General features: G+C 39.3%; 28 protein-coding genes, 2 long non-coding RNA genes and 1 other non-coding gene across 72 annotated transcripts; 16 read left to right on the top strand and 15 right to left on the bottom strand.

Moving 5' to 3' along the window:
* Positions 1 to 2,299: 2,299 nt before the first annotated feature.
* Positions 2,300 to 16,399, top strand: LOC144003611 (chloride anion exchanger-like). Of its 2 annotated transcripts, none has more exons than XM_077500037.1 (21): positions 2,300 to 2,353; positions 7,349 to 7,516; positions 7,835 to 7,974; positions 8,066 to 8,176; positions 8,245 to 8,405; positions 9,444 to 9,608; positions 9,706 to 9,858; positions 9,966 to 10,048; positions 11,164 to 11,311; positions 11,403 to 11,516; positions 11,600 to 11,677; positions 11,747 to 11,842; positions 11,934 to 12,040; positions 12,692 to 12,761; positions 12,823 to 12,915; positions 12,991 to 13,086; positions 14,360 to 14,590; positions 14,670 to 14,724; positions 15,188 to 15,333; positions 15,577 to 15,636; positions 16,072 to 16,399. In XM_077500037.1, the coding sequence occupies exons 1-21, from the start codon at positions 2,328 to 2,330 to the stop codon at positions 16,096 to 16,098; spliced, it is 2,328 nt and encodes a 775-aa protein (XP_077356163.1). In that variant the 5' UTR covers positions 2,300 to 2,327; the 3' UTR covers positions 16,099 to 16,399. The 2 variants fall into 2 exon arrangements, with proteins under 2 accessions (XP_077356163.1, XP_077356164.1); XM_077500038.1 differs by lacking the exon at positions 2,300 to 2,353 and adding an exon at positions 5,854 to 6,026.
* A 63,049-nt stretch (positions 16,400 to 79,448) lies between these two features.
* LOC144003930 (serine/threonine-protein phosphatase 6 regulatory subunit 2-like) lies at positions 79,449 to 92,873 on the bottom strand. Of its 2 annotated transcripts, none has more exons than XM_077500663.1 (24): positions 92,401 to 92,873; positions 88,818 to 88,987; positions 88,385 to 88,639; positions 87,624 to 87,810; positions 87,402 to 87,539; positions 87,181 to 87,246; positions 86,993 to 87,105; positions 86,810 to 86,923; positions 86,162 to 86,288; positions 85,113 to 85,265; positions 84,821 to 85,045; positions 84,425 to 84,489; positions 84,218 to 84,333; positions 84,045 to 84,130; positions 83,739 to 83,819; positions 83,545 to 83,642; positions 83,410 to 83,467; positions 83,048 to 83,175; positions 82,837 to 82,958; positions 81,632 to 81,779; positions 81,425 to 81,513; positions 81,174 to 81,351; positions 80,817 to 80,924; positions 79,449 to 80,191 (listed from the first exon to the last, which is right to left on the bottom strand). In XM_077500663.1, exons 3-24 carry the CDS (start codon positions 88,609 to 88,611, stop codon positions 80,143 to 80,145), a joined length of 2,676 nt encoding a protein of 891 aa, XP_077356789.1. In that variant the 5' UTR covers positions 88,612 to 88,639; positions 88,818 to 88,987; positions 92,401 to 92,873; the 3' UTR covers positions 79,449 to 80,142. The 2 variants fall into 2 exon arrangements, with proteins under 2 accessions (XP_077356789.1, XP_077356790.1); XM_077500664.1 differs by having other exon boundaries at positions 83,545 to 83,624.
* A 2,210-nt stretch (positions 92,874 to 95,083) lies between these two features.
* On the top strand, positions 95,084 to 97,985 carry LOC144003931 (E3 ubiquitin-protein ligase Hakai-like). Its single transcript, XM_077500665.1, has 6 exons — positions 95,084 to 95,193; positions 95,905 to 96,075; positions 96,147 to 96,250; positions 96,321 to 96,404; positions 96,482 to 96,555; positions 96,694 to 97,985. Exons 1-6 carry the CDS (start codon positions 95,181 to 95,183, stop codon positions 97,658 to 97,660), a joined length of 1,413 nt encoding a protein of 470 aa, XP_077356791.1. The 5' UTR covers positions 95,084 to 95,180; the 3' UTR covers positions 97,661 to 97,985.
* A 1,014-nt stretch (positions 97,986 to 98,999) lies between these two features.
* On the bottom strand, positions 99,000 to 135,777 carry sbf1 (SET binding factor 1). Of its 5 annotated transcripts, XM_077500657.1 has the most exons (43): positions 135,547 to 135,777; positions 124,997 to 125,088; positions 124,328 to 124,465; positions 124,097 to 124,225; positions 123,804 to 123,914; positions 122,503 to 122,580; positions 121,112 to 121,141; positions 119,680 to 119,785; positions 119,035 to 119,167; positions 118,837 to 118,945; positions 118,220 to 118,333; positions 116,081 to 116,158; positions 115,613 to 115,726; positions 115,391 to 115,519; positions 115,211 to 115,309; positions 114,929 to 115,136; positions 113,968 to 114,080; positions 113,696 to 113,845; positions 113,448 to 113,516; positions 113,190 to 113,351; positions 112,851 to 113,116; positions 112,535 to 112,707; positions 112,384 to 112,457; positions 109,801 to 109,993; positions 109,576 to 109,703; positions 109,277 to 109,452; positions 108,201 to 108,337; positions 107,850 to 108,057; positions 107,580 to 107,776; positions 107,327 to 107,464; positions 107,160 to 107,255; positions 106,575 to 106,649; positions 105,953 to 106,125; positions 104,519 to 104,695; positions 103,663 to 103,764; positions 103,393 to 103,578; positions 103,188 to 103,314; positions 102,979 to 103,109; positions 102,076 to 102,423; positions 100,946 to 101,151; positions 100,731 to 100,818; positions 100,479 to 100,610; positions 99,000 to 100,257 (listed from the first exon to the last, which is right to left on the bottom strand). In XM_077500657.1, the coding sequence occupies exons 1-43, from the start codon at positions 135,599 to 135,601 to the stop codon at positions 100,159 to 100,161; spliced, it is 5,847 nt and encodes a 1,948-aa protein (XP_077356783.1). In that variant the 5' UTR covers positions 135,602 to 135,777; the 3' UTR covers positions 99,000 to 100,158. The 5 variants fall into 5 exon arrangements, with proteins under 5 accessions (XP_077356783.1, XP_077356784.1, XP_077356786.1 ...); XM_077500658.1 differs by lacking the exon at positions 121,112 to 121,141; XM_077500660.1 differs by lacking the exon at positions 106,575 to 106,649 and having other exon boundaries at positions 135,547 to 135,776.
* A 9,752-nt stretch (positions 135,778 to 145,529) lies between these two features.
* On the top strand, positions 145,530 to 154,604 carry adm2a (adrenomedullin 2a). Its single transcript, XM_077500666.1, has 3 exons — positions 145,530 to 145,628; positions 145,737 to 146,040; positions 151,031 to 154,604. The coding sequence occupies exons 2-3, from the start codon at positions 145,961 to 145,963 to the stop codon at positions 151,419 to 151,421; spliced, it is 471 nt and encodes a 156-aa protein (XP_077356792.1). The 5' UTR covers positions 145,530 to 145,628; positions 145,737 to 145,960; the 3' UTR covers positions 151,422 to 154,604.
* Positions 154,605 to 155,883: 1,279 nt separating this feature from the next.
* LOC144004066 (ATP-binding cassette sub-family G member 4-like) lies at positions 155,884 to 164,414 on the top strand. Of its 3 annotated transcripts, none has more exons than XM_077500979.1 (16): positions 155,884 to 156,080; positions 156,718 to 156,822; positions 156,962 to 157,182; positions 158,273 to 158,390; positions 158,574 to 158,706; positions 158,768 to 158,818; positions 158,896 to 159,041; positions 160,167 to 160,290; positions 160,541 to 160,655; positions 160,736 to 160,869; positions 161,003 to 161,101; positions 161,186 to 161,354; positions 161,428 to 161,528; positions 162,374 to 162,532; positions 162,603 to 162,725; positions 162,972 to 164,414. In XM_077500979.1, the coding sequence occupies exons 2-16, from the start codon at positions 156,788 to 156,790 to the stop codon at positions 163,191 to 163,193; spliced, it is 1,950 nt and encodes a 649-aa protein (XP_077357105.1). In that variant the 5' UTR covers positions 155,884 to 156,080; positions 156,718 to 156,787; the 3' UTR covers positions 163,194 to 164,414. The 3 variants fall into 3 exon arrangements, with proteins under 3 accessions (XP_077357105.1, XP_077357104.1, XP_077357107.1); XM_077500978.1 differs by having other exon boundaries at positions 161,000 to 161,101; XM_077500981.1 differs by lacking the exon at positions 156,718 to 156,822 and having other exon boundaries at positions 161,000 to 161,101.
* Positions 164,415 to 168,673: 4,259 nt separating this feature from the next.
* On the bottom strand, positions 168,674 to 173,091 carry glt8d2 (glycosyltransferase 8 domain containing 2). Its single transcript, XM_077500899.1, has 9 exons — positions 171,870 to 173,091; positions 170,657 to 170,749; positions 170,407 to 170,590; positions 170,173 to 170,290; positions 170,007 to 170,091; positions 169,815 to 169,927; positions 169,558 to 169,724; positions 169,112 to 169,224; positions 168,674 to 169,024 (listed from the first exon to the last, which is right to left on the bottom strand). The coding sequence occupies exons 1-9, from the start codon at positions 171,886 to 171,888 to the stop codon at positions 168,858 to 168,860; spliced, it is 1,059 nt and encodes a 352-aa protein (XP_077357025.1). The 5' UTR covers positions 171,889 to 173,091; the 3' UTR covers positions 168,674 to 168,857.
* A 529-nt stretch (positions 173,092 to 173,620) lies between these two features.
* Positions 173,621 to 177,679, top strand: ankrd16 (ankyrin repeat domain 16). Its single transcript, XM_077500898.1, has 7 exons — positions 173,621 to 174,210; positions 175,382 to 175,602; positions 175,680 to 175,722; positions 175,997 to 176,105; positions 176,237 to 176,398; positions 176,821 to 176,899; positions 177,476 to 177,679. The coding sequence occupies exons 1-7, from the start codon at positions 173,879 to 173,881 to the stop codon at positions 177,622 to 177,624; spliced, it is 1,095 nt and encodes a 364-aa protein (XP_077357024.1). The 5' UTR covers positions 173,621 to 173,878; the 3' UTR covers positions 177,625 to 177,679.
* trnay-gua (transfer RNA tyrosine (anticodon GUA)) lies at positions 174,383 to 174,469 on the top strand. Its single transcript is given in 2 exon segments — positions 174,383 to 174,419; positions 174,434 to 174,469. It is a non-coding gene; the product is annotated as a tRNA-Tyr (tRNA).
* Positions 177,680 to 179,001: 1,322 nt separating the features above from the next.
* Positions 179,002 to 185,866, top strand: gdi2 (GDP dissociation inhibitor 2). Its single transcript, XM_077500595.1, has 10 exons — positions 179,002 to 179,174; positions 182,194 to 182,301; positions 182,385 to 182,484; positions 182,738 to 182,872; positions 182,965 to 183,163; positions 183,512 to 183,643; positions 183,808 to 183,907; positions 184,248 to 184,419; positions 184,509 to 184,708; positions 185,271 to 185,866. Exons 1-10 carry the CDS (start codon positions 179,130 to 179,132, stop codon positions 185,421 to 185,423), a joined length of 1,344 nt encoding a protein of 447 aa, XP_077356721.1. The 5' UTR covers positions 179,002 to 179,129; the 3' UTR covers positions 185,424 to 185,866.
* A 688-nt stretch (positions 185,867 to 186,554) lies between these two features.
* Positions 186,555 to 188,391, top strand: asb13a.1 (ankyrin repeat and SOCS box containing 13a, tandem duplicate 1). 2 transcript variants are annotated; one of them, XM_077499186.1, is made up of 6 exons: positions 186,555 to 186,657; positions 186,916 to 187,103; positions 187,319 to 187,475; positions 187,541 to 187,675; positions 187,951 to 188,142; positions 188,228 to 188,391. In XM_077499186.1, exons 1-6 carry the CDS (start codon positions 186,615 to 186,617, stop codon positions 188,389 to 188,391), a joined length of 879 nt encoding a protein of 292 aa, XP_077355312.1. In that variant the 5' UTR covers positions 186,555 to 186,614. The 2 variants fall into 2 exon arrangements, with proteins under 2 accessions (XP_077355312.1, XP_077355311.1); XM_077499185.1 differs by having other exon boundaries at positions 186,595 to 187,103.
* A 316-nt stretch (positions 188,392 to 188,707) lies between these two features.
* On the top strand, positions 188,708 to 192,061 carry LOC144003194 (ankyrin repeat and SOCS box protein 13-like). Of its 2 annotated transcripts, none has more exons than XM_077499174.1 (6): positions 188,708 to 189,053; positions 190,636 to 190,823; positions 190,891 to 191,047; positions 191,155 to 191,289; positions 191,532 to 191,723; positions 191,895 to 192,061. In XM_077499174.1, the coding sequence occupies exons 1-6, from the start codon at positions 188,708 to 188,710 to the stop codon at positions 192,020 to 192,022; spliced, it is 1,146 nt and encodes a 381-aa protein (XP_077355300.1). In that variant the 3' UTR covers positions 192,023 to 192,061. The 2 variants fall into 2 exon arrangements, with proteins under 2 accessions (XP_077355300.1, XP_077355301.1); XM_077499175.1 differs by lacking the exon at positions 188,708 to 189,053 and adding an exon at positions 189,996 to 190,134.
* Positions 192,062 to 192,933: 872 nt separating this feature from the next.
* On the top strand, positions 192,934 to 308,224 carry mkln1 (muskelin 1, intracellular mediator containing kelch motifs). 4 transcript variants are annotated; one of them, XM_077499158.1, is made up of 23 exons: positions 192,934 to 194,641; positions 194,718 to 194,771; positions 196,018 to 196,049; positions 196,491 to 196,554; positions 200,549 to 200,614; positions 260,308 to 260,387; positions 296,797 to 296,866; positions 297,550 to 297,692; positions 297,989 to 298,077; positions 298,163 to 298,272; positions 299,307 to 299,499; positions 299,572 to 299,688; positions 299,940 to 300,005; positions 300,764 to 300,876; positions 300,978 to 301,190; positions 301,602 to 301,823; positions 301,900 to 302,029; positions 303,195 to 303,342; positions 304,111 to 304,225; positions 304,512 to 304,651; positions 305,405 to 305,507; positions 305,606 to 305,660; positions 306,403 to 308,224. In XM_077499158.1, the coding sequence occupies exons 8-23, from the start codon at positions 297,658 to 297,660 to the stop codon at positions 306,522 to 306,524; spliced, it is 1,971 nt and encodes a 656-aa protein (XP_077355284.1). In that variant the 5' UTR covers positions 192,934 to 194,641; positions 194,718 to 194,771; positions 196,018 to 196,049; positions 196,491 to 196,554; positions 200,549 to 200,614; positions 260,308 to 260,387; positions 296,797 to 296,866; positions 297,550 to 297,657; the 3' UTR covers positions 306,525 to 308,224. The 4 variants fall into 4 exon arrangements, with proteins under 4 accessions (XP_077355284.1, XP_077355283.1, XP_077355282.1 ...); XM_077499157.1 differs by lacking the exon at positions 260,308 to 260,387; XM_077499156.1 differs by lacking the exons at positions 192,934 to 194,641; positions 194,718 to 194,771; positions 196,018 to 196,049; ... (1 more) ...; positions 200,549 to 200,614; positions 260,308 to 260,387 and adding an exon at positions 295,188 to 295,640 and having other exon boundaries at positions 299,572 to 299,649.
* net1 (neuroepithelial cell transforming 1) lies at positions 236,186 to 242,693 on the bottom strand. The gene is made up of 9 exons (XM_077499172.1): positions 242,387 to 242,693; positions 240,207 to 240,314; positions 239,956 to 240,120; positions 239,476 to 239,538; positions 239,103 to 239,276; positions 238,765 to 239,022; positions 238,520 to 238,690; positions 237,694 to 237,880; positions 236,186 to 237,597 (listed from the first exon to the last, which is right to left on the bottom strand). The coding sequence occupies exons 1-9, from the start codon at positions 242,477 to 242,479 to the stop codon at positions 237,179 to 237,181; spliced, it is 1,638 nt and encodes a 545-aa protein (XP_077355298.1). The 5' UTR covers positions 242,480 to 242,693; the 3' UTR covers positions 236,186 to 237,178.
* LOC144003202 (uncharacterized) lies at positions 258,140 to 269,008 on the bottom strand. 3 transcript variants are annotated; one of them, XR_013278911.1, is made up of 7 exons: positions 268,863 to 269,008; positions 268,548 to 268,749; positions 263,242 to 263,295; positions 262,854 to 262,975; positions 262,350 to 262,383; positions 261,645 to 261,809; positions 258,140 to 258,798 (listed from the first exon to the last, which is right to left on the bottom strand). It is a non-coding gene; the product is annotated as an uncharacterized LOC144003202 (long non-coding RNA). The 3 variants fall into 3 exon arrangements; XR_013278909.1 differs by having other exon boundaries at positions 262,350 to 262,975; XR_013278910.1 differs by lacking the exon at positions 262,350 to 262,383.
* A 71-nt stretch (positions 308,225 to 308,295) lies between the features above and the next one.
* On the bottom strand, positions 308,296 to 319,351 carry podxl (podocalyxin-like). The gene is made up of 8 exons (XM_077499173.1): positions 318,952 to 319,351; positions 312,615 to 313,187; positions 311,701 to 311,906; positions 311,558 to 311,581; positions 310,998 to 311,130; positions 310,830 to 310,873; positions 310,618 to 310,737; positions 308,296 to 309,939 (listed from the first exon to the last, which is right to left on the bottom strand). Exons 1-8 carry the CDS (start codon positions 318,992 to 318,994, stop codon positions 309,745 to 309,747), a joined length of 1,338 nt encoding a protein of 445 aa, XP_077355299.1. The 5' UTR covers positions 318,995 to 319,351; the 3' UTR covers positions 308,296 to 309,744.
* LOC144003189 (histidine ammonia-lyase-like) lies at positions 309,733 to 334,210 on the top strand. 8 transcript variants are annotated; one of them, XM_077499161.1, is made up of 24 exons: positions 309,733 to 309,942; positions 316,920 to 317,289; positions 320,853 to 320,954; positions 327,027 to 327,205; positions 327,306 to 327,502; positions 327,585 to 327,636; positions 327,712 to 327,739; positions 327,804 to 327,878; positions 328,777 to 328,849; positions 329,142 to 329,208; positions 329,301 to 329,338; positions 329,420 to 329,545; positions 329,876 to 330,015; positions 330,106 to 330,153; positions 330,328 to 330,475; positions 330,847 to 330,942; positions 331,022 to 331,080; positions 331,170 to 331,250; positions 331,665 to 331,730; positions 332,255 to 332,420; positions 332,532 to 332,666; positions 332,761 to 332,869; positions 333,920 to 333,989; positions 334,074 to 334,210. In XM_077499161.1, the coding sequence occupies exons 5-24, from the start codon at positions 327,418 to 327,420 to the stop codon at positions 334,128 to 334,130; spliced, it is 1,719 nt and encodes a 572-aa protein (XP_077355287.1). In that variant the 5' UTR covers positions 309,733 to 309,942; positions 316,920 to 317,289; positions 320,853 to 320,954; positions 327,027 to 327,205; positions 327,306 to 327,417; the 3' UTR covers positions 334,131 to 334,210. The 8 variants fall into 8 exon arrangements, with proteins under 8 accessions (XP_077355287.1, XP_077355288.1, XP_077355286.1 ...); XM_077499162.1 differs by lacking the exon at positions 327,027 to 327,205; XM_077499160.1 differs by lacking the exons at positions 320,853 to 320,954; positions 327,027 to 327,205 and having other exon boundaries at positions 327,715 to 327,739.
* nfyba (nuclear transcription factor Y, beta a) lies at positions 334,141 to 338,257 on the bottom strand. 3 transcript variants are annotated; one of them, XM_077499191.1, is made up of 7 exons: positions 338,099 to 338,257; positions 336,962 to 337,052; positions 336,708 to 336,838; positions 336,435 to 336,632; positions 335,797 to 335,875; positions 335,618 to 335,697; positions 334,141 to 334,788 (listed from the first exon to the last, which is right to left on the bottom strand). In XM_077499191.1, the coding sequence occupies exons 2-7, from the start codon at positions 337,050 to 337,052 to the stop codon at positions 334,756 to 334,758; spliced, it is 612 nt and encodes a 203-aa protein (XP_077355317.1). In that variant the 5' UTR covers positions 338,099 to 338,257; the 3' UTR covers positions 334,141 to 334,755. The 3 variants fall into 3 exon arrangements, with proteins under 3 accessions (XP_077355317.1, XP_077355315.1, XP_077355316.1); XM_077499189.1 differs by having other exon boundaries at positions 338,074 to 338,222; XM_077499190.1 differs by lacking the exon at positions 338,099 to 338,257 and adding an exon at positions 337,799 to 338,064.
* chst11 (carbohydrate (chondroitin 4) sulfotransferase 11) lies at positions 338,196 to 386,691 on the top strand. 9 transcript variants are annotated; one of them, XM_077499179.1, is made up of 7 exons: positions 338,558 to 338,702; positions 338,774 to 338,908; positions 339,143 to 339,223; positions 339,707 to 339,828; positions 374,474 to 374,559; positions 380,991 to 381,220; positions 381,418 to 383,426. In XM_077499179.1, the coding sequence occupies exons 5-7, from the start codon at positions 374,476 to 374,478 to the stop codon at positions 382,040 to 382,042; spliced, it is 939 nt and encodes a 312-aa protein (XP_077355305.1). In that variant the 5' UTR covers positions 338,558 to 338,702; positions 338,774 to 338,908; positions 339,143 to 339,223; positions 339,707 to 339,828; positions 374,474 to 374,475; the 3' UTR covers positions 382,043 to 383,426. The 9 variants fall into 9 exon arrangements, 8 of the variants coding, with proteins under 8 accessions (XP_077355310.1, XP_077355305.1, XP_077355304.1 ...); XM_077499178.1 differs by having other exon boundaries at positions 338,774 to 338,951; XM_077499181.1 differs by having other exon boundaries at positions 338,586 to 338,702; positions 338,792 to 338,951.
* A 463-nt stretch (positions 386,692 to 387,154) lies between these two features.
* Positions 387,155 to 400,208, bottom strand: slc41a2b (solute carrier family 41 member 2b). Of its 4 annotated transcripts, none has more exons than XM_077499167.1 (11): positions 399,938 to 400,208; positions 397,669 to 398,304; positions 395,798 to 395,905; positions 394,808 to 394,879; positions 394,305 to 394,449; positions 393,908 to 394,054; positions 391,594 to 391,741; positions 391,010 to 391,089; positions 388,945 to 389,076; positions 388,691 to 388,839; positions 387,155 to 387,839 (listed from the first exon to the last, which is right to left on the bottom strand). In XM_077499167.1, exons 2-11 carry the CDS (start codon positions 398,197 to 398,199, stop codon positions 387,654 to 387,656), a joined length of 1,698 nt encoding a protein of 565 aa, XP_077355293.1. In that variant the 5' UTR covers positions 398,200 to 398,304; positions 399,938 to 400,208; the 3' UTR covers positions 387,155 to 387,653. The 4 variants fall into 4 exon arrangements, with proteins under 4 accessions (XP_077355293.1, XP_077355294.1, XP_077355295.1 ...); XM_077499168.1 differs by lacking the exon at positions 399,938 to 400,208 and adding an exon at positions 399,772 to 399,926; XM_077499169.1 differs by lacking the exon at positions 399,938 to 400,208 and adding an exon at positions 399,780 to 399,919.
* nopchap1 (NOP protein chaperone 1) lies at positions 400,113 to 402,179 on the top strand. The gene is made up of 4 exons (XM_077499192.1): positions 400,113 to 400,487; positions 400,869 to 400,937; positions 401,029 to 401,162; positions 401,242 to 402,179. The coding sequence occupies exons 1-4, from the start codon at positions 400,430 to 400,432 to the stop codon at positions 401,416 to 401,418; spliced, it is 438 nt and encodes a 145-aa protein (XP_077355318.1). The 5' UTR covers positions 400,113 to 400,429; the 3' UTR covers positions 401,419 to 402,179.
* On the bottom strand, positions 401,606 to 407,188 carry rint1 (RAD50 interactor 1). The gene is made up of 16 exons (XM_077499153.1): positions 407,157 to 407,188; positions 406,780 to 407,053; positions 406,570 to 406,695; positions 406,083 to 406,198; positions 405,831 to 406,004; positions 405,536 to 405,676; positions 405,283 to 405,454; positions 405,085 to 405,195; positions 404,578 to 404,803; positions 404,374 to 404,511; positions 404,192 to 404,286; positions 403,321 to 403,425; positions 402,853 to 403,073; positions 402,592 to 402,772; positions 402,368 to 402,486; positions 401,606 to 402,069 (listed from the first exon to the last, which is right to left on the bottom strand). The coding sequence occupies exons 1-16, from the start codon at positions 407,171 to 407,173 to the stop codon at positions 401,850 to 401,852; spliced, it is 2,436 nt and encodes an 811-aa protein (XP_077355279.1). The 5' UTR covers positions 407,174 to 407,188; the 3' UTR covers positions 401,606 to 401,849.
* Positions 407,189 to 408,936: 1,748 nt separating this feature from the next.
* Positions 408,937 to 410,852, top strand: prl2 (prolactin 2). Of its 2 annotated transcripts, none has more exons than XM_077499188.1 (5): positions 408,937 to 409,453; positions 409,518 to 409,696; positions 410,116 to 410,223; positions 410,350 to 410,529; positions 410,658 to 410,852. In XM_077499188.1, exons 1-5 carry the CDS (start codon positions 409,432 to 409,434, stop codon positions 410,850 to 410,852), a joined length of 684 nt encoding a protein of 227 aa, XP_077355314.1. In that variant the 5' UTR covers positions 408,937 to 409,431. The 2 variants fall into 2 exon arrangements, with proteins under 2 accessions (XP_077355314.1, XP_077355313.1); XM_077499187.1 differs by having other exon boundaries at positions 410,113 to 410,223.
* Positions 410,853 to 411,473: 621 nt separating this feature from the next.
* Positions 411,474 to 417,361, bottom strand: hspa14 (heat shock protein 14). Its single transcript, XM_077500645.1, has 14 exons — positions 417,233 to 417,361; positions 416,905 to 416,985; positions 416,127 to 416,209; positions 415,408 to 415,456; positions 415,181 to 415,286; positions 415,024 to 415,114; positions 414,853 to 414,957; positions 414,502 to 414,663; positions 414,257 to 414,412; positions 413,307 to 413,409; positions 412,976 to 413,191; positions 411,914 to 412,078; positions 411,726 to 411,793; positions 411,474 to 411,611 (listed from the first exon to the last, which is right to left on the bottom strand). Exons 1-14 carry the CDS (start codon positions 417,287 to 417,289, stop codon positions 411,533 to 411,535), a joined length of 1,521 nt encoding a protein of 506 aa, XP_077356771.1. The 5' UTR covers positions 417,290 to 417,361; the 3' UTR covers positions 411,474 to 411,532.
* A 358-nt stretch (positions 417,362 to 417,719) lies between these two features.
* On the top strand, positions 417,720 to 419,323 carry LOC144003923 (mesencephalic astrocyte-derived neurotrophic factor-like). The gene is made up of 4 exons (XM_077500647.1): positions 417,720 to 418,182; positions 418,351 to 418,478; positions 418,862 to 419,003; positions 419,079 to 419,323. The coding sequence occupies exons 1-4, from the start codon at positions 418,038 to 418,040 to the stop codon at positions 419,249 to 419,251; spliced, it is 588 nt and encodes a 195-aa protein (XP_077356773.1). The 5' UTR covers positions 417,720 to 418,037; the 3' UTR covers positions 419,252 to 419,323.
* On the bottom strand, positions 419,277 to 422,288 carry krr1 (KRR1 small subunit processome component homolog). The gene is made up of 10 exons (XM_077500646.1): positions 422,163 to 422,288; positions 421,572 to 421,747; positions 421,359 to 421,493; positions 421,152 to 421,277; positions 420,959 to 421,042; positions 420,768 to 420,824; positions 420,366 to 420,536; positions 420,213 to 420,290; positions 420,020 to 420,113; positions 419,277 to 419,663 (listed from the first exon to the last, which is right to left on the bottom strand). The coding sequence occupies exons 1-10, from the start codon at positions 422,263 to 422,265 to the stop codon at positions 419,515 to 419,517; spliced, it is 1,173 nt and encodes a 390-aa protein (XP_077356772.1). The 5' UTR covers positions 422,266 to 422,288; the 3' UTR covers positions 419,277 to 419,514.
* A 1,031-nt stretch (positions 422,289 to 423,319) lies between these two features.
* On the bottom strand, positions 423,320 to 430,654 carry LOC144004152 (uncharacterized). The gene is made up of 19 exons (XM_077501141.1): positions 430,535 to 430,654; positions 430,414 to 430,472; positions 430,265 to 430,322; positions 429,539 to 429,690; positions 429,398 to 429,462; positions 429,213 to 429,306; positions 428,782 to 429,051; positions 428,386 to 428,679; positions 428,052 to 428,303; positions 426,790 to 427,110; positions 426,605 to 426,714; positions 426,279 to 426,498; positions 426,053 to 426,208; positions 425,663 to 425,853; positions 425,289 to 425,440; positions 424,523 to 424,780; positions 424,299 to 424,452; positions 423,583 to 423,721; positions 423,320 to 423,456 (listed from the first exon to the last, which is right to left on the bottom strand). Coding segments are annotated over exons 1-19 (3,069 nt in total). The 5' UTR covers positions 430,537 to 430,654; the 3' UTR covers positions 423,320 to 423,334.
* A 367-nt stretch (positions 430,655 to 431,021) lies between these two features.
* On the bottom strand, positions 431,022 to 474,785 carry LOC144002978 (uncharacterized). 4 transcript variants are annotated; one of them, XR_013278853.1, is made up of 8 exons: positions 474,617 to 474,785; positions 469,992 to 470,055; positions 469,784 to 469,835; positions 439,043 to 439,188; positions 434,456 to 434,583; positions 432,588 to 432,752; positions 432,299 to 432,395; positions 431,022 to 432,197 (listed from the first exon to the last, which is right to left on the bottom strand). It is a non-coding gene; the product is annotated as an uncharacterized LOC144002978 (long non-coding RNA). The 4 variants fall into 4 exon arrangements; XR_013278854.1 differs by lacking the exon at positions 432,588 to 432,752; XR_013278855.1 differs by having other exon boundaries at positions 431,022 to 432,752; positions 469,981 to 470,055.
* On the top strand, positions 431,716 to 442,005 carry LOC144002972 (cAMP-regulated D2 protein). The gene is made up of 8 exons (XM_077498657.1): positions 431,716 to 432,415; positions 432,567 to 432,768; positions 433,037 to 433,170; positions 434,408 to 434,535; positions 434,988 to 435,106; positions 435,438 to 435,578; positions 435,682 to 435,854; positions 440,195 to 442,005. The coding sequence occupies exons 1-8, from the start codon at positions 431,915 to 431,917 to the stop codon at positions 440,645 to 440,647; spliced, it is 1,851 nt and encodes a 616-aa protein (XP_077354783.1). The 5' UTR covers positions 431,716 to 431,914; the 3' UTR covers positions 440,648 to 442,005.
* Positions 474,786 to 477,720: 2,935 nt separating the features above from the next.
* On the bottom strand, positions 477,721 to 481,811 carry phlda1 (pleckstrin homology-like domain, family A, member 1). Its single transcript, XM_077498663.1, has 2 exons — positions 480,415 to 481,811; positions 477,721 to 479,484 (listed from the first exon to the last, which is right to left on the bottom strand). The coding sequence occupies exon 1, from the start codon at positions 480,954 to 480,956 to the stop codon at positions 480,456 to 480,458; it is 501 nt and encodes a 166-aa protein (XP_077354789.1). The 5' UTR covers positions 480,957 to 481,811; the 3' UTR covers positions 477,721 to 479,484; positions 480,415 to 480,455.
* A 115-nt stretch (positions 481,812 to 481,926) lies between these two features.
* On the bottom strand, positions 481,927 to 494,234 carry nap1l1 (nucleosome assembly protein 1-like 1). Of its 3 annotated transcripts, XM_077498661.1 has the most exons (16): positions 494,067 to 494,234; positions 491,077 to 491,115; positions 490,550 to 490,638; positions 489,523 to 489,625; positions 488,128 to 488,269; positions 487,763 to 487,855; positions 487,431 to 487,559; positions 487,274 to 487,345; positions 487,056 to 487,195; positions 486,820 to 486,965; positions 486,703 to 486,722; positions 486,488 to 486,610; positions 486,113 to 486,145; positions 485,973 to 486,023; positions 484,481 to 484,517; positions 481,927 to 483,034 (listed from the first exon to the last, which is right to left on the bottom strand). In XM_077498661.1, exons 2-15 carry the CDS (start codon positions 491,091 to 491,093, stop codon positions 484,512 to 484,514), a joined length of 1,164 nt encoding a protein of 387 aa, XP_077354787.1. In that variant the 5' UTR covers positions 491,094 to 491,115; positions 494,067 to 494,234; the 3' UTR covers positions 481,927 to 483,034; positions 484,481 to 484,511. The 3 variants fall into 3 exon arrangements, with proteins under 3 accessions (XP_077354787.1, XP_077354785.1, XP_077354786.1); XM_077498659.1 differs by lacking the exon at positions 484,481 to 484,517; XM_077498660.1 differs by lacking the exon at positions 484,481 to 484,517 and having other exon boundaries at positions 487,775 to 487,855.
* Between the last annotated feature and the right edge of the window lie 10,140 nt (positions 494,235 to 504,374).

Here is a 504,374-nt window from a genome sequence, read left to right as displayed (position 1 = left end):
GAACACACTTGCGTAATATTCATTGATGTCATTCATTGTGGGAAGAAACTCATCTTTAATGCTTTCTCACATCAATGATTTAACAGGTGTCAATATGCAACACTTGAAGTCGCATCAAAGGGGGCAAGAGAACAATGGGCACAGCAGCACGATATCAACTCATCAGTAAATCTCTGAAAGTACTCCCGTTTTCAAGCGATGACGTCTGCAACATTCCTCGGAAATAACAATGTCCACATTGGCCGTGGGCATCATGTTGGTGGGTCAAGTCTGAATAAATTGGCTATTTGAGGACTTTCCCAAACCCAATAACACATTTTGTTTTTTTGTTTGTTTGTTTGTCCTGCTGAAAATTTAGAGTTGCTATGGGTTACTATTTATACTAAACACTAAAATGTGGAAGAAAAAAAACATTTCTAAGTACGCGAAACCACTAAAAGCAGCTTCACAAAGTTAGTCTACTCAATTAGCTTATTGTTAGCATTAGCATAGCAAGCCATTTAGCTTGAAGGTTCTCTGCCGTTTTGCTCCTTGACACTATCTTATCACTCCTTGGACTTGGATCCCTTTTTGTTTTAATTCCCTTTTCCATTTGTTATGTGCCAATTATAGCTAGTTATCTTTTACACAGAAGCCCCAAAAGTCACAAAAAAAATTGTGGGAGTTTTGTGTTCATCCAGAAGATCATCTGCTGAGGTCAGGGCACGAGTTCGATCACACCAAATGCATCCAATTATGCTTTTACACGCGTCAAACATATTCCTGCAAAGCTTGGCGTACAGAGTTATCCAAACTGTGAAGATGTTTTCTCCAGGAAAGTCCGCAACCAAGTGTGGACCGCAAGTAAGTAATAATTCATGTTTCCATTCGCTATCTTCGTATTTTCTGCAAAGAGTATCTTGTAAAAGACTACAAAAAGCACCCCATCCATCACATTTCCAAGCTAAAGACGCATGTGCTTAATGTTTAAAGTGGTGGTCTCTGGTGGCCCCAGACTTCCCCCCCCCCCCCCACCCGTCGTCATGGCCTCAGGCCTGCTACAGTTTGAAGTCGCTCATCAAACGCTAATCACTGTGGATTTCGTTAGCTCTCTCCAGGGGAACCGAATTTTGTTTATTCGCACCCCCCATTGCTACAATTTTGAGTACAACTAACTGCCGCCGGTTCTTAAAAGTGCACACTAAAACTCATTTACACCACAAATAATGAGAAGTGTTTCTAATACACAACTTATGTTTTGATTTAGGTATATTTACTTCTTAAGTAGTTGTTGAATCTTGGGACTTACTGGCACCTAGTGTTTTTATTGTGTATAGCTTCTGTAGGAGCCATTCACTTGTTTCACTTTTTTGTTTTGTGAACTGAACAGTTTAGAACATCAAGTTCAACTGCTGTAAGTATTTATCAATGTAATAAGACAAACATCATAATAAATTGATCCAGACTACAAAATAAGAAGTTTTTTTTTTTTTTTTTTTGCATATTGTTTTCCATGAAGCAAAAATTAAAAACGTAGATTTTAAGACAGTGTTGCAGGTGTGTACTTTTTTATTATTATTATCATGAACATAGTAAAGTGTCAGAAACGCTGACAGCTCCTGAAATCAAACGCACCCTTTGTGCACTTAAAGAAACGTGTATGTGGTGACAGATTTGTGCAAAGCAGGCAAATTGCTTAACCATGCTCACAATCTGATAAACTTAGCCAAACTAAAGTAATCTATAAGGCCACTCCAACATTGCAACCTAAGCGCCACAACATAGTAAATGAAAATGGTCCTAATACAATTAATACAATATTTTTTCAATAATTTCCAAGTAGAAGTTGAAAAAAGGAAAATTATATGAATTTACTTTCATTTGTCTGTGCCCTTTAGTAATTAAAAAAAAATAATCATAAAATATAATGTACAATAATGATTACGAATTAAACAGATAAATGTCAATCAAGTAAATGCCACTGTGCCTATTGATTTGTCCTTGCTGTGGCGCACATGCACACTTTGACCCCGAGGTCAGGCCTGGAAATCTGTAAAAGCGTGCGTGTCAACATTGTTCCACGCGCCGCGCCGCTCGGAACAATGTTGACTCTGTTCTGAAACGTGAGCGCTTGCTTGCTTGCTTGCTTGCTCGCTTGCGTTTGCACCCACCAAACGACAACCCGAGCGGCCCACCGGTCGCTCTGAACGCTCGTCACCCGCTTCGACATGCAGGCCCGTTTCTCGTACCGGTACCGCTGGCGCAGGAAAATGCACGTTATTTGCTTTTGTGGGGCGCGCAAACATGTTTAGCACTTGAAACGGGGGAGACGTTTATTGGGATTGAACATGAGCTGGCTGACCTTCCCAAATCAGTAAGTGACATTTTAAGTGCTACTAATATTAAAAAAAATCTTCTGAATTTATTAACCTTCTTTGGACCTTGCAATCTTAACCCGCATTATATCTACTGAATATCTCCTTTATCAGTCCAGTAAATGTTATCTTTCTAAACAGGCGCTCTTGTACAGAATGTCATGTCAGTAGTTGCCGTTATCTCAGTGGTGCTGTTTATTGCCCCTTTATTTAGAGAGAGAAAAAAAAACAATCACGTGTCAGTCAAATGAATGGATTAATGTTTGAACCTGTGCAAAGTGTCGTCATGACGCTTGAGGTTCTGTTTATTGTTGTCTCCTATCTTGTACAGTATGTTGAAATGGGCTCATCATGCTTTGCTAAATGGGGGCGAATCTGAGCATGCTCCACTGTAAATATCAAACTTGGAAACAACTTTACTGATGCCCAACCACCGGTAGATGACATCATTGCCCCATTTTATAGGAAATAAACACAGTTTCAGAGTCCATGGGAGAAATGGCTGTATTTTGGCAAACCTACATTTTTCTGCTGTCAATTATAAAAGAACGGGACGGGACAAAAAGTAGGGAGTCTATTCTGTTATTTGGTAGATTCGGTTTATATATAATTATTGAATGTAATATCACGTGAGTATTGGAAATGTAAAAATTTTCTATAATGACTGGCAGTGAATGAGTTAATATTATAACTACTCACTTTTCACTGACAGTTTGATTGTAGTTTTGCAATGATGATGATGATGAACCATAATGGAAGTGCCTGTGCAGTTACAATCAGAAAAAGTTTTTATTATGATTAGGATTATTACTGTGATGATTAGTACGTGTTTTGTTAGAGCTGCAGCACTTAAAAAAAAAAAAGCACTAATACCCTCCTGACTACCAGGAAAAAAAAATATTGTCCAATCATGTTTATTTTGATATTCCCCAATCTTTGTGAAGTAACTGGAATACTGCAAAAGAAATGTTTAGGGGAAGAAAAAAAAAAAAAGTTTTTATTTTTAAGCTATGATGTGTCCACTACAGAGGACATTTTTTAAAAACTTAAATGCTAGGCTCAAATACAGTTAAAATAATTCAAACAGTACTTTGTGTTCTTAAGAGTCTTGTCAAAAACATGCTAACAACATTTAAAGCCTAAATTTGTTCAATAAAAAGTGTTATAAGTTTACTTTTCCTCTTCCCTAAAAAGTGCTTTCACCGAGGGAAGCCCCACCCCTACACATTTGCTATCATTGAAAAGCTCTGAATGTCCTCTATAGAGCACAAAGGAGTTAATTCAATCGTATGCACTAGGTGGAAGATATTCAGGTTTAAAAAGGTCCACTACAGAGGACAAATTTGAATTGCTGGTAGTCAGGAGGATACACACGGTATTTCATCTCAATATGTCACTTTACAAAATCAAATATCTCTAACTGTAAAACGTAGCAGGATAAAATTGCTTTCATTGGATGAGTAGAATCTCCTTTATTTTTTTTTATTTTTTTTATTGCTGCGGTGGTTTAAAAAGATTATCACACACTTAATCTTTCACATCACAAAAACCTTGATCCACCCAACATTAATTGCAGCTCTTATTGTTTGTCCAATGAATAAATGACTAATGTTTAATAGCCAACTGGTCATTGACAGTTACTGCATGTCACTGAGGTCCTCCAAGATGAATAACATCACATTTTTATCATCATCCTTCATGACATAATAAGTATTGTCCTCTCTTCTTTTTTTTTGTGCTACACATTGTACACTAAGTAAACGTATAAAAACAAACAAAAACATTGTAACATGAAACAGAAAATTCTGCATTCAACGCATGAATAATGGAGGAACTTCTTGGGGGAAGAAATGCATAGCAAGGGATTCAAATTTAGACAAATCCAAACCTATTCATAATATCAAAGATTATTTTTCTAACTTGTGGCGTGCCGAAAATAAATGTGCGGATGTGGCCAATCGCAGTCGACTCCTCTGTAGTCTCACCTCTTTGTGGTCCAATTATAAGATAACATTTGGAGTTTACTCTTGGAAAGCTTGCCAGACACACACACACACACACACACACTTTTGTTCTTTTCAATTTTAATATTTCTATTAATAATAATCATGGAAGCAAATACGTGGCGAGCTGGAAAAAATGTTGGCCTTAGCGCAGTCAGGCGTGCCAGCGTTTTTTCAGATATGAGTCATTTATTGGAGAACAAAAGCCTTCTCCAGCCTCCTACTCGTCTCTTGCTTTTGATTTTGTGAAATGAAATGGGGAGTGGGAAATACCGGAAAAACGAAGCTGGATCTTTGATTTCAATTGAAATGTCACTACTAGAATGCCGTATGTATTGGCTAAAACAAATAATTTACAAACTAACCACATTAACACTTTATTTATTTTTTTAATTAAACTCATTTGTGACATAAAGTGAATGTAAGTCAGTCATTTGACTATTTTTGTTCTCTGTAGAAATTACCTTTTTACACATATATTTTAAAAGAAAATTATTATTATTATGCTGCATATGAGGAGGCAATGCCCCAATGTACAGGACTGTCTCAGAAAATTAGAATATTGTGATAAAGTCCATTATTTTCTGTAATGCAATGAAGCAAAAATGCCAAACATTCTGGATTCATTACAAATCAGCTGAAATATTGCAAGCCTTTCATTGTTTTAATATGATATTGCTGATTATGGCTTACAGCTGAAGAAAACTCAAATATCATATTTCAAAATATTTGAATATTTCCTCAGACCAAGTTGAAAAAAAATGCAATAATCAGCAATATTTTTTCAAAATATATATATATATATGTTTGCAAAAAATAGTTTTGCTTCTGCCACTTGTACTTGATGCACATGCACAAACAAGCACACGCACACACACGAATCAAATCACTGAACTTGCCTTCATTCCAAACATCTCAGTAAGGTCATTCGCACAATTCACTGTGCGTGTTTGCATTCCAGCTCAAATGCACTGAAACTCATGAACAGCAACCTCCCACACGTGCGCACCCGCACACACACTGACGACATTATCACCATCCAATGAAAAAAAACTCAATTTCATATATTTAGGCAAATTTAGACCTGATAAATAAAATAGTACATGTTTAAAAGGATTTACTGTATGTATTAAAATTGAGTTATGGAGTCCCGCAAGGCTCTGTCCTCAGCCCATTGATGACTTCACAAATGGTGACCCAAAAATTCCTCGACGGAATGTCATATGACGTGATCGGGGAGTAATGCTGTATCTGCCGTCTGATCAATGTTTTGGAGGCCCTTTCTGGAACGGTTCCATGTCGTAAATCTCCTAAAATATCCAAACACGGTGCTGTTGTTAACCTTTGGCAGCATTCCGCCGCTTAAAAAGCTCCTTGATTTCCACCTCCTAACAATGGCCTGTCCTGTCCCGTCCCTCCTCCAGGGGCGGAAAATCCGCCGCTGCTGAAAACTTTCGAAGACAGATATCAGTGAGAACAATGGTCAAGGATAAGGCAGGCATCCAAACTCGAGGGATCCCATCGTCATTACTGTTAATAATTACAGTCGGGAGTTGCGACTGCTGCGTCATTTATTGATGGCTGAACAGTCGGCCGTCGCAGATGCGCTCCAAATGCGGGAGAAGGAGGAAAGGCCAGTGGAAAGTTGGGATTTGTAGCACTCGATCAGGTAGGTGACCTCACAAGAACATTCGACGTTGGGTTAGTCCAAAATTGGATTGAGAATTTCAGCACCAACGTTTAGGAGAAGTGGACCAATTATTATTACTAGTTTTGTCTTAAGGAAAAACAGGTCATAAACAATCACATTTTTTAAAACCTAATTTGTCTAGCTCAACAGTCGATGGTACTTTTGTGTGAGATTAATCATTTTGTCATTTATTTTTGCTTGGGTTGATGATAAAGTACCTTAAAAAAAATATTTCTGAATACTTAAATACATTTTGAAATAAATAAATAAACTCAGAACTTAAAAAAAATATTTGGCCAGTTCAACAATCAGTGGTGCTTATTATTATTATTATTATTATTATTATTATTAGTAGTAGTAGTAGTAGTAGTAGTAGTAGTAGTAGTATTAGATTGATCATTTTGTCCTTTATTGTCATCATGCTTAGGTGATACTAAGGCACCTGAAAAAAACATATTGCTGAACAAATCCTTCAAAATTTTAAAGTTTAGAGTATGTGTATATAAAGTATATGCATGCCAATTTAATTTTACAGTAACCAGGTTGCATATCAACGCCTATGTTATTTATTTATTTATTTATTATTCAAGCTGTGTTAGCTGCTTTGCATACTGCTAAAAAACAAATTTATAGGTAGGGTAACATTTTGAAAAATGAAAAAAAAAGAACATTGATATTGTCTTTTTTTTTTTTAATAGAATGAGTAGTGGGATTTCATATTAATGCATATGCGAGTCTGTTTGCTTGCGTACATACTAGCTGCGTTAGCTGCAATGCTAACTGGTCAAAACAAATGTAGCTTCTGAGTATCTGATGAAAGGAAAACAATAATATTGTCTTTTTCTGGATTGCATAGCAATGCTTGTGTTGGTTGCTATGCTAACTGGTTAAAATTTCACTTGACAATATAAGAAAAAAAGAAAAACATTGCTATTAATGTTTTTTTTTCTGATATGAGTAACTGTGTTGCATTGGTTTTATAGGAACGGACAAAATCACACACAAAAACTGATTAAAAGATTGAGGAATGACTCTTACTGGCAGCTACTAGATATAATTACCTCAAGTTGTGCATTTGAAATTTCATTTTGGGAGGTAACCCACAAAAACTGTAGGTGCGCTCGATTGTCGGCTTCAAGGAAGTGATCCATTGAAAGCAACACTATCTGGCATTGCTCTCTATTTATCAAACGTGACAAGTGATGCAGACCTCATGCGCCTTTCCCATCTGGACCTTTTGTTGTTTGCGGCGTCAAAAGGTGATCTGACGCTTCCTAATGTGTTTAAATGGCTGTGAGCAGCAACAGCGGCAGATCCTCGGAGGTAGCGCAAGCGGCCGTGATGCAAGCGGGGGCCAACCGGTACGTGGTGGCGCGCTCCTTGTACTCGGAGGAGTCGTTCGCCGAGGAGCACCAGAAGGTCTACAGGCACCGCAAGACCACGCTGGACCACGTCAAGCAGTACTTCACGTGAGGCAAACACGTGCACTTCAGTACACTTTGAGCACTTTAGATAAGATGTTATCTCCTTTCTGGAAGAGAATTTCTTGGAAAGTTGTTGGCTGTTGTCTTGATCAATGTTCCCATAGACAAAAATGGAAAGAAAAATAAGATCCAGGTTCAAACTATTGTACTGTATAATGTGTTGGTGATGCTTGATGGTGGTTCTAACATTGAGCTTTTTCCACCAGTAATTAAAAATTGTGTTCATTCTTCTTAGTATCTTGTCACTTGTATTGGATTTTGTTATATTTACCTCTTTTTGTCACCGTTCATCATCATTTGTAGGTGTGACGCCAGACGTGCCAAAAATGCCGTTTTGTCTCTCCTGCCAATCATCGGCTGGGTTAAGATCTACAGGATCAAAGAGTGGTTGCTGAGTGACATCGTGTCGGGAGTCAGTACTGGACTTGTCGCCGTACTGCAAGGTTTGATCATCTTCTCCTGATGTGTCAATTTTCCAATACACTTCACCAATATGACATTATTGTATGCATTTTTTTATGATGCATCTTTTAGGCTTAGCCTACTGTCTCCTGGCTTCTCTTCCGCCCTGGTATGGCCTCTTCTCTGCTTTCTTCCCTGTTGTCATCTACTTTTTCCTCGGAACCTCCAGACACATCTCAGTGGGTAAGGGTCCCTTTCTCCTTTAACGGCCACCTTTCCCCATGAGTCTTAATGTTGCGCCTTTTCGGAAGGTCCGTTCCCGGTGCTGTGTCTGATGATCGGCTCGGTGGTCACCAGGCTGGTCCCGGACGAAGGCCCGCCTGCGAACATCACGGGTTTCGAAGGTCTCTCCAAGGACGAGCAGAGAGTGCTGGTGGCCTCCTCTTTAACGTTCCTTGTGGGACTCATGCAGGTGAAACAACCCAGGAATGAACTTTCATTAGCAAATTGTTAAGAACACATGCCTGAAAAGTCACCACCTAAAACTTCTGTCATAAAAAAAAAAAAAATGTCCTTTTTGCAAAGACCTTGCTGAATTCATCCAGTTAAAGCGCTTCTCTTCCAACACTTCCACAATCACATCAGGTGTGCCCCAGGGCTCCGTGTTGAGGCCCCTGCTCATCTGTCATTTTCGGGTCGATTTTAGCCACGTTCAGATGTGCTTCAAAAGCAAACTTGTATTGTTTTGCCATTTTGTGGCATCTATATTAAGAGGCGACAAAATTAGTCGATTAATCAACAAGTAATCGATTATTATTATTATTATTTTTTAATCATTGAGTAATTATTTGGAGCCATTTTTAAATTCTAAATTGTCCAAATTTGCTGCAGTAATTGTCCACTGATTTCTGTAGTCCTTCATGAGAGATTGATTTATTTATTTTTTAAATCACTATACAAATACTAAATATGAAATAAACACCAATCACTGGTGAATAAACAGTAATCAGAGCAAAAAATGTATTTGTAATGCACTTTAATGCACAATTTAACTGAATTTGATGGGTTGATTAATTGATAGATTAATCAATTCTAAAAAATATTCAATAGTGACAATAAAAAAAATAAAAATAATAATTTTAAAAAAAGTGAAATAAATAAAATAAACGTTCCTTGTGTCATGGACTCAACCTGCATCTCACAATACCTTCTCTGGTTGTTGCCATAGTAACCCAGAATCACCTAAAGGGTTCTAATACTAACATTTGAGAAATGTCTGATTATTATATTATTTATAATAATTTCTTTTCATAACTTTTAAATATTTTTCATGTTAGTTTCTTCTTCTGTTTAAAGATCAAGTGCCCGCTGTGTTTCCCTTAAAATAATAATTTCAAATCTGAATGGAAACTTTTTTTTTTTTTATTTATTTATTTAATTAAGAGCAAAACTTCTTTGAATTTCCATAAGATGATCCTTGTGCCAAATGTGTTTGGGGGGGTTTCCACAGCTGGCGATGGGCATCCTGCAGGTGGGCTTCGTGGTCATGTACCTGTCAGACACGTTGGTGTCCGGCTTCACCACCGCGGCCGCCATTCACATCCTGGTATCCCAGCTCAAGTTTGTGCTGGGCCTGCAAGTCCCTGGAATTAGTGGGCCGCTCTCCATTATATACGTAAGACAAAAAAAAAAAAAAAAAAAAAAAAAAAAAAAAAAGCTTCCAATTTGTGTTGCATTGTGTGTCATTCTTGTTTTGTTTTTTTTCTGGACAGACTTTAGAGGTGATCTTCAACAAGATCGAGTCCACCAACGTTTGCGACGTGGTCATCTCCTTGGTGATCATGGTGGTGGTGTTCGTCGTCAAGGAGCTCAATGACCGATTCAAAGCCAAGCTGCCGGTTCCAATCCCAATAGAGGTTATCATGGTGAGGGGCTCGTCTCAATGTACTTCATCACGCGCATTTCAGTCATGTGAGAACTTCTCATTTCTAAACAAAATGGCTATAAAGCATTTCATCAATGTGTTCCCCAGACTGTCATCGCATGTGGTGTTTCTTACGCGTTTGACTTCAGGACCAAATATGGCATCGACGTCGTCGGTCATATTCCAAAGGGGTAAGAATTTTTTATTTTTTTGCACAGCGCTGACCTCAGTCGCCGACAGCATCTGTGAGCAGTAATCTTTGAGAGGACAAATTATGCACACTAAATAGATGTTTTATGTATAAAAATTATATAAAAAATATGTTTTATATTATAAAAATATTAAATGGAGGTTTTATGTATAAAAAATTATATAAAATGTTTATATTATAAAAATACTAAATAGATGTTTTATATATTAAAATTATATAAAAATACGTTTTATATTAGAAAAATATGAAATAGATGTTTCATATATAAAAATTAAGGGTGTCCAGTGATTAAAATTCTTAATCATAATTAATTGCACAATTTCAATAGTTAACTCACGATTAATCACAAATTGTATCTGTTCTGAATGTACAATAATAAAACAAAATCCTACTCTTAACATAAAAGTGAAATAAATATTTCATTGATACAGTAATTTCATAATAATTCTTTAAACTGAGTTTAAAAAAAAAAAAAGTACTGTACTGTTAAAAAAAAGTGATACTGATTTGTGTGAGGTCATTTGTTCTGCCACTAGATGGCATAATTGCATTTGTAAGACATTGGTGCCAGCTCTGCATTTTTCTTTTCATGTTAAGAGCTATCAAATCTTTAACATGAAATAACTTGTGAAATTCTGCACATTTTTACAATAGTAAAATACAAGTTGACCCCAGTCTCCACAAATATATGCATTATTATTAATTTTAATACTGCTAATTTTGGACGTGGTTGTGTCTGTTGTGTTGTGACTGGAATTAAAGTAGAGGCTTTTCAAGTAAGGGGCGGTCATTAATCTTGCATTAAATTAGTGGCTTTCAAGGAACACTAAATTAACTCAAAATTAACGCACTGATTTTGACACCCCTAATAAAAATAAATGCATAGAAACCATAAGGAATACAGATCCAAAAGTGCTCTTGTCCTGGTATTGAACTTATTTCAACTTAGTTTTTTTTTTTAAATATTAGACGATGATATTTCTATTGGGAGACCTTGCAAGGAAGAAACAAAAGCCATGGCACAATGGAATAATCCATCCCGACTGATGCCTGTGATAACCGACGTACCGGAAAGCCTTTCATGTTCCTTCTCAGGTACGAGCCCCCGATTGCCCCCAACCTGCACATCTTCCAAGACACGGCCATGGAGGCCTTCCCAATGGCCATCGTGGGATTTGCTGTGGCCTTCTCTGTGGCCAAAGTCTATTCTGTCAAGCACGACTACACTATAGATGGAAACCAGGTGCATACAACCAACAATGCGACTTTTTTTTTTTTTTTTTTTTTTTACCCGCATAAAGTTCGGCAAGATGACATCTTTGATGTGCTTATAGGAGCTGATCGCTTTTGGAGTCAGCAATATTTTCGGTGCATCTTTCAAGTCTTTTGCAGCCAGCACAGCTCTATCCAGAAGTGCAGTGCAGGAAAGTACTGGTGGAAAAACGCAGGTAACCCACAAGTTTTGATTGATTCTCCTAAAACAGTAACACACAAATATCCATCTGAGCACATTCTCTTCTCTCCTCTTCAGATAGCCGGCTTGCTCTCAGCGATCATCGTGATGATCGTCACCTTGGCCGTCGGCTTTCTCCTGGACCCCCTCCCCAAGGTGGGCTTCCTCCCATCTGTTTTTTTTTTCTTTTACGTTTACCCCCGCGCTGACCCGTGCTCCCGACAGTCCGTGCTGGGCGCGGTGGTCATCGTCAACCTGAAAGGAATGCTCATGCAGTTTCGAGAGGTCCCGTATCTGTGGAGGCGGGACAAGCCAGACTGTGTAAGTGGATTGGCGTACGGACGGACGCATGCATGTCAGCTGGAATAAGATCAGATTGAATGTTTTGGGGTTTGTTTTTTGCTGTGTACAGGTGGTGTGGTTGGGCACGTGTCTCGCAGCCATCTTACTGGGGTTGGATCTTGGTCTGGCCGCAGGTCTCGGTGTGGAACTCCTCAGTGTCGTTCTCAGAGCTCAGTTGTAAGTACTGTACCGTATTTTCCGCACTATAAGGCGCACCTAAAAGCCTTCAATTTTTTCAAAAGTTGACCATGCGCCTTATATATGGATCAATATTGAGCCGCAACAGGTCTCGCTGTCAAGACGCTATCGGTGACCCTGCATGATCGGTGACGCGCATGTGCAAAATACTAATACTTTACCTCAGAGAAAATAATAAAACAGCTGTTTATTTATTTTGGGAGTGAATGGAGTTGTCAGAAAGCTGGTTTGTGATCTATTAATAAAGTTTGACTGACCTATCTGATTGTTTTGTTGACATTCCCTTTAGCGCAGCACCATCTAATGGACGCATAACGTAACCCCAGCCTCTACTGTAGCGCCTTATATGTTGGAAAAGTTTTAAAATATGTCATTCCTTGAAGGTGCGCCTTATAGTGCGGAAAATACGGTACTTGCTCATTTCAACATGGATTCTGTTTTGATGTGTATTTGGGGACATTATATTACTAATGGTAGTCACTTTTTCGCTCGGCAGAGTTCATATATTCGCAACTGTCACCTAAATTGGGCTCTTTTGCAGGAGAGTGATTTAAAATACTACTGCTGGCTTTTTCTGGGTACTTGTTTTTACCAGAAATTATGTAATGTATTTCCTCAACTGTATTTCAGCCCCCGCTGCAGTGTGCTGGCCAACATCCACGGCACTGATATCTACAAGGACAGAAAGGACTACGTTGATGTGAGTTGCGAATGGCACAATTGACAATTCAATTTACAATTCAAATGTGTTTCTTCTCCAGATTTATGAGCCAGAAGGGGTGAAAATCTTCCGAATCCCGTCGCCAATCTTCTTCGCCAATATCGAGTTCTTCAGAAGCAAACTGGTGGAAGCTGTGCGTCTGCTTTTTTTTTTTTCTCCACTATTTCCATCTTGAATGTCCTTTTATGATATTTTCTGTATCCCACAGGTTGGCTTTAATCCACTGCGGGTGCTCAGGAAGCGAAATAAGGCGCTGCGATTGATCCGGAAACTTCTAAAGAAAGGTGATCTCCAGTGGACATCAGTAAGTGATAACACGCCCACATATAAAAGGTTGCCATCAATGAATCCGTCATTAACGTTTCAAACAAGTTTTCTCGCACCTGCTTTGAGGTGAGCTGTGTATACATTTCTACACGTAATTCAATGCAATTTTCATCCTTCAATAATGCACCACAAATATCTACTCAGATGCAATAGCTCATGTATTGTATTTATATTACAGCGCATGTATGCAGTTGTGTTCATATGTTTACATAGACCAAGCATATGTACTTATGAGCACTATTATACATTTACGGAAAAAAAAATGCACAACTGTAGATAGCAATCATTTACTGCATTGAATTAATTTTCATAATAGTAATTCAAATTTGTATACAATATTGCTGCAATAGGAATGCATTAAATCATAGAAATATAAACAGTAAAAGTCTTACAGTTTAAGTAATTTACTGTGTACATGTCGTTAAATAAAATTATGATTTAAACTTCAATTTGCACCTTTTTGTGTGGATTAACTAGCAAGTTATTTCTGCTTCATTGTTATCATATGATTATGATTATTATTATTATTATTATTATTATTATTATTATTATTATTATTATTATTATTATTATTATTTAGTACTTCTTTTTTTCCCCACACTGCTGAAAAAGGAAATAATTTTCTATATAATTTAAAAAGTCAAAAGAATACAGTATTTTATTTACAATTTGTGTATTTTTCTTGTACTTTTTAATGTTAGTACTAAAGTCAACCTTGTTTCCTTTATTATTTGTAATCTAATGTATACTGTATATGAACCATGTTGTCCAGTGTAAAACATTTCAAACTCTCTGATTTATAACACCTTACTGGATGTAACAAAAACAATGGAAATTGTTTTGCCATTAATCACGCATATTACAGTATCATAAATACTACAGCTCAAAACATCATAAATGTTTCCTCCAATGAAGATTAGATAATAGTTTGAAATTAGCCAGACTCAGCGCTCATGTGTACAATTCCGATTGTTTTATTGTGATCATTTATTGTTAGCTCTGTATTCAGAGTTGCTTTACAGAGGTAACAAAGAAATGTGTGTTTTATAAGAATGAGCCACTGAATGTCAACGCACTAAAAGTTGTTTATGTTTATCGTAGTTGCAGTGTTGTGCTTAATCCACGCCGTCATTGAAAAGCGAACGTTTTGTTGGAGCAACATGATGTCGTTCGTGCCTCTTGTGTTGTGTCTGCCAGTGGAAAGGGAAAACATGTGGAAAAGTGTTGTGAGCGGAAATTTCCCATTCCAGAACGGCTTCCTGAACACAGCGTGCGGCCCCATCAAGGAATCGGTTGAGCTTGAAAGCGACGCGGAGGAACTGGACCTGCCCACCGACTTCAAGGACCTGCCGGCCCGCGTGGACTGGAACGCCGAGCTTCCCGCCAACATCATTGTTCCCCGGGTGGACCTGCACAGTCTGGTGCTGGACTTCGCGGCCGTCTCCTTCCTGGACGTGTCCGCTCTCAAGGGTCTCAAAGCGGTCAGTTCCGATTCTGAGAAACGCTTTCATGCTTTTTTTGCGCTCGAGTCTCGCCAAACCACCTCGTCATTCCTTGCAGGCTCTCAAAGAGTTTGTCCGCGTTGAAGTGGATGTCTACATTGTTGCCTGTGATCGTAAGTGGCAACTTCTGGATTTTTTTCTTTTTTTTCTTTACTCTTCCACAGTTTGCATTGAATGTCGTATTTGATGACTTTTGCTCTGAACACACAAAAATGACGATATTTAAAAATCTCATTCTTTTGTACTAGTGCAACAAAATTTGAGTTCTCAAGTGGATTTTAGATATACTAGTGCAAGGGTGTCCAAACTTTTTCATTTGAGGGCCACATACAGAAAATCAGAAGGACACAAGGGCCACATAATGTTATGAAGAGAAAAAAAATGAAGAAAAAAAAATAACCAACAAAAATACACAGCAAAATAACTCAGTAATAAATTGATAAATAAATACAAATAATAAATAATCAAACTAAATTAATTACAAATCCAGGAGTTTAATTAGTTTTTTTTTTTTCTTTCAGTGTTCCTCAGTAGTTTTGTGTGTGTGTTTTTTTGTGTGCATGTGTGCGCTTGCAGCTTACATCCTGGACAAATTGCACCAGTGCAGCTTCTTCGATGACGAGGTGCAGCCGTCCATGTTCTTCCTGACGCTGCACGACGCCGTGCTGCACGTCCTGGACAATCATCCCGAGTGCTCCCAAAACAAGTCCAGCTACGACAAGGTACTCTCGCGATTTTCAAGCGGAGCTGTGTTGCATACAGTACACTTAAGTTGCGTTTCATTTTGAACTTCAATACATATGCATTTATTATTTAAGAAGCATATGTTTTAAAAAAAAAAAAATAATGATACATTTCTGAATCGTTAAGTATTTTTTCGGAATACCATTTTGATTTTGAACACGTAGTCCTGCCATGCTACTCCATTTTGATGTTGTTGATGCGTACTTTTGTTTCTTTTGAAGATTCTAACAACGGTCACGGTGCACCATCCTGCAGGAGGTCTCAGGAGCAGGGACAGGAATGTATGTATTGCATTACACACGCTTATGTCATGTCATGTAAAAAGCATCCTTATCCTTCAGGAACAAACATGAGAGTGGGGCAGCCAACGAATGATTGAGTCAAACAACAATAACTACTAACTTGCTCAAAATGAGACTCGAGCCACACTTCGGTCACTCATTAATATTGTTCGGAGTTGAGTTGCCATATTGGACTGCATGGCTAAATGAATCAAGCATGTTGTAGTCCTATAAATCTTATGAAGCTGAGAAATTAGACCAGACACCCCACAATATTTCCATACCTGCGACGATGCCTGAGAACAAAACAGTATCAACATATATATATATATATATATATATATATATATATATATATATATATATATATGTATATATATATATGTTGATATATATTTTATTTGTAAAATAACACACAAACTATTTTGTCCACAGGTGCCGGATCCAGAAACCAAGTTCTAACTTCTGAGTGATGTTTTATTTTTTTTTATTTTTTTAAATCTCCGACACCAAAGGACAAGTTCTGTTTTTTTTGTTTTGTTTTTTATTTCCAGATTAGCTCTTTAGAGCACAGTGCACTTATACTGCATGTAATGCTTTTAACTTGACCCGACAATCGATATGTAAGCCTTTTAAATGTATGCCAAGAGGTAATTTGGTGTTTTCATATTGTACATATTGTGGATGTGTTGCAATGGATTTTTATATACGTTATAGTTCTATATTTTCAGGATGATGAAAATAAATTAAGTTTTTGGCACAACTTCTTCTGAAATTGTGATGTTTTAGGGTTCACACAGCATCTCGCCTCTAAAGTCTCTTGGAGCAAAGATAATCTGTGACGTGAAATAAAATAAGTACAATAAAATATGGATATCAAATATATAATAATGGAGTAAAAACAAATAAGTAGAAAAAAATGTTATAAGTCACTGTAACGACAGACAACGTATAGTATTTTTTTCTAAAAAAAAAAACATTTTATAGTGAAACTTATTTTATTTTTAAACAACAATATGTATTATTATTTCAAGATAAACTTTTTTTTATTTGTTAAATAAGATGTATAATGAGGCAATTATTAACAAATAGATATATCAAATAATCATTAATAGTAAATATTATATTGGAAAAAAAAAACATGTATAATGAGTTTTCTTTTCAGTTAAAAAAAAAATGATCATGGTAAGGCTGTTAATTTATTTATGTTTGTGTGTGTGGAAATGACCATTGTTTTCAATGTGAGTGGCTGAGCAACTACCCGCATAAATTACAATGACAAATAAGTGGCGCCCTCTGCTGGACGAGACTCAAACCGACAGAAGGCGAGTAGAACCAGAGCAGGGGAATAAAATGTGTCAAAAATAAACAACAAAACAATGACTAGCATATTGCTAAATGAATTTTGTTCATGTGCGCAGAGGTTTGGTAAGGCAGGCAATTGCTTGGGGCTCCTGAGCCAGCAGGGGCTCCCAGAGGGCCAACAGATTTGACACAAACTGCATATCCTTTTCACATAAGCAGTGCAGCAATGACAATTGACCATCTCAAATTCCCTGAGTAAGGTGTACCGGTATATTTTTCTTTCTTTCTTTAAAAAAAAAATAAAAAATGTATACGACCATGTATAGTAAGGCGTTGTTTTTGTTTTTTGTTTTTTTATTAAATGACCATGTATAGTAAGGCGTTTTTTTTTTCTCCCAGAAAAACGACCATGTATAGTAAGGCATTTTTTTCTCTCCCAAAAAACGACCATGTATAGTAAGCCATTTTTTTTCTCCCAAAAAAAACACGACCATGTATAGTAAGGCTTTTTTTTTCTCCCAGAAAATGACCATGTATAGTAAGGCTTTTTTTTTTCTCCCAAAAAAAACACGACCATGTATAGTAAGGCATTTTTTTCTCTCCCAAAAAAAACACGACCATGTATAGTAAGGCATTTTTTTCTCTCCCAAAAAAACAACCATGTATAGTAAGGCTTTTTTTTCTCCCAAAAAAACGACCATGTATAGTAAGGCTTTTTTTTTCTCCCAGAAAAACGACCATGTATAGTAAGGCATTTTTTTTCTCCCAAAAAACGACCATGTATAGTAAGGCATTTTTTTCTCTCCCAAAAAACGACCATGTATAGTAAGGCTTTTTTTTCTCCCAAAAAAACGACCATGTATAGTAAGGCATTTTTTTTTCTCCCAGAAAAACGACCATGTATAGTAAGGCTTTTTTTTCTCCCAAAAAAACACACGACCATGTATAGTAAGGCATTTTTTTTCTCCCAAAAAAACGACCATGTATAGTAAGGCTTTTTTTTCTCCCAGAAAAACGACCATGTATAGTAAGGCATTTTTTTTCTCCCAAAAAACGACCATGTATAGTAAGGCATTTTTTTCTCTCCCAAAAAACGACCATGTATAGTAAGGCTTTTTTTTCTCCCAAAAAAACGACCATGTATAGTAAGGCATTTTTTTTTCTCCCAGAAAAACGACCATGTATAGTAAGGCTTTTTTTTCTCCCAAAAAAACACACGACCATGTATAGTAAGCCATTTTTTTTCTCCCAAAAAAAAACACGACCATGTATAGTAAGGCTTTTTTTTTTCTCCCAGAAAATGACCATGTATAGTAAGGCTTTTTTTTCTCCCAAAAAAACACACGACCATGTATAGTAAGGCATTTTTTTTCTCCCAAAAAAACGACCATGTATAGTAAGGGATTTTTTTTCTAGCAAAAAAACGACCATGTAGAGTAAGGCTTTTTTTTTTTTCTCCCAAAAAAACGACCATGTATAGTAAGGCTTTTTTTTCTCCCAAAAAAATGACCATGTATAGTAAGGCATTTTTTTTTCTCCCAGAAAAACGACCATGTATAGTAAGGCTTTTTTTTCTCCCAAAAAAACACACGACCATGTATAGTAAGGCATTTTTTTTCTCCCAAAAAAACGACCATGTATAGTAAGGCTTTTTTTTTCTCCCAGAAAAACGACCATGTATAGTAAGGCATTTTTTTTCTCCCAAAAAACGACCATGTATAGTAAGGCATTTTTTTCTCTCCCAGAAAACGACCATGTATAGTAAGGCTTTTTTTTCTCCCAAAAAAACGACCATGTATAGTAAGGCATTTTTTTTTCTCCCAGAAAAACGACCATGTATAGTAAGGCTTTTTTTTCTCCCAAAAAAACACACGACCATGTATAGTAAGCCATTTTTTTTCTCCCAAAAAAAAACACGACCATGTATAGTAAGGCTTTTTTTTTCTCCCAGAAAATGACCATGTATAGTAAGGCTTTTTTTTCTCCCAAAAAAACACACGACCATGTATAGTAAGGCATTTTTTTTCTCCCAAAAAAACGACCATGTATAGTAAGGGATTTTTTTTCTAGCAAAAAAACGACCATGTAGAGTAAGGCTTTTTTTTTTTTCTCCCAAAAAACGACCATGTATAGTAAGGCTTTTTTTTTTTTTCTCCCAGAAAATGACCATGTATAGTAAGGCTTTTTTTTTCTCCCCAAAAAAACGACCATGTATAGTAAGGCATTTTTTTTCTCCCAAAAAAACGACCATGTATAGTAAGGGATTTTTTTTTCTCCCAGAAAAACGACCATGTATAGTGAGGCTTTTTTTTTTTCTCCCAAAAAAAACGACCATGTATAGTAAGGCTTTTTTTTCATCCCAGAAAAACGACCATGTATAGTAAGGCATTTTTTTTCTCCCAAAAAAAAACGACCATGTATAGTAAGGCTTTTTTTTTCTCCCAGAAAATGACCATGTATAGTAAGGCTTTTTTTTCTCCCAAAAAAACACACGACCATGTATAGTAAGCCATTTTTTTTCTCCCAAAAAAAAACACGACCATGTATAGTAAGGCTTTTTTTTTCTCCCAGAAAATGACCATGTATAGTAAGGCTTTTTTTTCTCCCAAAAAAACACACGACCATGTATAGTAAGGCATTTTTTTTCTCCCAAAAAAACGACCATGTATAGTAAGGGATTTTTTTTCTAGCAAAAAAACGACCATGTAGAGTAAGGCTTTTTTTTTTTTCTCCCAAAAAACGACCATGTATAGTAAGGCTTTTTTTTTTTTTCTCCCAGAAAATGACCATGTATAGTAAGGCTTTTTTTTTCTCCCAGAAAAACGACCATGTATAGTAAGGCATTTTTTTTCTCCCAAAAAAACGACCATGTATAGTAAGGCATTTTTTTTTCTCCCAGAAAAACGACCATGTATAGTGAGGCTTTTTTTTTTCTCCCAAAAAACGACCATGTATAGTAAGGCTTTTTTTTTTCTCCCAAAAAAACGACCATGTATAGTAAGGCTTTTTTTTTTCTCCCAGAAAATGACCATGTATAGTAAGGCTTTTTTTTTTCTCCCAAAAAAAACGACCATGTATAGTAAGGCTTTTTTTTCATCCCAGAAAAACGACCATGTATAGTAAGGCATTTTTTTTCTCCCAAAAAAAAACGACCATGTATAGTAAGGCTTTTTTTTTTTCTCCCAAAAAAACGACCATGTATAGTAAGGCTTTTTTTTTTCTCCCAAAAAAACGACCATGTATAGTAAGGCTTTTTTTTTCTCCCAAAAAAACGACCATGTATAGTAAGGCATTTTTTTTCTCCCCAAAAAAACGACCATGTATAGTAAGGCATTTTTTTCTCCCCAAAAAAATGACCATGTATAGTAAGGCATTTTTTTTCTCCCAAAAAAAAACGACCATATATAGTAAGGCGTTTTTTTTCTCCCAAAAAAACGACCATGTATAGTAAGGCATTTTTTTTCTCCAAAAAAAACGACCATGTATAGTAAGGCATTTTTTTCTCCCAAAAAAAATGACCCTGTATAGTAAGGCATTTTTTTTCTCCCAAAAAACGACCATGTATAGTAAGGCTTTTTTTTTTCTCCCAGAAAAACGACCATGTATAGTAAGGCATTTTTTTTCTAGCAAAAAAACGACCATGTAGAGTAAGGCTTTTTTTTTTTTTTTTTTTCTCCAAAAAACGACCATGTATAGTAAGGCATTTTTTTTTCTCCCAGAAAAACGACCATGTATAGTAAGGCATTTTTTTTCTCCCCCAAAAAAACGACCACGTATAGTAAGGCATTTTTTTTCTCCCAAAAAAACGACCATGTATAGTAAGGCTTTTTTTTTCTCCCAGAAAAACGACCATGTATAGTAAGGCATTTTTTTTCTCCCAGAAAAACGACCATGTATAGTAAGGCATCTTTTTCTCCCAAAAAAAATGACCATGTATAGTAAGGCATTTTTTTTCTCCCAACGACCATGTAGAGTAGGGCTTTTTTTTTCTCCCAGAAAAACGACCATGTATAGTAAGGCTTTTTTTTTTCTCCCAGAAAATGACCATGTATAGTAAGGCTTTTTTTTTCTCCCAAAAAAACGACCATGTATAGTAAGGCTTTTTTTTTTCTCCCAGAAAATGACCATGTATAGTAAGGCTTTTTTTTTTCTCCCAAAAAAAACGACCATGTATAGTAAGGCTTTTTTTTCATCCCAGAAAAACGACCATGTATAGTAAGGCATTTTTTTTCTCCCAAAAAAAAACGACCATGTATAGTAAGGCTTTTTTTTTTTCTCCCAAAAAAACGACCATGTATAGTAAGGCTTTTTTTTTTCTCCCAAAAAAACGACCATGTATAGTAAGGCTTTTTTTTTCTCCCAAAAAAACGACCATGTATAGTAAGGCATTTTTTTTCTCCCCAAAAAAACGACCATGTATAGTAAGGCATTTTTTTCTCCCCAAAAAAATGACCATGTATAGTAAGGCATTTTTTTTCTCCCAAAAAAAAACGACCATATATAGTAAGGCGTTTTTTTTCTCCCAAAAAAACGACCATGTATAGTAAGGCATTTTTTTTCTCCAAAAAAAACGACCATGTATAGTAAGGCATTTTTTTCTCCCAAAAAAAATGACCCTGTATAGTAAGGCATTTTTTTTCTCCCAAAAAACGACCATGTATAGTAAGGCTTTTTTTTTTCTCCCAGAAAAACGACCATGTATAGTAAGGCATTTTTTTTCTAGCAAAAAAACGACCATGTAGAGTAAGGCTTTTTTTTTTTTTTTTTTTCTCCAAAAAACGACCATGTATAGTAAGGCATTTTTTTTTCTCCCAGAAAAACGACCATGTATAGTAAGGCATTTTTTTTCTCCCCCAAAAAAACGACCACGTATAGTAAGGCATTTTTTTTCTCCCAAAAAAACGACCATGTATAGTAAGGCTTTTTTTTTCTCCCAGAAAAACGACCATGTATAGTAAGGCATTTTTTTTCTCCCAGAAAAACGACCATGTATAGTAAGGCATCTTTTTCTCCCAAAAAAAATGACCATGTATAGTAAGGCATTTTTTTTCTCCCAACGACCATGTAGAGTAGGGCTTTTTTTTTCTCCCAGAAAAACGACCATGTATAGTAAGGCTTTTTTTTTTCTCCCAGAAAATGACCATGTATAGTAAGGCTTTTTTTTTCTCCCAAAAAAACGACCATGTATAGTAAGGCTTTTTTTTTTCTCCCAGAAAATGACCATGTATAGTAAGGCTTTTTTTTTTCTCCCAAAAAAAACGACCATGTATAGTAAGGCTTTTTTTTCATCCCAGAAAAACGACCATGTATAGTAAGGCATTTTTTTTCTCCCAAAAAAAAACGACCATGTATAGTAAGGCTTTTTTTTTTTCTCCCAAAAAAACGACCATGTATAGTAAGGCTTTTTTTTTTCTCCCAAAAAAACGACCATGTATAGTAAGGCTTTTTTTTTCTCCCAAAAAAACGACCATGTATAGTAAGGCTTTTTTTTTTCTCCCAGAAAATGACCATGTATAGTAAGGCTTTTTTTTTTCTCCCAAAAAAAACGACCATGTATAGTAAGGCTTTTTTTTTCATCCCAGAAAAACGACCATGTATAGTAAGGCATTTTTTTTTCTCCCAAAAAAAAACGACCATGTATAGTAAGGCTTTTTTTTTTTCTCCCAAAAAAACGACCATGTATAGTAAGGCTTTTTTTTTTCTCCCAAAAAAACGACCATGTATAGTAAGGCTTTTTTTTTCTCCCAAAAAAACGACCATGTATAGTAAGGCATTTTTTTTCTCCCCAAAAAAACGACCATGTATAGTAAGGCATTTTTTTCTCCCCAAAAAAATGACCATGTATAGTAAGGCATTTTTTTTCTCCCAAAAAAAAACGACCATATATAGTAAGGCGTTTTTTTTCTCCCAAAAAAAACGACCATGTATAGTAAGGCATTTTTTTTCTCCAAAAAAAACGACCATGTATAGTAAGGCATTTTTTTCTCCCCAAAAAAATGACCCTGTATAGTAAGGCATTTTTTTTCTCCCAAAAAACGACCATGTATAGTAAGGCTTTTTTTTTTCTCCCAGAAAAACGACCATGTATAGTAAGGCATTTTTTTTCTAGCAAAAAAACGGCCATGTAGAGTAAGGCTTTTTTTTTTCTCCAAAAAAACGACCATGTATAGTAAGGCTTTTTTTTTCTCCCAGAAAAACGACCATGTATAGTAAGGCATTTTTTTTCTCCCCCAAAAAAACGACCATGTATAGTAAGGCATTTTTTTTTTCTCCCAAAAAAACGACCATGTATAGTAAGGCTTTTTTTTTCTCCCAGAAAAACGACCATGTATAGTAAGGCATTTTTTTTCTCCCAGAAAAACGACCATGTATAGTAAGGCATTTTTTTTCTCCCAAAAAAAACGACCATATATAGTAAGGCGTTTTTTTTCTCCCAAAAAAAACGACCATGTATAGTAAGGCATTTTTTTTCTCCAAAAAAAACGACCATGTATAGTAAGGCATTTTTTTCTCCCCAAAAAAATGACCCTGTATAGTAAGGCATTTTTTTTCTCCCAAAAAACGACCATGTATAGTAAGGCTTTTTTTTTTCTCCCAGAAAAACGACCATGTATAGTAAGGCATTTTTTTTCTAGCAAAAAAACGACCATGTAGAGTAAGGCTTTTTTTTTTCTCCAAAAAAACGACCATGTATAGTAAGGCTTTTTTTTTCTCCCAGAAAAACGACCATGTATAGTAAGGCATTTTTTTTCTCCCAGAAAAACGACCATGTATAGTAAGGCATCTTTTTCTCCCAAAAAAAATGACCATGTATAGTAAGGCATTTTTTTTCTCCCAAAAAATGATCATGTATAGTAAGGCTTTTTTTTCTCCCAAAAAAATGACCATGTATAGTAAGGTTTTTTTTTTTCTCCCAAAAAAAACACGACCATGTATAGTAAGGCATCTTTTTTTCTAGCAAAAAAACGACCATGTATAGTAAGGCTTTTTTTTTTCTCCCAAAAAACGACCATGTATAGTAAGGCTTTTTTTTTCTCCCCAAAAAAAAACGACCATGTATAGTAAGGCATTTTTTTTTTCTCCCAAAAAAACGACCATGTATAGTAAGGCTTTTTTTTTCTCCCAGAAAAACGACCATGTATAGTAAGGCATTTTTTTTCTCCCAGAAAAACGACCATGTATAGTAAGGCTTTTTTTTTTCTCCCAAAAAAAAACGACCATGTATAGTAAGGCTTTTTTTTTTCTCCCAGAAAAACGACCATGTATAGTAAGGCATTTTTTTTCTCCCCCAAAAAAACGACCATGTATAGTAAGGCATTTTTTTTTTCTCCCAAAAAAACGACCATGTATAGTAAGGCTTTTTTTTTCTCCCAGAAAAACGACCATGTATAGTAAGGCTTTTTTTTTTCTCCCAGAAAAACGACCATGTATAGTAAGGCGTTTTTTTTTTCTCCCCAAAAAAACGACCATGTATAGTAAGGCATTTTTTTTCTCCCAAAAAAAACCGACCATGTATAGTAAGGCTTTTTTTCTCCCAAAAAAATGACCATGTATAGTAAGGCTTTTTTTTTTCTCCCAAAAAAAACACGACCATGTATAGTAAGGCATCTTTTTTCTAGCAAAAAAACGACCATGTATAGTAAGGCTTTTTTTTTTCTCCCAAAAAACGACCATGTATAGTAAGGCTTTTTTTTTCTCCCCAAAAAAAAACGACCATGTATAGTAAGGCTTTTTTTTTTCTCCCAAAAAAACGACCATGTATAGTAAGGCTTTTTTTTTCTCCCAGAAAAACGACCATGTATAGTAAGGCATTTTTTTTCTCCCAGAAAAACGACCATGTATAGTAAGGCATCTTTTTCTCCCAAAAAAAATGACCATGTATAGTAAGGCATTTTTTTTCTCCCTAAAAATGACCATGTATAGTAAGGCTTTTTTTTTTCTCCCAGAAAAACGACCATGTATAGTAAGGCATTTTTTTTCTCCCAAAAAAACGACCATGTATAGTAAGGCATTTTTTTTTCTCCCAAAAAAACAACCATGTATAGTAAGGCTTTTTTTTTTCTCCCAGAAAAACGACCATGTATAGTAAGGCGTTTTTTTTTTCTCCCAAAAAAAACGACCATGTATAGTAAGGCATTTTTTTTCTCCCAAAAAAACCGACCATGTATAGTAAGGCTTTTTTTTCTCCCAAAAAAATGACCATGTATAGTAAGGCTTTTTTTTTTCTCCCAAAAAAAACACGACCATGTATAGTAAGGCATCTTTTTTCTAGCAAAAAAACGACCATGTATAGTAAGGCTTTTTTTTTTCTCCCAAAAAACGACCATGTATAGTAAGGCTTTTTTTTTTCTCCCAGAAAATGACCATGTATAGTAAGGCTTTTTTTTTTCTCCCAAAAAAAAACGACCATGTATAGTAAGGCTTTTTTTTTTTCTCCCAAAAAAACGACCATGTATAGTAAGGCTTTTTTTTCTCCCAAAAAAACGACCATGTATAGTAAGGCATTTTTTTTCACCCAAAAAAACGACCATGTATAGTAAGGCATTTTTTTCTCCCAAAAAAAATGACCCTGTATAGTAAGGCTTTTTTTTTCTCCCAAAAAACGACCATGTATAGTAAGGCTTTTTTTTTTCTCCCAGAAAAACGACCATGGAAAGTAAGGCATTTTTTTTCTCCCAAAAAAACGACCATGTATAGTAAGGCATTTTTTTTCTCCCAAAAAAACGACCATGTATAGTAAGGCATTTTTTTCTCCCAAAAAAATGACCCTGTATAGTAAGGCATTTTTTTTCTCCCCAAAAAAACGACCATGTATAGTAAGGCTTTTTTTTCCTCCCAGAAAAACGACCATGTATAGTAAGGCATTTTTTTTCTCCCAAAAAAAAACGACCATGTATAGTAAGGCTTTTTTTTTTTTCTCCCAAAAAAACGACCATGTATAGTAAGGCTTTTTTTTTCTCCCAAAAAAACGACCATGTATAGTAAGGCTTTTTTTTCTCCCAAAAAAACGACCATGTATAGTAAGGCATTTTTTTTCTCCCCAAAAAAACGACCATGTATAGTAAGGCATTTTTTTTTTCTCCCAAAAAAACGACCATGTATAGTAAGGCTTTTTTTTTCTCCCAGAAAAACGACCATGTATAGTAAGGCATTTTTTTTCTCCCAGAAAAACGACCATGTATAGTAAGGCTTTTTTTTTTCTCCCAAAAAAAAACGACCATGTATAGTAAGGCTTTTTTTTTTTCTCCCAGAAAAACGACCATGTATAGTAAGGCATTTTTTTTCTCCCCCAAAAAAACGACCATGTATAGTAAGGCATTTTTTTTTTCTCCCAAAAAAACGACCATGTATAGTAAGGCTTTTTTTTTCTCCCAGAAAAACGACCATGTATAGTAAGGCTTTTTTTTTTCTCCCAGAAAAACGACCATGTATAGTAAGGCGTTTTTTTTTTCTCCCCAAAAAAACGACCATGTATAGTAAGGCATTTTTTTTCTCCCAAAAAAAACCGACCATGTATAGTAAGGCTTTTTTTCTCCCAAAAAAATGACCATGTATAGTAAGGCTTTTTTTTTTCTCCCAAAAAAAACACGACCATGTATAGTAAGGCATCTTTTTTCTAGCAAAAAAACGACCATGTATAGTAAGGCTTTTTTTTTTCTCCCAAAAAACGACCATGTATAGTAAGGCTTTTTTTTTCTCCCCAAAAAAAAACGACCATGTATAGTAAGGCTTTTTTTTTTCTCCCAAAAAAACGACCATGTATAGTAAGGCTTTTTTTTTCTCCCAGAAAAACGACCATGTATAGTAAGGCATTTTTTTTCTCCCAGAAAAACGACCATGTATAGTAAGGCATCTTTTTCTCCCAAAAAAAATGACCATGTATAGTAAGGCATTTTTTTTCTCCCTAAAAATGACCATGTATAGTAAGGCTTTTTTTTTTCTCCCAGAAAAACGACCATGTATAGTAAGGCATTTTTTTTCTCCCAAAAAAACGACCATGTATAGTAAGGCATTTTTTTTTCTCCCAAAAAAAACAACCATGTATAGTAAGGCTTTTTTTTTTCTCCCAGAAAAACGACCATGTATAGTAAGGCGTTTTTTTTTTCTCCCAAAAAAAACGACCATGTATAGTAAGGCATTTTTTTTCTCCCAAAAAAACCGACCATGTATAGTAAGGCTTTTTTTTCTCCCAAAAAAATGACCATGTATAGTAAGGCTTTTTTTTTTCTCCCAAAAAAAACACGACCATGTATAGTAAGGCATCTTTTTTCTAGCAAAAAAACGACCATGTATAGTAAGGCTTTTTTTTTTCTCCCAAAAAACGACCATGTATAGTAAGGCTTTTTTTTTTCTCCCAGAAAATGACCATGTATAGTAAGGCTTTTTTTTTTCTCCCAAAAAAAAACGACCATGTATAGTAAGGCTTTTTTTTTTTCTCCCAAAAAAACGACCATGTATAGTAAGGCTTTTTTTTTTCTCCAAAAAAAACGACCATGTATAGTAAGGCATTTTTTTTCACCCAAAAAAACGACCATGTATAGTAAGGCATTTTTTTCTCCCAAAAAAAATGACCCTGTATAGTAAGGCTTTTTTTTTCTCCCAAAAAACGACCATGTATAGTAAGGCTTTTTTTTTTCTCCCAGAAAAACGACCATGGAAAGTAAGGCATTTTTTTTCTCCCAAAAAAACGACCATGTATAGTAAGGCATTTTTTTTCTCCCAAAAAAACGACCATGTATAGTAAGGCATTTTTTTCTCCCAAAAAAATGACCCTGTATAGTAAGGCATTTTTTTTCTCCCCAAAAAAACGACCATGTATAGTAAGGCTTTTTTTTCCTCCCAGAAAAACGACCATGTATAGTAAGGCATTTTTTTTCTCCCAAAAAAAAACGACCATGTATAGTAAGGCTTTTTTTTTTTTCTCCCAAAAAAACGACCATGTATAGTAAGGCTTTTTTTTTCTCCCAAAAAAACGACCATGTATAGTAAGGCTTTTTTTTCTCCCAAAAAAACGACCATGTATAGTAAGGCATTTTTTTTCTCCCCAAAAAAACGACCATGTATAGTAAGGCATTTTTTTCTCCCCAAAAAAATGACCATGTATAGTAAGGCGTTTTTTTTCTCCCAAAAAAATGACCATGTATAGTAAGGCATTTTTTTTCTCCCAAAAAAACGACCATGTATAGTAAGGCATTTTTTTCTCCCCAAAAAAATGACCCTGTATAGTAAGGCATTTTTTTTCTCCCAAAAAAACGACCATGTATAGTAAGGCATTTTTTTTCTCCCAAAAAAACGACCATGTATAGTAAGGCATTTTTTTTTCTCCAAAAAACGACCATGTATAGTAAGGCTTTTTTTTTCTCCCAAAAAAACGACCATGTATAGTAAGGCTTTTTTTTTCTCCCAGAAAAACGACCATGTATAGTAAGCCATATTTTTTCTCCCCAAAAAAAAAACGAACATGTATAGTAAGGCTTTTTTTTTCTCCCAAAAAAATGACCATGTAAAGTAAGGCTTTTTTTTTTTCTCCCAGAAAAACGACCATGGAAAGTAAGGCATTTTTTTTCTCCCAAAAAAACGACCATGTATAGTAAGGCATTTTTTTTCTCCCAAAAAAACGACCATGTATAGTAAGGCATTTTTTTCTCCCAAATAAATGACCCTGTATAGTAAGGCATTTTTTTTCTCCCAAAAAAAACGACCATGTATAGTAAGGCTTTTTTTTCCTCCCAGAAAAACGACCATGTATAGTAAGGCATTTTTTTTCTCCCAAAAAAAAACGACCATGTATAGTAAGGCTTTTTTTTTTTCTCCCAAAAAAACGACCATGTATAGTAAGGCTTTTTTTTTTCTCCCAAAAAAACGACCATGTATAGTAAGGCTTTTTTTTTCTCCCAAAAAAACGACCATGTATAGTAAGGCATTTTTTTTCTCCCAAAAAAAACGACCATGTATAGTAAGGCATTTTTTTCTCCCCAAAAAAATGACCATGTATAGTAAGGCGTTTTTTTTCTCCCCAAAAAACGACCATGTATAGTAAGGCATTTTTTTTCTCCCAAAAAAACGACCATGTATAGTAAGGCATTTTTTTCTCCCAAAAAAAATGACCCTGTATAGTAAGGCATTTTTTTTCTCCGAAAAAACGACCATGTATAGTAAGGCTTTTTTTTTTCTCCCAGAAAAACGACCATGGAAAGTAAGGCATTTTTTTTCTCCCAAAAAAACGACCATGTATAGTAAGGCATTTTTTTTCTCCCAAAAAAACGACCATGTATAGTAAGGCATTTTTTTTTCTCCCAAAAAAACGACCATGTATAGTAAGGCTTTTTTTTTCTCCCAAAAAAACGACCATGTATAGTAAGGCTTTTTTTTTCTCCCAGAAAAACGACCATGTATAGTAAGCCATATTTTTTCTCCCCCCAAAAAAAACGAACATGTATAGTAAGGCTTTTTTTTTCTCCCAAAAAAATGACTATGTATAGTAAGGCTTTTTTTTTTCTCCCAAAAAAACGACCATGTATAGTAAGGCTTTTTTTTTCTCCCAAAAAAACGACCATGTATAGTAAGGCTTTTTTTTTCTCCCAAAAAAACCATGTATAGTAAGGCATTTTTTTTCTCCCAAAAAAAACGACCATGTATAGTAAGGCATTTTTTTCTCCCCAATAAAATGACCATGTATAGTAAGGCATTTTTTTTCTCCCCCCAAAAAACGACCATATATAGTAAGGCGTTTTTTTTCTCCCAAAAAAACGACCATGTATAGTAAGGCATTTTTTTTCTCCCAAAAAAACGACCATGTATAGTAAGGCATTTTTTTCTCCCAAAAAAAATGACTCTGTATAGTAAGGCATTTTTTTTCTCCCAAAAAACGACCATGTATAGTAAGGCTTTTTTTTTTCTCCCAGAAAAACGACCATGGAAAGTAAGGCCTTTTTTTCCCCCAAAAAAATGACCCTGTATAGTAAGGCATTTTTTTCTCCCAAAAAAAACGACCATGTATAGTTAAGGCTTTTTTTTTTTCTCCCAAAAAAACGACCATGTATAGTAAGGCTTTTTTTTTTTCTCCCAAAAAAACGACCATGTATAGTAAGGCTTTTTTTTTCTCCCAAAAAAACGACCATGTATAGCAAGGCATTTTTTTTCTCCCAAAAATAACGACCATGTATAGTAAGGCATTTTTTTCCCCCCAAAAAAATGACCATGTATAGTAAGGCATTTTTTTTCTCCCAAAAAAAAACGACCATATATAGTAAGGCGTTTTTTTTTCTCCCAAAAAAACGACCATGTATAGTAAGGCATTTTTTTTCTCCCAAAAAAACGACCATGTATAGTAAGGCATTTTTTTCTCCCAAAAAAAACGACCATGTATAGTAAGGCTTTTTTTTTCCTCCCAGAAAAACGACCATGGAAAGTAAGGCATTTTTTTTCTCCCAAAAAAACGACCATGTATAGTAAGGCATTTTTTTTCTCCCAAAAAAACGACCATGTATAGTAAGGCATTTTTTTTTCTCCAAAAAACGACCATGTATAGTAAGGCTTTTTTTTTCTCCCAAAAAAACGACCATGTATAGTAAGCCATATTTTTTCTCCCCCCCAAAAAAACGAACATGTATAGTAAGGCTTTTTTTTTCTCCCAAAAAAATGACCATGTATAGTAAGGCTTTTTTTTTTTCTCCCAGAAAAACGACCATGTATAGTAAGCCATTTTTTTTCTCCCAAAAAAAAACACGACCATGTATAGTAAGGCTTTTTTTTTCTCCCAGAAAATGACCATGTATAGTAAGGCTTTTTTTTTTCTCCCAAAAAAACGACCATGTATAGTAAGGCATTTTTTTTTCTCACAAAAAAACGACCATGTATAGTAAGGCATTTTTTTTCTCCCAAAAAACGACCATGTATAGTAAGGCTTTTTTTTTTCTCCCAAAAAAACGACCATGCATAGTAAGGCTTTTTTTTTTCTCCCAGAAAAACGACCATGTATAGTAAGGCATTTTTTTTCTCCCCAAAAAAAACGACCATGTATAGTAAGGCTTTTTTTTTTCTCCCAAAAAAACGACCATGTATAGTAAGGCTTTTTCTTTTCTCCCAGAAAAACGAACATGGAGAGTAAGGCATTTTTTTTCTCCCAAAAAAAAACGACCATGTATAGTAAGGCTTTTTTTTTTCTCCCAAAAAAATGACCATGTATAGTAAGGCTTTTTTTTTTCTCCCAAAAAAACGACCATGTATAGTAAGGCTTTTTTTTCTCCCCAAAAAAATGACCCTGTATAGTAAGGCATTTTTTTTCTCCCAAAAAACGACCATGTATAGTAAGGCTTTTTTTTTCTCCCAGAAAATGACCATGTATAGTAAGGCTTTTTTTTTTCTCCCAAAAAAACGACCATGTATAGTAAGGCATTTTTTTTTCTCACAAAAAAACGACCATGTATAGTAAGGCATTTTTTTTCTCCCAAAAAACGACCATGTATAGTAAGGCTTTTTTTTTTCTCCCAAAAAAACGACCATGCATAGTAAGGCTTTTTTTTTTCTCCCAGAAAAACGACCATGTATAGTAAGGCATTTTTTTTCTCCCCAAAAAAAACGACCATGTATAGTAAGGCTTTTTTTTTTCTCCCAAAAAAACGACCATGTATAGTAAGGCTTTTTCTTTTCTCCCAGAAAAACGAACATGGAGAGTAAGGCATTTTTTTTCTCCCAAAAAAAAACGACCATGTATAGTAAGGCTTTTTTTTTTCTCCCAAAAAAATGACCATGTATAGTAAGGCTTTTTTTTTTCTCCCAAAAAAACGACCATGTATAGTAAGGCTTTTTTTTCTCCCCAAAAAAATGACCCTGTATAGTAAGGCATTTTTTTTCTCCCAAAAAACGACCATGTATAGTAAGGCTTTTTTTTTTCTCCCAGAAAAACGACCATGTATCGTAAGGCATTTTTTTTCTAGCAAAAAAACGACCATGTAGAGTAAGGCTTTTTTTTTTCTCCCAAAAAACGACCATGTATAGTAAGGCTTTTTTTTTCTCCCAAAAAAACGACCATGTATAGTAAGGCTTTTTTTTTTCTCCCAAAAAAAACGACCATGTATAGTAAGGCTTTTTTTTTTTCTCCCAGAAAAACGACCATGTATAGTAAGGCATTTTTTTTCTCCCCAAAAAAAACGACCATGTATAGTAAGGCTTTTTTTTCCTCCCAGAAAAACGACCATGTATAGTAAGGCATTTTTTTTCTCCCAAAAAAAAACGACCATGTATAGTAAGGCTTTATTTTTTTTCTCCCCAAAAAACGACCATGTATAGTAAGGCTTTTTTTTTTCTCCCAAAAAAACGACCATGTATAGTAAGGCTTTTTTTTTCTCCCAAAAAAACGACCATGTATAGTAAGGCATTTTTTTTCTCCCAAAAAAAACGACCATTTATAGTAAGGCATTTTTTTCTCCCCAAAAAAATTACCATGTATAGTAAGGCATTTTTTTTCTCCCAAAAAAACGACCATGTATAGTAAGGCATTTTTTTCTCCCAAAAAAAATGACCCTGTATAGTAAGCCATTTTTTTTCTCCCAAAAAACGACCATGTATAGTAAGGCTTTTTTTTTTTCTCCCAGAAAAACGACCATGGAAAGTAAGGCATTTTTTTTCTCCCCAAAAAAACGACCATTTATAGTAAGGCATTTTTTTCTCCCCAAAAAAATGACCATGTATAGTAAGGCATTTTTTTTTTCTCCCAAAAAAACGACCATGTATAGTAAGGCATTTTTTTTTCTCACAAAAAAACGACCATGTATAGTAAGGCATTTTTTTTCTCCCAAAAAACGACCATGTATAGTAAGGCTTTTTTTTTTCTCCCAAAAAAACGACCATGTATAGTAAAGCTTTTTTTTTTCTCCCAGAAAAACGACCATGTATAGTAAGGCATTTTTTTTCTCCCCAAAAAAAACGACCATGTATAGTAAGGCTTTTTTTTTTCTCCCAAAAAAACGACCATGTATAGTAAGGCTTTTTTTTTTCTCCCAGAAAAACGAACATGGAGAGTAAGGCATTTTTTTTCTCCCAAAAAAAAACGACCATGTATAGTAAGGCTTTTTTTTTTCTCCCAAAAAAACGACCATGTATAGTAAGGCTTTTTTTTTTCTCCCAAAAAAACGACCATGTATAGTAAGGCTTTTTTTTCTCCCAAAAAAAATGACCCTGTATAGTAAGGCATTTTTTTTCTCCCAAAAAACGACCATGTATAGTAAGGCTTTTTTTTTTCTCCCAGAAAAACGACCATGTATCGTAAGGCATTTTTTTTCTAGCAAAAAAACGACCATGTAGAGTAAGGCTTTTTTTTTTCTCCCAAAAAACGACCATGTATAGTAAGGCTTTTTTTTTCTCCCAAAAAAACGACCATGTATAGTAAGGCTTTTTTTTTTCTCCCAAAAAAAACGACCATGTATAGTAAGGCTTTTTTTTTTTCTCCCAGAAAAACGACCATGTATAGTAAGGCATTTTTTTTCTCCCCAAAAAAAACGACCATGTATAGTAAGGCTTTTTTTTCCTCCCAGAAAAACGACCATGTATAGTAAGGCATTTTTTTTCTCCCAAAAAAAAACGACCATGTATAGTAAGGCTTTATTTTTTTTCTCCCCAAAAAACGACCATGTATAGTAAGGCTTTTTTTTTTCTCCCAAAAAAACGACCATGTATAGTAAGGCTTTTTTTTTTCTCCCAAAAAAACGACCATGTATAGTAAGGCATTTTTTTTCTCCCAAAAAAAACGACCATTTATAGTAAGGCATTTTTTTCTCCCCAAAAAAATGACCATGTATAGTAAGGCATTTTTTTTCTCCCAAAAAAACGACCATGTATAGTAAGGCATTTTTTTCTCCCAAAAAAAATGACCCTGTATAGTAAGCCATTTTTTTTCTCCCAAAAAACGACCATGTATAGTAAGGCTTTTTTTTTTTCTCCCAGAAAAACGACCATGGAAAGTAAGGCATTTTTTTTCTCCCCAAAAAAACGACCATTTATAGTAAGGCATTTTTTTCTCCCCAAAAAAATGACCATGTATAGTAAGGCATTTTTTTTTTCTCCCAAAAAAACGACCATGTATAGTAAGGCATTTTTTTTTCTCACAAAAAAACGACCATGTATAGTAAGGCATTTTTTTTCTCCCAAAAAACGACCATGTATAGTAAGGCTTTTTTTTTTCTCCCAAAAAAACGACCATGTATAGTAAAGCTTTTTTTTTTCTCCCAGAAAAACGACCATGTATAGTAAGGCATTTTTTTTCTCCCCAAAAAAAACGACCATGTATAGTAAGGCTTTTTTTTTTCTCCCAAAAAAACGACCATGTATAGTAAGGCTTTTTTTTTTCTCCCAGAAAAACGAACATGGAGAGTAAGGCATTTTTTTTCTCCCCAAAAAAAACGACCATGTATAGTAAGGCTTTTTTTTTTCTCCCAAAAAAACGACCATGTATAGTAAGGCTTTTTTTTTTCTCCCAAAAAAACGACCATGTATAGTAAGGCTTTTTTTTCTCCCAAAAAAAATGACCCTGTATAGTAAGGCATTTTTTTTCTCCCAAAAAACGACCATGTATAGTAAGGCTTTTTTTTTTCTCCCAGAAAAACGACCATGTATAGTAAGGCATTTTTTTTCTAGCAAAAAAACGACCATGTAGAGTAAGGCTTTTTTTTTTCTCCCAAAAAACGACCATGTATAGTAAGGCTTTTTTTTTCTCCCAAAAAAACGACCATGTATAGGAAGGCTTTTTTTTTTCTCCCAAAAAAAACGACCATGTATAGTAAGGCTTTTTTTTTTTCTCCCAGAAAAACGACCATGTATAGTAAGGCATTTTTTTTCTCCCCAAAAAAAACGACCATGTATAGTAAGGCTTTTTTTTCCTCCCAGAAAAACGACCATGTATAGTAAGGCATTTTTTTTCTCCCAAAAAAAAACGACCATGTATAGTAAGGCTTTATTTTTTTTCTCCCCAAAAAACGACCATGTATAGTAAGGCTTTTTTTTTTCTCCCAAAAAAACGACCATGTATAGTAAGGCTTTTTTTTTCTCCCAAAAAAACGACCATGTATAGTAAGGCATTTTTTTTCTCCCAAAAAAAACGACCATTTATAGTAAGGCATTTTTTTCTCCCCAAAAAAATGACCATGTATAGTAAGGCATTTTTTTTCTCCCAAAAAAACGACCATGTATAGTAAGGCATTTTTTTCTCCCAAAAAAAATGACCCTGTATAGTAAGGCATTTTTTTTCTCCCAAAAAACGACCATGTATAGTAAGGCTTTTTTTTTTCTCCCAGAAAAACGACCATGGAAAGTAAGGCATTTTTTTTCTCCCCAAAAAAACGACCATTTATAGTAAGGCATTTTTTTCTCCCCAAAAAAATGACCATGTATAGTAAGGCATTTTTTTTTTCTCCCAAAAAAACGACCATGTATAGTAAGGCTTTTTTTTCCTCCCAGAAAAACGACCATGGAAAGTAAGGCATTTTTTTTCTCCCAAAAAAACGACCATGTATAGTAAGGCATTTTTTTTCTCCCAAAAAAACGACCATGTATAGTAAGGCATTTTTTTCTCCCAAATAAATGACCCTGTATAGTAAGGCATTTTTTTTCTCCCAAAAAAACCGACCATGTATAGTAAGGCTTTTTTTCCTCCCAGAAAAACGACCATGTATCGTAAGGCATTTTTTTTCTCCCAAAAAAAAACGACCATGTATAGTAAGGCTTTTTTTTTTTTCTCCCAAAAAAACGACCATGTATAGTAAGGCTTTTTTTTTTCTCTAAAAAAACGACCATGTATAGTAAGGCTTTTTTTTTCTCCCAAAAAAACGACCATGTATAGTAAGGCATTTTTTTTCTCCCAAAAAAAACGACCATGTATAGTAGGGCATTTTTTTCTCCCCAAAAAAATGACCATGTATAGTAAGGCGTTTTTTTTTCTCCCAAAAAAACGACCATGTATAGTAAGGCATTTTTTTTCTCCCAAAAAAACGACCATGTATAGCAAGGCATTTTTTTTCTCCCAAAAAAAATGACCCTGTATAGTAAGGCATTTTTTTTCTCCCAAAAAAAAACGACCATGTATAGTAAGGCTTTTTTTTTTCTCCCAAAAAAACGACCATGTATAGTAAGGCTTTTTTTTTTCTCCCAAAAAAACGACCATGTATAGTAAGGCTTTTTTTTCTCCCAAAAAAAATGACCCTGTATAGTAAGGCATTTTTTTTCTCCCAAAAAACGACCATGTATAGTAAGGCTTTTTTTTTCTAGCAAAAAAACGACCATGTAGAGTAAGGCTTTTTTTTTTCTCCCAAAAAAACGACCATGTATAGTAAGGCATTTTTTTCTCCCCAAAAAATGACCCTGTATAGTAAGGCATTTTTTTTCTCCCAAAAAAACGACCATGTATAGTAAGGCTTTTTTTTTCTAGCAAAAAAACGACCATGTATAGTAAGGCATTTTTTTTCTCCCAAAAAAACGACCATGTATAGTAAGGCATTTTTTTTTCTCCAAAAAACGACCATGTATAGTAAGGCTTTTTTTTTCTCCCAAAAAAACGACCATGTATAGTAAGGCTGTTTTTTTTTCTCCCAGAAAAACGACCATGTATAGTAAGCCATATTTTTTCTCCCCCCCCAAAAAACGAACATGTATAGTAAGGCTTTTTTTTTCTCCCAAAAAAATGACCATGTATAGTAAGGCTTTTTTTTTCTCTCCCAGAAAAACGACCATGTATAGTAAGCCATTTTTTTTCTCCCAAAAAAAAAACACGACCATGTATAGTAAGGCTTTTTTTTTTCTCCCAGAAAATGACCATGTATAGTAAGGCTTTTTTTTTTCTCCCAAAAAAACGACCATGTATAGTAAGGCATTTTTTTTTCTCACAAAAAAACGACCATGTATAGTAAGGCATTTTTTTTCTCCCAAACGACCATGTATAGTAAGGCTTTTTTTTCCGACAAAAAAACGACCATGTATAGTAAGGCTTTTTTTTCCGACAAAAAAACGACCATGTATAGTAAGGCTTTTTTTTCCGACAAAAAAACGACCATGTATAGTAAGGCTTTTTTTTCCGACAAAAAAACGACCATGTATAGTAAGGCTTTTTTTTCCGACAAAAAAACGACCATGTATAGTAAGGCTTTTTTTTCCGACAAAAAAACGACCATGTATAGTAAGGCTTTTTTTTCCGACAAAAAAAACGACCATGTATGGTAAGGCTTTTTTTTTCGACAAAAAAAACGACCATGTATAGTAAGGCTTTTTTTCTGACAAAAAAACGACCATGTATAGTAAGGCTTTTTTTTCCGACAAAAAAAACGACCATGTATAGTAAGGCTTTTTTTTTCGACAAAAAAAACGACCATGTATAGTAAGGCTTTTTTTCTGACAAAAAAACGACCATGTATAGTAAGGCTTTTTTTTCCGACAAAAAAACGACCATGTATAGTAAGGCTTTTTTTTCCGACAAAAAAACGACCATGTATAGTAAGGCTTTTTTTTCCGACAAAAAAAACGACCATGTATAGTAAGGCTTTTTTTTCGACAAAAAAAACGACCATGTATAGTAAGGCTTTTTTTTCGACAAAAAAACGACCATGTATAGTAAGGCTTTTTTTCTGACAAAAAAACGACCATGTATAGTAAGGCTTTTTTTTCCGACAAAAAAACGACCATGTATAGTAAGGCTTTTTTTTCCGACAAAAAAACGACCATGTATAGTAAGGCTTTTTTTTCCGACAAAAAAACGACCATGTATAGTAAGGCTTTTTTTTCCGACAAAAAAACGACCATGTATAGTAAGGCTTTTTTTTCCGACAAAAAAACGACCATGTATAGTAAGGATTTTTTTTTTTTTTTTTTTTTTTTTTTTTTTTTTTTTTTTTTTAAATTCCTAGTCATAATTACTCAACTCATTGCTCCTCTTTCCAGTAAACAGACTAACAGCCCCGTGGTCTAGTGGTAGAGTGTCTACACTCTGACACTGAGGTTGTGGGTTCGATCCCAGGCTGAGTCAGACCAAACGACCATGTATAGTAAGGCTTTTTTTTCCGCCAAAAAAACAACCATGTATTGTAAGGCTTTTTTTTCCGACCGAAAAAACGACCATGTATAGTAAGGCTTTTTTTTCCGACAAAAAAACGACCATGTATAGTAAGGCTTTTTTTTCCGACAAAAAAACGACCATGTATAGTAAGGCTTTTTTTTCCGACAAAAAAACGACCATGTATTGTAAGGCTTTTTTTTCCCGCCAAAAAAACGACCATGTATAGTAAGGCTTTTTTTTTCCGACAAAAAAACGACCATGTATAGTAAGGCTTTTTTTTCCGACAAAAAAACGACCATGTATAGTAAGGCTTTTTTTTTCCGACAAAAAAACGACCATGTATAGTAAAGCTTTTTTTTCCGACAAAAAAACGACCATGTATAGTACGGCTTTTTTTTTAGACAAAAAAACGACCATGTATAGTAAGGCTTTTTTTTCCGACAAAAAAAACAACCATGTATAGTAAGGCTTTTTTTTTTCGACAAAAAAACGACCATGTATAGTCAGGCTTTTTTTTCCGACAAAAAAACGACCATGTATAGTCAGGCTTTTTTTTCCGACAAAAAAACGACCATGTATAGTAAGGCTTTTTTTTTCGACAAAAAAACGACCATGTATAGTAAGGCTTTTTTTTCCGACAAAAAAACGACCATGTATAGTAAGGCTTTTTTTTCCGACAAAAAAACGACCATGTATAGTAAGGCTTTTTTTTTCCGACAAAAAAACGACCATGTATAGTAAGGCTTTTTTTCCGACAAAAAAACGACCATGTATTGTAAGGCTTTTTTTTCCCGCCAAAAAAACGACCATGTATAGTAAGGCTTTTTTTTTCCGACAAAAAAACGACCATGTATTGTAAGGCTTTTTTTTCCGACCGAAAAAACGACCATGTATAGTAAGGCTTTTTTTTCCGACAAAAAAACGACCATGTATAGTAAGGCTTTTTTTTCCGACAAAAAAACGACCATGTATAGTAAGGCTTTTTTTTCCGACAAAAAAACGACCATGTATTGTAAGGCTTTTTTTTCCCGCCAAAAAAACGACCATGTATAGTAAGGCTTTTTTTTTCCGACAAAAAAACGACCATGTATAGTAAGGCTTTTTTTCCGACAAAAAAACGACCATGTATAGTAAGGCTTTTTTTTTCCGACAAAAAAACGACCATGTATAGTAAAGCTTTTTTTTCCGACAAAAAAACGACCATGTATAGTACGGCTTTTTTTTTAGACAAAAAAACGACCATGTATAGTAAGGCTTTTTTTTCCGACAAAAAAAACAACCATGTATAGTAAGGCTTTTTTTTTTCGACAAAAAAACGACCATGTATAGTAAGGCTTTTTTTTCCGACAAAAAAACGACCATGTATAGTCAGGCTTTTTTTTCCGACAAAAAAACGACCATGTATAGTAAGGCTTTTTTTTTCGACAAAAAAACGACCATGTATAGTAAGGCTTTTTTTTCCGACAAAAAAACGACCATGTATAGTAAGGCTTTTTTTTCCGACAAAAAAACGACCATGTATAGTAAGGCTTTTTTTTTTCCGACAAAAAAACGACCATGTATAGTAAGGCTTTTTTTTCCGACAAAAAAACGACCATGTATTGTAAGGCTTTTTTTTCCCGCCAAAAAAACGACCATGTATAGTAAGGCTTTTTTTTTCCGACAAAAAAACGACCATGTATAGTAAGGCTTTTTTTTCCGACAAAAAAACGACCATGTATAGTAAGGCTTTTTTTTTCCGACAAAAAAACGACCATGTATAGTAAAGCTTTTTTTTCCGACAAAAAAACGACCATGTATAGTACGGCTTTTTTTTTAGACAAAAAAACGACCATGTATAGTAAGGCTTTTTTTTCCGACAAAAAAAACAACCATGTATAGTAAGGCTTTTTTTTTCGACAAAAAAACGACCATGTATAGTAAGGCTTTTTTTTCCGACAAAAAAACGACCATGTATAGTCAGGCTTTTTTTTCCGACAAAAAAACGACCATGTATAGTAAGGCTTTTTTTTTCGACAAAAAAACGACCATGTATAGTAAGGCTTTTTTTTCCGACAAAAAAACGACCATGTATAGTAAGGCTTTTTTTTCCGACAAAAAAACGACCATGTATAGTAAGGCTTTTTTTTTCCGACAAAAAAACGACCATGTATAGTAAGGCTTTTTTTCTGACAAAAAAACGACCATGTATAGTAAGGCTTTTTTTCTGACAAAAAAACGACCATGTATAGTAAGGCTTTTCTTTCCGACAAAAAAACGACCATGATAGTAAGGCTTTTTTTCTGACAAAAAAACGACCATGTATAGTAAGGCTTTTTTTTCCGACAAAAAAACGACCATGTATAGTAAGGCTTTTTTTTCCGACAAAAAAACGACCATGTATAGTAAGGCTTTTTTTTTCCGACAAAAAAACGACCATGTATAGTAAGGCTTTTTTTTCCGACAAAAAAACGACCATGTATAGTAAGGCTTTTTTTTCCGACAAAAAAACGACCATGTATAGTAAGGCTTTTTTTTCCGACAAAAAAACGACCATGTATAGTAAGGCTTTTTTTTCCGACAAAAAAACGACCATGTATAGTAAGACTTTTTTTTCCGACAAAAAAACGACCATGTATAGTAAGGCTTTTTTTTCCGACAAAAAAACGACCATGTATAGTAAGGCTTTTTTTTCCGACAAAAAAAACGACCATGTATGGTAAGGCTTTTTTTTTCGACAAAAAAAACGACCATGTATAGTAAGGCTTTTTTTCTGACAAAAAAACGACCATGTATAGTAAGGCTTTTTTTTCCGACAAAAAAACGACCATGTATAGTAAGGCTTTTTTTTCCGACAAAAAAACAACCATGTATAGTAAGGCTTTTTTTTCCGACAAAAAAACGACCATGTATAGTAAGGCTTTTTTTTCCGACAAAAAAACGACCATGTATAGTAAGGCTTTTTTTTCCGACAAAAAAAACGACCATGTATAGTAAGGCTTTTTTTTTCGACAAAAAAAACGACCATGTATAGTAAGGCTTTTTTTCTGACAAAAAAACGACCATGTATAGTAAGGCTTTTTTTTCCGACAAAAAAACGACCATGTATAGTAAGGCTTTTTTTTCCGACAAAAAAACGACCATGTATAGTAAGGCTTTTTTTTCCGACAAAAAAAACGACCATGTATAGTAAGGCTTTTTTTTCCGACAAAAAAACGACCATGTATAGTAAGGCTTTTTTTTCCGACAAAAAAACGACCATGTATAGTAAGGCTTTTTTTTCCGACAAAAAAACGACCATGTATAGTAAGGATTTTTTTTTTTTTTTTTTTTTTTTTAAATTCCTAGTCATAATTACTCAACTCATTGCTCCTCTTTCCAGTAAACAGACTAACAGCCCCGTGGTCTAGTGGTAGAGTGTCTCCACTCTGACACTGAGGTTGTGGGTTCGATCCCAGGCTGAGTCAGACCAAACGACCATGTATAGTAAGGCTTTTTTTTCCGCCAAAAAAACAACCATGTATTGTAAGGCTTTTTTTTCCGACCGAAAAAACGACCATGTATAGTAAGGCTTTTTTTTCCGACAAAAAAACGACCATGTATAGTAAGGCTTTTTTTTCCGACAAAAAAACGACCATGTATAGTAAGGCTTTTTTTTCCGACAAAAAAACGACCATGTATTGTAAGGCTTTTTTTTCCCGCCAAAAAAACGACCATGTATAGTAAGGCTTTTTTTTTCCGACAAAAAAACGACCATGTATAGTAAGGCTTTTTTTTCCGACAAAAAAACGACCATGTATAGTAAGGCTTTTTTTTTCAGACAAAAAAACGACCATGTATAGTAAAGCTTTTTTTTCCGACAAAAAAACGACCATGTATAGTACGGCTTTTTTTTTAGACAAAAAAACGACCATGTATAGTAAGGCTTTTTTTTCCGACAAAAAAAACAACCATGTATAGTAAGGCTTTTTTTTTTCGACAAAAAAACGACCATGTATAGTAAGGCTTTTTTTTCCGACAAAAAAACGACCATGTATAGTCAGGCTTTTTTTTCCGACAAAAAAACGACCATGTATAGTAAGGCTTTTTTTTCCGACAAAAAAACGACCATGTATAGTAAGGCTTTTTTTTCCGACAAAAAAACGACCATGTATAGTAAGGCTTTTTTTTCCGACATAAAAACGACCATGTATAGTCAGGATTTTTTTTTTTTTTTTTTTTTTTTAATTCCTAGTCATAATTACTCAACTCATTGCTCCTCTTTCCAGTAAACAGACAAACAGCCCCGTGGTCTAGTGGTAGAGTGTCTACACTCTGACACTGAGGTTGTGGGTTCGATCCCAGGCGGAGTCAGACCAAACGACCATGTATAGTAAGGCTGTTTTTTCCGCCAAAAAAACAACCATGTATTGTAAGGCTTTTTTTTCCGACCGAAAAAACGACCATGTATAGTAAGGCTTTTTTTTCCGACAAAAAAACGACCATGTATAGTAAGGCTTTTTTTTCCGACAAAAAAACGACCATGTATAGTAAGGCTTTTTTTTCCGACAAAAAAACGACCATGTATAGTAAGGATTTTTTTTTTTTTTTTTTTTTTTTAAATTCCTAGTCATAATTACTCAACTCATTGCTCCTCTTTCCAGTAAACAGACTAACAGCCCCGTGGTCTAGTGGTAGAGTGTCTACACTCTGACACTGAGGTTGTGGGTTCGATCCCAGGCTGAGTCAGACCAAACGACCATGTATAGTAAGGCTTTTTTTTCCGCCAAAAAAACAACCATGTATTGTAAGGCTTTTTTTTCCGACCGAAAAAACGACCATGTATAGTAAGGCTTTTTTTTCCGACAAAAAAACGACCATGTATAGTAAGGCTTTTTTTTCCGACAAAAAAACGACCATGTATAGTAAGGCTTTTTTTTCCGACAAAAAAACGACCATGTATTGTAAGGCTTTTTTTTCCCGCCAAAAAAACGACCATGTATAGTAAGGCTTTTTTTTTCCGACAAAAAAACGACCATGTATAGTAAGGCTTTTTTTTCCGACAAAAAAACGACCATGTATAGTAAGGCTTTTTTTTTCAGACAAAAAAACGACCATGTATAGTAAAGCTTTTTTTTCCGACAAAAAAACGACCATGTATAGTACGGCTTTTTTTTTAGACAAAAAAACGACCATGTATAGTAAGGCTTTTTTTTCCGACAAAAAAAACAACCATGTATAGTAAGGCTTTTTTTTTTCGACAAAAAAACGACCATGTATAGTAAGGCTTTTTTTTCCGACAAAAAAACGACCATGTATAGTCAGGCTTTTTTTTCCGACAAAAAAACGACCATGTATAGTAAGGCTTTTTTTTCCGACAAAAAAACGACCATGTATAGTAAGGCTTTTTTTTCCGACAAAAAAACGACCATGTATAGTAAGGCTTTTTTTTCCGACATAAAAACGACCATGTATAGTCAGGATTTTTTTTTTTTTTTTTTTTTTTTTTAATTCCTAGTCATAATTACTCAACTCATTGCTCCTCTTTCCAGTAAACAGACAAACAGCCCCGTGGTCTAGTGGTAGAGTGTCTACACTCTGACACTGAGGTTGTGGGTTCGATCCCAGGCGGAGTCAGACCAAACGACCATGTATAGTAAGGCTGTTTTTTCCGCCAAAAAAACAACCATGTATTGTAAGGCTTTTTTTTCCGACCGAAAAAACGACCATGTATAGTAAGGCTTTTTTTTCCGACAAAAAAACGACCATGTATAGTAAGGCTTTTTTTTCCGACAAAAAAACGACCATGTATAGTAAGGCTTTTTTTTCCGACAAAAAAACGACCATGTATTGTAAGGCTTTTTTTTCCCGCCAAAAAAACGACCATGTATAGTAAGGCTTTTTTTTTCCGACAAAAAAACGACCATGTATAGTAAGGCTTTTTTTTTCCGACAAAAAAACGACCATGTATAGTAAGGCTTTTTTTTCCGACAAAAAAACGACCATGTATATAGTAAGGCTTTTTTTTCCGACAAAAAAACGACCATGTATAGTAAGGCTTTTTTTTCCGACAAAAAAACGACCATGTATAGTAAGGCTTTTTTTTCCGACAAAAAAAATGACCATGTATAGTAAGGCTTTTTTTTTCGACAAAAAAAACGACCATGTATAGTAAGGCTTTTTTTCTGACAAAAAAACGACCATGTATAGTAAGGCTTTTTTTTCCGACAAAAAAACGACCATGTATAGTAAGGCTTTTTTTTCCGACAAAAAAACGACCATGTATAGTAAGGCTTTTTTTTCCGACAAAAAAAACGACCATGTATAGTAAGGCTTTTTTTTCGACAAAAAAAACGACCATGTATAGTAAGGCTTTTTTTTCGACAAAAAAACGACCATGTATAGTAAGGCTTTTTTTCTGACAAAAAAACGACCATGTATAGTAAGGCTTTTTTTTCCGACAAAAAAACGACCATGTATAGTAAGGCTTTTTTTTCCGACAAAAAACGACCATGTATAGTAAGGCTTTTTTTTCCGACAAAAAAACGACCATGTATAGTAAGGCTTTTTTTTCCGACAAAAAAACAACCATGTATTGTAAGGCTTTTTTTTCCGACCGAAAAAACGACCATGTATAGTAAGGCTTTTTTTTCCGACAAAAAAACGACCATGTATAGTAAGGCTTTTTTTTCCGACAAAAAAACGACCATGTATAGTAAGGCTTTTTTTTCCGACAAAAAAACGACCATGTATTGTAAGGCTTTTTTTTCCCGCCAAAAAAACGACCATGTATAGTAAGGCTTTTTTTTTCCGACAAAAAAACGACCATGTATAGTAAGGCTTTTTTTTCCGACAAAAAAACGACCATGTATAGTAAGGCTTTTTTTTTCAGACAAAAAAACGACCATGTATAGTAAAGCTTTTTTTTCCGACAAAAAAACGACCATGTATAGTACGGCTTTTTTTTTAGACAAAAAAACGACCATGTATAGTAAGGCTTTTTTTTCCGACAAAAAAAACAACCATGTATAGTAAGGCTTTTTTTTTTCGACAAAAAAACGACCATGTATAGTAAGGCTTTTTTTTCCGACAAAAAAACGACCATGTATAGTCAGGCTTTTTTTTCCGACAAAAAAACGACCATGTATAGTAAGGCTTTTTTTTCCGACAAAAAAACGACCATGTATAGTAAGGCTTTTTTTTCCGACAAAAAAACGACCATGTATAGTAAGGCTTTTTTTTCCGACATAAAAACGACCATGTATAGTCAGGATTTTTTTTTTTTTTTTTTTTTTTTTAATTCCTAGTCATAATTACTCAACTCATTGCTCCTCTTTCCAGTAAACAGACAAACAGCCCCGTGGTCTAGTGGTAGAGTGTCTACACTCTGACACTGAGGTTGTGGGTTCGATCCCAGGCGGAGTCAGACCAAACGACCATGTATAGTAAGGCTGTTTTTTCCGCCAAAAAAACAACCATGTATTGTAAGGCTTTTTTTTCCGACCGAAAAAACGACCATGTATAGTAAGGCTTTTTTTTCCGACAAAAAAACGACCATGTATAGTAAGGCTTTTTTTTCCGACAAAAAAACGACCATGTATAGTAAGGCTTTTTTTTCCGACAAAAAAACGACCATGTATTGTAAGGCTTTTTTTTCCCGCCAAAAAAACGACCATGTATAGTAAGGCTTTTTTTTTCCGACAAAAAAACGACCATGTATAGTAAGGCTTTTTTTTTCCGACAAAAAAACGACCATGTATAGTAAGGCTTTTTTTTCCGACAAAAAAACGACCATGTATATAGTAAGGCTTTTTTTTCCGACAAAAAAACGACCATGTATAGTAAGGCTTTTTTTTCCGACAAAAAAACGACCATGTATAGTAAGGCTTTTTTTTCCGACAAAAAAAACGACCATGTATAGTAAGGCTTTTTTTTTCGACAAAAAAAACGACCATGTATAGTAAGGCTTTTTTTCTGACAAAAAAACGACCATGTATAGTAAGGCTTTTTTTTCCGACAAAAAAACGACCATGTATAGTAAGGCTTTTTTTTCCGACAAAAAAACGACCATGTATAGTAAGGCTTTTTTTTCCGACAAAAAAAACGACCATGTATAGTAAGGCTTTTTTTTCGACAAAAAAAACGACCATGTATAGTAAGGCTTTTTTTTCGACAAAAAAACGACCATGTATAGTAAGGCTTTTTTTCTGACAAAAAAACGACCATGTATAGTAAGGCTTTTTTTTCCGACAAAAAAACGACCATGTATAGTAAGGCTTTTTTTTCCGACAAAAAAACGACCATGTATAGTAAGGCTTTTTTTTCCGACAAAAAAACGACCATGTATAGTAAGGCTTTTTTTTCCGACAAAAAAACGACCATGTATAGTAAGGCTTTTTTTTCCGACAAAAAAACGACCATGTATAGTAAGGCTTTTTTTTCCGACAAAAAAACGACCATGTATAGTAAGGATTTTTTTTTTTTTTTTTTTTTTTTTTTTTTTTTTTAAATTCCTAGTCATAATTACTCAACTCATTGCTCCTCTTTCCAGTAAACAGACTAACAGCCCCGTGGTCTAGTGGTAGAGTGTCTACACTCTGACACTGAGGTTGTGGGTTCGATCACAGGCTGAGTCAGACCAAACGACCATGTATAGTAAGGCTTTTTTTTCCGCCAAAAAAACAACCATGTATTGTAAGGCTTTTTTTTCCGACCGAAAAAACGACCATGTATAGTAAGGCTTTTTTTTCCGACAAAAAAACGACCATGTATAGTAAGGCTTTTTTTTCCGACAAAAAAACGACCATGTATAGTAAGGCTTTTTTTTCCGACAAAAAAACGACCATGTATTGTAAGGCTTTTTTTTCCCGCCAAAAAAACGACCATGTATAGTACGGCTTTTTTTTCGACAAAAAAAACGACCATGTATAGTAAGGCTTTTTTTTCGACAAAAAAACGACCATGTATAGTAAGGCTTTTTTTCTGACAAAAAAACGACCATGTATAGTAAGGCTTTTTTTTCCGACAAAAAAACGACCATGTATAGTAAGGCTTTTTTTTCCGACAAAAAAACGACCATGTATAGTAAGGCTTTTTTTTCCGACAAAAAAACGACCATGTATAGTAAGGCTTTTTTTTCCGACAAAAAAACGACCATGTATAGTAAGGCTTTTTTTTCCGACAAAAAAACGACCATGTATAGTAAGGCTTTTTTTTCCGACAAAAAAACGACCATGTATAGTAAGGATTTTTTTTTTTTTTTTTTTTTTTTTTTTTTTTTTTTTAAATTCCTAGTCATAATTACTCAACTCATTGCTCCTCTTTCCAGTAAACAGACTAACAGCCCCGTGGTCTAGTGGTAGAGTGTCTACACTCTGACACTGAGGTTGTGGGTTCGATCACAGGCTGAGTCAGACCAAACGACCATGTATAGTAAGGCTTTTTTTTCCGCCAAAAAAACAACCATGTATTGTAAGGCTTTTTTTTCCGACCGAAAAAACGACCATGTATAGTAAGGCTTTTTTTTCCGACAAAAAAACGACCATGTATAGTAAGGCTTTTTTTTCCGACAAAAAAACGACCATGTATAGTAAGGCTTTTTTTTCCGACAAAAAAACGACCATGTATTGTAAGGCTTTTTTTTCCCGCCAAAAAAACGACCATGTATAGTACGGCTTTTTTTTTAGACAAAAAAACGACCATGTATAGTAAGGCTTTTTTTTCCGACAAAAAAAACAACCATGTATAGTAAGGCTTTTTTTTTTCGACAAAAAAACGACCATGTATAGTAAGGCTTTTTTTTCCGACAAAAAAACGACCATGTATAGTCAGGCTTTTTTTTCCGACAAAAAAACGACCATGTATAGTAAGGCTTTTTTTTCCGACAAAAAAACGACCATGTATAGTCAGGCTTTTTTTTCCGACAAAAAAACGACCATGTATAGTAAGGCTTTTTTTTCCGACAAAAAAACGACCATGTATAGTAAGGCTTTTTTTTCCGACAAAAAAACGACCATGTATAGTAAGGCTTTTTTTTCCGACATAAAAACGACCATGTATAGTCAGGATTTTTTTTTTTTTTTTTTTTTTTTTTTAATTCCTAGTCATAATTACTCAACTCATTGCTCCTCTTTCCAGTAAACAGACGAACAGCCCCGTGGTCTAGTGGTAGAGTGTCTACACTCTGACACTGAGGTTGTGGGTTCGATCCCAGGCTGAGTCAGACCAAACGACCATGTATAGTAAGGCTGTTTTTTCCGCCAAAAAAACAACCATGTATTGTAAGGCTTTTTTTTCCGACCGAAAAAACGACCATGTATAGTAAGGCTTTTTTTTCCGACAAAAAAACGACCATGTATAGTAAGGCTTTTTTTTCCGACAAAAAAACGACCATGTATAGTAAGGCTTTTTTTTTCCGACAAAAAAACGACCATGTATAGTAAGGCTTTTTTTTCCGACAAAAAAACGACCATGTATAGTAAGGCTTTTTTTTCCGACAAAAAAACGACCATGTATAGTAAGGCTTTTTTTTACGACAAAAAAAACGACCATGTATAGTAAGGCTTTTTTTTCGACAAAAAAAACGACCATGTATAGTAAGGCTTTTTTTTCGACAAAAAAACGACCATGTATAGTAAGGCTTTTTTTCTGACAAAAAAACGACCATGTATAGTAAGGCTTTTTTTTCCGACAAAAAAACGACCATGTATAGTAAGGCTTTTTTTTCCGACAAAAAAACGACCATGTATAGTAAGGCTTTTTTTTCCGACAAAAAAACGACCATGTATAGTAAGGCTTTTTTTTCCGACAAAAAAACGACCATGTATAGTAAGGCTTTTTTTTCCGACAAAAAAACGACCATGTATAGTAAGGCTTTTTTTTCCGACAAAAAAACGACCATGTATAGTAAGGATTTTTTTTTTTTTTTTTTAATTCCTAGTCATAATTACTCAACTCATTGCTCCTCTTTCCAGTAAACAGACTAACAGCCCCGTGGTCTAGTGGTAGAGTGTCTACACTCTGACACTGAGGTTGTGGGTTCGATCACAGGCTGAGTCAGACCAAACGACCATGTATAGTAAGGCTTTTTTTTCCGCCAAAAAAACAACCATGTATTGTAAGGCTTTTTTTTCCGACCGAAAAAACGACCATGTATAGTAAGGCTTTTTTTTCCGACAAAAAAACGACCATGTATAGTAAGGCTTTTTTTTCCGACAAAAAAACGACCATGTATAGTAAGGCTTTTTTTTCCGACAAAAAAACGACCATGTATTGTAAGGCTTTTTTTTCGACAAAAAAACGACCATGTATAGTAAGGCTTTTTTTCTGACAAAAAAACGACCATGTATAGTAAGGCTTTTTTTTCCGACAAAAAAACGACCATGTATAGTAAGGCTTTTTTTTCCGACAAAAAAACGACCATGTATAGTAAGGCTTTTTTTTCCGACAAAAAAACGACCATGTATAGTAAGGCTTTTTTTTCCGACAAAAAAACGACCATGTATAGTAAGGCTTTTTTTTCCGACAAAAAAACGACCATGTATAGTAAGGCTTTTTTTTCCGACAAAAAAACGACCATGTATAGTAAGGATTTTTTTTTTTTTTTTTTTTTTTTTTTTTTTTTTTTTTTTTAAATTCCTAGTCATAATTACTCAACTCATTGCTCCTCTTTCCAGTAAACAGACTAACAGCCCCGTGGTCTAGTGGTAGAGTGTCTACACTCTGACACTGAGGTTGTGGGTTCGATCACAGGCTGAGTCAGACCAAACGACCATGTATAGTAAGGCTTTTTTTTCCGCCAAAAAAACAACCATGTATTGTAAGGCTTTTTTTTCCGACCGAAAAAACGACCATGTATAGTAAGGCTTTTTTTTCCGACAAAAAAACGACCATGTATAGTAAGGCTTTTTTTTCCGACAAAAAAACGACCATGTATAGTAAGGCTTTTTTTTCCGACAAAAAAACGACCATGTATTGTAAGGCTTTTTTTTCCCGCCAAAAAAACGACCATGTATAGTAAGGCTTTTTTTTTCCGACAAAAAAACGACCATGTATAGTAAGGCTTTTTTTTCCGACAAAAAAACGACCATGTATAGTAAGGCTTTTTTTTTCCGACAAAAAAACGACCATGTATAGTAAAGCTTTTTTTTCCGACAAAAAAACGACCATGTATAGTACGGCTTTTTTTTTAGACAAAAAAACGACCATGTATAGTAAGGCTTTTTTTTCCGACAAAAAAAACAACCATGTATAGTAAGGCTTTTTTTTTCGACAAAAAAACGACCATGTATAGTAAGGCTTTTTTTTCCGACAAAAAAACGACCATGTATAGTCAGGCTTTTTTTTCCGACAAAAAAACGACCATGTATAGTAAGGCTTTTTTTTCCGACAAAAAAACGACCATGTATAGTAAGGCTTTTTTTTCCGACAAAAAAACGACCATGTATAGTAAGGCTTTTTTTTCCGACATAAAAACGACCATGTATAGTCAGGATTATTATTATTATTATTATTATTATTAATTTTTTATTTTTTAAATTCCTAGTCATAATTACTCAACTCATTGCTCCTCTTTCCAGTAAACAGACGAACAGCCCCGTGGTCTAGTGGTAGAGTGTCTACACTCTGACACTGAGGTTGTGGGTTCGATCCCAGGCTGAGTCAGACCAAACGACCATGTATAGTAAGGCTGTTTTTTCCGCCAAAAAAACAACCATGTATTGTAAGGCTTTTTTTTCCGACCGAAAAAACGACCATGTATAGTAAGGCTTTTTTTTCCGACAAAAAAACGACCATGTATAGTAAGGCTTTTTTTTCCGACAAAAAAACGACCATGTATTGTAAGGCTTTTTTTTCCCGCCAAAAAAACGACCATGTATAGTAAGGCTTTTTTTTTCCGACAAAAAAACGACCATGTATAGTAAGGCTTTTTTTTTCCGACAAAAAAACGACCATGTATAGTAAGGCTTTTTTTTCCGACAAAAAAACGACCATGTATATAGTAAGGCTTTTTTTTCCGACAAAAAAACGACCATGTATAGTAAGGCTTTTTTTTCCGACAAAAAAACGACCATGTATAGTACGGCTTTTTTTTTCGACAAAAAAACGACCATGTATAGTAAGGCTTTTTTTTCCGACAAAAAAAACGACCATGTATAGTAAGGCTTTTTTTTTCGACAAAAAAACGACCATGTATAGTAAGGCTTTTTTTCTGACAAAAAAACGACCATGTATAGTAAGGCTTTTTTTTCCGACAAAAAAACGACCATGTATAGTAAGGCTTTTTTTTCCGACAAAAAAACGACCATGTATAGTAAGGCTTTTTTTTCCGACAAAAAAACGACCATGTATAGTAAGGCTTTTTTTTCCGACAAAAAAACGACCATGTATTGTAAGGCTTTTTTTTCCCGCCAAAAAAACGACCATGTATAGTAAGGCTTTTTTTTTCCGACAAAAAAACGACCATGTATAGTAAGGCTTTTTTTTCCGACAAAAAAACGACCATGTATGGTACGGCTTTTTTTTTCGACAAAAAAACGACCATGTATAGTAAGGCTTTTTTTTCCGACAAAAAAAACGACCATGTATAGTAAGGCTTTTTTTTTCGACAAAAAAACGACCATGTATAGTAAGGCTTTTTTTCTGACAAAAAACGACCATGTATTGTAAGGCTTTTTTTTCCCGCCAAAAAAACGACCATGTATAGTAAGGCTTTTTTTTTCCGACAAAAAAACGACCATGTATAGTAAGGCTTTTTTTTCCGACAAAAAAACGACCATGTATAGTAAGGCTTTTTTTTTCCGACAAAAAAACGACCATGTATAGTAAGGCTTTTTTTTCCGACAAAAAAACGACCATGTATAGTAAGGCTTTTTTTTTCCGACAAAAAAACGACCATGTATAGTACGGCTTTTTTTTTCGACAAAAAAACGACCATGTATAGTAAGGCTTTTTTTTCCGACAAAAAAAACGACCATGTATAGTAAGGCTTTTTTTTTCGACAAAAAAACGACCATGTATAGTAAGGCTTTTTTTCTGACAAAAAAACGACCATGTATAGTCAGGCTTTTTTTTCCGACAAAAAAACCACCATGTATAGTAAGGCTTTTTTTTTCGACAAAAAAACGACCATGTATAGTAAGGCTTTTTTTTCCGACAAAAAAACGACCATGTATAGTAAGGCTTTTTTTTCCGACATAAAAACGACCATGTATAGTCAGGATTTTTTTATTTTTTATTTTTTTTTTTTTAAATTCCTAGTCATAATTACTCAACTCATTGCTCCTCTTTCCAGTAAACAGACGAACAGCCCCGTGGTCTAGTGGTAGAGTGTCTACACTCTGACACTGAGGTTGTGGGTTCGATCCCAGGCTGAGTCAGACCGAACGACCATGTATAGTAAGGCTTTTTTTTCCGCCAAAAAAACAACCATGTATTGTAAGGCTTTTTTTTCCGACCGAAAAAACGACCATGTATAGTAAGGCTTTTTTTTCCGACAAAAAAAACGACCATGTATAGTAAGGCTTTTTTTTCCGACAAAAAAACGACCATGTATAGTAAGGCTTTTTTTTCCGACAAAAAAACGACCATGTATAGTAAGGCTTTTTTTTCCGACAAAAAAACGACCATGTATAGTAAGGCTTTTTTTTCCGACAAAAAAACGACCATGTATAGTAAGGCTTTTTTTTCCGACAAAAAAACGACCATGTATAGTAAGGCTTTTTTTTCCGACAAAAAAACGACCATGTATAGTAAGGATTTTTTTTTTTTTTTTTTTTTTTTTTTTTTTTTTTTTTTTTTAAATTCCTAGTCATAATTACTCAACTCATTGCTCCTCTTTCCAGTAAACAGACTAACAGCCCCGTGGTCTAGTGGTAGAGTGTCTACACTCTGACACTGAGGTTGTGGGTTCGATCACAGGCTGAGTCAGACCAAACGACCATGTATAGTAAGGCTTTTTTTTCCGCCAAAAAAACAACCATGTATTGTAAGGCTTTTTTTTCCGACCGAAAAAACGACCATGTATAGTAAGGCTTTTTTTTCCGACAAAAAAACGACCATGTATAGTAAGGCTTTTTTTTCCGACAAAAAAACGACCATGTATAGTAAGGCTTTTTTTTCCGACAAAAAAACGACCATGTATTGTAAGGCTTTTTTTTCCCGCCAAAAAAACGACCATGTATAGTAAGGCTTTTTTTTTCCGACAAAAAAACGACCATGTATAGTAAGGCTTTTTTTTCCGACAAAAAAACGACCATGTATAGTAAGGCTTTTTTTTTCCGACAAAAAAACGACCATGTATAGTAAAGCTTTTTTTTCCGACAAAAAAACGACCATGTATAGTACGGCTTTTTTTTTAGACAAAAAAACGACCATGTATAGTAAGGCTTTTTTTTCCGACAAAAAAAACAACCATGTATAGTAAGGCTTTTTTTTTTTCGACAAAAAAACGACCATGTATAGTAAGGCTTTTTTTTCCGACAAAAAAACGACCATGTATAGTCAGGCTTTTTTTTCCGACAAAAAAACGACCATGTATAGTAAGGCTTTTTTTTCCGACAAAAAAACGACCATGTATAGTAAGGCTTTTTTTTCCGACAAAAAAACGACCATGTATAGTAAGGCTTTTTTTTCCGACATAAAAACGACCATGTATAGTCAGGATTATTATTATTATTATTATTATTATTAATTTTTTATTTTTTAAATTCCTAGTCATAATTACTCAACTCATTGCTCCTCTTTCCAGTAAACAGACGAACAGCCCCGTGGTCTAGTGGTAGAGTGTCTACACTCTGACACTGAGGTTGTGGGTTCGATCCCAGGCTGAGTCAGACCAAACGACCATGTATAGTAAGGCTGTTTTTTCCGCCAAAAAAACAACCATGTATTGTAAGGCTTTTTTTTCCGACCGAAAAAACGACCATGTATAGTAAGGCTTTTTTTTCCGACAAAAAAACGACCATGTATAGTAAGGCTTTTTTTTCCGACAAAAAAACGACCATGTATTGTAAGGCTTTTTTTTCCCGCCAAAAAAACGACCATGTATAGTAAGGCTTTTTTTTTCCGACAAAAAAACGACCATGTATAGTAAGGCTTTTTTTTTCCGACAAAAAAACGACCATGTATAGTAAGGCTTTTTTTTCCGACAAAAAAACGACCATGTATATAGTAAGGCTTTTTTTTCCGACAAAAAAACGACCATGTATAGTAAGGCTTTTTTTTCCGACAAAAAAACGACCATGTATAGTACGGCTTTTTTTTTCGACAAAAAAACGACCATGTATAGTAAGGCTTTTTTTTCCGACAAAAAAAACGACCATGTATAGTAAGGCTTTTTTTTTCGACAAAAAAACGACCATGTATAGTAAGGCTTTTTTTCTGACAAAAAAACGACCATGTATAGTAAGGCTTTTTTTTCCGACAAAAAAACGACCATGTATAGTAAGGCTTTTTTTTCCGACAAAAAAACGACCATGTATAGTAAGGCTTTTTTTTCCGACAAAAAAACGACCATGTATAGAAAGGCTTTTTTTTCCGACAAAAAAACGACCATGTATTGTAAGGCTTTTTTTTCCCGCCAAAAAAACGACCATGTATAGTAAGGCTTTTTTTTTCCGACAAAAAAACGACCATGTATAGTAAGGCTTTTTTTTCCGACAAAAAAACGACCATGTATGGTACGGCTTTTTTTTTCGACAAAAAAACGACCATGTATAGTAAGGCTTTTTTTTCCGACAAAAAAAACGACCATGTATAGTAAGGCTTTTTTTTTCGACAAAAAAACGACCATGTATAGTAAGGCTTTTTTTCTGACAAAAAACGACCATGTATTGTAAGGCTTTTTTTTCCCGCCAAAAAAACGACCATGTATAGTAAGGCTTTTTTTTTCCGACAAAAAAACGACCATGTATAGTAAGGCTTTTTTTTCCGACAAAAAAACGACCATGTATAGTAAGGCTTTTTTTTTCCGACAAAAAAACGACCATGTATAGTAAGGCTTTTTTTTCCGACAAAAAAACGACCATGTATAGTAAGGCTTTTTTTTTCCGACAAAAAAACGACCATGTATAGTACGGCTTTTTTTTTCGACAAAAAAACGACCATGTATAGTAAGGCTTTTTTTTCCGACAAAAAAACGACCATGTATGGTACGGCTTTTTTTTTCGACAAAAAAACGACCATGTATAGTAAGGCTTTTTTTTCCGACAAAAAAAACGACCATGTATAGTAAGGCTTTTTTTTTCGACAAAAAAACGACCATGTATAGTAAGGCTTTTTTTCTGACAAAAAACGACCATGTATTGTAAGGCTTTTTTTTCCCGCCAAAAAAACGACCATGTATAGTAAGGCTTTTTTTTTCCGACAAAAAAACGACCATGTATAGTAAGGCTTTTTTTTCCGACAAAAAAACGACCATGTATAGTAAGGCTTTTTTTTTCCGACAAAAAAACGACCATGTATAGTAAGGCTTTTTTTTCCGACAAAAAAACGACCATGTATAGTAAGGCTTTTTTTTTCCGACAAAAAAACGACCATGTATAGTACGGCTTTTTTTTTCGACAAAAAAACGACCATGTATAGTAAGGCTTTTTTTTCCGACAAAAAAAACGACCATGTATAGTAAGGCTTTTTTTTTCGACAAAAAAACGACCATGTATAGTAAGGCTTTTTTTCTGACAAAAAAACGACCATGTATAGTAAGGCTTTTTTTTCCGACAAAAAAACGACCATGTATAGTAAGGCTTTTTTTCTGACAAAAAAACGACCATGTATAGTAAGGCTTTTTTTTCCGACAAAAAAACGACCATGTATAGTAAGGCTTTTTTTTCCGACAAAAAAACGACCATGTATAGTAAGGCTTTTTTTCTGACAAAAAAACGACCATGTATAGTAAGGCTTTTTTTTTCCGACAAAAAAACGACCATGTATAGTAAAGCTTTTTTTTCCGACAAAAAAACGACCATGTATAGTACGGCTTTTTTTTTAGACAAAAAAACGACCATGTATAGTAAGGCTTTTTTTTCCGACAAAAAAAACAACCATGTATAGTAAGGCTTTTTTTTTTCGACAAAAAAACGACCATGTATAGTAAGGCTTTTTTTTCCGACAAAAAAACGACCATGTATAGTCAGGCTTTTTTTTCCGACAAAAAAACGACCATGTATAGTAAGGCTTTTTTTTCCGACAAAAAAACGACCATGTATAGTAAGGCTTTTTTTTCCGACAAAAAAACGACCATGTATAGTAAGGCTTTTTTTTCCGACAAAAAAACGACCATGTATAGTACGGCTTTTTTTTTAGACAAAAAAACGACCATGTATAGTAAGGCTTTTTTTTCCGACAAAAAAAACAACCATGTATAGTAAGGCTTTTTTTTTTCGACAAAAAAACGACCATGTATAGTAAGGCTTTTTTTTCCGACAAAAAAACGACCATGTATAGTCAGGCTTTTTTTTCCGACAAAAAAACGACCATGTATAGTAAGGCTTTTTTTTCCGACAAAAAAACGACCATGTATAGTAAGGCTTTTTTTTCCGACAAAAAAACGACCATGTATAGTAAGGCTTTTTTTTCCGACATAAAAACGACCATGTATAGTCAGGATTATTATTATTATTATTATTATTATTAATTTTTTATTTTTTAAATTCCTAGTCATAATTACTCAACTCATTGCTCCTCTTTCCAGTAAACAGACGAACAGCCCCGTGGTCTAGTGGTAGAGTGTCTACACTCTGACACTGAGGTTGTGGGTTCGATCCCAGGCTGAGTCAGACCAAACGACCATGTATAGTAAGGCTGTTTTTTCCGCCAAAAAAACAACCATGTATTGTAAGGCTTTTTTTTCCGACCGAAAAAACGACCATGTATAGTAAGGCTTTTTTTTCCGACAAAAAAACGACCATGTATAGTAAGGCTTTTTTTTCCGACAAAAAAACGACCATGTATTGTAAGGCTTTTTTTTCCCGCCAAAAAAACGACCATGTATAGTAAGGCTTTTTTTTTCCGACAAAAAAACGACCATGTATAGTAAGGCTTTTTTTTTCCGACAAAAAAACGACCATGTATAGTAAGGCTTTTTTTTCCGACAAAAAAACGACCATGTATATAGTAAGGCTTTTTTTTCCGACAAAAAAACGACCATGTATAGTAAGGCTTTTTTTTCCGACAAAAAAACGACCATGTATAGTACGGCTTTTTTTTTCGACAAAAAAACGACCATGTATAGTAAGGCTTTTTTTTCCGACAAAAAAAACGACCATGTATAGTAAGGCTTTTTTTTTCGACAAAAAAACGACCATGTATAGTAAGGCTTTTTTTCTGACAAAAAAACGACCATGTATAGTAAGGCTTTTTTTTCCGACAAAAAAACGACCATGTATAGTAAGGCTTTTTTTTCCGACAAAAAAACGACCATGTATAGTAAGGCTTTTTTTTCCGACAAAAAAACGACCATGTATAGTAAGGCTTTTTTTTCCGACAAAAAAACGACCATGTATTGTAAGGCTTTTTTTTCCCGCCAAAAAAACGACCATGTATAGTAAGGCTTTTTTTTTCCGACAAAAAAACGACCATGTATAGTAAGGCTTTTTTTTCCGACAAAAAAACGACCATGTATGGTACGGCTTTTTTTTTCGACAAAAAAACGACCATGTATAGTAAGGCTTTTTTTTCCGACAAAAAAAACGACCATGTATAGTAAGGCTTTTTTTTTCGACAAAAAAACGACCATGTATAGTAAGGCTTTTTTTCTGACAAAAAACGACCATGTATTGTAAGGCTTTTTTTTCCCGCCAAAAAAACGACCATGTATAGTAAGGCTTTTTTTTTCCGACAAAAAAACGACCATGTATAGTAAGGCTTTTTTTTCCGACAAAAAAACGACCATGTATAGTAAGGCTTTTTTTTTCCGACAAAAAAACGACCATGTATAGTAAGGCTTTTTTTTCCGACAAAAAAACGACCATGTATAGTAAGGCTTTTTTTTTCCGACAAAAAAACGACCATGTATAGTACGGCTTTTTTTTTCGACAAAAAAACGACCATGTATAGTAAGGCTTTTTTTTCCGACAAAAAAAACGACCATGTATAGTAAGGCTTTTTTTTTCGACAAAAAAACGACCATGTATAGTAAGGCTTTTTTTCTGACAAAAAAACGACCATGTATAGTCAGGCTTTTTTTTCCGACAAAAAAACGACCATGTATAGTAAGGCTTTTTTTTTCGACAAAAAAACGACCATGTATAGTAAGGCTTTTTTTTCCGACAAAAAAACGACCATGTATAGTAAGGCTTTTTTTTCCGACATAAAAACGACCATGTATAGTCAGGATTTTTTTATTTTTTATTTTTTTTTTTTAAAATTCCTAGTCATAATTACTCAACTCATTGCTCCTCTTTCCAGTAAACAGACGAACAGCCCCGTGGTCTAGTGGTAGAGTGTCTACACTCTGACACTGAGGTTGTGGGTTCGATCCCAGGCTGAGTCAGACCAAACGACCATGTATAGTAAGGCTTTTTTTTCCGCCAAAAAAACAACCATGTATTGTAAGGCTTTTTTTTCCGACCGAAAAAACGACCATGTATAGTAAGGCTTTTTTTTCCGACAAAAAAACGACCATGTATAGTAAGGCTTTTTTTTCCGACAAAAAAACGACCATGTATAGTAAGGCTTTTTTTTCCGACAAAAAAACGACCATGTATTGTAAGGCTTTTTTTTTCCGACAAAAAAACGACCATGTATAGTAAGGCTTTTTTTTTCCGACAAAAAAAACGACCATGTATAGTAAGGCTTTTTTTTTCCGACAAAAAAACGACCATGTATAGTAAGGCTTTTTTTTCCGACAAAAAAACGACCATGTATAGTAAGGCTTTTTTTTCCGACAAAAAAACGACCATGTATAGTACGGCTTTTTTTTTCGACAAAAAAACGACCATGTATAGTAAGGCTTTTTTTTCCGACAAAAAAACGACCATGTATAGTAAGGCTTTTTTTTCCGACAAAAAAAACGACCATGTATAGTAAGGCTTTTTTTTTCGACAAAAAAACGACCATGTATAGTAAGGCTTTTTTTCTGACAAAAAAATGACCATGTATAGTAAGGCTTTTTTTTCCGACAAAAAAAACGACCATGTATAGTAAGGCTTTTTTTTCCGACAAAAAAACGACCATGTATAGTAAGGCTTTTTTTTCCGACAAAAAAACGACCATGTATAGTAAGGCTTTTTTTTCCGACAAAAAAACGACCATGTATAGTAAGGCTTTTTTTTCCGACAAAAAAAACGACCATGTATAGTAAGGCTTTTTTTTTCGACAAAAAAACGACCATGTATAGTAAGGCTTTTTTTTTCGACAAAAAAACGACCATGTATAGTAAGGCTTTTTTTCCGACAAAAAAACGAGCATGTATAGTCAGGCTTTTTTTTCCGACAAAAAAACGACAATGTATAGTAAGGCTTTTTTTTCCGACAAAAAAACGACCATGTATAGTCAGGATTATTATTAATTTTTTTTTATTTTTATTTTTTTTTTTTAAATTCCTAGTCATAATTGCTCAACTCATTGCTCCTCTTTCCAGTAAACAGACGAACAGCCCCGTGGTCTAGTGGTAGAGTGTCTACACTCTGACACTGAGGTTGTGGGTTCGATCCCAGGCTGAGTCAGACCAAACGACCATGTATAGTAAGGCTTTTTTTTCCGCCAAAAAAACAACCATGTATTGTAAGGCTTTTTTTTCCGACCGAAAAAACGACCATGTATAGTAAGGCTTTTTTTTCCGACAAAAAAACGACCATGTATAGTAAGGCTTTTTTTTCCGACAAAAAAACGACCATGTATAGTAAGGCTTTTTTTTTCGACAAAAAAACGACCATGTATTGTAAGGCTTTTTTTTCCCGCCAAAAAAACGACCATGTATAGTAAGGCTTTTTTTTTCCGACAAAAAAACGACCATGTATAGTAAGGCTTTTTTTTTCCGACAAAAAAACGACCATGTATAGTAAGGCTTTTTTTTCCGACAAAAAAACGACCATGTATAGTAAGGCTTTTTTTTCCGACAAAAAAACGACCATGTATAGTAAGGCTTTTTTTTCCGACAAAAAAACGACCATGTATAGTACGGCTTTTTTTTTCGACAAAAAAACGACCATGTATAGTAAGGCTTTTTTTTCAGACAAAAAAAACGACCATGTATAGTAAGGCTTTTTTTTTCGACAAAAAAACGACCATGTATAGTAAGGCTTTTTTTCTGACAAAAAAACGACCATGTATAGTAAGGCTTTTTTTTCCGACAAAAAAACGACCATGTATAGTAAGGCTTTTTTTTCCGACAAAAAAACGACCATGTATAGTAAGGCTTTTTTTTCCGACAAAAAAACGACCATGTATAGTAAGGCTTTTTTTTCCGACAAAAAAACGACCATGTATAGTAAGGCTTTTTTTTCCGACAAAAAAAACGACCATGTATAGTAAGGCTTTTTTTTCCGACAAAAAAACGACCATGTATAGTAAGGCTTTTTTTTCCGACAAAAAAACGACCATGTATAGTACGGCATTTTTTTTCGACAAAAAAACGACCATGTATAGTAAGGCTTTTTTTTCCGACAAAAAAAACGACCATGTATAGTAAGGCTTTTTTTTTCGACAAAAAAACGACCATGTATAGTAAGGCTTTTTTTCTGACAAAAAAACGAGCATGTATAGTCAGGCTTTTTTTTCCGACAAAAAAACGACAATGTATAGTAAGGCTTTTTTTTCCGACAAAAAAACGACCATGTATAGTAAGGCTTTTTTTTCCGACAAAAAAACGACCATGTATTGTAAGGCTTTTTTTTTCCGACAAAAAAACGACCATGTATAGTAAGGCTTTTTTTTTCCGACAAAAAAAACGACCATGTATAGTAAGGCTTTTTTTTTCCGACAAAAAAACGACCATGTATAGTAAGGCTTTTTTTTCCGACAAAAAAACGACCATGTATAGTAAGGCTTTTTTTTCCGACAAAAAAACGACCATGTATAGTACGGCTTTTTTTTCGACAAAAAAACGACCATGTATAGTAAGGCTTTTTTTTCCGACAAAAAAACGACCTTGTATAGTAAGGCTTTTTTTTCCGACAAAAAAAACGACCATGTATAGTAAGGCTTTTTTTTTCGACAAAAAAACGACCATGTATAGTAAGGCTTTTTTTTTCGACAAAAAAACGACCATGTATAGTAAGGCTTTTTTTCCGACAAAAAAACGAGCATGTATAGTCAGGCTTTTTTTTCTGACAAAAAAACGACAATGTATAGTAAGGCTTTTTTTTCCGACAAAAAAACGACCATGTATAGTCAGGATTATTATTAATTTTTTTTTATTTTTATTTTTTTTTTAAAAATTCCTAGTCATAATTGCTCAACTCATTGCTCCTCTTTCCAGTAAACAGACGAACAGCCCCGTGGTCTAGTGGTAGAGTGTCTACACTCTGACACTGAGGTTGTGGGTTCGATCCCAGGCTGAGTCAGACCAAACGACCACGTATAGTAAGGCTTTTTTTTCCGCCAAAAAAACAACCATGTATTGTAAGGCTTTTTTTTCCGACCGAAAAAACGACCATTTATAGTAAGGCTTTTTTTTCCGACAAAAAAACGACCATGTATAGTAAGGCTTTTTTTTCCGACAAAAAAACGACCATGTATAGTAAGGCTTTTTTTTTCGACAAAAAAACGACCATGTATTGTAAGGCTTTTTTTTCCCGCCAAAAAAACGACCATGTATAGTAAGGCTTTTTTTTTCCGACAAAAAAACGACCATGTATAGTAAGGCTTTTTTTTTCCGACAAAAAAACGACCATGTATAGTAAGGCTTTTTTTTCCGACAAAAAAACGACCATGTATAGTAAGGCTTTTTTTTCCGACAAAAAAACGACCATGTATAGTAAGGCTTTTTTTTCCGACAAAAAAACGACCATGTATAGTACGGCTTTTTTTTTCGACAAAAAAACGACCATGTATAGTAAGGCTTTTTTTTCAGACAAAAAAAACGACCATGTATAGTAAGGCTTTTTTTTTCGACAAAAAAACGACCATGTATAGTAAGGCTTTTTTTCCGACCGAAAAAACGACCATGTATAGTAAGGCTTTTTTTTCCGACAAAAAAACGACCATGTATAGTAAGGCTTTTTTTTCCGACAAAAAAACGACCATGTATAGTAAGGCTTTTTTTTCCGACAAAAAAACGACCATGTATTGTAAGGCTTTTTTTTTCCGACAAAAAAACGACCATGTATAGTAAGGCTTTTTTTTTCCGACAAAAAAAATGACCATGTATAGTAAGGCTTTTTTTTTCCGACAAAAAAACGACCATGTATAGTAAGGCTTTTTTTTCCGACAAAAAAACGACCATGTATAGTAAGGCTTTTTTTTCCGACAAAAAAACGACCATGTATAGTAAGGCTTTTTTTTCCGACAAAAAAACGACCATGTATAGTAAGGCTTTTTTTTCCGACAAAAAAACGACCATGTATAGTAAGGCTTTTTTTTCCGACAAAAAAACGACCATGTATAGTAAGGCTTTTTTTTCCGACAAAAAAACGACCATGTATAGTAAGGCTTTTTTTTCCGACAAAAAAACGACCATGTATAGTAAGGCTTTTTTTTCCGACAAAAAAACGACCATGTATAGTAAGGCTTTTTTTTCCGACAAAAAAACGACCATGTATAGTAAGGCTTTTTTTCTGACAAAAAAACGACCATGTATAGTAAGGCTTTTTTTTCCGACAAAAAAACGACCATGTATAGTAAGGCTTTTTTTTCCGACAAAAAAACGACCATGTATAGTAAGGCTTTTTTTCTGACAAAAAAACGACCATGTATAGTAAGGCTTTTTTTCCGACAAAAAAAACGACCATGTATAGTAAGGCTTTTTTTTTCGACAAAAAAACGACCATGTATAGTAAGGCTTTTTTTCTGACAAAAAAACGACCATGTATAGTAAGGCTTTTTTTTCCGACAAAAAAACGACCATGTATAGTAAGGCTTTTTTTTCCGACAAAAAAACGACCATGTATAGTAAGGCTTTTTTTCTGACAAAAAAACGACCATGTATAGTAAGGCTTTTTTTTCCGACAAAAAAACGACCATGTATAGTAAGGCTTTTTTTTCCGACAAAAAAACGACCATGTATAGTAAGGCTTTTTTTTCCGACAAAAAAACGACCATGTATAGTAAGGCTTTTTTTTCCGACAAAAAAACGACCATGTATAGTAAGGCTTTTTTTTCCGACAAAAAAACGGCCATGTATAGTAAGGCTTTTTTTTCCGACAAAAAAACGACCATGTATAGTAAGGCTTTTTTTTCCGACAAAAAAACGACCATGTATAGTAAGGCTTTTTTTTCCGACAAAAAAACGACCATGTATAGTAAGGCTTTTTTTTCTGACAAAAAAACGACCATGTATAGTAAGGCTTTTTTTTCCGACAAAAAAACGACCATGTATAGTAAGGCTTTTTTTTCCGACAAAAAAACGACCATGTATAGTAAGGCTTTTTTTTCCGACAAAAAAACGACCATGTATAGTAAGGCTTTTTTTTCCGACAAAAAAACGACAATGTATAGTAAGGCTTTTTTTTCCGACAAAAAAACGACCATGTATAGTAAGGCTTTTTTTTCCGACAAAAAAACGACCATGTATAGTAAGGCTTTTTTTTCCGACAAAAAAACGACCATGTATAGTAAGGCTTTTTTTTCAGACAAAAAAACGACCATGTATAGTAAGGCTTTTTTTTCCGACATAAAAACGACCATGTATAGTACGGCTTTTTTTTTCGACAAAAAAACGACCATGTATAGTACGGCTTTTTTTTTCGACAAAAAAACGACCATGTATAGTAAGGCTTTTTTTTCCGACAAAAAAACGACCATGTATAGTACGGCTTTTTTTTCCGACAAAAAAACGACCATGTATAGTAAGGCTTTTTTTTCCGACAAAAAACGACCATGTATAGTAAGGCTTTTTTTTCCGACAAAAAAACGACCATGTATAGTAAGGCTTTTTTTCTGACAAAAAAACGACCATGTATAGTAAGGCTTTTTTTTCCGACAAAAAAACGACCATGTATAGTAAGGCTTTTTTTTCCGACAAAAAAACGACCATGTATAGTAAGGCTTTTTTTTCCGACAAAAAAACGACCATGTATAGTAAGGCTTTTTTTTCCGACAAAAAAACGACCATGTATAGTAAGGCTTTTTTTTCCGACATAAAAACGACCATGTATAGTAAGGCTTTTTTTTCCGACAAAAAAACGACCATGTATAGTAAGGCTTTTTTTTTAAGACATAAAAACGACCATGTATAGTAAGGCTTTTTTTTTCGACAAAAAAACGACCATGTATAGTAAGGCTTTTTTTTCCGACAAAAAAACGACCATGTATAGTAAGGCTTTTTTTTCCGACAAAAAAACGACCATGTATAGTAAGGCTTTTTTTTCCGACAAAAAAACGACCATGTATAGTAAGGCTTTTTTTTCCGACAAAAAAAACGACCATGTATAGTAAGGCTTTTTTTTCCGACAAAAAAACGACCATGTATAGTACGGCTTTTTTTTTCGACAAAAAAACGACCATGTATAGTAAGGCTTTTTTTTCCGACAAAAAAAACGACCATGTATAGTAAGGCTTTTTTTTTCGACAAAAAAACGACCATGTATAGTAAGGCTTTTTTTTCCGACAAAAAAACGACCATGTATAGTAAGGCTTTTTTTTCCGACAAAAAAACGACCATGTATAGTAAGGCTTTTTTTTCCGACATAAAAACGACCATGTATAGTCAGGATTATTATTATTATTATTATTATTTATTTTTTATTTTTTAAATTCCTAGTCATAATTGCTCAACTCATTGCTCCTCTTTCCAGTAAACAGACGAACAGACCCGTGGTCTAGTGGTAGAGTGTCTTCACTCTGACACTGAGGTTGTGGGTTCGATCCCAGGCTGAGTCAGACCAAACGACCATGTATAGTAAGGTTTTTTTTTCCGCCAAAAAAACAACCATGTATTGTAAGGCTTTTTTTTCCGACCGAAAAAACGACCATGTATATATAGTAAGGCTTTTTTTTCCGACAAAAAAACGACCATGTATAGTAAGGCTTTTTTTTCCGACAAAAAAACGACCATGTATTGTAAGGCTTTTTTTTCCCGCCAAAAAAACGACCATGTATAGTAAGGCTTTTTTTTTCCGACAAAAAAACGACCATGTATAGTAAGGCTTTTTTTTTCCGACAAGAAAACGACCATGTATAGTAAGGCTTTTTTTTCCGACATAAAAACGACCATGTATAGTAAGGCTTTTTTTTTCGACAAAAAAACGACCATGTATAGTAAGGCTTTTTTTTCCGACAAAAAAACGACCATGTATAGTAAGGCTTTTTTTTCCGACAAAAAAAACGACCATGTATAGTAAGGCTTTTTTTTCCGACAAAAAAACGACCATGTATAGTAAGGCTTTTTTTCTGACAAAAAAACGACCATGTATAGTAAGGCTTTTTTTCCGACAAAAAAAACGACCATGTATAGTAAGGCTTTTTTTTTCGACAAAAAAACGACCATGTATAGTAAGGCTTTTTTTCTGACAAAAAAACGACCATGTATAGTAAGGCTTTTTTTTTCGACAAAAAAACGACCATGTATAGTAAGGCTTTTTTTTCCGACAAAAAAACGACCATGTATAGTAAGGCTTTTTTTTCCGACAAAAAAACGACCATGTATAGTAAGGCTTTTTTTTCCGACAAAAAAACGACCATGTATAGTAAGGCTTTTTTTTCCGACAAAAAAACGACCATGTATAGTAAGGCTTTTTTTTCCGACAAAAAAACGACCATGTATAGTAAGGCTTTTTTTTTCCGACAAAAAAACGACCATGTATAGTAAGGCTTTTTTTTCCGACAAAAAAACGACCATGTATAGTAAGGCTTTTTTTTCCGACAAAAAAACGACCATGTATAGTAAGGCTTTTTTTTCCGACAAAAAAACGACCATGTATAGTAAGGCTTTTTTTTCCGACAAAAAAACGACCATGTATAGTAAGGCTTTTTTTTCCGACAAAAAAACGACCATGTATAGTAAGGCTTTTTTTTCCGACAAAAAAACGACCATGTATAGTAAGGCTTTTTTTCCGACATAAAAACGACCATGTATAGTACGGCTTTTTTTTTCGACAAAAAAACGACCATGTATAGTAAGGCTTTTTTATCCGACAAAAAAACGACCATGTATAGTAAGGCTTTTTTTCTGACAAAAAAACGACCATGTATAGTAAGGCTTTTTTTTCCGACAAAAAAACGACCATGTATAGTAAGGCTTTTTTTTCCGACAAAAAAACGACCATGTATAGTAAGGCTTTTTTTCTGACAAAAAAACGACCATGTATAGTAAGGCTTTTTTTTTCGACAAAAAAAACGACCATGTATAGTAAGGCTTTTTTTCTGACAAAAAAACGACCATGTATAGTAAGGCTTTTTTTTCCGACAAAAAAACGACCATGTATAGTAAGGCTTTTTTTTCCGACAAAAAAACGACCATGTATAGTAAGGCTTTTTTTTCCGACAAAAAAACGACCATGTATAGTAAGGCTTTTTTTTCCGACAAAAAAACGACCATGTATAGTAAGGCTTTTTTTTCCGACAAAAAAACGACCATGTATAGTAAGGCTTTTTTTTCCGACAAAAAAACGACCATGTATAGTAAGGCTTTTTTTTCCGACAAAAAAACGACCATGTATAGTAAGGCTTTTTTTTCCGACAAAAAAACGACCATGTATAGTAAGGCTTTTTTTTCCGACAAAAAAACGACCATGTATAGTAAGGCTTTTTTTTTCGACAAAAAAACGACCATGTATAGTAAGGCTTTTTTTTCCGACAAAAAAACGACCATGTATAGTACGGCTTTTTTTTCCGACAAAAAAACGACCATGTATAGTAAGGCTTTTTTTTCCGACAAAAAAACGACCATGTATAGTAAGGCTTTTTTTTTCGACAAAAAAACGACCATGTATAGTAAGGCTTTTTTTTCCGACAAAAAAACGACCATGTATAGTAAGGCTTTTTTTTCCGACAAAAAAACGACCATGTATAGTAAGGCTTTTTTTTCCGACAAAAAAACGACCATGTATAGTAAGGCTTTTTTTTCCGACAAAAAAACGACCATGTATAGTAAGGCTTTTTTTCTGACAAAAAAACGACCATGTATAGTAAGGCTTTTTTTTCCGACAAAAAAACGACCATGTATAGTAAGGCTTTTTTTTCCGACAAAAAAACGACCATGTATAGTAAGGCTTTTTTTCTGACAAAAAAACGACCATGTATAGTAAGGCTTTTTTTCCGACAAAAAAAACGACCATGTATAGTAAGGCTTTTTTTTTCGACAAAAAAACGACCATGTATAGTAAGGCTTTTTTTTCCGACAAAAAAACGACCATGTATAGTAAGGCTTTTTTTTCCGACAAAAAAACGACCATGTATAGTAAGGCTTTTTTTCTGACAAAAAAACGACCATGTATAGTAAGGCTTTTTTTTCCGACAAAAAAACGACCATGTATAGTAAGGCTTTTTTTTCCGACAAAAAAACGACCATGTATAGTAAGGCTTTTTTTTCCGACAAAAAAAACGACCATGTATAGTAAGGCTTTTTTTTCCGACAAAAAAACGACCATGTATAGTAAGGCTTTTTTTTCCGACAAAAAAACGACCATGTATAGTAAGGCTTTTTTTTCCGACAAAAAAACGACCATGTATAGTAAGGCTTTTTTTTCCGACAAAAAAACGACCATGTATAGTAAGGCTTTTTTTTCCGACAAAAAAACGACCATGTATAGTAAGGCTTTTTTTTCCGACAAAAAAACGACCATGTATAGTAAGGCTTTTTTTCTGACAAAAAAACGACCATGTATAGTAAGGCTTTTTTTTCCGACAAAAAAACGACCATGTATAGTAAGGCTTTTTTTTCCGACAAAAAAACGACCATGTATAGTAAGGCTTTTTTTCTGACAAAAAAACGACCATGTATAGTAAGGCTTTTTTTCCGACAAAAAAAACGACCATGTATAGTAAGGCTTTTTTTTTCGACAAAAAAACGACCATGTATAGTAAGGCTTTTTTTCTGACAAAAAAACGACCATGTATAGTAAGGCTTTTTTTTCCGACAAAAAAACGACCATGTATAGTAAGGCTTTTTTTTCCGACAAAAAAACGACCATGTATAGTAAGGCTTTTTTTCTGACAAAAAAACGACCATGTATAGTAAGGCTTTTTTTTCCGACAAAAAAACGACCATGTATAGTAAGGCTTTTTTTTCCGACAAAAAAACGACCATGTATAGTAAGGCGTTTTTTTTAAATTAAATGACCAGGCGATTTTTTGTTTTTTTAATTGACCATGTATAGTAAGGCATTTTTTTAAAGACCATGTATAGTAAGGCGTTTTTTTAATTAACTGACCATGTGTGGTAAGGCAATTTATTTTTTTATTTTTTTAAACGACCATGTATCGTAAGGCGTTTTTTTTTTTTTTTTTTTTAAATGACCATGTATAGTAAGGCATTTTTTTAAACGACCATGTATAGTAAGGCGTTTTTTTAATTAAATGACCATGTATAGTAAGGCGATTTTTTAAAAATTGTTTTAAACGACCATGTATAGTAAGGCGTTTTTTTTTTTTAATTAAATGACCATGTATAGTAAGGCGATTTTTTAAAAATTGTTTTAAACGACCATGTATAGTAAGGTGTTTTTTTTTTTTAAACGACCATGTATAGTAAGGCATTTTTTTTTTTAATTAAATGACCATGTATAGTACAGCGTTTTTTTTTTTTTTTAAAACGACCATGTATAGTAAGGCGTTTTTTTTATTAAATGACCACGTATAGTAAGGCTTTTTTTTTTTTTAAACGACCATGTATAGTAAGGCGTTTTTTTAATTAACTGACCATGTGTGGTAAGGCAATTTATTTTTTTATTTTTTTAAACGACCATGTATCGTAAGGCGTTTTTTTTTTTTTTTTTTTTAAATGACCATGTATAGTACAGCGTTTTTTTTTTTTTTTAAAACGACCATGTATAGTAAGGCGTTTTTTTTATTAAATGACCACGTATAGTAAGGCTTTTTTTTTTTTTAAACGACCATGTATAGTTAGGCGTTTTTTTTTTTTTTTTTTAAACGACCATGTATAGTAAGGCAATTTTTTTTTTTTTAAATGACCATGTATAGTAAGGCTTTTTTTTTTTTTTTTTAAACGACCATGTATAGTAAGGCGTTTTTTTTTTAATAAAATGAGCATGTACAGTAAGGCGATTTTTTTTTTTTTTTAAACGACCATGTATCGTAAGGCGTTTTTTTTTTTTTTTCAAACGACCATGTATAGTAAGGCATTTTTTTTTAAATTAAATGACCATGTATAGTAAAGCGATTTTTTTTTTTTAAAACGACCATGTATAGTAAGGTTTTTTTTAATTTTTTTATTTAAATGACCATGTATAGTGAGGCGATTTTTTTTTTTTTAAACGACCATGTATAGTAAGGCATTTTTTTTTAAACGACCATGTATAGGAAGGCGTTTTTTTAATTAAATGACCATGTATAGTAAGGCGTTTTTTATTTTTTTAAAAACGACCATGTATAGTAAGGCATTTTTTTAAACGAACATGTATAGTAAGGCGATTTTTTTTTATTAAATGAACATGTATAGTAAGGCGATTTTTATTTTTTTTAAACGACCATGTATAGTAAGGCTTTTTTTAATTAAATGACCATGTTTAGTGAGGTGATTTTTTTTTTTTAAGCGACCATGTATAGTAAGGCATTTTTTTAAACGACCATGTATAGGAAGGCGTTTTTTTAATTAAATGACCATGTATAGTAAGGCGATTTTTTTTTTTTAAATGACCATGTATAGTAAGGCGATTTTTTTTTTTTAAATGACCATGTATAGTAAGGCGTTTTTTATTTTTTTTAAAACGACCATGTATAGTAAGGCGTTTTTATTAATTAAATGACCATGTACAGTAAGGCGATTTTTTTTTTTTTTTTTAAACGACCATGTATAGTAAGGCGTTTTTTTTTTTAAACGACCATGTATATTAAGGCGTTTTTTTAATTAAATGACCATGTATAGTAAGGCGTTTTTTTTTTAAATAAAATGACCATGTACAGTAAGGCGATTTTTTTTTTTTTTTAAACGACCATGTATAGTAAGGCATTTTTTTTTAATTAAATGACCATGTATAGTACAGCGATTTTTTTGTATTTTTTAAAAACGACCATGTATAGTAAGGCGTTTTTTTAATTGAATGACCATGTATAGTAAGGCGATTTTTTTTATTTTTATTTAAACGACCATGTATAGTAAGGTGTCTTTTTTTTAAAATTAAATGACCATGTATAGTAAGGCGATTTTTTTTATTTTTATTTAAACGACCATGTATAGTAAGGCGTTTTTTTAATTAAATGACCATGTATAGTAAGGCGTTTTTTTTTTTTTAAACGACCATGTATAGTAAGGCTTTTTTTTTTTTAAATGACCATGTATAGTAAGGCGTTTTTTTAATTAAATGACCATGTATAGTAAGGCAATTTATTTTTTTTTAAATGACCATGTATAGTAAGGCGTTTTTTTTTTTTTTTTTAAACGACCATGTATAGTAAGGCGTTTTTTTTTTTTTTAAATAAAATGACCATGTATAGTAAGGCGTTTTTTTTTTATTTAAACGACCATGTATAGTAAGGCGTTTTTTTAATTAAATGACCATGTATAGTAAGGCGTTTTTTTTTTTTTTTAAACGACCATGTATAGTAAGGCTTTTTTTTTTTAAATGACCATGTATAGTAAGGCGTTTTTTTTTTAAACGACCATGTATAGTAAGGCTTTTTTTTTTTTAAATGACCATGTATAGTAAGGCGTTTTTTTAATTAAATGACCATGTATAGTAAGGCAATTTATTTTTTTTTAAATGACCATGTATAGTAAGGCGTTTTTTTTTTTTTTTTTAAACGACCATGTATAGTAAGGCGTTTTTTTTTTTTTTAAATAAAATGACCATGTATAGTAAGGCGATTTTTTTTTATTTAAACGACCATGTATAGTAAGGCGTTTTTTTAATTAAATGACCATGTATAGTAAGGCGTTTTTTTTTTTTTTTAAACGACCATGTATAGTAAGGCTTTTTTTTTTTAAATGACCATGTATAGTAAGGCGTTTTTTTAATTAAATGACCATGTATAGTAAGGCATTTTTTTTTTTTTAAATGACCATGTATAGTAAGGCGTTTTTTTTTTTTTTTTAAACGACCATGTATAGTAAGGCGTTTTTTTTTTTTTTAAATAAAACGACCATGTATAGTAAGGCGTTTTTATTAATTAAATGACCATGTACAGTAAGGCGATTTTTTTTTTTTTTTTAAACGACCATGTATAGTAAGGCGTTTTTTTTAATTAACTGACCATGTAGAGTAAGGCGATTTTTTTTTTTTTTAAACGACCATGTATAGTAAGCCGTTTTTTTAATTAAATGACCATGTATAGTAAGGCGTTTTTTTTTTTTTAAACGACCATGTATAGTAAGGCGTTTTTTTAATTAAATGACCATGTATAGTAAGGCGTTTTTTTTTTTTAACGACCATGTATAGTAAGGCGTTTTTTTTTTTTTTTTAAACGACCATGTATAGTAAGGCGTTTTTTTTTTGTTTTTTTAAGCGACCATGTATTGTAAGGCGGGTTTTTTTAAATAAAATGACCATGTACAGTAAGGCGATTTTTTTTTTTTTTTTAAACGACCATGTATAGTAAGGCATTTTTTTTTTTTATTAAATGACCATGTATAGTACAGCGATTTTTTTTTTTTTTTTTTAAAACGACCATGTATAGTAAGGCGTTTTTTTAATTGAATGACCATGTATAGTAAGGCGATTTTTTTATTTTTTATTTAAACGACCATGTATAGTAAGGTGTCTTTTTTTTTAAATTAAATGACCATGTATAGTAAGGCGATTTTTTTTATTTTTATTTAAACGACCATGTATAGTAAGGCGTTTTTTAATTAAATGACCATGTATAGTAAGGCGTTTTTTATTTTTTTTAAAACGACCATGTATAGTAAGGCGTTTTTATTAATTAAATGACCATGTACAGTAAGGCGATTTTTTTTTTTTTTTTTTTTAAACGACCATGTATAGTAAGGCGTTTTGTTTTTTTTAAATGACCATGTATAGTAAGGCGATTTTTTTTTTTAATGACCATGTATAGTAAGGCGATTTTTTTTTTTTTAAATGACCATGTATAGTAAGGCGTTTTTTATTTTTTTTAAAACGACCATGTATAGTAAGGCGTTTTTATTAATTAAATGACCATGTACAGTAAGGCGATTTTTTATTTTTTTTTTAAACGACCATGTATAGTAAGGCGTTTTTTTTTTTAAACGACCATGTATAGTAAGGCGTTTTTTTAATTAACTGACCATGTAGAGTAAGGCGATTTTTTTTTTTTTTAAACGACCATGTATATTAAGGCGTTTTTTTAATTAAATGACCATGTATAGTAAGGCGTTTTTTTAAAAATAAAATGACCATGTACAGTAAGGCGCTTTTTTTTTTTTTTTAAACGACCATGTATAGTAAGGCGTTTTTTTTTTTTTTTAAACGACCATGTATAGTAAGGCATTTTTTTTTAATTAAATGACCATGCATAGTACAGCGATTTTTTTTTATTTTTTAAAAACGACCATGTATAGTAAGGCGTTTTTTTAATTGAATGACCATGTATAGTAAGGCGATTTTTTTTATTTTTATTTAAACGACCATGTATAGTAAGGTGTCTTTTTTTTTTTTAATTAAATGACCATGTATAGTAAGGCGATTTTTTTTATTTTTATTTAAACGACCATGTATAGTAAGGCGTTTTTTAATTAAATGACCATGTATAGTAAGGCGTTTTTTTTTTTTTAAACGACCATGTATAGTAAGGCATTTTTTTTTTAAATGACCATGTATAGTAAGGCGTTTTTTAATTAAATGACCATGTATAGTAAGGCAATTTTTTTTTTTTTAAATGACCATGTATAGTAAGGCGTTTTTTTTTTTTTTTTAAACGACCATATATAGTAAGGCGTTTTTTTGTTTTTTTTAAATAAAATGACCATGTATAGTAAGGCGATTTTTTTTTTTTTAAATGACCATGTATAGTAAGGCGTTTTTTATTTTTTTAAAAACGACCATGTATAGTAAGGCGTTTTTATTAATTAAATGACCATGTACAGTAAGGCGATTTTTTTTTTTTTTTTAAACGACCATGTATAGTAAGGCGTTTTTTTTAATTAACTGACCATGTAGAGTAAGGCGATTTTTTTTTTTTTTTAAACGACCATGTATAGTAAGGCGTTTTTTGTTTTGTTTTTTTAAGCGACCATGTATTGTAAGGCGGGTTTTTTTAAATAAAATGACCATGTACAGTAAGGCGATTTTTTTTTTTTTAAACGACCATGTATAGTAAGGCATTTTTTTTTTTAAATTAAATGACCATGTATAGTACAGCGATTTTTTTTTTTTTTTTTTTTTAAACGACCATGTATAGTAAGGCATTTTTTTTTTAAATGACCATGTATAGTAAGGCGTTTTTTAATTAAATGACCATGTATAGTAAGGCAATTTTTTTTTTTTAAATGACCATGTATAGTAAGGTGTTTTTTTTTTTTTTAACGACCATATATAGTAAGGCGTTTTTTTTTTTTTTTAAATAAAATGACCATGTATAGTAAGGCGATTTTTTTTTTTTTTAAATGACCATGTATAGTAAGGCGTTTTTTATTTTTTTAAAAACGACCATGTATAGTAAGGCGTTTTTATTAATTAAATGACCATGTACAGTAAGGCGATTTTTTTTTTTTTTTAAACGACCATGTATAGTAAGGCGTTTTTTTTAATTAACTGACCATGTAGAGTAAGGCGATTTTTTTTTTTTTTAAACGACCATGTATAGTAAGCCGTTTTTTTAAATTAAATGACCATGTATAGTAAGGCGTTTTTTTTTTTTAAACGACCATGTATAGTAAGGCGTTTTTTTTAATTAAATGACCATGTATAGTAAGGCGTTTTTTTTTTTTAAACGACCATGTATAGTAAGGCGTTTTTTTGTTTTTTTTAAACGACCATGTATAGTAAGGCGTTTTTTTTTTTTTTTTTTTAAGCGACCATGTATAGTAAGGCGATTTTTTTTTTTAATGACCATGTATAGTAAGGCGATTTTTTTTTTTTTAAATGACCATGTATAGTAAGGCGTTTTTTATTTTTTTTAAAACGACCATGTATAGTAAGGCGTTTTTATTAATTAAATGACCATGTACAGTAAGGCGATTTTTTATTTTTTTTTTAAACGACCATGTATAGTAAGGCGTTTTTTTTTTTAAACGACCATGTATAGTAAGGCGTTTTTTTAATTAACTGACCATGTAGAGTAAGGCGATTTTTTTTTTTTTTAAACGACCATGTATATTAAGGCGTTTTTTTAATTAAATGACCATGTATAGTAAGGCGTTTTTTAAAAAATAAAATGACCATGTACAGTAAGGCGCTTTTTTTTTTTTTTTAAACGACCATGTATAGTAAGGCGTTTTTTTTTTTTTTAAACGACCATGTATAGTAAGGCATTTTTTTTTAATTAAATGACCATGCATAGTACAGCGATTTTTTTTTATTTTTTAAAAACGACCATGTATAGTAAGGCGTTTTTTTAATTGAATGACCATGTATAGTAAGGCGATTTTTTTTATTTTTATTTAAACGACCATGTATAGTAAGGTGTCTTTTTTTTTTTTAATTAAATGACCATGTATAGTAAGGCGATTTTTTTTATTTTTATTTAAACGACCATGTATAGTAAGGCGTTTTTTAATTAAATGACCATGTATAGTAAGGCGTTTTTTTTTTTTTAAACGACCATGTATAGTAAGGCATTTTTTTTTTAAATGACCATGTATAGTAAGGCGTTTTTTAATTAAATGACCATGTATAGTAAGGCAATTTTTTTTTTTTTAAATGACCATGTATAGTAAGGCGTTTTTTTTTTTTTTTTAAACGACCATATATAGTAAGGCGTTTTTTTGTTTTTTTTAAATAAAATGACCATGTATAGTAAGGCGATTTTTTTTTTTTTAAATGACCATGTATAGTAAGGCGTTTTTTATTTTTTTAAAAACGACCATGTATAGTAAGGCGTTTTTATTAATTAAATGACCATGTACAGTAAGGCGATTTTTTTTTTTTTTTAAAACGACCATGTATAGTAAGGCGTTTTTTTTAATTAACTGACCATGTAGAGTAAGGCGATTTTTTTTTTTTTTTAAACGACCATGTATAGTAAGGCGTTTTTTGTTTTGTTTTTTTAAGCGACCATGTATTGTAAGGCGGGTTTTTTTAAATAAAATGACCATGTACAGTAAGGCGATTTTTTTTTTTTTAAACGACCATGTATAGTAAGGCATTTTTTTTTTTAAATTAAATGACCATGTATAGTACAGCGATTTTTTTTTTTTTTTTTTTTTTAAACGACCATGTATAGTAAGGCATTTTTTTTTTAAATGACCATGTATAGTAAGGCGTTTTTTAATTAAATGACCATGTATAGTAAGGCAATTTTTTTTTTTTAAATGACCATGTATAGTAAGGTGTTTTTTTTTTTTTTAACGACCATATATAGTAAGGCGTTTTTTTTTTTTTTTAAATAAAATGACCATGTATAGTAAGGCGATTTTTTTTTTTTTTAAATGACCATGTATAGTAAGGCGTTTTTTATTTTTTTAAAAACGACCATGTATAGTAAGGCGTTTTTATTAATTAAATGACCATGTACAGTAAGGCGATTTTTTTTTTTTTTTAAACGACCATGTATAGTAAGGCGTTTTTTTTAATTAACTGACCATGTAGAGTAAGGCGATTTTTTTTTTTTTTAAACGACCATGTATAGTAAGCCGTTTTTTTAAATTAAATGACCATGTATAGTAAGGCGTTGTTTTTTTTTAAACGACCATGTATAGTAAGGCGTTTTTTTTAATTAAATGACCATGTATAGTAAGGCGTTTTTTTTTTTTAAACGACCATGTATAGTAAGGCGTTTTTTTGTTTTTTTTAAACGACCATGTATAGTAAGGCGTTTTTTTTTTTTTTTTTTTTAAGCGACCATGTATTGTAAGGCGGTTTTTTTTAAATAAAATGACCATGTACAGTAAGGCGATTTTTTTTTTTTTTTTAAACGACCATGTATAGTAAGGCGTTTTTATTAATTAAATGACCATGTACAGTAAGGCGATTTTTTTTTTTTTTTAAACGACCATGTATAGTAAGGCGTTTTTTTTTAATTAACTGACCATGTAGAGTAAGGCGATTTTTTTTTTTTTAAACGACCATGTATAGTAAGCCGTTTTTTTAAATTAAATGACCATGTATAGTAAGGCGTTTTTTTTTTTTAAACGACCATGTATAGTAAGGCGTTTTTTGTTTTTTTTTAAACGACCATGTATAGTAAGGCGTTTTTTGTTTTGTTTTTTTAAGCGACCATGTATTGTAAGGCGTTTTTTTTTAAATAAAATGACCATGTACAGTAAGGCGATTTTTTTTATTTTTTTTAAACGACCATGTATAGTAAGGCATTTTTTTTTTAAATTAAATGACCATGTATAGTACAGCGATTTTTTTTTTTTTTTTTTTTAAAACGACCATGTATAGTAAGGCGTTTTTTTAATTGAATGACCATGTATAGTAAGGCGATTTTTTTTTTTTTTTTTAAACGACCATGTATAGTAAGGCGTTTTTTAATTAAATGACCATGTATAGTAAGGCGTTTTTGTTTTTTTTAAACGACCATGTATAGTAAGGCATTTTTTTTTTAAATGACCATGTATAGTAAGGCGATTTTTTTTATTTTTATTTAAACGACCATGTATAGTAAGGCGTTTTTTAATTAAATGACCATGTATAGTAAGGCGTTTTTGTTTTTTTTAAACGACCATGTATAGTAAGGCATTTTTTTTTTAAACGACCATGTATAGTAAGGCGGTTTTTTTTTTTAAATAAAATGACCATGTACAGTAAGGCGATATTTTTTTTTTTTTAAACGACCATGTATCGTAAGGCGTTTTTTTTTTTTAAACGACCATGTATAGTAAGGCATTTTTTTTTTTTATTAAATGACCATGTATAGTACAGCGATTTTTTTTTTTTTTTTTTTTAAACGACCATGTATAGTAAGCCGTTTTTTTAATTGAATGACCATGTATAGTAAGGCGATTTTTTTTTTTTTATTTAAACGACCATGTATAGTAAGGTGTCTTTTTTTTTTAATTAAATGACCATGTATAGTAAGGCGATTTTTTTTATTTTTATTTAAACGACCATGTATAGTAAGGCGTTTTTTAATTAAATGACCATGTATAGTAAGGCGGGTTTTTTTTTAAATAAAATGACCATGTACAGTAAGGCGATTTTTTTTTTTTTTTAAACGACCATGTATCGTAAGGCGTTTTTTTTTTTAAACGACCATGTATAGTAAGGCTTTTTTTTTTTTAATTAAATGACCATGTATAGTACAGCGATTTTTTTTTTTTTTTTTAAACGACCATGTATAGTAAGGCGTTTTTTTAATTAAACGACCATGTATAGTCAGGCGTTTTTTTTATTTTTATTTAAATGACCATGTATAGTAAGGCGTTTTTTTTTTTTTTTTTTTTTACGACCATGTATAGTAAGGCGTTTTTTTAATTAAATGACCATGTATAGTCAGGCGTTTTTTTTTTATTTTTATTTAAACGACCATGTATAGTAAGGCTTTTTTTTTTTTAATTAAATGACCATGTATAGTACAGCGATTTTTTTTTTTTAAATGACCATGTATAGTAAGGCGATTTTTTTTCTTTTTTAAACGACCATATATAGTAAGGCATTTTTTTTTAAACGACCATGTATAGTAAGGCGTTTCTTTTTAAAATTAAATGACCATGTATAGTAAGGCGATTTTTTTTTTAACGACCATGTATCGTCAGGCGTTTTTTTTTTTTTTTTTTTTTCGCTCCACAAAATACAGCACTGTATACATATTTGTTCCCTTGGACTATTATTCTAACAAGTTTTAATTCCGAAGGATGGCAACTTTTATGAATTTGACACTGGCCATTTCCTTCGGTCAATCAGTTTTAGTGAACCCCAAACTGCCCCAATAACGAGACAGACACAGCCATCGCTTTGGTATTAACGTGGCCAACCAAACACTTTTAATTTGTTTGAACAATTAATCATAGAACCTGATCACTGTCAAGTGATTTATTTTATTTTTTTTAATTTTTTTTTTTAAGTACGTACACCAAGAGGCCCGGAGCTCTGCTTGAACCCAGAACCTGCACTCGTTTTTTCCTCAATCCTGCAGCTTGAGATCAAATAAAATTAACATTAGAAGGGAGAGACGGGGGGGAAACATCACTACTTCCAGATGCCACTCATATCCTGTGTGCTTAGAGGAGCGAGAGGCCTTGTCTACACATAGCCGGGTCATTTGCAAACAAGACATATTTCTGCAGTTTGTCAAGTCATCCACACATCCAGTTTTTTTTTTCTTCTTCTTCATGAATAAAGTTTTCTGCAAACTGGGGATTGGTCGCTATCTCCGTATTTGTGTCAACTGTCATCACGCGATACACCTTTATCGTATACATACCTCAAGCAGATCTCCCCTTGACTGCTCTCCTGCTGATGGATCACCACACGGATCGTAGTTGTCGTTGGTTTCAATGCAAGTGACGTGGTAGTGGCGGGCAAGCTAGCCCATGTTTGTTCACACAAACTCAAGTATAAAAGAACAACTCATTTTGTGAAAGTGACGGCTATAGAAGGAAGTTCCTTATGATTGGACAATATTTGGCTAGCTACTGCCGCATGCTTTTTAAATAAATGTGCTTCAAAACGCACTTAAGGCGGTTTTAGGGTGGATGCATTTTTTTCCCCCTTACACTGGGAGGGGGAAATATTTGGCTTTAAAAAAAAGCCCGGCTACGTGTAGACAAAGCACAAGTTCGCTTGTAAAATAACCTGTAAATATAGATTAGCAATTGTGTATTAGGTAGATAGCGTTTGGTTGTTTGAAAACAAGAGGGAGAGGAGGTTAACAATACAATCAGAAGGTCTGAGCTCACTCGCAAGGTCGCTTACACATGCACTAAATAAAACTAAATTAAAAGGAATTCAATCGAAGCAAAACTACACCAAATGACTGCTAACTTGATTTCACCTCGTAAAATAGGTTGAATTTAAAGTTGAAAAACAAAAAACAAAAAAAAAAAACCTAATTGACGTTATTGCACATGAGCTAAAGACAGTAATACTAATACAGCTCTGTTCATTGACCCTCCTCCTCATCCTCATCCTCCATGACACATTCAGACAGTTTCTTTTAACGGCAACCAAAACAATAAAATAAAAAAAAATTAAAATTAAAATAGAAACCACAAATCTTGGAAGAGAGCAAAAACAAGATGCAATTTAGTGGAAAGAAACAACCTGCAAGAGCTGAAGGTGAAACACTGACATTGTGCTAGAACAATCAGGAAATTGCTGAACAAGTGCTTTGTCAAAAAAACAAAACAAAACAAAAAAGAAAATACAGGCTTATTGTGTTTAAAAAAACAAAAACAAAAACAAAAACGAAAAAAAAAAGGGGATAAAATAATGACAGAAAAAGTAGCCTGTGCTATCCCCAACATGATGCAACAATGTAAAAGCCGAACTGTCAGGTTGAAGCAGTAAAAGAGAGAAATCGTTTCGGACATTTAAAAAAAAAAATAATAATAATGATGTCGTTTACCCCCTAAAAGATTGCTGCTACATTAAAACCGCACGAAATCATGTGCAACATGGGGGGGAGGGGGGAGAAGAACGGTTTGAAGATCTACACGCTGTTCTGTGTTTTTGTCCTCCTTTTTCTGTTTTATATATATATATATTTATATTTATATATATATATAATTTTTTTTTTGTACATGTTCCGCCGCCTCGTTACTGGTGTCGATTGGCAGTGTCCAGGTCCAATAGCTTGGCAGAGTGATTCAGTAAAAACACTGGAGTTGCACTGAGGTTTATTTTGAAAGGAGTCACTCTGGGAGGAGGCTTACAGTTCGCTTTTGGGATCCGCATCGCTCCCGCCTGCGTTCACACTGGCCCGTTGACTGTCACTTCTTGGGACGCTGGCGTTTCCTCTCTGGGGTGCACAAAGTGAGACATCTTATGATTACACTTAAAACTTGGACATGGCTATTAAGCCAACGTGTGAAAAAAAAAAAAAAAAAAAAAAAAGGAAGTACATCCAGGACGATTTCCCGTAAAAGTTGCATTGCGTATCTGAGGACTTCTTATGAAATTATAAATTTATGTTTTGATTGTGGCCAGCTGATTAATTGGTCCGACATTAGAAATAATTTTTTACTTTTTACTTTACAAGATCAACTCACGGGATGGATTAAACACCTTTGCGGGCCTGATCCAGCCCACGGGCCTCATATTTGACACCATCGATGTACACAATCATGGTCCCATGTTTCATAAATGACTTTCGTAATTCACTTACCATTCAACACAAACAAACCACCTTCACATGAGGCTCAACAATTGAATTAGCCAAAACATTAGCCTAAATAACGTGCTAACCAGAGGTGTGTAGTAAGATGCTACGTTTACTTGAGTAACATTTTAGAAAAATCTTAACTCTCAAAAACTGCTACAACAAAGATTTCTATTAAAAAGTGATAAGGAAAATATTCACAGGCCATAATTTAGACACCCCTATTACTTGAGTGCAACTTTGTGTTGGCAGGATGAAATCTTACTTCCTGTCAGTCTGTGTGGTTACGAGCGATTCCTCAGGAGTTTGGTGCTCCAAGGCTTCAGGAGGATCTGACAGTGAGAGTTTCTCCAGGGACACATGAATCTCCTCGCTGTACACACAAGCACAACCGAGTTTCATTTTCACTTGGAGGTACTGGTAGAAATATCAGTATTGGTGGAAAAGTCCTCCGTCAACATACAAACTTGTATTTAAGCTGCAGAGATGCACCCAGTAATTTGCAGTTGCAGTTCAGCCTATATTTACCTCAATGTGGTAGTTTTTGGTTCAATTATAGTTGGTTACACACACACACACACACACACACACACAATCTCTTCATAAGAAGGAGACTTTGAACCTTGAGAGGTCGGCTGTCTTGCTGTCGGGTGCGGCGGCTGGTTTTGAGACGATGGTTGCTGGTGAGGCAGCGGCAATTTCCTCACTGCCTGAGCCTCCGGGCGAGTTGCCGTCCGAGGCACCAGGAGGAGTCTTCATCACGTCGCCCGAAGGCCCCCCGCAGGGCGAGGCGACGGCGTCTACTTGCACGAGGGCAACGGAAATTAGTTGCGTGCAATGAGATGATACTCTGCTAGTGCCAGCTGAACTCACCATCCTTCTGGTGGTTTTGTTTGGCTTGTTTATCTGCGTCGCTGCCTCCAGCATCCACGGGGGAGCTGCACCTGGGCTCCGTCTCTGTGCTGGAGGGGAGGAAACAACAGTTTAGATTATTGATTATAATCGGAAATATGATTTTTGGGCTATATGGTCAAACCCTAAACTTCCCAAGTTCAAGAGATACACATTAACCCGGCATACCTCGAGAATGGTTGAAACGCCGTGAAATTGGCCCAGCCCGTTTCCTGGATCTCGTTTCCACCACCCACGGGAAGCGCATCCCATCCTGATGGAGTCTGTGAAGCCACGATCCCATCAGAGTCCCTGAAATTTGCTGTCCAGCCTGGACCTGAAGACAGGATGTGGAAAACAAAACTTTGACCACCTTGAATAGGACTGTATGGGATGTATTTGAGAAACCGCAAATCCTCTGAATGAAAGCCGTAGTTTTTTCACTCTGTGAAGAAGCTAACGCTCGCTTCTTCTTCATTCAGGCCAGGAGCACAGTACCGCGTTTGTACCACTAGAGCTGGGAGGCCTGTTGCACTTTACTACCTTTAAAGCCAGGAAAGTGTATACGTTTTTTGTTTTTTTTAAATACAATTTTCAGTCCCTTAGCCTGGAATTGTATTTGAGCATTGATGACTGGCGCAGATTCGCAGGAGTTATGAAATAACAGTAGTGATAGACAACGCACTGAACACTTCAAACCAGTGGAACCAGTCGACAGTGATGTATTAAGACACAGGCTTGTAAATAATGTCGAAGATTTCAACAGCTTTGAAATGGAATGGAGGACGAATAATCACCACTTGATTCCCTGAGGTTGTTACAAAGGTGCCCCTGTGTTGAAGGTAAATGTACCTGGAGATGTTACACTTTTATTACATTTTTATTGAAGAATTAACTCTGGGTGCACCTTGGTACTGAAACCAGTATTTACGGTGACCCAAGCCAACACACTCCGGCTTGGGCAAAAATGTCAGTGACTGCACAAGAGATGAAAACTTTTAGTGGGCTATTTATCAGTATGGGGCTCACACAATATTTTATATTTTTTAAAATCATCAAACTTCACACAACGAAATAAAACAAAACTAACAAAATACAATAATTCAAACAAAAATTGTGTGAAAAGCGTATTATTCACACATTGTTTTATTGGATTTCTTTGTGTGAAGTTTGTTGATTTAAAAAAAAATTATATTGTAGGTTTATAAAAGCCAGAGGTGTAAGTTTTTGGAATTATGTTTCAATCTGCTTCTGTGGCTGAGATATCAATTATTTAGTAGGTTATTTAGGTTTCCAGGGGTGATTCTAAAGTGACCCAGAGGTTTTAGAGTTTTGCCAGGCGCTTCAGGCCTTAATGAGTTAACCAAATGCTTGATCTCATCTTTCCGCCTCACCTGTGTCTGATGTGTTCTGCTCAAAGTCTTCTTCCTCGTCGGATTCCGAGCCGCAGTCTTGCTCTTGTCCGCCATTTTCCAAGCTGCTCCGAGAGCTTCCTTCTGATGTTATGGTGGCAAACCTGGTAAGGGGGCACCAGGAGAGGTGAGATTAAAATGGAATTTGTAGGACCGTGTTCCCCAACCCACATTTTTTAAGAACATTATTTACCTTCTTCTGGATTTCGCTTGTGTTGCATAGTTGATCTCCTTTTCCTCCCAAATGTCCTCTTCCTCATCACCATCATCAAACTGATGTATCCTCTCCTTACAACAGGCCTCGAAAGCAGCTGCATTGGCCTGTGTTGCAAGTCAACACCACAATAAACGGACAACCATTTGCATGTGTGCATGCCATAAACTAAAAGCAAAGGTTGCTCTGAATAGGAAACTTACTATACAACTATACTGTAGCTGGGGAAATATATTTTAGCATAATCCTTAGTATTCTTATTTCCAAATACTTCACATAGAAATTTAGCAGGAATTTTCAACCACTTTAGAGCCCTACTTAGACACTTGTAGAATACTTACACTGTTATCATCAGAATCTAAATTGAAGTTTATTTCTGCAATTCTGTCAAATGTGGCGCTGAGAAAGGGGAAAAAAAAAAAAAAAAGTACGTTACAATAGAATGAGAGTTTCGTGACTTTAGTATTCAAACTCACTTAATGTTTTCATCGTGTTCACTGAACTCTTCGTCATTGAACCCAAACTGATCCACAAAGTTGGCCGTCATCTGCTGGATCTGATAGTCAGAGAAAGCCTGGGAAGTTCAGGGGACACCTTTTAGGGTGACGCCACTGCGTGTATTCTCGTCTATTTGCTAGCCCGTTTCGGTGTTAGCGTGTGTGTACCCTACCTGTTGGAGGGACAGGTCATTGGGGAAGGGGCTCTCCATGTCGTCATCCTCACTGGACGAGTGCATGTTGTGCGTACTCACCTGTAGAACACGGAGCGCATACATAAAACAAATGCACCAAACTATTGCTTCAACAGCAAATCTCTCGGTTAGGCACTATTGTATATGAAAGTTACAAGGTACTAGCCCACAATGTGTACATAGTGCTCAGTAAGCCTCATGGTTGAATTCATTTGTTTATGCTGAGGTACATACTATCGTTTCACACTTATCTAGCATTCATGTAAGTTGCAGTTATCTTCCTACCAGCTCTACTGTGTTCCTTCTGTTTGTTTCTCTCAGCGTCTCGTCCACAAAGCTCTCCCAGCGACCTCTGCAGTCCTCTGGCAGCTCTGTATCGTGACAAACTTAGTTAATAATGACTGAGCTCTTGCTATTTCGTATAAAAGGTGGCTGGATCAGCAATATTTCTTGTTTACCTTTGATGAGGTCAGCGATCTGGGCCTGTACTGGTCCCTTCTCCAGGTTCTGGACCACCATGTTGGAAATTCTGGTCAGGTGACCCATGTTGCCTCTCCTGGTGCCACCTTCAGCCCTGTGGAAGTAACAGCCACGTTATTTCAACCATGGAGATTTAATAAATTAACTGGATGAACAGATTTGTTTCACAGTAAAAACACACTCACTGTATTTTATCGTTCTCCTCCCAGGCATCAAGTATCTTTTGTACCAATCGACACTTCTGGAAAAGCTGCACATTTGACAAAAGAATGAAGGTGAAATATAGCATGTTTGTCAATGAGCGCAAGGGTATTTTCAGGTGGCAGAAAGTGATTGACTACTGCAGCTGCTGACTTGATCTGAAAACGATGACAAAACCTGCTGTGTTTGGGGTTGTGCTACCACAGATAAGTGAGGGGGTTAAATCGAGTGCAAGTCACAAACAGTAGTACAGCATCATCAGGTTTGCGCGAGACATTTTCTCACAGCTCACAATGTTTGCTTTGGTTGATTTGGCAAAACATAACGGTTAGCCTGCAAGCTAACATCAGCAGGACATCACACTACCAAGCTGTACTTACATGTGCCACAAGTGTATTGTGGAGGGAGGTCTGTGGGTCACTGGTCCCGCCCGACTCCACCACCTCCATGTGAGTTTCGGCGGCCGGTGCCACCTGTTGCCCGTTGTGGTTCTGAAGGCCCGGGTTGGGACGCTCCTCTGAGGAAGGGTGATTCAGGATGGCCGCCACACAGAGCTCCACTTGGAAGTGCAAAAAGTTATTCCACGAGTATTTGAAGAACAGATCCTGTGCAGAGGGACAAAGACAACTTAGTATTGTGCTAAGCTTGTGTCTGAATTGTGCTCCGGCCTACCAGTAAGAGGTTCATGGTGCCGAGGTTGCAGAGCCCCTGGCAGATACTGGGCGAAGTGGTCTGCAGGAGGGCAGCCACCAGTCGGGCCACGTGAAGGCGGGCGTTCCCCAGTGGCTGATCTAGAACGCCAACGGTGGTCAGTATTGCACCTTTCTGCAGAGGGAAGAGGATCATAGATAAAAGACCTTTCATGGATGCTGTGGGTTAGGGTTACCGTGCTTATTTCCCCTTTGTTTTATGTGTTAGTTTTACAGTAAACCTTTACTGGGAGTAGAGCTGGGCAATAAATCAAATTCATTCGATTAATCGTCATTTTAAAAATAAAATTGGTGAACATTTTTTGAAAAAAAAATAAAATATATATATATATATATATATATATATATATATATATATATATATATATATATATATATATATATATATATATATATATATATATATATATATATATATATATATATATATATATATTTTTTTTTTTTTTTGGCCATATTGCCCAGCCCTAACTGGGAGTAAATAATTTGAAGGAAGCATACCTTGATTTTTATTTGGAGAACAGTGCAAATGTGAGAGTGAGAACAGCAATTTAGGAAGGCAGTCAACTTGACCATTTGCAACTCAGCATACGGAAATTGCCACGGTTTTTGAATCAAGAGAATCAATTCTCTGTTTATTGCTAAAGATATCCATGTTTTATGGTTTTGGTGTTCATGCCAGAGCAATACTGTGCTTTGGTGCCATCCTGCGGCAACAAGGAGGAACTATGTTGAAGTGAGTGGAAGAGCTTCATTTTGACAAAAGTACTGTTTTAAGCTATTTTGTGCTACCTTGGTGCCAAGGAACTACGTTGAAGTGAGCTGAGCCACTTGTGAATTTTTGGCATTTTTAAAGCATGTTTTAATACATTTTAATGTGCTTAAAACATGTGGGAGGTGTCTATCACATGTATTGTGGGGGAGGTTCACATTTTATTGTTGGTGGATGTGGAGCATATCAGAATACACAGGAACTGATACACATTAAATTATCATCAACTGTATTGTTACCTTTGGGGGATCCAGAAGAAGCTGCTGGAAATCCTTTAAATGGGGCTCAATGGCATTTAAAATACTGCTGTTGACAGTGTAAGACCTTTCATAACCCTGAGAATACAGATCCATCAGCCCTTCCAACCTGGGGAAAAGATGAGACAATGTATGCCATCGTGTATTTTTGCCATCAGATTATCAGAGACCTTTTACTAAAACCTGGAACTGTTTTAAATTGTTCGTAAATATCCCCCCTATTTTGCCACCAGAGTTTACCCTTTTTTTTTATTAAGTCTTACCCAAACTCTATTTAATTGTAATTTTTACATCTGAAAAATCTCATACAGAATGAAATCCGCGCCTGTCAAGTTTAACACATGGCCTTTATTGTGTTGAATGAATGGCATCAGGTGGATACAACGTTGAAGTGTACCTTCTGCTTTCAACTGGAAGAGAATGTAAATGTACAGCCTGCCACTATACATCACCAGCATGGATCGATGAAACAAAGATACATTGTTTGTAGTAAATGAATACTTTTCAGACCAATTAAGTCAAATTGGGTAATTTTCTCACACCTGATAATCTCTGGTGTTTTGGTTGAGAAACACTGATTTATACAACATGACCATGTGTGCTTTATTTGCACATCACTCACACACTCACCCAGACCTCCTGGTCTCCAGTAAGGTAAGTAGCACTTGAGTTCCGTTAACAATGGAGGCCTCATTCCGCTCGCCCTCAAACATGTTCTTGAGGAGTCCCGCTACAGTTTCTTGTCTGGAAGAAGACATTTTGTTTACCAAACAAACAATACATGGATAATTATTTATAGTATGAGCGACTTACGACTCCAGCACAGCCAATAGCGGGTCAGCCTCCATGTTCTCCTGCATCTGATTGGCCTGGTCTCGGCTAAGGCGAATTATGTCACAAAGTGTTTGGGATGCGTTTGATTGTCTCTGACAAATGGGAAGGAAACAAAGTATTAAAAAAATAGATGCAAGGTACCATTAAAACGGGCTCGATGGACTTACCTCCTCATCTTTACCAGTATGGATAAGCTCGATCAGTCTTTGAACAAGCTTCTCTTCATTCAGCCACTGAAGAAACATAACAGTAACTGTGTTGTATTGTGTACAGGGTACAGTGCTTCCCCCACTATATATTGCAAATCATAGTTCATAATTTCAAGTAATCAATTGTTGTCTTTTTTTGACAGTATACAGGTAATTCTGAATTTAGAACAAGCGCTTACATGAAGGACCTCCTGCCTCAAGGGGGCAGGCTCCACACAACTGATGAGGCGAAGCAGCAAGTCCATCATAGCAGACGCATCGATGTGTTTCAGCACCAGACCAATGAAGCCTTCCTTCTTCTTGAGGAAGGTGATCACCTGAGGGCGGAGGATTGACCGACAAATGCCAAAATATGAGCATTTATGCCATTCCTTGGATGGATGAAGCAAATGCAGTTCTACCTCTTCGGTTTTCCGGGCAATGAGATTGCCGATGGTTTTGCTGAAGAAGCTGGCGAGCAGCGGGTTGAGGGGAGGGACCTGCTCCAGGAAGTGGTACAGCATCTCTAGGAGAGATTCTTCTCCGCCCAGCTTATCGTTTATGATGGACACGTCTGAGGTCAGGAGCTCGCATGCGATGTTGGGAAGCCTTTGGGAAGAACAGAACATTTATAGGCAACACTTAGTAATTGTCATAGGCTAGTTTATTGATTTGTTGTTGTTGTTGCAATTTTAATTAATATTTGTTGGCTTCCTTGTTTACATGCCGTGCTTGCACTTAAAACATGGCTGTAAACAGAAAGATCATTTACAAAATTTCAAATGAGCATCTTTTACATATAAATCATATGATCGATCTCCGCACATCCCATGTCTCTAACCCCTAGTAAACGGCAGATCGGAATGGATAACGTCGCATGTGAACAGGTGCCCGCAGCTCTTCATTGGGAATGATTTCAATCAGAATGGGAAAAATAAATAAATAAATAAATAAAAAAAACAACAACAAAAAAAGTCTCCATGTAAACCCGGCTAGTGATGTCAATGCATCAAGTGGCAACATAATGAATGATTACACTGCAAGAGAGTCACTAAAAATTGCTCTCGACATGTCGTTATAGACGTGACTTACGGGCTAAAACTGGTAGTATATTTACATTTCATGCTGATATAATAAAGATTACTCAACCTCTCTATTTCCATCACTTGTCTTGATTACTCACTTGAAGCGGCTCCTCTCTTCCATGTCTGCAGGTGGCTCTGTGGTGATGAGGCCAACCAGCTCCTGCATGCAGTGGTCCTGAGAGAGGAAGAGCAGCAGGCGACGGTTCTGGGCCTTGCACTCCTGCAGCACATCATCCTCCTCCATCAGCTCGCGCAACGTCACATCCTCCCGGTCCAGTAGCTGGTCGATGTGGGAGGTGGTGTGCAAGTCGAACTTCCAAAACATGACGGCTGCCGGGGTGGGCAACACAGCCCTGGAAAAAGAAAGGCCGGACAGGTACAAGTATCAAGTACACCATCAGAGGTCCAAAAACTCATTGCCAAAACAAGTGAACCTTTACATACTTTATACAGTACTTTATCACCCATCTGTGAAAACCATTCACTATCTGCCACGTGAGGCCGTTACAAAGGGGCTACGGAGGTACATACCAGTGAATGAAATTTGGATAGCTTTAATCAGACCTCCCCCGCGGGCAGGCAGGCATTGGTGTTCGTGCAGACAACAGAAAGTGTGGCGAGGCCTGGCATTTATCAGCATGGGTCTCCTTTTAAAACACAGGCCTCTTTAGGAGATGGGATGCTGGAAGACTCACCATAACCTGCAAGGAGGAAATCAAACAAATAATAAAACATCGTACATGGGAGAAACTGTACCATGGGCTCAGAATTTGCTTTGCTATTATGAATTTATGACATAAAGTAGGACATAATTGAATAGTTTCACAGTTAAGCTAAGAGTTGAGTAGTCATTGGAATTTAAATAAATGGGTACGTCCTATATGTTTTGATTTGTTTTTTTGAGTATTCTTTTTAAACCATTACAGTAGACTTAATTGATCAATGTTTCAGTACTTTTTTTCACAACTTGCTGTTCTTTTACAGGGAGGTGAGGTGAATGGAAAAATTTGCAAACAGGTTTTTGAGCCATGAAATTTACAAGGACATCCACTTTGACAGGAGACACCTTTCTGCGACTCCGCCAGTCTCTCTTTGTATTGAATTGTATCGCATCGCCAGAAAAATTTAGCGTTAAAGTATCGTATCGCTGGGGGTGCATCGAGATGTGTATCGAATCATCCTCAGTGCTGAGATTCACACCCCTAATAAGAATGCAGGAGACAGTCCATATGTGGCCACGTTTGCGGTTAACCAATACCCACAACAAACATCCACTTGTTCAAGGGTGCCATACTTTTATTCAGCAGGTTAGGAATGTCAGTCCTGAAAGGTGGATGACATCAAGTGGCAATTTCCTGCCTTCAGAGGTACTATCCGAGCCGTGACGGAGGCCGAACGGCACATGTGTGATCGGGTAAGCCAGAAAGGCAGGACAGAAGTGTGACACTCACTCTTTTAGCCTGCCTGTTAACAACAGCTTGAAAATTATTTTGTACCACATGATGTCATCACGGATGTAATTTTGTTTAATTAACTTCGCTGGGCTCAGTGTAAAATGCAAAGGTGGATTACGTTATGGCTTTGTGTGAAAAAAGTTTTTCAAACAAACGAGGCCTGCCGCTGTTGGTGTAAATCATACTCTGCTCATCACTCTTTCACTTAAACATCCCGAGTCGCAACCGACAGACGCTTTTCAACGGCTGGAATCAAACGATATAGCGCATGACAAAGGCCTCTATAATTACTGTATACAACTTTTAAGAGTTGCGCTGGTGGAAAGCGTGCACATTCACATTTGTTTTCCTCGAGTGGTTACTATGGAGGCAAACAGACCTAACCCAATTCAAAAGTGGAGCCAACACACAATAGCTCTGGGAACGGCGCACGACCCAACAGTTGATTGCAGAAGTTGATGGTGAACTTATGGAGGGGAATCAAACCCTTTCCCTTCTTTTTCTTGCCCTTATTTGCCCCTCCCCTGCACATGCAACAGCAGCAGGAGCAGGAGCAGCGTCCATCTGGCTTACATTTACAGAGTACACAAGTGCAATAATAACCTTACGAGTGCTCTCCGTGGACGGCGAGCTGGGACGACAGACGCTTGACTTTTACATCCAAAATAGAACCTGCGGGAGGCGACCGCAGCAACAACAATCGGCAATGCAAACATAACCGTTGAGGAAAAGAGGAACAATAGTAAAGACAAGCATTGTTGTGCACATACAACCAAGTGGAGTTGCCGGAGGCGAAAAGAATCCAGGGAAAAGGAATTGTACTGACTTCTTCCACTGGTAGACTACAAATGTACAGCCCCAAAAGTTGTGAGAGTAAACTTTTACGAGTATATCATCGTACTATGCAAAAGGTGAATGGCGCAAAGTTACGAGAATTGTGTGAGTGATTCCAGACTTGCCTACCTAAGCAAATTGTCAAAATTCCCACGCAAACATAAACAATTGTGTTAGAACAGCAGTCGCCATCACGCTCAAGATTTGCATCATATGCCGTCCTTATCTTAACGCAGCTACACATTTATGCTTATAATACAAAACTTTATAGTTGTAAAATTATTACCTTAGTCTTGTAAATAGCCACTTTTTTTTCCCCTCCGAGTACATATTTATTTTCTGATCCACGTGGCCCTATTACTCTTTTGTAATACTGTACATGGTTATCTAAGTATGTATTGAGTACCGACAGATTATGAAGAGCAGAAATCTCACATTTCAAGTTGTTCTAACAGTTTTGGCAAACATTACCCCCTCCATTTACAAAGCATAATTTCAGCTAACAGTTACATTTAAGTCATACATGTTTACCTATTACCTTAGTATTGTTATACTTAGATTTTCTTCAAATACAAGTGTAAATAAATAAAATGTTACATAAAACACAGCCTGTGCGGTTGATTAATTAGTGACTGACATGCATTATTTTGCGTTCATTTACAAATTACAACCGTCCTAGCAACCAAAATTTCAAGGTTAAGAACAGCGGGCAATCGACTAGCTTGCAGAGTGGCACTGAAATACGTTGGAAAAATGCATCCTCGATTGCCGCCAAATTACAACAATCCAAAGCCCAATGCTTTTCAATGAGCGGAGAGCTTCCTTTTCCCGAGTTGACAGCATGTGTATAAAGGAGAGTGCAGTTTTATTTTTCGGCCACATGTGGCAGTAACGATTTGAAAGTTAATTTATTCTATAGTGCAGCTTTAAATCGAGGCAACTGTACTACAGTATTCTTGTTTGATTATTATTTTTTTAAACCTTCAAAAATGACTTATTTAGGCTAACGATACGGTTCTATTGGTCTTGACTATATTGAAAGTAATGTATCCCCTGGGTGTAAACAGCTAAAACAACTTCATTATTAATTACGGTAAAATGAGGGATGAGAGCATTTTAACACTTCATACATGCACATTTGTCCCTAATATTGTTGGGAAAGGCTGCTTTAGAATGTCCAAAAAGGAAAGCTCGGCCTCAAAGGCTACTGGCAACCGAGGGTCGGATTTCTGTTTACTTGAACCCTAGCGCTACCACAAGGAACACTGTGAGTCTCTAGATTCGAATATTTTACTGTACACGCGGCATATAATATCCACGCATAAACGATGTGAAATGGGACCAAGTTACTCAAGTTCACGAGCATTTATCGTTAACACCACATGGTTCGGCAGTCGCTGGCCTCTACCGACTCAAAACGGCCTCTCTCTTACTACACAACGCTCGATAAAACAGCGCACATTTACACGAATTGGAGGCGAAATAGAGCCAAAATACAACAGGCTGTTTACTGGACTGGCAGCACATTTACAATGGCTGCCGAGATCGCCTTCACTGCCCTTAAGGGGTCACCCAACTGAACACAATTCGGATAAGTTAGTCGGTTGGCTGTGTGTGCGCTAACGTTAGCTTTTGAGTAGCAAGTTACTGGCGCAAGTTAGCCAGCTTTAGTTCCTCCTTCTACGTTGTGGTTAGCACGGAAGCTAATTAGCCGCTACGGATAGCGTTTAAGCGGAGTTAGCAGCCCCCCACCCACAACTTTAGGTGAAACTTTGTGACCGAACGAACGACAGTAATCACGTTATATCCGCCCCCGAGAAACTTACCTGTGAAGATCCTCCGCGTGCTGCTTTTTCTTTCTTGTCTGCGTTAGACCGTTACAGGGATTTTTTTTTTCTTCCCCCAGCCTGATCCCTTTGTCACTAGCTTCCCCCCAGCTAACAATTAGCCGCGTTAGCGTCACTGCATTAGCCTCGTAGTCGTCTGGTGATTTGTTTTGAAGAACAGCCTGGGTCAGCCTGCGACAGTTCGAACAGGAAGGCAGGAGGCTGCTTGTTAGCTTCAAGTTAGCCCGCGACGTTAAGTCCAAAACTTGGCTTTAAAATACACCCCGAAAGGCTGTTTACGGGCCTCGGACGTTTTGTCGGGTACCGATGACTCCGATATCTGTTCTTTCGGACGGAGCGCGTTTGATTCGGACGCAGTTCAAACGCGGAGCTAAGTTTAGCATGCAAAGCAGGAAAAACTCAGTCATATTTTTTCGAATCAAAATGGCGACGCGGGGTGGCGGGCACGCGCACCAGTGCCGCGAGGGAACGTGCATTTTGGAGAATGCACCGAAATCAGAACAAAAATACATTTTTAAATTCGTTTTTTTAACGACAATTATTATTATTATTATTATTATTATTATTAATATTATCATCATCATTATTGTGATTGCTATTATTATTATTATTATTATTATTATTATTATTATTATTATTATTATTATTATTGTTAGTAGTAGTAGTAGTAGTAGTAGTAGTAACAAAATTCAGGATATCCTGATCACTATTTTCCCCACATCGTTCCCATCTAAATTCAATTTTCAAAATTCAAAACTTTTTTTTATTTATTATATATATATTTTTTTTTTAAACAAATCTCTATCCACATTTTTGCCCGGTTTAAACCATTCCAACTTTAAACTGTAATACTCGTTCAATCAACACATTTGGAGCTACTGTATTTCAATTCCACAAATTGCCATGGCTGGGCAAAATTCTGATTTTAATTGAGAATGACTCGTAAATTTCAATTAAAATCTTGAATTTGAATTTGTCAAATTCGAATTGCAGTAACTAGAATAGACATTCCTTGAAATTCAAAGAAATTCATAACGCAAAATTGCATTAAAAAAGTGCATTTAACAATGAAGCAGCTTAAATATATAAATTGGCGATTTCAGGAGTTTCCCAAACGGCCAACCCATTTTCAGGCCGAGACCCCTACCTACCACTTCATTTACCAGATTTGCTTGCTTTATCTAAGTCTTTAAAATGGCTGCCCAAACATTTTTGACATTTTGTTTGAATCACACTACATTGTCTCATTTTCACTTATATGTGATGAGAATAATTTCTCTGAATTTCATTTAATTAAATTCCATCCATCCTCTTAACCGATTGTTCCTCACAAGGGCCACGGGGGTGCTGGAGTCTATCGCAACTGGCTTCGGGCAGTAGGTGGGGTACATTCTGAACTGGTTGCCAGCCAATCGCAGGGCACACTGAGACACACAACCATCCACACTCACAATCACACCTATAGGGACAATTTAGACATTTCAATTAACGTACCAGGTGTTTTTCGGAATGTATGAGGAAACCCGAGAAAACCCACACGGGCACGGGGAGAACATGCAAATTCCACCCAGGAAGGCCGGAGCCCGTCGTATTCAATCTCTCGGCCTCAGCACTGAGAGGCAGACATGCTAACCAGTCAACCACCTGAACAGACCGAAGTGAATTCAACTCCACTTCCTGCAATTCAAGCTCAATTCAACATTCTGTGGGGTGGAGCAAATACAAATTAAAATTCATCCATTGAATTGGATTTAATTCTGAAATTTAGAATTGTACCCAGTCCTGCAAATTATATTTGTTTGGGCCAATTTATCAATGATAACAAAAACAGACCATAAGAGTAGAATTTAAGATCTGATGGAGACCAAATTTTTCTTGATATTTGACCATTCAGAGCTTACGTCACAGGTCAAAATGGCCGCCAGCTCAGTGATTTTAATATTTTGATTGCAAAATGTCCTGGATTGGCTGGAAACCACTTCAGGGTGTACCCCGCCTACCGCCCGAAGCCAGCTGGGATAGGCTCCAGCACCCCTGCGACCCTTGTGAGGAAAAGCAGCTAATAAAATTGATGGATGGATTTCAAAATGTGATGGAGTGTCATTTGACTACTAAGGCCTATAACAATCTGCCTGGTTTGTATGCTATAGTCACAGAAAAGAGCAATAGGCTACAATATGTTGCTTTCATCGTGTGAAGGAAGCATTTTCATTGCGCTGCATGGTGGAAATAACAGAAATGTTTGGAATTGTCAAAAACCAAAATCACTTCACAAGTTCTTACAAAAATGATATGGCATTGTACTGCCAACAACGGTGCTTGGAGGCATTCTGTGTGCTCAATTGTGTCACTCACTTAATTTATTAAAGTAAACAAGAAATTAAGAAAACATGGTGGCCACGATTGATTTATTTTTTTTCCAACTTAAGGATAGTTCCAAAACATGTCATGTAAAAATGGAGATGTGAGAGTGCTGAAAATGTATAATACACGTACTATATATATATTTTTTTAAGTGGGGCAATGAGAAAACATTTCTTGCCTCCTCCCCGAATATATATGTACACTTTTACACGAACGTACTGCACTTGCCCAGCCCAATTTTATTATTCGCGGATTAATTTCCAAACAATTATGGTTCTTAAACGGAAAAACGTTCGTTATGAGTCATGATGACTCGCCTTGTTCTTCCGTCAGTCCTCCCCCGCCCGCTCCTCTCGCTTTAATCCCACAATGCACAGCGCCGGATCACTCCGATCATGGACCAAAACGGTAAGTGTTATTTTTTTCCCGATCCCTCTCGTCAATAAGCTGCTGTTCGTGATTTTTTTTCTGCTGTAAAATATATGTATATATCGCCTCGGAGTGGAGCATCATTCAGACCAGAAGATGGTCAAAAGTGCCGAATCGCGTTGTTAGCTTTTAGAAGCTAACGTTGCGTTTAGCATGGGCCATCTTAGCGTCAACTAGCCAACGAGCCCGCCTCTTCGTCGGTAAAAGTTAAAAAGAAAATACACAATTTGAAACATTTACTACGGGCTTTAATGGCAACCACGGGGATTTAAATGAGGAATTAATCCATATGCAAACTGTAGAACTGTTTGTCTTTTTTTTTTTTTTTTTTTTTTTTTTTTTTTTTAAGTGGTGGTGAGAATCCTATCGGAATGCTAACCTAGTTGTAGATGTTTCAAGAGCTAACAGGACACATTTGATATAATTGGGGTTGTATTTTTCAAAAATTCATTTATTATTTTTCCTGCGTTGTCTTCATTAATGTCAGAGTTGTAAAGTTGTGGTTTATGAGAGGCCCCGCAGTGAAAAAGAAAATTATGTTCTGTACTTTAAAAAAATATTTTCTTGTTACACTCACTGTTTATTCTTTTTCCTCAAACTTTTCTGCTTACTATCTGCGGCTTGGATGCACAATTGCACATACCTTGGGTCAAAAGTTTTCTCATTTTGATCCTCCCTCCCTCTTGGCAGACAATGATCTCCAAGGAAGCGATGGCTCGGGAAGCCTGGGCGGTCCGGATGTCCGCAGGCGCATCCCCATCAAGCTCATCTCCAAGCAACCGCTGAGGACCAAACCTCCACCCCGCGTCCAGAGGCCCGGCAGCAGGCCGCCACTGAAAAGTGAAACCGCGGAAAAAGACGGTACGTGTCTTTTCAACTACCACAAGCTCCTCATTTTTGTTCGCTTATGTAATTCATTTTGATTGTCGCAGACAACTTTGGCTTCAAGCAAGAGAAGTTTGACTGTGGCGGTAAAGCGGGAGATGTGTTTGCTGGCCAGAGGAGATACCCACAGCCACTGTTTTGGGACTATAAGGTATATTAAAACTTAAAGGGTTCTGTTTTGTGAGTGAATATATTCTAATCTCTTGTTCCCATGGCAACAGTTGAATCTAATCGGTGAAAGGGATGAAGTCCCAATTCATTTCTGTGACAAATGCGGGCTTCCTATCCAGCTGTACGGACGAATGGTACGCAGCTAACATTTTGAGTGTGTTCTTGAACAAAAGAATGAGTTGTAAACTTTGACCTTCATCGCTCTCACCAGATTCCCTGCAAACACGTCTTCTGCTACGAATGTGCTTTGCTACATGAGAAAAAAGGAGAGAAGCTGTGCCCTGGGTGAGATTTCATGGAGTTGTGTTGTATTTTATGTTTCATTGAAAAAAAGTGTCACAATTTTAAATACAACTGAACTGTTAAATGTGCTGTTGAACAATTTTCAGTGGCTGCTTGCATGACTGCATGTTTTGTGTTCAGTCTGACCATGTACAGCTGCACAGACCCGGTGCAGCGCATCGAGCAGTGCCAGCGCGGCTCGCTGTACATGTGCAGCGTGGTGTCGGGCTGCAAGCGCACCTACCTTTCTCAGCGGGACCTCCAGGCCCACGTCAACCACCGCCACTTGAGGTCGAGCAAGTCGTCGTCGAGCCGCCAAGAGGCCGTGCACCTGCCCCCGGCGTCCGACGTCCCCGACCGCTTCCGCGTGCCCCCGCCCCACTTGACCAAGAACCACGTGCACCAGGCCAACCTGCACCCGCACGGCGGCCACGACCCGTACGGGCAGCCGCCGCCCCCCGGGCCCCACGACGGACCCCCCGAGACGTACCGCATCGCCACGGTGACCACGCGCAAACACAGCAACCTGATCACCGTGCCCATCCAGGATGACTCGGCGTCGTCGTCGGGCCCGGGCCAGCCCCCCCACCACCGCCCCGGGGACTATCCCGGGCAGCCGGCCGTGGTGTCGCACGCCCACCACATGATGGCGCCGCCGCCGCAGCAGCACTTTGGGCCGCCGCCCCCGCCGCCGCCCATCAGCCACCCCATGCAACACCCTCCCCAGGGCTCCGCGACACCCCACATGGTGTACAACCAGGCCCCGCCGCCCCCCATGTCCACAGCCCCGCCTCCAATCACCCCGCCCCCGGGGCACATCCTAAGCCAAATGCCGCCCTACATGAACCACCCGCCCCCGGGACCTCCACCACAACACAGCGGACCCCCAGTAAATGCGCCCCCTCCTCATCATTACAACCCTAATACCATGCAGCAGTTCCCCGAAGACCAGGGTACCCTCAGCCCGCCGTTCAACCAACCGGGAGGTCTCAGTCCCGGAATGTGGCCAGCTCCCAGGGGTCCGCCGCCTCCGCGGATGCAGGGACCTCCACCTGGGCCCGGACCCCATCATCCGGACCAGGGCCGCTACCGACCTTATTATCAGTAAACTGCTATCAACATTTTAGTTTTGGAAATGTTCTAAATTGACAACTTTCCATAGAAATTAAACGTTAAACATTTTTTCCACACAAATTTTCCTGGCAAAAAAAAGTCAAAAGTATTTTTAATTATGGTCGCTATTTCTAGCAAACATATTTCTGAATGAACAGAATTCCCATGGAAATATTCCGATTTAAAAAATGTTGGGAATTTTGCAACCCTACTAGTCTGTACCACTTGTATGAAAATAAATGTGATGGTAAACCTCAGGGTTGTGGGGTGTTAAGTAGGTATATTGATAAAAACTGCCATGCGAGAGCTTGTGGTGCCTATTTTTAGTTGTCTTTCCACTGAGCAGACAATAGACTTGGGGAAGAGCAGCCCCTCCACCTTTTTTTTTATTATTATAAAAAAAAAAAAAAGTGCTTAAAGTAATGTTTCTGTATGTTGTAAGTCTGCTGACCATTATATCCTGGTACTTTGATATTTTAACATTCAAATTTCACACGCTCCTGATCTTCACAATGAAATTGTTTGACCAGCAGGTCTTAAAAATCCATTTTCATAGTCCTGTTGGGTTTGCGTGCCAAGGTTGATAGAAAAGTGACTTTGCATATGTTTTGGCGGTTTTTGCTTTTAACTGAATGTCACAAATAAAATGTGATCAGCACTAAAAAGAGTGAGTCGTTAAAGATTCAAGGGTGTTTGCAAGGGATAGGTGGAATTAATACTTTAGAAATCAGTTTAAGTATTAAAGCTTAAACCTAGTTTCAAGCAATAGTGGGAAAAAAAAAGACATATTGCTAATTTGGTTTTAACAATTTTGTCTCAATCTTCTAGATTGTATAGTAGAAAATTCTTGTAAATGATTAATACTTTAATTTGAAACACTTCAAATTGTAGTTTCTATACTATAAACTACTACAGGGCAACGCAACATAGTTGTAACAGGGGAATTTGTATTTGATTGTAGAGAACTGTAATGTCTCCTCCCAAAAGGTTTGTAATTGCACATACATGCCACAAGATGGCTCCTCAATTCAACTTAGTTTCTTGGAACCAAAATGCCACAAGATGGCTCAACTTGTCTTAATAAAGCCCATCAACTCACTTCAACACAGTTCCTTAACACCCAAGCAAACAAATTACAACTTTTGACTCAAGTTCAACGGAATACCAAGTATGAGTGCCCCTCGAGGTTAAATTGCATAATCACAAGGCAGCACTTCGGAACCAAGCCACCACATTTTCTGAAATGGGCAGATAACTGAGGATTGTTTCGTTTCCCACTTGCACTAGTGATCACAACACTTTGATGTTATCACAAATGTTAATAAAAGGCCTCCTTAGGGTGTCATGTGTCAGACATTTATTTCAACTGCATTCTAGCAAGTTTGATCCAATCAGCCATAAAAAAAAAAAAAAAAGTAGCCTACAGGCTTTCACAACACACATTTCCACTCTTGCATGAATGGTGGGAACTGAATAAGGACAACTGTGTTTATATTTAAAAAAAAAAAAAAAAAGGGGGGGGGGGTTACTTGCACAGTACAAAAAAAAGCATTAGTCACATTAATACAGAAATAAACCAATGGCACATTGAATTCCTAGCATTTAAAAGTGGTGCTTGAGGAACTCGTAAAGGGAGAAGTTAAATAAATTACTACTATAAACGTTACATACAAATCTGGAGTAGTATATACAAATAGGAGTTAAAACGCCCCCCAAAAAAGAAAAATCTACAATTTTGAATAAGAAAAAAAAAAAAAAAGTCATGTTCAACAACGACAGCAGTATATTTTACATAGTGGGGAGGAGATCTTAACAAGTGTGTGCAAAGGAAGAACACAGGTGAATAAGTGATGCATTTGAAGGACCGAGGGTCATGTGACCAACATGTACGTACATTTATGGGCCAAATGGGTTCATTTTTTTTTATGCTTTGGGGTGTCATTTTTCATGGGAACTCTGGAGTTTCAGTCACAAATATGACATGGGGATCCATAATGCAGCTGTCTGCCTTTTCCACCCCATATCACATCTTTTTTTCCCCCCTTCAATACCCCTTAATTAAACGTTTGTTTATAGTGGTTAGTGTAACGGGAACGGAACTTTTGTCCACTTTGTAAACACTCGCAGAGGTGATCCTGACGGGCTTTCACAGTATATCTTTCTTGAGATTGTGGTGGCACAAAACAAAAAACAAACAAAAAATCCTTCATGAACCATCACTGGTGGTCCCAAAAAGGGATCCAACAGCTCCTCCGTCATTCCTCCCCCTGAGTTGTTTTTTTTTTTCAAAGTTAAATTGTGAAGAAGAGGAGGGGGCATAGGGTTAGTAAGAAGGAGAGTCAGGAAGAAATCTTCATGCCGGACGCATCGCACAAAATGAGGAATGGTTCCGTGTGGTCGGACCGCGGCCCTACCTCCCCCCTCGCCCCGTTTTCTTCTTTTCTACCAAAAACACTGAGATATAGCAGTTCAAGAGTCCGGGCCGCATCCCGTCTAGGCGTCCGACAGGCAGCTCTGAACACTGTCCATCCACAGCTGAGCATTGAGGCTGTCCTGGGCGCAGAAGTTGTACACTCGTTTGGTGGTCTTGAGCTGGGGGCAGGTTGGGGGGGGTGGGGGCACAAAGGTCAGGTTTAGAATATTCCATAAATTCATGTTAGCGTGCGTTTCATACGGAATGTATGTCATTTTGGAAGAACAATGATTTCCTTTTTTTTTTTTTCCCCTTTCTTCTTTTCAATAAAAACTAAAAAACTAAAAAATGTGAAGCCACTTAAGACACTTTTCATTACGACACCAGGAGAGGGACTCACATCAAAGAAGGCTTTCTCCTCGATGTTTTTGGGCGCTCCCATGGCGGGCGTCCCCAGAAGGACTGTTTCCACGTCGGCCAGCTCGATGACGCCCTTGCACTCTTTGTCCTGCCTGCTCTCGTAATATCGCAGCTGTGTTACATGACGAAGAAGAAAAAAAAAAAAAAACATTACCAAAAAATGTCCATGAACAGACTCATTCATGATAATTACGGAACAACACCATCGTTGAACTTTTTGTTCCAGTCCTACCTGATGTTTTGTCTTGTCCAACACAAACCACCGTGGTTTCCACGGTTTCAGCAGCGCACCTTTCTTGAATAGAATGCCTTCGAAACTTCTAAGGTGGCAGAGAACAAAGCAATGCGATTTCGATGGGCTTTGAATGCTTTTGTAAAGGAGCACTATAGACAAGGGTGCACACTGCAAACTGAATGCAGTTCAAGTCTGTCAGCGCGCACGCGTACCTGTTCTCGCTCTCGGTACTCTGGAACTGGCTGTAGAGCGTGCTGGTGCTGGGGCGGCCCGCCACCGGGGTGGAGGTGGCGCTGGCCTCGCAGTCCAGGGCCAAGTTGATCGAGGAGCCCACGCTGCTCTCCTGCAAGTAGACGCCCTGGGAACGCCGCTGGTGGCTCAGGTTGGACGACATAAGCAGCGAGCTGGAGAATGACGGCTGCGAGAGGAGCACGAAAACGAGAGTTGGAAAAGATTGAAAAAAAAAAAACTTTACTACAATCTTTATTGTGTAGAATGTTAAGGACATTTTTGTATTTAACCAGATTTGGGAAAAGACATACTTCAAAATATGTGGAGTTCATTTATTTGTATTATAGGAAATGTTTATAGTAAAAAACATTTCATTTTGTCATTATGGAATGTTTTGTGTGTGGAATTTTGAGGAATTTGTTAAATTTAGCAAACCAAAATTGTGGAGGATGGGTCAGTGGGATTTTTTACTGCTGCAAGGCATTATGCTAAACTCTTTCAAAAATAAAATCATTAGTTTTAATAAATCAGCGAAAAGTTCTAAAAAAAAAAATAAAAAAAATAAAAAAAACTGTCATTATGGGGTAGTGTTTATAGGAAACTAAATGAAATGAATCCATTTTGGAATATGACTAACAGAAACATTTGCAAAAAAAAAAAAAAAGTATGACTACTGCAAGGCATTATGCTGCTTTTCAAAATGACTAATTCATTTATTTTTAATAAATTTGTAAAAGTTCCTATAAAAAACCCCAAAACAAAACAAAACAAAAAACAAACAAAAAAACTTGCATTCCCATTGTGGTAAACTGACAGTGTATGTGAAATGATACAAGGCATTTTACAGCTTTTCAATATTTAATAAATTTGAAAAATTGTCTAAAAATTTTACTTTGTCATGAGGTTATGAATTTAGAACTTTGAGGAAAATAAATTCATAAATCCAATTTGGATTAAGGCTGTAAAAAAAAAAAAAAAAAAAAATATGGGCGAAAAAAGAAGCGCACTCGCAACTCGGTACGGTACTATTGATTGATGATTGACATTCATATTTAAATATGTAGAAACATTCTAAATGGGCCATTCACAAATCTGAAATAACGGTCTCAACCTTGGTCTCCAATTTGGTCTCATTCCTCTGAGCGGCCTTGAGCTTATCCCACGTGTCCTTCCACTTCTCCGACGCCTGGCCGAGCTCGCCCTCTAGCGCCTGCATGTCCTGCAGCAGCTTGGTGATGGCGTCCGGTAGCGTCTTGCTCAAGCTGTCATAGCACGGCCACACGGCGCACCGCCGTGACTTGGGCGCGCCACTGTCAGGCTTGTCGGGCACCTCCTCCGCCACGGCCCGCTCCTGGCGGCCCCGCAGCTCCCAGTCGTACGATGGCCCCTCTGAGAGCGTCTCCTCCGTGTAGTAGTCCCACACTTTCAAATTGGAGATGAAGGTATATGGCCGGAGCACCTGCGCATACCATGATGAACACCATTGCTGAAGCATCCCTTTTATTATCAGTTAATTTAATGATAATGCATATTCCGGTACTGTATTTATGGAGACTGGGGTCAAGTTGTATTTTACAATTTAAAAAAATGTACGTGCAGAATTTCACAAGTTACTCCATGTTAAAGATTAGATCGCTCTTAAGATAAAAAGAAAACGCACTGCGCTGTCGCCAACGTTTTACAAATGCACTTGTGCCATCTAGTGACAGAAATATGACCTCAAGACAAATCACTATCATACTCGTTATTTACAGTACAGTATATTTTTAATTTTAACTCAATTACATGAATTATTGTGAAATTACTGTATCAATGACTAAAAGATGCAGCAATAATTCTATCAGTTTAACATTTTCCCCCATGTTAACAAGAGGCTCAAAACTTTGACCCAAAAAAATATTTTATTGCACATTTTAAATTTGCGATTAAATTTAACGATTGAAGTCGTGATTAATCACAATAAAAAAATGTAATCGCCTGACACCTAATATAAAGGTTAGAAAAGTGTGCTAACCTCATCATCCTCCGGGGCGAACATGTAGTTGAAGAAGACTGGGGTCTTTTTGTTGAGCCGGTCAATGTAGTCCCACACGGACTTGCACACCTGAGGACTTTTCCTCTCACCTTTTTCTTCATAGAGGACTCCTGCAAACAACGTCAAACTTAAGTCAAACGAGAAAGGAGTCAATGTAAACGTGATCTTGCCATGACTGAAGATGGTACCGAGTTCAATGCGCTCGTAGTCCGAGTCGAGCAGGAAGGTGCGGAAGCGGTTGGACACGTAGTGATAGGCCAAGAACTTCAGGTAGTACTGGCTGAACTCAAATTCCATGGGGAACTGCCGATGGATCTGAGAGATCCAACAACAAATTTAAGCGGAGCACAACACATACTGATAATACTTGAACTGGGTGGCTGAAATACGCACTTGATGCACACAGTCGAGGAACTGCAAGAATACAGGGGTGAACCCGCTGCTCTGGCTGCCTAGCGTCTGCGCGCCGCGGTGGCTGAACCTGTGGCCGAACGACAGCCACTCTTTCTCCACCAGCAGCCGAAAGCCATCAAAGGTGCGGTAGTAAGGGTCGGACAGCAGCTGCACCAAGGACACCACCTGAAGACGCAAGGCGGCGTTTACGTGCGAGCTTGTGAAAGACGTGATGGTTTTTCTTTTTAAATTATTCCCAAATCTCCAAACCTGGGTGGTGACGTCCCAGCCATCTTCCAGGCTGACCATGACGGACGAGCCCGTGTCCAGGAGCTCCACTACCAGGACGGACACCTGCAGCACCCTGTGCAACTACACACAAACACGCACATGCTATGTCTCAAGGGTTTGGATTTGTAGCAACAAACAAATCAGCAGATTACTCTTTAATCAGTGGAACCTCCAAAGTTAAACACAATTTGTTGTTGTAGGGCTGTGCAATTAACCAAAATTCAATTTCAATTATTGCACTTCACAATTACAAAATCAGCATGATCGAGAAAAAAAAAAAAAAAAAGATTATTAATATTCATTTTTGAGTTGTTTCAATTTATACATCTGCACCATTTTTAAAATTTAAAACCAATTTAATAAAATTGGTTTCATCCAAAAGGAACTTGCATAATTATAGTGTTTCAAAAAATTGTATTTGTCTAAACATTTTCTTGTTTTGTACCAAAAAATAAATGATCATCCTAATTGTGATTTCAATTATTAACAAAATAATCGTGATTAATATTTTCTTCATAATCGAGCAGCCCTACGTGACACACAATTCCATATTCCCTATTAAAATGTATATAAATTGAATTAATTTTTTCTGGACTCAAACTGAAAAAAAAAAAGCATGATTAACTCCACATTGTGAACATTCTCACAAGAAAACATACTGAAAAATTAGATCAAAATCAAGTAAAACATACAGATTTTTAAAACAGGTCACTTGTAGATTGGAAACAAAAAGCTGAATGTAATGTCTACATAAAATATGTAAATTTGATTTTTTTGCCCCCCAAATTGTGCTGTTCCACCGTTAGTGGTGCAAGTTATCCAGACAATCACTAACCAGCGCCATCCACTCGGAATCTTCCAGCAAGCGCAGGAAGTTTGCGTTGGTGTCTGAGGAGACGGAACTGGGCACACAGGTCTTCATCAGCTTCTTGAAGCTGTTCTTCACCTGCCGCAGGTCGCATACCTCGATGGGCACCACCTCCCACTGCTGGAAGGAGTCCTGCTTCCCGCCCTGAAATACATAACACATCATGGTCCCAATGAAACACAACGGTTGCCTGTGAAGGGAAGTATTGTGAGAAAGCAGCACAAGGGTTAACTCCTCAAATGAAAAAAACCCACAAAAAACACACACACACACACACACACACACACACACACACACACACACACACACACACACACACACACACACAAACAGACTCATTATAAGACAAAGAAAATTAGGCAACTTTTCTGCTCAATTTCTGGTCAATTATTAGCAGTTCGATGTTCACAAATGTGCAGATTTCTTTTGTGAACCTAGCCTCTATTACTCGATAAACTCACATTATATTCGCTGTTTTTGTGTTCAGGTAAAAACTATGGCAAATATAAAAATATTGTTGTTGTGGCACCTTGATGCCAAGGATCTATACTGAAATAAGGGGAGGACCTTCATTTAGTGAGTCCATAGCATCAACTAAGAGAAATTAAGTGCTTTGCCACCATCCTGGCAAACCTTTTTTGGTCATTACTGGTACTTATGGACTTCTGCTCAATCAATATCACAAGTAATATCAGCTATATTAATACTTATTTGAATTAACTTGTACCACATGAGTGACATGTTTCCCCATATATTGGCATTTCCTTAAAATAAATAAAAGTAAAAGTAGTATGTTCTTATTTCAGTAAATAAAAATTGGCTGTCCCAATAAAAGAACCAGAGGCATTATTTTATTTTTGAATATATTTTTTTCCTTTCAATTTTTTCCCCCTTTTTACTGAATGCTGCTCTCTGTAACAATTTGACCAAAATATCTTTACAATAGCCATTTTATTTGACCATTTATGACTGAAACATCTCCTAATTAGTAGATGAACACCTTAGCTGTTCAAAATGGGCACTCCAGTAAGCCTCAGTTTTCAGACTGTATTCGGGTTCGAATTTCCCACCCCCTATCTCTGGTCGTGATGTCATTCACATGGATGTGAAGAAGGGTGTGTACAGTTTCATTTTTCGGCAACAGGTGGCAGTAGCGATTCAAAATGGAATTTTCTGCCTTCGGTCGTTTTAATTAATAATAAAAAATACACAACTTAAATTAAAAATTAAAATATATTATGACCAGAGGCATCCAATAACTCAACTGCAAAAAACTGTGCAAAAAATATTTAATATCGACTCCATATATACATGCTGTTGTCTTGTCAAAACAATCTATTTGTTTTAGGAAATACAGTACCGACAAATCGGCTTTTTTTGTTTGTAAGCACAGCTAGTCACCTTGAGTTGGGCTTTGTCCCCAATGATGTAGAGGTAAGCCCTGTGTTGGCGGAGGAAGAGCACCTCGGTCGGCCCACCATTGGGCTGTGGCGACTCTTTCCCAGCGAGACGTGTGCCCACGTCCGGGTTGTAGGCGCTGAGACGCCCACTACCTCGGATGCTCCCCCATTTCCCTGCCAACCACACACACACACACACACACACACACACAAATGACTGAATCCTGACACGAAAATGTAATGTTTCATGTAATCGGGTACCCTGTAATTTCAGTCAGGCACGCGGTTGACACCCATCACCCCAATAGCCATGCTGCTAAACAAGACAGAAGTGAACGAGAACTACCTGAAACCAGTTTGCTACATGTAGTTTGATGCAACTCTTGCCATTGGGACAAACAAAAGAATCAAAAGTGAAACGACAATGAGAACGCCGGAGCGTAGAGCTGCAGTGGCAGCATGCGTGTGCACACACAGCAGCAGATTGACACAAACAGCAGCAAAGAGACCATTAGTTCAGAGATACAAAACACTACCAGGGTTGACGCCAGGCACACGGGCGATTCTGTTCAAGAGATTTGATTAGTTTGAGTGGAGGCAGGAGCGGGCGTGGCCTACTGTACCTCTGGTAGAGTTCCTGGCCTTGCCAGACACTTTGGGCTGAGAGAGGGAGATGACTTTGGACCTTTGACTAAGAGCTGAGGTCAAATGACAGGCAAAAAAAAAAAAAAAAAGTCAATTGAGCCTCCTTGTGGTGCAGTCTGGCCAGATCCACATCGCAGGTCCAAGCTCTTGATTCCGACTTAGTCCTTATACAGTGGTGTCTTGAAATACAAGTGACTTAACTTCATTTCACAGTAAGCGGCAGTTTTACTTATTACGGCAGACTCATTATATCATGAAGCAGAAAATGTTTATTATTATTTATTTACATTCCATTTATTGATCTGTTTTTATGCATTTTATGATATTTATTTGTTAATTTTTTTTACTAAAAATATGCACACGCCAGAAGAAGCAGTACAATGAAATGATGCCAATAAGTGCCAATCGAAAGCAAAAGAAAAAAAAATGGAACTGTGTCACTTGAGCCACGCAGGGTACATCAAGCCACAGTTCGCTAATGACACAAATCATATGCAAGTGGATTTCAAGTTTCACTTCACAGGGGCCGCGAGCTTGCGGCACAAACACACACGTGCCCTCACCTCCTCTACTGAACGTTCCAGGCACGTCCTCCTTGGCACCCATCACTTGCTTCATCAGAGCGCCGATCTTTGGCTGCCGCAGCTTATCCGACGAATCTGTGGATAGAAGCCTCGGTTAGCTCCAGGAGCGAGTTGCTCATTGAGTCTTAATAGTGAGTCGTACCCACCTGAAGCGCTCATGTGGGTGGAGGTGAAGCCGCTGAGCGTGTTCCTGCCACTGCTCTCGTTGTAAGAGGGCATGGAGCTGATAATGGCCTTCAGGTATTTCTCTTGCTCCAGACTGGTGGAGTCCGCCTGGGAGGGCACTGCGCACAAAAACATACAGTGAATGAAGCAATTTACTACGCAACATCTTTGAGACTACCACAAGGGTAATTAAATCATCATTCAGGCCATAGTCACCTTGTTTTCTCAAATTACCTGAGGTCGGGGCATTGGTAGATTTAAAAAAACCAACCACCCCTTTTGCGTGGAGGCCCGCTGATCGCAGGAGGACAGCCTTGGTACGGGAATTCCGCCAGCAAACCACAGGGAAGCGGCTCTGCCGGTAGCAGCGGGAAATTCTCTGGATGGTGGAATCCGGGATGCTCTGCGGGACGATGAGCAAGCCGGGATAGCTACGACGCAAGCACACACTGGCTCAAACACCTCCTTCTGGACGGCAAACGTCGTGTGCGTTGACTTGCGTACCTTCTGCACACCGTGTACATGCGGTTTACGGTGGAAATGCGGAAGGGCTCATTCTTGGAGCGCGTCAAGCTGTTACTTAGCGTGCCCAGGCCCATGCGCTGGTAATCGCGGCAGCATGCTCGCTCGACCACGTTGCTCATGGTCTGTCTGTCTGAAGAGCGGATGGTGGAGGACAGTGTAAGGGAGCTCTGCTCCACCTCCTCTGAGACTGTGGACACATGAACATATAAATACATTTACCCCGAACAACTACAGGAATTTTCAAAGTGGAAGCTTTCAATTGGGAATGAACACGGATTTAAAAAATATATATATTAATGAGGATTGAAGTGAGTTTTACTATCGACAAACCTGAAATTTCATCCTCATCCATCTCTGACTGGAAGCTGCTCCTGTTCTCCCAGGTAGGCGGGGAATATTTCTTCTTCGTTACATACTGGCGGTTGATGGTCCGCTTGGCGCTCTTTACCAGGTTTTTGGAAAGTGTCCTGAAACAAGTAAAGACGTCTTCAAATCATGAGAGTATCTCAATTTCCATTTGGATAATTGTATCATTACAGTTCTTTAGATTAGGGGTGCATGGCTGGCCCTACCCTGGGACCATCATTTTCTAGTCTTAATCAACGACCTACTAAACACGTCTATTTTAGTATTAATAGATATTTATAAGTTGCAGGCGTCGAGTGGAACCCTCGTACCACCAAAATCATCACTTTTCAGGAGACCCCAAAAACGGCATGGTTCAACCACTAAAATTGCATTATCAAAGACAGCCATAGATTTTAAACACTTTAGATTGGTCAACAATAAATAAACGCTACCCACACTTGTGGACCGATAGCATAGATTTGTGGGGCAAAAAAAACAAACAAAACAAATTGTGACAGAGGACGTTTCGACCTGATGCCAGTGATGTGCAAAGTGTCTTTATTTCTGAGCATATTATTACAAAACTGCATGGGAACTCATTAATTGCATGTAAAACAAATTTCAAAGTTACATGTTCTAAAATGAAAACAATTATAAACATTAACAGTAAAAACCTGCAAAAATTTAAAACGATGGACATAAATAAATATTTGTGTTTCATTTTTGACTTACTGTACAAATGTCTCACTGTGGTAGAAATTAAAAGCTTCTTGAGGGATCATTGCCAAAATGTAAACCACAAAATGCTACTTTTACTTTTTTTGTAAAGTCATCTGCCAACATCTATTGTGACTTGTCACCAGAAAATACCCCATTGCAATATGTATAGTGGGTACAGTGGTTTTATACAGTATTGGTTTTATTTTATTTTTTACCCTATTTTATTTCATTGCATATATTATTATCTGTCTATTCCTATTTACAGAAATGATGCTCCTTGAGTAAAAACACCAATGAAATGGATGCGTGTGCAAAGAAGGTTAAACAGAAGTACATACTTGAGTGACTGGTTCTTGTCCTTGGTTTTGTGCTCTACCACCAGCTTGCCGCTCTGACCGACAGTGAATGCGAACGTTCCCTGCACGTGCTGGGGGTAGCGTAGCTTGTGCATGTGCTTCCTGAAAACCTCAGCAAGGTCAGCTGCCACCTCCTCGTCGAAAACGATCTTCATTAGCTGCAAACGGACAAAAAAATGGACCAAAGTGTACAGTACAGTGACGACCACCAACCTAATAATACTTATGGGCTCTGAAGGAAACGATTCACCAGCACAGAACTGTTGATGGTTCAACAGTACCTGGAAGGTGCAGGACCGCAGCTGTAGCCCCTCCTGAACAAATTGCTCCATGGGTAAAGTGACAGAGATCCTCTTCTCCTTGGTCAATGACGCGATGGGGAAGGAACGAGTCACCACCTGCTCGCCCACTGCGGTAAGGAGACAGCAAAGAAACATTTATTCCATACTCTTCAGTATGCCTGAGGTCAAATTTGCATATTGCACGTGTATTATATAGTCCCTTACCCAGCGGGTCAGTGGGAGTGCCCTTGAAAATGAGCCGGTAGGTGGTAAGGAAGATAGCTCCCTCCGCGGGAAGCAAGGGCGGGCCTCCCATCATCCCCGTGGCCTCCTCGCGCCCGTCCGGGATGAGGTAAACACGCATGCCGTCCATCACCAGCTCCTCGCCTGCCAAAAGGGTCGGCCTCAGCAGCTTGGGCTGCGTGGAGAGAACAGAGAGGGCGAGAGACAGGGGGATTAGTGACACGGAAGCAGAAAGAACACAAATAAGGACAAGGGGGCAGTAAGTGGACAAAGCTGAGTTGAGATTATTATGATTCACATATTGTGGGCAAAATATTATGATAAAAGCTGAGCAGCACATTATAAGAGCATATGCCACTTAAATCTCCGATTTGCCACAAAATTTTAACAGAATGCAAACATTCCAATATGTTGCACTAAAATTGTTTCAGAACCACCAGACTCATTACATCCTCATGCTTTACAAACATGCATGCGAGTATGGCTGGCTTTAGACTAGGGATGTCCCGATCCGATCAGGTGATCAGAAATCGGACCCGATCACGTGGTTGCTGACTCGATCGGACTCAGGCGTTGTCTCCAGATGAGGACTCGGATAAATATATGAGGTTATTTATTATTATTATTATTTTTTTATATATAACTTTTTATTAGATCTGCAGTTGCGCGGTGGCACAAGGTGACCCTTCATTTTTCCATACAGTTTAGCGTGCGGCATGGCGTCACGCTACAGTGACACTAGGGGTGTTAAAAAAAATCGATTCGGCGATATATCGCGATACTACATCGCGCGATTCTCAAATCGATTCAATAAAAAAAAATTGATTTTTTTTTTTTTAAGAGCTCAGAATTGTTCATTCGGTAGTCTTACCGATTCAACGTCTTATCATCATTGCCTTTTTTTTTTTTCTTTTGTGTGTGTGTGAATCGATTTTTAAACTTCCATTTTTAATGGAAAAATATTCAACAAAACGTCTGACTTCGGGTTAGGATTCACACCTTGAGCATGGAAGAATGTTATATGAACGGAACATTAAGCCTTAATATTTTATTTTAATGCTGTTCAAACATGAAACAGATTACAACCGCTATAAGACTGAAATTTCAGATAAATAAATAATACATTTTCATATAAATCTTACACTCTACAAGCGTACTGATTAGTATTTTCTAAATTTGAATGAAAAAAAATCGCAACAATCGACTTATAAATTCGTATCGGGATTAATCGGTATCGAATCGAATCGGGACCTGTGAATCGTGATACGAATCGAATCGTCAGGTACTAAGCAATTCACACCCCTAAGTGACACTATTTACATTATTGCATAATGCCACCGAGCGGCGGGGCTAAACAAGGAAATAGTACCGAGGTATTTGGAAGTAGATGATAAGAAGGTATTATCATCTTTAATGTGGAAAGTGCGGCTTGCACTGTGTGCAAAGTGAGCATTTTGTGCGGTGGAAAGGACATACAGTAGATACGTTGCACACTTCCCCGCTGCTGCACTGCACTTCACTGACTGGCAGCCCTTAGTGGAGTCGCCAAATCCTGCCCGGGCCGGCAGTCTAGCCTGGTGCGAGTCCAGACCCAAAGTCAGCATATGGTAAGATGACTTTGATACATTTTTGCTTGCTTGCTCTTCGTTTGTTGTGAAGTTGGCTCTTTTCAAGCACATATATACTCTATTTTTTTCTTCCTAAAGTAAAATAACATTAGGCTAGCCCATCAATTTGTGTTAATTAGCATGCTTTAAAACGGCTAGAGTAGGTCTTCAAAAATAAAGTTCTTGTGAAAAATTAATATACTGGTTAATAATAGCCATTTGAGTAACTCATAGATGTGCAAAAAAAAGGGTGTTTAAATGTTTTACTTAGTTAAACCACTGCTCCTCTCAACATATAGAAGGTGTTGAGGTAGTTTTGTAAAAAAAAAAACAACAAAGCACACCTTTTTTCTCCTTAATAAAATGCCGAGGTATCGGATTGGGACTCGGAATCGGCCAATCTCAAAATGATTTCACTCTGACACGGGTCTAAAAAAGTGTGATCGGGACATCCCTACTTTAGACTATATGAGCCAGAGAAATAAACAATATTAACCTGATAAGATTAGAATTTCTTATATTTTGTTCAGTGCGTCCGTTACCTTGGTAGAATATTCTCATTGTCAAAATTTTGACTGTTTTGACTGTAAATATGACTCTTACATTTGGCTTAGCCTTGTCCATGACAATTTCTAATGCCGGAATTTGTATTATTATTATTTTTTTGTTTGTTTCTAAATAAATTTGGCTTACACGGAGCTCAGCCCCCATCCCTCTCCACGACACCCTTCGAAATGAAGGCACGCACATTAGCTCAAGGCACGGAAAACGGCACACCAGGGAGAGCAATCATCACCCAGCATGCTTTGCTCAGTTGTCCTTGTGAGTCACAGACATACCTGGTGTGACACCGTGGTTCTAAGCGGTAGGGATTGGTGGAGAGGGAAGTAGGCGGGGCTGGCCGGGCTCGCTCTGCATGGCCTTTCTTCAGTGGGGCGTAAAAATAGGAATTGGTTACCTTTTGGATCGGCGGCAGACGTTTACTCTCACGGTGGACTGCATCTAACGTCTCGATGTGCATCTGTACGATATCTGCGATCAAACAACATCAGCATAAGCATGGAAAACGACTCGTTTTTACACAATTAATTTAATGTGGAAAATGATACCCGGTATCATGGCGTGGAGAGCCTTCAGGTGCTCGTTGGTCACGCCGCTCTCATTGCACACTTTGTCCACGAAGCGGTTGATGAAACGCACCACTGAGTTGGCCACGTCCGAGCTCTCAGCATCCTCAAAGCCGCTCTCTGTGTCGTAACTCTCAGCCATGCTCCCTGCAATACTACGAGAACAACAACAACAACAAAAAAGGTCATGAAGCGTAATGATCTGAAATCTATTCGACAAATACAGACTTCTTGCATTTTTTAATACTGTAAATGATTTTTTTATGGTTGTTATTTTTGCTTTTGATCCCATTCCTACCTATTGGTGACGTAGCTGTTGCTGACGCTCTCCACATCCCCGAGGCCCGAGCTCCTTAGCAGGCGGTTCTTGCTGGTGTCCAGTGGCAGCAGCAGGTAGCTCATCCTGTTGGCGTAGTGGATGGCCTGGCTGAACACAGTGCTTTCCTCCTTCTGTACGCGCTCTGTCTGCATTTCCTTGCCTAGCGTCGGCCACAGTCGACTCTGCTCCGACGCCAGGTCCAGGGCACTGATTTCCCACCTGCCGCCTGATCCCTCCTGCTGCTCCTGAGGATAAATTGGATTGCGTTTGTTGAGGATGGGTGATTATGAGCGACTTCCTATTAACCATAATACTCACAGTGTGGTTCTGATGCTCTCCATCCTCCGTCTCAAGGTAAAGTGCTCTAATGTGGTTTTGGACGTCGCTGTAGAACATGGCCTCCCAGAATTGCATGTTGGTCCACACGGTGTGCTCCTGTACGCAACTGTACGCAAACTGAGTGATGCCTGCCCCTAATTTCTGTCAGATCAACAAAGACACATCAGTGACAATCGACATGAGACACGGCTTTGTTCAGTTAATAATAATAATAATAAAGTGGACTGATTAACATACCCTGCAAAAGGCTGTGACTAATGGGAGAAGGGCTGCTGCAATGCCATGTTCATCCATATGCGAGCAGTCCTAAAAAGGAAGAGAATATGATACTGGTAAAATGCATAAATAGGGAATACTGCATTTCATAATATCACAAAGAGTGGCCAGGTGCAGTTTTTTTTTTAAACAAAATTATTGCAATAAAAAGCCAACATAAGAAGCCACAAATATAACAGAATTAAGAGATAACGTGATTGGTTACAGACCTGTAAGGTGCAGTTCATCATTCGGACAACGTAGTCAAACTGCTGGTCATCCAGCACCGCTCGGTTCTGTAACACGTGCTGATTGAGCTCCTGGGTCAAACACACCCGAGCTGCCCTACCCTTCAAAGCCCGAAGTACAGCTGGCATCAACTGCAAAAAGAAGACACAAAGATATTTTGTTTTCCACAGAACAGTGCTGGCTTTACTTGACTTTTTGTGGCGGAATTTCCAGAAGTGAAAAAGCGCACTTTTTGCCAATGAGTCACTTGTACCTTCTTGGCCTCGAGCATTTTGTTCTCGAAGATGTATGTGATGCAGTTCCGGACAACCTCCAGCCGACGGGCGCTGTTTGCCATCACGTTGCTGTTCCGGTCCACCATGTCTCCTGCGGAAGCGGGGCACGTGTGAGGCTCATTTATCACCGTGGCACTTCAAAATAGAGCCCATTAAACACATGCTGAGAGGGGGGGAGTTGGAGGCAGGAAGTGCTGATGATTAACTTATGCCTCTAAAACTTTAAAGCAGGAGCTGGGGAGCCATTTTTCTACTAGGATGCATTTAAGGGCCATAAAACAGAAAAATATGATGTAATCATCAAAGAAATGTTTATTTGTGGTTATGCGCATTCACGCCCCACTGGTTCTCCATCCCCTGCTTTAGCGGGTCATATTAAAACCTAGCAAGAGGCGATTGACAATGTGAATCACTCAAAGGACTTCTACAATATCAATCTGGGACATTCAGTAAAAAACTTCGAGTTGATTGGGCGATGTTCTTCTTTCAAAAAGGAAACTGGGTAAATATGCAAGAACAGAATTAACTACAGTGTTCATGCATTCGTCCGCCGGTGTCGCCATGTTTGGCTTGTTTGTTTCCCCTGGCCTCAGCGCTTTTGTTTTCGTCACAGCCGCATATCCTGTGTCCAAATACAATGTTGCTTTGTGATTGGTCCGTATAACCAGCGGTGCATCTCAGAGTAAATCAGCGGGCTCGAGACAAGATGGATTCTCGAGGGTTTGTGAAATCACAAATACCGCGAGAACTCTGTACTCAAGTCTCAAGAGTACCTGATTTTAGCAAGAAATGAAATTAAGTGAGCAAAACATAGGGTATGCATGCTATTAAGAGGGGAATTATTTAACAAAATCCATAATGTGTTTTCTTTTCAGTAAGTCCATCTGAACACTTTTCGGGCGACTGTTCACATCACTACACGTTTTAAACCTTGCTCACCCAATGGGGGTCCGGATGGAACCATGCTCTTGACCTCCGCCCTGACCACCGGTGGCGCCGCCTTGAGCTTGGCAGTGGCGTGGTCGATGAAGAGCTGTACCGTGACCTCATCCAGTGCAGGGAAGGGGCTCTGACTCTGAGTGGTTTCCTGGCCATTTTCCGATGGTCGCTGGACTTTATGCATGGTCACTGCCGGGTAGGGGTTCTCCTGGAGAGAGGAAACGACTTAAGTGGTTACACACAAACATTAGAGAAAAAGGAACATTTAATCTTGAGACATACATTTTTAAATAGCTGCTCAGCCAACTCCTTGATGTGGTTGATGACTTTGTGCGGCGAGGCCTCCTCTTGCCGTATCCTCTCCACCTCATTTGCTACCAGCTGTGGGAACAACAGACAATTGAAAATTGCTTAGTTCAGTTTGGTTTAGTGAAGAAAATTCGGTTTGATTTCTAAACTCACGTTATCAAACAAATCTGTTGCTCTGTAGGGAGGCCCTCTCTCAGACACGAACCCTGCGAACGCCATGCCGTCCAACACCTTCATGAGGAAGTCATCCTCTGTCAGTGCTCTTTGGCCGAGGAAAGCAGCCTGAGGGGAAAAAAAACAAACACAAAATTCTAGCTCTAAAGTCCAATTTGTATGATTATGCCAGGATTTGGGATGGAGGGGCCTGTGTCATACCTTATGGAAGCGGATAACTGGTTCGGGGTGAATGCGGATGATATGTAAACACCAGCGATAACCCTGGAAAAGCTGAGCAAACAGCCACAGGAAGATTGCCCGGATCTCTTTATCCTAAGGCACACACCACAGACTATCTTAAGTCCAAACATGCACATGCCAGAATCAAGGCCACGCTGCAACTGTAGTTATAGTATAATCGATAGTCATAGCTGTGATTGATCAATTTCTGTCAAAAAGATGTAATGACCACCTTTTAATTATCGTTAATACATCAATTAGTGTAATTCCTTCTACTGTCCGCTCCTCTCTTAAAAGTGATGCAATTGAAAGGACTACAGAGTTCCACCATTAATTATGCAATTTATCATTGCGCTCAGTCATTTTAAGTACATTTTCTAGGGTGTTGCATACACAAAAATTCACGTTTTCCAATTTGTAATGTCAACATGGTTGGCAGATTTTCACCTGGATCTTGGGTGTTGAAGGTAGCGAGGACTGAGGTGGGAAGGCATGATCAGCAATTTCCAGCTCAGGATCCAAAACCTGCAAACAAGAAACACATTATCATCAAATCAACCAAAAGATGGATGGAGGTTTCATTTCAATCTATATCACCAATTGTGAAACATGGGTGAATTCAGAGATCTTGACCCTTCATTATCATGCTAAATCAAGTGCCGCTAGATTTTATTGTATTTCTTGTTGTTTTGTTAAATTTTTTAAACATAGATTATGTATTTCTGAAAGAAGCTGTCTAGGGAACCCATTTTTTGGGGGGGAATAACAAAGCAATTAAGCATGCAATTCATACATTTTACGTGAAATGAAACTGGAGTTTAAAAAAAAAATGCAATAATGTCAATCCCTTTTGTTTATCAGTACTTGGAAGTGGGTTTCAATAATCCCTCTTAAACGAAAACATGTTAATTTTATCAACATTTAGATTTGAAGTCACAAATATTTGAAATTATGTTCATACAACAATGGTGCAGGGAGATCCAGACCGTGATGGGCCCATCTCTCTTCCCGGATGCAGGTAAGCCCAGCTTTAGTGTTGCCTACCAACAATCTATAGCATCATGGCTCCTGCATGCATCCCGCTCACCAGATTCTATCTTTCCATGAAAACTTTATGGACGAGTTAATAAATTAAAGCTGCTTATCAGAGACATGATCGTCGCTTTTCACGTTTCGTAATTATGTTTTTGCGTTGGGCATGTAAGGCCTTTTACATTAGTGTTTGCTTATATTGTGTTGATTTGTAAAAGAAAAAAAATTATTAAATGGGTTGGACTTAAGGAAGATATGATCTTGTACTTCACTGTATAAACACTGCTGCTCATACAGTTGGAATAAAATGTCTGCCAAACAAATGTAATGTATAACTTCTTGGGTGAATTCTTGTGACATAGAATGCACACATTCCAACAGGTCAAATGCTGATGCATTTAAAAAGTAATAAACAAAGGGATTTTGTCTGAAATCAAATAATTTCACATTCAGGGACAACAATGTGTGCAAAAGGGTAGCAATCAAGCTTTTTTACATCAACACGGTGTCATTTCATTAAGTCCACCCAGTTTGTCACGACTACAATCACATTTCATTCTAAAAGACAAATAGCAGGTTGGGATTCATTCTTGTTTAATTACAGATGACTTCACTTTGTCCTGAAATACATGTGTTCCCACTTGTAATGTTTCCTTGCTAAAATATTTCACAGATCAAACTTCAAATATAACTATTTTTTAGGATGTGGTTTGTGAAAGGGTGTGACTTGATTGTTACACAATGTTTTCATTCAGAGAGAAATGGTGTGTTGCATAAATCCATTGGGAATTCCTATAATCAGAGTGAAATGTGAGGCGAAAACAAAACATATCCACTTGTAGCAAGTTCTCAAACGATGCCATTTGTTGTACAAGTTGATGATTCAGACTTTGTTTCACCATGAATTAGTGGCTTTTCATATTGCCTAATGCAATATAATGACAAGGTGCAGATGCCATGAGGCTATTTGTGGTAGACAGCCATTTTTTTGGTGGTTACATGAAATGACCAGCACAGCGAAACATGGTGACCATCCTTTGCTAAAGAAAGGAAAGGCAAGCCTTATAAATTAGCTAAAAATACTTTGCAAAATTGTAACACACTGGTAAATGTCTCCTCTTAAATCACAATATTGTATTTTTAAAATAATTGTGAGAATATCAATCTACATAACACATCACTTCCAATCATGTCGACGGTGGCAAAGGGGTGTAAAATTTGAAATAAGCCTCTTGCCTCTTGATAAAAAAATAAAACAAATATTGACACAGCAGCTCAGCTATTATTCATTTTGCCGCTTCTTTGTTATCTCTTGAGGCCATTTCTTTTCTGCGTCTTTCTCCATGTCTTACAAAAAAATGTAGAAACACTGGCGCCGCCCACTTCCGACAGAGGCATCAGATAGAGCTCTCTTTTAAAATACTATTACTGAAATCATGCAAACATGGTTAGCATGCAAACTTTGAGGGCAAGGTATCGCCGTACTTTTGTTTCCGTATATTAATCAGGTAATTAAAAGTCAGTCTTTCCTGATGTTGCACGTGTTCCCCTTACCATGGAGAGCGCAGTCTGAGTCTGTTGGAGGAGCGGCTCTGGCAGCAGGGAGATATGAACACACTCCGGGATGGTGACGGTGCCACCGTCCAGGTCAGCGATGATGACATCCAACTACAACACCCAAACCCCCCCAAAAATCGTTTCAGTTTCAAATCAAATCCAGATTTCATGTCGGTGTCTATCGTGAAAAGAGCTATTTTGTTGATGTGAGGCTTTAATTTGTTCACGGAAATTTAAGGTATAACTTTTATTTGAACGCAAGTGCTCCCCAAAAAATCTGGCAAATTGATTGAGTAAAGCTCAAAGAGAGCCAACATAACGAAAAGGATTTTACGTAGGTTGGTTGTTGGGTATGTAAGCAGGGAATGTTGTAAATTGCTATGTAATTAGATAAATACCGGTAACCATAGGCAGTATTGCACGTATATAAAAGTGTAAGGCAGGTGCTGTGCTGTACATACAGTATGTTAGTATGTAAATAAGTAGGTGTTTGAGTTGTGTGAATGCACTGTAAGTAGAGTAGGTAGGCATGGCAGTAGCTATCTAAGGAGACTGCTAGTAAATAGATGACATGCAATATTATTTATGATACTGTTACAATGATGAGAACCCACCAGTTCTTGCGTCTCAGAGCGAAAAAACGAGTTGACGCCGATTATAAAAGGAGTAGGAGTGCTCAGGACCTCCAGGAGTTTACCAGGCAGGATGGGGACGTATGTGAAGCTGTGGAGACACAAATATTGCAGTTTGTTGGAATACAATACACAGCATGAGGAACGGGGATGTGAGTGCCATGTCAATTGGGGACGTGCCTGTATTTGAGTGGGAACATGATAGCCAGCAACCCCCGGCAGGCATCTGTTAGTCGTTGGTAACTGCTAGACAGGAACAGGATCTTGTGCTCCATCAGGGCGGCACAGAACAGATACAGCACATTGACTATCCCTGGAGGAGCAGAGGGCACAAGTGTCATTAGGAATAAAGATGGACAACATTCCCATTTCCAATGTGAGATAAGTGTTTTGGCATTTTGTCATAATGATTTAGCAGTGTATTTCTTCCTGTAAGAACACATTTTAAATTGTCCAAATACGTTTGTATTGTGGTACTGTGAATGTAATTAATTCTGTGATTTAACTCAGCTTATTTTACTATCTATCAAATAAATATTTCCTATTGAAATAAACTAAAATCTCATTTATTTGTTCCATTCTTTCCACTTCACTTAAGTGGTATTTGAGTTTTGCCTTGCAACACAGAGCAAAACACCAAGCGACAACCCTTCACTTGAAAAGCTGAGCTGGGCCACACAAACATTAAGGTACCACTGCAAGTAATAGTTAGGTCGGGAGAAACACTGCCTGATAACAATCACAAGCAGCTACACCAAAGCCCCAAGATAAAAATCAGGAAATGTTGGTGTTGCAGTGTTGTTGCGACGTAACAATTGTCCCTACCGAGCTGCCTGAACAGGTGCGCCACGCTGCTGCCGCTGACGGGGAGGGAATCATTGATGGGAGTCTGGATAACTTGCCGGTCTCCAGCGCCTAATGTGATGGTCCGCTACAGACAAAAGGTGAGTCAAGAAGAAATAGGATCCATTAAAAGGGGATGTAGGGGGTGGGGGGATTTAGAAAAAACAAAACAAAAACAAAAAACAAGGTAGGCCTATGTGTCGTTTCTGAGAAAAAGCAGATTGGCGTGGGTTTGAAAGAGAAGCGTGAATCAGTACAATCGGAATGGAGAATTCCAGAAGCTTAGCAGGTACATGACAAACAAGCCATTCCAGCGATAGCGAAGAGGACAGGGGTGGACAGAGCTCCACATCAACCTCACAGTTAATCCCCACGAAAAGACACCGTATCAATGGATCTCGAGCGGACATCCCACTGATATGGAAAATGTAATTTCAGACTGTTTTCTATTGTCGTCTAAGAGTTGGGTAATTCGTTTGGGGCCATGAAGTGTGACAAGGTGAAATTTTTCATTGTGAAGCAGCAAAATCACCTTCACTGATGATGTGCAATGGTTATACAGTCAGGTGTATATAACATTAGTACTACTCAAACAATAACATTGAAAATGTTCATTGCAGATAAATGATTTAGACTTGACCGGAAATGCTCTTGAAAGTCAGCCAAGGCAAAACATGTTGATTAGCCTGCAGGCTGGATAACAACATTTTGTGTGTGTACTGGTAGAAAATCAAAGTAGCATAAAACAGGTCGGTTTCAAGCAAGATCAAATACAGTATAAAGAGAGAAAAAGAATACTTGGGCATTGTTTTCGTAGAGGCCATCAAGGTTGACGACCTTTAAAATAAAGTCCAATAAACAACATAAATAATGTTGGCGGAAATCAATAAGTGCAGTGATTTCTGAAAGGGCAAAAATTACACCATAATGCAGAAGAAAGCCGTAGCTTCAATGGGAACAGGCAAAGCGCTTTGCAACACAATTATGTGATCTAACAACTGATCATGAATTGTATTAAAAAATAAATAAATAAATAAATAAATAAATAAAATAAATAAAAAAAGAGAATCATCCCTAATGCAATTTTTGGCCTGCATTTGAGTAGTATGAAAGCGGCAACTTTATGCCAGAAGAAAATGGAATATTATCTTCATCTGGCATATGCATTTGTTGAAATTATTCAGGGAAAAATCCATCTGGTTTTGTACATTGACTTGATCAAGCAAAGGACAATCTTAGCAGTTTAATGCACAATTCTACAAGCAACTAGGGTTAAAGTTAAAAGTGATGAGAAATGATCAGCTGTTGATCACATATTGATTTTTGCCAAGGGGGTTAAATGTGGGCCTGATTTGCAGAGGAAACAGCTGGTGAAAAAGGAGACTTCCAGGAGAATAAATTCAAGCAAGCGTACCAAACTGTCCACTCTCTCTTCCTGGCCCGGCTACACAAGCACCCAGCAGAGAAAGACAGAGAGAAGCACACAAAAAGTAACCCACAGAATAGCACACAGATTACAACCAACCACGCGGACACAGAATTAGCTCAAACCGGGAAGAATATGACCATGATGTTCGCATGTTGGGGGGGATAAAAAAAATAAAAAATAAATAAAAAACATTAAAGAAAATGCAGAAGAAAGCGAAGCAGCAATTATGGTTTTTCAATAATATTTATACGATAGTATAGCATTATAGTATCATGGTATATTGAGATTCTAATAAAATGAAATACAATTGGTCCTGAGTTTACGACAAAGTTGTGTTCCTACGGGTAGAGATGTATACCGGAATTGTACACAATTCAGACTACTATTTTTTTTTTTTTAAGAAAACACTTTCAGGTCATAAATATCAATCAATCTACTGTAATAGTCAGTACGGTGTGTATGAAACATGCCTTCTTATGCATAATGATGACGTATTGTTACGCCACTGCAAAAACTATTTCATTGCGTGCTGTTCAGGACCTTTAGTATGCACTGTCTCTTCATCTGAAAGCATTCAATGTGACGACTTGTAATCACATAAATGGAACTGCAGTGCAGACAAAAACACAAACACACTACATGTCACACTGACAACTAACTTTGATGTAATACCTCATTTTCTCAGTAATGCCAAACATTTTTCGACAATGCCTACTGATACCACAAATTATAATGGTACTGTATATTCTATTTAGATTAGAATAGAGAGAAAACATGGTCTTAAAAGATGAACTTGCTAACTCAAAATCATTCACTGTAAGGCAGAAATAATAGGAGATTATTTCAGTGGAGCACACCTTTGAGGCATTGGGTGAGTATATAATGCAGCAACAACATTTCTCATGAAATAAATATAAGATAATGGGAAGTGACTTTGTTTGGCCTTATGCAGCCATATGTTCATGTTTATACATGTGCATTCAGTGTGTTAAGACTGATTACATGTGATTCTTCTATTCAGACTGCCCTGTCGGAAGCCATCTGCCATCCCATATGGTCACCTAGCAACTAAACTACAACCTCGGCCGGGCTGAGGTAAGAACGCGATGCGTGGGGCGTGTGTTTTGTTAGCCACATATATACATAAATGTGTGACTTAAGGCCATTCATCAAAATCATGAGAAAGGCAACATAGATGACAATCAACATCCTGCTGACTATATTTCATGACAAAAACACACAAAAAGCTTTAGCACCATTATTCACACACAATTTGAAATGAGTGACATTCCTTAAACAAAGTGTGTGATTTGAACAGAATCAACATGGTGCCGGCTCTTTGATTGGAAGGGAGCTTGGTCGATCGACAACGTTACCTGGAGACAGGCCAGCAGCCAGTCACAGGCCGGGACCTGAGGAACCTTGTCTAAACTACAAACTGGGGACTCAATTATCTGTAACACACAGGAACCAGTGTACAGTAGGGGGGTGAAAGAGATGACACATAGAGTTAGAACATCCAGAAAGCGATTCTGATATTCCAAATGTCCTCAAATATTGGCCGTCCCTCCAATGCCCTTCATACTCACAGTAAGTAGTCCCATAAGTTTAGTCTTGTCGTGGGTCGTCCATGTTTATATTCTGGAAAGCTACGCAACGTATCTGTTTATCTGCATTTCTCCATAAGAGTCCAGTAGAATTTGTGTTGGCGAAAAGTGAGGGAATACTTTATACCATTGATATTGTTTATGATAAAGCACATATATAAACAACAAATACCCGAGCCACTATTTACTGAAATAAGAATAGAGTGAACCCTTGTTCATCACAGGGTGATTGTATGTTTGAGGTGGAAATTGGCAATATAGAGAGAACATATAAAAGCCATATAACTAGTGTTAGCACTCCTACATGCTTTACAAACTACGAAAAAAACTCCAATCACTGGTAAAGTGAATCCGATGAATCGATAGATGAATCGATTCTGAAAATATTTGATAATGACAGCACTAGAATTATATTTTGACGCGGCTGTGATCCTACGCCAGCTTCACTAGAGCTCGCCTGTTTGTGATTCTGTAGACGCTGGGGTTCCCCGTTTCCCTGGATTACGGCGCCTCGTCGCGGGCGCCTCTTTTTTGACGGTGTGTAATGTGTTATATCAGCAACTGTTGTCATCTTGCCAGCGGCTGTTTTGATGAACCCTTGCTAACGATGATACTGTTCCTCGTACCCTCTCCTAGCTTGCGGCGTCATGCACGTTACGCCTTTATTGTCTTTATAGGCTTTGTTTTGCCTCGCTGGTGAAAGGGCCTCCTCTCCCGGTCGTTAGCCTGACACAGCTTCATGCGTTCTTCCTCTGCGCATCGGGTTGTGACTTTCACTCTTTTGTGCTGTCTGTTATGGGGGACGCCACTCTCTGTAAGATTTGTGGCTGTTCCATATTACCCGAGGAAGGCTGCATTGACCGCTGCTTTATTGTTGCGGTGTCGCTGACGCTCGTCCGCCTGTCACCTCTGCGTCTCAGTCTGTCGGGGTCATCGTTAGTGGGGGTGATGAGCTCTACCCCACCCACCCCCCGTTTTAGCCATTTTGTCTGTTTGTTTGTTTGTTTAGTTTTTTGTTTTTTGTTTTGTTTTTTTAAGAGTCTGGTGTAGAGAAAAGAGCCAGCTGTTACCTGGGAGCCTCCAGCGATGGGTATGACGCATGTGAGCAGATTTCCAATGACTGTCTCCAAGGGGACGGTCAGGCCATCTACGTGGACGGTGTAGACCAACGCCAGGCAGTTCTGCTCAGGGAAAGAAGGAGGCGCACAGCCATTGAGAAGTTAGTCAAAGAAATGGTTTTGTCTTGGCTTAAAAAAACTTCCCGTAAGAAGAAAAAATAAATAAATTTCAGACAGCATTCAAAATCCCTATTTGTTGTGTTGTTGTTGTTTTTTTCTTTAAGCTAGGTGTAAAAGCATCCTACCCTGAAAACATCAGTGTAGTCCAACCGAGACACCAGCACCAGACTCTTGGGGGCAAAGACCTGAGCTGGCTGGATGATAGCTGGCTCCTCATCCACCTCATCCACGTCACTGACCCTCGCCTTCTGCAACTAAATACAAAGGAAATAGGTATGAAAAAGAGTTGAATTCGCCCGCTCATGCGGATGAGCCTCATACATCAGGCCACGACACCTTCCTAATCGAACGCTTACGTGGGGGTTGTCCTGGCCTTCCCAGAAAGTAAAACAAGCACAGTAGTGACGCTCGGAGTTGATGTCAGTCAAAACTGCTACGAAGAATGAGGCGGGCTGACGCTCGGGGACCAGCTGCCAACCACTCGGCTGGCAGAACTGCGTGAAGAGAAAAACAGGTGATGCACAAAAAAGTAAGTAAGTGTTCACGTATCTAAAGAAAAAAAAAAAGTTGTGTTTGGAACGCCTAGGTAAAACACCAACCACAAAATGCCTCTAGGTGAGGGGTGGGCCTCGAGCGCCGGAGTCCTGCTGGTTTTGGAGGTTTCCCTCTTCCAACACAAGCTGATTCCAATCAACAGGATCATTATCAGGCTTATGCAGAGCTTGCTGATGAGCTGATCATATATCAGCTGTGTTGGAGAAGGAAAACACGCAAAAACTGCAGGACTCCGGCCCTCGAGGACTGAGTTTGCCACCCCTGCTCTAGATCAAATAAGTAAGTATAATTCACTTCACATTATTTTCCATGAGAATTGAAAACTTCACAGTTTGATGATGTCTTGGAAGCTTCTACAGTCGATCATAAACTGATCCAATGTGTACTGTCGCAGACATTGACAGAGTTGAGTGTCCTTCCTATTTTGGCCAATACACTGGATGAACGTGCGTCTTAAGATGTTCACTTGCCAGCTCTACGCCTTGTGGGAACGGGCTGTCCTCCCAGTCTTTCTCAGGAAACCGCTGGAGAATGCGACCTTGACCCTCACCTTCGCCTTCCACTAAAGGGGAAAGAAGAGGAAGAGATACAGAGGTCAGTCCTTGTTCAGATGATCATTTGACATGCTTGGTTTGATTTGTTTTCAAAGCCCCAAATGTTCAAATCAAACTGTCTTTATATTCAAGTCCAAATACATTTAGCATCTCTGACGTCCCCAGAGACAACAGTGAACTACAACAATGTTGAAGAATGAGAGCCTCCTCAGTATGTGGCTGTTGGCCACAGCAATAACAGGGCAACACGGAAATTACTGCAGTATCCAAAGGCTAAGGCAGAAACAGTTTACTTATACTATATGTATTGGTACCATGTGCAATTATGCATTACGCTGCAATGATGAATCTGTATGAACAGTTTTTCCATTGGGATGACAAGTATTGGTTTACACCGTCCATCACCAACCATTAGGTATTGACTCCATTTCAGAAAACGGTTTTGCCTATGGTAATGCGTAAACCGTCAATACTGACTGCAGCTGCATTAGATAAATGGATTAGAATGGATTTCTGACACAACAAGACTAGCCATTCCCTTGCGTACATAAAGACTATTTCATGTTCCTCGCGGCTCCCCAAGAAAAAGGAGAAATTAAGGTGGAACCTCCCTCAGTTCACGAACAGATCAGTTAACACATTTTACAGACAAATATTGTTTGGGTTCTCCAACTATGTAATTCTTCGTCATTATCCTGGGTCTGTCCCCGACCATCGGGCTTATTAAGTTTTCTGGGGGAAACCCAATATGCAAAATTTGCATTGGCAACTCCAAATTAATGAGGTCATGCTTGGGTCTGGTTCACGGAAGCCGCACAATGGCACAAAACGGGCCAACTTACGTAACCGCCACAAGCCGGCCTTTCAGCTTAGTTCTATCGGAAACACGGCATGCGTCGAAATACAGTAGCCGCATTCATTTGTGTGGAGGATCGACTTCATCCTAGCAATACAACACACAGAAAAGCATATAACAGACTAGCCAATGTTCAAATAAATTAAGATGTTTAAAAAGGCAACAACAATAACAGAGCCTTTGGGCCTGCTAGAAACAACTACAACAGACTCACTGACAATACACAAAGTGGGTCAACCACCAAAACACACAAAGTCCTGCTCTCCCAAGTGAACTTTTAATAAGGAATAACCAAGGGATGGTTGTGCTGGGATTATTTTAAGAAACAATGGCTGTCAATGCACAAGCAATACTTACACAAAAAGGTCACCGAATCATCAACACTGAATAATTAACAACCCCCCCCCCCCCCCCCCAAAAAAAAATAATAAATAAATAAATAAATAAAAGCTGTATGACATTTGAGAATTGATACAAATCATCGATCACAGTTAATACCTTTTTTTTCTTTTTTAAATCTTTGGAAATGACGCTGCAAAAAACTTCAATGAGTGTCTGCCGGTTTAGACCCAACAAGCGCCCAGTTTCCCTTTTCTCTCATGACAATAGCAGGGACCAGCAAAATGTGATGGGTCTCGTCTCTCAGCTGAATCATTGTCTCACAATGTAAACACTGAGAACTGTGTCGTTTCCTCACATATACCAATTTAGTGAACACCACACACTGAAAAAAGTGCAGGGCTGTATTTTGATTGCCCTTCGTTGGTTGGGTTTGGCAGGTCAGTGTATCAATTTAGCATTGCAGACACTCGTTTTTAAATGCCAGTTAACAAATCCATACAAATACGACCCACAGTTTGAGTTAAATGATTGATGAGTTGATGGCAATAGTATGCATTAAAAAAAAACTGACAACTGTCTAAATCAACAATATTGCCAGGTTTCATACGCCATGAAATGTTATCATGCTAATCTACATTATTTTAGACCACTTACGAAAGAAAACATGAGGTGTGCTGTACAATAAAAAGCACATAATTCACAAAAGCGCGGAGAAAAGGGAAAAATCCAACACTGCTGTTAAACCGGGGCGACGGTGTTTCCCATTAATAATCACATATAGTAATATTGCATTATTAAAGCTAATTTGAATAAATGCGTCATTTCTGAAGTGTGTATCAAACTGGGAGTCGTTCACATAATCAGTACCCAAGAATTAACTCTCAATTTCAAAAAAAAAGTTTGTGACCCCTGTCTAGACAGTGCAGCACACACCCGTAGAATGAATATAAAACAGTTATTGTGCTCTTTTGTCCGTAGAAGCGGCGACAGGGTTTTCCCAGTGTGGAGACACAAGGCACAATCACATTATTCAGTTCAACCACAAGTGGGCATGCATTGGAAGCGCCTTTCCTCGACGGCTCTAATCATTGGAAAGAGCAAAATCTGGCAAACTTTGTCATTGTCATTCATTTGAGTAGTAAGGCAACCAAATTGAATAAGTGTTGGGGAAGTGGACAGACAGCAGGACTGACTGACTGTGTGTGTATATCAGAGCCCACGACTACATGCAGACGAGTAATAGCATAGTAGTCAAACTGTGACAGGCCAGGGACTGGTCATGTGATGGCTGAGCAATAGAAGTCAGTTGAAAGGATTGTGCAGCTCATTCTTCGGAATGTGTGTGACTTGATTGTGTTTGAACCCAGACCGCAACTTCTGGTTTCAAAACCACAGTGACGCGACAGAAGGCAGTTTCCATGGCGACTGTCTTGAGGGTTGCACGTTGAATGTGTGCAGGGATCTGAAATTGTGTACAAAATGAGGTGGAAAGCCTAACTAAAAGCAAATGTAGACTGCTTGGATACAACCGTGCAGTCTAAAGAATAACAATATGGCATCAGCTTTAGGAAGTTGAGCGGCATCCATGCAAAAGCAACTCCAACATTATTGGGCCAAATATGACATTAAAATCAAGAGAGGAGCTCTGGGACACTTGCGACAACACTTTCAACCGGCTGATTATGCTGTGTACGAGCAGTGACTTGGTTGGCCAAAGAAATCACGATCATGTCGTGACATGATCTGATTAGGATCTTTTGCTTATGTGTGATAGTGGCAAGCAGTGCTGCAGTGGTAAACGGCCAATCGTCGATACTCGATATCTTCATTTATGTATGGGGAAAAAGGGGGAAAAAAAACGACTAAAAAAACCTAGAGACAAAGCATGGCTAACATTTATAAAACAAACGGATGGCAGCAAAATAACTAAACTAAAACACCTCCATGTGACAACTTTGTCATTCAGGAGACAATGTAGAACATGTTCTTTGTGCAAAAGCACTCCAGCACATCCTTCCTGCAAAATGAGCCCTCCTCTCTACCGGAGCCAGCAAAGTAAAAAAAAGAAAACCCCTTCCAGGAGAGGAATAGACTAACAACAGAGACCGCGGTACTAGACGTACTAAAGTTGCAAAGGTTTCTGTTAACAGGCAACAGTAATCAATTTACGGCCTTCCTGTTACTTATTCTTAAACGTCCTACCTGATTATATTATTAGGCAGTTGGAATGGCTTGAGGTACCGTGGGACCCATTTTTACACAAATGGAAATGCACCAGAATAAATTTTGGAACACTCCAGACTAACGGGGAAAACAAACTACAGTTTGAGTTAAACAGACATCAAAGTATGAGCTACCACAGCCTAATTATTAATAACGTGAGTGTGGCTCTCTGAGAGTGTCCTTCCATTCCAACGGAGGATGTTTTCTAAGTGCTCCCTGATGGATAGCAAAGAATGATGCAGATAAGCACTTATTCAAAGTGAACGACAGATATTGTTGGATTAATTCAACCCGCTTCCTGAGAAAAAGATGTACAGTAATAAGTCTAAGGGGTTTGAAAAACACAGCCACACAAACAAATCTCATTGCACTACACTCAAGCTGCGGTCAGAATGTGTTTTTCTCAGGATTTTGACGTTTTGACTTCAAAAATAGGTTTTTGCCAATGGGTACTGATAAAGGAGCATGTGTAAAACACATTCTGATGGTATGACATATTCGAGTGAGAAAATCTGCAAAGGACACCAACCAGCCTTGCATCACATTGTGATCATTTTTTCCTAACTCCAAACCATCTAAAGCTTGGGCTTGCCTTGCACCATTATCTGAATAACCTTTAAAAAGCAATTGGAGCTGCTTTGGAGGAAGGCAAGTAAACTAAAGGAATACAGTCAGTACAATGACATCTAATTAGAACTTGTGAGTAGGGCTGGGTATCGATTCAGATTTCCAGAATCGATTCCATTCGATTGACAAGGGCCCGATTCGATTCGATTCACGATTCACAACGATTTTCGACTCAGTTGAGGAATTCATGCAGCACATATTTTTAGACAGTCAAAAGTACCAATTTTGCAAAGAGTAGAAAGAAACTTTCTTCTCTAATTTAATGCGTTAGTAAAAATATGAATATTTGCATTAGGAATTGAATCCATTGCAGTTACATTGATCTGTTTTATTTAACATGGCCTTATAAAAACAATAAATTATAATTTAAATCAATTACAACCACAGTAAAGGCTGTGTAAATAAAGTGCCAAAGGGGGGGGGTCGTTATATCGATACATGGTTTTATGTATCGATAATGGGATATGAAAAAGTAGGGGTGTGAATTGCCTAGTACCTGACGATTCGATTCGCATCACGATTCACAGGTCACGATTCGATTCGATACCGATTAATCCCGATACGAATGGTCACGATTCGATACCGATTAATCCCGATACGAATTTATAAGTCGATTGTTGCGATTTTTTTTCATTCATATTTAGAAAATACTAATCAGTAAGCTTGTAGAGTGTAAGATTTATATGAAAATGTATTATTTATTTATCTGAAATTTCAGTCTTATAGAGGTTGTAATCTGTTTCATGTTTGAACAGCATTAAAATAAAAATATTAAGGCTTAATGTGCCGTTCATATAACATTCTTCCATGCTCAAGGTGTGAATCCTAAAAAAAAAAAATAAAAAAAAAAAAAATCGATTCTGCCGATTATTGAATCGATTCGAGAATCGCGCGATGTAGTATCGCGATATATCGCCGAATCGATTTTTTTTTTTAACACCCCTATGAAAAAGCGATATGATATCGATATATCGATATTTTAGTCCCAGCCCTACTTGTGAGCAAGGTCTGATCCATTTACTCAGACCAGTGGCAGGCCTTACATGAGATTAGGAGCCACCCAGTGAGGGACTGGGAGACAGATTTGATGTGGAAGCCATCTTAAATCTGCAGTCTTTAATCTTCCGCCAGTTAAGTAAATAAATCCATTGACTAACGATGTCAACTGCAGTCATGCAACGAATTACATTAAGTGCATCATTGATCACATAAGCTAAAGGCAATGAATCAAAACTGAAGTGTAGTTCGGCGATCGTTCCAAAGCTGAAACACAGTGCCTGTGGCGGGACTGAACTGATGCTGGGTCTTCGGGTGTGACTTTAATGTGCCAACTTTGCAGGATCTCAGTGTGAAAGTGTGTTGGGAAACAGCAAGTAGTCCAAAAACAGTACCGGACAAATATGTCCATAATAGAATAATAAATCTGAACTTTGACCAGAATTTGCCAGAAAAATGTGCAAAACCTGTAAACGTGTCACTATTGAAGACCTCAGAAGCCCTATAAAGAACTGAGGGTTGCCTAACAAAATTGCTCTCATTTTTTACCAGGCAATTTGGTTTTACTGCATGCCTCTATGCTGACTCCGCAGCGCATCACAGCACTGGGCGGATTCAAATGAATGGGAGGCGCTGTCTTTTTTTAACCAAGACCATAAGCTTGGCCAGACCGTAGGCTGACAACCCCCCTCCCAATCTTCAAATCTAAAACCACCCTTAACCCGCCAAATTCGGCCCTTGGGGACTCAAACTCCCTTGAGTGCCAGAAGATTTAACCAGAGCAGTACTGACTCAGCCTTTGTCTGGAGTGGAGTTTGACAAAAATTCTCTAGATTCCAGGGAAGCCATCGAGACCAAAGGGGGGCATCCCCAACAAGGGCAAGTGTTGGGCCCGAGGGTCTTCGTCTACGACATGAACAATAAGCTTTAAACCGAGCAAGACAGGTTGATGTAATGCACACAGTTAACGTCATAGACAAGCCAACCTGTCTAATGATCATCCTCAGTGTTTCATCATCAGTTCTACAGGTAGCATATCTGTATGTATCCTGCTAGGCACACACATAATGGCAATTGAATTAATGCATTAAATCATGATACACAAACTACATTCTATTTTATAATGTCCTACTGTATGTTTTTATAAAGTAAAATACTGTAACATGCTAAAATAAATTAATACAAAAAAAATAACTTCATCAGAAAAATTGAGGCTGGTCAGCATGCACCGAGCGCTCATCGCACGCCCGCAGCCCAAAGTGGGGTTAACGTTACCACAGTAACCGACCAAACACAAAGCCATTCGAGTAGCCGACGGGTGAGCAGCCAACACACACACACAAGCGTCGAGTGTACCACAGTCCCTCTTGTGCCCCCCTATGAAAGGCAGATTGTGGGGGTTATTTCAGGAGGGCTTGAAAGGCTGCAGCCCTGCTCTGGAGGCACTGAAGGAAGTGGCTTGCCCACAGGCAGGCACTGTTGGCAGCATCAGAAGCCTCTTTTTACACACACATCCTATACAAACTGCAGCATATGAGCTGGAGATGAAACAGTATGAAAATTTAATAGCACAACGATAGTGGGCTAAATGATCACAGTTATCGGTATTTATGGTATTGCCCAAAGAAGTGAAAACAAACATGCATGAACGTAAAAGAGGAAGTAGGCTAACAGGTGAATAAATCAGCATAAATAAACACAAAATTGAGCATAATGCAGATATGAAGAGTATTTGCCGTTTTTAGCAAGCGCATTGGTGCTTTTTCTTGATATTGTGATGTTAAAAATGCTTTGAGGCTAATGACAAATGTTAAAATTTCACGTTACTAAAGAACTGTTTACACTAAAAAAAAAAAAATGGGGAAAAAATGAAAACATGGATTTTTCATAGTCATGTTTGCTTCACTTAACACAAGCGTGAGGAGAGAATTCACCGCATGTTGTAGATCTTTGCATTTTATTTCACGCTTGTGAGCATGACCTAAATTAGTCATTGTGCTGCAAAGTTGGCTGTACCCTATCAATAATGCAATAAACACCCAAATCTGCATTTCCTGTAATTTCTAGTATCGCTTCAATGTGACAGGGTAAAATCAAAAAGCTAACCTTAAGAACAGCAATAAAGGACAGTGACTTAAGACACATAATCCAAAACAATTTACAAAATTGGACATCATAGCGATGTAACCCCCAACATCCTTTAACTCAAATCCTATCACAATGGAGAAACAAGGTCATTCCATTGCTTTCAAGCTTAATTTAACATTGCAGCATATTTCTATGTGGAACATGACTTGTGATATAAAGTATTACATAATTTATAAAGTCCACACTACTGTGCATGTATTTTTTCATTGTCAAGGTTCACAGACTGGGGTGATGGAGTCAACCTGACAATACTCAGCCTTTAGAGGTTGTATTCGCGCCATGGCAGGGTTGGCGCTGGGTCATGAAGCTTTTGAGCCAATGTGGCTAAACTGTGTAAAAATCTCCTAGCCACATTTGAGTGTAGCTAGCCACGACATAGGGGTGGCGATATGGTAAAAATGTCATATCACGATTTTTAAAAATAAATTCACAATCTCAATTTTACCACGATTCTATTTTTTATTTTATTTTTTTATTTTTTACATATTTTTAGACTAATCCTCACAAAAGTAGTCGAAATCCAGAAAAACAGCTGGGAGCGAAGGGGTTTGCTTCAATGAAAATGGCTGGGAGTGAATGAGTTAAAATAATGTAACAATTAGATCTGGAGGCCAGATTTAATTGCATAGTGGCCTGTATGTGGCACATGGATCATACTTTACCCATACCTGTTGCAGAAGGTCTATATTATACAATAAGTCTGTGTGCATGGTAGATGTGCGCATGTATGTATTTCTAATGAGCGCCCCCACACAAATAAACAAATACTAACGTGCTTTGCCTGGGTTCCACACACACAAGGGACAATGTAGATTCTCCCATTTTAACCAAACATCTCCAAGGTTCTCTCCCCATTTCCTGTTTGGGTCTGAGACCGCATACGCGATTGGCTGCTGGCTCCGTGGCCTCCACTATCAAAACACAATGGTGTTTCTCCAGAGACCACTTTGCGATGAGAGCCACACCCCCGCAACGATGGGGCGCGAGGCTTCACGCAGGCACCATCTTAACTCAAAATGGAATCCACAGTTAAGATTCTGGCACTATGCGAGTCAGTCACGTGAGTGGCAATGACGTAATGCCCCACCACCTGACTACCTGGCTGTCACTGTCCCGGCCTGCAAAACATTCCTCCACTCCACGCAGAGGCAGGCAGGCAGGATGCATGAAATATTTAGACTCCAGAGGAAACGCGGAATTCCTGGTATTCTTATGATCGAGGACTGGCTCATTCTAGGTTTGATGCTATTTACACACAATTGGGCTGTAAATATGAAGGTAAATACTAGGATAGTGGAGCACATCATAATGTGGTGGAAAGCAGGCCTCATCCTCGTATATATTGTTTTAATTCATGCATACAAATACAATACTTATGTTTAACTACCGGTACTTTACAAATGTATTCTACTATCATTTAACAAAATGAGCGATATGGCAGGGATTTATTAGGGGTAAGGGATCTATTGCTAATTTATCTTTTTAAGGCATCATTCCTTTTTTTGTTGATGGTCAAACTTCACCGTAAAGATAATTAAGAGTCATCACACAGCGTTTACTTCACCTCACCATCGCATTCATGGGGATTGGGACCAAGACCTGCTGATTCCAGAATAAAGGTAGTTAGCAAATAACATATTAGCACCACGTTTCCTGAGGGGTGGGAAAATCAAGTGTCCATCCGTGGCGTGGCATTTGATTATTCAAGTGGACACCGCCTGTGTGGACACCTCAACGCCTCCATCCCCACCCACCACCACTTTTTTAAAGTAATTGCCTATATTAATAATTTGAACCCTAAATAAAATAAATACCAAACTGTAAAACTCATCTTAAAATATATCGAAAAATAAATGGCTTAGCCATGATTTGAATTTCTTTTAATGGACCGCACTGATCTCAGGTTAAAGGATGCCAATGAAAAAAAATCGCTACTTTCCTATTAGACATTTCATAACCCTTTTAACTCTCAAAATGACTCCCGTTTTTAAAATATATATATCATAAATGACTCTTTACATGCAATTGTGGTGATCTGTTCACTTCCACCACTGCCAACAGCGAACCAAAGCTTTTTCTGCGTCATCATGAGGTGTTTACCACCGCACTTTCTCCGGCGTCAATCTCACAGGGAACCTCGACTGCCTGTCTAGTCGACAGAAATCAATCATCGGCATTGGAAGTATTTGGCTTTCCAAGGCACAGGCTGTTGTGATTCATTAAAACCTGAGCATGTCTGGCTTCCAGATGATTTTAAATGGCCCTCACTGTTCGCAGTGCAATTCGGTCTTGAACAGGAAGGGGGTTACTGCAGCGTTGGTATTGTCCACGTAATGACATCCTGCACTGAACTAAACTTCACGGCTAAAATGCACGATTCTAAAAAGGTGCATCTAGGCGAGCAGAAAACTGCTGTTTAGACAGGCAGCTTTTAGCACAGAGCTTGCAATTTGCCTACTGTGAATAAATCATAGGCGGATTGGAGTGTACCACGTTGCAAGCTGCATGCTTCCAGTGGATAGGCGGGTTGAATATTTCATGATTAAACGAGCCATTATACTGCACAGATCTAGGCCAGAGCTCAGGGTGGAGGGGAGGGGGGTCAGATAACGGTCCAAACAAGGTCCCCAACAACACAAGGGGGTAGGGAGGATGGTAATGGTGGTGGCTGGTGTGGGTCAAATCCATCTGGGTTAATCCACACAAAACACACAACAGTCAGCCACGGAGCCGAGGGAAAACATCGATTTGCAGTTTGCACAAATCTGAGGTGCTTCTGGAGTGGTGCTAGGTGCTTGGAGCCCTGCCACCAAAACACTGACAGTTCAATTAAAGGGCAAATGCACTACGTTGGCAAAATGCAACATGTATTAAAACAGGTGAATAAATCCGTTTTGGGTCGCAACCGAACCAACAGCCAGTCACCGGCTAACATTAGCTCTTTCTTAGATTTAAGTTTACTGTCAACATTGGCATACAGCTTCACGTTAGAGCTGTGTTAATGCCTAACAGCTAAGCGCTAAGAGAGGAATTTTAAATGCCACACTTCAAAAAAAAAAAAAAAAATGCCGAAGAGAAACTGTCAGGTTGGCTAGGAACTAAGCACACTAATCCGAGCAGCCACTGAATCCTCGGTGTAAAGTTGACGCAAGAGGCCGGCCGACAGCCACCGCAGCCGGCGGGTTGTGATTGGCGGCCCGGCCCATCCCCGCCTACTCGTTCCCCGAAGCTAATAATAGGCCGCTGATGCTAGGCGGCTAACAGCAGCACCCACCTCGCTTGTCGAGGTCGTAACCGACCACCACAAAGTAGTCGGCCAGCCTGGCCATGTCGGGTGATCACGGCGACTGGCCTCTCGCGCTTATTCCTCTTCTCTCGCCGCCGTCAATAGTCCATTTACGTCCTGCCGGCGACGGACACATCGCTGGCAACGGGAGCATCCTTCCAGCTGTACCCCGCCGCCATACTGTCAGTCTGCCTTACCAAGTTACCCTGACAGCCAAGAGCCACGAGTCTGCGCAGTACACACTTCCAGGGAGGGGCCGTTAACATTATTGAATTTATTTAGAAAACGTTTTCTGCATTTATTGTACATTTTAAAAGCAGTTCCCATGTTTTTTTTAACAACATGCTCTTGATTGAAACATTTTCTCTAAATAGCTCAAGGATCAAGAGGTGTGTCTTCTAAATCCTATTTTGTCTTGCTGAAATGAGGCTGTTTTCAGGGGGCGGCTCTGTCTCATGCAATTGAGCCGCTGGTCACCCCACTCCCATATATTGCTGGCCAATGGCAAGCATGTGCAAGTGAGCTGCCACAATTTAAGCCAGGATGGATTTTCTGTTCTCTCATGGAGGCAGCACTTCAACACCAAGCCACTGAGTTCCAATTATCGAAACCTTTGCAGAACCACGCACGACTCACAAACAATTAAGGTTGAATTTAGTGAAGCAGGTTGATAAATAGTTTTCTCTTCTTTTTTTTTTCAAGCTGCTGCGTTGAGAAACATGATTCAAGGGTGAAATCCCCCCAGCAAACGTTGTGTTGACTCTTGTCATATAGTGTCGACATGTTAGTTTTATTAACCTATTCTAATAGATATTTTTTTCCAGGGAGAATTTATACAAAATTTTTCCAATTTAAAAACAGTTCCAATGTGTCTTAACTACCATTTATGCATGTTTTTCTCAAAATATCCTAATGATCAATAACATTTTACACATGATGTTTTTTTTTTTTTTTATTGCTGAAATTATCCTGTTTAGGGGTGTGGCCGAAGCCACTTGTCTCCTCTCGGCTTCATGTTGCTGGGCCAATGGCAAGTCCAGATTTTGACTTGAGGAGGCATGAATTATATTTTCCCTCGTGGAGACACCATTTCACGAGAAAATCGAAGCAGAAGTTTGCGAAGAAGATGACTATGAGTTTAGCTAATCTTATCATTTAGCTAATCTTAGCAAAGCACCTTAACTCACATCAACATAGTTCTTTGTGCCAAAGAACCACACGATGGCGCCAAAGCCTTTTATTTAACACAGATTTGCTTACCTTTTGATATTTTTTCAGTGAACAAAGTTTACTGTGAAGACCTAAATTATGCAAAGTAAGGTAGAAGAGGAAACCTTGACCCGATGATGTCATAGTTGAAGATAACGTGTCAATTGAATGAGAGGAAGGCCTGATGGTCCACATCCGCGCGCGGCGTGTCCTCGGCTGTCAGCGCCGCCGCACGCTGGAGGGAATTCCGACACTTCCTGCATTATCACTTGTGACCCAAAGTCCTTATCACCCTCTCGTTAAAACAGGCTCAAGCATGACATGTTGCGTTTGTTTTATTTTGTTTTCTTTACACTCATCGCAGTTTCTCAGGCAAGTTGCCGGACAGTTGAATGAAAATGAGGCTATCGGGAGATAATGGCGGTGCCTACTATTTTAAGGGAGGTCAGGCTCGGGTTGTGATAGTTGCACTTTATCTCAACCTTGAGCCGCACTTGAGTAATTGCCAGAGAGAGAGAGAAAGGGTGAGAAAGATGAGAGCAGCGTAGACTCCCCCAGGATGAGTTTACTGTATGCTACATTTGTCATTTAGTTGCAGACCAACTTGAATTTTTCATGTACACACATACCGAAGAATATTTGATAATGCCAATAGAGCAACAGTAACTACAACTGTAATGTTGGACAAAGTGTTTGATGAAGTCATGGTTTGTCCGTTATTGGGGCCTGCCTGGATTTTCCCCACAAACTTGGAGGGATACAATCATCCAAAATGTCTTGGTATTGGAAATTATTCAAATTCAATTGATTGATTGAATAACTGAATATTCCAAAGTCTTTTTATTAGAATATAAAACAGGCACATGCAAAATCAAAATAAAACATCATAAATGACTTTTAAACGTAACTTTTGTTTCCACTTAAGTGAGATTCAGTCTCATTTGAATGCAAATGACCCCTTACGCAATTTTAAAGTTAAATAAAAAAGTACAATTTATGTGCAGGCCAAGCAGGGGCACATGCTCTGCAGGATGCAAAAAACACACGACTTCCTGACCTGCACACTAAGAAATAGACAGGATGTGGTTTGGAGAGCTCTCTTGCACACCGAGCATCACATTTCAAACCAGGTGAAGCATAACGCATGAACCACATACATAAATTAGTGCCATGTGACTGTCAAAGATGTTGAAATACACTTTATTCTGCTATATGTCTCATTTGTCGCTGAATGATGTAACTAGAGCAGCGTGATATATTGCCGGTGTGTGTACAGTAAACTGGCACTATTCTTGAAATGCAACATTGTCTATTTGTACCCAAAACATCCTGGGGAAGGATTCACAAGCTTTGTTGCTGAAACATGAATCTGTAAGTAAGTACATGTCCCAAACAGATGTGCAGTGGGGAATGATTCAATTTCTCTTAAATGGTCTGAAAAATGTGATTTTCCCTCATTCCTACAAATAATGTGACTTTTGTCATCTATCTATGTTGGCAACGTATAGTGAAGCAAATTATACTGTACATTATTTTCTGTCAAAGCATGGGCTCCCTCTAGTGGTAAGTGACATAAACACTGCCGTTCAAGTGCAGTTCAGTTGTATTTTACTTTAAAGAACAAGTATTCACATTTAATATTTAATATTTTTAAACATTTATTTGACTCATTAAGTAGTTACAGTACTTACAGCTTGGTGTGTTAAGTAGTACCAAAAAAGTGGAGCAATGTCGTGAAATAACGGTGTGCATTTTCGTCCTGCGCATGTGCAAAGGTGATTTCATGCATCCCCTTCTAGCGGTCGGATGAAATAGAACCACATGGATTTGATAATGCATAACATAATGCATAACATCCAGCCATCCATCCATGGTGGCTGGGGTGGGGTGCCTATCCCAGCTGATGTGGAAGACAGACTAAACCCTGCACTGCTTACCAGTCAGTCAAAAGGTACATATAGAGACAGACAAACTGGCACTCAAATTCACTAAGTGGGAACTGAACTCATGCTACATGCACCAAAGTCCACTACACTACATCAACAGTCACTAATTGCATAAAAGTAATTATTTTAAAAAATATATATATATAGTAATGGCTTGATATAACTAACTGAGTTGGATTTTTTTTTTAATCACAAGCCAATGTTTTTTTTTTTTTAAACTGTATTTTAGGAATTGTCCCCATAGTGTGCTTGTGAGCGTGGATGGTTGCTCGTCTCTGTGTGCTCTGCGATTGGCTAGCAACTGGTCCAGGGTGTCCCCCGCCTACTGCCCAAAGCCAGCTGAGATAGGCTCCAGCAACCCCCGTCACCCTTGTGAGGAATAAGCGGTCAAGAAAATGGATGGATGGATGTATTTTAGGAATCGGCCTAATGGGAAGTTGGCCCCTTAGTTTACTTAGAGACTGTTGAAGTAAGAATGGGTTCACTAGAGGGCAGCAATTTTTAGTTTAACACACACCGGCTTTATGCTCTGAAGCAGTCATGGGCAAATTTTTGGGCTCAAGGGCCTCTAAAGTTCTAAAATGGACATGTAGGCCAGGTCTTTTGTAGAAGAGGGTTTAAAAAAAAAAAAAAATCCTTATAATTGTTTAAAATTCTATTATTTTTTAACCATTTAATCACAATTAACATTTTTTAATACAATGAATTAATGTATATTGTATTTTTAATTTTATTTTTATTATTTAACATAAATCATTTAACCCAATTTTCTCTAATGGTTTGCACAAAGCAGCACCTAAAAAAAAAAAAAAAATACTCGATTCTGCCACAAATACCGTCAAGACCAAAGTAAAAAAAATAAAAATAAAAATAAAAAGTATATATATATATATATATATATATATATATATATATATATATATATATATATATATATTGTAGCATAGTAGGCCCAAGTGTTCATAAATACGAGATGGTCATTTTGTTCCTAAATAGTATTTTTTTGTAAGCTTAACTATTAGACATAGTTACACTGTGCTAAAGTATACAAAAAGAAAATTACTATCTATACAATGATTCGCTTCAAATGTAATTCATAAAAAAGGTAACTAAAAATTAGGGATGCCACTTTTTTTTTTTTTTTTTCCAATCATACTGATACCATTGTCAAATACCGATACTACTAGTACTTTTGATATGGTATCTAATTTTAATGAAAGCTCTATACATCCCAATTAGCATTTTTCCTTTAAATTGCATTAAATTAATGGCAATTTTCTATTCTTCCAATTTCTAATGTCTAGTTTCTAATATAAGGCTGATATCAGCACCGTTACTGTTACCCAGTTTCGGTACTCACCCATTCATACCAAAAATAATACCTTAACATAGCAACAAACATTAAAGATTAAATGTTGTAAAATTTATTAGCATTTAGTTCACTGATATTTTCACGTACAACTAGAGAACTCACATGTAGCCTACCACTAGTGGTGCTCGAATCACAGAATTAACCAATATGACATGACAATAATAATAACAATACAAGTACAAATAATTAATTTTATAATAAAATTGAATGGAATAAATATTACATGGCGTTTGATAATGTATACTTGTAACTTCGGTCCAATTCATGCATCTCCAAATGTTCACTGTCGAATGGAAACGGAATGTGATATTTAAGAGACTAACTAGCCAAAATGACAGCACTAGTCATCTTAGTATGCTAACAGTAGTAAATGTGTCAGTGTCTGCAGGTGCAGTGAGGAAGGAAAAACATGCTCACAGGACAGGCCTTTGTTTATAGTCCTCACATGTGTGCATTCCAAAAAAGAAATAAAAAAAAATAGGCAGAAAAAGCTGAAGTCCCACTTGAAGTCGCATGTGTTGCGTATTTGTATACACGGGCCCTCGTTGCAGCCACTTAAGATCATCGGGTTGTTTGCGTCTTGGACCCCCCTCCAACCAGACGTGGGATACTTCAGGAATGAGCGGATATTTATCTCACTTGAAAAATCTCTCCACCACATTACAACACTGATTCCAGTTTAACTCACAGATGAAAATATTATTGTGCAAATATTGTGTAATCACGCTCTCATTTAATTCCAGTAATGGTGGTTGGTCATATTAACATTTACACACATTGACAATTGAAACACTGAGAACTACTAGTAGGCTTACTCTATACTTGTCATGAGTGATTTAAAGTTTTAAGGCTGCAATAAATTCTGGGGGATTTATATAGGCCTATTGGCATAAAAAAAAAAAAGGTCAAGCGCAATAGTGGTCTACTTCCAAATATTCGTCAAATCTATCGATATTTCATGAATGATGATATATAATAAAACACTTGACGTAACATGCAGGTGCGCTGGCACCCAAGCTGAAGCATTACTTACTTTCTAAGTTTTCCATCAATTTTAGGATTTACAAAGGTCTCATGGGATCAGCCATCTTGGAAATGGCAGTTGGCCCAGTGTTGCACTGATGACTCAGGAAAGGTGCCGAGTACAATAATGGACTGCGAATTGGAACTAAACTATTTTTTCTCTCTATTAATTAACACATTGTAGTGTCAAATGTCAATTATACAGTTTGGGACAAAAGTAGGTATGCATTTGCCTTTTATGAACAAAACGAAAACAAACAAACATGTAAACTGTATTCAAATATGCACTGTAGAGTAGTTTAATCTTGTAAATTCAAATTAAGCTTTAGGATTCAAATGAGGGTTAAAGGCCATGTCGTCTATGCTGACTTGGTGGAATCCCGAAAAGTGGGAAGGAGCCATTTCCTTCCTTCTTACCTTGCATCCACCATTCTTCTTTCCTACTTCCTTACTGCTTCCTTTCATACCATTTTTCCCCTATCTTCTTTCATTCTAACCTACTATCCTTCCCTTTTTTTTTGCCCACTTCCCTGGTCACCTCCAGTTAAAAGCCTTGCAATAGTTGTAATGTCAAAATGTGAACAGCATAAAGAAGAAGACGTTTAAATACCAATTCTAATTAAACCAGGTACGTAATAGTATTGAGCCATTTGTGGCTCAAATAACTGTTGTGATTTCTGCCATTGGTGGTGTATACAAATATCTTTTCCTTCTTGTTTCAGGCATCAATCTCATTAGTGCTGTTGATTCAGTCTGAACAAGGTCTAATGAAGTTAGAGCCATGGGAAGTTGGCAACACCAACATTGTTTTATTCAATATGACAATAGCATCGAAACAAGAGTTCCGAACATTGAGCGAAAATGTCTCCCATCGATCTCTTTAAAAATGTATATCATTCAATAAAGAAGGGGATGTGTCTTTGATGAGACAACACTACTTTGTTGTCGTATTTACGCAACATTGAAAAGCATGCCTCAGCGTGACTCAGTCAAAAACATGAGAAACAACAGAACCCAATAATAAACGTTGCTCTTTGATCTCACTCCGTTTTGGTGAGATGTAAAACATGGCGCCGCCTCCAGCGGCGCCATCAGAACCTTTTGTGTGTCGGCTCCACAGAAGTCCCCCTTCTTCTAATGTGCGCTAATTGCCGCCGGACACAAAAAGAAAGTCGAACCGGCGCGCAACTGAGAGATCAAACCGGGGCGGGAAGTCCTCTGTGATCGGGACCCGATTCACCCATGCCAGGGGGACTCTTACATAAATGGGTCACGGGTCTAAAAAGGTGACCCGATTTCATGGAGAGGCAACCAATCAATGAATAGGCATAGTGCAGCATAAAGATCAGTAATACATTTTAATTCAAGTACAGTGAACCTCTGCTATGTTGCTTTAAAGCCTAAAAGTAAGCAGAACTGCATTAAGTTTTGTTGGATGGCCAAATCAATTGATTTTTGGGAGGACACTCGTGGCCTAAACATTCATATTACTGCACAAGTGAGAGGACTTCAGGTAGGTGTAACATCCATCCATCCGTCCATCCATCCATCCATCCATCCATCCATCCATCCATCCATCCATCCATCCATCCATCCATCCATTTTCCTAACCGCTTACTCTTCACAAGGGTCACAGGGGTGCTGGAGCCTATCCCAGCCGGCTTCAGGCAGTAGGCGTGGTACACCCTGAACTGGTTGCCAGCCAATCGCAGGGTACACAGGATGAACAAACATTCACACTCACAAAGTAACACACCTTGGGACAATTCAGAGCGTCCAATTAACCTGCCATGCATGTCTTTGGAATGTGGGAGGAGACCCACGCGGGCACGGGGAGAACATGCAAACTGCAGCCCGGACTCGATCTTGCGTCCTCAGCACTCGGAGGTGGAAATGCTAACCAGTCATCCACCGTGCCTCCCCGTAGGTGTAACAGCTTGATGAAAATATATAAAAAATGATAATACCTGCTAAACTAGCCTCAAAGCATGTTAATAGCAAATTATTATTTTTTGAGAAGACGACCACGCGAAGCCCATTACATCACTAGTATGAGGTGTATTTTCTTTGGGGGGATTCAGGGAAGTGAAGCAGCTTGAGCACAAAAAAAGGAAGAAAAAGATACAATATAATTTTTGTAACCTACAAAGCGAACTTCAGTTACATATTAGAAGTAAAATGGCAAGCATGACGTAAAATGGGGCCAGGAATGCAATTTTGAACAAGATTGAAACAGGGCGACATAAAAGCTTAGATACAAACCCAAATCAAAATCTTTTTCATCGAAGCCAAACCTTGGATTAACATGTCAAGATCAAGACACATGGGAAAATATTCAAGGCGATCAAAGGAATGCCTGGGCAGAGAATAAGCTGTAACGCGATAATAGCAAGCATTAAATAATCTAACCCAATCCTATCACTCTGCATTGCATGATTGAGCATGTTGTTGGCTGCACGGACCACAGACTTTTACTAAATGGGCCTTGTGTGGGTTATTTGCGCAAAAGTGAAAATCCAAGACAACTTGACATTAGTTTGTAAGTGCAAATAGATGCCACAGGATGCTGACCAAAGACTTTCAACTGGGAGGATCATAAAACACCAACACCGTGCTTTTACACATGGGCAAAAAATTATACGTACGAACTGTCATACCTCTTGGTGCTTAGTGACATATTTTTGAGCGCCCCAAAAAGTTGCATTAACTTTGCATTCTTAAATTCCTCATGGAGACTGTTTTGATTCGTCCCAAACTCTGTTATTGTTTTTCACGAGGACGCACAGCCAAAGGTCGTCCCAATACCAGGAAAAAAACACTAGTGACAACTCTGCTTGGGAATGAATACATGTTGCACAATCAAGGCATGACCCGATTGGCTATGTTATTAGTGAATGTGTCAAGCCATCGGTCGTACACTGGTTGCTTGTTTAGAAAATTTCCTCCCAAGCCAAGTTAGCCAACAGAGGAGTTCTCAGAGTTTACATCTGTTGCAGATAGCGTAGAAATAAAAATGTCCAGGTCATCAATGATGCTACGTGGTGGGAATGTAGGTGTGTCTGGACCACTTGACTTGCCGTAAACGATAAATAAGCGTGAGGATTATTCTGGAGTACATACTTTGGGAGAAATGTGGGCTAAATTGGGTGATTTTATTGAGAAGGTTGCATAGGTTCATTCTTTGCAATGATTTCGTAACACACCCATTTACCATCTTAATGCAACCTTTTAGAGAAATACCTCATATTTACAAGGTGCCATAAGTAGCATGGCACCTGTTTAGATGAATAATATGATATATTAGGATGGTATTTTAGCTTGTGAATCAGCTTCAAATCTTTCCATAGTAACGGCACGTATGATGGTTATGGGAGGACAATACAGTAATACTTGAGGAAAATATTATTCTGTGTCTGTATCTTTAGTTAGATAAAATTGTTATTTTTCTTTCATTATATCTAATTAAAGATTGTGTTCCTGACTGCTAAATAGATGAGAAATCAACCAGAAGACCAAGCAAGCAAGCAAGCAGGATTCAAGTAAGGTAGTTTAAAACTGTATGTAAAGTGACAACAAAAACAACATTTCTGACTGTATTAGCCCAAATCCTCAGATTTTCAGTTAAATGTAAATACTTACTGATTTCCTTAGTCCTAAAAAAAAAAAAAACAAAAAAAAAAAAAACACACACACACACACACACAAACAAGCTAATAAATTAGTTTTGCGTTTTAAGCAAAACAGTATTCATGGAGCATTTTTATTTTTTTTTAAATGTCAGTCATTTCGAAACTTAAGAGAGCCAGAGCCCAATTTGAAATCCTCTGAGGCCTATTAAAACCCTAGGTGCAGTTTTCATACATACGTTACTGCAATGAAAAACAGCGAGTGTCAGGTTAGGTAGGGAGGTCGTAATATCAGCATGTGCTTCGGGCTTTGATTTGACGTCAGACATCTCCATCTCCAGACATCTCCAATTAATTTGACGTAACTTGTCTACATTATTAACATGTAACAGTATGACTCAATTTACATACAGTAGCTTGATTGTTAAATGGTAGATCAGCTATGCAGCCATGACCAGTGTCATTGTGTACTGTACTGTATATCAAAACAGCTGTTGTGTCTGTGTAACGGGATATCAAAAAGGAATTTAATCATTTTATTGGCTGAAAATGTGTGTCTGTGTGTGGAGGTAAATCCTCTCATTCACACGCTGGCTATAATACTCCTAAATTCCTAAATTACTTTTTTATGCATTGTTTTTTGGCAGACTTTGGCACACACAGGCTTTCTCACAATATTATCAAATAAAAATTGACAAAGGGACACTTTTGGCAAAGCAGAAAAGGGGCAGGTGTGCAGGCACCCAGAGCCCCTCCACTCTGCACGTCCCTGTTTTTCAACTCCGCCCACTCCCTATTTAAACCTGCAAATGTCACGGAAAGGCGCTCAGAGAACTTGATCTTGACCACTTGAATTCAACAGCAGCGGCAGCACCTCAATCACACTCATTGAAGGTAAGACGGTGAATGGAATTTTTTAACACGAGCTTGTATTTTATTTAGGAAGCTGTATGCACTTTTTCCCCCTTGACTAATCAACTTTTTTTTTTCTCCCCCTCAAAGGTTTGCACTTTTCCCTACCTAGCCTGGAAATAGTTCAACCAGTCATCAACTTTTTTTTTTTTGTTTGCACTTTATCCCACATTTTTGTTGTTGCTGTTGTTTTTTTCTTCTTCCTTTTTTGGGATCCAATAGTCCCTGAACCGGTGTGGTGTCACCCAGCCCACCACCTTCATTCTGCCCCCGTCTTACCAGAGCGCGTGAGGCGGCTATACCTTGTCCCGGAGATGCGCTCCCCTCTCACCTTTACGGTCTGTTGTATCAGCCTGGTGTGCTTCCAATTGCTGTTGGCGGAGGAACTCTTCAGGTAAGAAGATGTGACGTGTTTCCTGGCTTCTAATTGGAGGAGAAACGCCACTTAAAACTGCCGTTAAACATCCTACAACCTCGTCACATTTTGTGTATTAATGCGCCGACCACTTGTTAATTTAACATAATAAAATAGTGCCAAACAGTGCTAAAATTAATGATTACATATTCAATTACTTTATTACTTTAACGTTTTAACTGGTGTGGCTCAAGCTAGGCAAAGTGGAACAGTGTTTTATCTAGTTGTTTTGTGACTTTTTATCTCGTTCTTTTGATAGGCCTACTGTTCTTACAGATATATAGCAGTGATTGCAAGGTCAAATGAAAAAACATTCTCTCTGCTAAAATGCTAAGATATATGCAGAAATGTTACTGGTTTCATTCAAAAGTGTGATTGGGAATATTTTTCTTTTTCAGCAAATAAAAGCGAGGGAAAAAAATAAATGTAACATAGTCTACTGTAAATTTAAATGTAAATGTAAATGCAGAATGCCTATAGTTGTTGCCATTGCTGCTTCCCAGTCAAGAGGCTCCGGTTTGAATTTCTGCTCCGGCCTTCCTATGTGAAGTTATTACAAAAGTAATGTGACAAAAGAAAAGCATAACCGGAAAGACCCCCGAGTATCATCTTCATGTAGATAGACTCGCCTCCCAGGCTCGAGATGGCAACAAATCCAGGGTGTGCCCGCCTCTCAACTCTGGCTCATCCCACATTCTCAAAGTGGTCATGTAAATTATCCATAGATGAATGTGGGTGAAAAAGTTTGTCTATTTTATACGTAGGCTTACCCTGCGTTTAGTTGGCAACCAAAGCAGGGTGACGTCTACTCTGTTTGGGTGGATAACAGTGCACAATTGAGACTGGTAATGGTTATTTTATACACTCTTATAGTGTTTGATGAAGATGCTTACTTGTGTTGTAATCTTGCATGATTCCATAACCGGGCAAGGAAAACCAGTTTGTCCTAATGGGAACATACCAGCAGGAGATTATTATGCGACTGACTTGCACCGGGTGACACCTGTACTTTTCCATCCTTCTGCTCGTTCGAACACGCACTGGATGAAGGCACCAACATCTGTGTGATGATACAGAAAGGAATGCTAATGATTCAGTGTGTGACTGCCCTCTACTGGAGAGTTTGGAATTCGCTCTGGATTGTTTCAGTAGACGTTCAGTAGAGAGGCTCTTGCAAAACTGCACAGAAAAAAAAAAAAATATATATATATATATATATATAAATCTAGAATTCACTCTCAGAGTGGTAAAATAGTCCAAGTCACGTACATTATTATTAATATGAGACAATTGCTCAAGAGGGAGCTTCAACAAGTCCTGAGAACTGCATTTCCACCACATAGTTCCCACAGAAACTTGTTGCATGTTATGAACTGCATTTTTGACTTGTTTTCTGTACAGTTCCATGAAGGCTCAACTATGATCTACAATGTAGATCTGCATGCAATTAGTCACTCCCCCACCTCTCATGTCACGTCTGGCTTTCATTAGGATAGCACATTGTCCCACAGAGCACGATCTGTTCTGTTCAAACGCTAAGCTGACTGATAATGACAAGGGGTGGCTTCATTCTTTTTTTTTTTTTTAACACTTCGCACAGATGCTGAGCATGCCTGAGCTCGGACGTCTGCGCTTCTTCTGATAAGGACACGATGCAAAAAAAGGCTTTGGGGAAAAAGCTATGTCACTTTACATAACATGGAAGAGAAAAGGCAGGTTGAGCTGCTCAAGTTAAATATGGCTTTAGTGGAGATCAGGCTTTACAGTTCAAATTCCTGAACTTGAAGTTCATGAAGCCATTGGCTTCAAAACAGAAGATGTGTAAAAGTTTACAATCATGCCCAAACATTCTTCTTCTTCTTCTTTTCGCAGTTAATATTTTTTCACACAGCATTTGGAACTGTGTGAGGTTCAGAGCTGACGGATACTCTTGACTAAATATTTACTCGAGGAACAGAATAAATGAATGACACGGACTGGCTTGTTGAAAAAGTGTGTCGCAACACATTTGACCCATGCAGCCGGCACGTGCCTTTCGTCTCTTTCGGTTTTATTTGTGTTCTGACCGGTTGCGATTTCATCAACTGAAACCAAGAACATTACTCTTTGGGGGATCCAATGTTATATTATTATTGTTGCATGTTTCCACGCCAGGGATGTATGAATGGCTCCGTTGGGGCCATCAAACTGCACCCGGGCTTAAAGTCAAAGTGGGGTGTAAACAATGACAAAACAGGTGGGAAAATTCCAATGTGGATTAATGGCTGAGACCTAAATCCCCTCACTTTACAAAGGTCTGAAAAGAGCAGATTTCCGTTCCACACAGAAAGCTCAGTACAGATACAGCATTAAGAAGAAAAAAAATGACAATGAAAAAAAGGAAATTGTTTTGTGACAAAATTGGCCTTGGTTGAGGTGGAGTTGCATAGTGGACACTTAAATAATTAAATGCCCCGCCTCAAATAGATACCTCCTCTTTTACTTAAACATCATAAATAATCACATTTGTTAACAAATTGGTCTTGGTAAAGAAGTTGGCTCAACAGCAGACTGCTTTTTAATAGACACCTGAATAAATAAACGCCACACTCAGAATAGCCACTTTTTGCTTACATGATTTTCATACTGTTAACAAATTAGCCTCTGTGCACGTGGAGTTAAAACATTTCCTCTTCCAGAGGATTACACTATGATAGACGCTTGGATAAATTAACGCCCTACCTCAAATAAATACCTCTTTCTTTTTTTTTTAACCTAATTATGATCATCTGATTGTCCGCTATTAGAATTGGATAAATAAACATTGGCTTTGGTAGCAAATGTCAACTCTATAATAGACAATTGAATAAATATATACATCACCTCAAAAAGATGCTTCTTTTTTTTCCTGTCAGGAACAAGAACAACAATGGTATTATTGGGTACTGTAATTACCTTTATTATGTCACCTGGCACCTCCATATGTAGCGGTAGATGTCGTTACTATTAATTTAAAAATCGCTTACTCTCAATAGATGATTGGTGCTTTCTGTAACTGCGATTGGCTGGCAACCAGTCCAGGGTGTACCCCGCCTACTGCCCAGAGCCAGCCCAGAACCCCCCGCGACCCTTGTGAGGAATAAGCGGTCAAGAAAATGGATGGATGGATGCTTTCTGTAATTGAGTTAATAAAAGTTAAATCTAAAAATGTTAGTGTACATAGAGAAAATACATAATATAGTATGGACATGCAGTCTGGTTTGTACAAAATAAATCTCACGCTAGCTTGTGGTTATGAAAACAAGGCCACTCATTAGAGTCTTTCAAAATAAATAACCTTTCCCTTATTTCTGGCGCGCCGCGCTAACAACAAGCTCACTACTGTTTCCCCACAGCCGGGGATTAAAAATTAATACGACACATTTCCCAGCCATTAAGACTAACCTTTGTTAACATTTAATTGGAATCAATGCTGCGATAAGAAATACTGATTGAAAATTATATTTAATAGATCCACTGTGTGAGGATTTTTTTTTTTTGTAGATATAACAATTTTAAAGTATTAGCATAGTTTAGTTTATAGTATAAACTTTTTATTGCATTGTTTGTGATTTTAATATTATTAGCATTTTATAATTTGGATAGGTTAAAAGTGTATATTAAAAAAGTTTATTGGACCTGCAATATATATATAAAAAAAAGCATTCAACATTCAAAATTGATCAATTTGACCCAAAATTCAGTGTAACAGGCGAGTTAAATGGTAATAGTGGTTCAATTGGACCTACAAGACGGTTTAAAAATAGAAAAGGGTCATTTTGACCCAAGTTACAATATAAGTGAAGGTTCAGTGATAAAAACGGGCCATTTTGACCTGCAATATAAAAGGAAAGATAAACATGATCAGTGGTTCAATTTGACCCACAGTATAAAATGGACGGTTAAATAGATGACTAATTGGAGCATGATGTTTATTGGAGGATGGCCATTATTAAAGGCAATAAGTGTATTTGTAGGTTTTTTAAAAAAAAAATTCCCATCATTTTGTTCATAATGTATTAATTTGCTTTTATGATTGATTAAAGGAGAAACATTAGAATAAGCATCCTGAATGATCCACATTGCAAGGATTTAAGATTCATTTTTTTCCATTTGAAATGTACAGTACGTGTAGCATGCAGTGATGTGGTTGTGGCTCATCAGCTCCGTCTTGGAAATTTTGCGCTCAAGATGCCACAAATATTTATTCAGTCTGTGCCACCGTAGCTACAAGCAGCTAAAATAAACTCCATGACAGCTTCACGTTTCAGCATGGAATCCACGAGGTTGCAGGAGACTCGTGATGTGCCTCACGTCCTCACAGGTTTCATTTTGTTCTCTGCTTGTTAATACGATCAAAACGTGAGAACACACTTTTTATTTATTTAATTACATTTTGGGATTCCTCACTATTTAGATATTTCTTCCCTCGTCATCCATTGGCTGCCAGGCAACGGCACACTGCTGGATTTACTGGTCCCACTGTTTTGCACAAACATAGAAGGGGGAACAGTAAAAAAGTGAAAAGCTTCTACTGTGTTTGTCAAACACTGAACAGATGGCTGGACCGTGTTTGCTAAATTGGATGTCAGCTTGTACGCCGCAATGTAACATACTGGAACAGGTTAATTAGCCTGGTGTTCATTTGCCCAAACCCTAAGAGCTCAGACGCGGTATATTTCCCGGAAGAATATTAGCGTAAAGCCTGTTCATTTTCAAGAAGTCGCTGGGAATTGCTTTTATTGGAAGACCTTGGAGTGACTGAAAAACACGCTCATTAAAAACATGTTGCTCAAAATAACAAAAGCAAAGCAACGTTGCTCGTAATTATTTTCTTTTTGTTGCCAGTCACACTTAACAACAGCAAAAAAAAAAAATTGATTTAGATTAATGTTCTATTTCTCTGTTATGAATATTGACATTTTACTCATTATTTGCCTTTTCTCCTCAGCTTGGACCATCTCAATAAGCTACTTGAATCCGAAGTGGATCCATTGGTGGTTCCTGGGGCCCAAACCAACACCGCCAGTCCGCCCTCAAAATGGCCGCTCAGAAACCGACAGCCCCCTAAGGTGAAAAGAAGCAACCGCAGTCTGGCCTGGGCCAGACCCGACCAGCGTTTGGGGGTCCACGGGAGGCCGGCGAGGGCCCGCCGCCACGCCCACCCTGGCTCCCGGGGGGCTCACCACTACCCCCACCACGCCCAGCTGATGCGAGTGGGATGTGTACTGGGAACCTGCCAAGTACAGAACCTCAGTCACCGACTTTATCAGCTGATCGGCCAGAGCGGCAGAGAAGACTCATCGCCGATTAATCCGAGGAGCCCCTATAGTTACGGATGAGTGACCCCACCCACACCCCAAAATTCTATCTTTGGTAATTTATCTCTTAATGTATTTGTCTGGTATTACAGTACACTTCACCTGGATCACTGCTGTGCCTCTTTACTTTTCGGGTTCATTGTTACATTTAGTTTGAGTGACCCACCACCCTGACAATGTTTTTTCATAAACGGACAACCTAATCAACCTCAGTTCGGACTTCTTAATCCTGTTAATGTAAGGACGAAAGCTTGTCTTCAGCTCCATCCCTGCGCCTCGCTGATCAAACGCCCCAAATTCTTGATTCAGCCTTCACGTTGCACTCAGTGCCAGAGTCATGTCAGATCACATTTTGGATGCTTTTTAAGATATAACAAAGAGCATTTGGTCGATCTCGACCAAGGCCAGATCGTGCTAGGTCAATCCAAGAAAAGCTGTTTCCAAGAATGTAGACTTCTCATAAAATGAAAAGTGAAAAAAGGTGGGAAAAGTCCTTTGAGCATTTATTTAAGTTCCTCGATAGCCAGCTTAGAGTCCATGTCCTAATATGCTCTTTGTCCTCACTAGTAAGTCAGTACATCCAACCAGTGGAAGAACTTGGTCTTACGAGCAATATTTTTTCCACTACTAGTGCCAATTGTGGCCTACTAGTATGCTATAAAAACTTCATAGTAAAATGCTGTGCAAAGACATCTAATAAATGCTCGAACAGTGTTCAAACATAAAGCTTGAGGTCCATGTACTGTCTTCACTAGCTGGCCCTTTTGGTGCTACTTACTTGTTAGACAGCACTACTAGTGCACTGGTTTGTCTTACCAGCGTCAACAGTGTACTAGTGCATGGACCTTAAACTGGATGCGAATTGAAGTTAAAGCGGATGTTATGCCACTCCAGTGACCTAGATGGCAGTGATGAGCATTGGATAACAGAAAGGCCAATTAAATTAGAGTGCACTAACATGAGAAAATAAATGGGTAAAATTAAATAAAAAATAAGTCAAAAAATTACAAAAATATTCAAATTTAATACAAACTAAATGAAATACAGAAATAATTTAAATATGAAAAAAAGAAAATTAAATTAACTTCAATCAAATTCGGGATCCTATGTGATGCCTTCACTTTGATGAAATGAATGACAAAGAAAAACAATAACGCAATTATGATTGCCCGTATAAATCTGGATTTGACTATTGTCAGGTAAATCGAAGCAAAGCAAAACAAAAATGCTTGTAAATGAATATGACAATGTGGTAATATGGCCCAGTGTTAAGAATTTGCATTCCGGGTGTAATATTCCACAATGTGGAAATATTAGGCCCATTCACGTGTTTCATAAGTTCTCCCCACAAGTCAGGACTTTGGGGTTGGCGGCAGTTTATTAAGGCTGACCTAATCTTTACAGTCATATGCGGCAAACAGCAAGGACGGATTTAGGGGGAGAGGAGGAGCTTGCGCAGTCTCCACTTTCAAAATAAATGTGAGCGGAGCATGTGTCTGCCACACAATTTCACATAAGGTTCAATTACCTGTCAATACGTGACAAATGGAGGGATTTACTTTGCGTGGTTTTTCATATTCTTTGTAGTCCCCCGTGGAGAAGATGAGTGAGGGGGTAATGGTGAGAAGGAAAATCGAGTCATATTAAGAGCAAAAAAAAAAAAAAAAAGTTCATAAATCTGAGTTGTTATAACACTGAGGTTGCAATGGCGAATAATTCACTGTGGCATTATAAGGACACGTCACAGTGTTGTTGGATTCAAAATGAAGCATTTACTTGTTAAATTCTTTGCAACACATTCTTTTTCTTGATTTTCTCAATTTTCCAACTTGATTCTTGTGACGTTACAATGTTGTTTTTGTAATGTTACGAGTCACCGGCTAAAAAATATGCCTAGCATGACAGAAAATTCCATCTTGTAACATGATTACATTACATGAAATTACAACTTTTTTCTCGTGACATTACCATATTATTCTCGTAATACGACAATTTATCAGCATTATAATTATTCACCCCAAAATATGTGTTTAATCACATTAGAAAGTCAGAATATTAGGTGTTTTTTTTTTTTTTTCATTTTATTTTTCTTAATCTTAAACTGCTGCATTTGTTTGCGTGGGGATTTAGATTGTCCGTTTACTTCTTAATATTACAACTTTATTCTTGTATCATTATGATCTTCTCATATCACAATTTTTCACCATTATGACTTTTGAACCCAAAATATGCCTATAATCTATCATAAGAAGATGAGAACATTTTAGGAACCAGTTTTAACATTTTAAACTCAAGAAGTCACATTTGTTGGTGTAGGAATTTAAATTCTGGCTTTACAATCATATTATTCTTAGAACGCACTAGGACTTTTTCACCAACAAATATGCGCTGTATCTTCTAACATTACAACTTTATTGAGATTCTTTTTATTCTTTTCGCTATGGCCGCAATACTTTCCCAAACTGTCTAATGTGGATGTATTTCCCAAGGTTGTCTTTGGAATCATGGGGACACAGGGCAATACTCACCGGTTCACTAGTTTTAAGACTAATCTGTTCAAAGGCTTGCTAAGGTGAAACATGCCAATCTGTCTGGTGTCATTGACCTAATCAATGTCATGATGTCGATTGTTATTAAAATGGCTTTTGGAACACCGACGACCCTTTGGAGAATCTCTGGAAGTTGTGCAGTGTGTATGTGTGTGTTATCTCTTATCATGTGTTTGATAAACGTCACAGATCATTGTGCAAGTTTTTTTTTTTTTTTTTTTTTTTTGTGGTGCTTTTGTGACATTGCCGACTGCGTCACGTCTGGTGTACGCCCACGAGTGCCCCCTTTTCACAGGACTCTTTCTCAAATACACACAAGAAAGCATCTGGATTGTGAATGCCTTATCACAAATGTAGTTCCTTTTTTTGTAAATGTCACATTTGACATTTTTGAACATGTCAGTGCACTCCAAGTGGCGTTGAGATGGACTGCGAATGCCATGTGTAAATAGACACTTGCAGATGAGCTATTTATATAAAAATGGATGTACCGGTATTTAAGTTATATTTATGTGTTAATACGTGTTATGTCGCCAAAGACTTTATGCATTCTTGTTTCTGACAAAATGGTAGAAGTGTACAAATGTTCATGTTCTTGACTATGTAAAATAAAGAGCTATGCTGTACTGCATAGAGTAAGATCTGTATGCACCAATACTTTGGTTCTGTACTTAATTTTTCAGGAATCTGTACTCTCATTCATAAAATTAGCCTACTATGTTGGTTAATAGCAGGCTGCCAAGTGACATAACTGACTGGTGTCTTAATAGGGGCGAATGTCAATGAAACGTCAGATGAGAAGACATCAGCTGACCTCAGCAACGCTAGGTAAAGTTTGTATGACTTGGAAGAGTTAATGAGTGACAGCAGCTTTAGTCAACAACAGTACCAGTACAACTATTGTCCGCAATACAATTTCAATGGGAGGTGGAGATTTATCTTCAGAAGCAGTTGAGGAGGTTCAGACGACCGGCGTCATCTGTTTTAATTGGTTATGGAGTTCATACGGCGGGGCTGTGAATGGTTTGTCAATATGTGCCCTGTGATTGGCTGATACGAGTCCAGTCCTTGTCTCTCACCCAAGGTCAGCTGGGATAACCTCTAGTTACCCGCATCTGAAGGACAACAAGCACGAAAGAAACTAGATGAAATTCATGCGGACACTCAATTGCAAGGTCATGTTCCACAAATGCCTGCTTTGATGTCAGACAACTTCCACTCATCTATCATAACAATAGTACCTCGACTTACATATGATCCGACTTATAAGATTGGACAGAAAAATTTCAGTTACGATCACTGTGCACTTGAAAAAATTACAAACAAAAAAAAAGCATCATTTTGGCAAAAAGTTAGCAGTTTTTCAAAATAGAGGATAATGGAGCCTAACTTTTTTCACCATAGTGTAAAAATAAAATAAAATAAAATAAAATAAAATAAGCAATATTTTTGGAGCATCTTGTATCCTCACTTGCAGGCTTGCTGAAGGCTATGGAGCTATTTTTGGGCAGTAGGAGGGGTACACCCTGGACTGGTCGCCAGTCACACATATCTTATGGACAATTTAGCTTTTGCTGTTTAATTAACCCGTAGTGGAGAAATCCCACGCAGGTACGGGAGAACATGCTCACAAAGGACGGCCGGAGCCCGCATTCGAACCCAAATCTGTGTGCATGGTTGTGAGGCGAGTGTGACCGTCACCGTGGAGCCTTAATTGGCTACATGCAATACTCCCACGCCCCCCAAAGTGGGTATTCAAAATCGGTCGTTTTGAGCGTCAATAATGAGGACTTCCATTTCATTCAAAAGAATAAAAACGATAGTGAATGTTAACAAAGATTCAAGCATCCAAGTTGACGTGCGCTTTCGTTATATACATCAAAAGCGCTCGCAAATGAAAGATCCAAGAGAAATGCGTCTCATAGCGTGATGAGGGCGGGGCGACTTATGTACAGGAAAACGGACACATAACATTTTTGTTTTGGGTACATTCAAAGCATTTTCTAACCGAGCCATTTGTTGGTAAAGTGTTTGATTTAGGCTCTCCCGTTAACAGCAGATTTTGGGAGTCGCCTTCCATCCAGAGGAGGAAGGAACAACATCGCACCTGCTCTTTTCAACACATTGCAAAGTAAGCACGTATCAGGCGTTTTTCTGTGCCAAATGTGATCATTTTTATATATGCACATCAAATCTTATGTAGCTTCATGAGTTCTGGGTAATTCTGCATGATGTTGTGCACCATCATAATCCACACTACAGGTTATTATAAATGTGAATAATCCTTTTAACTAATTTTGTCGGATTTTCATTGGATATTTAACCAGTTAGTTGTGCTTTAGTAAACCCAAAGCAAAAAGAGATCGCTGGTGATGTAGGTAAAGATAGACAAGATAGGACAAGAAGTTTTCCTAAAGGAATGTTATGAGATTGGATGTTGCACGATAAACAATTGTTTATCACGGTTGACCTAGCAGTCAAGCTGTCTGGTTCAAATCTCAAGATTGTGTATTCCATGGGCTCATTTAAGACTGTAAATGGGGTCCATCAGTGTAAAAATAGGGTGTACCGGCGTGTACCCCATCTCTCATCCCAAAATCAGATGAGATATACTGTACGTCAATGAGGACGAGCATTATAGAATATGGATAATGTAATATGGAAGATCAGTAGCAAGAGAAAATATCAAAGAGGTTTTAGAAGATCAGAGCAACATGAGAGCCTTCAAAGTGCTATGATCTTTCATGAGCCTTATTGCATCATTATAGTTTAGCCTTTGGAGATCATCCCAGCTGATGCACAACCTTATTAGATGTCAAACTATAAAGCTATCGGACGATGATGAACTGGATAAGAGGCACAGGAAGTGAATGGTGGGTGCCAAAATCATTTTGACATTCCAAGATTTGTATTATAAAATGTATGGTAGTGGAGGGAGATAAACAATTTGGTGGCATCATACAAACAATTTGTTGGTGTCAAAAGCTATTGTGACCCCCTTGGTGGCTGTAGCATGTTCCAGAAGGTGCAGAATCAGGGCGCCTGCAGCATCCAAATGGAGGAAAGCAAAGCGTCGCGGCCCAGGATCAACCTGTTCTCCCTCTCCAACATGAAGAAAGTGGACAACACCGACACCCAGCGTCTCACCCAACTTCCACGCCATGCTGCTGTCAACTTGGAGTTCAGCGATCTGTCCTACACCATCCAGAAGGGGCCCTGTTGCAGGAAGACAGGTACTGTAGGCTCTGAGTAGCACTGACAGAAGATTATGTTGATCTATGAAATATATGTATTTATTTACTCAAACTGTCAAAAATTACAAAGGGATGTTCATCATAATAGCCAAGAATGTCCATCATATAGCAAGAGAATAATAGCTATCACAATTAGGATACATTTATAATATATTTCCGTGGTTGTCAACCTTTTTTCAGTGATGTACCCCCTGTGACATATTTTTTTTTCAGTACCCCTAAACCAACGCAAAGCCTTTTTGATTGAAGAAAAAAATAAACAAAACCAACATGTCATCATTGTCTGATTTGTTGTTAAACACTGGAACTCTATTTGTATTTATGTGGTCTCTTGAACTATTTGGAAATAAAAAGCTCTCACAAAAAAAAAAAAAAAGAATAAATAAATTAATTATAAGTAAAGCTTTGCGCACATACAGATTATTATCAACATAAAGTGTTATCTTTTGGGATCATAGTAAAGCTCTATTCTCAAAAAGAAACAATTAACTGATTTTTAAATAAATGTTTTCAAGTGATTCGAGGTGGCATAGGACAAGTTGGGTCAAACCATTCTGGTGTGGGGGAAATGCTTGGTTTTTAGGACCCTGAAATCAATTGCCTACTGAATATAAAATTCATTTTCTGAACTTATATATATATTTTTAAAGAAATATTTACATATACTTTTTAAATATATTATAAAGTCTCACGCACTCCCCTGGAGTGCCTTCACGTACCCCCAGAGGTACTCGTACCCCATTTGAGAACCACTAATATATATTATAATAATTCTCTAAAGTCTAAACTGTCCATTACAACCAGAGAATGAATGTCCAACATAATTGCCAAGGAATTCAGTAATAACCACAGGATCATCATAATAAACAAAGATTGTCCTTGACAATCACCAGCGTATTCCGAGCAATTTTAAAAGAATTACCCACAAAACCATCCGCTGTAGTAATAAAAGAATATCCATCAGGGAGTTTAAACAGAGAATTAAAGAGTGGAAAAGTCAAACATGTTCATTATAACAACCACAAAATGTTTCTTATTCCAGAAAATGCTTCTTGTTCCTCTGTATCAGGTTTCAAAACCCTCTTGAATAGTTTGTATGGACAATTCAACAGTAAAGAGCTTACTGGCATCATGGGACCCTCCGGAGCTGGGAAATCCACCATGATGAACGTCCTGGCGGGATACAGGTAAAAGCAACAGAATACACTAATCCCCAGAATGAGTTCAATAAAAAAATAAATACAAAAAAAATAAATACAAAAAAATGTAAAAAAAATAAAATAAAAAAAATAAAAACAATAATAATAAAATAATAATAATAATAATAATAATAATAATAATAATAATAATAATAATAATATGGATTACAGGGAGACGGGCATGAAGGGCAAAATCCTAGTGAACGGTCGCCTCAGGGATTTGGAGAAATTCCAGAAGATGTCATGCTACATCATGCAGAGTGATGTACTGATGCCTCACCTCTCGACAAAGGAGGCCATGATGGTAAATTCATTAAATATGGGGGGGGGGGGATCCATGATAATTTATGTTCTTTGTGTTATAGGTGGCTGCTCATCTGAAAGTAAATGAACCCATGCAGGTCAAAAAGAAAATTGTAAGACCCTATGAGTTCATACATATTATTAATGTCAGTTGTTATGGCGGGATAATGATGTCATTACTGCGTCACAGGTGAGCGAGGTATTGAGTGCTTTAGGTCTCACAGGCTGCGCTAAAACGCGAACCAACAATCTGTCGGGGGGCCAGTCTAAAAGACTGGCCATAGCTCTCGAGCTGGTCAACAATCCTCCCATCATGTTCTTCGATGAGCCTATTAGGTATGACATCACACTTTATTTTTATTTTTTTATTTATGGAGTATTTGTCTGTTTTGTGGAGTATTTGTCGACTGCAATATTAAACCAAAAATGGTCACTATGTATTGAATATTCACTGCCGGCCCAGTAAAAAAAAATGATTTTTGACGTGGATAGCCGTCAGTGGCAGTGAATGAGTTTAAAGTGCACTATAATTGTCAAAACAACATTGACCTTCCTTCTTCTGTACTTATGTACAGCAGTAAAAATGAACCCCGAAATCTCATGAAAGATATGATATTGGCGAAGATCAAAAACTAAAGACATTTTCACGATATGTATAGTCGGTTTCAATTAGTTTTATAAACGTAATTTCAATTTTAGTTGTAGTTATTTTTTCATTAGTACAAGCTTTCATGGTCACAGTTCAAGAGGGAATTTGAAACAGTCCCACCTACTGTGACCGGCTGCAGCACATTTAAAAAGTTAGGCACATAAATTGAACAATTTGAATTTAGCACTTTACTGTCCGAATTTGATCACTACCATAAAACTTAAAAAATCTGAACATCTACAAAGAGCTGTGGCTGCCTCCGCGTAATTCAACACCATAAAAGCATCCAATGAGACCAACTCATGAAGTTTTAAAACCTTTTTGCAAATTGTTCCAGGAAAAGGGAGCAGCAAAACTAAAAAAAAAAATAAAAAATAAAAAATTCCAAGTTCACTTTTGACCCTTGGGATAGGCAGTAAAACAATATCATGAGAACAAAGATGATGGATTCCAGAGTTTCTCTGACTAATGAAGGTCAAAAGGTAGAAAGGCAGAAGACCAAGAACTGAACAAGAAAATACCTGTGTTTTAGTCTGCGTAGACATTAGACAACGGGCCATCCAGAACGCTTTTGTAATGAACTTTGTTTGGATCTCATCGCCCCGTGATACTCAGTATCAATTTAATTTTATTTCAGGATCAAATCCTGCTTTTGTTTGGCATCCAAAATGACGCTGGTTTCTGCTACTGGATTACGCCGATGTTTATACATGCATGCTGTGTCTAAATAGAAAATCAACACTATACGGTCATGCTTAGCATAATGCCAATTCCACATGTTCCCCCCCCTACCCCCAACCCCAACACCTCAGTGGGTTGGACAGTGCAACATCCATCCAGGTTATCTCCCTCCTGAAGTGTCTGGCTAATGGAGGCCGGACAATCATCTGCACCATTCATCAGCCCAGTGGGAACCTCTTTCAGATGTTTGACAAGGTAAAGTCCAGTACCCGTGATAGTAAATTAGTCTCGTAATATTTAAGATAAGTCTTGGTCAGACATAAGAAATCGGTAAGTGGAATCGACAAGCAAGCAAACAAATGATTTCTTGGGATGGAATAACTGGGAACTGGTTCTCACAAAAAAAATAAAAAATAAATAGTTTGATACTGTTACTATGAAGTGGGTACTCAACTGTAGGGTGAAATTGAGGAAATTGTAGTCACACTTTTTCTTTTCCCATTAGCTGTACATTCTCAGTCAAGGCCAATGCATATATAGGGGCACTGTCTCCCACCTCATCCCTCATCTGACCAACCTCAACCTCCATTGCCCGAAGTATTACAATCCGGCAGATTTCAGTGTGTATACCAAGCAGCTCATTCCATTACAATTGCTCGTAAGAATGCGTCTTGGGTTTATCGGCTGTTTATCCCCGCAGTCATCGAGGTGGCGACGGGAACACATGGGGACATGCAGGCCGTGTTGTTTGAGGCCGCTCAAGGCAGCCAGTGCTGCGAGGACAGCAAGAAGAGCATAGCCGAAGATGCTCATTCTTCCACTAGCGAACAATCTGTAAGATCATCCTCTACAACTTTTGGATAAAAATGTATTCACAGTTGAGTCGAGTTTGTCTGGAACGTATCTCCCGCAATTATCAACAGGTCGCTGTACTGTATTCTAACATTGCACTGCATTCTTTCAGCAGGATTTGTCAGCCCTTGATGTACATTACTTTGCCACCAGTACATTCAAACAGTTCTTCATCCTCTTTAAAAGAAATCTCAAATCCATATGCAGAGATACGGTAAATAAAACACATTCACGGTAGAAAATAAACGTTTTGCTGACAGGAGTTTCAGGATGAAAGTTTTTCATGTGTGCTTTAAAGATGCTGACCCACCTGAGAGTGATCTCCCACATCGTGATCGGAGTCCTAATTGGTCTGCTTTACCTTAACATTGGAAACGATGCGGATCGCGCGTTCAACAACGCCGGGTTCCTCTTCTTCTCCATGCTGTTCCTCATGTTTGCCGCCCTGATGCCCACCGTTCTCACCTGTAAGAAATACGCGGACAGAACTGCTTAAGGTGGAAATGAGCAGTTGCTATCATTGGCCTTTTTGTCCTCCAGTTCCCCTGGAAATGGCAGTGTTTGTAAGGGAACACTTAAACTCCTGGTACAGCCTACATGCCTATTACATGGCTAAAACATGTGCAGACATACCATTCCAGGTAAGCTTATATGATTTAGTGTTTCATCATATGACTGAAAATGTGGCGATAGGACAGTGTTACAAGCGTTCTCTAGTGGTATACGAAAGAACCACTGTTGAAATACACTTGAGTTGTCTTTAACGTTTACGTTCAATACATTTAGAGTGTGTGTTCTATGCAGCCCCACTAGTCTAAATCACATACAGTATTTCGGTTAACTCATTAAAACCCAAAAACGTATAACTACGTTTTTTTTCAAATATTTTGTCCGTCCCTACCAAAAAAGGTTTTTTTTTTTTTTTTTAATGCTAGAGCATACAGAAGGCTTGATACAGATTCTGACCTGAAGAGGTCGCGTAAAGCAATGGTAGTTATTACAAAAAAAGCCAGCAGGTGGCAGCAGAGTATAAGAGATCAAACTTAGACTTAGACTTGACTTTATTGATCCCTTTGGGATGGATCTCTCTGGGAAATTTACATGTAAGTGGACAGCAAGTGGCACAATGGCTGCCCCCTGAGATGGATAAAAATGGTTGGATTTTTCTTCATAACACATATTCCACAAATATACGGTAATATTAATCAGAGTGTCATGTTTAGACTAGTGAGGTCACATCCAACATTTTTGTATAGAAATGTTTTTGGTTAACTTTCCCTTTAATACTTTTAATAATCAGCATGTCTGCTGAGTATGAATACTGATTTAGAACTTCTCCAGATGATTCACACGGCACCGTTGCATGCTGTTAGAATGCTTTTTGGTGCAGTATTGATGGTTTCTAGAATTGTGATGCTATAGTGGCGGTATGGAAAAAAGAACCTTCCCAATTCCTAAGATTGCATTTGCACAATCCATTTTCTAGATGATCTGTCCAGTCCTGTACTGTAGTATAGCTTACTGGATGACTGGCCAGCCTGCAGAAGCTACGCGCTTCCTTCTCTTCCTTGTCTTGTCCACATCCATTGCCCTGGTGGCACAATCCCTGGGGCTGCTCGTAGGGGCGGCATCCCCATCACCACAGGTAGATTTATCACTAATAGCAAATGAGATTCCCCCCTTACAAATGAATGCATTGGAATTATAACCCGCAGGTTGCCACCTTTGTAGGACCGATCACAGCCATACCGATCATCCTCTTCTCTGGGTTCTTTGTGACTTTCCGCACCATTCCTGATTACCTGCAGTGGACGTCTTACGTCTCCTACGTCAGGTACCTTCAGCTGTATTTGGTTGTATGTCGTGCATGTGAAATATTTCATGTTAACATAAAAAATAACATAGATATTTATAATGAATCCACTCTTAACTCAGCCCACCCGATCCTGTCCAATCAGGCCTTTTCTGACTTTGATGGAACGGCGTGAAAATGTACTCATAGTTCACCTATTTCGTCAGTATGTGTATAACTCACTATCTACAGACACTCGTCACTTGTCAAGTCACTTGTTACTTTTAGGTACGGCTTTGAAGGAGTTCTCCTCTCCATCTACGGTATGGACCGCCCACATCTGGAGTGTGACAAGCCGGAATGTAACTTTAAGGACCCAGAGAATGTTCTGCGCATGCTGGATGTGGAGGATGCGAAGCTCTATGTGGATTTCATCGTCCTGGGAATTTTCTTCGCGGTCATCAGAGTGGCCACTTATCTGGTCCTGCGCTACAAAGTGACCTCTGACCGTTGAGCTCAAGTAAATGTTATCTCGACAGTAGGATGTTAGAACAGTTTGCTGGGCGAACTTTTAATTTGGTTTGAATTTCCCACTGAAAGCAATTCTATTTGGAATAATGAGCTGTTGCCAATGTCAAAACTTCATTACTGTATTTATTAAATATATATTTTGGAGTTGTAATCCAATTATACAATGAAATATTAATCATTTAAAATGATAATACACAGTAGTCAAAATGCAAAATGTGTCGAGCACATCCTTCAATATTTTTACTTGTTTCTTAGGTCTTATCTTTAGGCCTTGTATATGTGACTCGCTCTGGCAAAATGGTCCACATGTCGGTAAGTAACAAGTCCCGTAATTGAGCAAAATAGAGCAGGAGGTCGATAATGTTGATTTTCTCCACAAATAGCCTCCTTGAGGTCCCTATTTTCATTTCCCAACAGCACAAAAGTTAAAATGGTAGAAGTGTATAAAAATACGCAATTAGGCCAAGTGCATCGTTTGCCAACATGTTTATTAGCTCGGGAAACCTGCCTCGAATAACCCTGAGTTTCTTATGTAACAGGAACACCTCGTACGTCACTTCACAAATGATTGACATAAATGGACATAGCAACCAATAAAAGTTGAAAATAAACCATAATGTGATCATTCAGCGCAAAAGTAAACAGAAGACGCAACGACATAACACAGCATCCTACCTTGTCATATAGCAGAAGCGCAATCATCAGTAAACACCATGGCGAAGGTTTGTAATCCAAATCGTGATCATCTTCAATTCCGGAATCTCTTTCTTTGAGGAGTCTAGTTTTACTTCAATGTAAATGAACTATGCACTGCGCATTTCACCAGGAAGACAAGAGACTGGACAGCTAATGCAAATACATGTGCAAGTACTTGCATTCATCCTTCCTCCAAGTTCAGTACATGCACATTCTCATAGCGATTTTAGAAAAACATATGTTGGGTAATAGACTGTTTTAATGACCTGCCAAGTCTTTGGCACGGAAATCCTGTTCAAGAATGTTTGACATTTACACCACAGTTGTTTAATTGTTGCTTCTTGTGGTATTTTCTTGCTTAAATGAGGTCATATTACCCAGTGCGGAATATGATTAAATAACTTTATGTCAAAACATTATTTGTCATTTGGTGTGGCTTGTGACAAGTTTATGGATGTTATTTCTCAAATGCATTTGATCACAAAATGAAAATGTTTTGATGGTTCAACAGTTTGTTTGGTTTTTTTTTTTCCTTCAATGTAATACATAGGAGCACAAGTCACTACATATGCGCTGTGTGCATTTTGGGCCGGACCGCGTGGAGACTCGCTTTGGCAGCACCATTGAACCATTTGTTCTTTTTCATGTTCAAAGTGTATATTTTGTGGTTCATTTGTAATTTCATCCCACTTAAAACAGCATAAAATGAACATTTGCGGTGATATTCTGCGACTTGAGGCAGACGGTTCATTTGTAATGCGTCAGAGTGGTCTTTCATAGACGTGACGACATTGAGCAGTGATCAAAACATTTATGTAGGAAATGTGCAATACATTAATAGATTGGCCGACATTATCACATACACGACATTTCACAACTTTTACACTTACTTTTAGCTTACTGTATAGGTTATAATCGTTTACAGTGAAGTATGAGGAGAGGGTATGAAAAGTAGCGGTGCATTGCTCTCTGAAGGTGATATTAGTGAATTAAATCCTATTCAGTATAATATAAGATGGCGTCCATTGGCTAGAGGCCAATCTAAAATGAGATATATGAAATTATGTTTGAATTTAATTTAAATGATATGAAATTATGTTTGAATTTAATTTAAATGTTATGAAATGGTTTGAATTTAAATGTTATTTAGAAGTGTATTTCTGATTGACAAAACAAATTTAGATTATAGAGAAGCATGTCAAACAAAAATGTTAAAATAAATTATGCAGTATTTTGAAAGATTAAATAGTTGGAATACTGATCCCCTTTGTTTGGCTTGTGGCCAGTTCAGTGCGTACCCTACCTTTACATAAACAGACGGTGACTTTTGTGTCAAGATGACTTGAAAATATGAGCTCATCCTTCTACAGTAGCTCCTTTGTGAATTGAACACCGATTGATTTGGAAACACTCGTTGCCTAGGGGGGGTTAAGTGAGTGCACGAGTCAAAATCTGCTCAGCTCACAGTTGTGAACACAAAAGATAAAATGTGACCACTCCACACCCACACACATTTTGCTGAGCTGCGTACGTGCAGATTCAAAATATTTTACGCTAAGCCACAACTCATTTCTCACACTGAATTGGAAAACTGGCATCCACTGTATGGTGGCACTCATCTTTTTTTTCCCCTTCAGGCCAGTGAAACCAAACTAAAAACATCACCCAAATGTTTTTGGCAAAACTGAAGCAACAATTGGCATTCACCTCAACATTCCGTCAGTTTTACACGTAGCTATGGATGTTAAAATGACAAATATATAATCATTTCCAGCTAAAATGACACTGGAAAGTACAAACAAGCCGCCGAGAACTAAAATTGGCAAACTTTTTTGTAATTTGAAATTAGGTATACAGAAATGATCAATGCTGGTTCAAAGAATAAATTCAGAAGCAGGTCTTATTGCCATGTAAATAACCAAGATACAAATACTCCAGATTTTACTGCAGCCATAAAACTTTGAATCACCCTTATGCAAAATGACAAAAATGGAGTTCACATGCTGTAGTTCTCAGTTTCTCAAGTAACCAGGTCAGGGTCAGCAAGGCCGTCTGATGTACTGACTTAAGTTTTACAACCTAAATTCTAGTTGTCCCATGAAATTGTATTAACGTTTCTCATTTCATAGCTTTTCTTTCGGTTTCACTGCTTCCATTAGTACAGTATGTGCATGTGAATGTTAGTTTTTTTTTTTTGTCCAATCAGATTTCAGCCTCTGTGCGTTGCCATATCAATATAATCTTCCCAGAAACTTCAGAATAACCAATGCTGGTCCATGTAACCAAATATTAGCACTGGGACTGTTTCCTGACGTCAGCACTTTTCTGTCCTCAGAGCAAAACCTGTTCCAGTCATCCTCGAGTACCAAAACACATCTGAGGCAAAATGTACACATCTTCATTCTGTTGAGTATTATTCATTTTTTATTTGTGCAGATAGCCAAAGCAGTTGGTTATAATTTCCCAAATTATCGATCGATTCTGTCAACATGTACAGTATAGCAGTTTTGCGTGGGCATCAGTCACCTTCATCACAACTTAAATTGACATTGTGATGACATACTTTGATTGGTTCTTTAAAGTTTGCATCAGAGTTGTGCATCTGCCCACTTCATAACAAACTGAAATTGACATCACAATGACGTCTGTCCAGCAGTCCAAAGATGTGTTCAAAGTCAGCACGGTAAGTTGAATAAACAAACGTCAGATTCCAAGAGGGGTGAGTTAGGATACTTTTTTCTAACTACTCGACACACAAACATCAACACAACATTAAGTAATTGGGGGCCTTAACCTTTGGTGGATTTGTTTCTTTATATTTCTTACAGTGAAGCTTTTCCACATGCAGTCGGCAGAGAGATTCCACTCAACATAAACTTTAATTCTCTGAGACAATCTCCACTTTTTAAAATCAAAAGTGTGTCACTCTTTTGCTCCGCTCGCATCAACCAGAAGCAGAGGGCGGCGCCGCACTCGGCTTCCCCGTTGCCATGGTGACTCGATGAATCGGGGCTCCATTGAGGCGGTCTTTTAACTCATTGACTGCCATTGACGGAAAAAGACGTCAAATAATGCATTTTTGCTGGGCTGGCAGTGAATGTGTTAAACACAATGTGCCAATATATTTTGTGATTATATTGCAGCCTCCTTTTTTCATTTTTTTTTTTTAAGGCAAATGTTGCTTAAAAATCCATCAATTTTGGTTACATCTCATCTTAAGTCATTGACTGCCATTGACGGAAAAAGACGTCAAATAATGCATTTTTGCTGGTCTGGCAGTGAATGTGTTAAGAGTGGTAGTCAGTTCGGCTATAACTACTCAGCGTTGATATAACTCACTGGAATAAGCTGGACTGGACTGAAAACGTTGTTCAGGGTTAATCTCACAGTTTGTTGAACCTGCATTGTGAAATACACCCCAGAAGACAGACTTCTTATCCCTCACTGGTCTATTACACCCTCTGGTGGTTATAGGTAGTCCCTACTACTGGCATGTGTTCATTCATGCTTTTGGTGGGAAGCTTTTAGGATGAATGATTCCCATTCCCACTTATGAATGGTTTTCGATAGATTTTTGAAATTTAAATTCACCATTTAAGACAAATATCCTTAGCATTTTGAGGTTTTGGGTTAGAATCTCATTTTGCATATTCTATGATTGTGAGTCTTTTCTCAGATTATCCTATTGAAGCTAGCATTTATGGTTTTGGGGTGGAATAGGGCGTATTCCACAGGTTGCAGTTGAAATATAGCAACCACCAGTTGTGAATGCAAAGGTCCTACAGTTTAGTTTTATTTTATGCAAACAAGTATAATTATGAGTATTAAGCCAATTATTTAAACATTGATGAATGTGCTGTAAACCAACTCTAATTTCACAGATCAATAAGCCGTAAGGCGGACTCAGCTGTCCTGATTTGCCAAGACCTCCTGCCAAGCTCTGAGCAACTTGTACCCCTGCCAGATTGGACCGATCTTGTTCCTGTTATTCTTGCTGAATACCAAGATGACCTCAACCAGCCCTGTACTCTGGCGCTAGTGTAACCTTCAGTCAACCTATTTTTGGCTATGCCTGGCCATATCTCTATTTTTTCTAGTTTACAATGGCGGCGGGAAGAAATAAATAACAAAGGGATAAATCCAGAATAAATCCTGTTAGATGGTGTAAATGTACACACTTTATATAAGAAAAACTGCCAATTGGGATAGGCTCCAGCATGCCCGCGACCCTCGTGAGGATAAGAGGACCAGAGGATGGATGGATGGATGGATGGATGGATGTTTTATCAAAATATTGTAATATCCTGCTATTGATATTTTTGTTGTCAGATTCTACACAAAACACACAACACATTCCATTTGTAGTTGACTGGCGTGTTCTCAAGATGAGCTCATGAAAACTATGATCTCACCCGTAAACAGTAAGTCCTTTGACATTTGAATGCAGGTGGATTTTGTAGTGCCTTCGAGCTAATTGGGTGCAGTTGAAATCTGTCAAATGGAGACTAGTCAACACTAAGGCGCTTTATAAATCATAAAACATAAATGTGTCATTGTCATTAAGTCTGAATCAGCTCTTACGTTTCACAGGTTAAAAAACAGGAAGCACTCCTCTTGAACGAGGAGAAGCAACTGATTCGCTGTGGCGACCCCTGAAGGGAAAAGCCGGAAGAAGAAGAAGATTATTGTATTGTAAATACTTTATCTTGTCTTGTATTTATGCTGTAAAATGACCCAGGGAGATAAAAATATAAGAAAAGATATTCTTTATTGATCTCCAGAAGGGAAATTCTTGTGTTACAGTAGCAGAAATAACATAGAATAAATTAAACAAAATATTCTATACAAATAGGATACTAGCGGCTTCTTCTGCAAATAAAGTAAATTAACACTAGCCCATCCCTCTATGACTCAGAGATGATACATTCCACCATCCTTATTAATTATTGCTCTATGGCCTCATCAAGGAGAACTTCCCGGACGGATCTGGGATGAACCATTTCTCCCAGCGTTCTGTGTGAACAGCAGGATACCCCCACGGTTTGAATGGGCCGTTCCAGTGCAGCAGCTGTGCCTTCTGCACGAAGCTCTCGGGATAGCCAGCATCTGGACTCCAACCTAAACACATAAACAACAAAAAACAAAACAAAAAAACAGTATTTTTCACATCCTTCATTAATTCAACAATCATGTGGATGATCTTACCCAGATGTCTGACGTGCCAGATTGGGTCCAGTATTGTGTATTTGTCATGAAAAACAATGAGCATAGGTGGAGTGGCTACACCACCAGCCATAGCGCTGCTGTAGATGTTTAACCTGGTTCAAAGGAAACAAAAAAAAATTCAAATAATGATCATAAAAATACATTTAGTTGAGACTTTATACAACACGGTACTAAAAATGACATTTGTCTTAGAGCAGTAGCCTACTTAATGTAATAGCTCCTTTTATGGGATATTGTAATATTATTGAAGTGATCATATGAAAATGAAAACACTGGCAGAGGAGAATATAGAAATAAAGTATTGCATTAGTTTCCTTAAAGGATCATTCAAAAGGATGGTCAGTGCCTTCACAAAAATGAATATTTTATGTTTTGACTCGTTCATTTACTTTTCTTACTATATATTAGAAGGCATTTGATCATACTTGACATTGTCCTCCATGCACTTCTGGAGCTGTTTGGTAATCTTCTGCTTTTTCCATTCACGTATATCAGCCACAAACACACCAGGGTTGAAGGAGCAGTCATTGGGATTGATGCCGAGGTCTTTCACTTCTTGTTTTCTGTAGTCCAGGAAGCCCATGTAGGTTGTCTATTGGGGGATACGCTTACAGGGCAGGCCGTTGTGCTTCATTTTTTGCAGGAAGGGATGCTAATTTACCCATGGATCGAGAAAACCCACCTGCATGCCAACGCTGCGCACCATCTCGTGAGTGGAGGGCAGGTCACAGTCGGTGGCGAAAGCGGCGGCGTGTTGCGGCTTTAGTTTGATTTTGAACAGATCCTGAATGTCACCTGAGCGGGGAAGTAAAACAAAAAAAAAAGTAATAAAATTATGGTGCCAAATGAACTGTGAGTCCATCTTGTACTGTACCTTGAACAATGACATCATCATCTAAGTATATGACCCTCTCATGGTTCATTTCAAGCAATGGTAGGTAAAAGCGCACAAAGTTGAGCTGCGAAACAAAAGAGTCACCATTTTATTTTCAACTTTAGTGCCATTGCATGTTTTTTTGTTTTTTTTTAAACAAACTTACCGGGTGCAATAGATCCGGTCTGGAGGAGTCTGGCTTCACTTTCCCCTTCAGAACCATTGGATTAAACTCCAAGATCTTATATTTAATGCCTTTTAGTTGAGTTTCCTCTATGTAACGCCTGAAAGGAGAGTGATAAATATGTTGTATTTGTACTGTAAATGAACAAACAATCAGATGATAAAAATTTCACAACAGAGTATGTGGTAATTAGGCAATTCAATAGTAAGGTCCTACCTGGTGAGTGTAACAGCGTCCCGTAGTGTAACAATATAGAAGAGCACATCAGCATCCGTGTTGCTACGGATGCTGTTGATGGTCGCCATGGTTGCGCCCATGCGTTCCTCCGACGCGCAGATGACAACGGGAATAACGTGTTCAATTTCTCTCTCCATGGTACCACCGAGTTTCTTCCAGTGACCTTGTGAGAAAGTGCAGTTGTTTCACGATATATGTTGGAATTTTTTTTTTTTTTAATTGAAATTACCTGAAATTTTGTGTGGACTGGAGGATCTAAGTAGCGCGCTGTGCAGGAGCAGGTAGAGCATCAGCACCAGCAGCAGCACCAGGACCTGATTGACTGGCATGTGTATGACAACAGTTTGCCACTTTTACTGTATGTCCATGCATCATTGCACATTGAAAAGCATGAAGTCCTGGGACAAACACAACCCTAACCATTGGGGGCATTTCCAGGCAGTAGGCTGCATGAAACAGCACTTCCTAGCTAACTCTTGCTAGGAAGGTTATATGTGAACTTCGCACTGCCTACAAAAAAAAAAAAGTTTAAAAGCTTTTGCCACCATCAGTGGGACCTATAACCTGGTCAACCCAAATGACACAAAGGTAAAAATATATGATGGAGATAATGTGGTATAGTATAAGCATAGACACCCTATTGCAACTAGATGCGGCTGTGTTTAGAATTAACTAATCAAGATTCATACTCATATTAAATGGCAGCTAGCACACACCTCCCACAAGTGCCTCTAATTAACCTCAAATAAGGTTATGATGTTATAGTAGTCTTTAAGTGATTTTTTTTCTCATTTCTAAGTGAGGCCTGAAGGTTTTGTGCTTAATGTCATTGTTATATTGTATGGTGCGTGTCGTGGAGGAGGTTGTTGAGAACCCAAATTCAGGAACAAGGGAGGCCAGGCAGGCTTGCAGGAGTTTTGGAACAAAAAGGGATTTTATTTGTAAAACCAAGAGGCAAACAACGGACGTGGAAAAACTCAATTAACAAAAGACCAAAAATCAGATACAAAGTAACAAACAAAAGACACTAGACGAAACAGGGCAAGGACAGGACGAATGAAAGAGACTCAGTAACGCAAACGAATGATCTAACAGAGTGGAGGGAAGGAGGGAACTAAATAGGAGCAAACTGATGAGACAATGACAAAACACCTGGACATGACAAGGGGCAGAGGGTGCTGACTGGAAGACACAAGGCGACCAGGATGACGAGCACAATGACAACAGGGAGACGTTACAACTAAGGCCATACCAAAACCAAACCAAACAAAACACACATCATGACAAAACACAAAACAACAAGAATATCCAGACCCACACTATATAACAGTGTGACTCGTTTAAAATGACAGTGTTTCATACAATGTCTCTTCAGTATTATGTATCAGTTTTACTGGCCAAATGTTATTTCCACAAAATATTACAACATATTTTATTCTCACTTTTTCTCAGAAGAGCCATAGTTCATAGTGGTGTCGTCCTATGTCATGTGCAAAAATCTGTAGAAGAGAAAAAAAACAGTGACATTCTCTGTCTGTGTGTCTGTCTGTCTGTGTGTCTGTGTGTCTGTCTGTCTGTCTGTCTGTCTGTCTGTCTGTCTGTCTATCTATCTATCTATCTATCTAATAAATATGTGTGGTGTGTATCAATGGGTTTATGGGGGAAAGTGTTGACATTAAGGGTGTCGAGGGAGGGGTCAGCTGCTTGGTGGGGAAAACCAAAGCCAGATGTTTTTTTTTTTCTCCCTTCTAGAGGGCTCTACCACTTCCTTGCAACAGGAAACAAATAAAACACATAAGGTTCAAAACTTTACTTTATCACGTCAGGTTCATTTGATTACCATATCATGTTACATTACGTTATCATTTTTTTTTTTTAAATAGCTTGACATCAATGCTCTGATTTTGAATTTTGCAGAGTCAAAAGAAACTTATACTCAGCAGGACACATGCTCTTGGTTCATGTGTATCTGGTTTGTTTGTCATTGTTTAAAGCTGCCAAAAACATCTGGAACTGGTTAAGTTCTGAAGCACTCCCTTCAGAAAGCTTCCAGAACCAGCCTGCAATGGAACAATTACTCTTGAAACATAACTGTGCATTGTTGCCCCCCTAATTTACACGAGTATATCACTAAAGCCACACATATTCGACATTATCGAAAGCATATTAAACATTTAAAGATCCAGTATAAACCAGCCTGCGTTCTTTACACAATTCAATTTGTAATCTTAAATTGGTTCAATAATTCTCTCTTTAGTGCATCTTTTCCAGTAAGGAAAATTACACGTTATATTTTAAATTATAACTTACCAAACACAAAAAATGCATTGAGACTGTATATATATACAATGCATTCTATTAATGAATGTGTCAAAGTGAACATTTTAAATGAAAGCATGCAAGTTGATGTTAAATCAATACAAAAAATACACAATTAATGTTTTTTGTCTCAAAAACATACATAATGCTTCAACAAATAGTATACTGTCTATGTGTACAAAATGTATTTTTGTGTGCTTAGCTTTAGACTCAAGCTCAATATTTATTGATTTTTTCCCCCCCTCTTTCATTTAACTTAAGTAGCACATTATGTTCCCTTGCTGACAATAAAACAAAAATAGAATACTACAATATAAGCTTTACACTATATAAAATATGTTTTAAGGGTACTTGCCAGAAGGAAATGAGTCCTGCAGGGTGCTCACGGTCCATATTGAGGAATGAAAGTGCCCAGTCTCACTAACCGTCCCACTTTACCATCATACCTCCTTTCTCCCCTCGATGGAACTGGTTTCGCTCTCATTTGCCAAGATTGTGATGATTCTTTCCCATTTGCCAGAAGCAGGATTAGCTGTCTCCGTTCATTTGCATTACTGTATTGTTTTCTTCAAGAACTGACACATTTGGGGTGCGTGTGTGCGTGTGTTTGAAGACCTTGAAATACAGCCACAGATTCAGGCAAATAAAAGTGTTGCAAAAGTTATTTATTTATTTATTTGTTTGTTTGTATTTGTATTTTTTTTAATATCTATCACATTAATCAGTACGTATTACTTTTCGAGTACATTTTAAAGTACTGTTCATTCACTGCCTAAATAAAAATCAACATATTGGACGAAAATAAAGTACATGCGGGGGGAAAAACGGTATTAGTCACAACAACTACATTACCCACAATTCATTGGTTCGAAAAGTCACTGTTTCAGCTTGGTTTAGGTTTATCCACAAAAAGCCCGATTCTCCTAAGTGTGTGACTATATTTGCTAGTAACATATTTATATTAATTATAGTTCTGATACTGTTTAACATCTGCGCTAGGATTGTATTTTAAAATCACTTGTATCGAGTCACGCCGTTGGTTCATGGTTGGCCAACATACTCGCGCCTATGTATGTTGTGGTGTTGTGAGGCATATTTTTGATGGATTGTTGACTTCACATATACGATCAGCATGGACGAAGACGGTCTCAAAGTGCTGGTGAAACTAACCCAGGAAGGACAGTTTAGCTCTCTGAAAAAACAGATGAAGACATGCGGACTAATGGAGGCTAGCCGACACAAACACTTCGGCCGCTCCAGAGATACTCTTGTACACTACGCCGCCCGACATGGACACTTGAACATTTTAGACTATCTTATAAAAGAAGTCGGCACCGATGTGGAAGTTTATAACAACGACTACAAGCGGCCGCTGCACGAAGCTGCTTCCATGGGCCACCTAGCATGTGTTAGCTATCTGCTGCAAAGGGGAGCGAAAGTGGACAGTTTAAAGAAGGCGGATTGGTGAGAGTCTAGTAGTAGTAGTAGTAATAAATCTTTGAAATATTAATATACCCATCCATCCATCCATTTTCTTGACCGCTTATTCCTCACAAGTGTCATACGTTTTACCGAATTAAAAGTTCAGACAGATAGTTATATAAAAAACGTTTTCGAACACCCAACCTCGTAACTCCCTTCGATAGCTCAGTTGGTAGAGCGGAGGACTGTAGAGGCAAATGCTGAGATCCTTAGGTCGCTGGTTCGAATCCGGCTCGAAGGAGGAAATTTTATTTTTATATATATATTATATTATTATTATTATTAGTTTTTTTTTTATAAAATAAACAACAAAATCCTTATTTACATTTTAATTTGTATTATAGTGTCCCAAAAATCACACTTAAGATTGAGAGAGCAGTAGTAGTAGTAAAAAAAAAAAAAGACGTTGTTTGTGTGATCCGTTTAGTGTACACACTTGACATTATAGAATCACATTTTATGGAAAACGGCAGTGATTGTGGAAAAAAAAAAAAGCATTTGTAAACTTCTCGTAGGCCTACAAGTAAGTAATTTAGTTTTATAACTTCTTAGTTGGCACATAAAATTCTAGCGTGATCTTGTAAAATAAAAATTAAAAATTAAAAAAAGAGGCTAAGTGCAGCTGCTTATTGCCATTCCCAGATGAAGTATTGTTATGTTCAGTTTGGATCTCAAAAGGCGCAGACACCATTAATAGTGTCACAACTTTGATTTTCAAAAGCTTGCTTATAGTCATAAATCACAAACAACTAATATTTCCAAAGCTCACTGACCTGTTGTGACTGTTTCCTTCAGCTTTTTATGGATGTATTTGTATTTATTCATGTATTTATTTATGTATTGTAGAATACATATGTATCCTACGGCCTCCTGGTGGCCAAATGCCTCATGCCGGGAGGAGCAGCAAAATGTCCATTGAATCATCATGAGGCACAAACTGTTGAATACTTTACATTCCAATTATGAAATTACTGTATGTTGTTAGAAAGTGCAACACTGCAGAGTAGTACTACTTTTCGTTGTTCTTTTTATCGGAATAGATTATCTATTTTACTAAGTTTAGGAGAATACTAATTTCTAATTTGCATCTTTAGGTGGAAAAAGTCGTCACTTTACTTTTTGGTGATCTTTTGTATGCAACTTTCCCTCCCAGGACCCCTCTGATGATGGCCTGTACTCGGAGGAACCTGGACGTGATCCGAGAGCTGATAGAGTTCTCTGCGAACCCGCTTCTGAAAAACAAAGATGGCTGGAATGCCTTCCACATCGCCTGTAGGGAGGGTGATCCCTTGGTGGTCCGTTACCTCCTCGACGTCACCCCGGATGTGTGGAGAAGTGAAAGTAAGACGCGCAGGACACCTCTGCACACTGCGGGTGAGCTGTGTTCATGTGCCTGATTGAGTTGCATTACGTATGTATTTCACAATTTGATTTATTTGCTTATTATCTAGCTATGCATGGTTGTGAGGAGGTTGTTGGCATCTTGCTTGAGAGGTAAGTTGAGCGCAATCCAAGATTTTTATACTGTAGCATTTGATCATCTTTAATTTGACTTTCAGTGTTACATTTACCAGTTTTACAAGATATGCGAAAGACAATACATTTAGTTGTGATCCTGTCATAGAAGTATGAATATAACCGTGTGTTTATTATTGTGGTTGCAGTTTGCAATGGTGTAATGATTGGCAAAAATATTGTGTCAGTTGAAATATGTCTGCCACAAATGCTATCAGTCATAGTGTCATTTTGAGCTTAATGTTTTGTCCAGATGCGACTATACCCCGAATGACAAAGACAGCTGCGGGGTCACACCTTTCATGGATGCGGTGAGGAACGGACACATTTCATTGGCCAGGCTTCTTTTGGAGAAACACCAGGTAGAATCATTAGTTTCTGGTTGATAGATAGATAGATAGATAGATAGATAGATAGATAGATAGATAGATAGATAGATTGATATTCATATTTAAGTCAACTTGTATATGAATATTATGTACTTGTACTGTAGGCATCTCCAACTACAGCTGACATACTTGGGGTCCAGCCAGTGCACCAGGTGGCCGTCACTGGCCAGGAGGAGGCGCTGCGGTTCCTAGTAAGGGAGCTCCATGTTGACGTCAACCAGAAGGCCACTGGCTTGCAGCTCACCTCCTTGCATTATGCTGCCAAGGTGGGATTATAGTTATGTTCACATTTATAATTGGTCTGAAGAGACATTTGTGCTTTTTGTCATTGCTTCCAAATATTGGAAAAATAAAAAACCGATTCAAATAAAAAAAAGTTTCCCATAAAATTAAATAAAAATTGGGCCGAAATAAATAAAGATGACAAGCAGATTTATTGAACTCCAACATTGAATACATCTGAACTGGACTTAGGCTGTGATACTTACACATACAACTAGAGGGAGCCGCGTACGATACTTTGAGAATCACTTGTGTAGCGCATTTGTGCATGAGACCCAAGCATCGGACGTGGCCAAATACAAATATCCCACACCCGCTGTACCTTTGCCTAGCGATTCTGTATATGCTGCTTTTCAGAAGATGTTGCCATAGTAATATTTTGTTGTGTTTCTATGTGGGTTTTTAGGAAGGCCATGTTTCCACTATAAAGACGCTACTAGATCTGGGAGCAGATCTTCATGTTCGGGACAAAAAGGGAAGAACAGGTAAAGTTTATCAGACTCCATCCACATCCATTCATTTTTGATTGCACTTGTCCTCACGTGGAAGGCCTGAATGAGAACACAGAACATCATAAATGTGTTGCGGATCAGACTCCTCCATTATAAAATATATATATATATATATATTTATTGATTTATTTTTTCTCAGTTTTGTATTGTTTTTATTCTATGTGAAAATGAACTTTATAATGACTACAATTAACCTTAAAATCCATCCATCCATCCATCCATCCATCCATCCATCCAGCATTTTTACTGCATTTACTAAGGCTACAAAATTCTGGGAATTTGTAAAGTTGGGAACTTATGGGTGTGGTACTTTAATGGAAAGGCATACATTCAAACATAAATATTTGGAATAATTCCAAAATTCCCCATCCTAAATTCCCATGGAAATTTACCAGATATTTATATCTATCCTTCAATCCATACTTACTCCCTTGCAAACCTATATCTTACTAGTTTTATTTTATTTTAGTTGTATAATAGAGTGGCTAACTTTTCTTTATATTTCAGTGGGTTTACTATCTTTTTTTTGTTTTTTTTGTCTCCCACAAGCTCTCCACATGGCTTCCATTGGACAGCACGCGGAAGCCGCCAGGACGTTGATGCAGCTCGGGCTCGAAGATTCCCAGGATGCATCTGGCACTATGGCACGCCAGCTTGCCAAAAAGTCTGACATAATGCAAGTCTTTGACTGCAGTTAATCAAATATGCTTAAAGTGCATTCTAATTCTAATGGAATAAAGAAAGAAACACCAATATTTTTCTTAGGTTTTTTTTCACCATCTTAAGTAGCTGAAATCACATTTCCAGGAACTTTTCATTCTTGGCACTTGTAGTTCCATCCATCCATTTTCTTAACTGCTTACTCCTCACAAGTGTGGCGGGGGTGCTGGAGCCTATCCCAGTGGCTTCGTGCAGTAGGCAGGGTACACCCTGGACTGGTTGCCAGCCAATCACAGGGCACACAGAGTCAAACAACCATCCACACGCACAAGCACACCTCAGGACAATTTGGAGCGCCCAATTAACCTGCCATGTATGTCTTTGGAATGTGGGAGGAGACCGGAGTACCCGGAGAAGACCCACACGGGCACGGGGAGAACATGCAAACTCCACCCAGGAAGGCCGGAGCCTGGACTCGAACCCGAGTCCTCGGAACTGGGAGGCGGACGTGCTAACCACTCTTCCACCGTGCCGCCATGGTTGAATATCCATCCATCCATCCATTTTCTTGACCGCTTATTCCTCACAAGGGTCGCGGGGGCTGCTGGCGCCTATCTCAGCTGGCTCTGGGCAGTAGGCGGGGGACACCCTGGACTGGTTGCCAACCAATCGCAGGGCACACGGAGACGAACAACCATCCACACTCACACGCACACGCACACCTAGGGACAATTCGGAGCGCCCAATTAACCTGCCATGCATGTCTTTGGAATGTGGGAGGAGACCGGAGTACCCGGAGAAGACCCACGCGGGCACGGGGAGAACATGCAAACTCCACCCAGGAAGGTCCGAGCCTGGACTCGAACCGGAGACCTCAGAACTGGGAAGCGGACGTGCTAACCACTCTTCCACCGTGCCGCCATGGTTGAATATGTTACATTTAATTTTTTTCAGAATAAAACCTCTCTCTACCTTGTGCTGATGAACACGGGCCTACAACTCGATAGAGGTTTTATTTTAGTCATTATTGCTATTAAGTGATGTCTTGATTTGCAAGTGTAATTCATTCCATCACCAAGCTTGCTTCAGAATGTTAACTCTGTGCATTTTGATTTAATGCATTCCTTCTGGGACCAAAAAATAAGTTATATTTTTTTAAATAATCAGCCGATTAATCGGTTAACTTAATTTTATACTGTCAAATATTCGAGGGGAAAACTCCTCAGTCAAAGTGTAGGCGTAGTCCTTACTGTAACTTATTTCTCAAGTCAAAATAAATGCTGAGTTTATTATTTCAACCAAAACAATATTGAAACAATGGCCAAGAGGATACAGAATAACGCTAGCCCGTGTGTTAACTTTGCTAACTTGTTGTCAACAAGTGATTGACAGTTACCCGGCGGCCACGCCCCACCCTGTTGTCACCTGACGCCACTGAGCTCTGCGTCCTGAGCCCAGCCCAGCCCCTTGCCACTTCAGCCCCGCAGGATCTCCATTTTCTTCTTTCTCTGCCAAGGATCTCCGCCAGCAGAATTTATTCGAAATGAATGACGAATACGACGTTATCGTCCTCGGCACCGGACTGACGGTGAGGAAATTCGTCAACGAGTTCGCTCCCCTCACTTTGGAAGCGCTTTGCAACCTGTTAACCCTTCGGTTAGCTCTTAAGGCTAACTGGGCCTAATTAGCATCGGCTAGCGCTAAGTAACTCATTTAGCATGAGAGGCTGGCTGGCTAAACCGCCAACAAAAGGATTAAAAAAACAAAACAAAACAAATAGAAACATCCTATTAAACTATTCATTTTGAGTTAGGAAGTTGTTGAAAGGCTTGTAAGACTCGAAAGTGTCGCAAGAAACTAGTTGGCAGTCTAGTGCTAGCACTTGCTGATCACTTAGTCTGGAGAAGATTAATCGTAGATTATTGGTGTGCTAACATTAGCCGATCTATTTGAAGGTAACTGCAGCTGATAAACGACGCCTAAATGTCCAGTTGAACTTGTGTGCTGTTAAAGTAACTATTTTTTTTAAGGACCAGTTGGTGTTAATTTATCATGACTGGCAACCATTGAAATAAAATCTAACCACTAAACTTGGCGGTAAAGTTTTATACTTGTAACCCACTTAGCTGTAATCAAGAGGAAGCAGGTAAGTGAAATTTCAAGTTCAAGTTTGATCACCATTTCCATTTTATTGCGTAACTGTTGGTGGTGTTGAGTTGTTTTTCTAATGTCGAATCATGTAAGTTGATATATGCCAATTTATTAGATTATAACTACAAAAGTGAAATTTCACATTTGAATGTCCACCATTTACAAAGCATTATTATATTTTGGGTGGCTACTTGTACTTGAATGGTGAGTTTATTCAAGTTGATGAATGACAGCCAATGAACTAGAAAGTAACAACAAAACTAATTAATCACTGTCCTAGTAATATACTCGGATAAACGGAGCACTGGGAGTACATATGACATTTTTTGTTTAATTGTCAACTGTTAATAGGCCTTGAATAATTATCGGTAAAGTAAATGCGTGCACTAATTTACTGACTCTTAATTTAAAGGCAGTGGGTATTTTGCCATGACTACTCTCCTGCTAGCGTTATTTTGCCGTGAACGGTTTTGATTGGTCAATCGCAGAAGTGATGTATTCTTAGCCTGGCATGAACAGCTATTTTACTGTAACTACAGTAGGTTGGCTGTGATAGGTTATTTTAGCTTGATGTAGGTTGCGGAGGATGGGCTATTTTGCCGTGGCTTGTGCACTGTACGTGGTTACTGCCTCACCTCACCCCCTTTTGTCTCTTTTCACAAAGTTTTAATTTTGTTTTGCCACCAAAAACAAGCTGTTAATCGGCATTAGCATCCTAACCATAACCCTCACAATAAATTCAATTCCTCAATAAACATGTGAAACAAAGTATTTATGACTCCAGGCTGGCTGAAAAAAAATTGTAAATAGTTAAAATAAATAAATAAATAAAACAAATGAAATAAAAATGTACAGAGCGGTATTTGAACCCATGACCTAGCACTTTTGGGGCAATCGCTCTACAAGCTGGTACACATTCACTCGCACAGAATTTGTACCTGTAGTCTTGCCCGATTCATGGCAAAATAAAGTTAGGTGGCAAGTTGCTGCTCACAGCAGAATAACCACTGTGAAATTTAAATGCAATTGTTCCACATAGTTGCCACGTAGAACTGTATTCAGTTTCTGTGTAAAATTTGAAACGTGGTTCTAAAATAGTGCAAAGGCCCAATTAGCTACTAAGAGCAGCATTTATTCAGCCTACAATAACAGTATTCTATAACCAAATGAAATAGCTTGGTTTCTGTTAATGGGTGACACATGACAGAGCTAATCCCGTGATGATCGTGAGACTGGAGCAGTCTTAGGGCACAGTTTTCTGTTAGATAGGAGCAGTAGCAGGAGAATTGTGTCAGACGACCAAAAATCAGTCTGCAACGTGGGTGTTTGCAGCTTGAAATCTGAACATGCTACAGTTGTAGTCCCATTTGTATGGTTCGCAGTGTGGGTTGTGTCCAACAGAAGATCTTATTGCATCATGCAAGAGAAAACGCGCTGGATAATCTGGGTGGTGAACAACACATCGCAAGTTAGTATTTGAAAAAAACTCAAACAAAATCTGCTTGCTACTAGGAGCCAGGAAGTATACTCACTACTCAGCAAGTTTAACCTTCCTAAGCATTCACTAAACCTTACTGAAAGGAAGTGAAAGCATGCCGCGCTTCCTCTCTCAATGCAATGCATCGGGTGTGGCTAGTTATAAGTGATGCCACGCAAGTGACAGTGACATAACTTTAGCAAATATAAACATGACATGGGTCATAGAGCAAAAGTTACATGGTGTCATGTGCTTTTTATTGGAGAGGAATTGCTTTCCCGCCCAGTTTGCTGTTGGTTTATTGGTCTAACATGTGAAACTGAACATTTCCTGTGGTCTCAAAGTTTCCACTGAAGCTACATTCATGCCATTGTGTCACTCCTATCAAGATGGCCTAAATGAGGGAAAAGTCAATGTTTTGTTTAGCTGTCAAGGAGTATACTCTTTTCGGGCATGACCAATATGGATTTTTTTAGGCCGATGCCAGTTTTTTTGTCAGGGAAAAAAAAAAGGTTAGTCGGCTGATTAATTAAAAACAAAACAAAACAATAATAATACGTAATCGTATATATATATATTTTTCCTTTTCATTTATCAATTAATGAAATAACATAATCCTTGTCTTATGTGTTTGTGTTCCCGGTATGGATGGGAGAAGACCCAAATCCCACAAGATGAGAGTTCAGACGAGATTGAGCCCACGAGAGGAAACGAAATGTTTGCAAAATTTGTAATATAAAATTTCTAATATAAATTTACCAATTTTCAAAATGTCTTATTTTTATTGAGCAAACTGCAAGAAAATGAATGATCTAGCTCTAAAGTGCAAATGTAGACATGTATCAACTGGTATAGTGTTGTGTGCTGCAATATATTTTAGTATTCGGTAGGGCTGGGTATTTATTCTACTCAAACTGCTGCACCCACTGTTTTTCATTTGAAAGTTCACATTAATCATGTCATTTTGTGCTTCCAACAGGAATGCATCTTATCTGGAATCATGTCGGTGAAGGGGAAGAAGGTGCTGCACATGGACCGCAATGCTTACTATGGAGGAGAGAGTGCCTCCATCACGCCTTTGGACGATGTAAGTTTGTTTGTTTATTTTTATGGTTTTTTGAATCATCAATAATAATGAATTGAATGTCTTTTGTCTCTGTGTCCTTCCAGCTCTATGCACGCTTCAACTTTCCTGGCAAACCTCCCGAGTCCATGGGAAGAGGTCGAGATTGGAACGTGGACCTGGTCCCTAAATTCCTGATGGCTAATGGTATGCCTTCCTGAACTGCACATTTGTTTAGACATTGGCTTGTCAAATACAATGGTGGCCACCTTAAAAGGTTTACATTTGTTTGTATATACGTTTGTTTAAATGAAGCTAGCCGACGACATTGCATGTTGCCACAGATCGCTTTCAAACGTTAGGTTTCATACAATCAAATTCTTCCCTATATTTATATTTATATTTATATTTATATTTATATATGTGAAAATAGCCTAAATGATGCATACTTTTTTCTCAGGTCAACTGGTCCGCATGTTGCTGATCACCCAGGTGACCCGCTACCTTGATTTCAAAGTGATTGAGGGCAGCTTTGTGTATAAGGGCGGCAGCATCCACAAAGTCCCTTCCACGGAGTCTGAGGCTCTCAAGTCAAGTAAGTCATATCACGGTGGAACGACATGCATAATCATCACTTTTAGCTTTTCATGCCTAAGCTGCTAACCCTAACCCTGTAAATCCGTCAAGGTCTTATGGGGATCTTTGAGAAACGACGCTTCAAGAAATTGCTGGTCTACATCGCCAACTTCGACGAAAACGACCCTAAAACCATGGAGGGTATTGACCCCCGCAAGACGCCCATGAAGGCTATTTTTGAAAAGTTTAGCTTGGGCAAGGATGTCATCGACTTCACTGGCCACTCCCTCGCTCTCTACCGCACAGATGAGTCAGTACTAGTCGTCTTTGCAACTGGAACACTCATGCTTCATATTTGTAAAATTCAGTTGGCGCTGGGTCATGAAACCTTTTAGCCAATATGGCCAAACGTATAAAAATCTCCTAGCCACATTTGAGTGCAGCTTGCCACGACATCACATGTTTATGTGGTGGCAGTGCCGCCTATTTTGACACTATCTCATTACGTGCACCACTCATGCGTGTACACATGCATAGGAAACTTCTAAACTTTTGATTAAGTGCGAGAAACTAACTTGTAAAGGTCTACTTGCATTTGAAAAGTTGTGACTATTTACTTGTATTTGTCCTGAAAATAATAACCATTCTCCCTGTTTAGTTACCTGAATGAGCCCTGCCTTGAAACAATAAATAGGATAAAGCTTTACAGCGAGTCCCTCGCCAGATATGGCAAGAGCCCATACCTCTACCCCCTGTATGGCTTGGGAGAACTGCCACAAGGCTTTGCCAGGTATGAGAGCCACCAATAGTAATAATAAAAAAGCTTGAATTTGTTTTTTATGGAAGTTATATACAGAAGATCTCAAGTATGGTTTAGTTATTGGATGTTCATTACATTCTTGTCGTTTTTTTATTTTTTTTTTAATTTGGGCTCTGACTTGTTTACCATTGCAGGCTGAGTGCGATCTATGGTGGGACGTATATGTTAAACAAGCCCATTGAAGAGATAGTGATGGAAAACGGAAAGGTGGTTGGGGTCAAGTCAGAGGGGGAGGTAAGCTTGCTTCAGTATATGGATTTTTTTTTTTTTCAAGTTTTATATAAAGTGTATTTGAAAGACAATCACACTCAGCAGCACAGTGGTGTATTTGTGGCTTGACGATTTTCTTTAAAGGGGCTATGGTTGACTGCTTTCAGTGTCTTAAGTTCCTTACCAGTGTTTTAATTTTTTATTTGTGTGTTTAGCTGCTTGTTCTTTTTTTAATAAACACCAGAAAGTGCATCGTTTGACGTCGGTATTAAAGAATCTTATTTGATTGCCGTCTGTTGAAATAAATAAATTAACTAAATAATACTGTCCTGAGCTCCCATCTCCATGCTTGTTTATCCCGCAGATCGCCAGATGCAAGCAGCTGATTTGTGACCCCACCTACTTTATGAGTCGTACCAAGAAGGTGGGCCAGGTGATCAGGGCCATCTGCATCTTGAGCCACCCCATCGGCAACACGTCTGACATCAACTCTTGCCAGATCATCATCCCCCAGAATCAGGTCAACAGGAAGCACGGTCTGTTACTTACGCAATTACACACACAGTAGATAGCAATTTGAAGGCAAGCGGCTGCCGTGAACCCTTTTGTGTGTTTCTGCTTCCAGACATCTACGTTTGTATGATCTCCTTTGCTCACAACGTGGCGGCGCAGGGCAAGTACATTGCCATCGCCAGCACCACAGTGGAAACAAACGACCCTGAGAAAGAGATCAAGCCCGCCCTGGACCTACTGGCGCCCATCGATCAGAAGTTTGTCAGCATCAGTGACCAGTATACTCCTACTGACCTGGGCAAAGAAAGCCAGGTAGAAACTGACTGATTTAGATACCTTTATGTGATGGTCCCAAATTAAGGCATTCATTATCCATACAAAATACATTTCTGTTGTTCAAGCGTAATACAAATACTTAAGATGCTACTTGTATAAACATACATTTTGTACGTTTGAATCAGTGATTTCAACATAGGTGAGAAAAAAAATCTTCGTTGAAACAGTGTAACGTGGAAAATCCCCTATTTCTGATCGTGGCCTCCACTCAAATAGATGCTGCACCTGGTGCGTCAATAAATCATCACTGGAAAACTATCACTAACTCAATACACTAACACTGCCTTCCCCACAGGAAGTGAGTTTATAAATTAAGGCTTGAATTATCGTTACAAATTGCATTAACATCCACTGTGTAAAAACGCTATATGTATTTAAGATGAATGCCAATAGACTTTTCACTGACACCAATGGCGGGGTCTATAATGGGGAATTGTTTGGGAGGGGGTAGTGGTAGTTTGGTCTGAAGAGAAATTTTTTTTTAAGGTCCTTCAAAAAGTTATTACTTAATATTACTTCCTCTGTTATCCCTACGTAGATCTTCATCTCCCGTTCGTACGATGCCACCACACACTTTGAGACCACCTGCGACGACATCAAGGACATCTACCGGAGGATGACGGGCTCGGACTTTGACTTTGCCGAGATGGAGCGCACCAAGAAGGACATCTACGGCGACGGCGCCGAGTAGAAACAGCCACTGTCGCAACACACTCCTCATTATCAAAGATAAACGCTGCCCATAACTGAAATCTGACAGTCAATATATATATATATATATGCGTTGCAGGATTATGTGGAGATCCCTTGAGAAGTTGATCATCTAGAATTATCAAATAGTATTGCTGGATTAAGTTCAGGGAGGGAGCTACAACACCACGCCCCCTTTCATTTTAAATCACTGATGGCTGATGCTTTGCGCATTGGTTACTAGTATTTAATAATATCCTATGGTTTGATGTAAAAAATGATGCAAAATCCAAAGATGCCAAACTAAAATCCAGTGCATCATATCGTCTTTGTGTTTGTAGGCGGGGGGATTGACTTGTTCTGTCTTAAACTGTATTTGGAAGTGTTTCAGGTATTAGTCATATCAGGTTGGTTTGGTTCATAAAAAAATAGACATTGACAACATTGGGCTTTAAGGTTTGTTTTTGTATATTCCCCACAGCAGTCACACACAACCATAAAAAAAAACCTGGACCTTTCTCAACAGCTTGTAAAATGATGATGATGTAAAATGTTATGTACAAAATAAGGCAAGAACCGCATAAGAAGGACCAAATGTGGACTGCAGCAGTATTTGAATCAAGAGCGTTGTGATGTCATCTGTTTGAAACGACATTTTAAAAAAGAAAAGAAAAAAGAACAACTTTGGTTCCACTGATTTCTGTACTGCGAAGTAAAAGGAAAAAAAAAAAAAGTGTCAAAACGTCTTGGATTCATTTTCAGCAATCAGTGTGTGTGAGTATGAAAATCAGAGCAGATGTTTTAATGTGTTATAATTTCTTCTAAAATTGGAATTTGACTAAGATATGAACTGTATCATTAGGACATGTCGGATTTTTGTCATCAATTCAGAGAGTTAAGTTGATCCTCAAATACTATACATCAGTTTCATTTTTTTTATGGACTCCAGCTCCAAATTCAATACGCTGCTCGGCTCAGTAACACATGAATTACTCATTATTACACTAAATTAGGAAAATTGTTGTAAACACTACATGTAATGTCTATTTTAATCCACTGAAACCGTAAACAAACATATTTTAAAGTCAAGTTTTGCACACCACTAATGTAAGACTACAATTCCCATGGGTCTACGCGCCGCTCGCCTGGCCATGGACTGATGGGCTGCCTGACAGATTGGTAAACAAGCAACATGGCGGTGACACCAGCACGAAGTTCATCTTTGCACGATTTAGGTTAATAAGTTTCACTTAAAATGAACTTAATTACATCTACAGTTGTTTATAAACAGGTGCAATAATCTGGCAGTGTGTACCCTTGCCTTCATGTGTCCGAAAATGCCAAGTAATGTGTAGTAAACTAAAGAGGTTGACTAGCATGTTAAGCTAGTTTTCTGTACAAACACAAACAAGATTTATTCAAATATTGAATGACGTGGCACCTTCCCCTTTGCCGCTTATTTCTTTTTTGTTACATTTTTGCTTTGGAACAAGGCATGTGGGCGGACCGGACTGCCCTCCACGAAGCCGCATCTCACGGCAGGGCTTTACAGCTGATACGGTTGATAGAGAGTGAAGCGTCGGTCAACATCGTGACCGTGGACAACATCACGCCGCTTCACGAAGCCTGTCTTCAAGCTCACACGCATTGCGCCCGGCTCCTTTTGGAAGCTGGAGCCCAGGTTGTGCTCTTGTTAATTGTATGGACCAGATTTACGACTGTTGTTTGGGTTATTATTATGGTAGTGCGTTACTTGTTTGAAACTTAAAATAAATAAATAAAATAATTTGATGTATTTTGTAATTGTACAGTTTAAGGAGACTAAATTGCCCACAGGTGTTAACCCTAATAAGGACAAGCAGTTTATAAAGTGGATGGCTATTGTTTTTCTTCCAGGTGGATGTGCGGACTATCCATGGCAGCACTCCCCTCTGCAATGCCTGTGCTTCTGGTAGCTTGGAGTGCGTCAAGCTCCTCTTGCAGTACGGTGCCCAAGTCAACCCGTCACTCACTGCTTTGACTGCATCCCCCCTCCACGAGGCCTGCATCCAAGGCAATATGCAGCACGCCGGCTACCCAGTGATATACATTTAGTATAACGCTACCTTCTCTCCTCAGGAAATCCTGAGATAGTAAGGCTGCTGATAGCAAGTGGTGCCCAGCTGGAGGCGTATGACGTCCACTTTGGCCCGCCGCTACACATTGCGTGTGCAAAAGCGCGTGTGGAATGCGTCAGGGAGCTTCTGCTTGCAGGTTAGACAGTATATGTACAGGCCAGGGGAAAAAAAGAACTCATCACCAATGTCAGACTGCCTCTGACCCTAAAAAGGCTGTGAGAACTTTTTGTATCCACTGTGTAGCTTCTGTCATCATTGCTGAATTAATTTGTCGTAAGATTTAAAAAGCTGCCTCTTGATTCAATGTTGTAAACAGTTTCATTCTTTCCTTTCTAATCAATTTGGTATTTTTTTCATTTTTTCTGTGAACTGTATTTGCCTTGCAAACGTTCTCACATGAACTTCCTGCAGGCGCCGACGTGAATTCAAGCAAGTTTCACGAGACCGCCTTGCACCATGCGGCTCGACTGGACACGCCGGACGTGATGGAGCTGCTGGTGGAGTTCGGAGCCAACACGTACTCTGTCGACAACTGGGGACGAAAGCCCGGCGACTACTCACCACCAGCCTCGCTGTCCTATGACCGTCTCAGGTTTTACGAAAGTGCGTCGGCACTGTAGCAGTCTGGTCGTTCGTGACGGTGACAATTCATCAATACAGTACATTGCATGTGTGTGCTTTGCTACAGGAAACCCTCTCAGCCTTCAGCAGCTTTGTAGAATCACTGTGAGGAGGGCTCTTGGTACCTCTGCCTCGGTGGTCATCGGTTTGCTGGACATAGCCCGTCGAATTCGAAGCTATCTCCAGTTTTGTGATCATCCCACATCGCTAGACCTCCATATGGACGTTTGATTTCATGTACAGTGAACCCCTGCTATTTGTGAGGGTTAAGGACCGATCGAGTCCAGCAGAAATAGTGAACATTGATAAAGGTTTATACATGTTACAAGATGGCGGAAAATGATTACTTTTGTGTAAGTGAAGCTCCTCAACTCACTTTAAATCAGAATGCCAAACTGTGAATGTTCACTGTTTTAAGATATACAGTCAAAAAAAGCATGACTAACTCTTTTGTTTGTCCACTAGCAACAAGATGGCGGTGGCCATGTTTGGATGCGACTACTAACATGACATGCAGGATGGTGACATAAAAGAGCCAACGGGGTAGATGCCACGGACTTCCAACTTTACGCGTTTCCACACATCAGCGCCGTTTCCGGCCACTGCTGGCCGCGTTTCAATACTCGCACCCACAACCGCGTGCTCTCGCGCGGCGCCTCACTTCTCTGAAGTGCTTCGGATAGCTGAGACAGATACACTACACACTCGCACCCATCGACTGGAACGCGCAAACGAGAGGCACCAAGTCGGAAGTGCAAGTATTGGGATGCAGCCCACATGTCACAAATTGGACCCGGAATCAAAGCTGATGTGTGAAAAGCTGGAAGTCCCGCTTCCTCTGTGGCATACACCCCATATATGTAAAAGTGCAGATATTAAAATATCATGGAAAGGTGAGTGGACAGACATACTCATGATGACATAACTAGACCGATAATCACTTCAGGGAACTATATCATACTCTTAACGAGTCATTTGTCATTGTCAAAAGGTGAGTTAAATGACTTAATACTGTGTGTGTAAATTGCGAGTGCGCATATTTGTCACATCAGTTGTGCTAGTGATGCTAGTATGCTAACTAACACTATTGATGAGCTTCATGTGGAGGCGGCTTGTTACTTGACTGAATACAGCTGTTAATGTAACATAAGTTGGTAAGTGCACTTGCTATTTGCATGATGTTGGTGCTTTGTGATCCTTTCCATTTTCAGTGCTTTGCCACCAGTTTGTGGCATCTACATGCAGATGGGCGTCATAACATGCCGATTTTTGCTATTTGTGGCCGAGTTCGCTCCCTATTCCCCGCCAATAGTTTGGGTTCACTCTAGGTTTGATATGGTTTGTAAATTTTTGTCAATATTACAATCCACTAAATTATCATTAAAGCCTACACTAAATAAGCCACATTGTTTCCCCATCTTTATTTAGGTCCTCAAAATGTAGCTATCAAAATGTACACAACATATGCGAGCCACAGCCGCAATAACAAGACAATACACACCGAGCGCTTTTTTGCTTGTGCTTATTGCAGTTTTGGAATTCTTCTCCCAGTATTTATTCAGCACGAGCAGGTCAGAATCAGACGTACAGTGTTAATATGCACGGCTGCCATCAATCGCTACTCTATGGTATTGCATCCAAATGATCTAAGGGAAAAGCAAAAAGTCGTCATAAAAATACATTCTCAAATAAAGTACAAATATTCGAAAATAAAAGTGTTTTTCATATACATATGATTTAACTAATGCGTTAGGGTGAAAGTGAAATGTTTACTCCAACCGCCAGGTCGCGGTAAAGTGCTCAAACTGCCACTTGCTATAAAACCACCGAAGGAAAAAAAAAAACCCAGACAGAAACTGCAATAGAGCGTGTTGATTTGTTTACAAACATCGCACGCCTCATTACGGCGTGTTTTGCCACTGCCCTTGGCAATGGACCTGGAAAACATGCAGCCATATTACTTCGGAGATATCAGTGGGTATAAAAGAGAACACCACAGTTTTGTGCTCGGTTGTGGACTGGTAATATGTGTCAAGGAGAAGCTATCGTGCTAAGCTTGTATGTTGTTGCATAGGACAGTGTAGATTACGTTACAGGAATTTTTCATTTGACTTGATGTAACAATGCTATCAGCACGGTGTGTGGCCATAAATAGCAGAGAGTGCAAAATAGCAACACTAAAATGCATTTAAAGACATTTCAGATGCTATATATATATATATATATATATATATATATATATATATATATATATATATATATATATATATATATATATATAAGTTTACGTTTCAAGAGCAAAATTGTGTATTTGTAGCTAAAGGAGTGTATATTGTCAATAAAACAACTTAGATTATTGGAGAGAAATATGTTTTTAAGAAAAAGTATCTGCTTTTGAAATTTTTTTTTAATCAACCTATCAAATTACAACCATACAACCACGCTATTTAATTTTGTTATATTTGTTTCATTCAGGCTGCTGGTCTGAGAGAACTGAGGTCCACAAGGCGGCGGCGCTCGGTCAGGCTTCCCTTCTGCAGCAACTCATCGAGTGCGGCGCCTCTGTCAACATTGTGGCGGTGGACTCCATCACACCCCTGCATGAGGCTTGCGTCCGCGGGCAGACCCAGTGTGCCCGGCTGCTTCTGGACGCCGGAGCGCAGGTGACTACAAGTCTCAGTGGAGACGGTGAAAGGTGAGTCCATTCTTACGTCGTCTGATGGATGTTAGGTGGATGCGAGGAACGTGGATGGCAGCACCCCGCTGTGTGAAGCCTGCTCTGTGGGCAGTTTGGAGTGTGTGAGGCTCTTGTTGGAACGAGGTGCCAAAGCCAACCCTGCCCTCACTTCTCGCACTGCCTCACCCCTCCATGAGGCCTGCATGGGAGGCAAGTGATTGCATTGTACTTTTGTCCTCCCAAATTAATCACATGATGAAATGTCTGCTTCTGTATAACTCAGGCTCTTACAAATTGTAATAGCGTTCTCTTTGCAGGAAACTCAGACTGTGTAAAATTGCTGATTGCTGAGGGTGCTTGTCTGGAGGCGTACGACCTTTACTACGGGACCCCGCTGCATGTAGCCTGTGCAAACCAAAACGCATGCTGTGTGAAAGAGCTCCTCAATGCTGGTTAGCGTCACACGAGACACGTTTTAGACCCAGTCATGGAGGAAATATTTAAATGGTCATAAATTACTTGTGGATCTTTATACTTGTCACCATATATCCAACTTGATATCTTATCCTATTTTTGTTATTATTATAGTATACAGCAGAGTTGTAAATTGAATTTATTTTGAGGGATTAAAATTAGAATAATCAATTCTAGATTACTTCTATCGACTGTTCTAACAATCTCCGTTTCCGTGTAGGTGCCAATGTGAACGCTGCCCGGCTGCACCAGACGGCCCTGCACCACGCCGCAAAGGGTGCACAAGTTGAAATGATCGAGACCCTCGTGGAGTTCGGCGCCAACATTTACACCCGGGATAAACACAACAAGAAACCCATCGACTACGCCTCGCCGGGCTCTCCTACTGAAACCTGCCTGAGGTTTTACGAGGGTATGACTCAAATGCATCAGAGGCCTTGTAGTGGCACAAAGTTGCCAGGTGGTGGTGTACAAGGATCATTTTTGATACAGTATCCAACAAGAAATAGATTTGAAAAACAATGAAGGTAATTGCAAACAGGTTGTTTTTGGTGAGCTAACATGTCACTGTTCTTTCCTGAAGCCATTCCCATGAGTCTGCAGCAACTCAGCAGGTTGGCAGTGCGACGGAAGCTGGGCACGAGGGCTCTGAAGGTCGTAGCTCAACTCCAGATACCAAAGCTCATTATCAGCTACCTTTGCTATCAGTGATTTGAAGCCTGAAGTGGATTCAGATGATCGTTGCAACAAAGAGAGAAAAGAAAAAAAAAAAAGACTAAAGACACTGAATTAATTCACTAGACACACATTCTAGTGAAACAATGTCTTAATATAATTTTGTAAAATTCACATCCATTTTGGACTGTGTCTCATAGAGGTATGTGTTGTGTTTTTTTTATTTTTTTATTTCTGTTTACTTGATTTATTTATTTAAAGCAGAAACACACTTAAAAAAAACAAGTTTAGCCTACATGCTAGTGCACATAAAAATACACAGTAAAACAGTTCCCCAAAATCGAGGGGCATATGAGAATGCGGGTGGTTAATTGGGGTGTGGTGTCTCGTGAAGGGGAGGCCTCCATTTCAGGAAGCAATCTTATACACATACTTAACATGAGAGCACAGTTACTCCAATAGTGGCATTTATTTATTACTAGCTTCAGTGAGTGCCAACTGTCTGTTGGGGGGTTTGTAAATTGATTTTAATGTGAAATAATGAGTTTGGCCACAAATACATAATGATGCTTAATTGAATTATGTATTACATACAGTATGTATAGATAATATACACGTTTAATTGGGGCTTGGTCTAGTACATGCTTCATTTATATCAGTAAAACATGAAAGCACAAGGTATCTCATATAGTGTTTATTTATTTGGCGAGGCCTTTACAATTTCAATTGCATTTTAAAAGTTTTTTTTTTTTCCAAAAATTATATGCCAATAAAAAAAAAAAAAAGTCAATTATAATGTATACACTAATGACTCAGGTGTATTTGTATGCATACATACATAATAAGAAAAAAAAAGTTGCATCTTTCATCTATGTAGTATAGGATGGCATGTGACTTGTAAATTCTAAACGCAGAAACAGCTGCTAGCCAGAGACTTCCCTTTGTTTAGTACAGTATAGCCTACATATGCAGTATAGTTAGCAGCCATGGGTCAGTGCCCGAAAAGACGACGTGAACTAATTTTAGCAAGGCACGCAGGAAGATGTTTACAAATTCACCGAAGCGCCGTGACCTCCTTCAGGGTGTTTCATAAGCGGCCCATCTTGGCCGCAATTTATCATCGTGTTGAACACAATATGTTTGCTGGTATTTAGGTAATGGCGCTGCTATGTTTCTGTTTCTCCTCAGTTTAATCTTTTACTGTAGTCTGTCTGCCAAGTGACTTTAGGATTTAGGCGTATCTGTTTGATTTCCAATAATAAGATGGGTTCAAGGCCCATAGATGCTTATTATTTGTGGTGTAGACAGAATATTAGTCAAAATGTCTCAAAGTACAGTTACTCAATGAAATGAGTATTAGAGGCACTGACTATAGCTCACATGAGCTGCTGAGCATCAACTTATTCTAAATTCTCCTCAACTTGTCATGTGTATAAAAGCACACCCCATCTCGGAATCCACATTTTACCTTCCAGTCGATGGTCATGATAAAGTCAGGAAATAGGTAACCTGGCAAAGGTAGGTAGGTAGTAGGCCTTGTAGGCAGGTGCCAAGGGTGCTACAGAATCCTGGTGGTGGTGAAAAAGCTAGTAGGCCTATAGTTTAAAATGCAAAGAAATGCCCAATCAAATTAATATAATAATAATAAAATCACCAGGATGATGATGCACCGACTACAGTGTACCCCTGCCATTCAACACCCGTGGATTTGCATATTTGCAATCCGCCCCCCACCCCAATTTTTTTCCCCCAATATTGTAAGAATATTGTTAAATATGTTGTTATCCCTAATGCATTTGAATGGGTGTCAATTACACGATCTTCACTATTTACGGGCTAGCCCGATTCCTATATTCCCGCGAATATCGTGCGTCTCCTCCGCTGACCTGGCTGATTGGCATCTCTGACCCACCTGGCGGTGACCGAAGACGAACTTAAAAAAACGTGTCAAAAAGACGAAAACCTCTCATGACAACCGGCCGGAGAACTAGTAAGAAGAAGAAAAAGAGAAGGAGGAACTAAAGAAGTAAAGTTAAGATATGAAGTTAGTGTTTATAAACTTTTGAGCAATTAACGTATGGTTATCTTAAACATGGCATGCTAATCAACAGGAAATGAGCGCTGGTTTTGTAATTATTATTTTCAGCTGGTCCTCAAAGGTCTTAAATAACTTGCAGAGGTTAAACGCACTCAAATATGGATTACAGTATATTGGTCCAATGTACGCTTTTACTATTTGTTGATAACTTCATAGCACAGGCTAACCTTTTCCTCTGCTAGTGAAAATGTTACTCCCTTTTAGTTTTCACTACTATGTTTATCAATTTTTGAACCTAAAGTTGGATGTGTGAGTTCAGTGTTGTCCAAACTCGTCCTCGAGGGCTGGAGTCCTCCATGTTTGGGATGTTTCCCTTCCCAACACACCTGAAACTCATCAGCAACCACTGCACAAGCCTGTTAACGCTCATGTTAATTTTATTATTATTAGTAGTATTATTTTATTTTTGTTGTTGTTTTTGTTGTTGTTGTTGTTGTTGTGAAAAATTATATTCAATTGTTTTGTAAATGTACGCACTGTAATCACCGGCAGAATGGGAGCGCCATAGAAAATCTTGCCTACGTTGCCACACTGGCTTGGGATGGCCCTGGATAAAGGTAAGGGACCTGACTCTGTCAAAAGTAGTCTATACACAATAGAACATTACACGAACTGACCATCATTTGCCCTCAGTCTAGAAGTCCATGCAAGATCTTGCCAAGGGGAGTGAGGACAATACTGAAAAAGGTAAGGGGGCTGCCTCAATGTACACAAGAATTTATTCATCAGGACACCAGTCACCTACCAAATAGTTGGTAGCGCACTGCATCTTAATGGAGTGAAATCTTGATGCTCACTAGGACCCATTAAATGACCAGTGAACATGTAGGCTAAATGACAGGTATAAGTTCTGTGGTGGGGCGGCACGGTATCGAGTGGTTAGCACGTCCGCTTCCCAGTTCTGAGGTCTCCGGTTCGAGTCCAGGCTCGGACCTTCCTGGGTGGAGTTTGCATGTTCTCCCCGTGCCCGCGTGGGTCTTCTCCGGGTACTCCGGTCTCCTCCCACATTCCAAAGACATGCATGGCAGGTTAATTGGGCGCTCCAAATTGTCCCTAGGTATGCGTGTGAGTGTGGATGGTTGTTCGTCTCTGTGTGCCCTGCGATTGGTTGGCAACCAGTCCAGGGTGTCCCCCGCCTACTGCCCAAGCCAGCTGAGATAGGCGCCAGCAGCCCCCGCGACCCTTGTGAGGAATAAGCGGTCAAGAAAATGGATGGATGGATGGAAGTTCTGTGGACAGATGAAACCTGTTAAACACAGTAAATCTGTGTGCTTTAGATTTGAGACGGTTAAGAGGGAAGGCATGCGTGGAATTCCAGTGGTCTAAGGTGAAAATTGGTCCTCACTCTAAAAATGGAGTGAGGACAGGCATTTTTGGGGGGGTTATTTTGTCTTTGGTTGAGAACGCTTCACAAGTCAGAGGTTCTGGTTTCAAATTTCGGCTTAGGCCTTTTTGCATTTTGTCCTCCCAGATTACCCCCCCCCAAAAAAAAAAAGCCTTATAATTACTTATTAAGAATTTGTTTTATGTACAGGTGCATTTTTTTTGTTTTTTTGTTAAAGTACTCCGTAAATAAAGTTGAGTTGCGACATGTTTAGCGTTGTTTTTGCCTCAATAGACAGATGGAAGACATTAAGAGAAGTTGTACATATATATACACTAAACACATTTAATTTGACTGATCAGGTACATACATGTATATTAAGATGAACTGCAGGCGGTCATGGTGGATTGTGCTGGCAAGTCAGTCTTGTAAACACAAAGACTGGAACATGATGCACCAGGCACCCCGTGGGAGTGTACCCCACTCACGTACAGCATTTTTAAAACAAGAAAGCATAAAGAATAGTTGGCACAATTAAAACGTTTTCTTATACGTCCTGCAACTTGACTGACTTTCAAAGTGAGAGCTACTGTACTGTTTTTGTTGCAGAAGCCTGCTGTGCTTTGCGAAGTAAGCGTGAAGTAAGTAGCAGTTATGTAAGATTTACGTAACCACACACACGCACACCCTAGTCTTGTACCTTTAGGTTGCATGCGATGGAGCTCACTAGCTCAATAGAAGGGATTTTGTGTTCACAACATGTTCCCGCAAACTCTCTTTTTTTTTTCCTTTTTTTTTTTTGCTTTAGTGAGTATTTGTTGCCTGTAATATTACAACTTTATCATGACATTTATCATGACATGAGACTTGTCTTGTATAAATACAGTCGTGGCGTTAATATGGCAGTATTAAGCCTTTTTTTCTCTTAAAAAACATCATTCTTATGTTCTCATTGATTCCCTGATAAAAGTACATTTTTTTAATTATAAAAAAATGAAATCATCCATCCATCCATCCATTTTCTGAACTGCTTATTTCTCCCAAGGGTCACATATTCACTTTTATTTTCTAATCCTTTCCAGGATCTGGGGAAATTTTACCCTCTGACCACTTGGCGTCGCCACAGAAAAGCAAATCCCTGAAACAGTAAGTGTCTTAGCCAGCATGTGATCAGGCTCTAAGGGCAAAGCGAAAACAAGCTTCTGTAAAATGTGGTTACTCTACTTGCAGCCTGTTGATTTTACATGCAACTGTTAGGAAACACAAGGTCTTACTAAGTGCACCATAAACTAAGAAGGGAGGGTGTGTGCGTGTGCATGTGTTTGTGAGTCCTATCTTGGCAGAAAGCAAAGAGCAGATCGCTTGTGTTGATTCGAGGCACTGCACAGACAGGAACCGGGAGGCTTTTGTTTGGGCATTATGAGATAAACGGTGAGCTGAATGCTGTGATGGTCCACTGCTACACAACATAAATACCCCTCACCCCCCCCACCCCCCTGAAATGAGCTGCAGATGTGCAAAACACACTCAAACTACAAGAAGTGACTCATTTTCATATACACACTCTTACAGTTACCTGCAGAAGACATCCTAAAATGCACAAGCTAGTAGCATAGTTGCCGAAGTCATGTTTGAATGTTTTCGGAAAACAAATCACTCGGGAAAAAAAAACACAACAAATTCGATAAACAAGAATAGTCGTGATGTCTTGAGTCAACCTTTGCGGATTACTTGAACCAGCAGATGACTGAGAATGTACACTGACAGACATGAAGAAAAAAAAAATAGTAATCACATTCATATTTTTTTAAATCAATATTGTGACATAAAGTTAAAAACAATATATGCCATTAATCCGAAATTTTACAGGAAACCTATATTATTTTGAGAATATACTCTATTTATGTATGAATTTTTACAAAATGAAGGGATTATGAGAATAAAGTTACAGTTTTCATATTCACTCATTAAAAGATTCATTTCTTCCCTATTTAAAGACTGAGTTTAGTATCATATTATGACTTTATCTTGAAAAATATTACTTCATTTTCATAGGATTGCCACTTTTTATATCAACATAATACATCTTTGGGGTGGACTGGGGTGGGGCTGGGGATCCCCTGTAAAGGGGAAACAAAAAGTTGAGAACCTCCTGGTCCTCAGGCTATCTCACCAGTCGGCTTTTGAACTAGGCAGAAAAAAAATATAATATTCACGTGTGTCTGGTCTGGATGACTACTTCGCAGGGTTAACGCAAACACACACACGGGACACTCGGCTCGATGACTTAGCCATCTGGTTGTATTTTATTTTATTTTTTTTCTCAAGGGAGTCCCCCCATTCTGGAGTTGGCCAGTCTGCAGTGCAAATGAAAAAAAGCCTTGAAGGAAAAAAACCCAAAACAAAACTCCTTCTGCAGACTCTTTCCATGTCTGTATGTAGCGCTGTAGTGCTCGTGACGCATGCTGGCTCAGCAGGACTGAACTTTTTTTGTTCTGCTCTTGTGAAATTGTCACCAAAAAATGTCCTTAAAAAATTATTCAATTAGGGTAAAATGTTTTGCACATTTAAGTTTAAAAAAATAATTCTCAAAATGAATGTTTTATAACAAACAATTCTTAAATCCATATGGTTTTTATAAAATAAATTACAGTTCATTTTGTGCAATTGAAGTAAAAATGCTGTTTTATGATGTATAGATCTTTCTTTTAAATGTTCTGTCATTGTTGTTCCAGGGACATTTTATGTATCGGTATATATCGGTACTTGGTAACTACTCTAGAGTTGAGTAATCGCACTTTTATTGGCCTGACAAAAAGTGGTATCCCTAATTTTAAACATTTCACATTTTGCCACATTACAGTTTTACTCTCTGATCTTTCAGTGCTGATGATGCTACATGTATACATGGTTCAAGATGCTCTTCTTGCAATCTAGCCTGTGTACTTAGTAACCCCAGCAGTGGCACTCTTTGAATGTACTGGGCGGTACATCGCTGAGTGAAAGTATGAAGAATGTTCTGCAGTTAGTCCTGTTGTATGTGCTGGGATTCTTGCTCTGTTTACCTGATGGGAAAAAATTAAAAAGTATGTTAGTAGAGGGAAGGGCGGGGTTGTGGGTTGCTGTGTGGAGCTTGTAAAATCCTCAATGTGTTCATTAAATTATGTAAAGCCTTGTTTATTATCTGATTTATTGCTTCTGATTGGCGAGTTGTGTGTTGAGACAAACACATAAGCAGCATAGTTTGAGTAAAGTCGATAATTATGGCTTGATAATTATGGCTTGCTTCACAATGTTTTACAATATGTGACAATCATTTCACATGCAATCGTTAGATAACTTGGAACATTTTCTGATGCGCAAGAAATACGTAAGTGCTTTCATTCTTCCTGTTGTTGATATTACGCAATGATGGCAGGTAATGTAGTACAAATGGTTACTGTATTCATGTAGCTTTTTCAGGTATCTCTACGTGAGTACGGCAATACCATGACTTAAAGCTTCAGAACCCCAAAAATATAAATTAGTGCTTTCTTATTAGCCATTTTATTGTTTTTTTTGTTTTGTTTGTTTTCTATTCAGTAATTTATAGCTCGTCACATTTGTTCCATGAATGTACAGTATTGTGCACCTAGCAACTTTAACTATTAATGTTCACCACTGCCAGTACCAAGCCCCTTTCTGTGCATCCTCTTGAGAAGTTTACCAACTTGCTTTCTCTCAAGCCCACAAGCTTCTATACTGGAATCTTCCATCACATTACTGTTCGCTCTCCAGCTCTCAATCATGACAGAAAATGTGTCTTGATCAAAATAAAAAGCCCTGGAATGTTGAAAAGCTATCTATTTTACGGGTTAATCAGATGTCAGAAGACAGTCCTACATTCATTCAAGATTATTGCATAAAGAAAATGATTACCAGGAATCCAACTTCCCACATAATGGAAAGCTGTCGTTTACATGCAAATTTGAACCACACACAACACAAATGCACCCCCTCCCACTCTTTTTCTCAACCATATTGTTTAAATTATAGCACAAAAAATATGCTTAATCCTTTTGTGAATATTACGTTCAGAACAATGAATGCAAATATCATGGGGGTGGTTGGAATGAGGACCCAAGTGCAGCAGGGAGGCAGGTGTACTGAACAAAACTATTAGCGGTTACCAGGGAAAACTCTAGATTAAAAATAAAAAAAGTTCTGATAGCAAGAATGAAGTATGTATTAAAGTGGGGTTTACATAGCTTTGCTGCAGCTTTAAATGACCCCTGTTCTCACACAACTACTGTATAATAATAGTTTGCAAAGTGGGGAGTGGGCGGTGGGTAAGATTAGACCGCGCCTATCTGCCTGGAACTTGAGTGGTGATGACGGGAACACTTTTACACCTGTGGCTGTCTCACTCTTTCAACACTGCCATTTTCAAGGTAACATTCATGTTGACAAGAAAAATCATCACTGTGGCCTTCAAAACAAGCTTGAATAGAATACAAATATTTGGAATGCATTCAGAATCATTCATAATAAGCAGGATATTGTGTTAAAAAATATACTGTTCTTGAGTCTATATCTTTTGAGAAGGGTGTAAAGAAAGCTGCGACGTGATCAGATAATGTATTTGTCTTGGTGAAGCAGTATGGGACTTATTGCCGAGTGTTATTGTATGTGCTCCCTCTTCCACAATTAATGGTTAAAAATTGCATGTTCGTCGGGGTATGTGAAGGAGTATTGAATGTCGATTTGAAAGCTGTTTTATTCTATTCTAGTTACAAGGCAGCTCATTTTTTTTTTCATAGAATGTTTTTCTTAGATCAATAATAGGGTATTAATCTATAGTGGGATTGAAGACAAATTGTACAATAATAAAAAGGTATACCAACATGGGATCCGTGAGGAGTGCCTCATTTTTTGGAGGTATCCTGAAAAAACGTCCATCCCCTTAAGCCTTTATTTCACTGAGCAGCGCTATGTAAACACATTTTGAACATGTTCAAAATCTGATGGCGACAAGAAAGTGGGACATGGACTTGTCAGAAACTATTGCAGCGTTTGAAGCTGGGATAAAAAGCTATTGTAATAACTTTATTCACTCTTTTGTGATGTTTTTATAAATGATTTGCCTCTTAATGTGTTTTAGAGTCTGCACAAGGGTGCTTACAGATCATCTGCAGTTCATCAGGTGCATTTCACAGAAGCATGCAAGGTAAGGAACACTTCTTATTACATAATCTAAGAATGTGCTCTACTGACAACAGTTTACATTGCTACTGGTCACATAACTATTTGGCCTGGTTTTAGCTATCTATAAATTGTCTTATCTGTGAATGTAGTGAATTTCATGTTGTTGCTGTCAGTGGTGTGTAGAACGAGGTGTTTTTGATTGACATCTCAGGTATGTGGTTTTGTTGTAATACTCACTAAGAAGTGTTTTTATTACATACTGCTTAAAGGCTTAATGAATGTTGGATTAACACGATGGCGTAGTAAAATCTCCATGACAGAAATTAATGCATGAGGGGTAGATCGGAAAGCTGTGTTTGCCCGAAGTGACTTATCTACCAACGAGCTTGTGCAAGCATGTTAAGATGAGTTAAATTTTAAAACTGTAGCAATTTTATAGTTAGCTAGGATGGTTAGTTTAATTTTGCTCAGTGATGGAACCTGCTATATGGTAATTATCACTTCAAATAATCTAGCCTCAAGCCATGAGGGCTACACCATTATTCTTGGTTTCCTTAAATAATTTGAGGAATTTCAGCGATAATTATAATGATGATGATGATGATAATAATAATCGAAGGGGACTTAGATTTGATCTAAGAGGAATGTTACATTAATTGGAAATAATCAAGTATATCTCGTTTCAAGTATATATATACTTTATACATATAAGTCGTTGTCTGAAAAGCTGCTTAAAAAAAGATGCTTTTATCTGTCTGATGCCTTCTATTTAGATTTTTAAATGGCACGAGATCACTTTCTTCTTTGGTACTTTTAGCTCCAGCCGTAAAGCGGTCACCGCTGACTTGTGTGGTCTTAATTTTGAGTGCCGTCCTCTCCTTACACTATTTGCTTGTATCCATAAATATCTTTTACAGCACTGGTCTTCTAGAATATTCACCTTTCACCCTGAACTGGCTAGCGACCTGACAGTTGAAAGCTAAATGTAGCGCCGCCAACTCACAGTTGAGTTGACACAGCACCTATCTCCTCTGTGCAATCTTCCCTGATTGTCTCTTACTAGTAGCAAAGCTGCATATATTTAATTGATAGACATGTTTCCCACAGGAAAACGTCTATTCACACTTTCCACACTGTGAAAACTGGAAAATCAGTGTTGGGTAAGAAGACTGGGATGGGAATGGGGGTGAGTGTGATTACTGGAAGTGATCCATACTGTTACAGCCAACCACTAACCCACTTTTAGTGTGACTCCAATGGTAACATATGTACTTGTCCGAGGGGTCGAGGTGAAGGGGCACCAGGTTAACAGCGTGTGGTGAAAAGAGAGTAGGGGTCAGCCTTAATTAGTTTGTCATTAATTTATCCATTTAAATTAGTTACAGGTCTAGCATTGATGTTGCAGATGTTATACATCTTGAATCAAATGATATCAACCGAAGACACGGCATTACTCAAAGGCATATCTTTTTTTTTTATCATCTATGAAAAGACAAATATGATTGCAGCTTATTTGCGACAGTCTTCTTCTGTGTTTCATCATCAAATCTTCGTGTAGTATATCTGTATTTATTACACTGCCCACTGGTGGCCAAAGCAACAATTGTTGCCACTGAGTTGCTGTGATAAACGTCCCCTGTGACTTACATTGCAGACCAGTAACATAATGTTTTACGCAATTAGCGTGTGTCTGCCAGAGGCGAGCACCCTCTCCAGGCACTGGCTCAGACCATTTGGTCAAGTCTGGATTCCGTGCATTGTGGGCCCGCTCCGTCTGCAAAGGCAATCGAGATGGCGCTGAAAGATATTCCAAAATATGGAATCGTGCAATGAATGGGCTTCAATTTTCCATTCGGGGTGGGTTGGAAGTGGGGACGTGTTGGATCTCTGTGACGAGGAGCTGCGAGCTCGGAAAGCTGGCATATGTAACAAGATATGGCAAATGTGTGTTTTCATTTAGAAGTGTAATATGGAGGACAGTCTGAGCTGCAGGGCTGTTTGTGTTTGAAGGGACCCTTAAAACGGAGAAAGCTAAGTCTAGAAAAGTTTTCCAACCTTTGAGCAAACAAAATTTAAAAAACAAACAAAAAAATCACAAAGAATACAGCTTTACAGATTTTGAACAATTACATAATTCCTTCTTATGCGATAGTCTGTTTGCTTAATGCTAGCACTTAATGCAAAATGCTATAGACGGGCTGACAAATCTACAAATCTGAAAGATGATTTGAGATTTGGGCGCTTTGATATATGATATGCATGATTTGAGATGTGAGTGATTTGAGTTAAGAGTGTGGTCATGAAACAAATTGAATTAAACTTGTACCTCAAGGCACAACTGTACAATACAGTAGAGTACACATTCAACCCTGTGTTGAAAGGTGTTAAAAAAAAAAAAAAAAAAAAAAAAAACTACTAATAATAATAATCTTTTTTCAAGATCCTCTATTGAGCCCCAAAATTAAGTTCTGCTGTTCTAGCTCTTGATTGGCTTTTGAATTTTAAACACATTACATGTACAACCACATGATCTCACTCATATTTTTTACTTCCCCTCTCAAGATTTTTTTTTTTCTATTGAGTTATACAGATCATAGGTCACATTAATGTTAAAAAAGTTACTGAGTGTTTTATCTTGCTCTCATTTTTATATCACACAAATTTGGCATTGCAGGGTGTGTAGACTTTTTCTACATCACTCTGTGTAGTGTCGTCTTTTTCTGACTTCTAATGTTTATACTACAATACTGTGCACCATTGTGCTTTTGTTACCTGACCTACTACTTTTTTTCTTTTTTTTTTGCAGTAGAAAGAAAATATTGGATGTGGTTAGAATAGTGCTGCAAAGAGAGAGTACCTGGCCAGCTGGCACCATTTAAAAGTTGAAGATTTTAAAAGAACTTTCTGAAGAAAAAGCCTCTGTGAAAATATTACAAGACTATAAAAATTCTTTGGGGTTCCTCAAGCGGCTCACTTTCAAGATTTGCACATTAAGAAGTGTGAATGATAGTCTGGCACTGTGTGTGGGTTTTTGGATGGTGGGCAAGCAGGTGCCCTCTTCCTTGGGGCTGCCACAAGAAGTCAAAGGTGACATTCTAGGCGGCGGGGGGGGGGGGGGGGACGACACTTGTCAGGCACAACCCAAAAACCACTTCTCGTATTTTCCAAAAACACACCGATCAGCGCCATTTCGGAAAGCAGAATCTGCTTTTGAAATCAGACGGAGAAAAACAAAGCGGAGATGGAATAATGTCATAAAACATTTTAGGTCAGGCATCTTTTTTCCTCCTCACTTTAAGTGAGTGACATACATGTAAATGACATATGAAATATTCCCATTCTACACAAAATGGTTTTTCCACATTTGACCTTATGTAACGATGAGGCCTTCATAGTGTCTCCTTATGCTTCCTAATGGCTTTAAAGGGCCGACTGATTGGGTTACACTGGACTTAGCTTTCCTGTCAACCACATTCATCTTTTTTTTTTTTAAACTTTGGTTACATAATTCGGTGGCAGACATTCACACACACCAAACGTCTCCTGTCCACTATTAAGGTCTACGGCTCCGATGTGTGTGCGTGTTTCTGATACTTTTGACAGTATTAGGACTGTTGAGGTAATTTGAAAGGGGTAAACAACTTCACGTAAGGAACATGTGCAAAACGTCTTGTGACCATTAAAAACTGTTGGCATATGGGCTAATGTATTAATCAATGTGAAAAAGCTATTTCCACAAAAGTGCACTAAAGTGTATGAAAACAGTAAAAAAAAAAAAAAAATTAAACTGAATGTGTAAATACTGCCCGAGCAATGACAATGTACGTGGAAAAGATTTATAAAAAAGTACACCAAACCTTATGAAAATCGTTAAGTCATGAAGTAGTTACTAGAAATTGGGGTAAAAAAAAAAAAAAAGGCCAATATATGGCCTCACTATCTGATAAAAAATGAAAAAAAAAAGAAACATTTCAACAGGACAAAACTTGCAGTCAGTCTTTACAAAATAAAAAAAAAGTAATAATTAAAAAGTCATTAAAAACATGCATTATTATTATTATTATTATTATTATTATTATTAAGAGAATCATGTGAGTCATTTTAATCAATTGTGCAATTAAGGAAATACAAAAAAAGAAAAAAAATCAAATCAAAATCAAATAGAAAATGTTGCATTCATGAAAAATAAAAATGTTAACACATATAGGGGAAAAAATACTAAAGTGCACAAAAAACCCCACAAACAAACAAAAAACTTAAAATATGAATTGACTAAGATGAAGAACATGTGTTAAAATGAATCAACATTTTAAGAAAGTATTCATTAGACATTCAGGCATATGACTTATTACTGTCCTACTGTATGTATTATTGCTCCCAATATGCCACTCATATTATCCTTTTAGCTGCATGATTCAGAGCTTTTCTTGGCAAAGGGAAGCATCAGCAGCAACAGCAGCCATGCGGAGCCAACACTACAATCAAAGTCGTTTTATTTAATCATATTCAAGATAATTGCACACTGCTTTGCTTCATGTCACCCTTGGAGGATGCAAAATCCTCCTTCCTGGACAACCAATCCTCTGGCCACAGACTGGGTAATGAGCTTCATAAATCAACCAGTAATTACTTAGACTGGGAGTGCAAATTGATTAAAGACTGGCACTTTTTTCCTCTAAACTTGTGTGCAGAGCTACTGTCAAAGCCCTAATCATTCCTTCTCCACCTCTCCTACACATCAGTTTTCATCAAACTTTTCCTCATGCGTGATGGACTGTTTCCATAGTTGAATCTGTCCATTTTTCAGCCACTCTATGTATTCTTGAAGGAAAACAGCTGCCGGATTTCCCAGCATCCATTAGCTTTTTTTTGTACAGACCTCACCTGCTACTTTTATATGCTTTGCGCAGTCTGGACGGAAACAATGACACAACGCAGACTGATCCAGTGTTCTTCGTGGACACTTTGATCCCTAATTTAGCACCCCAAACACTAGACGTGTGCACTCTTTGATTTATAGGTCAGGGTCAAGGTTTCCTCATTACTCTGGCGCTTTTTATTTTGCAAGCTCGTACGCATGAAAGGAGAATAAAGGTCCAGAGGCAATCGGTAATGAGCGGCGTGATGGGAAGTTGGACGTCACTGTTGGCGAGCACGAGCATGTCTCGCGCCGTAACGACTATTTTGAGCAATTCCTCGCACGCTCCGTCCAACGTGAGCTTTGGCAAGAAGCTTAATTCCATTTGTTATGTTAGACGCGTAGTCCGAGTTCCAGGCGAAGCTAGTTACTCTGAGAGACAAAGGTGGCTTCTCAGTGTCGATCGTTTTAATGCTTGTAAATTGTGAGGTTTCAATACAATTTTCTGGAAAAAAAATTGTCGCTTGCCTTTCTGGAATGTGATGGCATAGTGGTTAGTACGTCTGCCTCACAGTTAGGAGTAAGGGGTTGAATATCTCAAGATTTTTTTTTTTGTAGTCAACCACGATGTGACGAAAGTCGAGAAGGAGTCAATTAACAGATGATGTTAATTGTGTGATTTATTTATTTATTTATTTTTTCCAGCGGTCCCCAACCTTTTTTTGTGACTCGCCATGCCATACCATGCCTTGCACTCAAAAGGTTTCTGCTGTTGTTGACCAACTTATTTTTTTTCATGGATAAAGGATTTAGATTGTCTGTGACTTGTGCGGTGCATTGAGTCCTATAGTATTGCGCAATGCTGTAGTCAATAACAGAACAACCAGATCGCTTGGTAAAGTTAACAAACTTTTTATACCAATTACCAGTTGGAAAAAAAAAATATGCTTGGGTCCATTAGTATCACCTTCATGATGAACTTTAAAATACATTTGTGTAGTTGTTCAAGATTAAATGTAATGAACATCAAATTTAAATACAACTCAACTGTATTTAGGCAGTGGTTCTTTCATGTATCACAAGAGTGAGCCCACATTTTGAGAATCACTTATTGTAGGATTAAGTTCAAATGTGTGGCAAAGGAACTGTGCTTGCTCACATAACAAAGTTCCTGGCGATGCTTTCAAAATGACCTGTTTGCTCGGATTGGTATATGTAATCCTTAACTAAACTTAAAATCATGTGTATTGTGAGGTGCTAAATTACGGTGCACCCAGTTACCACGGACGTTATCTACCGTGTTTGCATTTGTTTGCTGCGTTTCCACAGCTGACCCACTGATAAGAGCCCCACACAAAACTCCCATTTATCGGACGTCAACATTTATCTTGAAGTTCATCATGGCGTGATGTTTTGAGCTATTGTCTAAAAAGACGGGAAATGAACTTGTTCTACCTGTTAAATTTGACTTGTCAACACCATTATTGTCAGTGTTGCTCTCCGTTGTGTTGAAGAAGAGACAATTGACAAACGTTTTGCGTCATGTCATGAGGGGGAAAAAAAAAAAAAAGGTTCTTGAGAGGAGAATGATGCAATCTGTGTGGTTTAAGGTTGAAAAGAGTTGTTGAATTGCATTTCTGTTGAAGTCCTGCCCTCTTGCATAGTTTGATGTAACATCATAACTTCTCTCTTCAGTCATGTTCATCCAATTATGGAGCATACTACAGACCAATCCTTTATTTCAACACACACCACTGATTGGACATGATGTCACTCAATAGTGTGTCCGTGTCTGTCCATCATTACAATGCAAGAATAACCACCGTATTGGGTTGATGAAACCGTTTGAAAGATTCTTTGAAACTTGCGTGTTGTTGACCAAATCCTCTTCACAGAGCTGTATGAGTCACTGCTCGACCTGAAATAACTCCACCACTTAAAGCAACTCGATGCCGCAAATGGAGACCAACAAAAAAAAACTTCAAACAGAGGTGACTGGTCTTGTTTCGATGTGTGTTGACAGAAGTTGAACCACTTAACCCACAAAGATACTTTGACTATCTAAAAGAGTTTTCTGCTAAAATAGCCTCAGCCAGCACCTTACCATGTTGTCATAATAATGATGTCATCATTCACCTGATGATAGGGGTTACACATTAAAAACATACACTGTGATTATGGAAGCTTTAGAGGAGTTTTAAATTTAAAAATAAAATTCAAACTGAGTAACTAAAAGGTACAATTGTATGTTGAACACTTTTGAACCTAATGAACTTTATAAATACAGAACTTCACACTTGCCCAGTGTAAATCCTACCTAAACCCATGCAACCCAGTGGAAAACCAAAAGGCAAAGTAGGCCACTTTTATCATGAATATAACACATATGTTTACTTTCCCACAAGCTTGGTGAAAATGACCACATCATACATTACATACTGTGGTTAGATTGTAAAACTCGTGTGTTTCAGGGTTTGTCATTCGTATGTGTATTATATCAAACTTGGACGCGACACACGGAAAAAGAAACTGCTGGCAAAGAAACCCAATCACTCTTAGCGGCCATTGCGGTGTGACACATAATCGCCACATATGCATGTAAAAACAGGCTGTGTCTATGAGTGAGAGTGTGCCTTTGCCAGATTTGCGGGTGCATTTTGCTGCCCTCAGAGGAGCAGGAAGCGAAATGGCTGCTGTAAGTCTCATGTTGGATTGCCAGGGCCTCTAAAACTGTCTGCTGTATGCATTAAAATATGAGACGAAGAAATACCGTAGCTATGCATGTTTGTGTGTTGGACAGTGCAAAACAATCCCACATTCTCAAGGCTAAAGCATAATTTCAATACTGAGGTAACACATTAAGTAAGGGAATCTAAGAAGGAAATTAGTCCAAGCCAATGAAATGACTCGAAGCAATGAAAAGACACCATTCAGTGTCTGGTAGCACAGGAGAAATGAAAGGCCAATTAAATAGTGCTGTGTCAGCCTTATTAGTGCAGACTGCAGTATGTTTATCCAAGCAGCATTGAGGAGAAAGGAAAACTCAACTCTCAGGCGTCAGCACACAGGCACTTAGACTTTATACATTTCACATTAAGAAAAAGAACATCGTGTGTTAGTCATACTGGTCTTTGTATACAATTATGAACTGAAGTACAAACACGATTCTTTTCTAAAATGACAGTAGTGACACTCAAAGTTCAGTAAAATATCAGCTTTGCATGTAATGATTAAATATTAGGGGGGGAAAAAAACGTTTCTAAAGCTTTTAAATTACAATCTGTGTTACATCTCAACACAACCAATATTGCGCACGTTATCAATTTTTGAATAGCAATATATATATATAGCAATAAAGTTGATGCATATGATTATATTACACACAATGACAGTTTTTTACCTGTAAGCTGTAAGAGCAGAAAAAGCATTCTACAATTCCAATATCTTGTTTGTGGTTGATGATGTGGCTGATACCCCTTTTCCTACTGTCTCCTGGGGACCACTCGCTCAACAATCGTCGAGGGATCTTATTGTGTTTTTTACGAACAGTTCTTGCCAAATAAAGCCACAAATGAGTGGAACATTCCAGCCACAAAGCATCATCCCAGTGGTCGCGTTGGGCCCGGTGTCTTCTGCCGACCTTTAGGCGAAATGTTTAGGGACAATGTTTTCATTTCGGAAAATGACGTGACAAAAAAATGCCTGCTGGGATGTCTCCATGCCATAATTACAGCTTCACGACATGCCGCAACGTTTTGGATGCCAGCATTTGTTCAGCATCATCTATCTAAGTGAGGATTATTATGATGACGAGATTCCACGGAGACCCTGTTTCATTAGTCCGGTGATTATTTAAAACACACAGTGATGCTTGGAAGACTTTTGAGGCAGGCAAGGCCTCCAACAACATGGTTACTGATGGTCCATGTTTCAGATTTCATCCAGTTTTCTGCTTTGGGAGATGTTCAGCTGCACATTCAGAGATATCGAGCGCTGCCAACAGCCACAAATTTGTATTTTTGCTCACTTAAATACACTGAAATGACTTTGACAAGTAGGTTTTAGAATTTTTGGCGTTACCGGTGGGCTAGAACAGACTGAGCACAGAAACATAAGAACGGAATGAACACACATGGAGTTATTTTTTTCAATGTTTTTTTTGAAAGCCATAAAAGTAGAGATTGCCAATTAGCTTCCAAGCATGTGCCACAAAATATTTAAGCGCACAACCAGCATATTATTTGACACAGGAATAATCTATGTATTGAAAAGTACTCTTCAGCAAGCATTTTTTTAGGGAGAAATTGCATCGCACATCAGTGACTATAAAAGTAGAACGACATGCAACTATTTGCCAGTGTTAAAATTGAAATTTTGTAGAAGAACACAAATGATGCCGACATTTTGCTACGAGAACAGCAGGCGTCATCAAGGGAACTTCAGCTAGTTTGGGAAAACTCATCTTGCCAAATTGTCTAAAAATGAAATTATGAATGTGTTATTGCAGCTGTGCCTGAAAACTCCAGTAGACCGTTTTGCTGTCGTCTGGCATGCACTGTGGAAATTTCCATCAATCTAAATACCAAAATTGTCCAAAACGATTTACTGAAAATAGATACCACAATTTATTTTTTATTTATTTTTTTTTTTTTAAGGGAAATGGTCACATTCTCTCCTAAAACAGTCAGACAAGTGACATTAAAGTCTTAAAACGTTCTGTATAGTGAATATCCATCCAATGGCACTGCAGCCTGCTTTTCGTATTGCCCCTGCTGAGCAGAATTCTATGACCAACTATGATCTCTTTAACATTGTATTCACATTGTCACTGTTGGTCAATATGTTATTTTTACTCAATATGAACCAATCTTAAGTGTTGAAAATTATAAGTGTAATCCACCCATGGTGACTATTGTAAATTTGAATTTATTTAATAAGTTCTTAATAATGATGGGATGAAGGACATTTGTGTGTACGATGACATAAACGGGGCAAGGCAGTCTTTAGATTCCGTCGGCCGGTAGTGCACTGGTCACTTTTCCTAGCTGCAGCCACGTCCGACAGCTCCAAAACCGCCATTGCACGAGTGTGCACGTGACTGAGAGAAATAGATGCTTCCAAAATGTGCAAAAATCCAAATTACAGAGTTGAGGTTGACCAGATCACGGCTGCCAAACACATGACTGGCTGCAGCGAAGGAGAGTAAGATAGGACGAGCCAAAGTAGTGTTAAGGAACTGGAAAAACTGGAAAAAGTGTAAACTTTAAAGTGACACGATGCTCTGCGGTGAGCTAAGTAAAAACAGAAAGCTGTGCGTCTGACTTAATTATAACTCATTCATATAGGCAGAAATAATCAACTTGAAGTTGTATATGTGACAGTTGGGTCTCATCAACACTGGACTTCATTGACTACAGGAATCACTAAGTACTTTAATTTCATTAAAACCCAAGGCAAGCCAAAAAACAAAACAAAAACATGTATAAATAAGCAGTATAAACACAAACCTGCTAACAGTCCAGCACTGACACTAGTGCTAAAATAACAGGAAAGGCATCTGGGCTGGTCCACCAATATTATCGACCCTCAGTGTATACTCTGAGAATTTTGCAATTTTTTTTGTTTTATTTTTGTTTTTAATATTTTTCGTTAGTAGGTATTGATGCATTGCTGATCGGCGCCTTGATCAGATTTTTGCATGCTTGGATTTTTCCAAACAAGCAAGAGTCTAAGCAAAGCCACTGTGTACAAATAATGAAGTTGCCGCTTCTGATTTAATGGGAGTTGGTGTGTATCAATGATTTTGTTCTAGAACAGTAATTCGGAAAGTTTTTACACAAAGTACCGTCTAAATAAAACACGTTGAGTACTTTTTTCTCGTAGCTACTTGTAGAAGGAGCTCACTGTTGCAGGATGTGACTCATTAGCTTTACCCAGTGTACCCAGTTTTTTTTTTTTTTTGTGACCATTTTAAATGAATAATATAGTTATTTGTTCCAAAAATGTTTCATTCATTATCATTTTGGTTAGCTTTAAAGATAAATAATACATTTTGTTGGTGGCTTATCTTCTCCAGGGGCAGCATTATGGTGTTATCTTCTCTTCAGGTCATCAGTGAATTTCCTACATTCAACCTATGGCCGTCAGAGAGAGCAGATTATATTTCTGTATAACTCTAAATGACATAGACAGAGCGGACATGCGAGAATAATGGGACTGTATGAAGAAATGGCAGAAGAAAGTGTTCATTATTTTTGCAGTCATGGGGCTTTGCGGTGAGAACTGGGTCAAGGGGCCCCAGACTGCTGCTGTGCACACTTAACTCACCCCTGTGCTTCTCTTCAGGAAGCACATGAAGGGAAGGGAGTGCATGTCGACTCTTTGGATGAAGTGCTGATTGACTCCTGTGGTGAATGACCATATTTCCCCCCAAAAACACTATGACAGTCTTGCTCTTTCATCAGGTCCCAGGCTGGATGCACAGGTTATACAACGACTAGGTGTAGGTGCGGAAGCCAGAAAGCAAGACTTTTAGTGAGGGTCTTGGTGAAAGTGCTGAAAGAGTGTTTATTTTTTCTTAAGCTCACTGCAATATTCAAATTTTATGTGTATGCGGTCTCAGCAATTCAAAGAGAGGAAGGATCTCACGCTTTTGTTACCACGTGTCAAAAAGGAGAAAAGTTAATATAGTGATGGTTTATAGTCCAATTGCAACTGTGTTGATGTGCGCTTTATTGACTTGATCGTTTTAGACGGGTTTGATTGACCTTATTGTTTTTGTTGTCATATCTCTCAACCAGATTTTATAGTGTTTTGTGATAAAACAGCACTTTGCAGTTTTATACTTAAAACATACTGTAATAACATAATAAAACGTCAAGAACTGAATAGTTTGTGCATCATTCAGTGGGCATTGTGCTGCTCATTTTGGTAATTTATCATCACAACTTCAATGAATGGTGGTTTACATGATGACGAAGGGGAATAACATTCCTATGACTCAGCATGAAACCAACATCCCAAGGAATTCCAATTTAAGCCGTATTTGTAGTTTATACATCTCCACATTCTTGAAATAGAACCTTTTTAATGCGCTTGTCCTCCTGTAGCTTTGTTTATAACATCAAATGGATCAAGGTGGGCTCTTCTGCGTGGGTGGCTTCATGTTTGACTTCATACCACCTTGACAAGGCGTGTTGTTGGGGTGCACTTTCGTGCCCATTTTCCATCACCCCCTCCTGTGCGCATTAACCACCCTCACCCCTTCAACTACATCCTAGCCCTGTGTCTCTTTTTCACCCACTTTGAAAATCAAAGGTGGGCTTTTGCTGTGTCAACATCACCGCCAGCACTAGTATCAATAGTGCCGGACTCAGATGGAAAGAATGAGCCAGGAGATAAAAGCACAAGTCCTGTGTCGTAGCCATTAGGGAGGCCCTTCACCCTCCCCACGCCGCTGAAATCACGGTTCACTGAACACTTGGCCTTGAAAGAAAGAAAAAATGTGTGCAATTACGTTTTTATTGGGTGTTACCTGTTGGCAGGTGTATATTTAGGTTCAGTTTGGTTCACGATGCTTTTTCAATGGATGTGAAAGTTTTGTTTCAGGAAGTAGGCTAGCTTAAGATTATAAACCATTGGTGGAGCTTTGTGGCTTTGGAAGATAGACTTTAACTGGCTTTGCGCAAACGCTTGCTCTCGGTGTTTGAAGATTTCATCAGTGGCGGTAGATTCAGGCCTTCCTTTTCATGGCTTCCTATCTAAGCAGACAGCCGCTGAGCTCTGGTTTTGCAGTTTTGCAGTTCCTTGCTCATGTGGTCTTCTGTTGTTTCTTTGTACTGAATAGCTAGCCTGATTCTAGACTCGGTCGTCGTTTAAAGTACAGAGTGCTTTGAGCTCCCAATGCAGCAATGTGGTAGTACAATGATGGTCTCATCATCACATTGTTGCAGCGTGGAAAACAAGTGTATGTGCCGTGGTGGAACAACGTGAGTGCGCCAAAAACAAAGCATCATTTGTTTTTGTGTAAACCTCGTAAATTCTAACACCAACTGCAGTGACACGTGCTCACATGTGCCTCTAATTCCTTGGAAAATGTTATTATCCTCTTCAGTTTACAATACAAGTGCCCCTCAATGGCCTTTGGTAGTTTGAAACCACACGTAGCCTTACCCCGGGTTTTCACCGGATGCGGTTGCGGTGCGGTTGCGGTGCGGTGCGTCTTGACTGCGTGCTCCGGACGGGTCAATTTTTTTGTCAATCCACACCGGCTCCGCACAGCTGCGGTCCGGCAGCTCCGTCGCCGCCCACTTCCCAACGTGTCTTGCGGGACCGCGCGCGCGCGCGATCATGTGGCATTTCACAACGACAAACATACAGAAAGTCTGCTCAACAGAGAAGCAGAAAGAGAGGTGGACTTCTTTTGATTTAACCTTTTCTTCTTCTTCTGCTATGAGATTCCATGCAGCAACCTTTTTTTGGTTGTCCTTGTAAAGTATATTAATAACGAGAGTCGGGTCAGTGCGGGTCCACTCTTTATTTCTGTCTTCCGTGTCCGGCTGCCGCTCAGTACGGCAAGCGAGACGGGCACAACAAGCAATCGCGAACATCAAACTCACAATACATTACAGTCCTTATAAAAAGGATGTGCCGTGTCATATATTATTTTGTGGTTTTCCACCTCCAATATAAACCTCTCCTCGTCCATGTTCGCTGGTGTCTAAACCGTGAATGAGCACATGGCCCGGCGACGCCCACGTCACGTTTTGCTGAAAAACTTGCGAAATAGGAGCTGGCGAGTGTTTTATTCTGAAAGGTAACCGGAAATTTATTTTGAAACTGCCTCGGTCTTCCTGTCCCGCTCGATGTGTTTTGTGCTAGCTTGCCATTTGCCGGAGGCCTACCGCTGCGGCGTCCGGCAAAAATAGAAAATAGGTCTATCCTTGCGGAAGGCTTGCGGCACGCCGCAGGCCTTCCGCAGTCGACACGCAACGCACCCACAAGCGGTGTAAACTGCACCATTCGAATGAATGGAATCTAATTGCTTGCATCGCCGGACCGCACCGCAACCGCACCGCAACCGCACCGCAACCGCACCGCAACCGCATCCGGTGAAAACCCAGGGTTATAAGCGAAGGTAGGTTGTTTACTTATCCCATGATAAGTTGCACTTTGTATATTCTCACCTGACATTAGCCATATACAAATACTGTGTATAAATGAAGGCTTAATAAATGAACCACTTTACCGCCCTCAGTTTTTTTCTGTTCATTCTATAGAGATTAGCGCAATTCTTCTCTGGATTAGTGAAGAATGCAGCTTTAAAAGGCTGATTCAAATGCACGTTTCTTTGCCAAAAGTCTCTATTCCTAACAGGATGCTGAAAAAATGGCTAAAAACAGATTTGATGCTGAGACTGAACTAACCCCAGCAGAGTCTTGCTTCTGTGTGCTCAACCTGTACATAATGAGCGCAAAAGACACTGCAAAATTTGAAGCGTAAAGAAACAAGGATGTGATGGAGGGGCACTGCTCTCTGTCATTGCAGCATGCTGTGAAACTTGTTAGCCTTTGGCTCAGTGAGATAAGAACCTGCATGTCAGTTTCAACTCTCAAAAGCCGAAACTATTTTCGACACCTCCTCTCCAAAATGACTTCACAAACTCTAACTTGTCAAGGGTGCTTTGTACGCACTTTGTTCAGCTCTGAGAACAATACGGGTCATGAACAGAACCATTCTCTGCATGATTCTCTAAACATTTTTTTTTAGAAAAAAATAATGTACTGTATACTACTCACAACATCTTACAGTCTGATCAACATCACCTCCATGGGCACCAGGTAGCCTTCAAGCACCACATGAGTAGCCATTGACCTATTCTAAAAATATCTTACTAGGGACGGGACATTGGAATTTCCTAGGATTATTGTTGAAATGATCTGAAAATGTAAACACTTGAAGATATCGTTGTTGACATGGCTGTTGTGCTCATTGTTCTCTCGTCTCTTTTAACTTCTCTTAAGAAGTGTTGCATATTGACAGTTTCCTACCTTGTTAAATCATTGTTGATCATTATTGTGAGAACCCATTCACATTATCACTTACTTCTTCACATAAGACTACATGAATATATTTATTATTAATACTGGACATTGTCGTGCCTCAAACACATGTGAATGTTCCTCGACTTCCAGTTTTAGAACAAGCAGAATGCACACTAAATGCAACTACAGTATCATCTTTTTTTTATTTGCATAAGGACTTGAGTAAGATATTCTGGTTAATTGATTAATGATTTTAGACGAAGAGCGTAGTTTGCTTTGCTCACCATTTGTGTTGGGTTATACATTTATTCATTGTCAGACTTTCGATTGTTTAAAAATGAAGTCTGCTGCCTCACAGGTATACATTTGTCATGACAAGGAGGTTGGTTGCATTATTTACGATTAGCATAGCACGTCATAGTCCTCATGTTATCCACTAAATCTGCATGTCATTCATCACCTTGTGCGTGTCAGTCTTTTACTTTTGTTTGTTTGTTTCTCTGGCTGCCTTGTTGCCATGTGCGGGAGGGACGTGCTGATCTGAACATGCTCCCTGTAGTCATAAACACAAGCTTCATGTGGGTCAAATTGTATTCAACTGCTGTTACAATAACACAAACTCCTAAATAAAATCAGGTTCACCATCTTATTAACAGGAGTGATAGTGGCATTTTGTGTCGTGTTGACAGCTACTGGCTGGGCATTTATATACTACGTTTTAATCGATGGTTTTGAGGATATATGCACAATGAGAATTGTATTGTCAAATTACCATGGTCTCAGTTGCCTGTTTGAGATAATGTAAATTGTTTTTTTTTCTCGTGTTTTGTCTGCTAGAAGGTAGTTGAGTGCACAGTAATTACGCTTGATAAAACAAATTTAGTTCTCCATATTTTCTTTTGTTTTACTGTGTTTTTTTCTATATAATATTTTACTTGTATATAAATTTGTACTTTATATAAACATAAAATTATACTATTAAATACAATGTAAAGACTAGTTCATGCTTTTGCCAAAGATAGACATATATTATAATTAGATGCAATGGTGTAACAAGAAGAACAGACTTTCACACAAGAATTTTCACCTCATTCAGTAGCCATGAATACATTCTCCAACTATCCAAGTGATAAGTTCAGGTACCGCTTTGTTTTCAGATGCTCGAAATGCCTCAACTGGGAAACGCGTTGACCGCCACGCGACCTAGCCCGATTTGCCTCGTTAACCTGGCCTTCCAAAGTGAGAAGTGACTAAGTGGCAACACAGCCGCTCTTGCTCCCCTACCGCCTTGATGAACGACACGGCAAAGCGGTGATAAATGGCCCGTGCGCCCCCCGTCCTCCCCACTGGAAGGCCACATGTGCAGTCAATTCACTCTGCTCACATGGTCCACACAGAAAGACGTGTGCAAATGTGTTTGCCCGGGCACAAAAGAGCCTTTGTCGCCCTAATACACTGCAGGTGAATGACATCACTGTAGTATGTGTGTGTTGGCTATTTTCCCATGAGAAAAAATGTCAAAGCGCACATCAATGTCAGTAAATTAATGCGCTACCACTTTATAATCATGTCAATGAATGTGTGATTTCACAACATAACTCTGACTCATTGCATCGGGTTGTGTAGCTTACTGTTGCTAATTTACCGGCTCAAATCATCAAAACATGATCTTCTCTGAAGCGCTGGCTTCATATCAAATGCTCTTGCGATATTTAATTTGTAATGAATGTACAGTAGCTTGTGCAAGTGAAGAGAACAAGACGTGAAGTTTACTCAACGCGGCCCAATTAATGGTTTAAACTCGACACAAACACTTACTGGATGCGTTTCAGCTCTGAAAGTGCGTCATAAACAGCAGGTCAGCAGCAGGCCAACTATGCAACCGGAAGTGAACAATAACACACCTTTTGATTGTTATTATTTAGTACATAGCTTATATACTCCATTTACAGTAAGTATGAGTATACATGAACTGTATAAATCTGTATGAGTTATATTACATTAAAATTTGCTTTGGTCGGATCAGTCTACTCAAAGTAAACTTTAAAGAGCATTTAGTGACACATTTTTACTTCAATAGACTCCTCAGGAAATCTCACGCGTCAGCCTTGGGCCACCCAAGCTACTTCTGTACGAAACGTGCAATTTTGCATTGCTAACCGTGTGCAGTGGCTCTTGTCAGGAGCGTTTAAGAAAACGCTGGTTCATGCTCAGTTTTGCAACCTGCCAAAACGTTTCATACTGCCTGTATTTTCCTCTCAATCACAATCTGGTGGTGTTGTTTTGATAGTGGCTGGAAGTCTGAAGAATATGATTTGAGAATGTTAGCGCGCTGACTAGAAGCTCTACTGAGACAAGCGCAGCCTTTTTCTACTATGCAGTAGAATGTACGCAGTTGCAGTAGCTATTAAATGTTTTCACTATGGAGCAGAGGCTGAACATTTGAAGAATATCCTTTGAGAATGCTCAAGTGCGGATGAGAAACTTTTAAGGAGGCAGGCGTGCAAATAAAACAACTTGGTCAGAAAAGAAACAAAAATATAGTGGTAATAGAAAACATGAACTTGCGTGTGAAACACACTTTGCAAACACCAATAGGTGCATTGTGTCTTTACTGGGAAGCGATGCGCTCCATTAAAGCGCCTGATGAGCAAAGCAGCTGCTGTTTCCTCCCCTTCAGGACCCCAACCCAGCAGGGCTCGCGAACTAATCCCCCAACAAATCACACCCAATCACTTAAATCGACAGTGGTAGAGTTTTGGCTCTGATGTCTTCTTTAGGACATAAAAATGGTCCCATAGAATGGAGCCCAAGTGAAATTAATCAAGCTAAAACCTACACAGGTTCAGGTACTCTAAATCAACCTTTTTTGGCTTGTGTACCGCACACCTTTTCGTCTTACCATGAGTACCCCCTCACTCATATGTGTTGATGATTCTCCTTCTACCTCAAACAGAAGCAAATGTTGCCTTGAAAATAAATAAAATTTAAATAAATGAATTAAAGTATTTTGAATGAGACACTTTGAAAAGTTCAAAGCAACAAATAATTTTGAAGCAGGTAAAGAGGATTGATTGGCCAATGAGTTTAACTGCGGCAGATGAACTGGAAAAAAGCAGTTCGTCTTTTGTCAGGGAGTCGCCCGACTGGCTCTATTGACGGCATCCAGACCTGAAATTCTTGGTTGGCAGTGGCCTACAATTCCACAGAACATTCAAGTTCTCCGTGTGGTCGCCTCTTCTCTGGCAACACTTGAAGTACAGTAACACCATGAAGAAACTGCAATATGTATTGAGGGAGATGATATAACTCTCCAACCTGTTCTCTGTCAAGGCTGTCACACTTTGGCACATGATTTGCCTTCAGCCTATGACCAATTTAACAGACAAGCAAATTCAGAAAATTGAATTAAATGGGAATGTGATATGCATAAAGTGTATATGGAATATAGCCAAGTCATTTCTAGCGTAGAGGTGCACAAAGCTTGGCTTGACATATTACAATTAGTTAAAGAGATTGGGACCAAGCCCTGCTAATAGCAAAAATCCGTAATTAACAATATCATCCATATCGCAAATAATCTTTTCCCATTGAAATGAATAGAAATGCTATTAATTGTTCAAAAAAGTTGTTTTAACTCAAGATATTATCCGTCTGTAATATTTTTACTTTCTAAGAACTTTTTACAAAATAAAAATATTACAGAGGGATAATATCTTGAGTTAAAAACACACAGTACATATATAGTACTTCAATAGGTAATTTGTATAGAATTGAACAGTTTGTGCATCATTATGAATGAATTAATTAATTATGATTGTGAAGCACCTTCTAGTGGCCTTTGTCACCTAGGGGGCGGTATAATACATACAAACATAGATTGGAGACGCTCAGCACTCCTCAGTAAGCTGCAGTAATATTAGTCATTTTTAATCTATAATTAAATAGATTTTAACAGCTTAAACAGCTTGACGCCTCTTTTTTTTTTCCCCCCCCAAGAACTGTTAACTATTTGCTAAACTGCTGCTTGGTTGTTAAGTGAGTTGTTGGATCCCTCGTGCCTTAAGACGCCACTGTATTTTGTCCATAAAGTGTAAATTTAATACAACCTGTACAAGACAGTGTAGAAGTAGAGATCTCAGACCAGATGTTTTTGTGAGTACCATCTACTGTTCTTACCACCTTTCTTTCCCATAGTGCAATCAATTACCGTAGTAACACTTGCCTTTCCACCATCATCCCCTCAAGCATTCTGTTACCGATATGCACAAGCTAACGCAACTTCGATGACATCACCTAGGTGGCTTGCTTTGTAACCTGAAACTGTTGCCGCAGGTTGTGTTTCTTCCAGTGTGTACGTAGCTGGAGTAACGATAATAAACCAAATCACATGCGTCCGATTTTGTGATTTTGTCTTGTTGGGTGAGCGCAGGTGACAGTGTGTTGTGGCCTTTCTTCTGCACTCAGCTGTGGGTGAAGGCCGGTTACCTGCTGCAGGAACAAAAGCAGCTGTGGGTTTCTTTGTTGAGTGGCAGACGGCGGAACCAAAAGTAGGCTTCACAAGGGACAGCGGGGGAAAAACATTTTGATGGATGATGACAGAGGGACAACATAGGACAATAAACCCATTTCTAAACGGCTTTATTGTTATTGTTGTTGGACGTGTTAAAGCACCACATGATCACACGTACCATATAAAGTGGACTTTTCGACGAATGTCATTATAAATACTGCACTTTGTGACGCTAAAATGAGCATGTGAGGTTTGGGCACTCGATTTGGACGTAGTATATTTGTAATGTTTTCAAAATAAAGCAGGAATGCAGACTGATGTAGACTCACTGAACAAACCAATAGGTGTACCTCCACAAATTAAAAAGTAATGTATGACAAGATTCGATTGACACGGTCGTAGAAGGGATTTATCAACCATGCCTTGTTTTACTTTTGAAGGTTATAAAACATTAGAACATTGCTGTTAACTGTAAACAAAATGTCCAATATCCAGTCGCCCCAAAAATAATACCCATACAACATCTTGCAGGATCTTTCTTTGTGATATGAAAGTTATATTTGAGGAGCTTTTGAGCCCAAACGAAAGCAAAATAAGTGGTGGGATTGCGGCGTATAACTGGTCTGAGCGCTGTTCAATATACAGCAGGAAGGACGTTAACATGCGGGGGCAGTTCTTCATCCCACATATTTTACTCTTGCTTTGATGGGACGACCTTGATAGGAAGAAGCTTCACATTATAAACCTTGCAATAAAAATTCATTTTAGAGGAAATGGAGGAGAAAAAAAGAATCTCAAAGGTTTGTTGATCTGGATTTTGCTTGCTTTACTCCTATAACAGGCACAACTGAAAGAATCTGTATTTTTTTTCAACTTTTTCCATAATTTCTTATTAATAGTGCATGAATTGCAAACACAAAAGCAGGACTATTTATATTGGGCGGGGCCAAAGTATCAATATGATGTACATAGTGCAGTTTTGATCATAAAATGAGTCACGTGTTTCAGGGTTGTTGTCATTCTACATTTTATGTGTGACTGATGTGTCACTTCATATTGCGGCTGTATTTCTGCAAGTCGGGTGTCGATGAGTGAATAACAACGAAATGACGTTCAGACTACTCGGATCAGATTTGAACTATGATGAAGCTATAAAACATATCATAAAGTTGTGTCAATAGGAATTAATGACCGGAACTGGTCGTGAAGAGCAGACGTGTGTATGTGTCACAGATGCAAGCCAAAGTTAGTATTGTGCCTCATGCCTCCTTAAAATGCCAGAAGATTCAAGACTGACTCACAATCCGGCCCACAGGGGGAGCTTACAACTGAAATGCAAGTTGTTGCACAAAGGAAGAATGCATGTTGACTGAGCATCTGGTCACTGCAGTACTGGAAAAAAAGAATGCAGGAATGGGATTAAAAACACATCATTCTTTTTTTGCCATAGACAGAATTGTCATGATAGAATAAACAAAAACAAAACATTTTTTTTCTTCTTTTTTTGGGGGCAAAAAAAAAAAAAACCTGTCTAAAAATATGATTTTCCGGAGCCTTGTTAAACATTTGGACTGTTTCTGAAAAATCTTTAAATTTTAATAAAGAAAAAAATAATGGCCAGACGGGTCAGTGCCAGTGTGGGCAAAGCCAATTTGGAGTTGGCGAAGCTCCTGTTTAGGCTGATGAACCCGGTTAATGACACAAAGCATGACGCTACGGAACACTTGTGTTTGCTCACGACCAAGTCAAATAAATATTTGACTTGGCCACTGACCACCGGGGTCCCTCAATGGAGTGATCGGGGATGTGGGGCACCACTGTTACAGAAGCCACTGATGACCTCTTTAACATGTAGGTGCCATCTCCTGGTAGACGTCACAGTCCTCATGTTTAACTAGAGGCATTGCCAGTGTTTTGGGGCGAGAAAAAAAAAAGTTGTGCTTTGTGTCCAACCACTTCACTGACGCAAATTGAAGGGTCATTCTAGAATAGGCACGTACATTGAAAAATTTACCTTCTGTTTACAGTAACTAGAAAGGCTGCAGATCAGTACTGATTTTACAGTTTTTGCTCAAGATGGTTGTATTAGCTGCTAACAAACCTACGGTAGCTAGCGATATATCATTCATACAAAAAAAAAGCACAATCTTGACATTAAAGTCTTTTATCAATGATGTAACAGGGTTGCATGACACACTGTGCAAACTTAAGACTGTTGGTTGGTGCAAATATTTCTTTACATAGTGACTTTTATATGGGGGGTTCTCTCATGCATTTATTTTATAGTGGACACCAGGATAGTATGGCTGTAACGCATTGTAAATTTCCCAAGCTCATATGTAACATTTTCGACATGAACATCATATAAATCAGCTTGCGATTGTGATTGGTTAGCTAGGATCCAGTCATGAACCAGAATCAGTTACAGCCCTTTTGTAACTGCACATTTAGATCTTTTTTTTTCATTTCTGCACACTGAGGGTGGCCTTGCAGGGACCTGGAACACAACTTTTATTACCTCATGTAACCGCCACTGAACCAGACAGCGCAATCTCGGGCCTGCCGAAGACAGCGACCTCATACCCCTCGACTGACTCAACAGTGTGTGTAGATAAACAAAGCCAGACTTGCTTGTGTAATCACTCAACAAAATCTTATGAAGATTAATGAAAGAAATTTGGAGTTACATAACTTTTGCACAAGGTTGCATGTATAAGAAACATTTAAACTACATGATTATCAGGTTTACACAATATGTAGTTTGAAACTAGACTAGTTAACCTCACCGGGTTGGGGTTTGACTGAAATAATACATGAGCCGCAGCCAAGCTGTTTGGTCCTGCCGGCCAGTCAGACAGGAAGTGCTTTAATCATGGCTTCCTGCGCTTGCCTTGTTTCGTCTGCATGCCGAGACAGGGGTGAAAGTGAGGGATCTTTCGCATCTGTTCAGCAAGTAGTGGAAACAAGTGATTACCGTAAAACTGCCCCACCCCACCGTGTTTTTTTTTTTTTAAATCGTGTGTTAGCTTGCCACTATTTTGCTAGCTCACGTGCACTTGGTGAAGGGGGGGGGCGCTTTGGTGTGCATTCCAACACATTCTAGCTGTGTCGCGATAAGAGTCCATGCTCGCTTTGACATTTGTTGCTTTGAGCCCCCGCTGGATCACCTTGCAGTGTTTTTGCTGGCAAGGCTTATTATTATTAGAGCAGAATATCTCACCTCACTTGTTGAGGACAGTCCGGAAAACACAATACGTGCATTGTTGTACTCACTAATTGCCCGTTTAGGTACAGTACATAAAACCGGTTTGTTGGCTATTTCTAAGTACATTTTCGCTTTTATTGCTCTCAGTGTAGCTGAGTGTTTGGCCGTTCGAGGCCACTAATAAAAGGTTGACATATTCAGCAGCTCCTTGTGAGTGTTCTTATTTTGTATTTGTTTTATGGTAACTGAAGCCACTGTAGCTTTAAGCACTGTTTAAACATTTAATTCAGTATTATTATTATTATTATTTTTTGTACCACTTGGAGCCCACTCCAATGCGCTAGTCATATTATACTAACCCTCACTTTCCCTTCTTGACGTTTTCTTTGGAACTAGGGTCACAAAGAAAAAAGCAAAAGGCTGAAATCTGTCGATGCTTGTCGTGCGCTTCACCTCGTGTTCATCCTCGCAAAGGCTTTGTAAACATAAAAGTGTAAAAACCATATAATCATTCCCTACAGGGTGGCCATTATTGGCTAATCCCACAAGAGTGCTGTGGTCGCAAAGTGACCATCGTGACGCAGGGTGGGAGACGGGGAATGAAGACATTTCTCTTCATTAGTCGGTAACTTCCACACACGTCATCGTCTTCCCGGTCTCGTGCGGGGATCGGGTTTTGCGGCTAGTCTCAAAGCCGTTAATGTGTTTGTCATTATAAGGTGCACGGCTGCACGCACAGTCTGAATGGAGAATTTGTATTTGAGCATTGGTTTGAAACCGATCCCAACGCTTACAGCGCATGTTGTCTTAACTGATATTATTGACGCTTTCTGGGAAGTTCGTAAAGTTGAAGGTTATTTGACCAAATAAGGCCATGATACCAATGGCATGTTTGGAAAATTTGGTTCTCAAAATGAGCTCAAAATGTCAATTATTATGGTCAGTTGGTTAACACTCAACAGCTTCAGTGAACCCTAAAAAAACAAAACAAAACTGGAATACTAAGGTCCCAAGTCACTTTTAAAAGCTCATCTTTACATTTCAGAAATACATTGAGGGTACTTGACAGTCGCAGCTTGAATGTTCTGTACTGTGAGAAAAGTGTTTATCTTATCGAGTCGTGTCGAGGCTGCGGCCTTCGAATGTCTCCTTGTTGCCCTTTCGGCTTTTTGTTGTGTCTTGGCGTTTCTGTTTCACACCCCCATTTGTCCTTCTGTTGAGCAGTATATTTATTTATTGAGCCCACTTTAAAACTGTGTGATAATGACATCATATGGAGTTGGAAGTCTCATTTTGAAGGTTACGTATGATGACGTTGTGTGGCGCACGTGCAGTCTCTTTCATCTGTGTGTGTGTTTTTTTTTTTTATTTATTGTTTCGTACTTGCAGCTGATGACATTTCGGATTCTGAGAAAGCTTCCCACAGCATTCCGAGAAAAATCATCAGCATGAAAATATCAGACCGCCATGGTTTTGTTGACACATCAGTGCCATGTGCAGGTGTCTGTAACTTGTGTCTCCATGCTGTATTGTACGTGACTTGGATGGAAAACCACACCACCTGCAAGTCAATTGCAGCGTTTACACAGTGCCAATAAAAAGTCTTCACCAAAAAAAAAAAAAAAAAAAAAGACATTTGAACAGGGGTGTATAGACATTTCAACCTCCATTATACCTAAACAAGCTACACACAATTTGTAGGAGGAAAAGAATGATATAATGCAGCTTTTCTAATTGGGTGAAGGCTGATGAGCATTGGTCAGTAACTCCAATAGTAAGCAGCTGTTCGGCATTTAGCATTTCAGTTTTGAAGTCACCTCTTTTTAGTCCAGCTGTAAAAGTTATTAAATTCACTTAAAAAAAAAAGGCAGTTTAGTCATTTATATGCATAAATGACATTATTGTTCTTCATTTAAAAACTAAGTAGATTAAAGACTGAATTAAAAGAACATACTATTCAGTCTGCATGTATTCTTCCCCTGCCTTGTGGCTTGCGCTTTTGATTAAGCCCCACCTTCTGTGCAGACTGTATGGTCATTCACACAATCATTGGGTGGTCTAATATGTCCATCATTGATGCAGCACAAAGATATGTCAGGGGATACTTAGTCCACACGTGTTCTTCCACTGTACTGTGGCTTGCCTTCTAGTATGGTTTTGCGCTATTGCCATTGGTTGGCTTTTAAGTCACCATTTATGCCACCCGAATGATGGTATTTAATCTGTATGTATTCTTCTACTGCCCAATAGCTGATGCCCCTGTTAGTCTTCCATTAAAGGCAGTGCAACTACCAGGCGCAGGTATGCAACTACTGTATCTATTCCTTCCAGATAACATATCTGCATTCAACAACAGACCCAACTCTCAACATGTTCCCATTGGGAACCAATCCCTGTGGGAAAGGCGAGTGGGAGCACTCTTATCCACAAAACGAGATACATTCACACAGATCCACTACCACTGAGTCTGCTGCACACATCAGTCACCGTTCAAATGCTGGCAGACATGTGTGTGACATCCATTCAGGTGATACTAATACCTGACACACCTGTTTACCTCACACTGTGCATTGGCAGAGGAAGTCAGTCAAATAAGCGAAACAGAGCGAGTTCTAGAAAAATAAATAGTTAGTACCTAATGTGTCACAGGGAACTTTACACCATAATATGAGGACGTATATTTTTGAAAAATGATGTTCATCAGTCAGGGTGGGACTCGTCGGATACCTCACGATTACGATGCAATTTTATTATAAAACGATTATTGATGCATTTTTAATTATGTAAATTGTTGCACTTTTTTTTTTTAACTTTTTTTTTAATTTTTTTATTTTTTTTATATATTTCCTACTTAGCATTATTCACTTCGTGATAGAGTGGTCGTCTCGCAACCGTATGGTTGTGGGTTCGATCCCAAGCCATTGTGACCATGTTGAATTATCTTTGAGTAAGATGCAGAACCCCCAGTTGCTCCTGATGCTGCGTCATTAGTAGGTGAATGAGTACTCAAAATGTAAAGTGCTTTGAGGACCTGGTAAGGTGGAAATGCGCTAAAAAATGAAGTACCATTTGCCATATTAAGGAGTCCACCTCCAACACTGAACAAGTGCTACTTCAACTTAATCACGTTGAGTGACTGGGACGTGGACTTTTGCATATCAATCTCTTCGGTTTACAACTTGATTATCTGTTAGACTTTGGAATGAGGTACCGTGGAATACACATAATCTTATTAGTCATATTGATAATCTGTCCATATGTTTGCAAAAGCCAATGTGTGTTCAGCAGGAAGTTTCAGCCCCGTGAAATGTTGCGTAGTTTCCAAAATGTTGCCACATATGCGGTCACAGTATTTGGAGATTCAGTACATGCTTTTCATTTATTACATACATTTATTATCATTTCAGATAAAAAGTAACAATTGGAAAAAGCATTGATGTTGAAAAACAAAAAACCCAAAACAAAAGTTGGAATGACTTTTCATTGGACATTTTGTTAGTTTCAAAGCAAAAGAAAAAAATGGACATACTAAACAGTACATGATTTTCAATTGACATTTCTTTAAAAACTGATCAATGTAGAAATTTGCCCAAATATATCTTTACAATAGCATTTTTTATTTGACCATTTATAACTCAAGCATCTTGTAATTAGCATATTAACACCTTAGCTATTCACAGTGGGTACTCCTGCAAGCCCGTGGCCAATAGTTTTCAGATTGGATTTGGGTTTGAATTTCGTGCCCTCTGTCTGCGGATGTGACGTCATGTGCTTTGGCCACACGCGACAGTAGCTAAAACCACTCAAAATTAGATACTTGCTTTTTATTGGACATTTATTTCAAATTAAAATTTGAGTTACATGCTTTTAACTGGACATTTATATCATACAAACAGCTAAAGAAAAAGTGAGGATGTGTGCTTTTGATTGCACATTTGTTTGTCTGCTAAAACAATATTATAAAAAAACAAAACAAAATTGGAGATGCAGGTTTTTCCATTAAATTTATTATTTCAGATTAAAATCCGATAGCTATTTTCCAAATGCATGCTGAAATCCCTAAATTGTCCAATTGGGTGCTTTCTTCTGGTGCACCACTGAGCGCTTAGATTCCTTATCTTAGATTCCTAATCTCTGTTTTGTATCTCCCTTCTGCTGCTTTCCCTCGTCACCTCTCCACAAACGACACAAAGGACATGTTGTCAAAGCCGCGGCACAGAAACATGCAGGCGCACAAAAGGAGGGCTTAACTTCTGACAAGCTGCTCAGTTCATAAGGCCCCCGAAATGCAGCCTGAGCCAGGTGTGTGCAGGTACAGCGAGCCTAGGGACAGTTTGGTGAGTTCATCGCAGTGAGACTTTGAACTTCCCTCCTGTGATATCACACACAGATTACCTCAGTGCGAACACCATCGGGGAATGCATGCAACCATTTGGAAAAGGCCAATTTGAATTATCGTTGTTATCCTTTCTGCTGCGGCTGACATGATTTAAACACCTTTCCATATATGGGGATGTTTACATTTCACTGGTATGAAGTAAAAGGATACTTCTGTTTTTTTTCTTTTTTTTTTTTTTTTTTTAAAGATGATAAGCCCATCATGTAAGCATAACTCCCATACATGACACATACGCACCTGCTTCTGGAAGATTTTACATATCAAAACGAATACGCATTTCTTTGCGTGATCTTGATGAATCACTTAAGCACAACATATAATTACTGGTAGCCTAGTTAAAGTCTCACTGTCATTGCAAAAGCTTTGCCCAGTCCAGTCAAGTCTCGTTGCTTGAAAGTAGAGTGTCAAAGGGATACTTCAACAGCCTGAATAGGCTCCGGTTGCGGTACACCATGCCATAATGACCTCATCTATGTTTACACAAGCTTTCAAAAACAAAACAAAACAAAACAAACAAAGCTAAATGGCACAAATTTTCAACAGGCTACATACATTTTTTTTCCACATATGTTTTTAATAAATTAAATGCATGTTTTGTTTTGTTTTGTTTTTAAATCAAATTCAATCCAAATTCAGAGAGAGGTGCTTTTCATTGGACATCTTTGGGTACAAAGTGCAATCACTAGAAAATCCCTATATTTGGAGCAGATGGATGGATTTCACTGGATATTTTGGGGGCTGGGCGTGCAAACGTAACAACACAAAACTCCCCAAAATCTGTGATCTATGTTTTCATTGTACATTTCAAGGGGACAAAGGCAGGGGTATTAAAAAAAACGAATGTGGTGATACAGGCTTTGGTGATGAATAAACAATCAAGCACAATTGAATATTTTTTTTTAAATAAAAAACAAAAAACAAAACATTCCAATGCTTTATGCACACCTTTGAAATTTGATGCAGACTGGTGCCAGACTGTTATCCAAGAATGTTTAGAACTGTTTTTTCTCATTTGCTCAGTGATTGCCATCAATCAGAGCGGAGCTTTGCGTGTTTCAATCACTGTGGGTCTAGAAGAGGCGTGTTTGTTGGCAGGCATCTACTTTTGCTGTCTTGCGTGAAAACGGGACAGAGGTGTGAGTAATCCGGCACCGGGGCTGAGTAATGGCTTGAATAACATAGCATATTCCCTCAGGTGGTGGATGAGGCTCAGATGGTTGGTGAGGGGTTGACACGCAAACACACTAACTCGTGGTACAGTGTTTGATTCAGGGGAGGCCAGACGGCAGGAATCAGCTGGGACCTTGCCGGAATGCAGACCGTTTCCTTATGCAGAATGTCAAATTATGAATGCAACTTTTCGGATTTTTATACCCAGTTTGGTTCATTAGTGCAGGAGGCATCTCTGGTGGAAGAATCCCACTTCAGAATTAGCAGACTGCAATGGATGCAGTGTGGGAAACAAGATATGATGCTGCAAAAAGTTATTTAAAACAGCGTGAGAGTACATTTAATAAAATGAAGCACCATAGGTAGATGCCTGCGGGGAAGTGGAACTTTTCAGGTCTTGTCTCTATCACTCGATACAGTAACCTTACAACAGATGCCAAACTTTGCTCATCAGGGGGAGTAGCGGCAGTAAAATGGGTCAAAAACCAGATGTCAGGGGTTGAAGCAGAGAGAAAGACTCGTTGCATACTAGGGGGAGTCACAGAAAGGCTCACGAGTGGACGTTGTTGTAAATTTTCATGGACCAAATACCTGTTGTGAGTTTTGCCAATCAGCTCCTTGCTAGAGAATGTTAAGTTGTAGAAAAAGTACTGAAACATGTAACAGTTGGACATTCCAAAGTTTAGAGTAGGTTCAAATCTCTTTATCTGTGAAGGTTGGAGTGCATTTTAAGTTCACCTGGAAATTTCGCTCAAAATCACAGATAACAAACTTCTTGTGGGTGATCAGCATTACAATTTTGTAGCAAATGTACAAAACCTCTTGAAGTGTTGAAGAACCCCTCGGAATACAAAGTGAAATGTATGATGACATGAAAAAGCCTCAAGCACCCATGGCCTAAAACATCCAGGAAGATGACCGTTTTTTGTTAAAATTCAGCCATTGGATTGAGATGATCTAGACAGATGGATCATGATAAATAGACATCAGTTGCATTTGGTATTTGGTATTTTATGCTTTTCTATATCAATATTCTATCAATACTTAGGTGCTGGGTTACAAAACAGTTAACTCTTTTTAATCCACATGGGGTTTCCCTGTTTTATATCAAGTTTGTAACGACAATGTAGGGTGTGTCACTATCACAGCCAAAGGGCAATTTGTTGATGCACAACTGAGTTAGGTTGTTGAGTTGTTCTTTAAGCAGACCTTTCTCAAAGCAAGGCCTTCTCTCTTTGTTCTCGATTTGCTCAGTGGATAGGGTTTGGGTGTTGTTGTTTTTTCTTCTAATCTTACTGTTGACTGTCAAAAGGAATATTTCCTGAGTGATGCAATAAAGATCAATACAATGATGTATCGCCATCGTCCCAGCTGCTCAACACCGGCTCTCCAATTTCCAGTAAAGGCTGTCCCCTCTTCACCCGTGAACTTAGCCCTGTGACATGTGGCGGCCACCTGCATGTGGGTACTACAAAAGCAATCCTCCAAACAGAATTTTATGAGCAGCTGTGATTTAGGACGTACAGTTCAGGGATCAGACAGACGAGGGTTAAGATTTATGTCAGGTAACCTATGGCCTGTCGGAGTATTTGTGATGCAAGGCGAAAACAATGGATAGAATCTCAGAGGAACTGTAATAAAAAACATCAAAACAAATAGTCTGTGCTCTCTCTCTCTCTCTCTCTCTCTCTCTCTCTCTCTCTCTCTCTCTCTCTGGTACGTGTTTTTAGAAAGCTGTGGCAGTACTAATGGGTTGTATGTTGGTTTTGCATTACAGGGTTTCTGCCAGGGAATGCTAAGTCAATTCACAAGGTTGCGAAGCAAGATGAGTGACGTTCAGTTTGAGTACATTTGAAAGTCAGATTTCCAATGTAGCTCTTGTTTTGTTTTGCATTAAATAGCAGTGGATTCTGACAAACTTCATTCTTTTGCTGACATGACTAGCCTGTTTTGCTCTGGTGGTCCTTTTTTTTTTTTTTTTTTTTTTGTACCGGTGAGTGAACCAGCACTCTTCCAACCCCATATAATGCTGGGCAAATGGTGAGTATGGCTTTTTGATGGGTGGGAAGAAACAAAAAGATGCATAGAAGCAAGGGCCTGGGAGTCATGTAAGGACAGTTGGAAGCAGACTTCTTTGGGTATACCTGCACAATATCAGAGACCTTCTAACAAAGATGTTTTGTTTTAGTGAGAGGTTTAGACTAGTTCATAACAATTGTAAACAACAGGCTAATTGTCTATGGTTATAATAATCTGTATTTTATGTAGTGCACTGAAAGAATCTTTTGATCTCTTGCCTACAATGTGGCAAAATGAAACTGAACATAGACAAGGGGCGACCCGTGAGAGTATGACGACTGGCGTAGCGGATTAGTTTCCCCTGCTGGGGTGAGGCCTCAGACATCACCTTCCCAGGTTTTTATGGAGGATTAGCAGTCATAGCAAAGCAGAGCCAGTGTTCCCAATGAAAAGGACTCGAGCTGACTTTGATGTCCGATGCCTTGGCGTCTGTCTGGAAATATTATCAAGACTTTGCGCAAGCTGCTTGACCTTGTTTAGCTTTTTTAGCGAGAAGGGCAGAAACACAGTCACGGTTGAGTGGTTTGATCTTTACAAAAAGTGAAAACCTGTCTGAGATTTAGTCCAACTTTTTATGTGATAATATTCCCAACATAAAATTGTGACTTCACAAATTCAGGTTATTATCAGTCTTTTATATCATTTTCTTTTTGCTGATTTGATCAGTTCAACCTATTGACTTTCATGTCACCAATGCCTGGTGAAAAGCCATCTGCCCATAATATGCTCTTTGTCCTCACCAGTAGGACAACTTTGGCATACTAATACAGTGGTGGCGAACCAGTCAGAGGCTGGTCTCTGGCGGCCAAACATTCTTAAAAAAAAAATATATAAATTATGCCGATACTCTAAATGGTTCAGGAACAGCTTCAAACTTACTTTGAATGCAACTTTTTTTAAAGCATTTTCGGCAAAATTGCTCGTATGATAAGGGGTTAAAGGAAGTGATGGAAATCGAAATAATCTGTCCCTTTTATTAAATCCATGAACTTTTTTGTAACCTGCAGTATGGCTTCATTCACCAATCATTATGGAGCAGTTGGGTGTGCTCCTCACCAGCCACTTGACGAGGATCAAAAACTAGAGGTGTCAAATTAAGCAAGGGCAACTAAAAAAAACTCCTGGGCCAGAATTTCAGGTGACTTTGCTGTTTCAAGATGTGACAAAAGCAGCAGGGGATCATGCAGGAACCGTTGTTGAACTTGATTATGAGTTGTTGTTTTGGTTTGGATGGCTGTGTTATGGGGGAGTCGACCACACATCTAGACGGAATTCTCCTAACAGATGTTCACATAAAGGATCATATCATATTGTGCATCCTTACTGCAGCTCTGTAAGCCCTTTTCATACAACATCCCTGTTTAAAGTTTGACCTTGCCTTGCTTAAATATGAAGACATCGGCTAAAAGTAAATGCGTCCCACATTGCTTTTGGACTGTAAAACGCAGGATTAGATTTAAATACAGACATCTTATAGAATATACTTACATTGAAAGGTGGATTCATTTCAGATATGCAGCACTGTAAATCTTCAAGTTTTTTTCCATCAGCCGTTCTTTACAAAAAAAAAGAAAAAAAAGTGTACTTTAAAACACGCAACTGTCACTCAAAATGATATATAACACTGCAAATCCTATTTTATTAGCCTCGGTCCTCACATACTTTCACCTAAGACTCCTTACATAACGTTTCTGCGTGATGGCTGAAGGTATGCTGACGCCGAGCTCCTGCCAAAACACCAAATGCAGCAGCTCCGAACGACAACCTGTAATTGGCTTGTAAATTTGTTTGGCAATCAGGTCATCCGATTATTCAACACGGTTATGTCATAAACAAAAGATGCTAAATACTTCGTTTACATGTGCTTGAGGCGTGATGCTAGTTATTCAATTGTTTGTTTACAGCACAACATTTTTAAGTGAGTTTCCCGTTGGGAGGCTAATTCAAAGGCCATTAAACGTGTGCTTGAGCTCACTTGACACCTAAAACATTTCATGGCTCCAGTGAATGATGAACGGCATGTAAAAAACCCCCCCCCAAAAAAAAAAAAAAAAACCCTGATGTTCAACTTGAGCCCTTTGGTGGGTCAACGTTGCTCACTTGCGCTTTTCATAGTTGTATATTTGCAAGTCAAAGATCAATTTTACCATCAAGTGTTTTTGTGGTGTAAATTTAGTTGTTGTTTTTTTGTTGTTTTTTGTTTTTTTTTGTTTTTTTCATATATGTCACAGAACACAACATTCTAGGGTTCTTTCAAAATGCTCTAAAATGGTTGTCAGTATGCCAAACTCAGCTTTGAAAACAACTGGCTATGAAGGACATCTTTTACCAGATATTCATAACTGCCACCTTGCACAACAGAAATGCAATGTAGACACTTGACATTTGTGTTTGTAAATACCAGTCAGTACATGTGGGGTGCCACTAGTCATCTGGCGTGAGTTTATATTATTCAAGCAAAACTCCTGTTAACTCTCAGGGCATCACAAAGCCACAAACCTTCCACCTAAGGAAATGAAACCCTCCACCTCAAACACTGTCACAATATGTCCGAGGCTAACCACTATAAATCCTACCTCTCGTAAAATATTGCTTTGACTTTTTTTTTTTTTTTTTTTTTTTTTTATTAGTAGGGTGGTTCTGCATTACAATCCTCCAAGCACAAATGCTTGCTTGTATGCTGATAACCTGCAGGAGAAGTGAGCCTGCAGTTTTGTTTTTGAACTTTAGATCAATCCTCACCTTCGTTCTATTGTGAACCTTATAGCTTCAGGACACTGTGGACTTTTGCACTTTCTGCCTTTTAGTGTTCATGTTAAGACCACATTTCATTGACTGTACATTCCATAAGGGAGTGAATGCTGCTAGTTTTTATAGGAAATGGATTACCTTCCTGAATAAGCAATGCAGATCTAATTGAAGTATGAATTTAAGTGTTATGGTGATTGAAAGTAAAGGTCATTTTCTTCTCATTTCCAGCCCTTCCTTTCCCCCGGTTGGATTTCCAGAGTACTTGTAAATTAAACGTCACATTATGCAAATAGATTGCTTTGCGGTACAATTTGAATGAGACTGCATGTGATTATTCAACTTATCTCACGTTTCTTTTCAAACAAACAGCAGTTAGTTCAGTGTGGCCATGTTAAAGGGGAAGCCAAATGTCAACAGCGTATTGCCTCCAAGCATAGGCGTGGGTCACGTGGATCACCTGAGCAAACACCTGCAGCTGTAAGCTAACACTAGAATCTGCAGAACTGAATAACATGGAATTAGAATGAGGAAGGATGTGTTGTGTAGCAGTTGGCCTAACATCCCCCTTTTGAGCAAATGTTTTGTGAGAATATTTACTTGGATAGTGCAGCATAGTTTTGAAAAATAGGCTACCCCATAATTGCAAAGAATTGCTTTCAAACTCCCCAGGAAGACCGAAGCTGAGAGTCGACCCCAGAGTCTCAGGCGTACTAACCCCTCGATCACTGTACTGTAACACACAATATGATAACAATGCAATAAAGTCATCATTTAGCTCCATAAATAGCATACAAGGAGATTTTTAGAGGCATTTGAGCTGAGCTCATTTGAACTCTGGTTGCTAATCAAAATAGCAGTCCCACGAGGAGTGTCAAAACAGTCACTCAGATGAATTTAGGTGTTGTGTTCACGTATTTTAACAATTAAAAAAAAAACATGGTCTGTATCAGGAAAAAAATGGAAAGTTCAAATGATTTTATATAACTTCAACATCCTTCCAGGGATTGATTCATTTCTGTTATTTATTGTTTTATAATGGTCGACGATTTGCATTTTATTGTTCTTTGACTTCTCCTTCACTTGTCCCTGTCATCTCCCGAGGGTGAAAAACGTTTGTGTGCAGTCGGCGAGCACATTAAGCTGCCATTTTCATCGGGTCAAGTGATGGCTGAACGTGCTGTTGCCACCGACTGTATTTTCAGTGTCACTGTCCATTTTTGTCCAACACCAAATTCAGATCGGGATGGAGGTGAAGTCGTCTGACTCGTTTTTGTTGTGTTAATCCCCACTTATTATGTGTGTGGATTTGGTAAACTGATCCTGGAGTTAGATTTTAAGGGAGTTTCCAGAAGCTTGAGACAACGTTTTAAACAAATTACCACCTCAAGGAAATATTTTTCCCCCTAAAAAGTATAATTATTGTTAGCCACTGTGACATAATGTGTGCGGATGGCTGCAGACATTTTTGCTATTTAACTAGTTTTGTCTGACCAACCAATCAAAAATTCTGATGTGAAATTTGATTCGTGAAAGCTGATCCTGTAGCAGTGGTGATTCTAAATGACTGGGCAGATTAACATGGCAACAAAGAGGCTGAAATCTGATTGGATAAAACATTTGACAATCATATATACTACTGGAAGCAGTGCAGGGAATGAACAGAATAAACTACTGTAAGGAATGCATATGACTTCATGGAACAAATACTCACATAGCTCAATGCTTGTGATTACATACGTTTAGGCCCACCACTGGCTGATACAGTAGCATCTCGCAAATACTTTTGTGTGGGTGTGTTCATGTAATTTGACCAACAAGCTGTTTTATTGTCTGCACTCGGCATGGGGCTCGCCTTTAACATGCATGAGCATCTGCAACAATAATGAAAGCGCCCATCCGCCCCATTGGCTTAATCTTGGTTCACATATAAGGATTTTTCAAATCTTAAAAGATTTTATATCTTTTGATGTCTTTATCTTTGATTTTTTTTTATCTTTTTTTTTTATCTTAGATGCCACACATAAAGATAAAAAAAAATCGGGCATTTAGCATCTTTAGCATCTTTGGTCGTATTGTGTGTAAGGTGCGCAAATAATCTCATCACAGCAACCTCACAAACATAAAGATTATCATCTCAACACTAGTCAAGATTCCAGTCCTCCGGGAGAGACCTCTCGCGTGATTTTACGGGATCTAATCAAAACTGGAAGAGGGGGAAAAAAAAACAAAACTGTTTTTTTTGTTTTTTGTTTTTTTGCTGTAAGACGAGACACACCATGGAAGACAACAAACGCGCCGAACTGGAAGTAATGATGGTGGTTTGCAGACTACTTCTTCCGCGAGCTGGTCCTCCATGGAAGAGTTTTAGAATTAATAAAAGCATAAAAAAAAAAAAAAAGTTTGAAAGTCCCATTGAAGGCACTTCCACTTACAAGTGAGTCACATTGTTGCCATCTTATAGGAACATCTCAAGTATTTTGTAGGAAAAAAACAAACAAACGAAAAACAACTATATATGCATAGGTGTTATTTACGGTACTTTCAAGTCCGATTAATGATGACATGACACAAAAGGTTCAGATGCAAATCTTACACAGATCTTTATTGTTCTTATACTTATGTAAGTTAATGGCAAGTACACCTTTTCCCTCTTGTTTTTCCACCTCATCATGCACATACAGAAACCTTCTTTCTACATACTCATTCCAACTATGACAATAGAGTCTATTCTTATTAAGCTTTCTTTTTTTCTCTTTCCAAACTCTCTGTTCTCTTCAACAACATCCTCTTCTTCATCCTTCTTATAACACGTTCTGTAATTCCATTCCTCTGGTGCAATGCAGTCCACAACTTCAGCTCCATGAAAGATGCTACACCGAAAAGTCTCCTTTGAAACCAAATATGGCTCAGTTCGAAAATCGGTTTCAGAACATCTTCAGCTTGTGATTTTGGATTTAAATGACGTCGATGCCAGAAAAAAAACCAAAACAAAAAAACAACAACAACAAAGGCAACTCTGTGCTGGCATTTTTTGGTTTAAGGAATGTATAAAAATAAGACGTCTTGTTCACTTGTAACTTATGTAACTTATGTGGTACGCCTTAATTTGTTTTTCTGTCTTGTTTAAAACACATGCCACCTAAAAGCTAAAACAGTGCTCCTTTTAATACAGCTTAAAAAATACCACATAAGAATAGAAAAATGTAAAACTATACCCCTCTTCTTATGCAGGAAAAAAAGTTTAAATATCATTAATGGTAAACATTTTTCCCTTTCTTTTTGCCTTTGGTAGGGTTTCCCAAACTTCAGGTTAGGACACAAAAAGGAACCATTTTATGGCAGAACAACAATTTGATGTCTGTGTATATGTTTTGTGAAATATGATGTATGGGAAACATGGGTCTTTGGGATGGACTTAAAAAGCAGGGGTGAGGTAAACAGCTGCCAAAATGGACAGTAACACAGAACACTGTTGTCAGGATACGCAACACAATGACACATATAAATACAAGTCCCAGTTTTTCTGTATTTATGTACATAAATATTGAGTCTGTTTTCTCCTTCCACGTTACACCATCGTCTCTTTTCTCTTCCCTAATAAATAAAGGGACTTCTTGTCCTTTTTGGTTTTGTGAGACACAGGTTGGGGAACAGGCGATGATGAGGTGGAGGAGTTTGGGGACTCGGAGGGGGACGGGGTGGCGGTGCCACACGGCGAGCTGGGGGCGGACTGAGTGGTCCGCTGCGGGCAGTTCTCGTCCGTCTCCTCCATGTGGACGATGGCGGAGACAGAGGATGGGCGGCGTTTCGAGCGGACGACTGTTGTGGTTGTTGGCGGAGAGGCGGGCTCCCCGTGGGGCCGGTAGACGGAAATGGCGCTGCGCAGGCAGTTGAGCCACTGCTGCTTGTGGAAGACGTCGTTGACCTGCAGCGTGTGTGACTGCGCCTGGCTGGGATCTTGGGCGCGCACGCGGAAAATATTCTTGGCTAGAATGGAAATAAAAAAATAATAATAATCAAGTTCACGGCCAATCCAGATTCCGCAATTGGATGCCAAGATCTCTCTGAGAACACAGGCCTTACCTTTGTCGGGATTGCTAAAGGCGCCTCTGAACGAACCACCCATCCTGACGTCACCATCCTGCAGGTCGTCCAACACCAGGTCCTGCACGGGAATGGGCTGCCGGTACACTTGGAAACATTGGCGCTCATTCCGGATGACCGAGCGCGTCAGGACGAGCAGCTCGGTGAACAGGAACACGTGCAGCTTCTGTGAAGGAGGGAATGAAAAATTGAGGCTTGGCTGCGTGTCCATAAACAATAACTCTCTGTTTGTTATAATCCTTTATAAGCATTGACAGAATGAGACTTACTCTAACCTCTATCAAAAAGGAAACAAAAAGGTGTGAGGTTGTTTTTCATTTGTTCGTCAGTTAGGGTGACTAGGTTGGTTTTCTCTGTCTACTCCAGTTTTCTCCGACATTCCAAAAACATGCATTGGACTCGCTTTGTTTTGTCCCTCCCCCTAAACCGAACTGGAGGTGCAGCAGCTTGAGAAAAATCTAAGAGACTTAAGAGTTTAAATCCACTTGTATCAGGGAACAGATATAACAGCTGGGGCTGCAGTGAGAAAAAGGCTTGCTTGTGTGCGATTCCACTGGTATTTCATAACCCGTCAGACCACATTTTTAAGACTGTTCTGTCATGATCTGAAACTACTGCTCTCTAGTTTGAATATTATGTATTTCGTTAAAATGATGTATTTTAATGCTAGCATTGCCTTGCTGATTGGCTAGGAGAAATCTACCCCAGTTCTACTCCCTCAAAGTGAGTAGACAGATTGCTTTTCTTCCCTGACTGAGTGGAAGTCTGGCTTGATAAGATAAGTCAGGTTGTGTACTCATCTCACCGTGCCACTCTTGTTGCGAAGCTCGCCGTGACACAGCAAGCTTTTGCACTGTTCAAGGCGGGGATCTCTCTGCCGGTCATCCAGATACTCCAGCTTGTCAATGTAGTACAAGCACTCAGACTCGCCCTTCTTCATGTTGATGTCGGACAGCACCCCTTGGATGATGGTTATCTGAAGACAACGTATAACTTAGTCTCAAGGTCCATAACGGGCATTTCAAAAACCATCTTATGGTTGATCCTTACTGCTTGTTCTAAGCTAGTGGCATCCGGATGCTCGGGTGGAGTGTGTCTCAGAATCTCTCTGAGCAGCAGTGGGTATTTGACTAGGCGGGAGCGTGGGATGTCCAGGAAGCTCCAGAGGTCCAGCTTCCGGCTGAAGGGTGACTCTAGGCAACGTTGCAGGAAGTCCTGCACCCGCCGGTCCTGTTTTTTCTGGTCCAACAGGGCCTTGGCAGCCAGCTGGTTGCTGCAGTACTCTTTGTAAGCGTCCAGCCTGGGTAGCTACACAAAGAAGAAGGCTCTTCAAGTACCTCTCCCTTAAAGCATTTTGATGCAGATAGTTCATCTGAAATGAAGCTTACCCAGTTTACCACAATCTGACCAATCTGGCCCACGGTTCCGTTGGAGCCTGTCGCTTTGGAGAGCTGGGCCAGCAAGTCCTCGTGCAGAGGGATGTAGGCATCCAGGTTCCCGAAAATGTGCGAGAGCTCCTCTTCGGACATTATGGAGAGCTTCAGCATTGGGTCATGATACGCCTGGAGAGAGGGAGGAAATTGTTAAATAAATCCCCACTAAACCGGGACGGGAGGATGTTAAAAATAGCTCTTAAAGACAAGAGTCGACACAAAAAAGATAGAGTGGAGGATAAATTCCTGGCTTTTTATAGTCCCTGGCTTGATTGTGCGGAGGGCCTGCCAGGCTTTGATTTAATCTGTTTGCTTTCTGAGTACAAACCTTGCGTGCAAGTTGGAGATCTTCAATCAGGTCCTGTTCTCCACGAGACAGCTCAAATATGGCCTGAGGAAGAGAAGAACGGGGGTTGGGTCAAGAAAGATACACATGAATCAGGGTGCGTTTTACATTGGGACAACCCAATACCCCTTTGATTATAGGCCAGACTTGTGCCGGTTGCCAAGCGACTGAAGTCTAAGTCATGCTGGCTGCCGTCTGTATTTTAAAAGTGCACAAAGTTTATGGCTCCTGACAGCTGGATAAGATGTCAGACATAAGTGGGGAGGTAGCTTGCCTCGTTGGCTTGTCAGTTCCATGTGAACTTACACAGACTGGGAAACAGGCCCTGTGAGGGGTTTTATTCCCATTTAGACTATTTGACACAAATACTGCAGGTATATGTGAAAGTAGTCTAGACGTACAGTGCTGTCTGGATTTCTCAACCACACAGGCTTCATTCTTTGAGTGTAATGGGATTCTCACCTCCTGTCTCTTGATCTCTTTGGTGGTTAAGGTTTCCTTCTGGTGTACATCAAGTGTCTCCGACCACAGTGTGCTGTTTCTCCTTTTAGGCGGCGTGGGGGCCGCTGCCTTGCTGCAAGGCTTCTGGGGCACGACCGACGACTTGCCATCACTCCGGAAGGAGGCCTGAAGATGAAAAAAGCCCCGCAAGTCAGACATGCCGTGATGTTTTCACTTAAAACATGCGGAAAGAAGCATCACAAAGCCCGTACCTGGATGGTTTGGCCGAAGCGCCGGACGGCCCCATTCTTCACCGGAGAGATGAGGTTGGCTAACGACGTCACCCTGCCGAGAGGACGGACACGCTTGTTGCTGGGTTCCTGGGTTAGAAAGATAAAATAAGGAGAGAGAGAGTGAGCCAAGGAAGTGAAAGAACAAATCAAAGACGAGTGCCTTGTGACTTCCTTTTGATCAAATCCATCGAATCATCAATCATTTTTATTGATTGCACTTCCAGGCTTTTGAGCCAGGAAGTAGGAGGAGTTGGAAGATCATGGTTTAGCTAGACAGATTGGCTGAGCTCACAGGGCAGACAGAAATGTTGCCTGTGGTTGGTTGGACAATATGGAGGCCAAAGCGGCTGCACCAGCTGTTTGCTCCATCATGTGAGAGGCAGGCGGCCGGCCCACCCTGCATAAAGACCCCTCTTAGTGCTGATCTGGTCGGAAAGGGGTCTGGAGGAATGCCAAGAATGCACGAGACTCCGCTCTCAGCTGTTAGCCATCCTTTCCCCCCCTGTCCACGCTACACGACTTTCTGCCTGACAACAAGCCCTCTTAAAAGTGTATCTGTGGGAGATAAATGCTTCCTGGTGACTCGCTGCTCTTTAACTTCCTTATCCAGACAGACAAAGCAGTGTGTCAGGTGGTGTGGCCTTAAAGTGAAACAGCCCGCGGCGGCTAGTCTGGGGGTCGTCATTGTAAACCTGCAGTAAATCTGTCCCCTGCTTCAATGTTTACATAGTGGCGTCGCACGATGGGGGATGGGGTATGCAGTTGAGTTTACAGTGCTTCTGCAAGTTGACACAAGTTTTTTAATAGGCTCGCGTGAGAGTAGATCTACACCTGGGCCAGGTAACCAACCACCCACCCTTGAGAGTTCGAAGAGAGCTGCTCGGCCTTGTGCCAATAACGACAGAGAGCAGTAATCAAGAAGCTGAAGTCATTCTTTCAGAGCACAGAAGTTCTTCCAAATCATTATAGGATCAGAATCACAACATTCAATTAGTTTGCGCCATCTCACATTTTAAGTCTCTAATTGAGTTGCTTGTGTTTTCTCCTGACTCAGCCCAGAAGTGATTTTTGCCTTGGATCAGCAAAATCTGGGAAACCACTCAGGCACAGCTGTGGAACTGATCCACTCGCTCTGGTGTGCCCTTTGAGCTGTTATGACTGTGGTTGACTAGGGTCTCAAGACTCCGAACCGCAGCTTTCTTAAGCCCTCTAGTGGCAGGGCCAGCACATGGTTGCCACATGGTGGATACTTTGTAGTCCTTGGGAGCGACTCATTTGTGACCTGTTATTATCTGTGCAGATGTTGAGAATAAAATTAAAACACCGAAGTTGAGGGGATGGTGTGTGTTTTTCTTTCTTAGCACACCCTTCCTGTCCTTTAGGGGGACTAGTCCATGACCAAAAAAAAAAAAAGCTAATGATCATGGATTCTGTGTTGCAGAAAGTAGTTTTTTCTTGCAGAATTCCAGTCCAAATGGCTGAAGCCTCTTAACTATTGTTAGTAGAGAAAATGAATAGTGTTGCACAATCTCCATCCAGACCCATTATTACAACCTCCCTGCTAGGAGGCATTTAGGTTACTTTGATCTATACTTAATTGTGTGGTGAGCTGAAAACTCCAGATGTGCGCTTTTGCCTTTTACAGCAAAGTGCTGAGACCAGAACCAGACCTCAAACGACAGAGCCAAGGTCATCAATAAGTCACTTGTGAAAGTCTGGGAACTGGCCTGTGGAGAATCGTCTCCAGACTTCACAGAACTTTAGCACTTTTACTGTCAGTGAAACCACATGTTGGTGAAATCCCTTTCCAAAGAGAACTAAAGGCACAATATAAACTTCTACAGTAGAGCGACCAGTCCCACGTTGCTCTACCGGATCTTCAAGTGGTGAAGAGTTGCTTATTTCTAAACCTAGGCTAAACTATAACAAATTACCCCCCTGCTATTTCATTGTTTGTGGTACTTTGATTATGTTGAATACACTAACTGCTCCATATCCTACCAAGCCCCTGCCGGGATGAATATTTAAGAAAAGTCAGCTAATGCACAAAATTATATGTGTGGGAGCAAAAAAGTGGCTTTGTTAGATAATAGTTCAAAGCCTTACAAGTCCTGAGCCAAATGAGAGAAAACACAATGTAAAAGCAGTACTTATCTCACCTCTAACTCCTTGTGGGCTTGGTTCTGGTGGTCTATCACTTGCAGCGTCCGTTTGATAGGCACCAAGCTTCCCAGGTCATCGTAAGCCACCATAGCTTTCAGTAAAACACAATATCCGTTTTCTTTAATCCTTTTTTGAATCGGGCTCCAAGTAATCCACAGAGAGAGAAAAAAAAAAAACAAGTTAAAAGTAATAAATAAATAAAAATACCTCTGATTTACCTTAGCTCTTCTCCCCTAGTGGGACAGAGCTATTAGTTAAGCTCCACCTCACACGCTCACTAAACTTTGGTCTGCTCCAGACAGAGGGTGGGAGGGCTTTATAGCTGAGTAGGAGACACGGGAGGAGAGTGCAGCCCATGTGGTGGCAAATGAGGCGTGTTCAAAGTTTGGTGCGAAGTGACAGGACACACCACCATGCTATATTGTTCCATACACTCGGGACTAAAACAGTAGCGAGAAAAGGCAAGAACCCAAGTTTACAGCTAAACAGAGTTTTGATGCGGGTTTCGATGGAACGTTGTACAAAAACTTGTGATAAGCTCAGATACTTAAGGTGGCGAGTGGAACAGAAACTGTGATTAACTGACGGATGTCAATTTCTGTTGAATCTGCTCAAAACCAAGCTGCTATTAATGAATGGCTTCATCATTCTGTGTTTGAGAATCAATCAATGTAGTCTCTGTTTGGACCTTTTTCCACAGTCCTCTTATCCGTCTCATCAGGCCACTGGGGAAGTTTCATTTGAATATCAATAGCAGGGGGGCACTGAGACATTCAACCAGAGCTTTGAACTGAAACCTGTATATTGAAGCTGGGGGGTGTTTGGGGGTTATTTTGACTACTACCCACTTGATTTGTCTGTTTCTTTGTCAGTTTCAGTTAAGTCAAAGGAAAATTGTAACCCGGGGCTTTGTTTCACTCAGGAGCACATGAGGGAGTGAGCTAAACGCTGACTGACAACAACACCTGAATACGCAGAATGTTTTGGGCGTGATCCGCCGTCTTAAATGGGGGAGCCACCAAAACAGCAACGTGTAAAAGCGTGTTTCGAGCGCAAATGGATGACAACGTCACGCTGTGGACTCTGTCCTCCTGGGTCAACACTGAGGTGTGAAGCCCAATACAGACTTCGCGCTGCTGCTGCCATGTGGAGGTGATAAAACACATGCTGAATGAATGAGCTGCATAGTGGTTGACACCTTTTTAGTGGTTGTTGTGACGTGGTGATAGCGAAGCACACCAACAGGCTGATGATTCCAGACTTTGGAAATAAATAATTTCCCCATTGGAAATAATGGTTTAGGTGTTAATAGTGTGGCCATCATCATCAATATTTTATGAACTCAAAGCAATTTGTGAAGTTGCACTTGGATGTTCTTAACTGTGATTGAACACGTTAACTGGTGTTAATAGTGAAACAGAGTCACAGCATCATTTTTAACTTAATCAATTGTCACATGAGTGTCAAAAAGAAGATTACAAGTTAACAGTGAAACGTATGAACAATAACGCTCTCAAATGACAATTGGCAGCAGCATAATTCGAAGGTGAGTTGATTTTAGCATGATTGTCACCAAAACAAATGAACTCTTAATTCTATATATATATATATATATATATATATATATATATATATATATATATATATATCATTAAGATACACCTGTATCATTTTTATGATAGCGAATGTCTTTTACATTTCACCGTCATTGACAGGTATACTTGTCAATTGCGTTTCTGAACGGGGATAGGTGGGAGAGCCTCTGACATTGCTGAGACTTGTTGCTGGCTAAATATAGCGGTGATCTGTTTGTTCCACTTATCTTCTTTTTGAGACTATAGAATAAGTGTTGTGAAAAAAAAATGCACTGAACAGAGGTCTTGTGAGGTTCCATACGTTCTTGTGTGACAATTTGCAAGAATCTGGTTCAAACTGCGAGGTTTTCTGCGTCTAAAAGGTATTTTCCAAACCACCAAAACAACTAAGCTAAATTTCAGACTGAGATCCTACAATACTGATCTGCCACAATGCCACTTTTGACACCTTACCCAGACAAATCTGCTATTTTGGGGGCCCACGATGGAATTTGACTTAGCTTGCTGTTATCACTAACATGCCATATAGCAGAGGTGTGTAAGTATTTTTACTGTCATGCTGTCAATTTGGTTGCATAGTTAGCTTGAAGCTCATTTTTACATGATACTTTCGCTCATGTTTCTCCTTTGCAGTTCCACAATGGAATGGCAGAGGAATTATTATAATTTGGGTTGCAAAACATAGAAACCTCTGTTAGTTTTGCACGGGGGGGTCACTGTACTTGGAGTAATTACCATGTTTCAGCTTTGTATAATTAGTGACAGAGCCAGTAGTTACTAGTTATATTCAGTTACTGAAGTATATTAACTAAACTCGTTGGGGTCTGAACTTAATGACTGTCGATGCATGCCATAACATTCCCCTCTTCAACAGACTTTTTCTTTCATATGATACCTCGTTTATGAGGTAAGAGCGCAGCAAATATGCAGAATGAGTAGCGAGAGAAAGTCTGTCTGTGTGTAGTCTGTACTGCAGATGACACCAAGTTGCCTTTTGGCTATGAGTCACCTGGTGTGGGGAGACCTGCTGCTGAATCAGCTGTACGTCTAAACACCCACCAACCTCTCCCTTCCTCCAAGTTATACTGATCTGCAGCTGGAGTGTCAACATGATTTACACTCTAAAACACCATAGTCTGTGGAGTGGAGTGGGTTGGATGGATGAATAATGCCGCGTGCGACGTGAAGTGGGGTTTCACCGCTTATAACCTATGCCGTGCCAGGGACGGGCCCAAACGCCAAGGCCTATGGGGGCTGAGCTCAATTTAACTTGCACGTCAGGAATAGTGAGCAGTCTAATTGCTGCCCTTGAGGGAAGACTTTAAACAAGCAGTTCTGGGCTAAGACAAGCACACAGCAACGTTTAACAGTGGAGGCATTGCTGCCCCCTGTTGACTACATTTAAAAGGCATACTGTACTTGTTTACTATCCAGATAAAATACTGCAAGTATACAAGCAGAAAGGCTGACAATATAGACCAGTTCATGTTTGTAAAGAATAGGGACCAGGGCAGGTGGCAGAATTACCGGTAGTACTGTTTACTACTGAAAATGATCATATAAACTTGTGTGGTACCAGATATAATCCAAAAGGTTTAACACCCCCCCCCCCCCCCCCAAAAAAAAAATTAATTTTAAAAGAAAACCAAGCTAATTACTGAAGGCATGTTCTCTGAATATGAAATCGAGTATGACACGGAAGAATCAAAACTTTAACCAAGCGGTGGATGTGATCCGCTGCCGTCGGGGCAGTATCTGCTCACGAGAACACTGGCATGGAAACAGGAGTTTCAAAAATAGCACTCGATCGATTTATTTCGTCATATGCCCATCCCTCAGCTCCAAAACAAAATGTTCAAGCGGGTTTCACGCAATGCAATGTACTGTAGTCCACTTTTTCATGGTCGTGCCCCTGCTTTTCTTTTAGGCGTGTCTTTAATGAAGTGCTTTCAATTTGAGTGGGCGAAAGCAATAAGTTTTTGTTTTGTTTTATTTTGTTTTTTAATAGATCTATTCCACCGGTAGGAAACTATAAATATCTCATTTTTTTCAGACCAGAGGCTGGCATGTAATCACAAAATGGCCCACCTTTGGGATACAATGAAAACATCATTAGTTCACCTAGTCTGTTACTCAATGTTTTGATTTGTCAGCGTCCACGCCCCAAAGCAAATCTGGTTGCTAGAAAACACAGGATGATTGGTGACGGACTGGAACACCGATAGAGCCTGATAACAGATAGAATCGCTTAAACACTACTTCCTACAGTTTTTTAACATATGGTGATAGGCCTTGGAAAATAATTGGCAGTTGCTACCAAAGCGGTGGCAGAGCGTGTTGGGATGAAAGTGCATTGGAAGCAGCTCAACTCAAAAGGAAAATAAAGTTGTAGCACAACAGAGCTGTTTTGATTAGAGGAGTGGTCGTTGGGAATCTCTACACCGCAATACTTTCTCAGCCAAACCATAGCTACTGATACAAGTTACATTAGTCAAGCTGCTCATCTATCTTGCGGTGTAGGTTAAAAAAAAAATAAAATAAATTAAAAAAAAAAAAAAAAAACAGCCCACATGCACCCCAAATGAATGATACAAAGGCGTATTGAGACTACATTGAAATATAAAAGAATAAAAAGTTGTAAAGTTATAGAAGAATGATCATAGTATGAGTATAAAGTTAAAGTTTTAGAAAGTAAATGTCAGAATTAACTCCTAAACTAGGGGTGTGAATTGCCTAGTACCTGACGATTCGATTCGTATCACGATTCACAGGTCACGATTCGATTCGATACCGATTAATCCCGATACGAATGGTCACTATTCGATACCGATTAATCCCGATACGAATTTATAAGTCGATTGTTGCGATTTTTTTTCATTCATATTTAGAAAATACTAATCAGTAAGCTTGTAGAGTGTAAGATTTATATGAAAATGTATTATTTATTTATCTGAAATTTCAGTCTTATAGAGGTTGTAATCTGTTTCATGTTTGAACAGCATTAAAATAAAAATATTAAGGCTTAATGTGCCGTTCATATAACATTCTTCCATGCTCAAGGTGTGAATCCTAAAAAAAAAAAAAAAAAAAAAAAAAAAAAAATCGATTCTGCCGATTATTGAATCGATTCGAGAATCGCGCGATGTAGTATCGCGATATATCGCCGAATCGATTTTTTTTAACACCCCTATCCTAAACCATACAGAAAAGAAATTAAATTCTTTAATAATACTATGAGAATAAATTTGCAATATTTCTATTTTTTTTTTTTATATTACAAATTTACCAACAATTAAATCAAAATATTACAAAGGAAAACTTGCAATATTTTACAAAAATAAAATATGAGAATTAAGTTGTTGTTTTTTTCCACAGCTAGTGCCCTGTATAAATTTTATTTTAATATTAGATTTTAGAAAGCTGTGCCCTGCGATTGGCTGGCAACCAGTCCAGGGTGTCCCCCGCCTACTGCCCAGAGCCAGCTGAGATAGGCTCCAGCACCCCTGCGACCCTTGTAAGGAATAAGCGGTTAAGAAAATGGATGGATGAATTTTCAAAAGCAAACTAAAATGATAATACTGTATGTGTTTCTTTTGCTGAGCTTTAAATTTGACTTCAGAAAGGCTAGTCATGACAGGACTTCTTTCTGGTCCTATGAACCACCCACACACTTCGTGTCGTCAAAGGCGATTTTCTAACGGGGCCTTCCCTGCCTTTTGTATCCTCAAACCAAAGAGCTTGTTTTGACTCGAACCAAAATAAGAACATCTTAAAAATAGTCACAGAAAGGTTTCGGGACATCCACCGTGCTGTTGACTCACGCGTGTGTTGATGATCTGTTATTATTTATATGTTATGCAATGAAAAATTCTGGCAATATATCGTAACACTTTTGTGTTAATTTATTCTATGAAATGCTACAACTTGTCTGCTCTCACGATAAAACATGCACTGCTAAACTATGATGTTCAGCCAAGTGACTCTTATTTTAGTTTGTAACAAATAGTACAAAGTCAATTGCCATCTCAAGTCAAATATAGATTCCACCCTGAGATCTATTTCTATGGCCTTGTCCACTTGGTTTAAATATAAATGGCATGGTTACTTTTAATAGTGTGGACAGGGTGGGAGAGGCGCTTGGACCATGCTACTTAAATCAATGGATGTCCTCCATCTATTTTTGTGAAATGTCTAAAAATGGAAGAAAAATGTTGAACCGTAGCAGCCCAGTCAAACCCAGCAATGAAACTGTCCTGCATCAAAGTGACGTGAGACAAATCTCTAAAGGAGTATCATATGTTCCCATCAGCAAAACTGCTTGTAATAAATAGCAAACACCGTGAAATTAGTTGGATTGACGCTGCAGAATGGCGGCAGAAATTGTGTCTTTATGATGAGCAATAATTGTACAATTGTATCATGATTTTAAGTTACTCTTTTGTCTGGTTTGTAACTTTGATGACTTCCATCTACCTTTATGGAAATCCAAAAAAAACAGACCCCCCAGTTGTGAGGCAGACAAGCTTACCGCTATTTCACCATGCTAACAATGGCAATAACTAATAATTAAGGCGTTTTCTGTTTACCAGTGAACTGCTTCAAATGTATTTCTTTTTTAGTACCCCATTTTAAAGCACCATTTTCACTAAAAACATTTTTGCTTTTCGTAACCTTTCATTGGGATCCTGGTCACAGTAGCAAGGTATCGTAATGTAGGGTTGAACTAAAGCAGATGAATTTTGAATTTACTGAATTTGTACTAGTTCATATTGTCATGATGGTGGTTTTTCAGATCTTTTATTGAATTTACCTTGAAGTCAAAGCTGTACAGGGTGACTGTGTCACTGGCTTCCTTCTCTCCTCTGTGTTTCCTCTTCTTGCTAACCCCCCCCAAAAAAAAAACAAAAAAAACGTGTGAGCATTCAGCATTTTGTGATGGAAAACATGTCTGCAGCCAATACACACCTATCTGAAGCTTCCACTCAATACACAACTTAGATTTTGAGTTACTGACTTGTTTTGTAGTTCTGAAGACGTGTATCTACGATTAAATCTTGCTGTGAAGTATCTTGATTTTATGCATATGAAAACGGTCAAGATGTGGGTTGTTAGTGTTTTATTTATTACAGCGGGCGGCCCCTCCACGCGCATGCCACAGATTCTCTATGCTCATTGGCCACATAACTCACTCTTAAAGTGACAAAGGTCTGCGCTGGAGGTCTTTGAGCTAACAGGAAAGAGTTAATTAGGCAGCATGATGCTTTAACACCTGCATGTGGATTGTCTACTGTCAGTTAGCAGGTGAGAACAGTAGGTGGGCAGCTTGAGATAAGGGGTTCGGAAAAAAAAAAATGGTAGCCTTGGGATGGCCCCAGATATACATACAAACCCCACCCCCACCCGAGGTCATCACTGCGGTCCATTAACCAAGCTAGTCCAGAACCGCCTCTGGCTGGACACACAGGATGTCATGACCTGAGTGACTGGAGAGCTCAGGATGGCCAAAATGGGCTCATAATGGTTACATTTTATTGATGTTTGTGTAGTGGTGGTGGTGGTGGTGATGTTAACTTCCTCTTGTTAAACAGCAGGGCGCAAGCTCCATAGAAGGCTACAAATGAACGATTGTGTCATGCATTTGTAGCAGGGAGACATTTATTCAGTGATAGCAACACCGTCGGTTTTTGAAACTCGCAGTGAATTACAAGCAGGGAAACACGCACAATCTAAATTAAGCAGTCAATGCTGCTGCTACCTCAAATACTTTTGAGTTATTGAAAGTGATAAAGCCGTCCGGCATATGTAAACATATTTATTTGCCGGTACTATGTCGCTCTCTGATCTTTTATGGCTATGTATAACACTAGATGGATGTGTAAAGGCAGGCTCAATGGTTCTGTCTCATCCTTTGTAAATATGTTATAAGAACGTAAGAACAACAGCGTAGATAGGAAACTAAATGTCAAAATGATGGAATCAGAATTACAAATCATACCAAATATATTCAAAATGTTCTGGGGAATGTCGCTCTTATGGTCTTCATTTTCAGCGAAATTGTTGTGTCCCAGTTTTTCATTTTGAAAATCTAGCCACCTTACACTAAAGCATACTACTACGCTACTATGCCATCACTGCGTCCAGGGGAGTTTCATCATTTATAGGTCAATTGCTAAAAATGACAATAATATCAGTGTGAATATGATTGTGATTTGAAGGCAAAAATGTTGAAATTGTTGTGTCCCAGTTTTTCATTTTGAAAATCTAGCCACCTTACACTAAAGCATACTACTACGCTACTATGCCATCACTGCGTCCAGGGGAGTTTCATCATTTATAGGTCAATTGCTAAAAATGACAATAACATCAGTGTGAATATGATTGTGATTTGAAGGCAAAAATGTGTGCGAAAACCCAAAGGGAGTTCATGTTTTGTAAATTAAAGCATGTATTTAAACAGTACCCGAAGTTGTGGGTATTACATATGCAATGATAACCACTGTAAAAATGACTAATTCCAAGACTTTTCCAGTTTCTGAGAAAGATGAGCCGATTAGTCGACGACGCCACGTTTGTAATCCGCATCGATGTTTAGCGCTTAAAGCCAACATTCCACGTTGCTAGGCTGTGGGAAAGTTCCGGCAGGGTTACGCCAGATCCGCATGTTACAGCTCCAATTTGCTAACTCTGCAGGGATGTCTGTGAAAAAGGTTGACAGCACAGGATCTGCCCTGTCCTTCCATCATCAGCTCACAGATGGAAATAACACACTCCGTGCAGAAACTTGTTCAAACGCTTACTTACTCAACAAAAAAAAAGGTTAGCAGTGGCACGGATAGTTATGACCAAGGACGAGTGTTGTCACCTGGGAGGCGACTGACAGATTTGTACCGTATGTATACACAAGTTTTAACACAAACACAAGGAAGGGTTTGCCGGGATCCTTAAAAATAGCTGCTTGCTGCTGTCCAAATGTGCTTCCAGACACAACAACTTTAGTTTCATTTTCCAAAGAAATCATAATTTGGACAAAGAAAATGTTTAATTTGAACTCAGGCCTAGACTGATAACACATTTTTCTGCCCCCAAAGCAGATGCAATTCACAGCCACTAAGCTGTCAACTCGTGCACCAGTTTGTAGTGTGTTGACTTAAACTGTGAGTGTGAAAGATTTATTGGGAGGGGGTTTACAAGGTGAGTAGACAGTGTCAAACCCCATGCGTCCATCCGTCGTCGTTCTAATGCTCATGTGTGACCGACCATGAGTTGGTCTGCTGAGAGAGAACATAAGCTCAGGTGTGAATTCACCCACGATGCATTAGCATCTGCCCCATATGGGGGACACATTCTTTCTTGGTGCTTGAGATTTTATAAATGTGATGAGTGATGACTAAAATGCATGTTTTTCCTGCTATTGTAAGATGTTTTGGGATGGAAAATAAACAGCAGATTGGCGGCTGTTGGAATGGGGTAATCGGTTAAGGCCAAGGTCATGACTAATATGTTAAAAGTAAAAATTATTTAAGAATAACAGTTTACCCATAGACGATCCAGTACTTGCCCATCCTATGTCTGCAGACAAACTGTTTTTGTGGTAACATTTGATGTATATAAACACATTGGCTTTTAATTCATGTTTGATTCAATAAACAGCGCCAAACGAAACCTCTTCTACAATCTGAACTAAAACTCCATTCAAAGTGATCCGAACAGATTTCGTGTTATTTTGCCCAAATATGATTAACAGCCCAAAACTGTGCAGGGGCTTGCTTAAACCCACACTAATCAGCTGTGATGACAGACTGCAGCATTACGACATACATTTATTTATTACCTCTCTGCCCCTAATCAAAAGCCTGGCAAAACATCAATGAGAAGTTGTAAAAATTACACATTGAATTGTCCTATTGGTAACATGTGCTATCCACTTTTATGAGGCATCAATCCAACGTCTACAGCAGTAAAACAACATCAAAGTGTGATGTATCTGTATTGGAATAAAGCAGCTGCATTGGTTCTCGCAAAACTGCGCAAAGCAACATTGGAAAGTGGGAACATGGATGCACTCCGAAAGTTTGAGTCAATAAATTGCTAGTCACTTGTTTGTTTTATAATAAAACAAAATTTAGAAATTATAACTGGCAGTAGCAAATCAAACAATATGAAGGAAGCACGCTTTGCTTGTCATTTGGAGGTCTGTTCGCTCGCTGTCAAACTGAGCACAGCATATTAAGGGAAGCCAAAATGACTTTATCTGTCATAAAAATGCTAATAATCAAATGCAGTGGCAATTATATAACAGGGCGATTACTAGTATTCTCACACAGAACATATTAGGTAATAAGTGACAATAAGTGCAAGTGCCTCACAAGAATCCTCATTTTTATTCATTTTTATTTTTCTTATGTACTTTCATGTACACAAAATTTCACCTCTGCAAACTTGAGCATTGCTTCATTTATTTTGACTGTATGTTAATTGGTGATTAGTTAGAATTAGACAGACTGAACCCTACTATTTGCATTGTGCATCTCCAATCATATGTACGATGATCGAAAATAGTATATCTCCCCTTTTTGCGATTGCAAATGGAGTACTGCGATTGCAAATGGAGTACTGCATACTCGTTTTACATCTGACTCTTGTTGTAGCTGTTTATTAGCCTTGTCTGTTTCGACCTAGTGCACCTTGGCATTGCACTGCACATCTGACGCACATTCTTGGGGCATTGAGGCGCTCGAGGCCCGAGTGCTTGATGTAGTCTTGAGAGAATGCAGCAAACGCTCAGAGAATGCACCTCTTTCCTTGTTCCAAGGTTCGCCTGGGGGCCAGCGGATTGGCCCCACCTATATCTAGCAATGAGCTGAAGGGGGGAAGGTGTTGAGGGGATCAAGTTTAGCGACTTCAAAGTCAAATGATCGCGCTAAAGATTATTCAAAGCCCTGGACAAACTTTACGTCTGAAAGTGCCTGGATTTTTAGATAAGCAACAATGAGAGGTGCAAAAATCCGTCCAGCGTTCTTTTATCACATGGTAGATTTATAAATGACTGACAAAACTCGGGCAAGATTAAATGACAAGCTAATAAGCACCATGTGTTTTTTGTTGGGTGAGTTAATCTTACTATGTTTTTGAATCAAAGGCAGCGGCAGCAGGCTGGCATAAGATAAAGAGCCAATGAACCTCTAGCTCTAAAAGTTCTTTTATTTCTTCTCTGCCGTTACACGAGTGATGGATTGGGTTGCAGGCGGTTGTAAACCTCCCGGAATGCTGATCATCATGCTGTGTAATCTGTTTTTTTTTATTCCCCTGCTTCTGCTAATCAGCTTGTCTTGTTTTGTTCTGACTCAAAACCGCATGGGCATACTGTAAGAAACAGTCGTGGTGTCAAGGTCATGGTGTTCCCTTTGGTTCAAAATCAGAGATTTTTCTTTAGCCAGCATTTGGCCCGTGCTTCTAACATAAACGGGCTCAGCCCAGAGGGAGCCACTAAAAAAATTAAATAAATGATAATATAGAAAGATCACACACGTTTAGAGTTTGGAGGCAGCTCAAGGTAACTGCTGTGAAGTCGAGGCATCCAAGGCTTGATCCAGATAAGAACCTCAAGGTTTTCCGTTGCATGTTAGGGATTTAAAATGTTGTAAAAGCACATGGCGTGCCACATTTATTATTTGTTGAAGATTCAATTATAATGATTGTTCTACCAGCATCAATTGCATCTTTATTTCACCTATTATCAAAATGAACAAACCTGTGTATAGTGTATAGTTTTCATTTGTAAATGAGCAAAATGGAAAGTATCTAATATAATAATCAACATGTCAACTGTGCTGGTTGTAACGACACATGCTCTGTGTAAGGTGAAGCCAACAGGACTTACTTGGGTGGGCTACTCAAGCATATGAATTGGTGGTTCTATCATTTTGTTAACACATGGTTTATATTTTTGTATATCTTTATCCCCTTTATTATTTGTTTTTACTGACATTTGTATTGAGGATTTAAGACATAAAGATCCTCAACTGTTTATCCACATGTAAATCACACCGCCATAGTTTTTGCAGCGCCATGACGAAGTGGAAAAAGTAACAATCTCACACGTGGGCTAGTTTCAGACAAAAACAAAGCAAGCATGAAATTGCTTCACTATGGCTGCCAATTCTGTTTTATGCAGCTATAGTGACGTCACCTGAAATTGCGGTATTTATACAAGCTTGGTATACATTTTAGATAACGCGCTTGGCAACAATATAGTACTGTAAATACCTTTTAGAATTGTATGTCTAATCTAAACTCTTTCTCTCGAGATTGAGATTTTGTAGTGTTTGCCCACAAGTGACACCCACAAAGCTACTAACTTGGATATGTGAGGCCTGTACTCACGAGCCTGAGGTCCCACTGTGACCTTGGGATGAGAGAGGTGAAGGAGGACCCACTTTGCAGCAACCTGTGCAACGGGAGCAATGAAGAACCTGAGAAAAGTCGGAATGACAAAAAATAAAATAAAATACAACAATCCATCCAACGAAGCCAACCCCAAAAATGCCTGCATGGCCGATGAAGGCCTTTTCAAGAAGACAAACATGACTCTGAACCAAAGATAAGAATACTCAACGAGCAAAAGCATTCGTTGAGTCCACTTCGACCTAAAGTTCCAGCCTGAGAGTGACTTCAGTGAGTTCAAAGCCTTCACAAGGTGATAAGGAGAAAACGTCCTGAAGAAGGAGAAAACCTCCCGCTACCTACCACAGCTTCAGCATGTTGGAGATCAGGGAAGGGCAGCATGTCCTCAGTCAGAGCCCACATTAACCAAGTCCTAGGATCCAAGGCAAGTGTGAAATTTGAAGGAGTCATCCTTTAGCCAGCACCACGTTCCCACCCAAAGAATTGGGACAAGCCCAAACTTTCATTCTAATTGTCATTTTTGGAGGAGGTGAGCTTTACTCTACCCATTTTGGAGTTTCAAGAGGGGGTTTGCCATACCTGTTTTAATAGTCTATATGAGAAGATCCCTCAAACAAGGCTATAAGTCTTGTATGTCTTCAACAATATTTAAGTATTGCCTCAAAGGGTAAGATGAATAAAACAGTCGAAACATGGTTGGTTGCTCGTTAAACCCTCAGAACTCCACTGCTGACGATTTACAGGCATCCATAGTATACATAAGTGCTCTCCCGTTTCCTTTTCATTGAAGATGTACAGTGTTAATCACTTTGACAGGTCAAGGAGGAATCAGCATGCGGGGAATGCAAAGCTGCCCAGAAACACTTGCTGCTGGTGTGCGTGCCCTACAAGTGCTGCTTGTAAGACTGAGTCATTCCAGTCATTCGGCTGCTCGAATGCTGTCGCTACAGGTGGCGTTCACCCCGGTGACACAACAACTGCGAGCGACGCTTGCTGATGGCAGCTGCGTGTGTCATTGTATACATTTTTTTTTCTTCTTGCACACTGCTACCAATTGCTTTTCGTCAGTCGAAAGTAAATGCTCTGGTCAGTGCAAAAGACCTGTCACAAATTCATCTATCCATTGATGGGTAATCCCAAATGGGAACGCCACTTCTCACCTATGTGAAATTTGGACTGTATTTGACTTGGTGATCGAAGAAAGAGAAGGCAGAACGCTGGACCCGCAGCTGGTTCTGTTTTAACAGTCTGGCTGCTGAATTTTGGATGAAGTGTTAAATGATTTGAAGCAGACCAACTGGGGCAAGCAGGAGCATCGCCAGGAGAAAATGAAATAATGACCATTAAGATGCATTTGAATTTGAGAAAACATTTTTAAGTGACGTAAACTGGCTGGCCAATGATGTTACCCGGGTTCGGCATCCTGATTGATTAAATAGATTGCGGTCAATTGTTTGACTGTCTTGATGCTACTGAGGCTTGAGTTCATTGGACTCAGGTCTGGGAACTGTAGTCTATATACCATATTTGGACGATATGATTCACATCAAAGAACTTTGATGTCATCCGTTGCTTTAGACAATTGCTCTAAAGTGGAACTATATATTCCTCATCTTGACAATGAAACAAAACTGAAACTTTGGTTCCGTATTCTTGGTATGATGTCATCTTCTAACAGACCACGGAATGCCATACAGTTTCTCCTAGGTCGACTTACCAACACAAATGAATCATTTGAAGTCCTCAAAATATAGAGGGAAAATGCAGTAACAACTGCATCATGCCAGACATAAGAGAAATATATGGGTAAAAAAATAAAAATAAAAAAACTTGAAACGAATAACACTCAAGTAACTAACATCAGTTCACATGAAAGCGCTCTCCGCTGAGGACCACCCATGAAAGAAATATATCTTCCCGTGGTACTGTAAGGGCTTGTGGTTCATGAATGCTTCAAAGTGTTTTAGCATAACAATGATTGGAGTGAGAAGGAAAACAAGACTTCTGGGTGTCCCGGGGAAAAGGGTTGGAAGGTTGGCGCAGGTGTTGTTCGGATGGAAATGTCACTGTGGTAGGTTACCTGTCAAGACAGCCTTTTGGATTTGGAAACATAGATTTGTTTAATACATCTGTTGGATGGCAAAATGTTGCAATCCCCTTCTCGTGTCAAACTGTTGTTTTGTTGTTGTATTAGTTGTAGGTCATTTTTGAAATAATCTATCTTGGTCCCATTTTATAATGTTTGTCATCAGTTTTGGTCCAGGTTGCCATAGATAACCATTGCCAATCAATGAGTCACCAAGGTGTTGTTGGTTTAGGAAAATCATTTCATCACAGGACAGACAACCAGGCCTGTGTGCAGAATCAAAGTAAGGCCGAAGCATCTGTGGAATGTGTGAAGCTTCCAAAGAAGCCGCACAGTGACAATTGCTATGAAATGCTGATGAAAAATGACTAGCATGGGCGAGTGTTAAGATCCAGTCTTGGTCGCAGTGTGTCCCTCTGCTCTTACGCCACCCGGCTGGAATCCAACGTGTTAGACAATTTCTCAGACGGGTGTAAAAACAACATGCTGGGAATAGCAACAGGAAGTGGGAAGCAAGTCAACCTAATAACTCACTGCTCAATCTAAACACCCATTCCAGAAAGACTGTGTGGACTTGACGAAGGTCTGTAAGGACAGAGGTTTGGGAAGCAAGCACAGTACCAAGCAAGGCATCATCATCACCATTATTTGCAAGTGATTGTTGAATATTTGCGTTCGAAGTAGTTGTTAATTACTTAGTTAAAAATTTCTTTTTAAGTAATTTATATTATAATGTAACATCAAATGCAGAACCTAATTTTTTTTATTTATTTATTTATTTATTTATTTATTTTATTGTAAACAATGGCACATTGACCTTGGACGATAGCTCTTAAAAATTTTTTTTTTTTAAATGCAGATTTATTCCTCTGTTGGAAAGTTAAACAAGTAAAAAAAAATATATTATACTTTGTGTATATATTTTAAATTAATTTGCCCATTAATAGATTCTTAATTAATTCATTAATCAATTTAACAATTATTGGGAATTTGAGGTCAACAGGTTAAATGTGATGTTTCCTGTACTGTATTTGGAAAAGCGGAAGGTGATGAGATTGTGTCACTGTTTGTCACCGCCTGCATGCAAGGTACAAAGGTGCCTTTTGTAGCAGATCACAATGTGTGTCTCGACTGGATAGTAAGTGTGAGTCAGTGGATCAGCGCCCCAGGTTGCCCTACCTTTGTTTGTTAAAGCTCGCTAAGATAACAGCCATGTCCTCACCTCCGCCCACATGCCCTGATATGCCTTTTTGAACAATGGAAGCCATTTTGAAGGTGAAGCCTAATTGACTGTCATTGGTTTTATTGAGGAACATTTTGTTTTTTAAATAAAGCACCCGTAGAAGTAAAAGGTGAATTTCTGCCCCTACTCTGGGAACCAGAAAAATGGAATTCATTTTCAATCTCACTTGGGAAATGAAGCCCTATTTTCTCCCCCTTGTGTTTTTTTCCATATTGCTTGTAACGTGAGGGTCAGGTAATTGGGTGAGGTTTTTCCATGTTTGTCTGCAGAGCCAAACGGGCACTGGGCAGGACCTGGCAGACTACATGGAAAAGCATCAGAAGAGTCCAATGTAAACGCTCCCGGGGGGTGCAGACTGATTGCCTTGATAGCGTTTGGCTGCTAGTCTGTAAAGGCACGTAAATGTCGTCCTACTTAAAAGTGAGATGTTTATTAGCAAAAGCACTTTTATTGAGGAAAAGAACATAATTATTGCTCGTAGTTCACATTCTTGACATATAATGCAATTTACTTGATTTGTTTTCAAACATTTGAAAGGTGTTTGAGAAGAAAAACTTCAAGTTAGTCATGTTGTCAAAGGCGTGTCCACTTTTTACAACAAATCAGTGAACATGCATCCATTTTCTATATCCTTCTGAGGGTCATAAGCTGAAGCCTCTCCCACCTTACGTTGGGCAAGAGGTGTGCCACCCTTGACTGGTCACCGCCCAATCTTGAGACAACTCATTCACACTCACATCTATGGTCAATTTAGAATCTTTAATAAATCTGATGTGCAAACTCCATGTTAAGTCCGGAGCCGAGATCATGAAATGGATAAGCAGTAGAGAAAATGACAAAAGACAACATTAACTAGCTTGTTTTTTTTTTTTTCATCCTAGTTTATAACTACCGTAGTTTACTTTACATTCTAATGTTAACATTTAATTCATAAATTTGTTATACATGATATACATCATCAATTTTCACATGAGTAGTAAATAGGGAATTGGAAAGTGTTATTCCTTAGTTGCCTGACGCTGTAGCTCAATGAAGGCTCTCTGCTGACATCTTGTGGCATACTCTTCTCAGCTTCTTGGGCTGTGAAAGATTGTAATAATTAATATCAATCAAATTCATGCTATTTTTACATCATCGAACAGTCACTTCTTTGATGAGGCACTTTTTATGAATTTTTTGATGACCTTTAATATCCAATGGGATATTACAACAAAATTAGGTTCTCCAACGGTCACTGTGATGTAGGGACTGGAGATTAACGTTCGTATGAAGATTCTGCAATTATTTGGCTATATTAATACATTCTGTTGTGTTTGGGACTTTACCGTCTCAAAGTCCTACTATTGGTTTCTTAGGGAGATGACTGTGCTTTCTTTAGACACCGAGAGCTCTGCTGTCTCTTCTCCGCGGTAGTGACTGGAGCTGTATAATCACTGATTTCACCCATTCGTACTCACTAAAATGTTCACGTGGTACTTTTGCTTGCAGGCACAAAGACCTGTCGCCCTCAAGGACCACTTGAGTAGCCCGTAGGTCTGTTCTAAAATTAGCTCACAGTGATGGGACACTATTTTCTGTGAATGTTGTAGAAGTGATCGTTTGAAAACGCAAACATCATAAAGAGATTTAATAATAATAATAATAATAATAATAACAATAACAATAATAATCATTAAAATAATAGTAATAAAATACAATTAGGAGATATAATTAAACCATCTGCCTTAGTAATATTAGTATTGACAGTAGTGATGATGATGATGATGATGAGTAGTCCAGTGTTACTAACTGCACATTTAACACATAAGACATTTTACATTCAATTCCATTTTTTTCAATTAAAAAAAAAATGTAGGCATTACAGAGCATTTCATGTGTTGACTTGCCAGTTTGAGTTCCACACACAGATGTATTGATCCACGGTTTTATAACCGATTTCAAATGGTGCTAGAAGGACTCTGTTAGTGGCTCTATGCACCATGGGAAATCAGTTATCTGGTAGTGGAGAAAGAGGAATGTGGAAAGGCTGTCCCGGGTTTGACCCTTGACCCCGAATGCTACCTCATGGTGGGGTGCTGTGCTGCTGACCCCAAGAACACTGATTTCAAATGGTGCTAGACAGAGGCAACATACATCTAAACCACCACGTGAAACCAGCTTCCGGGGGCAGATGTTTGCAGGAAAATGTAATTTCATCTCCAAAAAGGGGGGGGGGGGGGGGCTGCCAAAAAAATTTGGGAACCACTGCTTTCAGCAACAGATAGTTGAACATAAACAGTGAAGCAACACACGCAGACAGAAAATATAACAACGCTCACAGGCATATAATTTTTATCCTTTACAAAAATGACCAATATTAGTGCAGCTGACTGAGTCAGTTGTAAACCTTTTGTGTGTCTTTCTGTATTATACTGCCCCCAGGTGATTTTCTGTTTAACGACAGTGTTGCGCAAAATTGCTGTTGCTATGGCAGCATTGCAACATGCAGCACATTAGTGCTGAATATTGTGTGCATTGTATGACATAACTACCTAATGCTCGTGTCAGACGGAAGGCATCCTTAGAATTATTATTATTATATATTTTCAGGAAACATAAACCGGGGTTTGTTGAGCCACTAATGCAGTATTGCCAAAGAGAGCAAGCCATTTTCAACACTTCAGATTTTGGTAAGTAATTCGTAAAAATAACAAACCCGCATGAGGACTGACCAGTAGTACTGATTTATGGAAGAAAAAAAAAGTGAAATTGACCAAATTTGGACATAGAAGGTTTCAGCCCAACACAAGCAATAACATACAAGTCTAGCGCATTTGGTATACATATACTGCTTGTTATGTAATGCAATTGCAAGAAGAAAAAAAAACTACATGGCCACGTGGAAAGTCCAGTTTGTGTGCATGTATTAATGTGCAACCATATTGGTACACACCTAAAACCGTACAGCAACAGATCGTTTGTATTTTAAAAAGGTGCACCATTGACATATTGCTTTAATTTAACACAAAACATTCATATTGTTATCCATACAAATCAACCTTTTTTCTTTTGGGAGGTTTTGTACTTGTGATACTGTAAAGGTTTCATTGAGTCATTAACATTAATAACTTACTACCCGCATTAATAACTTACTAATAGATGTGCTCTTGCACAATCCCAGTTCAAGAAAAGAACAATAAAAAAAAAAAACGCTGAAAAATAATTCATTCATGTAGTCAATAAAACCATGCCAGTTTTTAATGAATAATGTACATTTTATACAGTAATTCAAACAAATTAAATAAATGTATTAATATTTTATACTGATGTAATAAAATTCATATTATTGTATTATTGTTGCTTCTGTCATTGTGAAAAAGGTGATTCTACTCCATTTTAAAATAATGAATTATATTTAGTTTTCTTTCATCTAACTAAAGTGATTGTACAGTACATCTAAATAATGAAGCATGTACAGTAGCAATTCAAAGAGTTGCCGTTAGGTGTCACCAAAATCCTTAAAAAATGGCCATCCATGTAATATGCTGAATCCATTTACAGTTCAGGGTCAGTGAAAAGTTGGTAATAACGTTCACATTCCGATTGCACTTTTTTTTTTTTTTTTAACAAATAAGACATTAAAGATAGAAAGTACAGAAGGTACGCTGCTATCTTAGCTTGCGGTTAAACAGTTAGACATTGCAAAAAAATGCAATAATTTTTGCAAGAAAATAAATTATAAACAATTTCTAGAGCCCAGTCCACCCCCAATATATAGTCTTTAGTTGTTTAACCTTGTAAGCTCTTTTACAATGCTGTTCCAAGTGGGCAGCTACAAACCCAGTTTTAATTATTATTTTTAATAAAAGGTTAAAATAACCCTAAAATAACCTTTTTATGCAAAACATCATGAGAGCACACACACACACACACGCATACATACAAACCAAGAAAGGCCTCTCTGTGGAGGTGTGATGCACCCTTGCACGGGCTTCCTGTTCCATTCTCTTCCCGGGAAGTGACATGTTGAGGCACAAAGATACTCGTGTCAGGCTGTGACTCCCACGCTTGACAACCATGTCATCCTCCATATTGATCTACGCCGCATCTGTCTGTAAAGAGATGCAATAACAATTAGAGTTCTGTTAATAATTGGGACTACTTGGGTGGAGAGGAACTTGTTTACTGTTTTAAAGAGTCATAATGCAGTCCAGAAAAATGTCTATTACTACTACTACTATTACTACTACCACCAATAATAATAATAATAATAATAATAATAATAATATAGGAAAGAGGTTAGTTAAGAAGAAGCGGGACATTGAAATGACAAGGATACAAGAACTGTAGCAAAGGCCAAAAAAAAAAGAGGCATAGGACAACATGTATAGCGGGCTGGACAGTAAAGAAAAAGGTGAGAAACCTCTTTAAAGGTGAGCCAGACAAAAAGATAGGGATAGAAAGCATGTGCACCTGGTTGGGAAGAGTTGGTGAATGATGACAAATAGACAGATAGAAGAGTAGAAGAGACAGTAGTGGTGCAACGGCAAGTACCAATGATTGGTAAGGTAGGAGTTAGAAAGGCACTGAGAAGGGTGACAAAAACAAAACAAAACAAAAAATCCGCAGTTGGTCCTGATAGCATACAGTACCTGTGGAGGTATAGAAGCATCTAGGAGAGGTTTTCTTTAGGACAACCAGGACGGAAAGGATTAGAAATGAGCTCATCAGAGGGACAGCCAAGGTTAGAGGTTTAATTTAGATTTAAATGAGCATCATTTAAAAAAAACAAAAACATATTTGTTCAAAGTACTGTGATTAATCATTTATAATAGAAAACTCACTTAAATTTGCTGAACCCTAACTTTGAGTTAACCCCATTGAACTGCACGGAACTAGTAAAGAAGTAAAAATATTTTTGCCATAAAATACGTAATAAAACTTTTCTACTTTGACTTCTCAAGAAAGAAAGAAAGAAAGAGGAAAAAATACATTTATACGTGCAAATAATTCTGGTATCAACCAAACTGAGCAAAAATATTTTAGGGGTTGTTCATTTGCAAAAATGATTCCCGCTACTTCCTGACTAACTTGAGAACAATGGGAAGCAATTTGACCGCACCATGACTTCTCGAGGCGTCATAAAATAAACGTACCTGAACCATTACATTGGCTGCACTCCATTCAGTAGTAACACACCTGCTGTATTTATTGGACCACTTAATACCTGCTTCCCGAAGGAGGCATACATTGTGATGCTTTCAAGTGAATTGTTCCCCTAAGAGAAGAACAGAAGGCCTGTTTTCATTATTGAAAAAAAACAACAAAAAAAACTTTAACATGATAGCAAGTGTTTAGCAGCCCTCTTATTGGGCATACAATATTTGCTCATTACAGAAACGTTAACAGTCAAGCAACTGTGCACTTTCATTTACTGACGCCCACGTCACTCACAAGGCCAGGTCATTAAAGTCATAAACATTCACAGTCACAGATAGGACATTTGAACGTGAGGATGTGACAGAAATAACAGCTGCACCTCACCCGCATGTCATTATGGTTTGTCGTTTGATGGGATCATCGGTAGAATACTTGATTCTAAAAAATAAAAAAATAAAAAATAAAAAAATAAAAAAAGTTGCGCCCTAATATTTATGCTTGAATATGATACATTTCCATTCATTTACCTTAAAAATTCCCAGTTAATTCCCATGGATAGTTTCCAACTTGGAATATTTCCATCCAAAAATTCCCCAGTTTATATTCCTATGGAAATTTACCAGAAACGCTATGTAAATTTACCAGAAATGTCCCACCCCTTTGCAACTGTAAGTTAGTTAGACATTATCCACACCCAAAGGTCAAATCCACAGTGAGCAAGAAAGAATAGCCAAGGAACCTTTTTTTTTTTTTTTTAAATCACTTTCGTTTCCTGTGAATGAGCACTAAAAGTAGATGCAAATCCAAGCATTTGCCACGGAAAGCATCCAAATCCCCCAGGTGTTAAAAATTGCTGTGTAAATGCCAACTGTGTGTGGGTGGGTGTGTGTGTGTGTGTGTGTGTGTGTGTGCATGCCCATCTTCAAATGACAGACATAGTGTTTTGCTTAATCTACAAATAAATGCCTCACCCCAACTAGACACCTCCTTGTTGGCTGAAACTACCTTTTCCATAATATCTATTTCTATTCTACATGGGGACCTATCCGGATGCATGGATTAGTATCAGATGCAATATGTTGCTGTTCCTCAAAGCAATGGCATTTGGAGGTAATGTCGCATTGGTGGCTCGAAGCCGGGTTCCCGAGCGGTGCGGTTCACTAGCAGGTCATACACGAGTCTCGGCTCATACCTGGGTTTGCAGACGAGAGGAGCACAACGGATCGATCTCAGTCCGGGAAGCGCAACTGGGCTGCATTTGTGCGTCACACGTATTGAACTGAAACTGGGCGATATGGCCATAATAATAATAATGATAATATATAAATATATATATACATCAATTTTTGTAGACACTCTGGGTAATAACCAATTTATAATAGATTTCAATCAAAGTAATAAATCGAGTGAACATTTATTTAAATGTTTCATTTATTCAGAAATAAATCCTGTGCAAAATGTTCGACAACATATTGATTCTAAATCAGTTTTCACATGTGATTAACATTCAAAGGTTGTGCAAAAAAAATAGCTATTCATAGCTTGAGCATAACTTGCTACAATGCCACAAGAAAGTAGTTAGTAATTATTGTAAACGTGTTGTAAACTACCCATTCAGCAGTCTGCCCCTTGTGTAAAATTACAATTCACAATAACATTACATTTGATTAAAAAAAGATAACATAACGAATTAGAAAATAACGAATTCTTTCCTCTTAAATACATCATATAATTATGAAACTAAATAATTGAACCTGATTGATATATTTTTTTTTTTTCTAATAATTGATTGTTGTTTGTATTTTTTTTTGTTTGGATCAAATCACATTCATCTTTTAAGCGTAGCCTTTTACTGCATGCAGCCACAGGCACATATGTGCAATAATAAGAGTTTTGTGAACAATATTTTGTTCAGTGTATTCATTAAAACATAATTTTTTTAACGATGACCCCTCTCAGTCTAACTCAATGAAGTCTTCTAATATGTTAAGGAAAAAGTACCTTTCATTGGTACGTCCTTCTTTATTTTAATTCCAAACCGACACAAATATGGTCCCATCCCTGCAAGGAATAACAAGTATTGCACCAGAACAGCCAGCATCATCGACCAGCCTCGATAGTTCCCGTACCTCAAGAAAAACACAAACAAAAGCTGACGTAGTCCGCCTCGCCACAATTTTCCGGCCCAGGAGAGAGACTTTGGAACATCTGGCTTTGTTTGGGCTCAGCTCCGGGAATGCATCACACAACTGTTGAGTCCAGAGTAACGCTTGAGAGGCTGCTCACTCCTTCTCTTAAGCAAGGCCAAGAAAGGTCGAATTTGAAAAATATCATTTTAATCCTTTTATACTCTTCATTTCCATGCACATACTATATTCCGTGCCATTTTTGGATGAATATCCTCGTGATATTCATATCAAATTATGAACTACAGATCTTTTTCAAATGCATTTATAGCTGGTGTGATGCTGCTTAATGGATGATTAATCCTTAATATCTCAAAGAAACACATAAATGGATGATCAAATCAAATAGAATTGAAAAGTTTTGCCACATTATTTGCCTCAATTCAGTGGACATGTGTGCTGTTTTTCCTCTGCTGTGAGCACCAGTCAGTCAAAACTCTTCAACAAGCACCAGTAATTTTGTCATTCTTCACAGAGGATAAAGAATATATGCCAATTGGTATTGTTATATCATATGTCTACATGTGTTGCTCCTTTTTTTGTGTTCAAATGTTCAACACTGCAACAATAAAATTTTGAATTGCTTGTTAGCATAAACGCCAAATGGACTAATCTAAAGCGAAGCTATGTGATTGGTCCATGATGTGTGAATCTCTGGGCTCTTTTATTGTGCCCAGTGCAAACAACGTCCTGGTATTTTGGTAGAACCGTCTGTTGGTAGATTTAAGAACTTGGCCTTTTGCGCCGTTGTGAGCATGAACACAGCTGACTCAATTTACAGCCAATCAAAGCAGCCCCTCTCTTTCCCTTTAACACATTCACTGCCAGCCCAGCAAAAAAATGCATCATTTGACGTCTTTTTCCGTCAATGGCAGTGAATGAGTTAAATACGGCATACGAGAGGTTGCGATAGTGAATTTGACCCAGTCAGTATGTAAGTGTCAAGTTAATGATGGCCCTAACTGAAAAAAGGGGTGACAGGGAAGTTTGTGGAAATGCGTGTGCGTGTGCGCGTGCGTGCGCTAATCAGCCGCTTACAGTAAAATGAGCTGTTTAGTCATTTCGCTGCCAATAATCACACACATACACACGAATAAAACACCCCTGAGACCACTTTGTATTACACTACTTGTTTTCAGTCTGACATACTTCTGAAGACCACAGAACAGTGACTCAGACATACATCATTAAAAATGACACACGCACACACAAACATGTGGCAAAAAATATGAAAATCCCCAACTTCCTTTTTAAATTCCCAAATGACTAGAGCGGTGGTCAAGAGTACTTCTTGGAATCTGTCTTATCTGTCCCGTGGAATCACTGTGACTTGACAAAAACTCCCTTTGGCCACACACTCATCCCAAATGGCCTCTTGGCATCAAATGGCTGCGGTTGTTTTTGTTTCAAAGCACAGACGAGTAAAGAGGGAAGAAGGAGCCACGTCATGGTCTCTTGGCAGGCGTGTAAATAAAGTAAAAGTCCGTGCGCAATAATGGGGGCGGGGGCTCATCTACTCGTAATCTCGTCTGTGGGCGGCGACTCACCATTTGCGCTACTGTAGACTGGATAAGTGGGACTTTGTTGTGCCCCAGTTAATCACTGTTTACGACGTCAAATCTCGTCATTGAAACACAACACGCTCTATTTCCTCAAATAATGCCCGACATTTTTATGATATGCTCAATTTTAACGACATTTTCATATTTCCTCAAATGCAACCCTCACTCCAATAGATGCCATGTGTGAAAAATAAAAGCTTGTCATAACTCAACATTCCATATTTCCAGTTATGTGCTAAGAGGTTTGGATCCCAGGACGCAGACACAAATAAGATTTTATCTATTTATTCACATTGAGAGGCAGAAAGAGACACGGTACACAGGGCAGGTGGACAATAATTCGGCAAAACACACACAATTCTCAGACCCTTAAATAGACAGTCAATCAATTTCATTGGTTGTGGCCAGACATGTGAGTACTAGTACTGACACGAAATTCTCTGATTGGCTGTTAACCCAGTAATTACAGATAGTTCCGGTCATCAACAAACATCATATAGCATAAAAGATTCCTGACATCACAAAGTCCAGACATCATATAGAAAGTCCAGACATTATATAGCCAAACTAGTTGAAACTGGATGCAGCTACATCAATACCCAAAACAGACACGTCACGGGTCGTGAACTCTGGCGCACGCTCATGAACTCTACTCAAACTTAACCCAGACATGACATTTCCTCAGAGTGGTCTCTGCTCTATTATACACCCATTAAAACCTGGGTGATATTGATATATTTCCTGAAGTAGGAACCTTCACTGCAATAGATGCCATGCTACAATTGGTCACCAAATGCAAAATAAAAGCTTGCCGTTACAACACAACATGACATATTTCCTCAAATAGTGGCCTCAGTGTCACAATCACGAGGCACAACATAAAATCTAGTCACTAACAGAAAATGTCATTTCTCAAATGGAAGCTTCCAATCTTATGGATGCCACACCCCAATTAATTACCGCTTGCAATGTAAAGTCTTGCCACTGAAACGCTACACTCCACATTTCCTCTAGTTATGGTGTCCTGCAGTTATTTTTTTTAATGGAAAGGGCAGAAAGGAGCCCTCTGTTTGGGGTGAGGCATTTAATGCATTTAGTGAGCAATATATTCAGTAGTTTAATTGATATCATTCAAATCATTGCCATATGTGGTAAATCAGGTGCAAATTTGCTCCAAGCTGTCAATTTTGTGGGTGTGTTTGCGCCGGTATATGATTAGAGCAATATCTTTAGTGAATAAGTAGATAACTGTATTTTACAAACCCCATTCACAGACCAGCGCTGCACAAGACGTTGCACTGCCCACTGAGAGACCAAAAAAAACACGTAGTTAACGTCAATTAATGTTTTTGGCGGCATTCATCAGGATTTTAGTATACGCCATTAAACATTTTTGGCAATAAAGAGTTAAAAGAAATAAAAAGGATGCTTCAAAGCAGGAAATGATGTCATGGCAGGCTTGACTCAGCACCTTATAAAAGGTCAGGTATCACATTTTAGAGTGGATTTGATGGGCATTAATCAGATATCCTTCAGGAGCTGAATGGAATACCAGTGGAAATTCCCTTCTTGTTAGCTTGTAAGAAGGACAATAGTTGTGTTGTTGGTCCAAGTTTCAATCTAATCATCTTACACCCAACATGCATAACAAAAGTCCCCGTGTGGGTATGATTGATTCAAACATACAGCGTCTTCCTTTCATTTCACGAGAAGGTGTGGTATCCTAGTGCAGCAATAACTCCCCATTCACATTTGAATCCTGGCAACACTAATAAGTCCGTCTTTTTGGACATGTTTCCTTCAGGGGTGTACTCACTTTTGTTGCTAGACAGTGCTTTTCCACATGGCTGTACACTACATTGTAGCAAAGCACCATTTCTTCAGTGTCATTCCATGAAAAGATGAAACTAAATTTTGGCAAAAATGTGAGGCATGTACTCACTTTTGTGAGAAGGGTTGATTGCCGTCCATTATCGAAAGACTTTTAACGTCATATTTGTCTCAATCCCCCACATTCCCATGTCCCGCACACAGCCTTGTGTGTCGTCTATGTACCGTTGCCTCAGTGACTGTGACGTGGAACAGTTTACAGCAGGAAGGTTGGCTAACAGCCCGCTGGCTCCTGTTACCTTCCTGATAGGAGTCTGTGGTGGGAAAACTCAGGTGTAAACTTCTACACATGTATAATTAAGTAGCGTAGTATCCCGAGATGGTGTGCGCACATGTAAACGTTAACGTTGAAGTCCGTTTTACTCACCGACTTTGTAATAAGATGGGTTTCGCTGTTCTCTCCTTCAGTTTAATTTTCGGCCAAATCCAAACTCCCATATCATCTGCTGCCTTCTTATGCACAAGACATCATCTAAATGGTGCTTTTAGCTCCAGACTTGAGTTACACACTCTTTCACTCTGTATATGTGTGTGTGTCCTGTCTTACAAAACAAAGTGGGTGTGTCTCTCTTTGAAACAAGCCCCAAAAATGTGAGTAAAGATGAGGAAGCACACACCCACAGGCAAGCCGACGATAGATGCCTTCTGTATCATGCGGGCGACAAGTACTGTAGCTATGCATGACTTCAAATGTTTGGGTTGAAATTAATATTAGTGATGCTATTTGAAATATTTATGATAATGCGTGTTGTCGCTCAACCCACACGCAACCTGTTACAAAAAACGTTTTAGCCTCTGAAGGTAGTTTAAAAAAAGTGAGTAGAAATTATTTTTTCAATGTTTTCAGCCATAATGGAGTGTGTTACTCAAACCAAATGCGGTAATGTTTTTTGCAAACCCGGTGCAATTGGAACAATACTAAAATTAAATGAAAGTTCAAATCAAATGTAACTTTCTTTGCGTAAATATAAATTCTTCAGTAGTGTTTTTTAAATATATGTTAGGCCTGAGTGTCTGTAATGGGGTTTTGCCTAATACAGCAAAATATATAATACGATGACTAAAATATGTAATTAAAAAAAAGTATGTTAATAATTTAACTGACAAATCCAATTATGATTTATCATGTGTTTTTCTCAGAAACATGGTACAAAATTAAAAATAAATGGTCATATTTAAAAAATGTTGGTGCCTAGCTTGTCCTCGAATCCTTGAATGACTCATTACATTTACTTCCAGCATTACACACACACCTACACACCAACACACGCACACGCACATCTGTGTTTCAAATGTGTGTGCGCATGCGTGTGTGTGATGCCAATTGCTCTACTTCCTAAAGCAGCTGGCTGGGATCCCAGCAAGGCCGGAAGCATGCTTAGGCAAAAAGGTGCTAAACCACTAATAGGATGTGGTTTACACACGTGGAGTTGAACCTGCAACCTCTTAATAAGTGCTTTGCTCTACCCTGAGGGCGGGAAGGCTACCACACACTCTGCAGCTGAATGAGGCGAAACGGCACTCAGCACCCTTCAATGTACTGAATGGTAAATAGCAGCAGAATGAGAGGAACTCTATAAAAAGAGACCCCACGGCCCACCCCACCCCCGTCTCCATGGTGACACCAGAGGCAAAGAGCCGGTCTGCCAGAGTGGCCCTCCCCACTCTGTACACATACAAGGCAATATGGGAAAAGGGATGGAGTTCACAGACCCTCTCCTGCTTGCGTCCGACGAGTGTCACAACAAACATTGACTCTCCTTGACCACGCACACATAGAGGTCGGAGGTCAGAGGCAGTTGCGATTAACTGCCCTTGAGATACGAACTTGAAATCAATTCACTGTGTGGATCCTTAAGAAAAATCAGTTCACACTGAATTCTTACTAAAACGTGTGTATTAGTGTTGCTATTAACCTGAAACTTCATGAAACCTAAAAAAAAAAAAAAAAAAAGTAACAAGCACAGACCGGCGGTTGAGGGGTTGAAATCTTTTTTGGTCTAGTCACCCTACTTAAACAAGACATTACTGTAACAGTCCAAATGAATGACCACCCAATATGCATAGCTGATACACTTTAAGTCTGTGGGCACAGGGAGTGAGGGAGCTATTTCCAGAGTGGTGTGATAGGAAGTGGGTCACAGGTGGAAGCAAATCTAAGAACCCTGAGAAAGCCATAGAGCTGTCTCCCAATTATAGAGGGTGATCTATGGTCACACCAGTGTTCGACTACTTCCTGTCCTGCAAAGTCAAGTTGCTGACGGTGCATTTGTGTTGACGGTTATCGTTCCATACTTGCAACTAGGGCTGAACAATTAATCCAAATTGCCATGTCAGTGTAGTGGAATGCAATTTCGAATTGTGAAAGCTGCAATTTCCGACACTATATAAATATTAGTGTCGACAAATTCAGTACTTAATAAGTGCAGACCACATGTTTACATATTCTTTCATGAAACAGTTTTGTGATAAAGCCACAGATTTGTTGGCATTATTGTTGTAAACTGTTTTATGGCTTAGTGATTTTTGTTTACGCCACACTCATTTGGTAAAATTGTTTGATAGTATATGCTGCGACTGCAAGTCAGGGTTTATTATCCATCCATCCATCCGTTTTCTTAACCGTTTACTCCCCACAAGGGTCGTGGGGGTGCTGGAGTCTATCCCAGCTGGCATCGGGCAGTAGGCGGGGTACACCCTGGACTGGTTGCCAGCTAACTGCAGGGCACAGAGAGACGAACAATCATCCACACCTAGGGACAAGTTAGAGCGCCCAATTAACCTGCCGTGCATGTCTTTGGAATGTGGGAGGAGACGAGAGTACCTGGAGAAGACCCACGCAGGCACGGGGAGAACATGCAAACTCCACAGGCCGAACCCTTTACTCGATCTTGCGTCCTCAGCATTGGGAGGCGGACGTGCTAACCACTAACCACTGTGCCTAAAATCTAATTTAAATAGATAAACTGTCTTTCATATTAATTCATGGTTCATGTGCCCTTATTTTAGTGTAAACCAAACCTATAAGACCAAAAACGTTTAAGTATAATACATCTAATGTTGTCCTTTCGAATACAGCTTCAGTCAGGGGTTTCCAAACTTTTTCATTTGAGCGCCCCATACGGAAAAATGAGAAGGATGAAAGGGCCAATTTTAAATTTTAAATGTATTAAACACACTGAAATCAAACAATCCGGCACTAAAATTATATATTGTTTATATTTCCTAGATTTTGGGGTGGTCTTGACCCTGTGTGCCACCTGACTATATCCATCCCTGCACTTAAGTGCGACCAAATCCCATCTCCACATTCAGAAGCAAAACTGTCAATTGAGCATCATTAATGTTCATAAAATGGACCTTATATTAAGAATTATTAATAATATTTTTGTGAGTATGCGAGTTTGATGAGTCAGCCAATCAACTCCTTCCTTTTGCTCACATCCTTTCCCCAGCTGTCTTGGGTGTCTTAAGCCTGCAGGTTTTGTTCACTTCCTGTCCCCTTTCTGGTTATTTTTGCCTTTTTCAATTATAAAAACAACACAACAAAGTCTTGGGCAAAGACGCCTTCATGTGCATGTGAATGAAACTGAAGAGTGGTTTGTTGTATGCTGATGATATGAAATGCATGACTCGAGCATGATGGCACCATGTAAAGTAAATGTCACACGCCGTCGACACTCACATGACAGAAGCTGTAGCAAGAAGAATGAATGACTAAATTAATGTTGTTGTTTTAAAGTGTACTGGAAAGTCTGAGGTCAAAGTTGCCTAACATATAGCACATGGAAGACGAAGGAAGGACAATAGATTAGGCACAATTCTGTCTTGTGCTCAGATTTTATGAAGGTTATATGGGAGAGCAAATGTTATTACTGTATTTTACAGTACAATAGTGAGTGGGAAAACATGTCTACAAGTATGCTCACTTTGCATCTATCCAAGCGAGAGTGAAGATACCCAAATACGTTTGAATAAATTTGCGTATTTAAAGTGTGTGGTAGGGTAAGGCTATAAACAAATTACATATGGTCTATTTATATCACTGATTCTCACCTATAAATAAATAAACAGGGGTTGACTGTATGCATATACTGCAGTGTGTAGATCTCTGTGTGCGTGTGCGTGTGTGAGGTTGACACGCTGACTCACCATCTTATGCAATGCCATTAAAGGCGGCGTTAGAGAGGCATAACCCTCATTCACTGGGTGACAGATGTGGGTGAAACAACAGGAAGTGAATTGCGAATAAAGAATTTACGCACGCTGTGATCTTCGTCATCGTGCATCACACAACGCTGTTCTATGTGCGTACATGTCGCATCCCACTGTTCATCTGCTCATCATGAACCTTCACCTCATTCCCGCATTGTTTCATATTAGACCCCGGTCATCTGATACCCTTGTGGTTGCTGTTTTTTTTCTTCTTCTTCCCACAAATCCATATGCAACCCGTAATAGAAATGCGTGTTTTGCTTAAAAAAAAAATGGGGCAGATTTGAGTACGTTATAACTGTTACAGTATGTCAATGATATGTCAGAAAATAGCTCAAAAATCTGATATTAATACATTCTAACTGCTGTTTAACCCAATCATGATGCCGAAGCGCTGATGAATGGGAAACTCTACTCACCAATCACTGCTACTGTGTGAAACGACTGACATGGAGGCTAACCAATGATGAGCAAGTGACATAATCAACCACTAACTACTAGTCTAACCTTTTAATTAGTTATCTGCCCCCCCCCCCCCTCCCTTGTTTCCAAGGAAACAGAATAGTAGGTGTGGCTTAAATTTGAATGCAGAAATTCTTTTTGACAAATGTGTTTAGTGTAATGCCAAGGAGTTACCGGTATATTGTAGTGAAGGGAGGAGCTTCATTTAGTTGGGCCATAGCCTTGTCTAATAGTTCCCGTCATCTTGTGGCATCTATAGGAAATTAGAACCTTTTTTCTGAAGGTACTTATAAAAATACTTGTTTACATGTTTGTTTGTTTTTTGGTGAGATTTTTTCTCATATAAAATATGTAATTTATTCACTTAATCAGAACAAAAGCAGCCTTTCCAATTTAGTGTAGTCCAAGTGAAAAGGCAAAGTTCATGGTGAGAAGGTGTGTCCATAACACACACACACACACCTTTTTACAACAGGTAGGCTCATGCTACCCACCCACACTCACACATTTTTCTCATTCCATCGACAGGTAAACAATTTGGTTCGGAAGGTGGACGCACAGTGAAGCTGTAACCGCAGCCAACACGCACACATGCACGCACACGCGACACACACACACACAAAATTGCCATCAATTTGCAATGCTCCCTTCTTGATACTTGAATACACATTTGAGAATTATTGTGGTATTTATTCGTTCTTCAATGTAGACGCGCGCACACATATTCAGACCTTCATTTCAGGAGTGTGTCATTCCAGTCCGGCCTTCTAATTTGAGCCCCATACTAACCTCCAAGTGAAGCCTTCAGACAGACAGACAGACAGACAGACAGAGAGAGAGAGAGAGAGCACTGTTACATAAGAAGTCCCTAAGAGATGGACAGCATTTCTTTGCTGGCTGCCCTTGGTTATTAACAACCCAGCGAGCCTCGCCGTCCCGTAGGGGGGGGGTGGTCACATCGGTTACATAAATGCCGTTTGGCATAAATAAGCAAGTGGCGACTTAACAACATATGTAATTGGCTGAAGCCAACCCTTTGAATCAGGTCATAAAAATGCACACAATTACATATTTTACTGCTTTCAAGTTTGATGCAAGATGCCATTACAAAATATATATGTGAGGTACAGGTCTTATTTTTTAGGGATTATTATTGGCCAGGCCAATTATCAGTGGCAATATTCAGCATTTTGACGAATATCGGAATTTTTCGCTAGCTTTGCTATCGATCCTGCAAACTCTGCGTCTTCTGTTATTGTTTGAAATTAAAACTAAGATGAGTACAAATTTAACATTTCAGATGTTTTGAAACTATTTTCTGTGGAAAACAATAGGGAAATATTTAATTGTTGAAGTTTTTATTTAAGCTTTTTAAGCTGAACTTTTTGTTAGAATTTTAAAACATTAAAAAAAAAAAAAAAGACTACAATACTTTACAACTCAAAGTACATTGGCTTCTTTCTTTCTTTCTTTCTTTCTTTCTTTCTTTCTTTGTTAAACAAATGTATGCGTGTATTTTGCAAAATGTTTACGCCAATATTTTCCCTTTAAGTAAAAATTAATATTTACTCCAAATATGTTTTTGTCCATTTATGAGTGATGTGGGAGTCAGTGAATGAGAGTGTAAAGTTGACTGGCTATTAACTGGTTAACATGTTTGCGAGTGTGCATATTGGCGTCACTCGTAGCTGTGCATCTATTGAATGAATATGCTTGTCACGTACGTGTTTCTTTTGAAATTGGACCAGCAGCTGTGTCTGTCCTTGACTACCTGTGGGCAGATTACATTTCATTCTAGCTCGTGATGCTTCTTTACCATAGACATACCTACAGTTATGCAAGCCAGTTGTGCAATGCAGTAGATAGTGAGTGTGACGGGAGTCATTCTCTGTCTTTTACGCACTCTTTCCTATTGGCTCGTGCTTATTGCAGGGAATGGCTACTATGTCCCTTTTATAGTTATATTGAGGGTCAAATGGAGGAAAGCACAATAAGAAATGTTGCCACCGAGAGCATTATTGGTGTTGTATATATCATGTAGCATGGTAGTGTGAGTGTATGGGGACACTCCGAGGGCCAGGCCGATGCCAGTAAGCACATTCTTTGGCAGTGTTGGAGGTTGCCGTCTGACACCACTCAGGAACACAATGTGCGTGCCATTCGTTTACCTCAGCAAGCACACCAAGTTGCTTGTCAAAAAAATGAACACTATGTTGAAGGAGATGGAAGTGTGCTGTGACATCTTCGCACTAAATCAAAATCACCTCGGTGTCCTTCAACCAATGAGACATGCTGTCAAGCGGGTAGGAATTCACGGTCTGAGATTGTGGATTACTTTGAGTCATTCTGTTTACTTCTATTGTGCAAGATGGTGGTTATCATGAATAGGAGGAGAGGAGAATTCTATGATGGTACATCACACGTGCATGCATGTGACTGACAGTTTATTGGACTTTTTTGACTGTGGATTATTTCTGTTCTGTATTTGTAGTCCTCAATTACAGCAATTTCATCTAATCCCGCCGTTATTTCAATTGGTTTTCGTGGAGTTTTGCTGTAAAGAAAAAAGCCTGAGTCAGCAAATAAGAGGGCTTTTTTTTGAATGAGTGCCAGAGTTCAGATGTTGCATTACGTCTGGCAAGTGTCATAAAGTGTGCAGTTAGCCTGAGTGGGTGTCGGGTTACAAAATATCTTCCTTCCCCGAGGCTTTACATAGAGGAGAAATGCTCATGCACGCACAGATACACACTTAGATAGATGCATAACACACATGCCTGAGCCATGTTTACATCACAAGAACAAAAAATTATTAAATTTGAATTTCACCTTCTCAACAGCAAATATTACCTGACTTACAGTATGCAGTTTTCCATGAAAGTAGACTGATCATCTTTGAGTTGAATCAAAATAAAACTATTGCTCTCACTTTGGAACACAATCAGCATTTTTGCTTATTTTCTGACATTAGAGACCAAAGCAGTGACAGAATATAAATAATTTGTTTGTGCTATATTTCTACATTGTCAATTTGAAATAATGTCCCGTTTTTGAATAAATGGATCAAATTCCAAACAACTTTTTTTAAAAATTTGATTTATTGATTTAGTGACAAAATAATTGATAAATTAATTCAATTGTTTCTTGAAATCATAACTGCAACCCTAGTCATTACATTACAAATATATACTGTAGTTATTAATAGTAATATTATATAAATACAACAAATAATGATAGTCTTCTGACCCCGGATATGCACTTATTTAATGAATAACTAACTTAAGCAGAATTCATCGAACTGTCGGTATAAATGTGAGATTTACAAGCTGGCATTTTCATGGGCATTTACTGGCTTGTAAAAGTGGAAAGAAATCATTTCTGGGATTACGCTGCGAAGTTTTGAAGTTTGCGGTTTGAACAAGCGTGTGATAAAATGGAGATTTATTGCAAAATGCTCCGCAGAGTTAAAGCTGCGCGCTCCTCGGAGAGCTCGTGCGGCCAATTGCAGTGGCCCAAATGTAATCTGGACTGGATGTAAATCAACGGCGCACAAGTAGGAGGCAGTCTGAGGATTGCACAGCGGGAAGTATCATGTTTTCAAGGCCCAGCTGTGCGCTTGCATGACTGGATGCTTGTGGACGGTCAAACATGAATGGAGCAGCTGATGTACTCACGTGAATGCAAGCCTTTATCTTGATCCTTTTATTAATCCGTACGCTCCCCCGCAAAAAAATCAACAAAAAATGTATTTGTTTTTTAAATAATGAACATATAAATAACCTAAGTAAATAGAATGTAAACAATTAACCAGTTTTTGTTTGCTGTGTGCACAACTTGGCCAAGCATAAAAGTTCAGTAATATTAGTCGTTTTACAGAGGATAAAGAATATATACCTGTGAGTATTGTTATATTGTCTGTCTAAATGCTGTTGCTGCACCGTTTGTGTTCAAGCATCTGTTGCTTAAAGTGTGACTGCCGATGCTATTCGTTGGCATTTCTATAGCAGTTTTCCTTGTGTTAGCGTTAAGCTATCCAAAGGCAAAGTCAGGTGGTTGTTTCCAATACACGTGTGCAGTAATTCTCCTTGTATTATAACGCTTAATCTCACATTTTAGATCGAGCCGAAGCAAAAGAAAAAAAAAAAAGCTTGTATCTTGTATTGAATAAAAATTAGTTTTAATTGTGTTTACATGTTAAGATTTTATTCAGTCTAATATCATATTGTTCAAGATGTATAAAATACAATAAAGCATATTTGCAGACAAATAACGTTTTAAATGGATTAAATTGTCCTGTCAAATATGATCTAAATTCAGCCAATTTTGCTTTGAGTTTACAGGTTCACAAGTTCAGGTTCCGTCTAGATAGCGCATTTACATTACCAGTATTTTAATTAACTTTGATATGTCATTTGGTCTTGCCAGATCATAATTGTTATTGTGGTAGAGAACTCTTAATGGCAGGAATTATGCCTTCTGTCAGCGGTAACTTGTGTTAACCAGAACCGCAGCATAAACATGTTGCCGTTGCTATACACAGGACATCCACCCATGGCTCTGTTTCATCTTGTCTGGCAACACAGTTGGCAGCCACTCATGCAGAATTACTCGAGCAGCATTTGCATGCCGGATACATACTTCTTGATTTTCACCGTCTCTTATGTAATCTGTCTTCCTTCCTCTGTGTCTCTGTAATCAGTGCCAAATTGTGAGGTTCTGCTGAATTGTTTCCGATCATTTAGTTGCACTGACAGCACTGAATGGATGTATTTGATTGGAAAGTGCAGAATGAATTACTGGATTGAAGAACACATACGTGAGAATTGTAATTATTGACCCCGATGCAGGTGGACTGTGACAGGGAGAAATAAATGGATGAATTTATAAGCGACTTAATATCGGATTCTCGCTGAAAGTTTCAGGATGCAGCCGACATACCGACCTACCTAATATTTAACCTACAGACGTCCCGACCTAACAATCACCCTACCTACTGACCTTCCTTACCTTACCTATTTACCAAGCAGCATACCTACCTAGTGTACATAGAGTACCTATCAAGAACTTACTTCCAAGGTTATTTTAGTTAACGAAAACTAACGAAAAAAATAAAACTAAAATTCAAAAAACTATTTCGTTAACTAAATAAAATAAAAACAAAAATGTTCAAAAAAAAAAAAAAAACCCAACTAACTATAATTATAGCGAAAATGTCCTTTGTTTTAGCATTTGGTCGTTCATTTAATACATCAGCCTGTGGGGATGATTTTAAATGTGATTTTAAGTATATTTATTTCGATATTAACCGGAATAAAGACATTTGAAAGTGTGTCACACAAAAGTGACATCATTTAGCAGCAGCCAATAGAAAAGCACTTTCAGATGACGTCGCTCCTAGCCGACAAATTTGCCTACTTGACTTTTGGCTCCAATGGCTCGGCTCGCTTGCTTTTTCATTTAACTCACCCGATTGTCAATGCTTGGTAAGAAATGTTTTTTTTTTTTGTTTTTGTTTTTTTTTTTCATTTTACCGTGGTGTTTATTAAATATTGCGCGCAAGTAATACACATTCAAAAATAATAATAAAAAAGTAACAAAACTGAGCATTTTTTTAAATAACTAAAACTAATTAGAAAAATAACCTGAAAACTAATTAAAACTAACTAAATTTAAAAACAAAACTCAAAACAAAATAAAAACTAACTAAAATGAAAATTCTCAAACTATAATAACCCTGCTTACGTCACATGGCCTCCTGGCTACCACACAGATTTTTCAGTTATTTTGAAACATATTAAGAAAACAAGTGCTGGTAATAAATATACCATCAGTCAGCGTTCGATCGCACAGTTGCACACTGCTTTTGACATCATTCCTTGGTCTGCCTCATCCAGTGATGAATGAGGAGCACGACTCCCAGAAAGCAGCTACACACAAACATAGAGCTCAGGTAGTGCACCGAACAACATAAAAGTGCAAAGACGTCGCAAACCAGATACATGGCGAAAATGGACAATCAGAGACAGACAGAATGTCATTAGCATTAGTGCTCTGGTTGACTCATTTCAGACTACAGTACAGATAACAGATTAGGATGAGGTGAAATGAGCCTAATGACGCACACAGTTGTTCTTGTCACGTCAACCTGCACCTCTTCAAGAATCATCAATTTGAAATGATTCTACTCGCATTCATCAGCAATTCCGACATCTGTTTCATTACTTAAAACATGAGATCTGCCAACTTCCATCTTTATGTTCTCCTTCTGAATCAAGCAAGGAAAAGATCGTCAAATGGGTCCGAAAGGGTTCAGACAAACTATAGTTTGCATCCTACCGCTGTGGTTGACCTTCTGGTTTGACTGCACAGAGTATTACATTTTGCTAATGCAGACTGAGACAGCCTCTTGTATGAGTTCTCGTAGGCTGAAATGCCGACATTTTTAGGCAGACAACATATGGCACAGCTGTTCTTTTTCAAAGTCCATCCATCCGTTCACTGATACTCATAAACAGAAGTCTAAGCTGTGCGGTCATGCCTGGCTCTGATCCATATAAATCATTTATATGTATTTATTTATTCATCATTAACCAACAGTTGCTCAGAAAATTTTGGACAGGTCCACAAATGAACCGTAATTACAATCCAACGACTCAAGTTTAAAAAAAATAATAATAATAATAATAAGATTAAAATCTTAGTCAGTTTATATTTATCTTATTTATTATAATGGTTGCATTTGAACAAATGCAATTGTAAATAAAGTACATGTGTATATACACAAAACTTCTTTATTATATAAATTGTGTGATTTCTGGGGACTGATTGCCAAAAATTCCTTTAAAAAAAAAAAACCCCTCTCAGTTCCCTTAGATCCACTCTAATTTTAATCCAGTGATCCAGCATGCTTTTTTATGTTAAGTGTTTTCTTAAAGACCTTTCGTAAATTACAGGTTTTGTTGACGTGAGTGAATACAGTGTTATGACATGTCGTTAATCGGGGGTGGGGCTTCTGAGGATGTACAAGCACATGTCAGAACCTGCCAATGCTGGGCAGCGTTGATGGTGGTGAAAAAATAAATAAATAAATTCACGTAATGCTTCTCCTGGCCTTCGATATGGCACATTGCGGCTCCTCCTCTGCAGTCTGGAGGGCTTCTAAAGAAAGGCGCTCAGTCACTGCAGGTGCTTACACACACACACGCGGACGCGCGCACACACACACACACACACGCTCTTCCATTTATGCAAATACAACACAGCGTTTCCTGCCTATGCGCAAAAATTGTGTTTATGCAATTCATCAATTTTACTCTTCATTAGTAGTGGGAAGTACAAATACAGTGATACCTCGGCTCACGAACTTAATTGGTTCCCAGAGAGTGTGTGTAAGCCGAAAAGTTCTTCTTCCGAACATTTATTTCCCATAAGAAACCATTAAAATGAGAATAATCCGTTCCCAGGTCCCTATAAAACACAATTTTCTACTAAATAAGCCTTAAAACTACACAAAAATATACCTTATTTTATGTATAATAAATGTCCTATTGTATTGTAATTAAAGAAATAAATTATACTGTATAATAAAGTCGTTTTATTTTACTTTGTGATGGTAGTTCTTAAGGATAGTAGCAATGGTAGACTTACTTCATTCGCGAGCGTTTCACCGCGTAGTGTTTATGGAACGGTTGTCGCTCATTCGCACTTTCGTGCTCACCGTAGCGGAGGAGGCGTGTCCCTTGGTGAACAAGGAAGTGGAGCACTTTAGCGAGTCAACAAAAAGTGAGCACCGCCAACTACTTTCACCTCTTTCCTGGGACTAAACAGCCGTGGCACGATTTTCTCCTTTTTTGAGGTACGTGATGGCACTTTCGCTTTTTTTAGTGGCGTGAACTCCATTGACTACAATGCAAACGCGCCGCCGAATCGCCGTCCCTCGCTGGTAAGCATTAGGCTTAACACTAGCCTGTGGTGGGGTCTTTTTCGGTCCCATAATAGCAAAAGTACACTCAAAATGTCTATCAAACACAAACCGCGTCCGCACTAAAAGAAAGGGGGTGACGAACTGGGACGCCGTGAGCGTGCGTCAGCTTCTCGTGGCCGCCACCGTGGTGCTGTTCGACCGCGTGGTTTGGTTCGTCCGCCGAAAAGTAGTTCGTCAGCAGAGACTAAATTCTCGCGAATTTAATGTTCATGAGGCGAAAAGTTCGTGAGCTAAAGCGTTCGTCAGCCGAGGTATCACTGTACTTCATTATGGTACTTAAAAGTAAAGTGATACCTTGACTTATGCTCCCCATTAAAATGAATTGATATAATAAAAACCTTTTTCGTTAGATATTTTAACAAAGGAAAAAAAAATATGTATTGTAAAATATAAATATAAAAAACATAGCAACAAATGTTCTGAAACATTTTAGATCAAATACAACTTCAAAAATTATTTAGCTCACAAAGTACCACCATAAAATACATGATCGCTAATGATCCTTGAATAGAATACTTCTGTAAAATACAACCTTAAACAAAACGATCAAAATGGCTTTCCAGGCCATCTTTTCTCTCATTGAAACAATTCTCAGAATTTCTCGCTTCCAGGTTTAGTTGTGCTCACAAGCAGTACTACAGAATGGTTTGATTTTGATTTTAAAAATACCTACAATCCCTGTGAACTAAGTTATTTTTTTTTAACGATTTAAAAATTTGAATTAATCTCCACAGTTAACACTTTGACAGTCCTATTATTATAATTGACAAAAAAAAAACACTTATCATTTTCATTTCATTTCTCTGTACCTTTTTTAGTTTTCAGTTCACATACAATAATATTAGAAGTCTTTTTTTTGTTGGTTTTTTTTTGTTTTTTTTACTCAGACAAGTATCTGTACTTCACCTCTAGTACTGATTAGAGCACCTTTGCCACCTCTGCCCTTCATTAGCATGAAATGAGATGAATGGCGACAAGCACGCTGGGTGGCATCATTCCTCCCTTGACATAGACTTAATTGAAGTGAACAGCAGCTTGGCCCTCTCCTGCTGTGCCCTGCCTAATGCCATTAGAGGCGATCTGAACCCATGACGGCGTGTGTATGTGCCTGCGTGTGTGTTCATGTGTGCGGTTGATTTGCCACACACCCACCTCACTATTTAATCAAACACTAATCCCCATTCATACCGCCAACAACAGCAATGTTAAATGCCAGCCATATGGAAAGCCGTTTGAGCATTTATTCGATATCCTTGAGACCCAGCTTACGGTCTGTGCACTAGTTCACTCTTTGTCTTCACTATTAGCACAATTCAGTGTGCTACTGTAACGACTAAGCGAAATGGATGCGTCTGGCTACGAGTAACATTTTTCCTTGTGCCACTTTTGGCCAAATAGTCAACAATTAAATCTTATTTGTAAACTCTTTGGCCCCAACTAGTGAGCATGTGCCATGCACTAATGGCATGATATCAAATAGAAGCTCAAACAGCATTTATTTTATACAATAAACTTGATTTACGGCAGGACTGTAAGAAATTCTGAATTGAATTGAGAATGACCCCTAAATTGCAAAAAAAAAAAAAAAAAAAAAAAAAAAAAAAAAAAAAAAAAAAAAAAAAAAAGTCATAGAATAGAATATTGTGTTCCATTGCTATAAAAACATGAAACCTGCCTAAAAAAAAGACTGGAGTCTCTTCTTTCATTAGGAAGAAAAGTATTTTGTTCTGTTTCTGTTTTGCAGTAATTAGCATTATAATATTGCTAAGTTTCAGCATTATTTACAAATCTCTTTAAAACTGTGGGAAAAACAGCTTGTTGCAACATGACCCTGGTTGATCCCTTGTACTCTGCTGTCACCTGCCGGCCGGTTTTGTAATAACTACCAATGCTTCAACTGTTCTCTTCAGTTCAGAGGCTGCATCAAAGCCTTCTGTATGCTCTAGCATAAAAAACAACAACATATAATTACATCTATGGGACACTGGTAATATTTAAAATAGAACCTATTTATACGTTTTTGGGAGCAAATTAGTTAAAATGGAGTATATCGACTAAATATTCAAACGCATGCTTGTGGTTTCTATCACCGTAACATAAATTTGTGAACCATAATAAGCGTTAACAACCTGTCGTACATAAATCGAGCATGCACAGCTGAGAGGTATATATTTCCAAACTCAAGCATTCCCATCTAATGTGAATGAAATGGCAATTACTGAATGAATTACACACACACGCGCGCATGGATTTATGTACAGTCAGTGTTAATGCTATCAGTAACGCATTAGCCCGCAGGCTAATAAATCCTTGAAAGTCGCATGTTTTGATTTCCCAAAGCCTGGGGGCCGACATAAAGGACAAACACACACACACACACCCATATACAGACGCGCGCACACGCACATACATACGCAGAGGCTGACAGGGCAGGCATTATGTAACCAACAGCCGTGAGTTGCCGTGGGAACAGGGAAGAAGTGAGGCGGTGGGAGGTGGAGGTACTGAGGCCAGAGGAAAAGACGAGAAGAATTGTATTAAATTAAAAAAAAAAGAAAGAAAGAAAGACGTCTGGTCACTTTGCCCACTATATTCACAGACACTCAGACACACACACACATGCAGTGAAAACAGACATGCACAGTACACTTGCCCGGTCAAAACATCAGGTATACCTGCACTCTGTAGGTCAAGGCATGAATAGAAACATCCCCGCTGTTTATATACTATGTACTAGATATAAAAATACTTTTTTATGTATTGTATTATTTACCATATTCACAGGACAGGGACTTGTACTTGACTTGGATTTGTGAGTCAAATACTTGAGACTTGGCCTTAGAGACTTGTGCCCATGTCTGAGTCTTGCACGCATGAAACTTCACTGGAGTTGCTGCTGCTTCCAATTTGTAATTTCAAAAATGTCTGTTAATTTCCTAAGGTGCAGACAAAAGTGCTATACAAGTGCAATCCATTATTTGTATCAAAAATCACACATTGCAATCCTTTGTGTCTTTGTTTTTGTTTTTTTGTTTTTTGTTTTGTTTTTCAAAATTAATTTTGGGTGTATTTGGGTACATTTGGGTATGGTAATCAGAATGTAACATTTCCATCATCTCTACCCTTTAGCACATGGCACAGCTAGATGATGTTTACGACTTCTATTACTTCCATAACAACGGACGTGACAAGATATACTTGTCACTTGCAAAAAAAAGCCCCAAAGACAAGTAGTACCTAGAAAACCCCCGCCACAGTAATAACCAGAAATGAACGAACGCACATTATTCATTCAATCACCTTTCCTTTGTCCCAAATCCAGGAAAGTGGACTTTTCTTCTGAGAAGTAGTGCCCTGCTCTGCTCTCCCATTCAAGGGAAGCAGAGGAAATGGCTATAAACAGCCAACGTTCTGAGTCCAATTGTGGGGGGGAAAAAAAAAAATCTAGGCCAGTTGTTCTGACGTCTGTAAACTAGCCCGCACCAAAGGAGCTGTGGTTAGCTGTGGTGTGGCTCAATAAAAAAAGTGGTTGTGGTTGCCGCAGGGGATGAAAAAAAAACTGTAAACAGGCTATGTAATAGGGTTTCTGGGGAATCAGAACCTAGTGGTGGGCTGTCATAGCAAGCAAGGCCTTCTATGATAAACACGATCAAAATACAACCTCATTCTAATATTTGTTGGATTCAATTAGATTAGATTAGATTAATCCCAACAGTGTATTCTCTTCATTTTCCTCTTGGATGAATGAAAGTCCTCAACTCATTTCAAATCACTTCCTTGGAACTAAAATGATACGAGACGTCCCCACTGAAGGCCCAGTTAGCAAAGCCACGACCTGCCGTAGTGAGAAGCACAGTATCAGCTGCCATTTCCCCCTACAGGGGAGAACCGGTCCGGCTGGTCTATTTGGTTCTGGTCACTGGGGAAACCGATGCTATGGAGAGTCACCCGACCCGCCTCCTCTCACCTCGCCTCCCTTCTCAATGTGCTGGACAAACACAGATGACGGACCAAAGAAACGCTCCCATGCAGGAAGGACACTGAAACGGATGTACAAACACGCAAACATAAATCCTAAAGCAAACAGAGACAATCTGGTAGCAGAGCTATTATAGAGTACGATTGTAGGAGTGTTGGCGTCCTCTGACTTTGCGTCTTTACATGCCCCCATTGTTTTCTCACTCCTTTCTGCTGTTGCCTCAAGGATGAACTGTATTTGGTTAGTAGACTTGCAGGGTTATGAGTGTGGGAGAGTCAAGAGGGGGAAGTAATATGAGGGATAACGGCACATTACAGATGGTAAGGAGATGTAAGACTCTCCGTAACTTCCACTAACAACGCAAACAAAACTTGGCTCCTCCCTCTCAGTCGAGCTGTCAACAACATACTTCCTTGCCACTGTTCAAGCAGCCTCTATGTCAATTGTTATATGCAGCATTTGCCGTTACCACAGTCGACATGAATTCTTCTGTGGCTTGCACATTTCTTTCTTAACTTTATTTGCATGTTCTTTGCTGTCAGTGACTGGCTTTTCTTTTTCACCTGTGAAGCAGTCAGTGGGTTCTCTACATGCCAGCGATACGCAGCATACGCTGCACTACAGTCAGCATGTTTTTCTCCTCGAATTGGTGATTCATGATGCTGTTGTGTAGCTTCCACCTCTTTGCATGGCAACTAAAGGTGAAGGTTTTCTATCGACACTGGACTTAGCCAATCATTAGGTTGTTTACCTGTCAATCATTATACGCAGCAAAGGTGATTCATTAACAGTCATTAACATTAACATGAGAGAGTATCAAGAGGAAAAGGAGTCAGATGTCAAGTTTTTGGTGTGGACTATAAATTGTCTTGGATTACCTCATTCTGCTGCGATTCTCTTGAGGCCCGGCATTTTTGAATAGCAAAAACCTTCTGTCCTCATTGCCTGGCTTTTCACTCGCTGTTCAAGCAGTTATTGGAGGGTCAAGATGGTTAAGTTGGCACAACTTCCCCTAAATTATGATTTATTTACTCTATATTACTTTATTGTATTGTATTGTTGTTGTAAACTGTATTCTTGCATTTGATCACTAAAAGTATGTGCCTTTCGTAATTTCTTTTACCTAAATTCTTGAGGAAAGAGCAGTGAACGAGGGGAAGATTATACATCAGATAAAAATCTGCAGGATGACCATAACAAAAATATAGGGATAAGAAAAAAAATATATAGGCTCAGGCTAACGCTCTCGACCACTCACCAAGTGAAAAATCAGGTTGTTCTGCTCACATGGGTAACGTTTCTACAGAAGTTATTTTTCCCTTGTCAAAATCAACAGAAAGAAAGAACAGAATTGTAAACAAAGAAAGTGAAAACAAGAATTGAGACTGACACACCTGGAAAGATGGAGATGGAGTTGGGAGTAGGCTCACAATGAAAGAGAAGATAAAAAGGCTGAACAGGAAAAGAAAATGAATGAAAGAAGAAAAGGCCTCTGAAACCTACAAATCAAAGGTTTTTTGTACATTTTTCTTCCTTTTATATAGCATTATCGTTTGGGAGATTAAAATGATCTTTTTTTTTTTTTTTTTTTTTTTTTTAACCTCAGTTATCAATGGCACAATTTACCCCACTGAATTCTGACTAATGGCACAACCTACCCGCACTGGGGGCAAGTTGTGCCACAAAAAAAAACAACTTTTTTTTTCTAAGGCTATATTTTGCAAACAGTTTATTGAAGACCCAAAGTGATTGCTGCCAGGGATGCACAACATCCTAAACTATTTGAACATATTTTAGTTGGAGACATTGCTGTAATACACTTTAAGAAATTCTAAGTAAAAGCTAGCACTACTTACCCCACTCTCCCCTATTCACCGTTTTCATGCCGTCAATGTACCCTTCATAAAAAAAAATAAAGCCAAATGCCACCCCCTTCTCAACACTGAGGAAGAGTTTGAACTTTCTGTGCCCTCTAACAAACACTGACCGAGGAAATAACCAGCCACCACTCCCCCTTTACTGACCTTCTGCACAAGTTAACACACTTAAGGAAAAAGGTCGCCGCATCCTCCGGGCCAAGGAAAAGGAACACTTCCCCTTGTCGACAAGTGGTTTTGAGTGTCATGTACAAGGGCCAGACGGCATGGGAAACATGACGCACGCGAGGCCTTCTATCCTTCTCTTCATTTCTTTCGCTCTCTCTCTTTCCGTCTGCTTTCCCATCTCGAGCTGAACAAGACACTGGAGAATAGCTAACATAGCAGCGCCGGTTCATGTGACACTCCCCTGTGCCTTTGGCCTACTTAGCGGCACTGAAGCTCTGATATCATCCCCTTTCCGACCGCGGCGTATCCCCATCACAACCTTTAATATGCCCACTTCCCTCTTCACATTGGCTCCAACAGTCATGCATTGCGTTTGGTTCCTGCTAATACTGTTGTGTGCATCCATCGACACTCGGTGCAGCTCCACTTACCTTTTGGCTTTGACATGGTAGCAAAGGTATAGCACTGGATCTTTGCCCACCCTAGCTAATGTCATGGGTGGAAACTTGTTTCAATTAGCCCGCAGACAAAATGTTTACTTGGTAATTTAATTTTGCACTTGAGGGTTGGGCCAGCACTCTAGTTTGTTTCAGTCTGTGTGTATCCAAAGCCATCAATTTTCCATAATACAGCGCCAAAACAATTTGATTTAAAAATAATAATAATAATGGGTTACTTTTGAGCATTGTAGCAGTTCACAAACAAGAGTATCAGCTTGGCTTTCTGCTGTCGTGTTATATATTGTGCAGCTGGGCCACAGTCTGCCTGCCGAGTCACCCTCCATCCTGCGGCTGAGCAAGAACTGAATCTGCCTCTTGAGAGCAGACCCGTTCTGGGTATAATGTGTCAAAACACCTCACAGAATCCATACCAAAAAGGCTGGGTAAAGTGATATACTGTATAAAGTCATCATTCCTTACATAACAAACAAAAATAAGTCCAATGTACGGGGCTGTCCACATTCATGCCTCACATGGGATGTAATCATTGCACCACTTCCTCTTTAGACACTTAATTCATTATTCCATAGAAGGGCAAGGACAAATATTACACACAATGGGCTCACTGTCATGTGTGCATGCTGACACAATGTCAATGACAGGTCTAATGCTGGACCAAATCTTATCCAAGACTTCTGATCTTAGCACCAGAATGTGGATCAAATCTGAAAGTAGTCACACAAAGTTGTGTCTGTTTATCAGTCAGGTGCATTGCAACGAAATTCAAAAGTCCTCAATCAGCCTGTATTCTTCTGTTGCTTGAGCTTCTCTTCATTCCAACCTTTCTTGGTTGATGTCTGAATGTAGAAACTCCACTTTTATTGACCATCTTACAGTTCATAGTCACTGGCCGTGCTAAATGGCAATCCTGACAGGTCTCAGTCAGGTTTTATTGTTCTGTTCTGTCTTGCTTTTCTCCTTATGCCCACCTACTTCCACGCTCTCAGAATGAGGAAACTATACTGTCATTGGCCTACTCACTGTTGCTGCCGTCATTGGCCAGGCTAGATGGCAATCTATGACCGCGGGAGACATGTATTCTTCCACTTCCCTATTAATTATGTTTCTCCTTACAGCCACTATCTCTGAATATAGAAAGTGTATGCTGTATCGCTATTGGAGGACCAAATGTGCGTGTAGTGAGTACCACTGATTGGTTGGTTGCAGATTTCATGCAAACATCTTATCCTACCTTATGGACGTATGCTTTATTTGGCATGTAAACATAATTCTTATTCATGTCATTGCCTGTAATAGCCTAACCCTTTGTAAGGGAATTATTAGTAAAGTATCATTTGCTGAATATGTTTATGAAGGTTTCACAGCCAAGAAAATTGGAGAGCGCTCCAGTTCGGCAGGGAAGCGAGCCAGAGAGATGATGAGGTCACTGTGAATAGCAAACCGGGGAAAGTTGGCTCTGAACTGGAACAGGCCAAGCTCTGAACAAACACAACCTTGTGTCACTACTTTTATAGTGCGCGGGTGGGTAAACACATTTCATAATCAAATGCGCATTTGGGGCCAAACCGGCACGGCCAATGACTCATTTGGACTGCATGTTTGCGCACTTGACCATCACAACAAAACAAGCGGTCAGCGATACTGTTTTATTTTGCAGTGTTGTCCTTGCCCTTCCTGTCCTGTCTCTCACTCCTATCTGCAGCATGTCTGCAACTCTCTACCACCGCCGCCTTCCCTTTAAGGCTGCCTCCTGCGTCACTTCCCCTGCTGGTCGGCTGTCATGTAAACACAAGCACACCCCGGCATTGCATTGTATTCGCTCGCACGTACACACACGCGCGTGCACACTCTCTCGCTCTCGCAGTCACATGGGAGGTGCTAATTATGACCACATAAACCCAGCGGAAATGCAACTTTCACAGCTGGCTGTTCTAGCTACGCTCACATTGAGAACATAATAATAATAAACTGTTGTCCCATTTACTTCAATTTATCAGCAAAAACACATTGGAAGAAAAGATTAATGGGCTACAAATAATATGTGGGATGGGAGAAAGGGCTTCTTGTCGTGATTCTGAGAGAGGATCGAAAGGCTCATTTGTAACTGAATCAAACAGATCTATTTGTTGAAAGAAGGCGAGTGTAAACACCTGACCGTGACGCACACGGTAAGGTCTGTCTTTTGTAAAGTGCATGCGGAAAATGGACAAACAGGAACATGCACAGGCCGTGTTGTTTCTACTTGTGACTTGGAGCTAATCTGCAGTTCGAGTGTGCCGCGTATAAAGTCACACATTGACACAACATTAGGTACGCCTGCACAATGTAATACAATACAGAGCTACTATATCATCAAGCACTCTTTTGTTGTAGCAGATTAGAGCTACACTGTGTCATACTGAGAGGTGTTGTTGCAGGAATATTTCTGTTTGTAGCATCCAGTTGTAAACAGCATCCAGCCAGGACTATAGGTATAGATTCATGAGCACAGTCTGCATGTATTCTTCCATTTCCATGTGACCCAAGGTTTCTCTTTATGAACCATCCCACCTTCTTAAGCTCTGTGAATGTAGAAACATCATAATGTCATCGGCCAGGCTATATGGCAATCAAGTATCAGCCAACATGTATTCTTCCATTTCCCTGTGAGTCGCAGTTCTCTTTTGGTTACACTATCTCCAAATGTAGTAACACAAGTCAGCATTATTCTTCTTTTGCGCTGTGACTTGCAAGTGGTTCTCAAACTTTCTACACCGTAGCATTTATCAAAACCTCGGTTGATGTTTTAATCCTAAAAAAGTGTATTTAATCTTGTGAGCCACAGTAACTTCATCATCAATACTGTGCTTACACAATACACAGGGAGGCATGCTGTGAGTCATGTTTATCTTTATGTCCTACTTTCATGCACATCTCTGCACATACAAGCGGCCAGTGGCTGATTATATCGCCAATTCGCCATTGGCCGATTCACTGCCTGGACTTGCTACAGGTAGCACTATTACGGTAGTTAGTTGGTTGCATCATTCATTCTTCAACTTGATACACTGCATTAACAACAAGAATAAGCAGTGGAAATTTCTCAATTTTAGATGAGATTAGATAGATTTGATATTATATATAAATGTGCTTCATGACGATGACAGATTTGTCTATCATGAAGGCAAACGCGGCAGGATTAATAGTGGTTAATGCCACAGGATTATTGCACATTTCATTGTCATGCAAGGGAGGCTCACAGCCACCACTACTCGGACTCGTTTGGGCACATTTTGTTACTTTGTTTACAAGGGGCTCGTTGAACACAGTTGCTTTATTGAAAGTGTTTTTTAAAACTTGAGTACAAAAAATTACAAATTACATAAAACGGCAAGTTTCTACAAAGAAGGAAGCGTTGTTAGCATTAAATATTAAGACAGCTTGACTGAGAGAGAGCTTGACTATTTCCTCATTTGAGGTCATGTTTGAATAATAGCATTCATAGGCTTGTCGCAGTGGTTTGTTGACACAAGTGAGACGAACACTACGGCTGCTTCTGGATCCCAGACAAAATCACAATAAATTTTATGGTCATACCGTACAGATAACAGTAAATTAATTCCATTCTTCAGACCTGTACAGTCCTCTGTAAAACCATTACAATTTCTTGTTTAAGCATTGACACTGTACAACTGCAATTTAAGAGACTGACCTCCACCTGGGCCAAAAAAAAATGGCTGGTAGGGATTGGCATGTGATACATTTCCTTGATTGGTGAAGGGGAAAACTTCACAACTATCGCTCGACAATGCCAATTTAAAAAAATAAAATAAAAAATCCACATTGCCCCGTGCAGCCCCACATATCGCGCATACCACAAACAGCCAGTGTACGTGACCCGCAAAAGCAAATCATGCACATCTACTTCATGCTTCTTGCTAAAATCAGAACCAAAACTGACAATTGTCTTCACTTTTAATCACGTTGAGAGATTGTGTGTTTCAAAACTTTTCCCACCATTAATGTTTCCTGTAACCTGTACAACTAAATTGAAAATAAGGAAATAGGTTTTTTTAAGAGGGAAAGTAAAAAATAATGAACTGAAATAGTGTGGATGCACAAGTATGCACACCCTCTTATTGTATGCCTGAGGATGCGGCTATGTTTAGAATTAACCATGACATTCGACCTCATGTTAAATGGGAGTCAACGCATCATGCGCATGCACTACTCCTGCCACTATTTAAACTGCCACTAATTGACCTCAAATAAAATTCAGCTGTTCTAGTAGGCTTTTACTTTACTTTTAACTATTTTTGCCTTCCAGCAGAAGCCTGAGCTACCTATAGCTATCTAGCCCGATGGATGGATGGATGGATGGATGGATGGTAGTGCAATAATTGGATCAAACAATACTCAGAATAATGGGAAAGTCCAAGAAACTCAGTTAATAGCTGTCCGACTATCCGTCCCATCCATCCATCCATCCATCCATCCATCCATTCAGAGTGCAGGTTATTGAATTGATCAATTACTTTGTGGAAAAACTTCTCTTTTAGAACCACAAGTTCTACTTAGTGGCTGTTCTTTGTATTTATTCCCACAAGACACTGTTAAGTTAATATTCGCTTTTATTTTATAAATAGTTAAACGAATGAATACATAAATAAATAAATAAATAAATAAATAAATAAATAAAAGCACGACAACTTGTTCCTGGCTGTTCGGCCTCGCGGATGTTTTCGGGATATTTCCAGACGTGGCAGCGGCCACGCGGTTGACGATCAAAACGCGTGTTTGTTTGTTTTTTGTTTGTTTATTTTTTATTTTTGCCCTCTCCCCCGTATTCCCACTTGTTTACTTCTATTTCGATGTGCGCAATAGCACCTGGAATGCGGACACTGATGGCGAACGAGAGAATGAACACGTAATCTCCCCGGGTGGGAAAATTACTATTTTCCGAAAGCGTTTACGCACAGCCAAAGCAAAGTAAAATCCCACTGTGAATATGCGCAAACGCACCTGCGGCAGAAGCGCCCATGCAGCCGCCCGGCGCACATCAGCTAGGAGAAATAACTTCACTCACACTCAAAAAGGCGCTGCTCCGGGACCGTGCACGATGTTTCCTCCGTCAATTTGTTTTTAAAGCGCGTCACAGCTGCTGGCAGGTGTATTGTGTAACAGACAAGTCCGAGTCCAGGGTTCCGTATCCTCGTTCCCCCACTCGTGTAATGACTGAGCGCGTTTTTTCCCCTCCTCCGAGCCCAAGAAGTGAGAAGTGTCCTCACTCCCTCGCTCGCTGTGTTCCTGCCCGGTCATGATATCACGTCCATGTGACACGCTCCGGCCTCCGTCAATGGCAACTTAAAGGGGCCTCCCACGTGACGGCCTCTCGCGAAAAGGGGTATTAAAAAAAATTATCTAAAAGAAGAAGAAACTGTAGTGGCTGGGTCGGCGCTTTTACCGAAATGATGACGAACGTCCGTGTGGTGATGTCACCGGTAGCCATTGCAAAGATATGACGCTGCATATCATACATCTTCATGTAATGATGATGATGATAGGAATGGATTGCGATGATTATTATCCGAGGTGTAAAGAAAACATGGTAGTTTTAATGATTCGAGAATTGTAGCACCCTATATTGACCTACTGCTACTAAATATAGGTTATAATTATACATAAGTTATTATCTAAAATAAATAAACAATTAAAAATAATATTTAATCATTACTATTAATTTTAATTATTACTCTTGAGACTGTTTCCACTACCAGGAACAAAATAATATCAAGTTATGATACTTGATGAAAAGTTATAATAGCGTCCAAACAGACTGCTACTAAAAGTAATAATAAATAATGTTATAATGATTACTCATTATCATGATAGAAATAATTATAAATATTTACGAATTAATATGAATACTAAACAAATACATGTTCTGCTCATTTGTGACATTTTTCACTTTAATACTTATGCAACAACAGGGCGGCATGTTGCTATACCCTGGCATTGCCTTTATGGCACGGTACGGCACGACATTTCATATTACCCTTCATTCGAATGGTACATCTAAAAACAAGAGGGTCATTCTTCTCTTTTGAATGCCATATTCCTGTAACTTCCACTGCTCAGCAAAACAAATGTAACAATGTTGTCACGTCAATTGTGTTAGTTTCAAAGATTCATTTTCCCCATCGGATAATAAAAAAAATATACTTATTCAGTTCAATATAATTCACATGCAAACTTGTGACAGTGCATTCTGTATTACGCTTCAGGAATATGCTACTTGGTACCATAAGTCCAATTATAGAACATACAATAATGCATACATTGCAATATGTTATTGAAAATAAATGATATTCACAGTATTATAGCATAGCTTTACTGCATTGTACTGTGTAAAGATATTAATGAGCACTACATGAAACATTTATTAATATGGACCAATTTTCCAAACAATGAACAAGGTACAGTAAAATCATTGAACAAGAATTACACGGCTAAATCTGATTAAAGTGATACAAACTCACACTGTAGTGGGACATTTAGTTAATGAACACAAGGCGGACTGGGCACGCCTCTGAGAAGAAGTGGTGCAGGGGTGGGGGACTGAAATGATGCGGGAGATGAGTCGTGCCTTGGAGGACAATAAGATGATGAAGAGGGGAGCCATTTAACGGGAATAGATATATTAGTCATCTGATGATGCATCTGCAGTGTTTGTGTCCACTGACTCGGTGTTTCGTGAAAGGCTGAGATCATCCCAAAAGTTGCTTTTCAAAACTCTTTGAAAATCAAAATTGCTTTCATGTTTGGTGACGCACAGCAAGACATTGCAGTCACGTAGATATGTATTTTGTTTCTAATGAAAAAAATAATAATAAACATCCAGGCAATTTCAAATCTTTCACTACAATAAAAGTCAATTTCAAATCTTTCACTACAATAAATGTGGCCTATGTCATTCTCAACTCCTGACAAAAAGAGAAACATTTTAGCAAGGGGAAGTAAAAATAAACAACCGAGATAATGTTGCAAACTTGCACATATATGCACAACCTTTTATAACTGAGGATGTGACTGTGTTCAGAATTACCCATGACACTGAAACTCATGTAAAATGGAAGCCAGCACACTCCTGACACCATTTAAAGTGCCTCTGATTAACCACAAATACTGTAGATAGATAGATAGATAGATAGACTTTATTTGATCCTGTTAGGGAAATGAAAATGACATATAATTTACATGCACAATTAAATAAATAAAAAAAGTAATTAATTAATTAATAAATACAATAAAATACCCCTAAAGTTCACATCCAGTTTGTAGGCTGTAGTTAAATGACTCACTCAAGCTCAACCAAATTATTTGGGGGTTTAATGTATGTTACAGGCAACGTGGATCTCAAGATGTTAACATTTCTATGTTTTATAACTTTTGTGAGTACTGTATTCAATTAACACAATTACAGCAAGCGGGTCTTTAACTTTTCACGCAGCTATACGTACATGACGTGTGTTTGTCGCCGCCATATTTGTCAGGGCAAGTCTGCACTTTTTGTCTGTAGCATGCGTTTTTTCTTTTCTATTTGTATTAAAGCCTTACTACGTGTAAGAAATTCTGACTTAACGCAGACGATTTATACTTATTCGGCTATTTATTATGAGTGTTCGAAGCTGAATTCTTCATATGTGTGTAAATAAAACTATTTTATTGTGAAGTAGAGTAAAAATATGGATTTGTTATTGTTTGGGGAGTTGTTTTAAGATATGGCTTCGTGGTTTAAATATAACAAATATGATAAACAGTATAGGCAATATGGTGTCACCTTACATATTTGAACAGAAAAGGTGTTGTGTATCTTTTAGAGCTAACGTGCCTCTTCTTTAGCTTCCTCCCCCAACCCCACTTTTTTTTCTTCCTGCAACAAGATGGCTGCCGTTCCAGAGAGCAGGGTTCTCACTTTCAGCGTTTTTAAATGGAGCTCGTACTCCTCCACGTATTTACCCGAGTGAGTAATTTTCACATTTGTCTGCCTGCGATCTGCATTTAAGCCTTTGCTATGCCCTGTGAGCACCGAGTTAGTTAGCGCACTAGCCTAGCTCCTCGTCTTAAATGCAGGCTAGTTAGCATTGGCTACGATGCTAGCGAGATTTTTCGAATGGTTTGTGATAGGCACTTGGTGGAAAAGATATTTTTAGGTTACTTATAGTATTCTAGGAGGATTAAATATTCACTCCGCGACACGGCTAAATATTAGTCCCTTTGCCCCATTATTTGTATTATTTTGTGTATCCTTTTTCACGACATTGCTGTTTTTCTGTATCCTGCCCGATTTCACTCTTTTCTCTCTGACTGCATTTTCAGTAAATATCAGACGTAATATAATTACCGGTAACAACAGGGGGTGAAAGGCTTGCAGGGCCGCCATAATGCATGACAGAAACATTTGAACTCAAACAATACACTACGTTTAGTTGGACTTTCTCAGCTAGTGCAATAGTGGTAGTATTATAACAGTATTTCAATGATGTACAATTTAGAATGCAATAAAAGTGTCATCTTGTTGCTTCCTAAATGCAGAGGTGACTGATGCAAAAAACAAAGGGAAAAAAGCAAATGGTATCCAGCTTTATACTAAATCATAAGATAAACTAAGCCATTCTCAAACTCTTACATTACGTACTATATATGTTTGATATAATACATATTGCACAGGCTGAACATTGACACTGCTGAAATACAGAAAAATAAAGAACTTAACGAGTCAAATGTAATGTATTGCACATAAATAACCAAAATGTACCTACATGCTCTCCAAAACCAACAGTTTGTAATCATTAATTGCAAATGCATTGAATTTAAACTGAACTGAACTGTACTTATGCCGTGTTTTTTTTTGTTTTTTTTTTTTGCGGAAACACATTTCAAGAAGACACGAGAATCACCTATATGTGATTTTTCATGATTTTGTGTGGAATTTTCACTTTCTTTTTGGCTTCCTATCAGATTCCAATGCTCACATATGAAGGTTTATTGCCATTATTGCATCTTTAATGAGCATACTCTGTTTGTTTTCCCCATAAATGCATAGCTGTTTTTTGTTTATTTATTTAACTTGACTGTCTTGTTTTTTGTTATGTTTTGTGTGTGTGTGTTTCTTAAAGGAACATTTTGGTGGACAAACCTAATGATCAGTCGTCCAGGTGGTCATCTGAGAGCAACTACCCTCCACAGGTAAATGCTGCAATATGCCAGTTTTTAACCAAAGTTGCAGAGCAACTTATGCATTGTAGTGTTGTGATCAGCAAAAGCAGCAATTTTAAAACTGACAAAAGAACTTCAAATTGTATTAATTTAAAGTATTAGGATGTATACATGTTAATTTATGTACATCTGTAAATATTAATTTCTATACTGTTTGTTCTTTCACATTGCATGCCATATTCTTGAAGTACTGTATTTGACTGCATTTGATGTAATCCATTTTAAATATTGGTAATACAGTGGCACTCCAATGATCAATGTAGCATTGCTTGAGTATGCGTGCATGTTTCTGCTCGTCTCCATTCCCCTCCCAACTTGTCGAATGCGTAATCAAATTCTACAAACCGGGAACAAAATAATTCACATTCAACATATTTTTTAAGTCACTGCTTTGCTCCTGCGACCCGTTTGTTTTAGCAAGCATATGGCAATAACACGGTGCACTTTTATGTAAAGCGCAAAGTAAATGTATTATTAACCCCCCTCGACAGTTGTCGAGCGCCGCTGTTGACAAAATTCTGAGTGGAATCACTGCTGTCATATTAGTTCAATTTAACTGACATAATATGTCCGCGCAATGTCTCTTGAACTACTGAATTTTTCCTATCAAAATGAAACCAGCTGAATTGAGGATGTTGTCCCTGCTTTTTCAGTTTTTAATCTTGAAACTGGAGAGGCCAGCGATTGTTCAGAGCATCACCTTCGGGAAATATGAGAAAACACACGTCTGCAACCTGAAGAAGTTCAAGGTTTTCGGTGGCATGAGCGAAGAAAACATGACTGAGCTTTTGTCCAGGTGAGCTTGATCTGCTTACAAATACTGGCTAATACAACATGCTATTATTTATGGTTAAACCTTGTGGAAAATCCTCTTTTTAACTGCCTGTGTATAAATAAAGTGGCACTTTGATTTATGAGTTTTAATTAGTGCTGTGACCATGCTTGTAGCCCAAAATCCTCTTATTTCAAATGAAAGAGAGGGGAAAAAAAACATGTCCCTTTAACTGATTTTCCCAGCAAATGCGAGAACTCAGCACGTCCAACAGTAGAAGTAGTGAAAGGTTGGCCTATTTTTTTCTTCCCGTCTGACAGTGGCCTTAAGAATGACTACAACAAGGAAACGTTCACCTTAAAGCACAAGATCGATGAGCAGATGTTTCCCTGCAGATTTGTCAAAATTGGTGAGGAGGGATTCGCTTCAATGCAAATCTAATGTTCACTTTCTATAGCTGGTTCACCCAATTTTTTCGATGTTCTGTTCATCAGTGCCTCTGATGTCATGGGGTCCGAGTTTTAACTTCAGCATCTGGTACATTGAGCTGCATGGTATCGAGGATCCGGATGTGGTGCAGCCCTGCCTTAATTGGTACAGCAAGGTAAGATGTGGGCATGTGTATTTAAATAAAGATGACAATGATTTTTAGGAAAATAACAAAATAACAATATAACAAAATAAATCAATGTTTTAGCTGACCAGAAACAACCTTAATATATTTCTTAGTCATTATTTTTATTCAATTAGTGTTTTAAAGTGTAGATGTATTATGCTTGAAGGGAGCGAGTGAAAAAGTGTGTTCAGTTTCTGAAAACGGGAAACGTTATGTAGTTAATTATACAAGCATGTTTACTTGTAAATACAAAAATGTAATGAAGAAAATATGTGTATTATGTGTAGGACAACTTTGGAAATTGCGTGTCAAAAGGTAGCAGCTGCATTTGTGGTCATTACAATATATGCAGGATGCTGGCTCTCTCATAAAGTATATTCTTTCCATCACCATCAAATCACCATATATCAAAAAAAAATATATATATTTATCCCCCCATTCTGACTGCTGTAGTAAAAAACTTTTGTCGTTCTGATTTCTGTAGTATTTGGCAGTGGTGCACCAGTACTTACTGCAGATTAAAATGTGATGTGAATGGGTGAATGTTGAGGCACTGTAACGCCCTTTGGGCACCATATGATGTAGTTAAAAGCGCTATATAAAAAGCAGTCCATTTACCACATCTGTTATTATGGAATAATAAAAGATATTTAATTGACAATGATTCAGAAAAAAATTATAATAATGAAAACACACCCTATATAACCTGGAAATAACAATAAAGCTTTCATTGTTAAATGTTGCCGTAGAATACCGTAAAATGTTTTGCAGAAGATGTATTCAGTAAATTAAAATATATAAACAAGAGTTGTTGTTCAAAAACGCTGTCTGAAATTATTCCGTGAAGTGAGTGCAGATTTACAAGATAGTTGTTTACGTAGAATATTGTCAAAATATAGTTGATTTTTTTTTTTTTTTTTTTTTAAATATTGATATTTTTTTAGCCCATATTATCCACCCCTAAATTAGTAACAAGTGTAATTTTGAATTGTATTTTTTTTTTTCTTTTAATACATTTTCAGTACAGAGAACAGGAAGCCATCCGCCTTTGTCTCAAACACTTCCGTCAGCACAACTACACAGAGGCCTTTGAGTCACTGCAGAAGAAGACACGCATAGCACTTGAACACCCCATGCTCACCCACCTGCACGACCGGCTGGTGCTGCAAGGCGATTTCGACGCCTGCGAGGACCTCATTGACAAAGCCGTTCGAGGTCTGGCCCTGTTATAGGGAGTCCATTGTTGTCCAGTTCGTATATGCGCTGATGCCACTTCTCTCTTCATAGACGGTTTGTTTAACCAGTATATCAGCCAGCAGGAGTACAAGCCCAGGTGGAGTCAGATCATCCCCAAATGCAACAAAGGTACAAGCGCCCAAGAAATCAACAGAGACGACATGAACAGTGAGCCCATCTATTAAAAGTGGGACTTTTCCAAACATTTCAGTATCCTGTCAAAGCGTTGTCGCTAAAACAATGTTGTCTTCCTTTTTGCGTGCGTGTGTGCGCGTGTGTTGCTGAACCCTCAATCTCCCACCCCATTCCACACTATCCTCTCACGTCCCGATTACCCCCCCCCCCCCCCACCCCCCACTCCCCACCATGCATCCCATACTCACATGCCGCCTTTGTACCCACCTTCCTGCGCTCTACAGGCGATGGTGACGACAACAGGCCAGGGATGAGGGGAGGACATCAAATGGTCATTGACGTTCAGACTGGTGAGAGCACACGCACATTAACTAGGCGAAGCACTCTGACTCATTTCCTCCTCAGCACAACTCTTGCGACGTTTTATTTGTGTTTAATCCGATGATTCTGTATCGGGTGGCGGTTGATGTGTACTTCCCTGCTGGAAGTGTGCGTGCTTGCGTGTCAGTGAATGACATGTTATTATCTGCTGAGCCAAGAAGGGGCTTTGTTTCAGAAAAGCACACACTGACCTTTTGTGTTGTTGTACTCAAGAATGTTTACACAAGAGTTTCATTTTTTTTGAAAATTGACACTGCTCTGAGAGCATTCCTTTTATAGCCTTTAACAATTATTCCACTGCTGTTTTTCTTCAAACAGTGGCATGCACTCTTCTGTACGCAATGCCTAATAATTGCATTGAGAGAGAGAAAAAAAAATTAAGTGAATCAGCTCATAATTGAGGGTAATTCAGTGGAAAGGTATCATATTCAAGCATATACACGTTGTTTTGCAGACAGCAATGCAAAATAAAGTTAGGTTAGGTTCCCCATTGAAAACCAACCTTCAATTTTGTAAAATCCTGGTTTATTCCTGCATATTCCCTTGGAAAGAGTTTTAGCACTTCACATAATTTCCATCACCTTGCATTGTTAACTAGTTGTTGTTGTGTTTTTTTTTGTTTTTGTTTGTTTGTTTGTTTTGTGAAGCAACGGGTTGATCATGTCATACCAACAAGTGAATTCAACTTTGGACATTTACTGTGTCAAGCTTTTTTTGTTCCCTGCAGAGACGGTGTACTTGTTTGGGGGCTGGGATGGCACGCAGGACCTTGCTGACTTCTGGGCTTACAGCGTTCAAGAGAACCAGTGGGTCTGCATCTCAAGGGACACTGAGAAAGAGGTAATCCGTTCAGAACGCAACATTAAAAGTTTGGGCTTTTGCAAACAGCAGTGTACCGAAACAGTGTCTCACAAACTTCAATAAACCTGTGTTTTGTTCAGAGCGGTCCAAGTGCCCGCTCCTGCCATAAGATGTGCATCGACTCCCAGCGGCGCCAGATCTACACACTGGGCCGCTACCTGGACTCCAGTGTCAGGAACAGCAAGTCCCTGAAGAGTGACTTCTACCGCTATGACATCGATGTCAACACGTGGGCGCTCCTCAGCGAGGACACGGCAGCTGATGGGGGGCCCAAGCTGGTGTTCGACCATCAGGTAACCATTCAAAGTTAAAGTCCTCTCATGGTCATTAAAATGCATAAGTTATTTGAAAGTCTGTACCCCATTGAGGGGTGAACGTAACGCAAAATTAGCAAATGTTGATGCCTCGTTTCATTTAAGGTTTTGCTAAGCGTTTTCTAAAACGCTTAAATAACTTTTTTTTTCTTGTCGCAAGGAAATTTTTTAAACTTGTGAAAAGAAAAAAACTTTCAAACTTTAGGTGAATGCCTGGCAAACATTTAGAGAATTTTTAGTGAACGTTGTGATGTTGAACAAACCCTGATGAGAAGTCAAGATTTGTTACGATTCGGGCTTTGATGCTTACATTTAATATGACTCATTCAAAAATTCTACTTTCAGCACGAGTTCTCGTCATCCTCACCTATCATTTTGTCATCCAAACAGATGTGCATGGACTCAGAAAAGCACATGATCTACACGTTTGGCGGCCGGATACTGACGTGCAACGGCAGCGTGGAGGACAGCCGCACGTCTGAGCCACAGTTCAGCGGCCTTTATGCCTACCGCTGTCAAGCAGCCACGTGGAGCCTTCTGCGGGAAGATTCATGCAACGCCGGCCCAGAGGACATCCAGTCACGTATCGGACACTGCATGCTCTTCCACACAGTTAGTCTGCAAAATGAATAGTCTCACCTGATGTGCTTGTTTCATCATCACAGTTTTCCCCCCCTCCCTCTCTCAGAGAAACCGCTGTCTGTATGTGTTTGGAGGTCAGCGGTCTAAGACCTACCTCAATGATTTCTTCAGCTATGATGTGGATGGAGACCACGTGGAGATCATATCTGATGGCACCAAGAAGGACTCAGGCATGGGTAAGATTTGAGTTTGAGTTGAGTTAGGGTAGGGTGGTTTGAAACCTTGAGATTTTTCTCACAAAGGTCTATTTTCAGATTTATGCCATTTACTTTATTTCTCCTGATGCTATTTCACTCATGTTTTCTTCTCAGCAAGAATTAACGTGAAGCCACTTTTTTGAAAAATAGTTGTGAGATAGGGTGGTAAAGTTGCAAACTTGGCAACACTGACTGCATTTGTGAACAGGTCCTCTGTTCGCAGCCATTTTTTTAGTAGGAGGGCTGCATGTCACCATGGGCAAACAAAAAGAGCTCCGGTCAAATTCTAATTCATTGCTAATATCTGTTATTATATCAGCCCAAACTATAATAAATATGCAGCACAATTTGGACCCATAAAAGATGACAAATTGGCAGCGACAGTACACAAATGCAGAAAACAACTGCAAGGGATGTAACGAAGGAAGTGGCCAGCCCAAACATTGCTTCTTTGTATCTTCAGGGAACGCTGCAGTAGCATCGTTGAAGACGTCTGTCAACAAAGCAAGCCGTAGCACCACTTATGAATATTTGCTAAAGTATAGTCAGTGATGGCGGTATTGAATGAACAACTGCTTTAGTACCAAAAAATAAGTGTCCAGTTATGAGTCTTAAAAATCACAGGGACTAGGATGTAAATATTGAGTCTAAGTGTGTTTGTCATACAAACATGATAACACACACTAATTTGGCAAGCTAAATCAATGGAGCTCTCTTGTAAGTGTACCCGTGCTGCTTTTTCATCAGCGTATAAATGACTAGTGGGCCCTAGAAAATGCTCAAAGAAATGATTGTGATGAAGTGTTTATTTTGATGTCTTGCCATTTATGAAACATGGTTTATGGTCCGGCATAAAAAGAGCTGAGCTGAGGGATTTTACCACAAATGAGGCGGTGGGGAGGAAATGAAAGTCAGGCAGAATTTGCATGCTGCGCACTACCGTCTGGCCTTGTATCCATGGCGGCTTGCTGTTATGTTGCTTTCTTTTTTTGGGCCTCAAATTCTGCTGCTTTGGTATTTTTCTCTTTTGTGCGTAGTTTTATCTTGAATGGCTCAAAGTAAATGTTTATTCCCAGGTTGAATAATGATTGTTGCCTCGTTGCTTCCCTACCCCTCAACCCACCTCCCCACCTTTCCTTCCTAGTACCCATGACGGGCTTTACCCAGAGAGCCACCATCGACCCTGAGCTCAACGAGATCCACGTCCTGTCGGGCCTCAGCAAGGACAAAGACAAACGCGAGGAGAACGTACGCAACTCCTTCTGGATCTATGACATCGCCCGCAACAATTGGTAGGTTACCCAATGGGAGCTAATGTGCAGCAGAGTAGCCCCTCTAGGGTGCAGCCGTGGGTGTGTGTGTGTGTGTGTGTGTGTGTGTCCTGTATCTGCATTCACCGTTTTTGAATCAGGGGTTGGGAAAGTATAGGCTGTTCTCCGCATTCCAGCACATTGATTTTAGCTGTTCTTGTTCTCCCCGAGCCCATTCAAATGTGTGTTTTTAGAGTCAAGCAGACTTCGACTGGTTGTGTGTGCAAAAGCTATATATATTTTTCCCAGTCGCCAAGCTTGACCAATGGTTGTTTACTTTTCTTTTTCTTTCTTTCTTCGTTTTTAAAATTAAAGACGCGCGCACACACACTCAAACTCACAAATGCGTTCTCTCAATCAATAAGCGATCCGGCGTTGCCCGCACGAAGGCAGGCGACATCACCACCTTGCCAACCAGAGCCCAGGTTCACGTTTACTTCTGAAGTCCAGCGCAACGGCACCATTTTGCCTTCGACATAATGCACCGGAGGCTTGAGCTCTGAAAGTGACAGTAACCAGAGCAACATTTGTTTATTTCAGGCGGCTTTCAATATCAGTCTAATTCTGAGCTATCGCACCAAAATGACAGTATCGAACATATTAAAGTCTTCAAATGGGCTCATCAACTCAACTTTTGATTGTCCATGTGGTTGTGCGAATGTGCGTGTTTATACAGTTTTCCTTTCGTGTTTCAGGAAAAGTTCATTTATGCTATTGTGCTTCCTCTTCTATTTTTTGTTGACATCCAAGGTCCTGTGTATATAAGAATGACCAGGCAATGAAGGAAACCCCCAGCAAGGTCCTGCAGGAGGAGGAACCTTGTCCGCGCTTTGCTCACCAGCTGGTCTACGACGAGATGCATAAGGTATGATCTTTTATTTCACGTACCATCGCACAATATTTGTGGCAAATAGCGACATAACATAACTGCTACGTAAACGCTTAACATAATGCATTAACAAACGAGGCTTGCTCTCTCACAGGCACGCGTGCACACACGTTCAGAAAAAGGCAGATTAAAAATATTTACTCGTTTAATTTCACTCTTGATGAGGTTACAGGCCTTTCAGAGCCTATTGTTATACAAAAAGGTATTTTTTTTTCAAAAATATGTCCTTATTGTCTGATTTGCCTTTGGGATGTCTTCCCAGGTGCATTACCTGTTTGGCGGCAATCCGGGCAAGTCTTGCTCTCCTAAAATGCGTCTGGACGACTTCTGGTCACTGAAACTGTGTCGGCCCTCCAAGGAGTATCTATTGCGCCACTGCAGATATCTCATCCGAAAGTACAGGTCTGTGGCTGCTCAACAGAACCGTGTCGCCACCTGTGGGCTCTGACATTACCCATGTCCTGTAATATTAGGAAGATTAAAAATATAACACATTTTGCATTTCTTTATTTTATTAGATAATAAGTTATTTTATTGTGTGTATATATATATATATATATATATATATATATATATATATATATATATATATATATATATATATATATATATATATATATATATATATATATATTTTTTTTTTGTTTTGTTTTAAAAACACATTTTACACATTTTTCATCTACAAAATTCTAACAATTAAAAAATGAAAACGTATAGCTTTTTTTTTATTCATTTGTTTAAATAATTGGTTAGAATATTGTGAAAAAATAATTATAGCGCAACATGGACATTTGATTTTACTTATTTCATGATTTTTTTCTAATTAACTAATTAACAAAACCTTGCAGATATTAAGATTAACAGACTTTTTTTTTTTTTTTTAATCGTTAGAAATTAAAATTTAATTAGAAACCGTACAATCGAGATCTGACAATTTTATCATTAAGATAAACCATTCTATATAGACAATGTCACGTTTTTATTTCATTACAAATTAACGGACCCTTAAAGTGTTTTCGATACAGGTATATGTGGCCTTTCTGTACACATTTGCCCACCTCTGCTGTACAGGCTACAAAATGCCAGTGAATCAGCTGCCATCTAGTGACTATTCATCAGAACTACAGTAACACAAGTGTCTTTTTGCTTGTCCAGGTTTGAAGAAAAAGCCCAATCGGAGCCACTGAGCGCACTCAAATACCTTCAGGATGACCTGTCGCTCACTGTGGACCACACAGATCCCGAGGAGACCAAAGAGGTACCGGATTTGTCCTCCTTGCAGATATTTTTATTGTCAGTTCAAATGCTGTTTTAACTTTGTTCCTGTGTGAGATGACAATTCATGTTGCACTTTAGTTCCAGCTCCTGCCCACGGCTCTGTTCAAGTCCAGTAATGACTTCATCCCCCTGGGTAACACTCCAAACTTATTTTTGACCTCATCTTTAGATAGACATTGAATTTATACTGATGTAACTGCTTAGAGATAGCCAGCAATATTGTAATTTTGAAGGATACAATTTACACAGCCAATGAAATGCGACTACGGTGATATTTATTAGTATAATCTACATTGTCCTTATACATAACATATTTATGGGGTTGTAAACTATAATTAGCATATGCATATTATGTTATACTTTTGTAACAGCTAAGACAATGCAGATGCACGAGTCTGGAAAAGTACAGATTTGTCATGTGTTTTTTGGTACAATTCTTTTGCTGTACCCACCGCAATGGTATGATACCAATATGTGGAACACTGTGTGGGGTTCATCAATTGGCCAATCTTGTTTTCACTTGGAGGGGAAGGGAATCACAGGAAAACTAAACCAAAGCATAGATCCATTAATAGTAACCAGCTTGACAATATTTTTATAAAATGATTTACAGACATGTCCTACGCTATAAGCTCCATTTCTAGTTCTACGGTTATCACATTTTTCATCTTTGCCATCACTTGTCTGATTTGGCATCATGACAAAAGGCAAGGAAAAAGCAAGACGCACTTGAGTAGTTGATCATTTGGATCACATGGGCAAACATTTGCTAACTAAGCGCACATTAGCACTTTGCACAGAGAGTATAAAATGATTAAAGTCAACTTTTGGCACTTAGAGTACTAAATGTTAGATAAATGTAAAATGCCCACCAGGTTTCTCGGATGTGGACCAGACGTACGCCCAGCGCACGCAACTCTTCGACACACTCGTCAACTTCTTCCCCGACAGCATGACTCCGCCGAAAGGCAACCTAGTGGACCTCATCACCCTTTAGCCCTCACTCTATCCCCTCCCCTGCCTTGTGACAAACCAAGACCTCACCAACTGGACACAAATGCTAAGACACGGGTGGAAGAGGGAGCAAGACACACCAGGTACTTTCCATTTCTAATATCTAGTTCCTCCGTCCATTTTACGTCACAATCTGCTGCTGCAACCCTGAAACTGAGCTACGTCTAGCCAACACTGTGTTATACTAGTGTGAAATTGTGTGTACGCGTGCGTGAGACGACCAACTGCCAAGCTTTTATTTTTTTCCTCTTGCTTTGATCATTTGCATCTATACTTCTCCTATATGATCATGTTTGAAAGTGCTACGTTTTTTGATTTTTTTTTAATTTATTTATTTTTACTCATAAGTATAACAGCACTCAGTCGGACACATCCACTTAGTAGTTTCTGCAATCAGTATAGTACAGTTATGCTCCCAATTTTATATACCACCCATCATCACAAGACCTTAAGAAAGAGGGGAAAAAAAAAAAAAAAGATTCCTCTGAGCAAAAATAAGTTTATGTAAAAAGTTGGCTTATCTAATTTTACAAATATATGGGGATAAAACTAGAAACATAACCTAAAATGGAAGAAATGAAATGGCACTAATTGAACAGTGAAACCTTTAGTCCCCCCCACCTTCCCAAAAAATAAATAAATACATTGAAGAAAATTATTACATACAATAAATGTTTAGCTGTGCTTTGCACCTCAAATATCAGCGTAGTGGAAATTTGTAGGGAGAGTTAAGATACATGCCCTTAGTTACTTGCTTTGTAAGAATAAGCCTTGAACTGAGTTGCAGCACAAATTTAAGCTTTGTTATTATTGTAAGAAAACACAAGCATAAATCATTCCCCCACCCCCCTTTTCCCTCATGCTAAACACTTAAGTAGATTTATTTGGTGCTTTTCGATTGTACTTGGTAGATTCAGAAGATGCACATTGTGTGCATTTTCTGCATCATGTAAAGGAATTATTAAATCTAAAAAGTAATTTTTGGGCCATTTTTGTCAACAGAATAAAAATGTGACACTAAGTAAAAAGTTGTAATTTTGGAAAAAAAAAAAAAAAGTGTGTGTATGGGGGGGTAATCTTACGAGAATAATTGTGAAGTTATGAAAATTATAAATTGTCAAAATGATGTAAGGGGAAAGTATACATTTGTAATCATGAAACTGAGTTTTCCATCAAGAGTTTTGTGAACGTCATTCTTTTATTCTTTCAAAATTAATCGATTCTTTTAAACTTCAAGATTGCGTGATTTTTTTTTTCCTGTTAAAATTTTATTTTTCTCTATTTTTAGTCTTAGATTTGTTTTCTATATATCAAAAATCGATTAAAATTATTTTTTCCCTGTCAATATTTTGACTTTTTTTTCTTCTTGTGTGTATGTTGCTGTGTGTCTGTGAAGCGAGGGGAGAAAAAAAAAGTTAAAAAAAATAACTATTTAAAAAAAAAAAGAAAAAAAAAGTCAAAGCACCTTTTGTTTAAAAGCAATGCCAAATATTACTGTTTAATATCCTCCCCCTTCCCACATCATCATTTATCTTGAGACCTGGTTGGAACTGTGGACGTCCAGGTATGGTACTGTCCTGTTGTGAGCACTTCTCTGTGGAATGTGTAGAAAGCCTTGTAGTATTGCATTGTATGTAATGTAAATAATGAATAAAGATTGTATTTTGTTCAGGTTTTCTTATATTCTGACTTTTGCCTTTTCTTTCTTTCTTTACCTCTTGAGTATGTGTACAAAATGCAATTTAACTCCTGTATGTGGAAAAAAAAATCTTTATTTGCAAAAAGTAATGACGACAATTTACAACTTTCAGTGTGTTAGACCCCTGTTCACTTCTGTTAGCAAAACAACCATAAATACAATAATACTTGAAATATCAAACAGACAAACACGTTGACTTGGAGATGATGACTTAGCAGTTACAGTAATTCCCTGCATATTCGCAGTCCACTATTAACAAAGTCACCTTTTTGTGACACAATTCACCCTGTTATGTTTGTTTTTTGCCTGGAAAAAGTGATATGGGTGCATTTTTGTCATCTTTATGAAGCACCCTGAAATGCCACAAGATGGTGCCAGAGCTGTGTCTAAATAGCAAAGGAAGTGGCTGAGAGACATGCTTTGCAAAGAGGAGCTCAGTTTAGCCTGGGTGAAAATTATGGGGAGCCACTTATTGTTTTGATTTTTTTTTTCTTCATTTTCTTCTTCTGAAATATGTAAGCCATTTATATTTAAGGGTAATAAGATGAGTTTGAAATTAATTTTGTGAAGTTTGTGATATATTTATGCTTTTAATTTATATAGGCAATTAACTTTTAGCGGCATGCCAATTTCAGGTGGTTTATCACTATTTGCTAAATAGCAGGGGATTACTGAAGTTTGAACATGAGATATAGATAATTGGTTTTAAGGAGAAGTAAACATTTTGAATACAATAAAGATGACTTAACTTTCAAATGAATACATTTAAACAAACGACTTGCAAACGTACAGCAATACAACTAATAAGTAGATATTTACAATGTTCAGTGATAAGGTTTTAGTTGGGATGTAAAATCATATAGTTCAAGTGCCTGATGTGTGATACCCAAATAAAGACAGTGATGCATTGAGATACAGGTGTAACTTGTTCCAATGAAATGAGGGGAAATGTTAATGCAATCCAGACTCCCCACAAAAAAAAATGTAGCACTCTTATATTGTACTTTATAAAAACATACATTCATGTCATAAATATAATATAAAGAATTATAAAGGTTTTTGCTGTTTTTTGTTTTTGTTTTTTCTTCTTCTTCTTCCTGCTTCCATTCAATGAACATTGTGCCGCTCCTTCTGGTGTGTTTACCTTGGCCACCTAGGGGCAGTATAATACTGATGTACATTGAGATGTCACTCAGCAAATATCTTGTCGGGTAAAGGTTTATAACACCACAGGTCACTTGGAATATAAAGCAGCCAACCCAATTAGATGTAATTATCCATACCTTACAGTGTCTTTTAACTTTTTTTTTTTTCTTTTTTTTTGGTGGTGTGTACAAAGTGTAGATTGAACATTTATATAAGCCCTTTTTGTAAAGGCACATTGTGTAACCTCACTTGTGTTATATGTTGAAGTAAGGTGTCAAAGCAGTTCAGTGTGGATACCCACTGCACAGTCGCGTTTTTTATTGGTGGTCATGTTTAATCTGTGCCAGGCTTGCACTTTCTACAGGTGTGTGTCCTCCTCGTCGGGGATGTCCTTGAGCAGGTTGTCAATGGGCACGATCCAGCCATCGTTGTTGAACTCACCGTTGAGGGCCAGCTTTTTCTCCTGCATCTCCGGCTGCACCTCCATCACCTCCAGTGTGGGGTTGTCGTGGTAACCGTTCTCTACTGTGTGCAGCTCTTCAGTCAGGTGTTGCTGGTGAGTTCCAAAAGACATTTACCCAATAATTGCAAGTTGCTGTGGTAAAAGGATTGTTTTGTCCTCAAAAAAGGCATTTGCTCAAATGTTGTCTCTGCCAGCTGTAGGATGAATTATGACGCAAACTCCTGATAAATGTATAATTAAGGTTTTCATATTACAAAGGAAAAATGACTGCCTCTGCACATCTGAAGACATTAATTAGTACAAAAAAATAAAATAAATTATGTTCATAGGACATCCAAATAAAAGTTTTCTCAATTACACTTTCTCTATAATGTCACATAAAAAAATAAAATAAAAAAAAAGTTAGGTAAAATGTGTAAAACTTTATTTAAATTTAAAATGTTAAGGACATCCAGGTAATTTTAATGTCACCAAATTCATTCAAGACAAACTAAATCGGATTGTTACTTGATATATTATGATTCAAAATATACACAAAAAAATAAAATGATATGTATCAATGCCATAGCACCATTTTGTTTTGTTTTGTTTGTTTTGTTTTTTTTTTTTTTTTTTTACTAAGGCAATTCTCCCCAAAAGCAAAATCGATAGTTTATTTGAGTCATTGCTCAATGTTTAGAAATGGTGATGCTTTTAAGTGTCACGAACAAATGTGGCATTTTTCTGAAGCTTGCTTGAGCATACATTTAAAACAAATGCTCCACGTACCTGGTTCTCGCTGTAAGGTTTGCGGTGGTGGGACGCACACACGGCCAGGATGATGATCATAATCAGCAGCGCACCGCACGAAGCCAAAATGGCAATCAGGGTTTTGTTATCGGTCGGTTTCTTCATGTGCACAACAAAATAATCCAATGGATATGTTAGTGGCTTGTTCAAGTTTACACATGCTTTATGACACAGTATTAGACCCAACCCACCTTGGTTATTTCTTCATAATACTGAGTTGCCAGGGCCGTTTTCACTGTAACAGACATAAGTGTTTAAATGCTGTTGGTGTACTATTTTCCTCATTTAGTGTCCTGAGCATAGCAGGCATTACATTTGAGAGAAGCAATTTTGTCGTGGCTCGATGGAGGCAGCAGTACCTTTGCCGTTGATCTCAACACAGTCGAACAGAAGTTTGCCTTTGTGGTGGCGCCATGTCAACGTGCAGTTTCCGTCCTTCAGGTTGCCCATGAGACGCCTGCACACCTCCACCAGGTCTTTCTCCTCCTCTTTCTGAGCGGGCACGGTTAGCAAAGTCAGGAAGCAGGAATGAATGGAGGAAGTCATGAATTGTGTGTTTACATGCACATGCATTTCAGGCACTGAGAGCTAGAGTGGGATATTCACTGGAGAGTAAAATTTGGGGGATTTATATCTCGTTGATTTATATGGCAAAAATTACTTCATCTGGGTGTTCTTACAGAAATTGTAGTTTTGGTCGGATTTTGATTTATTCAAGACAGCTGTAAGGTCTATAAATGTATCATGAAAGATGATGAATATTCACTTTATACTGTTTTAAAGATGACTGTACTCTGTAGACGGCATCTTTTGCTGTTACACAATCAAGCTGCTGCGCTAAACCAAATCTTGATAATACCCCCAGATCATAAAAGGAGATTATAATGAGATTGTAGAAAAAAAAAAAAAAAAAAACTACCTCTTGTCCATTGTTCAGCGAGTACTAGACACAATGGAGAAAAAACAACAACATTGCATGTTAGATAAATGCAATTCACATTTAATTTGTTAGCAATTTTTATTAAAAAGATGCAGTATTCTGTTCCAACTCCCCGATCTTACCGAAAACTTCTTTAGATAAGATACAGTTGTTGTGGTTATGGTGGTTGTCTTCGAGGACTTGACCCCAGGGGTCCCACTAGTGGTTACACCAGTGGTGGGGACAGTTGAGGCCAGGATGGGGGAACTCGCGGTCGTCTGTTCCCTCACAGCTAGTTTGGTGGTCCCTGAATTCACTGTTTGTTGGGGGCTCGTCACGGTGGTTTTCGCTATAGCATTGCATTGGATTAAAATATACACTCTTAGTATGCTTACTGGCAAATGTTGTGATAGGCACAAAAAGCATTTGCAAGTCAAAAAAAAATAAAATAGTAAAAACAGTGTGTGGGCGTGTGTGTCTATATATCAAATATTGTTCACAAGAGTCTAAATCTGTCATAGTGTGCACTTCTCCTTTGCCGAGATAATCCATCCCAGCTCACAGGTGTGCCATATAAAGCTGATTAGACACCGTGTTTAGTGGACAGGTGAGCTGAGACTGCCCACAATAAAAGGCCACTCTGAAAGGTGTAGTTTTGTTAAAAACTGACTGGTTTTCTAGGAAGAAAGAAGAAGAAAGCAAAATTGCACCTCTGCGATTGGCTGGCAACCAGTTCAAGGTGTACCCCGCCTACTGCTCAAAGTCAGATGGGATAGGCTCCAGCAACGCCGCGACCCTTGTGAGGAGTAAGCGGTAAAGAAAATGGATAATCAGCATCTCGATATGCCACACCTGTGAGGTGGGATGGATTATCTCGGCAAAGGAGAAGTGCACACTATCACAGATTTAGACTGGTTTATGAACAATATTTGAGAGAAAGTGTGATATTCTGTATGTGGAAGAAGTTTTAGATCTTTGACTTCATTTCATAAAAAATGGGAGTAAAAACTAAAGTGTTGCGTTATTTTTGTTGAGTATAGATATATAATGACCTTACCCGAGTTGACTTCTTGTTGCGTTGTCTTGGCGATGACAGTGGTGTGCGTGTGCGTGGCGGGCTGATGATTCGCCGTAGTGCCGAGTGTGGACGCATCAGTCGTCGGCGTGACAATGACATTAGGGTTTTTGCTTGGGGCAGGTGCCCGTGTGCCACCCACTGTCGTGACTGAGAGGATGGCTTTTGACGGGTCCGTTGTGATGATTGGAGTAATAAGGGTAGCACTCCTCACAGTCGGTGGCGCGCTGGAGGTGCCAGCATCAACTGGGGTGTTTGGTTGTGTCTGATGCGGTTGTGTTGGGGCTGGCGTTGTCTTGACAGTGGGCGCTGTTGTGAGTGTAGGTGTGGTGACCAGGGGTAAACTCGTTGGGGCCTGCATCACCTTAACTGCGTCAACAATTGTCTGCGTTCGTGTTTTGTCAGTAATGGGCTCTACTACAGCCTGTATTGTAGGCATGCTGGCATCGGTTGGCACTTTAGACGTAGCAGTCATCCCTTGTGTGGGAGCGTTCTTCGCTACAGTTACTCCAGTAGCTGCAGTTGTGTCTGAGCACGCTTTGTGACATAAAAGACCTAAAAATAGAGTGAGAGCACATCAGTGAGATCTCAATTATATTAGTGGCTACGGTAAAATTATGCAGTTTCAACATTAACACTGTACTTCTCTTCCTCTTCTCCTTTTCCTTTCAGCTACTCCCTTCTCCCACTACGCAATACTATATAGAAAAATTAGAACATGTAGGCCTGCTTAAATGATTTAATTAAAACACATTGTATTTAAAAGTTAAATAAAATATGTTCTTAAATAAATGCTGAAAGACAAACAGTTATTAAAGATTAGCTACAAATGTAATAAAGTTAAATACAACTGAAGTGTACTTGGCACTGATTCTTTTGGGTACTACTAGAGGCACATACCACCCGTTTGAGAATCACTACAAACTAGTATAGTATACTATCTGTTTGTGCAGTTGTACCTAATGAAGTGTTCAACCACCCTTGCAATTTATTTAGAGTTCATATCATGTGTTTTAATCTGTAGATGCATTTCTATAATAATGAAAATACAGAAAAAATATTTACAATTTCAAATATTTGGAATTTACAACACTAAAATATTTGGAAATATGGTCATGTATTTACTGTATATAATTTATATTTATAACAAATAGAAGGAAAATATTTTTTACACTGTACTGTATTTAAAAATGTTTTTGCGAACTAAACTGACACTTTTAGGAATTAATGTGTCATGATGAAATTATATTTCATTTTCTTCATATTATTTGTATCACTTTATTGTTTTTTTTATTTTGTCTGTATACAGGTAATTGTTTTGAGATACATAGATAGATAAGTAAATAAATAAATAAATGTGGGCAGTGAGAGCCACAAATAAAGACACATTCATATAGCGAAACATGAATGTTAATATTATTTCAGCCATCCATCTTTCTCCGTCGTTCTATTTATAGGGACGGGGCCAGGATGTTGTACACAATAAACTTGGAAGCACCACACCTAAACAGTCCATTGCCTTTTCGTATATATGTGTGTGTGGTTTTGTGCGGAGCAGTTGGACTATCCACGTCTGCACTACAATAGTGTCTGGCTCGACCACCTCTGTGGATTGTGACCTCCGCCCAGCTATTGTATTATACCCTGCGCACAAATCCACTCATGACATATGACATATTACAACACAATTAGCCATGATGAATGGCATTTACTGGAGATGATGTCATCAGCTTGGTACTAGCTTACTCCACTACTAACTCATGCTCACACCAAAGACTTTTCAATAAAATTACTGACATATTTCAAGATTATTATATTAATTATTGTTAATGAGATTAAGTGGTTAAGAATGTGGATGGATGCTTGTATGAATGGATGAAATTAGTCTGTCTCATGCAAGCAAGCCCTTGACCCCTCAGATCTCCGCACTGTAGAACCAATGCTGAGTATTGCTTTCATTACCATAATAGATAGAGACAGTCTAAAAACAAACTGTGAAGAACATGCGAGCCCGCCAATTAGAATGCATTTTCACTTATGGAGGCAGCGCTTCTTTGCCAAGCGACTAAGTTATACTCGTCAGGTAGCATGAGGAGCCATGATTGCTGACCAAGTCCCAATGATTTTCTTGAAATGTCCTCAACTTCACCTCACTGCAACCGTTGGGTGATTCTTTTAAAAGATGTTGAGCAACAATCCTTTCATTTTCCCACTCTCCCTCCTGAAATTGCCTTGCCCTCCTACCCCCTGACCCTCAGCTGTCAGCGCAGCATCTGTTTCTTTGCGGGTGACAGCACCCCTGATCCTGCCACTATCTACACCAAGGTTGTTTTTACCTCACCCACACATTCCTCGTGATGTACTGTAGGTTACCTCTGGGCCATTAGGTCCACTTGTACCATGCTGAAGGTTTGAACAGTACACAAATATATCGTCAAAATTGGTCTGACTCAATAAAACTTACCCACTGATTTCATCGTAGGCCGTGGGTGGGCAATTAATTTTGCAATTGAGCCACATGAGAAGCTGGAATAGCCAACATGCTAATCTCAACTTTATTATTTTTTATTTTTTTTTTTAGTCGCTGGGTGTGACGTTATGTGGAGATCTTGCAAGGTAAGAAAGGCAATTAGAGAGATCACGCTCATCATGCTCACAACACCATAAAACCGTGCCGTGCACCTGTCCCTTATTTCGGGATGAGAAAGTTGGCAACCCTACTCCAAAGGCATGAAAATTAGGTTAGTGGCTCAGGAAGACATTACATCTACTAATCGGACACATTTATGAGTGTTTTTGTCTGCCAGCCAGCTAGTCGTTTGTCCACTTTGCCAAGGACTGCGGCCCTGGACTGATCACACCTCGCTTTAAACAATGTGCTCTAAAAAGAACCAGTGGGACAAATCTTCCTCATTACTTTGGTGACACCCCTCACAAAGGGCCCCCACGTGCGCTCATGCAATGATTCCACATCCCTGGGCCCCGTTACACCAAGAGAGCTAATTCAGCTGCCGCACCATTGTGAGGGGGCACCGAGTGGAAGCCGGATAAGGGAGGGGTCTTCCCAAAGTACGGTGTTGGGAGGTGAGGAGGCGTGATTGTAGTCGGTGGGGATAAAGAGCAAGACAAGTGAAAGGGAGGAGGGTCAGAGGAGAGAACATGAAGAGGCGCTGTAAATTTAACTGCCAAATGGAAATGACCGGCCACACACACGCACACACACGCTTGCACATTATCCACAAACAGCACACTCCCCAACCTTGGAAACCAGACTGGTATGTGTATTTACACAAGCTGTCGAGTGCGTTTGTGATAAAAGTACACTGTTGCACGCCTCTGATAGTAGTTAAGCATGTATCCCACATACTGTACATGGCTAATTGAACACCAGCCACGGTCTGTTTTGAGAATGTTGCAACCGGCAGGAGGAGTTGACATGCATGCTAAGATGAGGCAGATTAAACTGAAGAGCGGACGAAAACAAGGCGGGACACCATGCAGTGAGGAGGAGGTCCAGTCGGTACCAGTTGCAGGCCCTGATTAATGTCTCACACCTGGGAATGGGTATAGTGGCATGCAAGAATGTGGGGAAATGTCAAACTGCTGTTCCTATACGTAAAAATCAAATCAATCAAAACCCAATCCAAGATCAAAGATCCAAGACCTTTTCACTTTTTTGAACACGAACACAGTTGGTTCCGAAATAATGAACTCCAGTATAAATGTGGCTCTAAATGCAAGGAACTGTATTTAGCTTCTGAAGTGGTGTCTATAGGACCCAGCATATGCCTATTACCTAGGGGTAGGGAATCAAGGAGGAGGAAAACATTAAAACGAACAAGGCAGCAGCTGTCGAGGATCGGAGTTCCCTACAACTGCTATAACCTACTACAACTTCCCTGGCAAAGGTACCGTAATAATACAAAAACATTCATGTCGTGTGCTAGGACACACAATTATAAAAGTGGCCAATTAAATGTAGCTCAAAAAGAAAGGGAAACATATTTGCTTGCTTGAGTGGAATCACAATCGACCCAGCATGGCTATAAAGTATTACAACTTCCTTGATAGAGCTAATAATAGAAAAACTTATAGAGGCAAGATGCTCAACTCAAATATTGAGAAAAAAAACATACTTAGAATTGAAAGAAGTACTATTAGCATAAACACAATTGTGTTTTTGTTGCTAACTTACAGTATTGTAACATTTTCTTACTGAGTTGTATCACAATTGAAAATTGACCCTTTTATTTGTTTTTTTTTATTTTTTTAACTCCACATGAAAAGGTTTCCACCGAGCGAGTGAAGGCGGCTCAAGGTCATCTCCTGCCACCACACCCTCCTTGGGAACCAGGATGTTGATAGAAAGTATTTTCCCCCCTCCACCTATTGTTCTCACTTCTCTCCCATGCTCACCGGCCAGCAAAGACACCAAACTAATGTGCCAAAGCAGGCAGTGTCTCCCCCGGCACCCTGGTGTCCTGGAACCTGGACCGCCTGTTATCTTGTAGGAAATGGAAAGGTCACAACCTCCAGCCAAAAGCAGAGGACAGACTGTCTGTGTGGAGTTTGGAAGTCCTAGTGAGGACAGATAACTAATGATGCTACCAATTCCTGTTGGCCGCATCCGAGTGTTTGATTCAAGCATGTTTTGGAGGTGAGTAAAAGGCTGCTTTGACACCAAACGAGTATCAAATGACATCTGGTGAAAGTGACAAAAACACTCATTCACCCAACACTTTGGTGATGGTAACTATTATTTTTTTTTCTAGTTTCTAGTGTAATTATGCTCACAAACCAACCATTTGACTGACGCTACAGTATTAGAACCTGCTTTAACTTCATAGGGTGAGGTAAAATTCTAAAATGCAAAACCCTAGAAGAACATGCGGGATGTGATTTTGCACATCAGTTTATTTCCGGTCCGGGTTGCGAACGCGCAACCCAGGGGCACAAAGTCGGAAGCACAAGTATTTTTGATGCAGCCCACACGTCGCAAATCGAACCGGAAACAAGCTGTTGTGCAAAAAACAGTCCCGCCTCTTCCGTGGCATATACCCATAACCAAAAATAATACAAGCACATACTTCCTTGTAACAGTAAAAATTTAGCTCTAAAGGCACAGAACCATATTTAGCTACCCAGGTGGAGTGATAATGGACTCAGTATGCCTATAACCTACTGTATTATAATTTAATTGTCAGTGGTAATATTGAAATATATAACATGTAGGATGCTTGAATGCTTTTTCAGAAATTAAAGTGTGCCCATTGTACAGTGGCTCTCATTGACGGGGAACCCTATAGGGTTACTTGAGTGGAGCCATAATAGTCTGCATGTCTATATTGCATATAACACTTTGGGCTGAGGTAATACAAGAACGTAAACATGCAAAACAAAATATAGAGAATACAGTATTATTTAGTTATGACATCTTGAATCTTCTTTCAATTAATTCTCTTTTTAAATGTTAAATGTGTGTACATTTATTCACTAGAAAAACAAAAATGCACGTAGTCTAACCTTCAGTAAATGGTAGTCCTGCACACGTTGAAGCCTTCACGTGCTTGTGAAGTGTTACAAATATACACACAGCCATGCATGTTCACACACTTCTTTCTATTTTAAGGAGTTTGTATTGTGCTGACAGGCATTCGATTGAGTTTTTCTATTGGGGGGTGGCCTGTTATCACACTTTGCTTTTCCCAGGGTGGAAAAATAAAAGCTCCCATTTGGATTCACGTAGTGCAGTGGCTGAGGCAGGTGCATAATTAAAGAAACTCTCTTTACTTGCAGCCAGGGAGGGAGGTCATGGGCCGACTTCATTATTCAAGCTCCTCTAGACTCTGTAGCTGTTTGTTTGTGCGTGCGTGCGTGTGTTTGGGGTGGGTGGGTTGTTGGTGTGAGTGTGGGGGGGAAATCATTAATTATTTTGAATTAAATGTACATTAATTTTATAATTATTTTTCTTTATAATTGTTAACTTAAAGTTACCATTTATTTAAAATTACATAATTTGGTGTAATAAATATAATATGATCTAATTATTTAAACAATTTATTTAATAGAAATTAATTAGAATTAATACAATTTTGGGAAAAATTAATTGATGACGTATGTACGGTTGTACGCTATTTTTAAAAAATTAAAAGAAATGGTTGTAGTCTAGCTCGTTTTTGACAAATACTGCACAACTGATGACGCCAAAATGTCTCCATTGCACACCTGTTGCTGTGTGCCCTCTCGTCACATTTTTACACTTCCAACTTATTTATTTATTTGCATTTACACAAAGAGTAAAATCTCAACAAGTACTCACTAAGTGAAAGCAGCAGACTCGTGATCCTCATAGTGGCTCCCATCCTATTTGTGCGTTCTTCTTCTCCCAGATGTAGCTATCATTCATGCAGTGGATGAGTTTTCAAGTGTGCTAAAACTGGAGCTGCGCCGTCCTGTCACGCCTTTCTCCTCCAATTTGAAGTAAATGATCTTGCCGCAAGGGCCTTTTGTGTTTTCTTCCTTAAAAGTGAAAGCCAAGAATGCTTTTGTGCATGCTTGCGTCCTGGGCCCTCTTAGCAGAGATGAGGATTTGGGGGGACGAGTTTTTCTGCCGTCTCCTTGGCTGCGCTTGCTCCCTCCCTCTCCCTTTGGCTCCTAGCTGTTATTGTGCTCAACGCGGCCCTCACTCTAGCACTATAGCTGCTCATTGCCATCCCCAGACCATGCCTGCCTCCCTTATCAAGAGCACGGGCCAATCCCGGAGCAGCATTTTAAATAACAAAGGAAGCGGTGAGACAATGAGGCCCTCCGCTCCCAAAATGGTGCGTGACATCAAGGACGAGGGGTGAAGTCACATCAGCACCGACCGAGCGTTTGATCAAGAAAAGTCAGGATTGTGTCAACATTTCAGCTTTTGACGTTTTGATACAAACACGGCACATCGTGTGTGTTCCAAAAATCTATCATCAGCATACGTTGTGAAGAATCTTAAAATAAACAATTAACATGATGGACTTCTTAACTCGTTTATGTATGCTTGTTTTGATAGTCATTCTCAATTATCTCAATCTAGGACCACCTTAAAAATGCTTAGCTCTCCAAGTACCATCGTGGCATCTAACATTTAAGTATTGTAGCGTAGTAGTACCCTGGCACCCCGAACACGCTTTCTTGAAAGACAGAAAGTTGTTTGGTTTAGGTTACCCCGCCTCAGAAATAAATGCGCTTGATGGCGACTGTGTCCAAAATCACTCGCTGGTGCAGCGATGAGGCTGGTTTCCAGGCTAGTGTAGTAAGCGTTCAGCAAAAACAAGGCAGTGATTTTATTCTAAAGGTATATTTAACATTATTGTTAGCAATAGCCAGTATAACACTATGAACTTGACTTTGGCAGTGAATCTTTGACGTGCCACGCGTAAAGAATCATTGTTCTCTTATTTCATCCGTGTTGCACTGCAATTCTAAAAACAAGCTTGGACTAACGCAGTTTATCGAAAATGCACCGACAAACCAAAATGGATGACTATCAGTGCATTTCACGCTATATGTTCGTGTCTGTGCCCCCTACAATTCTTAACATTACACTAATGTTTGCTAAATTTAGTGGGATTTTATGTATGATTAACCCACAAGTTCTCATAATGTGATCAATTGTATATGTCTGTTGCGAAACACTTTTTCATTGTTAATTTGGACGGACTACATTATAGTGGTTTGAAATGACCTTTCACTCCACATCTGTAGGCTGCAACAATAATAAAATTAATAAACAACCACTAACAGCAAATAAAAATAAGTAATAAAAATTTAAAATAAGCGACAAGCGCTAACAATGTATGATTAATCATGTAGGGCAAGCACACTTGGAACACTATTAATAAAATCCATCCATTCATTATCTGAACTGCTTACTAACAAGCTTAACCTTCAAATTTTAAACAACTGTAAGCCTAATTATCACATTTTATTATCCAAATTAGAATAGCTTTGCGGCAGTATGTCAATAATTTGGATATGTCACGTAAAAGGCAAGACTTGACCAAATGAAACATCACTGCCCAAGTTGTGACTCATATCATTCAAATCTCAATCTTTGAAGCTCCCGAACCCCCCACACACCCCTTTTCCTCCCCGCCATTATTAAATAACTGATGCAGTGGCAGGAAACGGCCAGGAAAACTTCCACACCCCTGATCTTATCCAAGCTACTTCTCTCCCCAGACATCAACAAGCTCATGAAACAGGCCTGGGTTGCACGTGTTGTGTTGCGATCACCGGAGGGAAAAAGTTCTGAATGATGTCCAATTTCCACCTCACTTGAAGGTAAAATTGCAGTACAGACTTCTTTTAAAAGGAAACTTAAAAATGCCAAAACGGGAAATCAAATGAGATCATATACTGTATCAATAAATGCATGTATCTTTTGCATTCATTGTAATCCAAGGATTGGTTAATGATAAACGTCATTCCTCATTCTTTAACCTTAAAAAAAAAAAGAAGTCTGACATTGAACTCAGATGAAATTTACAAATGTACAGCTACAAAGTAAGGCCTCCCCACTGATAAATGCAACAATCCTGAACGATGAACCAAGAGTTTGAATCATGGCGTGATCATGATATGTCTGTTAGACGAAGATGTATGCTCTTAATAAATTCACTTCTAAGTGGAACAAGAAGGCAGCCTTAAATTAGGAGTCAGATTAGGACGCTACCGCCCTGCGATTGGTACCGTTTCACAACACTGTGATAGAGGCGCTGAAGAGCACCAGGCATTGGCTGGAATCGGGGGTTGTAGATATGGAGGAGTCTAAGGTGGGGGGGGGTCTCAAGATGAACCAGAAGGTGCTAGGAGGATTGTGTGCATGTGGATGCGCGCCACATTCTTACCATGCCTGTGTCATTGTAGCAGGCTAATAAAGGCTGGATGTGGTGTGGGTACGAGGGGGGTTACAGCGTGCTTACCCCCTCGATTCGCTAGACTACAGGACAGAAAAGTTGGACGGGATGGAGCGGCTGAGCTCACAAGTGAGGAATTCAAACGCCGGACATGAGAGGGCAGGGCCCGATGCCACTAGTTTGTGTGTGTATAAACACCGCGCACTTACAAATCCGTGGTGATTAAATATTGTCGCACTCACCACTGACATCCGAAGGGGAAAGGATGACTCTTTGTTCTGTCACTGTCACTGATTGTGATTGTATTACCGGTATTCCATTTAACATTTACCAATTCAGAAAAGGAGGCAGTGATAATTATATACATTTTCTCTACTACATAGGACTCTCAAATACTTTAATAGTTTAAAAATAAAACAAACTTTTTTTCATTATTTTTTCATTTTTTGGGGGAGTGTTTTTAATCAAATATGTAATTTTGAGGTTTATCAGCATCTGGGTCCCCAGAAGCACAGAAAGTGGAATAACTATTTTTCCTTTTAAAATATAGTTAACTTTACTCATAAGTGTTTTGAAGAGAAATTTTATTTTAGTCGTAAATACTTTATTTGTAGCTCTGATTATTTAGAAACATAAAAAAAATAAACCTTTTTTTTTTTAATCTTATAACTAGTGGCACCTATTCTTTGAGACCCTCACCTCACACTCCCAATATTAGCTTTACACTTTGTTTTTGCCGCTGAAAAATTAATGGTGGGCTGCAAGTGGGCCATAGTTTGGACAACTTTGTTTTAAAGGAAAATCCTCACCATGAGTCTCATGTATTATAATTTAGAACATATACTAAGTCAATTATAGCACTAAAAGAAAACATAATTTAAGAGTCATACTGTACCTACCAAAAAAAAAAAATCATGGGTTCATCTCTAGACAAAAAAAAAAAAAAAGCCGGTAATAACAAAATCCTCCAAAAATGTAAGAAAACTGTTAAAACTGAATTATAAGTAATGTTTTTATTAATGTTCTTTTTCAACCACCTGTGCTGTTCTTGTCAGTTCTACCCTCTTTACAACTTGTCGCTGTGTCGGCTCCCTGACTGGCCTTTCCCCAGCTGTGCCTCATCTAATGGTCTTTTTTGTTTTGTTTTTTTTTCTTTTAACCTTCTCTTTTCTTTTTGTGTTGAATTTCCGTGGCCAGCATTATATAAATAATACTAAATTATTTCAACGTTATTACATCCTCCCTGTTCTGCAATGGAATCCATCACACCATATAAAGTGCAAGGTAGGACATCATTACATGACTGATATAAAACTGGCACAAATATGAGTACAGAAATTGTATTTTTTTAGCATTTGTTTTGACGTTTTGTGTGTGTGTGCGTGCGTGCTGCCTCTTTTCAAAATGGTCATGACGCATGAGTCACAACTAAAAAAAGAGACACAGAGCTCACTCTCTCCGGAAATGATGTGACACATCCTTCCCTCTCTCCCTTCCTCCGTTTGTCATCTCATCACTCAAACACTGACGCTTGCTTCCACAATTTCTTGGATCACTTCCCGACATGCTATGAGATGCAAAATTGTTGCTTTCGACTACTACAAAGTCTGAAATGTGGAGTTAGGAGAATCGACAGTTTTCCCAGAGTCAGATTCAGTCAGTTCAACTTCAGACTAGAGTGGCCACTTTGTCCATAGATCCAGAGTGGCTCTTAAAGCCTCAAGGAACAATTCACTCGGCCTCAGCACACACAACACTTGACTTTCAAATGGCAAGCTACATGCTTTGTAATGGCTGCTTATTATGTCAGTGTTTCCCAACTTTAATTGAGCCAGTACATGTCACACCACTGAACAAATATGTTGCAAAAAAGTGATACGAGAGTTAATTGGACATTCTGCCATCTAGTGGAAGAGCAGTTAATTAGTCTGGTTGTCACTGTTTGACACTGGCATACTGTGTTTGAGCTGATCAAATCTTCATTATTTGGAGTAAATTGAACTTTTTTTGTGTGTTTTTTTGTGACCAAATCCAAATAGCTGAAATTAGTTATCTCCTAAAGTACATGTACTAATACACTGTCAGGGTTACCTGTTTGACATTTATTAAACACGACACAAAAAGGAGAGAAGACACTCAGTTTAGGGCTTGCGAGGAGAGGAACTGACTGATACAATTCACTCCTGCACTCTCTGAAGATTCCTGTCTTCACCCTCTGCTGCATTAGACGTTGTGGTTCTTCAGCTTTTGAGTCATCTTCAAATAGTCAGCCTATGTGAATGTGAGTGGGAACAGAGCAAAGCATTCTTCATTGCAAGCAGAAGCAGTTCTTCATTGCAGCAAATGTATGATAACTTATTATTTACAATTATTCCTTCATACACCCAAATGCAAATTGAAATCCAGTTTTAGTATTGAATAAATTTTCTTTTAAGGTGTAATAGAGATAGAGAAGGGGTTACTAATTGCACAGGTTTTAAAAGTAACATTTTATCATAGTTCATTGGAATGTGAACTATGTACAAAAATAGGTTTCAGAAGTAACTATTGATTAAAACCAAAACACACCCAACCTGTGGCCTTTTAGCTGTCCCATTAGTCCAGTTTTAAACATTTTTGAGCCATCATTTGTACCAGTGCCAGTCAGAAACAAAACCTTTCGATTGGTACTGACATTATAGATGCTAAACGTTGACAAAGGGTCTGAATTTGATTTCAGTTTGTTACCACTGCTGAATGTTGTGCTTCAAAAGTAAATACTATTCTCGTCAGTTAGATTGACGGTAAGTTGTTTACAATAGATGTGGAGTTTGGAGAGGTTGTGTGAGACTTTGGCTCACGTTCAGTGAGAATTACAAATATTTAATCAGCAAACAGTTCTGCAACACTTGCGGCGTGCAGTGTGGGAGGACGCGCCGAGTAATGATAGGATGCAGAGCACTCCACACCTTGTTATCAGAGGCCTGGTACCAAGTGGAGCGGCATCTGGAGCATTAAGGAGTTTGCGCGTGTGTTAAAGGGAGGTGGAAAAAAAAAGGGGAAAAAAAGGTTGTGTCAGGGAGTTCTGTCTTGAAGCAAATGAGACTTTCCTCTGCTTTGACTGTGGGGCGCTTTGCTGTGAGACCTACCCTTTTGGGGTCTCGTTGCCATGCATCAGAGCTGATGGGGTCAAAGGTGAAAGTGAGGGAGGAGGTGAAGAGAACACTATTGGGCCAAGGGACGTCTGAGAAATCGGTGACAGAGTGATCCCTGTATCTTTGGATGATGGAGAGCTCGCTTATCTGCAGGCGCTATCACCGCAAACTGTTGGCAAGATCCGCAACAGGCGTCCACTGTTTTCCCGATGAATACCTGACTCTTTTCACGACCATTCATCTTAACAGCAGTTTCATGTTAGTTACAGATAGAAGAAACAAAGTTCAAATACTTTGTTTTCTGACGAGTCTTATCTACATTACTCCCGACTGTCTACTCCTTTGTCAAAATACGGTCATAAATTTCTTCATATTGACATGATATAAAAATTATATATAAATAGAATAAGAGGTACTGTACATGGACTATGACTCGGTAGGGTCAGTGTTGCACTTAATAGGTGTCAAAAGGTGCCCCATTGCAAAGCAGACTGTAATAGCAAAAAGTGACCAATTCGTCAAGCCACACTTTTATTAACGGCAAATTTGAAAAGGTAATTAATTGTAAGGCACATCTGGAATTGATGATTCTCTGTCATATGCGGGCTCCCTCTAGTGGTATGCCAAAGAATCATTGAATTAAATGTTCAAACTGCGCATAAAGTAGTTACTGCGGCATAATTTTAATTTTTAAATACAGTACAGTAAATTTAAGTTAGTTCAGTTGTATGTAACTTTGAGTTATAACACTAATTTAAAACTGTTATTTATTTTAATTTAGTTTAATGAATCTTTTATATGCAATATACATTTCAACCAAATCATTAAGTGTTATTGTATTTATTTTGATTTTTTTGCTGTATTTAAGCGCAGTGTTAATTTTCAAACTGTGTTTGTGGCAGTGGCGAAAAATAGTATTTCTATGTAATGATCTTTTTTATTTTGATTTTTTAAGAAAAGGCATTAATGATCCACTTTATACAGTCCACTCATTTAATTTGAGAAAATGAGAATGAAAATGTGAATGAAAATTGAGAGAATGTGCATTGGTTGCTTTCAAGTTTGGGGATGTGGAAGTGTTCAAAATTAACCCGTTCCATGAGACCTCATGTAAAATAGTAGTCAATATACATCTAACTCACTGATTAACCTGAAATAAAGTTGAACTTTGGTTATCCTGACAGCAACTTTGGTAATGGACAATAGGGCTGCACAATATATCGTTTTATATGGAATTTCATGCTTTTTATATGAATTTGACCAGCCAGATGCTAACTAAAATGGGCATCGCCATTCAATAGTTGAAAATTATCAAGACATAATTACAATTAATGAACTAAGATTACATGAAGGTTGCTTATTTTGCCCCATGAAAAATGTTTTTCTTTCATTAGGTAATAAAAATGTAATTTCTTTAGGTAAATGTTAAATATCGCAATAATATCGATATCGCCATGTTCAGCAAGTATATCGCATATCGCATGTTTTTCCAAATATCGTGCAGCCCTAATGGACAACAACATTCATTTGTACGGGTGACGTGACGCAGGCTGAGTGTCGATGTGCATTTTTGCTATCTGACAGATTTGCTGTTATTTCCAGATGCTTCATGGTACTTTTGTTACTGTTTAGGGAAAGATCCTGTCCACATGAATGAATGTGGTAACAACTTAAACTCAAGCACGTAGTTTGCTGTTATTTATAGTGTGACTCAAATACAAGAAGGGGATGGGAGGGGTTGCAAGCAGACAAGCGGCCTGAAGTGTGTGATGTGTTAAAAGAAAGGAAACTCTTCAGACACAAGGTAGATGCACAGCTGGTTTTTGTGACACGCTATGGCACTGTGTAGTCCGCCCGTCAGTGGTGTGGGGAGACACTGGAGTGGGCCGCGTATTCCTCGAGTGGGTGTGGCACAGGAAGCTGCAAATAGAGGCTTCCCGAGCAAAAAGTCCAAGGGCGGTTCCTGTGGTTCTATAGGAGGAAGTGTGGTTGCGGCCCAGGGGCAGTGAGGAAGGACCACCAAGAGGAATTTTGACAAATATTTAAGTTACTTCAATCCACTTGCAGTATTTTTCCAGGGCTGACAAGGAGGGGAACCAATAGGAAATATGACATTTAAGTTGCTTACATCCACATACATGTGAATGTATAATGTTAAATCCCACTTCCACAAATCAGTGTTCAAACTAGACAAGACTGGTTGAATATTATCCACATGCAGATGGATGACAAATTAAGGGAAAAATAAAACAACAAGTGCCAGACAGGGTATGCAGTAGAATCTGTAATCTTGAGTCATTTCTTATTGATTGATAGGCTGGGAGCATAATACAAAAAATATATTTATTTATTTATTTATTCAGGTGATGAATAAAAGACGAAAACAAGCACACATATCAGCGTAGAGTGCAGAACATGTCTGGTTGTGCGGTTGTGCCTGGCCCTGGATCAAATCCACCAAAATCATGTTACGCCACGTGTGCCAGAACCTAGATCTTGTTGGGGTAGGTTAATAAGTCAGGGAAGGTGTGGTGATAGAAAGGTAAAACATAAAACAGGTTCAGTCAGTCATTGTTTCATTCGTTTCTGTTTTTTGGTGTAATGCACTGTGTATCTGTCTGTGTTCGTGGTGACTGGTTTAGGGTGCCCATCGGGGATCCCTCACCCTCTATTCGGTCACTCGGCTCCACGGCCCTGCAACGCTATCTCCGGGCCAAAAACCTGGAAAACAGAAACAGAGAGGCTGAGTTTGGCATGCGCAGGTGTCGAGGAGGCGAGCTTCTTGACCTTGATGACTGTGCGGCGGCCGTTCTCAACCACGATGACTTTGTTCAATTAGGTTGGTGTCTCATTCACACATCAAAACAATAGCTTACCTTCTGGGGTTAATTTAAAATAAAGATTTTATCTCTCTTTGGAAGAATTGGCAGGTGAAGATGACAAGCTTGCGTCCTCTCCACTGGCCACAAAAGTGTATCCTTTCAATGACTTTTAATAGATTGCATAGATGCACATATTTTCTTTCTACTTCTTTGACTTGCTTTGAAGCAGGCGGCCCTATCAGGAGCCTACAGAGGTGTGTTACTATTTTATTTGTACACAAATGTAATTCATCTGAAAATTAATGTGGATCTTGCCAGTTTCTCTTTCTGGATGGCAACAGTCTGACAACAGCGAGTCTGGTGGCTTTGGGCCAAGGTTTGTTCAAAATAAAGGTAAGTGAACGCATTTATTTAACATATTTCACCAAAATCAAGATAATGAGTGCGTTGCATCTTCATACCTCACAGTCTGTTAACCTGTCAGGTTTTTGTGATGTAAAATTAAAAAATAAATAAATCATCAAGTGTCAAAACTCTTTCCACTATTAATGTGACTTATAACCCATGCAACTCAATTGAAAAAAAAAATCCTAATCTTTTCAAGAGGGAAAGTAAAAACACAAAAATAACATAGAATAAATGTGCACATGGTCCTCTTATAAGCAGAACATGTTCACAATTAATCTCATTCAAACCCATTTGACATGGCACACACCCCTGATAAACCCCAGATAATGTTGTGACGTTCTACTCTTCTGAATGGTGAAAAAAGTTTTGAGGTGATTTACCTTGGCTTGCTTTCATTTTTTTCTGTCACAAAAAACCTTGGTATTTGAACAGGGCTGTGAGAGGCTCTACGATAAAAGATAAACAATTTAAAATAAATGATATAAAGAAATTAATAATTAATAATCAGTAATTAAAAATAAGAGCATGAAAAATATTTCAAATGAAATCCATAATTTTTCATATTAAAATCTGTTATTTTAAAATAGTGCTTATTTTATTATTTATTTATTTATCTATGTATTTATTTTCCTAAATTAAAATTAGTCAGAGGTGAAATACCAGTAAATAATTCCATATGTGGGCATACTGTACGTTGAAATAAGTGTCACATTTCCAGATTAAACACAACATATATTTTTTAATCAATCAATACAAAAAAAATATATCATGTATATTTCCTAGTTAGTTGTATATTTTTATTTAAATGCTAATTTATAATTTTCATTTTTTTTTTTTCTACCTGATTTTACACATTTAATTTTACTCCACTCCCTCCCCTCAGTTAACCCCAGAGGCAGTGGACAAAGTCAATAAATGCAGAGCAGTGATTGATGGCTTTATAAGGGAAGGCAAAGGTATTTAGTCTTAAAGCCCGTATCCCACTGAGCGGCTAACGTTTGCAAATATTTGCGAGGATAGTGGATTTGGATTTTTTTTGTCAGGGTTCATTCAAGGTCGAAATGTCCTTGCGACCAGTACGTTTGCGACCTTGAACCATCCCTGACGAGAAATCAGTATTCACTACCTTCACAAACACAAGCAAACGTTCACTCCTCTGTGGGATATGAGCTTCAAGTCTTACACAGTATTTAAAGAAAAAAAAAACACCTTTCAAACTTTCACAGTGCTTATTATGTTCATCTACAGTTGTGTATGGAGTCAACACTGGTTTTGGGAAATTTGCGCACACAGTCATACCAAAGGAACAACTGGTGTAAGTCAATAATCCACTGGCGCAAACTCACAGAATAAACACAAGGCATTTTCCAAGAGAATGTTCCATCCTTTCCTTTCTTTTGTCTTCAGGCAGTTGCAAGAGAATCTTATTCGCTCTCACAGTGCTGGTGAGCTCACCCGAGTTTAACAGGCTGAAGTATTCCTCCGATAAGCGACCTTGCTCACTTGCTGTGCGTTTGTGTGCGTAGGTGTGGGGCCACCACTGAGCGTGGAAAGGACGCGCATGTTGTTGGCGCAGAGGATCAACGTCCTGGCAAAAGGCCACAGTGGTATCTCCATGGAAACCCTTGATGCCATTATCAAGGCCTTCAATGGTACACTGCCACCTTTGAATCCCATCATCAAGAATATTCTGTTTCCATCACATTTGCATCTCAAAACAGAAAAACAAACAAAAGAATGACCATACATACATAGTCTAAATATTAAAATCCACTGATGGAAGATGTTTTTGTCAAAAAAAGGAAACACATTTACACTCTGATTAAAGCATGAATAAGTCATAATTTATTAATGTCACGCAGTCTAAGATCTGTAGTTCATAATTTGATTTTTATGGGTATATTCTTGGCCTAGTTTACTGGAACATACTCCGTGTGCTGGAAAAAAATTTGCAGTATGTATATCCTGCACGTGTGTTGCAGCATCTTGCCTGTCCTGGGTACCAGAGAAAGGCACGTTGGGGGCGAGCGGTGACTTGGCCCCCTTGGCCCACCTAGCCCTGGGCCTGATGGGTGAGGGCAACATGTGGTCGCCACAAAGCGGCTGGGCTGATTCCAAGGCGGTGAGTTTAACTATTTCCACTTGTAGTTTCCCAATGACGTCATGTTGATGGTTGTAAGAACCCAAAAATGTTCAATGGTCGTTTTTGCAGGTGCTGGAAGGACATGGTCTCAAACCGCTTGTGCTGAAGCCAAAGGAGGTAATATTTCCTTGAGGCTGAGGGTTATTTTTATTCACGTACAACGTTGGCGGTGTTCAACTTATCACATGTACTTGTGAGCGAAATGTGCAAGAAAGCTCCTTTTACTCATCTGCCTCATAAAAACAGTATTGTTGCTTCTTGTTAATTGGAACTCATGATTTGTGTCGATAGGGCTTATCGCTGATCAATGGCACTCAGTTGATCTCATCACTGGGAGCGGAGGCTGTGGAACGAGCGTTGGGCGTGGCCAAACAAGCTGATGTCATTGCCGCCTTAAGTTTAGAGGCCCTGAGAGGAAGCGTGAGACCTTTCCATCGTGGTAACTAATTGGATAATATATTGCGATTTACTTGTTGGCGGGTTATGAGCTAATCTTGAAACAGTGGAAGAGCACAATGTGTACATAAACACAGACAGCAATCGAGTAAGTGCTGTTCACCAGATGCTAATTTATGCAAAGGGATTTGGAAACAAAATTAATGCAGCTCTGCTTACCTTTTGACATACTGTTTCAGTATAATCCAGCTATGGCTTGCAAGTTATGGATCGTCACCCATCTGAGCTTCCATTTCATTGTTATGTAAATTACCAGTACAGTCAATTAAAAAGTATTTTTTTTGTCAAAGTACTGCATTTAACCATTGCAACTGTTCTTATCTCATACTACTATGTCAATATTTTGTGTTGTAGCTATGCATGCAGTGAAACCACATCCTGGGCAGATAGAAGTGGCCGAGAGGCTATGCGCTCTTTTGGACTCTCACATTTTCCCTTCACAGATTGCAGGTGGACCGCTTAAGTGCTGTAAGCTAATGTTTCATGTTATATCATATAAATGCTAATTTTGTCAATGATCTTCCTGAAGAAAGTCACAGATCGTGCAATCGTGTTCAGGATGCCTACACGCTGCGTTGCATCCCACAGGTATGACTTTATTTTATGTACTGTATATGTTTTTCTTTAATTCACTGTTTATTTTGTTTTAATTGGCTGCACGGTTTTACTGATTGCAGGTTCATGGAATTGTGAATGACACCATCAAGTTTGTCCAGATGATCATTTCAACAGAGATGAACAGTGCCACTGACAACCCTGTGTCCTTTCCCAACAGCATTTATATTTTTTTTTTTACTGTTCTTTATTTAATTATTATGTAGATGTTTTATTTGTTTTATAGATTAGAATTTTCACATGATATTTACATTATTTTATTTACATACATTCATCAAATAGAACGTATTAAAAAAAACAAATCTAATTTAATAGGAGCCTACTGCTTGATATTTTAAGGTATTTATTTATTTATTTTTAATTTTTTTTTAAATTAAATTAAAAAAAAATTATGTACTTTACAAGTACTGTACAACATGATTAAGTGGACGTGGTAAGCCTAACCCAAAACCTCCTTTCCACCTGACTGGCTGTAATTCACAATATGTCCACAGGGTAGAAGTGTTTTTCACTCCGTGAAATGAAAGCTGCATGGCGGATCCTTAACTTGACTTCAGCTGGTGTTTGCAGAGAACGGGGAGATCATATCCGGAGGGAATTTCCATGGAGAGTATCCTGCTAAGGTCCTATGATGTGATAGGCAATGATGCATCCAATCTGTAATTCTGTTTGGGTTGGCAAGCAAAAATGGTGAAAAGGGAGTTGCGAGGCACAATGAGGCTGCACTATTTGAAATATATATCTTGCTTCATCTTCTTTTGGCTATTTCTAAACTCAATTGGTCAAGGCATAGGGCCTTCCCACACAAGATTTTATTGACGTTCAGCTCCCTTCTGTACAATGTCCCCGTTATAGTATCAGAATCGATTTCATGACCTCAGTTTGTTTCCATTTTTCCACTGTGTTGTGTCCAGTGTTTCTCTTAATTAAAGACACTGGCTATAAGAAAAATATTGAATTGAATAGATATAAAATCGTATTTAAATACATTAAACATATTCAGAACATTTTTATTTATATGCATATAACTATATATACTAATAGTGAAGCTTTGGCAATAATTGACCAATTTCATTTCCAAGCACAACATCAATCCCATCAAACTCTGCCCTGTGCTGTACTGTACCTCCATTTTTTGCCATTTCAGGCACTGGACTACCTGGCCATCGGTGTGCACGAGCTGGCCAATTTAAGTGAGAGGAGGATCGAAAGGCTGGTGAACCCAGCTCTCAGCGAGCTTCCGGCCTTCCTGGTCAAAGATGGAGGCTTAAACTCGGGCTTCATGATTGCACACTGCACTGCTGCTGCTTTGGGTTTGTCCCCGTGCCTTCTTCATTTGAATCCATAAACATTTACACTTCTTTAATTTTTCAAGCAGTGAAAACTATAGTGCTTCTGTTTACATTGTTGTACTCCTGTTGCAGTGTCTGAGTCCAAGGCTCTGTGCCACCCATCCTCCGTTGACTCCTTGTCCACCAGTGCCGCCACAGAGGACCACGTGTCCATGGGTGGCTGGGCTGCCCGCAAAGCTCTCAGAGTCGTGGAGCATGTAGAGCAAGGTCATGCATCCCCCCACCCCAACGCACACCCACAAGTGGATTATCAGACTTTATAATTATGTTCATGTATCAAAATGGCGGTTATTGTCTTCAGTGTTGGCCATCGAGCTGCTGGCTGCCTGTCAGGCTCTGGAGTTCCTGCATCCACTCGAGACCACTGCGCCTCTGCAAAGGGTCTACCAGCTTGTACGCTCCGTAGTCAGGTGGGTTGCCACCACATTTTGTCGCAACCAGTAAATCACAAGACAATCTGGGCATAAATCAGATTAAGCCTTAGCACAGAGGTGGGCAAACTTTTGTGCACATTTGATTTAAAACAGGCAGATGTGCTTTCACAGTTTCTTTATTTACAATAAAAATGAAATAAATGCATTAACCAATGATCAAATTACAAATGTACTTTTATGATAGTTTATATAGTCATTCTCAATTTAAAATAATACCATTTAAAAATAATGTAATTGTAACCAGCCAATTATTATGAAATGAAAGACAAAATTAATAAATATATTTCCATTGAGCAATTTTAGAGGAGAAACAGCTACGCTTTTGGGCCAAAAACCCTCACACTTTGCTAAACTTACTATTAATATTTTCACAAATCTAAGCTATTGTTCAGTCCAAATTATTGACCAATCTAAAATGTTGGAAATGGCTTGCTCTGATGCAATGATGATTTTGAAGGTAATAGGGTTCCACCCAACACCACTGACATAATTCCAATTACTGTAATCTTAATTTATTTCATGATGAAACAAAATAGTCCTCACATTTCTTCATGAGTCCCGTCACACCTTCTAGTCCAGTTGGTATATTCACATGAAGACAACTTTATTAATCCAGGTGCAGGTAATGCTTATGTGTCATGAAGAATTTTATGAAGTCAAAACATTGTATTATATTAGAAATATAGGCACAACAGACGGACATTGGGCTAGTGTGCTCTGCGTCTAAATTTTCCTAATGCGGTTCATGTGTGCTCAAATAGGCATTATAATGTAATTCCTTTATGAAAGTAAGATGCATTTAGTTAGCCTAATTGCATATTTAGTCATATTTGAATGATTTTGAAAACAAGAAAAAAAAATAATTCAATGAACAAGAAGAGTCCTTTTTCCTTTTGTGGATGATGGTGACCTGGATGAATGAGAATCTACACAAACATGGAGAAAAGATAATTAGCGATTGCAATTGTATGCAGTATATTGAAGGTATGTAAATGCTTTTAGGCTAACAAATTGTCTTCTCCTCAGTGCTTGGGATAAAGACCGCATTATGAGCTCTGATATTGAGGCAGCACATACACTCCTCAAACAGCAAAAGGTAAGTGTGACCCAAACTAAGTCAGGAACTCAATGTTTAGATAAATGTACCGTATCAATATGTGAATCATGTGATTGTTTCCAGGTGTGGATTGAGATTCAACCATACATGGACGAATACAGGAACAAGATGAAAGCATGAGACAACGGGGGAAAATTACAGCTTCAATTTTATTGGGCGTTTTTGTTCTATAAATAAAAATACTGTCAAGTTCACACACATCACATTTGAATTTATTCAAATGAATTGGGGAACACAAGCACATTAATTTGGCAAATTTACACAAAACAAAACAAAAGAGCTCTCCACCTTGAAGTAAATTCCCGGAGAAGGGGCAAAAAATACACTTTGGGTAGCCCACTACTTCACGCCTTGCCTTTTCCAGAGGCAAAAAAAAAAGTATCAACGCAAACACACTACCACACATGCATGCACTGAAGGAGTTTGATCAATTATTACATCACATGAACAGAATGGTTTCAAATTAAAAAAAACATGTTGTCCAAGTAGTTTGGTTGAAATCCTAAGCATTTGGTACGACACAGATAAGACCTTTGTTAATGTGACAAAAATGAAGCAGTACTAGAAACTACTTTCTACTCCACAGGTAGTGATTTTATCTGTACATGCATGATTTTATCTGTACTGCACAGCAGATGCCGGCACCCAGTCCATGACCCTCGATGGGCTTTTTCCCACCCGCTCCCGGTTTGGAGGTTCATCTGTCAAGCGCAGGCCATTTTTTCACTCTGACTGTGATGCCTTGTCATGAAAACTGGATCTGTTGTACGGTGGGAATCTGCATGACAGAGTACAAGCAGAATATTATGGAAAGTTCACTATGTGGAAGGCCAAGTGTAAAATTAAACCAAATTAATATTTCAGAAAATGTGTCTGACATTAACCCATCCTCATTGTTGGTTGGCTTATTCACATAACTACCCCTACACCAAGTTTTCCTGACAATGACTTGATGGTATCTAGGCTGGTGGAGGATCCAGAGCCACCTTCAAGCAGTTACACTTCACTGTTCAATCTGAGAGTAACGCACAAATAAATACTGTATCTAGTTAACTACACATTTTTAAAAACATGAGTGAGCGGTTTTGAAAGTAGCTAATTGACATAGCTCCCCCCCCTTTTACCAGGTTTCCCGCCACAATGTGAAGATAGGCCAAGTGAAGATCTGCCACTTTCACACCAAGGATGTACAACCAAGTAGAACTTGAATAATCTACCGATTTCTAAAAATCGGTGAGTTGTTCTTAATTTTGATTGCCTTATTTACATAACTCTACTCCAGGTGTCTCCATCCATAACCAGAAACTAGACTGGGGAAGGTGACACTGTCTGAAAAATCAACTGAAATCAAAAATTACTCAAAAGAAATTTTATTAAATTTGTATTGACCAAAAATCTCAGCATTAAAAGAATTTATTCGTGAAAACCCTTGTCCTGCGTCATCGCCACTTAGATTTACAGATGGCTTAAATTATAAATGATAGGTGTTTTGATGACAGCAAGACAAATCAAATGAAGATGCCCGGGAACTGTTTTAAATATGAGGTGAAAGTACATACATGTCATTAAAGATTCTTTCACATGGTTTTATGACATTTCTTGCCTACCTGTTGATATGAGGTGGTGTACACCATGACGTTTTGCTGCTGACCATCTGCAGTTATAATTCCTGCTGGGAGAGGGTTGGCTGCAAGGGGGTAAAAAGACTGAATTGTTCAACGGAATTTACTTTTTAAAAACAATTGAGGTACTTTTTTTTTTTGGTTTTTTTTAAAGGCAAACTTACCGAAGCTATCGTCCGTGAGCTCCTCTGCTAGGCTTTCACCCACAGACACACCTGGCATGCCCTTCTCGCCTTTCATTGCCTGGTAAGTAGAAATATAGCCTATTTAATTTCATGTATTATAATACATAAAAGTGATCAAGGATAGGCAGAGATGGTAAGTAACGCAGTACAATTACTTTGTCACTGTACTTGAGAATTTTTTTTCCCCAGTACTTGGTACTTTATTATTTTTAGACTACTTTTATCTGTTACATTTTAACACGAGTATCTTTTACGCGATACATTTTTTAAAACGGCGTCGTTACTTTTGTTTTAAATGCATGAAAACGATTAAGATAACAGACCTGGAAGAAAAAAGCCGTCATTTTCCTAGCTTCGCCGATCACATGAAGCATTAAAACCCATCTCCACCATCCCAGCTTGTGATTGGCTCTTCATCAAGCTATGACATGACATCACTTTACTGAACAAACTTTAAGAAAATCACGTAATAAGCACATTTATCCAATTACTCTTGAATGGATGATAAAAATATTGACAGCTGCAGCAGTCCAGCCCTATAAGTAATAATAATAATAATAATAATAATAACAATGATAAGTAAGTAAATAAGCAGTGGTATGCGCATTGGCTCTCACCTCTCTGAACTTCTGCAAGTAGAGCTTGAGTGGTTCCACGTACATGTCGAAGCCTAGCGTGGACATGGCAAACAGGATGTCCTCACCATTGATGGTTTTGCGCTTCTCCTGGTGGCAGCGCTCGCTCGCCTCGCTCGTGATGAAACTGATGAACTCGCTCACACACTCCTGCACGCACTCCTTGGCGTCCTTCGCGATCTGCGGATGGAGAAGGATTGTCGCAATGGGATCCGAATGTATGGCGACGTGGGCGTTTCCAGCCCGGGAACAAACCTTTCCCGTCTGTGGGACCGCATTCTTCATGATGCGAGCCACGTTGGCAATGGGGAGATAGATATCCTGTTCTCTGTAGTTCTCCTTCACACCGCTGTCGTCATGGTCATTCATACTTTCATCAGCATCATCTACAAGAAAAGAAAACGGGAATATTTATTTGGTTTCGTTCAACGATCAGCATTGGACCACCATGTTAGCTCAGATAGGTTTTGAAAACAAGACTGAGGTGAAACCATCAGTTGAGTATTTACCATCTTGCTGCAGCACATAGTGCGAGGATGGGATGTACTCCCCAGCCATGCCCAGCTGCGAGGCGTCGGTCGTGGCACCGTCTCCGTCCATCTGGGGACCGCACAAATACACATTAAATTAGATATTAAATGTACTCAACTGGCATATAATATTAGAGGTGAATTTAAAAAAATTGTGATGATGTTCAACAGACGAGTTACAATAATACTAACTCTCTAGGATGGGGCATATAAATTAGTGTTATGGGAAGCATTATAAACGGTGTTGTAAGTTGTAGAAAGAAACGGAGAAAAATTGTAATGTGGGTAACAGAAATGAGCATTATAAGTTAATTTCATAAAATTTAAATCTAAATCAGTTATTTGCCATTTGTGGACGCACATCATTGGAACGAGAGCTAAGTATCATACTGTATAATGCACAACAATAAACCTCAGGTGGAGAAAACGTGCATGCTTGTGAAAAAGGCAGACAAGGATAAATTACTGCACAATTTACAGCCATTGGTGAACAAAAGGTTAGCAAAATGTACCAGTCAGATGTAGCAGTTTAAAATTAAACGCTTGTCAATTCATCGCACCCATCGCCAAAGAAATATCGGCCCATTTGTAAAGTAAGCCGTTTTTATTTTTTTAAATATTGCGTTTGTTTTGCAAAGAAAGTACACACAAAAAATACCCGCGAAAAAACACAGCTGTGTGTAGGTACGGTATGCTAACTAGCAGCTAGCTGACTCGCGAAATACCCTGAAAACAAACAGTTGTTTGCTAATTTTGCCTGATTAAAATTAACAGGCTGTGTTGCATGATTAAGCGGGCAATTCGGCCTTTCGTTACCTTCGGTAGGTAAACCCGCACACAGACACGGCGTCCATTGCGTAAATGGACATTTCACATCCACCGTAGCGAAAGCGTCGGCCCTGTTTCTTTGTCGGAGAAGAACGTGGCGGCGACCGCCCGACCCCTTGGTTTTAGCTGACAGTATAAAGTTTCGCCGGGGAGATACTTCCTGACGAACGGACGACAGATAACAAAATGAGCCGCCGACGGACATTTCCATTCGAGCTAACGAGGAATCGGTTAGCAATCATTGGCCGGAGCCAGACACAGACCTACAATGAAGCCCTGGTTGGTTACCTTCCTGAGACGGCTGTTTGGTTGGACAGAAAATGGCTGCGAAAGGACCAGTCCCAGCGCGGAGCCACGGATGCGCTACCGTCTCTGGCCAGTAGAGCGTCACGCTGCGTTCATGGGTTCGTCGCAAACTCGTTCCTCACATTCACTCTCTACTTCTAAAAAGAACATATTAGACTGCGATTTAATGGTCTAATTTCAAATGTAAAGTGGGCTGCGCAGACGGTGCATTTTTGATACGCCCTATGACGTGACGCCATTTTTTAGTAGCCGCTTCCATCATACGTGACATTAGTTTGACTTCATTGTGCATTGAAGGGCCGGATGTGGCTCTCAGGCCGAGCTCTGTCCAACCAAATAGACGTGCACACACCAGGATATGAGTGATATATACAGGAATATGTTGTTAAATTTTAATTTTAATTTGTTGAATCCTACATGTCCGTCGGCACCCGAACACACCATCTCCCACAGTCGCTGTTTGGTTAGCAAGAGGCGGTCTGTCTTCCACTATTTCTCTCTTCTGAAGTATTATATGTCCCATTTCTCCTCTCATATTCACTTTTATCTGATTAACTACTGTCTCATACTCTAAAACAACTAAGTGGTAAGTGTTTCAAAAGTCAAGTGTTAATATCTGGACTCGTGTTACAGTTTTGTTTTATCTGAAACTTGAAGTTGGTTTTCGGCGATTAGCTGGCAACCAGTCCAGGGTGTACCCCGCCTACTGCCCAAAGCCAGCTGAGATAGGCTCCGGCACCCCCCGCGACCCTTGTGAGGAATAAACGTCAAGAAAATGGATGGATGGATGAAGTTAGTTTTCCAGAAAGTCTACTTTCTACATTTATACCACAAGGTGGCACCATACTAAAGCACTTCAACGTCTCAGTATTGTAAATGCCATTTCTACGGCAGCCGAGAATTCTAAGCACATTTATGTCATTGAAAACACCTGCTGTTCTCTAATTAACGCACACTAGAATGTAAAATACAAGTGGCTTTTTATCTCTATTGTATTGGCAAACAGGTTTTTTTCTTACTTCACAGGCCTACAACAACGTAAAAGGCGCTGTAATAATTTACTGTCGCAAAATGGATGGCTAAACATGTCAAAGAGAAAGCATCCAAGTAAGCCTCATGTAGAAAAATTTGTTTTCATAAGATTGATTAGATTGGCCCACATTTAAAAACTAGTTATTAATATCATCGCATGAAACATAAGTTTATTTTGTATTATTATTATCATTATCATTATTATTATTATTATTTTGTGCAATACATTTTTTAACGTGATTTCCACCTTGACACCTTTTTATAGTAGGTCTTTAACATTGATGAAAATAGTAATTATTTCGGGGGGGTTTCCCAACAAATGATATTCAGTGAATTTCCAGTTAATATTGTATACTGTATAAACATGCACAAACACTGTGTTTTCCATCCATTATATCCAACCGTTACTTCACCTGGCCCTGAACAGATGGGGACTAACGGAGCAGATAACCGATTCCCATCTGCGCCGTAAATCTTAACATACAGATCCATCATGGCACAACAACACCTTGGCCTTTCCGACACAGGCTAAATTGACTTTTCCATCTTGCTTGACAGTGTCCCCTCTACCACCTTCCAACTTTGTGCTACCTGAACTTCTGGACTAGGAGCCTTCTGTAGAAGGACAGGATGCGAACTGCATATAACCTTCAGCATTCTCTCAACAAGTTATGGTCGAGGTAAGTCTCTTCTGACTCTGTGCTGTAGAACTGTACTGCAATTAAGTTAACTTACGATAATTGCACATGGACAAAGTGTCTACTAGGGAGTAGGCTCTTGTGTATTGCGTACATATTCCGTACAGCAGAACGTCAAGACGTTCTGGAACATAAACATTGTAGAGCAACACATCAATCTATTGGAATGCTTATCGTTGTCGTCACGTGGCATAATATCATCTTGAATATTGCATGGTAAACATGTTTGCAACGTGCTTTAGTTGAGTTAGCAAAAAGTCAACAGATAATTATTTAAAGATTTGCAATGTAATACAGCATCAACGTTACAATAACTATAAACCAATTACCAAGTTCTACTTAAAGACACATGAAACATAAACATTATGTACAAACAGCGCTTACATACAACAAACCTCACAGGCATATTTTGTTCATTTGTGCCACAATATCTCTTGATTCAAGTTCACCCTCGCAACCCTGCCAACCGCCAGTTATCTAGTCAACTGCACACATTTATCCTTAACACAGCTGGGGTAATTATCATATTTATGGTCTTATGAAAATGCGAGGATCAGGGAGCTGTTCTGCGGTTAGGTGGAAGAATGCTGTGCCTCGTGAGTGACCCATGTTAAGGCCTATTTCATTTCTTCAGAGTGAATTAGCATTTTACTCATCAAATCCTTTAATTACCTTCTCCTTAGGTGTGATTCCTTTAATTAATAATAAATCCACCACTTGTGACACAGAGGTACGATTAAAATTAAATAGAAAGGGAGTGGATACATAAGAAAATTTCACTGAAATGTGTGATTCTATAATTATGTGTGCATTATGATTGCCAATACATTAATTACTATAGTGTCACTGGGGCCATAAATCTGCAGTCATTGCAAGTAACCCAATATTGCACCCGCCTTCATCCTTCATATCAAGCTCAGTCTAAGGTCTTCGGGTTGTCAGTCCTTGAGGAAGCGTGGCTAACTTCGAGGTCAATGTCACAGCGGTGGATTCAAATGAGTTTCCCAGTCTGGGTGCTGAATTATTCAAGATTTATTAAAAAAAAAAAAAGAACATGAGTCACTCAAAACTACCTTTTGTGGCTGCTAATCCCACGTTATGTTTAAAGGGTTAGGACCTTGTTGAAAATGTAATTAATAAGGCATTCAGTGAGGGTTTAAACAGAGGTCACTGGATCTTTTATTGAGTGGCTCCGAATAGTATAAAAGCCAACTTTAATACTGACAATTTTAATGCAGGCCAGGACTTTTTGATCCTCTTGCGCACCTCAGTGACCCAAGGTGAAAGTACTGTATGGGAAAGTGCTGAGGTTGGTCTCATCAATCATGGTTGTCATGGTAACCGGTAATGATGCACAGACCTTGCTGATGTCTTCATGTGTGGACTGTGCTGCCAGTGCTAATAGCGATCATGTTGTTGTTTTAACCTTCACCAGGAGGATGTTTCCATCCCTTAGTTTGTTAGCAGGATTAATAGATAAATACCGTACATAAAATAACCTAAAAATGTATTGGACACCCATAATTTACTTCCAGTTTTTCTCTTATTCGTGGCAGGCAACGGCCCCTATTCTAGCCTATCTAATCTACTTTGTACTACTGTCTACTACCACAACCACCACTAATATTATCACTACTCACACCCTGACCTCTACTACTATTGCTACTACCACTACTTCTTGTACAACTACTACAATGCTGCCACAGTGGTAGAATATTATTTTAGAATTTATTATGAATCTTAATGACAAATTTTGCCTGCAGGATGGGGTGTCTCAATGTTTTTGTGTGTAACTTTGACTGAGGTCTCAACTCCACTTTGTGGAATAATTTATTTCACCCCTGCTTTTGATATTAGCTAATTTTCTAAATGTACACTGATGACTTGATGTGTACATTTTGACATCTCAGCATGAAGCAGGTTTTAACCTTTGAACACATCATTAAGGTGCAGCTGACATTTAAAAGGCTCCAGGAGAGCAATAAGACTCAGCTCATTCCGTTATCACCACACAACAAGCTGAACTTAATTGTATGCAATGAACTAAACGGTTATTCTGGAATATAAATCACTACCTGTAAACGCTCCACCTTGAGTGCATATATTTTGACCCTGAATGTTTTCCCGTTGGCGCCTCACCTATGCTTGCACATGCGTTTGTTTCATGGGTGGGCCACACACAAGGGCCTGATTTTCATTCTGACAGAGTGATGCTGAGCTTCCCATCCATCTCGTGCCTGTGTGCAGTGTTTATCAATATAGGAAATAGGACTGATGTAATCTGCAAACCACCTTTGTGGCATTTCCATGATGAAGTAGGCTTGTGTACATAAGTGATTGCACCCCCTTGTCCTTGCTTTTTTTTTTTTTTTTTTTTTTTGTGTACATGTGCAAAATGCCACTAAAAGATAATCTGAATATATACATATACGGTGTACTTAAAGGGATGCTTAACTCATTGGGCCATATTCAGCAGCAAAAAGTGAATATTTTGTCTAGAATTAATTTGGTAACTTCATTATTTTTCATGTACAATTAGTACCTATAAATACAAATTTTTCCACTTGCAATCGACTGAAGATAACATCACCTGTGCTGAGGAAGCAGGTCACCACCAATCACAGCTCAGTTTGCTGACCAAACCCAGTAAACAGGTGAGCCGTGATTGGTCGTTACCTACTTCCTCAGCACAGGTGTGTCATCTTCAGTCAAGTGGAAAATTAGTTTTTAAAGTTATTAATTGTACAAAAAAAAAAGTTATCAAATTCATTCTGGACAAAATATTAACTTTTCTTTCCTGCTGAAAATGGCTCAATCAGTCAAGTATCCCTTTAAAGATGCTGCATAAAGATAAAATTCATCACTGCCTAGGTACTTTGTCACCACTTGGTGGCACTGTAGTTGTGTGTGCCAATGGAAATCTAGTTAAGGCTGAGGGTGTTTAGACATACAACAAAATAGTAGGGGGATGTGGGGGGTGGAAATGAAGAAAAATGTGTGTGGGTTGTCATTGTCTGCCTCTCGCTATTTCTGTCACTTTGTGCTTATATTACCACAATGAGCAGCAATGCCAGACGGCATACAGTAGACCATGGCCTAAAATGGAATAACCACCTCAGCATGTTTTCTTGTATTTTTCATAACGTCTGATTAAAAGAGAAAAAAAGTGCATGGCTTTCCAGCAGCATTATTGTGGTTGTAGCTTGAAGTGTTGGTGTCATGTCCTGCATGCGTATGGTATTTGGTTAAGGCCTGAAACAAATCTCATCTATGTGTGAAGGTGTGCTTAATTATGATTTATTTATTTATTTATTTATTTATTTTTATACATACAGTGTGTGCGTGTGGTGGGTACCGTAAAACTGTATTAATCTTGTGTGGCAAAATGTTTTTGTTTATTCAATTACCTTTTTAACAAATATATCAGCAAAATGTTTGTTTGTTTTTAAATTTAATTACTTTTTCCAGCCTCCATTTTAACAGTAGTGTTTACAGGAGACAGCCAGACAGGTGTCAGCAATGATGTCAATTAGGTCTGTTCCATTTAGCAAGACAAGTACAGGGAGACACGATAAACAAATATCTCAGTCCAGAAAACTGAACAGTAGCAACTATAGCAACTTCGTAAAATACGAATCTAAATAGTCAAAGGTAATACATCGCGAAGATAGAAGCGTACATTGGACGCGCTCATTTCCTAAAGGCCGGGAGTTCACTTCCGCCAAGCAGTTCCTCCGCCCCCCCGTACGTCGCCCAGCGATGGTACGCTCGGTGTAGGATGCGTTTAGCTCAATGACCGGCGGACGGTCCTCCTGACTCCTCATCAGTACCACCAGAGCCACAGCAGGAAGGTTCGAGCGAGCGGAACCACCTCCCCGTCTTCTTATTCTCGCCTTCATCGGCCATGAAACAGACTTTAAGCGAACTCATGAGGATGAGCAGGATATGCCGGATGGTACTCGCCACTTGTTTGGGATCCTTTATTCTGGTCATCTTTTATTTCCAAAGTATGTTCCAACCAGGTAGGACACCGAATTTCTTTTCCCAAATGCGCGGACGCGGACGCGGGCGCGTGTTTTGACACCCCATCAATTTGTTTGCTCCAGGCAGCCGCTCAATCGATACGACTTGATGCTGAAGCAGTTGGCGCCTCTCTTTGGGAACGCCGTGTTGGAATCGACCGACTTCACATTGATCGTTTTTTTAAGATATACCGACGCGCGTTCGCAGCTAGAAGCGTTTTTTTTGTGGCATTGTGCGGTAAAAGGCGTGATGCGTAAAAGGGCGCACACCAGAGTGCTGACCCCCTCCAGCGGCGCGCAGTTTGACAGGAGATCCAAGCTGAAAACCATGCGCTGTTCATGTCAGTGAACGGAACGCACCGTTTAATCACATGGACGCGGAAAAAAAGCGGCTGCTGCTTGACTTTAGCTTGTGGAATACAGTGGAACCTTGATTTTCGAGTTGAATTTGTTCCGTGACCGTCCTTGTATCAAAACACTTCTATGTCAAATGATCTTTCCCCATCGAAATGAATGGAATTTCAATTCATGTCAAACTGTGAGGCACATATGTTTTAAATGATGAGCTTTTTATGTTACCTTCAGAGCATGGATATGTTTTTACTTTTAGTATTATTTCAATTCACATTTTAACCTATTTACCTGTTTTTCTTATACTTCTTTTGAGGACAATCAGTCTAGACATGGATGTATAGCGGTTCTTTCATGATAATTATTCTGGCATTCCGACTGTGTTGAGGATCATTGCCTGTGTTTGTCATCCAAAAGCAGTTCAAACCATTTGCCTTGTATTGTGGAATGAATGAAGTTGTCTGCCTATGAATAATTTCCCCAGTTGTCATTCAAGGAAATGTAGTCATATGGCCACCTCACAATGGGTCTTGGTTGTGTTGAGATTTTCTTCCATAGAAGGGAGTTTTTCCCCTTCCCGAAGCGCTTGCTCATGTGGTGTTCTGTTTAATATGTGAGCAGCGTGGTGCTGGATCTGATCCATATCAAAAGTGCCTTGAGGTAATGCTTGTTGTGCATTGGCGCTATATCAATATGATTGAATTTGGCTTATGCACTCTCCCTTTGCCAAAAGAAATTGCTCATGTTTGTCAGTGCAGTGTATAAGGTTAGTTGATAATAGGATTGAAACTTTTTTGGTATAGGAGCTTCCTCTCAGGTTCTACATGGGCGTTGCATCATATGCTACCCCCACGTGCGTAGAGGTGACTTATTTTAATGACATTCAGAATGCTTTCACCAAAGAGGAGCAGTTTAAAGAAGGATATTTGGCATTTAAAGAAGACGTGGATTTTTTTCCCCCACAATTTAATTAAAACAGTTATAGTTGTCTTTAATAAAACCTCTGGGACATTCTTCCGTCAAAATAAACAAAAGATAAAGATGACAGAACACTTAACATCCACTTTTCGGACTCTGATAACTCAGTTTTGGGTGGGAGGTTCGTTCATGTAAATGTAAAAGTATGACTTTCATTATTATGACAACCACGATGTGACAAAGCAAGGAATTTTCTGATCCTGCCAATAACTAGTAGGATCAGAAAAAAAGTCGCGAGCGTCTATCGACTTGTAAAAAAAAAAAAAAGACAACAATTTTAATCGCTGTTTATGGTGTTATTTGTGACGTCTAGGGACTTTAGAGTTACTGGCAGGGCAGGCGCAACCATTTTTATTTAAGTGATTAAAAAGCTAAATTGCCATTATGTCCCCTTTTAAGGTGTAATCCTTTCATTTGTATCTATGTGTGATAGCAGTGTGTTGACTGTGTACATTTGTGTTGTCAATTCCCTTTAAAGTGATTTGTATGGTTTGTTTACATTCTTTTCCGATGTTCCCGCATACACAAGGGATAACTGATACACCCACAGGCACGGCACCATTGTTGTTTGTCAGATAACGTTCACGGGCCAGTGTCGCCGTGGTTGAGGCATGTTTAAGAGAACTTCGCCTCTCTACCAGGACTCAGTGGGGGTTGCGACCTCCTGTTTAAAATGACAGAAGAAGACCCGTTGGCGTTGCTTCGGTCACTGTAATTCCACTTGGGGACTCATTCTGCTGCACATGGCTTAGTTGGATTTGTTCGAGAGTTGTGACTGTTGCCAGCATTTCCATCACACATACACGGTATGCTTGAGGTTGTCATCATGTGGTCACGCTAATTATGAGGCCCAGTGCATAGGTCACCATCCAACATTGTCATTTTAATCCGAGCTAATGATATGTTGTCCAAACCAGCTATTCCTTAAGGCTTAAGATGCACATGGTTATCCAAATAAATATTTTATAGACTTCTGTAGTTAAAAAAAAGTCAAATGAATTTGGTGGGAAGTAATGACCAGTTAACAAACAATTAATTCATTATTTTTAGTCCGAGGGAAGAATGATGTGAATCTTGGTTTTGATGCTATGGTGGGACATATTGTAAATGCGGCCTGGAGGATTTGTACCAGATTGGGTGACTTGGATCGATGGTCATAGTTAGTCTTCTTTTGACAGCAGGACTGAATCAACTGCACACCTACTGTTTGAAATGGTGGCTCATTTTAGAACATATGTTTACATGTTAATGGCACCCGATTGCTAGAGTTGATACTTTGCCTCCGTCCGTTAACATTCAAACAGCTGAAGCGATGCATTTGGTGGGGGTGCAATATGGGACTATCATTTCCATGCTACTATAGCACATTTCCCTGCTTGCATTTAATCTGATCTCATTTGAATAAAAACATTAAATATGCCTGGCGGCATGTGAGTCATGCATCTCAGGTAGCAGGAGGCTTGTTGCACAACAAACAAATATTGAAAGCATAGACAAGATCTTAATTCGCTGATAATGCAAATAGGCTCCCCATTGAGTGGACAGTGAAGGTTGTCCTGTTCTGTCTCCAAAGAGCTGCTTTGTTTTGGTTTACCTCTTGACTGCTTTTGAGCGTGCACCTGCAACTTGTCTTTGGGAATTGAGTTGAATCGCAAGGTTACGCATGCACTGCAACACAAGTCTGAGATGCTGTGCCTCTCCCTTTTTGGGGGGCTAATAAGGAAGTGGGCTGTGAGCGCTGCTTGTTTGTGACTTGCCTCTGGGATGGTTTGAAGTTTGTGTATGCACCCATGCAGAGGCTGCAGATCTGTTCTGGTTTACGCAGCCACGCCACATGCCTGCTCACATTTAACTTCTATCAGAGGTTTCGGTGACAAAGCTGCGCTGGTTCAAAGCAAAGAATGAGCACGTCTTGAGAAAGAATGAAAGGTTCTGGCTGTGGAATTTCTATGGGAAACTCAAAATTCCTCACCCTGATTAGCCCGTTACAGCATTGTCAGCTGTGGCTGACAGCAGGTCAGCCTGGGTCGGTATCGTCAAAACGTGGGAAGGCACGACAGTAATTACAATTAACCATCCAACAAACAACCTAAACAGAAAAATAAATAAATAAATCCTCATTTCAATCATAGACGGCCATGCAGGTTAAGAATGCTTTGGCCATTCTTTTTCACTTCTACCAAGTTCTTGCCAAAGCAAACATTCATTGCTGACAAGATGAAGTAACCTTTGCATGTTTGTGCGTAATCAGGCTACTTCACAAGTACACTGCTCTACTGCATTGGGATGTGTTTGATATTGCAAGTGTGTCCCGTCCTAGACGTCCTGTTTGTGTGATCTTCTGTTTTCCTGCCCATTTGTGCCACTAAATCCCACATCTAACATTGTGGCGTGGTAGGAGGGTGTGTAGAGGAGGGATGAACCCGTTGGGTTTTCCAGCATCTCCATTCATGACTAATCCATGCAGATTATGAAGGCTTGACCAAGCACATATCAGATTTACTCCTCCCTCATAAATGGGATTTTTCATGTTTTGGCTCCTGTTATTAAATTAGCTCATAGATTACCTCAATTTAAATAACTGTACACATCCGTGTTTATATGGTTATCCCTAAAAGCCCTTTATGTCTGAATTAGTTCAAAATAGACAAACTGGCAATTACAGTATTGACAATTCTGAACGTTGGAAAAAATAATTGACTGCAGTATACCTTAATGGACTATGTCAAATTGTCAATGACAACTGCTCATACATCTAAAAGAAGTGAAATGTGGACTTCCTCATCTTGACGCACTAATTTGTGACATCTTGTGCAATTCAGGCACTAAATACCAGATGGTTGTTTTTGGGGGGGATGGTGGGTGGTCTTCAATACATCAGAAGCGGTGACATTAATGATGGCAATCTTGCCGAGTCAGCAATGTACAGTCTGCTCCTCAGTGTCTGCCCCCAATACCTCATAAAATGCAGATTAGGTTGTTTAATGCACATTTTCCCACACGGCTCTTAATTGCTTTTGCTGGCTGTTCTCTTCCTGTCCAGTTAAAAAAATATATAATATTCTGAATTGACTCAAAACTATTTTTCTGCTTCAATTGAGCCGGGTTGGGTTTCTCGCAAGCGGTTGTTAAGTCCTCGTGGTCCGCATTTGCGCTTACCTTGCTCTCTCAGCTCACACCCGCCTGTGACTGTCTTGCCTTGTCTGATAAATGATGCATTTGTGTCTCCTTCTCTGCACACCGGGGGTGAAAGGCTGGACAGATCTCCTCGAACCACTGCAGGAAACTCGCAGACCTCATTAGGTATTTTTCAAACCAGGCTATTGTGACAGCCGAAAACTAATGAGGTCCCAAGATGCATTATGTCATTAAGACTGATATCAAAAGACCCAGATGTTAAATTGGGGTGTAAATATTTCTTCCCTCCTACAAAGACAAGTAATGTGCTCCAATTTGTGACTGCTGCTTCAATCATTTCCATCTAACTCTTAATGATTAATTACTCAATTATGTCCTACTTTTGACTACATCTTATGACATTTTTATGATAGGGCTGAATTTGAGCATTCCCTCCCACCTTCCTGATTAAATTTAGCAAAGGCCAGATTGTCGGTCAATTAATGGGGCTGATTTTTTATTTTTTTTTGCATTTTTTTTCAATCCCTTCTGTTCAAAGTCAGCAAAGGCCTGATTATTGGTTGTAGTGTGGTGTTTGGTGAGTGATTTTTTTTTTTTTTTTTTTTTTTTTTTGCGCTGATTTGGTTGAGAAACAGTCAGGGTCTATTAGAGAAGTAACGTACTGTATGACTGTGGTATGAAACACGATTGGCACAAGGGTAATTATCTCCTGTCTCAACTCTCTAGGGTAATATCCATCTTTGTGCACAAGATGATATATAAACGTGTTAAGTAAACGAATTGATTCCCCACTCGGCTACCGTGTTGTCTTTTTTATTTACTGCAACTGATGATCGCCATTACTACTACTTACCTGTCAAAATGAATGGGCTTCTCATTCAGATATGCTAGCTAAGAACTTTAACCCACACTTTAACACACACACACACTCCCACACGATAATCGGGGAAAAGTCTGTCCCCTGTCACTCAATAGGATGGTAACGGTCCCATGCGGTCACTGGATGCGCACATCTCGGCAGCAGCAGTCAGAGGGGTTGGGGATGAGAATGTAATCGCACAGCTCTCATCAATACATATTGATTTCCTTGTTAGGTCTTCTCCTCAAGAAGTAAGTAAAGAGTTGAGAGTGTCGTCCATTAGCCACATTAGGGCATTAATAACAGCCTGGCAGGAGGGCGCGGGTTATTTTTAGCCACTGACGAATGGCTCTGTGGCTCGATCTTTCGGTGTTTACCTCTGGAGGAGTGGGTGGGCAGGCTGGAGAGTTTGTGTGCGTGTCCGCGCCTGTGTGTGTATGTTGTGTGCATAACTGCGCAGTATGTCTTCGAAGAAGAACAGTGTACAGCGGAACTTCTACAAAATGCATTGCCCCCGAGGTCATACAGTTTTTGGAATTCCATCAATGCTTTCCAGAAAGTTACTCTCCGAGTTGAAACGTCATCACCGGAGACGCATGCAAACATCAGTTCAGTGAGCTTGAAAGGACTAATTCTGCTCACATTCTTAGCTTTTTTTGTGTTTTTCAACAAGTTCTTGCTTACAGTGATTTCTAATGACAGCGTACAAGAAAGTTTTCTTTTTGTGGTTTGTTTTTCCCTATTGGGATTTGCTTTATTTTTCCCCAAAAAAAAGCTGTTTTCTATCCCAGGGATCATTTTGTACAGAAATAATAGAATAGAAAATATATTTTTTCTTAACTGAATATGTGGAAGTGGAAATATGTGAATATTAAAATGTTACTTAAAATGGCTGCACAGTAAATACAGGTTTTAAGATGGTGAAGTCGCCCAACATACTGCAAAGTAGGTTCAACTACCGCTTTCAAAGAGCATCACTGCAAGTGTTGTGTTGACAGTGTGTGTCCTCAGCTGCCAGATGTAGACAGCATGGTGGAAGAGAAGTGAATCATAGCTTTAATTAAGAGGACGAGCGCCAGGCCACGTCTCATTAAACGTCTGCCAGAGGAACATTCAAACTACGGTAGCTAGCTACTGAGAGGCGTAACAGAGGAGCTGGAATCGACTTTCCACTCCACCTCGTCCCCATGCCCCTCTCTCTAAATGTGGACTTTTCCCACTAAGATCAACAGCTAATAGACCCTTAGATACTCTTTAAACAGTAACTGATAAATGCCACCAGGCTTTGGTATTCAGGGCAGCGGGGTACGGAGAATTTTTATTTTTTTACAAATTTTTTTTTTTTTTTTTAATTATTTTTTTTTTTTTACATTTTTTTTTTTAATGTGTGTGTTGCAATTACCTTTTTTTTCTGTCACAATTTCCACTTCAGTTTTTCCACCATTTTTTGTAATATTCATTGTTAAGTGGCATGTGGAAACTTTCAGTTATGCAGAAAAGAATCTTTTCATCGTAACATAACAATATCCTCTTAGCCTACAACGACTATGTTCTATAAATTATAAGGCCATGTGCATAAGAATGCAGGTACAGTACATATGTCGATACGTGCCATTGCTTGGTCATTTGTTTGTTTTGTCTTGAAAACCAAAATTTGAGCTACCGTACGTGTATGGTGACAGCAAGTTTAGTTCAACTCGTTTCACACCAAGGAGCAGTTTGAAATGTAGTCAATTATTTTACAGTTTTCAAGATGCTTACTGCCACGGCTAGTTGGTTTACTGTGAAATTATTGTGTAACTTAAACTAAAAAAAATTGATGTGTATTTCAAACAGACTTAGAAAAAACTTAGGAAAGTCTACTATGTTAATGAGAACACACAATGTACAACGCCACAGACAGGCTAACAAATAGCATAGCTGCTGTTGTGTTATAACATTTTAATAGATATTTCAACGCAAACTGTCCCGCAACACACATAGACAGACAATATAACAATACCCAGGCATCTATTCTTCTGTATTCTTAGAAATGACTAATTATTGCAGCTAACCAAGCAGTTGTGAGCATCTCTTATATCTGTATGTCTGAACATACTGGCCCGCGGTGGCCAAAAGGAGCATAATGTGCGGCTGGAACAAATTAATGACATTCCCATTCATTTCAATGGGGAATTGTTCGCTGAATGCAAATGGGTTATGTATCTCATTGGTGGGAAATTCAGCTCAGCTGCGACCCTAGTGAGGAAAAGTAGCATAAAAATCGAAGGGATGGACTTCTAAATGGACAAAATGGCTTCATAGTTAGGGGTTCTAGCACCCCCTGTTGCATTGGCATGCACATGGCAAACTGTGAAGGCATTTCCATGTTAGTATGGCTCACCCACACACACATCGTTTGGTCTTAAGCCAGACCTGGGTGCATACTTCACAAGCTGGTGGAGGCGATGCGATATTTTCCGTTTCAAGTATGTTATAATGTGACAAATAACATTTTATTGTACAATTTAAAGATGCTTGAATTGGAAAATTCTTCTCATGGTTAGCACTACGGGATTAAATGTCCTCAACCCCAAATACTTTAATAAATCTTCCCCCTTCCTCGTCTTCTATAACACGTACTGTTCCCATTATGGCCATCTATCCAGTGGTTTCTTTTTTCCGAGCACATTTCACCCAGCGTGGTTAACTGGTTTGGTTGGTGGATCGTCGGGTGCCGCCACTATCGTTCCTGCAGATTCAGTGCCGCAGTCGGGCCCAGCTGGACGCATCAACGTCCTCCAAAAGGGGTCAGAGCGGACGTGTTGGCAAGAGACGAGCAGGCAAACTCTTATGACTGACTCAGCAAGTAGTGGGTACACACCAACACAGTGCTGTACTTTAACACCCTAATGAAGTGGATCTATTTACTGTACATGGAATAAATTAGACGGTATGACAAGCTTGGAATTAGGTCCTCATAATATCATTCATAAAATAGTTTTGTGTCCAAATACAGCCTTTTAAATATTCTACTCTCATTTATATACATGACACCTTGAGAGACACTGATTTTATTTATTTATTTATTTATTAATTTATTTATTTTTCTCTGACCTTTTTCTATCAAAATACAAATAGGATTAGACTTCACGACAGCACACTTAATTAATATCTAATTGTCTGGGTGAAATCACTTTTGGGGAGGTGGTTCTGCCTCATGCAAATGCGAGTAAGACTTTTGTTACTATGACAACTACAGCAGAGCTAGGCCAATTTGTCAACTTGACCAAGTCATTCTATTTAGTTGGGTTTAGCTTTTAAACATGTTTAGCTTTTAAACATATTTAGAATCAATAATTGTACTGATTGTACAATCAAGTCGTCAGCTAATCTTGGACTGCATTGTGGAACACAATGACATGAATGTGAGGTGTAGATGTTATATTTGTTCACTTGACCTCGCCTTCCCCAATCTTTACCTTTAGTATTTGAGGATGCATAGCCTGGCCTGTTGAGTAATGAGGGTGTCAGCCAATGAGAGTGTAGAGTTGGCTGTCTGTCAAATGGTCAGGTCAACCCGTTTAATTTGTTGAGCAACTGCGCGAGTTGTGGTCAGTGTGAATGTGCCAATTTGTTTTACAAACGCAAATATCCTACCCTGACATCAACAGAAGCACACTCTGGTAACACTTTAGCCAATGCTAATCTGTGACAACACTGCAGCTCTGCTTACCTTTTGGCTTTGCTATGATGCTTCCATGTAGTTGCTTGAAAATGTTGGAATCTTTGGAAGTCTAGCTGTAAGAAACTTAGTGTGGGGCGCTTGTTGTATAAATTCGCCAAATTGTGGCAGGACAATTTGCAAAATCCCAAACGGTTTGTTTACAGAAACATTTTGAGAAAGAGGCAGATAACATAAGATTGAATTTAATTCCACACTTGACGGGTGGGTAGGCACTCCAAAGACCCAACTATTTGTGAAGAAGTAATTAAAAAGTCAATTTTCCTTGATGTCTCCTTTAAAGTCTTAAACCAATTGATGGGCCCAATGTTGAAAGAGGAATGAACAAAAAAGTAATAGGATGGAAAGGGTTTCAGTGGCATTCTCACTGACCTGTCCTGTCACCTTATGCATGTCACAAATGTAATGCAGTATGTTGCAGTAAGTCTTGAATAATTTAACCGGCCAACCGATTGCAGCTGTCAGTCTCATCTGTTTGAGATGATTAAAAATGCTGCCTGTCGCCTGCTCCTGTCGCATCTGCCAGCAACACGTTTTGCTTTTGTGCCATGACAAGAACATTGTTTCCTATTCTACAGTGTCTTTCCTCTTTTCACTGTAGACAGATGAATGTGACGGAAACAATTGCTACCGGCTCGTAGTCCTCCCACAATGTGCTGTGCAGATAAAGGTTTCTCAGGCTGCTCACACTCTAGGCTGGTTGTCCAAGTGATGTCTATACCATGGGAAAAAAAAAGTGTTTCTGATGTACAAATGTCTTGAAGCGGATATTACATCTTTCCTGTAATCACTCACTTCTTAGCTTTGGCGCCTTTGGGCCAGGCAGGCCCCAAGAGGAGCTCATCTGTCATTCTCCATCTGAGAGGGCCCATCTGTCTTCTCCTTGTATGCTTGCATTTTTATATACTACACAGACAGGATGTTCACCTGCTTCTGGAAATATTTATTACAGCTAAAGTGGGAGCAAAGGAAGAATTATGGAAGCCTGGAAAATGGTGTTGGGGGGGTGGGGAAATGCTCAAAGATTCAATACCGTCCCTCTTCCTCCTCGGTATGTTATCAGCTCATTTTTCCTGCCGGATGGGGTTGCCATGGCGATGGGAGTATGGACTACAATGGGAACAGACGTCCTGGCCGGCTAGGGTGTGGCCCAGTTGGCAATATGGCTGGTATAGAAATTGAGAAAGGACATTTGGAAGTGGGGAAAATTAAGATTTAGTTAATCAGTTCATTGCTAAAAAAAAAAAATTCTGAATTTCTGAACGCTTTCCTTTGTCAATGCTAGTTTCATATTGAGCAGAATAGTGCAGCCTAAAATAGTTGTACCATTGTATCTAAGGTCTAATAATAGTTAGCTGCAACCGACAGAGGCGCTGTTGATTCAGTCTAGTATGTCAGCTAGTTTCTGAAGAAGGGCACCAAGCATCCTCCCTCCAAGTGTCTATTATATGGCTCAATATGACATTGGCATCAAAACAGGAGTTCAGAATATTCACTGACGTTCGTTCTAACATCCAAACGGCATTTAAAAAATGAGTCCATTAAGTGAGTAATTTACGTTAGTCAAATGTACCTAACATACTATAGCTGATATTGATCTTTGGACAAAAAGTGATTGAGACTGAATCAACCTTTTTGCCTCAGTTACTATACAACTATTAATCGACAGTCAATTGGATCACGATCGACAGAATTCTTAACATGCAATTATGATCAATCACAACCATCCCTGGAGGGTTTTGAATGTGATTAGAAGACGACGAAGAAGTGCAGTGACAAAGCACACATATTTAGTGTTGTGAACTACTAAGCACTACATAGTACATACATAGAATGTTCTATTTTGTACTACCTGACTACGGTGCATTTTCAATTGGGTGTGGTGGGAATGGATTTACTATCGTAGATACCATTTTGTCACCCATACATAACTCTGGCGTCAACAAGTTTGCACGTGGTGCTAAAATGTAGCTGGTGTGTCTCACTGATTTCATGCCATTCAAATACCACAATCCTCCAATGCAATCAGTTGCACAAGTGGCGCTCGTGTGCAAATCTATTTCCTGCACAATTTTTTACGCATTAAACACATTCCGGATGCTCAAAAGGCGCGATACTTCTAATGTGGAAGAAATGGAGCATAGTCTCAGCGTGAGCGGCAACCCCGCGGTATCAGTTTGAAGTGGCCAATGACCCACTTACTTCTTTATAGGCCTTCAACTGGCACTGATGATTACCTGCTAAACAGTCACTTGGGGGACCTTGTTGTGCATGATTCATTTCTACCCACTGATTAGTGTTCTGTCTGTTGTCATTGTTGCGTGTTGTATGTCCTATGGTGGAGGTAGACACATGTATGTAAAGCAATACTGGTTCCATTCCGTTTGCCATAATGTGGTCGGTAACACAGAATTGTTGAGCGCAACCCAACACCAGTGTATTATGTACTACTGCAAGTGGTAGTGTTTTAAAAAGGTATGGTATTGTTTTTGGGACCTTCTACACATATCCGCACATTTTCTATACCACTTATCAGGTCCAATCATGGGGACTCAACTTTTGACTAGACTCAAGTCAGTCGCAGGGCACTTATCAAGACAGGCAGCCTGGGCCAGAGTCATGTACGTATGTCTACTGTACATTTGAAAGGAAAACTCCAACTTTGACTGGCGACCGGTCCAGTGTGTACTAGTAGTTAGCCTCTCCCCCAAAGTGAGCTGTGATAGGTTCCAGCTCACCCATGAACCTAAAGAGGACAAACACTGTGAAAAGTAGATAGATGGAACTTCATATTCTCTCCACCTTGCTGTTATCGACCTTCCCTTTTACACTTTTATTGGGCTGTTTCTCCACAATCAACCATGTCCACTCCTATAAATTTGCCTTACAATCTAAATTGTGATGACTCGGACACATGTCCGAGAATGTGGATCGATTACCACACTCTTTCTTGCCAAGTCCTCGTGGTCATTTGACTGAAAGACAAAAGGCGGCCACTGGGCAACTCCAGAAGCCCCCATGCTGCGATTCTTAACGTCTACAAGCTTGCACACAAACACTAAATCGCAGGCACTCGAGACCTATAATTTCCACCACTGTCTATTTTAGGAGGACTTGCAGGCTGGAAAAAACACAGACACGCTATAATTTAACAGTGCATAAACGTTGAGCTGCAGCAGCCAGCACTAACGGTATCTGAATGAGGCGACTAGACAGGGAGAAAACTGTGAAATACATTTCCTTCATGCTTGTGATATGTTCTGTCAAATGTAAGAAATAAACAAAATGATCCTGTTAAAATATGTGGTGATAAAGACAGCTGAAAAGGCTCATCAGCGACATGGAAGCTTTTGTTTCGCCAAACAGTTGTGGTACGGATGAGGGCAGAAAAAACTCAGGGCGTGTTTAAACTTAGATTCCACTTACACATAACATATAAAACAAAAACATCCATGTGACATGTATTTCTCTGTGTTACGAACAGAATGGATGTTTGTAGGGTCAAATTTGTTTGCAAGTCAAATCACATAAAATGTTGTTTCAAAGTTAAATTAAATGATAAAACAACGTAAAACATTAAAAAAAAAAAAAAAAACTAATGAAACATTGATTAGGAATGAAAAAGTAAACTTTGAGTAGCTACTTTTAATTCTGCTTTGTTTTAGTTGCCAATGTCAAAATCGTGAGAGTTGCAGAGTGACTTAAGAGTCAACGCAGCTCTTTTCGCAAAGTCTTCCTTCTACAGTATCATTCCGTCGTTGCATCATTCTGAACTTGAGTTCGTCTTGAGCTGCTGCATGCTGAGAAAGCAAATCACTGCTCGTTATGCAAAGCAGCAGCGTAATTCCAAGTATAATGAAGGGGCAACAGGAATATAATAACTTCTTTCTATTTGTGGTACACGTAATCCGTGCCCTGAAATGTGAAATGCTGACCTCCACTGGAAATAATGGCATTTACAACATGAGAGGGAACACTCACTGCCCGATAAACAACCTATTAAAGGAATTGCCTAATGTTAACGAACAAAAATATTCACACTATGTCTTCTACTGTTAAAATCCCGCAGAAAAATCAATTTGCTATGCAACCCAATTACACTTAAAGCACAATGTGCTGGCATAGATTACGCTAGAGGCACAGGTGCTTTAATGGATGCATTTGTTACATCATTTATTCCCTATTGTACATATTCCCTACTATACATTCTCTGTAATTGTAACTATAGTCATCATGTCTGTTTATTGTTGGATCTGCCATGACACCTCTTGTTGCGGATGCGTTAGCACGATTTCAATTCAGGATTGTGTTGTGCATTGCTTTTGCGGAACATTTACAAAAATGCATGTTGATTTCATAATTGCATGTCATAGTGACAACTGATTGTTAGCATTTAGCATGTACAGCCACAATGGAAAGTCATGGAGCAAGTAAAAACTGACGGTTAACAAGGCAATTAATCCTTACTGTTGCTTTAAAATGCTCATCTTGAGATTGACACACCCCATCCCATGTCAGATTTTCAGTTGTATGCACCCCATGTGCACCCACTCTCCATGACGGCAAATGCTAATTTTACAAGCCCAAACTATATGCTCCAGTTTTAACCGCTATTACGAGTGTGTCATTAGATGTACAGTCTCATTGCCCACCTTTCAAAACCATATACCATATATAATATGAATATACACACTTGGCTTCCACTCCCTGCCTGTTAGGGCTTTTTATAATTAGAGCGTGAGTCCATCTTGTTCAGTGTCACTCTTCGTTTGTTTTTGTTTTTTTCTATGTACAATGGGCTCTTGTTTCAACGACTGGTGCATGTGCGCTCGGGGTAGAAATGGGCACATCTCAAATTTTGTAGCAGCGCAACACAATTCTGCTGTGTTAGGGGCCGCCTTGCGGGTGTTCCGGCGGACACAGCTGCCGCACCTCCAACCTATCTGGCAATTTGGTAACAGTAAGTAGACTGTGCTCGGCCTTAAGAGACTGACTGGCACATCTCAATTTTTCTGCCAGGGCAAGTGTGTTTGTAAATATGGTATACACACTGCGCCTCTCTGAACATTCCAGCGCACCGAAGTGCTGGGGCGATTCAGCATTATGGCCGATTTGGTCACAAAAGGTAGAGTAAATTCTAGACTACCTAATATCGGGATATTTTAGTTTGTTTGTATAAACGCACTATGCACGCTAGGGATGTCCTAGAGTACTGTCCGATACAGCATCAGCCCAATACCTAATCAGCAGGAATCATACATGCTGTTGTTTGTGGTGTTTTTTCGAATGCGTTGGGTATCGTGTGAATTTGGACGATTCCAATTCCTCTATTCGATTCCGGTTCCAAACGATTCTCAATTTTGATTCTTAAAAAAGAAAGGTTTGCATGGTTTAAATGAGTGAGATAACCAGTTATTTTGGGGTGATGAAATTATTTGAGCTTCTTTGTTTTTTCAATCTCAAACATTTTGCTATTTATGAACTTTACTATGAATTTCTCAAAGGGTACTTTTTAAACAGCATCTTAATATCAAACCTTTTCACAAGAAGGCTTTATTTTTGAAAAATGAATGAATGCAAAAGGTACTTTGAATTTATGGGGTAACCTAGTGTTCTGCTTAATTCCAGGTCATCAGTGCCCAACCCTTTCGTTAATAATCCGATACTGATTTTTATTTATTTATTTATTTATTTATTTTGGGGGGGGGGAGTCTGATATCGGATCGACATCCAATATCAATATCGGATCCAGATACCCCTAATGCGTCCGCCAATTTCATCACTCCAAGTTTAATTTGCTTCTACGATGTCAAACACAGCATGCACTTCAGACCGTCCTGAGTTCAATGTAAATGAGGGAGGCCACTACGATTGGCCTATCCCATAACGGTGCACAATAGCGCAAATGCCCCTTTCGAGCTATGTCCATCTACGAAAATACCAAAAGAAAGAAAACTCTTCCCATGCACTCAGACTACGCTTTGGGCGAGGCATCCACCAAACGAAAATAGGCCCCATTGTGTTAGTTGTAAAAATTATACAAACTCGAAAATAATTGTGTGGGCTAAAAGCAACCATGCACAATTATCACACTAACCTGCTTACTTGACTTTGGCTATTTATCTTCAAACAGCTTTCAATACTTTTAGTACTTTTGGGATGTAAAAGCTGATTTTTTTTTTTTTGTTGTTGTGTTAAAATAAGAACTTTGTTCTTGCCGGAGGAGCTCATGCATTTTGCATTAGTTCGGGTTTGTTTGTGCAACATTTCTCCATTTGATTCAAACAAAATGGCCTCTGATCACACAGTCACTTACAAACTGACAAAGCTCCCGATAGCTCAAACAATGACGAGCCCAATATTTTAGCAACAGATACAGCGCAAATATTTGTCACACCCAGATGTTCTGTTTTTGAGAATAAGCATGATATAATATTTATGGATGGGAACTTTCATGTTAGAACTTCATTTTAAGATATTTTTTGAAGATTGTTTTTAACATTCACCAACCTTTTTTTTATGTACACAAAAAAAGCCTCCTAATTATGTAGCAGAGCTCAAATTAGAACTTTAAAGAGACTATCAAAAAGTTTCAGTTTTATAATGTGGGTGAACTGACCCTTTTAAAGTGAGCAAAACAAAGTTAAGTGTGGGTTGGCCCAGCCGGAGCGGAATGAACCGGCTGCTCGCTGTTGCGGAGCTGATGTCTTTTCGATTTACCTTGGAAGTGTAGCTTGCACTTTGGAATCGAACATTGTCTGGTTGACCCTTCGATCTCATTCAAGGGCTTTTGGATGTTTGAAGACCCCTTTTTCTTCTTGTGGCTTAGTGTGTGTTGCTGTAAAATCAATGGCATTCCTTCTCATGTCCACTGCATTGATTGATTGATATGTCCACTGCTGTTTTCTTAGTGGAAGTATTTATAACCTCACACAACCCTCCCTTTTAATCTACACAAGTGATGTATTATTAAAGGCAATGCTGAGAATAATGTTTAAAATGAAGGGTATTGTTTACCTTGTTTTTTTCCTTTCATTTTGATTGGGTTTTACATGGAAAAATTAAATAAAATTTAAAAAATGATGTTAATTGAAGAATCTAAAACTGAACTATGCATAAAGTGGGAAAAGTGGCTGTTTTGACACGTTAAATCAGTAGCACAGTAACTCAAAGCCTTGCTATACTGGTCCACAGGGACACATCTCAAAGGTCCCTCCATTTGACTGTTGGTAAAAAATACTCTGTCTTTATTATATTCTCTGTTGGGTCTCTATGGACTCTGCCTTGGTGGTTCATCTAAAAATCAATCTTTTCTCCCTTTCACCACCACGTTTTTTCGCTGCTGGATTGCAAAGCCCTTTCGCTTTTTTTTTTTTTCCTCTCCCTCTAAATTTAGTCCCTGAGGCCAGCTGCGCCCCAAGAGGTTTGTCTGAACTCCTCCTCCCCTGTCAAAGACCCTTTTATCACATGCACGGGCCACACCCCAGCGAATGGTAGGATACCAGCTCTAGAAAACAAGTGTGTTTAAAAAGCAACCTCATAAACATTGCGTAGTTATTACAATTTAAAAAAAAAAAAAAATGTAAACATGGACTTTTCAAAAGTATTCTCAAATGTCAGACAAACTATAGAAATATCACTTCTTTTCAGAGCGATGGATATAGATATATACTGTATATGGTGCAAGTGTTGCACAAAGTGCAGTCTGATTGTGTGCATGCGTGCCATTTTCTTTCTTTTGGTATTTTCGTAGACAGATGCAGCTAGAAAGGGGCATTTGCCATAACCAGTTATCTTCCTTATTATTTGCCCATTACATCAAAAAAATATAAAAAAAAAAAAAAAGTGTATTGAAGGTATAGTCTTCAGGTGACATGCCAAGTGTGAGAGATTGTCTGAAATACTGCTGTGCCTTGTACGGCTCTGACTCAGTCACACACATGCGCACATGCACAGACAAACATACTCATACTCGCACACTCTCCCGCTTTGTCAGAATATCATCAGATATTTTACACCCTGCCTTTTTCTGCTGACTCGGGCTTTCCACTCCACTCGACTCACTGGGTCACTCACTCGCTCGTCTTGAAAGGCTCAGTGTAGCCACGCAGCGACTGACGTAGATGAAGGCATTGTGTCAACAGCACAGGGATGAGGAGATGACGGCAACTGAGAGCGCGGAAATACACGTGACACGTGTTGTTTGAAAGAACACTAATGATTTTAAATGACTTCTACTCCAAAATGTATACTTTATCTTATAAGGCAGGGATGTTGTTGCAAGTAGGATAATTAGTCTTTATTGGCCTTTCACTTTTTGCCTTGAATTGTTGAAGACAATAATAGAACATTTGGAATTTTAGCCTCGGAACTAGCAGATATGCAACCACTAATCCCCACCATGCTGCCCACCCTCAACTATAATTCTCCTTTCAGTTTAGTTTTTTTTTTTTTTTTTTTAACTATTAGTTGGCAAGGTAATGAGTTTGGGGATCAGCCATTTTGTGTGCCTGTGCCCATGAAAGGACCTTAGGTTTGGTGTGGAATTACTTCAGAGCCTCAAACTCAACTCACCATCAAACACCTTTGGCCTACAATGAAGGGGAAACTAGTTTGTAGTTTAGGTTTGAAATACTGTACTGTGTATCTTTTGCGACAGCAGTCCTCAAACTTTGCTGACACACCTCGTATGAGACATTTAGGCTTTGCGATGCAAATTTAAACATGCTGACTTTCCTATTATACTGTAGTTTCTCCTGCAAGCAGATGCTTCTGACTCCCTTCAGAGGCCCAAGAGCACCATGGGAGGTCTAGATGAGACAATTAACATCCCCACAGGACACGCTATAATATCAGTGTGAGTTAATGTTTACTCAGCTCCAGCATATAAAACATTTGGTGATAGTTGGTCAAATAAGATGCTGAATGGTGTGTTTTGACAGCAATTTAACGAGCGTAATTTAATGAGGGATTTTGCATTTCAAAATGGTGGCCTCCAACATTTTGTATAGTGTCCGTCCTCATTATCTGGAGCCAGTCTCAGCAGACTTTGGGTGAGAGTTACCTGGACTGGTCACCAGGCAATTGGAGGACCCATCTCTGTTTTATAAAGTATTCCTAAAATGTGAGAAACCACTTTTTTATTAATAATGCTGTTTGGACAATGGACATATTATATTCACAAGAGTCATTAATAAACTAAAATGTATTCAAAAAAGCAGATTCCTCAAGTAAGTACATCATTAAGTCTGATATTATGGTTATTTAACTCTCCCTAGAAAAGAATCTGCCCGTGTAGTTGCTAAAGCTGTTTTGTTGTGCAGGGGGACTGGGGGATTGGATTGTAGTGCAGTGGGGGGGAGGCGGGGCTCTGTCTCGTTAAGTTATTGCAAACCATTTGGGTTATTACGAAGCTTTGTGTTGGAAAATGTAGCCGTGATTATGTGCGGGAGCCGGCACCAGTCTGGGTATTAAGCCTCATGCTTTTTTAATTATCCTCCAATCACTGTGTCTAATTAGCAAAAATAAAACCCAAATTGGGGCTCAAAGGTCAGTCCACAGAGGCACACAATTGTGAGATGCATCGTATGCTTCATGTTCACTCTCATGAGATTCTCCCAGCCGCCTACCCTCAGACGTAATGTGTTGACTGCCACTTTGTGTTTCCCAGATAAGCACAGTCAATTCATATGATTTTTGTCAGCAAAATGAAGCTGTTGCTCCCATTTCTATAAATACAAGTAATTACAGTATAGGACAATTACAGAGACAATCAGGAGTTGTTTTTTTTTATTTATTTTTTTTATTTTATTTATTTTTATTTTTTTTTAACCCACAAACTAAAAGGACAGCACATGCTGGCAGGCTGCAAACAGAAATTGTGCATTTTTGTGTTGGATGTAGGACAAAAAAATAAATAAAAAATTCTGTAATTGTTGACTCTGTATCAGAACTCAACTCAACTTTATTTATAAAGCGCTTTAAGAACAGGCATTGCTGTATACAAAGTGCTCACAAAAGTCAGCCACAGAATTCAAGACAGCGAATTGGCAATCGCAAATGTGATAATTGATTGCTTTGAATTCATTTGGACAGAATGTTTACTGATAATACAATTGACTGGCAACCAACTCGGGGTGTACCCCGCTTACTGCCCGAAACCGGCCGGGATAGGCTCCAGTACCCCCGCGACCCTTGTGAGGAGTAAGCGCGAAAATGGATAGACGTTTACTGATAAAGGCTATGTTTATCCCTATCCTGCGAGCATGGAGGTCTCAGAGAAAGTTGGCATGTGTTTAGTCTGCAGAGGCAGTGCTGGGGTGGGTCCGCACCTAATTACGTCAAAGAGTGAGCATCCGCTCATTTTCTCGGGTTGGGAAGGGCTGGCTCTTGGAGAGCAGAATGACCTAGAATTTCTCATAGAAGGATGAATGGAGGAAAACACCACTTCGGTGATGTTTTTGGTGAGGAATTTGTATTTTTACATGGCTAAAAGTTCCAATTCCACCCCCCACATTACTGTCTCTTTATGTCGGCCAAAAGAGACAGGGTGGGGCCTGGCCTGGTGAATTACATTAGCAATGACACTGTGATATATTTATTAATTTGCAATGTGGTCTTGACTTTTTTTTTTTTTTCTGATTGGATTGCTTCTCATGTGGCTTTTTAACATCTATAGACATAACAGTGTTTCAGTCATCTCTCAGGCTCTAACATTAGTGAGAAATGACTTCATCAAGTGAAAGTGACCTTGTTTAGGAGAATAAGAACGAAGGGGATTACATAAAAATATGTGCATTACTTGACCTGACAAATGTAATGTTATTGTTTGCATAAGTGAACTCATTAGGGGTGCTGACTTGACTAACTCTTCTCACTCGGATTGGCCTTTTCCTCTGTTCTTTTTCAACCATTATACTTTGATTGAACATTAATGCAGCAATACTGTGTCTATGTGTCTTGCTATGTCTGCGGAGTTTCATAATTTCATATAAGTGAGGATACTGGCTCCGCCGTTCACAGGATTTAAAGTTTTTTTCAAAATTGAAACTAATGACCTTGTGCATCTTTAAAAGGCATTTAATATTTAAGGATGTGGTTTCAGCAAAGAGAGGCTAAATAAAGCAATTGTTTAAATGACTCCCAACATCCCAGTTCAATAGAATTGAACGTGTGTGGCTACTAACTGTAAATAATTAGTTATTTATGACACAGTGACATCATGAAAATGAGAGCCAAAGTGGTGCAGTTAGCCCTGTATTTGCCCTACAATTTGGTAAATTTATGCATTAGGTTTACATTGTCACAAGTTGCATAAAGGTAGCAAAATAACAGATCCCTGGTCGGGATGGACATACTGAAATGATAAATGTCTTTTGTTTAACGTGTTCCTCTTCCTTGCTGCATTTGATATGGTAACATAGAAAAAAAATCTCCCGCAAGACTGTCTGGAGTGAAGTTTAAATCAGCCGTACCCCCAGCAAAAATAAAAAGAAAAAGAAAAAAGAAAAAAAAGAAAATATCAAAAAGGCTCTGTCAGTTGCCTGGGAGGTTGTTATTCTACCAAAGCTATCAGGTGTGTAGCCCGAGTTGGAAAACAAATTGGTAAGGCACCAACCACTTTGGTTGATGACACCAAAAAATCTTGTATTCTCTTTCAGGATTATTGGCTTTGCTGGTATCTTTTTTTAAGTTCAGCACCAGCGGCAATGTTATAAATCACACAGAAAAAGCTATGGATTAGTTATAAAACTTCACGACTGAATAAAACTGCAAAAGTAGGCTGGTAGTTGTTTTTTATTTTTTTCTGTTTTATTTTCATGGTCATGACTCATGTCACACGTTTCCAGTTGTGTGGCCACTTGTTTCTAGGCAGAATTTATAGGGCTGTCACATGCACCCTATAGGGCAATTTAAAAAAAAAAAAAAGGGACCCACACCCTCTCAAATGGCTAAATAACTACTGGAGAGGGAGAACTGTCAGAAACTTTTCTTGTCTTATTGAATCACTCTTCGGTATTAAATATAAAATCCACATTGCCCTGAAGTCCAATTTTCATCAGTTAAGTTTATGATGATAGAGTTTTGGGCTGTTGGGCTGTTTTTGAGGTAATGCACTTTGGATTTGCACCCCAGCAAAGAATCCTTTTAGCACAGCCAGCTCCCACATGTCCTCATCCCCACTCAATATAGATTCCTTAAAGGAATCTCAGGGCTTAGAACTCATGAATTACTCACAATCGCTCGGCAACTGAGAGCGTTTTTATCCCGCTTTAGATGTTTTATGCATAAGGACCCCCGAGTACCAACGCAGAGGACCAGGGAGAACTCAGATGATTTTCCTTTGAGTTGAATTAAGTGTTACTGCACTTCTCGCACCCCCTCTGCCGTCCTTCTCCTGCGACAGCTTGACTTGTCAGCTCACAGTCAAGCCACAGGGATCAGATAGCGCTTCTTAATTCTTCACTTGCTCCTTTAGGGGTTTGTTAATGCTGAAGCAGTGAGACATGGAATGTGTATTTATGACTGAAAATGCTTCAGTGAGATCAATGGGGCACAACCTCTGCTGTATCCATCGTTGGCTCTCATGACCCCCCGCAGCATCTGCATCACACCATCTTTGTTTTTGTTTTTGTTTTTTTTTGTTTTTTTTTGTTTTTTTGGGGGGGTCTCTACGTCGTCTGCTTCACTTCTCTGCAGCCAGCCGTCCAGCCGGCATGTCTCATGTGACCGGGACTCTTCCACGCTTGAGCACCTTCTGACTGAATCGACTCATGCTTGACCGCCTTTCGACCGCTCCTCTGTTAGCCACAAAGACATATTTGTGCGAGTGGTAGTACTCCAGCAGAGTGGCATTCAGAAGCCGTACTTCCTGCAATCCATCAAAATCAATGTTCATTCTCTAAAACCACATCTATGAAAACAGTTTTTCTCTTAAAACCTTTCAAAACAATTTTGGCATGTCCCATGACAGTGCATATATATCCATCAATATCCTTCAACTATTAGAGCTACGCAAAAGCCAAGCCATTCCCAGCTAACACTGGGTGGTCTGGACTGGTTGCCAGTCAAAAGCAGAGCGTACATGGACAAGCAATTATTCACATCGCCGGACAATTAATTTTTCAATTAACCTGTCATGCAAACACAGGCAGGCCATCCAGCGGCGATTCGAACTTTGGTGTCAAAACTGTGAGGCAGATGTGCAAACCACTATCCTAATGTGTTGCTGAGTGTAATGTAATTCAAATTAGGTCTTACTTTGAGGTGATGAAAATTTGGTTTGTAACTTGAAGTGGTGGGAATCATGAAGATAATTCAATATGATACAGTATCATGATACACTCCTCAAAAAGTTGGCGACACTGTTTTCCAGTAAATTTCCGGATGAATCAAAAATGCATTCTTACTTACTACCTTACAGATGTACTTAATGTGTCCTTAGCTACACTTTTGAATGAAAAGTCCACCTGCACAGTCTTGCTAGTTCTCTAACAAGGAGCTGACTGAAAGTGTCCCAGGAAGACATAGAAATCAACATTCTTGGAAATTTGTCATGGCTACATGCTTTCATTCATTTAGCGTCATTCATCTAGCTTTTTCGACAAGGTCAAATGATGTTCACCTGCAAAGGATAGTGCATTTTACATTCATTCTGAAATATTACCTAAAAGACGATGACTTTCTTGTGATAGCATTAGTATCACAAAACAGATTGTGTCCGTTGTCTGTATGTGTGTGTCTAAAAGACATTGACATACAAGAGCTGTATGAAAATGCCAGAAGTATTAATTGTACTACTAATTGGGATATTGGTTTGCAACTGCAATGAAGCATAATGAAGTCAGTGTGGTGTTAGTAAAGCCAGGCCTCTCCAAAAAGACGGTGGTTGTATTGTATGCTCGTCATTGTGTCTAGTCTACCATGTGTCCAAGTTTTCCAAACATCTGCCGTCCTGTGGTGCTGACTTTTGGCTGCAATTCAATGAGTCAGGCCATGAGTGGGCAGTTATGTCTTTGGAGTCCTGGGAGAATTTGGCGGTGAGGTCACTTTCGAGACTAGACAGAGATTTTTAAAAAGAGTAGAAAATGAAAAGAACAGATGTCGAATGCGCTTACTCACTTCAAGTTGTACTGATGGTTTAGGCCCAGGTTCTACCAACTAGTAATGGTGCAGGTGTTCTTAATTGTATAGGCGGCCAGAATGGAGGGAAGAGTCACTGCAAAAAAAAAAAAATCTGTTTACGATCCTCCAACAACGATATATCATTACATACAAACAGATGACACAACACACTGCGTATTTTTCTTATGAATCTTATTCATTAGATGTCTCAGAGCTACCGAATACTGTTAAACACAAACAAGATTTTCTTCATCATCATAATGTACTCATTAAACATGTTTGTTGAGACACAAAAAATAGCCATCCCCCAGTGTAATGATACCAAAGAGTCCTTAGAAGAAGCTTTGAATTAAAAATGTTAACATTGTCTGGTGCAAGTGAGCCACTCACTGAACTCCAGAGACCCGACTAATTGAATGTGAGTGAGCCAATTTCCCATAATGCGTCCCCTTTAAATGAATGATACTTAGGATGCAGCCCAGCTTCTCTGCATCTATATCTCTGCATAACGTACGCACGTATTACCACAAGTGCAGTACAGGAGCAGTGTTTCAATAATGGAGTCGCTCTCATGTTAAATGAATGAAAGCCTGTGGCAGTGCTCCACAGAGGCTGTTTGACTGACTGAACCCTCTCTGCTCACACATTCCACTTGATCTCCACTCGCCTCGCTTTAAAATGAGCTCAGATGGCACATCTGATGTGCTTAACTGGCCTGAGACATCCACTTAAGTCCAGTCAACCACTCTCGCCACAAGATGTACTGGTAATGGTGACGGTCTTTTGTTATGTTTACATTTTCCAGTGGACAAATTTCGCACTTGCGTGACAATTGCACGACAAATTCAATTCCACCCCCCCAGGTAAAGTTAAAGTTGAAAACGTTTATAAGGGGGACAGTTTGTATTCACCATGGAAAGCAAGATTTGTAAAGCAAGAATTGTGACTCACTATTCCTTTTTTTTTTTTTTGCTGTGAGTGAGACGTTTATATTCAGCAAGAAGTTAGGAAGGATTTTGTTTACATAGCATTTTGTCAAGTGTCAACTTGTGCTGATCATAGAGAAATAAGGAAGGCAGTTAACATTTTAATGCCACAGAATGCCCTGTTATGACCTTTATTTTAACCATCAAGATGTTCTTACTGAGTGACATGGTTGAATATTATTGAGGCAATCTATATGAAGTAATGTGAATCTCTGGAGGAACGAAACCCTGTGTCCCCAGAAAGTCTTCAATTAACACCGCAAAAAAATAACCCCCCCCCCCCCCCCCCACCCACCCCCAAAAAAAGTCACTAGATTTATTTGTTTTGTTTTGGGGTTTTTTTTTTAAGAAGAAGAGTCATTTTAGTGGGGTTTAAAAAGTCATGAAGTTGGCGGCACCGTGTAGCCCTCGCTTTGTCACAACTCGGTAGCTCTGCCACGGCTGTCATGGGACCAAAAAACGTCCTTTGGATTTGCATCAGACCCCTTTTTTATTTAAAACACATGGGCACTGTTTTTTTAAATTGCGATCAAACTGCCTAATATTTAAGGTAAAATTGCCTATTGCATCTAATCTATAAAATGCCTCAACTCATAATAAAAAAAGAAACTAACAAACTGATGACTGCCAAATGACTGACATTCCCCTCACGCTAATCTGCGATTCAAGAGTTTGTCAGATTTGATCTAAAACTGTGCAGCATTATCTGATCACGTCAGCAATTTTTTTCCCCTCTGGCTGTGTGTGCAAACCTCAGGTGAGGAGTGGGAAAACCGAGATTGCTCATCTATTATCGCTGTGGTCGTAATCATCATTAAGGGGATTAGACTCAGCCCAGGAACAGACACATGCTGCCAAACTTTGCTGGAGACTTGATTGGTTTTACACACACACACGCACAATCCTCAGAGTTCTACGGCGAGCTTTGTTAATTGAAGTTGTGCCAACATCCCCAATCACCTGTATCGCTACTTCTTGTGCACACACACATGCATACACATTGAATGTCATCGTGGCTCCAAGTGTTTAGTCCCAATCATGACTTTAATGTACATGTGGCACAGTGCAAAGTAGCTCTCAGCCCTGTCCCACTGTGTAGGTAAGATTACTCACAAATTAATCTCCCTCCAGAGGCCCATAATCCTCGGCTGATAAATGCCGGCAGATGTTGTGCGTGATTGCCGAGCCCTGAATGAGCATGTTGTATTTTTTATTTTTTATTTTTCTCCCCTTATCCACAGAGCTCCTCAAGAGAACTAAGTACAACCCAGCACAAGAGCCTGAGTCAATACACTTAGGTTCCAGCAACATTACCGGTAGTTAATAAACATAGTTAGAATTAATTATTGATGCTTTTTATTTATTTATTTTTATTACAGCATAGAAATATGGAGTGATGAAATGTTGTTTTATTTTATTTTTTTTGTCTCTACGCAAAATCCAAATCCGGGGGTTAAATTAGACCCTCACTTTGGATTTATATTGATTTGTTTTTTTGTTTTTTTTAAATATCTGGGTGGCCGGGCTAATAAAATGCTATTTGTTTCAATGAAACATGTAGAGCAACACTATAAGCTGAGAAAAATATATTTGCATAGCCTTTCATTATTTTCCTCAACAAGTGTATTGTGTTCATTAACCAAATGTATGAACAAAAAATTCTTAATATCGAGGATAACGTGTTGCTTTTAATGATAATGATTTTAATAAAAAAAAATTTAAAAAAAGGTTGGAACCACCGAATTTCAAAAATATTAGGATCATTGAATTGTTCAAGTATACAAGGTTGACTGTGAGATGCATTTTACTGGGTGCAGCTAAAACTTTAAGAACTTTTTTTTTTAATTAAAAAAAAAAAAAGTTTGAACCCTGCTAACCAAATCAGCAGCTCTTGAAATTAAAATTAAAAACATTTATTTTTAATGTGTTTTTAAGGTTGGCTGCACAATATATTGAAAAATTATCGATATCACAATATTGGTCCATGCAATATGCATATTGCAAAGACATGCAATAAGTTTCATATGGAATTTTATGCTTTTATCTGAATTTGTCTCATCAGACGCGAACTAAAATGTGCACCACCATCCAATAGTTGACCATCAACAAGAGGTACCGTAATTACAATTAAGATAATATTGAGTTTGCTTATTTTGCTGTATGGAAAAAATTTAATTCTTTCATCAGATAATAAAAATGTCATTTCTTTAGGTACATGTTAAATATCGCAATAATATCTATCTCTATATTCAGTAACTATATCGCACGATTTTTCCAATGTCGTGCAGCCCTATTCTGAAAAGTGTTGCATTAATGGTGGCTTAACAACCAAAAATCAGTGATATAAAACAACACACATTTGGAGAACGATGCTTTGCGTTTGCCTTTCAACATGATTGCTAAACAAAACAGCAAAACCGAAAACACTATATTTTTATGATAGAGTACATGTATGCATAAACCGTTGTAGGGATGTTCAGTGGGATATGTTGTTTATCATTTCTTGTGATTGGACAGCTCTATAGCTTTTTGCATGATGCCATTTTGGACCTTGTTAGTGGCAGATCACTGCTTTGTCCTTTCCTCCTAAAGCCAAGACACACGTGCACAGTTAGTTTTATTGTGGCGTCTGCCCACCGCTGACCTTGGTAAGGTGCCATGCCCCTCACCAGAAGAGCAGTGCTGTGGGATGCAGCATTAAGTTTTACTGGGACACTGACTGAGCTTGAGATTGGATGACGAAGTGGAGCTGGAAGCAACCCAGCTTTTTTTTTAAAGCACTAATAAATTGAAAGGGGAAATGTTTTAGAGCAACTTCAGCTGTGTGCTGGCAGGAAAAGCTGTGAGATGGAGACTCATGTGATGGAGCATCAAAGCTGGCTCTGTTGTGGATTTTTTTTTTTTTTTTTTTTGATTGATGTCTGTGCGGCTCCCATTCTATTAGCTTCATGGTGTGGCAGTGGGCTGCCAGATTCACCATCAGCATCATGCCAGACGGACAGGAGGAGGAGGAGGAAGGTGGAGGATGAAAGTGGCACAGTGGGGAAATGTTTGCTCGCAATTATAGCAAAATCGGGCAAGGGACTGCTCGTATCCTGAAAAACTTGTGTTGCCACTCGTATCTCCGGGCACCACTTTAATTGCGTACATAAGCCAAGATTCACACTTTTTTTCTGTTAGGTTCCTGAATTCCCAATGGCAAAACTCATGCCAGCAGGTGCAATTGAAAGCACAGTGGGGCAAATGATCTGGTTTCCATGGTTACACCTGTTTTTGTTTTTTGTTTTTTTGTTTTTTTAAATAAGCATTATTAAATACTGTAGATGTCAAATCAGTAGCAATGCAATATAAAAGGCAGGTCTTTCCTCTGTCCTTGTGTGCAATATGTGGTCGTGTACCTGAAGGTACCATAATGTATTTGTGCTAAAAGCCTTGTGGACATATTTAAATTGTTTGCCAACGTTGTCTGTGTGTGCATGCGTGTTTGTGTGTAAGTGGGGGTCGTTATGAATGCTTTGAGAACAATGGGATTACCGTACAAAGATTAGCTTTTCCCCCCTCTTCTCTTCTTAGTCGCCAGTGGTATTGACAGGAACACACGCCCACCCAGGAATTAGTTTTGACGGACATATTGGTCAAAAACGTGCCAGGTTAACAACAATAGATTTTTGGATCAGTGCAGCCTGAGGTACTTTTTTTTTTTTTTTTTTTTTTTTTTTTCCCCCCCCCATATCTTGATAATTCCAATGTTCCATAAAAAAACACCTCAAGCGACTTGCTCTAGTTGCTCATCCTACATAAAGCTCTATTGACCATATTGTCAACTGACCATGTCATTTTAATGGATTATTGTAGATAATATATTGTTGTATTGCATTCAAAGCAGAATTTCTGCCGGTTTTGAATGCTATCAGGATAGCCAGCGTAGTGAGTCGTTACATGTTGCTGTCACAATTCCTAATGTGTTTTTATCAAATTCTTTAGGAAAGCAGGAATTACCTTCATCTGACTGACTGACACTTGATGTTCATCACAGCAAAGATTGAAAATCAAATTTCAACATGTTCTTTGTAAGCTTTCTGCCGGTCTACTTTGTCAGATAATCCTATTAGAATGTTAAGGATTATTGAAAGCTATCAAAGCAAGAATCCTGCTGGATGTGTGACACTAAGTGGATTGTGTAGCTAAAGTCGCAAATCAAGTCTCTACATGTTCCCTGTTGACTTTCTCTCCATTAACAACTGTCATGATCTTGGTAAACTCTTATTGGGTGTTGTACATAAATCAAAGCAAGAATCCTGGTTTAGACTTATGTGACTTTAAATGACCAGCAAGAATTCTATTGGTTTCTAATTGCATCTGGCTCAAGATGGTCACTGGAGCTCCAGTTACAATTGACTGTTAGATAGGACAATTGATTCACAGACATATGTTGGTTGTGTAGCTGCAGATCTCATTTATTACCTTTTTATTTATTTCACAGTTTTCATTTGGTTGTAAAAAAGGTCAAATACACTAGTCATCATTTCATGTAAAATGTTAAATAAATTATAATTTTTTGATCATCTATTCTAGGGCAAAACTTGATTGAAAGAGGGAATAAACCGACACTTGACCTCACGGTCATGACCCAAACTTAACCATGGCCTGACCCAGTCATGACACAGGGTTGATATTTCGCTGCTCCACAGAGTGCTGCAGTTTCACTATGGGAAGTAAGTTGAAAGTTGTCTGAAAATTGGCCAATTTGAAGCTGAGACACCAAGAAGAGTTGGTTAGTAATTAGCCGACTCTAACTGCTAATCGTCAATGCAGGGTGGTCGAGTTGTCTTGTGGACTAGTCATCTAATTGGTTCAATGGTGTATCTAAACAAGAGTTTAGTTTTGCGTAGTTGTGTTACTGTGACCAATTGTGACTATTCTACCAGCCTTAATTGTCAACTCATTTCATTTGGACCAATGGAGTTAGAGTTCATGCAGAGTCACAGTCTTCCTCACCAGTCTCCATTCTATTCTTCCAGATTTCTGAGGCTGTTTCGCTTGATTCACTGCAGCAAAAAATAGCACACCATAAAAGCAAAATGTGGACTTTCACAGAGGACGTGCGCCAATAGCGAGTGGGCCCTGGCTAGAAGGCAAAGACAGATTTGCATGTTTGCAGTCAACAGATTTGTAAATTGACAGTTGAGCGCACCAGCAGGTGCGTGGAGTGAGCAAATATAGATCCCGAGTGCCTTACACAGCAGATGCGCATATGAATTTAAATCATGTCCTACTTCCTTTAATTGCTTTTTGACGCGAGCCGGCATTTCAAATCTGTTACAGTTCAGAGCATAACATTATTTGTTCACATTATTTATGTGCCCTTGTTTAGAGTCGGGCTAATATTGGGAGTAATATTGTGATGGATTTTAATGCCATTTATTGGACGCATGTACAAGTGTGATCGTGATAAAATTGAGCCATAAACGCTGATGTTTAGTTCAACCCTATAATCAAGTTTGGCTGGAGGCTGCATCCTTTCTGCGAGGACTTTGTGCGTTCCCCATGAGCGGCTTTTCCTTCATCCTCCCACAAACCAAAGGAAAAAGTTTCAAGTTGAAGCCTCTGATGCAAATGCTAAAAAAAAAAAAAAAAAAAAAAAAAAAAAATTGAGGTTAACCTAACCAACAAAGATTTGCTGAATGGAAATCCATCTAGAAATGTGAATGTGCATGCATCATTTATTATGCAGGTGTCTCGATGGGAGCAACATATGCTCATCCATGAACATGAGGCCTGCGAGGAAAAGGAAAAAAAAAAAAGATCATATTTGGATTCTCATTAGTGGATTATTTTCTTTCCTCCTGCCTTGCGTCACCCATCCGTGTTTTTCCACCAAGCGTAATAGGAGAGGGTTTGTATGAGTAGCTAGCACACCATATCAGGTTGTCAAAGAGGCTGAGATCCAGTCAAATGAACTGCGGCTTTGTGCTTGGCATACGAGCACTGTTCTCTTCTTCTCATGCTGATGCTACTCACAGCAAAGGTGAAGGCTTGTGTTGATTTGCTCAGGGGAGATGTTTTTTTATTTTTTTTTATTTTTTTGTTCTTATTGGGTAAATAGTTAGTTTTCCTTCCTCTCAAACTTTGTTCTGGAGCAGTCAGCTATATGCTTCATCCAATATGTCCAAATGTATTCCCAAGATAATGGGCAATGACCCAAGTCGCTTGAAAATACCTGCTCGCCACCAAAATAGCAACTTGTGGTTTATTTTACAGCATGGTTTCTAAAGGCCTTTTTTTTTTTTTTTTTTTTTTTTTGGCTTCTACTTTTAAGTAGTAAAACGGGCTTTTTCGGGGACTGACTTGTCAAAGAATGAAACTCCTCAAGAGGCTACTATTTCTGAACATTTTACTTGAAAAGTCCTTGGTTCTTATTTGGTATCTCCCTTATGTTTTGCAGTCATGCGCAGGAACCCTTTTGTGGCGGAAGGCTGCTGCGGGAAAGGCTCCCGCAACGCCCTTCAGGAGCTCTACAACCCCTCCCAGGTAAGAACGCATCTGCTCTCACCTCATGTTTCTCGTATTTGTCTGTCCGCCGTGACCTTCGGCCGCTCCCGTTTGTTCTGGCCATCTGTCAGAGGTGTGACCCAACAAGGCCCCCCATGCAGGTTGAGGGTTCTAGTTTAGCATTTTTAGATATATGTCTGGTGCTAACCACAGGGGAGAGCGACAAATAACACAGATGAGAAACTCAATCGTGGTAAAAAGTTAGTAGTTATGGTCTCTCCAAAGGGCCATTATTGAAGTTAAATTTTAGTTAAACTAACATTTGGACCAAGGCAGCTTGGGTGTACACTTGGGTGTAGGTGTACAGTGAACCTTCACTCTTCTGCCATTTTTTTTTTTGTGTGTGTGTGTGTTGCTTCATGAAAGTTTCAGTTTAAATAAATTCCTATATTGTGGCTTTGTCAGGTAACCGATTATGTTCGACTTTGGAGCTTGTGCTGTATATCCCTCAGTTGTTTGGTGTCGTGTCTGATGGGCAAACATCCCAAGGTGATGCTATCACACTGATGGATTGCATCCGTTTTTTTCTTGTCTCGTCACCGTCTGCTTCATTAACACACGACGCTCTCTCCCTAATACCCATCTTAGTCCTGGAGCTTACTTTTTCTCTTGTCCTTCTCTTCCCCCCGCCGTTTATTCATCAAAATGCACCCCATGTCTTATTGTGACTGTGCAGAGATTAGTTGAGGTGCGCAGGGGGCGCTCACCTCGGATTCGTTTTCAGCATGGGGTGTTTTTCCACACGTCCTCGCTCATGTGAAGTCCCATTGATAGGGTTCTGTGTGCGCACAGGGGGAGAATTTGGATGCAGCCAGAGTAAACGTGAGCCAGGCGCTTGAGGTCAGGAAAGGGGTATATCTGTGTATTTGTGTGTGCGTGTTCATCCACCTTTTGTGAGAACATTTCTCCTCAAGGGTAAGATAAAGATTTGATGTACTGTAGAGGCGGGCAAACTTTTGTGCTCCAGGGCCATGTTTGATTATTAATAATATTATTATTAATAATATTATTATTATTATTATTAATTTATTTTTTAAAGACAGGTCATTTGAAGGTGAGGTTAAAAAAAAAAGTTCAATTATATAAGGTGAATAGAAATTATTTTAATAATATAATAATAATAATAATTCATTGTTTTATTCATTGTACTTTTTACAATTGGCTAATATCGGTCCACCCAGATTATAAATGTTAAAAATTAGAGACCCCCATTATCACAATAAGACAGTGAGCTATGAATGTCATCTTAAAGCTGATATTTGAATGTAAGGTTATTGCAACATTATATTCCGGCCATTTAGTTTTACAATACAGTAAGGCTAAATAATCCCCAAGGCAACACATTTCATTGATCATAATTAGTTTAGATGCTCAGAGCAAGTGGCCACACAGGTTATCAGATATGATGTTAAGCGTCATGTTATTTCTCCCCAGTGAGCCCACTTTTCTCGTAATGGGAATAAATAATCAGCGGCAGTTATTACCGAGCCAGGCGGGTGCAATTAAAGGTTGATTGGGAGATGACAACGCAGGTCGGAGAAAATGATGTATGCAGGGGTCTTGGTGCGGGTTACTATCGCGGAGAATGACTCGAAGCTAATGTGGGCGCCACAAAAGTTAGGGATTGAAGGCTGTTTCCAATGTTAAGGAAGAAGCAAAGGTGCTCACCCAATTTATACTGAGAATGTGATTTCAGTGAGTATGAAGCACACTGATGTTTGGAATACTCAGAAATGTCCCTTTTAATTTGACATCGGTGATCCACATTCTGACATCATTTTCTATATTCTGGTCGGAATTAGTAGCCTGGTTCTGTTTGATTTTACCCCCCAAAAAAGACAAAGTGGACCAAACTGGACCTCTAATCCATGTTGGAACATTACCACATGGTGGAAATTCATATATGCCAGTGTGTCAAAATATTGCTTTCACGCCAGTTGGTGGTGCAAAACAGATTGGGGGGGCTGCTGTTTTGAAGGACAAGCGAGGCAAAATGATGACATTATGACTCAACTCCCCATTTTCATTGATGTGACAGAAACCAGCAGTCATGAATAGCAGGAAATTAAAACCTTCAACATCTTCTAAGGTCATCTTCAAGCTATAGCATGTGACAAAAAGCAGCGCCGTGAATGCCAAGGAAGTCTTTAATTCTTCCCGCTGGCGTCCCAAGAGGTAACTGAGCCTCGCTCCAAAGAGAAGCAACACTTTGATACTCCTGCTGTAATTACATCCTCCATTTTCTCTCCGAGAGACACTCATCTGTCTATACGCCGCGTACAAACAGTCCCCACGCCCACATCCACAAGTGCACTGTGGTCCACAGATGTTGACACAAAGCCTTCATCTTTTTCCTATGACATACACATGCACATGGTAGGGCAAATGTATTTCTGTCCTTGTGGTGCATCTGAACCTGAAGCACCTATTAAGCAAATGGTGGAGCAGCCAGAAACCCTAAACTGTACTTTGACTCACATGAATTACCTGGAAAATTAAATTAGAACAAATGACAATTACGTTTTTTGTTTTTTAATTGCGCGGTCAATTTATGGTGTCAAAGAACTTAACTGTAGGAGGAGCTCAGGCATACAAAACTCATGTCAATTAGAACATCTTTGATGTCGTATGTGTTTGTTTAGCCATGTTGCAGGAATGCAGCAGGGAGGCTTGTAAGCTCACCATACACATATGCCCATTCAGCTCTTATGTAATATATATATTTAAAGTAGCCAAACGTATAGATTCTATAGATCAGCTGCCGAAAATATTTTTCTTTTTTTGTTTTTTCAACTTGCAGTCAAAAAATTTTGTACTACTACATGGATGCTCGGATGGTTTTGTATGTTCCTTAGTATATATACCACCCACCATCTTCTTAATTTTTATACCAATGATAAATTACACCAATTCTTCATTCTTTTACCCCTGCAGGCAGCCAACTTTTACACTGAGGGAGGATGAATTGTTGTATGAATGCATAATATATGAATTGCTTTCTTGTTTTGAATCGCATCGGAGCAGAAACAACCAATATTAAGAAAATGGAAAATCTACAACAAAATATGATAAGCACAGTGCCACATATTTAAAACCATAGATTAATGTGTCTGTATCAGCTATTTTTGGTCACAACGTGCTTTGTAGAAACTTGACACAAGAGAGAATAGTCTCTGGAGGAAATAATGAAACGTCTGCTGAATCCATCAGCGACGAGCCAGGTTGCGAGCCGCGCGCATCTGCAATTCAAGGCAAATGAGATTGGATGCACTCCAAAATAAAGATGCACTGTGTTAATTGAGAGACAGTTTAGTGAGAAGGAAAATGTGAATATATGCCTGGACTTACATTTCACGACTGCTGCCCAACGCAGCCATCAGCTTGAAGTGTAGCATTCGTCATACTTATTGAGACGCTAGCCATGTCATCTAATTAGTGATTACTAGACCTACGATAATGTGAAAAAATGTATGTTGATGTGATAGTTTTTTTTTTTTTTTGCGTATTATTGAAATCAATAGTGGGTTTTTAAATTGAATGTATTATTAGTTCACCACAAGATGGTGCTAAACATTACATACTGTTGTTTAAAGTGTGCCCTTCTTACAGGCTAATTTGGCTTCAAGTGCTCAACTATTTCTTGTTTTATTGATACAAACCACCACACATTGTAAAGCATATTTTGATGCTAGCAGCATGCTGCTGAAACATGCTTCCTGTTGATGTTCACATTAAAATAGACACACAACAAAAAAAACAAAAAAAAACAGAAGAAATGAACAATGCACTGGTGCATTGACATCAGGGTTGGGGAATCCGGGTCCAGAAAGTCAAAACCAATCAAGTGGCAGGTATACAAGTTGGTCTCCACCTCTTGAGTAGAAGCCAAACTGTTTTGTTTTTTTGTTTTGTTTTTTCTGGACCTGGATTCCCCAACTCTGATTGACATACAGGTTAGTTTTAAAAGCATAAACACCTGAAATTTTCACTATCCTGGGAGCCATACATAAAAACAAAAGGTAAGAAGAAATGTGGATGAAAGGAAGCACGTCCATATAGCCAAGCAATAATTGCCCATATTCTACAAAGTCTACATGTCCGATTAAATATGCATGATCGATGAACCGCAACAATCCCCCCTCATTTGAAGCTCCATTTCATTTATTCCAGCGAGAACAAAAGCTGTCACGGCATCGAAATCAATAGTGTACAAGAGTTTGATCACATCAAAGGCGTAGTGGGGGGAAACCACAGCAGGTTTGTTTGAGGCCCTCCGAGAGCAATAGGAGATGAAATGCTATTATGGGATGCTGCTAACTGCCTCCATCGCTGTATTGTTTTATGACATTTGCCAGTCGTTGCTGAATTAGTGGGCTGGCGTGCAAGCAAATTGGCTCCTAATTATTTTTGCGCTCCCTCGTGGGAACAACTTGACGCGACCGAAGGTCAGCGACCTCCATCAAGGCCTTTTCTGTGCCACTGAATCGACCCGTCACACTCGCAGATCCTGCACTGGAGGAGATAATACTTGCACTATCCTGCCGACAGGGAGATTCCCTCCACATCTCCCCCACCCCGTTAATTACACTGTCTGCCCTCCTTCCGGGATTGAGGGCCCCGCATTCGCTGCTCCGTTTGTGTGAATTATAGCTTCGTGTGTCTGCGAGAAGACAGAGAAAACAAAAAAAAACTGATTTTCATCTGCACTCTTTGATACACTGCAGCGGTGTGAAGAGGGAGAAAAACGAGATGTTGGGAATCTATCAGCCCGCACACCCGGCAAAAAGCTTTTAACAGGCTCGTTTGATGTGGTATGACAGCAAAAGGCGAGAAATAAAATGGAGCCGTTTAAATCAGATTTAGTGGGATTTGGACAAGATGTCAAGAAACATGCGGCAGAGCTTCTGCAGATTTTTTTTTTCTTTCTCTTTCAAAGGGAGCAAGGACACATGTATTGTGTACACAAGTTGTATCCAATCTGTGTTTTGTATCTGACTCATTAATTAACAAACACGATGCAAATAATCAGCACCGCCTGCTAATTGAATTAACATAGGACAAGGCTTTAATGAATGCAAATACATTCATAGGCTTTCATGCACTATGGGTGGGTTGCACTTGCAATATGTCATTGTTAATTGTATTGATATTGTGCTAGCAATGGGATTTTGGGTAACATATATTCAATTATAGTTTTTTTTTTTATTTCACTCTTTAAAATAAAAGAAATGAAAGGGGACAGTAAGAAGTAAAACTTGTGTGCCCCAAACTGCATGTCCTTGTGCTATATATTTTTTTTTTTGCAGTAATTGTGCTTGTATACATTTAAAAAAAACATACACAGACTGAGAAGATTTTGTTTTACAACCCAGATTGTTCCACGGACTGACACCTTGAGTTGAAATACATTGTTCTGTTTTGTTCTATATTTAGGTTTGGAAAAAGTGTCTGTCATCTTAATTTGTACTCATTTTACCTTATTTATTTTTTATTATTTTTTTTATATAAATTTGGTTTGTATCTGGTAAAATTTCATCATGGGCTTTATACATTATTTTAAGGCAGTTGAACTCCATCAATTCATTCCATTTAAAAGTTTTTGGTTTGTATAAATAATGGATGAGTGTGGTCTCTGTATCCACAACCAAAAACAACACGGGCAGCACATTTCCGTAGAAGAAAATTGGGCTCGGTGTAGGTTTTGGCAGCTCGCCCCCACACTTCAATGCAATAGGTATGGAACAATCAATGAACTATATAACAATAACAATAGCATTCTTGTTCAGTGATTCTTTAACCTTGTGTAAAATGGCTACGGTTTGGGATACTTTAGATTTAACATATTCGATTTGCAATTTCCATGTAAAATGTTCATCAATAATGATACCTCGAGAAACTTTATTTCATGAGTCCTTTCTGTTTCTATTCCCTGTACTGTCAGTGTTGCATTTTCTGACTTTGTCATGCTGTGGAACTGACCACAGAGATGCTCACTCATATGCCGTCACTGGAATTTAAGATGGAAAAGATTGGTTTGCGCTTGAAATGAATGGCTGGCTCACAGGCATGTCATACAAGCGCGCTGTTCATGTGCCGCCCGGCTTGCAGTTATTTCAGGTCTCGGTGGAAGCAGCTGCGGGCCGCGGTATCTGCATTGAAAGGCCGTGCTTGTTTCCAATGGGAAAGATGCAGGCGGCATTACAATCCATTGAAATTCCTCCAGGAGACAGACCACTGCCCTGAACCTGGAGGGTAAATAATCAAGAGGCAGAAAACTCTGCGTTCTTTTCCTCCACAGCCTCGCTGGAACACATGGAATGATTGCTGCATAGCCCAACACACAAAATTGGTGAAGGCGCGGCTGCATTTCAAAGACGTTGCCAACTGATCTTTTCTCTTTGTTTGAGCAGGCCGAGCTGTCGGCAGCGGCCATCCTGCACCAGACCCGACGGGACCAGGTAGCGGAGGCGTGCCGGGTCTACAGCGCGTCCAGCCGCAAGCGGCGGGTCCTCACACCCGGAGACCTCAAACACCTGGTGGTGGATGAAGACCACGAGCTCATCTACTGCTACGTCCCCAAGGTGGCCTGTACCAACTGGAAGCGCGTCATGATGGTGCTGACGGGCCGGGGGAAATACAGGTATAGCTTCATGTTGGAGAGCTTTATTAGCATGTTGCTCCCAAAATCTGTTATTGCTCAGTCAGAACCTGCTAACTTTTCCCTCTCTAAAGCGCTTTGTGACAGCTAAGGCTGTCTGAAAGCGGTATATAAATAAAGATGACTTGACTTACTTGGCCAAGTCCCCTTTTATGGCTCTTGATTCTTGTCTTCCGCAGCGACCCGATGGAAATCCCGTCCAATGAAGCCCACATCCCGTCCAATCTTAAGACACTGAACCAGTACAGCATCGCCGAGATCAACCACCGGCTGAAGAACTACCTGAAGTTCCTGTTTGTCCGAGAGCCCTTCGAGAGGCTGGTGTCCGCCTACCGCAACAAGTTCACCCTCAAGTACAACTCGTCCTTCCACAAGCGCTTTGGCACGCGCATCGTGCGGCGCTACCGCAAGAACGCCACGCAGGACGCCCTGGCCAACGGCGCCGATGTCAAGTTCAAGGAGTTTGCAGAGTACCTGGCCGACCCGGCCACCCGGCGCGACGGCCCGCTCAACGAGCACTGGCAGACCGTCTACCAGCTGTGCCACCCGTGCCACATCCACTACGATCTGGTGGGCAAGTACGAGACCCTGGAGGACGACGCCAACTATGTGCTGCGGCTGGCCGGCATGGCCGACTCCCTGCGCTTCCCCAGCTACGCCAAGTCCACCCGCACCACCGACGCCATGACGGCGCAGTTCTTCAGCAACATCAGCACTCCGCAGCAAGTCCAGCTGTACCAGCTTTATAAGCTGGACTTCCTTATGTTTAACTACTCCACGCCCAGCTACCTCCAGCTGGACTAGGCGGAGAGGGACTCTTATGTACGGGGGGGGGGGGGGGGTGAGCTTAGAGCAAATAAATGTGCACTTATTTGCACGCCAGATTGCAAATCGGCTCCTTTTTGGGTGGAATGTGGGTGAAGCAGGTCTTCCAAGGGGAAGGAACAAGACTTGAAGAGTTCTAAGTGATGCTCCTGGCAGGTTTCAAACAAACGGTTGCTCGCTCCCCCAACTCCATCGCATCAAATACACGTCATGACTCTCGTCCACCTCATTCGGCTCCCACCAGCCGCCTCCAGGACAACGGCATGTTGGCACCGAAAAGAGCATCTCAAAGTCTCACCCGCTGTCCGACCGAGTGACACCCAAAACCCTTAACGCTTTGGAGCCGCAGCGCAGCCTTGGACAGGACGGCCTGTGAACATGAGGCAGCGTCCCAAAGAGAGCAGGCAGGCTGGCAGGCTTTGAAAGTCACAGGAGCTTGTGAAGCTGGCCGCCGACTCACACAAACTGTATTTGTGCTTATTTACTATTTGATTGTCTTTGGAAGCGTTGCTGCGAGACAGCAAGGATTATTTAAACTGCTTTGTCCATTGAAATATTAGCGTATTTAATAATTTGCACCCCCCCCCCCCATCCCCCCACCCCCTCCCTCAGATTGAGCTATTATGAAAGATTTTAGATTTTGCTTGGATGATTTTTGTCCCCTCAACACACAAATTGCACTGTGAAGTACCCGACATGGTCTTACGTGAGCAATATTACGCTGGGCCAGCCAGCACATCTTTGGAAATTCCAAACCACTCCACCTTCAAAGCAAAACAGATATTTGGGGGCCAGCTATTGCAATTTTTTATTTTTTTTAAATCACTTATTGCAGCAGACAATTGTTTTCAACACACAATTACTGTATTTACAGAGCGCGCTCTCTCGAATTTGAATGGATGTTATTCTAATTGACTTATCACAGTCGTCTGTTGTTTTCCCACAACGCTTAAACTGTATTGAGGGTTTGGGCTGCATTCAATTGTGTAAGGTCTTTTCTTCTTCTTCGTCTTCTTCTTCGTCTTCTTCTTCGTCTTCTTCTTCTTCTTTTCAGTCAGGGCAACATTGTTTCATCACACAATTCTTATTTTGCTTTCATTTTTTTTGAGTAATATTTCATTTTTTTGGATCCTTACAACACCCAACCACACACACACCATTTTCTTTGGACTTTATTTTTTATAGTTTCCATTGTTATGTTTGATTTTTGGAGGGAATTTTTACAATGTTAATAATAGAAGGCGCGCAACGCGCACCTGAAAATAAGGCGCACCTTATATGAAAGTCGCGCACCGCGCGCCCTATATAGTATATATATATATATATATATATATATATATAGTATAGCACCGCGCGCCCTATATAGAAGCGCGCACCGCGCGCCCTATATAGAGGCGCGCACCGCGCGCCCTATATAGTAGGTGTGCAACGTGCGCCCTATATAGTAGGTGTGCAACGCGCGCCCTATATAGTAGTCGCGCGTCGCGCCCCCTATATAGTAGGCGCGCAACGCGGGCCCTATATAGTAGGCGCGCAACGCGCGCCCTATATAGTAGGCGCGCAACGCGCGCCCTATATAGAGTCGTGCGTTGCGCGCCCTATATAGTAGGGTGTTGCGCGCCCTATATAGTAGGCGCGCAACGCGCGCCCTATATAGAGTCGCGCGTTGCGCGCCCTATATAGTAGGGCGTTGCGCGCCCTATATAGTAGGCGCGCAACGCGCGCCCTATATAGCCGCGCGCAACGCGCGCCCTATATAGTAGGCGCGCAACGCGCGCCCTATATAGAGTCGTGCGTTGCGCGCCCTATATAGTAGGGTGTTGCGCGCCCTATATAGTAGGCGCGCAACGCGCGCCCTATATAGAGTCGCGCGTTGCGCACCCTATATAGTAGGGCGTTGCGCGCCCTATATAGTAGGCGCGCAACGCGCGCCCTATATAGCCGCGCGCAACGCGCGCCCTATATAGAGTTGCGCGCCCTATATAGTAGGCGCGCGTTGCCCGCCCTATATAGTAGGCGCGCAACACGCGCCCTATATAGTAGGCGCGCAACGCGCGCCCTATATAGTCGCGCGTTGCGCGCCCTATATGGAGTCGCGCGTTGCGCGCCCTATATAGTAGGGTGTTGCGCGCCCTATATAGTAGGCGCGCGACGCGCGCCCTATATAGTAGGCGCGCGACGCGCGCCCTATATAGTAGGCGCGCGACGCGCGCCCTATATAGTAGGCGCGCGACGCGCGCCCTATATAGTAGGCGCGCGACGCGCGCCCTATATAGTAGGCACGCAACGCGCGCCCTATATAGAGGCCCCATATAGCGGCGCGCAACGCGCGCCCTATATAGTAGGCGCGCAACGCGCGCCCTATATAGTAGGCGCTCGCCGCGCGCCCTATATAGCGGCGCGCAACGCGCGCCCTATATAGTAGGTGCCCTATATAGTAGGCGCGCAACGCGCGCCCTATATAGTAGGCGCGCAACGCGCGCCCTATATAGTAGGCGCGCAACGCGCGCCCTATATAGTAGGCGCGCAACGCGCGCCCTATATAGTAGGCGCGCAACGCGCGCCCTATATAGTAGGCGCGCAACGCGCGCCCTATATAGTAGGCGCGCAACGCGCGCCCTATATAGTAGGCGCGCTACGCGCGCCCTATATAGCGGCGCGCAACGCGCGCCCTATATAGTAGGCGCCCTATAGTAGGCGCGCGTTGCGCGCCCTATATAGTCGCGCGTTGCGCGCCCTATATAGAGTCGCGCGTTGCGCGTCCTATATAGTAGGGTGTTGCGCGCCCTATATAGTAGGCGCGCAACGCGCGCCCTATATAGAGGCGCGCGACGCGCGCCCTATATAGTAGGCGCGCAACGCGCGCCCTATATAGCTGCGCGCCCTATATAGCTGCGCGCAACGCGCGCCCTATATAGCTGCGCGCCCTATATAGCTGCGCGCGACGCGCGCCCTACATAATAGGCGCGCGACGCGCGCCCTACATAGTAGGCGCGCGACGCGCGCCCTATATAGTAGGCGCGCGACGCGCGCCCTATGTAGTAGGCGCGCGACGCGCGCCCTATATAGAGGCGCGCGACGCGCGCCCTATATAGTAGGCGCGCAACGCGCGCCCTATATAGTAGGGCGTTGCGCGCCCTATATAGTAGGCGCGCGACGCGCGCCCTATATAGTAGGCGCGCGACGCGCGCCCTATATAGTAGGCGCGCGACGCGCGCCCTATGTAGTAGGCGCGCGACGCGCGCCCTATATAGTAGGCGCGCGACGCGCGCCCTACATAGTAGGCGCGCGACGCGCGCCCTACATAGTAGGCGCGCGACGCGCGCCCTATATAGAGGCGCGTGACGCGCGCCCTATATAGAGGCGCGCGACGCGCGCCCTATATAGTAGGCGCGCGACGCGCGCCCTATGTAGTAGGCGCGCGACGCGCGCCCTATATAGTAGGCGCGCGACGCACGCCCTATATGGTAGGCGCGCAACGCGCGCCCTATATAGTAGGCGCGCGACGCGCGCCCTATATAGTAGGCGCGCGTTGCGCGCCCTATGTAGCAGGGCGCCCTATATGAAGGCGTGCATTGCGCACCTACTATGTAGGGCGCGCAACGCGCGCCTCTATATAGGGCGCGCAACGCGCGCCTACTATATAGGGCGCGCAACGCGCGCCTATAGGGCGCACGTTGCGCGCCTACTATATAGGGCGCGCGTTGCGCGCCTACTATATAGGGCCCACGTTGAGCGCCCACTATACAGGGCCCGCGTTGCGCGCTCTCGATAGTATAGTATATATAGGGCGCGCATTGCGCGCCTACTATATATGGCGCGCGTTGCGCGTTGGATGTGCATTGTGCACCAAGGAAATAGCTTCACATTTTGCACCTAGTTTTTACACTAAAATGTGCAACATTGTTTAATACTGTCTGATCTTCTCAATCTATTGTGTCTTAACTTGTCGTACAAATTGTAGGCTCTCTCGGCCCAGCTATTTCTCCCTGTCCCATGCTTTCATCTTTATATGCAGCCCATTCATTTGTTAATGTATTGATTGTAGGTGTGTGTGCAGACTGGGAAGCTGCAAACGAATTGCCCCTTGTGGGACAAATAAAGTTGTCTAAATCAAATTTCTGCCATTGTAAATAGTTGACCTTATTTAAAAGACAATTATTAGCATTGATGCGATCTTTGGAAAAGTAACTGGATGCATTTGAATGGGGAGAAAATCCATTAAAAAAAATAAAAAAAAACATTCTGCCTACACGATCGAGCTTTTGATCACCAGATTGAAGAACATTGCTTTAATCAGGCAGCACTTCTGCACCTTCAAAGACATGTCAGGGAGGTGCATACACATTCCAATGCCAGACTTAATTGTGTGATGTGAGGCACCCATCATGTGACCAAGATACCATGGATCTTAAAGGTGTAACAGACAATTATCTGGAAAAGTATAAGCCAAATGTCTGTTTTCCACTTTTTAAAAAATGTGCATGCAGAAGACCATCCTAGAAGCTTGTTGCTTGTCCGGGGTAAATACCTATTAAATGTCAGGAGTGTGCAAGCTCATCTTCCTCTAGCTTGCACAGTTCTGTTTACATTCTCTATAGCCAGCGTCATTTGATAGACTGGTTGCCACTGAGCCATTTTCAAAGTATGCGTTGAGATTCGTAGCAACTTCAGTGAATGGCTGAAATCGAAGCTGACATGCTACAAACACTCAGTGTGCATACATACACAGCTTGAAACAAGCACGAGAACCAATTCTTAAGATGATCCACCCGGAAGATTGGAGAGGAAAAAAAATACAATTTCAATATACCTTTAATTGGACGCTCACGTGCTCCAATCAATTCCCACCTCAATGAGGACAGTGCAAACGTGTAAGCATCAGGATACCTGGCTGTGACAGTGGAAATTCCATTTGGAGCACTCTCAACTTGAGCAAAAATCAGAAATTAGATAATATATTGAAAATACATTTATTTAGAAATTTATTTAAAAAAAAAAAAAAAAAAAAAAAGATAAAATGGCATACACACTACTGCTGTTATGTCAGCCATTTTTTTTTTGAGGGAGGGAGACAAAATGGACATACACTTAAAACACAAAGTTATAATAATAGAACAATAATACGTTGTCAACCAGTCAATCTCAACAGGCACATAGGGTACTGGATTGAATACTGGTTACTGTCATACATACAAGAGACATACTGTACGACAGAAAGAGACCATGTTGACGTGGAAAATAATATAACGTATGTTACATATGTAAACATCCACCAAAGCGTGCTACAAGCAGCCATCTCATACGGCATCCTTTGTGAGTGAGGGGAGGAATGAAGAAGAAAAAAAAGGCGGTAATATTGATTGCACCAACCAATTTGGATGTCCAATTGGAACTCTGCCACTTCGACCTAAACAAAGTCCATCCAAGAATGAAACTTGCAAAGTTGACGGCCTTCCAGGAGCCATCGACAAGACCGCCATCGTAACAAGCAAGTGCTTTGGTGCAAAAAAAGAAAAAGAAAAAAAGTCTCCACAGTGAGAGCAGCGCAAATGTACGGAAGGGAAGGGACAAGTACATCACCCGGGCATCAGTCGCCCACGTCGCTGTCCTGGTCGCCGATGAGCCACAGGAAGTGGAAGCTGAGCGCCAGCAGGGCGGTTCCCAGCAGGTCGCCCAGTGCCGTCAGGTAGGGGATGGAGAAGCTGTCGGGGTCTTTGCCGCTGCGCCACATGGCGTGCACCATCCAGTCGGCGATGCACAACAACAGCAACACCTGGCAAAGGGCAGACCACAAGCTCCGTTTTTGTCATTTGGCATCACAAGCGTCACAACACTTCCATCTTGGACATTCACGATGTGGGCAAAGATATGCTTCACTTTGCCAGAATATCACCTTTTTTTTTTCTTCTTCTTCTTTTTGGTTTTCACTTTGATTTTTTTTTTTTGGTATCATTATTGTTGTTGTTGTTCATCATGGCAGGGCAGTACTCAAGGGAGAGCGAAAATAACCACTGCTTGTGGAACACCCAAGAAGAAAATAGATATTTTACAGCATAAGCCTTTCAAGTGGACCATGAAAAAGTCCGCAAAACAGCAAAAGATGAACCCACGATAAACGAGGGAACACTGAACTGACGCAAATGACCCAGATTGTGCCCACCTCTGCCTTGACTCACAATTTGATTCATATCCAGAAATTAACAATGTAAATATGCAAGATTTGAATAACTAGCTGTCTTATGAAAATAATTGGAAGAGTCGCATTGCTCACAAGTAACGGGCTAATCAACTCAGTGAACTTTGCATGCGCTGGCTCATCTGATGCAAAGCTCACTTCAGTTCCTGCAGCAGCAGCAGCCCACATTATTCCAATTACATTACAACACTAAGACAGTCCATGCTGCACTTACTCAGAATTCAAGGCAACCACTCTCATGTCAAAACCTGAAATTATAAATAGTCCTTCCAGTGTCCTGCACCTGCCAAAGGTCTAGAATGGAGATGATGCGCACACCCCCCACCAAATTGGGCTTTACACTTCCATAAGCATATGCCAGCGACAATATTAATGGATTTAATATTGTATAAAGTAACATGAACAAATGGATATGTGTGCGTGCATACCTGCAGCAGCGCAGCAGCCAGGTAGACGGACATGAAGATGGGCGTCAGCGTGGTGTGTCCACTCTTCATCAGGTGGATGGTGTAAAGGAATATGAAATGGCCGGGGATGACCAGCAGGAGGAGAACTTGTGCAGATCGGTGATTGGCTCCTGGTTTTAAAAAATAAATAAAAAAATAAAAAAGAAAGAAAGGCACACACTTCATTGCCAAGTGCAAGAGTCCGGGCAGGTAAGACTCACTGGTACGGGACTCACCTGTGCCAAAGAAGGTGCGGCAGGGGTAGTAGCATCCCTTGGCCTCGTCAGGGACCTCCCCAGGGGCGTAGTGGAAATGCAGGAAAGTGGAGATCCGGCTGGACTGAATGGCCACCAGGTTGCCCCCGATACCTGGACACCATCGGAGGCATTCATTACAGCCATCAACATTTCTGCTTTGGACAATTTTTCTCATATTTTTGTAACTCATGTCAGTATTAGAGCAGCGCAAGAGAGATTTGATTTTATTTGTCAGAATTATGCAAATTGGAGGTTACACGTCGCATACAGAATTTGTGAAATAAAATGTCGGCTGTCTGAATGAATAATTGCTGGTTTGGAATTTGGTGACGTTTAGCCGGGGGCATAAAATGGGGGGTTGCTTGGAAGCAGAGGAGGTTTGAGGCAAGCGTGTCTTATCCAGGTCACTGGCTTTGTCAGACGGTGAAAGGGTCTGTGCCGAGACACCAGTGGGGGGTCCACGCCCGGCTCAACCTGGCCCGCTCTGCCCGCAGGGACGGATACATCAATGTGACGTGATGCGCAGAGTTAAAATATAATGAGAGTTGGGGGGAGGAATAAGCTATAAAGTAGGCAGCCATCTTATCTCAAATCAAAGGTGCACTGAAGCTAATATGCCGCGATGATGAGGACGGATTAAAAAAAATGTCATCTGCGTCAGTTGGGAGTCTGCAGGGAAAATACAAGATGATCCACAACAGAACAAAGACACGTTTCACACCACTAGTGATGAGAACACAAAGTCAATGCAATAAATAAAAAAAATACATTGCAAACAGACAGTATAATCAGGGGATTTTACATTGCATTGGAGGGTCAATAATTATGCAGCATTTAGAAAAGAGTGGTGCCTTGACTCTTTCTTAACATTGAATTCAAACCTCATCTCTCGTTGTGGAGGTTACATGTAGCAATGGACAGTGCTGGTCGAGTCCAATGATGGCGAACATGCAAGAGGAGTGAAAATGACCATAATCAAATATTACAAGGTAATATGAATTTATGGTGATGAGCCAGTTTTGCCGGCGAGGTGCTGATGGAGCGGACTTCTGTTTGTCTGCTTTGACATTCATACGGTCCACAGCTGAGACACAAATACACTCATATGGTTTGGTTTGCATAAAAATATGCTGGCTTGGCTAGAGTCCGGAAGGCAGGAATTTGCATGCCCATTATAATAACTGAAGGTGAGTGAGTATGCATAATAAGGTAATGTGGGAGTGAAGGATGAAGCAATTTCATCTGTACATTTGCTATCGAACTCGTTTTCCCTGAGAGGCAGCAGCTTCTTGTATGTTGGAGGTATAAATCTATAAGATGACATTTTCTATGTGGTCTCAATGTGTCGCAAACTTTTGCGGGTGGGTCTGGATTGCATCCCTTGCGATAAACGCGCCTTCACCGTATTTTATTTATTATTTCAAATCCAAATATCCCCCATTACCCGACACTGTAATTTCAGTCTGGGTCAACCTGATAAGATGCATGAAGCTGAAGGGCCAAAGGACATAAAGAACCATCGCACACACCAGACACCGGATTTGAAGGTTTGTGCTCATTTAAGCTGTCGTGGATTTATGGAGTGGTGTTCAAAGTGTATGACACTGTGGCCTTTTGGGGTGTAACGTTTATTTTAACGGCTACCTTGATGTTTTACTGTAAACCAGTAAAATGACTGCCTGGAGGCCATTGGCTTCCTCCTCCTTCTGCAAATACAACACTACAAAAACGAACAGTAAAAGCATATGGTCTGAATGGCCCTTGTTTTTATTAACTAAAACTTTAATTACATTTTAATCAATTCAAATATATCGTCACCCTCTTCGGTGTCTAAGTCTTTTTTTTTTTTTTTTTTTTTGACATAGGCCTTTAATTCAAGGTGTCAATAATAGATTGTAATTATTAAATAAATTACAAACAAATAACTTGACATCAATGAATAGTAACTGTAAATGTGATTTGAATGATTGTTTTAATTCCTTAAATATTTGAAATGAATTGTAAATGATTATTGGCAGCATCATTGCATGCAAGCGTGACTCACCATTGATGACGGGGGTGTACACCACAATTCCAGCCAGATTGGGGTCAGACACCGTTTTGTCCAGGATGAGCCCTCCGATGCTGCAGTGGACAAAATAATTGGATCATTTACAAGCGTGTTTACGCCTGGCCGCTGATGAAAAGTAATTGGCAACAACACAGCGCCACTCCAGCTCGCTAATGCAGACATTGGCCACTTGTTGGAATGTCGTATCAATAGGCTGAACACGGGAACATTAATTTCTTCTATCATAAGAGTTTTCTGTTTGTGCACTTCTCTAGAAATGCAGTAAAGGTCACTGGATTCACAATATGATGAAAAGAAAAGAGAGTTTGTACATTTTTGCACTGTTCACGCTCATCTATTAAAGATGGTTTGAATTGCGCAAAGAGAAAAAAAAAACCCAACAAAAATAAGCAACAAGAGCTGCATTTATAAAGCTTGGGGGACTCTGAGAGCATCCGTTCTCAGGACCTGCTGCAATTTCTTTCAGGGATGAGTCATCAGGCAAAGCAGACACAGAGTTACTAAACAGAATAACTGTTTGTCCAACCGTTCCCTTTTGAAGAGCCGCAGACAAATACCTGCTGATGACCATGGCCGTGATGACCGGCTCCCACCCGGAGTAGAGGAGGGTGCGGCTGGCCGGGTGCTTGGAGGAGATGACCATCCACAGAGGCGTCAGACACATGAAGAAGGCACAGACCAGGGAGGAAACGTACGGGGAGGAATCTGGAAGAGGGAGTCAGGATGTAGTCATCCGTCCCGCTTTAAAGTCGCCCGAGCGTGTTACAGAGCTCTGAATCACAAAGACGTTTTATGTTGGCGCAACATGTCGAATGTCTCGCATGCTAATTAAGCTGAAGCAACACAAATAACTTTTGTTTCAAACAACAACGAGTCTTCTTTTTTTAAACAATAATTGGGTTGAACACCTGTTGAAAGCCTCCACCAGCTGTTTCCCAGGTGGATCTGTTTCGCTCCAATACTAAATAACTCTTATATGCAAACAGGCCAAGATTTATTATCTGCATGGTGTCAACGCAAGCAAACAGAAAGGGCTCACTGTTCCGGCTCACTGACTTTCACATTTAATGAGGCACACGAGGTAAGAGAACCTTCTAGAGAAAAGAAAATGTGACGACACACTTGGTGATTATTAGCCATTAATGGCTTCCACTGATTTCTCCCCACCATATCTACCACTAGTTGTACTGATACCACACACAGAATCACCGTTTTAAAAACTGTAAACACTAAGCATCCCTCTGCTTTGGTCCAAAAAGTGTTCTACAACCTCTATTTTAGAGCTGTGTATTGACCTCTGCATCCTCACAGTGCAACAGGGACAGAAAATTAACAGAGTCAGATGTGACAAACCTTGTCATCAATGAAATGCTAATGCTGGCTTATTTACATTATTTTGTTGTACTGCCTGGGGTAACAAAAAGAAAAGGAAAATCCAATTAATGATTGCCTACTCTGCAAAATAATTGCGATATGCCAATAAAATAAGAGCTTACAGTATTTTACTTTGGAAATTGATATTTAAAATTGAACCCGTCTCCAACAACATTGCTTTTAGAGAAACTTCTTCCAAACAATCACATCTTTTATGACTAAATCTGTTCCTTCAATGCAAAAACACTTGATTTGTCACAGTTCCATTATATCCCTGGTATGATACCCTCAAGCAAAGGACTGCATCATTCACGGCCATTAAAAGTGCTCCATTATTAAAATTGACTGGTTGCCAGCGTCTCATCAACTCAGCTGATTTGCCCCAAAATGAAGGGCATTCATGTTTCCTTTTTCCTCAAGGAAAAAGAAACCAAAAAACAAAACAAAAAAAAAAAAAAAAAAAACAAAAAAAAAGCTTTTTGTTGCAACTTCTCAGAAAAGTATCCGTGTGGCGGCACTCAAGTACAACACGGGCATTGTTGAGGGAAGACAGACGGGCCCAGACAGCCTCATGACACCGTTCTGCTGTGGAAATATGAAATCTGAAGCGTGTTTAATAAATTGAGCCTCTGTTTTCTCTTGGAGGGAACATCTGCGTCTCGAAGGTACAGCTGACAGGGTGAGTTTCAATGTGATGCTATATTAGCGGGAAGAGCGTTGACTGTATCCTTGTATTACAAGCGGGTTTGGGTGTGACATGAATTAAACATGTGGAATGTGCCGTGAGAAGAGAGGAGGTCTGTTCTGCAAACTGAGGTTGTGCATTTGTGCTCCACAGAGAGGAAGGAGGGACCTCTACTGGCTTAATTGGAGAATTACAATACACAACCACAGAAACTCACAAGGTGGAGACAGAGCGTGGAAAATTGACTTTTTAATTGCTTGCTTAAAATTCCGAAGCAAGTCCTTTTGTTAGCTCCATGTGAAAAACTGAGTAAGCCTTCAAGATTATTCCTGCACGACTTGAGACGTGCCATTAGAAAATATTATCTGTGGCGCGTTTGCAACCAACCCTAGGTTGACCCCTCGAAACGGTAATGAAACACCAATTCCGTGATGTTTGCGATTTTGTCTGCAGTTAAAAGCCGCATGAATCTCATCTTGCTTGCTATTTATTTCCCTTTAAAAGACAGAAGACTCTTAATCATTGGCACTATATACTTTTTATAGTCAAATATTAGACAGCTGGTGGCTTGTTGAAATTTACAAGCACTAGTGTGAGGTGATATTGCACTACCACAGTCTCTCCCAGGGGGCAATAAAGAGTCAGTGTGGCGTGGCAATGGAGCAGTGGGACTACAAAGCCAAATGGGCACTTACCCCGTGTTACAGTGCCTTAGCCTCGAGCTAGTTTTGTGTTTGATACAGCTTCTCCATACTGACGCTCCGAATGGAAAACGAGTTGAAATGAGTTGCGCTTGGTGCTCATTCACCTACCGAGGCACTTGTAGAGGCCCTGGCTGATCCAGGCCAGGATGGCCAAAGTGATGAGGTCACCGAAACTGGCAGCGATAGGCGTGGCGACGTTGTCCGGGTTGATGCCCGTCTTCTTCGAGCCCACAATCACGCCCACCATGATGAAACCTGGTACAGGAAAAGTGAATCAATTTGCTTGCTGAAGTTTAATTAAGTGGGTTTTTAATCAATTAAAAAAAATTTTTTTATATGGTCTTATCGCAGATTTGTATCTACTACGGGTGAGTCTGGAACATAAGTGTTCAGTATACTGAGGAATCAAAATAAATATGATTTTTTTTTAAATGTATTTTCTTTGTCTGTCATGTGACTGATTTTGGTGCATCAAGGACACGATGCAAGCCGCCAATGCGTTCACCCTGCAGCAAAGAGGCGATGAAGGCGGTGGCGACACTGCTGGAACACAGCAGCACGGCGTGGCTCATCTGGAACTTCCCCTCCGGGATCCAGCCAAGAATCACGGCCGCCACGGCTGCCAAGAAGCCCACCACAGTGGCCTGAACCTAAACAAAACCCCCCCCAAAAAAAAAAAAAAAAAAAAAAAAAAAAAAGAACCGGTAAGCGTGTGGACACATTGTGAAACAACGGACAAACAGGGACGATACAAACGTGCTCCGATGTGTTCAATGTGTGGGTGTATGATTAACAGCGTCTCCATCGAGCAGATGTCATTGACATGGTAAGTCTGAGGCAACACTAACATGGGCTCATCCTCTTCCAACATGTTTTTAGAACATGACACACGTACTCATTACATAAGTCCTTGTGTCCTCTGTGTGTTTACAAGGAGTGGGGAGGTAAGTGATATTCAAAAATGTTTTTTTTTTTTGTTTTTTTTTTTAAAGTACAAAAGCAATTTACCTGCTTGAGTGCCAGGTTGCCTATTATTAGATTCCACTTCTCTATAGGTGAGTCCATCTTGCCCACATTCACCTGTGTTGGGTGCACACAACAAAAGCAAATAAGAATGTCTGTTACAGTGACCTTTTCCCACAGAGAATGTTTGCTTGTCTATTCTCATGCTATTGTTTTTAAGTTCTTTCACTTCTTATCCTGTGGTATGGTGTGGAATGTTTTGTTCTGTGGCCAAATGAAGGGCACCACAATTACTTCCTTTTGTTTTGAATTACTTTTGCATTACTCATTACAATACCCAGCTCCATATTTGCAGCTGGGAACGAGTTGTACGTACACAAAAAGTAAAAACTGAAATATCAGTAACACCCACAGACTGAGGTTTGGCCCATTCTGACAAAGTTGACAATGTGTCAAAAGTCTTTTCCAGCTCACTTGAGCTAAAGCTAAATCCACTCCACGGCAAATGTGAGGAATTCCACAGTGAATGTGAGGCCTGTGTGTGGGGAACCATGGGGGGGGTCAAAGTAAACAAATGCCGATTTTTGCTGGCTACTTGGTAGCGCTTTAAGAAGTGAAACAAGTGAATGAAGTGAAATGTTAAACGGGTTGAGCAAATCTAGTGGATTTCCATGCTGTACAGTAATTCTTCCTGCAAAGTAAACATCAAAGTTAAGGAATTAAGTACACACTGACAAACTGTCAGTATTTCACATACTAACGGTCACTATGATATCTTATGCATGTATTTCACATAAAGAAAAACTACTGAGACTCATAATTCAAAAACCAATCAATCGGAACGCACACTTTTTACTGCCTAGTATTTATATATTTTTTGTCTCTTTTTTTTTGGACAATTTTAATGAGGGGTACAGTTTGAAGAAGGCCCTTATTTGTGTTGAATCATCCATAATCTAAGGCCAAACTCCTCCCTTTTGTGTCAGCTGGTAATAAATGAGCAAATAACCAGTGTGTGCGTGCGTTTGGTCTAACCGCTGTTGAGAGGCGTGAGGCCAGAGTCATCTCCAAGTTGCCCTTGAGGCCGAGCAGAGCAGGAACCAGGATGAAGATTTCAGTGATGTGCTCAAACGCCTCCCAGTGCTGTGTGCGCAAGACAAGGACATTTGATTAGACTCAGCTTATCCCGAAGGGGGACCATGTGTTGTACTTTGAGAGATATGTTGGAGAGGGAGAACAGAACGCCTAGATACTGCCACACTTAGACATTCATCGACTGTCTTATCTTTCTCTGACATTTCTGTCTTTATTTATTCAATTTATTTTTTTAATCTGAACCGCTTATCCTCATGATGGTCATAGGCATGGTGGAGCCTGTCCCAGCTGTCGTCGGGCAGCCAGCCAGCCTTGGGTCACCAGCCAGCGGCAGGGAATACACAGTCGAACAACCATACACACCTAGGAACAATTTACTGTTTAATTAACCTACCATGCATGTTTTTGGAATGACTGGGAGGAAACCGAAGCACCCGGAGAAAAACCCACGCATGTACGGCCCGGGGGAGAACATGCAAACTCCACACAGGAAGGCCGGAGCCCGGAATCAAACCCAATCTTCGACAAGCTTTGGATGTTTGACAATCAAACACAACCTCCCAAATCATGTCGATGAGGCTAAAGTGTATCATTACGATATGTTTGCTGGACAACTTCAATGAAAGTAATTAATTTTGCTGGCAATACATCAACAGAAGTCATTAAAGCAACAATGTGTACTGACTGCCTTCTTAAAAAGGACCTTTCAGTTGTTGGTTGTTAATTAGAACGCTACCGATTTGGAATGCCCCAGACAACAGCCAGGCCTAAATCCAAATGAAATTTGTACATGTTATAGGTCCCAATGTTTTGTTGCACTGAAGTCCTGAACTTATTATGGTTGAAATGTTTTTACACAATTCTTTTATATTCTCATTTATTGAAAGTTACCACTGGCCGAAATTAACTTGTTTTTTACATGACATTGCACTCAAAAATTATGTTTAAATAGTTCTAATGAAAACAAAGTCCCTCTAATTTTGGGATTTAGCTTTTACTCCGGTTGGGAAGAAAAAAAAAATGTTTATTTTGTTTTGAATATGAACTTCAATAGAAATCAACATTTTGATTCAATTTCTCATTGAATTTAATATGTAACTAATATAGAAATTTAAATAAAAAGTCTCTCCCAATTTGAAAAATGTTTTTTTTTTTTCTGACATACAAAAAGATAAATATTTTTTGTTTTGGATACACATTTTTAAAATATCACAAAAATAACAGGTAAAAAGTAAGTAACATTTTAAAAAAAATAGCAAATTTCTGTTGTGCTACAAAGAAAACACAAGAATAAACCAATCACAAAATTAAGAGGTATGAAATATGTTTGAAAACCAAAACTAAATAATAATAATGTAATTAAAGAATAAAAGAAACAACTATTTGGAAAACAATACAAAACTTAAAAGCACAAAAATAAGACTAAGTGGGAAATTAAAAAAAAAAAAAAAAAAGAAAGAAAAGAAGAGGAAAAATCATTAGAAAAAAAATGTTAGATGAATTTTAGTTTTCATTTTCTTTCAAGTTTTTTTTTCATAACGGGGAAAAAAACATTGGGATAAGCCAGCCCCCCCCCCACCACCCCCAAAAAAAAACAAACAAAACAAAACCAACAAAAAAAAAAAAAAAAAACGTATAAAATGTGGTCATGTATAGTTCTCACTCAAGCAACAACAGGGTCTCAGTGGAGGTTCTGATCCAAAAAGGACTACTTTACCTTGATAACAGTGTGTCAATTCCAGTTTCTACAAAAGATCTGCCAAGAGTTAAACAAGTGCAGAAGAATGTAGTTAAATTGCAGCTCACATTACCTGCACAATGTCCAGCACCATCCCGGCTGATACGGTTCCAAAACCGGCCAATAGGAAAGGCACAAGGATCTGAAAAGCCATGGCCAGAGGCGACTCCTTGGGCAAAATGTGCACACTGGGTTGTGCCTCTGCATCTACATCCTCATCGCCATCCGCCTCGTCTCTGGACAAACTCCTTTCAGCCAACATGGGCTCCAGTTCTGAGTAGCTTCCATCTCCCGAGTCCGACAGAGTGACAGAGGAGCGAGAGGCGCGGTCCAGCAGCCGTCGGCCTTCGAGGTGAGGCATCTCCTGTCTGTAGCCGTTCTGGAGCGTGCCAGACTCTGGTTTGGCACTGAGGTCAGCCAAAGACAGACGCTCCTCCTGGAGCTTGGTGTAGCCGGTGGGGACCATTGCTTGGAGGAGGGAGGTGAACCGACCGGCGGATTTCAGGGAGAGAGCACTCCCGATTCCACCTGCGCCACTCATGCGTACCGTCAGGCTAGAGCCCAGGGAATCCCCGATCGCTCCGCCGAGACTCTGGATGCTCATGATCGGGTCCCGTGCAGCAGCGACTCATCTCCAACTTCCTCAACTGAGAATGGGTTTTAAAATGACACTGGTGAGGCATCCATTTCAGGGGGTTGGAGACTCGGCCTGTAGAGAACAAAAAGGAGAACAAAAATGTATCCATCCGACATCCATTCTTTTATGCTTATCCTATCACGAGTGGTTGAAGTTGGTGCCTATGTCAGGTGAAAGGCAAATTAAACAAGACTGATTAGACATTCACAGGACACATAACCTAATCACAAACAACCTCTTCAATAAACCTAATGTGCATGTTTACCTCAGAACTGTGCTAAGAATTCACTACAGCACAGTTTATGAAAGGTGTTATATAAAGTTGCCTTGCCTACCACACAGACCAGGGTTTTTACTGCGTACAAAATGCAGAGGCGGCCACCTCCACCTAATTTGCTCCCCACCTCCAGTCTGAGCCACTGATATTGCTCAGCACAGCACTCCAGCTGTGTTGATTGAGCTCGGCAGGAACGCATCTTAACTGCAGTTGCAGTGTTGCGCCATTACATCAAAAGCAGTGCGCCAGAAAGACCTAAGTAACAACTGAAGAAGAAACAGCTTTTTCCTTCTTTCTTTTTTTATTTTTTAACTTTTATATACTGAAGAAAAAACATCATGGAGCAACCGTTGCGCACACACATTTCCTGGTTGCAAAAAGCAGAGATGGCCAGCCATCGGCAAAGTCATAAAAACAGCGTATATACAATAAACATAATAATGTTTTACAATAACGTTGAACTATATTTACAATTTAATATGTGCTAGTGGATGAATTTTTAATGATTGTTGTTTTTTAAAAAAGGAAAAAATTCATGGCAACTTTGTATTCTTATCATTTCTAGTCCCTGAATGTCACCGCCGCCAATGCCGATACCTTAAAATAAGACACCCATCATAGTCAGGGTGATACCACCGCTGCCTCAATTTGAGCCAGGAAAAAACCTGCAGACAGCTATTCACACCTTTAATTTAATATAAAGCCTTTAACTACCCTAACAGGTAAATTCCACACAGTAGTTGAACTTGTAACTGTCAAACATTTTTTTTATTGTGGAATTTCGTCATTCCTTTGTGGAAGACTAGCGCTTGAGAATTAACATTTTACTACTGTATAGCTTGTACAGTACATATTTTATCCATCCATCCATTTTCTGAACAGCTCGTAACAAGATTTCAGCAAAACTTTAAACTGGCTAATCCATTTATTGTACTTGTAGTCAATGTAATGTATATGCAGCACTCACATGAATTAAACAGCTAAAGCCGTATCCGCATAAATAAGGCCTACGAAAATAAAGTCTTCAAAATATATGCATGCGAAACTCAAACTGGACTCAATAATGACAGTGTGAACACTGGGATGTCATTTCGGCGTGTAAGAACGCAGTCCTGCGTACTCACTTACTCACGGTTGACACTTAGTTGAGACAACGCCTCAGTGTAAAAGATTCACGTCAAACGAGTTTGTTTTGAGAATAGTCGAAAAGGCAAGCAAACGTTCCGCACATTTATGTTTGTATTAGCATCATGCTACATTACCAGCGTACAAATGAGAAATGTTTGGAGGCGCCACCAGCCTTCTTCCGTTCAACAAAAAAAAGACTAGAATAACAGAAGCTAAGGTAAACATTTAGGACATAACCGAACTATGCGGTACAATTCAATGTGTGTCCGTTTTAAGTGTGTTTTTTTTCGGAGAGTTTACCATATTTCATCCCAATTGGTAGGAGATGCACGCAAGCCGATGATGACAGCCACACACACAGCCGCGTCAGTGGCAGAGCTGGCCGAAGATCATCTACGTCAAGATGATGTGCCACTTCTTTTCCAGCCCGTGCCGCTCTCTTTTCATTACATGCGTTTGACAAAATCGTGATTCTTGAGACGTAGTGAGACGTCTAACTAAACGTCAGACGCGTTTTAAATAATTTGTCAATTCAATGTTCAATGTAACATATAACATGAAAAATAAGCGTAAATTTGAACTATAACTACAAAAGCTCTCAAAATGTAACACACGTCAGTACAGTACGTTTATTTTATTCTTATTTATTTATTTTACAGAATTCCTCCGGAACGCTAGAGGTCGGAACACGTACATTGAGCACTGAGCAACAGCGTCAACGATATTACTTTTAACCCGGATGTTGTTCTGACCAAAACTAAGCTCACGTTTTGCAGTCGTACTACTTCGGTAATGGATAGCAACAGTAAATCAAGTTCACAGGATTTGCTCTCATGTGGTAGCAGTGGCGGTAAGCAAAGAAACTTCTTTTTGCTCTTAAAAGGCAGGTTAAATTGAAGATGGGGTTGCTTAATTTGCGCGATTTGGTTCGAAAAAAATCACATACTACAGAGGGTCCTTAGGTGACACATAACCAAACATATCTAAAACAGTGACTACAACGGCAAGTGGTCGTGTCTTCCTCTCCCGCGTTTAGGCAAGTGGATATTTTGCTGTGACCGGCAACTCTCCTGCTAGCGCTATTTTCCCCTGTACGGCTCTAATTGGTCAATCGCCTGACCGAATCCTTAGAACATATAGGCTTTCATTCATAGGCGCAGAATTTGTATTCGTAGTTCTCGGGTGATTCATGGGCTTTAAAGACTTAAATCATGTCATTTTGTCGCCTCAGGTCTCGTTGAGAAGCTGCTCCTTACACCACCGGCTGGTCTGACGACAGAAAGAGTTCCTCGAAGCAGTGGTGAGATGAACTGTGGTCACGTGATTATACTTAACATTGGAATTCAGAATAAATGCATATACAAATAAAATGTTTTTGTGTTATGGAACAGTGATGGAACGGCTGCAAAGTTTCCTCCCGCAGATAGCAGAAGCCAATCATAAACTAAAGCAGCAGATTGAAGAATCTCCTGCAGGACATTTCAACATAGAGGATGTCGAAGGAGCAGAGAAAGTAATTGAGATGGTGAGTAAAAAGAATTCTCACTGTAGTTTGATGACCTGATTTGTTAAAAGTTGTCTTAATTCTTTCTTGCGGTTTCCAGGACATTGCGTTGGTAGAGCTCAGCGGATCTGAAAGCGAGCCAGAGGAGGATTCTTCTGACTCTGAGGACGGGGAGGAATCTGAGATTATTTTATGTGAGAGGAGTCTCAGACTACCAGGACACAAAGGGAAGAAGGAGAACATTAACATTCAGGTTGTAGAACAGCCGGAGAAATAGATGTCATCCACATTGGAGATTTGACTTTCTATTGACAAGAAGAGGTTTGACAAGACCGCAAAGGTCCCAAAAGCTCCAATACTGAAATGAAGAGCATCCCAGGAACAGTTTGCACTTTTCCAGATCGGAGACAAGTCATTTGTCTTAAGAGTCATAACAGATCCAGTGACCACATCATGTTTGGGGATTCTTTTTTTTTTTCTTTTTCTTTCCCCAATACGTAATCATGATTGGTGTTACAGTCTTCATGTACAGCAAGTCATGATGGATAAGAATGGATGATATTTGTAATAGAATTAGTCATGATACCAGCAAAAATTACAGAAAAGGACTGATGGGTTTTATAATGAGAACAGGCGCATCGATATAAATTTAGGACATGATACAAATGAAAGGTTCAATTGTGGGCCGATAGGTTTGAGATGCAATTGTCACTGTCCAGGCCAGGAGGCCCTGAGGTTAAAGAGAATTAATACGTCACAAGGGGCCAAGTAGTAAATGCCCAACTCATTCAAGGCGGACTGCGGCGAAGGGTCATCCCTTCCCGCCCAATCTCTCGTGCCCTCTGCCGAAGAAGACTCCTTGATGAGGTCTCTCAGCAGGATAGCCGAACCCACGTTGAGGCATAAGATGATGCAGGCTTCCTTCACACTGGGAAGACAGGAAATTTGATTTAAAATGTGATTGTGCTTTTTTTTTAGCTTAATGTTATGTTAAAAATATACAGTATGACATTTAAAATAAAAAATAATGTTCATCAACACGACTACAGTGTCAGTCAAAGGTATATGTTAAAATGGAGCAATGCCTTCACAAATTAACCACGTTCTTCAATGATGTGTGCTAGTCATATACTGTACAACTGGCCGATTTCCAATTTGATGGAATTTTCTCCCCTTTAGCAGATGAATGTAAACGTAGTGTATAATAAAAAAATTTCTGTACTTACTGCTTAAAAAAGTTTTCAGGTCGTTTGCAGTAATGACCAAAGAGGGGGAAAAGATTTCTGGTCATGTCAAACTGAAGCTGAGCTGCTCCTCCGTCACTAAAATGGTTCGACAGAACTACCTGAAAGAGTGTCAAAACATATATAAAGTCACTTTTATTAGGACAACTGGTAACACTTTCAAATTATGAATTAAAAAAAGGTGATTTATCTGCTTAAGTCCTTACTTCCTGGTAGAGGAAACTGTCCAGTCTCTCTGCAAGACCCTGCCAAGCCAGCTGGAACAGAGACAGACTTAAAACCTGGTGCAGGTTCAACAGACTGTCCCTGATGCAAAGCATCATGGGACATGCGGAACTGGACAAAGACATGGTGGACAAGTCGTGCTGGGATGGATGAGAAAACCACCTACATGGGGAGGACAACAGAGGTGATTAATATGAAAGTAAAGCTCATGACTCACCATGATAAACACTCATAATCCTCACCTATCTTGGCAGTACGCTTTGGCTTTTTCCGTGATGTCCCTCATGATGCCATCCAGCAGTCGGCCCATCATGTCTCCTCGAAGTCGATCCAGCAGGGCCAGCAGGCCTTCGAACAGCGAGCTCTCCAGAGAGGCCAGGCGACCCATCTCCATCATCCCCAGGCCTCCCACCACTACCTCGTCACCCAGGGACACGGCTGCCTGCTGCAGCTGCAGGAAAAACTAAACAAGCGCTTTGTTATTTGAATGTCTTGTCTGTTTTTCTAATTAACCAATGAAAATAAATATACATTTCTAAAACTAAAAGCATTTGGACACATGAATATGCATACAATCTAAAGGACTAAATTACATATTCAGTTTAAAAAATTCACAATGAAAATAAACATTCGTATACATACAAATACAATAAAATGTCTAAACCGAATTCAATGGTGGCAAATTGTCACATAAATAGACTGGGCCTTACCACGTTGTCTCCCCAGTCTGTCAGGATGGTGGAAATGTAGTTGACGGCGTTGAGTATGGCACAGTAGCGTGGACTGAGTGGGCAGCGTGACTCCTCCTTCATCACCTTGGATGAAATGGATTAGAAGAGCAGTCAGTTGAGAGCAGACATCTGTGCAGGCAAAACAATGACGAAGCGTCCACCTTCATCCATACCAACATCCTGCATACGCAAAAGTTGGTGTTTAAAGAAATTTACACAGAAACCAGGGGGGAAAATGTGCACAAAAATGATCTAAAAACATACTTAATAGATTGTGTTAAAGTTATGTGGAACCGACTCCATGAAGGTTATTTTCAATCATACAATTAGGTCCACATTTATTGAGTGAGTTTTTATGATTTCATGCCTTGAAACACCACCACAATGTTCTGAAACATCCATGATGTGATTATTGTGCAGGGTTTCTGCAAATTACAGCACCCAATTAGTCAATTGTCCAACTACTTTTGAGCACCCGGGAATGGAAGAATTCTGCATAAAATGGCTGTCCATCCTATATGGCAAATTTCTCAACATTTTGTTTTCAATTTTTTTTTTTTTTGAAAGACTTCTGAGGTGTCCTCGTAAAAGTTCTGTTACACTCTCATGCACACTGGTTGAAACAACTCAGTATTGGTCGGGACAGTTCAGTATCACGTAAAGGTACCACTTCTCACCTTGACCACCTGTACAATGTGTGAGTTTCGTTACCATGGTAGCTGAGTTAGCACATTGCGACTAGGCAAGAGGTGACTAAAGCAGCCTAGATTCCGAAGAGAAAAGCGATGACTGTATTTTCACTTATGAAGGCAACCCAAACCCTATGCAAATGTATTGTTAACATTATTACCTGAGTGAGTCGTATACGGAAGTCATCTACTAACTCTTTCTGCAGCTCCAGAAATTTCAGCTGTGCAGACGGACAAGGTAATTCCCGATAGCGGTCTAAGAAAAAACAAAAAAAAACGGATAAAAGGGCAGATTTTAATACTATAATGGAGTTCAGTGTTATCCGGATGGGGCCAGCCTTACCGGTAATGACCTGGAGCAGAGTCATGAACGTCTCAGCGCAATCGGGGGACTTCAGCTCATCCATGTCTCGTATGTCTTTGTACTGAGAGCTCCACGCTCCCTCAGCAGACAACATGGCGTCGACCTTCTCCACCGCCACTGCACACACAACACCGTTGCAACTCAAGGTGCGCCACCACCTCCAGAGAAATTTGTCAAACCTACTCTTCTTCTCCACCGTCAGCCATTTCTGGAGGATGTCGTCATCAAGCAGCAGGTGGAGCAAGCCCGGCAGAGCAGCAGGGTACGAGTGGTTGCTCCGCAACTCCTTCTCGAACTGCAGCACTTCCTCCACCATGTGACAGAAAAGCGTGTCGTCATAGAGGAGGCGGGATGCGTCGCCAGCAACCTTCTCCTGGACTAAAGACAGTAGGCCTCGACACAGCTCCACCTGAACTCAAAGAAGATGAAAGAGTACACTCAATATTATATCTCTCTTTTTTTTTTTTTAGCACCAGGATGTTGCAGTTAGTAAACTCTTGTTTTTTTTTGGGTTTTTTTTATAAATAAATTCTAGAAAATCTTGATAGATAGATAGATAGATAGATAGATAGATAGATAGATAGAATATGTGTACATATTTTAATAATTACAAGTTTTCTAATTATTGTGACAGTAGCATTCAATAACGAGCAGTACTATGTCTGCAAAGGCAAATTTCCTGGTACACACCCTGGCATTGATGTTGGCATTAGCTCGGTCCAGGATAGGTTGGATCTTTTCTTCCATGAAAGTTGTGCTGTTCCCTATCCACATAAGCACCTGAGTCAAGTACCACTCTGGCTGCAAATGCACACACAGATGCAAGGTTCACAAACAGAGGGTTACTACTGTTTGCGCGCGTGCGTGCGATGAGTGACGGAGAGCAACCTTGCTAGGAGTGTTAGTCTGTCGATTGCCATAAAAGTGATATCGGAACCTCTTGCTGAGTGGCTGCAGCATGATCTGGATGGGCAGGCAGAGGGGAGGAGCTTGGGGAAAAGCAACTGGCTGGGCTTCGGCTTTGGAGGGAGGCGACGTCCTTTGAGAAATGAGGTCATCGCTGCACACAGGAAAGTTAAGGAATCTGACGTTTACCCGAGTCACTTCATACACTTGGGTGGATGTTTGAAGTGAAGGATACGATGTCTGTAGGGCCAACAGCTGTGTGACCAGCAGCTCCAGCTGACTGGCCAGCTCTTGCCCATTGGCAGTAGGTGTGAGGGATTGGGTCGGAGGGGATATGATTGGCCAGTTGAGCTGTGTCAACACCTTCTCCAAATCCCTGAGATTTGCACAGCATCAAGAAAAGTTTTTAATTAACCAAAAATATTTCAATTTATTTCAATTGGGAAGAATTATTTAATTTACAACCTCATTAAAATCATAATTCACTGTATGTCACACATTTGCTTCTCAGTGATGAAGTAGGTGGTTACCCAGTCAGCCGATCCTTGATGATCTTGTGCCAGAACTGAAGAGTTTCTCGGAGGAAGTCGCGTAGATGAAAGCATTTGGACTGACTGAGGCCGGCATCCATCACAGCCATGCTCTCCACAGCCCTGATGGCCTCCCACACGCTGCTGGTCATCAGACACTGCTGGACGACAGCACTTTGCACGCACAGTGTGAATTGAATACAAAATTGGCTTAAAAAAAAAAAAAAACATGTCACATGTTCGTTTTAGTACCTGAGCTCTTCAACGTGCTGAAGGCAGCGTAGATACTTCATGTGTCTCTCCACCGTCTCCACTTGGCTCAACTTCTGGCCGAGAGTATCCATCCATGGATGGGAACTCCGGAGGTGCTACAAGAGGGAATAGAGAACGGCTTTATCCAAATATTCGAGGAGGGAATTGATCATAATTAAAATCACACATTAATGGTTGAAAGATACTGTGTTAACTTATAATAGTTATACAAAGAACCCACCTATGTGTAGAGAATAATGATAGCTCTTACCATGAAGTTATTATTTTTACTATTACATTTAATATTGTGGTGCAATGACTAACTATGACTTTTTGTTTGTTTCAGGGACAGTCTGGCAAATACTCCCAAATCCGTTTCTCGACACACTTCAATGTGACTAGTTTGTACAGTGTCTAAAGAAATAAAAAATACTGTAACTGTAATATGGATACAACAACAACAACAACAATAATAATAATAATATACCTGCTGCAGTTTTGTGGAGATGACTTTCTCCCGTTTCAAAAGCTCCTCCAAAGAAGATCTGGCATCTTTAGCAGCAGACAGAGCTGCAGACACTTGGGGAGGTACAGAGTTGGATACTGTCAACACCTAAGGGACGTACAAGACACATCAATTAAAACATGAACAACGCCTTGTAAATCAATTTTCAAGCTCATTTATGTTAACGGTCACCTGTTCTTCCAGAATGCGGTTGTCTTCTTTTAATTTATCCAGCAAGCTGCCGACATTCTTCAGAGATTTCACGTCGCTACCCACTTCTTTCTCTATAAACTCCACCACGTAGTCACGGAGTTCGTCGGAAAGGTCCGAAAAACATCCGTTGTCAAGTGTATCGATTATAACGGGATTTGAAGACGTCTTTGACAGATTTTCAGTTGGTCTCTCCTCAGCTGCGGAGGCCGCCATCTTGGCTCTGATAGTCAACAAACTTCCTGCCACGAAGATGCTACGTAAATGCGAAAGCGCTTGTTTTAAGAATAAGCGTCCCCCGCAGGCGGCGATTTGGAGCAATTAATTTATGTTAACTGAATTTGAGAGCCCATACTGACCTTTTTCGGCATGCCATTAAAAAAAACTAAACAAAACAAAAATATCACGGGGGTTTATAACATTAAAACGTGAACCATTTCAAGGATGTTCACACTGTATTGTGTTGAAGAATTATGGCCAAGACCAAGAACAAAAAAAAAAAAAACCTTTCACAATAAAATTAATTCCCCGACAGCGCGCTTTAAACGTGAAACAGTGTCCACTGCACGCCGAATATGCAACCAGGAATATAGAAAACCCTGCCTACTTTTTATATTTAAAGTCGTTTTCATTGGTACTGTAATATTCCGCATAAATGTTGACTTTTGGTTTCCGTTGGCTGCATCATATTTCCTATTTTACTTTTATTTTTAAATTTTGTAAAACATTTGTAAAATATTTAATGTAGTGAATTTTTATACTTTAATGTAATCATACTCTATTATTTTATTTTAACCACACCTCCGTCATCACTTCATCCGATCACCACTTTTAGCACCGACAGACAGAGGTGGGCATCCCATTCAGTACTGATGCCACGGACTGTTCATCAGACTGTCGTCTACATACAGAGCGGGTGTCTGGACTGAGAGCTCTGTCGGACCTTCACCCGGATAGCGATGACTATGAGGGACGAAAACCCACTTCTGCAATGCTTAGGCCGGTTTTTCTCCTTCTTCATTTGTCATTCAGAAGCCTACTGATGGAATGCCCATCTCTGGTTAATAAACAAAATGCTACATTGAGATTGAGTCCCCAGGTGCCGTTTGTGCCCCGACAGACTGTTAAAAAAAAAAAAAAAAAAACGAAAAAAAAAAACGCCTCTGGCCAGGGAGCAGGTCAGTCTGAAGAGGGCAAGGGGACAACGTGCCAGTGTATTCCTGTGAACGTGCGGCAGAATCACGTGGCATCTCCATTCATCACTGATGCAATCATTGCAGAAAATGTGTCCAACGGTAAGAGGACCCTAAAACCTCTGTTTGTTTTACCAAAAGAAACATTTTGGATTTTGTCCTCTACATTAAATATTCAACTCCCATATAGCCCATTAGAAGGACGAATGACTCATCCAATTCACAAATGTTAATATATCCCTTCCAGAGATGTGACTCAGTGTTTTGGCATTACCGTGGTCATTATCCCTGTTACTTGGATGATTCTTTATATTTGACATGGTGACTCTACAGGTCAGTTAAAATACGACAGCGAAGACATGGAGTTTCTACAACTATAAGATTGAAACTAATGCTGGGTCCCAACCCACACTTTGTAAAACCCTGACCTACAGTACGTATGCTGGTGAGTCAGCTGCTTACGACATGAATTCAAGATACTATTGTTTGACATTCAACCATCTTTGAACACATAGTGACACAATGCTGCTCTCAGTGGCATTGTCAGCTCTGCAGAAGGTCACTCGTCCGGCCAGTCTTCTCTTCCTGTTAGTGCTTCCAGTGACCTTTTTTGTCATCTGTTCTCAGGGCCTTGCCACATGGCTGCGGAGTAAACCCCAACGTTTGAGAATGGTGAAATGGCATCCCTTCTTAATGATGTCATTGCTTTCGTAGAGCGCCCGGGGTTAGTCGGGTTCGGGCTTGCACACAGGAAGACAACACGTGCACCGGGCCGGGGCGTGAGGGACACTTGTGTGCAGTCACGGACAATTCATATCAAGTACAACATATGTGGCTCTCAGTGGAGCCTTTTATAGATAAAGACCATTTGGAAAGTATTCACAGCTTTTCCCCTTTTCTTATGCTACAGCCTTGTTTAAAAATGGACTAGCTTGGTTTTTATATAACATACTGTTGTACTGTATATATTACATATGTTATATACAGTATGATATTTGTATTTAAAAAAAAAGAAAAGTTGGTTCTATGTGTTTAGCTTGATTGATTCTTTTAGCTCATTTCTATATGGATGAATACATTCATTTTACCCGCAACATTCTACACAGCACCACCATGACGTACACAAATCCCAGATTCTCATACAAATCCATCCATCCACTTTCTATAGTGCTTGTCATTTAGATTGTGGCTGAGCTCAAGCTTATCCCAGCTCAAAATATAAACCTTGCTATGTCCCCATTTGTGGTTGTTTTCTGTGTGTGTGATCTCAAGCTATGATTCATGATTCACAGGAGTACTACAGTATGTCAAATGCTTGACCCCTTTTTAACCTGCCTGCCTCCCCGCCTCCTCGCTCTTGTGGTCACTATTAAAGACAAGAGTCGCAGAGGGACCCTCACACTTTCCACTCGGAGAAAGGAGCTCCTCCTCAGTTTGCAGGATGCCGCGAAACCTCACATCAGGTACTTCTACCGCTTTGTTTGCCATCTAAATCACCCCGTTTATCTTGTCAATTCTTCCTATTAGTTTGGCTATTATTGGCCAGTATATCGCTGGGCAGTAGACTGGCCAACGTGGCTGCAGCACCCATCTGTGCCAACGGCCAGACCAGGTGCCGTGTCCTCTCGCTTGCCAACCTGTTCGACAGAGTCATCCAGCACTCGGCCAGGATGCACGGCATCTCCAACGAGCTTCACTCGGAATTTGTAAGTTCCATTTTTTTTTTCCAGCCTTCCTAAGTGTTTAGGAAGTCAAATGTATATTGTTTGCTCGGAGTATAATTGAAATTGGTTATCTGAAAAATGAAAGAATCTTAGTAGATGGTTTTAAGAAGCCCATAAAAAAAAAAAATATATATATATATATATATATATATTTTTTTTTTTTTTTAATGCCATTGGTTCAGCACATTTCCATCTCTGTTCATCAAAATACTAATAATTTGTCAATTAATTTACAAGCCTCAGACTGTCTCTTATAACTCAGGATTGCATTACGAAAACTATCGACTCATTTGGATTAAACCTCACATGTATTGCCAGTCATCACTGCTTTACGCTGCTACCCGCTGACATTTACATGACATCAGACCTCTGATATTTTCTCTTGGATGCACGCCAAGCAGGAGCAGTACGTTGTGCCCAGTCGGAATCACATCGGAAGGGTTAGTCGCAACTGTCACACCTCCACCCTTCTCACCCCCAACGGCAAGGAAAACGCTCAGAGAATAGCGGTAAATCCACCTCAACGTTACACCCTGCCTGCTATGACGCGTTGACTGCATTTATAATTCCCCATAGAACGTTTCCTGAGATAACATTTTCGAAACCCATTCCCAATTGTCATATTGCGAGTGTAGCGCGAGGAGCTAACCGAGGTGATCCTGAAACTGTTGATGGCGTGGAGAGACCCCCTGTGGCACTTCCACCGGATCATAGCCCACCAGCACGACCTGGCCAACTTCAGCTCGGACAAGGCCCTTGAGATGAGCGCCATGGTGCACGAGCTACGCAAAGGCGTGGAGAAAGTGGCCGAGAAGGTATTAGGTTGTTAACTACAGATTTAATATGATACTGACAACTATTTGAGTGTATTTTATTTTTGTGTTGGACACCGTTTCTGTCTGGTATATTGTGTGTGTGTGTGTGTGTTTTTCCTCTACCTTAGATGCAGACACTGGGGATGATTAGCAACTCTGTCAGCACGCTGTCGTCCCTGGAAGATCTCCTGCCCTCGGATAGTGGCGAGTGGCGCCTGATGAAAGACCACGAGCTCCTCTACTGCTTTCGCCGCGACTCGGACAAGATCCAGAACTACCTGAAGATCCTCAAGTGTCGCATCGTACCCGAGCACGGCTGCTAAATGGAAGAGTAGAGGATGAATCATTTGCTCAACGTCAGGGAATGAAGAGTCTTTTGTTCCAAACTACACAAATGAAACTCTTGTGTAAGAACGTAGGAATAGTGAAACCCAAAGACTTTGACAACCTTCAGTCTCCATTTGATAAGCACAGACAATAATTGTTTTTGCATGTTATGAAGTAACTCTGTTTCAATGCATATCATTTAATTTACCTATAATGCAATATAAAAATTTGGCGCAAACCTTTGTGCTCACCTGCTAATAATCCTTAAGATTACCAAAATGTATCCCCTAATTGTCTATGTACGGTAAATGTGATTCAAAAACCAATCATGGCCCAGTAAGTCACGATTGCATCATATCTCAGCTAATGTTAAGATGACAGGCCACTACCTTCCAATACACCTGCCCCATTTTGTATTTTTGTCATTATATTATTGGCCCTCAAACTTCCTATCTGCGGGGGAAATTTTTACAAGGACGCCCTTATAATCCGACTTAGGTGTACCTAAAGTTGTGGCCAGTGAGTATATACATGACTAAAAGAACACAGTCACATTATCCATGCAGAAGAGCACTTAAGCAGTCATTGGCAGCCAAAAAATGGGTTAAAAAAAAAAAAATGATTTACATGTTTATTGATAGCCTAACATAATAATAAAAACAGTTTTAATTTAGTTTCAGGATGCGGCTGCTATGTTGATGATCTCAGACCTCCCGCTGTTCTGCTCAACGCAGGCAATATGGAGGGAACCATCCCTGTAACACACACGCACAAACAATGGGAGAGGAAGACAAATGATAATAGTGATGATTTAAAAAAAAAAAAAAAAAAAAAAAAAAAAAAAAAAAAAAAAAAAAGTGGGTCCACACCTTTTCATGGTGACCACTGTGTCAATGCTGTGGTGCTCCTCTTGGGGTTCCAGATCCCGCAATATAATCTGTACACCAAAGAATAAAAAATAAATAAATAAACATTTCTCTGCAAATAACTGGCCATAGGCTCCACGGACAAGATACAAAAAGAGGTGAATTTGTGAATCTGTTGGGGCTTACTATACCTTGGCGAGTTTCTCTGGCTGCTCAGATTCAAATCTCTGGTAAATCTCCAGGCAGAGAGAGGCGAGTTGACCTCCTCCACTCAGGGTGTGATTTCGGCGGGCGGGAAGCGGCAGGCCAGACGGAAGGAGTACGGTGAATGCCTCCGCTCCGGATTCATCCACCTCCTGCCACACGTTCCAGTTCAGATAATATACTCAAGCAACTGATGACGATCTATGTTCATGTAATGCCCACAGAAAACGATTTCAAAGCTTGTTTAGTAGGAGAAAAAATATTAAGCATAACTTTTTAATAATGTCACTGTTTTCTATTAATGAGGGTGGTGGTTGATTTTTGAAATGTGATTAGGGTGAGGGACATTTGACTTAAAATGCCATGCAAGCAATGTTCCCTCTAATTTTCTGTGTGACTGCATTCACGCAAACTTCTTGAGCATTCCATGGATTATGGTGAGCGACATCCACGGACTTATATACAGACTCACAATGCTACTTATATCACCATAGCGAGAAGTGAAGCCACCGGCAGCCCTCTTACGTTGCCACGCACTAAGCCGACCAAACTTGAAAATATTTGTTTTCCTGCAGCGTTTTCATGTTAATTTACTGTCTCCACAGTGAAATAATAGTGTGGCGTATGGTTGTACCAATAAGACTGCAAGAAGCACTACATGCACATTTCATTGTTATGAAATTAATGCATATATAAATTTTCTCTTATAAGCTATACCTGTGAGGGGTATTCAAGGACTTGTCCGCATCATGTTGTCAAAATCCTGAACAATGAAATGAACTAAAAAGGCCATCAGGACAAAATTGGCTGTGAAATGTAAACCCAACTGAGTCCATTTATACACAGACATTTGCTGTGCGCTGAGGTGGTGAGAGCCCTGCGCAATTGTGCACGCGCGCAGCTTAGAGGGAACATTGCATGCAGGGCATTATGCAGATAACCAAGTTTTAATCACAGTTGGACAAATGTTCAAACAGTAGCGGTGCAAGTTAACACATGGGGTCGAAGACAAAGTAGTTGTAATATGGACTTTGTTTCAGTGGGTGTACCTTGAGTAGGATGTCTGAGGCAGACACATCCACTTGGACGGATTCTTCATCAGAGACAAGGTGGTCTCTGCCCACCAATAAACCTGCCTGGAGCGCCGCACCCACCGCAATGACCTCATCAGGAGGCGCCGAGTTAAGGAGCTCCACGTCGGGGAACATGTCGCGAATCATCTGCTGCAGACGAGGGATACGCGCCGAGCCGCCACACAGAACCACCTGCCACAAGTACAAAATGAGCGTTTCTCTTCCCCTTCAATCAAAGTCAACATAAACACAATTGTCAGGTCATCTTAAAAAAAAAAAAAAAAAATAGGGTTAAAAGGCGACGTACCTTGTTGATGTCTCTAGTGGAGAGTTTGGTCTCCTCCAGCAGGCATCTGATTGGACGGATGCTCTTGTTGAAGAGGGAGGAGCAGAGCAGCTCAAATCGAGCTCTGAGAGGGCACAACACAGTGGGGTTGTGTTTTTAAAAAAAAATATCTATATATTCCATCCATCCATCCATTTTCTTGACCGCTTATTCCTCACAAGGGTCGCGGGGGGTGCTGGCGCCTATCTCAGCTGGCTCTGGGCAGTAGGCAGGGTACACCCTGGACTGGTTGCCAGCCAATCGTAGGGCACACAGAGACGAACAACCATCCACGCTCACAAGCACAGCTAGGGACAATTCGGAGCGCCCAATTAACCTGCCATGCATGTCTTTGGAATGTGGGAGGAGACCGGAGTACCCGGAGAAGACCCACGCAGGCACGGGGAGAACATGCAAACTCCACCCAGGAAGACCGGAGCCTGGACTCGAACCCGAGTCCTCAGAACTGGGAGGCGGACGTGCTAACCACTAACCACCGTGCCGCCTATATATTAACTAACCATTTTATTATTTTTATTTAGCTGTGTTCTTTTCCATAATTGTCAAGGGATTTAAACTATTCAAACTTGAAAAGATTAACACAATTCTAGGAAGAGTTATTACTTCCCAAAAACATTTTCCACACAAAGAACGCTCACCATTTTTGGAACAACATCCCACATTCCCAAAATTCCACACATTTTACATATTTATCCCCCTTCTATTTTTCTTAACCAATTAAAATTCTCCGAAATTCAATGTTCTGAATTCAATCACTTCCACAGAATTTCAGCCCAGCTTCAATTTCTCAGTATTCAAACACTATTTCTACAAAAAAAAAAAATGCATTCTCCAATTTTAATGTAATAGCAGTCTCTTATATGTTATGTCTTATATATACGTTTTGTCTCTACTACATTTTTCCCACTAACCTGGAGACATTGCAGTCAAAGTCGGCGCCATCGTGCAGGGAGTCCACAAAGCAATTGGCTGATCCCAGTGTAGACAGGGAGTGCTTGGCCATGTCCGCGCCATTCATCAACTTGAGCATTGCGCGTGCATTACTGGTCACATCATGTCTAAAGGTGCTGCACCACATATAACCAAAAGACAATGAGTTGTCCCCAATGAGTTGTCCACATAAAGAGTGGAATATACTATTTTGCGGGATTTGTACCGTTTGAACTCAGTGGCGAGATGCTGGGCCAAAGCCTGCGTGAAGCTTTCTCCACCAATGCTGTGGTCGGTGTGGGTATTCAGGACGCGAAACATTCCTCCGTTCACCTGCAGCACCGTCACGCTCAGAGACGTACCACCCAGTTTATATACTAGAACATGGCTGCCGACACAAGAGACAGTAGGTGGAAATACAGCAAATCATCTCGAGATGGATCTTATTAATATTTATTAATTACTATTATTGTAGTTGCAGCTTGATCTAGCACTATGTGGCTGGCCTCCAAAAGTTAATAAAATAATATTAAAATACATACAAATATAGAACTTGGACAAAAATAAAGAGTGGCACCTCTTAGGAGCAGAACAATCCTGTCCGATGTTATATGCTAAAAGAGCAGCAGCGGGTTCGTGGATCAACCTGAGGACGTTGAACCCCGCGGCTTCAGCTGCCTCCCTGCACGACACAAGACTCCGCTTAGCACAGAACGACACTAATAAATGAGGCACTGATATGACCAACCTCAGTGCGTGCTTCTGAGGATGCCCAAACTCGAACGGGACAGTAATGACGGCATCAGTCACATCAGAGCCGAGAGCTGACTGAGCCGTTTCTGGAAAAACAAATACGAAATATAAAAATGTTCATGGCTCGATTTGCGTGTGTGAATGTGTGTTACCTTTCATCTTGTGAAATATGAGTTTGGCAACTTCTTCCGGAGCAACATATGTGGGTTGTTCTCCTGCAGTGACCTCATAATAAGGTTTCCCAGATCGGTTGACAATCTGCATACAACAATACAAGTTTACGGTAAAACATGTTAGGATGATGATTCCATTCATGAAATAATAATAATAATGATAATAATAATAATAATAAAATAAATTTAAAAAAAAAACAACTCACCTGACACTTTGTCTGTGACTTATGAGCTTGCGTCTCTGCATCATCAAATCTGCTCATTAACAAACATCATCATGTAAATACAGTGAATTCAGTAGACAGTAAAAAGATTACTCTAGTGCACATTTGCAGAGGAGTATTAGAGCCACACTGAAAAATAGTAAGTTGTGATCTTACAAAAACAAAGTTGAATATTTTCAAAACAAAATAATTATTTCAGATACCAAGTCATATGGTAAATTTCATATACAATTTTTTTCTAAATATATATTATTGGTCAGCTCACATTATTTTTTACAAATGATTGACTAATCCAAGTTTTTGAAAATGGCCAGCTCTTTTTGATACTGCAATGTTAACGGTTGAACATGCCGTTTTGGAGACTCCGGAAAAGCAATAGTTTTAAAAGGTGCAAGGTTTCAGCCTGCACCACCAATTTGTGAAATTCATTAATGTTATTAATCAGGGTCAGGACATCCTGGAGATGTGAATATTGTTTCTTCACTTCGCCCATAAAAAGTAACATGAAAAATATATTTTTTCTAATTAAATATATTAAACATTTCATCTAAATGTACCTGCACCACCTGTAAAGACTGTGAATTTAATCTCATAATTTTAAGCTTTTTTTCCCATTGTGTCCTTAATAGTCCTCTGTAAAGCCTTTACCCGCATTTGTCTTCAACAATCGAAAGGAAAAATCTAAGAAAATGTGGCATCACCTTCTGCCCAGCACTTGCTTGACTTTGTCAACCGTGTTGGTGGCATTGCGGACCCTCCCTTGCTTTGCTGCAATCCCCACAAGCTGCAGAGGACAAACATGTTAACCTTGCACAGATTTATTTTTCAGGATGATTTTTTTTGTAAGTCCCACCACTCACAACAGTGCCGCAAATATTTCCAAATTAGCATTAGCAACTTTCCCACCCCTTCGTCCAACTTTTTTGTCAAAAAAGCGAGTTGCAACAACATCAATGGAATCCTTACATTCTTTTCTGTGCAACAAGAAAAGGACACCTATTGCCAAAGAGATGGCGCCAGTTCAATTGTCGTTGAAGCAGTGATTTATTGACTTGCTGCAAACTTTACGTGCACTCCGCTGCAAAGGTTTTGCTGAGGTCGCCTTGCCTCACCTGTACAACTGTACATGAGAAAAGGGTGGGAAAGGACTGGCAAAAGACCAGCTGAGCAATGCAGTTTGACAATTGACAATCCAGTTGTTTAACAATTCAATGTTAATTTTATGTGTAGGATTGTGTTCACGTCTTAAGAAAAAAAAAAAAAAAAAAAAAAAAGAAAAAAAAAGTACATTTATATTCCTAGCCAAAGTACCTATTTTCCTATTATGTGTTGGGACACTAATATTGCTATGATTTCTGTGGAAAGATATCGCTCAGGCCAATCCCAAAAGCGGATTTGTTGCAAATCGAAATCTGTTAAGACAAGTTAGACAACAACAAAAAAATAATGTAATATTGAATAACAATTTTGAGTTTATACCTGCTCATTCTCTCTGTAGGCGACCACAGCTGGAGTCACCCTGTCTCCTGCATCGTTGGCAATGACGTCAGCCCGACCGTCCTACACACACGTAATAAAAACATATTCTAAGAAAATACAAAAAGAAAACAAACATACGTAGTATATAACAACGCTGGCAGCAATACAGCATCCGAAGGGGTTAACCAAGTTAATGTGTTAGCATTTGACCGCAAAAGACGCAAATTCTGTCAAAATATACAATTGGTTGAGTTGAATAACTACTACAACTGACTTGCGCGAGTAATGCAACGATAACGTGAAAATAACATTACCTGGAAGAACTCACCTTAAAAACCGCCACACAAGCGCATGTGTAACCGAAGTGTACGCCGATAGCGGCCATGCTGAAGATGTAGCCGGCATCACGTGGGCAGGCAAGACCAGGCAGCCAGGCAAACTGTATCCGGCCGGGTCAAGATTTTCAGAGTAAAAGCATTAAATTATTATGCCTGTTATTTTTTAACGCTATTGTAAGTGAAAAATAAATGAGGTCATAAACGTTGGAATTTAAAACAACCAAGCAACTAATCAAGGACATGGTAATTGTGTTTCGAGGCTTCGAGCGTGGTTGTCATGTGTTTTGTACTAGCTTTGTCTAGGTACTCCAGCAAACTTCCACATTCTTAAAAACAAAAAAACACATGTTATCTGTGTGAATTCTTATCTAAAGCAAATGTGCCTGTGATGTGATTGTCTGGCAAACGGTCCAGCACTTTTTCTTTCAGACAAGATTATACTTAAACCTTACCCGAAAAAAATATTCCATCAGATGGCACCAAACCAATATTTTTATAGTAAACATGGCTTTGGACTGATTTATAAACACACAGCGAAAAGGTGACTTTTTTTTTTTTTTTTTTTTTTACAAAATAATGCCGCATGGGTTTCCAATAATGTCATACAAATAGAAAACAGATGGATTAAGAAAAATAATTAAATAATGCAAAATTGAAGTTCAGTAGGTTTCCAATAAAATCATACAAATAGAAAACAGATGGATTAAGAAAAATAATTAAACAATGCAAAATTGAAGTTCAGTATTTTACAATTAATGTGTAATACATTACTTGTAAAGATAATGATATTGGTCCATGTGTCTCCGGGCGAAAGGGAGCACATTTGGTTTGGTCTATGCTGCTATTAATAACAGCAAACACAGCGCCATGTCGCCACTTCTCCTCTGCACTATGCTGCTTTTAAACAAGGTGTCTTGTTCCAAAGCAGGAAACTGTGACGGTAAGAAAGCAAGTGGCTGTGATTTAGGAATCTGTATTTTATGTACCTGATATCAAACAGCCATAGGGTGGAGTGCATGCGAGGCTGAGGGCCAAACCAACCATATCCTGCACAAGACGCATGAATGAACAAGCATGTTTTATGACAATTAATAATACCGGTGTGCAGTGTGTGTGGGGTTTCTCCACAGACTATATACAAGTGTGACGTCAACCTACAAAGATCTGACCCCTGCTCTGGTGGAGAAAGAACTCTTCCAGGCTTGCTCTGCCGCTCAGGGAAAGGAAGCCAGGCTGGTGAGAGCACTAGCGCACAAAAAAAAAAAGAAAGAAAAAATAAATAAATAAAATAAAATAAAAAGGAAAACATACAGTTAAGTCCCATTAGGTACCCAAGCACATAAAATAAGCATGCATACAGTGTATTACATTGTAGGGTTGTGCAATTAATCGAAATTCAAATACAATAATAATAAACAAAACTAAAATACTATTTTTTTGTATAAATTTTTAAAATTCTTAATGTACTTTGAGCATCCAATTTCCAATGATCTGTATCTTTTTTTTTGTGTGTGTGCATATTATACATACAAACACAAACTAATTTTCGAAATACATTTAGGCATGTGTTGTCAACAGTCAACTCCCTTTGCGGGATAATGTCCTGTATGCGGTGTCAGTGTTACTACTTAGGTGCCAGCAACGACGCAGCAACCCGCGTCACAGCATCTGTGTGTCAGCCTCTGGCCTCGCACGTTCCTGTGGAGAAGATATGCCAGCGCCTCAGTAGCAGGGACACGCAGATATGTCAACTGAAACATGGTAACATACAGTATGCACAAGTGTTCATGAATTTAGAGTTGTGTTTTTTAAATGTTGATTCTTGACCTCCCCAAGATCCTGACTTGAGGGACCTGAGCAGTGAAAGTCTGAAAAAGATGCGAGTGCTGGAGCTGAGGAACATATTGGCCTCGTGGGGCGAGGAGTGCCGAGGGTGCCTGGAGAAACACGAGTTTGTCAGCCTCATCCTTGAGAAGGCCCCACTTCAGAGTCATAATGCAGAACTGTGAATTATTCATGTCTGAAAAGCAATACTAATCTTTAAAAAAAGGCTTTATTCTCCATCCAATAAAAGTGGTCCACACACATCACAGAGAGAAATAGATCTAAATGATAAATACTGACCAGAGAAAATCTGTACAACAGAGAATTTAAAGGGTCAGACTGAAAAGTGGTCAATTCCTCACAGAACTGGGGTGGAAAATTTAACTTTCTCTCAGAGTCCAACAAAGACCACATCACATGGGATACATGACAGTTCTTAGTGTGATGCTCAGCGTTTGCTCTTCATTTTCTTCTTTTTGTTTGTGGTGCTGGTGACGGGAGGCGCTGGGTTGACTGGTGGAGCTCCCAGCTTCTTGGTTTTGGCCTTTTTCACTTTGTCCTTAATAGCGTCAATATCCAGCTTGCTTTCCACAGGTGCTGAAATGACAGATGTCAACATATTAGAAGCATATTGTGAACCCCACAACTCACGATTCAGCATTTGTGAATTTGCAGATGAGTCTCATGACATGTTGGTCCATGTCTGTCGCACCCATGTTATTCAAGCTAGTATGCTAATACTGTACTATGGTTTGTTTGAATTTGATTATATAAATGACTAAAAAGTCACTTATGTTACATGGGTTGATGAGGATGTGGATATGAGAAACATGTGGCATCTACATCCAATTACAATCATTTTAGTGTCTTTTTTTTTTTTTTTGCTGTTTTTTTCTTTTTTTTTCACTTGCATATATAACATTACTGTAAGACACGGGAGTTTGCATTTCCACCTTTAGGCTTTTTTAGTAAGGGTTTCTCCTTAGGAGGAATAAAAGCTTTGTTTCTCTGCTCCTGTTTCTTGGTCAGCGCCTTGGCTTGCTTCACCTAAAAAAAAAATTAAAAAAAAAGGAAGTAAAAGTAACCATATTTATTAGATAATCATCTCACTTCACAAAAATGTCATTCACACTGAAGTTCACTGGCCTTTATCTCTGCCATTTTTGTCCTCTTCTTCACACTTTCTCGCAAGAAGAATTCGCCTGTTGCCAATTCCTTGTCAACCTTTAAAGAGAATAGCAATTTTTAATGATGATTACATGTAAATGTCAAAACTCAAGTATTCGTGAGAGTGGCGACCTGGCTGTCTGGCTGTTGTGGCGGGAAGGGAGTGTATTCTTTCTTCACACTCTTCTTTCTGGGCTCTTTGCGCTTGGTCAAGTTTTTGTGTCGGAATTTGGGCAGGAAGCGCTCCCAATTCTGTACGCGGAGTTCAGGGTCTTTGGACAGTTCCCGCTTGATCATCAGCGTCTGGAGATTTGAGCAGAATGACAATACTTTTAAAAATCATTCTGAACTTTGCCTTGGGAAGACCGAAGCACTATCATCTTTTGTGCCCTCAGCCCTGGGTTGAGCCAACCCTGGCAGTCAAACCCAGAGACAGTGATGTCTGTCAGAAGGGTCAGAACAAGGATGAAAACCATCTTCATCAGGAACGTGACAAGGAAGGGAGTAGGGGGAAACCAAAAGGAGCCATCATACCTTGATGTTGTAGATAGGGTGGATGTTTTTCATTGTGTCCATGACAACTTTGCGCACCTTAACAAGATCACACAAACACACAACATAAGCTTATGAACCTAGAGTATATGCTCTAAAAAAAATTGTAAAAAATAGAATATCAAGAATCCTGTAGCTCTATGGTTATCAGGAGGGGAACGCAAAGTGCTTACCTCTTTTAGGCCATTGAAGGGGCCCAAGGCTGACACAGTGTTGCCCTGAACCATCACATAGCAGTTGGTCAACAACTCTAAAGCCTGGACAATAGAGCAAAACAATTTCATTGAGAGCTGGGCAATCCTATTAATTGATCTGAAACTTACTTTGCATATTTTGAAGTGCATATGACAAAAGGTAGGGACTCACCTTTAAGGTGGAACCTTTTGGGCCGATAAGACGCTGTCTTCGCTTAACAAATCGCTCTCTGTTCCTCACTAAGGTCCCTATTTTGATTATGTCACACGCCACATCGTCCTGTAATATCCGTACAGCCTGGTGGTGGAAACAAATGCATGTAAGGAAAATAAATACAGATACTAATTATATTGGCTCTCTCGATGCAAGTAAAATCACCTGTTCAAATGGAACGCTCCTGGCAAGCAGCTTTATGAGATCCCTGGCTCTGATAATGACATATGGGTCAAAGGTTTTCCTTGTAGTGCAGACAGTCATGCTTCCCTCAATCAGATCCAGGGAGGCTTTAATATACTGAAAATAAACAGTTCAACCATCTCAGGTTGGGGACCAATTCGCTCCTGGGAAATGACAATTTTGTGGCATACCGACCATTTCTCCCAAAGCTTTCTCCACCAGCGGCCAGCAATCTTTAAGATAGGCTTCCCGGTATTTCGGGAAGAGGGTGGCGAAGCTGCTCTCCTCCAACATTCCACGGGGATTGTCTTCTTTGGTGAAGGGTGCCTCTTTCCAATCATCAGGAACAGTCAGCAGCTCGGCTTCATCGACTGCATGACAGAAACAAAATTCATTACAGATGGTTTGTCATATGAACTACAAGGGGAACCAAATGTAGGTATTTAGTTGCAAATAAAGTGTCTAGGGCACGATTTTAATTGGGGTGCTTATAGAAACTAAGTTACAAGGCAAAGTATGCATTAAGGAACAAATAAACCAAAATAACATCTGTAGAGCTCAATTAATTTAAAAGATCAACAAGGGACAAAACACAACCTCATTAGTCTTAGCAAGCCAAATGTGTAATAAACAAGGCAGCATGTTGGTAAGCGTTAGCTTAGGTGCTATTTGTCAGTCTACCATTCAACGCGGACAAGCATCAAGATTAGCAGTGATTCAAACTCCTACCAGGGGTGTTACACTGTGTACTGGAACAATATATGGGAGACTACACGTATAACACACCTGGCTTTTTCTCGTTTTTTGACTTTTTCCCAGACTGCGCTTCACTCACGCCATCCATAGAGTTTACGGACGCCATCTTTGAATGGTGGCGGAAGTGACGCATCGCCTTTCTTCGGGGTTTTGATGTTGCATTCGACAGTGAGAAATCGGACTTTTCATTATTTACAAGAAAAACATTTCTTTGTTACATTCGTAATTTGAAATAAGGGGGTTCGCTAGGGAATTGCCCATCCTCAGCGAATGCAGCATTACAACTAAAAATAAAAAAACAAAAGGTAAACTTATTCCAAAAGAAAATACAGGTTCATTAAAGAAAATAGTCTCTGGGCATTTTTTGTTTGTCATGAAATACAAGGATTCTTTTTTTGTATATCTTGAGACCATTCTTCCAACTGTTGATGTGGGGTTTAACCTTCTGCATCTTTGAATAAAATGTTTTGGGAGATAAATTATTTTATTTTTTATTTATTCTTACTAAAAAGTTCAAGTTCTTCTCCTGTAACTGAACTACTACTTTAACAGACATCCAGTTTAAAAGTTGCATTGTAATGTGGTAACGACCAGCTCTGTACAGCTAACCAAAATTTTGAAACGTTCACATTCAAAGAAAATACTCATAAGAAAATACACTGTTTCGATGTCAGTCTCACAAAATACACACGTTATTGTCCCAATTAAATCTTTTATGTAAGAAGTGATTAGATGGATAAATGCCATTTAATATTTTAAAATTGACCTCGTTAGCTTTTTGAGGATTTGGGTAAGAAATTGTTTTATTTTTTTTGCATCTACATCGCTGTAATCCCACATTTTCTTTTCAGTAGGAATGGACAGTACTGTGCCGTTCATTTATTACCCTCCTAAAAAGTTTGTTAGGTAATTGTCTAAAGTACACCTCAAGCGTGTTAAGGCTGGCGGTACACTGCTGCCACCATCAGGCAACTAATTATGCAACACCAAGTACTTAACTGTATTAATTTCCTGAGACCGTTGTATATGAATATACAATTCCAAGTCATTATATGGCCCCAATTTAACTTCTTGAAAATGCAAAAGCCCACTTGGCATTTTAATGAGGTGGAAAGGCAGAGTAGGAATCCACACAGCTAAACAGAGTTAAAGTAACGACATTAAAGAAAAAGACACAAACAAACGAGACAGTTTGAACCACTTTATTTCTGTTGCCGTGTTTGAAGAGCCATAACAGCTTTGGTTGCACTCACTGACATTACTGCTAATCCCAAAATGCCCACTAAACCCACCATAATGGAGATCATTGTCAAACTGTCATTCCCTGAAAAGAAGAGAAAAAAAATACCACATTTAATTAACTAGTATGAGATATTGTAAAAAGTCAAAACATCAGCATTGATAAGAACAGACAAGCTCGTCACAATCTTATAAAAGTTGCATAACTCACAGGAAGCCTGTTTGACTCGTGATGTGTCCCGACTAACAATGAGAGGTCCAGCAGACACCACAGCAGCTCGTTTTGAGTTTGGTTTTACATCCAGCATGCGGGTGGCTGCTCTCTTGGCACGTTGAGGGCCTGTGCAGTTCTACGTGTTTGGAGGAATATGGGATTATTTTGAGACGTTAATTAGTGTAAATACTAAAGAGCAAAAACTTACAGGCCTTAGAGTGGTGGAAGGAAAAAATAAAAATCGCTTAAACAATGTCATAAAATTTGGCTATGACAAAGGAACTAGTTCTTATTAAAGTCTATTGCAAGTAGCTCCTGGACACAATGCAAGTAAACCAAAGCCCTAAATCAAGATAATGTCCATGTTCAACCAAAGAAAATGTTTCTTTGCATTCACCTGTGTAAATCGCATTTATGCTTATGGTTCTAGTGTATGTGTGTGTTTTTTAATGTTAACTAAAGACACGAAAAAGCTGAGATAGTCAATCTTATATTAGCACCTTTGGCAAGTGGAACATTTTTCTTTGTACTTATGAAGAGTCAGTCTGTAATGTTGCTTCATTATTTGTTTTGATCTTAAAACTAGTAGTGTTCGTTTTTATTTCATTCTCAGGATTATACTGTACATGCAGAATATCTGATGATGCCAATTTGTCAAATCTGCAAATGTTTCGCATGTTCGTGGAGGGACACCTGTGACCAAGTAGCATTACCTTTGTACAGCTTTCTTTAAGTCCACATATGCCAGCCAAGCAGTGAAAATAAAGGGGCATTTCCTCAGGCATATGGAACATCTGCAAGGCAAATCTGGTTTTCTGAGCCACGCCATTCACAGAAAGCCACCGGAATGTGTAGTCGATAGGACAACTACAGGTAAAGAAATCCTTTAAGTGATTGAACACCTCCCATCTTGGGACTAAAAGTTGAGATCTCTCACCCGTTCTCAAGGAAAATGCCCTGAACTTCATTTTGTGGGTCACGGGTCTCTGTAGCCCAGCAGGACTCCACATGCAGCAGGACGTTGGCGGGGAAAGAGGCATTGGCGTCGAGGGCAACCTGGAAGTACAGCGTGTCCTCTGGATCCATGCTAGCAAATTCACGGTAACTGCTGCTAAAGGAATTGTCGCTGAACAGGTCCATGGTCATGCCCAGCTGCAGGGAAGTGTTGAACTCCACCAGGGAGTAGGTATTGAACCTACAGCATAAACAGTTAAGCATGTGTGCTTTTGTATATGAAAGATGGTCATCAAATTTAAATAAAAACTACGGTACTGTTCTTAAATATTATTGCACAAGTTAATAAAAATTGCAACTAAAATAAGTGGTTAAAAACACTTCTCAAAGATTAATTGCAAATGTATTACTAGAAGATTGTGGTCCCTTATTCTTAGCCATTGGTTGGGGAGGATATTTATATGTAATATTATTATTATTAATATTTGCCACAGTACATCGGTGACTCTGTGGTGCTTCCTCCACGAGTGAAAATACAATTTGTACGAGTGCATGCGCTATTCATTTGCAGTCTAAGATGCAGATGGGGGGTGGCATCTTTTTCGATTTGTTGCATATTGTTCTGCCCTGGTTGTCATGGTAACAAGACACCCCCACCATCATCTTTAAGTAGCCCATTTGTTTCTTATACATTAGCCTTTAAGCGACTTAGAAAGAGACCGAGCACTTCAATGTCCAACAAGACCCACCATTTCAAATCAACGCTGACATGGGCGTTCCTAATATAATGCAGAGGGTAGACGCACTTCCAGATCACTTTCAGGTCCCGCCGGCTGATGGCTTCTTCCTTGGTCAACGAGACAGCGAGTGTGTTGTGGAACTCAATGTGGGTTTTGTTCACCTGGAAGAACACAAAGTCACTTTCCAGAATGTGTTTTGGAGACAGTCAAATTACATCTATTGCCATGGTGCTGGACTCGCACTGCATGATTCAAATGACAATTTCCAATTTCTTGCTCAGAAGTGGCACACCATTTGGGATAATTCAAATGTAATGTAGCCTTATGTCTCCCCGTCTATGACTTTGGAATATGTGAAATCCAAAGGAAGTCCACTCACTCACCCGCCTCTTTGTCCCACATCGCGAGCCATGCCGAGGAGTGCGGAAGTGGAACAACATTTCGCTTTCTTCCACTTCGCAGGTGGCGTTGTTCAGCACTACTTCCACCTTCCCACCAATGTACGCAGTCAGGTAGGGTTTCGCCACGCCACCGGTCATCATGTTCTCCAGACACTGACTGAAAATGCCTTTCTCTGTGGGGATAGGTGTGACTTTTATCGATCAGCAGCAGACAAATGTATGGACTTTAGTCGTGCAACTCGACTAGACAGTGACAGTTCTTCCTTTTTAAAAAGGACAGATTTAAATTTGAGGCAGATGCCACATCGGAAAGCATGTTTTACATCATATCGCACTCACTCATTCCACATACATAAAAATGACTTCCATTACCATTGCAGAGCGGGTGGGACGGCACCGGTGGCTGAAGCACAGCGCTCACGTCATAGTAGCCCGAATTGCACGCACAATGGAATGAGACCAGAGTGTTGACGCACTGAGAGTTCTGTGGACACAACGCGCGGGTGGACGACACACAAAGATCTGGACCTGAGAGAACAAACAATTCCGTAAAATGCAAGCCAATTAACTGATTTTAAGCAATTCTATCTTCTCCTACCATCCCAGTAAAGGACTCGACCTCTAACCGAGACATTAGCATTGTCCCGAGACTTAATATAATCCATGTGAAACATAACCGGCAGGGGCATGTTGTCGTCTTTGTGTGTTGCGTCGAAAAGCATCAACTGAACCAGTGTTTTGTTCATCTCAGATACAGGTTCCATAGCAGTGACCTCCGCACGGATTGGAGGACGGACCTTGCTCAACAGCTTGAGAAGCTGCAGGACACAAAAAAAATGGTCAGACATTTCTTTCCTTTCCATTCAAAAACTACTGTATATAGCTTCAAAATGACTCCATATGAAGGAAGCTGTGATTTCTTACTATAGTTTGGACACTCTCCACTATTACGGTTGTTGCCTCAGACATTTCATCATCCACATCATCAGGCATAGGACCTGGCACGACCATGCTGAGCACATGAATTTCTTCAGCTACAGCATCAAACAGAAATGCACCCATCAGTAGTTACACAAATATGTTGCTTGGGGTACATTTGTGATTCAGACCTTGGTCTTCATCGATGTAATCAAGTGCTACACCCCTCACAAGGAAGCCATAGGTTGAATTGTCCACTGTGAAGCACAACACTGTAGGTTCCGACTCCCACTGGCCGTCGCACAGCTCCCACAGCTCTAGGACGTAGGTTTTCCCAGCGTTCAGTCCCCGCAGTTGCAGCTCGGTCTCGGTCAAATTGTCCGTCTGGAGGGCTCTGCCATTCTCCAGGGACAGTTTGTATAAAAATGACAGGGATGAACTGGAGGTACCAGGAATCCACAAAGCTACTGAGCCATTTGTGCGGTATCGGAGTTCAAACACACCACGGGCCCCTAGAAATACAGACAATGCAACAGTGGTGTGATCACTTAACTCATTTTCTACTAAAAACATAAAATTGTTCTATTTTAAATGTATTAACTGTCCCAAAGACTTATTTGTATGTTTTATAAGATGCTAGAGCATACAGAAGGCTTTGATGCAGCCTCTGAACTGAATAGAATGGTATTTATTACCAAAACGGCCAGCAGGCAAGAGTATAAGAGATCAACCAAGGCCATGTTGAAACTAAGCAGTTTTCCCCAGTTTTGTGAATGATGATTAAACTTGGTTATATTCTAATGCTAATCACTGAAAAACAAATAGAATATACTTTTTTTTTTTTTTTCCCTGATGAAAGAAGAAACTAATCTTTCTTTTGGTAGGTTCCTTGTTTTTACAACATAATATTCTGTGGGCCTTGCAAAATCAGTCAAAATCCACTAAAACAGCCGGGAGCGAAAGGGGATTACTTGAGTGAAAATGCCTGCAAGTGAATGAGTTAAATAAAAATGACAATGTTTCTGCAATTACAAATGAGGAAATGCCCTGCAATTTGCTGGCAACCAGTCCAGGGTGTATCTTGCCTTGAAACTGGAATTGATGTTGAGTCTCATTTAAAGATGCATTGTGGAGTTTGCCACTTTTTTTTTTTTTTTTTTTACTTGTGACTGCTACCTCTGGCCTAAAGCGCAACTGCAGCCTCTGTGTCCAAGTGTTCACCCAGAACACTGCACGCTGAAGGGAAGATATAAGCTGATTTAAAAAAAAAAAAAAAAAAATCAGGGCTCTTTGTACTTGCATTGATGGCACATGAGTGATGTACACAAATCTTCAACATTATAAACCCTACAATGTACCTTTTAGAAAATAAATATATCACCCTTGCCAATAATCAGTTTACTCCAAGGCTCGCAAATCTATGTATTGCAGCTTTTTACACAATATAAATTACCTGTGTGTACTTGAACTGTCTTGGTGCTCATCAGCACATCATCTCCACACATTGCGTCCACTCTGGCTTGGTAAAGCTGGCACGGCAGCAGCCCTTCGACCTTGTAGTCAGTAGCTCGTGTAATGCCATGCAGAGTGTCATCATGGTAGATGTTGAATCTCAAGATGGGTGACACCTTGCTCACCACCCAGCTCAGCGTGTAGTTGTCGGGGCCGAATGATGTCTGACGCAAGGAATTGATGCGAGAGTCAGCTGTGTGATAGAAATGGGTTCAAGTTAGGCGGAATTTTCCCTCTTTAGCGTTTAAACTAACAAAAAAAAAAGCTGAGCTTACCAGTATTTCCATCAATCTGGATCATTTCACCGTAGTATAACTCTATCCCTTTTTGGCAAACCGTCTGCAGGCCAAACTTAACCCTACTGCAGGGCTGCAGGCCCGACAAGGTAAAAACAAAGTCGCCCCCCGGAATCCAGGTGGGCACCTCCTCCACCACGTGGTCAGTCCCGTTGAGATAGAAGGACGTGAGGAGGAAGACGTATAACCCGAGGTTCTCTGGCAAGTCCCAGGTCAAAGATACGCTGTTTCCGTTCCATGCACTGACCTGAAAGTCTCTGGGATTGTCTGGCTCTGATGGGAAAGATGACAAAACATTTTACAGTACTTTTTGTTTTGAAGCCAAGCTGCAGAATGAGTTCAGTTTGATTTGTGTAAAGGCGTTCTAGGGCATACCAGTTGAAGTCGAGATGCAGGTGACAAGGAAACTATCCGTGGAGTCCACGCACACCACATAGAGAGTACAGGAGTTCAAGGAAGTGATGTCATAGTGACTGTCGGTGAATGGATTCCTGCTCAGCGTGTTATAGAAGTCCTGGTCATGGTGGTACACGGTCACAGTGTAGTTGCTGCCAGCGGGAGCTGGTTGGCCCACCGCCATCCACGACAACCGCAATGCGACAGGAGACCAGGCCTCCACCTCGATAGGATGCCGCCATGTGTGGCCTTGATTAAGAGACAGTCAAACATCAAACTCATGTTAACTAGATTATGTTGGGTAACTCAGCCTTAATGAAACTTGTGTCCTGCCCTGGTATTTGAAAAAGGACATATTTAAAAAGAAAGAAGAAGACTGTGTACTAATTGTTGTACATGCTTGTTCTTACCAAAAGCAAGGAAGAAGTTTTCATCATGAAAGAAGAACAGTGTGCCATTTTCACAAGGGAACACATCAGTATCAGCCAACAATCCCAGAGTGCTCTACAAACAAAGGTTACAAAACAGTTTCATTATTAAAAAAATAAAATAAATAAATAAAAATAAATAATAATCATTTAAAAATTCCAAGCACCTGCGCACGACCATATTTAAGATCGCCGAGTCCCTGACGGCCACTGACTTTGACTTGCTTGGTACCTAAAAGACAAACATTTGAGAACGTGCTCCTCTTGGATGAATGGCATCAGAGAAAAAAGCATTATAGTGTGCTTACCTGGGGAAACCGTTATAGTCCATGAATTAAAAGCACCTGCATAATCAAGGGTCACATTGTTTTCTACAGATGGAGGTACAGTCAAGGACACCAATTTGTCTCTTGCAGGGATGTTTTTTAAAGCTGTGCCATTTAGCCACAGGTTGCCAAAGCTGAGAACAAACAAGTCTTGTTAGTCACTGAGCTAAGGTGGGGCAACCTACGCCCAGCTGGCTACAGGGCAGTAGGCGGGGTAGCAGCCTGAACTGGTTGCCAGCCAATTGCAGACTAAGTAAATTAACCAATTTAATACATTTAACATTCATTAGATGAAAATAAAAATAAAAATAGATTAACCAATTATTTAATATGTTGATTCAGCATGATAAATGTGTATTTTTATTTTGTTAATTTAATAATGCAATAAAAATGTTAAGTGCAAAGTTTATGGAAAACTCTTTTACAAACACTATGTACTGTAAATACATTACTATTTCATGAAATAACATTTTAATTCATCCTGCTTGTTTTACAAGTATTACATGTACCGGTACTATAAATACATTAAAATTTAATGAAATAGTGTGGAAAAAAAATGAGAACCACTTCACAATTTCAAGTTAATCAACAGTACTGAAAGTAGACCCCAGCAACAAAAAGCACACTATGTAAACAAACAAAATTAAAGTTGTTGATAGTATAAAGTCAGGGACACAGTGGCATTTCGGGAAAACAAAAAACATTTACATTTCCTCAGTATTAAGGTCCATCCAACAAATTGAGAAAGAAACGTCACCAGTGTGTCCTGTTAGGGAAAAAATAAAGAAACACACAAACATTGTTTTTCTATATAGGACTACATATTGAAATAAATTCGCAAGCAGCGCCAATCTCACCTAATGATGTCCCTTGAGTGAACAGTATGAAAAGAACGACTGGAAACCCAAAGGAATTCCTGGAGATACATCAGAGTCAATGAGATAGAAACATTTCCATCTTTGAATCGTATTTTCTTACATTTTTCTTCGTAATTCCTGCAAGGAAAACGTGTTTTCGTTCGGTAAAAAAATAGGCTTTGCTGGAAAAGGACAGAGCACTAATGGGCGACAGGTGTGTGATGACGTCACTGCATGTCCGTTAGGACCCGGAATTTAAGTAGTTGTCGCTGCGTAATGTACTGTATAGAAGTGTAAAACTATATATATATATATATATATATATATATATATATATATATATATATATATATATATATATATATATCAATGTTTTGCATACAGCGTGTTCTCTTGACGTTTTTGTGTGTCAAGAGGAGCGTCTCGTTCAGGGCTTCACAAACGACTCCAACAGTGGCCTGTAGGTGTCACTGTTTACCGAAACCTCTGAAACCGAAAAGTAGGCCTGCAGTTTGTAGGTTAGCGTCTATGGAAGTCCAATACGATCAAAATTAAATAAAAAAAAATCTATATATATATATATTATTTTGATGAATAACAATGATGTAATATGATCAAGCTAATTATTAATATTTCAGTTAATTATTAATATTTCAAATATTAATATTTAATTTAATATTTCACAATGTTGTACTTTTTAAAATAGTGACTTTATTGTCAAGTTCATGTGGTGCTGACACTCAGGTGGTTACTGCAGCTTGGGTTGCTGGTAATTCCAACAGTAGGGATCGAGGTCCCATCCTGTAGCAAGAGCAGTATGTGGAATGGAATCTGGAATGGAGTCTTAACTTCAACAGGCTTGCTGAGCAATCTTCAGACAACATGGTAGTGCCTCAAGATGCTGCATCTCTTCCTGATCGCCGCCGCTCACCGGGCCTACTTGCTAGCTCTATTCTACAAAGTAACGCCTATTTGTTCACTCGAAAAATTGTGTAAATTGTTCAGAATTGTGAATGTTCATATCTGTCCTGTGATTGGCTGGCAACCAGTCCAGGATAAAAACCACCCCTTACCCCAAAAATCAGCAGGGAAAGGCTCCAGCTCACCCGTGAACCTAATGAGGATAAGAAATACAGGGATCTGCATTCAACAATAAAACATATTTTTCATCTATAACACATTGAATATGAATCCCAAAACAACAGTGGGTTGCCCTATATAAAGCTTACTGCATACATTGTGCTACTTTCCATTGCGTGCCAACTAATTACATCAGGCAAAGTAAAGGCGATGTGTCCTCAATCACAGGCCAACATTACAGTGCTTGTATTTAGGTGTCCACAGTCCAGTGAACAGCACAGTGCGCAAGTCACACACAGCAACTTTTGTCAGATTCATCTTAACAAGTAATTGGAGTCACAAGCCTGTGGAGAGTTTGAGGCAGCAGTCTTGTAGGGGGATTTGTCTCATCATGATCTGAGCTGAGTGTGTTGGAAAATATATGTGTTATTTGTCAAATATGGAGAGCTGGACGTGTTTGTTGCTGTGGTGCACACTTTGTTTGGTGCCTATCACTGGAGAGACAACAAAAAATGATGATGAGGTCAACCTTGTTAGCTTCCTGAGAGGAATCTATGCTGGACTCTTCATGAGGGATGATCCGTTGGTCCTCAACACAGACTTTGGGATAAACTCCCTTGCCTGGCAAAGTCCGGAGGTCAACTCATTTACAGGAGAACGTGAGGACAAACAGGTCAAGCAGGAAAACAATGGGACTCCTGGACCTGTGGTGTTGACCAAAAACGGGCAAGTCAAGGGGATTACAGCAGATAAGGCCCAGATATTTTATGGGATACCATATTCGGACCCCCCAGTTGGGGCTTACCGCTGGAAGCCACCCAGACCTGTGAGTCCTTGGAAGGGGATTTATGACGCCACCTTCCCCAGGGCGCCGTGCATGCAAGGCTGCAGAGGATCAATCGCTGCGGAATGTCCAAGAAATGTAAGAAATATCAACAAGTTCAAAAGTACTGTTTTTACCTCACAGGGATGAAATTTGGGTTTGAATTTCTAGTGTGTATGCTCTCCCTGCGCTTTTGTGGCTTAAAAAAAAAAAATAAAAATTATAAACTTTAATCATATGTTCCACTTAGGTCAGCGAGGACTGTCTCTACCTCAACATCTTCGTCCCCCGGGATGTAAACTTTAGCTCTCCACTACACAGTCCACTTCCTGTGATGGTGTGGATCCACGGTGGGGATTTCATTGCCGGTTCGGCCTCCAAGCCGATGTACGACGGCCGCTTCATGAGCAACTTCACCCACACCATTGTCGTAAGCCTGGAGTACAGACTAGGTGAGGAAGTCTCATAAACTTGTTTTTTTTCTCTACATAATGAAACCATTAAAATAATGTGTTTATAGATATTTGCCGCTGAATAAGAAAACATAATGTGCATGTGCGTGAGAGTCATTATTTGAAAATGGCTGTTGGTAATTATGCCGTCTGCCTCTGAGGCAGAACACATGAGCGGTGATATGTGAAGGTAATTTGGCAAATGGCTGCCACGCTGGAGTCAATTAGCCCTACTGTGATGCAGCTCATGTGACTGTATGATTGAAAGGTGCGTTCGGGTTCCTTGTGTCTGGAAAAGACCCCAAGACGTCAGCAGTGGGAAATTATGGGATTTTGGACCAGCAGGCAGCACTTCTTTGGGTCCAACGGAACATTGCGATGTTTGGAGGTGACTCTAGCAAGGTGAGTATCAATCATCCATTTAATAATAGCATACTGCACTACACTTATATGCAGAAAAAAAAGAAATAAAGTGCTTAAATAATGACTCAAGTCAATGTAGGCTATTGCACATAATGTTAAATTATCTAAATACATGTTTAAAAACAGTTTGTAAAGATGAAATGACAAATTAAACCTAAAGTTATACAACTGAACTGTACATAGTCATAGTCATAGTGAGTCCTCAACGTTTTCTGGCAAAATTCGTCATTACAGGCAGTGCAGCCAATGATAATCCCAGCTGAGCCAGCTGCTCAGGTGAAATGTGACTTGACTACACTATGGACTTGTTACTAGTCAATCACAGGGCACATAAAGAGAGAGACAACCTTTCACACATAGACAATGAATTAAAAAATGAATCAACTCAAATTTGGTATGTACTATATAAAATCAAAAGCCGACTTCCATTGAAAAAAATGTCTCGTTACTGTTCAAAATAGTACACTGAAATCATTCAAAGAGTCTGAATGAAAGTACTGCTGGATGGTCTCTTCTCTTTTGCGTAATAGGAGGTTTAATAAATTTACTAAATACAGCAAATAACATTTATTTGCGAGGTGTTAAAGCTACTCTATGTAACAATTTGCCCCAAAATATCTTTACAATAGCCTTTTTATTTGACCATTTATGACTGAAACATCTTCTAATTCGTAGATGAACACCTTAGCTCTTCGCAATGGGCACTCGAGCCTCTGGCCAATAGTTTTCAGATTGGATTCGGCTTTGTATTTCCCATCCCGCTGTCTGTGGCTGTGACGTCATTTGCGCATTGTGTAAGTGAAGCAGGGAGTGTGCAGTTTCATTTTTCGGCCACAGGTGGCAGCAGTGATTTGGAATTCAATTTTCTGTGTTGAGCAGCTTTAAGCATTGCTGCTCTAATGACTATCATTTATATCATCTAGTGATGCATCAAAAACCACCGAAAAGCAATTCAATGACATGCAATCGGACTATATGGGGAGGAAGTAGTCAAATCAGTGCACAGGTCAAAAGATGTCATAAAAATGTAGTGCAACTTATGAAAATTAGATTGTTTTGGTTACAATATTAACAATATTTAGCAACAAAAAACAAACAAACAAACAAAAACACTGTAGTGTATTTGAATTGGTAACACCGAGAGATTAGAAATAGCATCACATGCTAGATGGCAGTAATTGCAAGTGTAAAAAGTGATGTGTTGCTTCTGGGTCAGGTAACGATATTCGGAGAAAGTGCCGGTGCTCAGTCTGTGAGTCTTCACCTGATGATCCAAAGCAGCAAGCCTCTGTTCAAACAGGCTGTTCTGCAGAGTTTGCCCTTCTCAATCCCTTTCAAGACCAGGTGAGGAAGAACAGCAGTGTATCTCATCCCCCATCACACTGAAACTCTCTGTAATGTAAAAACAAAAAAACTAAATCTATTTTTTCTGGGAATAAACTACAGTCACCAACACCTAAGCGCAGATACTTCTTCCAATTAACCTTTAGAAAAAAAAAATGAGGATACTAAAAGTTTACAGGCAAGGAATTCTGTAACTGAAATGGATGTTCAAAATAGACGGGCTTCCAAACACCACCTCCTCAAAACAGCCGAATGACCTTTCGTTGCTGGTTTGCTGGGGGTAACCACATAGTTCTACTGCCTTGTGTGACATCCACTTTCATTTGATTTGACCAAATATAGCTCCTTGCCCCACAAAGGGGGGGATACAAGTAACCACTCCAGGCCATATATTGTTCAACTTGATGATGATGATGATCCAGTTTCCACATTTCATTCACTTTATCTCTCAGACACGACGCCCTGAAGCTCGGAAAGGACTTTGCAAAAAAGACCAACTGCTCCGTTGGCGACATCGTCTGTCTGCTGTCGCTCACGCCACAGGCCGTCCTGGAAGCGCAGATGAAAACAAGTAGGATGACGCACAACAGCAGCAGCAGCCCACACTTTGCAAACTCGACTGTTACATAAGAGGCGCTGGCGAGTTTATGAGGAAAAAAAAGTTTTATCTTGATTTATGGCATCCTGTGAAGCAAAATAACTCTTGGGAGGGACCTTGAAAAGAGCAGTTAGTTTTTTAGTGCTATAGTATATCTTGCTGAGGTGTGATAGCCCTGAAACTCAAAAACAAAAACCAAAAGGTGGTTTATCAAAAGTGTTTTTCGTGTCTGACCTTTTGAAAGTCTGCTGTCAAGTCCCTTCAGGTTGTATTTTTGAGATAACTGGAAATTCTGCCATCCCAGGTTCCAAGCTCGTGAACCCGTTCAGGTTCCTGGAGGTGTTTGAGACATGGGGTCCCTTTATTGATGGCGAACTAATTAAGGAGCAGGCGGTCAATGCCTTCCAGAAAGGCCACTGGCATAAGGAGAAGCCAGTGCTGCTGGGTAAGACTTGCATACACTTTTCATTATTGATGCTAGACTCTGAATTCCCCTTGCTTCTCGTTATCACACATATTTGAGCCTTTGATTTGCTGCTGTCCTGCAGGTACAACCTCAGAGGAAGGTGTGATCTTTGTGTATGGCGTCTTTAACAAGCCCGTGTCTACGGTGGAGTCCATCATGTACGTTACGGCCATCTTCAAACAACACAGCCTACGGATCTTGCACAAGTACCTGCCTCTCTTCAGAGACTCTGATCGACGAGTTATGCTGGCTCAGGTGAGACCGCAATATACTTCTGTACAAACGCAACTGCAGCTATAGTTTAATCATGTGAAAATGGAAAAGTGGGTCGTGTCATTGGAGATTAATACATAGATGACAATTTAGCCGTACAAATGATTAGAACAAATTATGTAATGTAATGAGGCGATTATTAGGGCTCCCACACAGAACATATTAGGTGACTGGCAAATATTATAGCTAAACACCTAGACCATAAAGTAACCCAGTGAGCCTTAGCTTCTGGTATATGTCAAAAAAAAAATGTACCCGTGCAATTTCTCCAGGCTCTTCAGATGGAGAGAACGATATTTTACTCTGTTCAAAATCGTTGCAATTTCCTAAAATGAAGACAAACTATCGATATTGTAATCCACGAGCATTGGTGCTCATACAGGAAATTGATTCCCCCCCCCCCCCCCCCCTAACTTTGTGGTGCCCCCTGGAGGCCATGGCACTTAGCATTTGTCTGTTACCTAAAGCGCTAGCCAGCTGTGTGTATTACTTGTATTTGTTCGCCATGTTATACAGTACAAAATACGGAACATACAGTGGATAGTATATGATAGTATTACACAAATAGTAGCGTAGTGTAAGGACACATCAATTAAGCCTTGTTTTTTGTTTTCTGGTTGTATTTCATTAAAAAGAGTGATCAATAATTATATGTAGGGAGATAGTATTGCTAAAACAATAAAACCAATGGGGCCTTAAAGTCTTTTATGATCATATAAAAGAAAAAAAAAAAAGGCCAGTTAAGTGTACACTGTGGCCATCATCGGGCCGTGCAGTGGTCCCACAGGAGCCCAAAATTGTCTCCTAAAGTTGGCAAGAAGCCTCAAAAGGTAGCATGAGGAATTGTGATCAATTCCGAAGTTTAAAATATTGCATTATGACATTTTGAGGTAGGCATTTAAAAGAAGCCTAGATGCAGCAGTGCTAAATAAAATAGGACCATTTTGCACAAAACAAAATGCAGCTCTCTAACAACCATTCGGGAATTTGGCTTGCTTGTGTTCTTCAATTTAACTTTGAACTCAAGCCTCATTGCCTGCATTTCACATTATTGTGCAATTATTTGTAATGTAATGTCGGCCTCTGTGCACAAGCGTGGAGCTATACGATCACATGGAAGCCAAATGTGAAGTGAGGGAATTACAGAGATGGAGTGTAATGGAGGAAGGCATCACATGGTTTCTCTTTTATTGGCCAAATGTGAGTTTGGGACATAAACATGGACTCTTATTTGTTTTTATACTAAGGGAGAGACACTGATTACATTATAAGTGTTTGTGGAGACACTTTGGTGGACTTTGTTGTTTTATTAATAATAGTATTTTTTCAAACTTGCACATGTAGAGTGAAAAGTCAGGCCAAAAGAGCATGCACAAAATTAAATCCAACAGTCTACACTTTACCATTTAAAATCAAATACCACTTACTGTATACTTTAGTTAAGAATGTCTCTTCCACTCCATTAGGAGTGCACATACCAAATGAAGCTAGCACTTAAACGCATTGGCTGAAAATATGGCTATGCATGCATGCAATGAGTGGGAATGCCATTTTTTCTACAGACATAAAACTCTGACTAGCAAAGTCACTTTAAAGCTCTGCTGCAGGGCGCATTTAATGAAGCAGAAGAGACAATAATGTATGCAAATGTGAATTTCCCAGCTCATACAAAGAGATCGAGAAGCCAGCCCCTGTCATCCGGACTGAGGCCAGTTGTGTGTAAATATGGATTTTTATTCCATTTAAAAGCAATTTTGGGCCTCTATCACCTGATTTAGGGGAACGGTGGATGAATGCCTTTGTGCATGTGCCTCCCAAGCATCAATAAGGCAGTATTAGGTCTTTGACAGAAAAGAGGTCATGCATGGATCAATGTCTGCAACTGTGAGCCTCTGCGGTGTCTCTTTGGGCTGATTTATTTAAGAAAAAAAGGTCACACATCCTACAACTCCAGCAATTAAGAAAATAATGGGCCTCTCCAAAAAGCCGTTTGAGCATTTATTGAATATCCCTGGTCGTCATTTCAGTAGAACTCTCCTGCCCGCAGAGGGAGCTAAATCTCCAGCTTCTTGAGCAGGCAAATAACACACCTACCCCGTTCCATCATTAGTATGGGCCTGGAAGCATGAGATCCAGCTGCCTGCATGGCAGTCACGGAGTTCGTCTGTTTGAGATGCAGCCAGACTGCGAGCACCAGGAAGTGACTTGTCTGTCATAAACACCCACAGTGGCAGGTCATCACCTCGGAATAATTAATGAAGCACAAGGCAGGCATATCTGGCTAATGCAGGGACACTGACTAAGATGTTCATTTGAATGCACACATTTTAGTATACACGTCATCAAAATCTGAATACTTAGGGGCATGGGTTTTAGAGTTAGTCACATCCTTCCCAGTTTGCAGCGGTACGTTTTGAAAGAGTTTTGGTTTGTATATACAAAGTTGTTTCTTCAGAATTTTGGCTGCACTGTCAAGTATGGGAAATCAAATCCAAAGGTTGTCATAGAGTGCAGAAGTGCACTCTGGACTTAACACAACAGTGATACCAGATTTGAAACACATTATTTTCACACAGCTCTTGCTCCACTAAGCCTTACTCGTTGTATTTTCAAAGTGTAATAAATTCTCTTCAGGAATGCATCGCTTTAATTCTACGGCATGCTAACAAAAGCACAGTCTTGTGTTCAGGAGTTGGAGCCCAAAAACGAATAATAATAATAATAATAATAATAATAATAATAATAATAATAAGTATTATTATTATTATATATATGCCCCCAAAATATAAAAAAATACAATCTAAACAGTTGTTTGGAGATATGTTTACATAAATTTAATGTGGCCATGATTTCCCCTACCCTTGGCCCAAAGCAAACAGTAAAGACACTAACCAAATCCATAAAATGTCCGTTTTGCATGAATGAGAGTAGCAACGACATTCAGATCAGAACATAAAGCTCTTTCTCTGTTGTACAATAAAAACGTAGATTTTCATTTTGGTAGCCTGAATCGTATTTTTTGGACAAAAAATATGATTCTGTGATGTCGATGAAAGTTCAAGGTGCACACCTCCAGGAGGACGAGGAGGTTAAGAGGTGATGCTCTTGCTCGCGCTTAGTATTCACCGACAGTTGGGGCCACACACACTCACAAATGTGCGCACACTTACATGTCTTCATAAAGGGCACTTCTCTGGAGGATGTGGGGGGAGTCGGCATAAATGTCAGCCAGTGGAGGCTGATGTCGAGTGCTCAGCGTTTCGTGTTTATTCCCCCCCCTTCACCACTTCTGCCTGCAAACACGATGGCATTGGATCTGCAAAATTTGGAAAATGCATGTAGGACACATATTGCAAAGACGCACAGAAAAATACTGTGTAAATATTTTTACAGAACCACAACATTTGAGGGCTATGTTAGCGAACTCCGACCCAAGACTAAATGTTTAAGACCCGTATCTGCTCTTTGGGACAAAAGTAGCAACGCATGAAGATAAGTGAATCTGTAGGTGTGTGAATCTATCTCTGCATACAGCTGAGTGGGTGCAGGTTTCTGTCTCTAAGAGACAGAAAGCATTTTTCTTTTTTTTTTGTTGCTTATTTTTTTGTTATATAGCATAAAAATAGTTCCCACTGTACTGCCTCCATATATTATGTATTTAAGTGCAGCTGTAATCATTTGATTTTCTACAAAAGTAGGTCTGAGATGTTGACTCACAAATTAAGGGAAGCTACAGTACTTGCTCTTGGAAAAAAAAAACATCAGAGTTGTGACAGAATATCCAGAATGTTACACAGAATTAGCTCAAACCTTCATAAATTTTATAAAATGGTACATTACTGTAAAAAAATAAAAAAATAAAAAAAATAAAAAAGGCATGCAAAATTGCACTAAAAAAATCCGCAAAACAGCAAGGCCGTGAAAAGTGAACTGCATTAAAGCGAGGGAACACTTATTAGTTTTTTTTTTTTAAATATGTCCTCCTTTTCCTTATGGAAATGGCCACCCTACACAGAACCCAGCACAAGTGGGATATTTCTGCACCTGTGAGTGTGTTCACACAGTGACAGCGTCCCACAAACAGATTAGTCTGGCTGAATGTAGAAAATACTTGTCAGACAGCAAGTATTTGTTTGTCCTGGTGCCTATTCTTTACAAACAGGATGGAAAGGTAAATTCACTGCCAGCCGTCTCAGTTACAATGCATAGTCAGGATTTATAGCCTTCAAGGGGACTGAATGAGATTGATTAAAAGGCCCAAAGTAGTTCTAGAATTAAGGTTCTGAATAAACCAAATTTGCATCTTCTTCCCCTCACTTAAGATCGTCACAGACTTCGTCTTTCTGTGTCCATCGCGGAGGTCGGCGCGTGCCGGCACAGAAGCGGGAAGCCAAGCATGGATGTACGTATTCGACCATGTGACATCAGACCCCCGCGTCTGGTCCGGTCTGACCTTCTGCTACCGGCACGTCTGCCACGGCGCCGAGTTGCCATTCATCTTCGACTCGGCCCCCGTGGCTAACTTCACCCTGACGCCGGCCGAGAAGCTGCTGTCCAATCGGATGCTGTGCTACTGGGGCGCCTTTGCCCACACGGGCGACCCGTCCTCACGGGTCCGTCAGACGACCTTCTGCCGGGAGCAACGTCTGCCCGTGTGGCCTCGCTATTCGGACACCAGCGGATGGCTGGTCATGAACCTGACGGTGCGCTCACATGCACAAGTGGGGACCAGGAGCCATATGTGTGACTTCTGGGACCATCTGGGAATTTACTAGGGTTGCAAAATGTTGGGAATTTTCAGTGGGAATTTATAGGAATAAACTGGATAAAATAGGACTTTACACAACTAAAGGCTAGATTAATAGGGGGCATTGAATATAGCGAAAGAAAGTATATTTTTTGTTCCAAATAAAAACTCAATATTTATGCCTAAATATGATACATACTATCCCATTATATTATCCTCAATTTCCAGTTAATTCCCAGCAAAAGTTTCCAATTTGGACTATTTACAAAATTATCCATTTGAAATTCCCACGGAAAATCAGTGAAAACATTCCACTATTTTATCAGAAAAACAAAAAAAATCCATCCCAGCATTTGCTAGTAGACATATATCAAGATTTACACCAAGCAGTACTTTAACTCACCTGGTGAAACATGATGGTGGTTCTTTGTTAACCAATCAAAAGACTGCACACTGACTTTACATATTATAACAAATGAATTCCATAGAACTAAAATAAAATGTACTTTATTTGGTATAAATGAGGCTTTCGTTTTCTCCTTAGAAATGCAGTCTCACCCGTCACTCTTTTCCAAACTAGACATTTGTATTCAAATATGTACAATAGTGGAATCATTTCTAATAATAAAATAATTTATAAATAAAGTAAAAATAAAGTAATTTTTCTAATCAATACGTGACTGTTTTGTTTCTTCATTAACATGATATTCCCAAAAGATAAGTATACCTGAATTGGGAAAAAAAAAATCACAATATTTAAAATGTGATATACAATCAAACATATGAGAATACACCCAGTTTAAAGATGAGTAATACTTTTCATGTGGAGTGAATTAACATTTCTCTACTTAATAGTATATGTTTTGCTATTGCCAACCCGTCTTCAACTACGTTTTGACAGGGCCGATATGTGATGCAATCAATATACAGTACGCAATCATACTTCTTTGTATGGTCTGAAGACTGCAAACATATTTGTTTGTTCATTAGAATGTGAATCTTTTACCCTGCCTGTAGCTTTCTTTATGTGCATATTCCAAAGAGATTTATCATATAATTGGTACAATGCAACACTTTTCCCATCCCAAACGGGTCCCGAGGCCTATTAGTGCAAACCAAGGAGGCAGACGACAATGCAATTTGTTCATAAATCACTGACAATGTTGTTATTCTGACCGTTGCCCTATGTAGAAAAAAAATAATAATAATAAAAAATAGATGGCTCAATTAAGGTTTAGCTATATGATGTTATTTACATGCTCCCAGCTGTGGTATCACTTTGTGGATTTTAAAGCATTTGATTACATTATTTCCTACTGCATGCCATAAAAATGTTTTTGAAGTAACAAAACATGATGTATTGCAAATGTTGCACATGCTTTGTCATTAAAGCCTTGAAAAACTTCAAGTGCGTTTATTTTTAAGGCGACAATATTACGGCAAGACATTTCCATAACATTCAATTTGTTTACTGACTAAACTACAGAATGGGAAGGCCTATATTTGTTCAAATGTGTCTTGGGATTAATATTAAACCAAATTAAGGACACATTTCAAGTCTGGATATGATAACTTACATAAAAATGAAAGTGGGTGTAACAAATAAACATGGATAGACACAACATTGGGTTCAAATCCACTAGAACTCCATTTGTTGTTTAATAATCACTTTCCACATAATTTAATTTGTGTTTAGGTACTGCTGTATTGATCAACAACAGAGTTCTGTTAGACTCAATTAAGTACAATGACAATATAGTGACATAGAGCTATTTATGCTCCAAACAGTCAAGACATGGGTTGGAAAAATGGAATAGACTTGTGGTAACACAACAAACTGTGAAACAATGAAACTATAATTTGAAATAAACAGTTTTATAATAGAGATCCCAGGTATTGGACCAGTATCACCAATACCATCTTCAATTTGATTCAGAAAAGGAAATTGTTGGGATTCAACATCACTAGTGGACAGACAAATGGCCAATCACAGTCACAGGATGGGAAGCTTCTGTTTACTAATTCCGAGGTGATTCCCAGCCTGTAGCGGCAACGATCACGCATTGAGATTCTGCAGCTGCTGTGAGGACTGGCTGATTATCGCACATAAAGAGGAGATGGCCTAATAAACTAACTTTATTTCAAGGTCCATAAAAGCGGCGGCCTGCGGGGCCCCGCGCGTGATGAGCGGCGCAGTAACGTTTAAGGTTGGCCAGGTGCACTTTCATCACTGCTTGGTTATCTGGATGAGGGGCCCGGGGCTCAAGAAGAGCCCAATAAATTAACCCCACTATGCCCCACGCATTGATCCATCAGTGCATCCCCGAGTGGCTACAACTGGATTGATCTCGCCTCTGAACTGTGCCGAAGCCACTCACTAATGGTGCTTGTTTTGGAAACGTTGTTCTTGCAGAACATCCATCAAGAAGGGAAAATAAGAAAGGGATAGACAGGAGATTTGAAGCAGGAATAACGCTGTGCACTTGTGCACTCTACCTAGAAGGCTTTTTAAAGTGCATTTGAATTAAAGTGATAGATGAACTTGATCGAGAAGTTCAAAGCCTTCTTGTACCCTATTCAAACTGTCAAAGCATAGAGGTAGGTGGACAGGTTGTATTCTTTTTTTTTTCTTTTCAAAACATCTATTTACCTGGATTACTCTAAGATGGAGCAATTTGAAAATATTCTATTTCCTGCATGTTTGTACATGTCACAACAAAAAGCTCATCTTGAACTATTGAAATGAATGGGAATTGAAATGAATGAAAATGGTTTGTGCCCTCCCCACCCATCATCAGTAAAACTGTATTCAACCGTGTTGTACTGAATCAAAAAATACAGTAACAATGTTTGGCTTCCACATATCACAACACATTTTCTTTTCATATTTTAATGTTTTTTCCCCCTTTCATTTACATAGCAATTTTCCACCTTACAAGGGCCCTCAAAGTGCTTAACATTTATACTTCAACATGGTCACAGCGGGCATGGGATTGAACCACAACCTCAGGGTTGTAAGTCGACCACTCTACCATTGAGTCCTGACATCCCTAAAAGGTTGATCTTTTCGACATATGGATGACTGAGTAGGGAAGATTTCACACTTCCGTTGGAGAACAAGCTGTCTGCACATGAATATCCGACATTTTCACACTTGACTGTAGCCAAATAAATCATTCCAAGCACACTTTTTTTCTTCCAAAGCAAATAAAAATAGATTTTTTTTATTTATTTTTTTTAAGATGAGTTGAATTAAACCGTTTTGGAAAAAGTTAACAGCCTTCTTTGGAATTTTGAAGATCTGTTTTATATTCTTCAAAAAATGCTCTAAATGACAATATCAATTTACATTAGATTTTTACCCCCCAGCTCAATCGACCATTAACATGCGAGCTATGGGTGAGTAAACATATCTGGCTCGCAGCGCCTCTTCGTTCCAAAAGTAGTGGCTGAGCTGCAGTGCATGTAAGCCTTTTCTTTGGTCTTCAGCCTTGAGCATCTATCACAACATATTACATTGTCCTGCGTCAGCACAGTGGCGGCTGGCCTGTGGCGGCTCTTTGAGACTGTGGTTCCCCAAAACGGAGCAGCACAATCTAACCAATTGTGCATGTGATGTCCCAGGGGTGTGTGACGTCCAAGTGTATTTCAAACTCTCCCCTAAATACAAGACAACATGATGCACTGTGTATGACGCATTCTGGTAGTTGCTGCCGACTAACACTAATTCAACACGATGCAGTTTCTAATGCATATGTACATTGTGTAAGTAGTCTTTCATGTTTGTGAACAACAGTATATCCTCTCTCTTTGCTCCATTTCTTCTGCACATCCCTCAGCACACAGAGGAGGACTCCCCTCAGGGGAAGTAAACCTCAACCCCCAACCAACCATCCGTACATCCTCCTCACAACACAGATACCTGATCTTCCCTGAAAGTGACTCTCAGCCGACCGCCTTTCTTCTATCATAGAGTTGCAGCTCACCCTAATGATGTTTTATTCTCATATACACGCCCTGAAAATGTTTGAGCAGATATGTGATACATTGTGAAGGATTGCCATTTCAGTAAAATTGCCCGCTTTTCAAAAGCGACCCGCCGCGCCATTATGCTGTCATTCAATATGTTCACACATTGCTGGGAGCCGAGACATTATACTGGTGGGAAATATAAGACGAGAGCGCAACAATGTCAACCCCCACGCGGATGAATTTGTTACAGCCATGCATTTAAAAGACAGATCAATCTACTCGAGCAGAAAATGCGCCATCTGTCCGACATAATGGATTGCAGCACAACAATGTCATGCGCAAAGTCAGGACACACGGGGAAATATATACACATAAAAACTCGCACAACTGTTCCCCCCATTGACAAGTCAGTGTGTCTTATAGTGTATCTTTAGGACCAAAGTGGCAACTTGATGACTAAGGATACATCTCAGTGACGAGCTTGCAAAAGATGAAGTATCATATTGTCATAGGAAAGCAAGGTGTTTGTTTGTTATCTATTGTAAGAGAATATATTCATGTCCCAAAATCGAAGCATGGAGAAGGAAAGTAACAGCTCATAACCCAAAGCATACCACATCATGTACAAAAGATGATCACTACGCAGCACAAAGGGAACAACTTGTGATCCAATGCATACCACATCATAAACACTCCGTGCCCCAGAATGACTGTAAAAAGGAACAGCTCTTGATCCAAATAATACCACAACATATACATGAAGATGAGAAGTATGAAAAGGCAAAGTCAGAACTCTTGAACCAAAGCATACCACATCAATGCAATGTGTTGTTTTTGTGATATAAAAATTAGGTTAGAGGTTGAGTAATTTCAAACATTGTTTTCACCATGAATATAGCCTATAACCTGTGATGACCTGTCATGAAATCGTTTCGTGAGAGGAAATAAAAACTAAACAAATGTCATAATCTGGATGCAAATGTGTGCACACCCTCATATGAGTGTTCAGAATTAACCAGTCACATTCAAACTCATACTAAATGGGATTCAGCACACACATTCCACCATTTCAAGTGTCTCAGATTGACCCGAAATAAATCTCTGATGTTCTAGTCGGCTTTTCTGACATTTGTAGTCACGTCTTACAGCACAGGCCATGGCCCTCAGAGAGCTTCCAGAACATCAAAGAGGAGCACAGGAGGATCATTTTTATATAGCTATCATACAAACCTGGCATTTAAACAGGGGTGTGTACACTTTTTATAGCGCCTGTACTGCATATGAAGATGAATAGTATGGAGAAACAAAAATGAACAGCTCCTAATCCAAACCATACAGTAGTTGGGAACAGAGGTAGGAATGTATTTTGTTGCTCGTGAAGGGCCACGGCGATGATGTGGTTTGAATAATTCAAAGTGACAGTGTTGCTCATCCTGGCCGGTTTCCACATTTCCGCAAAAAATCCACGACTAAAAAGGTGGGGAACAATTGGCAGTAGTTGAGCCACTGTGTTCCCAAGTCACTTCACACCTCATATTGCGTGAAAGCGGAGAGACAGACACACACCTGCGATCGTCCTCCCTAGCTCCACCTTGCCTGCGGATATTGGACTCGGCTCAGAAAGTTGGCGCCCACATTTGCCCCCATGGCTCCCTCTCCTGGGATTGAGTGACGTGTGGGCGTACGGGAAGAAGGGAGCGGGGTATGCTCCAAACTATCTCCTACCAAACAGTTTCCATAGCAACGGCCTGAGGAAAGTTGAGCAGGTATGGGGATGGTTAGGCTCAGCAAGGGCCGGTCGGGGAAAAAAAAACCCAAAAAACACTCAACGCTGGCTGACTTTAATGAGATCCGCGTGCCAGTTTGATGGAGGGCTGTCACGGAACGTTAGCGGCCCAAATCCCCGGGGGACGCGCCAGTGTGTTGGGAGGGTGACAGCAAAAATAAAGAGTGGCCTTGAAAGGCTGTTTGGTGACCTTTTTTGGAGAGTGATTTTCAAGCCAGCACCAGTTGTCATCCATTATGAAGCGGTGAGGCAAGAGGGACACAATGGGAACATAATTACATACAGGCAAATGCAAAAAACAACAATAAGGAAGCTAATAGGTACTAACGGGGAAAATGTAATTTATTGTGCATTGTTCTTGTGTATTACTTATTGTAATAGAAAGTCTGTGGACTCTTATATAGTACCTGGGTTACACAGTACCTGTATTTGATTTGTGGATGGATGTTTCAAAAACAATATTTTTTATCAATTTTTACCATGATGGTTATTTTCCTCTTGCCCACAAGAATTGCACACAAAATTTTCTAAATGAAAACTTATTCTAAAAGTAATAAAAACTAAACTAAAATAATGTATTTTATAATAATAATGGAAAAACTAAAATGAATTAAAACTAACTAAAAGTATAATAAATAAATAAATAAATAAATAAATAAATAAATATATAAATAAATCAAAACTCAAATGGAAGTAAGAAACTAACTACTGTATAATGAAAAGGCATTTATAGAGAGCGTCACAAGACCCTGAACAGGTCGACAGTCAATCGCAAGGGCATGTTCCAATCCATTTCTGCTCAAGTGAAACATTGTCTGAGTCAGTAATAAACAAGATACAGTGTGTGCACCCACATGAAAAATGCATCTGTTCATGCACAGAATACATTTCCATATATTGCTAATATCTGCCTGTATTAACCATCCATAGTACATGCATCAGCACTCTCCAACATGTGTGTCATAGAGACAGAGCGTGTATATATTATCGCAGAATGTGCACAGTGCATACATCACGGACAAAAAGACGCCCCAAACTCCTGACAGGTCCAGTAATTGCATTCATCGGATCATAAAATTGCACGAGTTGCATCATTCTTGCCCCAATGACAGGAGGTGGTGACGAGGGGATGCGGCCCCGGGTTTAAATGCACGGTGCGTTCCGATGCAGTGTTAATTAAAAAAAAAAAAAAAAAAAAAAAAAAAAGCACAAGAGCGACCACGTGCATAATAATGTGTCACCTAAGCACCTAGTTATAGCAAAAAGTCTACTCCATGAAGAGTTTTGAAGAGTCATTTATTTCTTTTCCCCCTCATACCCCACAAGCTCTATGACTGTATTAATTGCCACGGTGCTCTTCTGTGTAAATATACGCTGGACACACATGGATGTTTCTCAGTCCAATTAGGAGCAAGTCTATCCTCTGAGTAGCAAATTTGTTTGCAGTGCACGAATGTAGCCAGGAAGCAATTACACCATTTAGAAATACTTGTGTGCTTATTGAGCCTTGTCTTCGCCTACGGATGGCCATTCCTGAGTGGGAGTGGGACACTAAAATGCATCTCGGGCCAAAGTTTTAACATAGTGCCGCTGTCAGGATCACAACTGTGCCATCTACACTTTACAGCTCGTCATAAAAGAAGACAGCCAGCAGGGACATCTGTGGCCCAGTAAAGACTTTTGGTAAGTAGCTTAAAAGTGTGCTGTATGGTTTTTCCCACATTACACACAAAAATACTACTGTGGCGGACTACAATATTAGTTAGGGATTACTTCACTATCTGTTCTTCTTGCTGTTACACTACACTGCATCTCTTCAAGGAGAACTCAGTGTGCCTGACATGTAGTGGCAGAATGTGGTACTACACTGGCAAACAACTTGGAGTTTCTTGCTAATGTAAAAACTCAGGGGGGAAAAACACTTAAAGTCCCTGTAAAGTGAGAATAATTATGTGGTAAATTTGAAACACCGCAGAGACGGGCAAATCAAGCGAGTACTACATAGTTCTCTTAGTTTTAGCAATTCTCTTCAAACATACAGTATATGTACTTGAAACATTTCTGAATTCACTTTACAGGGTGTGTACCGTAATTTCTTTTTTTACACTGTTAGATGCTACTTAAAACATGCCTGCACAGGAAATAAAGGTTTTTCTAAAGTCTCTTGACAAGACAAAAAAAGGCAGTTGATGAGATATCTTAAGCTTATTTGTTTTCATCTTAATCAGTGTTTATTAAATTGTTTGATCACATTAAAATTTTGTGTTTCAGATACTGTGTTGATGGTTTGGAAACTGATGTTGAGGCTATTCTACAGCGAACATGGTAAGAAATTGAGTATCGTCATGCAAATAATGGTGCCCATATAGAGGTCTATTAAATGAAGTTAAAAAAAAACAAAAAAAAAACAAATAAAAATCTGGATCTTTACATGTTTTTAAAATGACTCTCAAATTATGGTTAAAAAACAACTCTTAACTACTCAAATTAACGTACATTTTTTTTTTTTTTTAATAATAAATTGTGTATTTTATGAGCCACAAAGTATCTGTATTATGCTATGGTAACTTATACCCAGTTTTTACATGTAAAACATGAGGTTTTGATTTCTTAAATTAATGTTTTAAAATTGTTTTTTTATTTGTGTTTTATTTTTTATTTTTTTATTTGAATGTTTGACTTTTGAAATTTGATCTTATTAGTCATTAGCTGATGAAATGATGTTGTCCTTTTATGTTTCTTGTTTTTTCTGTCATGCTATGTGTTGAGGACCACAATGGAAATAAGCCTTCTGGCTTTATTGTGTTTTTATCCTCGGTGATACCTGACTGACTGATTGGAAGTATGTGTTGTCTGTTATCACCAAATATCAATCAATCAATCAATCAATCAATCAATCAATCAATCAATCAACCAACCAACCAACCAAAACTCATTAGAAAAATCTAGCAAAAATATCTCCACAACTGCCTTTGTAATAAATTATTTTACTTGTATGGACACCCTGTACATTATTTATAGAAGGCAATCAGTCATATAGTCCATAGTTAACAAGCCTTTTAACATCAAAATGAACTCAAGACTGCATAATTGGTTGCTTTGTTTCTGCAGTCAACAGGCTTTTCAAAGTCTTCCTCAATCACAATGCAGATGACAAGACACATGCAAAGCTGTCAAACAAAGGCAAATTGTCTTTTTTCCTTCGTTATATTCGCTGAAGAACACAAAAAGAGTTACTGACAGGCATGGACAAACGGCTGTGTGAAGACTCTTCAGTCAAAGATAAAAAGAATTGCAGGAGAGAAGCCTCTGGAATATGTATGTGTTGGAATCATAATGTTATACAGTCTTCAAAGGTAATAAAAGACCAAGGGAAGTAGACAAAAACCTTGTTCTCAATCTAAACAGTATGTGCGTTTTCAAAAATAAACCCCCACTGAATGTTTGGGGGGTGGGTGGGGGGATTCAAAACCTGATGGAAAATTCAGGCTGGACGCCCACGCGTGTTTTGTCATACTTTGAAGCTATTTCATAAAAAAAAGGTTTTTCTGGAACCTTGTGAGTGTTGCTATTTCCATGGCAACCGCATGTACGGCAGCCGTGAGCTTTCTGGAAGCGGCTCAGATTACATGGAGGGTCACAGTGGAGTGGACCTGAGAAGGGCAAACATTTAAAAAAAATAAAAATAAAAAAAAGTAAAGCACTGACTGAATTCTGAAACGCATAAAATAATAAAAGTACTGTTTGAGTAGCGAATGTTCCTTTTCATACAATAGACTGTAAATAAGAATCCACATAAACAAAAGTGAGCCTGTGATAAAACGCTAAAATCACTGGTTCAAAATGGCTAAAATATCAATCCATTCCCCCAAAGTGACAATTTTTACGATAATACAAGATAAAGAAAGTGGCAATGGGGGTAATTTATAAAATTAATTATGACAAACAAAGCTAATTTACGCCATATGATATAAATTGGTCCTCCTAGCCAATTAATTTATATTGTTTATAATTAAGTCAACATACGCGTTTTTGGAATGTGAGAGAACCACACAGAGCTGTTGCAATGGGAATTCAAACCAAGATTTTCTGACTGTGACAGAAATGTTCAAACAACAATACAGCACTGTGTTACCAACACTGACTGCAATGAATGGTAAAAAAAAAAAAAAAAAATAAGTGTATCAATATAATATCTGCATTTTAAGCTTTTCTATTTAAGATCTCAAATTATCGGAATATTAGCGAGGATTCCAAATTGCCTGCAATTGACTAGCAACCAGTCCAGGGTGTACTCACTTCAATTCAGCTTTGATAGCCTCCAGCTGACCAATGAGCAGAATAGCAATATAAAATGGATGGATGGATTCCTAATTTAGGTTGAACATCAGTTAATAAGTCCTGGATTGATTTTAAATTGCTGTAGACCCGCGATGTCCCAGATGTTACCTTTTAATGAACCTTCAAGTGATATCTGCAGACAATACAGCTGCCTTCGTATCCAAGCAATCAAAACAAGTTTTCCTCTTAATTAACTAAGTGAGAGTCAACTCACAGCCAAGGACACAATTTAAAAGCAGAACAATGACAGACGTGTATGAGCTGGAGTAGTCAGATCTTGCGCTAACAAAGAGGTTTTCAACCTATGCAAGAGGGAGAGGAAATTATTTCCTATTCTCTTTGAGGAGATAGCAGTGAATAAAGTGTTTCTTGAATAATGTGAGTCTCTTTCTGAAGTCTCAGCCAAATGCTCTCTGGGAGTATAAGTGAAGAAGCCCTCTTTTTCCATGTTATAAAAGTGAATAAACAAACAGCAGCAGCAGCAGCAGATATGTAATTTCACTTGCTTGATTGGATGTATAGTCAGTCTGTTTGGTCTTCAGGTTGGCTCTCCAGCGGAGCGGCATGTATCAAACGTTGACTTCTGCCAACTAATGCTTAAGAGAGTTGGACTGAAAATCTACATGGTGTCCTCAAGGCACATGTCTGACCAGAGCAGTAAATAATACATGTGTGAATTTGTACAAGAGACTATGATGTAAAGACATTCACAGGAAGTAACCAGTTGGATCACTAATGTTGGCAATTAAGTGCGGGGGTTAAGAGTTAGGATTATCTTGGCAAAGGAGAAGTGTTCACTAACACAATTTTAGACACATTTGGGAACAATATTTGAGGGAAATAGGCCTTTTGTGTGCATTAGAAAAAGGAGGATTTGAGTTCAGCTGCAGAAATTGGAAGCAAAACGTATTGAATTTATGTTTTTGTTCAGTGCATTGAGGGGAACGGAGGCATCCACACTAATTATACAAGAGCTGCGTCCTGAGACGTTTTTGCCCTACAGTGTATTGTTGGAAAATTGCAGCCTGCCAAGTAATAGGAATTATGATTGAAAAGAATGACAAATATCTTTGATATCTTAATAAATGGCATTTGGAACTATGTTTGCATTGAGGATTGGTTTAGTTTGAGGTGATGCTGCCAATTGTAGTGTGCTAGAAGGTCATTCAATGATGCCATGAACTGATTAGCATATTTTGGGATGTCCTTCCCTTTTCATTCATCAGCATAATTAGGGTGTCCTTATATGTGCTTGCTGCCAGACTACACCAGCCTTTTGGATGCATGTGTATTTACACACCTCTGTACATCCTGTTACAAGATTTGTTGTGATAAAAGAAAAAAGATTAATCATTTCAAAACTTAGCTTAAGAGAAGTGAAGAACATATGAACTTTTTTAGGGGTTAATCAGAGGCACTTTAAAATGGTGAAACATTTGTGCTGACTCCGAATTAACATGAGTTTGAATGTGATTGTAAAATCTGAACACAGCCACAACCCAGTTGTGAGAGTATGTGTTGTTGTTTATTTTTATTAGCCCCTTCCAAAAGATCTATTTCTTCCACCCAATTGTACAGGTTATAGGTCACTTTAACCGTGGAAAATGTTTTTAAATGCTTTATTTAAAGGAACACGACTGTGTAGACTTTTTAAATCGACTGTATTAGCTAATGGAAAATCAAAGTATGCCCTTTTACTTTCTAAATGCATTACACCAGCCATACACATACTCTCAGTCCTAATTTACATATTTGGTCCACATGGATATATCTCACTTTAGATTGTGAAAAAGCAAACATCCTAACCTAACACCTGCCGCTCATCTTTCTAAATAAATTACCCAAGCGGTGGACATCATAGCACTGCTGACACGATTTTACTTTCATCAAAGTAGTGATTGAAATATCCAAATTCTACATTAGAAAAAAAAAAAAAACATAAAAAAAGTGGTTATTTGCCTAAGCATTAACTAGAGAAAGTAAAGGCTTGTTACATCACTTGACAGACTGTTAATTGCCTGCTACTTTAGGTTCTAATTATTGCCGTGCATGTTAAGATTGCCGGTCATTCCATTACATTGCCAGAATGTTTTGACAGGTGCTCGCCTCACGCTGCCGGTGCTGACACATGAATGGATGTAGTGGAGTGGAACTATTGACATTATGTGAGATTTGTACCTCCTTTTTATTTCCCCAGAGAATTTTTTTTAAATTGGCCTGAGCATGCAGTGCAAAGGCCCACTCGAAATTGATTCCTTTCTTTATCTTAGTTATTCTGAGGTTAAATAAGCATTGCCCACATTTAGCAACGGGAAATTTGGTTAGCATGTCTATCATGAATAGAACACCAAAGAAGTCTGAAGGACGAACAAAAAAAAAACACGGGAAGTCTGCCATGTTGCTTTGCAGCAGCCAAAGGCTAGCTGTTAGCTTACTTTAATTCAAGTCAAGTTGATTTCTAAAGCCCTTAATCGAAGCTGGAGTCTGAAGTTATAATTGAATAATAAAAAGCCTCTCAACCTGGCATTGGACATTTCTACTGATTATATGGAAAATAATACTGGATGTTTCATCAAATAAGGACGGAAAGAGGATGCAACTGCAGCTCAAAAGATCATGAAGGTTTCTCGCCGAACGAGGACTGATATCATCATTTCGGTCACTCTAATTTGTTATGATAGGATTTATACAATTTCATTCTCACTTGCCATAAAAACTGAACTAATCTAGCTCCAAAATAACTCACAACTCTAGATCACCAGAACATTGTGACACATACAAGGGACAGTTGTGATGTGATAATTCAAATAGTGGCTGTGCCTTTGAAGGACACTGAATTTGCTTGTGTTTGGGTATTGTGAGAGAGAGAAAATACTGTAAGACACTTTGCATTAAAAGAGAAGCAGGGAAGAAACGCTGCTTGCCCAGCAATGTCTAACATTGTGAAACATTTGAAGTTTTCCCTTTTCATGCAAAGAGAATATTTGATTTGAGAACAGTCAGCGGCAAATGGGGAAATCGTCATACTGCTGACAGCAGAGAACAGCATTTTTTTTTTACTGCCTTCTCACTAAAACGCTAGTCGCTTGCAATATCACAGTTTTTCAGCGAGTTGCTGTTCAGCCCTGGTGTACTAGTAGTGAGACAGAAATAGAACATGCTCAGCCAACAACAGAAAACGGATTTGATACAATCGAGCTGACAGATGGCTTCCTCGAAGTAGACTGATGTAAATTGAGCAAAGATCTAACACAAAATGGGAGAGTCGACATATAAAAATATTAAGATTTGAAATAGTTAACAGTCACTGGTGATCAGGATGTTTCAGTTTAGCAAGCAAATGCAAACTTGTCCATCTTTTTTTTATCTAGTTACTACTAGTGAAATAAAAAAAATATTTAAATCAGTCACAACTGACATCTTTGTCACAAAAGGAAATGCTCCCATGTTTTTTTTTTGTACTACCAGAGTAGAATGTTCATTATGTGTAAAATGATTTTTTTTTACTATTAAAATATAGATTTTTTTAATTTATGCATAGCTAATTTGTTAAATGAACAATCTTAAAAATACCTAAAAATGAAAAACGAAGACAAAATCCACAAACTTAGAAAAAGCATGTAAGCTAAAATGTCTTTCAGAGGAACTGCAGCTGAAACAAACTAAACTACTGATATCATGTGGTTGCACAACTGTTCACACCCTCATAACTGGGATGTGGCTGTGATCAAAGTAGTCATATTCAAGCTCATGTTAAATGGGAGTCTGCAGCACTATTTAAAGTACCTCTGATTAACGCCAATAACATTTCAGATGTTCTAGTAAGCTTCCCATGACATTTTTATGCTTCCTAGCAGACGCCAAAAGGTTTGTTGTGCTAACGCCAACTGCTCATATTTCCCTCCGTCTTCACTAAGCTCCTAGTTCCAGCTGAAGAAAAAGAGCCCCAAAAATTCAACCTTGCTTTCATCAGAATCTGGCTTTTTCACAAGGGTGTGTAAACTTTTTATATCAGTTGTATCGGAAGAATCTGAAAAATAGCAAGCAAAGTTTCCAAGCACTTGAAATGGTGACCTTTTGCTGTGTAATGGTCCACTTAACAAGAGCTGGGCGGTGTGCTTGTGTGTCAACATGTAGGGGTGGCGCATCACCAAAAGCACTCCGCATTCACGTACACTCTTGGACTAATCCACACGGGTGTGCACACTTGACGTCGTCGGGAGATGAATTAGACAAGATCTAAGTGCAATCCATTATTCATTATGCATCTGAAAGATGTGGTGCAGAGGGAAGGAAGTGTTGTGTTTTTAGGTCAGCATGGCGATAGAAGGGGGAAAAACAACTTAACCAGCGCAAAACAGTGAAATTCCATTCGTCATAAATAAGCGCAGGCTTGACTTGTACAAACTGCAGTACTCCATGACTGGGCGTTTTGCCAGTTGAGAGATAAGCAGCGGGCATCTTATTGGTATCATAAAACACCATCAGTGTCATATTGATCCACTTTTATCAGTAGCATCTATCAGTCAGGGGTGAGAGACTCAAGGGAAGTCTTCACTATCTCCTTAGCACCTCAGTTCAGCTGTCGTTATTTTTCTGCACACGCAGCAAAAGTGACTTTTTGACTTAAGTGTTTGATTAAGCCCTGTTTATACAAACTACATTTTGATATTCTGTAATACTTTAACCTATTCATGTTAATTCGTTAGTACATGTTTTGGAAGTCTGATTAAAAATCTCCATTAAAAAAGCCTCAAATGTCACTATACTGACAATTTTAAAAGTGATGGTGTTTTACGGGTTTTTACAGAATACTGTACTGGCAAATTTGAATTTAAATTTTTATGCATTCAGTGTAGTACCACATTGTTGCAAGGGGCTACAATTACTTAGTGTTACCAATTTAGAGTCTTATCAACCACTCTAGCGAATATTTTTCAACAAAAACACTTAGCAACAGACTTTTTGTGGTGTTATTAAAAACTTCGGCCCATTTACTTGATAGAACTCTGAAGCAACTCTTAGTGAAGTTTGTTTCACATGCAGGAGCACTGAGTGAAAATGTAAATTATACTATGCTGGCTTGTTATTTGCCATATGCAGCTTGTGAATTACTTGTGTGTAGTATTTATGGTAGAGTATAAACTATGTTGAATAGCCCCTTTTTGTGAGATATTTTCTTAACAAACTTCCCTAATTTAAAATATAATTTTGCCGTTTGACCTCATACCCCTTGCAGTTGTTGTATTCCACAGGCACTGATGCAACTAGTAGCACAGAAACAAGCTCCAGGACACCTTACATTTAATTGAGGAAATTTCTTTTATCTGCTTGGGATTCACCTCAAAGGGATATTTTTCAAGCATTGGAAGTGGGGGGAAATATATTTTTTCCTTGAATTTATGAATTCCATTTCTGAAATGACCAAATGAATAGTGATAGTCTCAGGCTCATTAACTAAAGTGGCCATTCTAGGAAATAGTGAAGGCTCATTAAAAAAAGCAGTGTTCTGCAGTTACGAAACACAAAAACGCAATTAGCACATTCATTATGTACTAAGTTTGGTCCAGAAGTGTTGCTGTAAAAGTTTGATTTAAAAAGAAAAAAATGGTGATTGTGAACGTGCATATCTGAAGTGCATGCCATTGCAACTTAGGGTGCTATAATTTAAGCAATTAGAAACCAGCAGAAAAAGAAATGTCCAGTAATACAGTAATAAATGATGAAAATGTCACAGTTGGCAGTGCACTCTCCAGTGTTTACACACTCACTCTCATTGCCTTTTCGTACAGTATGCGCCCATGCAAAACTCTGTTGCACTTTTCAGTTGCTGACCCTGTCTGTCCCTGACCTTCCTTCTACTACGTCAACGATGTGCGAGTTGCTCCGTCCTATTATCTGTGGATTATGGAACATAGCATGACCTGGCCCCAAATCCCTTCCCAATCTTTAAAAACACTTCATCTGGACTTTGAACTTAATGACCTTGCTACTCACCCATTTGATTCCCATTAAATTGCACACCAATCAGGTGTGTAAATCAAATTCAGTCATTTATGCATTAGCAAGCCAATTGTACATCTTTCTGCAATAAGAAAGACTTTCATACATAGTAATCTCTGAACTTTATAATACCCGTGATTTATTGCATCTATTCTACAGTAGGTCATTTCACAAATTCTAGTAGCGTCTGTAAAAAGCACATTCTCACCACATGGTCGACGTCTGAGGCATACACAGCACAGCAGGGTCATGTGTGACTGAAGCTTGGAAAGATTTATGCCAGATGGTCCAACTCTTTGTGCGCCGCCACTGGGTATCCTAATTATTATTTGTGTGAAGTGAGTCTCCCTCTTTGAAATCAGCGACGCTGGATGACACGGCCCGAGGCGAGCCCAAGACTGACCTCTAGCACAATGCAGCAATTCTCCACACTCACATGCATGTCTAAGGAATATTGGTAAAATGTGCACATACGTATACAAACGCATAGTCATATAAATGCTTGTGTGTGTGGATAGGGACACACGCCAATGCCGTGTCTGAAATAGCAGCAGTTAATTATATTATGGTGAATGAAACTGTTATAGTCTGTAGGTCTTGTTAGGCCGTTTTGCTGATCTCTTTAGCACTTTTGTTCATGTAAGTGGCAAAAATAATTCGGTGAAGCCAACAAAACCTGGAACAATGTAAAACAAAAAACAAAAAAAACAAAAAATCCACAATTTGTCCATACTGTATATTATCTGGATTCAAGGTTCTTTGTTCAAGAGTGACTTTTTCCATACCAGCACAAATGGACTCTTTGCATAATAAAGCCACAGTCTGATTTAGTACAATTGTAGTGACGTGACTTAATGGCTGTAAATATATCAGTGCAATATGACCACCAGACCTAATTAAACGATCTGGTTTAAGTTGCTCTTTTTGAACCAGTTTGATACTATATATTACTTGTGGCAGAGTGTGTCCATATGTTTCTTAAACTAATTGCCTAATTAATTTAATCCAAGTAATCATTGAGCAACAAAGGTTCCTTTTGTTCCAGCGGAAGCGACTGTCATCCCTTGCCAAACAGATGGCAAAGCATAACCGGTCTCCAAACAAAGCATTCTATTTGAAGACCAGTTTTGCTTGAGGGGTGGGTCCTCCCTTGGAATAAATGAGGGATTTTATATGAAAAAGTATATTATTATCATTGTGATCTCTTAGTCTTTCTTGGGGTTCTTTTCCTACCACATTCCAAAAACATGAAGGTTAGAGTCATTGAAGATTCTTGTCTAAACTGTCCATACGTGTGAATGTCAGCGTGAACGGTGACCAGACCAGGAAGTACCCCGCTTCATGCCTTGACTCATCTGTGATAGGCTCCAGATTTCCCTACAATATTGATGCTAAATATGTCAGATCATACGCATGTAAAAGCAAGAATGAAAGTCATGATAGTGGGACAAACACAGACAGCGAAGTGGAAAAGTCAAGGACACGTCATTAAAGGTGGCATTAAAAAGGGGACATGGTTATCCATCCAATCAAATTTATAACCTAACTAAGTACATTTGGCAGGCTGTCTCCCAGAAATTGAAAAATTGTGGAAGTGTGTCCTCTGGCACGCGCCTGCTGCCCCAATACACACATGCACACGCACCCCTACACACGCACACGACCCCCCCCCCCCCCCCCCCCCCCCCCCCCACACACACACACACACACACACACACGTTGCACTCTTCAATCAAAGCACAGCCAGGTGTAAGTACCAATTCAGGGGATGCCATTATGCAAGGGAAATGTCATTAGTGATTTGACAATTTCATGCATCGGCGCATGCTTCTCATCTCTGAAAAATGGCAGGGCACGGACGGAAAAGCTAGCTCTCAAAGACAATGTGTGTATGGAAGAAAGCTAATCCTCGGCTGCACACTGCATCAGTTGAGCATCAGTGCCTGAGCTGAACCAAGTGTGTGCGTCTATCATTACCTTGAAGTGGGGAAATGTAAGGATTAAAATGATGGTGAAGGCTTCAAATTCTATCTATCTATCTATCCATCTATCCATCCATCCATCCATACTGCTCAGTCCTGAATCACAAAGCTAATGAGCACTGTATCACTTCTGAAGTCACTATCTGAGTGATGAGTGTATTACTTTAATTACATCAAATTTATTCCCCACTTTGTTTGAATGGCATTTCGCAGCGGCGGTTGAAACCGCTCCATTAAATCAAATTTAGACTCAATGGCAGGCAATAGTGTTTATAGAGTTGGTGAGGGGAAAAAAAAGGCGGCGATAATAAAGCTAATGTATCATAACAACCTTCAGGCTAGTTTGCAACAAGAGCACACTGAGCCAGAGTGTTCCCATAAGTATCTCTCCCAAAGGGGTGGCGTGCAATGGGTGTGACATCACCGCTCACACGGCTGAGGAACATTGGACCAGCACAATCTCTCCCGGCTTGGAATACATCACCAACGGATGGGGCAGAGGTAAACGGACGCCCACGGGTGGCAGTGTGACCTCGGTTCCCGCTGAAAGGGGGGCTATCAGCGAGCTCCATGCGCTGATGAATTGCTCACCCGACAGCTTTTATTCAAGCTTTTGACTATGTCTATCTTTCTAACTGCAAAATATGTAGGAGGCCATGATTGCAACTTGCTAGCGTTTTTAACCTTTTTATCTTGCAACCGAATGACAGTGTGTAGAGGGTTAGCACAGAGGCAAGGAAAGGACCCACAAAATTTTTATCCATCTTTGGAATCATAATGGAACCACATATTTGGTATTATCTTCTATGAACCAAGATGTACTCATCAAACTAACAAACAGATGGCCTGCCTGCCGTGGTTATATATTTTTGAGTGACATTCTAGTCATATACAGCTCTGGCCATCATTCATGGCACCTGCAATCTTTGCCAAAGAGTCTCTGAGTTTTTGTCAATGTGTTCATTATAAAGCAAATTGAATCACAGGGATTCACACTGCGATTGGCTGGCAACCAGTTCAGGGTGTAGCCCGCCTACTGCCCGAAGTCAGTTGGGATAGGCTCCAGCATCCCCACGTCACTTGTGAGGAGCAAGCGGTTAGGAAAATGGCTGAATGGATGGATGGATGGATGGATGGATGGATGGATGGATGGATGGATGGATGCGTGCATGCATGGATGGACGGACGGACGGATGGATGGAATCACAGAGGCTGCTAAAAGCAATACAGTAAATCACACTATTACACAGACTCGTGCTAACTCAGTAATTTGGGTATTTTTCTAACACTACAACAGTAAACGCAAAGAGTATTAGAAAGACAATTACCTGGCATGTAACAGACTTAATGAGGCCATTGGTTGCCTTAGGGCAAATATGGATTTACAAACTTTGCTAAGCCCACTTTTTTCTAATGTACCAGAACATTAACAATTAAATCGCCGACCAAAACCTTCCATGCTTGGCAATGGCAATAAATTAATATTGTTTTTTTTGTAAAATGAAAAAAAATGCTTTGTCACAAACAAACACCACATTTTCATTTATTTTCATTCACACCAACCCTAATTAGTCAGCACTGACAATAATTAAAGTCCTGCTTCTGAGTCTAATGAACCAGTCGGAGGAATTAAATAGGAACCCGAAGCCCACACATAAATTCCAACATCAATCCAATTATCTTGGTGGCCTTGTCATTCTTGTCCCAGTGAGAACAGACCAAAAAGAACTGCACTCATGCACAATCCTTCAATGACATTAAATAAGTATGAATTAATTCATGGTGGGATGTCCTACTGAACCCACGTGGTGCATCGGAGCTCTTGGCCGGCTTTGGAAGAAAAACAAGGAGATTTCCAGTAAGCACACAGACAGAAGCAGAATTTAAAAGCTGCATGACGACCTGCATTTAAATCATGTCCCAGCTCTCCTGTCAGACCTCTGAGACTCTCACTCAAACATACCGCATACAGCTAATGTATAGTACCAGTTGTATACATAGCAACTTGCTGCTGCTGGGTGTGCATACAAATTAGCGATCAGGGAATGTATAGCATGCTGACAAATTTCACAAACTGGTAAAAATATTCCCATATGTTGATACATATGCCTGATACAAACTTGCTACATCATTGTCGAACCACACCCCAGCATTTATTGGCCTTTGCCTATTTCACTGAGCCAAGTGAAGTGCCTCAAAGCAACAATATGTTTGAAATGAACACAACCGAGTGGTAGGTAGGTAGGTAGGTAGGTAGGCAAGGCAAGGCAAGGCAAGTTTATTTGTATAGCACATTTCATACACAAGGCAACTCAATGTGCTTTACACGAGGAAAGACAACACATAAGCATCAAGAAACAGTAGTTAACATTCAGAGGAAGAAAAATAAATGAAAATAGGTTACAAACTAACAATCTTAAAACATTATTCAACAAACTTTAAAAAATTTAATGAAAAAAATAAAAATAAAAATAAAAATAAAAATAATAATTAAAAAAAACACTTAATTAAAGCTGTTTAAAAGTCCCTAATCAAAGGTATAAGAAAAAAGCAAAGTTTTTAACCTGGATTTGAAAGCATTTACACTCGGGGCTGACTTCACTTCTGTTGGCAGCCTATTCCATCTGTGTGCAGCATAATAGCTAAATGCAGCTTCACCATGTTTGCTAGGTAGGTAGGTAAGTAGGTAGGTAGGTAGGTCAGATGGCCAGACGGTTGGTCAGTATGTAGATATGTAGTTCGGTTGATCAGTCAGTTGGTGAATTGTAGATACATTAGTAGATTGGTAGGTAGGTAATAGGTAGGTTATTCAGTCAGTCATTAGCAAGGTTGGTTGGCTGACTGGTATGTGGTTGGTAGGGTTTGACGGTGGTTGGTCAGTCAGTCAGGAGATGGGGAGATAGGTTTGTCAGATAGTATGCAGGTAGTTAGGTCAGTCTGTAAATAGGTGGGTAAGTCGGATGGTATGTACAGGAAAGAAGGCAGGTCGGTAGGCAGGTAAGTAGATAGGTAGAGTATATCAGTTGGTCTGTTTAGTGGCCGATCAATGATCGTAGGTAGGGAGGTTGGCTGGTCACTGGTCAGTCATTAGCTTGGCTGGTTACTACGTATGTCAGTTAGTCAGTCGATAGGTACATCATTGATCGGTTAGTCTGTAGGGATGGTCAGTCAGTTGGTAAGAAGGTGGGTTGATTATTTGGTTGCATGTGGAAGGCTGGCAGATTGGTCGGTCAATGAGTTACTAGGTAGATAAGATGATTCTAATCTTTAAAATTACAATTAAATTAAGTTATTTGGTCGGTTGGCCAATGAATAGGTTGGACAGTCAGTTAGTATGTAGGTTGATTGGTCAGTCTGTAGCCAGATCAGTTGGTTGTCTGTAGTAAATAGGTTAGTAGGTGGGTCAATCAGTTGGTCGTTCAATGAACAGGTAGGTAGGTATCTTGGACAGTTGGTCAATCTAAATGGCTTCTTATCACACATATTCAGTACAACCATAGCACTGGTTGGTGTGCACTAGTGTTGCCAGTTTGAATAATTGCTCAAATGTTGACCAAAAACCTGATCTAATCCAATCAAACCCCTTTGTAATACAATTTATTTCATTGCAAGATAAATGGCTGCATCACAATTGGTGCCAGAGAGGAGATTGATTTGACAGTTGGGCGCAAAGCTAAAACGTTGAGGCGAGGTCACCTTCTAAATCATTCATCACAGAAGATGATCGATGGGTAAGTGAGACTTCAGCAGTGGGAGAACAAAAGAGCAGTCCATTGTCATGCGGCTCTAGATCAAAACCAGTAAAAACAGCCTTGAGGGACGCCACATTTTTTATATTTTTGTCAACGATTTGTTTACATAGTATGGGTGAAAACTGGGGAGTAGGTAGGTCTGTAAAGCACTAAAGTTAATCCTACTGTGAGACAAATGGCAACTGTCATCTTGGAGTGTTTGTGCATATTTGTTTCTCAGAGTACTGAATATTTATCTCCGTTTGCATCACGGTGCAGGTGTGTGGCCACATCACAACATTAGTACCATCGCAACAAGGTTACAAGGGCCTGCAAATGCGTGCATCCACCCTGACAATGTGAATGGAGTATCATCATTACAGCCTCAGAGGTCCCGGTGGATCATTTTAGCCGTGAGCGTTCACCGCTGATGCCGGGGAAATGTTAATTACCTCGTTCAGCATTCTCACAACTACACACATGCGCGCGCGCACATGTCCGCTGTGTAAGTAAGTGTCCTTCTTCCAAAGACGCTCCGTAGACACGTTCTTTAGCAAGAAAACGACTGCGTTACATTTTCAATTGTTTCAAATGTCGCGTTGCTTGTCAGCCACTGTCAGCGTTGCAATTTTGGAAATGTGCGACATCGGAGGCCGGGGAAATGACTGAACTAATTCAATTAACTACTTGTGAAATGTGCAATTTAAACAGTTTTCAAGCGCTCCAAATCAAGTATTAATAGTAATAGCTACGTAGCAAATTAATTTGTGCTTGAAAAACATGGTGAGTGAAGTATTATTTTTGGAAGACACACAACAGGAACTGCTACCATCATTAAACATTTATTAACTGTCGAGGTGGTCTTATAAGCAACATTTTTAATGTACTGTAAATGTCAAAAGAACTCAACAAAGCTAGACCGTTTCCTGTGTCGCACGCTTAATCACTTTTATTGAAAGTCTCACAAGATTTGCGGACATCACGCATGATAAGGATTTTATCTAAAACTTTGGAGGAATATTTCTAAAATATTGTCTGAAACTAAAATAGGACCACTGTTGGGGTGTATTAATAACCCTTTAAACTCTACACTACTAATTGGCGTCACATGTTAGGCCAAGCCAACTGTAGCTGGAAACATACAGCATGTCTTTCTAATTCTCTGCCTTTTCATTGCCTAGCTATGGCTGTTGAATGTGAATCCCTCCTGTTGTGCGTAACCCCAATGACCCACTGGTTATTCAAGACACAAGTGTAAAACGAAAAGAAAAATATATTGAACACTGAGTGCAGCAGAAACAGAAGCAGCTGTTGCTCTAAGCATAAATTCTGCATCAAAGTTGTGCTGTACACACAATGAGGTCTCTTGTTTCCTGCCGTCCTCTGGAGGCAAAAAGATGGAGTAAATAATGTGTTGCTTGTGCGTGTGTTTACACGAATGTTAAAATACAAATAAAATTGTCTTATTTTTCAAATGACATTCCCTATATCACGTCACAGAAATCCCAAAATACATCCCAATAAGCAAAACAACTCAATCACAATTACTGACAAAAGAGCAGACAAATGTCCCTTTATTAGCGGATATTGTCCAACGCACAATTCACAGTGCATTTGGCTAAGGGCTAATGTCCAGTTGACAATGCTGACACAGTTTGGCATCTTGGCACGCAAAGAGTACGCACAAAGCCGAGTTTGAAGAGAATGTCATTACAGTATCTTGACTTTGATTTCATAGAAAGGAAGGGGCGTCACTGTACAACCCCTGCAAACAAGCTGAACTAAAAATATAGAATCACACATTTCACAAATATGCATAAACACAAGTCCCTTGCTTTGAGTCACCCAAAATTAATTATACAGTATCATAAGTAGAGGTTGACCACTAAAGATTTTTTTTTTTAAGTTGACAATTCAAAATTGATTATTCTGTGACATCAATGCTGTTTTTTTAGGACATTTTCGGCAGTTCCACGGCTTTGTTGTGCCACAGACCGGTTTTACGTCAAGACATGTTTTGACGGACATAGAAACAAATAAAAACAAATAATTAAAAATACAATTCACAAGCTTAAGTTCAAGGAGGGTGCCAGTCATGTGGACAACAAGATATCTTGGACATTCTATTTTCTGAACACAGTAGTATTTTGTCAAAACGATGTGCACTGTGTTGTAAAACAACTTCTTTTATTTTTACTAAAAATAGACTGAAACTGTGGAAGAGTGTAAGCCAGCCCCAAGCCTGTAGCTATGTATGTAGTTTTCGTGAGCTAAAACTAGCCTAAAAGTATCATATATAAAAATGACAAAAAATGTGATTAAAACTAATCAGTACTTTCATCTAAAACTAAGAAGCCCCGGCCAAAAACCACCCTAAATAGCTGGTGGTATGAATCTTAGTGGCGATCAGGATAGCCAAAGCTAACTGCTCTTAGCTTCATCCATCACCAGCACTGTGTACGCTGTGAACTGAGCACATGTTTGTTGGCTAAACATTTCATACTCAGGCAACGTGTGATTAGCGATTAATCACTTCAAACTTTCAGCGTCGACACACAGTAGTAAAGCCAATTCCTCGACAAGTCAACTAGTCGGTGCAACCCCAAGTGATCGGCATGAACTGGATCATCAGTCAGTGACTTTTTATCTCTATACTATTATTTCCAGTCTTGTCTATCCAAACCTACACTCCATTTTGACCCTAATTTCATGTTTTTCTGTTCGTTGTACACTCTGAAGCGTTTCAAGTTGCTAAGTGTAATGCGATTGTAACCTCAGCCAGCCTGTCACATTTGTGCACCAGGCGTGTACATCACAGCACGCTACACAACACATATCACAGCAGACTTTCCACCACTGACACCTCTGACACCGTCCTTCTGTTGCCTTATGAACCCTGAGCAGGAAACACGTCTCCCCTTAGATCCTCGCCTCTTGACCGACTCCCACCCGGCAGCCAGACAAATGACCGTCTGCTGCATTCAATCAGAAACGGTTAGTGTCGGCAACATGAAGAATTTGCCCCACTAGTAAAGCTGAAACCACATCCTCCTAAGTTATTGCTTTGCCTGTAATTTAGCTTCAGGGTGGGGGTGGCGGTGGGTGAGGATGTGGGGGTGGAGAACGTGGGATTTATTGCAGCCGTGTGTCTGATAAGAAATTAATGAGGGTGATAAAGCAACTGCGGGCCGCCATACTTCGTCTGTGATCAAACAGAGAGCAGGATGACGCCACTGAGTCAGAGGGAGCCTTCATCCTTCATCCACTCTGTGCTGCACACAGCTGTGGAGTCTTGTCTGTTTTGACATGCGCCACACTGACAAGACAAATTTATTGTTTATATGATGGGTCTAGGGAGGTTCACATTTAACTATTTGCTATTGAAGCAAAGTACATAAAAATACTTCATTCTCAAAGTGGTTCTACTATTGAGCGACTGTATATGAGGGAGCCAAATTACAATGTAATTACTGTCTTTGAATAGCGGCCATCCCTTTAATAGGCACCGTGCCCCAATTAGTCACCAGGTGCATTATCCACTTAGGTTGGAGAATAATTGCCTCCCCCAAAAAGACACCTCCCTTTTCCTACAAGAGAAAGGAAAACATGCTGGAACTGTAATGATCTCAGATCATGGACACTATTTTTCACACTCAGGCCAGTTTGAAATCCATTGCTGACCAAAACAGCAGCACTCCTCCACAGTGTTGAAACTGTGCGTTATTATCTTTGTCAAGGGAGACTGTTATATAGGCTACCTCGTACTGGGTGATAGACGTGCACCTAATGAAGCGTCTGTCACAAAATCACGAAACAGTTTGACAAAAGCTTCTATATCAGCTCCACACAGTCACGTTAGCCTCCACACAGTCAGTGGTGAAATATTGATCGGGGCGAGACCTCAGCAGAGTGCTCTGCAGATAACGGTAACTAAATGATGGATCGCTCAATAGGATCCCCAAAGAGGCCGTTTAAAACCTGATCTCCGCTGTCTGGTACCCGCAATGGCCTCAGGGATGTTAACTCTTATCTATGTGGTATCAAACTGTAGGGGGGGGTGCTTCGACGCCTCGGGGTTATTTTCTCAACTGGGATAGAAACGGGTTGCTCACATCTGCCGTCTTGCATCCACCCCACCCTCCTCTGTGCCTGTCAAACACTTGAGGCGCACTCGGCCAATGCAAATGCCTGCTTGGTGTTGATTGATAGAGACAGCTGTTGTCGAAATACAAAACGTTTGTGCCCACACACACACACACATGCACACGCACGCACACACACACAGACTGCCTGTTTATAGAAGGTGCAACCAGAGCTTGGTGGCAGATTAACGACTTTACTTTCCAATTAGCCCACTCAGCAGGAGAGGAGACGGCTCTTACTGGCCTTGTGCTTCCTTTCCTCGTTATTTCTGTGTGTGTTCCTAAACAGACGTGCGCGTGTCGGCTTTCTCTGATCTAATTCGGACTTCTACAGCACTGCCCACGAGCCAGCTGACTTCACTTCCTGTTCGTGTAAAGTGTCTCCCTGCAGGACGTTTGAGGGGTGGGTCTGCCCCATGACATCCAGATGCACAGACACTTTTAGTTTTGCTCGTACACAGTAAATTCTGCAGAGTAAATTTGACTCTAATTTGACTCTAAATTTGACTCTACAAATTTTTACTCACCTTTGTTGCAAACAATCAGAAAAGGTGCAGAGCATCCCCATGGTCAGCGTCATCTCTTATAAAGTTAACTAAAAATGTAGCTTCCCTGAGGTTAACACAGTTTTAAATAGATGTTTTATCGACGTCATTTTTTTTTTTTTTTTTTTTTTTTTTAAGGCCGATACCGATATTCATCAAAATGCCGAATATCGGCACCGATAATCGGCCCGGTCGATAATCGGTCTAGCTCTAATTAACATGCTGCCTTGGCATGATTTTTATTTTTTTTTTAAATAAAATACAGACGTTTTGTAGATGGTATTTATTTATATGCTTCATTTGCATCATATTTTGGAAAATATAATACTGATGTTGGGCTGATGACACATATATAGAATATTTTACATCCCACTCATCATAGCATTATTTCATAGCATAATTATGGAACAAATCACCAATTTCATTTAGCCAAACTTGGGAATCAAATAATCAATGAAATAAGGACAGTTTTGAGTGGTGTAAATATGTGTAAAAATTAATGTTTGTAATGCAACGAAGCAGCTTCCTAAACATACACTCTATCAAAAATTACACAGCACACTCATTGCTTTCTCATGCCCACAGTTTCCTATACAGTGCTCGCACTTTACTCATTCCGCTGCCTTCCATTGGCTCATAATATTGCTGCTGATTCATGGAAACAATGACCATGTCATTTCAATTCCACATTCAGTCCACTGGCCTCCTGTACAATGTTGCATTCAATACAGCTGTTCCCAAAATGCCCAGTCTGCATGTTAGGAAATTAAACGTGTTGAGGTCTCCAGCTGTTTGTTCATGCGTACAAAGCATTTCTCACTTTATTTGTATTATTAAATGCCCTGGACAACTCACTGAAACAAACTTCATGAAAATGGTTGGCCAATTCATTTTATGGTTCTTTAAATGTAGTGATGAGCCACTGGGACCAATGCGATGACATGAACACGAGCTGGGGATGCTATATATAAATGTCCTTACTAAAAGTCCCAGATGCTGAAAATGGACTATGAGTTAATGCTGGCAGACTGTGCCCTTCAATGCAATGCAGTCTCCGGGATCTGCGTTTCCGTTTGGTGGCCTGCAGTGTGTACGTGTGACTATGAGTGATCGTCTGCTGATAAGGAACACGGACCATTACCTCACTCATACCTCAATCATAGTAACCGTTTCTCAAGAAATAAAAGTTTATTTATCTGGTTGTCATTTCATTATTATATCATTATCATTATTAGTTGAAAAATGATACAAAAACCACAATATTATCTGGGGCAATTTTTAATCAACCAAAATTTATGACAGGCCTAACAGCAAGTTAGAAAGTAAGGTTTTTGTCCACAATATTTTGTCATGAAACTTTATATATGAAAAGTAATAGGTATAATTCCAGTGTATTAGTGAGTACTCATTGGTGTTTGTCTGAAGAAAAGTGTTACAGAACATCCCAAGTTCTTTCATTTACTTTTGCCACCCAAACTTCACTTTACAGCCAATGATGCCACATACAGGTCATTAAATTTTATGAGACGCCAGAGTCCAAATAATCTAATCCAAACCTTCATCCTTTCTTTGCTGCGTGGTCATCTTAGACACACAGCCCGCTCGACAATATTCACTCAAGCCCCAGACTCATTACTCGCCCCTTGGTTGCCATAGGAACCATTGGTTATGGAAAATCACTAATGAGGCATGCCGGGGCGCTATCATGCCGCCCTCCGTAGCTGCCAGAAACTAAAATGAAGAAAACAATTTGACTACGTGATGTTTGTTTGTTACTGAGAATTTAAGAAAAGGTTGGTTGACACTGCTGCGCCCATCCTTCCTCCCTCCCAAGCTAAATTGTCTTAAATTACTGTTTGCGGCTCATTGTCCCCACTGGGGGACCACATAGGACAAGTTTAATGGGGATATATTATGGAAAAATATACAGTATACTCACTGGACATGTCCACCATTGAGGATGCTTAGGATGGACTCTCTAGCAATAAGCTTCGGCTTCATCACGTCAGCCATTTTTCTTTTCGGTGTAATACATATTGTAAACTGTATGTTGAAAATTGTCACAATGAACAAATTAAAAAATAAAACAGACTCTAGTCTTAGTGGAGACAAACTAAGGCATATGTGTGCAATAATCATGCTAATTATCAGCATGTGTTTATATACACATATACTCACACGCACGCACACACACATGTACTGCTTATTATTTTAGAATGTTTCTCACATTTTTTAGCTGTGTGTTATCATCTCTATAAATCTCGTCTCTTCTGCTATATTAAGTTAAACAGGCAGGGCATGTTTGAACAGCTATGCATCATAAGAGAAAATAACGGATATTTATTCATAAGTATAGTGATAGCTGCATTCTCTACGGGTGATCCCAAGTCAGTCGGCTGCTATGCTCGTGTCCCAGCTATGATTTATTAAGATTAAAGCAATGAAGTTTGGACAGTGCCATCAGTAACATTAGTTTTGTCTTGAGTTTTATATTTACTGTCATATTATTTCCTGCTGGTGTCTTTCTATAATACAGTGGGACACCTCCAAAATTGAACACAACATTCTCCAATGCTGGTAGACTAGTAAGGTTTTCTCATTCCCATCCATATTTTCCATTGTAAATAATATGAAAGGAATCAATTTGCAGTTAACCACTCACATTTTGAAGATGCCTGACATGCTGGACATACAGGACTTTTCGCCAGTCGATCCTAAAGGCACAGATAGAAAAAATAACATTCAGACATTCAACTCCAGGTCCTTTGGACTGTGAGGCAAAATTAACTTAACTCAAATGTTAAAAAGTGCTTGTTGATTTTGATTTGCATATATAATTGATACTGGATTGTACATTACCACAGCCGAACCTTTTTCGGAATCCTCATCACACATTTCCTCTTTGCCGCCTCTGGTATCCTTCTCTGGCAGCATCTAAAAAAGGCCAAACAAAAAACAATACATATTCAATGTATTCTGTTAGATGCTCACAGTCCAAGATTACGTTTTGTTTGAGTTTCTGTGGCATATTTTCTTTGTTTTTGGTTCTTTCGGGTTGTTTGACATTTAATGCTTCTGAATAAAATATGGACTCGCTCTCTCGATCCCATTGTTAGGAAGGTGTTTACTAAGGTCATAAATTCAAGAACATACAATATGCATTCCTCTCTTTTATGAAAGCTGATAATCTGACGGTGGTAGCAGCTTACAGATTTTGGATTGGTTGAGCCACCACGTGAGTTTATTTAGATCATGTTTGCAGGCTGTGTGCCATCATATTTATAAGTATGCGTATTAAGACTAAAACATTTATGATTGCTTTGAATTAAAAAAAAACTTTATTAATCAATTGTTATGATACACAGTAAATTCTGTAGAGTAAATTTGACTCTATTTAGACCAAATAGACTCAGTTTTAGAGTAATAGTTACACTTGGAAGAGAGTAACATAAATAATTGGAAAAAAATAAATAAAAGTCACTCAAGGGTTGAGGAACAAATTCACAACCTTCAGCTTGGGAGACTGCCACACTACCACGTAAGCTATGCCGCTCCTACTCTTAGGTTATGTCCAAGAGGAGACCAAACACATTGTTTTTGGTCTTGGAGTTACGAAGATTCCAGCTGACATGAGCAATATATGAACAGAGCTCCAGCGCAAGAATATTACCACCATTTAAGTTAACGAACTGGGGCATCATATGCAAAGTATGCACAAAAACATGGTGCTTTTACTATTGTGGTGTCCACCCAAATCGGGGATTGAACTCACGCCACTACTACACATCTCCGGATTGGGAGTGCAGAGTGCTGACCGCTGAGCTAAAATCTCAGGTCGGCATGGACTTTCAGCACCTTATTATCAGGTGTACACGCCGAAGGACAGCGTACCAAAACTAACAGTTTTCCAACGCACGACTTTGCCTACCAGCATCTCGTGATGTTCTCTTTTCAATTGTGACTCATGGCTTGATAATCGGATTATTTGATCATGAAGAGTGCTTGTTCCCACCCACGCACAGGCACTGTTTATACTAATTTGCATATTTATATAGAGGCGTGGTGAGGGAGGAGTCTGGTACTCCAACATTGATGCACTGATTGGGAGTATGAAAGGAATATACTTGGCTTCATGCATCCACAGAGATTCATACATTTGAATTTTTTTGTGCGTTTCTGGAATTGGTTGTGCTGTGTTTTAGTATGAAAGCCACGCAAAGCCCCTGGACATTTTGTGATACAATTTTTGGATTTCATTAGAATATGCAGATGGGCTAACAGCTCACCTGTTTGTTATAGAGAAGTGCCCAAGCTTGAGCTTTAACGAGTCCTCAAGTTAACCTACAGAGACCAGCAAGGCCCTGATAAGTGATTTTTTTTTTTCTTCTTCAATATAGATTGTATTCCTCTGGGGTTGCGGTGACCCTGTTGCAAATTAAAATGAGCTCTTCCAAGAGGACCTTCGTGACAACCCAACCCAAAAATCAACATTATGCTTCCGCCCTACTTGTGCTGGTTGCAAAAGCATGAGAATGTCTGCATGAGGCCGGAGTTAATGATTTATTCAGTGGGGTAAATTGCGAGACGCTCGCTGTTTTGCTGAGGAGCTGAATTCAAAAGCATTTTTTTTTTTTTTTTTTATGTGCAGAAGGATTTTCAGGAGATGAGGGAGGACACGCTTCTATTTTACCGCAGCTCTCTCGCTCCACAAATTGATGTTGTTTGGGAAGTGTTCTCACTGAGAAGAATGGGCCTCGAAGCTCAGCTTTTAAATCTTGGCATTTATCAATGTTTTTTTTTCTTTATCTGGAGTCCTAGCTGAGAATAGATGCAACTAATGTCAAGACAATAGCATCAATCTTATCTCATAGTTCACTTGTATCAAAAACATAAAACCAGACATAACAAGATAAGGTGAGGAAAATACTCCAGCATTTATGAACTCGAACCATTAAGGTCACTTTTTTCCCATAGGTAATCATGGAAATTGAAATGATCGAGTTGAGGAGAGTGGTCAATACTTGCTGATTTTCATTTTTCATGTTGGTTCCTATGCAGTACATTGATGTAACTTTATCTCCATTTGTCACTCAGCAGTTTCTTCACGTGATTGTTTTAGAGGGGCTAAAAGGAGGTAAACCTCATATGAATTTCCCATATAACCCAACCCAGGTGGTGACAGTCCCCGCGTTTAAATGAACTTCACATTGTCGTTGCGCTTTTGATTCTGGATGAGTCACTGTGCAAGGCTGCGGAACATCCATAAAGCTGACAGTATCGCCGGAGAGGAAAAAATGGCCTTATACCTGGCTGCGTGACGGGCGTTTGATTATTACGAAGTGGTTATGAAATACAGGCTGGGGCAGAATCACAAGATGACAAGAGGAGAAAGTGATGAAGTGTGTTAGATTCCAGGGTGACATTGAACGAAGCCTCGATATCCTTTTTTGTCCCCACCCTCAACCCTCCCCTCATCACTTCCCACTCATCATCCCGCACTCAATCTCATGTGTGAGGGTCTCAGATGCCAGGTGGCATCACACAAGTGCACGTCCGACACTCTTGCTGGTGAGTGTCACAATTATTTTTCCAGTGAACGAGAGCGTTGCTGAAGGATTTTCAGGGATGGGGGAGGAAATTACAGGAAGACAAGAGATGAGAAGAGGATAAAGAGCAAGAATGAAATCAGGGAAAGAACACCATGAGAGATAAACAGAGGAAGTAAGCAAAGACCAAACCTGTGTCAGGTGGAAACAAAAAACAAGGAAAGGGATGAAAGCTCCAATGGATTGTGAGTTTTTATATAAATATGTCTGCCGCACAATATTACAATTGCAATAACTCACTGGGCTTGTTTTTCTTGTACTACGCACTCTGACATTTAGTTTACAGGGGCAGTAACTTGTTTGCTCGTTCCCCCGACGGGAATTAACATCACACAGCAGTTCTGTTCTAACAACACCTTTTCAACATTTACAGCTCAAGGAGACACATGCAGTTGAACAAATAAACACCCTTCGACAAAAGTCAAAAGGGCAAAATAAAATGTCCACAAAAGATTAACATGGTCATTTTTCCCAATGGATAAAATACTAGACAGCAGTGCCTTGAGCACACTACTAACTCAAATCACTTGTTTAAAAAAAAAAAAAAAAAAAAAAAAAAAAAAAAGGGGAGAATCTGATGCACTCAAAGTTATTCCAAGTAAAACAGTGGCGCCAAAGTCCAGTCCTTGAGGGCAGGAGTTCTGCATGTTTTAGAGATTCCCCACATTCAACACAGCTGATTCATATTTAAACTCATCATCATCAAGCTCTGCAGAAGCCTGATAATTATCCTGATCATTGAATCAGGTGCGTTGGACTAGAGCAGGGGTGGCGAGATCCTGTCCTCGAGGGCCGCAGTCCTGCAGGTTTTGGATATTCCCCTTCTTCAATACAGCTGATTTATGATCTGCTCATCAGTAAACTCTGCAGAAGCCTGATAACGAGCCTGTTAATTGATATCAGCTGCACTTCGAATAGGGAAATCTATAAAACCTGCAGGACTCCGGCCCTTGAGGACTGCAGTTTGCCACCCCTGGACTAGAGACACCTCAAAAACATGCAGGACTCGGGCCCTCGAGGACCGGATCTTGACACATGTGAAGTAAAAGGCCTTAATTGAAACTTGGCTATGTTTCAATAAAGGCCTTTTACTTGCAACACCTTTGAGTGCCTCAGTTTTCTCCTTTTTTTGGAAATGCTTTGCGGATCCCTCCACAGAAGAGCACCAACGAGACATTAAAAAAATAAAAAATAAAAAAAATCCTACATATACTAGCAGCGCTCCTGCATGCTCTGATTACTTGTACTGTATATCAAATCACTTTTCCAACTATAAAATGAATAGAAATGCCATATTAAACCATCCCAGCCACCCAAAAGACAAACTCACAACTTACATTTTTTAGTACGTAGGAGTCAGTGGGGGGAGAAAAAAAATACATCCCTGCTGTAGCCTTGACAAAAACAAATATATGTGAGGGGGAAATACCTCAATTTTCTGCGAAGTTTACGCAGTGGGTAAGTGTTGTCATGTGCTTGGTCCAGACTGACACAGCTTCAGAAGAAGGAGGCTAAGTAGCTAATACGAGAGCCTGGACTTCATGTAGACGTGTGAGCTGACTGCACTATATGGCCAGCTTTTGCCACATCATGTGGACTTTAAAAAGTTTCATACTTACGATAAAAATATTTGCAGTAGCTATAAAAAGTCTACACGCCCTTGAGCTTTGTAATAAATCCAAAGTCAGTCATTCATAATGTAATGATATAATAACATAAATTGTATGTAATCATTTTGTCAGGATGCTAGCCTACTGCCATCTTACTGGTAAGTTTTAGTTTTATAAGCATAGCAATATAGCATGCATGTTATACTATAAGCTAGCTCTACGGAGGTATTTTAGAAGGCGGCAAAACAAAACCATTATGAAAATAAAGATAAAACTTACTCTTTTCACAGTCCAGGCGAAGCTATTAGTATATTTTGTGTGTGTCTGTTTTTGCTGGAACTGCAAATATGTTATTGTTTTTGTCTTTCTCTGTCGCGGTCTTCCAACAGTTCTTGTTTAAGTGTACACTACACCAAACAACGAATGTTTATTTTGTCTCGTTAGAAAAACCTGCGTAGCCCCGCCCCTTTCAAGCGGTGAGCCAATCATCGGTTTTCTGTTGCGTTAACTTATTTTTTATTTTGTTATTTATTTCATACAATACAGTGTGATCAAATGTTTCTGCTGTAAACGAATTAATCGATGACATAAAAATTGTACTGTAAAACTATGTACACAGTCCAGTATAAACTTGATTTTATAAATGAAAATGTTTCATAAATTTTGCATTAAAAACAAGTCTGAAACAAGTGTGAAAACAATTTTGCAGAGGTTATAATCCTCACCTATAGGCAGAATTTCTATTCACACTATTTGACTGTACAGGGTTTTCATTTTTTTTTTTTTTAATTAACGTATTTATGTGTAATGTGTGCGCCTTTAATACAGGGCAAACTTAAAGTTGATACAGTACATTTTACATTTACCGGGACTTACATAGGAAGGAAGGAAGGAAGGAAGGGATCCTTGTCCCTTTTAAACCACAACTGGCCTGTTTATGTGTGATCTTAAAAGGACAATATGTCATTACCTATTAAAATTAATTTATTTCCTAGTTGGGTGGTGTAAGGTGTTAAAAATAAAACAAAACAAAAAACAGGAAGAAACCAACAAACAAATGAAGAGAAAGTCTCTCTTAGTCACCAATCCATTTGTTTTACACACAAAGCAGCCAGAAGCCATGCAGCCATCCCTATTTGTATGAACTGCTGTTTGGCTCCTGGGAGAAGATAATCCCGCTGTTACAACGCTGTTATCGCGTCCAAAAAGAGGAAGTGAGCATTTCACACAAACAAGCGGGTGGGCAGCAACTGGCGAGGAGACGGCTGTGACCTTGAAGGAAGGAAAGGCAGGTGGGTTGGGAACGTTTTGGCTATGCCAGACTGTTGTTATCACCGACAGACACGGTGTCACCTGTGGGTGTGCGGGTCAGTCTGAGTGTGTTTGTGTGTTTCCTTGTTTGCAGTTGAAACCACCTGCTTGTCCACCGGGTGTATGTGTTTGTGCAACAAAAGCACCACCAAAAATGTCTCCCTGAGTGGGAGTTGGTACTGTTGTAAAAGATTAAATGCAGAAGTATTGCACCTAAAAGTAAAAGTTAAATACAACTGAGCTATACTCAAATGTACGTAATATAAATTCATTCAGTGATTCTTTCGCATACCACTAGAGGGAGCCTACGTACCATTAGTGTTGGTAGTACTACACTTTGAGAATCGCTGTTGTCAAATAAGAGACATTTACTAACATATGGCAACGAAGCACTTATCCATTTTAATACAGCATTCCACCCTATAGCCAGCTTGCTAATGGCTAATTACCTAAAGTAGAAGCGCTGAATCGGCGTTGATATGCAGCATGATATACAGTATTATCCACTCCACAGTGTCATTACTTGACCTCGATTATGACCTATAGCTGTAAAAAAAAAAAAAAAAAAAAAAAAAAAAAACACTTCGGAGAAAATAATTTACAGCCGATAACATGCACCTGCATGGTTGTTATGTGTGAACAATCTGTTGAGCCAGATGTCATACAATAATAATCTCTTGCCTTATTTATATTTTGTGAGGAATAAGAGGCACTGATGGCAGCATGTGACGTGCCATAACCGTATTTATAGCAGGGGTGGTGATTTGGCTTTGTTATAACGAGTTCTATTCAGTTAATGCTGCCTAATTTATAATCTATTGAGTTGTGCATCGGCAAGCTTTGTGAGCGTTTCCTGACAGCATGAAGTAGCAGGTGGCGGCACATTATGACCACGCTAGATCAAGGAAATTTTTATTGAAAGAAAAAAAAAAGGGAGACTGGATGAAATCTCAGTTACTTCTAATTGTGGGAATGCTGAAGCATTCCACCACGTTATTGTGATTTTTATTCTCCACACTTTTTTGCCGCGTAACAACTCTCACACAATACGTCCGATTTACGCTTTTCAAATTTCAACTAGCTTCAAAAATTGATGTCTCCTGGGGTATATATTGTCTGATTCCACATTACTTACAGTACGATTTGTGAAAGTAGTTTAAGCTGTGTTCGTGAAAGGATATATGTGTCATGAGTCCGTTTCAGTAGTATTTGAGAGCTTTTCGGAAGCATCTTTCAATCCTGAATAACATCCCCGATGGCTCCTCTTACCTCACTGGCTCAAATCACAAAGAGTTGGCCATGGCGAGGAATAAATACGTCGGCGGTCAGCGCACATGCCAAGATGCGCAAACCTTTCGACAGCAGCTGACGCTCCAAAGAGTCGATCAAAGGCGAGACTCTGCCGCCTCGTTTTTCAAATGGGGTGTCAATGGGAAAGTGTAACTTAATTATGTCATCCTCTGTTCCTCTTAGGACAATTGTGGCAAAGTCATAAACAGTTTTAACGCCTTAAACATTATAAAGTACATTTAACTTTCATTTACAATGTTATTTTTTTTAATCTGGTTGGAACTTTCTGACACTGGTCAACATATTTGGCCCTGTAAGGCTTTAATAAAGATTTTATTGCATGTACGGATTAAAGACAAACATTGCCAGATAGAGCAAAGCAGCCGCAGAATTTAAACAAGTTTTGCAGTACGTAGAGTACTTCTTGCTGCGCAACCAAAACGACATCAAAAAGCACTTAAACATAAATGCGTAAGTAGTGATGATTCAAGCCAGGCGTCAAGTATTAGAAGCGACAAGCTCGGCCGGCCGGCAGCTACGAAGCCTTCGCGTGTCACAAACTATGCCGTCACCACGTGCCGCGTTTAATCAAATTAGCCTGGATTCACAAGCTTTTGGACACGACACACTGGTGGCGCTTCATCCGAGCGGCAGCAACTGGCAGAGAAACTCGATCCCCCGTGCTTCTTTTAGACTCGGAAATGAGGTGGGCTGCAAAACATGAAAGCAGAGACCGCGCTGACCCTAATGAAGCAGCTCGGAAAAATGAAACCTGAGCACAGTTACCTCTTTATATATATATTTTTAATGGAATGTATCATTTGGAGGTGTGAAAATAGATTTTGGAGTAAAAGGAAACAGACGGGAGCAGAGAGGCATGTCGGTGGGGGGTCAGCGAAGGCGAGATAAAGGGCAGAAGTGTTACCCCCGTGTGAGGGAGATGACAACAACAGTGAGGCATGTGTTAATTCGGCTGCCGTACACTCTCGAAAAGGGCTCACACGATCCACATGAGCCACTGGGAAATCAACACATAACCGCCTTGTGAAGTAAGACCGTTTGAAATTGTCGCCAATCATGACGCACATCCCTAAATAACTTAAATAAGGACTGATACCTTGAAGATGACACATGTAAAGGGTTTAGAAATTGTTTTTCACTAACTGGCAGTTGTGGTGGAGAGACCATTTAGGGTGTTGTGTACTAAAAAAGGTTGTTTAAGTTATCAACCTATAAGTACAAAATGTTATAATTTCATAAAAATTTTACAGATTTGAAGATGACCCAATGAAAACATTCATCAGTAATCATTTCTTTGCAACCTCTGAATCAGAGTGAAATGGTGAAAACTTGTCAAACGGTGAGGCTATATTTGGTTTGATTGCATTGCTTGGTAATTATATTTAATACATCAAGCCACCGTTAAACTAGTCTGAAAGGTAGAGGCCCACAACTGGGAAAATCAACAGCTTGGGCTCGTAAAATAGGAAGATACTGGTGGGATGCATTACATTATGAGTGAGCATGCCAAATACTGAGCCCACGTTTTTAACTATTATTGCCTCTTTTAGTTTGGAAAAATGGTTTGAAATTATCTTGACCTTGCCAAACCCAATGTCATTGTGTAAAAAAACAAACCAAAAAAAATAAAAATTAAAAATAAAACCACTATTTTAGTAATACTTTAAAATGTCATTATGGACAATTTATAAACCCTTTTGGCTAAATCTCCAAATAGTCTTCAACAATAAAAAAAAAAATAAAATTAAAAAAAAAAAATATTTAAACAGTAAAACACAAATTCACCATTGTACTCATTTATAGGGCTATGTTAGCATAACGCTAACGGCTAAAAATGCTCATCAAATGCTGAACATGGACGCGTGTAGGTTAGCACCAGGCTAATGCTACAAACAAGACAAAAAAGAAATAGTTCACATATGAGTTAACATATGGAGATAATTAACTCACATTTGACTCTTGTGAGGGACCCTTTTGTCAGATGGGCTAACAGCTAGCATCAGAGCTCAGCCATATTGCAAGTACCAGGCTAATAAAATGACTGCACCTTCTATCAGATATGACCACTACGCCCCTAAGCTGCCCCCACCTTCTTAGTTGTAATACTCAGTTCATGGTAACATGAACATATTTAAGACTTTAATACAGGCTACCGTGGCTAATTATCCCGTGTATTAAAACAACCGAAATTGCGCCTGGAAATGAATCTTTGGTTTGATGATACTGACCTACCTGCTAATAAGACAACAACAGTACAAACAAAGGCTTATTTCCAATAATGGACTTCCCATTGAACACAGTCATAGAAAAAAATATATACACGGCTAATAAATAACTGCACGGTCCAACACTTTTTTTTTTCCTCACATGCTTTTTCGTTAGTCCATGAGTCTTTAGTGGAGGAAGTCCATGTGTCGGAAGGAAAGGGGTTCCATGGAAACATGGGTGGGGGTGCTTGTCCTGGAGAATTGGTGCTGATGTGGCAGGGAGGGGAGTCGATATTCACCCTACAGTATCCAATTAACCTGTGGACACAATCAATTAGACAGACTGCTACAAATTTGATTGAAAAGTCACCAAATACTTGCACTCCATTAACCAGTGGCACTCCATTAACCAGTAACTGTGGCTGGTGGGACTGTTTTATATATAGCACACATTGCATGAACGCGACAACCAAATTCCTAGTTTGGCAGCAATTTAACATGGAATAATAAAAGGGAGATGAAACGGCTGTACAGCAGATGATTGATGCTTTATAGCAACACAAATAAAGGTTAATTGGTTGAAAACACCAGCAGGAAAAAATTAACCTGAAACTAAATGTGCACTTATGTAAATACTATTGCAAATGGCTTTAAAAAAAAAAATAAAAAAAAAAAAGTCAGGTTATATAGCATGGTCATTGGATTGATACTCAGAACAATGACAATCAAATTGTCTGGCTATTAATATATGCAGCACAGTGGTTTTCAAACTTTTACACCAATTACCACCTAAATAAATTACTTAAATCTCTGACAACCACTATCATGTTTAACATTTAGTCATAGGCTATAGTAGGCCTAAGTGTTCCCCATAAACGAAATCATGTTTTATTTCAAGTTGTACACTACACGTTTGACTACACTTCTCCACTTGCATAAACCACGTTATGCCCATTCTGAACATTAACACTGCCCACACGCAAATACCATGAAATATCAAATGCACTTGATGATTCAATTAATAGTGGTAGTAGTATTAGTAGTAAGGAAGCCTATGAATGTCTATTCATCAAGCTATACTATGTACACTAGTCAAATGTGGTCATTAGATTTTCCAAAAATAATAGTGTTGTATTGTATTTTGCAGAGACTGCAACAGAGGCAAAGAACCGGCCTAATTCACACGGGGATTCCCAGGTCGTCCCCAGAACCCCCCCACCTCCAGCTCCAGCTCCCCCCTCATCTTACCACAAACGGCGCTCAAATGTCCGCCAAACTCGCCAGGCAGTTCACGCCACGTTCGGCGAGCTCCGTAGCGTCTTGTGGCTCTGTCCGGGCATGTGCACGACGAGCAGCTGCTGCTTCTGCCGGGTAGACTTGACCGCCAGGATGGCCTGGCGGTTCTTGTACTGGACCATCTGCAGGGTGATCTCCGCGTTCCAGCCCTCGTCCTGCGGACACCTGAAGTCGATCTCCTTCCCCTCGGACATGACCACGGTGAAGTAGACGTACTTGCCCTTGCGCTCCACGCAGTCCACTGTCTTCATGTTGGCGAAGTGGAGCTCTTTGACTTTGCCCGCGTCTTCCCCGCGGTGGTGGTGGTTGTTGTGGTGGTGGTGGTGCGGTTGCTGCTGCTGCTGCTGCTGCGGGTTATCGTGCTGCTTGGGCGGCAGCAGCAGTACGCCGTCCTCGGTCAGGACGCACAGCTTCTTCTTCCACAGCTGCAGCAGGCCATCGCTCCTCTTTTCCAGCACACCTTCCTTGAACACCTTCCTGCCGTTTTCCAACATGATCACTCCGAGCCTGCCACGTTTCTTTTCCTGGGGAGAGGGCACAGACGCGGAGGTCTACCCCGGAGAGGGCGAAAGCATATGGGACGCGCGCCTGGCGAGCGTTGGCACGGTTGTGAATGTGAATCGATGGAAACGGAGGTTGGGTTGTGTACGCCTGGTTGCCGGAAACAGGCGGGGGAGGGGTCTGGGAGCTGAACCGCCCACACGAGAGCGGGAGAGCCCCAACTACAAAGTCAAACAAATACAACCTGAAATGCACGTGGGCCACTTTAATAGGCATCTACTCTAATAATAGTATCTTTAATATAGCAACATTCCTAATAAAATGGCTTCGTTAATCTCATTAGCATTGATCACGAAAAATTTAAACATTTACACACACGCTGGTCAAAAATACTATCAATTATATATTGGTTGGGTTTATTGAACATATAAACAAACATCACAAGTATAAAATATAAGTTGAAGTTAAAGGAGAAAAGAAAAAAATCGCCAATGGTATAATTTACATGTTCAAAAAGGAGTAGGAAGAAGTACAAAAACTTACCTTGTCCTATTTCCAAATATTCTATCATGAAAATATACTAAGTTGTTCTTACTAAAATAAATAAAACAATAGAAAAACATTTTATCTGAAGTGCACAGCTATATTGATGAGTTTTAAGTCCATTTAAAGGCTTTTTTTTTTTAAGTAGAAATTGAATTATGACATTAAAAGCCAATCCGTCCTCAAAGCTTATTATTTATAAACATGGCTACATTATACAAATATCACGTTTCTTTCTGTATTATAAAATTGACTTTTCAATTTATCTAGTGCATTTATGTTTCTGCACGTTTCACATCTAAAATCGGTACTGAAGTTTGAAACTTATATAAAAGGCAACGGCGCCCTCTGTTGACTACAAGCAGAACTTGTACTCTGGCTTCCTGACAAATGCAATAAATCGACACTTGTCAACTTGGACATGTTTAACAGATTTATTCATGAACATACACATACAGTAATTGGGTACATTAGTTTTTTTGTTTTTTTTTGTTCTTTTTTTTGTAGCATAGTGATTTGCCAAGACAACAGCTGCTGTCCGGGCAAAAACAGCCATTTTTGCAACTTAAATAGTTGCCCTTCTGGTTTTCAATATTGCTCTTGTGGCATTTTGGATGTACACCAACAAAGTGGGAAGGATGTTGAAGGGTAAAGAGGAGGGTGGTGGGTCATTGGCCACATCAGGGGGCCGTGTCACACATTCCCTCGTTTTCATTCACAGTGATAAAAAATGAGTTATGTAGCCAGCAAGTAGAGATGAGGCAAGTGAGACATAGTGCGCTACAGAGTATCAAACCAGATGACCCGTACGCCTATTAGGTACTATTGATGGTGGGGGGGTTGACAGGGGTCATAAAGTGGGAGTCTGAAGCACAAAATGGTGGACCCTTGTCATAGTTTCATACCCTGGTTTTTGTTCAATTCCTTGAGTGTTTCACCAATGGACCCCGATCACATTGTTTCCTGGAATGTTTTGGTACAGGAGTAAGAAGAACTATATGGCTGAAGCGCTATATAAAGGCCCACCAAGGGAAAAAGATAGGGGAAGGGGTGGAATGAGTATTATCCTGTCTCAATAACAGCTGTTGTCTAAGAGCAAATACCACAAAAAGACTTCACAAGAACTAGTTTAGCGGTGAACATCATGCTTTTTTTTTTTAACTTCTTTTTTTTTGTCCTTTCTATTGTACATAGAAGAAAAAACAGGTCTAATAAAATACTATATAACGAGCCACATGGCTCAAAGTATTATTACCATTTTTTTTGTTGTTGTTTTTTTAAATTAAGGTTCTTTTGTAACGAAAACCTTGAAACCTTCAAATTGTCTACCAAGAAAAATACAAAAACATTATAAGGCGGTAAGTTGCTAGTTCTTTTTTGTTTGTTTTTGTAATATATATTTATATATGTACGTTTCCCCTGTGTGTGTGTTTTTTTTAATGAAGTTGTTAACAGTGCAGTTGGATCCTGGAGGCAGTAAGGCCACACATCACTGAGACTTGCACTCAGCGGGGGAGGCCATGTCCTTCTGCAAGACACAAATAGGAACACAAGATTGAAGAAGCTGAATGATTTATTTATTTATTTATTTATTTTTTTAGCTGATCAAGTACCACAGACAATTTAACAATTCCAAAGCAAGCCAATAAAAAAGCCGAAAAACTCTTGAAAAAATGTTGATTGCTTTGGGTTTAATGGGTGAATTCTTCTATTTATCCCAAGTAAATTATTCATTCCACTGAAATGTTTTAAATTGTATATTAATTTAACTGATTGAGCTAATGCTCATAATGCATGTATCAAACTATGGTAACAGACCAATCATGGATGCCTGAAACATCTTTGGTGCACTAGTGTTACTGCTAGTTGTGGGGGATAGGACTAGACCAGTTGCCCACCCAAAAATGTTTTTACTGGGACTTTTAAATGTTAGATGCTACAAGGTTGTGACAAAGGACATTTTTATATTATATAAGGCTTGACTAAAAATCCTCCCTTCAAATCCATGTTGTGCTTCCATCCTTCGGCACAAAAACTGAACAATGATCATCTCCCCCCAACCAGCAATTATCACTCTTCATGATTAATAAAATTAAAGCTCCTTACTGGAAACACCCATTTCTTTTGAGACAACTATGAGGATTTGTTGGTGTGGGTAAAAGTTGATGATTTGGGTGTGGAGGCTACTATTTGAGGAAATATGTTAATTATGTGGTTGTGCGTGCACACACTTGTGGCTCAATTGGTAGCTATTGGCTTGAGTTCACATCACAACCGACAGTAAATTTAATTTCAGGCTCCCGTCCTTGGATAAACACACGAGTATGGATAGCACTCAAGCTGTGCACTCGCAGCCAAATGCTCAAAAGGAAACGGGGTTGCTGAAAAGCGTGCACCGGCATTAATTAAAGCCTCATCACCGCAGGAATGGGGCATCCTTCCAGAGGTGATGGCAGCTGCTCACTGACTTTTCTGTGGCTGTGTGCCATCCACACTAGAGATACATTGGATCGTGCAAAACTCTTGCAGCTTGGCAATTTAATGCTCGACGACTAGTGTTTAATCTGTGGCAACCGTTATTTGGTGAAGTTGCAATTCGTTCTCTGGTTTTAAGCACTTTGCAGCAATCAGTGAGGAATGAGGACTAAACTCAAGGATGAAATGAATCAATAATGTTCCAAACACGCGCAGCCATAAACAATAATCAAACAATTTTGGCAAAACAAAAACAAAAATGACTGAAACACAAACATTAAGACTAGCTTCAACATACAGAAATGAAGCAGGTACAAATGCAGCGCACACTATGGGTTAAACTTTAAAAACAATAAAATAAATCATCAAACCAATGAGAGTTAGTAAGGAGGGCATGGCAGCAAGTCAGAAGAACATGAAGACAGCCAAAAAATTAAAAAGAAAGTAAAGGGTTGGGGTGGTGATGGTAGTAAGCTGACAGTTGACAAGCTGTACCTACCGGGACAGGGTTATTTTTCTACTGTCACCACTTAAACCTAGTGAGGAAAAATTTGAAGAGCTGACAAAATTTGCCAAAAAACTGTGACCGATCGGAGATGACGTCAATGAGTAAAGAGCGCCAAAAAAATAAAATAAAATAGCATCGTACAGACTGTCAAGAGCAGCATGCTGATTCACATGATGGTGGGTGGAAACATACATAAGGCCTAAAGTGGATGTGGCAGTTTTCTGCTTTCAGCAAAATTGATGATTAGGACAAGCTGTGTTCAGAATAGAGTAGGGGTCAAAACCCAAAATGCACTTTTTTTTTTTTTTGGAGTACTGCAGCATGTCTGTGTTGCATGGAGGCAACCGAATTACAGCATACTATCAAATACTATACATCTGCATGTATGGATGCAAGAGCTATCAGAGGTGGGCATTCTCCCTCATCTAACAAGGAATGTGGCGCAAATTTTCTCTTTACTATAGGAGTTTGTTTGTTTGTTTTTTTAAAGGGGGTGGGGATACTTTTCTGCAACGGCACATGAATATTGCAGATTTCTGTTTCCCCCAAAAATAGCAAGCCCCTTGTTTTGTGTAGGCCAAATTGACCAAAGTGGGTCTTGTCTTTTATATATATAAATCACAACTGGGTATATAAATTAATACAATTACTTTAATATTAATTCAAATTAAAGCAATAATATTCCTCAGAAATTGTGTGCTTCAAAAAGTTGAAACATAAAATATGTTTTTAAACTTTAAAATTGAAGATAATATACAAATTTTTCATAGAAATGTATGCAAAACAGTCAGTTGCTGGACAGATCAACCAATAAAAGTCAGCTCAAGAGTCTTCTTCGCATGAAGACTTCCGTACATTTCCCCGCCACTCTTATGAGGCGCTCCTCCTAGTGGCCCGCCAAGTAATTGCTCAATAAACAATGAACAATGGAGCCATTGTAGTGGCTGTATATTAACTACAAATATCACGATACTTGTATGAGTAACGTGTAAAAAATTTGCTAATCATAGCCTGAAAAGATTACAGTGAAAGAATATTTTAGATTATATCAACATTGGAAGCACTGCCACATTCATATGCAGAGTATGCTGGCAAAATTAAGTAAAATGCCCACCTCTGATGTGTGCTAATTGTCTAGCCATCATGTAGTTTGACAAGTGTGTAAGATGCCTTTTAAAGACATTAGAGCTGCTTGCCTCCTGCTACTATTATGAACACAACTAAAAACGTGTAGCGGTTATAGGGATGGCAGTGAAGAGTTGCGAGTCCAAGAGTTTTGTTTTAGCCCAAGAGCCAAATTAAGATGACAAGAAATCAAAGCTGAAATAATGAGATGCATTCTAGACTGTATGGATTGTGTGTTAAATAGATAACAGTTCTTAGCTAACTTGTAATATGAAAGGATGTTCAAACTCATGATCCGGGAAAGGTTTTAAGGGTGCAGAGATGTCACTTGCGAGAACCGCCATGCGAGGGACCCTACCTTAGGATCGTAATCTGGGTCGTTCTCCTCGTCTGCTTCCTCCTCGCCTTCCTAAAAGCCACAACCATAACAGCAGTTTCATGTGCGGTGCCGACTTAAACAACGGCGGCCACTTTAATTCAAATCATGTGCAGCCTCACCTCGTCATCAGCCTCCTCTCCCTCTTCATCGTACTACAAAACATTACATTACAACCTTATCATTTTGTTAACAGTTTATCAATTGAAAATTATGGGCAGAATTACATCTACAATAAACTAAAAATGCTATGGGATAGGCAAATTAATGGTCTGAATTCCTGTTTCCATGCCAGTGTAACTGAGCAGAATAATGCAAACCAGGATTTAAAAAAAATAATAATAATAAAAAAATAAAAATTCCAGGAAGTTCTACACACCATCACTAAAAGTAAAAACGTTGAACCAAGCGACTGGAAAAATTAATGCAAATTCTTAAAAAAATAAAATAAATACAAATCATCGAAATATTTGAGCATTTTAAAGAAAGCCACTTACGTCGTCATCGTCATCCTCTATGGCCTCTCCCGTAAAGTACAGCACAGCCCGAGGAACGATGCGCTCACGGATGAAGTGGCCGATCTCGAAGTCTGCCGCCAAGACTGCCTCCGAGTCCTCATCCTGGACAGGGATCAAGTCTGACTCATTGGCTTACAGAATATGGATGTAAATAACAGATGTCTTTTGTTTTGGGAAGGCCACGCAACACTTACCAATTCTCCATTTTCAGGAACTGCAGGGGGAAAAACATGAACATGTAAGATAAAAACAGTAAAAAAAAAAAAAACAAGATTTGTATTAAGTTAGCAGTAGTTAGTTTCTAAGCATACCCTCTGGTGGGGTGAAGAAATTGAAAAAGGAGTCGTTGGGGACTGTTTTGGTGACTGTCCTGACTGTACCACGGCCCTTGTGCTTCTGCTTCTTCTTAATGGTTTTCAACGTGACATTCTTGCCCTTTGTCCATTCAATTGTGGAACTTTGGTGCCAGAGCAACAGAACTTTAGGCTCACATTTAATCCAATAAACAAAAAATATACATTTTATTCTTGGTGCAACATATACTCACCCTGTGCATGAAATGATCTCAGGTCCGTCAAAGGAGAAAGGGTCGCTCTCATCGGGCTCTGACCTCATTTTGTAGGTTTTCGTCAACACTGTGTTTGTGAAGAAGTCGTTGGGCTCAAAGTGGAACTCTAACCCGAAGCTCTGCCACGAACATCGAAAGAATATGGTTACCTGTCAGTATTCCTTTAAAAAAACACTTGTAACGTAGTTATTACTCACCATTGGTTGCCCTGGGTCTGAGAATTTCACTTTGATATCTTGTAAATGTTTGAGGATGGGCTCATCGTGTTCCTGAGGGAGCAAAGTAAGTGAGTCATCTTTTGAAGGGGAGACTGGTGTTGGCCAGCAGGGGGAGGCAAATCACAGCCGAGCATACCTGCAGCATGTCGCTGAGCAGGTCCACGTTTTTGAACACTGTTAACCAGAATTCCGGGATACCTTTAGGGTCCTCCTTCTCCTCGTCCTTCTTCTCCTCCTCTAGCTTTGCCTTTTCCTTCATCTCATCCTGCAGCAGGGGTGGACATTTTCATTTTCTCATTGGAAACACAATTTTACTGACATTGTCCCCACCCTTCCAGGCAGACGCAAGAGTGGAATATTAGCACTGGATGTGGAGGGTAGAATAATAAATAAATAAATAAATAAATAATAAAACCTCACACGCACGCAGGAAGAAAGAAGACATGCAAGCAGAGACGTCACCTGTACCTGCTTACTTACTGTCAGCTCTTCCTCCTCATCTGCTTTCCACTCACATTCCTCGTCTGTGGGCTCATACGCTGCTTTGACAATGTCACTTCTCTGCAAGAGACCACAACATTTTCTTCCACAACTGATTCTGCGGAGTCATGACTCATCACTTTTGGATGGATGACACATAATGGTAGAGTAAAATCAAACTTATCAGGTGGCCGAGAGTAGCACAATAAAACAAATAGTCCTCAACTTGAAATTAAATCATGTGTACTTGACTTCTCTGTGACCAGTTTGGGTTTGTTACTGGAGATGTCAAAACAAGACACTAAATGAACAAGAAACACTATTATTTTTAGCGAAAAGTGATGGTGACGTACTTTGTCGAAGAGTGGCTGGTAAAGGGCGGCGTACTTTCTCTCTAGCTCGTGGACCTCCTCGTAGAACTTTGCCTCAATGTGGGCGCACTTCACTTGCAGGTTCTTCAGGGCGTTGATGCGTCGCTTCACAACTTTTGGTAAGCTAAGCAGAAAATGGAGCAATGCTGAGGAAATTCTGCAGGCCTCTGGAGACCAAAAACGAACGGTTGAAGTTGCCGATGTATTATATATAAAATGAATTAAGAGTTTGTTGGGGTGACATTTTTAAGTGTCTTCCGTAGTTCAAAGTGTATCCCAGCTCAAGTTCACAGTTCCCACGGCCAATACGGTTGGTAACAGTGGATATAGTTTACAAAAGCACAGAAAGTGTCGCCAAGTTAATGACTTTCTGACCCCTGTGGCAACTATGTAAATTTCAATAACTTTCTGCTAAGAAAAAGACATCGCAAGCGGAATATTTTTTATCCTGTCCGGTATGACAAGAAATGAGCCCAGTGGAAGACAATCCATGAGTATATCACATTGAACTTTTTCAAAGACATGGGTGGCTGTTTTTCCTTCGCAAAATGGGTAATTTATCTACATGATGGTCTACTTTTATGGCAGCAGCAGCGGTATGAAAAACTTCCCAAGGCAATAATATAACCTGGAGCAACTTGGAAACATTTGAGCCAAGGAATGTGTGAATAAGCAATTTAGCCAAAGGTTGTCTTGCCTCACCTCTACAACTCCACAGGAAAACAATGTTAAAAAGCATGAGGAGGTAAGATCGAAATGTTAATTTATTAGGCATTGTGTTTACATACATCTTTTGACAAAAGGGACTTTTCCCCAAGACGAAATATTTATTTTCATACTATTGGTAAAGGGAAAAAATAAAATAAAATATTTTTTGTTAAAACTGGGGAGAAAAATGGTTTCCGACTTAGAGAAATTCTTCTTGATAGGGGTAAAAAAAAAAAAAAAAAGCAATTTAATTACGTGATGGTCATTTGCTTAGTACATAAGCTAGGGAAAGAGGTGCAGGGAAGCGATTTAAACCGGGAATTGGATTTTTACAAGGTTTTATTTTACGGCCATATTGCCCAGCCCTCCAAGCTGTACTGTAAATCTGATTGGATTGAGCCAAATCCAGTCAGCATTCTTATCAAACAACCTAGTGTCACTTCTGATGTTTTTTGTTTTTTTTTCTTCCCCCAACCCAAGCAGTTCTCAGGAAATCAAGGCTGTTTTCAAGCCACCCAGACTCGAGTTTCTCTGCGGTGAAGTAAATGAATACGCCTGCACTATCCTGGCACAAGGAAAACTTGTTAAGGTAAGAGCACTTGAGATGCTGCAAGTGGGCACGGTCAGATATGCAGACAAGAGTAAACACACAAAAAAAAATAACTTTACCTCTCAATGTACCCTGATGGTGAACCGTTGAGGCCATCAAGCCCCTCCTGTAGCGCAGCCAGTATCTGTGGATTCTGCATAAGCTGCTCTGTCAGCTGACGAGCTGTGGACACATACAAATGCCATCAGTAAACGAACAGGCAGACTAATTAGTTTCTATGGTCGTCTCTGAAAAGAAATGAATAGAGTGCAAGCTTGGACTGAATAGGTGCTCGGCTCAAATTAAAATGTTCTTTTTGATCCGTTTAAGTCGCTTTAATAGTGTGAGCTACAATGCTTTCTAGAGTGTATTTAAAGCAAGTTGAGTAAACATAATTGGGTCGGCAGTTGTGCAACAGCCTTTAAAAGCAACAATATGGAGTCATTTCAACATCATTTTGCTTTGTAACGAGGGGGGTAAGTGCCTCCGTCATTGCCATGGTAACCCTGGATTGCCTTCTTAGTGGGCCAAAACAGCCCAAACAAACCTGTGTGGTTTTAGCCCCTGCGCTAATGCTTACACATGGCTGGAAAGATGAAAACAAAAAAGGATACCACTGTGTGAGCACACCATCACTTGTACTTAAACTTACTTTTAAAAATTACTTACTAAATTAAAAATTACTCAAATTTTATGGATGATTGTCTTTTGTGTGTGTGTGTGTGTGTGTGTGTGTGTGGGGGGGTTATAATTAGCTAGTGGAGCTAATTAAGTTACTTATAAATGAATGAATGAAGTATATTTACCGACTAACCAAAATGAAAGTGGTTTTTCCCCGCAGCCAAACTTCAGCCTTTTCCATTTGAACATTATATTGTACTACATTTTACAAACCTCCCGCAGTCAAAACGCCAGCGAGTAGCGTGGCAGAAAGCTCACCCCACATTTAATTCACACACTAAAAATACTTGCTGGCCTCATCACCACAACATCCTGTTTTGGTCGGGGTTTTTTTTTAATCAGTTTTAATTGGCTATCGGCCGAAAACCTAAAATGCATTCTGCCATTTTCGGTGGCCGAAATTTTAGTGCATCCCTTTCAGTATACCTTTGCTTTTCGAATTCTCTACCGTCTCCTCCTCCTCCACTTCCTCCACGTCTTCCATATCTGCCGGGTCCATCTCAGCTTGGTCTTTGCTTTTCAGGGGGGAGAAAAGAAGGGAAAGGTCAGCCAAACGAAGTCTTGCTCTTACCGTCAGCAAAATAACACATGGGCCAATCAAGAGAGACTGAGGAAATGACATTAACCAGCACCATTTCACACCATCAGACAAAGACGCCATGTTTGTTGTTTGTTGTTGCAAGGACTGAAACATGAAACCCTCATAGGTGGATGCACTGCAGGAATATTCAACATAGCGTCACCAGCATAAATCTTATCCATTTGCTACTCTGCATGGATGACTATATAGCCCCTTGTCAAAAAGGTAAACAAGATGACCATGCATTTATTTGAGATGTCAAATTGCTATGACTTGGTATGGACGTGGGTGTGGCTTCAAATTTAAACTTGTTCCCACGACTAGCAGAAGTTCAATCTATAATGGTCAAAATTTGACAGACACTCATACTCACTTGTCCATGTCTGCCATCTCAGCTGAGTTTCAAGCGATGCTAAAAAAAGACAAAGAGAAAACAATGAGTAAGACATACTGAAGTGACAAACGGACTGGCTCCTTGAATTATTCATGACACATCATTGTTGTCCCAAGTCCAATTTGACGGTGCATGGTAGTTAACATTTACAGTGTGCACATATGAACCTTCATAATCATTTGGATTTAGGCCTTCTACATGTAGCTGGGTATTTTGCAATACACATTTCTGCATTTTGTCCCATCATCAAAAGTGGAGATTTGCAGATCTCTCAGGATCAGGAAGGAGGAGCAGAACTGTCCAAGATTTGACAGTTTTAGTGGACGTATTCGACAAGGCAGAAGAATTATTTATTTATTTTTAAATAAAAACGGATAGAAACAAGTAAGTGAGGCTTTTACTATCATCTATGACAGTGCTCACAATTTTGTGTCTGGCTTCCATTTTGACCCATCTAAATATTTTCTAACTTAATTTGAAACAGAAGGCAAGCAATTTAACAGTGCATCTTTTGAATTACATTCCTTGCCTAAACAGTATACGCTCAACTCAGGATGTGAGAAAATAGGGAGAGAGAGAAACGACTTCGCTGAAGTCAAAACAGCAGACTGGGAGTTTCAACTTAAGCAGGCAGCATGTCTTTAAAACAAACAAACAAACAAACAAACAAACATGCTATTTACTTGCCCACAAGCTCTCAACCCTTTATCAACATTTTATGTGTCCTGTGAACTCAATTTTGTGTTTAAACCCCCCCCCCAAAACAAAACAAAATAAAACAGAACACAGGTAAAGTAAATCCAAACTTTTGGATCTATTGAAACAATCCGTTCACATGGTTCCACTGAGCAGCAACACTAACAATTTGTCAATGGCAGAAATTATGCTCTGATAGTCGTGCAGATACAGAGTGAGAGGATGCAGACATCTTGCATATGATACTCCACAATCTCATTGATGGTAAAGTGTTTTAAAAGGCTTTTAGTACCCCAGTGGAGCATACATATTTCTAATACGGTAATATTGTGCAAAATGAGATTACTGAGGCATTTCTAAATGGGGGTCAATAAATGAGCAAAAAAAAAAAAAAAAAAAAAAAAAAAAAAAAAAAAGAAGAAGTGAAGCGAGACACAAGTGGATGTTTTAAAAACACCTGTGGACAATTTTAAATTAAAAGATATCTAAACAATACATTGAGCATAACAAAAGTTAAATTAATTTCATAATTGATTAGTTGTCAATTAACCATTGCACCACTAATACAACCATCCACACTCACCACACCTAGGGACAATTTAATGTTCAATCAATCAGCCAAGCATGTCTTTGGAATGTGAGAGGAAACCGGAGTACCCGGAGAAAACCCACGCTGGTACAGGAAGAACATGTAAACTCAACCAGGAAGGCCGAAGACCAGCCTCGATCTCACCTTACGCTAAAAAAGCCGATTTATGGCAGGCCAAGAATTCCTTGCTTCTGCCAAAATCAAGAGCCGAAAAACAACAAAAGGACTTCCCGGTCATGGCACAAATAACCATCAACAAAAATCTACAGTTCAATTATGTGCCATCTGCCACATGATGAAAACATTTCTTTCCGTTTGTTACTGTAAGCTGCCGTCAAAGATACACGAAGAAATATATTTTTGTGCTAGATAATAATAATAATAACAATAACAACAGTAATAATAACAATAATAGTAGTAGTTTGGCAGTGGTTATTTTACCGTGACTGGCAACCCTCCTGCTAGCGTTATTTTTGCCATAAACGTCAATAACTCGTCAATCACCTGAGTGATATATTCTTGGGCAAGCGTGAATCCACTATTTTACCAGGACTACAGGTAGTTCTTGCCCGATTCACGGCAAAATAACCACTGTGGAATTGATTTTCGGAAGAGTTAAGTGAAAGTAGATTGGGAATTACTGCAAAAAAAAAAAAAAAAAAAAAAAAAAAATGCGTTATCGGTATCCTACTTGCCCTAGTAATTTGTACTTTGATAACTAAATTTCAACCTGCTTACTAAAAACTGTGTTTTTGCTTTGTCTGTTGATTTTCAATCACCCTAGTGATGTAATCCGCAAAGGGTGAATCGAGGCAACAGGATTCTTGTTTGTCGCATTTTATTCGTGTTTTACGAAAACATTCAAAAACCACTTAAGTAATCATTTTATCAGAATACTGCTGCCGGAGTGCCCCAAATCGACTGGTCCCAAAAGTCCTTGCACTGATCCTGCCAGGGACCACGTGTTGCTCGCTCAAGTGGCCTCGGCTGACTTCGGGGCAACAAAATTTATTAGGTTAAAGTGCTCATCGAGACAATCAGCCGTCGATTGAGAACACACCTGTAAACCGATTTTAGGGGAACGACAACCCGGTGGCGTCACGTAACTAAACCGCGTTCATCACACCGAGCTACTAGGAGCTAACTTTAGCCACCGGCCTTGCCTTTTGCCCATTGTCGTATGTACTTAGCCTGTTAGCTTCGCAGTACTATGGGAGGCACCGCTACCAAAACACCATGTCGACTCTCATTTTTTTCCCCCCCGTGTCACCGAGACATATTTTCAACCATCTTCCGCCATTACCTATACAGTATCATGTCTTCCCACTGTGTTATCGCGTTAGTTGACTTCCTACACGATTCCCCCATCCCCAAAAATAAGGTCAACTCCAAATCCTTGTAAAGCCTAAATTCGGTGACAATTCGCTATTCCGTCGTCGTTTGAAATGTTTAAACGGTGGTCGTCGTTCTCGTGTGGTAGCGTGACAGTTAATCGAATGTGAACATATCATGGAGGTGACGGTCGGTCTCAATGGCTGCTGGTCTTTTACTTAACTAGCATTAGCCGCCTACCCGCCACTGAGTCGCCGCTTTAAATGTCCCATTGTGGTTAAATGCAACCTCTTAAATGGTGACTTCACCGTACGGCGCCGCTAGTAGGACCACAACGCGCCCCGTGGCTTACCGTAGCTCTGTGGCCGGCGGTGAGTGCTGGTGAGGCGGGCGCTGCGCAGTGAGTCTGTCGCGAGTCCGACGGTGGGAGGAGGGAAAAATGACTCCGCTCGGATGGCGGTAAAAGAGGAGCTCGAGCCCGCCGCCTGCGCTCATATACATCTGACGTCATCACGTACACCGGCAGTCGCCACGGTAACACTGCAGGTGGGCGGGGCGACGTTCAATCAAACTACAATAAAACAAATACAAAATAAAAATCGTCTTTTAATTTATTTCCTGTAGTTTCAACAAAAAGTAGTTGTTGAAGACTTCATCAACTTTAAAAGAAAAAAAATAATACAACAACAAAAAGAAATACAAGCACAATACACTGCTAGCCTTAAAGTGACAGTCAGTGATCCCTAACGCCATCTGGTGGTGAACTAATCATTCATTTTAAAAACCATTTGTATATGTCAATAGTATGCAAAAAATGTTATATATCATAAAAAACTATATATAGTATATAAAACTGTAGGTCTAGTAATCACTAATTATATTACATGGCTATAGTTTCACCTTACGAGAGCTGCCATGTTTCCCCGCCATCTTCCTGCTCCGGATGCCCAAAGGACAACTTGGTCCGGGTAGCCCGGGTGGTATTGCAACGAGTGTCGGACCAATGGGTCGACCGCAGCTTACCTTCCACAGCTGAGGTCTGCAGGTGGTCGTCACTAACTCCCATGATTCGGTCCCGTCGCTTGTCACTTTGTGCTTTGCTTTCACAAGCTTTTACTAGCTTTTTTAAATTTATTTTTATTTTTTACTCGCTCCTCCCGCTTGCCGCTCGTTAGCCACTCCAGCCTATGGCTTCGACTAACTCACGGTAGCCGCTCTCGTTCGCTGCTCCGGCTAATTCCGGCTCGCTCGGTCTATCGGCGTTGCTCGCCGAGGTACTCGTTTGCTCACGTGAAATAAGAATTGGTGGTAGGCTTGCGAAATATGGTCTCTCTGAGCCACCGTAGTGTGCGTGCTTCTAATCTTATTCTTTGTTCACTAGATGGTGCTAAAAGCTACACACTGCGACTTTTATTTAGTTTTTTATTGTATTTATGTAAATACAGATGTAAATATACCAAGAAGTTCAAAGGATATTTTATCAGCATTTTGAGCAATCCCATTAGAAAATTTACCTTCAAAATCAATGGGTTATCCCGTTTACATTTGATTCATACTATCAACTCATATAAGCCTACTCACTTGTGACAACCATCACGGATACCCACAAACAATATATTGCTGAGTCATGCCTACCACTTACTGGAACTGACGGTGCTCCAGACATCTGGACGTGTTTGTCGTAATAGGCAAAGCAAGGACAACAGGTTGGCATTGAGGTTGATAATAACATGGTGTGGAGATAGATGAGATATAAAGATCGTAAGACAGATCTACTGTTGTGCCATGACTGTTGCCAGTATTCATCACGGCTGCCATTACAAGAGGAAGTGTCAGTCTTGGGAAGAACAGCTGCCACATTGACAGAGGCACACATCCTGTGGCGATCAACCTGCAAATTGCCACGGCAGTGCCTCCGGTCCACACTGCCGAGCCTGCCTAATGGATTGTTTAATGCGGCCATCAATTGCAAATGGGGCCTTCGTTAGCCACCGTTAAGCAGTGGCGTGCAAAGGCGAATATTATATCCCACTTTGGAAATGTTCTCTTTTATGACAAACCACTTGGCTTCAGTGTTGTTATACCACTAAAAATATGACACACTTGTCATAACCAAGGATTTGCAGCAGCTAATAAATGGCTTGCATCCCAAAACACTAAGCTGTTTATTTAGGGTGCCTCATTTATTTAATGTTGGGAATAGTCCTAAAATAAATTTCACCACCTGCTTCATACTTAGCTGTGTCACGTAAAAGAGTTCAAACATAAATTAAGAATAAATGCATTGCCCAGCAGTTTGAGGGGTGGGTGAGCAGTGGCTCCTTTGTATGAGAAAGGACCACCCTCTCAAAACAGATTAATATGACAAGGATCAGTAAGCAATTCTTGATTTTGGCAAAATGACTTGTTATCGGATGTCATGCTGCATGTGCCGCATAGACACATCTGTACACTGATTTGACAAATGGCATTGATGATGAAGTGCTGCCTCCACGAACGAAAATAGAATTCATGTTGTCTTGGTGATTGCACTTTTTTTTTTTTGACTCCCAGCTCCACCCACAGTCGTCATGGTAACAAAATTCTTACTCAGCATTAATTGTTCCAGCAGTAGAAAGGGTAAACACTGAAGGTGTGAAGTTCTAATCCTTGTGGTGTTTTGACAGGGGGGGAAAAAAAGCACCTCAGAACTGTTTTAAATCGTGGGGGAAAAAAAATGTAATGTACCGGTAGTTTTAAGAACACAAACGCCAAAGCTGTCTGCCAAGATTTGTGTGGACTAATCAGCTTTTTCAGCCTCACAGAAGAGGTCATTTTTCTCTTATCGCAGTGGTTTCTGTTCTGTGTGCGCTGAATCCCTCGTCATCAACATCTTCTGTAAGCAGAGCTGGTTAGCAGCGGTGCCAAATTTAAATATTCATGCTTGGCTACCAGCTTCGGTTGACCCTTCCCCTCAACAATCATGAATGTGTCTTCTTTCTACTTAACCCAAATAAATTTCAGCTGTTCTAGAAGGCTATTTAGAATTTTTTTTCCCTTTGAAATTGGGTCTTTCTAGCAGAGGTTTTTCCACTAACAGACTTATGATTTTGAACGGTTCATAATTCCTTCCACCAAGGCCCAAATGTTCAAATTTGGTTGCGTTTCTGGGTTGTGTCTGAGAGTTTGTGATTTATTTTGGTTTCATTTTTTTAAGTCACAAAAACGTGGCATTTGTAGGGTGTGTAGACTTTTTATATGCAGGAATGTTTGTATACATGCTGTCTTGTATAGCCTTGAAATCCGAAAGACTTCTTGCTCTGACATAACCAGTTATCATTGAATCAATTGTTTTCAGTTTCCATGAGTTCAGATAAAACTTCATGTTATCCAAGGGGTGATGAATGAGCTTACCTTGTCACTCATTTTCCTGCATAAAGGAGGAGTTGTGATGCCGCATCGGATGGGAGCATTAGTGGAACAATATGGGAGCCTGAGCGCCATTCACCTGAAGGGACAAAAAAAAAAAAAAAAAAAAAAAAGGGACAAAATTGAAGGGATGAGTCAGGAGTGTCCTGGGGGAAACTCACAAGCACTTCAAGTGAATGTGAGGAAAACTGATCATGCGTTGAAGAGAAACGACAGCAGGTCAACTAGCAGCTGCCACCTATCCACCACTTACACAAGAGGCTTGATAAATACTTAACTAGCCCATAACACATGGTATAAACCCTTGTTGCACAACATGCAGGGAATAAGATTTGGGAAGCTGATGGGGCAATGGGAGGGGAGGGCTGCTTGTATCCAAGGGTTACAAGCCGAGCCACCAGCTGTGATCCTCTCGGCATTGTCGGGATGTTGCATCACAAGGAGACGGGCCATCTTCTTGCTATTCTCCTTTCCGAGCGGTATTGAATATACTCGGGAGGGGAAAGCTTGAAGGTCGACGCCAAAGTCATGCTAATCGATAGTGTTAATCACATGAAATTGAATCAAGTGGGAGATGTCGAGTGGATCATTGCCACCTGCTTCAGCAACTCCAATGGGGGGGGGGGGAAATCAGCACATTTTGTCAAGTCATTTCTTCCCATATGAATGAAAGTAAGATACTTCATATTAAGCACACAGGCATGCTTTTTAAGGAGCATTTTAAAAATTGTTATCTGTCATTCAATAATCATGTGACATTAACTATTAATATAGGGACTTTTGGAATAAATGGCAATCTAGGGTAATTTAGTTTCCCTTTTTTTTTTTGTTAAAATAGATTGAACGAGTAAATATTTTTAGATGACTATATTGAGATGAAAGATCAGTCGAAGCCGATTAATCAATGATGTCATTAGTATTTCCTGTATTTTATCAGACTGACATAGAAACAATTTTTCATTGTTTTTGAGAGCTCAGTATTATTAATTCATATTACCGAGTAAATATGTCATCATCATCGCTCTCTTTTTGTTTTTGTGCATGTGTGCTCTTTACTTCACCTGAAACCCTTCACCTAAACCTGATGCTTCAGAGTTCCATCAGTCATGAAGCTGCAAAGAGACCGGATGAAGGATTAAAGGAAGGAAAAATGAAGCAAAGTGAAATCCAACACCAACCAGGCATCACCCTCCATCCACAGTTACAAATCCAGAATCATTCCCCAACCACAGATAGATCTGAATTCCTATAGGATTAGTGAGATATCAAGAGACCAGAGGAAGGACTAAAGGAAGGACGGAAACAAGAAAATTATTAAAGATAAAACTCACCATTATACAGACTTGTAATGCAAATAAGTAGAGCTATTCATCCATCCATTAGCTGAGCCACTTATCCTCACTTGGGTCGCTGGCATGCTGGAGCCTATTCCAGCTGTTTTAGGGCAGTAGGCGGCGTACACCCTGAACTGGTTCTCAGCCAATTGCAAGCACACACAGGGACAATTCAGAATGTTCAACGTTTTTCAGCGTACCCGGAGAAAAACCCTGCAGGCATGAGCAGAACGTTTAGATTTCACCCAGGAAGGCCCGAGCCTGAATTTGATCTCACGACCTCTATACTGGAAGGCAGACGTGCTAACCAGTCCGCCACTATGCCACCGTAAACAGTTTAAGTTTTTAATCATTTACCATTCAATGAGGTACATGAATATAAAAAGCCCCAAAATGCACATTTAAAATCAATTAAAGCATCATAAGGAACAACTAGTTCAGCGCGCCTGACTTAAAGTACTGAGCTGGCCGTTTTTGGTCCCCAGGCTACACTACGCCCACCCCTGCTTTGGATGCTCACTAAGATGAAATCATGAAACTCATGGCTTGAGATTATTTCACATAATAAAATATGGTTCATATCTAAATTTTTTAACATCAAATGTAGGATGAGTTAATAATCTTCCCCAGGATTAAATGGGACTATTGGTACATAACGATTTTTTTCGCATGCTCGTTTAATCCACCGCTGTCATTGCTGCAAAAATCCCGCCACCTCCATCATCGTTAATGAAGGAAAATTATTAAATAAATACCACACCCCCAAGTCTCTCCGGGTTGAGTTGACAGCGCTTAAAAATAGCCCCAACGTGAAATGAAAAAGGCTCAGCTTTGTGCTGTCAAGCTGCTCTGTAATCCTGTTCACTGGTGTCACTGTACACTGCGTCGCCACACAGGCCTGACCAGCCGCTCAAAACCAATGACAGTAATCGTTTCTGGCAGAGATTTAGAATATATCTTTACTCCAAAAAATTCAATTTAGAAAGTTTCTATAAGAGTTTTAAACTTCACGGCCTCTACCTCATATTCTCTCAGAAAGCAAAATTGCAGCAATGGTACAGTGGGAAGTCTTTTTTTTGCATTCACCACATGTCTCATTCATGGCCTCTGTGAAAGACCTCTCCCTTAAACCACTTGGAAATAATTGTGCCTCAACTTTGTCAAACTCCTCACAATGCAGTTACAGTAAAACATCGACGCTGGACATAACAATGATGGACCTGTGTCTGACTTTTCCATTGATGTGAGCGTGAATGTATGAGCAAATTTTGGAGGGTATGTGCGGGGGGCCTCTAAAAAGACAGGCTGACAAGTGGGTTGTAATCCTGAGGTTCAATAGAAAGTGCCTGGGTCGGCTCGTTGGGCACTCATTGTCAGCGGCAAAGCAGAATAGTAGTCGGCCAGGGCACGAGTTGCCTTCAGTGAACATTCTCGCTACATGCAACAACTTACGCTATGTGCTGAATAATGAATACCTGAATACTTCAAATTGGGGGCTGGATATTGAGTCAGTGACAAAAACACGGGGGAAACCTAAATTTATAGTATTGATGAATGTACAGGCTGGTGTTCTAATTTCCTTCTGATAGGAGTGAGTAGTCAAATGAAACTCTACATTGCATTTAATTCTAAACAATTGCTTGTTTACATTTAGTTAGGTACAGTTTCTATTTTGACGCCTTCTTAAAATAATTGCCTAAGTCATTTTTTTTTTCAGATTTTCAGGAAACAAAAAAAATTGAAACTTTTACATCATGAGATAATTTTGTCAAAAAATTATTTTTTTGCAAAAAAAATAAATATATTTTAAGTGGTTGAGGATTTGACTGTGCAAAATATTTTTAATCATTAAGTAGCTGTTTTATTTTACTACATTTAAGTACAGTGTTGATGTTTAAATTGTGCATAGTATTCAAGTAGCTTACAATAAAATTAAGTATACTTTTTACAAATAAAATTGTTTTGATGTAGACTGAGGCCTACAATGCGACTGAATTTCAATGTTGATCATGATGGTGGTGGTACAGAAAAAGCTACAGTATATTTCTTTTTCGGTGGTGCTTGGTGTAAAAAGTTTGATCTGTAAGATATGCTGACATCACCCATGATTCTTGTTGAAATCCAAATGGGAAGTTCCACAGCAGCAGTACATACAGTAGGATGCATTCAAGCCTGCCTTTACATTCATCATTTTCTTTCCTGGAGTGCCAATCTTCAGCCATTTATGTTCCAAGCTGTTTGCTGCTGGCAATTCTCAAACAAAAGCAATCGAAAATAGTACTCCCTCATTTCGGTATTGCAGCATCTAGCCACTGCACCCGGGAGCATCAGTAATGAAAAGTGCCCCCCCACACACACACACACACACCCCACCCCACCCCCTGGCATGGTCCTCCTTCCCTCCAACTTCATCCACACTCACTGAGTCATCCCTGCCATTTGCTCTCTTGGCGACAGTTTGTGCAGTTTTCATCACACGTGTTTATCTGTAGACGGCAGACGCAATTCTCCATCCGTTTTGCTTTACTGATGAGAACGTGGGTGATTTTCTGCATAAGCAGACACACGCTCAAGCCTAATTTATCACGTTTATTCACTCTGGAGCGTGACTGAGCTAATCATAACCCCGCTGTGTGACATGTAATTTAGTCCACTTGAAGCAGAGCTATTAATAGCGGTATCTGCATAATGTTGAATATTTTGAGAAGCTCGATTTTCTCACCTGCACAGCACTCATCTTGCCCCCGTCTCCCTTTTCAAGGCTGTATCTCCATGGCAAGGACACAGTCAGAAGGTAGAGTAGAACTGATTCTTTTAAACAGCAAAACAAAACATTTAGACTCAAAGGAAGCAGAGCACTTCAGCAGCATCCTGCCAGACGGTGAGCGTTGGTTGCTTTTAGACATCCATTAGCACAATGGAAGACATGTTCACGTGTCCCTGTACGCCTGTCCAGCTAACATATAAATGCATTGCACATAATTTCAATAAAAATCGTACCTAAATATATCTAAAAACAAACAGCTCAAATAATGTAATTTTCAATATAACGCAGTTGTATTGAACGAATGTGCTCTATGGCAGGGGTTCTCAAATGGTGGTACCTATACTACTTTAAAGCTATTTAAAAGTATATGTAAATATTTCTAAAAAAGGTTATTCAATTTCAGTGTCCTAACAACTCAGCATCTCCCCCATACCAGAATGGTGTGACCCAACTTGTCATATGCCAAGAATCACCTGTCAATCACTTGAAAACTTTATTTAAAATTCAGTTAATTATTTCTTTTTGAGAACAGAGCCTTACTATTATCCCAAAAGATGACACTTTATGTTGATAATTTATAGTTCAAGAGACCAAATAGACAAATAGAGTCCCAAAGTTTAATAAATCAGACAATGATGGCACAGCACTCAGTCTTTATTTATTTCCTTCAATCAGAAATGCTTTGTGCTGGTTAGGGGGTACTTGGCTGAAAAAATATTTCACAGTGTGTACGTCTCTGAAAAAAGGTTGAGAACCACTGCTTTATGGATTAGTGAAAAAAATAATTTCACTGTAAAATTATTACCTCATTGTGCTGCTTAGGAAGCTATAAAATGCTACTTTAAAACGTTTCTGTTTAAGATGTTTGATACCACTTTTTTCAGACCGATACCCAAAGGTGGGCACTTCCGTTTCTCCGTCGTTAATGGATGCCCACCTAATTGGTGAAGTGCTGGCTTTGTCGGCGAGTGTTTCATGACGCGAAACCTCGTAAAAATACACAGAATGGGAAGGCCCGTCTGTAATGATGGACAAAAACCTACTTTGTTGTGCTGACATTGCTGTCATAAATGTCAATAAGTTGTTTTAATTCAGTCTATTATAAGACCCAAGTATGATGATGCATGCCAGTTATATATCTGCGAGCGTAACAAAGCGATGGCAAACATCTGATAAGGCGGCGAGGAGTCAGCAAATTGTCTGCCACACTAGACGGGCGGGCTGGCAACCGGAGGAGACAGCGCCTCAGAAATGTCTGAGTCATCGCCTGGCGTCCTTTGATTGCTTAGCTGCCACCCACCCAACCCGCCTCCTCCTCCTCCTCTGTTGTTTCAGCCATCAATTGCCGGGTGAAAGCCAGTGCTAACCACTCAGACAATTTAAGGGGTCGGACTCAGGACGATTCCACCGACTGATTAAAAGCTAGGAGATACAAAAGCTGGAAGGCTGAAGAGAGACACCCTGGCACGTAGACGTCAATATATCAATGTGTTGGGGTTATTTATAGAAGCATGAAGTACTAATGCGACCTGAGCTTGAAGAGACAAAAGGAACTGTGCACTTGAAGTGGGATTCCCTCTTCTAACGAGTTTGATCACAGACAATGACAACAAACTAAGAGCAATTTTCAAGAGCACATGTACTTGCTTGTGGATATCAGACTATGGCATATAGGATGCCGTGACCTCTGTGTGTTCACTACTGTCTATTCCAGATGTGTTTAAAGCTGCTTTAAGTAAAGGTGTTCCCCCAAGTCATCCCTCTCACTAAAAATAGCAGCGCCTCCTCCCAAAGACAAGACAGTGTGAGGACAGAGCATTGCCACGCTGCAGGACAGACAGAGGGGAGACCCTCTGTGTCATTTAGGGCAAAACAGAAGAATAACGATACCGCCTCGCAAAAAAAAGACGAGCGGACTTTCCGCTAATCCAGCTGTGAATGAGAGAGGCTCACTGCAGCAATTCTTTTCATGCTCTGTTGACACCACAGAGGTGGGGCGGGTTGGGGATAAACACGATGCTGAGCCAGCGCAACCTCGCCAACCATGCTGCACTACCTCACTTATCAATTAACCCATTCAATGCCCAGCAGCATCCTTTTAGCCACTGAGATGATTATTACCACCTCTAATTAAAAAAATAACACCCATCCCCCAGGAGAGTAATAAGCCTCATGAAACAAAGTCATGTATGCTTGAGGCACAGAAAGTGTTTAGTGGCCACCATTTTGTTGATATGACAGAGTAATATAACGAGAAACTGTGAGACAGCTTTGTCGCCACATTGTCAAAGGGGATGGCGCTTGTGCTATGGTAAGATAAACATGAGGTGCTTCACCTCATCCTTTACTCTCCATCTTGTCCCTCGTCAGTCTCCATAGTGACCCTTAAGCTCCAACTCCCGTTATGTTTTTCATATAGAGAAATAGCACGAAATTGTATAAAAACAAAACACATTATATCACTATAAAACAATACGCTAGTTTATTTTTATTTTTTTTTATAAAGTATATTAATGTACATACTGTAAAATTCATGTGTTGATGTGACTTTTAAGGGGCATGGCATAATGAGGTCGGGAGCGGATGCAGAGATTTGGCTCCTTGTGAGTGTATCCATTTGTATTTGGGCAACATAGCTAAAAGCTGACTGGCTGGCACTGGAGGTGACCAAGTCACTCGGGCACAATGTGACAGCAGAAATAAGATTAAGTCACTTAAGTCAGATGAGTGCTACAATAATACTGCTTTAAATGATCTTGAAAACAAACTTCTGGATACTTATTGTCAAACATAATGAGACACAAAAATAAGTACCTCCATTTACCATTATTTTAAGCCTATAATTGTCATATCTTACCTTGATCAGCCGGGGTCTCGCTCTCAATCACTTGATTTGTGTCTGCCGACATCTAGTGGCCAAAATTGGAAAGCAAATTGTCAACAACATGGGTAAATGCAGAATTAAAACTATGAATAACAGCAATTTTCTTATTTCAAGGACATTTGTTTGGGTAATTTTCCATGATCACCGCTGAAACAATCTTATCCAATATATATTTAAAGGACACAGTTTGTCCTCGTAGTAATAATGTGTCTGTCCTTTGGATACCAAATTATGTTGTCAACATGTCTATTTCAACCCCCGAGTTGA

This window comes from Festucalex cinctus, chromosome 16 (genome assembly GCF_051991245.1).
Source record: "Festucalex cinctus isolate MCC-2025b chromosome 16, RoL_Fcin_1.0, whole genome shotgun sequence".
Lineage (NCBI taxonomy): Eukaryota > Metazoa > Chordata > Actinopteri > Syngnathiformes > Syngnathidae > Festucalex > Festucalex cinctus.
This window is presented reverse-complemented; position numbering and strand designations above follow the sequence as displayed.

Bases quoted from the DNA above. Each gene is read 5' to 3' on its own strand.
- LOC144003611 (XM_077500037.1), top strand. From the start codon at position 2,328: ATGAGCTGGCTGACCTTCCCAAATCA. The intron at 7,975-8,065 runs GTTTGATCATCT...TGCATCTTTTAG, and splicing joins ACTTGTCGCCGTACTGCAAG to GCTTAGCCTACTGTCTCCTG. The intron at 14,591-14,669 runs GTCAGTTCCGAT...CATTCCTTGCAG, and splicing joins CTCTCAAGGGTCTCAAAGCG to GCTCTCAAAGAGTTTGTCCG.
- LOC144003930 (XM_077500663.1), bottom strand. From the start codon at position 88,611: ATGTTTTGGAAGTTCGACTTGCACACCACCTCCCACATCGACCAGCTA. The intron at 83,176-83,409 runs GTAAGTATTCTA...CTTGCAACACAG, and splicing joins TAGATTCTGATGATAACAGT to GCCAATGCAGCTGCTTTCGA. The intron at 80,192-80,816 runs GTAAGATTTCAT...TGTGCACCCCAG, and splicing joins ACCACACAGACTGACAGGAA to AGAGGAAACGCCAGCGTCCC.
- LOC144003931 (XM_077500665.1), top strand. The intron at 96,076-96,146 runs GTACGTGTCTTT...TGATTGTCGCAG, and splicing joins TGAAACCGCGGAAAAAGACG to ACAACTTTGGCTTCAAGCAA. The intron at 96,251-96,320 runs GTATATTAAAAC...CCATGGCAACAG, and splicing joins CACTGTTTTGGGACTATAAG to TTGAATCTAATCGGTGAAAG.
- sbf1 (XM_077500657.1), bottom strand. From the start codon at position 135,601: ATGGCCAGGCTGGCCGACTACTTTGTGGTGGTCGGTTACGACCTCGAC. The intron at 112,458-112,534 runs GTATCATTTTCC...GTTTGATCGCAG, and splicing joins TCTCCACGCCATGATACCGG to ATATCGTACAGATGCACATC. The intron at 100,819-100,945 runs GTACGCGTGCGC...CTGCCACCTTAG, and splicing joins AGTACCGAGAGCGAGAACAG to AAGTTTCGAAGGCATTCTAT.
- adm2a (XM_077500666.1), top strand. From the start codon at position 145,961: ATGCGCTCCCCTCTCACCTTTACGGTCTGTTGTATCAGCCTGGTGTGC. The intron at 146,041-151,030 runs GTAAGAAGATGT...TTTTCTCCTCAG, and splicing joins TTGGCGGAGGAACTCTTCAG to CTTGGACCATCTCAATAAGC.
- LOC144004066 (XM_077500978.1), top strand. From the start codon at position 156,788: ATGATGAACTGGATAAGAGGCACAGGAAGTGAATG. The intron at 158,391-158,573 runs GTAAAAGCAACA...TATGGATTACAG, and splicing joins AACGTCCTGGCGGGATACAG to GGAGACGGGCATGAAGGGCA. The intron at 160,291-160,540 runs GTAAAGTCCAGT...TTTTCCCATTAG, and splicing joins TCTTTCAGATGTTTGACAAG to CTGTACATTCTCAGTCAAGG.
- glt8d2 (XM_077500899.1), bottom strand. The intron at 170,291-170,406 runs GTAGGACCTTAC...CTCTCCTTTCAG, and splicing joins GACGCTGTTACACTCACCAG to GCGTTACATAGAGGAAACTC. The intron at 169,225-169,557 runs GTATGATCAAAT...CCTTTGAACCAG, and splicing joins TGCATGGAGGACAATGTCAA to GTTAAACATCTACAGCAGCG.
- ankrd16 (XM_077500898.1), top strand. From the start codon at position 173,879: ATGGACGAAGACGGTCTCAAAGTGCTGGTGAAACTAACCCAGGAAGGA. The intron at 175,603-175,679 runs GTGAGCTGTGTT...CTTATTATCTAG, and splicing joins GACACCTCTGCACACTGCGG to CTATGCATGGTTGTGAGGAG. The intron at 176,900-177,475 runs GTAAAGTTTATC...GTCTCCCACAAG, and splicing joins GGACAAAAAGGGAAGAACAG to CTCTCCACATGGCTTCCATT.
- gdi2 (XM_077500595.1), top strand. From the start codon at position 179,130: ATGAATGACGAATACGACGTTATCGTCCTCGGCACCGGACTGACG. The intron at 183,644-183,807 runs GTATGAGAGCCA...TTACCATTGCAG, and splicing joins CTGCCACAAGGCTTTGCCAG to GCTGAGTGCGATCTATGGTG. The intron at 183,908-184,247 runs GTAAGCTTGCTT...TTTATCCCGCAG, and splicing joins GGGTCAAGTCAGAGGGGGAG to ATCGCCAGATGCAAGCAGCT.
- asb13a.1 (XM_077499185.1), top strand. From the start codon at position 186,852: ATGACGTGGCACCTTCCCCTTTGCCGCTTATTTCTTTTTTGTTACATT. The intron at 187,476-187,540 runs GCAATATGCAGC...TTCTCTCCTCAG, and splicing joins CCACGAGGCCTGCATCCAAG to GAAATCCTGAGATAGTAAGG. The intron at 188,143-188,227 runs GTGCGTCGGCAC...GCTTTGCTACAG, and splicing joins CCGTCTCAGGTTTTACGAAA to GAAACCCTCTCAGCCTTCAG.
- LOC144003194 (XM_077499174.1), top strand. From the start codon at position 188,708: ATGCCACGGACTTCCAACTTTACGCGTTTCCACACATCAGCGCCGTTT. The intron at 191,048-191,154 runs GCAAGTGATTGC...TTCTCTTTGCAG, and splicing joins CCATGAGGCCTGCATGGGAG to GAAACTCAGACTGTGTAAAA. The intron at 191,724-191,894 runs GTATGACTCAAA...TCTTTCCTGAAG, and splicing joins CTGCCTGAGGTTTTACGAGG to CCATTCCCATGAGTCTGCAG.
- net1 (XM_077499172.1), bottom strand. From the start codon at position 242,479: ATGGTGGCTTACGATGACCTGGGAAGCTTGGTGCCTATCAAACGGACG. The intron at 238,691-238,764 runs GTAAGGATCAAC...CGTTGTCTTCAG, and splicing joins CCACTAGCTTAGAACAAGCA to ATAACCATCATCCAAGGGGT. The intron at 237,881-238,519 runs GTGAGATGAGTA...CCTCCTTCACAG, and splicing joins TTCGCAACAAGAGTGGCACG to AAGCTGCACGTGTTCCTGTT.
- mkln1 (XM_077499154.1), top strand. From the start codon at position 295,561: ATGGCTGCCGTTCCAGAGAGCAGGGTTCTCACTTTCAGCGTTTTTAAA. The intron at 298,273-299,306 runs GTAAGATGTGGG...ATACATTTTCAG, and splicing joins GCCTTAATTGGTACAGCAAG to TACAGAGAACAGGAAGCCAT. The intron at 305,508-305,605 runs GTACCGGATTTG...GTTGCACTTTAG, and splicing joins ATCCCGAGGAGACCAAAGAG to TTCCAGCTCCTGCCCACGGC.
- LOC144003189 (XM_077499159.1), top strand. From the start codon at position 317,231: ATGATGCTACCAATTCCTGTTGGCCGCATCCGAGTGTTTGATTCAAGC. The intron at 331,081-331,169 runs GTATGACTTTAT...TACTGATTGCAG, and splicing joins CGCTGCGTTGCATCCCACAG to GTTCATGGAATTGTGAATGA. The intron at 331,251-331,664 runs GTGTCCTTTCCC...ACTTGACTTCAG, and splicing joins ACAGTGCCACTGACAACCCT to CTGGTGTTTGCAGAGAACGG.
- podxl (XM_077499173.1), bottom strand. From the start codon at position 318,994: ATGGGAGCCACTATGAGGATCACGAGTCTGCTGCTTTCACTTA. The intron at 313,188-318,951 runs GTGAGTACTTGT...CTCTATTTTTAG, and splicing joins GAGTCTGCTGCTTTCACTTA to GTCTTTTATGTCACAAAGCG. The intron at 311,907-312,614 runs GTAAGGTCATTA...GCAATGCTATAG, and splicing joins GCAACAAGAAGTCAACTCGG to CGAAAACCACCGTGACGAGC.
- nfyba (XM_077499191.1), bottom strand. From the start codon at position 337,052: ATGGACGGAGACGGTGCCACGACCGACGCCTCGCAGCTGGGCATGGCT. The intron at 336,633-336,707 runs GTTTGTTCCCGG...CTCCATCCGCAG, and splicing joins CGGTCCCACAGACGGGAAAG to ATCGCGAAGGACGCCAAGGA. The intron at 335,876-336,434 runs GTGAGAGCCAAT...TCTACTTACCAG, and splicing joins ACTTGCAGAAGTTCAGAGAG to GCAATGAAAGGCGAGAAGGG.
- chst11 (XM_077499176.1), top strand. From the start codon at position 343,751: ATGAAACAGACTTTAAGCGAACTCATGAGGATGAGCAGGATATGCCGG. The intron at 343,869-374,473 runs GTAGGACACCGA...TATGTTTTGCAG, and splicing joins CCAAAGTATGTTCCAACCAG to TCATGCGCAGGAACCCTTTT. The intron at 374,560-380,990 runs GTAAGAACGCAT...TTGTTTGAGCAG, and splicing joins AGCTCTACAACCCCTCCCAG to GCCGAGCTGTCGGCAGCGGC.
- slc41a2b (XM_077499167.1), bottom strand. From the start codon at position 398,199: ATGAGCATCCAGAGTCTCGGCGGAGCGATCGGGGATTCCCTGGGCTCT. The intron at 395,906-397,668 runs GTAATGTGAGCT...TTGCGCACACAG, and splicing joins TGGTGCTGGACATTGTGCAG to CACTGGGAGGCGTTTGAGCA. The intron at 394,450-394,807 runs GTAAATTGCTTT...GGTTTTGTTTAG, and splicing joins GCAACCTGGCACTCAAGCAG to GTTCAGGCCACTGTGGTGGG.
- nopchap1 (XM_077499192.1), top strand. From the start codon at position 400,430: ATGGATAGCAACAGTAAATCAAGTTCACAGGATTTGCTCTCATGTGGT. The intron at 400,488-400,868 runs GTAAGCAAAGAA...TTGTCGCCTCAG, and splicing joins CTCATGTGGTAGCAGTGGCG to GTCTCGTTGAGAAGCTGCTC. The intron at 400,938-401,028 runs GTGAGATGAACT...GTTATGGAACAG, and splicing joins AAGAGTTCCTCGAAGCAGTG to TGATGGAACGGCTGCAAAGT.
- rint1 (XM_077499153.1), bottom strand. The intron at 404,804-405,084 runs GTGTGTACCAGG...CTTTGAGTTCAG, and splicing joins ATGCCAACATCAATGCCAGG to GTGGAGCTGTGTCGAGGCCT. The intron at 404,512-404,577 runs GTAGGTTTGACA...TTGTGTGTGCAG, and splicing joins GCTGACGGTGGAGAAGAAGA to TGGCGGTGGAGAAGGTCGAC.
- prl2 (XM_077499187.1), top strand. From the start codon at position 409,432: ATGCCGCGAAACCTCACATCAG. The intron at 409,697-410,112 runs GTAAGTTCCATT...ATGCACGCCAAG, and splicing joins ACGAGCTTCACTCGGAATTT to CAGGAGCAGTACGTTGTGCC. The intron at 410,530-410,657 runs GTATTAGGTTGT...CCTCTACCTTAG, and splicing joins TGGAGAAAGTGGCCGAGAAG to ATGCAGACACTGGGGATGAT.
- hspa14 (XM_077500645.1), bottom strand. From the start codon at position 417,289: ATGGCCGCTATCGGCGTACACTTCGGTTACACATGCGCTTGTGTGGCG. The intron at 415,457-416,126 runs GTGATGCCACAT...GTTAATGAGCAG, and splicing joins AAGCAAGTGCTGGGCAGAAG to ATTTGATGATGCAGAGACGC. The intron at 413,410-414,256 runs GTTAGTGGGAAA...GTGCCCTCTCAG, and splicing joins TTTGACTGCAATGTCTCCAG to AGCTCGATTTGAGCTGCTCT.
- LOC144003923 (XM_077500647.1), top strand. From the start codon at position 418,038: ATGTGTCTCCGGGCGAAAGGGAGCACATTTGGTTTGGTCTATGCTGCT. The intron at 418,183-418,350 runs GTAAGAAAGCAA...ACCGGTGTGCAG, and splicing joins CAAAGCAGGAAACTGTGACG to TGTGTGTGGGGTTTCTCCAC. The intron at 419,004-419,078 runs GTAACATACAGT...GACCTCCCCAAG, and splicing joins GATATGTCAACTGAAACATG to ATCCTGACTTGAGGGACCTG.
- krr1 (XM_077500646.1), bottom strand. From the start codon at position 422,265: ATGCGTCACTTCCGCCACCATTCAAAGATGGCGTCCGTAAACTCTATG. The intron at 420,537-420,767 runs GTATGATGGCTC...TCAAATCTCCAG, and splicing joins ACCCTATCTACAACATCAAG to ACGCTGATGATCAAGCGGGA. The intron at 419,664-420,019 runs GTGGAAATGCAA...CTGTCATTTCAG, and splicing joins CTTACTAAAAAAGCCTAAAG to CACCTGTGGAAAGCAAGCTG.
- LOC144004152 (XM_077501141.1), bottom strand. The intron at 428,304-428,385 runs GTAAGCTCAGCT...TCTATCACACAG, and splicing joins CCAGATTGATGGAAATACTG to CTGACTCTCGCATCAATTCC. The intron at 426,499-426,604 runs GTAAGAAATCAC...TGTGTCCTGCAG, and splicing joins TGGAGAGTGTCCAAACTATA to CTTCTCAAGCTGTTGAGCAA.
- LOC144002972 (XM_077498657.1), top strand. From the start codon at position 431,915: ATGTGTTATTTGTCAAATATGGAGAGCTGGACGTGTTTGTTGCTGTGG. The intron at 434,536-434,987 runs GTGAGGAAGAAC...TTTATCTCTCAG, and splicing joins TCAATCCCTTTCAAGACCAG to ACACGACGCCCTGAAGCTCG. The intron at 435,107-435,437 runs GTAGGATGACGC...CTGCCATCCCAG, and splicing joins GGAAGCGCAGATGAAAACAA to GTTCCAAGCTCGTGAACCCG.
- phlda1 (XM_077498663.1), bottom strand. From the start codon at position 480,956: ATGTTGGAAAACGGCAGGAAGGTGTTCAAGGAAGGTGTGCTGGAAAAG.
- nap1l1 (XM_077498659.1), bottom strand. The intron at 486,611-486,702 runs GTAAGTGTTGCG...ATCCCTGTCCAG, and splicing joins TTCCTGAAAATGGAGAATTG to GATGAGGACTCGGAGGCAGT. The intron at 486,146-486,487 runs GTAAGTGGCTTT...AATGTTTTGTAG, and splicing joins TAGAGGATGACGATGACGAC to TACGATGAAGAGGGAGAGGA.